Source organism: Triturus cristatus, chromosome 2_1 (genome assembly GCF_964204655.1).
Source record: "Triturus cristatus chromosome 2_1, aTriCri1.1, whole genome shotgun sequence".
NCBI lineage: Eukaryota > Metazoa > Chordata > Amphibia > Caudata > Salamandridae > Triturus > Triturus cristatus.
Genome location: NC_140581.1, coordinates 288,219,153 through 288,795,868, shown reverse-complemented (window position 1 = coordinate 288,795,868; position 576,716 = coordinate 288,219,153). Strand labels below are relative to the sequence as shown.

Genomic DNA, 576,716 nt, shown 5'->3' with positions numbered 1-576,716 from the left:
CTCCCGGCAGCTGTCTTCCCGCCCGCGTGGAGGACGTTGCGTATCTTCCGGACCTGGCACTCCACAGACTGAAACTGTTTCCCCTTTTTTCCGACGCTTTGCAGCAGCCTCTGGGGGGGGGGGTGGCGGGAGGGGGGTAGTGGGGGTGGTGGGGGGTGGGATGGGGTACCGGAGGAGTCTGAGGAGGGGTTCCCATGGGCCGCACATGGAGCATCTGAACCACCTATGGGGCATTCTGCAGATACCTATGGCCAGGGGACACCCGGCAGTTACTTGTTATTGTATGATTACACATGTGCAATGATACTGTTGTTATGAAAATCAATAAAAATGATTGCTATGAAAAAATTCTAACATGCAGACTGAAACATGCACTTTCAATGCCAGCAGCAGACTTCCCTGGTGAGCAGTAGCTTTACTACAGTGATCTAATAAGCAACTAGAGTGCTAACATTCTGAATTTATGGCAAATGTGTAACACATCTGAATGCCTTCTTGATGGAATCAAAGTAAAAAACAAAGTATTTCCTACTGAGGAGACTGTAGTAAATGAGGAAATTAGGAAACTTCATAACAAATAAGTCTCCCAAAATGGCCACCAGAGACAAAAGAGCCCAAATGTAGCACAAATATCACCCAGATGTAGCCCACATGTAGCCCAATGACAGAAGTGTGCAAAACACTTATTTTTTTGTCTATTTGCAGTTTTATATAGTGCAGACTTGTCAGGTATTGTAGTGCTTTACATGAGCATTGATTACATCACACAAGATCAAATTCATTTTGGTTGTAGACATGGGGAGATAAAGTGATTTGACCAGAATCACAGAATTTTGAGCTGAAGCAGAAACTCCAACCTGGTTCCCCAGTTGCAAAGTCTGCAGCTCTGTAAGTAACACCACATCCTCTCCACTAAGTGCAACGTTTAAACAAGTGGTCAACTGGATAAAAAAACATAAAGATTACAAATAATTTAAAAGTTCTTTGTCGCTATTTGAAAACTCAGAAAATATGTCCTCATTTTAGTTTTTTAGAGCACTAACCATAATTTTGATGCAAATTAAACCCTCTCATATATGTAATTTCTAAAGGAAATGCTCTAGGTATTACAGTTTTGATTACATCAAGATGACATCAGGCGTTCCACACTTTTGTAATAAATATAGAATGTTAGCAATCTAGTTGTTCATTGGGATACTGTTGAGAGGCAGAGGCCAGGGGCACGGACTCTGAAAATTGAAGGCAGGTAGGAGAGTGCAGAGGCAACAATTTGACCACACTGGGCAGGCAGGAAGGGCAGTGGCAGCACAACAGACTATGGAGGGCAGTGGAAAGGGGGGCAGGGGCAGCAAACCAACAATACAGGACTGGCAAGAGCGGCTGTGGCAATATAATAGACCATTGTGGGCAGACGGAAGAGGCAGTGGTAGTACAACCATACATGCCAACAGACCCGTTTCAGCCAGGAAACGTCCAATGTTTTTAAGCTCAAATGGGCTTTATTTGATCAGTCTCCTGTCTACAATCTCCTCTTTTTCAATGTAACTCAAAGGGGAAAATCAATACCCCAGTTTTTTTTTCAAAATCTCCATCTTACCAAGTTAAAAATGTTCGCAAGTATGGTACATTGGATCATGGTAGGCAGGAGGAATTGGGGTAGGGACATGGACTCGGATAACAGAGGACAGGAGGGACATGGAGAGGTGCACGAAATTGACCCTACAGGGCAGGCATCCGGGTTTGCAGCAGCACAATACACCACACAGGGCATGCGGGACGGGAGTGCAGCACAACAATCCATAGAAAGCAATAGGGAGGGGACAGGACCATGCACATGGACAACAGAGAACAGAGGGGAAAGAGGCAATGGTAGCTAGCTGATCATAATGGACAGACAGGAGAGAAAGCTGCAGCATAACAGACCATAAAGGGCAGGAGAGACGGATCAAGGGCATTACAATGGAACAGACAAGCCAGGAGGGAGGGAATAGGGGTATGCACATGGAAACAGAGGGCTGGGGGCAAGGGGGCAGGGCAGGAGCAGCAAGATGACCATGGAGGTCAGGCAGGATGGGCACTAGAAACAAAACACACCATGGAGAGCAACAGTGAGACTATGATGGCATACACACAGACCATGGAGGGAAGGTGGGAGGGGATATGGGGCAGCTAGCTGACCACACAGGGAAGGTGAGAGGGGCCATGGCAGCACAGAAGACCATGCATGGCAAGCGGGAGGGTTAGTGGCAGCACAATGGCTATGATGGGCAAGGAGGAGGGTGCAGGGGCATGCACAAAGGACCATGGAGGATAGAAGGGAGAGTCAGGACCTGGGCACAGACAAGAGAGTTAGGGGAAGGGGCCTCACAACAGACCGCGCGGGGCAGGCAGGAGGAGCAGTTGCAGCACAAAAGACCAGGGAGGGCAGAAGGGTGTGGCAGTAAAATGGACCATGGAGGACAGGAGGAAGGGGATAGGGGCATGGCATGTGGACAGGCAGGGTGGAGGTGGCAGGGACAGGTTACAGTCGTCTGACAATGCTAGGCAGGTGGGAGGGGAGTGGCAGCTCAACAGAACACTCAGAGTAGATAGGAGTGGCAGGTCCATGGAACATGGTGGGCAAAAAGGATGGAGCAGGGGCATGCACAAAGACATCGGAGAGCAGGGGGAAGGAGAATAGGGGCAGCAAGCTAAGCACAGAGGCTAAGCAGGAGGCCAATGATGGGCCATAGAATTGGGCAATGGAGGGCAGGAGGAGTGGACTGGTACATCATGCTAAATGGAGGGCAGTGGCAGCACATCAGACCATGCATGGCAGGAGGGAGGAGGCTAGTCCAAGGATTCAGACAACAGAGGATAGGGAGGAGGTGGATGGGGCAGCAAGCTAACTGTTCAGAGAAGGTGGGTATTAGGAACTTTATTGTTTTTTAAATGTGTGTCTGTGCGAACTACTTAAAATATGAACAAGTATGCAGCATAATCTCACTTTTATTCAGGAAGAAGAGGACATTTGTGACTGTGACTCCGGGCTCACTTGGCAGAAACACCCCCTGACCCTCCACCCCCCATCGCAAAATGTAATGCCCGTGAAAAGGGTAGGTGGACGCAGTGTTATATAGAACATAGTCCTGAGAGCACGATTGAAAATGAAAACTAGATATAGTATATGGTATAAACTATGCACCAAAAAGTGTGATATAAGATGAACCGGGCGTGAAATATAATATGCAATACATTGTGCGCAATGACAGATTCCCTGGAGAGCGCGAGATAGCACAGACACTAGCGCCTGGCATGACATATTCTCGGGGTGGTGTTACAGTGCACATGGGCTAGAGAGTGTCATAGCATACGCACTAGCTGGTGGAATACAACACAGGTGTGTGGCACTCGGCGGGCACTGGTGGGTGTAACACAGCATTGGGCTCAGCCAGGAGCACGCTGTGACTCTTAAGTGAGGTTCGTCTCCTTTCCAGAGAGTAAAATAAAAAGTATTACACAACTGGCGGTGGATGTGTGTTTTATTTACCGTGAGGGGGGTTTCTTGCATAGTTTGGTTGAATTTTTGTCAAATCCCCTTTGAATGGCTTGGTGTGCGTGTGTATTAAATGTGCCCGTCAATAGCTACCCATGTTTGTATAAATAAACAACAAGGGTGTCTACTTGGAGAGTACCCACCGGCGGGGGTGCCGGGATTAGGCACGGTAGGGCGTCAGACACGTCAGAGCTTCACTAGCGGTGTAAATACATTCCACGTGGATTCATTGTATGCATAGTCTCCTTTTAATGAATATCACGCAAATCGTCATGGTGATAGGTACATACGGTTTGTCCAGCATGTCCTAGGTGTTTCTATAAATATATTTAATAAAAAACAAAGGCCGGCCCCGGGGGAAGGGGTCCCTGGGGCCATAAGTGGCCTGAGGAGGGGGGCAACGCAGCCCCCCTCCTAAAGAATAAAAAAAAAAAAAAAGGCCATGACCCGGGGGTTGGGGTCCCCGGGGCCGATTAAGGCCTTGGGAGGGGGGCCATGCGCCGGAGGCCACGCCCCCTCCTTGCAGCACTCTGCAAACGCGCCCCTTGGCCAATTGTAAGTTGGGGAATTAATTCCCCTTCAATATTGAGGGTCCCTGAGGGCCAACTAGCCCAACAGGTATCTCCAGTATGCGCCAGGGAGCTGCGTTGTAGACAGGTGTTCTGAGGCCACGCCCCTTTTTACACCTCTATGCAACGCAGCTCTGTGGCGCTTACTGGAGGTACATAGTGGGCTAGTTTGACCCTAGGGACCCTTAGGATTCAAGGGGACTTAATCTCCCAACTTAAAATGGCCACAGGGCGTGTTTACACAGTGGGGAAGGGAGGGGACGGGGCCTGAGGTGACGTGTGCAAACACGCCCTGTGGCGCGTTTTAAGAGGTAGTTTTAATCCCCTGCCCTATTATATACATGGGGCTTTCAGAGGTGGTCATGCTAATCACAGGAGGACCCCAACGCATAGTGTTCCCTAGTGTATGTAGGTGTTTTCGCTGTATTCAGAGTGTCTTTTAACATAGCACTGGCTCTAGGACTGGTTAGTCAGACTCAGTTACCACCAGTATCCGTCTGAAAAAGTTGAGGGTACAGGATTATTTTGCAACAAGGCTTCTTTCTGCTCTTCTGTTTGTTCTTTCTGCTCATTATCCTTCATCCTGCACTTTTCTTAGTCTTTGATGACTTCTGTTGCTTCTTTCTGCATTTCTTTTTTTTCTTTTTGTGCGTTTTTTCTTCTCTATCTCTGTAGGCATAGTTAGAAATTAGCATTTAAAAAACCTTTGAAATTCACTGACAAAACCATAGGTTTCAGGCACATTATAGTTAGGAATTAGCATTTGAAAAACCTTAAAAATTCACTGAAAAAACCATAGGTTTCAGGGGCGTTCTAGTTAGCTGGACTTTTCACTCGTACAAAACCATTGAAATTCCCCCGTTATAGTTAGTTCAGCTAACTATAACTCACGCGCCCGCAATGCACTGCTGATGACGTCACATATTACATCACTCATGACATGGTCAGTGACATCACCCATGACATCACCCATGACATCACTCATGACATCACTGATGACATCATCCTTGTGATAGAGTGGCAGACCTTCTCCCCCCCTAATATAAACTTTGATACAAACATTCAAAAATAGAAACGAAAATGTTCAAAACAATGGACATACCAATACCAGTTACAACAACCTATTCAGTAATTCTAAGATCCACATCCACTCATTCACCAACTGTCCTATACAGTCACTCATACATGTACTCACTCATCATATGTACTCCCATACACCTATACATCCTGTTACCTAATGCCACTCATCCATAGAGTTACTCACACACATAGTCACTCATGCTAATAAAGAATCAAACATCCATTTACTTGCATATACAGTTATACACACACCACCACACTTACTTCTACAGAAACTTACACATACTTAGTCTTTTAAACAATCCCTTATAGAAACACATACTTATTCATACAGGAACTCTTCCAATCTCTCACTCTCACATATACTCACTTATATACACCAATAGTCACATATACTAGTTTAAAACATACGTAGTTACTCATAAAGACACTATTGATACAGTCATTCATTCACTAACACACCCATGCACATACTCATCCACCCATACAGTCCTGCACACATGCTGTCTTCAACACATACAAACAGTGAGTCACTCATTCATGCACCTATGCACTACGTAATACCCCCCACCAAACCATACAGACACTCATACTGATACTCAAAAAACCAACTAATAACCTATATAGACACTCATGTAGGTACTCACCAACCCATGCAGCCACTTATACACAAAGTGAGAGACTGATACAGATATTTACACATTTAAACATTACTCACTAAGCCATGTATTCACTAAGATACACTTAGTCAGTTAGACAATCAATTTTTCAAAAACAAATCATCCATTTAGACACTTATATACCCATTTATTCTTCCATCGACCTTGAGATATACATATATAAAACATATGTAATTTTCAGAAAAACACACATTCACAGGATGTCATCAATGAGTTCATGAGTGATGTCACTGACAATGTCATGAGTGATGTAATATGTGACATCATCAGCAGTGCATTGCGGGCGCGCTAGTTATAGTTAGCTGAGCTAACTATAACGGGGGAATTTCAATGGTTTTGTACGAGTGAAAAGTCCAGGTAACTATAACGCCCCTGAAACCTAAGGTTTTTTCAGTGAATATATATATATATATATATGTGTGTGTATATATATATATATATATATATATATATATATATATATATTCAAGATACACCTCCACTTTACTGGGGGCCCCCAGTCCTTCAGGGCGGGCCCATTTACAGGAATGGAGATCCTGGGTCGATGTAGTTTTGCCACAAACAAGAAGAATGAGCCCAACACCGACTTGTGGAGCAGCTGACTTTATTCGTCTTCATAGCAGTCAGAACGCACTCGAAATTTTCCTGACGCGTTTCGGCGTCGCTGACGCCTTGATCACAGGTGAGCGCTTTATTTCAAATCCCAGTGGTCACGTGCCTGTAGTGGTGTACCACAGGTCCCAGAATGCACCAACGTTGATCATAAAGAATACGCACCGAAAGATTTAGTTTTTTGGCTTGGATAGCGTGATTCTTCTTTCAGTGTTGTCATAATGTTCATAATGAAAAGTGCATTTGTTTTTAAAATATCTTGCTTATATGAATAGTTCTGTCCCACAAATGCTTTGCGTTAGTGCTGCTCCTGCGATGTTGCCAGGAAAGAGGCATATGTATATATATTTATATTCAAGGCATGTGTGCTGTAGATACACATGCAGTGCATAAGTCCACCATCTAGTGTTGGGCTCGGATGATTAACAGTTGTTTTTTTTCCCCAAGACGTTTTCTTAGAGTCTCAAGGCTGTATCACTCCTCCTCTTGATAATATTGCACATGGTCATAGGCTCCATTGCTAGATAGTTTTTTTCCGCCGACGGGTTCGTTGTAATCTTGTGCTCCGGTTCAAGACACTTTCTGACTCCCTTTGGTTAGCTAGTAGATTTCCAGTCGACAATATTGTCTCGATCGTATAGTTCTGTTTCCATTCCGAACAATTTCCCTTCTGCAGTGCGGGTCTTCACCTTGCCTTCTCAACTACCGGCCACGCCCGGCCTTGCCTCTTTCACTTCAGCAATTTTCTCGGAGAATGAGCTGCTAATGGAACACCCTCCATTCCATTTCTGTCTGAAGTGTCATTCTAAATATCTCCATACCGACCAACACTCTGTCTGTAATATATGCCTCTTGCTTGATAATCGAGAGGAAAGCTGTGAAGCTTGCAAGTCATTTCGATCGAAGAAAACTCTTAGAGATCGACGTGCCAGGTGCCAAGAGATTCAGCGGGAACAAGCAGACGATGTACCGAATATTTTCGGTCGACAACACAACCATGAGGAGGAAGCTGTGAGAAGTTGGCCTGATATAAGATGTCACTAGTTCTAGTGTACACCTTGTATCCGTCCAAACAACCCTTATGGTGATTGGTTGTAAAGTCAACCTTATAGACCAGCTATCCTAGTGGTAGCATGGACAAGAGCAGTCTTAGGCTAAACTCTGTATGGCATGTGAATCCAGCTGTTATACCATTTGTAATCCCTTGAATACCAAATGAAAGGACACCACAACAGATATATATAAAAATAGAATGTATTTATTCTAGTCAAACCCTCAGCACTCTTTATGAGATTCGAGGTAAGTACAACACAGTCTTATTTAAGTATACATTAAGTCACACAGGTAAGTAATACAGTTAGGCCCTAGGGGCCACGCAAACCATATACTAAGTAAGTGGTATAAGGACCACTGTCACGAACACAGGATAGGCCTAGGGAATCGCTGGGGCTACACTATACTACCAAAGGTTAGGAAGTGGGAGGCCCACGTGATTCAGGTGCAGAGTGGAAACACTCACGCGTAATGCGTAAAAGTCAATAGAATTACTAGCAGTTAGAAATTAACAGTTTTAGGACACTTCTGGAATAGCTAGAAAGTCGAGACTCGGAAACTAGACCCTAGGATAGTCAATACCCTTGTGAGCACCGAAGTACCCAAGTTACCTAGCCCACGGGCTGCGGGTGCATAGGTGTGAACTTGCGTCGGGTTTCGTCGTTGACTTCTATGGATGCCTGAAGGAAAGTTGCTGACAGGCAGTCAGTGAAGAGTGTCCGTGGATCCCAAGGAGGGGATCAAGAAGGAAGGAACCTGCAAGCAGAAGGGACAGAGTCTAGGTCACCAGCCAGGAGCCAGGAAGGAACCAGGCGATGTCGTGAAGATGCGGGTGAAGAGGTGAAGCTTGTCGCGGCAGCCACGGGTAGCAGGAGACGTCGAGGACGACCAGGACCAGGAGGTGAGCTGTCCCACGAAGGCTCTTGCTGACGGCGGCGTCGATATCGAGTTAGGACCCAACAAGCCTTGGCAAGCGGAACCCACGCAGGATGGAGGACTTGCTTCTGGTGCAGACCAGGAAGGTTTGGGGTGCTTCTCTTTCACAGAGGAGCGGGTGCCAGTCTGGAGGAGCCGGACCAGCAAGGTGAAAACAAAGGTTCGTCGTCGCAGAGGCTACTAGCCAACGGGCCAGCAACCGGACAACACGTCGAGCAACACAGGTGCAGAAGGGCCCCACGCAGAACACGTGAAGTGTGGGGAGCTGATCTTCTTTGCAGATGGTGCTCGGGAGTGGGGCTTCTCAATTCCCCAAGCACAGCCTCGAGGGAGCCTCGGAAGTCGCGCTAGTCAGTTACTAGCCACTTTTCCCAAGTCGCCGGTCCCACGTCCCTCGTCGCCTCCACGGGTCTCAGCTTCGCTGGAGATGTGGATCTGGTTCAGAGGTGTCTGGAAATCAAGGCTCTGGTCGGGCTCTGCAGTCGGTCCCTCGTAGAACTTCAGCAAAGCAAAGGGTAGTCTCTTGATGGTGCCTGTTTGCACAGGGTAGCCACTCCTTGGTCACAAGGGAGATTCTTCAGTCTTCTTCTTTCGTCGAATGTCGAAGGTCCAGAGTTTCTGTTCAAGTTGCAGGTTCAGGATAATCTAAAGTCTTGAGGCCCAACTCCCACTCTTATACTAATCTGGGGGGCTGGGTTACCTGCTAGGTCCCTCCTATGGGTGGGACCATGGAGGGGGGTGGTTATACCCCCTTCCCTTTGTCCAGTTTCACGCCAGGACTGGGGCTGGAGTGCCCCAGCACCGGTTTGAACTGGACTATGCATGGGACACCTTGTGTGCCCCAGGCATGTCTCATTCTTTTCATCCCTCCCTGCCCCAATACACTAAGGCCTGTCTGGGGTGGTGCTAGCACCTCCCAAGGCAGGAAACCTATTGTCCAAGCCTCCCTCGCTGGAAGGTCTCCCAGCAGCAGGAGGTCAGACTTGTGTCTGTGGCAGCAGCGTCCATTTTGTGACGCTGGGGCTCTGGTTAACTTTAACCGGGTAGTAGGTCTTCAACATGTCTTCTCCCTCTAGAAGGGAGGAATACTATCCTCATCGCCAGAAATGGTGTGGGGGTAGTATTCCAAAGTGTTAGACACCTTACACGACATGTTTTGATAAAGCCAAACCATAGTTACCATAACCGTTTAAGATTATAAGGCACTTTAAGAGTATATGGTAGGCTATATCATAGAACAGCTATAAGGACATGGTTCCGAAAGCTGCAGACAGGCTCAGCTCATGCTAGAGCACCATCTCGCATATTGCCAAGCACTCTGCCTCCAGGATTGTTAATGCCTGCCATAGGAGTGGCTGATAGGTACACATGTGTCTATATGTAAGTTAGGTATAGGAATACTACACCTAAGCAAGGAGTGATTACACAACCTTGCCCCAGCTGAGTGATCAGCCAGTTGTGTCATAATGGAAGGCCAGGCCAGGGGTGGCATAATACATGCTGCAGCCCCTAGTAGGCCTAGGGTACACCTATGCCCTGGGTACCTAAGGTACACTGTACAGGGGCCAATAAGGTGATCCTATCCAAATGGGTTATGCACCTAAAGTACATAGAGTCCATTTTAAAGAAAGAGCAGACAGCCTGAGACCCTGAATGGCAGGATCTCAGGCCGACTAAGTCGAAAAACCAGCTAGACACTAGGCAAAAAGTTGGGGGTAACCATAGTCAGATATCTACCTTCCTACAGTGGACCCTGTGTCAGGAGGCTCTGCGCCTCTGGACGTGGCTGGGACATCAAGACATTACCTTGGTGGTTCAACACCTGGCGAGTTCTCTGAACGCCAGGGCGGACAAACTCAGCCGCCGGTGCATGGTGGATCACGAGTGGCGTCTGATCTTGGACGTGGCGCAAGGTCTCTTTCTGAGATGGGGAGAGCCTTGGTTAGATCTTTTCGCCACCAAAGAGAACGCATACTGTCATCAGTTCTGCGCGTTGGAATTTCCAAGGCGGCACTCGCTCGGAGGCGCATTTCGTCTTGAGTGGAGCTGCGGTCTGTTGTACGCCTTTCCGCCTATACCACTTCTGCCCAGAGTGCTGAAGAAATCTGAAAGAAACACGTTAGATTCCTTACCTTAGAATATCCCCAGGCGTCAGGCTGGCTCCGGAAAGATTTTTCGTCAGCAATACCCTTGCGCGTCGCTAGGCGTCTTCTGCGGCTCCGCGTCCGTCATTGGCGTTGTGATCGCCGAGATGACGTCGTCCCTCTCGCGCTGACGTCAGTTCTTCTTTTTTCCGCGGCAGTAAGCGCAGATCTGGGAAGAGCATACCCTTTAGTCACTTTTTGACTAAACTTTTTGAACTTTTTTGGTTCCAATTTCGAGTCGACCTCGACTCCTGGTGCCGGTAGGGATGCCCGGTTCAAGCCGTGCAACGCCTGTCACCGCCTGATGTCGGTTACGGATCACCACCGCCGGTGTCTCTACTGCCTTGGGGCCGACCACGATGCCGAGTTGTGCCTCGACTGCCGGGCCTTGACTTCGAAGGCTAGGCGGGAGCAGTCCCGCAAGCTGCTCGAGATCCGGCGCCGCTCAAGGTCCCAGTCGAGGAGGAGGTCGAGGGACCGGTCGCGGAGCCGCAGCCATCACCGCTCATCGGGGTCAAAGTCCTCGCATTCCGGTAAGTCGAGGCACAGCAAGAAGTCCAAGAGGCGACATCGCTCTTCTGACTCCCCTCGCGTGACTCGGCTGAGGGTTTGGGTGGCACCACCTGCGCCATCGGAGTCGCATCCAGCCCCATACCCTCCGGACCCTGGGCCCAATGCGACTCCGACGGAGATCCGAGACTTCCTCGTGGCCATGAGGAGTCTCGCTCTGCCGTCGAAGCCTGCCGGCGCGCCTTCGGGCCCCGCAGGTCTGACTGGGGGGCCTAGCGAACCGGCGGCTCCGGCCCCCTCGTCGACTTCGGTCCCTACGCCGCAGGCCCGAGGGGATCCAGGCCTGGATCCCGGACGACGCCGGTCGACCTTACGACCCCTCCACCGGCACTGACCCCTTTGGTGCCGCCCCCGGTGCCGTTTTCGGACGACGTCGTCCCCAGGTTTAGTCCCGGTCCGGGCCCGGCGTCGGAGCTTCGCCGATGGATGACGGATTCGTCTACCGCCCGGCTCTGACCTATCCACCTGTCTACCAGGAGTCGGATGATGGGGACGACTGGGAGGGGTCTGAGGACCCTCTGGCACAGCAGTCCCAGTTATCTCAGGACTGGGCAGAAGAGCTGGGGGATGCCAGTTGTCTTGACACCTCCCCTGACACTGGCTTCATGTCTCCTCCCTCCGTGGCTACGGAGGAGGGTGCTACCTATTCTGTGGTGCTGCACAGGGCTGCCAAAGCCCTTCAGCTGGAGCTCCCTGCAGTGGCCGTGAGGACTAACCTCCTCACTGAAGTGCTTCTCGGAGCCTCTGCTGCAGTTCAATGAAGCACTGACGGACGTTCTGATGGGCACCTGGTCTAAGCCCTCCACAGTCCCTCCTGTGGACTGGAACGTGGCCCGGTGCCACCAGCCCGCACTGGGCGACCCCAGCTTTCTGTCGGTGCAACCCACGCCTGAGAGCCTGGTTATCCAGGCCTCTACCTCCCAAACCGCCTTCCCGTCTGCTCCCCCGGATCGGGAATCCAAAAGGTTGGAACAGTTTGGAAAGAAACTGTTCTCCTCCCTTAGTTTGGGGTTGCGTTCTATCAACACCACGTGCCTTTTGGACCGTTACACCCCTTCTTTGTGGGATACGGTGGCGGACGTGCTGCCCCAGTGTCTGGTGGAGGCCCGGACACGGCTCGCCCAGGCTCTTGCCGAGGGGCGGGATGCGGCACGGTACTAGATACGATGTGGGCTTCACACAACGGACTCGCTAGGTAGGGCAATTGCGACCACGGTGGCGATTCGTCGCCACTCCTGGCTGAGGTCCACGAATTTCTCCGGGGATGTCCAGAGCACCCTCATGGACATGCCCTTTGATGGCCATCGAACTCTTTGGCGACAAAGCGGATAGTGCACTGGAGCGCTTTAAGGACTCCAGGGCTACGGCCAAGTCCTTGGGCCTCTCGGCCCCGTGCCCGCAAACTTCCGCTTTTCGCCCCTTTCGAGGCCAAGGAAGGGGCACCCCCACACGTCCGTCTAGCCACAGGCCACAGAACCAGCCTCAATGCGGTCACGGACGTGGATTCCGCCGAGGTGGAGCGGGGGGACAGAGAGCCGGTCAGCCCACATCTACCCCAGCAGCATCTGCCTCAAAGCCTTCCTAGTCTGAGCTTTCAGGCCCATTCCACGCCAGTGGGAGGCAGAGTTCGCCATCACCTGTTCCACTGGCGTACCATCACATTGGACAGGTGGGTGCTGCAAATCGTCTGAAGGGGCTACTCCCTCCCCTTCGAGGCGACCCCTCCAGCCATGCCACCGCAGTACCACCGCATGTCGAGGAATCACTTGCAAAGTCTGCAGGAGGAAGTTACGGCCCTCTTGGCCAAGGGGGCCATCGAGCGCGTTCCTGGCCCAGAAGTAGGTCGGGGTTGTTATTCCCACTACTTTCTGGTTCCCAAGAAGGGAAAAGGGGGTCTACGCCCTATCTTGGACCTCAGGAGCGTCAACGCCTTCCTCCGGACGGAGAAGTTCAAGATGCTCACCTTAGCTCAGGTTCTGTCTGCCCTAGACCCTGGAGACTGGATGGTAGCGTTGGACTTACAGGACACTTATTTCCACATTCCCGTCCTGCCGGCCCACCGGCGTTACCTGCGGTTCACGGTAGGCCACGAGCACTTTCAGTTTACCGTGTTCCCCTTCGGCCTCACTAGTGCCCCTCGGGTGTTCACGAAAGTGATGGCGGTGGTTGCAGATTAGGGGTTCCAGTCTTCCCCTATCTCGACGACTGGCTGTTGAAGGCGGGCTCGCCTCAGGCAGTTGTCTCCCACCTCCAGACTACGGCCGACCTCCTGCATTTGCTGGGGTTCTCCATCAACGTGGCGAAGTCGCATCTGAGTCCCTCCCAGAAGCTCCTTTTCATCGGAGCGGTTCTGGACTCGGCGCAGTTCCGGGTCTATCCTCCGGAACAGCGGGTTTGGGATAGTCAGGCTCTGATTCCGATCTTTCAGCCTTTATCCTGGGTTTCGGTCAGGTTGGTACTGCGGCTACTGGGTCTGATGGCCTCCTGCACAGCAAGGGGTGTTGATCGCCTTTCCGCCCCTCTTTCTGAGGTTCTCCTCTTTCTTCTATCCCTGGCCCAGCAGGGCTCTGCTCTGGGCACCCTCAAGGGATATCTTTCAGCTATTTCTGCTTTCTTACGGCTTCCTGATCAGCCTTCTCTTTTCAAATCCCCTGTTGTTGCTCGATTCTTTAAAGGCATTACTCATATGTTTCCTCCTGTCCCTTTTGTAATGCCTCAGTGGGATTTGAACCTGGTCTTGACGTTTCTGATGTGAGCTCCCTTTGAGCCACTTCATAATTGTCCCCTTTGTCTCTTGACGCTTAAGACTGCTTTCCTGGTAGCCATCACCTCTGCTAGAAGGATGAGTGAGCTCCAGGCTCTCTCTTCTAAGCCTCCTTTTCTTTCTGTCCATCCGGACAAAGTTGTTCTAAGGACTCGCCCTTCCTTTCTCCCTAAGGTGGTAACTGCCTTTCACATCGGGCAGTCTGTTACGTTGCCCACCTTCTTTCCGCCTCCGCATCCTTCTAAAGATGAAGAGAGGCTCCACCGTCTGGACCCAAAACGGGCGCTGTCCTTTTATTTGGACCGCACCAAGCAGTCCCGGGTGGACGACCAACTCTTTGTTGGCTACGTGGGCGCTAAGAAGGGACGGGCGGTGCACAAGCGGACCATCTCTCGGTGGGTCGTTTTGTGTATCAAAGCTTGTTACTCCTTGGCTAAAAAGGTACCTCCTGTAGGGCTGAGGGCCCATTCCACTCGGGCCACAGCGGCGACTCATGCCATGGGCCGGGGAGTCCACTTGCAGGACATCTGTCAGGCAGCAACGTGGGCCTCGCTGCACACGTTTGCTAAACATTATTGCCTGGACAGCCAAGACCGGCGAGACGGCTTCTTTGGCCGTTCTGTTCTCCAGGACTTTCTGGTGTGATCTTGGTTCGCAGACCCACCACCGGGGTTGGTATTGCTGGGGTATCTCTTCTAAGGTGAGGAATCTAACTAACGTGTTTCTTTCAGATGAACAAGTTACTTACCTTCGGTAATGATATATCTGTAAGAAACATTAGTTAGTTAGATTCTTCACCGACCCACCCATCCTCCCCGTTCTGCGAACCGATATCTAGGGTTGAGGTTATCCCTTTCAGGGCCCTAGCATTTTTTGGCACCAGTGTCGGTCTCTTGCATGGCTCTGCGTTCCTGGCGCGGAAAGCTATGTCCATGAACTGACGTCCGCGCGCGAGGGCGGCGTCTAAGTACTCCGACCTCATCCCGGCGCACGACGCCAACGACGGACGCGGAGCCGCAGACGACAGCTAGCGACGCGCAAGGGTATTGTTGACGAAAAATATTTCCGGATCCAGTCTGACACCGGGGGATATTCTAAGGTAAGGAATTCTAAGGTAAGGAATCTAACTAACTAATGTTTCTTACAGATATATCGTTACCGAAGGTAAGTAACTTGTTCGATCAGGCGCGACCGGGCCCAAGTTATTCTTGTGGCTCCGGACTGGGCTCGAAGAGCATGGTATCCCGAGCTACTCAGTATGAGCATCAATCCCCCGATCCGTCTGCCTCTTCGGGAGGATCTTCTGTTGCAGCATCAAGGGACGGTTCTCCACCGAACCGGTCCAGCCTCCACCTCCATGCTTGGAGATTGAGCGGCAACAGTTGACACCTTTCGATCTTCCTCCCGAAGTCTGTGATGTCATCCTGGCAGCCAGGCGTCCCTCTACTAAAACGGTATACGCCTGTAGGTGGAACAGATTTGTGGCATGGTGCACAGCTAAGATTGTGTATCCCCTTTCTGCCCTTCTTTCTGAGGTTCTTCTATTCCTTCTCTCTTTGACCCAGCAGGGCTCTGCTCTGGGCACTCTTAAAGGTTATCTTTCGGCCATCTCTGCCTTTCTACGGCATCCAGATAAGCCTTCTCTTTTTAAGTCCCCGTTTGTTAACCGTTTTCTTAAGGGCATTACGCATACGTTCGTAATGCCTCAGTGGGACTTGAATCTTGTCTTGACTTTTCTGATGTGAGCTCCCTTTGAGCCCCTGCATAACTGTCCCTTACGTCTTCTTACTCTCAAGACGGCTTTCCTGGTAGCTATCACCTCTGCCAGGAGAGTGAGTGAGCTCCAAGCTCTTTCTTCCAAACCTCCTTTCCTTTCTGTTCATCCGGACAAGGCGGTTCTGAGGACACGTCCTTCTTTCTCGCCAAAGGTTGTCACGCCCTTCCACATCGGGCAGACCATCACTTTGCCCACCTTTTTTCCGCCTCCGCATTCTTCAAGGGAAGAGGAGCGGCTCCACCGTCTGGACCCAAAACGTGCCCTCGCCTTCTATCTGCAGCGTACCCAGCAGTTCCGGGTGGATGATCACCTCTTTGTTGGCTACATGGGTGCCAAAAGAGGTCAGGCGGTGCACACACGGACCATCTCCCGGTGAGTCGTTCTGTGCATCAAAGCCTGTTACTCCTTGGCCAAGAAGGAGCCTCTTGTGGGACTGCGTGCCTATTCGACCAGGGCAACTGCAGCCACTACTGCCTTGGGACGCGGTGTCCCCTTGCAGGATATTTGTCAGGCAGCTACGTGGGCCTCGCTGCACACGTTTACCAAGCACTACTGCCTTGACAGTCTGGTCCGGAGAGACGGCTTCTTAGGCCGTTCTGTGCTCCGTGACTTTCTGGTGTAATCTCGTTCGCACCACCGGGGTTGGTATTGCTGGGGTATCTATTCTAAGGTAAGGAATCTATCACTAACGTGTCTCTTTCAGATGCACAAGTTACTACTTGTGTAACGATATATCTGTAAGAGGCATTAGTTAGTGATAGATTCCTTACCGCCCCACCCATCCTCCCCGTTCTGCGAACTGGTTACTAGGGTTAAGGTTATCCCCTTTTAGGGCCCAAGTTTTATGCACCAAAGGTCAGTTTCTCGCATGACTCTGCCTTTCGGCGCAGAAAGTTGTGTACAGAACTGACGTCGCGCGCATGGGTGGCGCCTAAGTAGCCTCCATGACATCGTCCCGGCGCGCATGACGCCAGTGACGGGCGCGAAGCCGCACGGCGCCACCTCTAAGCAGAAAACTTTTCGGATCCAGACTAACGCCTGGGGAATATTCTAAGGTAAGGAATCTATCACTAACTAATGTCTCTTACAGATATATCGTTACACAAGTAGTAACTTGTGCAACAGCACCAAAACATCCCCCAGCTCCGAAATATTTCACTTTCGGATCATGATCAGCACCAAAACCGATCCTAGATGTAATGCAGGAAATGCTCAATCAGAGGCAAAAAACTCTCCAAATTGAGCCTGGAACAAAGAAAATAATTATTCAACCAGCAAAGCCTCACTCTTCTAAGAAACCTGTATTGTTTCAAGAGGCTTTAGACATTCCTCTACAGCCTTCAAAGAAGAAAAAGAAGGATGTTGCCACTAACCCTGTACACATCCCTATTTCACTTCTATTTAACCCACCAACACTACCCTCTGCATCCACTCCACCACCTCACTCTCCACAACTATCTGAGCCAGGTAATATATACCCTCACTCACCCATCATAGAGGATGATGATGACATGCCACAAGACATGCACCCTAGGGATGCTTGGGATGAGTGTGATATTGAGCCACAGTGGGATACAGACCCCGATCTTTTTCACACCCGTCCATCACCACCTGACGATGCCTCTTCATATCAATATTTAATAGCAAGAGCAGCAGCTTTACATCAAGGACCTTTATGTAAAGACGCAATAGAAGAAGATTTCCCTTTTGAAACCCTATCTAATGCTCAAGGGGGGTCAAGGCAGAATGTCTACCACTCCTTAAAGTTATTTTAAGTCATGCAGAGGTCATTTTTAGGGACCCTGTCAAAGCTGGTATTATAACACCACGTCTTGACAAAAAAAATTTAAAGCCGCACCCTCTGATCCCATGTACATTAGAGGTCCATTAACTTGTGACTCTTTAGTGATACCTAATGTGAGGAAAAGAGCAAATTCCTATACCGGGGATAAACCTCCCCCAGAGAAAGAATTCAAATTGATTGATGTTTCTGGGAAATTTGTAGCTGCCCAATCAGCTAATCACTGGCCCATAGCCAACAGTCAGGCTCTATCAGCTCGCTATGATAGAGCTCATTGGGATGAAATGGAGGGGCTCCTCCAACATCTCGAAAGAAGACAGAAAAATGGGGCAGGAAATTGTGAATGAGGGAAAACTCTTTACAAATATTTCAATAAAATGTGCACGAGATACAGCAGACACACCAGCTAGAGGTATAAATGCCAGTCTGCTATTACATAGACCTGCATGACTCCGTGTCTCAGGATTTAAACCTGAAGGGCAACAGGCCATCCTTAATCTCCTATTTGATAAGGAACAACTTTTTGCCCCTCAAGTGGACACAGCCCTTTAGAAAGTGAAAAAAGACTCTGAGGTCGCAAAATCAATGGGGGCTTTACAGAGAAGTACTTCTCAAGGTTCATTTATAGACCCAACTATAAACAAGGTGCAAGATCCGCCTCCTTAGAAAGCACAGGGTAACATATAAAAGTAACAGACAAACCTCTACTGCTAAAAACTTTTCAGAGAAATCCATTTTAAAGAAAGAGGTCGCAGGAATAATACTTGTAACTCAAACACAACTACCAAGCAATGACTTCCTTACCTTTCCCCTCATTCATTTAACGCCTGTTGGGGGTCGTCTTCAAAACTTTCATTCAACTTGGAGATCAATCACAACAGATCAATGTGTGTGGGATATTATCCAACATGGTTACTGTCTGGAGCTCATTGCAACTCCTCCAAATATTCCACCTTTCAAACACAAATTGTCACTATTACATCAAAATTTACTACAACATGAAATATCAACTCTTTTAATAAAAGGAGCAATAGAACCAGTTCAAAAACAATATCAGGAAGAGGGGTATATTCATTGTACTTACTCGTTCTTAAAAAAGATGGAACATTACGAACCACTCTCGACCTCAGACCACGCAATCATTATATCCTATCAGAACACTTCAATATGGTCACCATTCAAGAACTCCATCTTTTATTACAAAAGGGCAACTTTCATGACAGTCTTGGTTTTAAAGGACGCCTACTTCCATATACCCATCCATCCACAACACAGGAAAAATCTAAGGTTTCTATTTCAAGGAAGCCATTATCAAATCAAGGTTTTTCCCTTTGGAATTACCACTGCACCAAGGGTATTTACTAAAATTTCTAGCAGTAGTGGCAGCACATCTCCGCCCAACAAAGCGTACATGTATTTCCGTATCTGAAAGAGACACGTTAGTGATAGATTCCTTACCTTAGAGTATCCACAGGCGTGAGACTGGATCCAGAAAGTTTTCGTCAGCAGTACCCCTGCGCGTCGGTAGGCGTCGTCGTGGGGCTCTGCGTACGTCGCTGGCGTCGTATTCGCCGAGATGACGTCATCAGAGCTACTTAGACGCGCCCATGTCAGTTCTTTCTATTTCCATGCCAGCAAGCGCAGATCCATGAGAGAGCGGTACTCCTAGTTGATATTTTAACTTTATTTCTTAGACTTGTTTTTCTTGCTTTGTCGAGTACTCGACTTCTGGTGCAGTAGAGATGCCCGGGTTTAAGTCCTGTAGGGACTTCCGTCGGAACATGTCGGTGGAGGACCCGCATGACGTGTGTCTCTTCTGCTTGGGGCACGCCCATGACCCCGAGACGTGCCCTGATTGTCGGGCCATGGCACCGAAGGCTTTGCGGGAGCGTTCCAGAAAATTGTTGGAGGCCTGGCAATGGGTTCCGCGACGCTCGAGGTCCCACTCCCGTGGGAGGTCGAGGGACAGTTTGTAGGGCCAACACCACTGTTCGTCGGAATCGGGGACAGGTAAGTGTATGCGCCATAAGAAGTCAAAGAAGCGATGTCGCTCTTCTACTACCCCTCACCGGTCGCGGGACTCGGTGGAGGGGGCGGGTGGTCATTCCCCTGCGGCTCCGGTGGAGCCTCCGTTGTTGCCTGTGGCCTACCCGCCTTTCTAGGGGCCGTACGCGACTCCAGAAGAAATACAGGTATTCCTGTCGGCTATGGGCCGTTTATTTGCCCCATCAGGCCCCTCTGGCGCGCCTTTGGGCCCCGTGGACCCGTTGGCTGGTTCTGCCCCGTGCCACCTGTAGGAGAGTAGGGTCTGCTTTCTATGTTCACCCCCACTTTTTGCTTTTGCTTCACTGGTTTTCGACTTAGATGTGGCTGTGGGCCTGCTAATCAGACCCACAGCCCAGCTGTTCTCTCTCTCAATTCATACTATGTACTTTAGGTGCATAACCCAATTGGTAAGGATCACCTTTTAGGGCCCTGTACAGTGTACCTTAGGTACCCAGGGCATTGGTGTACCTTAGGCCTACCAGGGGCTGCAGCATGTATTATGCCACCCCTGGCTGGCCTTCCATTATGACACAACTGGCTGATCACTCAGCTGGGGCAAGGTCGTGTAATCACCCCTTGCTTAGGTGTAGTATTCCTATACCTACCTTATATATAGACACATGGATAACCTATCAGTCACTCCTATAGCAGGCCTTAACAGTCCTGAGTGCTTGGTAACATGTGAGATGGTGCTCTAGCATGAGCTGAGCCTGTCTGCAGCTTTCGGAACCATGTCGTTATAGCTGTTCTATGATATCGCCTACCATATACTCTTAAAGTGCCTTATAATCCTTGCGTTATGGTAACTATGGTTTGGCTTTATCAAAACATGTCGTGTAAGGTGTCTAACACTTTGGAATACTACCCCCACACCATTTCTGGCGATGAGGATAGTATTCCTCCCTTCTAGAGGGAGAAGACATGTTGAAGACCTACCACCCGGTTAAAGTTAACCAGAGCCCCAGCATCACAAAATGGATGCTGCTGCCACAGACACGAGTCTGACCTCCTGCTGCTGGGAGTCCTTCCAGCGAGGGAGGCTTGGACAATAGGTTTCCTGCCTTGGGAGGTGCTAGCACCACCCTAGACAGGCCTTAGTGTATTGGGGCAGGGAGGGATGAATGAAACGAGACACTGCCTGGGGCACACAAGGTGTCCCAAGCATAGTCCTGATAAAACCGGTGCTGGGGCACTCCAGCCCCAGTCCTGGCGCGAAACTGGACAAAGGGAAGGGGGTGTAACCACCCCCCTCCCTGGTCCCACCCATTGGAGGGACCTAGCAGGTAACCCAGCCCCCCAGATTAGTATAAGAGTGGGAGCTGAGTCACTAGGACTTTGGATTATCCTGATAACTGAAACTTGAACAGAAACTCTGGACCTTCGACATTCGACTACGGAAGAAGACTGAAGAATCTCCCTTGTGGCCAAGGAGTGGCCACCCTGTGCAAACAGGCACCATCAAGCCACCTGCCGTTTGCTTTGCTCAACGTTCTACGAGGAACCGACTGCAGAGCCCGACCATCGCCATGACTTCCAGACTTCTCCGACCCTTGATCCACATCCACAGCAAAGCTGAGATCCGTGGAGGCGACGAGAGACGTGGAACCGGCTACCTGGGAAAATTGGCTACTTGCTTCCAGTGCAGCTTCTGAGGCATCCTGGAAGTTGTGCTCTGTGGATTGAGAAACCCCAACCCCGAGCACCATCTGCACCGAAGATCAGCCCTCCACACTCCACGAGTTCTGCGTGGGGCCCTTCTGCATTTTCCTGCTCGACGCGTCTTTCCGGTTGCTTGCCCCTTGGCTAGTGACCTCTGCGACGAAGAACCTTTGACTTTCCACCGCTGGTTTGGCTCCTCCAGACTGGCCCTTGCTTACCTGTGAAAGAGAAGCACCTCAGGCCTTCCTGGTCTGCAACAGAAGTGAATCCTTCATTCTGTGTGGGTTGCGCCTGCCAAGGCTTGTTGTGTCACAACTCGACATCGACGCCGCCGACAGCAAGACCCTCGTGGGACCACTCGCCTCCTGGTTCTAGTCGTGCCCGATGCCTCCTGGTACCCGTGGCTGCTGCGACAAGCTTCACCTCTTCACCTGCATCTTCACGACATCCCCTGGTTCCTTTATGGTTCCTTCCCGGCTCCTGGCTGGTGACCTAGACTCTGTCCCCTCTGCTTGCAGGTATTCTCCTTCTTGATTCCATCCTTGGAATCCACCGGACACTCTTCACTGACTGCCTGTCAGCATCTTTTCTTCAGGCATCCATAGGAGTCGACTACGAAACCCGACGCAAGTTTACACCTATGCACCCGCAGCCTGTGGGCTAGGTAACTTGAGTACTCCGGTGCTCACAAGGGTATTGACTATCCTAGTGTCTAGTTTCCAAGTCTCTAACTCCTAGTTCCTTCCTGTGAGAAGTTGGCCTGATGTATGATGTCACTAGTTCTAGTGCACACCTTATATCAGTCCAAACAACCCTTATGGTGATTGGTTGTAAAGTCAACCTTATAGACCAGCTATCCTAGTGGTAGCATGGACAAGAGCAGTCTTAGGCTAAACTCTGAATGGCATGTGAAGCCAGCTGTGATACCATATATAATCCCTTGAATACCAAATGAAAGGACACCACAACAGATGTATATATAAAATAGTGTATTTATTCTAGTCAAACCCTCAGCACTCTTTATGAGATTAGAGGTAAGTACAACACAGTCTTATTCAAGCATACATTAAGTCACACAGGTAAGTAATACAGTTAGGCCCTAGGGGTCACGCAAACCATATACTAAAGAAGTGGTATAAGGACCACTGTCACGGAAATAGGATAGGCCTAGGGAATCGCTGGGGCTACACTACACTAGCAACAGTTAGGAAGTGGGAGGCCCACGGGATTCAGGTGCAGAGTGGAAACACTCACGCGTAATGCGTAAAAGTCGATAGAATTACTAGCAGTTAGAAATTAACAGTTTAAGGACACTTCTGAAGCAGCTAGAGAGTCAAGACTCGGAAACTAGACCCTAGGATAGTCACTACCCTCGTGAGCACCGAAGTACCCAAGTTACCTAGCCCACGGGCTGCGGGTGCATAGGTGTGAACTTGCGTCGGGTTTCGTCGTGGACTTCTATGGATGCCTGAAGGAAAGTTGCTGACAGGCAGTCAGTGGAGAGTGTCCGGTGGATCCCAAGGCTGGGATCAAGAAGAGAGGATACCTGCAAGCAGAAGGGACAGAGTCAAGGTCACTAGCCAGTGACCACGTGGAACCAGGAAGGAACCAGGCGATGTCGTGAAGATTGCAGGTGAAAGGTGAAGCTTGTCGCTGCAGCCACGGGTACCAGGAGACGTCGAGGACGACCAGGACCAGGAGGCGAGCTGTCCCACGAAGGCTCTTGCTGTTGGCGGCGTCGAAGTCGAACTAGGACTCACCAAGCCTTGGCAAGCGGAACCCACGAAGAACGGAGGACTTGCTTCTGGTGCAGACCAGGAAGGTCTGGGGTGCTTCTCTTTTACAAGGAAGCGGGAGCCAGTCTGGAGGAACCAAACCAGCAGTGAAGATTTCAAGATGTGTCGTCACAAAGGCCGCTAGCCAACGGGCAAGCAGCCGGACAGACGCGGCAAGCAGGAAAATGCAGAAGGGCCCCACGCAGGACTTGTGGAGTGTGGGGGACTGATCTTCGATGCAGATGGTGCTTGGGGTTGGGGCTTCTCAATCCCCGGTGCACAACTTCGAGGGTACCTCAGAAGCTGCGCTGGAAGATACTCGCCACTTTTCCCAGGTAGCCGGTCCCACGTCTCTCGTCGCCTCCACGGATCTCAGCTCGGCTGTGGATGTGGATCAGGGTCGGAGAAGTCTGGAAGTCAAGGCTCTGGTCGGGCTCTGCAGTCGGTCCCTCGTAGGACTTCAGCAAAGCAAAGGGTAGTCTCTTGATGGTGCCTGTTTGCACAGGGTAGCCACTCCTTGGCCACAAGGGAGATTCTTCAGTCTTCTTCTTTCGTCGAATGTCGAAGGTCCAGAGTTTCTGTTCAAGTTGCAGGTTCAGGATAATCTAATCTCCTGGGGCCCAGCTACCACTCTTATACTAATCTGGGGGGCTGGGTTGCCTGCTAGGTCACGCCTTATGGGTGGGACCTGGGAGGGGGGTGGTTACACCCCCTTCCCTTTGTCCAGTTTCGCGCCAGGACTGGGGCTGGTGTGCCCCAGCACCGGTTTGAACTGGACTATGCATGGAGCACCTTGTGTGCCCCAGGCAGTGTCTCGTTTCTTTCATCCCTCCCTGCCCCAATACACTAAGGCCTGTCTGGGGTGGTGCTCGCACCTCCCAAGGCAGGAAACCTATTGTCCAAGCCTCCCTTGCCGGGATCACTCCCAGCAGCAGGAGGTCAGACTTGTGTCGTGGCAGCAGCCTCCATTTTATGATGCTGGGGTTCTGGTTAACTTTAGCCGGGTAAGTAGGTTACAACATGTCTTCTCCCTCTAGAAGGGAGGGATAATATCCTCATCCCCAGAAATGGGATGGGGGTATTATTCCAAAGTGTTAGACACCTTACACGACATGTTTTGATAAAGCCAAACTGTTAGAAGGCGACCTCAGAGGAGCCCGGAGGGGGCCCTGACTATCCTGAGACAAATCCTCGAGGTATCGTAGCCGGGCACTGGCGGGAGACTCCTCAGGGGAGGAATCTCGTAGCTAGGATCGTACACTCGGCACCACACGACAAAGAGACGCCACACCGTGAGTTCTTAAGAACAAATCTTTATCAAATCGGAGTCGTAGGATCTTTATGATCAGCAAGGCAAATATATACAAGTAGAGCACGGGCTCATAGAGTCTCGGGGGGTAGGAGGTAGCGGGACAGTCTTTGCGGATATGGATCAAATGCAGGGGCGTACCCGGCGCACAGCTCACAATCCTCGAGTTGGGGGGTACGCTTGTCGTCGTCGGGGTCCGGCGGGACCAGGAGAGTCTGTGGGAGCCGCGAGTCACTCAGCAGGGCTCAAGCGCAAGTTCGGAGGTCTTACGATCTTCAGGGAGCCGCGAGTCACTCAGCAGGGCTCAAGCACAAGTTCGGAGGGCTTACGATCTTCAGGGAGCCGCGAGTCACTCAGCAGGGCTCAAGCACAAGTTCGGAGGTCTTACGATTTTCAGGGAGCCGCGAGTCACTCAGCAGGGCTCAAGCGCAAGTTCGGAGGTCTTACGATCTTCAGGGAGCCGCGAGTCACTCAGCAGGGCTCAGGTGTTTCCAAAGGCAAATCTGCCGGATAGTCCCAGAGCACCCCTTGTTATAGGTCGACTCCTCTTTGATGTCCGGAGTCTGTGCAGGCAGGGGTCTTGTCACCTGGGGGTCGCTTGTCGGGGTTTCCTGCCATTGTCTTTTGATCCTTTCAGGGCCGGGTCGGGAGGAGTCCCAGACACCCAGCAGGCGTGGAGCCAGCCCTCGGGGAGGCCGGAGGGCCGATCGAAACCCACCTTCCCAGGGGAGCTCAGAGGTGCGATGGAAACTGCTCCTCCCTCTCATCCCAATGGGAGCGCGATGTCCTCCCGCCGGAGTGGCGCCTCTAGGCCAGGGTCGCGATGGGGCCGGGCGGCCGTCATGGCGCATGAAGTGGGCACGCGGGCCTGGTGTGGCCGAAAGGAGGAAGGCCACGGACGGGGAAGTCCGGGTCGGGTGTGTGTGTGTCCTGGTGGGAAGGATCGGCTAGGCCGTGTGCTCGGGGGCTGCATGAGGTGCATGGGTCAGGATATGTGGTGCGGGGACAGGGATGGCCATGCCACGAGGCCGGGTCTAACACGCGTCCCCCCCAGCTGAAAGCCGGAGAGAACTACCCATCTTCTTGGGGGTTCTCTTCGCTGAGGCGGAAATACCGGGAGAGGCCATCGGCGTTGGCGTGGTCAGTACCAGGACGATGTTCCACGGTGAAATCCATCCCCTGGAGGGAGATTGACCACCGCAGTAGTTTGGGGTTTTCTCCTCGCATCTGCATGAGCCTTCGGCTGAGGAAGGCTACGGGCTGGTCTAGGCCCTGGTCATTCACCTGGGACAGGACGGCCCCAATGCCATGCTCGGAGGCGTCCGTTTGTACCACAAACTCCTTGGAGTAGTCGGGGGGCCTGGAGGACGGGGGCAGTGCACATGGCCGCTTTCAGGGCATCGAACGCCTCTTGGCAGGCAGAGGTCCACTGCACTTTCTTGGGTTGTTTTTCGGATGTGAGTTCCGTGAGGGGACCGACCAGGCTGCCGTACCCCCGGATGAATCTCCGGTAGTAGCCCGTGAGGCCCAGAAAGGCTCGGACCTCCGTTTGGGTAGTGGGTGGTTCCCAGGCTAGGATGGCGTCGATCTTGGGCTGTAGAGGGGCGACCTGGCCGCTTCCGACCTGGTGCCCCAGGTAGACTACCGAACCTTGCCCAATCTGGCACTTGCTGGCTTTCACGGTGAGGCCTGCCTGGCGCAGGGCGGTTAGCACCCTCCGGAGGTGCTCACTCCATTCGGAACTGAAAACTGCGATATCGTCTAGATAGGCAGCGCTGAACTTTTCCAGCCCGGCCAGGACTCTATTTACCGGTCGCTGGAAGGTGGCCGGGGCATTTTTCATCCCGAAGGGCATCACGCGAAAGCGATAGTGCCCATCTGGGGTGGAGAAGGCGGACCGCTCCTTGGCTCCTTCTGTGAGCACAATTTGCCAATAGCCGCAGGTGAGATCGAATGTGCTGAGGAACCGAGCAGCCCCGAGTCGGTCAATGAGCTCGTCGGCTCGGGGAATGTGGTGGGCATCGGCTCGGGTGACTTCATAGAGTCCCCGGTAGTCCACGCAGAAGCGGAGTTCTGGGGCGACACTGGGGGCAGCTGCCTTCGGGACCAGGACCACGGGGCTGGCCCAGGGACTGTCTGAGGGTTCGATCACTCCCAAGGTCAACATCTTCGAGACCTCGGCTTGAATGCAGGACCGGACCCGATCAGGGACTCGGTAGGCTCGGTGTTTCACCGGTGGGCTGTCTCCGGTGTCCACGTCATGGACACACCAGTCGGTGACTTGGGGGACCAGAGAGAATAGGTCGGAAAACTGCCCTAGGAGCTGGCGGCAATCCTCACGTTGCTGGGAAGTGAGGGATGGGGAGAGGTTCACTCCCTCTACGGAGCCATCCTTCTCTTTGGTACACAGGAGATCAGGGAGGGGATCCGACTCCTCTTCGGCCCCGTCATCGGTGGCCAGCAGGAGGCTCAGTTCCGTCCGCACAAAGTGAGGCTTGAGGCGGTTCACGTGAAGGACCCGGAGGGGGTCCCGTGGTGACTGGACGTCCACCAAGTACGTGACCTGGCTCTTCCGCTCAATCACTTTGAAGGGCCCGGTCCATTTATCCTGGAGGACGCAAGGTTTCACGGGGGCCATGACCCATACCTGCTGTCCCGGCTGGAACTCGACCAGAGTGGCATTCTGGTCGTACCAGCGCTTCATCTCTTCCTGGCTCGCCTCCAGGTTGTCCTCGGCCAGCTCTCTGAACTTCCTAGTCTGGTTCCGGAGGGTCAGGACGTATCGGAACACATCTCGTGGGGTGTTTCGGGGCGCCGCCTCCCACCCTTCCTTGACCAGGCTGAGGGGCCCCCGGACGGGGTGCCCATAGAGTAATTCAAACGGGCTGAACCCCAAGGATTTCTGGGGGACTTCCCGGTAGGCGAACAGGAGGCACGTGAGCAGGACGTCCCACTTACGCCGGAGGGGCTCTTCCAGGCCCGCGATCATCCCCTTCAGAGTCCGGTTAAACCGCTCTACCAGGCCATTTCCTTGGGGGTGGTACGGGGTGGTGAACTTATAGGACACTCCACATTGTTGCCACAGGGACGTCATGTATTTGGAGATAAAGTTCATACCGCGATCGCTCACGACCTCGCGGTGAAAACCCATACGGGAAAAGATTCCCATCAACGCCCGGCCCACCACGGGGGCTGTGACGGTGAGCAGGGGTATGGCCTCAGGGTATCGGGTGGCATGATCCACCAGGACGAGGATAAAGCGGTGACCTTGGGAGGTTGGGGGGTCCAGGGGCCCCACGATGTCGATCCCGACCCGTTCAAAAGGGGTACTGACGACAGGGAAGGGTTGGAGGGGAGCCTTGCGCTTTCCTCCGCTCTTCCCACTAGCCTGGCACGTGGGACAGGACTTGCAGTGGGCTTCTACATCCGCTTTCATTCTGGGCCAGTAGAAGTGAGTCACGAGGCGACTGTAGGTTTTGTCCTGGCCCAAGTGGCCTGCGAGGGGGACGTCGTAGGCCAAGCCCAGGAGGTGGTCTCGGAAGCGTAGGGATACCACCAGCACCCGGGCGGATCCTAGCTCCACCGCCTTCTGCTCGCTGTACAAAAGGTCATTTTCCCAATACACCCGGTGCGTTCCAGTTTGGTCGCCCGCGGCCTGGGCCTCTTCTTGTTGCCGGGGCCCGACCAGGGAAGGACAGGTAGCTTGCTCCCGGCATAACTCCTCTCGGGAGGGGCCCCCCTCGTGGCGCCGCTGGGCCAACTCGAGCAGATCGCCTGACTCGGTGACCTGTGCGGAGTCGGAAGGTGGGGGTTCGTCGCTGGCGACCGACCCTCCTTGTGGGGGGATGTGGGGCCCCTCGACGGGGACCATCCTGTCTTCTGTGGTCGGGGCGTCTTCGACTTCCCCAAGGGGGGGTCAGTCGGGCTGCCATAGATCGGGTGGTGGCCCACACCCACTCAGGGAGACCCATCATCCCTAGGTGGGTCTTGCGCTCGACTTGTTTCCAGGGGGAACTTTCCAGGTCGTTCCCCAGGAGACAGTCGACTGGCTGGGAGGTTCTCACTGCGACTTTCAGTTTACCGACCACCCCTCCCCATTCAAAAGGCACCAGGGCTACCTTACACAGACTTTCCGTATTGTCAGCGGAAATTACCGGGCAAAAGACGTTGGGGAGGACCTGGTCTTCGTTGACTAAATGACTGAGGACACCGGTGATGCTGGCCCAGGTGTCACGAAGGGCCTCTGCTTGGTGGCCATTGATAGTTACGAGCTGCCCATATTTCTTCGTGTTGGAGGGCAGGAGGCTTCCAGGGACCATTTCTCTATCTCCTAAGGATACTAGGGCCATGGCGGCGGGTTCCCACTCTACGGTCTCCTCAACCTCCTACCCCAGTGCTACATTGGCTATCTGTCTAGCGGGGGGTGCTGTCGGGGTGATGTGTGGGGCCATGGGGCATTCAGGGCCGTTGGCGTAATGCCCGGGCTTCTGACAACGGAAACAAGTGATGGTCACCCGGTGCCCCCGTCTCACGGGTGGGCCGGATACAGCTGGTGGGGGCGCCGGGAAAGGCGGAGGTTGGGTTTTCGGGGGACTGGACTGGGACTCTCTGCCCTCCCTGGTTCCCCCCCATCCTCTCTGACGGGGTGGTCCCTGACTGGCTCGGGGGTACTCTCCTACGGGGCCCCGGGAGACCCGGGTGTTGGTCCAGCGATCCGCCTCGACAGTCAGCTTTCTCGGATCTGTGAGCTTGCTGTCGAGCAGATGCTGGCGTAGTTCCACAAAGCAGTTCGCAGCCAGGTGTTCCCACAACATGAGGTCGGTTAGTTCTTCTAGGGTGGTTACCTTGCTGCCCTTGATCCACCCATCGAATGCACGGCTGAAGAAGTTCACATACTCCACCCAGGTGGTGCCCGGGATCTTCCTGCAGTCCCGGAACCGCTGGCGGTACATCTCCGGGGTGAGGCCGTACCTTGTGAGGAGGCCCTCTTTCATGTGGTTGTAGGAGGTCTGCATGGAGGTTGGTAGGTCGAGCAGGGTGTCTCTTCCTTCGCTCAGAAATCGTCCCCGCAACCCGGCCCCCCAATCCTTCTGCGGGACCCCATGGGAGGTCATGGCGACCTCGTATGCCCTGAACCACTGTTGGATGTCATCGTTTTTGTAATATTCTTTGACCACATCCTTGGGAATGTGGACCTTCTGCTCCGCCGGGGAGGTCGCCTCTCGGTTTCCCGGGGGCCGCGCTTCTTCGCTTTTTGCTTTTAGCTCGATTTCCTTCAAGCTGCGTTCGTGCTCCAGTTGAAGTCTCCTTCCTTCGTGTTCCCGTTGGAGTTTCTTCTCTTGTAGTTCTCCTTGTACTCGCATCTGTTCCACTGTGTGAGAAGTTGGCCTGATGTATGATGTCACTAGTTCTAGTGTACACCTTATATCAGTCCAAACAACCCTTATGGTGATTGGTTGTAAAGTCAACCTTATAGACCAGCTATCCTAGTGGTAGCATGGACAAGAGCAGTCTTAGGCTAAACTCTGAATGGCATGTGAAGCCAGCTGTGATACCATATATAATCCCTTGAATACCAAATGAAAGGACACCACAACAGATATATATAAAATAAAGTGTATTTATTCTAGTCAAACCCTCAGCACTCTTTATGAGATTAGAGGTAAGTACAACACAGTCTTATTCAAGCATACATTAAGTCACACAGGTAAGTAATACAGTTAGGCCCTAGGGGCCACGCAAACCATATACTAAGTAAGTGGTATAAGGACCACTGTCACGGAAATAGGATAGGCCTAGGCCTAGGGAATCGCTGGGGCTATACTACACTAGCAACAGTTAGGAAGTGGGAGGCCCACGGGATTCAGGTGCAGAGTGGAAACACTCACGCGTAATGCGTAAAAGTCGATAGAATTACTAGCAGTAAGAAATTAACAGTTTAAGGACACTTCTGAAGCAGCTAGAGAGTCAAGACTCGGAAACTAGACCCTAGGATAGTCACTACCCTCGTGAGCACCGAAGTACCCAAGTTACCTAGCCCACGGGCTGCGGGTGCATAGGTGTGAACTTGCGTCGGGTTTCGTCGTGGACTTCTATGGATGCCTGAAGGAAAGTTGCTGACAGGCAGTCAGTGGAGAGTGTCCGGTGGATCCCAAGGCTGGGATCAAGAAGAGAGGATACCTGCAAGCAGAAGGGACAGAGTCAAGGTCACTAGCCAGTGACCACGTGGAACCAGGAAGGAACCAGGCGATGTCGTGAAGATTGCAGGTGAAAGGTGAAGCTTGTCGCTGCAGCCACGGGTACCAGGAGACGTCGAGGACGACCAGGACCAGGAGGCGAGCTGTCCCACGAAGGCTCTTGCTGTTGGCGGCGTCGAAGTCGAACTAGGACTCACCAAGCCTTGGCAAGCGGAACCCACGAAGAACGGAGGACTTGCTTCTGGTGCAGACCAGGAAGGTCTGGGGTGCTTCTCTTTTACAAGGAAGCGGGAGCCAGTCTGGAGGAACCAAACCAGCAGTGAAGATTTCAAGATGTGTCGTCACAAAGGCCGCTAGCCAACGGGCAAGCAGCCGGACAGACGCGGCAAGCAGGAAAATGCAGAAGGGCCCCACGCAGGACTTGTGGAGTGTGGGGGACTGATCTTCGATGCAGATGGTGCTTGGGGTTGGGGCTTCTCAATCCCCGGTGCACAACTTCGAGGGTACCTCAGAAGCTGCGCTGGAAGATACTCGCCACTTTTCCCAGGTAGCCGGTCCCACGTCTCTCGTCGCCTCCACGGATCTCAGCTCCGCTGTGGATGTGGATCAGGGTCGGAGAAGTCTGGAAGTCAAGGCTCTGGTCGGGCTCTGCAGTCGGTCCCTCGTAGGACTTCAGCAAAGCAAAGGGTAGTCTCTTGATGGTGCCTGTTTGCACAGGGTAGCCACTCCTTGGCCACAAGGGAGATTCTTCAGTCTTCTTCTTTCGTCGAATGTCGAAGGTCCAGAGTTTCTGTTCAAGTTGCAGGTTCAGGATAATCTAATCTCCTGGGGCCCAGCTACCACTCTTATACTAATCTGGGGGGCTGGGTTGCCTGCTAGGTCACGCCTTATGGGTGGGACCTGGGAGGGGGGTGGTTACACCCCCTTCCCTTTGTCCAGTTTCGCGCCAGGACTGGGGCTGGTGTGCCCCAGCACCGGTTTGAACTGGACTATGCATGGAGCACCTTGTGTGCCCCAGGCAGTGTCTCGTTTCTTTCATCCCTCCCTGCCCCAATACACTAAGGCCTGTCTGGGGTGGTGCTCGCACCTCCCAAGGCAGGAAACCTATTGTCCAAGCCTCCCTTGCCGGGATCACTCCCAGCAGCAGGAGGTCAGACTTGTGTCGTGGCAGCAGCCTCCATTTTATGATGCTGGGGTTCTGGTTAACTTTAGCCGGGTAAGTAGGTTACAACATGTCTTCTCCCTCTAGAAGGGAGGGATAATATCCTCATCCCCAGAAATGGGATGGGGGTATTATTCCAAAGTGTTAGACACCTTACACGACATGTTTTGATAAAGTCAAACTGTTAGAAGGCGACCTCAGAGGAGCCCGGAGGGGGCCCTGACTATCCTGAGACCAACCCTCGAGGTATCGTAGCCGGGCACTGGCGGGAGACTCCTCAGGGGAGGAATCTCGTAGCTAGGATCGTACACTCGGCACCACACGACAAAGAGACGCCACACCGTGAGTTCTTAAGAACAAATCTTTATCAAATCGGAGTCGTAGGATCTTTATGATCAGCAAGGCAAATATATACAAGTAGAGCACGGGCTCATAGAGTCTCGGGGGGGTAGGAGGTAGCGGGACAGTCTTTGCGGATATGGATCAAATGCAGGGGCGTACCCGGCGCACAGCTCACAATCCTCGAGTTGGGGGGTACGCTTGTCGTCGTCGGGGTCCGGCGGGACCAGGAGAGTCTGTGGGAGCCGCGAGTCACTCAGCAGGGCTCAAGCACAAGTTCGGAGGGCTTACAATCTTCAGGGAGCCGCGAGTCACTCAGCAGGCTCAAGCACAAGTTCGGAGGTCTTACGATTTTCAGGGAGCCGCGAGTCACTCAGCAGGGCTCAAGCGCAAGTTCGGAGGTCTTACGATCTTCAGGGAGCCGCGAGTCACTCAGCAGGGCTCAAGCACAAGTTCGGAGGGCTTACGATCTTCAGGGAGCCGCGAGTCACTCAGCAGGGCTCAAGCACAAGTTCGGAGGTCTTACGATTTTCAGGGAGCTGCGAGTCACTCAGCAGGGCTCAAGCGCAAGTTCGGAGGTCTTACGATCTTCAGGGAGCCGCGAGTCACTCAGCAGGGCTCAGGTGTTTCCAAAGGCAAATCTGCCGGATAGTCCCAGAGCACCCCTTGTTATAGGTCGACTCCTCTTTGATGTACGGAGTCTGTGCAGGCAGGGGTCTTGTCACCTGGGGGTCGCTTGTCGGGGTTTCCTGCCATTGTCTTTTGATCCTTTCAGGGCCGGGTCGGGAGGAGTCCCAGACACCCAGCAGGCGTGGAGCCAGCCCTTGGGGAGGCCGGAGGGCCGATCGAAACCCACCTTCCCAGGGGAGCTCAGAGGTGCGATGGAAACTGCTCCTCCCTCTCATCCCAATGGGAGCGCGATGTCCTCCCGCCGGAGTGGCGCCTCTAGGCCAGGGTCGCGATGGGGCCGGGCGGCCGTCATGGCGCATGAAGTGGGCACGCGGGCCTGGTGTGGCCGAAAGGAGGAAGGCCACGGACGGGGAAGTCCGGGTCGGGTGTGTGTGTGTCCTGGTGGGAAGGATCGGCTAGGCCGTGTGCTCGGGGGCTGCATGAGGTGCATGGGTCAGGATATGTGGTGCGGGGACAGGGATGGCCATGCCACGAGGCCGGGTCTAACACGCGTCCCCCCCAGCTGAAAGCCGGAGAGAACTACCCATCTTCTTGGGGGTTCTCTTCGCTGAGGCGGAAATACCGGGAGAGGCCATCGGCGTTGGCGTGGTCAGTACCAGGACGATGTTCCACGGTGAAATCCATCCCCTGGAGGGAGATTGACCACCGCAGTAGTTTGGGGTTTTCTCCTCGCATCTGCATGAGCCTTCGGCTGAGGAAGGCTACGGGCTGGTCTAGGCCCTGGTCATTCACCTGGGACAGGACGGCCCCAATGCCATGCTCGGAGGCGTCCGTTTGTACCACAAACTCCTTGGAGTAGTCGGGGGCCTGGAGGACGGGGGCAGTGCACATGGCCGCTTTCAGGGCATCGAACGCCTCTTGGCAGGCAGAGGTCCACTGCACTTTCTTGGGTTGTTTTTCGGACGTGAGTTCCGTGAGGGGACCGACCAGGCTGCCGTACCCCCGGATGAATCTCCGGTAGTAGCCCGTGAGGCCCAGAAAGGCTCGGACCTCCGTTTGGGTAGTGGGTGGTTCCCAGGCTAGGATGGCGTCGATCTTGGGCTGTAGAGGGGCGACCTGGCCGCTTCCGACCTGGTGCCCCAGGTAGACTACCGAACCTTGCCCAATCTGGCACTTGCTGGCTTTCACGGTGAGGCCTGCCTGGCCCAGGGCGGTTAGCACCCTCCGGAGGTGCTCACTCCATTCGGAACTGAAAACTGCGATATCGTCTAGATAGGCAGCGCTGAACTTTTCCAGCCCGGCCAGGACTCTATTTACCAGTCGCTGGAAGGTGGCCGGGGCATTTTTCATCCCGAAGGGCATCACGCGAAAGCGATAGTGCCCATCTGGGGTGGAGAAGGCGGACCGCTCCTTGGCTCCTTCTGTGAGCACAATTTGCCAATAGCCGCAGGTGAGATCGAATGTGCTGAGGAACCGAGCAGCCCCGAGTCGGTCAATGAGCTCGTCGGCTCGGGGAATGTGGTGGGCATCGGCTCGGGTGACTTCATAGAGTCCCCGGTAGTCCACGCAGAAGCGGAGTTCTGGGGCGACACCGGGGGCAGCTGCCTTCGGGACCAGGACCACGGGGCTGGCCCAGGGACTGTCTGAGGGTTCGATCACTCCCAAGGTCAACATCTTCGAGACCTCGGCTTGAATGCAGGACCGGACCCGATCAGGGACTCGGTAGGCTCGGTGTTTCACCGGTGGGCTGTCTCCGGTGTCCACGTCATGGACACACCAGTCGGTGACTTGGGGGACCAGAGAGAATAGGTCGGAAAACTGCCCTAGGAGCTGGCGGCAATCCTCACGTTGCTGGGAAGTGAGGGATGGGGAGAGGTTCACTCCCTCTACGGAGCCATCCTTCTCTTTGGTACACAGGAGATCAGGGAGGGGATCCGACTCCTCTTCGGCCCCGTCATCGGTGGCCAGCAGGAGGCTCAGTTCCGTCCGCACAAAGTGAGGCTTGAGGCGGTTCACGTGAAGGACCCGGAGGGGGTCCCGTGGTGACTGGACGTCCACCAAGTACGTGACCTGGCTCTTCCGCTCAATCACTTTGAAGGGCCCGGTCCATTTATCCTGGAGGACGCAAGGTTTCACGGGGGCCATGACCCATACCTGCTGGCCCGGCTGGAACTCGACCAGAGTGGCATTCTGGTCGTACCAGCGCTTCATCTCTTCCTGGCTCGCCTCCAGGTTGTCCTCGGCCAGCTCTCGGAACTTCCTAGTCTGGTTCCGGAGGGTCAGGACGTATCGGAACACATCTCGTGGGGTGTTTCGGGGCGCCGCCTCCCACCTTTCCTTGACCAGGCTGAGGGGCCCCCGGACGGGGTGCCCATAGAGTAATTCAAACGGGCTGAACCCCAAGGATTTCTGGGGGACTTCCCGGTAGGCGAACAGGAGGCACGGGAGCAGGACGTCCCACTTACGCCGGAGGGGCTCTTCCAGACCCGCGATCATCCCCTTCAGAGTCCGGTTAAACCGCTCTACCAGGCCATTTCCTTGGGGGTGGTACGGGGTGGTGAACTTATAGGACACTCCACATTGTTGCCACAGGGACGTCATGTATTTGGAGATAAAGTTCATACCGCGATCGCTCACGACCTCGCGGGGAAAACCCATACGGGAAAAGATTCCCATCAACGCCCGGCCCACCACGGGGGCTGTGACGGTGAGCAGGGGTATGGCCTCAGGGTATCGGGTGGCATGATCCACCAGGACGAGGATAAAGCGGTGACCTTGGGAGGTTGGGGGGTCCAGGGGCCCCACGATGTCGATCCCGACCCGTTCAAAAGGGGTACTGACGACAGGGAAGGGTTGGAGGGGAGCCTTGCGCTTTCCTCCGCTCTTCCCACTAGCCTGGCACGTGGGACAGGACTTGCAGTGGGCTTCTACATCCGCTTTCATTCTGGGCCAGTAGAAGTGAGTCACGAGGCGACTGTAGGTTTTGTCCTGGCCCAAGTGGCCTGCGAGGGGGACGTCGTAGGCCAAGCCCAGGAGGTGGTCTCGGAAGCGTAGGGGTACCACCAGCACCCGGGCGGATCCTAGCTCCACCGCCTTCTGCTCGCTGTACAAAAGGTCATTTTCCCAATACACCCGGTGCGTTCCAGTTTGGTCGCCCGCGGCCTGGGCCTCTTCTTGTTGCCGGGGCCCGACCAGGGAAGGACAGGTAGCTTGCTCCCGGCATAACTCCTCTCGGGAGGGGCAGGAGGCTTCCAGGGACCATTTCTCTATCTCCTAAGGATACTAGGGCCATGGCGGCGGGTTCCCACTCTACGGTCTCCTCAACCTCCTACCCCAGTGCTACATTGGCTATCTGTCTAGCGGGGGGTGCTGTCGGGGTGATGTGTGGGGCCATGGGGCATTCAGGGTCGTTGGCGTAATGCCCGGGCTTCTGACAACGGAAACAAGTGATGGTCACCCGGTGCCCCCGTCTCACGGGTGGGCCGGATACAGCTGGTGGGGGCGCCGGGAAAGGCGGAGGTTGGGTTTTCGGGGGACTGGACTGGGACTCTCTGCCCTCCCTGGTTCCCCCCCATCCTCTCTGACGGGGTGGTCCCTGACTGGCTCGGGGGTACTCTCCTACGGGGCCCCGGGAGACCCGGGTGTTGGTCCAGCGATCCGCCTCGACAGTCAGCTTTCTCGGATCCGTGAGCTTGCTGTCGAGCAGATGCTGGCGTAGTTCCACAAAGCAGTTCGCAGCCAGGTGTTCCCACAACATGAGGTCGGTTAGTTCTTCTAGGGTGGTTACCTTGCTGCCCTTGATCCACCCATCGAATGCACGGCTGAAGAAGTTCACATACTCCACCCAGGTGGTGCCCGGGATCTTCCTGCAGTCCCGGAACCGCTGGCGGTACATCTCCGGGGTGAGGCCGTACCTTGTGAGGAGGCCCTCTTTCATGTGGTTGTAGGAGGTCTGCATGGAGGTTGGTAGGTCGAGCAGGGTGTCTCTTCCTTCGCTCAGAAATCGTCCCCGCAACCCGGCCCCCCAATCCTTCTGCGGGACCCCATGGGAGGTCATGGCGACCTCGTATGCCCTGAACCACTGTTGGATGTCATCGTTTTTGTAATATTCTTTGACCACATCCTTGGGAATGTGGACCTTCTGCTCCGCCGGGGAGGTCGCCTCTCGGTTTCCCGGGGGCCGCGCTTCTTCGCTTTTTGCTTTTAGCTCGATTTCCTTCAAGCTGCGTTCGTGCTCCAGTTGAAGTCTCCTTCCTTCGTGTTCCCGTTGGAGTTTCTTCTCTTGTAGTTCTCCTTGTACTCGCATCTGTTCCACTGTGTGAGAAGTTGGCCTGATGTATGATGTCACTAGTTCTAGTGTACACCTTATATCAGTCCAAACAACCCTTATGGTGATTGGTTGTAAAGTCAACCTTATAGACCAGCTATCCTAGTGGTAGCATGGACAAGAGCAGTCTTAGGCTAAACTCTGAATGGCATGTGAAGCCAGCTGTGATACCATATATAATCCCTTGAATACCAAATGAAAGGACACCACAACAGATATATATAAAATAAAGTGTATTTATTCTAGTCAAACCCTTAGCACTCTTTATGAGATTAGAGGTAAGTACAACACAGTCTTATTCAAGCATACATTAAGTCACACAGGTAAGTAATACAGTTAGGCCCTAGGGGCCACGCAAACCATATACTAAGTAAGTGGTATAAGGACCACTGTCACGGAAATAGGATAGGCCTAGGCCTAGGGAATCGCTGGGGCTATACTACACTAGCAACAGTTAGGAAGTGGGAGGCCCACGGGATTCAGGTGCAGAGTGGAAACACTCACGCGTAATGCGTAAAAGTCGATAGAATTACTAGCAGTTAGAAAGCAGTTAGAAATTAACAGTTTAAGGACACTTCTGAAGCAGCTAGAGAGTCGAGACTCTGAAACTAGACCCTAGGATAGTCACTACCCTTGTGAGCACCGAAGTACCCAAGTTACCTAGCCCACGGACTGCGGGTGCATAGGTGTGAACTTGCGTCGGGTTTCGTCGTGGACTTCTATGGATGCCTGAAGGAAAGTTGCTGACAGGCAGTCAGTGAAGAGTGTCCGGTGGATCCCAAGGCTGGGATCAAGAAGAGAGGAGACCTGCAAGCAGAAGGGACAGAGTCAAGGTCACTAGCCAGTGACCATGTGTAACCAGGAAGGAACCAGGCGATGTCGTGAAGATTGCAGGTGAAGGTGAAGCTTGTCGCTGCAGCCACGAGGACCAGGGAACGTCGAGGACGACCAGGACCAGGAGGCGAGCTGTCCCACGAAGGCTCTTGCTGTCGGCGGCGTCGAAGTCGGACTAGGACTCACCAAGCCTTGGCTAGCGGAACCCACGAAGAACGGAGGACTTGCTTCTGGTGCAGACCAGGAAGGTCTGGGGTGCTTCTCTTTTGCAAGGAAGCGGGAGCCAGTCTGGAGGAGCCAAACCAGCAGTGAAGATTTCTGGATGCGTCGTCACAGAGGCCACTAGCCAACGGGCAAGCAACCGGACAGGCGCGGCAAGCAGGAAAATGCAGAAGGGCCCCACGCAGGACTCGTGGAGTATGGGGGGCTGATCTTCGGTGCAGATGGTGCTTGGGGTTGGGGCTTCTCAATCCCCGGTGCACAACTTCGACGGTGCCTCAGAAGCTGCGCTGGAAGATACTCGCCACTTTTCCCAGGTAGCCGGTCCCATGTCTCTCGTCGCCTCCACGGATCTCAGCTCGGCTGTGGATGTGGATCAGGGTCGGAGAAGTCTGGAAGTCAAGGCTCTTGTCGGGCTCTGCAGTCGGTCCCTCGTAGAACTTTACCAAAGCAAAGGGTAGTCTCTTGATGGTGCCTGTTTACACAGGGTAGCCACTCCTTGGCCACAAGGGAGATTCTTCAGTCTTCTTCTTTCGTCGAATGTCGAAGGTCCAGAGTTTCTGTTCAAGTTGCAGATTCAGGATAATCTAATCTCCTGGGGCCCAGCTACCACTCTTATCCAAATCTGGGGGGCTGGGTTACCTGCTAGGTCACGCCTTATGGGTGGGACCTGGGAGGGGGGTGGTTACACCCCCTTCCCTTTGTCCAGTTTCGCGCCAGGACTGGGGCTGGAGAGCCCCAGCACCGGTTTGAACTGGACTATGCACGGGACACCTTGTGTGCCCCAGGCATGTCTCATTCTTTTCATCCCTCCCTGCCCCAATACACTAAGGCCTGTCTGGGGTGGTGCTCGCACCTCCCAAGGCAGGAAACCTATTGTCCAAGCCTCCCTTGCCGGGATCACTCCCAGCAGCAGGAGGTCAGACTCGTGTCTGTGGCAGCAGCATCCATTTTGTGATGCTGGGGCTCTGGTTAACTTTAACCGGGTAAGTAGGTTACAACATGTCTTCTCCCTCTAGAAGGGAGGGATAATATCCTCATCCTCAGAAATGGGATGGGGGTATTATTCCAAAGTGTTAGACACCTTACACGACATGTTTTGATAAAGCCAAACCATAGTTACCATAACCGTTTAAGATTATAAGGCACTTTAAGAGTATATGGTAGGCTATATCATAGAACAGCTATAAGGACATGGTTCCGAAAGCTGCAGACAGGCTCAGCTCATGCTAGAGCACCATCTCACATGTTACCAAGCACTCTGCCTCCAGGATTGTTAAGGCCTGCCATAGGAGTGGCTGATAGGTACACATGTGTCTATATGTAAGCTAGGTATAGGAATACTACACCTAAGCAAGGGGTGATTACACGACCTTGCCCCAGCCGAGTGATCAGCCAGTTGTGTCATAATGGAAGGCCAGGCCAGGGGTGGCATAATACATGCTGCAGCCCCTGGTAGGCCTAGGGTACACCTATGCCCTGGGTACCTAAGGTACACTGTACAGGGGCCAATAAGGTGATCCTATCCAAATGGGTTATGCACCTAAAGTACATAGTATCAATTTAGAGAGAGAACAGCAGGGCTGTGGGTCTGATTAGCAGGCCCACAGCCACATCTAAGTCGAAAACCAGTAAAGCAAAAGCAAAAAGTGGGGGTGAACATAGAAAGCAGACCCTACTCTCCTACACAACCCCCCCCCCCCCAAACTTAGGGACATTAAACTAACCTTGACCAGTTGAGTCTTCATGTTCTAAGTGGAAATATCTGGAGAGTCCATCTGCATTGGCATGGTCAGTCCCAGGTCTATGTTCCACTGTGAAGTCCATCCCCTGTAGGGAAATGGACCACCTAAGAAGTTTGGGATTTTCACCCTTCATCTGATTTAGCCACGAGAGGGGCTTATGGTCTGTCTGAATCTTGAAGTGAGTGCCAAACAGGTATGGCCTCAGCTTCTTCAGGGCCCAAACCACAGCAAAGGCCTCCCTCTCAATAGCTGACCAACGTTTCTCTCTAGGGGTCAGCCTTCTACTTATAAAAGCAATGGGCTGGTCTTGACCATCTACATTCAGTTGTGAAAGAACAGCTCCCACGCCTAACTCAGAAGCATCTGTCTGGACAATGAACTCTTTGGAGTAGTCTGGACTTTTCAGAATAGGTGCACTGCACATGGCCTGCTTCAGGTCATCAAATGCTTTTTGACAGCTTACTGTCCACTGAACTTTCTTTGGCATTTTCTTGGAGGTCAAGTCATTAAGTGGTGTCACAATGGACCCATAGTTCTTATCAAACTTTCTGTAGTACCCAGTCAGGCCCAAGGAAGCTCTGACCTGAGTCTGGGTAGTTGGAGGAGTCCAGTCCATTATGGTCTGGATCTTGCTCTCCAGTGGTTGAACCTGACCCCCACCAACTAGGTGGCCCAGATATACAACCTTGCTCTGCCCTATCTGGCACTTAGTGGCCTTGATAGTGAGGCCTGCCTTTTGCAGGGCCTCTAAAACATTCCTCAGGTGGACCAGGTGATCCTCCCAGGTGGAGCTAAAGACAGCAATATCATCAAGATAAGCTGCACAATAATCATCCAACCCAGTAAGGACTTGATTCACCAACCTTTGGAAAGTGGCAGGTGCATTCTTCAAACCAAAGGGCATTACCACAAATTGATACTGTCCTCCTGGGGTCGAGAAAGCAGTTTTGGCCTTTGCATTCTCAGCTAGTCTGATTTGCCAGTAGCTTGCTGTCAGGTCAAATGTGCTCAAAAACTTAGCAGCTGCCAGTCTGTCAATGAGCTTATCTGCCCTAGGTATTGGGTGGGCATCTGTCCTAGTGACAGCATTGAGACCTCTGTAATCCACGCAAAACCTCATCTCTCTCTTACCATCTTGGGTGTGAGGTTTTGGCACAAGAACTACAGGGCTAGCCCAAGGGCTCACTGAAGGTTCAATGACTCCCAGCTCCAACATCTTTTGTACCTCAACTTTTATGCAGTCCCTGACATGGTCAGGTTGGCTGTAGATTTTACTCTTCACAGGCAGACTGTCACCAGTGTCCACCTCATGGGTGCACCAGTTTGTCTGACTTGGGGTCAGAGAGAACATATGTCTGTAGGATTGCAGAACCTGTCTGCAGTCCTGTTGCTGATGGACAGTGAGGCTGTCAGAAAAGACCACACCATCAACTGAGCCATCATCAGGGTTCTGAGTCAACAGGTCTGGGAGAGGGTCACTCTCTTCCTCCTGCCCCTCATCTGTAGCCATGAGTAAGCCCATGTCTGCCCTGTCAACATATGCCTTCAATCTGTTGACATGAAGCACCCTGTGGGGGCTTCTGGGAGTCCCAAGGTCCACCAAGTAGGTGACTTCTCCCTTTTTCTCAACAATAGTGTGGGGTCCAGACCATTTGTCTTGGAGTGCTGCTGGGGCCACTGGCTCCAACACCCACACTTTCTGCCCTGGCTGGTAAACAGTCAGCACAGCCTTTTGGTCATGCCAAGCTTTTTGGAGTTCTTGGCTTGCCTCAAGGTTTTTAGAAGCCTTCTTCATATACTCTGCCATCCTGGAGCGGAGACCAAGTACATAATCCACTATGTCAAGTTTGGGTTGTCTGAGAGGTCTCTCCCATCCTTCCCTTACTAGACACAGGGGTCCCCTTACAGGATGCCCAAACAAAAGCTCAAAAGGGCTGTAGCCAACCCCCTTTTGTGGGACCTCTATGTAAGCAAACAGAAGGCAGGGTAAAAGGATGTCCCATCTTCGCCTAAGCTTGTCTGGTAAACCTTTTATCATTCCCTTTAGGGTCTTGTTGAATCTCTCAACAAGCCCATTGCACTGTGGGTGATAGGGTGTGGTGAACTTGTAGTTCACACCACACTCCTTCCACATTGCAGTCAAGTATCCTGACATGAAGTTGGCACCTCTGTCAGAAATGACCTCCTTTGGAAAGCCCACTCTGGAGAATACTCCAAGCAGGGCCCTTGCCACAACAGGAGCTGTTGTGGTCCTCAGGGGAATAGCTTCTGGATACCTGGTGGCATGGTCCACTATCACCAGTATAAATCTGTGCCCAGATGCTGTTTGTGGGTCCATTGGTCCTACAATATCTATGCCCACTCTTTCAAAGGGAACCCCCACCACAGGTAGTGGTATGAGGGGGGCCTTTGTGGTGCCACCTGATTTGCCACTGGCTTGGCAGGTGACACAGGAGCGACAAAACTCCTTAGTATCTTCTGACATATGGGGCCAGTGAAAGTGAGGGACAAGCCTGTCCCAAGTCTTGTTCTGGCCTAAATGTCCTGCAAGGGGAATATCATGGGCCAAGGTAAGAAGGAAGCCTCTGAACTTCAGTGGTATGACCAACCTCCTGGATGCACCAGGCTTGGGGTCTCTAGCCTCTGAGTACAGTAGCCCTTCATCCCAATACACTCTATGGGTACCTTGAGCATTCCCTGCAGCCTCAGCAGCAGCCAGCTGTCTGAGGGGTTCAAGCAAGGGGCAGTCTAATTGAGCCTGCCTCAGATTTGCCCTTGAAGGTCCCCCTGTCCCAAGAAACTCAACCTGATCAGGTTCAAGTTCTTCTAGGACAGTTCCTTCAGAGCTTTCAGAATCATCCTCCTGGGAGGGCTGATCCACCACCTGAGGCAGGGGGGAAGGCACAGCCTTAACCCTACTGCTCTTTCTCTTGGGTTGTGACTGGTCCATAGTTTCAGGATCCAGCACTTGTTCAGTGGTGCACTTTTTGGCCTGTGACCTGGTCACAGCAAGGACATGTGCATCTATCCCCAGCATTTCTGCATGGGTCCTATACTCTGAAGGACTGGGCTATTCTAAGGCCCAGCGGTGCCAGGGAACAACACCTGAAACCTTCGTGGGTTACCTGTTCCGGCGTACAAAACACAGAGACACGGGACACTTCCTGCGGCGTCAAAGATCAGCGTTTATTTACTGCAGGGATACAGAAATCGCAAGAAGTACACAACGTGTAGGTTCTGAGAGACTGCTTCGATTTGCAAAAGTGGATCGCTCCTTTTATACACATTTCTGTCATTGCTCAACATGGCAAACAAAAGGTTACAACTCAGTTCCCACAGTAAACTTCAAAAGGGTCGCAATCATGTTTCAGAAGCCCGGAACATAATTACAGCAACATTGCCGGTTCCCAACTGTAAAAGCACATTATCCCCACATTAAGCACATTCCATTCCGACTGTAAACGAATTAGGAGAAGGGACAGAAACAGATGCAAAGGAAAAACAAGGATGCACAACAGATTGGAAAAGAGTGTAAAGAGCAATATCGGAAACTTGATTGCAGGATCAAGGGACTCGTGCCTAATGCATGCATGACTGAAACAATAGACTGGCACGGCAAGATGAGCCTCGAGCGGAGTCATCTGCCTTTGCCGTGTCATCCCCCTCATCATAAAGACACCTTCAAAGGAACACGTGTCCTCCACGAAAGCTTGGGAATCCCAGGGTCACAAAGCGGACAAGGTCCGTTCGCTGGCTACTTGAGGGCAAGAAACAAAATGGATGCCGCATCTAAAATGGAACCCGAGGGTTCGGATGAACATACCCAGGAATGAGACGAACCGTACATAGTAGCGTAGCGAAAACGCGTACACCCACTAAACTCGTCATTTGCGGTTCGTAGATACCAAAGTCGTCCATATTCGAACACACCCAAAAAGTGTCATTACGATTCCCACGGAACCTCAGACGCTCCTTTTGCCCTCATGTAGGCAAGCACTAGTCGAGATCAGAATTGATTTCGATGTTCATCAAATCGTTCAGCTGTTGCTGGAACATTATTCTATCCATCAATGTCTCCTTGGTAACAGATGGCCGTCTTATACACGTTGTAGCACAGAGGCCACATAAGGCAGGACCACACTGCACACAAAGACAACACGTGAACAGAAACGTTACAACAACCCGTACGATCATCAGAATCTTCCAACCCCAAGTTGATATCAAGCCCCAAAACCATCCTAGAAGTGTCCAACCACCTTCGTCCACGTGTATGGACTCGGAGATCTTGTGCAACTTCGAGATGGCTTGGTAAACAGTTGGAGCGTTGTCAGGGATGAAAATGCAACAGCTCGAATGGATCACTTTGCACACACCACCTCTATCTGCAAGAACAACGTCTAGAACCATACGGTTCTGCAACGTCATAAGTTTATCCGCCTGAAGTTCTGCTGTTAAATTACCAAGAGCACTCGCAGTTATGTTAGCAGTCGACTCTACCACACGGGTCAACTGTCTTAGGTTCCTACTATTAACCATAGGTCCCCAAAACGGCAAGAAACCCTTAAAGAAGTCTCCTGCTTCTTGACCGGCAGTGTCCTCTTCACTAATAACGCCTCTCACAATTCTAGTTTTGTGATAAACTGAGGCAACTGTAAAAGTCGGTGGCAAAAGATTCGCAATATAACAGGTACCCGAGAAGTCACGGGGCAACCATGTATATGCACGTTCATACAAAATAGGTACCCTTGGCAGTCAAGAAAACAGGGGAGGAGAGCGTCGGTAGCACATACGTCTCAGTACAAGCACTCTTCCCAAGTTGCGCTCTCGGATTTCGACCAAGACCTTTCAAGCAGAAATTACCGAGGTGGGGTACGATCCATATTGGAGACGAGCTCTTAAGCTGTCTATCACCCACTGACATACTATACTCAGCCTCACTCAGGTCCTTATAGGCTTGCACCTCTTCATCTGGAATAAGCAATGCATCAAAAATATCTCTATCTAGATCAGCAATCGCTATCGCCAAAGGCTTGTGGTACGGACCAGGACCAAAGTTTGCAGAGCGTGGCTCTCGACTGAGGTAGGAATCTAGTGCACTACGGAACATAGTTTGGAATGCTCGAGCTGACCCTTGGGAGCTATAAGGAAGAACCAGATACGGAATACCCCTATCCATGGTATGTGGCAATAACCCGCACACCCAACAATTGGTAGTATTCATCACCAACTGATGCTGATGTAGGAGTTGAACGAAGGAGTTATTCATGAATTCCGCACGTTTAACCTGTTCATGTTGGGGCAGAAGATGAAAGGAATGTGGAGAAGCAGTGGTAACAGAGCTTAGTTTAGGAGAAAAAGTAGGTGAAATGGAAGGCAATAACGACTGTATTCCAAAATACACTCCACCCACCAATAGCATAGACACGACCAGAAACAGCAGGAATACCTGAAACAAAAAACATTTTGTTCGTACAATCTTATGCAATTTTGATCTTTGCGCCGACATCCTTTCTACTTCCAACAGCTTAGAGAATGCCATCCTCTAAAAACCGTCCGTGACGTACTTGACGCACTTCGTTCTGAGTAGCGATTATCAATTCCCAGGAGTTCCCAGGAGTCGACAAAAAGTAACCGACCTAGTGTCAGAAACCTGCTAAACAGAAGGGAGTACCCGCACGGCCCTACGGTTAACCCGGATGATAGGTTTTTCTAAACACTCAGCTTTATAAAAATCTCTTTAGCTGTGAAAAGCACACAAAAAAAGAAACTCAAAAAATCAGAAAAGGATGTAATTGTTCTTAATGTTCGTGGCAACAGTAAAGGAGAATATAAGAAAAAATGTATTAGTCTTTGTTACGTGGACGAAGAAAGTATCGATTTCTTCCAGGTCGAGTCTGCTCTTCAAATAATTGTTCAGCTGGTGAAACAGTGTTCAGTCGATTAGATGACAACTCGGACCTTGAGTTCTCCACAACTGACGACTCAACAGGTGTGTCTGGCTGCAATGAATTGTCTCCTACAGGTTGAGCATCACTAAACGGCACAAAGCACAGAGGGGTCTCGGTTTCCGTTGCCGCAATACCAGTTCTCACCCAACTGTCTGCTGGTAAAGGGATCGGAACCTTCTTGGTATGGGTGGCGTGCACCCAGTTCTTTCTGCCTTCCAACCGAACTGCAGTCCTTGTAGTCAACAATACTTGGAAGGGTCCCACAAATCTCGGCTCCAAGTTACGTTTTCTGCCAAAATTGCGGGTAACAACCCAGTCACCCGGTTGGAGCCGATGTCCAGGACCCTCTGTCTGTGCCGGTAAAGCTTCAAAGACCTGTTGATGAATTAACCTCAGTTTAGCAGTCAGATCATGAAGATAATCAATTAGCATTGGATACTCAAGACTATCAAAGGCCTTAGGTCTCGGGACTCCCCGAATGTTCGCAGGGCGGCCGAACACAATCTCATATGGGCTGAGCCCTACTCGAGAGTGCACAGTCGCTCTGGTTGATAAGAGAGCCAGAGGCAAGGCATCAGGCCATGACAAACCAGTCGTAGCTTGTATCTTCGCAAGTTTCAGCTTCAGAGTACCATTGTACCCTTCAACCAAACCCGCTGCCTGGGGATGATTGGCGCTATGGAATTTCTGTCGAATTCCAAGGCCCTTACACACACTCTGCATCACGCTTCCCACAAACTTGCTTCCGTTATCTGACCACACAATCCGTGGCATTCCATATCGAGGAAAGTATTCCTTCAGTAGGACTTTCGCTGTGGACAGGGCAGTATTATTCTTAAGAGGATAGGCCTCGAGCCATCTGAAGAACACACAAACCACAACTAAAACATACTTCAGATTATTGCATCTCTCCATATGAATGAAGTCCAGCTGGATAACCTCAAAGGGACAGGCAGGAGGAGCAAAATGACCGGGTGGAGTGGGGGTGCCCTTGCCAGGATTATGCATCAAACACACCATACAATTCTTAACCACCCTCTCAGCACATTTAGCAATACCATCATTCTTCCATACAGGAAACAACAACTTACATATACCTTTCGCACTAATATGTGACAAACCATGAGCCATAGTCACGACGGCTAATACATACGCATCCGGTAACATCCACCTCTGACGTTCCGACAGGTCAACCCAACATCCATGCATGTCCAACTTTCCCGTGCTTTCTTTCCACTTGGTCCTTTCAGTTTCAGTGGCCTCATTCTGAATTGCTTTCACACTCTCAACAGTGTCTTCACACATACCAGTCTCCGTCGGCCACCTCACTGAACTCGTAACATACATTCGGGTTGCAAGATTCTTAGCCGTTTCCTTAGCAATCTCATCCGCAAATGCATTACCATGACCAACATCCTCCGTAACCTTTCGATGCGCACTACATTTAACGATCGCTACCTGTTTAGGCAATGTGAGTGCATCCAAAAGATCATTCACGAGCTGTCCGTGTTGGATCTTCGTAGCATGCGATGTCATAAATCCTCTTTCTCTCCACAATCGACCAAAACTATGTGCAACACCGAATGCATACTGACTATCGGTAAACACATTCACTCGCTTTCCCTTAGACAAAACACACGCTCTTGTCAGCGCAATCAATTCTGCCGCTTGCGCTGAATTCTGACTCAATCTCGCGGTTTCCACAACCGTGCTCAACGTCACTACAGCATACGCAGTCGTCACATCACCATTCGGCAACTTAAAACATGAACCATCAACATACAAAGTGCCATCGGGATCTGTCAACGGAGTGTTTTTCAGGTCCACACGACCCTTTGTTTCTTCCTCAGTTCGTAAATAACAATCATGTGGTGGTACACCATTTGTTTCCATATTAGCTGGCAACAATGTCGCCGGATTCAGTACATTACAACGCTTAATCTGTATATGACTTGCCAAAAGTGTCAACTCATACCCGGACAACCTTGCACTCGTCAGATGTTGAGTTTTTGTCCGATTCAAGAGAGTGTCAACTGCATGCGGAACCATCACTATGAGCATATTATCCATGACCAGACCTGCGGATTGTCGAATAGACACCGCAGCTGCCGCTGTCGCCCTCAAGCAACTTGGTAACGCTCTAGCTACCGGGTCTAAAGTCGAGGAAAAATACGCACATGGACGCTGCTTACCACAAATTGTTGCGTCAAAACACTCAACGCACAACCTTCTCTCTCGTGAACGTATAGTGTAAATGGCTTACTGTAATCAGGAGTACCTAACACAGGAGCCGAACACAACGCATCACGTAGTTCAGAAAAACTTTTCTGACATTCTTCCGTCCATGGCAAAGGAGTCGAAACAACCTTGCACGTGAGAGCTATTAATGGTTTCGCTAACAGTGAAAAGTTCGGAATCCACTGCCTGCAGTATGACGTGATACCTAGAAAGGCACGCACATCTCTCTGAGTTGTTGGCACAGTCATTCGAGCAATTGCTGCAATTCTTTCAGGGGTCAACCTTCTTCCCGCCTTTGACAATAAGTGACCTAGATAGGTTACTTCTTGACAACAATATTGTAGTTTAGAAGGTGACACTTTGTGATGTAAGTAACATAGATGCTGTAACAGTGACACTGTAGCAGTTCTACAAATCTGTTCAGTGTCAGCAGCTACCAACAGATCATCAACGTACTGAATCAAAGCCGCACCAGCCGGCAACACAAACGCATCAAGTTGACTCTTAAGAGCTTGGCTGTAGATCGATGGACTCTCACAGTAGCCCTGAGGTGCACGTTTGAACCTGAAGCTACGACCACCTAATGAGAAACTGAATAGATCTCTGCTTTCCTCAGCAATTGGAATGCTAAAGAACGCATTCTTCAGATCGATTACTGAGAACCATGAGGCAGAAGCTGGAATCAGAGTCAGCAAAGCCGTAATGTCAGGCACCACGGGAAACTGTGGAACAACAATCTTATTCACCTCCCTTAAATCAATAACAAAACGATACACAGGAGGCTTGGATGGATCAGTCCGTTTCAAAATAGGTAACACAGGACTATTACACACGTTACCCCGTGTTTCCTCGATGACATCTTTATCGATCAAATCGTAAATGATCGCTAAAAGTGCTCGTTCTCCATCAAGAGAGATACGATACTGGGGAATGCGTGGCAGTCGCACGTTGGATTTCAATTGAACAACATAAGGTGGTATATCCAGCAGGCCCACATCATTGGGACCTGTCACCCACAAAGACTCAGGAAGAGAACTCAATTCCGGTGGGAGCTTATCAGTCGACAAATACATAGGAGAGATCACTCTCTGACCCAACGTAAGCTCCACTCCCGCAGGAGAACAGTACAAAGTCGCATATAACCGCTTCAATAAATCCAGGCCCAAAAGATTCTCACCACAACCAGTAGTCAAAATCAAAGGAGCTTCTAACTCACAAGACCCAATTGTAAGGGGCAAAGGGCTAGAAACTGGATTGCTAACAGGGGCGCCAGAGAATCCAACGGAAACATTCGTTAAGCCAGACAAAGGCGCGCCAGGGAGTTTCGGATGCATGATGGAACTTTTCGCTGCACCAGTGTCCAACAGAAAAGGCTCAACTACGCCCAATGTGGCAACTGTGACATAAGGCCCTCTCTGATCAACCGGAACTGATACTACTCCCTTTCTTTGTCTATGGCTGTCCTAGTAACTACCGTCCGCATCAACATCATGCTCGACATAATAGTCGTCCACATGATACTGTGCAGATCTACCAGACGATGGATCGCGCCGATCAAAGCAATTTTGCGAGTCTGATGAAGTGGCAAAACGCTCATTCTGATTCTGAGTAACACCGCGACCTCTACCACGTGACGCTTGTTGAGGACCACTACGACCTCCTCGAGCCGAAACACCATTGTTCCGGTCACGCAAAACTGGACAATTAAACTTCAAATGGCCCTCACCCCTACAATATGCGCATTGATTATACCCCAACACAAAGCGAGGTGTAGAGGAGTCAGTACGCGACTGCGATCTAGAAAACTGCGATTGTAATCGATTTGGCTGTTGTGAGTCATTTTGATTCGAGCGCGGAGGATACGCTTGCTGCAATAAGACCTTAGTTTTAAGATCCTTTGTTTTCTTATCTGCGCGTTCGCTTTTTTCTTTCTCTCTATTTTCGTAGTATTGGGCCGTGGCTAATATCTGAGCAGTGGTAGAAACGGCCCACGAACTTTCAGAATTCTTCAACTTGTTGCTTAATTCAGGCAACAAATTCGATACAAATTTGTCAACGAACAACCGCTGACCTCCCTCAGAGCTCATATCCTGACCACTATGATCGATAAATGCCTCCTCAAATCTCGTAAAGAAATCGGAGACACTCTCGCCCTTCTTTTGTTTGCACGCAGACAATTTGTCCCAATTAACGCGTATGGCTGGCATAAGTGTCTTCATAAGTGTAATTATCCTCTGGGGCAGATTCTCAATGAGCTGTTCAGGTTTAGCCCCACCAACCTGCCGTCCGTCAGCCGCCGCAAGAGCAGCCCAATCACCGCCTAACTCAGCTGCGTGATTCTCTTGACGGATTTTCGCCCAAATCGGTTGAGGTACTACATTACCAAACAACATATCAATATCGGCAAGGTTCATGACAGTAGCATCCACTAATTGGGACAACTCCTTATAATAACCTGCAGGATTTTTGCGGGGGTCAGGCAAGGTTTGCTTTACCTGCAAAACTTCGATCGCTTCCACGGGAGGTGTATCCAAACTCTCTGAAAGTGTGGTGGAATAGCAGGATTAGCAGCAGGATCACCTGGCATCCATACTGGGGGAACTTCCCGCATAGGATACTGACCAGGTTGTGCCATCCGCTCCTCAGTGTCGTCCTTAAACAATGCTCGAGGTTGCACTGTAGATCGAAAAGATAACAGACGCTCTAAAGCACGTCGGACATTACCACCCACAATCATACCAGTCGAAAATTGATTCTGAAGCTGTGATCTCGGGCGGTACATTATCTACCTCCTCATTATCGCACTCTTCTCTCAAGAATTTACACATTAACACGAATCTTTGTGTGGGCTCATTAAACTGAGAAAATGTCTCAAAAACTATACGCGAAGCGTACTTCGCAGGATGCCTAATCCATTTACGCGCCATTTTCACTAACGACTCACGTTCCCTACCATCAGGAATTTGACTGCGCCTCTGAGCAACATCAGAAAGATCTGACCCGAGCATCGGTCCAAAAAGCGGAGAATAGAGAGTAGCGACAGCATTAAATATACGACTACGAACAGAAGGGGAAGAAGAAGGAAGCACAGAAGCAACGACATTGGGAGTTAACGTAGAAACAGTAGCGGTAGTCGGGATAACAGGAGTAGTAGTAAGATTGGGCTAATGAGATACTGGCAAAGAAGCAGTAGGAAAAAGAGCGGGTAAAGGAGGATGAACAATCTGCGGCACAAGGGGATTTGGAAGAACAGGAGGAACGACAGGCTGACCAGCAGCCGCCAGAACAGCAGGTTGAGGAACAAGAGGAATCACAGGACCCACAGTATCTGGAGCATAGGGAGGTGGTGATTTCAATAGATAAGACAATATGGGATCTTATACCACTTCTTCTCCCGTCTTATCAGGACTAGACGTAAAACCGGATAACATTTATCCACCGCCATATGATGAAGTCTAGCACAAACTTCCTGCTCCTTCTCGTCTTTGTCTCGCTGATACTGTTCTGCATTTCGCATCACCGTAATAACACCTTCTCTCTTATTTTTCTTAATCTGTTTGATTTCTTTCTGCTTGGCCTCTTTGCGCCATAACCGAAAGGAATCAAACATGGCCGGCCTAGCCTTCTTTTTAAACAATTTAGCTTCAAGATTATCTAATATTGCAGTTTCGAAACTACCATGTGATGGCCAACTAAGAACACCATCATTTTTAGTGTAACGAATCCAATATTCATTATATACAATAGGACCTACTCCGTGGCGACTATAGAGCTCATAAATTGGAGTTCCAACTGGAGGTATCGGACATGAATCCTCCAGTCGGGAATCCGTGCTGCAACATTTAAGGAAACCAAACAAAGTACTACGGCCAGGCATCGTGCACACTAACCGAGTTTACAAACTTCAAGGGCTAGCGAATTACGATGTCCTCGCAAAAAAAATGCAAGACCCTCGGTTTTTGGCAATTGCAATCGTCAAATAAAACCCAACAACTAAGAACCAACAACTAAGAACCACAAATGCAATGGAACCATGCAAACAACAAAGTAACCGTCCCAAAAAGGAACTACAAAACCATGAACTCTGGGAGCGACCCACAAATACTTAACTGAAAGAGCAATGGCGTCACCAGGAAGGCCCGTCTATCGTCTCGCTGTACAAAGGACTACGCCAGGCGCCAAAACAGGTCGACAGTCAGGGCATCAGTCCGTCGCAGCCGTCAGGAGGCGGGAATCTTCGCGGGAAAAGTCTTCGGGCCACTTATTTCGACAACTGGATCGATGAAGCGGGGTGCACCTTCCCTCGGAGATTTCACACGAAGTTCCTCACGATCGTCGGGCTTTGGACCGGTACCGCTGATGTCGCCCTACGTTGGGCGCCAACTGAAGGACTGGGCTATTCTAAGGCCCAGCGGTGCCAGGGAACAACACCTGAAACCTTCGTGGGTTACCTATTCCGGCGTACAAAACACAGAGACACGGGACACTTCCTGCGGCGTCAAAGATCAGCGTTTATTTACTGCAGGGATACAGAAATCGCAAGAAGTACACAACGTGTAGGTTCTGAGAGACTGCTTCGATTTGCAAAAGTGGATCGCTCCTTTTATACACATTTCTGTCATTGCTCAACATGGCAAACAAAAGGTTACAACTCAGTTCCCACAGTAAACTTCAAAAGGGTCGCAATCATGTTGCAGAAGCCCGGAACATAATTACAGCAACATTGCCGGTTCCCAACTGTAAAAGCACATTATCCCCACATTAAGCACATTCCATTCCGACTGTAAACTAATTAGGAGAAGGGACAGAAACAGATGCAAAGGAAAAACAAGGATGCACAACAGATTGGAAAAGAGTGTAAAGAGCAATATCGGAAACTTGATTGCAGGATCAAGGGACTCGTGCCTAATGCATGCATGACTGAAACAATAGACTGGCACGGCAAGATGAGCCTCGAGCGGAGCCATCTGCCTTTGCCGTGTCATCCCCCTCATCATAAAGACACCTTCAAAGGAACACGTGTCCTCCACGAAAGCTTGGGAATCCCAGGGTCACAAAGCGGACAAGGTCCGTTCGCTGGCTACTTGAGGGCAAGAAACAAAATGGATGCCGCATCTAAAATGGAACCCGAGGGTTCGGATGAACATACCCAGGAATGAGACGAACCGTACATAGTAGCGTAGCGAAAACGCGTACACCCACTAAACTCGTCATTTGCGGTTCGTAGATACCAAACTCGTCCATATTCGAACACACCCAAAAAGTGTCATTACGATTCCCACGGAACCTCAACTCCACTTCAGACCAAACTGAAGTTTCAAGATCATTGCCCAGTAAACACTCTACAGGAAGGTCTGAACTAACAACAACTTTCTTGAGGCCAGTTACCCCTCCCCAGGAGAAGTTAACAATAGCCACACTATGGGAGGTAGTGGCATTGCTAGCGTTGGTCACTAGGTAATTCTCACCTAGTATGATCTGTCCAGGGTCCACAAAGGCAGGTGTCACCATTGTGACACTAGCCCCAGTGTCCCTGTAGGCCTGAGCCATTCTTTGGTTGATAAAAGGAGTCTGTCTGTACTTGCCCAGGTTACTGGGGCCTACAGTAGAGGACAAAGCTAAGTCCCCATCACAGATCAGAACAGCCTGAGTAGGTATTCTGACTAGGCCAGAATCCTCCTCAGTTCCCAGGGTTAACCCTACTACACCCTTTTGCTGGGAACCACCACTTACAGCTGGACTAGGGGGTACAGTTGCCTTAGGGGCAATGGTGGCTGGGGGCTTATCCTTTTTGGTGCACTTACTAAACCAATGTGAGTTGGACTTACAATAGTTGCACCATGGTTTCTTTTGGCCATCTTTCTTTTTATCCTTTTTGGGACCACCCTCCCCCTGAGCCTTTTGGGGGCCTGGTGAAGACTTCTGGTCTTTTTGTTTCTGATCATTACCCTTCTGGTCTGCCTTTTTCTGATCACCGCCCTGGTTCTGGTTTTTCTGCTTAACTCTAGTCCTGACCCATCTATCTGCCTTCTTTCCCAATTCTTGGGGAGAAGTCAGATAAGAATCAATCAGGTGTTGATGCAGTAGCTGGTTTTGACAGTTGTTAAGGATTTGTTCTCTCATGATCAAATTATACAATCCTGTATAGTCCTTAACCTTACTTCCCACTAGCCAGCCTTCCAGAGCCTTAGTGGCACAATCTACAAAGTCAGTCCAGTCCTGAGTCTGTGTCTTCTGGGTATCCCTGAACAACAACCTGTATTGTTCAGTGGTTAGGCCAAACCCATCAATCAGAGCACTCTTCAGGACAGTGTAATTGTCTGCATCCTCATCACTAACTGTGAGGAGCTTGTCTCTACCTTTCTCAGAGGAGGAGAGCCACAAGATAGCTGCCCACTGACTTTGGGGTACCTGCTGTACTTTGCAAGCTCTCTCCAAAGCAGTTATCCATTTGTGGATGTCATTCCCACACTTGTAGGGAGGGACAATCTTGCTCAGGTTTGTATTATCATAGTGCATGTCTCTATCCTTAGGGATATTGCTGCCACCAGTGGGTTCTGACCCACTAAACGTTTGCTCTCTAGCCAGAGCAAGCTTCTCCTTGGCAAGGGCAAGTTCTTCCCTCTGAATCCTCAGATTAGCTTCCCTCATTCTGGCTTCATGCTCCTTTCTCTCAGGGGAAGTCATTCCCCTGTGAGAGGAAGCATTAGAGATGCTAGAGACATGGGAGTGCATGGATTCCCTTGAAGGGGATCTGTCCCTCCTGCTTCTCTGTGTAAGCCCACTTGGGGGTCTGTATGGGGGGACCCCATGCAAACTCCCATGTAAGCTTAGGTTAGCCTGTCTAAGTCTTCCTACCTGGCCCTGGCTGTCTACCTCTTCATCTGAAGTCCCATCTGACTCATCTGTGGTGGGTAGACCCTCCTTTGTACCTAGGGTACTGGCCTGTGAGGCTCTAAGAGCATCATACTCCTCTAGGAGTTGTACTAGCTGAAGGAGGGTAGGGTTTGCACCCTGTTTTAACTTTCTGGAGGTACACAATTGTCTCATCTCCTGAAAAGTTAGGGTATCATATCTAGAGGGGGTCTTCTTCAGACCTGCCCCTCATGAGAGAGCATCTACTTGATCTCCTCCCAGAGACATGATCTAGTGAGGGTGTGGTGTGTGCACCTACCTACACTAGTTGTTTCTACTAAACCTCTCTGGTAGTTGTAGTCAGGGTGTGTTACTCCCTTCAACCTACAACCACTAAGTCCAGTAGGACTTAAGTATTATAATCTATGTTATATGTACCTAGACAATATCTGTGTGATCTTTCAATTTAGTATCTCAAGATTACAATGGTATTACAACAGCAAGCTCAGATCCCAACCGCTGCTCACCAATGTGAGAAGTTGGCCTGATGTATGATGTCACTAGTTCTAGTGTACACCTTATATCAGTCCAAACAACCCTTATGGCGATTGGTTGTAAAGTCAACCTTATAGACCAGCTATCCTAGTGGTAGCATGGACAAGAGCAGTCTTAGGCTAAACTCTGAATGGCATGTGAAGCCAGCTGTGATACCATATATAATCCCTTGAATACCAAATGAAAGGACACCACAACAGATGTATATAAAATAAAGTGTATTTATTCTAGTCAAACCCTCAGCACTCTTTATGAGATTAGAGGTAAGTACAACACAGTCTTATTCAAGCATACATTAAGTCACACAGGTAAGTAATACAGTTAGGCCCTAGGGGCCACGCAAACCATATACTAAGTAAGTGGTATAAGGACCACTGTCACGGAAATAGGATAGGCCTAGGGAATCGCTGGGGCTACACTACACTAGCAACAGTTAGGAAGTGGGAGGCCCACGGGATTCAGGTGCAGAGTGGAAACACTCACGCGTAATGCGTAAAAGTCGATAGAATTACTAGCAGTTAGAAATTAACAGTTTAAGGACACTTCTGAAGCAGCTAGAGAGTCGAGACTCGGAAACTAGACCCTAGGATAGTCACTACCCTTGTGAGCCCTGAAGTACCCAAGTTACCTAGCCCACGGACTGCGGGTGCATAAGTGTGAACTTGCGTCGGGTTTCGTCGTGGACTTCTATGGATGCCTGAAGGAAAGTTGCTGACAGGCAGTCAGTGAAGAGTGTCCGGTGGATCCCAAGGCTGGGATCAAGAAGAGAGGAGACCTGCAAGCAGAAGGGACAGAGTCAAGGTCACTAGCCAGTGACCACGTGGAACCAGGAAGGAACCAGGCGATGTCGTGAAGATTGCAGGTGAAGGTGAAGCTTGTCGCTGCAGCCACGAGGACCAGGGAAAGTCGAGGACGACCAGGACCAGGAGGCGAGCTGTCCCACGAAGGCTCTTGCTGTCGGCGGCGTCGAAGTCGGACTAAGACTCACCAAGCCTTGGCAAGCGGAATCCACGAAGAACGGAGGACTTGCTTCTGGTGCAGACCAGGAAGGTCTGGGGTGCTTCTCTTTTGCAAGGAAGTGGGAGCCAGTCTGGAGGAGCCAAACCAGCAGTGAAGATTTCTGGATGCGTCGTCACAAAGGCCACTAGCCAACGGGCAAGCAACCGGACAGGCGCGGCAAGCAGGAAAATGCAGAAGGGCCCCACGCAGGACTCGTGGAGTGTGGGGGGCTGAACTTCGGTGCAGATGGTGCTTGGGGTTGGGGCTTCTCAATCCCCGGTGCACAACTTCGAGGGTGCCTCAGAAGCTGCACTGGAAGATACTCGCCACTTTTCCCAGGTAGCCGGTCCCACGTCTCTCGTCGCCTCCATGGATCTCAGCTCGGCTGTGGATGTGGATCAGGATCGGAGAAGTCTGGAAGTCAAGGCTCTGGTCGGGCTCTGCAGTCGGTCCCTCGTAGAACTTTAGCAAAGCAAAGGGTAATCTCTTGATGGTGCCTGTTTATACAGGCTAGCCACTCCTTGGCCACAAGGGAGATTCTTCAGTCTTCTTCTTTCGTCGAATGTCGGAGGTCCAGAGTTTCTGTTCAAGTTGCAGGTTCAGGATAATCTAATCTCCTGGGGCCCAGCTACCACTCTTATCCAAATCTGGGGGCTGGGTTACCTGCTAGGTCTCGCCTTATGGGTGGGACCTGGGATGGGGGTGGTTACACCCCCTTCCCTTTGTCCAGTTTCGCGCCAGGACTGGGGCTGGAGTGCCCCAGCACCGGTTTGAACTGGACTATGCACGGGACACCTTGTGTGCCCCAGGCATGTCTCATTCTTTTCATCCCTCCCTGCCCCAATACACTAAGGCCTGTCTGGGGTGGTGCTCGCACCTCCCAAGGCAGGAAACCTATTGTCCAAGCCTCCCTTGCCGGGATCACTCCCAGCAGCAGGAGGTCAGACTTGTGTCTGTGGCAGCAGCATCCATTTTGTGATGCTGGGGCTCTGGTTAACTTTAACCGGGTAAGTAGGTTACAACATGTCTTCTCCCTCTAGAAGGGAGGGATAATATCCTCATCCCCAGAAATGGGATGGGGGTATTATTCCAAAGTGTTAGACACCTTACACAACATGTTTTTTTTTTTTTTTTAAAGAAATTTTTATTGTTTTCACAAAAGTTATAACAAAGGACACGAAATCAGATCGTATACACATTAAAGTAGACAAAACACCATACATAATCATCATTTCTCCAAGTAGACCTAGATCGGGCCCCCTGAGGCCATCATTATCAGCCGCCCTCCCCTTCTTCCCTTCAGTTTCTCTAGTCATCTGAGTCAGAAGACTCCTCATCAGAAAGAGGTGGTGGATCACATATGTTGCCCCTATATTTGTTCCATGCTCCCCACACTCTGACCCATTTTCGAGGACAACCCCGCCTGATAAATACAAAACGTTCAGCAAACATAGCCCCATCCATGTCCTTTTTCCACATCGACAGTAGCGGTGTCTCCACCGCTCCCCATTTTTGGGCTATGATCCGTTTAGCCATCATGTTCCCTACCGTCACCCAGCCCTGCGCCTGGCGATTAAGATCTGTGGGCTCCCACACATTTAACAGACAGCGTCTGGGTTCTGGCAGCAGTGATACCCCGCACACCTGCGACATCGTTCGCAGCACTCGCCTCCAGAAGAGTTGAAGAACCGGACAGTCCCAGAGCAGGTGATAGAAGGTCCCCTCCTCCCCGCAGCCCCGCAGGCAGAAGGGATGTGGTGCTCTGCCCAGTTTGTGCAATAGGCTTCTGGTGAAATATGAGCGATGTAGAATACGAAGTTGCACAAGACGCAGCCGTGAGGGTATACCCGCCTCGCGCGGTGACGCCAGCGCCTCCCGCCAATCTGGGTCATCGAAATCGCCGACCTCGTCAGCCCATTTCTCCCGCAAGACCCCCATAGGGTCCGGCAAATTGTTGATCAGTTTGCGGTATGTGAAAGATGTGGCCCGCTTAGGCATGTATTCGGTCAGCAGCCTGTCTTCCAGTGGAGATGCCTCTGGAACCTGCACACCTGGGGTTAACTGTGTCGTTAGGGCGTGTTTCATCTGCAGGTATCGGAACCATTCTGAGGGAGCCAGCTCATACTGTTGTTGCAAACGAGCGAATTGAACAACCTCCCCTTTGTGCCACACGTCGCCTATCACCGAGATCCCGATAGCGTCCCAAGCGGCAAAGCCCTTGCTGTCCCTGAGCCGTCCCAGTCGCTTCGTGTCCCAGAGAGGCGTAAGCTGCGTCAGGACTCCGCGCCACCCCAGCCTGGCCTGTGCCACGTGCCAGAGAGACACAGTCTGACGCAGAGGGCCAATCAACTGCGGGGCCAGCCGGGCATCATACAATGGGGCCAGCATACCCCTTTCGCCCAGTATATCCCTATCTGCCTTATACGCTGGATCAGACTGCGGCGCATGGAGCCACTGATTGATCACCTTGAGCTGCGCCGCCCAATAATACAACTGGATATCTGGGAGAGCAATTCCCCCATCGTACCACCCACAGACCAGTTTCGCCTGTGCAATGCGTGCTGGTTTGTTGCCCCAGAGTAAATTGGAGACTTGCGCTGCAACCGCTCGGAAATAAGCCGATGGCACCGGATAAGGAGTATTTTCCAACACATAGAGAAACCTCGGCAGGGCCATCATTTTAAAGAGCGCCGCCCTCCCCACCAGGGTCAAGGGCAACGTTCCCCAGTGCCGCACATCCTGCTTGAGGCGGTCCAGTTGAGGGCTTAAGTTACACCTGAAAAATTCCATCTGATCCAAGGCAACATGTATCCCCAGGTATTTGAACGACCCCTTCGCCACCTGTATCTGGCAGCCCTCCGACAGTCGAGGGGGGGGGCCCTCAGCACCATGAGGACCGACTTCGACCAGTTGATCGTATAGCCGGATGCCCGGCCAAACACCTCGCAGATATTAAGTAATGTAAGGATGGATCGCCTCGGAGATGACAAGTAAAGCAGTATGTCATCCGCATATAGGGAGACGCGGTCTTCCCAGTTCGCCGACCATCGAAGGCCTCTCATCATAGGTTCCCACCGTATCCATGTCGCGAGGGGCTCGAGTACTAGGGCGAAAAGCAGCGGCGAGAGCGGGCAGCCCTGTCGCGTACCTCGCCCCAGGGGGAAATCCTCCGACATGTGCCCGTTGGCCGCGACATGGGCCAGTGGTTTGGTATACAGGAGTCGGATCCAGGCACAGAATTTCGGCCCAAACCCCAGATGAGACAGTACTGCGAAGAGAAAGGGCCACTCCACCATATCGAATGCCATACGGGCATCAAGGGAGAGAATAACAGCGGGTTCTTGAATTCGGTCCACTCGGGCCAGCACGCTATGTAAGCGCCTCAGATTGTGGGAGGTACTCCTCCCGGGCATAAAGCCCGACTGGTCCGGGTGCACTATGTCAGTCAAGTGTGGCGTGAGTCGGAGGGCCAACAGTTTCGCAAGGATCTTGGCCTCTGCATTAAGCAGAGAGATGGGGCGATAGGAGGCGCATTGGTCCGCCGGCTTATACACAACATGTTTTGATAAAGCCAAACCATAGTTACCATAGCCGTTTAAGATTATAAGGCACTTTAAGAGTATAAGGTAGGCTATATCATAGAACAGCTATAAGGACATGGTTCCGAAAGCTGCAGACAGGCTCAGCTCATGCTAGAGCACCATCTCACATGTTACCAAGCACTCTGCCTCCAGGATTGTTAAGGCCTGCCATAGGAGTGGCTGATAGGTACACATGTGTCTATATGTAAGCTAGGTATAGGAATACTACACCTAAGCAAGGGGTGATTACACGACCTTGCCCCAGCTGAGTGATCAGCCAGTTGTGTCATAATGGAAGGCCAGGCCAGGGGTGGCATAATACATTCTGCAGCCCCTGGTAGGCCTAGGGTACACCTATGCCCTGGGTACCTAAGGTACACTGTACAGGGGCCAATAAGGTGATCCTATCCAAATGGGTTATGCACCTAAAGTACATAGTATCAATTTAGAGAGAGAACAGCAGGGCTGTGGGTCTGATTAGCAGGCCCACAGCCACATCTAAGTCGAAAACCAGTAAAGCAAAAGCAAAAAGTGGGGGTGAACATAGAAAGCAGACCCTACTCTCCTACACACTGCTAGCTTTTTCTCGGCTAATTTCAACTCGCCCTCGATTTTAAGTTTGGCCAATTAGAGTTTGTGATGGCGACTTCTCTCTCTGTCTGCGAGTTCCTCCGGGGATAGGCCCCTGTCTGGTACGAAGCTTCGCACCTGGTTGCTGCTGCGTTCTCCTTGGGAGTCTCCAGCTTCGTCGTGGGGCTCCACCGCTCCTTCTGGGCGGGGGGCTCCAGAATCCACCCAAGCTTTCAGTGCCTTCTGCATATCTTCTTTGGTGTTGAGATCAGTGGTAGCGATTTTTAGTTCTTTGCAGAATTGCTTCAGTTCTCTGTGCGTGTACTCTTCCAGTTGTTCTGCCTGGAACACGGTACTGGTGTCGTTTTCTGTGAGACTCATGGCGTTTCCTTCTGCCATCTTTGTCGGTAGTGCGTCAGCCGTTCACGGTACGATCTCTAGATTATGGGCCCGAATCCCGTCGCTTGCCACCAATGTTAGAAGGCGACCTCAGAGGAGCCTGGAGGGGGCCCTGACTATCCTGAGACCAACCCTCGAGGTATCGTAACCGGGCACTGGCGGGAGACTCCTCAGGGGAGGAATCTCGTATCTAGGATCGTACACTCGGCACCACACGACAAAGAGACGCCACACCGTGAGTTCTTAAGAACAAATCTTTATCAAATCGGAGTCTTAGGATCTTTATGATCAGCAAGGCAAATATATACAAGTAGAGCACGGGCTCATAGAGTCTCGGGGGGGGTAGGAGGTAGCAGGACAGTCTTTGGGGATATGGATCAAATGCAGGGGCGTACCCGGCGCACAGCTCACAATCCTCGAGCTGGGGGGTACGCTTGTCGTCGGGGTCCGGCGGGACCAGGAGAGTCTGTGGGAGCCGCGAGTCACTCAGCAGGGCTCAAGCACAAGTTCGGAGGTCTTACGATCTTTCGGGGAGCCGCGAGTCACTCAGCAGGGCTCAAGCACAAGTTCGGAGGGCTTACGATCTTCAGGGAGCCGCGAGTCACTCAGCAGGGCTCAAGCACAAGTTCGGAGGTCTGACGATTTTCAGGGAGCCGCGAGTTACTCAGCAGGGCTCAAGCGCAAGTTCGGAGGTCTTACAATCTTCAGGGAGCCGCGAGTCACTCAGCAGGGCTCAGGTGTTTCCAAAGGCGAATCTGCCGGATAGTCCCAGAGCACTCCTTGTTATAGGTCGACTCCTCTTTGATGTCCGGAGTCTGTGCAGGCAGGGGTCTTGTCACCTGGGGGTCGCTTGTCGGGGTTTCTTGCCATTGTCTTTTGATCCTTTCAGGGCCGGGTCGGGAGGAGTCCCAGACACCCAGCAGGCGTGGAGCCAGCCCTCGGGGAGGCCGGAGGGCCGATCGAAACCCACCTTCCCAGGGGAGCTCAGAGGTGCGATGGAAACTGCTCCTCCGTCTCTCATCCCAATGGGAGCGCGATGTCCTCCCGCCGGAGTGGCGCCTCTAGGCCAGGGTCGCGCTGCGGCCGGGCGGCCGTCATGGTGCATGAAGTGGGCACGCGGGCCCGGTGTGGCCGAAAGGAGGAAGGCCACGGACGGGGAAGTCCGGGTCGGGTGTGTGTGTGTCCTGGTGGGAACGATCGGCTAGGCCGTGTGCTCGGGGGCTGCATGAGGTGCATGGGTCAGAATATGTGGTGCGGGGACAGGGATGGCCATGCCACGAGGCCGGGTCTAACACAAACCATAGTTACCATAACCGTTTAAGATTATAAGGCACTTTAAGAGTATATGGTAGGCTATATCATAGAACAGCTATAAGGACATGGTTCCGAAAGCTGCAGACAGGCTCAGCTCATGCTAGAGCACCATCTCACATGTTACCAAGCACTCTGCCTCCAGGATTGTTAAGGCCTGCCATAGGAGTGGCTGATAGGTACACGTGTCTATATGTAAGATAGGTATAGGAATACTACACCTAAGCAAGGAGTGATTACACGACCTTGCCCCAGCTGAGTGATCAGCCAGTTGTGTCATAATGGAAGGCCAGGCCAGGGGTGGCATAATACATGCTGCAGCCCCTGGTAGGCCTAGGGTACACCTATGCCCTGGGTACCTAAGGTACACTGTACAGTGGCCAATAAGGTGATCCTATCCAAATGGGTTATGCACCTAAAGTACATAGTATCAATTTAGAGAGAGAACAGCAGGGCTGTGGGTCTGATTAGCAGGCCCACAGCCACATCTAAGTCGAAAACCAGTAAAGCAAAAGCAAAAAATGGGGGTGAACATAGAAAGCAGACCCTACTCTCCTACACAACCCCCCCCCCCCAAACTTAGGGACATTAAACTAACCTTGACCAGTTGAGTCTTCATGTTCTAAGTGGAAATATCTGGAGAGTCCATTTGCATTGGCATGGTCAGTCCCAGGTCTATGTTCCACTGTGAAGTCCATCCCCTGTAGGGAAATGGACCACCTAAGAAGTTTGGGATTTTCACCCTTCATCTGATTTAGCCACAAGAGGGGCTTATGGTCTGTCTGAATCTTGAAGTGAGTGCCAAACAAGTATGGCCTCAGCTTCTTCAGGGCCCAAACCACAGCAAAGGCCTCCCTCTCAATAGCTGACCAACGTTTCTTTCTAGGGGTCAGCCTTCTACTTATAAAAGCAATGGGCTGGTCTTGACCATCTATATTAAGTTGTGAAAGAACAGCTCCCACACCTAACTTAGAAGCATCTGTCTGGACAATGAACTCTTTGGAGTAGTCTGGACTTTTCAGAATAGGTGCACTGCACATGGCCTGCTTCAGGTCATCAAATGCTTTTTGACAGCTTACTGTCCACTGAACTTTCTTTGGCATTTTCTTGGAGGTCATGTCAATAAGTGGTGTCACAATGGACCCATAGTTCTTAACACACTTTCTGTAGTACCCAGTCAGGCCCAAGAAAGCTCTGACCTGAGTCTGGGTAGTTGGAGGAGTCCAGTCCTTTATGGTCTGGATCTTGCTCTCCAGTGGTTGAACCTGACCCCCACCAACTAGGTGGCCCAGGTATACAACCTTGCTCTGCCCTATCTGGCACTTAGTGGCCTTGATAGTGAGGCCTGCCTTTTGCAGGGCCTCTAAAACATTCCTCAGGTGGACCAGGTGATCCTCCCAGGTGGAGCTAAAGACAGCAATATCATCAAGATGGGTTCCGCCAGAGGTGTTCTTCTTTGCTGCTCTGCACTAGCTGGGATTGCCTGGATCTTCACCTTACCCTTGACATTTTCTACCACGACTCTCGGCCCCCGCTTCGCGGGCGCCGCTCGAGGGACTGGGTTTTGGCTGCTTGATTCCGGGGCGATTGTGGCGACTGGATCCCGCGCTGGCCGCTGTGCCATAATCTGCTGAGGGGCTGTTGCTGGACGCACGAACTTCAGGGAGCGCCCGGCGCACTCGGGACTGCGAGGACCAGGGTGCTGAGCGAGACGCTGAACAGCCGCACCTGGTCCTCTTCCCGACTCCTCCCCCAACACCTTCACCAGGCGGTGCAGCTCTCGTCCTGCGGGTTCCGCCAGAGGTATTCTTCTTTGCTGCTCTGCACTAGCTGGGATTGCCTGGATCTTCACCTTACCCTTGACATTTTCTACCACGACTCGCGGCCCCCGCTTCGCGGGCGCCGCTCGAGGGACTGGGTTTTCGCTGCTTGATTCCGGGGCGATTGTGGCGACTGGATCCCGCGCTGGCCGCTGTGCCATAATCTGCTGAGGGGCTGTTGCTGGACGTACGAACTTCAGGGAGCGCCCGGCGCACTCGGGACTGCGAGGACCAGGGTGCTGAGCGAGACGCTGAACAGCCGCACCTGGTCCTCTTCCCGACTCCTCCCCCAACACCTTCACCAGGCGGTGCAGCTCTCGTCCTGCGGGTTCCGCCAGAGGTATTCTTCTTTGCTGCTCTGCACTAGCTGGGATTGCCTGGATTTTCACCTTACCCTTGACATTTTCTACCACGACTCGCGGCCCCCGCTTCGCGGGCGCCGCTCGAGGGACTGGGTTTTCGCTGCTTGATTCCGGGGCGATTGTGGCGACTGGATCCCGCGCTGGCCGCTGTGCCATAATCTGCTGAGGGGCTGTTGCTGGACGCACGAACTTCAGGGAGCGCCCGGCGCACTCGGGACTGCGAGGACCAGGGTGCTGAGCGAGACGCTGAACAGCCGCACCTGGTCCTCTTCCCGACTCCTCCCCCAACACCTTCACCAGGCGGTGCAGCTCTCGTCCTGCGGGTTCCGCCAGAGGTATTCTTCTTTGCTGCTCTGCACTAGCTGGGATTGCCTGGATCTTCACCTTACCCTTGACATTTTCTACCACGACTCGCGGCCCCCGCTTCGCGGGCGCCGCTTGAGGGACTGGGTTTTCGCTGCTTGATTCCGGGGCGATTGTGACGACTGGATCCCGCGCTGGCCGCTGTGCCATAATCTGCTGAGGGGCTGTTGCTGGACGCACGAACTTCAGGGAGCGCCCGGCGCACTCGGGACTGCGAGGACCAGGGTGCTGAGCGAGACGCTGAACAGCCGCACCTGGTCCTCTTCCCGACTCCTCCCCCAACACCTTCACCAGGCGGTGCAGCTCTCGTCCTGCGGGTTCCGCCAGAGGTATTCTTCTTTGCTGCTCTGCACTAGCTGGGATTGCCTGGATCTTCACCTTACCCTTGACATTTTCTACCACGACTCGCGGCCCCCGCTTCGCGGGCGTCGCTCGAGGGACTGGGTTTTCGCTGCTTGATTCCGGGGCGATTGTGGCGACTGGATCCCGCGCTGGCCGCTGTGCCATAATCTGCTGAGGGGCTGTTGCTGGACGCACGAACTTCAGGGAGCGCCCGGCGCACTCGGGACTGCGAGGACCAGGGTGCTGAGCGAGACGCTGAACAGCCGCACCTGGTCCTCTTCCCGACTCCTCCCCCAACACCTTCACCAGGCGGTGCAGCTCTCGTCCTGCGGGTTCCGCCAGAGGTATTCTTCTTTGCTGCTCTGCACTAGCTGGGATTGCCTGGATCTTCACCTTACCCTTGACATTTTCTACCACGACTCGCGGCCCCCGCTTCGCGGGCGTCGCTCGAGGGACTGGGTTTTCGCTGCTTGATTCCGGGGCGATTGTGGCGACTGGATCCCGCGCTGGCCGCTGTGCCATAATCTGCTGAGGGGCTGTTGCTGGACGCACGAACTTCAGGGAGCGCCCGGCGCACTCGGGACTGCGAGGACCAGGGTGCTGAGCGAGACGCTGAACAGCCGCACCTGGTCCTCTTCCCGACTCCTCCCCCAACACCTTCACCAGGCGGTGCAGCTCTCGTCCTGCGGGTTCCGCCAGAGGTATTCTTCTTTGCTGCTCTGCACTAGCTGGGATTGCCTGGATCTTCACCTTACCCTTGACATTTTCTACCACGACTCGCGGCCCCCGCTTCGCGGGCGCCGCTCGAGGGACTGGGTTTTCGCTGCTTGATTCCGGGGCGATTGTGGCGACTGGATCCCGCGCTGGCCGCTGTGCCATAATCTGCTGAGGGGCTGTTGCTGGACGCACGAACTTCAGGGAGCGCCCGGCGCACTCGGGACTGCGAGGACCAGGGTGCTGAGCGAGACGCTGAACAGCCGCACCTGGTCCTCTTCCCAACTCCTCCCCCAACACCACTTCCCATCACCTTAAAATCACCTCAACGCTTACACGCGCAAGCGGGATGCGCGCGGGTCTTAGCACGGGGCTAAGACCGGGCAAAGAGCGGGCCGTTTGAGGCCGTTCGAGTACGGTAGAGGCCGGGTCCGGGCCACCCTTCTATTCCATCCTCGATACAACCAGGTGGCCATGGCTGTAAGGGAAACCAGGAGCACCGCTGCCAGGTCCGGAGCCCAAACACTTTCTACCTTGGGGACTATGGATAACTTTATCATAACGGCCAACTCTGTACTTCATAAAGAAATAATCACGTTAGAGAGGAGACTGTCACAGGGATTGGCTGCATCAAAACGCTCTTCTCTTGGGGCTATCGCTAGGGCTCTATCACCTATCACCAGGGGTGGGACTAATCTATAGGGAGAATTTGCGCCCGAGCCTGTTACATACGGAGGCGATTGAGGGGATCGAAGTCATGGCCTTTTCACTACAAGGCGACAGAGGGAACTTACTTACAGGCCTGCTCTGTTATCGTCCACCGGGGCTGCACACTCCAACGCAACCTCTTTTGAATATAATCATCAACCTTGCACTCACACATTCTAAGATGGTTGTCCTAGGTGACTTTAACTGGCGGGAGGACGCAAGCACAAAGAACCAGTTGAGGGATCTAACGGCTACCTGTCTTGGCCTTGGCCTCCACCAGCTAGTTACATCTCCCACCCACCAAAAAGGCCACATACTGGATCTGTTGTTCGCAAATAAGACGGAGGTCGAACTTTTAGGCGCTCACCCGCTTATTTGGACAGACCATTTTTGTATTCAGTTTAAGATACTGCTACCAGCTACCTCTTGCCAATCCGAAACCACGGCAACATACAGAGAGGGTAGAAACTGGGTCAGATTGGCCAAAACCGGATCACGGTTGACTCTCCCCACAGCTAGTCTTTTCCTAACCTCCAGATCAGTGGAGGATAATTACAATGCCTACCATAAGTTTATAACTAACGAACTGGACTTTTTAATCCCGAAGAAGAGGATTAGAGTCAGGAGCAGACCATCAGCGCCTTGGTACGATGATGACCTGCGACAGTTAAAACAGCTCTGTAGGCAGATTGAAAGGAAATGGAGGAAGGGGCTTCTTGCCAGGGATAAAGCGGCGCTGAAATCCGCACAGAGTAGATACAAGCAACTTATCCTGGATCGCAAAGCGAGCTTCTACGCTGACTCTATAGCGTCTGCCCCAAATGGAGCAAGGGAACTGTTTAGAATAGTGAACTCCCTATCGGCCCCTAGCTGCCTCGAAAATAAAGTAGTACCCTCCAAGAGGTTATGCGATGATATTGCTACCTACTTTAAGGACAAGGTGAAGAAGATCACGGACCTCTTCGGGGTCTCTGATAGAGTAGCTGATGCCTCTGGGAAAGGAACGCACCACGAGAAGCCAAGTGGTGATTGTTCTCTAACCCTTTTTCCATCTTTCTCAGATGAGTCATTTATCAAGACGGCACACAGCATCTCGTCAGGTTCCCCCCTCGACCCACTGCCCCAGAAGGTTTGGAAGCTTTGGGGTCACTCGACCTTCCCCTGGCTGCGCCAGATCTGTAATCAGTCGTTGGCAGAGGGCATGGTCCCGGATAGTTGGAAACTGGCCTTGGTCTCCCCTCTAATCAAAAAATCAACCCTGGACCCAACCGTCCCTGCCAGCTTCCGGCCAATATCACTCCTCCCGTTCCCTATTAAAATCTTGGAGAAGGTGGTGAGCAGATCCCTCTCGAGTTATCTAGAGGCTAACCGTTTGCTGGACAGGGACCAGTTCGGCTTCCGCCCTTGCCACGGAACCGAGTCCGCATTAGTCACCATGCTGGACACGTTGCGGATGCGGGCTGACACAGGGAGCACCGCTGTTTTGGTGCTCCTAGATCTGTCAGCCGCATTCGATACCGTGAGTCATGAAACACTGCTGCGACGGCTGACGGAGGTTGGGGTTGGGGGCCAAGCACTACAGTGGCTGCGCTCTTATCTAACGGGAAGACACCAAAGGGTGACCATGGGTTCCTTCATCTCAGAGACCACACCAGTGGACTTTGGAGTTCCACAGGGCTCTAGTATCAGCCCCATCCTATTTAATATATACTTACAACCGCTATTTTCCATCATTAAAGCGTTTGGGGTGGAGCTGATCAATTATGCTGACGACACCCAACTGGCCTTTTCCTTGGAAGGCAAACAGGCAGTCTCTCTGGAGCAGTTCCAAAATTGCATGAGGCAGACTACGGACTGGCTACGGAGAAATTGTCTGCAGTTCAACGGAGACAAAACAGAACTGTTGCTTTATGCACCAACAAAACTGATTCAACATCCTCCGGTGGACTTCAGAATCGCCCCGGATTCAGCTCCACTGACGCCAGTTAGCACTGTACGGAACCTGGGGGTTTTGTTCGATAACAACCTTCAGCTGGCTTCACAGGCTAGCAAAACTTCCAGTACCTGCTTTGGTCTACTGCGACTTCTACGCCGTGTCCTCCCATTGCTGCCTGCAGATTCTCGTAACACGGTTGTTAGAAGCATTATCCTCAGCAGGCTGGATTACTGTAACTCTCTGTATCTCGGAGCCCCCCAATACATTCTGCAGGGGCTACAGAGAGTTCAGTCAGCTGCTGCCAAGTTGGCACTTGGTCGTAAGTTTGACTCTTCCTCCACCCAGGCACTCAGAGATCTACATTGGTTACCCGTTAAAGAAAGAGTCCGTTTTAAATCTCTGTGCCTGGTGCACAAGGCAATCCATGGACTAGGCCCGATCCCACTCCAGGAAAGATTTGCCTGGTATTCCCCGGTAAGGCAGCTGCGGTCATCCAAGGCCAACCTGCTGGTACAGCCCAGTTTTAAACGGGCAAGACTAGGAGGGAGGGCATTCAGGGTGGTTGGAGCTCAAAGCTGGAACGAGCTCCCACCAGCTCTCAGACAAACGCAGTCTTTGATAGAATTTAGAAGGAGCCTCAAAACCTGGTTGTTCCCAGCAGCGTAAAGTCTCCGACTTGTCCTCTCGTGCGATAAAACATCTTGTCTGGTCAGAGCGCCTGGATACCCGTAGGGTTACAGTTTTTGTGTTCTCTCTGCGCTATATAAATCCTTATATTATTATTATTATTATTATTATTATTCAGCAGGGCCTACCGGGGAATACTAGGAATTTGAGTTTAACACCACCACTACTAGGGTCAGTTGACGATGTCCAACCTTCAATTAATATTGATATCACTGATATACAAGGTGATTCTCAAAGCCTCCTCCTTGTCCCCTCCAACCAACCCCCACAGGGTCCTGAATCTAGGAATAAGACCCTAGAGGTTAGCCAAGGCAAAGGCGCAACTAAGAAAAGGAAACAGTGCACCCAGGGTTTGGGGGGGAAAAAATCAAAAATTTTAAAACATGATAACCTTCAATCCCCACAAAATAAGAGCAAGGGACGAGGGAGGAATCCCCAGGTATTTAATACCAACCAAAGGGTTGAAGCAACTCCCCTATTGTCAAGTAGTCTCCTTGCAATTTCTAATGCTGACGGGGAAGCGCAATCAGGGGATAGAGTCCTGAGCTCTACCATTGAACGCCTGATAAACTCCCTCGAAGATAGACTAACACGGCTAGAGGCTAGGCTAAGTGGCATTGAGGAGGGTATAAATGCTACTCAGTGAACCCTCATGGAATCTACCCGGGGGCTAGGGAAAGTAGAGGGTAGGTTGACTAGAATGGAGGATTTAACGAAAGATCTGGTAAAGGGTGTAGGGACACTGAAGGTATCGCTAAATGGCAGTGGTATCTGTTCAAAGTGTGTAGCAAGGGGAGGTGCAGCCCCCGCAATACCATCATCTACCCACCAAACGAACCCATTCTACTCAGCCACTACCCAACCTAGTACATCTGTTACCAACAATCTAGCCCCAAGCAATGATACAGCACAGGACATTCCAAACCCTTCCCTTCCATCCCCCCCACCCCTACCTCACAGGGGGGACACTACCAATAAAACTTCGGCAATGGCTATCCCTGTCACCCAGACACAGGGACCTAATCTCCCGGCAAACTTCCCAAAGGGACCCAATTTATACCCCAGGGAGCAAGCCATGCAACCTCAAATGAAGATCCTTGATCCCAATTCCGCCAGGAGATCAGCCCATCTACCTCCTGGTGCCGCTCCCTACGTGGTAGTCCTTAGTGGTGTCCCAGAGCTTGCTGAGGGCTCCAATGAGACTCCCACTTCGATCAAAAACAAGACTATAGACTGGCTCAACAAATTTAGGCCCCTACCCCCGGGCATGTATAACGAGGTCATTCTGGTAAGGCGGGTTCGGTGGGTAGGAGAGACAATCAAAAGGGGAACAGGGGACTGTGTTCTGGTCAACTTTAGAGACCCAAGAACAGTTGCTTACATCTGCAATTGGGTTGGGGGTTCACCACACACCACCATACAGACACTTCCCCTATCGGCCTTCTACCCCGACAAATCAGAGCGGTTTGAGGAGGGAGGCGACGAGGGTTGGTCATGGGTGGGCCGGAGAAAGTTGTACCAGGGAAGAAGAGTCCATCCCCAAGGGGATCCTCGGGGCATGAATAGATGGAATCAGCCAGCCTTAGATCTGAATGGGGTCCCATTTACTCACTCCAATAGATTCGACTGCCTCGATGCTGTGGATTGACGGTGTAATCCCAAAGGGGAGTGCCACGTCTGTCCAGCATTTGGGGGGGAGAGGAATACTGGGGCAGGTGGGTGCTCACTAAGACAGATCTCCTCGCCATGGGCTATCCTAGATAGTGAATGCTCTGACACTGGGGACTGGGCCCCCCCCCCCCGGGCCAGTTCAAAGTATTCCTGACGAGATTGTCACAAGTACAGCTAAGGATTTGAGGTCATTAGAAATCCTATCTTGGAACATTGCGGGGTTACCCAATAAGTTAGATTGCAGCGAATGGGCGGACTTCATAAAGAAATACGATATATGCATGTTCCAGGAGACGTGGGCCAGAGAGAACTATTGCCATGCTGGGTTTGCAACCTTTAATGTTTTAGCCATATGGGGAGGGAAGGGACGTCCGTCCGGTGGTTTGTCAATATGGATTGGTTCCCATCTTGGCTGTAAGGCCGAGATTGTAGAAACCAATTCACTGGACATTTTGTGTGTGGCCTTACGCTGGCCCACTGGGATGGGCCTAACACTGGTAAACGTATATTCCAGACCGGTTGGAGTAGCGGGCACTTCAGGGACAATGGAGGACCTGGTGACATTCCTCGATTCTGTCTCTAGTTCAGCAACACTCCTTGTCGGAGGTGACTTTAACACCCAGTATGAACCATTCCCGGCGTACCTAGACGGGGTCAGTAGTGAGGAGGATGATCTCTGGGATATTCCAATTATTGCGGGTCCCCCGGTTAGGTCATGCTCACCACTTCTATCCCAAATAATAACTATGGCCCTTGCAAACTCACTTAGAGCTTGCAATGGCAGGTTCAAAGGGGACATACCACCGCAACCAACCTTCAATAGATTAGGCCAGGAGTCCCGGATAGATTATATATTAATCAAACTACAGGACTGGAAACTAGTTAAAGAATTTAAAATAGTCCCCAGGCTGGACAGTGATCACAATGGCCTGTCCCTCTCCCTGGCTGCTGACGGATTTCTTAACGCTGCTGCGGCAGAAAACAGAGTACTCGTCCCAAGTCTAACTATATCCAGTAATAGGCGAAGAATAAGGTGGGAAAAACTCTTGGAAAAACCAAACCGCATCAGGGCAATTTATGAGCTAGTGGCATCAGCCCTTGAAAAGGTGGGAAGACTTCTCCCACTACTGCCCTCCCCTGATGGGTGCCTTTCTCTGGGGGACATTCATCTGACCCTGTGCAACAACCTTGCCGAGGTATTGAACCCGGTGGTTCGGGAGAGGAAAGTGAGGAGAGAAAGAGCCTCCTGGTTCAATGCTAGCTGCAGGAGAGCCAAGGCAGACCTTCTCCAGACATTTAAAAATAAGGAGGCCCCTCTGGTCATTAGGGAAAAACGGGCTGCTTATAAGCTCCTTCTTGAAAATGCCAAAATAGATTGGGACTGGGAGAACTGGTCAGAAATGACATCTGCACTCAAAGTCAGAGACCCTAGGAAATTCTGGCAAATAGTCAAACATGGCTCTGCTGAGCCTGTTATGGCTATAGAGGCAAATATTGCGCCTGAAGTGTGGGAGGAACATTTTTCATCCCTCTATAGTGCAGTTGGGCTGGATCACCTAGGAACCGAGATCGGTGAGATAGCGTCCCCAACTACTGGTAATTCTTCCGCGATGGAAGATTTTAACTTGGAGGAATTGGAAATGGCAATTACTCGCCTTTCCTCGGGAAAAGCGCCAGGACTTGATAAGCTCCCAGGCGACCTCCTAAAACATGAGGTTAGAATCTGGGCCCCCTACCTCCTGGTACTGTTTAATGCTATCGTCCACGGTATGGCGGTTCCCCCACTTGGCTGGGGGCGGAGATCGTCCCTATATTCAAAAGGGGTTCACCTCTACTCCCGGCCAACTATAGACCGATCAGTCTGATAGACGTCCCCCAGAAGCTTTTCGCGAGGCTTCTGTTGGATCGTCTCTTGGACTGGATCGAAGACAGGGATATCTTGAGCCCCCTCCAGGCCGGGTTTCGGCAAAAGATCTCTACCATAGACCAGGTCTTTAGGCTGTCCCTCATATACTGGAAAACAATACAATTGGAGGGTGGCAGCCTCTATACTGTATTTGTGGACCTAAGGGCGGCCTTTGACCTGGTTCCACGCGGTAAGCTGTGGGAAGTGCTGGCTAGAGTCGGGGTGCCAGGTGATCTTTTGATGATGATCATTCGCCTTCATACCAACACCTATGCTCAAGTGAGGTGTGGCAAGCAAGGCGCCCTATCCAATAAGTTTCCCGTTGACAGAGGGGTAAGACAGGGGTGCGTACTCGCACCAACCCTGTTCTGCCTCTTTGTCAACGGGGTTATCGATCACCTCAACGAGGTCCCCAATTCTGACGTCCCAAAGTTGGCAGGAAGGAGGGTTCCGGCAATTATGTTTGCGGACGATACCCTCCTCCTCTCCAAGTCGCCGATGGGAATTCAGCGTGTGCTGGATGGCTTTGGGGACTTCTGTAGAGAGCACGGATTGGAGATTAACACTTCAAAGACCAAATTTATGGCCTTCAATCCGCCGCCTAGGTTCCACCGCATTCCCCGTATAGGGAATAATATGCTAGAACGAGTTAACACCTTTGAATATCTTGGTGTAACCCTCAACGAGAAAATGGGGTGGGGTCCGCATCAGGAGAAAGCAAGGCTAAAATTAGTGCAACACGTGGGTGGGATACTAAGGCTGGCGGGGAAGAACAGGTCAACTCTCAAACCCATAGGTCCTCCGCTTCACATTTATAGGGTGCAAGCTAGAGGAGCCGTTACCTATGGCAGTGAACTATGGGGTCACAAAGTCTCGCCAAGCTTGACAAAAGAGGAGAATAGGTTTCTCAGGTGCTTAGTAGCCCTCCCTCCAAGTACACCCCTAGTGCCACTAAGACTCGACCTAGGCATTAGACCCCTGGAAGAAAAACTGGCACTTCGCCCTCTGATCTACTGGCGTAGATTGTGGGTGGTGCTCGAATTGATTCACTATAGGCAGGGCTTGCAGGAAGTCCTTAGCCTTCCGAACTCGGGGAATATTGCCTGGTTCAAATTTGTAAGGAGCAGTCTGGTGGGTTTAGGCCTTGACACCCTTTGGAATGATCCCCTAGATGCTTGCCCCAGGTTCCCAAAAAAGGCACTTACTAAATTGTATTATAACTCCAAGGCTCCCACATTGTATTCCTCCACAATCCCAGGGACCCTTACGGAGCAATTTCTTTGTATTAAAAATGCCTATAGTTTGGAACCAACCCTGGACAACATTTACCCAGTACTAATTAGGAAGCTCTATCTACAATGGAGGCACGGGTCCTTGCCAATCCGTGCACTCACTAGTCATTGGTCTGAGTCCGCACCCAGCACTTGCCCGGCATGCAGAGTAAGTGACGAAACCGAACTGCACATTATATTTTTTTGCCCGGGCTATAGTGTGGCGCGCAGAAAATGGATCATCCCCACTTGTAGGAATTTGGGTTTTATTAGGTGTCATGAAGCCTTCAGAATCCTCAAGAGTGAAATGGCTGCTCATATTGTGTTTGCTGTGGCCAAATTTCTGGGGGCTTTCTGGCATACGAGGAGACGGTACCTGAAAACGCTTACCTGACTCAACTTCTACTGGGTTAAATTGTACATGACTGCTGTAACTAGCGGACATATAGATGTCCTGGTGTTTTTAATGTTTTAAGTATTTTAACCACTTTTTAATCATCCAATGTATGTTTTTAAACGTTTTTTTTATTACTAATCTTATGCATCTTTTATGGAGACTTTCTCCGAAATAAAGTTCATTTGACTTGACTTGATAAGCTGCACAGTAATCATCCAACCCAGTAAGGACTTGATTCACCAACCTTTGGAAAGTGGCAGGTGCATTCTTCAAACCAAAGGGCATTACCACAAATTGATAATGTCCTCCTGGGGTCGAGAAAGCAGTTTTGGCCTTTGCATTCTCAGCTAGTCTTATTTGCCAGTAGCCTGCTGTCAGGTCAAATGTGCTCAAAAACGTAGCAGCTGCCAGTCTGTCAATGAGCTCATCTGCCCTAGGTATTGGGTGGGCATCTGTCCTAGTGACAGCATTGAGACCTCTGTAATCCACGCAAAACCTCATCTCTCTCTTACCATCTTGGGTGTGAGGTTTTGGCACAAGGACTACAGGACTAGCCAAAGGGCTCTCTGAAGGTTCATTGACTCCCAGCTCCAACATCTTTTGTACCTCAACTTTTATGCAGTCCCTGACATGGTCAGGTTGCCTGTAGATTTTACTCTTCACAGGCAGACTGTCACCGGTGTCCACCTCATGGCTGCACCAGTTTGTCTGACTTGGGGTCAGAGAGAACATATGTCTGTAGGATTGCAGAACCTGTCTGCAGTCCTGTTGCTGATGGACAGTGAGGCTGTCAGAAAAGACCACACCATCAACTGAGCCATCATCAGGGTTCTGAGTCAACAGGTCTGGGAGAGGGTCACTCTCTTCCTCCTGCCCCTCATCTGTAGCCATGAGTAAGCCCATGTCTGCCCTGTCAACATATGCCTTCAATCTGTTGACATGAAGCACCCTGTGGGGGCTTCTGGGAGTCCCCAGGTCCACCAAGTAGGTGACTTCTCCCTTTTTCTCAACAATAGTGTGGGGTTCAGACCATTTGTCTTGGAGTGCTGCTGGGGCCACTGGCTCCAACACCCACGCTTTCTGTCCTGGCTGGTAAACAGTCAGCACAGCCTTTTGGTCATGCCAAGCTTTTTGGAGTTCTTGGCTTGCCTCAAGGTTTTTTGAAGCCTTCTTCATATACTCTGCCATCCTGGAGCGGAGACCAAGTACATAATCCACTATATCAAGTTTGGGTTGTCTGAGAGGTCTCTCCCATCCTTCCCTTACTAAACATAGGGGTCCTCTTACAGGATGCCCAAACAAAAGCTCAAAAGGGCTGTAGCCAACCCCCTTTTGTGGGACCTCTCTGTAAGCAAACAGAAGGCAGGGGATGTCCCATCTTCGCCTAAGCTTGTCTGGTAAACCTTTTATCATCCCTTTTAGGGTCTTGTTGAATCTCTCAACAAGCCCATTGCACTGTGGGTGATAGGGTGTGGTGAACTTGTAGTTCACACCACACTCCTTCCACATTGCAGTCAAGTATCCTGACATGAAGTTGGCACCTCTGTCAGAAATGACCTCCTTTGGAAAGCCCACTCTGGAGAATACTCCAAGCAGGGCCCTTGCCACAACAGGAGCTGTTGTGGTCCTCAGGGGAATAGCTTCTGGATACCTGGTGGCATGGTCCACTATCACCAGTATAAATCTGTGCCCAGATGCTGTTTGTGGGTCCATTGGTCCTACAATATCTATGCCCACTCTTTCAAAGGGAACCCCCACCACAGGTAGTGGTATGAGGGGGGCCTTTGTGGTGCCACCTGATTTGCCACTGGCTTGGCAGGTGACACAGGAGCGACAAAACTCCTTGGTATCTTCTGACATATGGGGCCAGTGAAAGTGAGGGACAAGTCTGTCCCAAGTCTTGTTCTGGCCTAAGTGTCCTGCCAGGGGAATATCATGGGCCAAGGTAAGAAGGAAGCCTCTGAACTTCAGTGGTATGACCAACCTCCTGGATGCACCAGGCTTGGGGTCTCTAGCCTCTGAATACAGCAGCCCTTCAGCCCAATACACTCTATGGGTACCTTGAGCATTCCCTGCAGCCTCAGCAGCAGCCTGCTGTCTGAGGGGTTCAAGAGAGGGGCAGTCTAATTGAGCCTGCCTCAGATCTGCCCTTGAAGGTCCCCCTGTCCCAAGAAACTCAACCTGATCAGGTTCAAGTTCTTCTAGGACAGTTCCTTCGGGGCTCTCAGAATCATCCTCCTGTGAGGGCTGATCCAGTGCCTGAGGCAGGGGGGAAGGCACAGCGTTTACCCTACTGCTCTTTCTCTTGGGTTGTGACTGGTCCATAGTTTCAGGATCCAGCACTTGTTCAGTGGTGCACTTTTTGGCCTGTGACCTGGTCACAGCAAGGACATGTGAATCTATCCCCAGCATTTCTGCATGAGTCCTATACTCCACTTCAGACCAAACTGAAGTTTCAAGATCATTGCCCAGTAAACACTCTACAGGAAGGTCTGAACTAACAACAACTTTCTTGAGGCCAGTTACCCCTCCCCAGGAGAAGTTAATAATAGCCACACTATGGGAGGTAGTGGCATTGCTAGCGTTGGTCACTAGGTAATTCTCACCTAGTATGATCTGTCCAGGGTCCACAAAGGCAGGTGTCACCATAGTGACACTAGCCCCAGTGTCCCTGTAGGCATGAGCCATTTTTTGGTCTGTCTGTACTTGCCCAGGTTACTGGGGCCTACAGTAGAGGACAAAGCTAAGTCCCCATCACAGATCAGAACAGCCTGAGTAGGTATTCTGACTAGGCCAGAATCCTCCTCAGTTCCCAGGGTTAACCCTACTACACCCTTTTGCTGGGAACCACCACTTACAGCTGGACTAGGGGGTACAGTTGCCTTAGGGGCTATGGTGGCTGGGGGCTTATCCTTTTTGGTGCACTCACTAAACCAATGTGAGTTGGACTTACAATAGTTGCACCATGGTTTCTTTTGGCCATCTTTCTTTTTATCCTTTTTGGGACCACCCTCCCCTGAGCCTTTTGGGGGCCTGGTGAAGACTTCTGGTCCTTTTGTTTCTGATAATTACCCTTCTGGTCTGCCTTTTTCTGATCACCGCCCTGATTCTGGTTTTTCTGCTTAACTCTAGTCCTGACCCATCTATCTGCCTTCTTTCCCAATTCTTGGGAAGAAGTCAGATCAGAATCAATCAGGTGTTGATGCAGTAGCTGGTTTTGACAGTTGTTAAGTATTTGTTCTCTCATGATCAAATTATACAATCCTGTATAGTCCTTAACCTTACTTCCCACTAGCCAGCCTTCCAGAGCCTTAGTGGCACAATCTACAAAGTCAGTCCAGTCCTGAGTCTGTGTCTTCTGGGTATCCCTGAACAACAACCTGTATTGTTCAGTGGTTAGGCCAAACCCATCATTTAGAGCACTCTTCAGGACAGTGTAATTGTCTGCATCCTCATCACTAACTGTGAGGAGCTTGTCTCTACCCTTCTCAGAGAAGGAGAGCCACAAGATAGCTGCCCACTGACTTTGGGGTACCTGCTGTACTTTGCAAGCTCTCTCCACAGCAGTTATCCATTTGTGGATGTCATCCCCACACTTGTAGGGAGGGACAATCTTGCTCAGGTTTCTATTATCATAGTGCCTGTCTCTATCCTTAGGGATATTGCTGCCACCAGTGGGTTCTGACCCACTTAACTTTTGCTCTCTAGCCAGAGCAAGCTTATCCTTGGCAAGGGCAAGTTCTTCCCTCTGAATCCTCAGATTAGCTTCCCTCATTCTGGCTTCATGCTCCTTTCTCTCGGGGGAAGTAATTCCCCTGTGAGAAGAGGCATTCGAGATGCTCGAGACATGGGAGTGGATGGATTCCCTTGAAGGGGATCTGTCTCTCCTGCTTCTCTGGTTAAGCCCACTTGGGGGTCTGTATGGGGGGACCCCATGCAAACTCCCATGTAAGCTTAGGTTAGCCTGGCTAAGTCTTCCTACTTGGCCCTGGCTGTCTACCTCTTCATCTGAAGTCCCATCTGACTCATCTGTGGTGGGTAAACCCTCCTTTGTACCTAGGGTACTAGCCTGTGAGGCCCTAAGAGTATCATACTCCTCTAGGAGTTGTACCAGCTGAAGGAGGGTAGGGTTTGCACCCTGTTTTAACTTTCTGGAGGTACACAATTGTCTCATCTCCTGAAAAGTTAGGGTACCATATCTAGAGGGGGTCTTCTTCAGACCTGCCCCTCCTGAGAGAGCATCTACTTGATCTCCTCCCAGAGACATGATCTAGTGAGGGTGTGGTGTGTGCACCTACCTACACTAGTTGTTTCTACTAAACCTCTCTGGTAGTTGTAGTCAGGGTGTGTTACTCCCTTCAACCTACAACCACTAAGTCCAGTAGGACTTAAGTATTATAATCTATGTTATATGTACCTAAACAATATCTGTGTGATCTTTCAATTTAGTATCTCAAGATTACAATGGTATTACAACAGCAAGCTCAGATCCCAACCGCTGCTCACCAATGTGAGAAGTTGGCCTGATGTATGATGTCACTAGTTCTAGTGTACACCTTATATCAGTCCAAACAACCCTTATGGTGATTGGTTGTAAAGTCAACCTTATAGACCAGCTATCCTAGTGGTAGCATGGACAAGAGCAGTCTTAGGCTAAACTCTGAATGGCATGTGAAGCCAGCTGTGATACCATATATAATCCCTTGAATACCAAATGAAAGGACACCACAACAGATATATATATATATATATATATAATAAAGTGTATTTATTCTAGTCAAACCCTCAGCACTCTTTATGAGATTAGAGGTAAGTACAACACAGTCCTATTCAAGCATACATTAAGTCACACAGGTAAGTAATACAGTTAGGCCCTAGGGGCCACGCAAACCATATACTAAAGAAGTGGTATAAGGACCACTGTCACGGAAATAGGATAGGCCTAGGCCTAGGGAATCGCTGGGGCTACACTACACTAGCAACAGTTAGGAAGTGGGAGGCCCACGGGATTCAGGTGCAGAGTGGAAACACTCACGCGTAATGCGTAAAAGTTGATAGAATTACTAGCAGTTAGAAATTAACAGTTTAAGGACACTTCTGAAGCAGCTAGAGAGTCGAGACTCGGAAACTAGACCCTAGGATAGTCACTACCCTTGTGAGCACCGAAGTACCCAAGTTACCTAGCCCACAGGCTGCGGGTGCATAGGTGTGAACTTGCGTCGGGTTTCGTCGTGGACTTCTATGGATGCCTGAAGTAAAGTTGCTGACAGGCAGTCAGTGAAGAGTGTCCGTTGGATCCCAAGGCTGGGATCAAGAAGAGAGGATACCTGCAAGCAGAAGGGACAGAGTCAAGGTCACTAGCCAGTGACCACGTGGAACCAGGAAGGAACCAGGCGATGTCGTGAAGATTGCAGGTGAAGGGTGAAGCTTGTCGTTGCAGCCACGGGTACCAGGAGACGTCGAGGACGACCAGGACCAGGAGGCGAGCTGTCCCACAAAGGCTCTTGCTGTCGGCGGCGTTGAAGTCGAACTAGGACTCACCAAGCCTTGGCAAGCGGAACCCACGAAGAACGGAGGACTTGCTTCTGGTGCAGACCAGGAAGGTCTGGGGTGCTTCTCTTTTGCAAAGAAGTGGGAGCCAGTCTGGAGGAGCCAAACCAGCGGTGAAGATTTCAAGGTGTGTCGTTACAAAGGCCGCTAGCCAACGGGCAAGCAACCGGACAGACGCGGCAAGCAGGAAAATGCAGAAGGGCCCCACGCAGGACTCGTGGAGTGTGGGGGGCTGATCTTCGGTGCAGATGGTGCTTGGGGTTGGGGCTTCTCAATCCCCGGTGCACAACTTCGAGGGTACCTCAGAAGCTGCGCTAGAAGATACTCGCCACTTTTCCCAGGTAGCCGGTCCCACGTCTCTCGTCGCCTCCACGGATCTCAGCTCGGCTGTGGATGTGGATCAGGGTCGGAGAAGTCTGGAAGTCAAGGCTCTGGTCGGGCTCTGCAGTCAGTCCCTCGTAGGACTTCAGCAAAGCAAAGGGTAGTCTCTTAATGGTGCCTGTTTGCACAGGGTAGCCACTCCTTGGCCACAAGGGAGATTCTTCAGTCTTCTTCTTTCGTCGAATGTCGAAGGTCCAGAGTTTCTGTTCAAGTTGCAGGTTCAGGATAATCTAATCTCCTGGGGCCCAGCTACCACTCTTATACTAATCTGGGGGGCTGGGTTGCCTGCTAGGTCACGCCTTATGGGTGGGACCTGGGAGGGGGGTGGTTACACCCCCTTCCCTTTGTCCAGTTTCGCGCCAGGACTGGGGCTGGTGTGCCCCAGCACTGGTTTGAACTGGACTATGCATGGAGCACCTTGTGTGCCCCAGGCAGTGTCTCGTTTCTTTCATCCCTCCCTGCCCCAATACACTAAGGCCTCTCTGGGGTGGTGCTCGCACCTCCCAAGGCAGGAAACCTATTGTCCACGCCTCCCTTGCCGGGATCGCTCCCAGCAGCAGGAGGTCAGACTTGTGTCTGTGGCAGCAGCATCCATTTTGTGATGCTGGGGTTCTGGTTAACTTTAGCCGGGTAAGTAGGTTACAACATGTCTTCTCCCTCTAGAAGGGAGGGATAATATCCTCATCCCCAGAAATGGGAAGGGGGTATTATTCCAAAGTGTTAGACACCTTACACGACATGTTTTGATAAAGCCAAACCATAGTTACTATAACCGTTTAAGATTATAAGGCACTTTTTTTTGATAAACAAGTTTTTATTTTCAAATAGGCATCAAGAGCAAAAAGGACATACAGAAAGTCGAGCAATTTGTTAGCATTCAGACCTGTCATATAGTAATTAGAAAACATCAGCACATGCATTCGCCCCCCCTCTCCCTCCGTTCCCACCCCACGCACACCGCCCCTTAAACTAGGCCCCTGAGCCATTTCCCCCATATTTTTCGGAACTTCTTGGGGCATCCCCTAGCAGCGTACAGTGTCTTCTCCTGTGCAGCGCACAAATCCACCCCCCTCCGCCATTTGCCTCCCATGGGTGGGTCAACCCGCTTCCAGGCAGCCGCTATATCCCTCTTGGCCACCACCAGGGCCATGGTTAAGAAATAGTGCTCATTACGGGAGCCATCCAGCCCATCTGTTATGCCCAGCAGCGCTAATCGAGGATCATGGGGGACCTCCCATCCCAGAACGTCAGTTAAATCAGTTTCAATCTCCCCCCAGAAGCTGTCCAAGCGAGGGCAAGACCAAACCATATGAAGGAAATCTGCCGGTTCCACCCCGCACCGCCCGCACGAGGCCTCCCGGCACAGGCCGGCGCGAAACAGACGCTCCGGGGTCAGGTAAGCGGTGTGAAGGTAATAGACCTGGACAAGCCGCAATCGAGCCGATGCGGTGATTGTCCTGGGCGCCATAAGGGCGTCCCTCCAATCAATGTCGTCCAGAGGGCCCACCCAGGCCTCCCACCGCTGCTTCAGCCCACTCCAGTCCATCGGGGTATTATTAACCAAGGATCGATAAATACGGGAGATGCCCTCCTTCCCAAGATAACCCAGCATCACTTGGGCCTCAGGCGGGCTATGATCAGGGAGTTTGGAGTCTAGGGGGACGTGAGATTGGAGCGTGTGGCGCAACTGGAGATAACGAGAAAACTGCGAGGGATGCAGAGAAAACCGACTCCGGAGCTCTTGAAAGGAGCACATGTGGCTTCCCCGCCAGACGTCGCCCAGGCAGGAGATCCCCAGGAGGTCCCAGCTACGAAAGCCACTGAGTCCCGCCACCTCCCGCATCCAAGTGCCATGCCATAGCGGTGTCACCCGGGTTAACACCCTCGACCACCGGGTGTGCCGTAGAGCCGCTCGCCATGCCAGAAAGGGGGCCCGCACGACCACCGGAAGCGATCTAGGGATCGTCGCGCCATAGAGCATATTCTGAATAGAGGAGAATCCGATGAGCCGCACCTCCAGTCTGTAAGCCGGATCGTCCCACCCACCCGAGAACCAGTCGTGGACAACCAGCAGCCGCGTAGCGAGGTAATAAAGGTAAAGATTCGTCATGCTCAGGCCGCCGTCATAGGAAGGAACGCAACAGCGGTCTAAGGCCAACCGGGATCTACCTCCGTCCCAAAGAAAGTTAGTCGCGGTCCTGTCCAGGTCCCGAAACCAGGAGCGGGGGAAGGAGCAGGGCGTGTTCTGGAGCATATATAGAAACCGAGGGAGGATCATCATCTTATAAAGAGCAATCCTTCCCAACGGATTCAATGGGAGAGATTGCCACTTCACCATATGTGCTCTGGCCTTGTTAACCACGGGGGCCACGTTGAGAGCCCAGCACAGCCGAACCCTATTAGCTTTAAGGTGTCTCTAAGATATTCCCACCCCACCGAATCAAAGGCTTTCTCGAAGTCCACCAGTAGAAGGGCCAGATAAGGAGAAAGGCGCTCCCGGTGGGCCAGAGCAAGATGCAGGCGCCGCAGGCAGTGTCTTGGTTCCTCGGTTTTGCATAAACCCGCATTGGTCCGGGTGAACCAGCGCGGCCAGAAAGGGGCGCAGCCGTTGCGCAAGGATGGTAGCGTAGATTTTGAGCTCGGTGTTGATAAGAGAGATCGGCCGGTACTCGGAGCAGGACCGTGAAGGGGGTTGAGTCTTCGGCAAGACGACTATAGTGGCGGTATCTGTCTCTCGTGGGAAGGAACCCTTCTCAACCGCCTCCGCGAAGAGATCCCGAAGTCGCGGGGCCAGGGTATCACGGAAATGGGCGTAATACTCCTGTGGAAAACCGTCCGGACCCGGGGTCTTCCCAGGCGCCAAATGGGAGATTGCCATCTCGACTTCCTGCAGGGTAATGGGTAGGTCCAGGGTCTCGCTATCCTCCTGCCCCAACCGCGCCAGGACCGCTCCATCCCCTCCCATCAATCCCACAAGGGAGAGCCCCTGCGGCCGTGCCCGGTATAGCTGGGAATAGTAGTCCGCAAAGGTTTGAGCTATTTCCACCGAAACCGCGTGCGTCTCCCCCGCAGCCCCCGCGATGGCCGGAATCACCCAGCCTGCACGAGGGTAGGTGGCTAGTCGGTGCAGGAGCGAACCGTTCTTGTCCCCCCCACCCGTAGACCCGGGCCACCGAGGAGTGCCAAAGAGTCTTTGCCGCATCTAGAGAGTGCATGCGTATCTCTTCGCGGAGAAAGGCCAGCCGTCGCGCCCGAGCAGTGTCTCCCAACGCGTCCTGGTCGCGCTCAAGCTCCAGGGCTTGCGCTTCACAAGCCGTAAGTTGTCGGAGTTGGCGCCGGCGCTGCTGCTGCAGATGCCCCTTCGCAACCCCTCTAATAGTCGCCTTGCCGGCCTCCCACAGGACAGCCGCAGAAGAGACGGTGCCCACGTTATGAAAGTAGTATTCCGCAATCCCTTTTTCCACCACCCCCCGAAAGGCCTTGTCCTGAAGGAACCAGGCATTCAAACGCCACGTCGGACGGGCAGTAAAGGGAGGTGGGCCGAGAGCCAGAAGCACCGGCGAGTGGTCAGAGAGGCCCCGCGGAAGAATGCGGACATCACAAACCCCTGCACAGTCGGTAGAGGGAACAAAAATTGGATCAATACGGGCGTGGGAGTGGTGCGCCGCTGAAGTGTGGGTATACTGGCGATCGCGTGGGTGCCAAACCCTCCAAACGTCACATAAGCCCAGGGCCTCAGCCCAAAACGATAGCTGTTTCGCGCGAGCGGTCCTGGTGGAGGAGATCGGACCCGTCGAATCCAGATGGGGTATATAGACCGCGTTGAAGTCCCCACCGAGGACAAGGGATCCCGTCGGGAGCCTGGGGAGGAGGGTCCGCCGTGTAAGCAAGAGCGGACTGCAGCAGGGATGGCGTTGCGTAGAGGAACAGCAGTGTAAGCGGCCGTCCCTCCAGGGCGCCACATACCGTAACGACCATACCCTGGGGGTCCAAATGCACCTGGGTCAGTACAAAGGGGAAGGAACGCTTAAGCAGGATAGCCACCCCCCGTGAACCTCTAGCGAAACCCGCGTGCCAGACCCTATCGTAGCCATAGCGGGCGAGGAAGGGACATTTATTACCCATAAGGTGGGTCTCCTGAAGAAGGAGAATGTCAATCTCCACGCGCTGCGCATATTTGAGGACCGCCATGCGCTTGAAGCAATCTAGCAGACCGTTGACATTCCAGGACAAGACGCGCACTAGGGGCGAGGAGGGGCATGCAGGACAGGAGATAGACACAGCGGCCGCGAACGGGAACCGTGGGTGGGACGGGAAGCGCGCAGGATGCCAAGTCCCCGCGGGCATCGCGCCCACACTGGGGCCAATAAGCGCATGGGCAGGAAAGCTCCCCGGAAGGAGGGACATGAAGAACTCGGACAAGAGAGCAGGTCAAACATTACTTGATGCCATAGAACCATAACAACGAGGATTGCACCCTCTAACAATAAAAACCTCCCTAGGAGGAAGAAACAACCCCACACCCCCCACCCTACACTTCGAAAACAGAAGCATCTGTCGCCCTAACAGTGTGTAACCAAAACCAAGCTAAAACGCTCGGGCCTGAGCGCTAGTGGACCCCAGAAGAAATCAGATCAGACCTGAATCACCCGCCCTGGCCGAGAGCAACAAATGTGTAGGAGCACCAAGGCCCGACTACGAAGTCCAGCAACCAGGAAGCACACCCCCGCCTCCCCTCCTCAGCAAGAACATTACAAGCAGCAAGTATAAGTCAAATGGTAGGGCTGCGGGAGAGGTCCGAAGTGTCTATTTGAGGGGCAGGCTGGGTCACAGAGTCCGCCCGCCGGGGGGAGATGGACCGCTGCCCGGTGGCATCAGGACCGGTGGGTGCCACCGAGGAGGCCGACGAGGCCCGGGATGCCCGCCGCAACCGCCCCCGGAGCGCACGACAGTCACCTCCACCCCGGCGCGCCCCCGGGGCAGCGTGCGTCGTCTCCTTCGGGATCTGGAAGATCGGGGCGCTCCTCGCCCAGCCCGCCCCTCCACCGGTGATCGGCGATCAGCACGCTGCAGGGGACACTCCTCCGCGAGCCAGGTCCAGGCTGCCCGCGGCGTGTCAAAGAAGAGAGTCTTTTGCTGGAAAATGACCCGGAGGCCGGCTGGGAACTGCAGCTGATATTGGAGGCCCAGGAATCGCATCTTTTGCTTCACCTCCATGTAGGAGCGTCGGAGCTCCTGGACCTCTCGGGTGTAATCTGGGAACACCATTATGGTGTGAATTTAGTAGCGGAGAGTCGCAGAGCGCCTGGCCTCCCTGAGGATCGCATCTCTGTCCCTAAAGTTCAGGATCTTCAGGATAAAAGGACGGGGGGGCGCTCCCGGGGGCCTCGGCGCCAGGGAACGATGGGCCCTTTCCACCACGAAACAGGCCGAGAGGCTGCCCACTGGCATCCAGGATTGAAACCAGTGCTCCAAGAAGTCGTCCGCGCGACCCGCCTCCGCTCCCTCCGGGAACCCCACCAGGCGGAGGTTACAGCGGTGGGCACGATTTTCAGCGTCCTCCACCCGGCGGTGCAACTCTTTAGAGTGGGTGGTAAGCTCACGCACCTGGTCCTGCAGCTGGCGGATATCGTCTTCGGCCGTTGAGATACGAGACTCAGCTTCGGATATACGGGCCGTGGCGTTACGCAGGTCTTGCCGAAGAAGGGCCACGTCCACCTTCACCTCTCCCACCATGCCCTCCAGGGAGGAGCGGGATGCCGTGATGGCCTGCAAGATGTCAGCAAGGTCAGTGCCCGGGGCCGAGGTCCCCTCCCCGGCGGGGCACGGCCCCTTCTCGGAGGTCGTGAATTTGTCCATCTTAGTCTGAGTAGCCGCTGGCGTCGACCTGGAAGCCTTGTCCTTACCCATGGCGGCGGCACCTGCAAGACCGGGGGGCGCTTCGCCCAATCCACGGGCAACGGATCCGGCCGCTGCGATTCTAGAAGGACTCAGGAGGAGAACAGCAGGAGGACACCTCGTGCGATCTGGAGGCCACTCGTTACTGGCCCCCCGGCGTAGCTCCTCGCCAACCGCCACCTGCCAGCAGCCTAGGATTTCGCCCGGAGAGGCACCACTCCTCACCCCGCGTCGCCGCCAAAAGTCACCAGGCGCTCGTCCGTCTTGGAGAGCCCAACACGACCATCGCCCGTGAACAGCTTAGGGCTAGGGGCTCCAGGGGCCCCCGCGGGCAGGGCCACCCCCAGCACTCCGGGGGGGGGGGGTTAAAGGAGAAGGAGGCGAGGGATGACCATCCACCTCCCCCCGACCGCCGGTCTACGGCCCGAACACCCGACGCGCGCCACTCCACCAGCTCACCGCTGCAGGCCTCGGGGCACCAGGGCAGTGCAAGCAACGTTCATTTTGTGATGCTGAGGCTTTGGTTAGAGTTAAACAGCAAAGTAGGATTTTAACATGTCTCTCCCTCTAGAAGGGGGGAATAATATCCTCATCACCAGAAATAAGATTATAAGGCACTTTAAGAGTATATGGTAGGCTATATCATAGAACAGCTATAAGGACATGGTTCCGAAAGCTGCAGACAGGCTCAGCTCATGCTAGAGCACCATCTCACATGTTACCAAGCACTCTGCCTCCAGGATTGTTAAGGCCTGCCATAGGAGTGGCTGATAGGTACACATGTGTCTATATGTAAGTTAGGTATAGGAATACTACACCCAAGCAAGGGGTGATTACACAAACTTGCCCCAGCTGAGTGATCAGCCAGTTGTGTCATAATGGAAGGCCAGGCCAGGGGTGGCATAATACATGCCCCTGATAGGCCTAGGGTACACCTATGCTCTGGGTACCTAAGGTACACTGTACAGGGGCCAATAAGGTGATCCTATCCAAATGGGTTATGCACCTAAATTACATAGTATCAATTTAGAGAGAGAACAGCAGGGCTGTGGGTCTGATTAGCAGGCCCACAGCCACATCTAAGTCGAAAACCAGTAAAGCAAAAGCAAAAAGTGGGGGTGAACATAGAAAGCAGACCCTACTCACCTACAGCACCCACCTGTCCGAAGTGATGGTACGCCAGTGGAGCAGGTGATGGCGAACCCGGCCCCCCACTGGCGAGGAATGGGCCTGAAAGCTCGGACTAGGAAGGCTTTGAGGCGGATGCTGCCGGGGTGGATGTGGACTGACCGCGTTGTCCTCCAGTACCGCCTCGGCGGAAACCACGTCCGCGACCGCGTGCAGGCTGGTTCTGCGGCCGGTGGCTAGGCGGACGTGAGGAGGTACCCCTTCCTTGGCCACGAAAGGAGCGAAAAGCGGAAGTTTGTGGCCGCGGGGCCGAGAGGCCCAAGGACTTGGCCGTAGCCCGTGAGTCCTTGAAGCGAGCCAGCGCACTGTCCGCTTTCTCACCAAAAAGGCGAGAGGCATCAAAAGGCATGTCTCTGAGTGTGCTCTGGACATCCCCTGAAAAGGACGTGGACCCCAGCCAGGCGTGACGTCGAAGCGCCACCGTAGTAGAAATCGCCCTACCCAGCGAGTCCGTAGTGTCGAGTCCACATTGGATGGCATGGCGCGCTGCATCTCTCCCATCGGCCAGAGCCGAGGAATGCCGTGCCCGGGCCTCCTCCGGGCACAGTGGCAGCACTTCCTCCACCGCATCCCACAGAGAGTGGGAATAACGGTCCAAGAGACAGGCGGTGTTTAAAGACCGCAGGCCCAAACTGAGCGAGGAGAACAGCTTCTTACCGAACTGTTCCAGTCTCTTGGAATCCCGGTCCGGAGGAGCGGACGGGAAGGAGGACTGGGAGGTAGAGGCCTGTATAACCAGACTCTCGGGGGTGGGGTGTTGGGACAGAAAACTGGGGTCCCCCGGAGCAGGGCGGTGGCGCCTGGCAACGTTCCTATCCACAGGAGGGACTGTGGAGGGCTTGGACCAGGTGCCCTGCAGAACATCAGTGAGGGCCTCATTGAATTGCAGCAGAGGCTCAGTGGAGCAAGCGGCAGACTGAAGCACCTCAGTGAGGATGTTAGTCCTCACAGCCACGACAGGCAGCTCAAGCCCAACGGCCACGGCGGAGGAGAGATGAATCCAGTGTCCGGTGAGGTATCCAATCCACTGGCCTCCCCCAGTTCATCTGCCCAGTCCTGAGAAAGTTGCCCTTGAAGGGCCAGAGGGTCCTCAGACCCCTCCCAGTCGCCCCCGTCATCCGATTCCTGGTAAACAAGAGGAATGATCGGAGCCGGTCGATAGACAATATGTGTCTCTAGCGGCATCGAATGCGGCGTCGGGCGGCGCCGCATCGGCGTCGGGACCGGACAGGGGCTGAACCGGGGATCGACGTCGACCGGAGTCTCTGTCGGGGGTGGTACCGGTGTCGGCGCCGGCGGAGGAGGCGTGACGAGGTCGACCGGCGTCGACGGGGACCCAGGCACGGGCCCCTCGGGGATCTGCGGCGCCGGGGCTGGAGCCTCCAATGGGGCCGGAGCCGCCGGCACGCAAGGTCGCCCAGTCGAGTCTGCGGGGCCCGAAGGCGCGTCAGCGGGCGTCGACGGCGGGGCCAGGCTCCTCATGGGCGAGAGGAAGGCACTGACCTCCGTCGGCGTCGCGTCAATCCCAGGGACCGGCGGGTATGGGGATTTGCGCTGCTCCAGCGGAGCCGCGGGGGTGGAACCGCCCGGACCCTCGGCCGAGTCGCGCGACCGGCGAGGGGAGTCCGAAGAGCGGTGTCGCCTCTTTGACTTCTTAGAGCGCTTCGACTTACCCGAAGACTTCGAGCCAGACGAGCGACGATGTCGATTGCGGCTCCGCGACCGATCCTTGGACCTCCTCCTGGACCGGGATCGAGAGGTGCGCGGAGCCGAGTGGCGAAGCTCAAGTAGCTTGCGGGACCGCTCCCGCCTAGCTTTCGAGGTCAGGGCCATACAATCGGAGCACGACTCCGCATCGTGGTCGAGGCCCAAGCAGTACAGGCACCGGCGGTGATGATCGGTCACCGACATCAGTCGGTGACAGTCGTCGCAGGCCTTGAAACCAGGCCTCCTACCGGCACCAGAGTCGAGAAGTGACCAAAAAGAGTTGAAAAAGTTAGTAAAAAATTGACTAAAGGGGTAGCTCTCCCGGATCGGCGCTTACTGGCGCGGAAAAAAGAAGAACTGACGTCAGCGCGCGAGGGCGGCGTCTAAGTACTCCGACGACGTCATTCCGGCGCACGACGCCAACGACGGACGCGAAGCCGCAGACGACCCGTAGCGACGCGCAAGGGGTATTGCTACAAAAATCTTCCGGATACAGTCTGACGCCTGGGGATATTCTAAGGTGAGGAATCTAACTAACTGTTTCTTACAGATACATCATTACCGAAGGTAAGTAACTTGTTCTTATGGTGCTGTGGAGTTCGTAATGACCAACTCCCAGACCATATACTCCTTATGGCTTTACTACACTTAGAATGTCTAAGAATATACTTGGACACTGTAGGAGTACAGGGCTCATGCCACTCTACCCTCACCTGAGGGCTAGTGCACCCGGCTAGAGGGGTGACTTATCTAGGCCTCAGGCAGTGGCTTGCAGGCATGGCGCACACGGATATTTGCCATGTCAACTCTTCACTTTTCTCTCCACCAAAACACGCAGCCTGCTATGACAGTGTGTGGGTGTTAGGGTACAGGGTCTCTGAATGTGGCACAATAGCTGCTGCAGCACTTAGAGGCCTTACCTAGTCATTGTGCCCTTGGTACCCATGGTACCTTTTACAAGGGGCTTACCTGTGGCTAGAGATGTGCATATTGTGGGTACAAAGGTACGTACAGTCTTAGGAAAGAACACAGGCCCCGGGAACCTGATTGGCAGGGACCCAGGGCATAGCAAGTCAGGTTGCAGCAGATGTCAGGCAAAACGTGGGGGGTAACCATACAAAAAGGGGCAGTTTCCAACACCCCCTCTTCCCCCCCCCCCCCAAACAAGAGGATGAGACTAACCTTTCCCAGGAGAGTCTTTATTGTCTAAATTGGAAAATCTGGAAAGGACATCTGCATTGGCATTGGGAGTGTCAGGTCTGTGTTCCACTGTAAAGTAGATTCCCTGCAGGAATATGGACAGCCTTAATAGTTTTGGGTTTTCTCCTTTGATCTGCATCAACCATATTAGAGGTCTGTGGTCAGTTTGAACTAGGAAGTGAGAAGCAAATAGGTATAGTCTCGGCTTCTTTAGGGACTAAACCACAGCAAAGGCCTTCCTCTAAATGGCACTCCAATGCTGTTCCATTGGGAGTAGCCTTCTGCTTATAAAAGCAACAGGTTGATCTTGTCCATCATTTGTTCGGGATAAGACTACTCCTATCCCTACCCCAGAGGCATCAGTCTGCACATTGAACTGCTTGGAGTAATCTGTAGCCTTGAGAATAGGTGTGAAGCACATTGCCTCTTTTGGCAGCCAGCTATCCAGTTCACTTTCTTGGGCATCTTTTCTCTCTTTTTACCCTGTCGATGAGGTTTGGGGACTAGGACCACTGGACTGGCCCAGGGACTCTCAGAAGGCTTAATGACCCCCTAACTCTAGCACCTTGCTGCTGCAGCCTTGATTCCGAAGAAGGATGGCAGGCTGCGTCCAATCCTGGACCTCAGGATCTTGAATCTTTTTCTGAAGCAAGAGAAGTTCAAGATGCTCACCCTTGCGCAGGTTCTTCAAGCACTGCAACAGGAGGACTGGATGGTGTCGATCGACTTGCAGGATGCGTATTTCCACATCCCCATCCTAAAGTCGCACAGGAAGTATCTCCGTTTTACGGTGGGGTCGCAACATTATCAGTTTGCGGTCCTTCCCTTTGGTCTTACTACTGCACCTTGAGTCTTCACCAATTTGATGGCAGTGGTGGCAGCCCATCTCAGAAGATCGGGGATTCCAGTTTTTCCCTATCTGGATGACTGACTGATCAAAGCGGAGTCGCCAGAGAAGGTGCTTCATCATCTGCAGGTTACAACTCAGCTGTTGTACAAATTGGGTTTCTCGATAAACGTGCCCAATTATCACCTGGTGCCCTCTCAGCGCAACCTGTTCATAGGGGCGGTACTGGAAACTACTGTGTCGGGCATTCCCTCCTCCTCAAAGGATTCTCGACATACAGGAAATGATTCCCTTGTTTTACAATGGAGCGGTCGTTCCAGTCCTGAAGGTCCTTCGTCTGCTCGGTCTGTTTGCTTCCTGCATTCTTTTGGTCAACCATGCACGCTGGCACATGAGGGCGCTCCAGTGGTGCCTCTGCAGGCAGTGGTATCAGCACAACGGAGATCTCAGGGAGTCTGTGAGGATCTCCAGAGAAGCTGCAGCGGATCTGTCTTGATGGAGCGTGGAGAGCAATCTGTCTCAAGGAAAGCCCTTCCATCTACCTCCATCTGTGGCCACAGTGATGACGGATGCAACTTGGGCCTACCCCCACACTTTCGCGAAGCATTACTGCTTGGATTCCGAGGTGAGGAGGGACTTTTTGGTATAGAAGGGTAGACACCCTCCTTCGGGAGTGGGACTGCTGTGGGAATCTTTTCACAAGTGAGGAATCCACTGGCAGATGTATCCATCAGAAGAACAAGTTACTTACCTTCGGTAACGTTTTTTCTGGTGGATACAGTATCTGCCTGTGGGTTCCTCACTGACCCACCCGCCTCCTCGTTGTCCACCCTTGTATACCTACAATAGTGATGATGTTTCAAAATGTATTTATTACTGTCAAAGTAAGTGTTATTTCTTTTGCCTTCCTGCATTGTCTTCACACTGTGTGTTGGTTTGTATATTATGTACTGTGTATACTGTATATATATTGTTGTCAGTCCGTCCATGTGCCTCGAAGGCATGGAAAAAAGGGCGGAACTGACGTCCTCATGCCGACGAGGTCCTCTTATGGATCCAGTGACGTCAGCGGAGCCGCGTGCGGAGCCGTGCTTTTGTGACATCGTTCTCGTCGGCGTGGAGTGCTACAAAAGTTTCCGAATGTTGCTGGCGCAGGGGATATTCACAAGGTGAGGAATCCACAGGCAGATACTGTATCCACCAGAAAAAGCGTTACCGAAGGTAAGTAACTTGTTCTTCACACACACTATCTCATGGATTTGCAGTATGGCTGCATGTGTCTTTTTACCTCAGCCCATGCTGAGGTTTCCAGATCATTTCCAAGCAAACAGGCAGCTGTGAGCTTTGGAGAGACTACTACCTGTTTCAGTTCAGCAAACACCTCCCTGCCCAGTCTGTCACCATAGCCATGGCATGGTTTGTGGTGACACGGTATGGTTTGTGGTGACACGGTCAGCATTGGTAACTGGAAACGTTTTTCCAGTCAGCTATTGCTCTGGGGGAAACCATTTTATCTCTCACCTTGGTGACACTGGCACCTGTATCCGTAAGGCCTTCGATCTTAGTCCCATTCACTACTGCAGATATTTTTAGGAACCAGACAGCCAAATTGGCTAACTGTCCCTCCCCTTCAAAGACTAATACAGCCTCAGTGTGGACCCTGATGTGTTCTAGGCACACTATTGATCCCATCTGGAAATTTGCCACACTGGGTGGGGCTAGGGGCTGGTTTGTTGGGACAGGCAGGGTCTCAGTTCAGTGTCCCTTCTTGTTACAGTGGAAACACCAGGCCTTAGCAGGATCAAAATGTTATTCCATATACCCACTAGTGGACTGGAAAGAGTTCTTGGTCCCACCCTCCTGGACAGGTTTTTGGGGGGCTGCCTGGGACTCTTTACTTTTATCTTTAGGATGCCCACCCTCTTTCCCCTGGGGAGGTTTTGTAACCCATTTCTTTTGGTCACTCCCAGTGGTTGTCTTGGTCACTCTTGTCTTCACCCTGTGGTCCGCCTTCTTTCCCAATTCTTGGGGATAAATTGTACCTAGGTATACCAGATGCTAATGCACCTTTCATTGATGCAGTTACTTAAAATGTGTTCTTTCATAAACAAATTCAACCGGCAGACTAGTGTTTTTACTAAGTAGTCTACAAATTCCACCCAGGACTGACTGGGATTTCTGAGCCCCCCTGAATTTAATTCTGTAGTCCTCAGTAGTGAGTCAAAATTCCTCAATCGGGGTGCCCTTCATGAGTTCTTAAGACTGCTTCTGTCCCAGTAAAGGTCAGGAGCCTGTCTCTGCGCTTGCCAGCGAACAGTTCCCAAAAGAGTGCTTCCCAGTGAGTCTTCCTCTCCTTTCTGGCCTCACAAGCCCTATCAAAGGCTCATCACCATCCTCAAACTTCGGGACAATCCCTTTGGGGATTCCAGTATCATAGGATCCTTCTTTTTCTTGATTTGTTTAGATTGCTGCCACCGTTGATGGGTCCCAGGCCTATCTCAAGAGAGAGAGCTATGAGCCTAGTGTTTAGCACTAGTCTCTTGGTCAACCTTGCTAAAAGTTTTTCCTCCTCAGTGAAGTTGTCTTCACTGTCATGTACAGAGTTAGCCCTACCTCTGTAGGATCTAGACCCTGTTCTCCTTGGATTTGGAAGATAGCACACCAAGTTCTCATTCTCTCTAAGTAGTTGAGGTGGGTGGTTTAAGACCTCATCATTCTCACTACAGTCCCCATTCTCCTGAAGGTCTTCACCTTCCTTTGTGGGGTGGTCCCTTGCATACCCTGCAAGGAACCCCTGGAGTTGTTTTCTGGTTGGGTTGGACCAAGTTCTTATTTGCTTAGCTTTATAGAGAAGCCTTAACTCTCTAACCTGTAGGTTGGAGTAAGGGGTGAGGTCGAGCACCTCAGTCATCTTTTCTGGATTGCTCATTGTTTTTTAAAGTGGTGTTTCTTTTTAGAAGACCTACACCAATTTTGAGTACTCCCCCCCCCCCCCCTTAATTTCATTGACTTTTGAGTTTCTAAAAGAAAATTTAACACAGGGACTTAGGACAAGGCCCTAACAAGACTTTTAGAATTTGGAAATTAGTCCATTCAAAAAAATGAGTTGTACTAAAGTCAATTTTTTGATTCTTGTCATGTGATCAGAGGTTGACTGAGTTCGTCCAATTAATGTAAGGCTTTACATTCCACCGGTGCCACCTAATGTAGGAAGCTGGATCTGTATATAATTTACCAAAGTAAGGTATAGTGTGCACAGAGTCCAGGGAATAATCAGAGGTATGGCAGAGGCTAAATAGGACAAGTACTAATAGCTCTCTTTGTCGTAGTGTGAACGAGCAGTTGGGCTTATCCAGAGGACGTGTTAAGCTTTTATTGTATTCACTCTCTCAAGGCTGATAGCACACACTCAGAAACTGAATCCAGACCAATTATGTAAGTATGAAAAAAGTTATACTTGTATTTTATTTTGTATAACCGAGCAGGATTTGGCACAGCTAAGTAAGAACACTTTCAAATGCAAAGCTGTACACAGAACTGCAATTGTGGGTTGTATTGGAATAGTTTACAGGTTTCTATTACTTTTAAAACAGTAAAAAATACAGTGAGATTACTCTCGATTACTCTTGCATTACTTTTCAGTTACTTTTAGGTCTTGAGGTGATGTGCTGATATAACACACACTGGTGGATGTCACTTAAAGGTAAGTATGACAATTCCTAAATTAAAGCACAGTTACTTTGTTTTCATACAAAGTTCAACTCAACAACATTTTTAGGAACCAAACATCACAAAATTGATTCCTATAGGGAAAAGAAGGTTATCGGTTTGCAGTAAGTAAGCAACCTGCAAGAATAGTTTTTGGGGGTTAGAACCAAGGTTCCCCAACATTCAAGTACGCACTCCAGTTGCATCACCAACTGCACTGGGGCGGCGGGTGCAGAGTTCCAATGTTGGCCACTGGGGCCTTTGTTTAAGGACTACTGACGAGCAGCCCACTAGGCTTTGGGAGCAAAGCTCCTGAGGTTAGGATCAGCACTGCAAGGGCCAACAATCAGCACAGGAGCTTCGCTACCAGCAGCATAGGGGCGGCTGGATGCCGACTGCCAAGACAACATCGGGGAGACTGTGGATTCCAAGGAAGATTTCCGGTTCTGCAAAGATGCGGCAGGCTCAGACAGGGAGACTCCCTGAAGGCGATCACCAGGTGGAGAGGTAAGTTGGGTTCTTTGGGGGTGGCTGGACACCGTTGGTTGGGCCACCCTAGGCAGTGGCACATCTGGTGCAGCGGTGTCTTTTGGCGTCACGTTCTTCTTACCAGCTCTTGTCACGGGGACCCTTCAGTTTGAGCCTGCAGGCATCAGCTTGAGGGGGGTTGAAGATCCGCAGATCCCAGTTCAGTATCACTGGGGATACCTCCTCTTGGTATTGGGCCACTCAAACTCAGGCTGTGGGCGTCAAGTGCAGAGTGGTGCAAAATCGCAGGCCCACCTAGATCTGGATTCTGTGGGTGAGTCTTTGTTGAGTAAATATGGTGCTCACAGGATGCAGAGTCTTAAAGATGGTTGCAGGGCAGACACCCCGAACTCTAAGGGGGCTGCTAGACACACCCGGGTTTCACTGTGGTCAGGTCAGGGTCGGGACAGGCCGGTAGGGCTGGAGCCAAAGCAGTTGGTGTCCTCTTCTTCCTGAGTCAGCACGGCTGTTCGGTCTTGAGGAGGCAAGGTTCAGGGTAGCTCCTAAATACCAAATTTAGGGGCAATAAAGGGGTGTGCAGGTTGGGACCAATGGGTCCCTTCCTTGGAGTGGGTACATCCTCTATTATGCCACCCTCCAGTGGGAGGGGTGAATGAGACTAGCCCTAACTGACAGGGTCCCCTCATCTTCAAGATGGAGTGGCTGAGATGTATGCTTCACCTCGCCTCCCCCACCTGAGAGATGGGGTTGGCAAAGGTGGGCACACCTATGCTTCTAGCTTTGTTTTCCCGCCAATTCTCCTGCACAAAGTGGGGGGGGGCAGTACCAGTGGTAGACAGTTGCTGGGGGCAGCAAAAGGCCTGTACAGCTTACAAAGGCTACAGGCCTTTGAAGCTTCCCCTTCGTGAACCCAGCCCATCCTGGGGGAGGAGGCATGACACCTCTGTCCAGGATGGGCTTTGTTTCTGGAACCAGAGACCGGAGGCTCTCTTCCCAGGGGAGCAGAAACCTGTCTGGTGGGGACCAATGGCAGGCAGCCATTTAGGAGCCACACCAGTGATTGTCGTTTTTCCGGGGGCATCTCTCAGATGCCCTCTGAGTGCATTCTACATTAAATCCCACGTTGGCATCAGTGTGCGTTTAATGTGCTGAGAAGTTTGCTACCAAACTTCCCAGGTTTTAGTAAAGCCATTTTGGAGCTGTGGAGCCCGTAATGACTAACTCCCAGACATATACTCTTTATGGCTTTACTACACTTAGAATTTCTAAAAATTGACTTAGACACTGTAGGGGTACAGATCACATGCCACTTTACCCTCACCTGATGGCTAGTACACCATGCTACAGGGATTACTTACCTAGGCCCCAGGCAGTGTGGTGCGGGCATGGCACACAGCGATGTGTGCCTTGTCGACTCTTCACTTTTCTCTGCACCAAAAGACGCCACATGCAATGGTAGTGTGTGGGTGTTAAGGAACAGGGTTTCTAATTGTTGCACAATAGGTGCTGCAGCCCTTAGAGGCCTTCCCTCGTCACAGTTCCCTTGCTACTCATGGTACCTTTTAAAAGGGGCTTACTGGTGCCTATTGTGGGTACAAAGGTACAGTTTTGGGAAAGAACACAGGCCTTTTGAGCCTGATTGGCAGGGACCCTGGGCACATCAAATTAAGTTGCATCAGATGTCAGACTAAAATTGGAGGGTAACCATGCAAAAGGGGGCACTTTCCTACTCAATGGATTCCTCGTACATGTTAAGGAGGTGCGGGGCCAGCAAGGGTGCAAACTTCTTATAAAAAGCGGCTGCAAGGCCATCGAGTCCAGGGGCTCTGACGCCCGGTATTCCTGCAATAACCTGTATTATCTCCTCAGTCAGAAAGGCCTCATCAAGAGTAAGTCGATGGCTTGCTCCAGCCAGTATCGAAGTATGGACCCAAGTCAGAGGTAGGTGCGAGATGAGAGGTGGAATACAGGTCAGTATAAAAGTCAACCATGGTTCGCTGCACAGCCTTGTTTGCAACCTGCAGGTTTTGGTGGTCGTCCAGTAGTTCGACCACATAGTCACTTGCCTAGGGCTTGCAGAGCAGGCCCGCTAAGGTTTTACCCGCCCTTTCTCCCTCCCAGTAGCGCCTTTCCTGTGCCTGCTTTCCCAAATAATGGGTTTCTCGCATCGCCTCTTCCTCGTAGTCCACCAGCCTATTCTGAATAGATGTGAGAAGTTCCAGGCTTCCAGAGTCAAAGCATCAGAGCTTGAGATCGCATATTTCAGATTCTAATCTGGATAAAGTCGCCCGAATAGTTCTCAGCATCCCAGCCTGTTTGGCAATTCAGACCCCCCGGATGACCACCTTGAAGGCCTCCCAGAGAGTGGAGGGGGGTTTTACGGACTACATATTTAGAGTGAAGTTGTCTACAGTAGCCTTGCGAACTTCGTGTCAAAATACCTGGTCTCGCAACGCACCAGGAGGAAGTTGCCAAGAAAAAGATTAGGAAGCAGCATCTGGCAAGCGCAATTCCAGTAGAAAGTGCCATGGTTGGACAGCGTCTGAGCAAGGTGCCAAATGTCAAGGGTCCAGGAGGCTATGTCTATAGTGACGAGCCAATACTCTATTCTGGACCATGAGTTGTGTGTTGAAGTGATACAGATCCCTTCCGTACTGTGAGAGTTATGAGCATGCCAAATGGCAGATCAAAGTCAATAATGATTGCATGGAACTGCGTAGCGGGCTGGGGATGCGGATGGCGCATTTTGCCAGACCTATCAGCAGAAGTGTCCAACACTACATTAAAGTTCCCTCCCCACACCGCACCTGGTTCCATGGTGACCACAAGCCTCCTGACTTGCGCAAATAAGGCGGGTTGTCAGTGTTTGGCTCTTACACCGATGCAAGTATTAACGGGTGGCCACAGAGGATCCCAGCCAAGATAACAAACCGATCCTGCAGGTCACAAAGCACTGAGCGAGTACGCCACTGTAGGCCCCTACGCAGAATTATAGCCACACCTGACATAATTGGAGTAGCAGGTCACATATCTCTCACCCAGCCAATGGGTCCTCAAACATGTCAAGGTGGTGGTCATCAAGTGTAGTTCCTGCAACAACACAAAATATCACTGCTATGGCGATGCAGATAAGATAGGACCTGATGGGCCTTACGCCTGTCATTCATGCCCCTAATGTTCCGTGTCAAGCTTTTGACAGACCCCATCAGTAGGAGTGGTGTACGTAACCAGGAGCCCGATAAGAGCAGATATCAGCTTGGGCGGAGAACAAAACAGATCTGTGTGACTGGCGGAGCAACTTAGGCCCCCCCGTTGAGCCAAATACGACCAACCTACTCACCCAACGAGCACAGAACAATATGCCAGGTCTGAAAGGAACTCATCGCATCAGGGTAAGGAAAGTAGCCCGGCCCTCTCTCAGCTTGAAGATCCGGTTGGAAAGAGGAACGAGTGGGAAGATTGCTGAGAGCAAAAAAAGCAGTCCACTTTATGCAGTGGTGGACAGCTGCCCTGGCTTATAGATTGTAGATGAGTTGGGCGTGCTGCAAGGAGGGCACTAGAGCGTGCCTCCAGGGACCCGGGGACACCCAGAAGTATAGTCACTGATGCAAATGGAGCTAGAGCATTCAGTCATTGTCACTTAAGTAGTCATGGCCGGAGGTCCCAGATGAGGATGAAGGGGATGACCCAGCAGCAGGAAGACCACTGGCGATTTCGGCAGCCGCCTTGGAATCTGTGAATCCGTGTTTTGCCCTGGTGTATTATGCTAAGCTTGGCTTGGTACAACAGGAAATATTTGGCAGGTGTTTTTTGTGGGAAAGAAATCCCTTCGCGCAGACTTAACAGCTATGGTATAGTCCAAGAAAAAGCACACCTCATTTCCCTGGCAAGGCGTAATATAGTGTAGTTTCCCTATCAGGATAGTTCAATAACTGAGGTATTATAGGCCTCGCGGCTGTGCCCAGCGAGGGCCACGAACCCAGCGATCTATGCACGCTCTCAACAGCTAACATGTTGGACAATTCCTCACCGAATAGTGTGCGCTGTAGGTTTTCAACAAAGTCCTCCATGCGACCCATTGCGGTCAACTCTGGCACTCCCAAAATGTGTAGATTATTACAGCCGGACCGCGCCTCCAAGTCTTCATTCTTTGCTCGAATGACAAAGTACCTTTTCCATTTGGAGTAATCCCTCTCCTACCGAGAAGTGGAATTCATCCACCTCAGATGTGCGGTACTCCAACTGGTCAAGCTGCACCTCGCGGCTGTCCACCTTCTCTTTCAGGTGGTCAAAATGATCTGCCAGATTTTAGAATCAATGACATATGGGCTCTGTTTAAGGTCTAGGAACTTAGAGCAAATGTCTGGCTCAATGGTCTGAACACCATCGGAGCCAGCCTCTTGTGCAGGGTGTAGAAAAGTAGGATCTGCATTTATGGTTACCCCCACTTTTTGCTTGGTGTTATGGTGTTTTTGACTAGTCTGACTGGGATCCTGCTAACCAGGACCCCAGTCTCTGTGCTTTCGTCCTTAAATTGACTATGGTGAGTACTTGGGTACATCACAAATTGGCTACTGGTGTACTGAGGTACCCAGGGTGTAGGTACACCAGGGGTCTCCCATGGGCTGCAGCATGTATTATGCCACCCATGAGAGACCACTCAAATTGTGACTAAGGGCCTGCCATTGCAACCTGTGCAAGCTGGTGCTAGCACCACTTACAACAGATATAGGCCTTTCTGTCCTGAAGGCAGGGTGCTCGGTTCTAAGTGTGAGGGAGTCCATTCACACGGGTTGTAAGTGCATCAGCCTTTGTGATACATAGAGTAGCCAAGCATCATTACGCGATGGCCATCTCTAAACTGGCTGTAACAAACCTTGTCAAGTTTGGTATGAAACATGTTGGAATAATACCCCCTTGCCATAAACGGTGTGGGAGGTATCATTCCATGCACTGTAAACCTCCTCCGGGAAGCCCTCAGTGCTCCTGGTACCGGTCTTCCAGACCCAGACAGCACAATATGCCTGCTGCCGACCAGACATACGATTCTGCCTTCCTGCTGTTGAGCAAGCTCGAGCAGGGGAGGGCAGAACAATAGGTATCCTGTCACAGGGATTAGTGACCACCTCCCGGACAGGGTTTAGTGTATTGTTGCCGGGTGGGAACGCTTGCCAGCGCCACTCAGTCTGCTGGGGGGCACATTTGGTTCCCTCCTTGCATAGTGCAGTTTAAACCAGCTCAGGGAGCCATTCGCTCCCGCTCTGGTGCAGAACTGGACAAAGGACATGGGAGTATCCTCCCCACTGTCCAAACCCCTCCACTGGGATGGAACCCTGAATCCTCCCAACCCTTTTCTTAGGGTACTTAAGGGCCTACCTGTAGGTGGGTCCCTAAACTCGTCGTGGGACAAGATTCATATCAAGACACCACTTCTTCGAACATCTGGGCACTCTGGACTCCGCTCTGGGTATCGAGACTGCAATTGGGGAGACTCCTGCTGCTCCTGGTCTTGTGCCCCTGCTCGTCTGCTGCAACGTCCGTGCCTTTTCTCCATACAGGAACCTTCCAAAGACCTGTGGGCATCCAAGAGCCCCGAAGAAATGGACCTTGAAGTGAAGGAGTCACTTCCCTGCATCTGCAGGCACTGCAACGAAATGAACGGTCTGCTGATCCTGGGCTCCCACAGACTCCAAAAAGCCCATCAACATTGGTGGTGGTTCTTCACATCCCGCGAGGCCTGCCCTGTCCTCTCTCCAAGTTTTAGGCCAGTATCCCTCGTCGGAGCCTGAGGAACCAAACCCCTGTACACCTTGATAACTTGCTGTTAAAAAGGCTTGTTGGCTCTCTTCCTCCAAAGATCTTTGGGCTCCAAGTAGCCTTCACCTCAAGCATCTTCTGTGACCAAAATCTGCGTTCGCATTGCATCCCTTGCACCGTGGGCCTGCATCTTCGGTGAGCTGCTCGAGGTCCTCTTGCTACTCCAGTTCCTCCAGCCTGTGGGTCCATTTGAGAGTCTTATTTGATTTCAGCGGGCTCTCCTGCTTGCTCGGGCCTGCTCTGATGTGGTGAGTCACGTGGACCTTGCTGGTCCCGACACTGCACCTTCTTCACTTTGCACGTTGTTTGCGGTTGCCAAGGCTTGTTGGTGCTCCCGACGGACACCGACCCCTCAACTCTTGACATCCGATGTGGGACAGCTCGTGAACGGCTCCTGGTCTTCCACAGTGTTGCCCAGTCCGCACAGCTGTAGCTCCAAGGTCACGGTCACTTCTCCTGCAACACCCGCCATCGGTGGGCATTCGACTTCCATGCCCCTTTGTCACTCCAGAGTGACATAGACTCTGTCCCCTCTGCTTGCAGGTACTTCTCAACTTGAATCCACCTTTGGATTCCACTGGAAACTTTCCACTTCTTAACCAGCGGTATCTTCCTGAAGTCCTTCATTAAATTTGACGGCGGTTCTCGGTGCCACTTCGCACCTATGCACCCGGCTTCCCTGGTGTAGGTATCCTGGTTCCTTGGGTATCCACGGGTGTGGTGGTTCACCAACCTTCTGTCTGTGACGGGGTTTCTTCAGGGTCCACTGGGAAGGGTCCTTCTTTAAAATTGCAACCGCGACTTACCCATTTACTTGAATTGAGCACGCAGTCGTGTTCCCACTCTGCACACTGCCTCCGTGGGGTTCCTGATTACATACCTCGGGTGGTTCCTTGGGTCCCCAGATCCACATAGGGGATAAGGCAATCATGGCCATAGGATCGATATTCCTCGAAGTCCTCTCGGTACTGGCAGAAATCCAGTCGACACTGGACTACCAGTCACCCAATATCACGGTCACAGCGAAATTCTTCCTTGGATGATGATTTGCCTTCTGGGCAACCAAGCTGCACTCCAACAGCTCTCCTGGGTCTAGTGGATTTGAGTACAACTTTGAACGTGGAATCTTGGTTTCTGATGCTGCACGGCGATGAGAAACAGCAGCTTGAATGTTTGGGCTACCAACTTGTCCCAGCAGGCTTCTTCAGCTGTTATGGCCATGTGCTGCGAACAGTAGGTCAGCCAACTGACCCTTAGAGTCTCTTGCTTTGGCGGGGCTCTGGAAATGAGTTCTCCACGGGTATGACACAGCAGGCACAGTCCCTTCCCCTTTGCTGACCACCAGGTTCAGCAGGTGCAGTCCACACCGGTGCAGCTTCTCTTAGCAGGTTCCGCGGTGTGCAAGTCAGTCATTCGTCAATTCAGTCGAGATCCTGAATTCAAGGTGCCAGGGGTACCCTTTTATGCTAAAAACATTTCCTCAGCGAAGGATACAGTACCAGGTTCCATCCCTCATGACTACCTCCTGAAAAGTGTGTTATCTGTCTGTAGGAAAGTAGGATCTGCTTTCATGGTTACTGCAGGAAAGTGACACTTTTTACATGGCTATCCCCCACTTTTTGCCTGACATCTTATGCAACCTGACTTGATGTGCCCTTAGTCCCTGCCAATCAAGTTCCAAGGGCCTGTGTTCTTTACCAAAAGTGCCTTTGTGCCCACAATTGACACATCTCTGACCACAGGTAAGCTCCTTGTAAAAGGTACCATTGGTACCAAGGGCACTGTGACCAGGGAAGGCCTCTAAGGGCTGTAGCACCTAATATGCCACCCTTACAGGCCTTGTACTGTAACACCCACACACTGCCATTGCAGGCTGCGTGTTTTGGTGCAGAGAAAAGTGAAGAGTCGACATGGCACACATCCCTGTGTGCCATGCCTGCAACCCACTGCCTGGGGCCTAGGTAAGCCACCCCCCTAGCTGGATGCACTAGCCTTCAGGTGAGGGTACAGTGGCATGAGCCCTGTGCCCCTATATAATCTAAGTCTATTCTTAGATAGTTTACATGTAGTAAAACCATAAAGAGTATATGGTCTGAGAGTTGGTCATTACGAACTCCACAGCTCTATAATGGCTTTACTAAAACCTAGGAAGTTTGGTCGCAAACTTCTCAGCACATTAAACCCACACTGATGCTAGTGTGGGATTTAATGAAAAATGCACTCAGAGAGCATCTTAGAGATGACCCCTGAAAAAACAACCAGCCCAGGTATGGTTCCTGAATGCCTTCCCTCCATTTGTCACCACCGGGCAGGTTTCTGGACCCCTGGGTAGAGAGCCTCCACTCTGTGTCCAGAAATAAATCCCATCCTGGGCAGAGATGCCATGCCTCCTCCCCCAGGATGGCCTGGGTCCACGAAGGAGAAGCTACAAAGGCCCACTGCCTTTGTAAGCTGTCCTTGCCTTTTGCTGTCCCCAGCAACTGGCTCCCACCTAGTTTGGGCGCGAGAATCGATGAAAAAACCAAGCTAGGAGGAGAGTTGTGCCTACCTTTGCCAACCCCACCCCTTGGGTGGGGAAGGCGTGGTGAAGCATACATCTCAGTACCCTCTATCTTGAAGATGAGGGAACCCAGCCAATTAGTGAAAGGCTTATTCCACCTCCCACTGTAGGGTGGCATAATGGGGGTGTCCCCACCCCAAGAAAGGCACCTATTGGTCCCGACCTGCACATTCCTTTAATGCCCTTAAATTCAGTATTTATGGGCAACCTCAAACCTTGCCTCTGGAGATTCAAGGAAGAAAGAAGAATGCCTCAAGAGCCATGCTGACCCAGGGAGAAGAGGACACCTACTGCTTGGGCCCCAGTCCTGCTGGCCTGTCCCGACTTCGACCTGCCTACAGCGAGAACCCCGGCGAGTCCAGTAGCAGGCAGCCCCCGGAGCACCTGCCCTGCAACCATCTCTAAGACTGTCTCCCGTTAGCACCGGATTTGCTCAAGCAAGATTCGCCTACTGAATCCGGATCCAGGTTGCTCTGCGATTTTGCACCACTGTGCACCTGGCTCCCACGGCCCAAGTTCGAGTGGCCCAACACTACGAGGCGGTCTCACCAGCAATCCTGGCCTGGGATCTGGTGATCCCCGACCTCCCTCAAGCTCCCAGCCGACGCCCCCCGACCATCACCGGAGCTGGTAAGAACTCGATGCCAAAAGACACCCTTGCACTCGACGCTCCACGGCCTTGGATGGCCCAACCGACGATGTCCAGTCATCCCCAAGATCCCAACTTGCCTCTTCAGCTGGTGTTCGCCTCCAGGAATTCTCCCTGCTTGATCCTGCAGCATCTTTGCCAAATCAGATATCCTCATTGAAATCCACAGGGCCCCAAACGTTGCATTGGCACACGGCACCCGGCCACCCCTGTGTCGCTGGTAGTGTAGCTCCTGTGCTGGACGTGAGCCCCTGAAGTGCTGATTGCTACTGCAGGAGCTTTGCTCCCCAGCCAATTGGCCTGCTTGTACGCAGTCCCTGACGATTGCCCCCTTAGCCTCTTTGGCTAACATTTGCCCCCTGCAGTCTGCACCTGGCTGCCCTAGTGCAGCTGTTTGTGCAACTTGCGTGCCTATCTAGACATTGGGGAACCTCGGTCCTAATCCCTAAAACTCTTAATCATAAGACGTTTTCTTAACTGTGAAACCAATAACCATTTTTCCCCCATAGAAACGAGTGTTACGAGTATTTATTCCAAAAATGTTTTGTGTTGAACTGACTTTGTATGAAAGAAACTAAACTGCAAACTCTAAAAACTCATACTTACCTTGTATTGTGAGATCCCCGGTCTGGTATCTAGAGATACCACCAGAGTTGTTGATGTAATCTAAAAGTAACCTGAAAGTATTCCAAAAGTAATGTCTATGTAATTTAAACTACTTTTTGAACCAATACAAACCTGTAACGATTGCAAATCAATTCCCAATTGCACTTCTTGAAATGTTCTATAATTGAAAGTATATATTACCTACTGGTACCAAGACCTGCTTAGTTCTAGAAAATCAACCATAAGTACATCTTTTTTATACTTAGCTAATTGGTCTGGATTCAGTCTGAGGGTGTGCCATCAGTCTTGAGTGAGTGAATACAATAATGCTTAACACACCCTCTGGATAAGCCTAACTGCTCGTCCACACTACCACATAGAGAGCTGTTAGTACTTACCTAATTTAGCCTCTGCTATACCTCTGGGGACTCCCTGCACTCTGTGCACACTATACCTTACTTTGGTATAGTATCTACAGAGCCAGCTTCCTACAGATACCCCATTTTTTACTTGGGATGAGTGTTTTTGACCTGGTCTGCTGGGATCCTGCTACTTGAATCCCAGCAACTGTGCTTTCTCCCGTAAATTGACATGGTAACTACTTGGGTACCACCACAATTGGCTACAGGTGTCCCCTTATAAGTCCCTAGTATATGGTACTAGGGATTCCAGTGCATAGGTGCACCAGGGGTCTCCCATGTGAGTCCACTTAAACTGTGACTACAGGCCTGCCATTGCAGCCTGTGTGAGGTGGTGCTTGCACATCTCACAACAGAAATATGTCCTTATATCTGAGGTCACTGCACCTAAAACGTATTTCACCCCTATAGCAGGCTATTCAGTCCTGAGGGCTGGGTCCTTGGTTACAAGTGTGAGGGTGCCCCTGCTTGATGGCATCCCTAAAAAACCTCGCAGTCAATTCTCTAGGCTATGTAAGTGCGGTCAGCCATTTTAAGACATATAGTAGCCATCAGTCATTACAAGATGTCTAACTATATAATGGCTTCACCGAACCCGGTCATATTTCGTATCACACATGTTGGAATCCTACCCCAACGCCGATTTCAGCGTTGGAAGTATGATCCCATGTTTTGGGGTGCTCCTTAGAGGACCCCCTGTATTCCTGGTAACAGCCTTTCAGGGTCTGCAAGCAAGTTAGTGCTGCTGCCAACCACAGACATGATTCTGCCCTCCTGCTGCTGAGCCAAGCTCGAGCAGGATAAGATAGGACAAAAGGTTTCCTGTCACAGGGAGGTGTGACCACCTCCCATACAGTACCTAGTGTATTAGGCTGGGTTGGGGGCACTTGCCAGGACCACCAGACTGCTTTGAAGGGCACATTTGGTGCCCTCCTTGCATTCTCCTGTTTGAACCAGTTCACGGACTTCCCGAGGCTCAGCAGCACAGGTGGTGGTCTGCAAATTCCGCAAGGCCTGACCTGTCCTCTCTGCAATATTGAGGCCAGTATCCCTTGTCGGAACCGCCAGGTCCAAACCCCTGTGCACCGCATCGACTTGGCGTTGACAAGGCTTGTTGGCTCTGTACTCCAGAGATCTTTGGACTACAAGAAGCTCCAGCCCCTCACTTCCTGAAGATCATCATCTTCCCTGCAGTCCTTGCTCCTTGGGCCTCCATCTTTGGTAAGCTGCCTGAGGATCTCTTGCTACTCCTGTGCCTTCGGCCTGTTGGTCCTCTCGAGATTCTTCCTTTGTTTCAGTGGGCTCCCCTGCTTGCTCGGTGCCTGCTCCGACTCTCCTGCTTTTGGTGAGTCCCTTGCTGGTCCCAAAAATGCTTCTTTTTCGTCTTCCATGGCAGTTGCGGCTTCAAAAATAGCTTGTCGGTGCCCCCACTGGAAACCGACATCTGACATGCTACAGCTCGTGCTTGGCTCCTGGTCTTCCTCAGTGTTGCCTGGTCCTCAGCTACAGCGAAAAGGTCACCGTTGACTCTTCAGAAACTCCTGACATCGGAGGGCATTGTTTCTCCGTATCTCCTGGTCACGTCCAAGTGGCATAGACTCTGTCCCCGTTGCTTGCAGGTTCTTAACTTCCAGAATCTGCCCTTGGATTCCACCGAACTCCTTCACAGTCTTCTCCAGAGGCATGTCCTTCAAAGTCTTCCATTGATGTCTATGACAGGTTCCGTCATCACTTCACCCCTATGCACCCGGCTTAACTGGTGTAGGTAACCTGACTCCCGGTGCATCCACGTGTGGGGTGGCTCTCCGACCTTCTGTCTTCCAACGGGTTACTTCAGGGTCCTCTGGGAAGGGTCTTTTTTCCTCAAAACTGCAAATGTGACTTCTCAATTGACTTCCATTGGGCACACAGCTGTGTTTGCACTATGTACACAGCCTCCATGGGGTTCCTGGATACTTAACTTGGGTGGTTCTTTGTGTCCCCAGCTCATCGGGATCTTCTGGTCCAAGACTCATTCTCCTTTGCAGTTCGCATTCCACTTTTTTAATATATGGTCTCCCCCTGGAGACCACTGTTTTGTGCTACTAACCTGATTGCTTTTGAAGTATTCTTGAGTGTTGTGTTGATTTCTGTAGGAGGCTGGCTTAGTATATGGTGCACACTTATTTAAGGGATGCACCTTACACTAATCCAGGCAACACTTATGGTGATTTTAGTGGTCTTTGATAACCATAGAGAGCTCTCAAAGTGGTAGCTGTGGAGAGCAGCCTTCAGGCTTATTTTGGAGGAGTGTTAAGCAGCTTGTGTTTCCTGTTTAATCAATAGTGTAAGTTAAATGAAAAAGAACCACAAAGTGTTTAGATAAAAAATACTTCTGTTTATTGCACAACACTCACTAACACATTGGTATATCTCCTACCCGAAGGTATCAACACAATAAACATCAATACTTCAATAGCAATTAGGTAAGTAGCACAAAATACAGTGTTCTCCAGGGGGGAGACCAAACCATATACCTGCAAAGGAGGGCGGGACTTGGACCAGAAGACCCAGAGGGGCCGGGGATACAAGGAACCACTCAAGGTAAGTACCCAGGAACCGCACTGAGGCTGTGTGCAGAGTGGGAACACAGCTGTATAGCCTATGGAAGTCAATGGAGAAATCCTAGTTGCAGTTTTGGAGAAGAAGGACCCTTCCCAGAGGACCCAGAAGAATTCCCATGGAGGTTGGAGAGCCACCCTACCCGTGAATGCCCCAGGAACCTGGTTACCTACACAAGGGAAGCCAGATGCGTTGGGGTGAAGAGACGTCGGAAACCTCCGGAGACGACAATGGAAAATTTACAAGAAAGTGCCTCTCGGGGATTTCGAGAAGGAGTCTGGTGGAATCCAAGGGTGGATTCTGGAAGTGAAGAAACGTGACCAGGAGGCACAAAGACGCAATGCCCACTGATGTAGGGAGGTTCAGAAGAGTCGACAGTCACCTTGTCACTGAAGTTGTGATAAACCAGATGACTCTGAGGAGCGACTTTGGGATCAGCAAGGGACTCACCCACAGCAGAAAAGTCAGAGCAGGCCCAGAGCAAGCAGGGGAACACACTGAAGGAGTAGAATACCCTCAAGAGGACCCACAGGCCAAAGTCACAGAAGTCGCAAGAGGACCTCAAACAGTTCACCAAGAATGAAGGCAGAGGATGCGGGGAGGATCCTGATCTTGGAGGAAATAGATGCTAGAGGCCGGAGCTGCTTGCAGACCAAAGATCGCTGGAGTGCAGAGCCAGCAAGCCCTGGCAACAGCAAGTTGACACAGTGCACAGGGGTTCAGTCCCAGCGGTTCTGACAAGGGATACTGGCCTCAAAATTCCAGAGAGGCATTGAGTCCAGGGGACGATACATTTCAGTACATATGGGGATTGTTCTTTGCCCTTCTATCATAGGAATTCACTGAGATCCCCCCCGATACCTTATAGTGTTGTGGCTGACGGGAACCCCACAACCAGAGATCACCCCAGTGAATCAAATGCAACAGATGATACTTAAGTCTTCTTTGAATCCGAAATGAACAGGCACGCAGGGTGGGGAAAGGGGGAGGAGGGAGGTGGGAGTTAGGGCATGGTGGGGGGGTTGCACTAGTTTTATTTGGTTATATGAAAATGTTGCAATGCACCTGGCAAGGGGCAATGTTGATGCCGAGTCAGGAATATATTTTGATGTCTTTTTGCGGCAACAATAAAACAATGTATACATAAAATTGCAGAGAGGACAGGTCAGGCATCGAGGGAGTTGCAGAACCACCACGTGTGTTGCTGAGCCTCCGGAAGTCCGTAGAACGACAGGAGCTGCAGACCAGACAGCTTTGTTTTGGTGCCTGCAGATGCAGGGGAGTGACTCCTTCACTCCTTGGGAGATTACTCCTGGTGTCCTTGATCCCCCCCAGGTCTGTTGAATACCCTTAAAGAACAGGTCTGTTGAAGAAGCTGAAAGAAGCACAGACAACAAAAAAGACTTTAAGAGCGACACCAGGAGCAGCAGGAGTCTTCCTTGGTCCAGCCTCGGTACCAGTCGTAGTCCAAGTGCCCAGGCGGTCGAAGAGCAATTTAGTTTCAGACTTGAGTCTTGTCCCTTGACAAATCTGAAGACCCACCCAGCGGTAAGTACTTAAGTACCCTAAGGGAAGTGTTGGGACAACTCGGGAGTCCCTCCAGAGGAGGGGCTAGACAGAGGGGAGGATACTCCCATGTTCTTTGTCCAGTTTCATGCAGTAGCCAAAGGCTCCCTAAACTGGCTCAAACTGGAGCATGCAAGGAGGGTACCAAATGTGCCTTTCAAAGCAGGTCTTGTGGTGCAGGCAAGTGCTACCACCCCAGCCCAATACACTAAGTCCTGTCCAGGAGGTGGTCACACCTCCCTGTGACAGGAAAACTGTTGTTCTACCATCCTTAATCCAAGCTTGGCTAAGCAGCAGGAAGACAGAATTGTGTCTGTGGTCGGCAGCAGCACCAGCTTGCTAGCAGACCCTGAAAGGCTGTTACCAGAAGTACAGGTGGATACCCAAAAAGACCCCTCCAGTACATGGGATCATACTTCCAACACTAAAATCGGTGTTTGGGTATGATTCCAACATATTTGATACCAAACATAACCGGGTTTGGTGCAGCCACTATATAGTTAGACATCTCATAATGACTGATGTTGACTATATCGATAACAATGGCTGACCACACATATTAAGCCTGGAGAATCAAATCCGTAGTTTGTAGGGGTGTCTGGCTCATGCAGGGGTACCCTCACACTTATAACCAAGCACCCTGCCCTCAGGACTGAAGAGACTGCCACAGGGGTGACTTATAGGTTTTAAGTGTAGTGACCTCAGATATAAGGAAACATATATCTGTCATGAGAGGTGCAAGCACCAACTCACATAGGCTGTAATGGCAGGCCTATAGTCACAGTTTAAGTGGACTACCAATGGTGGCACAATACATGCTACAACCCATGGGAGTCCCCTAGTGTGCCTATGCTGTGGATACCTCACTTCCATACATTAGGGATTTACAAGGGTACACCAGTAGCCGGTGGTGGTACCAAAGTACTTACCATGTCAATTTAGGGAATAAAGCACAGTGACTGGGGTCCTGATTAGCAGGATCCCAGTCAAACTAGGCTAAAAATACTCTTTGATCAAGCAAAAAGTGGGGGTAACCATGAAAAGCGATCCTACTTTCCTCCACAATCCCCCCCACCCCAATCGTAAGGAGATGAGACTAACCTTGCCCAGTGAAGTCTTCATTTTCTAAGTGGAAATATCTGGAGAGTCCATCTGCATTGGCGTTGTTACTCAGTCAGTCAGTCATAAAGTCTTTATTCGGTTTAAGTGCAAACCATAAAAGCATACTGCAATAAATACATATTTAAAAAACAGAATTCATTTTTGGTGGGTTACCAAACTTAAAAAGGAACACATTAACACAGATAAATTTGACAAGGTAACGTGTCCAGTTAAAAACATTAAAAGGGTACAGTTCATTTCTTCAAGGTGCGAATTACCACAGTTAAAAAGTTTGCAATATTAAAAGTTTCCCAAACATTGTTTAACAGCTGAAGATACAAGAAAGCAGGTCTCACTTGAACAAAGCCTTTATCTCTTAATATTGGGATTAAAAAACGTTTCCTAATGTTAATAAAGTGCTCACAAAAGAAAAAAAGGTGTATCATATCCTGGGGTGAAAAATTATCACAAGAACAGGGGCCAGGGTCCAACGCCCTTTTCCAGTCTTTCTTAGATCCAATCAGTAGATGTAATTGATTCAGTCTAAATCTGGTTAAAAGAAAGCGATGATTTGCATTTGTTACATATCCAAGATAAGGTTCCATAGAGGATATTGTTTTACAGAGCTGGTGGGCCCTAACGGTGCCCTTAACCAGCTCCTTTTCTTCCCTTGCCGAGGTAGATATGTACATATGAGTTTCTTTGTTCCAACTGAAAACAGCGGCGGGCCCTTCTTGCCGCACCTCACACCAGTTCCTACAATAATTGTAATGATTATCGTGCAAGCTACCCCAAAACGCCAGCCGCTGTGTGGCGCTACTGTGCTCCAGATCAAACGTCAATAGAAAATGAGAAACGGGGGTGCACGAAAAAGAAAAGTCCGAAAAGGATTCTTTAAACTAAGTGTCCTTTTTAATTTTCATTTAAGTTTTGTAGGTAAAAAGTTGGTCAGCCAACGCGTTTCATTCCCTCAACGGGAACTTCATCAGGGCTGTAACGTGATAAAAATGACATAAATATTACCAATAAATCAAAAGACACAGGACTTACAACATGAACAAATGACCATACAATATGAAAATCATACAGACAAAACAGATTTACAACAACATTAAAAAGTGTCCATGAAATTCCACCAATCAAAACTTGGCACATTTATATCACATTAAAAACATGTATACAAACAAAGTTTTTTTGAAAAACAAGAATCGAATAGGATTTTTTCAAAAAGTGTTTGTGAATTTATCTGACTGTTAAATTCTTTTGAAAAACAGAGGATTGATCCTCATCAGGTTTTATGGACACCTAAAACGAGGAATTCAGAAAGTATTTATAAGTAACAAACATATACGTTTTTATATATTTTTTTTTATAAATTTTTTGAAGAGTAAGAGGAAGAAAGCAGAAAAAAAAGAAAGAAAAATGACAGAAAACCTTATAAAAAATATATAGAAAGATACAAGGTTATGTTAGTGTATTAAGAGAAGAGGAAGAGCAAGAAGAGCAATCCAATCCCTAAAAGTGAGCATACCTTGAATCAGTATGTAAACTCCTGTGAGAGGAAAAATCTTTAAAATATCCACGAAGTCAAGTACTTCAAGTTTCTGAAAGGAAGCATAATGACCCAATTCATATTGGCTGGCGGTCCATAACAAGTGAAAATAATAATAACTATAATGTAACTATATACAATCCCTCTAGGTTCCCAACAGAAATATCTCCAAGTGAATACACTATATGGTGTCCGTATGACAACATAGACGTTATTGGAGCAGTAATTCACACGATATATAAATCAGTTTAAAAGCATACAGATGTGTTAAGTGTACACAGCAAGCGCCGGGAACAATTCCATCTAATGGGCGCAAGATTAGACCGGTGCCCGTCCTAAAACCAACAGTTGCACATTCAGAAACATGTAAGTCGCCTGTAATGCCGGACATCAGTACTAACATGTCTGAGTTAATACAACCGTGTTATATGAGTGCAGTCCTTATCAACAAAACGTATTACCCTTCCAATTAAGTGCTCCTAACTCGGCATCAAGTAATCAATCACTTTAAAACTGACTATTCAAAGAGCAGGACAGATAGTATCATATTGTCACGGGTACAAGTAATAGTATGTTTATACAATTCTTGTAATCATCCTGAGCATCTAACAACACCGGCAATCACCAGGACAGAGCAGCTGGTACGGCGGCGGGCTCCTCATTAAGTGTGGAGCACTCCCTCTTGGCAGACAAATACACGTAACTCCGCCTCTATGTTTCGAAACTGCAAATGGACACACCATAATAGCGGACAAGAACATAAATTGTTTTTCCCTTATAAGAAAACTGCAGAAACACACGATAGCTAACAACTACAAGAACAAGCTGTAATCCATTGCCACAGGCATCTCAGCCCGTGTGCACTAACCGGCAGTAGTCTTAACGGAGTGAAGCCTACAGAAACACACAAAAATTAACAGCTGCAAATACCAGTTGTAATCCATTGACACGGGCATAACAGCATTTCAGCCCGTGTGCACTCACCGGCAGTAACCTTTACGGAGTGATCAATACGACGGCGTCTTCCTCGTTGCAAATTGCACAGCCCGCCATTGTAATTAAATGTACGTGACTCCGCCCGCTTAGCAGGATCTGACCAATTGAATTGAGTATAAGTCGGAGTAGTGGTCCCTGAGTTCCTAGCCCAAATCGGCGGCCATTGCTAAACATTTTAAGAACATACCAGTGGACTAGTACTAAGTAATATTTGTGTCCACCAAAAATAATTGAGCAACATAATTAATTGAAAATGTATGTTCTCCCAGGTTTAAGGAGCATATGTGTAACTAAGAGGGGCGTGTGCCATTATTGATATATAAATGAATTAAATCACACCTCGCAAGGAACAGGGACAATAATGTAAAAATAATGTTGCATCAGTCCTGAATTGTTTTGAAATTGCGGGAGAACATGAGATATAACAGGACTGTGCGTGGAGCCAAGTAAGATGAAGAGTAAGCGCCATTTTGGAATGGGCAGTACGTTCAAAGTGTATAAGACTATGTGAATTAATACGAACAAATACAGAATTAGCGAAATATCGCTCTGAAGTACAAAAACAAACAACGAAGGAAAGGAATAATAGTAGCAAATAGCTCATGGTATATTTAGACAACCCGGAGAGATGAACAAAGGTGTCCTTATTCATATGTAAAGAGCGCACAGGGTCGCCATTTTGGAATGGGCAATATGTTCCCAATGGGAATGCCACCTAAAATAAATAGTACTCCGTGTATTATGATAACACGGATGCCTCTAGTAGAAGTCAGGTGTATTCCAAAAAAATATAAAAGAGCAATTATCAATAAATGAACAGAATCGTAAGAGCATGGCTGCAATACTGCAAAATAAATATCTAGAAACAAATATTAATTCCAACAAGATAAGTCACCCGACCAATCATTAGTCATGAGTAGCAAAACGAGGGGAGGAGAGCATATAAAATTGGAGAACAAGCCATATTGACATGACAGATCTGCAAAAGTATGCATGAAAGGGGTTCAAATGTACAGGCACATGAGGAGTAAGTCATACCCGGTCAAGCATGAAAGAGGGAAATGTCGCTTCACAACTACTATTCACATGTAAATTAAATAAAAAGTAAATTGATAAGTCCAAACGGATGAACAAAGTCAGAGATCCAGACTTATATCCCTCATAATGAAATCAGACTTAGTGCGAATGAATGTGCTGAGGATAAGAGTTAAAGGACTAATAATAAAGATATGTATCCCATACTTCACAGTCCATCACCGCGTGTTCATGAGGGAGCAAAGATAGAAAATGTGATGACAAGCAAAAGGAAGATAAATAACAGGGGGAGGTTATAGTCACCGATTTGGTCACATCAATCCTATAGCTGACCCCATATCCGATAGGTAATTGATCATATTTTGCATCATTCCTGAACAGTATGAAAAATTACAAAAAACCCCTGACCAATCAGTTCTGGGCTTTAGTCATTTTCCAGAAAATAATGCATTTCATTATCACTGTTAAATCCTTGGATAGCACTGCGTAATCTGCAAATCCATTTTGCCTCACATTGCCTAAGCTGTAGTTCACGATCACCTCCTCTTTCTGCACTTTTCACATGTTCAATAGCATGGAACCAAAAGTTGGCAAGACCCTCATGTTTGTTAACAAAATGTTCCATCATAGGGTATCTGGAGTCACGTTTGAGTATGGCCCTCCTATGTTCTTGGATTCTGATTTTTAGGCTACGTTTGGTGCTGCCTACGTAAATGGTTCCACAGGGGCATCCAATCAGGTAGACAACAAACTCAGTGTTGCAATTAATAAAGTTGTAGATGTTATAATTTCGGGAGCCATTATAGGAAAAGTTCTTAGTTTTGTTGATCCCCAGTTCACAAATATTACACATTGTACATGTAAAAAAACCTTCTGGCTTAGGTGGTAACCAAGTTGATTGTTTGTTACTATCTTTGCTGATGTAACTCGGGCATAGCTCATTCCTTAGTGTCTTTCCACGCCTATATGTAATCGATGGATTTGCGTGGACCGCTTTTTGTAGACCTGGTACCTCACATAGGAGGTTCCAATGTTTCTTCAGCAGCTTAAAAATCGCACTGCTGTGTGAAGTGTACTGGGTCACGAACCTAATGTTATTGTCAAAATTCTTGTTTGTACTCCTGTTTTGTTTTTTCATTGGTGTTAAGGTGGCCTCTCTAGTTAATACACGTGCTCTTTTTTCTGCCTTTTCCACAGTCTCTTTTTGGTATCCCCTAGATAGAAATCTTTTCTTTACTTGTTGGAGATTTATGTCAAAATTAGATTCCTCACTACAGTTTCGTCTGACACGTACCATCTCCCCGTAAGGAATATTTTTAATAGTAGAGCTGGCATGTGCACTTTCTGGGTGTAAAACAGCATTACACGCAGTATCTTTGCGATATAAAGTGCTATGAATGTGCCCATCTCGTACATAGAATTGTAAGTCCAAAAAGTTGATTTTCTCATTACTGGATTCCATTGTCAGTTTAACATTAAATGGATTGGAATTAAGATATTCAAAATAGTCCTGAAGTTGTACTGTGGAACCCGACCAGAAGCAGATGATATCATCGATGTACCTCCCCCAGAACACGATGTATTTGGTCCAGGGGGAGGCACATCTTCCCCATGCATGCCCCCTCTCATACCATCCCATAAAAAGACAGGCATAAGAGGGGGCAAATCTGGACCCCATGGCCGTGCCCCTCCTTTGATGGTACCAGACGTTGTCGTAAAGAAAGTAGTTCCTGTTTAGGACCAACCTCAACATTTCCATGATCATTTGATTTTGGTCAAACTGATCAGCATTTTCCCTGTCCAAGTAGAATTCAACAGCCTTTAGGCCATACTCATGTTGGATGCATGTATATAGACTGGTGACATCGAAGGTGACAAATAGGAGTTCGTCGGACCACTCAAAATCTTGGAATTTGTTTAAAATGTCCTTACTGTCCTGGACATAAGATGGGAGATCTAGGACATGTTTGTTAATTCTGAGGTCAATGAATTCAGACATTTTCTCGGTGACAGACCCAATGCCTGAAATGATCGGTCTCCCTGGAGGGAAGTTGCCCTTTTTGTGCACTTTGGGGAGGATGTAAATACAGGGGAATCTCGGATTCTCAGTCTTGAGATATCTGTATTCCTGTTCACTAATCAGACCCATATCTCTCCATTCCCTTAGCTTCGAGCTGATTTCTATAATCAGTTCCCCTGTGGGATTGTGGTCCAGTCTACCATAGCACTCGTTGTCCCCAAGTTGTCGTTCTATTTCACCTTTGTAGTCTTTTATGTCCATGACCACAACGTTGCCACCTTTATCAGATTCCCTAATGACGATGTCATTGTCATTCTTCAACCTTTTTAGTGCTAGTCTTTCTCCAGTTGTGAGATTGTGTTGCTGATTGTTTACACACCTACTCTGTTTTTCCAATTGGTATAGACCCTCACTAACCCGCTCAGTAAAGGTGTCAATGTTTCCATGATATGTCATTGGGGTAAACTTGGACTTGGGACGTAACCCACTCCCTTTTGTGATGTTCTCCCTGATGTCAAGATCATCTAAAATCGTGTGTATTTCAACCTCCTCCCCATCACTTAGTGATCGTAAGCATTGAATGTTTTTGACCTCCGCTATTGTGAGGTCTGTTTGTCTTATCTCATCAGAGAATTTATTCGGAGGCAGTTTGTCGTTGAAAAAATCTTTTAATTTTAACATTCTGCTGAATTTGAAAAGATCTACATGTACACTCGTGAAGTCACCACCCTGTGTTGGACAAAATCCCAGCCCTCTACATAACAGATTAGTCTCATCAGTATCCAATATCTTGCTGGACAGGTTAATCACTCTTAAATCAGAGTGCTCCCCATCCCCCTCATTTGCTGTCACTCCCAGTTTTTCTACTTCTGTTTGACTTTTCCCCTCTCTGACCTTCTTAGCAAATCTTCTGCCACGCCATCCTTGCCCCCTTCTGCCCCCTCTCCTTGTCTTTTTTGCTGTTGTGTTCTTTTCGCTTGATTGCCACTTATCTTGAGTCTGGCCATCTCTTTTTGGAAGGTTGTGGCTTCCACCCCTAAAGGGTGTGCATTGGGATTGGTATTCGACGATGTACTCCCAACAGATGACAGGGAAGTGCTACTTGCTGATCTTATATCTTCACTAGCCTCCCTGGATCGCTTTTTGTCATCCGCCACCACAGTTGTGTCATATTTTTTGGCAAATGTATAGATCCTCCCCTCCCTGTAATCTTTGTCATCCCGATTGATCTTACGTAGTTTCTTCTCTTTTAAATAATTTTGATGACCCTCAATCACTTTCTGGAGAATATCATAGTTTTTATCTATTAGTTCCTTGTTGCCACAACCTTCTATTTCCTTTTCTATGGATTCAATCTCGGATAAGAGTTTTGCCCCTTTCTCTATGGCATGTCTGATCAGAATCTGCATCATTATCAAGGAGGCACCTTCCAAGTTTGCCTCCCATTCATTTAGCAATTCCTCACTGAGGTCCTCAAACGTGGGAAAAATAAGGATACGTAACCCTCTTGGTACTTTCTTATTATCTATGTACTGCTGGAGAGTCACCCCATCCCACCACCTTGACAACTCCTGTTTTTTTAGGCGTTCCAATTTCAAAAATAAAGCACGTGGTCCCAATGTGTTCTGTGTAGTGGGTCCTGTTTGTGGTAGGTTAGCATTTCTTCCAAACAAGTCCTGTGCCATCTCCTCTCTATTATCATCAAATCGTGGCATCTTTGGTTCCAGATGATGTTGAGTGCTTGCTGGCCCAGAAGAACAATATTCCAACTGAAAACAGCGGCGGGCCCTTCTTGCCGCACCTCACACCAGTTCCTACAATAATTGTAATGATTATCGTGCAAGCTACCCCAAAACGCCAGCCGCTGTGTGGCGCTACTGTGCTCCAGATCAAACGTCAATAGAAAATGAGAAACGGGGGTGCACGAAAAAGAAAAGTCCGAAAAGGATTCTTTAAACTAAGTGTCCTTTTTAATTTTCATTTAAGTTTTGTAGGTAAAAAGTTGGTCAGCCAACGCGTTTCATTCCCTCAACGGGAACTTCATCAGGGCTGTAACGTGATAAAAATGACATAAATATTACCAATAAATCAAAAGACACAGGACTTACAACATGAACAAATGACCATACAATATGAAAATCATACAGACAAAACAGATTTACAACAACATTAAAAAGTGTCCATGAAATTCCACCAATCAAAACTTGGCACATTTATATCACATTAAAAACATGTATACAAACAAAGTTTTTTTGAAAAACAAGAATCGAATAGGATTTTTTCAAAAAGTGTTTGTGAATTTATCTGACTGTTAAATTCTTTTGAAAAACAGAGGATTGATCCTCATCAGGTTTTATGGACACCAAAAACGAGGAATTCAGAAAGTATTTATAAGTAACAAACATATACGTTTTTATATATTTTTTTTATAAATTTTTTGAAGAGTAAGAGGAAGAAAGCAGAAAAAAAAGAAAGAAAAATGACAGAAAACCTTATAAAAAATATATAGAAAGATACAAGGTTATGTTAGTGTATTAAGAGAAGAGGAAGAGCAAGAAGAGCAATCCAATCCCTAAAAGTGAGCATACCTTGAATCAGTATGTAAACTCCTGTGAGAGGAAAAATCTTTAAAATATCCACGAAGTCAAGTACTTCAAGTTTCTGAAAGGAAGCATAATGACCCAATTCATATTGGCTGGCGGTCCATAACAAGTGAAAATAATAATAACTATAATGTAACTATATACAATCCCTCTAGGTTCCCAACAGAAATATCTCCAAGTGAATACACTATATGGTGTCCGTATGACAACATAGACGTTATTGGAGCAGTAATTCACACGATATATAAATCAGTTTAAAAGCATACAGATGTGTTAAGTGTACACAGCAAGCGCCGGGAACAATTCCATCTAATGGGCGCAAGATTAGACCGGTGCCCGTCCTAAAACCAACAGTTGCACATTCAGAAACATGTAAGTCGCCTGTAATGCCGGACATCAGTACTAACATGTCTGAGTTAATACAACCGTGTTATATGAGTGCAGTCCTTATCAACAAAACGTATTACCCTTCCAATTAAGTGCTCCTAACTCGGCATCAAGTAATCAATCACTTTAAAACTGACTATTCAAAGAGCAGGACAGATAGTATCATATTGTCACGGGTACAAGTAATAGTATGTTTATACAATTCTTGTAATCATCCTGAGCATCTAACAACACCGGCAATCATCAGGACAGAGCCGCTGGTACGGCGGCGGGCTCCTCATTAAGTGTGGAGCACTCCCTCTTGGCAGACAAATATACGTAACTCCGCCTCTATGTTTCGAAACTGCAAATGGACACACCATAATAGCGGACAAGAACATAAATTGTTTTTCCCTTATAAGAAAACTGCAGAAACACACGATAGCTAACAACTACAAGAACAAGCTGTAATCCATTGCCACAGGCATCTCAGCATTTCAGCCCGTGTGCACTAACCGGCAGTAGTCTTAACGGAGTGAAGCCTACAGAAACACACAAAAATTAACAGCTGCAAATACCAGTTGTAATCCATTGACACGGGCATAACAGCATTTCAGCCCGTGTGCACTCACCGGCAGTAACCTTTACGGAGTGATCAATACGACGGCGTCTTCCTCGTTGCAAATTGCACAGCCCGCCATTGTAATTAAATGTACGTGACTCCGCCCGCTTAGCAGGATCTGACCAATTGAATTGAGTATAAGTCGGAGTAGTGGTCCCTGAGTTCCTAGCCCAAATCGGCGGCCATTGCTAAACATTTTAAGAACATACCAGTGGACTAGTACTAAGTAATATTTGTGTCCACCAAAAATAATTGAGCAACATAATTAATTGAAAATGTATGTTCTCCCAGGTTTAAGGAGCATATGTGTAACTAAGAGGGGCGTGTGCCATTATTGATATATAAATGAATTAAATCACACCTCGCAAGGAACAGGGACAATAATGTAAAAATAATGTTGCATCAGTCCTGAATTGTTTTGAAATTGCGGGAGAACATGAGATATAACAGGACTGTGCGTGGAGCCAAGTAAGATGAAGAGTAAGCGCCATTTTGGAATGGGCAGTACGTTCAAAGTGTATAAGACTATGTGAATTAATACGAACAAATACAGAATTAGCGAAATATCGCTCTGAAGTACAAAAACAAACAACGAAGGAAAGGAATAATAGTAGCAATAAGCTCATGGTATATTTAGACAACCCGGAGAGATGAACAAAGGTGTCCTTATTCATATGTAAAGAGCGCACAGGGTCGCCATTTTGGAATGGGCAATATGTTCCCAATGGGAATGCCACCTAAAATAAATAGTACTCCGTGTATTATGATAACACGGATGCCTCTAGTAGAAGTCAGGTGTATTCCAAAAAAATATAAAAGAGCAATTATCAATAAATGAACAGAATCGTAAGAGCATGGCTGCAATACTGCAAAATAAATATCTAGAAACAAATATTAATTCCAACAAGATAAGTCACCCGACCAATCATTAGTCATGAGTAGCAAAACGAGGGGAGGAGAGCATATAAAATTGGAGAACAAGCCATATTGACATGACAGATCTGCAAAAGTATGCATGAAAGGGGTTCAAATGTACAGGCACATGAGGAGTAAGTCATACCCGGTCAAGCATGAAAGAGGGAAATGTCGCTTCACAACTACTATTCACATGTAAATTAAATAAAAAGTAAATTGATAAGTCCAAACGGATGAACAAAGTCAGAGATCCAGACTTATATCCCTCATAATGAAATCAGACTTAGTGCGAATGAATGTGCTGAGGATAAGAGTTAAAGGACTAATAATAAAGATATGTATCCCATACTTCACAGTCCATCACCGCGTGTTCATGAGGGAGCAAAGATAGAAAATGTGATGACAAGCAAAAGGAAGATAAATAACAGGGGGAGGTTATAGTCACCGATTTGGTCACATCAATCCTATAGCTGACCCCATATCCGATAGGTAATTGATCATATTTTGCATCATTCCTGAACAGTATGAAAAATTACAAAAAAACCCTGACCAATCAGTTCTGGGCTTTAGTAAGATCAATCGGGATGACAAAGATTACAGGGAGGGGAGGATCTATACATTTGCCAAAAAATATGACACAACTGTGGTGGCGGATGACAAAAAGCGATCCAGGGAGGCTAGTGAAGATATAAGATCAGCAAGTAGCACTTCCCTGTCATCTGTTGGGAGTACATCGTCGAATACCAATCCCAATGCACACCCTTTAGGGGTGGAAGCCACAACCTTCCAAAAAGAGATGGCCAGACTCAAGATAAGTGGCAATCAAGCGAAAAGAACACAACAGCAAAAAAGACAAGGAGAGGGGGCAGAAGGGGGCAAGGATGGCGTGGCAGAAGATTTGCTAAGAAGGTCAGAGAGGGGAAAAGTCAAACAGAAGTAGAAAAACTGGGAGTGACAGCAAATGAGGGGGATGGGGAGCACTCTGATTTAAGAGTGATTAACCTGTCCAGCAAGATATTGGATACTGATGAGACTAATCTGTTATGTAGAGGGCTGGGATTTTGTCCAACACAGGGTGGTGACTTCACGAGTGTACATGTAGATCTTTTCAAATTCAGCAGAATGTTAAAATTAAAAGATTTTTTCAACGACAAACTGCCTCCGAATAAATTCTCTGATGAGATAAGACAAACAGACCTCACAATAGCGGAGGTCAAAAACATTCAATGCTTACGATCACTAAGTGATGGGGAGGAGGTTGAAATACACACGATTTTAGATGATCTTGACATCAGGGAGAACATCACAAAAGAGAGTGGGTTACGTCCCAAGTCCAAGTTTACCCCAATGACATATCATGGAAACATTGACACCTTTACTGAGCGGGTTAGTGAGGGTCTATACCAATTGGAAAAACAGAGTAGGTGTGTAAACAATCAGCAACACAATCTCACAACTGGAGAAAGACTAGCACTAAAAAGGTTGAAGAATGACAATGACATCGTCATTAGGGAATCTGATAAAGGTGGCAACGTTGTGGTCATGGACATAAAAGACTACAAAGGTGAAATAGAACGACAACTTGGGGACAACGAGTGCTATGGTAGACTGGACCACAATCCCACAGGGGAACTGATTATAGAAATCAGCTCGAAGCTAAGGGAATGGAGAGATATGGGTCTGATTAGTGAACAGGAATACAGATATCTCAAGACTGAGAATCCGAGATTCCCCTGTATTTACATCCTCCCCAAAGTGCACAAAAAGGGCAACTTCCCTCCAGGGAGACCGATCATTTCAGGCATTGCGTCTGTCACCGAGAAAATGTCTGAATTCATTGACCTCAGAATTAACAAACATGTCCTAGATCTCCCATCTTATGTCCAGGACAGTAAGGACATTTTAAACAAATTCCAAGATTTTGAGTGGTCCGACGAACTCCTATTTGTCACCTTCGATGTCACCAGTCTATATACATGCATCCAACATGAGTATGGCCTAAAGGCTGTTGAATTCTACTTGGACAGGGAAAATGCTGATCAGTTTGACCAAAATCAAATGATCATGGAAATGTTGAGGTTGGTCCTAAACAGGAACTACTTTCTTTACGACAACGTCTGGTACCATCAAAGGAGGGGCACGGCCATGGGGTCCAGATTTGCCCCCTCTTATGCCTGTCTTTTTATGGAATGGTATGAGAGGGGGCATGCATGGGGAAGATGTGCCTCCCCCTGGACAAAATACATCGTGTTCTGGGGGAGGTACATCGATGATATCATCTGCCTCTGGTCGGGTTCCACAGTACAACTTCAGGACTATTTTGAATATCTTAATTCCAATCCATTTAATGTTAAACTGACAATGGAATCCAGTAATGAGAAAATCAACTTTTTGGACTTACAATTCTATGTACGAGATGGGCACATTCATAGCACTTTATATCGCAAAGATACTGCGTGTAATGCTGTTTTACACCCAGAAAGTGCACATGCCAGCTCTACTATTAAAAATATTCCTTACGGGGAGATGGTACGTGTCAGACGAAACTGTAGTGAGGAATCTAATTTTGACATAAATCTCCAACAAGTAAAGAAAAGATTTCTATCTAGGGGATACCAAAAAGAGACTGTGGAAAAGGCAGAAAAAAGAGCACGTGTATTAACTAGAGAGGCCACCTTAACACCAATGAAAAAACAAAACAGGAGTACAAACAAGAATTTTGACAATAACATTAGGTTCGTGACCCAGTACACTTCACACAGCAGTGCGATTTTTAAGCTGCTGAAGAAACATTGGAACCTCCTATGTGAGGTACCAGGTCTACAAAAAGCGGTCCACGCAAATCCATCGATTACATATAGGCGTGGAAAGACACTAAGGAATGAGCTATGCCCGAGTTACATCAGCAAAGATAGTAACAAACAATCAACTTGGTTACCACCTAAGCCAGAAGGTTTTTTTACATGTACAATGTGTAATATTTGTGAACTGGGGATCAACAAAACTAAGAACTTTTCCTATAATGGCTCCCGAAATTATAACATCTACAACTTTATTAATTGCAACACTGAGTTTGTTGTCTACGTGATTGGATGCCCCTGTGGAACCATTTACGTAGGCAGCACCAAACGTAGCCTAAAAATCAGAATCCAAGAACATAGGAGGGCCATACTCAAACGTGACTCCAGATACCCTATGATGGAACATTTTGTTAACAAACATGAGGGTCTTGCCAACTTTTGGTTCCATGCTATTGAACATGTGAAAAGTGCAGAAAGAGGAGGTGATCGTGAACTACAGCTTAGGCAATGTGAGGCAAAATGGATTTGCAGATTACGCAGTGCTATCCAAGGATTTAACAGTGATAATGAAATGCATTATTTTCTGGAAAATGACTAAAGCCCAGAACTGATTGGTCAGGGTTTTTTTGTAATTTTTCATACTGTTCAGGAATGATGCAAAATATGATCAATTACCTATCGGATATGGGGTCAGCTATAGGATTGATGTGACCAAATCGGTGACTATAACCTCCCCCTGTTATTTATCTTCCTTTTGCTTGTCATCACATTTTCTATCTTTGCTCCCTCATGAACACGCGGTGATTGACTGTGAAGTATGGGATACATATCTTTATTATTAGTCCTTTAACTCTTATCCTCAGCACATTCATTCGCACTAAGTCTGATTTCATTATGAGGGATATAAGTCTGGATCTCTGACTTTGTTCATCCGTTTGGACTTATCAATTTACTTTTTATTTAATTTACATGTGAATAGTAGTTGTGAAGCGACATTTCCCTCTTTCATGCTTGACCGGGTATGACTTACTCCTCATGTGCCTGTACATTTGAACCCCTTTCATGCATACTTTTGCAGATCTGTCATGTCAATATGGCTTGTTCTCCAATTTTATATGCTCTCCTCCCCTCGTTTTGCTACTCATGACTAATGATTGGTCGGGTGACTTATCTTGTTGGAATTAATATTTGTTTCTAGATATTTATTTTGCAGTATTGCAGCCATGCTCTTACGATTCTGTTCATTTATTGATAATTGCTCTTTTATATTTTTTTGGAAAACACCTGACTTCTACTAGAGGCATCCGTGTTATCATAATACACGGAGTACTATTTATTCTAGGTGGCATTCCCATTGGGAACATATTGCCCATTCCAAAATGGCGACCCTGTGCGCTCTTTACATATGAATAAGGACACCTTTGTTCATCTCTCCGGGTTGTCTAAATATACCATGAGCTATTTGCTACTATTATTCCTTACCTTCGTTGTTTGTTTTTGTACTTCAGAGCGATATTTCGCTAATTCTGTATTTGTTCGTATTAATTCACATAGTCTTATACACTTTGAACGTACTGCCCATTCCAAAATGGCGCTTACTCTTCATCTTACTTGGCTCCACGCACAGTCCTGTTATATCTCATGTTCTCCCGCAATTTCAAAACAATTCAGGACTGATGCAACATTATTTTTACATTATTGTCCCTGTTCCTTGCGAGGTGTGATTTAATTCATTTATATATCAATAATGGCACACGCCCCTCTTAGTTACACATATGCTCCTTAAACCTGGGAGAACATACATTTTCAATTAATTATGTTGCTCAATTATTTTTGGTGGACACAAATATTACTTAGTACTAGTCCACTGGTATGTTCTTAAAATGTTTAGCAATGGCCGCCGATTTGGGCTAGGAACTCAGGGACCACTACTCCGACTTATACTCAATTCAATTGGTCAGATCCTGCTAAGCGGGCGGAGTCACGTACATTTAATTACAATGGCGGGCTGTGCAATTTGCAACGAGGAAGACGCCGTCGTATTGATCACTCCGTAAAGGTTACTGCCGGTGAGTGCACACGGGCTGAAATGCTGTTATGCCCGTGTCAATGGATTACAACTGGTATTTGCAGCTGTTAATTTTTGTGTGTTTCTGTAGGCTTCACTCCGTTAAGACTACTGCCGGTTAGTGCACACGGGCTGAAATGCTGAGATGCCTGTGGCAATGGATTACAGCTTGTTCTTGTAGTTGTTAGCTATCGTGTGTTTCTGCAGTTTTCTTAGAAGGGAAAAACAATTTATGTTCTTGTCCGCTATTATGGTGTGTCCATTTGCAGTTTCGAAACATAGAGGCGGAGTTACGTATATTTGTCTGCCAAGAGGGAGTGCTCCACACTTAATGAGGAGCCCGCCGCCGTACCAGCTGCTCTGTCCTGATGATTGCCGGTGTTGTTAGATGCTCAGGATGATTACAAGAATTGTATAAACATACTATTACTTGTACCCGTGACAATATGATACTATCTGTCCTGCTCTTTGAATAGTCAGTTTTAAAGTGATTGATTACTTGATGCCGAGTTAGGAGCACTTAATTGGAAGGGTAATACGTTTTGTTGATAAGGACTGCACTCATATAACACGGTTGTATTAACTCAGACATGTTAGTACTGATGTCCGGCATTACAGGCGACTTACATGTTTCTGAATGTGCAACTGTTGGTTTTAGGACGGGCACCGGTCTAATCTTGCGCCCATTAGATGGAATTGTTCCCGGCGCTTGCTGTGTACACTTAACACATCTGTATGCTTTTAAACTGATTTATATATCGTGTGAATTACTGCTCCAATAACGTCTATGTTGTCATACGGACACCATATAGTGTATTCACTTGGAGATATTTCTGTTGGGAACCTAGAGGGATTGTATATAGTTACATTATAGTTATTATTATTTTCACTTGTTATGGACCGCCAGCCAATATGAATTGGGTCATTATGCTTCCTTTCAGAAACTTGAAGTACTTGACTTCGTGGATATTTTAAAGATTTTTCCTTTCACAGGAGTTTACATACTGATTCTAGGTATGCTCACTTTTAGGGATTGGATTGCTCTTCTTGCTCTTCCTCTTCTCTTAATACACTAACATAACCTTGTATCTTTCTATATATTTTTTATAAGGTTTTCTGTCATTTTTCTTTCTTTTTTTTCTGCTTTCTTCCTCTTACTCTTCAAAGAATTTATAAAAAAAATATATAAAAACGTATATGTTTGTTACTTATAAATACTTTCTGAATTCCTCGTTTTTGGTGTCCATAAAACCTGATGAGGATCAATCCTCTGTTTTTCAAAAGAATTTAACAGTCAGATAAATTCACAAACACTTTTTGAAAAAATCCTATTCGATTCTTGTTTTTCAAAAAAACTTTGTTTGTATACATGTTTTTAATGTGATATAAATGTGCCAAGTTTTGATTGGTGGAATTTCATGGACACTTTTTAATGTTGTTGTAAATCTGTTTTGTCTGTATGATTTTCATATTGTATGGTCATTTGTTCATGTTGTAAGTCCTGTGTCTTTTGATTTATTGGTAATATTTATGTCATTTTTATCACGTTACAGCCCTGATGAAGTTCCCGTTGAGGGAATGAAACGCGTTGGCTGACCAACTTTTTACCTACAAAACTTAAATGAAAATTATAAAGGACACTTAGTTTAAAGAATCCTTTTCGGACTTTTCTTTTTCGTGCACCCCCGTTTATCATTTTCTATATGAGTTTCTTTGCACCAATTAATGTCACCTTTTACCAGGGTCTCCGGAAAAAGAAACAATTCTGGTCTACCAAGCTTATTCGCCAGGTTCCGAATATATTTCAACCAGGGTATATGTAGCCCATGATCAAGCGACATACAGTCTCTCAAAATTGTGTGGTTCAGGTGTAAATCCGGGTTGAGCCAAATGCTGATCCATTTAAGCATCGGGGCCAGAGCAATACTATCTTCTAGAAAACCAATACCAAGTTCCTGGTGAACGATATAGTTGGCAGTTGAGATCGGGACTGAGAGGAGGTTTTTTAAAAATCTATCCTCAACAGTCTGTATACTTTTGGCATTATTAATGCCCCAAACCTCAGCTCCGTACAAAGCTATGGAGAGACACTTAGCTTTGTACACCTGGATAAGGGCCTTCATTGGTCTAGCACCTAGTTTTCTGGCGAAGCCCAGAACACCCACTGTTACTCTTGAAAACACAATCTTTTTTGCCATTATTTGGGTTACCCCGGAATCTCGATCATCAAAAAGAACACCCAAATAAGGAAAAGAAGAAACCCTGGATAGTTGATGACCCCCACATAAAAAGGTTTTAGATTTAGCGGATTTAGGGCCGATGACCATGACATGTGATTTGACAAAGTTAACAGATAAGTCCAAGGCCTTCATAAAATCAGCAAATGAATTAAGCAGTAGCTGAAGGCCCCTCCCGTTCTGGCAATTAGGGCGGCGTCGTCAGCATATAAAAGAGCAGGGACTAAATATTTCCCTGCACGGGGGATATCTTTACATGAGGCGATAAGGGTATTGTCTAAATCATTTATATACAGTGTGAAAAGGAGAGGTGCCAAAATGCACCCCTGCCTAACCCCATAAGATATGGGTATATCTTTAGTGCAATTACCCCTTTGATCGTAACGAACTGTAGCTATTAACTCTCTATGTAGATCCGCTAAAAAGTGGACAATTTCTTTGTCTACACCAAGTGCAAGGAGCATGGGCCATAGTTTTGATCTATTTACACGGTCAAAGGCCGATGACAAATCCATGAAGGCAACCAGCAAGGTTCCTTTCTTGGCCACCGTGTATTTACCAATTAAAAGTTGTAGATTTAAACATTGGTCTGTGGTACCCATCCCTTTCCTAAATCCATACTGGACCCTAGAGAGTTTACCTGATTCCTCTAGGCGTTGTTACTCTCAGGTCTGTGTTCCACAGAAAATGCCATGCCCTGTAGGGAAATGGACCATCTCAAAAGTTTGGGATTTTCACCCTTTATTTGTTGAAGGTCATAAGAGGGGTTTATGGTCTGCTTGAGCTATGATGTGAGTGCCAAACAGGTATGGCCTCAACATCTTCAAAACCCATACCACAGCAAATGCCTCCCTCTAAATAGCTGACCAACGCTTCTCCCTGGGGGGTCAACATCTGCTTTTAAAAGCTACTGGTTGATCCTGGCCATCTGCATGAAGTTTTAACAATACTGCACCTACCCCAATATCTGAAGCATCTGTCTGGACAATGGAAGTTTTGGAGTAATCAGGACTTTGCAGAATTGGAGCAGAGCACATGGCTTGCTTCAGGTCATCAAATGCCTTCTGACAGCTAACTGTCCACTGAACTTTCTTAGGCATCCTTTTAGAGGTGAAATCATTAAAGGGTGCCACTATTTATCCATATCCCTTAACAAACCTCCTGTAGTACCCAGTCAGGCCCTAGAAGGCTCTGATCGGAGTCTGGGTTAGTGGGAGCAATCCAGTCCATTATGGTCTAAATGTTGCTTTCCAGTGGTTGAACTTGGCCTTCACCTACAAGGTGGCCCAAGTACACAACCTTGCTCTGCCGTATCTGGCACTTTGTGGCTTTGATAGTGAGGCCTGCCTTTTGCAGGGCCTTAAGTATATTTCTGAGGTGAACCATTTGATCTTCTTAGTTGGAGCTCAAGACAGCAAAATCATTTAGATTTGCTGCACTATAGGCTTCCAGACCTGTCAAGACTTAGTTCACCAGCCTTTGAAATGTGGTAGATGCATTCTTCAAGCCAAAAGGTATTGCAATATATTGATAATGCCAACTTGGGTTTGAAAAGGCTGTTTTTGGCTTGGCACCCACAGAGAGTCTGATTTGCCAGTAACCAGCAATCTGGAAGAAGCACGTTAGTTATAGATTCCTTACCTTAGAATTACCCCCAGGCGTCAGACTGGATCTGGAAAGACTTTTCGACAGCAGTATCTCTGCACGTCGGAAGGTGACGTCGGTCGGCTCTGCGTTTGTCGTCTGCGTTGTGGTCGCTGGGATGACATCGCGGCAGCTACTTAGACGCCGCCCTTGCGCGCTGACATCAGTTATTTCTTTTTCCGCGCCAGCCAGCGCAGATACGGGAAGAGCAGTACCTCAGTCATTTTTTTACTACGTTTTTCTCGACTTTTGTCAACGTCTTGCTTCGAGTCTCTGACTCCGAACAGGTGCACGAGGGATGCCCGGTTTTAAGGCCTGCGGTTCCTGTACCCAATTGAAGTCGGTGACGGATCTGCACCGTGTGTGCCTCTTTTGCCTGGAGCACGACCACGACCCCAAGTCGTGCTCCGTGTCAGTTGTTGACGCGGAAGGCTTTGCAGTAGCAGTCCTGAAAGCTGCTTGAACACTCCCTCTGCGTGCGGAGCCCGAATGGCCGACTCCGAACTTCCCTCCCTTTCCAGGACCCGGAGCGACCCCCGCCCAGCTTCGTACATTCTACGAGGCGATGCATGCCATTTTTGGGCGGACTGACCCTGCAGGCTTGCCTTCGGGCCCCGCAGAATCAGTTGGGGGGGCCTACGTCTTTGCTGCCGGCGGCTCCGGCCCCCCTTGGATCCAGGCCTGAATCCGGATCAGCACCGGTTGACCTCATTACACCTCCACCGGCGCCGCTTCCGAAGGCACCATTACTGTGCTTGATGCCGGTCGGACCCCCAGCCAGCGTTGACCTCAGCCTCCTTCCTGACATGGACACAGAGCTGGACCGGCATTGCCCAGTGGGGTTTTCATGCCCCTGTTCACTCCTGGTGTCCCTTTCCAACAACAGTGGCACCCAGAGAAAGACGAGGAGGACTGGGAGGGGTCAGGTGATCCTTTAACTGACCAGCTAGATACTGAGCAGGACTGGAGAGAGGAACTGGGGGATGCCAGTGGTCTTGACACTTCACCCGACCTTGGCATGTTGTCTCCTCCTACCGTGGCTACGGAGGAGGGAGCATCATACGCTGTGGTGTTGCGTAGGGTGGCCGACGCTCTCAACCTTGTACTCCCTACGATGGCGGTCAGGACTAACCTTCTGACTGAGGTGCTTCAACCGGCGGTGAGCTCTTCGGAGCCCCTGCTTCCTTTTATTGAGGCCCTCACAGACATCCTTTTGGGCACTTGGTCCAGGCCCAACACGGGGACTCCCATGGACAGGATGATTGCCCCAATCCACTGCCCGGCTCCGGGCGACCCCACTTTACTCTCCCAGCACCCCACCCCGGAGAGCTTGGTGGTCGAAGCCTCCAGCTCCAAAAGTGCCTTCCCTACCGCTCCACTGGAAAGGGAATCCAAGAAGCTGGACCATCTTGGGAAGAAAATGTTCTCTTCCGCCAGCTTAGGACTGCAGTCTGTAAACACCGCATGTCTCTTGGGCCGTTATTCGCACTCAATGTGGGTTACGGTGGCACAAGTGCTGCCTCAGTGTCCAGAGGAGGCCCGGGCAGTGCTCTCCCAGGCTGTCGTCGCCGCCGAAAGAGATGCAGCCAAGTTTACGATCCGTTGTGGGCTGGACACCGCCGACTCTCTGGGCAGGACTATTTCAATGTCGGTAGCGCTTATCCGCTACGCCTGGATGAGGTCCACTGGCTTTTCAGGGGATGTCCAGAACACCTTGATGGACATGCCATTTGATGGCCGTCGCCTTTTTGGCGACAAAGCAGACAACGCCCTATAGCACTTCAAGGACTCACAGGCTACGGCCAAGTCCTCGGGCCTCTCCTCTCCTCTGGCGCAGTCTACTTTTCGCCCCTTTTGTGGCTACGGAAGAGGTGCCCCGCAATGTCCCACCCAGGGCCACAGGCTGCAGCAAGTTACCCAACATTCGCGCGGCAGGGGGCGTGGGAACCAACGTTGTTGTTCAGGGGGCTAGCTGGCCGGCCAGTCCACCAACCCCCCCTCTGCAGCAGCCTCCAAACCCTCCTAGTCCGACCTTTCAGGCCCATCAAACGCCAGTGGGCGGAAGGATTCGCCATCACCTCCCCTACTGGCACACCATCACTTCAGACAGGTGAGTTTTGCAAATAGTCCGAAGGGGCTACTCCCTCCCCTTCGAGACTACCCCTCCAGCCATGCCACCGCGATACCACCGCATGTCGGAGGATCCTCTAGTCCTTCTCCAGCAGGAAGTTACGGCTCTCTTGGCCAAGTGAACCATCAAACTCGTTCCTGTCCCAGAAGTAGTTTGTGGTTGTTGTGAGAAGTTGGCCTGATGTATGATGTCACTAGTTCTAGTGTACACCTTATATCAGTCCAAACAACCCTTATGGTGATTGGTTGTAAAGTCAACCTTATAGACCAGCTATCCTAGTGGTAGCATGGACAAGAGCAGTCTTAGGCTAAACTCTGAATGGCATGTGAAGCCAGCTGTGATACCATATATAATCCCTTGAATACCAAACGAAAGGACACCACAACAGATATATATATAAAATAAAGTCTATTTATTCTAGTCAAACCCTCAGCACTCTTTATGATATTAGAGGTAAGTACAACACAGTCTTATTTAAGCATACATTAAGTCACACAGGTAAGTAATACAGTTAGGCCCTAGGGGCCACGCAAACCATATACTAAGTAAGTGGTATAAGGACCACTGTCACGGAAATAGGATAGGCCTAGGCCTAGGGAATCGCTGAGGCTACACTGTACTAGCAACAGTTAGGAAGTGGGAGGCCCACGGGATTCAGGTGCAGAGTGGAAACACTCACGCGTAATGCGTAAAAGTCGATAGAATTACTAGCAGTAGAAATTAACAGTTTAAGGACACTTCTGAAGCAGCTAGAGAGTCGAGACTCGGAAACTAGACCCTAGGATAGTCACTACCCTTGTGAGCACCGAAGTACCCAAGTTACCTAGCCCACGGACTGCGGGTGCATAGGTGTGAACTTGCGTCGGGTTTCGTCGTGGACTTCTATGGATGCCTGAAGGAAAGTTGCTGACAGGCAGTCAGTGAAGAGTGTCCGGTGGATCCCAAGGCTGGGATCAAGAAGAGAGGAGACCTGCAAGCGGAAGGGACAGAGTCAAGGTCACTAGCCAGTGACCACGTGGAACCAGGCGATGTCGTGAAGATTGCAGGTGAAGGTGAAGCGTGTCGCTGCAGCCACGAGGACCAGGAAACGTCGAGGACGACCAGGAGCAGGAGGCGAGCTGTCCCACGAAGGCTCTTGCTGTCGGCGGCGTCGAAGTTGGACTAGGACTCACCAAGCCTTGGCAAGCGGAACCCACGAAGAACGGAGGACTTGCTTCTGGTGCAGACCAGGAAGGTCTGGGGTGCTTCTCTTTTGCAAGGAAGCGGGAGCCAGTCTGGAGGAGCCAAACCAGCAGTGAAGATTTCTGGATGCGTCGTCACAAAGGCCACTAGCCAACGGGCAAGCAACCGGGCAGGCGCGGCAAGCAGGAAAATGCAGAAGGGCCCCACGCAGGACTCGTGGAGTGTGGGGGGCTGATCTTCGGTGCAGATGGTGCTTGGGGTTGTGTGGTAAATAAAATATTACGCTCTATGTATTTTAAAATATGAATAGGATCATGCATAAAGCAAGAGGCTGAGTCTGTGGTATCAGGTTCTAAAAGGGCTTTATTCCAATAACTCGAGTCAAAGGGAGAATATTACCATCACCAAAAAGGATCTGGAAAGGGACTCAAAAGTATTCTCAATATTCTCAAAACATTATTCACAGAGTACAGTATATATACATTTCTCAATTGTACGTAAGCAAAAGAGCAAGAGAGAATGAGATAAGAGCATGTGGGCGTGTAAGTAGGCGTGAAGGTGGGCGTCCATGTGGGCGTCCACTTGATGATAATGGGTAATTTGTCATGTGTGGGTGGGTACCTGGAGGGGGTTGCGTGATCTGCTGGAATTGTACTGGAACTTTGCCTTACTTGTGCTCAACTCGAGCATGACGTGTAACTGACGTGGGAAGGGTTGCTATGCAACCGGACAAGTCTGGAAGTGAGGCCTTCAGTGAGTGAGGCCTTCAGTGTCAGGACGACCAGCACATCTTGTATTATCTGATATCCGATGTCTGGAGCAGGGACTGATTTGTGACATAGGTTGCTCATCACCAAGAGCCGATGTGGCATCTATTTCTTCATTTACTTCATTTACTGTAGAGGCCTTACATGGGGGCTATGGGCTTTTTACTGACGTGAGCTTTGCAATCTCACAAAGAGAGACAGTAGGGCTGGGCTCCCTCCTTGCAGATGGGTCGCGTTCATTCCTCCTTCACCAGGCAAGAATGTGGTTTCAGTAAGAGTAAGCAGATAACCGTGCTCAATACTGTCTCGGCACCTCGGTCGGGGCCCCTTTGGCTGAGGCCCAAGTGTGCAAGGCCAAGGATACGTAGCTGTAGCTTTCAGAGCGTTCTGAGGCATGAAACCTCTTTTCGGCTCTGGCTGAGCCATAAACATGGGCTTCATGAAAATGCAGGAAAACATGATGAAAAACGTGTAGGCCTCAATACAGATTTGTCGTTTCTCTCATGGGAGACTGGATGATGGCAGGCCACGTTATAGCATAAGCATCATGATAGAAAGGCCATGGAGGGGAAATACATAGGTTACATGTATGTGCATATAAGCGTTGGGGGGGGCACATGGGGACACATAGGCCTCATAGATTTTTATTTTCCTCATTCCCTCCTTGTACCCTAGTGAACCCCCTATGTAACGTCTATTTTCATGAGACAGTCGATCTGTTCTTGCAGCATTATTTTTCCATTTTCAATGCTTTGTAAATAGGGATGTGGAACACATGCAGTAGCACACAGGCCACAAATGGCCGGGCCACACTGCAGACATAGGCAACAACTGAATATCATTAATAGTATCAACCCACAGACGGTCAACACTTTCCATCCCCAAGCCGATATTAATCCCCAGAGCCAACCGGACCATGTCCACGTGCCTGGGTCTTGATGTATGTTTTGGGCAATCTTGTGGAGCCTTGTTATTGCTTTGTATTCTTTGGCATCACCGTTGATGGATGTCATTAAGGCAAACCATGCTCCGCAAGAACCATTATGGGAGAACGGAAAAGGAAAAAGAGGCAACACTCCCTTTACCTTCTGATACGGGGGAAATCGGCCACAGACCCAGCAGTCTGTAGCATTGCTAGTCTGATGTGAATGGTGCAGCATCTGAATAAAGGTATTGTTGCGTAAGGCAAGTCGATATGATAGCTCATAGGATGGCAGATCACTAAATGTGTGCTTTATGGTATCATTAGTGGAGGAGTATAAGAGTGAGGCAATAGGAGGAAAAATAGCATGTAGTATTAAGCTGATACATATTATCGTGATGCACATCTTGCTCTTTTTATCAATGTTATTGTCCAAGATCTTATGCAAGCCAGAATACATGTTCAACCGCTTCACCACCTAGTGGACTTAATTGATCAAACGGGTTCTGACTTTTTAGATCTAAGTTTAGCTTTGTGGAAACTGCTGGGGAGTCTCCTCTAGAAAATGGTGTTCAAAGTCTTTCCTTTGTAAAAGAGTGGTGAAGGTGCAACCATCCTTTCCGTCCCTCGACTTTAACGGCTTCGGCGCCTTCCACCTCGGCTCAAGAGGGCTTGATCTATCAAAGTTCCTTATTAGCGATGGAGTGTTCCTTGACCTGGGTGTTGTCAGGGAAGGCGGCAGCAACCTGCGAACAACAAGAGAGTAGTGCAGACATCAAGGAAGCCAGGTAATCTGTCAGCATGTTACTATCAACATCAGTAATCTTTTAGGCATTGGAGTGCCCCACATATTTGGTGGTCTACCAAAGACCACTTCATAGGGAGATAAGCCTGTTCTAGAATGAGCTACCATTCGCATGTAAAAGAGGGCAACCGGCAGGGCTACCATCCAATCTACACCTTTGTCTGCGCAAATTTTTAATGTCCGATTATGTCTTTCTACAAGGCCTGCTGCTTCAGGATGTCGCACACAATGGAATTTCCAGGTATACCCTAACAGAAGGGACACCTGCTTCATTAGTACCAGGACATATTTGTAACCTCTACATCTGTTTATTTGGATATAATCCCTTTGGAGCACTTCAAAAGGGTGGTCAGGTGGATGGAATCCACCTTGTTCCATCGGAATGCCTTTACCTGGATTGAATTGGCAACAGATCATACATGTTCTGACCTTTTGTTTCGCTGCTGCACGCAGGTGCTTGTTGAACCATATATTCTGTAAGCTATCTATCATTGCTTTCTCTCCTAAGTGTGCAGGACTATGTGCGGTATTTATAATCACTTGTACCATCGAATCAGGAAGAAACCATGTGGATTTGCCCTTATTCATCCAACCCTGATCAGTCAGTACCCCTCCTTGTTCCGACCATTTCTTTAATTCGTCCATAGTAGCATGTGTCTGTATGTCTTGTACATCCTTGGAAGGATCCCTAACTGTCATGGCTTTGGACAGTGATAGTATCTGTGATTTTGTCATGTCTAGTGGGGTCTGAGCTGTCTGTTTAGCTGTTCGGTCTGCCAGATCATTGCCTTGGGAAATGGTATCTGTGGCTCTAGTATGTGCTTTACATTTTAGGATAGCTATGGCTGTTGGTAAATGTATTGCTTCCAGTAGGGCTTGAATAAGGGGGCCATGCTGTATCTTGGCCCCATGAGAGGTCAAGAAACCTCTTTCTCGCCACAGAATCGGTGTAAATGTTTACTCTCAGGTGCTTAGCTCTTATGCACGCTTGTGTCAGGGCGATGAGCTCTGCTGCTTGTGCTGACAATATGTCTATTCTTTTAGTCTCTATTATTACAGTATCAGTAGTCACTGCATATGCTGCCACTAGTTCTCCCGCCCCTGTCCTCATGCATGAGCCGTCAACTTATAGTGTTAGGTCGGGGTCTGGGAGTGCAACGTCTGTCAAGTCTTGTCTTGGTTTAGTCACGGTATGTATTACTTCAACACAGTCGTGTGGTGAAACGCTTTCTGTACTGGAGGGCAAAAGGGTAGCAGGATTCAGTATGTTGCATCGTCTGATCTCTATGTGTGGTTGAAATAACGTTGGCTCATAGCCTGTCAGTCTAGCTACAGTCAGGTGTTGTGTTTGTGTCCGGTTCAAGAGAACCTCTACTGCGTGTGGTACTTGTACTGTCAGAGGGTGGCCCAGCACTATCAAGTCACTTTGTCTTATGGCTAAGGCCGTTGCTGCAACTGATTTTAGGCACGCAGGCAAAGCCTGTGCTACTGGGTCTAATGTACTAGAAAAATAAGCACAGGGCTCGTGTTTTCCTGCATGATCTTGTGTTAGGACAGATAGTGCTGTTCCATCCCGCTCTGTCACAAAAAGCATAAACGATTTGTTGTAATCAGGGTTTGCTAAAACTGGTGCTTGACATAAAGCTCTCTTTAATTCTTCAAATGCCACAGTGTGTTCTTGTGTCCAAGGGAGGACTTTAGTAGAAGCTGTATTAGGGGCTTGGACTAATTCCCCTGAAAGATCACAATAAAACATGAGAAAAAGGGGAAAGCACCATACCTATTTCCTCGGCTTAATTTCTAAGGGGGCTAATTTCTAAGGGGCTTAATTTCTTAAGGGGCTAGCGGGAAGCGAACCTCCTCAGGGGCCAGCAGAAAGCCAATATTCTCCTCCTTCCCCCCCTTTTTGACAGGAGGAAATCTGAAACAGATTTCACTGCTGTCAAACACTATCAAACCCTGTGTCTTGTCAACACTATTAATCCCTGTGTGTAGCTACTGGGCGTAAGCAAAATTATAGGAGATACACAGCGTATTTGAAACGGCGAGAAATCCTTCAAATTAATGTACAAACCTCATTGTGTTAGCTCATAAGCTGGCCAAATGACATCTCATATGCAAATGTCCCTATTACATGAACCTACACCAACCTGAAGTCAATATTAATGCTAGGAGGCCCTAATAGGAATGCTAAATTACCTAAATATTCGGAAAACCAAGTTTAAGAACAGTTGTTAATGTTGATAATTAATAATTCATCTGCTAAAAAAATCAGTCATTTTGCAATAATTTCCACCTATACAATAAACAGCCTAATTTAAAAACAAGTCAACTTTTGGGGCCACCACTTACAAGAATGAGCTTACTAAAGCAAACTTTAAAAAGGAAATCCTGTCAGATATTTTCTCATTACCCTAAATACCGAGCCTCATTTGTCACTCTGGGGTGGCAGTCCTTATTTAAAACAGGCCTTTCAAGAGGTAAGATGCGAGTGCTCAGATCATAATGGTTCCTTAATGTCCAATCTAGAAACATATGACCGAGGCTGCCTGTCTATAAGAGAAAGGCAGTCATGTGATACATATTTAAGTCTTGCATAACTACTTTCTTCTTTTATTCATCTCCAATACCAATTAGACATACACAGATAACGTGTTGTCCGCTATTTTGACAGCATGATAAAGGTAATATCATGTCTGTGAAATTTAGTAATTGTGAACAAGTTCCAGCCAAGCGCAGCGCAAAGATATACGTCGTCACGTCCATCTCTGTAACGCCCAGGAGAACTTGTATCAATGCCAAACATACTGGTCAATACAACACAAAAACAAAACATATATAAAATACATATGCCAAGCCATCAGTATATCAAGCACAGAAAGCATAGACAATTACACTAACATATATAAATGAGCAGCGATGCGCAATTACAGTACCTACAGCTCAGAGGCGAACATTCTGGCCTGCTTAATTTGTCAGGCTTATAATCAATAACTGATTTACCTGCCCTATACACCCCCATCTGAAATCACCGTGTCAAGTCTGACACACAGAATCAGCAAGAATAATCAAAAACGAAGAACACACGAACCTGTTTTTTTTTTTTCATAAAAATGAGCTATGCATCTTCGTCAACACAATGTACCCTAATGTCCCAGACGAAGACGCACCTCTCATCTCTCCTCACAGACTTTTAACCACTGGATCATTTATCCAATGCAACTGGTGGCAGCTTGTGGCCACAATTAAAAAATGTCTGAATTTGAAAATCGTTTTTATATAGGCATATAGCCCTTAAAATTCCAAGCAAGAGCAACATTTTACTTTCTGGCCAGAAGCAATATAACAATTGCTAAAAAATAAAACAAATCTTCTCCATAGACATTTCCTCGGGGCACTCGTTTTGCACAGAATAGAACAAGGGAATCTTTCTCGACTTACATTTCTCAGCTGCCCTGTCTTATCAGAGAAGTTAAAAATAGCCCCTCAGCGCGGCCTGAGCCTGGGCTGCCAGCCATCTTTTTTTGTTTTTCCTACTCCTGGCCCCCAAGGCTCTCCGGCTGCAGGCATTACACAGATGCGATGTCAGAGAAGCCTTCTAAGCAGTGCCTCTGTTCTGCTCCTCTCACCGGCCCCCACCTACACTGGCTACAAGGTCAGAATCTGTCTCCGATTTCTGTATCACATTCTGCTCTACACAGCCCCCACCTTCTCCTCACTCTGAAGCTGTCAAAGACAAAAAGACTACTCAATTCCATAAAAACTGCAATAATTCGCCCAATTGAAAAATTATTTTTACATACAATTTGCTCTCAGGGGGTCATAAACTTACCGACTTGACCCAGCACATTGGCTCACTGGACCACCAAGAACACAAACCTGTATTCTTGAACAATTTGCAAATTCGAAATACCCACAATTCTTTTTTCAAGCTAAACTTTTCACTAATTATTTTTTCGTTAACACTTTGTACATTAGGGGTGTCATCAAATCACAGGTGTTGCTATTACCCTAGCTACACCCCTCTCAAGTCCCTTTTAACAACGTAATCAAATGTTGGACCATGAAAACACCAGCTATGCGCTGTTCGTTTGGTGGGAGGCTCAAGAACCTTTGGGCTACTATATCATTATTATATGTATCGTGGTACTTGCGGTGGCACTCTAACTGGACCTTCTACTGGGGCCACTCTTGCTAGGTCCTCTGAAAGGACGGGATAAATACCAGCAACGTCAGTATTTCTTTCTCTGTCAGCCTGCGCTCATTTTACCTGCTCCACTTCCTCCTGTAACATCTTTTCCTTGGCTTTTCCAGACTCCAGTCTACTTCTCTCTGCTTCGTGAAACACTTACTCTGTCCTCCTATGTGACTCCTTGCGCCAAAACTCAATGGCATCCTTCCGAGCTGGTCTACATTTTCTCTTTCATAAGAGTGTTTCGTTGTCTGTCTACTTGTTCTGCTTTTACTCGGATACCTTCCTCAACTAATACGTTTTCTCGGGCTTTGTCTGAATCCTCCCTACTTTTCTCTTCTTTTCTGAGCGCTTTCTCTGTGCGTCTATGCAATTCTTTACGCCATAATTCAATGGCATTTTTCTGTGACTGTCTGGCTGTCTTTTTCCATAACTCTTCTTCTACTCTCATGATGCAATCTGCATCCCAGGTCCCAGCTGCGGGCCACCTCTGACTTTCTGGTAAATCCTTGGTGTAGTCCACCCATAAGTCAAGAAATAATACGGCATCTAGGCCATGCTTATGATACATAAAGTACCCTGGAGTGTCCCTAGGTGGAATGGGAACAGCTTCCTCGAGTACCCCTTTTCTAGTTTTGATCTGTCTTAATTTTGAAAAGAACGGCATCTTTAAACTTTGCTACTTGATTTTGAACACAATAAATTACAATAAACACAATAATGAACACTCATTCATACCACAATTTTTAAAACATATTAAAACATTTAACATTTAACGAACGATGATAACTAATAGGAAACTAGTTACTGACATAATACTAACACTAGAGAATACTGAATTATATGCAAGACATACTAGATATACTGCTAAACAGTACAGATACACTGCTGAAACAGTGCAGACCGGATTTGTGTACCCAAACCCGTCTTGACCGGCACAACCTAATGTGCACGTCTAACTGCCTCCCCAGCAACGGTACTCACCGGGTAGCACGGAACGGAAGGCCTCGGAACTGAACTGGACTAGACCAAACTGGACTGGACTGGACTGGACTCGACTCGTGACTTGGATACTTCGGAACTTCGGAATCTGGTGGGCCTCTGTATACCTCGGACACAGCTCTCTCGCAGGTGGGCTCTGGGTAGGACAATCTGCGTTCCTCACCGCCTCGTCTGGATGCCTGGTCGCAGTCCGTCCCCTTCGTTGGCCTGAGGGAGTTGGCGGGAAGACCCGCGACGTGCGTGCTTGAAGTCCGTCACGGCTATGGAAGGGGGCAAAACTGGACCTTCATCTCCGGCGTGTGGGGAAAGAGATGTCCCTGTTCGGGCGCCATTATGTGGTAAATAAAATATTACGCTCTATGTATTTTAAAATATGAATAGGATCATGCATAAAGCAAGAGGCTGAGTCTGTGGTATCAGGTTCTAAAAGGGCTTTATTCCAATAACTCGAGTCAAAGGGAGAATATTACCATCACCAAAAAGGATCTGGAAAGGGACTCAAAAGTATTCTCAATATTCTCAAAACATTATTCACAGAGTACAGTATATATACATTTCTCAATTGTACGTAAGCAAAAGAGCAAGAGAGAATGAGATAAGAGCATGTGGGCGTGTAAGTAGGCGTGAAGGTGGGCGTCCATGTGGGCGTCCACTTGATGATAATGGGTAATTTGTCATGTGTGGGTGGATACCTGGAGGGGGTTGCGTGATCTGCTGGAATTGTACTGGAACTTTGCCTTACTTGTGCTCAACTCGAGCATGACGTGTAACTGACGTGGGGAGGGTTGCTATGCAACCGGACAAGTCTGGAAGTGAGGCCTTCAGTGAGTGAGGCCTTCAGTGTCAGGACGACCAGCACATCTTGTATTATCTGATATCCGATGTCTGGAGCAGGGACTGATTTGTGACATAGGTTGCTCATCACCAAGAGCCGATGTGGCATCTATTTCTTCATTTACTTCATTTACTGCAGAGGCCTTACATGGGGGCTATGGGCTTTTTACTGACGTGAGCTTTGCAATCTCACAAAGAGAGACAGTAGGGCTGGGCTCCCTCCTTGCAGATGGGTCGCGTTCATTCCTCCTTCACCAGGCAAGAATGTGGTTTCAGTAAGAGTAAGCAGATAACCGTGCTCAATACTGTCTCGGCACCTCGGTCAGGGCCCCTTTGGCTGAGGCCCAAGTGTGCAAGGCCAAGGATACGTAGCTGTAGCTTTCAGAGCGTTCTGAGGCATGAAACCTCTTTTCGGCTCTGGCTGAGCCATAAACATGGGCTTCATGAAAATGCAGGAAAACATGATGAAAAACGTGTAGGCCTCAATACAGATTTGTCGTTTCTCTCATGGGAGACTGGATGATGGCAGGCCACGTTATAGCATAAGCATCATGATAGAAAGGCCATGGAGGGGAAATACATAGGTTACATGTATGTGCATATAAGCGTTGGGGGGGGCACATGGGGACACATAGGCCTCATAGATTTTTATTTTCCTCAGTTGAGGCTTCTCAATCCCCGGTGCACAACTTCGAGGGTGCCTCAGAAGCTGCGCTGGAAGATACTCGCCACTTTTCCCAGGTAGCCGGTCCCACGTCTCTCGTCGCCTCCACGGATCTCAGCTCGGCTGTGGATGTGGATCAGGGTCAGAGAAGTCTGGAAGTCAAGGCTCTGGTCGGGCTCGGCAGTCGGTCCCTCGTAGAACTTTAGCAAAGCAAAGGGTAGTCTCTTGATGGTGCCTGTTTGCACAGGGTAGCCACTCCTTGGCCACAAGGGAGATTCTTCAGTCTTCTTCTTTCGTCGAATGTCGAAGGTCCAGAGTTTCTGTTCAAGTTGCAGGTTCAGGATATTCTAATCTCCTGGGGCCCAGCTACCACTCTTATCCAAATCTGGGGGGCAGGGTTACCTGCTAGGTCACGCCTTATGGGTGGGACCTGGGAGGGGGGCGGTTACACCCCCTTCCCTTTGTCCAGTTTCGCGCCAGGACTGGGGCTGGAGAGCCCCAGCACCGGTTTGAACTGGACTATGCACGGGACACCTTGTGTGCCCCAGGCATGTCTCATTCTATTCATCCCTCCCTGCCCCAATACACTAAGGTCTGTCTGGGGTGGTGCTCGCACCTCCCAAGGCAGGAAACCTATTGTCCAAGCCTCCCTTGCTGGGATCACTCCCAGCAGCAGGAGGTCAGACTCGTGTCTGTGGCAGCAGCATCCATTTTGTGATGCTGGGGCTCTGGTTAACTTTAACCGGGTAAGTAGGTTACAACATGTCTTCTCCCTCTAGAAGGGAGGGATAATATCCTCATCCCCAGAAAGGGGATGGGGGTATTATTCCAAAGTGTTAGACACCTTACACGACATGTTTTGATAAAGCCAAACCATAGTTACCATAACCGTTTAAGATTATAAGGCACTTTAAGAGTATATGGTAGGCTATATCATAGAACAGCTATAAGGACATGGTTCCGAAAGCTGCAGACAGGCTCAGCTCATGCTAGAGCACCATCTCACATGTTACCAAGCACTCTGCCTCCAGGATTGTTGAGGCCTGCCATAGGAGTGGCTGATAGGTACACATGTGTCTATATGTAAGTTAGGTATAGGAATACTACACCTAAGCAAGGGGTGATTACACGACCTTGCCCCAGCTGAGTGATCAGCCAGTTGTGTCATAATGGAAGGCCAGGCCAGGGGTGGCATAATACATGCTGCAGACCCTGGTAGGCCTAGGGTACACCTATGCCCTGGGTACCTAAGGTACACTGTACAGGGGCCAAGAAGGTGATCCCATCCAATTGGGTTATGCACCTAAGGTACATAGTATTAATTTAGAGAGAGAACAGCAGGGCTGTGGGTCTGATTAGCAGGCCCACAGCCACATCTAAGTCGAAAACCAGTAAAGCAAAAGCAAAAAGTGGGGGTGAACATAGAAAGCAGACCCTACTCTCCTACAGTTGTTACTCCCACTACTTTCTGGTTCCCAAAAAGGACAAGGGCCTGCATCCTATCTTGGACCTCAGGGACGTCAATCGCTTCCTCCGGAAGGAGAAGTTCAAGATGTTGATGCTTGCTCAGGTCTTGTCTGCCCTCGGCCCGCAAGACTGGATGGTAGCGTTGGACTTGCAGGAAGCTTATTTTCATATCCCCGTCCTGCCGGCCCACCGGCGTTACCTGCGGTTCACGGTGGGCCATGAGCATTTTCAGTTTACCGTGCTCCCCTTTGGCCTTAACAGCGCCCCTTGGGTGTTCACGAAAGTGATGGCGGTGGTCGCAGCTTATCTGCACAGATCAGCGGTGTCAGTCTTCCCCTATCTAGACGACTGGCTGTTGAAGGCAGGCTCGCCCAAGGCAGTTGTCTCCCACCTCCAGACGACGACCAACCTCCTGCATATGCTGGGGTTCTCCATCAATGTGCCGAAGTCGCACCTGATTCCCTCTCAGAAGCTCCTCTTCATCGGAGCGGTTCTGGACACGACACAGTTTCCTGTCTATCCTCCTGAACAGCGAGTACGGGATATTCGGGCTATTATTCCGATCTTTCAGCCTCTGTCCCGGGTTTCGGTCACAATGACCCTGAGGCTGCTTTGCCTCATGGCCTCCTGCATCCTGCTGATTGATCATGCCAGGTGGCATATGCGGGCTATGCAGTGGGACCTGAAGTTCCAGTGGGCGCAGCATCAGGGGGATCTGTCCGGTTGAGTCCAGATCTCGAAGGGCACTGCTCAAGAACTGCAGTGGTGGCTTAGGAACCAGGATTGGGTCAATGGCAGATCCCTCTCCCTTCCCCAACCAGACCACACTGTGGTAACGGATGCCTCCCTTCTGGGATGGGGCAGCCACATGGGAGAGGCGGCGATCAGATGACTCTAGTCTCCGGCAGAGTCCGGGCTGCACATCAACCCTCTGGAGCTCTGGGCGATTCGTCTTGCACTGAAGGCATTCCTTCCCTCTGTCCGGAGAAGAGTAATGCAGGTGTTCACGGACAACACCACCGCCATGTGGTATTGCAACAAACAGGGAGGGGTGGGGTCGTGGACCTTATGACTTGAGCCCCTTCACCTCAGGACATGGCTGGAACATCAAGGCATTTCCTTGGTGGTTCAACACCTGACAGGTTTTCTGAATGCCAGGGTGGACAAACTCAGCTGCAAGTGCATGATGGATCACGAATGATGTCTTCACTCTGAGGAGGAGCAAGGTGGGAGAGCCTTGGTTAGATCTGTTTGCCACCGAAGAGAACGCGCAATGTCAGCAATTCTGTGCTTTGGAATTTCCAAGGCGGCACTCGCTCTGCGACACTTTTTGTCGCTAGTGGAGTTGCAGTCTGTTTTACGCCTTTCCGCCTATACCACTCCAGCCCAGAGTGCTGAAGAAGATCAGGCGTGACCGGGTCCAAGTCATTCTTGTGGCTCCGTATTGGGCACGAAGAGTCTGGTATCCCGAGCTGCTCAACATGGCCATCGATCCTCCGATCCGACTGCCTCTTCAGGAGGATCTTCTGTCGCAGCAGCAGGGAACGGTCCTCCACCCGAACCTGTCCAGTCTCCACCTCCTTGTGTGGACATTGAGCCTCGGCAGTTGACGTCTTTCGACCTGCCTCCTGAAGTTTGTGATGTAATCTTGGCAGCCAGGCATCCCTCCACAAAGACGGTATACGCCTGCAGGTGGAACAAATTTGTGGTATGGTGCACAGCAAAGGCTGTGGATCCCCTTTCTGCCCCCCTTTCCGAAGCACTCTTGTTCCTTCTGTCTTTAGCCCAGCAGGGCTCTGCTCTGGGCACTATCAAGCGATACCTTTCTGCCATCTCTGACTTCCTTCGGCTGCCAGATCAGCCTTCTCTTTTCAAGTCTCCGGTAGTTAACCGTTTCTTGAAAGACTTAACACATCTTTTTCCTCCAATTCCATTTGTTATGCCTTAGTGGGACTTGAATCTTATGCTAACTTATTTGATGTGCGCTCCCTTTCAGCCACTTCATAACTGTCCTTTACGTCTCTTAACTCTTAAAACTGCTTTCCTGGTAGCTATCACTTCCGCTAGACGAGTGAGTGAGCTCCAGGCTCTTTCTTCCAAACCTCCTTTCTTGTCTGTTTATCCAGACAAGGTGGTTCTCAGGACCCGTCCATCCTTTCTTGCTAAGGTGGTAACTGCCTTCCACATCGGTCAGACCATTACTTTGCCCACCTTCTTTCCCCCTCCGCATCCTTCAAAGGAGGAAGAGGGCGGCGTCTGTGGAGCTGTCGCGACATCATCCCGGCGACCATGGCGCTGACGATGAACGCGGAGCCGACCGACGCCACCTTCCGACGCGCAGAGATACTGCTGAAGAAAAATCTTTCTGGATCCAGTCTGACACCTGGGGGTAATTCTTAGGTAAGGAATCTATAACTAACTAATGTTTCTTACAGATATATCGTTTCCAAAGTTAAGTAACTTGTGCATCTGAAAGAAACACGTTAGTTAGATTCCTCACCTTAGAAAATCCCCAGGTGTCAGGCTGGATCTGGAAAGATTTTCGTCAGCAATACCCTTGAGCGTCGCTAGGCGTCGTCTGCGGCTCCGTGTCCGCCGTCGGCGTCGTGATCGCCGGGATGATGTCGTCGGAGTACTTAGACGCCACCCTTGTGCGCTGACGTCAGTTCTTCTTTTTTCCGCGCCAGTAAGCGCCGATCCGGGCTTTAAAGCTTATGACTCCTGTCACCGACTGATATCGGTTACAGACCACCACCGCTGGTGCCTTTACTGCCTGGGGGACCACCACGATGCCGAGTCGTGCCCCGACTGCCGGGCCTTGACTTCAAAGGCTAGACGTGAGTGGTCCCGGGAGCTACTCGAGCTCTGGCAGCCATCACCACCACTCGTCGGGTTCCAAATCTTGGGGTAAGTCGAAGCATAGTAAGAAGTCCAAGAGGCGACATCGCCGGTCGTGCGACTCAGCCGAGGGTTTGGGTGGTTCCACCCAAGCGGCTCCGTCGGAGCCGCAGGAGTCGCGTCTGTCTGGCGCGACTCCGGCAGTGATCAGTGCCTTCCTCATGGCCATGAGGAGCCTGGCTCCGCCGTCGACGCCTGCCGGTGCGCCTTCGGGCCCCGCAGGCTTCACAGGGAGGCCTAGCGAGCCGTCGCCGTCACCGACTCCGGTCTCGACGCCGCAGGCCCCCGCGGGATCCAGGCCTGGATCCCAGTCGGCACCGGTCGACCTCACGACCCCTCTGCCGACTCCGGTGCCTCCCCCAGTGCCGCCTTCGGACGCCGTTCCCCAGTTTAGTCCCGGGCCCGGCGTCGGAGCGGCGCCGTCTGACGCCGATGGGTGGCAATTTCATCTTCTGCCCGGCTCCGATCATTCCTCCTGTCTACCAGAATCGGATGACTGTGACGACTGGGAGGGGTCTGAGGACCCTCTGGCCCGGCAGGGCCAGTTATCTCAGGACTGGGCAGACGAGCTGGGGGATGCCAGTGGTCTGGAAACCTCCCCTGACACTGGCTTCATCTCTCCTCCAACCGTGGCTTCGGAGGAAGGTGCTGCATTTTCTGTGGTGCTGCGCAAGGCGGCCGAAGCCCTTGGGCTGGAGCTACCTGCTGTGGCCGTGAGGACTAACCTCCTCACTGAAGTGCTCCAACCATCAGCAAGCTCCTCAGAGCCTCTGCTGCAGTTTAATGAAGCACTGGTTGACGTTCTCAAGGGCACCTGGTCCAAGCCCTCCACAGTACCTCCTGTGGACCGGAACGTGGCCCGGCGCAACCGCCCTGCACCGGGCGACCCAAGTTTACTGTCCATGCACCCCACACCCGAGAGCCTGGTTATCCAGGCCTCTACTTCCCAGACCTCCTTCCCGTCCGCTCCCCCGGACCGGGATTCCAAGAGACTAGAACAGTTTGGTAAGAAGCTGTTCTCCTCCCTTAGTTTGGGATTGCGGTCTTTTAACACCGCTTGTCTCTTGGACCGTTACTCCCACTCCCTGTGGGATACGGTGGAGGACGTGCTGCCCCAGTGCCCGGAGGGGGCCAGGACATGGCTCGCCCAGGCTCTTGCCGAGGGGCGGGATGCAGCACGGCATGCAATCCGATGTGGACTGGACACTACGGACTCGCTAGGTCGGGCAATGTCGACCATGGTGGCACTTAGCCGCCACGCCTGGCTGCGGTCCACGAGTTTTTCTGGGGATGTCCAGAGCACCCTCATGGACATGCCCTTCGATGGCAGTCGCCTTTTTGGCGACAAAGCGGATAGTGCGCTGTAGCGCTTTAAGGACTCCAGGGCTGCGGCCAAGTCCTTGGGCCTCTCGGCCCCTCGCACGCATGCTTCCGATTTTCGCCCCTTCGTGGCCAAGGAAGAGGCGCCCCCTCACGTCCGCCTAGCCACATGCCGCAGAACCAACCTCCATGCGGAAGTGGTTTTCGCCGAGGCGGTACAGGGGGACAATGTGCCGGTCCATCCACATCTAACCCAGCAGCATCCGCCTCAAAGCCCTCCTAGTCTGTGCTTTCAGGCCCATTCCACGCCAGTGAGAGGCAGAGTTCACCATCACCTGCTCCACTGGCGTTCCATCACATTGGACAGGTGGGTGCTGCAAATCGTCCGAAGGGGTTACTCCCTCCCCTTCGAGGTGACCCCTCCAGCCATGCCACCGCACAGTACCACCGCATGTCGGGGGATCACTTGAATCTTCTGCAGGAGGAAGTTCCGGCCCTCTTGGCCAAGGGGGCCATCGAGCGCGTTCCTGGTCCAGAAGTAGGTTGTGGTTGTTATTCCCACTGCTTTCTGGTTCCCAAGAAGGGCAAAGGGGGCCTACGCCCTATCTTGGACCTCAGGAGCGTCAACGCCTTCCTTCGGAAGGAGAGGTTCAAGATGCTCACCTTAGCTCAGGTTCTGGCTGCCCTAGACCCTGGAGACTGGATGGTAGCGTTGGACTTGCGGGACGCTTATTTCCACATCCCCGTCCTGCCGGCCCACCGGCGTTACCTGCGGTTCACAATGGACCATGAGCATTTTCAGTTTACCGTACTCCCCTTCGGCCTCACCAGTGCCCCTCGGGTGTTCACGAAAGTGATGGCGGTGGTCGCAGCTCATCTGCGCAGATTGGGGGTTCCAGTCTTCCCCTATCTCGACGACTGGTTGTTGAAGGCGGGCTAGCCCCAGGCAGTCGTCTCCCACCTGCATACTACGGCCAACCTCCTGCATTTGCTGGGGTTCGCCATCAACGTGCCGAAGTCGCATCTGAGTCCCTCCCAGAAGCTCCTCTTCATCGGAGCGGTTCTGGACTCGGCGCAGTTCCGGGCCTTTCCTCCGGAACAGCGGGTCCGGGATATTCAGGCTCTGATTCCCATCTTCCGGCCTCAATCCCGGATTTCGGTCAGGTTGGTGCTGCGGCTTCTGGGTCTGATGGCCTCCTGCATCCTGTTGGTGCATCACGCCAGATGGTGAATGCGGGCTCTGCAGTGGGACCTGAAGTTTCAGTGGGCCCTGTAGGAGAGTGGGGTCTGCTTCCTATGGTCACCCCCACTTTTTGCTTTTGCTTCACTGGTTTTCGAATTAGATGTGGCTGTGGGCCTGCTAATCAGACCCACAGCCCAGCTGTTCTCTCTCTAAATTCATACTATGTACTTTAGGTACATAACCCAATTGGTCAGGATCACCTTATAGGGCCCTGTACAGTGTACCTTAGGTACCCAGGGCATGGGTGTACCCTAGGCCTACCGGGGGCTGCAGCATGCCTATTGCCACCCCTGGCTGGCCTCCCATCATGACACAACTGGCTGATCACTTAGCTGAGGCAAGGTCGTGTGATCACCCCTTGCTTAGGTATAGTATCCCTATACCTACCTTATATATAGACACATGGGTAACCTTTCGGTCACTCCTATGGCAGGCCTTAACAATCCTGAATGCAGAGTGCTTGGTAACATGTGAGATGGTGCTCTAGCATGAGCTGAGCCTGTCTGCAGCTTTCGGAACCATGTCCTTATAGCTGTTCTATGATATCGCCTACCATATACTCTTAAAGTGCCTTATAATCCTCGCGGTTATGGTAACTATGGTTTGGCTTTATCAAAACATGTCGTGTAAGGTGTCTAACACTTTGGAATACTACCCCCACCCCATTTCTGGCGATGAGGATAGTATTCCTCCCTTCTAGAGGGAGAAGACCTGTTGAAGACCTACTACCCGGTTAAAGTTAACCAGAGCCCCAGCATCACAAATTGGATGCTGCTGCCACAGACACAAGTCTGACCTCCTGCTACTGGGAGTCCTTCCAGCGAGGGAGGCTTGGACAATAGGTTTCCTGCCTTGGGAGGTGCTAGCACCACCCTAGACAGGGCTTAGTGTATTGGGGCAGGGAGGGATGAAAGAAACGAGACACTGCCTGGGGCACACAAGGTGTCCCATGCATAGTCCGGTTCAAACCGGTACTAGGGCACTCCAGCCCCAGTCCTGGCACGAAACTGGACAAAGGGAAGGGGGTGTAACCACCCCCCTCCCTGGTCCCACCCATAGGAGGGACCTAGCAGGTAACCCAGCCCCCCAGATTAGTATAAGAGTGGGAGCTGAGTCCCTAGGACTTTGGATTATCCTGAACTGAAACAAGACACGAAACTCTGGACCATCGACATTCGACGACAAGAAGACTGAAGAAACTCCCTTGTGGCCAAGGAGTGGCCACCCTGTGCAAACAGGCACCAACTCCCTCACTAGATCATGTCTCTGAGAGGAGATCAAGATGATTCTCTCTCAGGAGGGGGATAGCCTAGAAAGATACCCTCTAGATAGGATACCCTAACTTTTCAGGAGATGAGGCAATTGTGTACCTCCAGAAAGTTAAACCAGGGTTCCAACCCTACCCTCATTTATCTAGTGGAGATCTTAGAAGAGTATGATGCTCAGAGAGCCTCCCAGTATGGTACCTTAGGTACAAATGAGGGTCTGCCCTCTACAAAAGACTCCCCTCACAATACTGATCTAGATGAGTCAGAAGGGACTTCAGGAGATGAGGTAGACAGCCAGGTCCAAGTTTGGAGACTTAGCCAGGCTAACTTAAGCCTACATGGGAGTCAGAATGGGGTCCCCCCCATTCAGACCCTCAAGTGGACTTAACCAGAGAAGTAGGAGAGGAAGATCCCCTTCTAGGGAATCTATCCACTCCCATGTCTCTAATAGCTCCAATGCCTCTTCTCACAGGAGAATGACTTCCCCCACAGAGAAAAGAGCATCAGGCCAGAATGAGGGAAGTCAATCTGAAGATTGAAAGGGAAGAACTTGCCCTTGCCAAAGAGAGACTTGCTCTGGCCAGAGAGCAAAGGTTAAGTGGGTTAGAACCCACTGGTGGCAGCACTATCCCTAAGGATAGAGACAGGACCTATGACAATAGAAACCTGAGCAAGATTGTCCCTCCCTACAAGTGTGGGGATGACATCCACAAATGGATAACTGCTTTGGAGAGGGCTTGCAAAGTACAGCAGGTACCCCAAAGTCAGTGGGCAGCTATCTTGTGGCTCTCCTTCTCTGAGAAAGGTAGAGACAAGCTCCTCGCAGTTAGTGATGAGGATGCTGACAATTGCACTGTCCTGAAGAGTGCTCTGATTGATGGGTTTGGCCTAACCACTGAACAATACAGGTTGTTGTTCAGGGATACCCAGAAAACACAGACTCAGGACTGGACTGACTTTGTAGATTGTGCCACTAAGGCTTTGGAAGGCTGGTTATTGGGTGGTAAGGTTAAGGACTATACAGGATTGTATAATTTGATCATGAGAGAACAAATCCTTAACAACTGACAAAACCAGCTGCTCCATTAACACTTGATTGACTCTGACCTAACTTCTCCCCAAGAATTGGGAAAGAAGGCAGATAGGTGGGTCAGGACTAGAGTTAGGCAGAAAAACCAGAACCAGGGCGGTGATCAGAAAAAGGCAGACCAGAAGGATAATGAGCAGAAAGCAAAAGACCAGAATTCTTCACCAGGCCCCCAAAAGGCTCAGGGGGAGGGTGGTCCCAAAAAGGATAAAAAGAAAGATGGCCAAAAGAAACCTTGGTGTAACCATTGTAAGTCCAATTCCCATTGGTATAGTGAATGCACCAAAAAGGACAAGCCCCCAGCCACCATTGCCCCTAAGGCAACTGTACCCCCTAGTCCAGCTGTAAGTGGTGGGTCCTAGGAAAAGGGTGTAATAGGGTTAACCCTGGGAACTGAAGTGGATTCTGGCCTAGTCAGAATACCAACTCAGGCTGTTCTGATCTGTGATGGGGACATAGCTTTGTCCTCTACTGTGAGCCCCAGTAACTTGGGCAAATACAGACAGACTCCTTTAATCAACCATAGAATGGCTCAGGCCTACAGGGACACAGGTGCTAGTGTCACAATGGTGACACCTGCCTTTGTGGACCCTGGACAGATCATGCTAGGTGAGAATTACCTAGTGAGCAACGCTAGCAATGCCACTACCTCCCATAGTGTGGCAATTGTTAACTTCTCCTGGGGAGGGGTAACTGGCCTCAAGAAAGTTGTGGTGAGTTCAGACCTTCCTGTAGAGTGTCTGTTGGGAAATGACCTTGAAACCTCAGTTTGGGCTGAAGTGGAGTATAGGACCCATGCAGAAATGCTGGGAATAGATGCACATGTCCTTGCTGTGACTAGGTCACAGGCAAAAAAATGCAACACTGAACAAGTGCTGGATCCTGGGACAATGGACCAGACACAACCCAAGAGAAAGAGCAGTAGGGTTAAGGCTGTGCCTTCCCCCCTGCCTCAGGTAGAGAATCAGCCCTCACAGGAGGATGATTCTGAGACCCCTGAAGGAACTGTCCTAGAAGAGCTGGAACCTGACCAGGTTGAGTTTCTTGGGACAGGGGGACCTTCAAGGGCAGATCTGAGGCAGGCATAATTAGACTGTCCTTCTCTTGAACCCCTCAGACAGCAGGCTGCTGCTGAGGCTGCAGGGAATGCTCAAGGTACCCATAAAGTGTATTGGGGAGCCGCTCGTAGCAGCAACTGGTGACTCTGGGACCACATACTTCCAAGGATCGGCCTGCACACGAGGAAGGTGTTTCTTCTTTGGACTACAGCCGCGGGACTGCGAGGACCAGCATTCTGAGAGCTTGACACAGCTGGTGCCTCTTCCTGCATTACTCCTGCCCTCCTACGCCTTTAAAACTGCTCGCGGCCTCCGCTTCGCGGGAGCCGCTCGTAGCAGCAACTGGTGACTCTGGGACCACATACTTCCAAGGATCGACCTGCACACGAGGAAGGTGTTTCTTCTTTGGACTACAGCCACGCTCCAGCGGGACTGCGAGGACCAGCATTCTGAGAGCTTGACACAGCTGGTGCCTCTTCCCGCATTACTCCCGCCCTCCTACGCCTTTAAAACTGCTCGCGGACCCCGCTTCGCGGGAGCCGCTCGTAGCAGCAACTGGTGACTCTGGGACCACATACTTGCAAGGATCGACCTGCACACGAGGAAGGTGTTTCTTCTTTGGACTACAGCCACGCTCCAGCGGGACTGCGAGGACCAACATTCTGAGAGCTTGACACAGCTGGTGCCTCTTCCCGCATTACTCCCGCCCTCCTATGCCTTTAAAACTACGCCCTCTAGACGCAACGCGGGACGCCAAGGGCAGGCCCGTCTGAGGCCGATCGAGGCCGGGCTGGGCAACCTCTCGTAGGTTTGGTATTGGGGTGAGAACCTCAGTAGTTGGCTTTTGTACTGTAAGCTATTTATTCCCAACTAATCACTTGTGTATTCAGTTTGCATTTTATTTTGTGGCCGACAGGGTTGTTAGTTAGTTAGTAAATCTTCTTAATGGCATCTCAATCCGGGAAGGGCAGAAAGGTGACTCTTTCTACCAATGGGGGGGCGGTTACTGGTACTATTGATCAGTTTATTAAAAGAGCAACAATGGTATTGGAAAAGGAAATAGCCCTTACGGAGAAACGTTTGTCTTTAGATCTTTTAACGGGGAGGCGTTCATCGTTAAGCCCATGAAAACAACAAGTACGGAAAGATTCATTAGAGGTTTGGAGCCCCAAGTTCAGGTCTTCTGTTGCTGGGGTCTGAAAATCCTGTGGTTTGTCCTCTACCGAGCTTGACAGGAGGGAGTGCTGCGCCTAGTAGCTCACGACCAGGGGTCTCTGAATCTCTATTGTCACATAATTCCGTACCCAAAACCCAAGACGTGGAATTTCCCGGAAGCAATAATACCAAGGTTAACATAGCCCTGGGAAAAAGGAAAACAGGGGATGGTCCCCAGAAGGGAGGTTCTGCTAAAATATATTTTTTTAAATGGGCTTAATCGGGCCTTACTCCATCCATTGCAGCCACCTAGTCTGATTACACCAACCCCCGACAACAATCAATCGTCCAACTCTGGTAGGGCAAACGAGGGGTTATTAGAAAATATAGAGAAACTGGTTAGATCATTGGTGCTACCTCTCCTAGAAAGAACAAAAATGATTAATACTAAACTCGATCAACTTGAGAAGTTAGTTTTAGCTAACTCAAACATGCTGGTATCCATTGAGAAAGGTATGACGAACCCGAGCACTGATGTCCCTGTTACCCTTGTATCAGGGCTCGTTAGTAGTGGTAAGGCACCTCAGCAAGTTATCTACGACAGGGCTGACAGTCAAAAGTCAGTATTACGGGTTGAGAGACGTACAGTAGAGAGTAATTTACCGGCTTTAATCAGGGGGCGGGATACGGGAGTAGGTGAGGTGTCAAGACCCTGTACCATGCCGTCTGCGCAGAATGTGGAGAAACTGTTAAAAGGCCCCTTACCATCGAGAGACATGATTAGAACCCAGCGGTTGCTTTGTATTAATCTCCCCTGAGAGGTTGAACCGTACACGGTCATATTGGCAGGAGTTCCTGTAATGAAGACTGAGAAACTGGAATCGTATATGGAGTTAAAAAACAAAGTCATGCATTGGCTAAATACGAACAGACCTCTCCCTTCCTGTTTTACCACAGATCTTAAACAGGAGACGGGTGAGTTGGGTGGGTACCAGAGCAAAGGACATAGTGGGCGATTGTGTAATCGTTAATTTTAGAGATCCGTGGGTAGTTGAGTATATATGTAGTGAGTCAAGGATGGGTAGTGTGGGAACTATCCAATCACAGGGTCTACACTACTTCTATGGCTTGAGGCAATGCTCTTTCCTTCGCCCAAATAATACCTATAGGGAGAGACTATATGGCTCTAGTCGGCTCGCCAGGGATGAGCACTTTCTCCATCTATCAAATAGATACGAATCACTGTTTGGCCCAGAAGGGGTGGATTGACTCACGAGCATATATTGTGGGTGTTCTGAGGCCCAGGAAAAGGAGGGGTATCAAAATGAAGGTCATCTAAGTTGGGTGGCGGTTGATACTGCAGGGGGAATATCTGTGGAAGGTAATGCAGCCGGTAGTGGCACAGAATGTTGTGCTCTCCCGGGTTTAACTTTAGGTACTTCAATTAGAGGGGCCTCATTGGAGGGAGAGTGGACAACTGGCTTTAAGTCTGTGGCGATTGATCCAACTAATTCAAATAAGCCTGCTAAACGGGCTAATTTGTTGAAAATTGTTTTGTGGAACATTGCTGGGCTGAGAAGCAAACTTGCTATAGTCGAGTGGTGTGATTTTGTGAACACTCACGATCTTTTGATCTTTCAAGAGAGTTGGGCTTCTGACCCCATTCATCGCCTGGGGTTTTTAAATTTCTATAAACCGGCTTTGAAAGGCAAAAGAGGTAGACCATTAGGTGGCCTAACTATTTGGGTCAGGCAATCGCTTAACTTTAGGCTATCCGAAGTAGTGGTGGATAGTCCACACATACTTGTGATTAAGTTTTGTAGGCCCAACCATCCGGAGATTATTATCACCAACATCTATGTTAGAGGCCAGCCAGGTGGAAGGAGTTCGGGAATGACTAATGAACTGGACCTTATTCTCAAATCTGTGGGGTTGGAAAGTATAGTAATTGTGGCAGGGGATCTGAATTGCACTTTTGAACCCTTAGCCCTTGAGGGGGATGACATTTTTGCAGCCGAGGACGCTCAGTAGGATATCCCCCACCTTGACATAGATCCGAAAAAAAAGTGGTCAGAGGCTGCCCTACAGTGGCTCAGTCTGTGTCTCGAGTGGAGGTTGAGAGCTGTCAACGGTCGGTCTAGTTCTGATAAAACTGGACGGGTAACTTTTGATAATGGTATTCATTCTATTCGAATTGACTATCTTATTAAAAGTTGAGTACTGGTCCCTTATGGAGGACATGATAATATCTGCTCGCCCAGAGAGTGATCACAACCCGCTACTACTTGGCCTGAAAATTGAGGGTGACACGGAGAGCGTTAGTATGCAGGAGATTCACTGCAGAGGTTCACCTTACTAATGATAGGCGTAGAGTTCGGTGGGAGAGGGTAGCTGTCGATTCTCAGACACTAGCTAGGATCTCCCAAGAAGTTTCCAACACTTTGGAGGCATTTGAGACACTGGGCAACCATGAAGATGGGTTTATGTCCGTTAGTGCACTTCATGAGCAGCTGTTCGGGGTTTTAAAATCCTTTTTTTCTAAGAGTGGCAATCTCGGTAAATCCGCCTCTTTTAAATCTGGGATTTCATGGTACAATAAACCGTGCCGTTTGGCATATGGCTCTCTGGTTAAAGCCATAAAATCACAATGTATCAAGAATATCAGGCTTGCTAGGCTAGAGTATAAGAAAACCCTTAAAAATGCCAAGAGGGATTGGGACGATCAACACTGGCAGGCTTTATTGGAGGCCAGTAGGTCAAGAAATCAGACCAAGTTTTGGCAGGTAGTTAAATGGGGAAACACAGTGGCTTTGCAAGCCCCGGCAAACCACGTGTCTGCTGATAATTGGGTCGATTATTTTGGATCACAGTTTCGGGGTCTGGAAATAAAAACAGTCCCGATCTCTGTCGATCCTCCACTAAGGGAAATGTCCCCGTGCGACCCCCTTGTGTTCGACAGTAAAGAGGCTGAAAGTGCACTTAAGTTGGTACAAGGTGGTAAAGCCCCCGGCATGGATTGCATTCCGGCAGACTTATTTAAACATGATACTCATAATTGGGTGCCCTATATTACTTTTCAGGCCAATGCAATAGGGAAGGGTGCACCAATCCCGGATTCGTGGCGAGGCGCCGAGATATTGCCTATATTTAAAAAGGGTGATCGATCAGTCCCAGCGAATTATCGCCCTATCAGTTTAATAGATGCCATCCAGAAAATCATAGCTAGGATGGAGCTGGCCAAGATACAGGCCTGGATGGAACAGGAGAATGTTCTGTCCCTGTTACAGGCAGGCTTAACATCTTGTGTCAGCACGATTGATCAGGTGTTTAGATTTATTTTAATTTACTGGAAGGTTGTCATCCTGGGTGGTGGAACTATTTATGCCGCGTTTGTAGATCTAGTGTCTGCTTTCAACTTAGTCCCTAGAGTTAAGTTATGGGATGCATTAGGCAATATGGGGATGCCACATGAACTCCTAGATGTAGTGATTAGACTGCACGAGGCAAACTTTGCACAGGTTAGATGGGGCAAACAGGGGCAGGTAACGGAAGGATTTCCCGTCACCCGGGGTGTACGTCAAGGATGTGTACTAGCACCGACCCTGTTTTTATTATTTATTAACAGGGTCGTGCAGTACTTTGTAGAATTTCCAACGGATGCCCCCGTCTTAGGAGGCACCAAGTTCCCGCTCCTTATCTTTGCGGATGATACCCTAATCTTATCGAAAACTAAGATGGGTCTTCAGTCTGCACTGAATAGGTTTGAGGATTTTTGCCATACAAATGATTTACAGGTCAATGTATCTAAGACTAAATTTATGGTTTTAACGAAAAACAAGTCTTCGTTGAATCATGTTAGTATGTATGGTTGTGAGTTAGAGCAGGTAAAAGTTATGACCTACTTGGGGGTCGTGCTGGAAAATAGGCTTAGTTGGAAATCACAGCTTGATTTACTCTCACTGAAGTTTGCACAGTTGACCGGGTGTTTAGTCAAGGAGCAGAGGTCAGCCATGACTAAAAGGATAGGTCCTGCCCTAAAAATTTATCATGCCAAAATAGGTTCAGCGATCCTGTATGGCGCAGACCTATAGGCTTTCTCTGACCTTTCATCGTTAGTGAGAGTCCAAAACAAATTTTTACGTAACCTGGTAGGTCTACCCCAATCTAGCCCCATGATGCCTTTGTTACTTGACTTGGGGTGCCACTCTATTGATGACGTGGCACGATTTAGAACAGTAGCTTTATGGAGGAGAATGTGGACTACTCCCGAATTTACGTCTTTTGCTAATGAAATACTGGACCTAAGATCTATAGTTGGGTCAGGAAACATTCCCTGGTTTAGGAATGTAAGAATAGTATTGGAAAATATGGGCTTAAGCCATTTGTGGTTAGAACCCAATACCTGTGTTTTTCCATCGAAAAAGCACTTTAAAGATCTTTACTGGGCCACAGTGAGACAACAACTCATAGTGCAGACTGATATCACTTCTTTATCTGGTAGGTTTTTGGAACATAAACTCGACCCCTTTTTAGAGGAATACTGGGATATTGTTACAAAGAGCGGCGATAGGAAGTTATATCACCAGTTTCGGGTCGGGTCGCTCCCATTGAGATCATTTACCTGCAAATGGAAAGGACAGACTAATGAGTTTTGCCCTTGGTGCACCAATCAAAAAGAGTCAATAGGTCACGTGTTATTTGTTTGCCCAGCGTACTCAGCCCCACGGCGCAAATGGCTATAACCTATTTGTAGCAATATGAGAACTCGGGTGGGATCGGCTGCCATACGTATTTTGAAGGCCAACATTACAGAATTGGTGGTTATAGCTGTTGCAAAATAATTTTTGGGCTGGGCATAGTCTATTAGAGCTAGGCACACATTAAGATAGTTGTAAAGAGTTTGATATTAGTTTTTAGGAAGTCCTTAGTATGTCTTCATTTTGTTTTGAATTTTTGTGCAAAATAAATTATCAAGTTTGATACCTTTGTAGTTCATATGGATGTAAACTGTGTTATGGGATTAACTTAATCCTTTATGGAAAAATTTATGTCCAGTATTTATTGCAACGGTTTATGGATTTTAACAGTTTTTAACATGTGTAATAATTTGTGGTTTAAGTATGATTGTCTTTTATGATGAAATAAGTCGAAATAAAGATGTAAAGAATCAGAAAGAATCAGAATCAGTATTGGGATGAAAGGCTGCTGTACTCAAGAGGCTAGAGACCCCAAGCCTGGTGCGTCCAGGAGGTTGGTCATACCATTGAGTTTCAGAGGCTTCCTTCTTTCACTGGCCTCAAATGTCAGAAGATACCAAGGAGTTTTGTCGCTCCTGTGTCACCTGCAAAGCCAGGTGCAAATCAGGTGGCACCACAAAGGCCCCCCCTTATACCACCACCAGTGGTGGGGGTTCCCTTTGAGAGAGTGGGGATATACATTGTTGGACCAATGGACCCCCAAACAGCATCTGGGCACAGATTCATACTGGTGATAGTGGACCATGCCACCAGGTACCCAGAAGCTATACACCTGAGGACCACAACAGCTCCTGTTGTGGCAAGGGCCCTACTTGGAGTATTCTCCAGAGTGGGGTTTCCAAAGGAGGTTGTCTCTGACAGAGGTGCCAACTTCATGTCAGGATATTTAACTGCAATGTGGAAGGAGTGTGGTGTTAACTACAAATTCACTACCCCCTATCACCCACAGTGCAATGGGCTTGTGGAAAGGTTCAACACGACCCTAAAAGGGATGATAAAAGGTTTACCAGACAAGCTTAGTCGAAGATGGGACATCCTTTTACCCTGCCTTCTGTTTGCTTACAGAGAGGTCCCACAAAAGGGGGTTGGCTACAGCCCTTTTGAACTTTTGTTTGGGCATCCTGTGAGGGGACCCCTATGTCTAGTAAGGGAAGGATGGGAGAGACCTCTCAGACAACCCAAGCTTGATATAGTGGATTATGTGCTTGGCCTCTGCTCAAGGATGGCAGAGTACATGAAGAAGGCTTCTAAAAACCTTGAGGCAAGCCAAGAACTCTAAACAGCTTGGCACGACCAAAAGGCTGTGCTGACTGTGTACCAGCCAGGATAGAAAGTGTGGGTGTTGCAGCCAGTGGCCCCAGCAGCGCTCCAGGACAAATGGTCTGGACCCCACACTATTGTTGCACAAAAGGGAGAAGTCATCTACTTGGTGGATCTTGGGACTCCCAGAAGCCCCCACAGGGTGCTTCATGTCAACAGGTTAAAGGCATATGTTGACAGGGCAGACATGGGCTTACTCATGGCTACAGATGAGGGGCAGGAGGAAGAGAGTGACCCTCTCCCAGACCTGCTGACTCAGAACCCTGATGATGGTTCAGTTGATGATGTGGTCTTTTCTGACAGCCTCACTAACCATCAGCAACAGGACTGCAGACAAGTTCTACAGGCCTATAGACCTATGTTCTCTCTGACCCCAAGTCAGACAAACTGGTGCACCCATGAGGTGGACACTGGTGACAGTCTGCCTGTGAAGAGTAAAATCTACAGGCAACCTGACCATGTCAGGGACTGCATAAAGATTGAGGTACAAAAGATGTTGGAGCTGGGAGTCATTGAACCTTCAGAGAGCCCTTGGGCTAGTCCTGTAGTTCTTGTGCCAAAACCTCACACCCAAGATGGTAAGAGAGAGATGAGGTTTTGCGTGGATTACAGAGGTCTCAATGCTGTCACTAGGACAGATGCCCACCCAATACCTAGGGCAGATGAGCTCATTGACAGATTGGCAGCTGCCAAGTTTTTGAGTATGTTTGACCTGAAAGCAGGCTACTGGCAAATCAGACTAGCTGAGAGTGCAAAGGCCAAAACTGCTTTCTCAACCCCAGGAGGACATTATCAATTTGTGGTAATGCCCTTTGGCTTGAATGCACCTGCCACTTTCCAAAGGTTGGTGAATCAAGTCCTTACAGGCCTGGATGACTACTGTGCAGCTTATCTTGATGATATTGCTGTCTTAGCTCCACCTGGGAGGATCACCTGGTCCACCTGAGGAATGTTTTAGAGGCCCTGCAAAAGGCAGGCCTCACTATCAAGGCCACCAAGTGCCAGATAGAGCAGAGCAAGGTTGTGTACCTGGGCCACCTAGTAGGTGGGGGTCAGGTTCAACCACTGGAGAGCAAGATCCAGACCATAAAGGACTGGACTCCTCCAATTACCCAGACACAGGTCAGAGCTTTCTTGGGCCTGTCTGGGTACTACAGAAAGTTTGTTAAGAACTATGGGTCCATTGTGACACCACTTAATGACTTGACCTCCAAGAAAATGCCAAAGAAAGTTCAGTGGACAGTAAGCTGTCAGAAGGCATTTGATGACCTGAAGCAGGCCATGTGCACTGCACCTATTCTGAAAAGTCCAGATTACTCCAAAGAATTCATTGTCCAAACAGATGCTTCTGAGTTGGGTGTGGGAGCTGTTCTTTCACAACTGAATATAGATGGTCAAGACCAGCCCATTGCTTTTATTAGTAGAAGGCTGACCCCTAGAGAGAAACGTTGGTCAGCTATTGAGAGAGAGGCCTTTGCTGTGGTTTGGGCACTGAAGAAGCTGAGGCCATACCTGTTTGGCACTCACTTCAAGATTCAGACAGACCATAAGCCCCTCTTGTGGCTAAACCAGATGAAGGGTGAAAATCCCAAACTTCTTAGGTGGTCCATTTCCCTACAGGGGATGGACTTCACAGTGGAACATAGACCTGGGACTGACCATGCCAATGCAGATGGACTCTCCAGATATTTCCACTTAGAACATGAAGACTCAACTGGTCAAGGTTAGTTTAATGTCCCTAAGTTTGGGGGGGGGGGGGTTGTGTAGGAGATTAGGGTCTGCTTTCTAAGGTCACCCCCACTTTTTGCTTTTGCTTCACTGGTTTTCGACTTAGATGTGGCTGTGGGCCTGCTAATCAGACCCACAGCCCAGCTGTTCTCTCGCTAAATTCATACTATGTACTTTAGGTACATAACCCAATTGGTCAGGATCACCTTATAGGGCCCTGTACAGTGTACCTTAGGTACCCAGGGCATGGGTGTACCCTAGGCCTACCGGGGGCTGCAGCATGCCTTATGCCACCCCTGGCTGGCCTCCCATCATGACACAACTGGCTGATCACTCAGCTGGAGCAAGGTTGTGTAATCACCCCTTGCTTAGGTATAGTATCCCTATACCTACCTTATATATAGACATATGGGTAACCTTTCAGTCACTCCTATGGCAGGCCTTAACAATCCTGAAGGCAGAGTGCTTGGTAACATGTGAGATGGTGCTCTAGCATGAGCTGAGCCTGTCGGCAGCTTTCGGAACCATGTCCTTATAGCTGTTCTATGATATCGCCTACCATATACTCTTAAAGTGCCTTATAATCCTCGCGGTTATGGTAACTATGGTTTGGCTTTATCAAAACATGTCGTGTAAGGTGTCTAACACTTTGGAATACTACCCCCACCCCATTTCTGGCGATGAGGATAGTATTCCCCCCTTCTAGAGGGAGAAGACATGTTGAAGACCTACTACCCGGTTAAAGTTAACCAGAGCCCCAGCATCACAAAATGGATGCTGCTGCCACAGACACAAATCTGACCTCCTGCTGCTGGGAGTCCTTCCAGCGAGGGAGGCTTGGACAATAGGTTTCCTGCCTTGGGAGGTGCTAGCACCACCCTAGACAGGGTTTAGTGTATTGGGGCAGGGAGGGATGAAAGAAACGAGACACTGCCTGGGGCACACAAGGTGTCCCATGCATAGTCCGGTTCAAACCGGTGCTGGGGCACTCCAGCCCCAGTCCTGGCGCGAAACTGGACAAAGGGAAGGGGGTGTAACCACCCCCCTCCCTGGTCCCACCCGTAGGAGGGACCTAGCAGGTAACCCAGCCCCCCAGATTAGTATAAGAGTGGGAGCTGAGTCCCTAGGACTTTGGATTATCCTGAACTGAAACAAGACACGAAACTCTGGACCATCGACATTCGACGACAAGAAGACTGAAGAAACTCCCTTGTGGCCAAGGAGTGGCCACCCTGTGCAAACAGGCACCAACTCCCTCACTAGATCATGTCTCTGAGAGGAGATCAAGATGATTCTCTCTCAGGAGGGGGATAGCCTAGAAAGATACCCTCTAGATAGGATACCCTAACTTTTCAGGAGATGAGGCAATTGTGTACCTCCAGAAAGTTAAACCAGGGTTCCAACCCTACCCTCATTTATCTAGTGGAGATCTTAGAAGAGTATGATGCTCAGAGAGCCTCCCAGTATGGTACCTTAGGTACAAATGAGGGTCTGCCCTCTACAAAAGACTCCCCTCACAATACTGATCTAGATGAGTCAGAAGGGACTTCAGGAGATGAGGTAGACAGCCAGGTCCAAGTTAGGAGACTTAGCCAGGCTAACTTAAGACTACATGGGAGTCAGAATGGGGTCCCCCCCATTCAGACCCTCAAGTGGACTTAACCAGAGAAGTAGGAGAGGAAGATCCCCTTCTAGGGAATCTATCCACTCCCATGTCTCTAATAGCTCCAATGCCTCTTCTCACAGGAGAATGACTTCCCCACAGAGAAAAGAGCATCAGGCCAGAATGAGGGAAGTCAATCTGAGGATTGAAAGGGAAGAACTTGCCCTTGCCAAAGAGAGACTTGCTCTGGCCAGAGAGCAAAGGTTAAGTGGGTTAGAACCCACTGGTGGCAGCACTATCCCTAAGGATAGAGACAGGACCTATGACAATAGAAACCTGAGCAAGATTGTCCCTCCCTACAAGTGTGGGGATGACATCCACAAATGGATAACTGCTTTGGAGAGGGCTTGCAAAGTACAGCAGGTACCCCAAAGTCAGTGGGCAGCTATCTTGTGGCTCTCCTTCTCTGAGAAAGGTAGAGACAAGCTCCTCGCAGTTAGTGATGAGGATGCTGACAATTGCACTGTCCTGAAGAGTGCTCTGATTGATGGGTTTGGCCTAACCACTGAACAATACAGGTTGTTGTTCAGGGATACCCAGAAAACACAGACTCAGGACTGGACTGACTTTGTAGATTGTGCCACTAAGGCTTTGGAAGGCTGGTTATTGGGTGGTAAGGTTAAGGACTATACAGGATTGTATAATTTGATCATGAGAGAACAAATCCTTAACAACTGACAAAACCAGCTGCTGCATTAACACTTGATTGACTCTGACCTAACTTCTCCCCAAGAATTGGGAAAGAAGGCAGATAGGTGGGTCAGGACTAGAGTTAGGCAGAAAAACCAGAACCAGGGCGGTGATCAGAAAAAGGCAGACCAGAAGGATAATGAGCAGAAAGCAAAAGACCAGAATTCTTCACCAGGCCCCCAAAAGGCTCAGGGGGAGGGTGGTCCCAAAAAGGATAAAAAGAAAGATGGCCAAAAGAAACCTTGGTGTAACCATTGTAAGTCCAATTCCCATTGGTATAGTGAATGCACCAAAAAGGACAAGCCCCCAGCCACCATTGCCCCTAAGGCAACTGTACCCCCTAGTCCAGCTGTAAGTGGTGGGTCCTAGCAAAAGGGTGTAATAGGGTTAACCCTGGGAACTGAAGTGGATTCTGGCCTAGTCAGAATACCAACTCAGGCTGTTCTGATCTGTGATGGGGACATAGCTTTGTCCTCTACTGTGAGACCCAGTAACTTGGGCAAATACAGACAGACTCCTTTAATCAACCATAGAATGGCTCAGGCCTACAGGGACACAGGTGCTAGTGTCACAATGGTGACACCTGCCTTTGTGGACCCTGGACAGATCATGCTAGGTGAGAATTACCTAGTGAGCAACGCTAGCAATGCCACTACCTCCCATAGTGTGGCAATTGTTAACTTCTCCTGGGGAGGGGTAACTGGCCTCAAGAAAGTTTTGGTGAGTTCAGACCTTCTGTAGAGTGTCTGTTGGGAAATGACCTTGAAACCTCAGTGGGCTGAAGTGGAGTATAGGACCCATGCAGAAATGCTGGGAATAGATGCACATGTCCTTGCTGTGACTAGGTCACAGGCAAAAAAATGCAACACTGAACAAGTGCTGGATCCTGGGACAATGGACCAGACACAACCCAAGAGAAAGAGCAGTAGGGTTAAGGCTGTGCCTTCCCCCCTGCCTCAGGTAGAGAATCAGCCCTCACAGGAGGATGATTCTGAGAGCCCTGAAGGAACTGTCCTAGAAGAGCTGGAACCTGACCAGGTTGAGTTTCTTGGGACAGGGGGACCTTCAAGGGCAGATCTGAGGCAGGCATAATTAGACTGTCCTTCTCTTGAACCCCTCAGACAGCAGGCTGCTGCAGAGGCTGCAGGGAATGCTCAAGGTACCCATAAAGTGTATTGGGGAGCCGCTCGTAGGAGCAACTGGTGACTCTGGGACCACATACTTCCAAGGATCGGCCTGCACACGAGGAAGGTGTTTCTTCTTTGGACTACAGCCGCGGGACTGCGAGGACCAGCATTCTGAGAGCTTGACACAGCTGGTGCCTCTTCCTGCATTACTCCCGCCCTCCTACGCCTTTAAAACTGCTCGCGGCCTCCGCTTCGCGGGAGCCGCTCGTAGCAGCAACTGGTGACTCTGGGACCACATACTTCCAAGGATCGACCTGCACACGAGGAAGGTGTTTCTTCTTTGGACTACAGCCACGCTCCAGCGGGACTGCGAGGACCAGCATTCTGAGAGCTTGACACAGCTGGTGCCTCTTCCCGCATTACTCCCGCCCTCCTACGCCTTTAAAACTGCTCGCGGACCCCGCTTCGCGGGAGCCGCTCGTAGCAGCAACTGGTGACTCTGGGACCACATACTTGCAAGGATCGACCTGCACACGAGGAAGGTGTTTCTTCTTTGGACTGCGAGGACCAACATTCTGAGAGCTTGACACAGCTGGTGCCTCTTCCCGCATTACTCCCGCCCTCCTACGCCTTTAAAACTACGCCCTCTGGACGCAACGCGGGACGCGCGCGGGCGGGTGCCGGGCGAAGCCCGGGCCAAGGGCAGGCCCGTCTGAGGCCGATCGAGGCCGGGCTGGGCAACCTCTCGTAGGTTTGGTATTGGGGTGAGAACCTCAGTAGTTGGCTTTTGTACTGTAAGCTATTTATTCCCAACTAATCACTTGTGTATTCCGTTTGCATTTTATTTTGTGGCTGACAGGGTCGTTAGTTAGTTAGTAAATCTTCTTAATGGCATCTCAATCCGGGAAGGGCAGAAAGGTGACTCTTTCTACCAATGGGGGGGCGGTTACTGGTACTATTGATCAGTTTATTAAAAGATCAACAATGGTATTGGAAAAGGAAATAGCCCTTACGGAGAAACGTTTGTCTTTAGATCTTTTAACGGGGAGGCGTTCATCGTTAAGCCCATGAAAACAACAAGTACGGAAAGATTCATTAGAGGTTTGGAGCCCCAAGTTCAGGTCTTCTGTTGCTGGGGTCTGAAAATCCTGTGGTTTGTCCTCTACCGAGCTTGACAGGAGGGAGTGCTGCGCCTAGTAGCTCACGACCAGGGGTCTCTGAATCTCTATTGTCACATAATTCCGTACCCAAAACCCAAGACGTGGAATTTCCCGGAAGCAATAATACCAAGGTTAACATAGCCCTGGGAAAAAGGAAAACAGGGGATGGTCCCCAGAAGGGAGGTTCTGCTAAAATATATTTTTTAAAATGGGCTTAATCGGGCCTTACTCCATCCATTGCAGCCACCTAGTCTGATTACACCAACCTCCGACAACAATCAATCATCCAACTCTGGTAGGGCAAACGAGGGGTTATTAGAAAATATAGAGAAACTGGTTAGATCATTGGTGCTACCTCTCCTAGAAAGAACAAAAATGATTAATACTAAACTCGATCAACTTGAGAAGTTAGTTTTAGCTAATTCAAACATGCTGGTATCCATTGAGAAAGGTATGACGAACCCGAGCACTGATGTCCCTGTTACCCTTGTATCAGGGCTCGTTAGTAGTGGTAAGGCACCTCAGCAAGTTATCTACGACAGGGCTGACAGTCAAAAGTCAGTATTACGGGTTGAGAGACGCACAGTAGAGAGTAATTTACCGGCTTTAATCAGGGGGCGGGATACGGGAGTAGGTGAGGTGTCAAGACCCTGTACCATGCCGTCTGCGCAGAATGTGGAGAAACTGTTAAAAGGCCCCTTACCATCGAGAGACATGATTAGAACCCAGCGGTTGCTTTGTATTAATCTCCCCTGAGAGGTTGAACCGTACACGGTCATATTGGCAGGAGTTCCTGTAATGAAGACTGAGAAACTGGAATCGTATATGGAGTTAAAAAACAAAGTCATGCATTGGCTAAATACGAACAGACCTCTCCCTTCCTGTTTTACCACAGATCTTAAACAGGAGACGGGTGAGTTGGGTGGGTACCAGAGCAAAGGACATAGTGGGCGATTGTGTAATCGTTAATTTTAGAGATCCGTGGGTAGTTGAGTATATATGTAGTGAGTCAAGGATGGGTAGTGTGGGAACTATCCAATCACAGGGTCTACACTACTTCTATGGCTTGAGGCAATGCTCTTTCCTTCACCCAAATAATACCTATAGGGAGAGACTATATGGCTCTAGTCGGCTCGCCAGGGATGAGCACTTTCTCCATCTATCAAATAGATACGAATCACTGTTTGGCCTAGAAGGGGTGGATTGACTCACAAGCATATATTGTGGGTGTTCTGAGGCCCAGGAAAAGGAGGGGTATCAAAATGAAGGTCATCTAAGTTGGGTGGCGGTTGATACTGCAGGGGGAATATCTGTGGAAGGTAATGCAGCCGGTAGTGGCACAGAATGTTGTGCTCTCCCGGGTTTAACTTTAGGTACTTCAATTAGAGGGGCCTCATTGGAGGGAGAGTGGACAACTGGCTTTAAGTCTGTGGCGATTGATCCAACTAATTCAAATAAGCCTGCTAAACGGGCTAATTTGTTGAAAATTGTTTTGTGGAACATTGCTGGGCTGAGAAGCAAACTTGCTATAGTCGAGTGGTGTGATTTTGTGAACACTCACGATCTTTTGATCTTTCAAGAGAGTTGGGCTTCTGACCCCATTCATCGCCTGGGATTTTTAAATTTCTATAAACCGGCTTTGAAAGGCAAAAGAGGTAGACCATTAGGTGGCCTAACTATTTGGGTCAGGCAATCGCTTAACTTTAGGCTATCCGAAGTAGTGGTGGATAGTCCACACATACTTGTGATTAAGTTTTGTAGGCCCAACCATCCGGAGATTATTATCACCAACATCTATGTTAGAGGCCAGCCAGGTGGAAGGAGTTCGGGAATGACTAATGAACTGGACCTTATTCTCAAATCTGTGGGGTCGGAAAGTATAGTAATTGTGGCAGGGGATCTGAATTGCACTTTTGAACCCTTAGCCCTTGAGGGGGATGACATTTTTGCAGCCGAGGACGCTCAGTAGGATATCCCCCACCTTGACATAGATCCGAAAAAAAAGTGGTCAGAGGCTGCCCTACAGTGGCTCGGTCTGTGTCTCGAGTGGGGGTTGAGAGCTGTCAACGGTCGGTCTAGTTCTGATAAAACTGGACGGTTAACTTTTGATAATGGTATTCATTCTATTCGAATTGACTATCTTATTAAAAGTTGAGTACTGGTCCCTTATGGAGGACATGATAATATCTGCTCGCCCAGAGAGTGATCACAACCCGCTACTACTTGGCCTGAAAATTGAGGGTGACACGGAGAGCGTTAGTATGCAGGAGATTCACTGCAGAGGTTCACCTTACTAATGATAGGCGTAGAGTTCGGTGGGAGAGGGTAGCTGTCGATTCTCAGACACTAGCTAGGATCTCCCAAGAAGTTTCCAACACTTTGGAGGCATTTGAGACACTGGGCAACCATGAAGATGGGTTTATGTCCGTTAGTGCACTTCATGAGCAGCTGTTCGGGGTTTTAAAATCCTTTTTTTCTAAGAGTGGCAATCTCGGTAAATCCGCCTCTTTTAAATCTGGGATTTCATGGTACAATAAACCGTGCCGTTTGGCATATGGCGCTCTGGTTAAAGCCATAAAATCACAATGTATCAAGAATATCAGGCTTGCTAGGCTAGAGTATAAGAAAACCCTTAAAAATGCCAAGAGGGATTGGGACGATCAACACTGGCAGGCTTTATTGGAGGCCAGTAGGTCAAGAAATCAGACCAAGTTTTGGCAGGTAGTTAAATGGGGAAACACAGTGGCTTTGCAAGCCCCGGCAAACCACGTGTCTGCTGATAATTGGGTCGATTATTTTGGATCACAGTTTCGGGGTCTGGAAATAAAAACAGTCCCGATCTCTGTCGATCCTCCACTAAGGGAAATGTCCCCGTGCGACCCCCTTGTGTTCGACAGTAAAGAGGCTGAAAGTGCACTTAAGTTGGTACAAGGTGGTAAAGCCCCCGGCATGGATTGCATTCCGGCAGACTTATTTAAACATGATACTCATAATTGGGTGCCCTATATTACTTTTCAGGCCAATGCAATAGGGAAGGGTGCACCAATCCCGGATTCGTGGCGAGGCGCCGAGATATTGCCTATATTTAAAAAGGGTGATCGATCAGTCCCAGCGAATTATCGCCCTATCAGTTTAATAGATGCCATCCAGAAAATCATAGCTAGGATGGAGCTGGCCAAGATACAGGCCTGGATGGAACAGGAGAATGTTCTGTCCCTGTTACAGGCAGGCTTAACATCTTGTGTCAGCACGATTGATCAGGTGTTTAGATTTATTTTAATTTACTGGAAGGTTGTCATCCTGGGTGGTGGAACTATTTATGCCGCGTTTGTAGATCTAGTGTCTGCTTTCAACTTAGTCCCTAGAGTTAAGTTATGGGATGCATTAGGCAATATGGGGATGCCACATGAACTCCTAGATGTAGTGATTAGACTGCACGAGGCAAACTTTGCACAGGTTAGATGGGGCAAACAGGGGCAGGTAACGGAAGGATTTCCCGTCACCCGGGGTGTACGTCAAGGATGTGTACTAGCACCGACCCTGTTTTTATTATTTATTAACAGGGTCGTGCAGTACTTTGTAGAATTTCCAACGGATGCCCCCGTCTTAGGAGGCACCAAGTTCCCGCTCCTTATCTTTGCGGATGATACCCTAATCTTATCGAAAACTAAGATGGGTCTTCAGTCTGCACTGAATAGGTTTGAGGATTTTTGCCATACAAATGATTTACAGGTCAATGTATCTAAGACTAAATTTATGGTTTTAACGAAAAACAAGTCTTCGTTGAATCATGTTAGTATGTATGGTTGTGAGTTAGAGCAGGTAAAAGTTATGACCTACTTGGGGGTCGTGCTGGAAAATAGGCTTAGTTGGAAATCACAGCTTGATTTACTCTCACTGAAGTTTGCACAGTTGACCGGGTGTTTAGTCAAGGAGCAGAGGTCAGCCATGACTAAAAGGATAGGTCCTGCCCTAAAAATTTATCATGCCAAAATAGGTTCAGCGATCCTGTATGGCGCAGACCTATAGGCTTTCTCTGACCTTTCATCGTTAGTGAGAGTCCAAAACAAATTTTTACGTAACCTGGTAGGTCTACCCCAATCTAGCCCCATGATGCCTTTGTTACTTGACTTGGGGTGCCACTCTATTGATGACGTGGCACGATTTAGAACAGTAGCTTTATGGAGGAGAATGTGGACTACTCCCGAATTGACGTCTTTTGCTAATGAAATACTGGACCTAAGATCTATAGTTGGGTCAGGAAACATTCCCTGGTTTAGGAATGTAAGAATAGTATTGGAAAATATGGGCTTAAGCCATTTGTGGTTAGAACCCAATACCTGTGTTTTTCCATCGAAAAAGCACTTTAAAGATCTTTACTGGGCCACAGTGAGACAACAACTCATAGTGCAGACTGATATCACTTCTTTATCTGGTAGGTTTTTGGAACATAAACTCGACCCCTTTTTAGAGGAATACTGGGATATTGTTACAAAGAGCGGCGATAGGAAGTTATATCACCAGTTTCGGGTCGGGTCGCTCCCATTGAGATCATTTACCTGCAAATGGAAAGGACAGACTAATGAGTTTTGCCCTTGGTGCACCAATCAAAAAGAGTCAATAGGTCACGTGTTATTTGTTTGCCCAGCGTACTCAGCCCCACGGCGCAAATGGCTATAACCTATTTGTAGCAATATGAGAACTCGGGTGGGATCGGCTGCCATACGTATTTTGAAGGCCAACATTACAGAATTGGTGGTTATAGCTGTTGCAAAATAATTTTTGGGCTGGGCATAGTCTATTAGAGCTAGGCACACATTAAGATAGTTGTAAAGAGTTTGATATTAGTTTTTAGGAAGTCCTTAGTATGTCTTCATTTTGTTTTGAATTTTTGTGCAAAATAAATTATCAAGTTTGATACCTTTGTAGTTCATATGGATGTAAACTGTGTTATGGGATTAACTTAATCCTTTATGGAAAAATTTATGTCCAGTATTTATTGCAACGGTTTATGGATTTTAACAGTTTTTAACATGTGTAATAATTTGTGGTTTAAGTATGATTGTCTTTTATGATGAAATAAGTCGAAATAAAGATGTAAAGAATCAGAAAGAATCAGAATCAGTATTGGGATGAAAGGCTGCTGTACTCAAGAGGCTAGAGACCCCAAGCCTGGTGCGTCTAGGAGGTTGGTCATACCATTGAGTTTCAGAGGCTTCCTTCTTACCTTGGCCCATGATATTCCCCTTGCAGGACACTTAGGCCAGAATAAGACCTGGGACAGACTTGTCCCTCACTTTCACTGGCCTCAAATGTCAGAAGATACCAAGGAGTTTTGTCGCTCCTGTGTCACCTGCAAAGCCAGCTGCAAATCAGGTGGCACCACAAAGGCCCCCCCTTATACCACCACCAGTGGTGGGGGTTCCCTTTGAGAGAGTGGGGATATACATTGTTGGACCAATGGACCCCCAAACAGCATCTGGGCACAGATTCATACTGGTGATAGTGGACCATGCCACCAGGTACCCAGAAGCTATACACCTGAGGACCACAACAGCTCCTGTTGTGGCAAGGGCCCTACTTGGAGTATTCTCCAGAGTGGGGTTTCCAAAGGAGGTTGTCTCTGACAGAGGTGCCAACTTCATGTCAGGATATTTAACTGCAATGTGGAAGGAGTGTGGTGTTAACTACAAATTCACTACCCCCTATCACCCACAGTGCAATGGGCTTGTGGAAAGGTTCAACACGACCCTAAAAGGGATGATAAAAGGTTTACCAGACAAGCTTAGTCGAAGATGGGACATCCTTTTACCCTGCCTTCTGTTTGCTTACAGAGAGGTCCCACAAAAGGGGGTTGGCTACAGCCCTTTTGAACTTTTGTTTGGGCATCCTGTGAGGGGACCCCTATGTCTAGTAAGGGAAGGATGGGAGAGACCTCTCAGACAACCCAAGCTTGATATAGTGGATTATGTGCTTGGCCTCTGCTCAAGGATGGCAGAGTACATGAAGAAGGCTTCTAAAAACCTTGAGGCAAGCCAAGAACTCCAAACAGCTTGGCACGACCAAAAGGCTGTGCTGACTGTGTACCAGCCAGGCTAGAAAGTGTGGGTGTTGCAGCCAGTGGCCCCAGCAGCGCTCCAGGACAAATGGTCTGGACCCCACACTATTGTTGCACAAAAGGGAGAAGTCATCTACTTGGTGGATCTTGGGACTCCCAGAAGCCCCCACAGGGTGCTTCATGTCAACAGGTTAAAGGCATATGTTGACAGGGCAGACATGGGTTTACTCATGGCTACAGATGAGGGGCAGGAGGAAGAGAGTGACCCTCTCCCAGACCTGCTGACTCAGAACCCTGATGATGGTTCAGTTGATGATGTGGTCTTTTCTGACAGCCTCACTAACCATCAGCAACAGGACTGCAGACAAGTTCTACAGGCCTATAGACCTATGTTCTCTCTGACCCCAAGTCAGACAAACTGGTGCACCCATGAGGTGGACACTGGTGACAGTCTGCCTGTGAAGAGTAAAATCTACAGGCAACCTGACCATGTCAGGGACTGCATAAAGATTGAGGTACAAAAGATGTTGGAGCTGGGAGTCATTGAACCTTCAGAGAGCCCTTGGGCTAGTCCTGTAGTTCTTGTGCCAAAACCTCACACCCAAGATGGTAAGAGAGAGATGAGGTTTTGCGTGGATTACAGAGGTCTCAATGCTGTCACTAGGACAGATGCCCACCCAATACCTAGGGCAGATGAGCTCATTGACAGATTGGCAGCTGCCAAGTTTTTGAGTATGTTTGACCTGAAAGCAGGCTACTGGCAAATCAGACTAGCTGAGAGTGCAAAGGCCAAAACTGCTTTCTCAACCCCAGGAGGACATTATCAATTTGTGGTAATGCCCTTTGGCTTGAATGCACCTGCCACTTTCCAAAGGTTGGTGAATCAAGTCCTTACAGGCCTGGATGACTACTGTGCAGCTTATCTTGATGATATTGCTGTCTTAGCTCCACCTGGGAGGATCACCTGGTCCACCTGAGGAATGTTTTAGAGGCCCTGCAAAAGGCAGGCCTCACTATCAAGGCCACCAAGTGCCAGATAGAGCAGAGCAAGGTTGTGTACCTGGGCCACCTAGTAGGTGGGGGTCAGGTTCAACCACTGGAGAGCAAGATCCAGACCATAAAGGACTGGACTCCTCCAATTACCCAGACACAGGTCAGAGCTTTCTTGGGCCTGTCTGGGTACTACAGAAAGTTTGTTAAGAACTATGGGTCCATTGTGACACCACTTAATGACTTGACCTCCAAGAAAATGCCAAAGAAAGTTCAGTGGACAGTAAGCTGTCAGAAGGCATTTGATGACCTGAAGCAGGCCATGTGCACTGCACCTATTCTGAAAAGTCCAGATTACTCCAAAGAATTCATTGTCCAAACAGATGCTTCTGAGTTGGGTGTGGGAGCTGTTCTTTCACAACTGAATATAGATGGTCAAGACCAGCCCATTGCTTTTATTAGTAGAAGGCTGACCCCTAGAGAGAAACGTTGGTCAGCTATTGAGAGAGAGGCCTTTGCTGTGGTTTGGGCACTGAAGAAGCTGAGGCCATACCTGTTTGGCACTCACTTCAAGATTCAGACAGACCATAAGCCCCTCTTGTGGCTAAACCAGATGAAGGGTGAAAATCCCAAACTTCTTAGGTGGTCCATTTCCCTACAGGGAATGGACTTCACAGTGGAACATAGACCTGGGACTGACCATGCCAATGCAGATGGACTCTCCAGATATTTCCACTTAGAACATGAAGACTCAACTGGTCAAGGTTAGTTTAATGTCCCTAAGTTTGGGGGGGGGGGGTTGTGTAGGAGATTAGGGTCTGCTTTCTAAGGTCACCCCCACTTTTTGCTTTTGCTTCACTGGTTTTCGACTTAGATGTGGCTGTGGGCCTGCTAATCAGACCCACAGCCCAGCTGTTCTCTCGCTAAATTCATACTATGTACTTTAGGTACATAACCCAATTGGTCAGGATCACCTTATAGGGCCCTGTACAGTGTACCTTAGGTACCCAGGGCATGGGTGTACCCTAGGCCTACCGGGGGCTGCAGCATGCCTTATGCCACCCCTGGCTGGCCTCCCATCATGACACAACTGGCTGATCACTCAGCTGGAGCAAGGTTGTGTAATCACCCCTTGCTTAGGTATAGTATCCCTATACCTACCTTATATATAGACATATGGGTAACCTTTCAGTCACTCCTATGGCAGGCCTTAACAATCCTGAAGGCAGAGTGCTTGGTAACATGTGAGATGGTGCTCTAGCATGAGCTGAGCCTGTCGGCAGCTTTCGGAACCATGTCCTTATAGCTGTTCTATGATATCGCCTACCATATACTCTTAAAGTGCCTTATAATCCTCGCGGTTATGGTAACTATGGTTTGGCTTTATCAAAACATGTCGTGTAAGGTGTCTAACACTTTGAAATACTACCCCCACCCCATTTCTGGCGATGAGGATAGTATTCCCCCCTTCTAGAGGGAGAAGACATGTTGAAGACCTACTACCCGGTTAAAGTTAACCAGAGCCCCAGCATCACAAAATGGATGCTGCTGCCACAGACACAAATCTGACCTCCTGCTGCTGGGAGTCCTTCCAGCGAGGGAGGCTTGGACAATAGGTTTCCTGCTTTGGGAGGTGCTAGCACCACCCTAGACAGGGTTTAGTGTATTGGGGCAGGGAGGGATGAAAGAAACGAGACACTGCCTGGGGCACACAAGGTGTCCCATGCATAGTCCGGTTCAAACCGGTGCTGGGGCACTCCAGCCCCAGTCCTGGCGCGAAACTGGACAAAGGGAAGGGGGTGTAACCACCCCCCTCCCTGGTCCCACCCGTAGGAGGGACCTAGCAGGTAACCCAGCCCCCCAGATTAGTATAAGAGTGGGAGCTGAGTCCCTAGGACTTTGGATTATCCTGAACTGAAACAAGACACGAAACTCTGGACCTTCGACATTCGACGACAAGAAGACTGCAGAATCTCCCTTGTGGCCAAGGAGTGGCCACCCTGTGCAAACAGGCACTAACAAGCGATCTGCCGTTTGCTTTGCCCAAGTTCTACGAGGAACCGACTGCAGAGCCCGACCAGCGCCTTGACCTCCAGACTTCTCTCACCCTGATCCACATCCACAGCCAAGCTGAGATCCGTGGAGGCGACGAGAGACGTGGGACCGGCTACCTGGGAAAATTGGCGAGTAGCTTCCAGCGCAGCTTCTGAGGCATCCTCGAAGTTGTGCTCTGGGAATTGAGAAACCCCAACCCCGAGCACCATCTGCACCGAAGATCAGCCCTCCACACTCCACAAGTTTTGCGTGGGGCCCTTCTGCATTTTCCTGCTCGACGCGTCTGTCCGGTTGCTTACCCGTTGGCTAGTAGCCTCAGTGACGGCGAACCCTTGACTTTCCACCGCTGGTTTGGCTCCTCCAGACTGGCCCTTGCTTCCCTGTGAAAGAGAAGCCCCTCAGACCGTCCTGGTCTGCACCTGAAGCGAATTTCCCTTTCCGCGTGGGTTGCCTTTGCCAAGGCTTGTTGACTCCAATCGGGACGTCGACTCCGCCAGCAGCAAGATCCTTCGTGGGACAGCTCGTTTCCTGGTTCTGGTCGTCCTCGACACCTCAAGCTTCAAGACATCACCGGTGTTCTGCACGACATCGCCTAGTTCCTTCCTGGTTCCACACGGTCACTGGCTAGTGACCCCGACTTTGTCCCCTCTGCTTGCAGGTGTTCTTCCTTCAAGATCCATCCTTGGATCCACCGGACATCTTCCTCCTGGCCGCCTGCCAGCATCTGTTCTTCAGGCATCCATAGGATCCAGCGACGACACCCGACACATCTTCACACCTATGCACCCGTCTCCTGTGGGTGAGGTAACGCGAGTACTCCAGTGCTCCAGTGGATATTGACTATCCAAGTGTCTAAGTCTCTAGTTGCTTCCTCCTAGTTACTTCGGAAGTGTCCTTATTATTCCTATTTCTAATTGCTACATTCCCATTGACTTTAATGTAACCCGCGTGTGTGTTTCCACACTGCACACGCTTCCCGTGGGCCTCCCACTTCCTAACTATTGGTAGGGCAGTGTAGCCCCAGCGATGCCCTAGGCCTACTCCCTGTTTGTGACGTGGTACTTATACCACTTTCCTAGTGTATGGTTTGCTTGGCCCCTGGGCCTAACTGTATTTTTCCTGTGTAACTTAACGTATGCTACTTAAGAAATTGTTGTGCTTAGACCTCTGAACTCATAAAGAGTGCTGAGGGTATATGTTAGAATAAATACATTCTAATTTTATATATATCTGGTGTGGTGTCCTTTCATTTGGTATTCAAGGGGTTGTAGTGGTATAACAGCTGGCTTCACATGCCATACAGAGTTTAGCCTAAGACTGCTCTTGTCCATGCTACCACTAGGATAGCTGGTCTATAAGGTTGACTTTACAACCAATCACCATAAGGGTTGTTTGGACTGATACAGGGTGTACACTAGAACTAGTGACATCATATATCAGGTCAACTTCTCACAGGCCCAGCATCGGGGCGACCTGTCCGACCAGGTCTTGATCTCGGAGAGCACTGCGAGACAGTTTCAGTGGTGGCTCACGGACCGCGATTGGGTCAGTGGCAGATCCCTCTCCCTACCCCAACCGGAGCGCGTAGTAGTGACAGATGCGTCCCTCCTGGGATGGGGGTGCCACATGGGAGAGGCGGAGATAAGAGGACTCTGGTCTCCGGCGGAATCTCGGCTCCATATCAACCTTTTGGAGCTGAGGGCGATCCGACTTGCACTGAAGGCATTCCTTCCCTCTGTCCGGGGAAGTGTAGTGCAGGTGTTCACGGACAACACTACCGCCATGTGGTATTGCAACAAGCAGTGCGGAGTAGGGTCGTGGACCCTTTGTCAGGAGGCTCTGCACCTCTAGACATGGCTGGAACATCACGGCATCAACCTGGTGGTTCAACATTAGGCGATCTCTCTGAACGCCAGAGCAGACGAACTCAGCTGCCGGTGCATGATGGATCACGAATGGCGTCTAAACTCGGACGTGGCGCAAGGCCTATTTCGGCAGTGGGGAGAGCCTTGGTTAGATCAATTTGCCACCGAAGAGAACGCGCAATGTCAGCAGTTCTGCGCGTTGGAGTTTCCAAGGCGTCACTTGCTCGGGGATGCCTTTCATCGCGAGTGGAGTTGCGGTTTGTTGTATGCCTTTCCGCCTATACCACTTCTGCCCAGAGTGCTGAAGAAGATCAGGCGCGACCGGACCCAAGTCATCTTGGCGGCTCCGGATTGGGCAAGAAGGTACTGGTATCCCGAGCTACTCAGTCTGTCGATCGAACCCCCGATACGACTGCCTCTTCAGGAGGACCTTCTGTCGCAGCAGGGGACGGTCCTCCACCCGAACCTGTCCAGTCTCCACCTCCATGCTTGTAGATTGAGCGGCGACAGTTGATGCCATTTGACTTGCCTCCTGAAGTCTGTGATGTTATTCTGGCAGTCAGGCGTCCCTCCACAAAATCGGTATACGCCTGCAGGTGGAACAAATTTGTGGCATGGTGTACAGCAAAGGCTTTGGATCCCCTTTCCGCCCCTCTTTCTGAGGCTCTCCTCTTTCTTCTTTCCATGGCCCAGCAGGGCTCTGCTCTGGGCACTCTTAAAGTTTATCTTTCAGCTATCTCTGCTTTCTTACGGCTTCCTGATCAGCCTTCTCTTTTCAAATCCCCTGTTGTTTCTCGCTTCTCTAAAGGCATTACTCACATGTTTCCTCCTGTCCCTTTCGTAATGCCTCAGTGGGATTTGAATCTGGTATTGACGTATCTGATGTGTGCTCCCTTTGAGCCACTTCATAATTGTCCCCTTCGTCTATTAACACTTAAGACTGCTTTCCTGGTGGCCATCACCTCTGCTAGACGGGTGAGTGAGCTCCAGGCTCCCTCTTCTAAGCCTCCTTTCCTTTCTGTCCATCCGGACAAAGATGTTCTCAGAACTCGTCCTTCCTTTCTTCCTAAGGTAGTGACTGCCTTTCACATCGGGCAGTCTGTTACGCTGCCCACCTTCTTACTGCCTCTGCATCCCTCGAAAGAGGAAGAGAGGCTCCACCGTCTGGACCCCAAACGAGCGCTGTCCTTCTATCTGGACCGCACCAAACAGTTCCGGGTGGACGACCAACTCTGTGTCGGCTACGTGGGCGTTAAGTAGGGGCGAGCGGTGCACAAACAAACCATCTTTCGGTGGGTCGTTTTGTGTATCAAGGCTTGTTACTCCTTAGCTAAAAAGGAACCTCATGTAGGGCTGAGGGCCCATTCTACTCTGGCCACAGCGGCGACCACTGCCCTGGGCCGGGGAGTCCCCTTGTTGGACATCTGTCAGGCAGCAACGTGGGCCTCGCTGCACACATTTGCCAAACATTATTGCCTGGACAGCCACGTCCGGAGAGACGGCTTCTGTGGCCGTTCTGTTCTCCAGGACTTTCTGGTGTGATCTTGGTTCGCAGACACACCACCGGGGTTGGTATTGCTGGGGTATCTATTCTAAGGTGAGGAATCTAACTAACGTGTTTCTTTCAGATGAACAAGTTACTTACCTTCGGTAACGATGTATCTGTAAGAAACATTAGTTAGTTAGATTCCTCACCGCCCCACCCATCCTCCCCGTTCTCTGAACCGATATCTAGGGTTGAGGTCATCCCTTTCAGGGCCCTAGAATTTTTTGGTACCAGTGTCGGTCTCTTGCATGGCTCTGCGTTCCTGGCGCGGAAAGCTATGTACAAGAACTGACGTCAGCCCGCGAGGGCGTCCTCTAAGTACTCCAACGACGTCATCCCGGCAATCACGACGCCGACGGACGCGGAGCCGCAGACAACGCCTAGCGAAGCTCAATGGTATTGCTGACGAAAATCTTTCCTGATCCAGCCTGATGCCTGGGGATATTCTAAGGTGAGGAATCTAACTAACTAATGTTTATTACAGATATATCGTTACCGAAGGTAAGTAACTTGTTCGTCAGGTCAAATGTCCTGAGATACTTGGCAGAGACAAGAGTATCAATCAGCTCATCAGCCCTTGGAATTGAACGGGCATCAGTCGAAGTGACTGCACTGAGTACCCTGTAATCCGCACAGAACCTCATCTCTCTCTTACCGTCCTGGGTGTCAGGTTTTGGGACAAGGACTGCAGGACTAGCCCAATGGCTGTCTGAAGTCTCAATGGCCCCCAACTCCAGCATCTTTTGGACCTCAGTCCTGATGTAGTCTGACATGGTCAGGCTCTCTGTAAATGTTGCTCTTCACAGGCAGGCTGTCACTGGTGCCCACTTCATTGGTACACCAGGTGTCCTGACTGGTTTTCAAAGAAAAAGAGACCAGAAAACTGACTGATAACCTGTCTAGAATCAGCTTGCTGTTGACCAGTGAGGCTGTCTGCCAAGACTACTCCTTCTACTGATCCATCAACAGGGAGAGGATCACTTAGTTCTTCCTGTCGCTTATCAGTGGCCATGAGCAGGCTCATGTCAGCCCCATCAATAAAAGGTTTCAGGTTATTCAAATGAAGTACCCTGTGGGGACTTCTTGGAGTACGTAGGTCAACCAAGTAGGTGACCGCACCTTTTTTCTCGAGCATGGTGTGTGGGCCAAACCACTTGTCATGGAGAGCTGCTGGGGGCCCGGGGCTCCAACACCTACACTTTCTGTCCTAGCTGGTAAACAGTCAGTACAGCCTTTTGGTCATGCCAAGCTGTTTGAAGCTCCTGGCTTGCCTCCAGGTGTTTGCTGGCCGTCTTCAAATACTGAGCCATACGAGAATGAAGGCCAAGTACATAGTCCACTATGTCATGTTTAGAGGGTTTGAGAAGCTGCTCCATCCCTCCTTAACCAGACACCAAGGACCCCTAACTGTATTTCCAATCAGAAGTTAAAATTGGCTGTAGCCCATCCCCTTCTGAGGAACCTCTGTAGGCAAAGAGAAGGCAGGGTCGTAAGACATCCCTTTTTCACCTCAGCTTTTCTGTGAGTCCCATGATCATACCCTTTAGGATCTTGTTGAACCTTTCAACAAGCCCATTGCCCTGTGGTTGAAAGGGTGTGGTAAACTTGTAGTTTACACCACACTCCTTCCACATAGCAGTAATATAGCTAGATATGAAGTTGGTATCTCTGTCTGACAAGACCTCCTTAGGAAACCCAATTCTGGAACAAATTCCGTGTGGTGCCCCAGCCACCACAGGAGTTGTAGTGGTCCTGTGGGGAAAGCCTCTGGATACCTAGTGACATGGCCCACCACCACTAGTATGTAACTATGTCCAGATGCTGTGGGTGGGTTTAAGGGCTGTACAATGACTATCCCTACCCTCTCAAAGGGAACCCCAAACACTGGTAGTGGGATTAAGGGGGCCTTTGTAGTGCTACCTGACCTAACACTGACTTGGCAGGTGACACAGGAGCGACAAAACTCCCTGGTATCCTCAGACATGTGGGGCCTGTGAAATTGAGGGACAAACCTGTCCCAAGTCTTGCTTTGCCTAAGATGTCCTGCAAAGGGAATGTCATGTGCCAGGGTCAACAGACACCTCTTAATTTCTGAGGCACCAGGCTTGGGGTCTCTACTGTCAGAAAATAGGAGCCCATCTTCCCAATGAATCCAATGGGACCCACTGATATTCCCTGCCTCCTTAGCAGCAGCAGCTTGCTGTCTGAGCTGATCAAGAGAGGGGCAGGTTTTCTGCTCCAAACTCAAGTCTGCCCTGGAAGGGCCCTCTGCCCCCAAGAACTCAGCTCTAGCAGTTGCTCTAGGACAGTTCCTTCGCAGGGGCTGAGGTCATCTCCCTCTGGAGACTGATCTTCACTGGAAGTAGGGTACATTTTTACCCTTTCTGCTCCTCCTCTTGGGAACTGCCTGGTTATTTTTTCCAGGATCCAGGGCTCCCTCTGGGCCTAGTCTATTGGACTGGATTCTAGTGCCTACAAAGGCACTGGCTGAAATGCCCATCATCTCTGCATGTGTCCTGAACTCTTTTTCAGACCAGGCTGACATTTCTAAATCATTGCCCAACAGACAGTCCACAGGTAGGTCTTTTGAAACCACAGCTCTTTGAGGGCCAGTTACCCCTCCCCAGATGAGATTCACAACTGTCAAGGAATGATCTGTCCTGAGATTGCTAGCATTGGTCACTTGGTAGATCTGATTGAGTAGGATTTGTTCAGGAGACACAAGATTTTCTGTTACCATTGTGACACTGGTCCCTGTAGGCCACAACTTCCTGACCATTGATGTGTGGCTGTTGTCTGTACTTGCTCAAGTTAGTGGGACTTACAAGGAAAGTGGCAAGTTCCATACCACTGTCACAGACTAGAACAGCCTGAGTGGGTCTTCTGACTAGGCCATAACCCACTTCAGCACCCAAGGTTAGCCCTAATCATCCATTGGAGGCACTACTAATGCTACTGCTAGAGGTGCTAGGTGCTTTAGGAGCTGTGGTAGTAGTCTCCTTGGTGCCAGATTTAGAGCAATTGGCATCCCTTGCTCTATGGCCTTTTTTCTTACAGAGGTAGCACCAAGATTTCTTGTTGGAGGAGGAAGAGGTTTGGGACCCTTCCCCAGAGGAAGACTTTTGGGGACCTTGTGAAGACTCTTTCTTGTATTTACCTTTCTCCCCTCCCATCTCCTGTGCCTTAGAAGAATGTTGTTTCTTCTGGTCTCCACCACCATGAGATGTCTGCTTCACCCTAGTGTGACCCATTTGTCTGCCTTATTTCCCAGTTCTTGGGTAGAGGTCAGATCAGAGTCCGCCATGTACTGATGCAGTTGTTGAATCTGACCGATAAGGATGTGCTCCCTCATCAATAAACTATACAGTCCCGCATAGTCATATACATTGCTTCCATGAAGCCAGCCTTCCAGAGCCTTAATAGCACTGTTTACAAAATCTACCCAGTCTTGGGTGTGTGCCTTCTGTGTGTCACTAAACTTAACCCTGTATTGCTCAGTGGTTAAACCAAACCCATGTATGAGTGCACTCTTCAAGACTGAGTAATTATCTGCATCTTCCTCCCTAACAGTGAAAAGTTTGGCTCTACCTTTGTTAGCAAAGGAGAGCCACAGGATAGCTGCCCACAACCCTTGAGGAGCCTTCTGAACTTTACAGGCCCTCTCCAAACCAGTTATCCATTTATGGATGTAATCTCCCTCCTGGTAAGGAGGGACTATCCTGCTCAGGTTTCTAGTATCAAAGGAGTGTTCCCTGACACTAGGTTCACGAGTGCTGCAACCATGGGATCCTAATCCCAAATTCTTCCTAGCCATCTAAACTTTCAGGGTCTCCTTATCAAGAACCAAATGCTTCTTCTTGATTCTGAGCTTGGCTCTCTCAAGCTTGAGCAGATGGTATTCCCTTTCTAAGGCATCCTCCCTCTGGCTAGAGATGATGGTCCCTATGGAGTGGTTAGAGGAGGTTGAATTGACAGAGGAGGACCCAGACCTCCACTGGACTCTTTGCACCCTACCAGGAGGAATAAAAGGGGACCTACCTCTAGGGCTTTCCTCTGTACCTTCTGTACTATTCCCTGGGGAATTAGAGTTTAGCAGTGAGGGGCTTCAGACTCCTCATGGTCAGGCTCAGAAGTGGGGTCACTAGGATGAGACACCCCTTCTAAAACCCATACCCACATTGTCCTGCCCTTCTGACCTGTCAGGTTTCTGTATGTCGTACTACAGGAGCAACTTTAAGAGCTGTTTTGTGTTAGGGTTGCTACCTGTCTGTATTCTTCTGCATGCAGCCAGGATCCTAGGTTCCTGGAACTTGAGATCACTGTATCTAGAGGGAGGGGCCTCACTGGACTCACCAACTTAAGACATGTTACTAGTTGTAGTGTGGTGTTGCACCTACCTACCCTAGTGAATCTAAATTTCCAAAGATTGGAGAAAGGGTTGTGTAGACCCTCAACTATCAATCCAAAAGGTTCAGTAGAACTTACTAAATTACAAAAGTATTATATGTGCCTAGCTAGTGATGGTTTTTCATGTAACCATCACCCTGATTAAATGGTAAAACAGTGCAGGCTTAAATCCCAACCACTGTACATCAATGTAGGAGGCTGGCTTCGTATATGGTGCACACTTATTTAAGTGATGCACCTTGCACTAATCCAGGCATCCCTTTGGTTTTAGTTGTCTTTGATATCCATAGGAAGCTCTCAAAGTGGTAGCTGTGGGGAGCAGGCTTCAGGCTTATCTTGAAGGAGTGTTAAGCAGCTTGTTTTACCAGTAAGTGCAAGTTAAATGAAAAAGAATCTCACAGTATTTATATAAAAATGCTGCTATTTATTACACAACATTCACTAACCCTTTGGTAAATCTCCTACCTGGAGATATCTATAGAATACACAAGAATACTTCAAATGCAATAAGGTAAGTAGCACAAAATACATTGTTTTCCAGGTGAAGCCAAACCATATACTAATAAAGTGGAATGTGACCTGCAAAGGAATATGGGGTTAGGAACAGAAGTCTCAGAGGAGCCGGGGACACAAGGAACCACTCCAGGTAAGTACCCAGGAACCCTATGGAGGCTGTGTGCAGAGTGGGAACACAGCTACGTGACCAGTGGAAGTCAATAGAGAAGTCGAGGTTGCAGTTTTGGAGAAGGGCCCTTGCCAGAGGACCCCAAAGAATTACCTTGGAGGATGGAACGTTGGAGAGCCACCCCACCTGTGGATGTCCCAGGAACCAGGTTACCTACACCAGGGAAGCCAGGTGCATAGGGGTGAAGAGACGTCAGAAACCTCCGTAGACGACAATGGAAGACTTAGAAGAAAGTGCCTCTGTAGCAGTTCAGGAAGGAGTCAGTTGGAATCCAAGGGTGGATTCTGGAACATGCAAGCAGAGGAGACAGAGTCTGTGCCACTCGGACATGACCAGGAGGTGCAAAGACACAATGCCCACTGATGGGAGGTTTAGAAGAGTCAGCGGGGACCTTGTTGCTGCAGCTGTGAGGACCAGGAGATGCTGAGTAAGACCAGAAGCAGTGCACGAGCTGTCCCACATCGGATGTCGGTGACTAGGTGATCGATGTTCGGCGGGAACACTAACAAGCCTTGGTAACCGCAACTGGCTTGGAAAATGAAGGAGCAATGTTGGGACCACAGCAGGAGAGTCAGAGCAGGCCCAGAGCAAGCAGGGGAGTCCAATAAAGCAGTAGAGGACTCTCAGGTGGACCCACAGGCCAAAGGCACAGGAGTCGCAAGAGGACCTCGAGCAGCTCACCAAGAATGATGGCCCACGGTGCAGGGAATGCTGTGAAGATGCTGATCTTGGAGGGAGGAGATGCTAGAGGCTGGAGCTTCTTTTAGCCTGAAGATCTCTGGAGTGCAGAGCCAACAAGCCTTGGCAATGGCAAGTCGCCACCGTGCACAGGGGTTCGGTCTTAGCAGTTCCAACGAGGCATATTGGCCTCAAAATTGCAGAGAGGACAGGTCAAGCCTCGAGGGAGTCTGAGAACCACCACCTGTGTTGCTGAGCCTCAGGAAGTCCGTAGGCTGACCGGAACAGCAGACCAGCCAGCTTTGTTGCAGTGCCTGCAGATGCAGTGGATCAACTCCTTCACTCTAATCGAGATTACTTTGGGTGTCCTTGATGCCCACATTTTTGTTGAAGAAGCTGGAAGAAGCAAAGACACAGACAACCAAGAAGAATTGAAGAACAGCGAGAAAAGGAGTAGCCGGAGTCTTTCTTGGTGCAGTCTCAGTCCCTGTCCAAGTGTCCAGACGTTCGAAGACCGTCGTGGTTTCAGGCTTGTGTCTTGTCCCACGACAAATCTGAGGACCCATCCAGAGGTAAGCCCTTAAGTACCTTAAGGGAAGGGTTGGAAGAACTCTGGTGTCCCTCCCAGAGGAGGAGATGGACAGAGGGGAGGATATTTTCATGTCCTTTGAAGAGGAGGGGGAGGGTATAGGAGGCACAACGGGGAGACGAGGAAAAACAGTGTCCAACGTCCGGCTGGGTAGGTGACGGCTAAGGGGTGAACCAGAGCCAAACTCCTCTATAGTTGCGTGGGACAGCTCCACCGGTCATCGGCCAAAGGTTGCCTGGGCGCCTCAGTACATACAGAAAGATTATAGTTTCTGCCTAGGGGGCATAGTCCAAAAAGTTCCATCGAGCGCGCCGGTCACGGTGCTGTGCTCCCAGCGGTAATGGGGTAAAAACCCAGGCCTCCGCTTTGTGAGACTCCCTTGTCGCTGTGGACTCTCTCAGAAGGGTCTCTGAGACTCCAGGGCATAAATGCTGGATCCCTCCCCAACAAGGGGAGAAGGAGTACTTTGGAAAGGGGCCCACTTATGGTGGCCATTATTAGAAAATTGGTGTGGCAGATGTCCCCAGAGACGGCCATTTCGACCTAATTCGCTTCAATAGATCAGACCAGCTGGTTCGGCCATTTTGATTCTTAGTGAGGACCCTCTTTTGTTTCTGATCTAGGGGTGTTGGTAGAAAGTCCTTTATTTGTTTCTGCTTCAGGGGTGAAGACCTCTTTCTATTTCGCTTCAATAGATCAGACCAGCTGGTTCGGCCATTTTGATTCTTAGTGAGGACCTCTTTTGTTTCTAACCTAGTGGTGTTGGTAGAAAGTCCTTTATATGTTTCTGCTTCTGGGGTGAAGACATCTTTTGATTTTGCTTCGATAGTTCGGACTAGCTGGCTCGGCCATTTTGATTCCTAATAGAAAGCAGGAGCAACAAAAACAGGGAACATGGCAGGGCAATAGAGGGCTCGAGCGCAGCAAAACACTGATGTGCTTGGGCATCTACAATGTAATTACCGTGCAATTCTCAACTGCCTAGCCGTTTGCAGACATGGTCCACAAATTGCCACCAAAACTTTCCAGCACTCTTGACTCAGGAGGCAACTGACCCAGCCTCCAACTTAGACCGGAGCAAAGGCAGGGCAAAATGGAGGAACTGGCAGGGGAAAAACAGTCACGAAATTGAGCTCTGCACTTCGCAGCTCTCACCAGCGAGGAGCATCCCACCCTGCTTCGATGTCAGCAAAGCGGGCTCCAGACTGCCTCTCCGTGATAGGAGAACAGTTTGTGTGCTGACTCGCATTTCTGCGCACCGTCACGATTACGGTGGCCCTGGGCGCCAGACCGCTCCAGATCAAACTACGGTCAGCATCCCTGTATGTCATTGCGCAACTGAGTCCATGAACTCTTCTCCAGCCTCAGCACTGTGTCCGTGTAATGTAGGGTCATCCGACCCTCGGGAAATCTCTATGCGGCGTCCTCTTTAATGTAATGTAGGGTCATCCGACCCTCGGGAAATCTCCGTGCGACGTCCTCTTCATGGGGCTCTCCCCAGCGCTCTAGGGCTGTCTGGAAGCGCGGTGATCGCCAAAGCAGCTCGCACTCACCGCAGCTGGGTTAAAACTCTCGAGCGCCTCCCTGTCCAGTCTCGATGGCGTCTCGGTCGCAGGCAGGAGGTGAGTCGAGTTCTCCCCAATCCTCTGAGATGTGCAGTTTGTCAGGTAGGGTTCTCAGCAGTGGCAATATATACGAATGGCAATAGTGCTATGCAAATATAATGACTCCACTGCAAATAAGAAACAAAAGTAAAAAAAATTGTATTTTTCAGTGCCTTAGTGATGAAGTCTTTCAGGCTTGAATATTGTCTAGAATCTGAACTAAGTCGGAGATATCAGGGGAGGAGACACAGAGTTATGTTTGTGACATATACATAATGTGCCAGGGTCCTTTAGAAGGTCAAATAGAAGACAACGAGAGGGGGTGTTAGAATATAGCCTTGAAAGGCAAGAATTGATGTTAAGAATCAGTAACCAATCTTGATTTGCTACAATTGGGTTCTGAGTTATGATTGAAACCAATTCAGGATCTTGTCTCCTGTAACCATGAGATCTCTAAGTGTTTGGCTTAAGCTGTGATCAATGGTGTCAAAGGCTGCCAATACACATAGTTGAATCAGAGCACATGAAGCTCCATCATTGACAATGTATAAGACACCGCCTACAATTTGCCAAAACGTACTTTAAATTAAAACGCCACCCGTCCTCCCTAACCAACATTCGAAAAAATCTTATGACCTACTTGAATCTTAACAGTCACAGCTGACTGACTTTATACAATTGCAAGTTCTCTAACATGAACCTCGGCGGTGCTTCTGCAATATATGCTGGGAGGATCCGTCCTGATAAATAAAAAAAAATCCTTGATTGAATGCCACAAAAGAATAGCTCCTTCTGGAGCTAAGAGTTGGAATTTGTGCCTGTTCACACAAATACCATGTTTATCCTTAATACCCTGGTACATGATAGTCAGCACCATCCAAACACTATTACAACACTTTGGCTGGGCCGGCAGAGCGCTCTCTGGGAATGCACGGATTGCCATTTTAGGGTTTGAAAAGGAAACTTTTTATACTATAAAACTTGCTTTCTTGATTATCTCGATTTTCGCCTTGTTGCCTATACCACCAAAGGTCTTAAGAATTAGGAAGATGTATGTGCATAATATTAAGAACGATTTATACAATGTACGTTATATGTCCCACTTAGAAGCACAAAGAAGGAGGTCAGTGCACGGATATCTAGCACCAGTCGTTGCTACATGTCGTGGCTACAATATTATGATTGAAGCTAGGTGCACTGGTCCTGGGACGTGACCGACATACATCCCATGAAGGTGGTATACAACCCACCACAACAAATGCAGTATTACCAAGATGAGATACATTCACACACTGACACACGCGTGACGTATACAAGCACACACACACACACACAGGTATTTCTAAATACATGGTTCAACTTATTTACCAGACCAATGGGTTTTGGGCTTTGGAACCGTAAGAAAAGCGCTGATTATGTGCCAGTGCAACGTATCAAAAAATGTCTTTTCCACTTCCTGAAATGGTTCTAATAAATGTGCATTTTTCCCAACCATTATAGGCAGAGATCAACAAGCAGGGTTGGAGGAGTATCATCAATGCGCAGGAAGGAACTTGTGGTTGCTCCGTATTTTGCGTCACTGTAGCCCATTGTATAGCTTGTTAAGTTATGATTCCTGGCAACTCTGATTGGCTCATGTACATGTGAGAGTCTTAATGTTAACGTCTGGAAACGGGAACCTGCCAATGACCATTTACCAAGAATACATTTTATTTGAAATTATTCTCACACATATATATTTTTTTAGATGAAACAGCGTAATTTCACCGCATAGATGTTTTTCACAATGTGGCACTTTGGCTCTTTTCTTACATTGCTGCAAAGTAGGCAGAAAGGAGGGCTGTCTAAACCCAGCCGTCCAATCAGATCACACAGTGCCAAGCTTGAGTGCTGACGTACACCACGGATGTGTAAGAAGCTGGCTCTCGTGGTGAATGTAAATGGCGTGGTGCATGCAACCTTTGCCACACAAGTGTCATCAGAACGGTTTTGTATCATAGCATATATATTAATTATTGTCCTGGAAAACATCAATGTGAGTCTTGCTGGCAGTGTTAAGCCTGAGTGCTGACGTACACCATGGACATGTAAGAAGATGTCGGCTTCCCATACAATCGTGTTCCGTGTGAGCGCTGTCTCCTTGTGAATTTAAATGACGTGACGTGGTGCAACCTTCGTCATTGTAGCACAAGCGCCATCAGAACATTTTTTTAAAATATGAATTCCATCAATATGAGTCTTGCTGGTGGGATTAATAACAGGTAAACATACACGCCAACATTTCAGAAGAGCAAAGTGGAAGATTTTTTAGGAAAAATCGGGAGAATTGTGGTGTCGGGGCCCTAGGCCCACATGACATCGAAGGATGACACAGACGCATTGTATATGGGTATTGGTACTGGCCTCGAGCACGTGCACTCGGGCCCTTTTATTATGGCAGGCCTGAGACACGTTTACAGGGCTGCTCATGTGGGTGGCACAACCAGTGCTGCAGGCCTACTAGTAGCAATTGATTTACAAGATCTGGGTACACACAGTGGACTTTACTAGGGACTTACCAGTAAATCAAATATGCCAATCATGGAGAGCCATTCAGAATTAAAATTTGCACAGGGAGCACTTGCACTTTAGCACTGATCAGCAGTGGTTTAGTGCCCAGAGCACATAAACAAGCAAACACGAAATCCAGCACACAGTCAAAAATACAGGAGGTAGAGGCAAAAAGAAAAGGGAAACCACGCCAAGGACGCCAGGTCTCACCCTTCTCCTTCATCCATGCTGTATACCCTAATATTGATAAGAGTTGTTGTGTAATCACTCCCATCCTACACTATGCATAGTTATAGTGAATATCCCAGTTGTTACTTACACATTGGAGAGAAGCAGTTAGGCACACATTTGTTACTCCACCATGGGGTTTGTTACATTCCTGGTGAATATGTCATGACGAATGTAGTGTATTAAGGTGGTAGACAGTGTTTATCTTGAAAACACTTTCACATGGATAGCAGGTATATGCTTCTCCTTTGCCTCTATGTGGGAGAGGTGTTTGGCTACACATCTTTACTAAGCAGGCAAAACAAAACTGCATTACACCCCCGAGACCGATTCGGGCGGATCGCTTGTTCTACCAGTGCCAATCTTTTAAATTGTATTATCCCTTGTGTCCGACCCCTTTTTAAAATATCCCCTCGCTGCTTTGCACATTTGCACTTTGGACCATCCGTTTTACTGAAGGCATAATTTTAATTGGGGAACTGGCGCTATAGCGCGAGGACTGCTACTTCCCTCGTCCCACGATCCCAAGGTGCTCGGTAGGGCTGGTGAAGCCCCGGGTCCCGGATTACGTGGCGGCCATCTTTGGTTGGGCTGTAGTTGCCAGTATAAAAGGGGAGGCGGGAGCTAAAACGCGAGAGACTTTCATTGCATTACACCCCCGAGACCGATTCGGGCGGATCGCTTGTTCTACCAGTGCCAATCTTTTAAATTGTATTATCCCTTGTGTCCGACCCCTTTTTAAAATATCCCCTCGCTGCTTTGCACATTTGCACTTTGGACCATCCGTTTTACTGAAGGCATAATTTTAATTGGGGAACTGGCGCTATAGCGCGAGGACTGCTACTTCCCTCGTCCCACGATTCCAAGGTGCTCGGTAGGGCTGGTGAAGCCCCGGGTCCCGGATTACGTGGCGGCCATCTTTGGTTGGGCTGTAGTTGCCAGTACAAAAACGGTCGGCCATGTTTCCGCGCAGCGGACGCGGTCAGCGGACGCGCCGGACCTGTGCCGGAGTCGTGCCAGAGTCCTGCCCGTCTGCGCCCGTCTGCGCCCGTCTGCGCCCGTCTGCGCCCGTCCGCGCACGGAGGGGCGCAGGGGCAGGGCCCCCCACCAAACGAATTGTATACTCTGGTGAGGAAATCCGTCATCTAAACGGGGACACGACACCCCTAGACCTGGTTACACTCACGCGCATCGAGGAACTGTCCATCCAGACACCGCAGATGGGTAGGTCCCGAGCCCCCCCGCATATTTCAAAGCTCGTCAGCCTAAATACCAGGTCGCTTTGCTGTCATAGTCTCGAGATCTACACTCTACTGCAGGGTGAAGACATTGACATCCTGACCTTGTCCGAGACCTGGATTGGGGATAACTCCATACCAGACATTATTGCTGCTGTCCCTGAAAATTACGATATCCACTGGCAGAATCGCACAGGGAACACCCGAGGGGGAGGGGTGGCTATAATTTTTAAAAAACATCTAGCTGTGACTAAAATACTGGCGGAGTCGGCGGATTTGGCCGACTTACTGGCGATAAAAATCATGTTTGATAACATGTGTGTTACAGTTCTCACAGTCTATCGCCCTCCCAACGCCACCTCAGGGTTTAATGACTCCTTAATGACCTATGTCTCTGACATGTGTTCCAGATATAGAAACGTCATAGCTACAGGAGATTTCAACTTTCACTGGGACAAAGATAGGAAACAGCCAGCGGCCAGTACCCTAGAGACAACCATGTCCTCTCTAGGTTTCAAGCAGCTTGTAAACGCTCCCACCCATATAAAAGGCCACACCCTAGATCTAATATGGACAACAGATCCTAGGGTGGTACTTGCTGGAATCCTCCCGTGTATGTGGTCAGATCACCACCTGATCTACTGTGATATCCCTCTAGGTACCATACTCCCACGCCCAGAACCGAAAACCAGAATGACCCGGCAGTGGAAAAATGTAGACCAACATACACTGACTACATCACTTAGAGGTACTGTCCAGCCAATAATACTTAATAAAGATGTAGATCAGGATTGTAAAAACATGATGGACTATCTGGTAAAGGCCATTGATCAGATAGCCCCTGAGAAACTTCAAACAAAAAATAGTGGGAAAAAGGGAGCCCCTTGGTTCACATCTGCCTTGAGGGACCAAAGGAAGGCCCTGCGTAATATAGAGAGAAACTGGAGGAGGAATAAGGATACAGTTACTTGTGAACAATACAAGACGGCGTTTCGTAGCTACAAAAAATCTATTCGGACAACTAAAGCTGCATTCTATGAGGTCCGTATAAATAGGGCGAACAATGTTCAAAAGGAAACATTTAAAATCCTGAAGGAACTAACAAAAAGAGCCCAGGATGCAGAAAGTAGCATAGACTGCGATACTTTCCAGAAATATTTTCTGGATAAGGTCGATACTATCATGTGCGAAATAAAAAGCATGGGGTGCAGCCCAATTGAGCAGCATATCGCTCTAAATCCAACTGCCAGCTGCCTATCATCATTTCCCCCCATAGATTCACTAACCCTCGAATCATTGATGAGAAAGACAAAATCCGGCTCCCCAGCAGATCCATGCCCTCCAAGTATTTTCTGCCTGGCAGGTCCAATCCTAGAGGACCATATCCTAACTACATTGAATAAATCGCTGAGCACTGGCAGGCTCCCCACTAGCTTCAAGGAAGCTCGTGTAAGACCGTTGCTGAAAAAGGTGGGGGCAGACCCCAATGTCTTAAAAAACTATCGACCCATATCCCAGCTGCCCTTCCTGTCTAAAGTACTTGAGCAACATGTACTAAAATATATATCAAGCTATCTGGAGTCTAACCATCTACTCCATGAGAGGCAGGCAGGCTTCCGTGCACATCACAGCACCGAGTTGGTCATGCTCTCGGTGCTGGACGATCTCAGAAGGATGGCTGACAGTAAAAGACCGAGCGCCCTGATTTTGTTAGACCTATCAGCGGCGTTCGATACTGTCAGCCATTCCATTCTGTTGAATAGGCTAGCTGGGTTTGGAATTCAGGACTTAGCCCTCCGGTGGCTGGAATCATTTCTATCTGGGAGAACCCAGAGAATCCAGATGGGAGATAATGTATCAGGAGTGGGAAGTCTGACTTGCGGCGTCCCCCAGGGTTCAGCTCTATCCCCACTCCTGTTCAACATATATCTACAGCCCCTGATTCATACACTAGCGGGGATGGGCTGCCGGGTGTTCAACTATGCCGACGACACACAGTTGCTGCTGGGCATAGGTGACACAGCACAAGCCCAGTCCCACGCTCAGGACATTCTTAGATACACGGTCAACTGGATGTCCACCAACCAGCTTAAAATTAACCCCGAAAAGACAGAGGTGCTGGTAGTACCATCCAAGTGCTCCTCCTGGAGTGATGTGTACTGGCCCCAGGAGCTGGGCCCAACTCCACAGCCAGCAGCCACGGTAAAAAGTCTGGGTATTAAATTGGACAGTGCCCTCTCAATGACCAACCAGGTTTCTACCGTGGTTGGCACCTGTACAGGTCTTCTAAGACAGTTGCGCAAATTAGTCCCTCTCCTCTCCCAGTCGATGCTACGCACTGTGGTCTCAGCTACCATAGTATCTAGACTTGACTATGGCAATGCGCTCTACTTAGGCCTGCCAAAAATGCTGACAAACAGACTTCAGGTAGTCCTAAATGACGCCGCAAGACTTATTTTTAACCTTCCGCGGAGAACGCACGCCTCTCCACTACTAAAAAGTCTACATTGGCTGCCAATTGGACAGAGGTCCGTTTTTAAAAGCCTTTGTATAGCCCACAAAGCCATCTATGGGAAGGCCCCGACCTATATCAAGGAGCGGATCGAGATATATAGGCCGGAAAGAAATCTCAGGTCCGCTGATGCCAATCTCCTTGTATGTCCTCGTTTTAAACTGTCCACAATGGGAGGGAGATCCTTTTCGGTTTTACTACCGAACCTCTGGAACGCCCTGCCTGAGACACTCCGAAAGGAGGGAAATCTACTCCGTTTCAGGAAAGCCTTGAAGACAAATTTGTTCAGAACAGCACTCAGCTCAGCCTAAGTACTCCCCCTTTTCGATATCCCGGATGTTATGTTCTGTGGTCAAAGCGCCCTGAGACCTGCAGGTGACCCAGGCGCTATACAAACCCACTATAACAATAACAATAACAATTATCATGTACTGGTTCACAGTGTGAATGACTTACCAGACTCTGCCATCCTCATCTATGAGAGGCCAGACTGGAAAGCTCTGCAAGGACGGCATCAGCAGCAGGGTTGGTGGCAGGTGGCTGAGCAGCTCGCAATACAGGGCCTGTCATGGTGATAGTGACATGATGGGTATCTATGTCAGGGAGCTGTATCCATGACATATATTCTGAGGTATGCCCATGTTAACTGTGGGCAGAATGCAAGAGCTGGCACTCATCTAAAACACCTGAGGGCAAAGGCAGACCAAACCATCTGCTCTTTGAGGCAACTTGGGCGACGATTGGTAAGTTCCACTACTGATTCAATGCTGACAGTCTTGAAAGTGAAACTTTCTTCGGCAATTAACTATGGTCATCTGGCCTTCCCGGGTGCGCAGAACAGTCTTATAGAAGCAGTACAGGCCAAAGCCTACAAACTAGTGATGCAAGCCCCCAGCAAGACAGAAGAGCAAGGCTAAGACTGGACCCAGGCCTTGGGAGGCCTGGGTTGGAGCTCCAGAGGGATTTCATTAAGTTTTACATCAAAACTTTGAGAGCTCCAGAAAACTTACTCAAACATCACTTGGGACCGATCTTTAAGGAAGAACATTCCCCGTGGCGTCTCGAGCTGGAGCAAGCAACTGGCAGCCTGGGATACAAGCTGAAAGCCTTCACTTACCCGCAATCCAGAGATCAGCATGGAAAAAAGTGGTGAAGAGTCGGGTACAGATCATCTCGGCTGAAATGGATATGAGAACAACTCAGTTCAAACCCATCACGGCAACATTGGGCACATCATATATTCCGGGGAAAGTCCAGCCCTATTTACGTGAAGCGTTGTCAGTTCAGGAACGCAGGAACATCTTTACATGTGGCTCATAGCTTTAAGAATAACAGATGTTAACCCAGCATGGGCGCGTAAGGTGGAAAGGGCCTCATGCAGGTAATGCTTATACAGAAAAGAATCGTGGTTGCATTTGCTGTGTTGCTGCCCTACCCTGGTCGAGGATCGACAACGGTTGCTTCACCCAATCTTCAAGGCCAAGGGACGAAGAACTTGCAAGGAGGCCTCGGACCTTCACCGAAACTGATGCAACAAACTTGTCAAGAATGGCAAAGTTCACGCACTTAATTAGACTTCCACTTGACAAGCAGTTAGCGGCCTAATAAGTTTGGGAACTGATTAAGACACTGCGTGTAGTAACTCGCACCAAGCACTTTAATTTAAATGTGTACTCCAAGAAGCACGATAAAGCCCATGAATAAGGTCTAGCAATGCCCCTAGACCCTGCAAGTAGGATTAGTAGCACCGTTTGGGGCCATATGTCACTACATACTAACAGGGGAGGTACATCACGAATTTCAGCACTTGGGTACCACCCCAAGAAAGCTCTTAACGAACTTAGATACGGGCATTCACACCCATTTATCATCCTCCTTGCCTGAAGCATTAAACACACTTTCCTGGTTTGTGTAGAATGCTCTAATAAACCAAAACAGGGGAAAGAGCACTTTATAAGTTCTTTACTTGCTTGAAGCATTTCATATTTCCCTCTTGGCCTCAGTTGAATTCTTTCAACATACTTGTTTTTATGGTGGGATAATTTTGATCTATGAAAAATATTACAAGATCAATTGAGGATGGTTTTATTCGCAAGGAAACCAAGAAGGATTTTAGAAGTTAATAAAAATCATATTTTTTCTTCTATGCTCGCGTTACTGTAATGACTTTAATAATCAGACGGTTAATGAAAAATTTACAGATTACACATTTTAAAAAATACTGTGGGAGGACATTCTGCAGTGATGTAGCAATAGTTGTGGCATTGGGTAACGTGAATTGCAATACTCTCTTTAGAATTTGGGATAGACATTCGAGTGACACATTTCTGATTGGATAATAGGCATGTGGTGTTGTGCCAGTCCTTCCTGTGGCACTGCCTCAAGTGGAGTAGCCTCTTCTCTCCCATGCCAAGAGTCAGGGAGGGGTGAAGAATAAACGTGTTCACCTACATATTTCTTGCTTTTGTGTGCAAGGGTTGTGGAGCACTGGCATCTGAATTATTGGTCAATGTGTTTCATGTCTAAAATGTCTGCTATATGTGGATTAGTGTTTGCAGCTTGTGGATTTTACCATGCCTTATGTTGGAGGTCCCCAGATCAGATGGTCCATGCTACTCTTCTGGATGCATGATGGAAAGGATATGTTGGTACATGGGGAGAGGTGGAGGCATAATGAACAAGTTACTTACCTTCGGTAACGATGTATCTGTAAGAAACATTAGTTAGTTAGATTCCTCACCTTAGAATATCCCCAGGCTTCAGGCTAGATCCGGAAAGATTTTTCGTCAGCAATACCCCTTGCGCGTCGCTAGGCGTCATCTGCGGCTCCGCGTCCGTCGTCGGCGTCGTGCGCCGGAATGACGTCGTCGGAGTTGCTTAGACGCCGCCCTCGCGCGCTGACGTCAGTTCTTGTACATAGCCTTCCGCGCCAGGAACGCAGAGCCATGCAAGATACCGACACTGGTGCCAAAAATTCTAGGGCCCTGAAAGGGATAGCCTTAACCCTAGATGTCAGTTCGCAGAACGGGGAGGATGGGTGGGTCGGTGAGGAATCTAACTAACTAATGTTTCTTACAGATACATCGTTACCGAAGGTAAGTAACTTGTTCATCTGAAAGAAACACGTTAGTTTGATTCCTCACCTTAGAATAGATACCCAAGCAATACCAACCCCGGTGGTGGGTCTGCGAACCAAGATCACACCAGAAAGTCCTGGAGGACAGAACGGCCAAAGAAGCCATCCCTCCGGACTTGGCTGTCTAGGCAATAATGCCTGGCAAACGTGTGCAGCGAAGCCCACGTTGCCGCCTGACAGATGTCCTGCAAAGGGACTCCCCGTCCCAAAGCAGTAGTAGCTGCTGTGGCCCGAGTAGAATGGGCGCGCAGCCCAACAGGCGGTTCCTTTTTTGCCAAGGAATAACAGATTTTTATACACAAAACGACCCACCGGGAGATGGTCCGTTTGTGTACAGCTTTTCCCTTCTTTGCACCCACGTAGCCAACGAAAAGCTGGTCGTCCACCCGGAACTGTTTAGTGCGGTCCAAATAAAAGGAGAGCGCACGTTTTGGGTCCAGACGGTGGAGCCGCTCTTCCTCTTTGGAAGGATGCGGAGGCGGAAAGAAGGTGGGCAAGGTGACAGATTGCCCAAGATGAAAGGGGGTCACCACTTTCGGTAGAAAGGAAGGACGAGGCCGAAGGACAACCTTGTCCGGATGAACAGATAGAAAAGGAGGCTTGGACGATAGAGCCTGGAGCTCACTCACCCGTCTAGCCGAGGTGATGGCTACCAGGAAAGCAGTCTTAAGAGTGAGAAGACGAAGAGGACAATTGTGAAGAGGCTCAAAGGGAGCGCACATCAGGAATGTCAAGACAAGATTCAAGTCCCACTGAGGCATTACGAAAGGGACAGGAGGGAACGTGTGAGTAATGCCTTTAAGAAAGCGTGACACTACAGGGGACTTGAAAAGAGAGGGCTGATCTGGAAGCCGTAAGAAGGCAGAGAGAGCAGCAAGATAACCTTTCAAGGTGCCCAGGGCAGAGCCCTGCCGGGCCAAAGAAAGAAGAAAGAGGGGAACCTCAGAAAGAGGGGCGGAAAGGGGATCCACAGCCTTTGCTGTGCACCATGCCACAAATTTGTTCCACCGGTAGGCGTATACCGTCTTTGTGGAGGGACGCCTGGCTGCCAGAATGATATCACAGACTTCAGGAGGCAAGTCAAATGGCATCAACTGCCGCCGCTCAATCTCCACGCATGGAGGTGGAGGCTGGACAGGTTAGGGTGTAGGACCGTCCCCTGCTGCTGCGACAGAAGATCCTCACGAAGGGGCAGACGTATCGGAGGATCGGTCAACATACTGAGTAGCTCGGGATACCAGTACCTTCGTGCCCAATCCGGAGCCACCAAGAGGACTTGGGCCCGGTTGCGCTTGATCTTCTTCAGCACTCTGGGCAGAAGTGGTATAGGCGGAAAGGCGTACAACAGACCGCAACTCCACTCGCGACGAAAAGCGTCGCCGAGCGAGTGCCGCCTTGGAAATTCCAACGCGCAGAACTGCTGACATTGCGCGTTCTCTTCGGTGGCGAATAGATCTAACCAAGGCTCTCCCCACTGCTGAAAGAGACCTTGCGCCACCTCAGAGTTCAGACGCCATTCGTGATCCATCATGCACCGGCGGCTGAGTTCGTCTGCTCTGGCGTTCAGAGAGCCCGCCAGATGTTGAACCACCAGGGTGACTCCCTGGTGTTCCAGCCATGTCCAGAGGCGCAGAGCCTCCTGACAAAGGGTCCACGACCCCACCCCACCCTGTTTGTTGCAATACCACATGGCGGTGGTGTTGTCCGTGAACACCTGCACGACACTTCCCCGGACAGAGGGAAGGAAGGCTTTCAGTGCAAGTCGGATCGCTCTCAGCTCCAACAAGTTGATGTGGAGGCGAGACTCCGCCGGAGACCAGAGGCCTCTGATCTCCGCCTCTCCCATATGGCCACCCCATCCCAGGAGGGATGCATCCGTCACTACGACATGCTCCGGTAGGGGTAGGGAGAGGCTCTTGCCCGTGACCCAATCGCGGTCCTCTGAGCCACCACTGCAACTGCTGTGCAGTGCCCTCCGAGATCAAGACATGGTCGGACAGGTTGTCGTGATGCTGGGCCCACTGAAACTTCAGGTCCCACTGCAGAGCCCGCATGCGCCGCCTGGCGTGATGCACTAGTAGGATGCAGGAGGCCATCAGCCCCAGAAGCCGCAACACTAGCCTGACCGAAACCCAGGATAGAGGCCGAAAGATGGGAATCAGGGCCTGTATATCCCGGACCCGCTGTTCCGGTGGATGAACCCGGAACTGCGCCGAATCGAGAACCGCTCCGATGAAAAGGAGCTTCTGAGAGGGACTCAGGTGTGACTTCGGCACGTTGATGGAAAACCCCAGCAAATGCAGGAGATCCGCCGTAGTCTGGAGGTGGGAGACGACTGCCTGGGGCGAGCCCGCCTTCAACAACCAGTCGTCGAGATAGGGGAAGGCTGGAACCCCTGATCTGCGCAGATGAGCTGCGACCACCGCCATCACTTTCGTGAACACCCGAGGGGCACTGCTAAGGCCGAAGGGGAGCACGGTAAACTGAAAGTGCTCCTGACCCACCGTGAACCGCAGGTAACGCCGGTGGGCCGGCAGGACGGGGATGTGGAAATATGCGTCCTGCAAGTCCAACGCTACCATCCAGTCTCCAGGGTCGAGGGCAGCTAGAACCTGAGCCAAAGTTAACATTTTGAACCGTTCCTTCCGGAGGAAGGCATTGACGTTCCGGAGGTCCAAGATAGGGCGTAGGCCCCCTTTGCCCTTCTTGGGAACCAGAAAGTAGTGGGAATAACAACCACGACCTACTTCTGGGCTCGGAATGCGCTCGACGGCCCCCTTGGCCAAGAGGGCCGAAACTTCCTCGTGGAGAAGATTCAAATGATCCCCCGAGATACGGTGGTGCTGCGGTGGCATGGCTGGAGGGGTCGTCTCGAAGGGGAGGGAGTAGCCCCTTCGGACGATTTGCAGCACCCACCTGTCCGATGTGATGGACCGCCAGTGGAGCAGGTGATGGCGAACTCTGCCGCCCACTGGCGTGGAATGGGCCTGAAAGCTCGGACTAGGAAGGCTTTGAGGATGCTGCCGGGGTGGATGTGGACTGACCGCATCGTCCTCCAGTACCGCCTCGGCGGAAACCACGTCCGCGACCGCGTGCAGGTTGGTTCTGCGGCCGGTGGCTAGGCGGACGTGAGGAGGAGCCCCTTCCTTGGCCACGAAAGGAGCGAAAAGCGGAAGTTTGTGGCCGCGGGGCCGAGAGGCCCAAGGACGTGGCCGTAGCCCAGAAGTCCTTGAAGCGAGCCAGCGCACTGTCCGCTTTGTCACCAAAAAGGCGAGCGCCATCAAAAGGCATGTCCATGAGGGTGCTCTGGACATCCCCTGAAAAGGACGTGGACCGCAGCCAGGCGTGACGTCGAAGCGCCACCGTGGTAGAAATCGCCCTAGCCAGCGAGTCCGTAGTGTCAAGCCCACATCGGATTGCATGGCGCGCTGCATCTCTCCCATCGGCCAGGGCCGAGGAAAGCCGCGCCCGGGCCTCCTCCGGGCACAGTGGCAGCACGTCCTCCACCGCATCCCACAGAGAGTGGGAATAACGGTCCAAGAGACAGGCGGTGTTCAAAGACCACAGGCCCAAACTGAGCGAAGAGAACAGCTTCTTACCAAACTGTTCCAGTCTCTTGGAATCCCGGTCCGGAGGAGCGGACGGGAAGGAGGATTGGGAGGTAGAGGCCTGGATAACCAGACTTTCGGGGGTGGGGTGTTGGGATAGAAAACTGGGGTCGCCCGGAGCAGGGCGGTGGTGCCTGGCAACGTTCCTGTCCACAGTAGGGACTGTGGAGGGCTTGGACCAGGTGCCCTGCAGAACGTCAGTGAGGGCCTCATTGAATGGCAGCAGAGGCTCAGTGGAGCATGCGGCAGACTGAAGCACCTCAGTGAGGATGTTAGTCCTCACAGCCACGGCAGGCAGCTCTAGCCCAAGGGCTTCGGCCGCCTTGCGCAGCACCACAGAAAAGGCTGCACCCTCCTCCGAAGCCACAGTCGGAGGAGAGATGAATCCAGTGTCTGGTGAGGTATCCAACCCACTGGCCTCCCCCAGTTCATCTGCCCAGTCCTGAGCAAGTTGGCTCTGAAGGGCCATAGGGTCCTCAGACCCCTTCCAGTCGCCCCCGTCATCCGATTCCTGGTAAACAGGAGGAATGATCGGAGCCGGTCGATAGACAATATGTGTCTCTAGCGGCGTCGGATGCGGCGTCGGGCGGCGCCGCATTGGCGTCGGGACCGGACAGGGGCTGAACCGGGGATCGACGTCGACCGGAGCCGGCGTCGGGGGTGGTATCGGTGTCGGCACCGGCGGAGGAGGCTTAACGAGGTCGACCGGCGTCGACGGGGGCCCAGGCTCGGGCCCCTCGGGGACCTGCGGCGTCTGGGCCGGAGCCTCCAACGGCGCCGGGGCCGGAGCCGCCGGCATGAGAGGTCGCCCAGTCGAGTCCGCGGGGCCCAAAGGCGCGCCAGCGGGCGTCGACGGCAGGGCCAGTCTCCTCATGGCCGAGAGGAAGGCACTGACCTCCTCCGCCGGCGTCGCGTCAGTCCCAGGGACCGTCGGGTATGGGGACTTGCGCGGCGCCTGCGGCTCCTGCGGAGCCGCGGGGGTGGAACCACCCGGACCCTCGGCCGAGTCGCGCGACCGGCGAGGGAGTCCGAAGAGCGGTGTCACTTCTTGGAGTGCCTCGACTTACCCGAAGACTTCGAGCCAGACGAGTGACGGTGTCGAGTGCGGCTCCGCGACCGATCCTTGGACCTCCTTCTGGACCGGGATCGAGAGCGACGCTGAGCCGAGTGGCGAAGCTCGAGAAGCTTGCGGGACCGCTCCCGCCTAGCTTTCGAGGTCAGGGCCATACAGTCGGAGCACGACGCCGCGTCGTGGTCGAGGCCCAAGCAGTACAGGCACCGGCGGTGATGATCGGTCACCGACATCAGTCGGTGACAGTCGTCGCAGGCCTTGAAACCAGGCATCCTACCGGCACCAGAGTCCAGAATTGACCAAAAAGAGTCAAAAAAGTTAGTCAAAAATTGACTAAAGGGGTAGCTCTCCCGGATCTGCGCTTACTGGCGCGGAAAAAAGAAGAACTGACGTCCGCGCGCGAGTGCGGCGTCTAAGTCCTCCGACGTCATTCCGGCGCACGCCGACGACGGACGCGGAGCCGCAGACGACGCCTAGCGACGCGCAAGGGGTATTGCTGACGAAAAATCTTCCGGATCCAGTCTGACGCCTGGGAATATTCTAAGGTGAGGAATCTAACTAACGTGTTTCTTTCAGATCAAGGATCGCAACTAGGCACTAACTCCACCGCCTGTATCTCAGGTAACTTATCTGTAACATGCCTTCCATCGTCTGCCGCTTTTTGATGTCTCTGAACATGTTGACTTCCCCTCCACGCATTGACCCTGTGAGTGACATCCTACCACACGGTCACCTTCTCTACTCCATTAAGAGTATGAGACGGCAGACCATCCAGTTGCCTGCAGTGGTCAACTACTGAGTTGGCAATGATGTCGGTGTCTCCCCCACGAAGTTCCTCCACAGTGAAATGGTCCAAGTCTTTGAGGGTTGCTGCATTGCTCTGGGTCGATGACTTTATGCAACGCAAGGGAGCCCAGCTTAAGGCTTGTATCTATGTGCTACAACTTATACCTGCCTGTTGTGTAATTTTGTTCAGTAGTTGGTAAACTGACACGCACAACGTTGACATTTACTGGTCTTAGTCGGCCTCTGTAGGTTTGCCCACAGAGGGAAAAGCATACGAGCATAAGTTAGAACCACATTCTCCTGTAGCCCCTCTCACCTTGCAAGACACCTCTCAGTTTTTCTCTGTGGGGTAACCCTTACCCTAGGCCCACTTTAAGAACATCTGGGCTGATGTTTTATTTACTTAATGTTGTACATTGTCTTTCTCACCAACTTCTACACTGCCTTGCAGAGGCCCCATCCATAGTGTGAGTGGGTGATGTTCTGAAGGGACCCCAATCCTGAAGATAGCCCTGGACTGCAATGGGCAGTAAACAGGGACTGAAACATGTAGACTTACCATATGGGTTGAATTACTCTCAAGTTTTGTTTTAATATTTCAACATTACCAATCAGAAATCTAAATAAAAATATAGATTGACCATTATATAGATTTAACTGTTCCTTCAGGTTCCCTGCATTCCCCAAAGTCAGGGAATCCTAGTGCTAGTGTAGTAACAAATCCATAGGAATTACCTTATTCTTTAAGGTTGAGCCAGCTCATGGCATCATAAAAATGACAGGAGCGAGGATCAGGCCTCATGATGAAGCATGCCACCTAAGGAAGGTTGATGTCTAAGCATTTTTTATGGAAGACCTCTTTTGCATCAATTAGGTGTCCAAGTGTGAGGCAAACACAGACCTTATTTATCGGTACGTTGACTGAAATGTCTTGCTCAGGTTCCGTTCATTTCCCCGCGTGTGCTCTTATGTTTTTTGAAGTAGTTCTGTAGGGAGGCAGAATCCTGGGAGCTTTTCCTTCTTTCTCCTTTTTATTGGGTATCAAGGTCAATGCTATCCTTCTCTTCTCACTTAAATTAAATTAGGACTGTTATAGGAAATAGTATTGGAGTATGCAATTCACTTAAAAAATATAAATGCAACTACTTTCCTAACTTTTTCTTCTTCATATTCCCTGTTTTGAGTAAAATACACCAGTTTAGTGTTGGGTAATGGGCCACATTTTTAAATGAACTTTGAAATTCCTTCCTTCTTTGAATTCAAATAATATTTTCAAACATGACATTTCTGCCTCTAGTATATCCCTCCCCAAAAGGAAAACTGCAGTGATCTGCTTCAGTTACACCTGGGCCCTCCAGTAGTAACTTAATTGTGCAGATCAGTGTGGGAAATGCACTTTCACATGTTAATAAATACCCAAGTGGAGTTGGTACAGTACTTGTATGGAATTTCCGTAACAATTCTCCTGATAAGTTTCTCGTAAGTGAACTTTCATTTTACCAACTTAAATTATTTTTTACAGTGCAAAGTACACAAGCGTAAATTACTCCTACTCATAGGTATAAACCAGTGATAAGTTGGGCAACTGTTTTAAGATTTTAGATTAAAAAGATTGCAGTGACTTTTCCTACTGTTTTGACACTTTATTAGGTAAGTTAGGATAGTGACTATAAGAGCTGTACAGAAGTAAAATATGGATAGAATCACATCAATAATGGGAGGAAAGATGCATTAGATTTGAATGTCGAAACCTAGCAAATTCTTAAGAAATCTCAAGACTGTGCGGCAGATTTACCACCTTTTCACACAGTGCAGCCACTGCAAATGCTGCGCTGCGTGAAAAGGAAATATGCCACTCTCCTCCCCTTAACCTAGTGCTGGCGCAGAAATCAGCTGCCATGCGCCACGGTGACACCTTTGCGCCATGGTGCAAAGGTGCGTCTGTGAGTCTAGCATAGAATAGGTCTTGTGCTGGATGGGTACCATTCCAGTTCAAAACACTGTGCATAGACTTGCTTAAACCATTTTCCCTCTTATGTGTGCTGTGCAGTGCAGCACACGTACAAAGTCGGAAAAGGAAGGAGACATGAAAGAATTTCTCCTTCCTTGCGCCTACTTCTAAAGGGCACTGTTTTCTGACGCTAAATCTGGTCTACTTTATTTAGTAAATTGTGTGTAGTGTCATAAACCTTGGGTGGTTGCATGGGAACGCCCATGCTCTACCCATGGTACGCCCCCTTGGCGCTTAGTAATTGAAAGCAGCGCTGCTTTGCATTAATTAGCGCTGGAAAGTAAAACAGAAAAAAAAGATTTTGCCCCGATTTGCATCTCTTTTGCGATGCAAACACGGCGTAAAATCTTGGCAAATCCCCCCCTAAGTCTGAATTTGAAGTTTCTCCACATAATAGATAACATGATAACACTGACACATTATACGTTAAGTTTTTCACTGCGAACTAGGAGCACAATGTTTCACAGTCAATCCAACCTTCGCTTCTATAGTTCTATCATTGTCTGTTGCATTTACATTTTTGTGTTCAAGAAGGCATAGTTCGTGTTGAGATTCAGGGTTGTCTTTTTTTCATCTGCACAGTTATTTTTCCCGCTTTTTTAGTTTGCTCACATTGATGTATCAAACAGCTCAGCTAGTGCCCACCTATGCACTTTGAATTCTTATTGAGGCTTTGAGCCCCTGGGCAATGCACTGTTAGCTTATTATCATAGTTAGACTTTAATCGGAACATACATCACATTTGTTCTTTGTTGAGGTAAGATATTTTAATTAAGGAATATTTGTCGATGTGCTGTTGCAACGCAAAATGTTGGGGCTTGGGCCGGGAGACTCCTATATTTCACAGAGGTCCATGTGTTTTATTCTGGAATGGGGCGCGCTGCACCTCGGGGGACAAGCTACGCTCCCATTTTTGTGGTTACTTTTGTGGGATTAGATCTATTTAGGCAAACATAATCTGAATCGGAGGCACATTACTAAAAATCCAGCATTCGCAGTTTACAAGACACTCGGGGCCGGATGTACAAACATTAGGAATACCCATTTTCTAATTGCGATTATATCCGTATCACAAATAGGAAATTGGTATTGTTAGTGTATGAAGTACATCTATTCTCAAATAGCGGTTCCTAGTAGGTCCAAATTGACCTACCTCATGAATATTAATGAGGTAGGTCACCATCTGCGACCCATTAGGAATCGCAGGCCATCACAGGAATGATAGCCTGCTGAGGTCAGCAGACCACCATGTCTGTGATTGCTTTTTAATAGCGGGACGGAGAAGGGTATTGGGAGAATTATTGATCAGTTTTTTATATATGAGGGAGATTACCTTCTCCGGGAGGTGGCCATCTAGTACCCTGTCCTCAAGCGGTGAGGATTCATGCACGTTGTCACCCCTAGGTATCACTGATTTCAACGCATGCTTAACCTGGAGATATCTGTAGTGTTCTGAGACCGACAGGTCATATTCAACTCTCACCTGGTCAAAGGAGAGGACTCCTTCGTCCCTCCACAGGTCACCTATGGAGGATATGCCGATTAAGTCCCATTTGTCGAATCCTTTTGTGACACTCAGATTCCCAAACTGGGCTGTGTCCCAGAGTGGGGTGGCCAATGTTATTTTATCCTTCCACCCCAAGCTTAGAGTGGCTTCTCGCCACACTGTAACCGAGTGTATGGTAGGCCCCGTTAGTTTAAATTTGGAAGGAGTGGCATATTGCGCTCCCCTGTAGTTCCCCCCTGGTAATAACCATCTGTCCATGCAAAACCCGGGATCTATCTGCGGCCCGTACGTACACTGATTAATGGCCGCAAGATGAGCTGCCCAATAATAACGACGAATGTCGGGGAGAGCAATACCTCCCTCGTCCCACCCCCTCGTGAGCTTAGCCAGTGAAACTCGCGGAGGCTTTCCCTCCCACAGGAGCTCTCTCAAAACGGAATCAATGGCTTTGAAATAAGTTTGTGTTACCGGGAGCGGTGCATTTTGGAGGGCATAAAGGAGACAGGGGAGTGACATCTTTTTGAACAAGGCAGCCCTCCCCAGGAGGGACCGAGGAAGTGATTTCCAATGTACTACATCACTTTTTAGACGCTGCAAAGGGGGGGATGTAGATTCTGACCATATGAGAGTGTCAAGTCTCTGGAGACACGAATCCCCAGATATTTAAAACTGGTGGGGGCAACGGTTATGGTGAAACCTCTGGGTAACGTTGTGGGTTTCCCGCTCAACACATATAGGACCAATTTAGTCCAGTTGATGGTGTAACCTGAGAATTCGCCAAAAACCAAGAAGATGTGAAGCGCTTGGTTTAGAGAGGCTGCCGGTGAGGCCAGGTAGAGCAACATGTCATCTGCATAAAGTGATATACGGTCTTCCCAGTCTGGTGCCCATTTCAGCCCTCTACGGATCGGATCCCTCCTAATCCACATCGGCAGTGGTTCCAAGATGAGGCCAAAAATTAATGGGGAAAGGGCACATCCCTGACGAGTACCCCTATACAGCTCAAATGGAGAAAACGCACGATTGTTGACCACTATCCGTGCCAGGGGGACTGCATAGAGGAGGCGCACCCAGCTCAGGAAGCCAGGGCCAAATCCTAGTTTTCGCAACACTGCTAACATGTACGACCATTCAATTGTGTAAAAGGCCATAGCCACGTCAAGTGACGCTACCACTGAGTCCTCCTGAATAGTGTCTGCCCTTGCCAGTACTCCGTGGAGCCTCCGTAGATTGAGTGAGGTACTTCTGGATGGCATAAAACCAGACTGGTTCGGGGGTACAAGTTTTGTGATCACCGTTAAAAGACGGGTAGCAAGTATCTTGGCCAATATCTTAGCTTCCACGTTCAAAAGCGATATCGGCCTATAGGAGGAGCACTGTGGCTCGGCCTGCCTGGCTTGTGGATTACCACGATGTTAGCCAGTCTCTGATCCGCCGGGAGCTGCCCTGCCTCCAGACTCTTCTGGAACATTTTAACTAAATATGGTGCGATTTTGCTTGCGGTCAGTTTGTATAATTCGACCGGCAAGCCGTTAGGACCAGAACTTTCCCCCCATGCAAATTGTGAAGAATTTTCTCCACCTCTCTGGTCTCTAATTCGCTGTCCAGGTCAGATTGCTCATCGTCGGAAAGTCTAGGGAGAGGGATATCATGGAGCATTGAGTGCGCCTCAGTTTCAGTATATTTCGTTCGGAAGGTGTACACTTCCTCATAGTATTTGGCAAACTCAGTGGCAATAGCTTGCGGGTTAGAGGTCAGGCCTCCATCTTTAGTGGCCAATTCCACAACTATAAGATATCTCAGTTTTGATGCAGGGCTCTCGGCTCACTTCTCAGTGAGTGTTCGTCTCCTTGTGGGTCATCAGCGTCCGGTCATCCGATAGTGGCTCTCACCTTGGCATATGCAGAACCCAGACTACAGACTCCACATAGAGAGCTCCATACAGGAATATTTTGCAGTTAATATCTGCACAGTAGCATCGAAGGTGATGCTATGGGTGGTCCTGAAGCCCACACTGCGGGGTCTGATATCAATTTTAATATGGAGCTCTTGTGACACCGAGCACAGAACTTGGTGGACCTAGAGGCCCGGATGGCAGATTTAGAAGCTGCATGTATCAGTGGGGCAATAAGTCCTGTAAGAATTTGCATAGGCTGTGCCAGAGTCCCTGGCTCCCTCTCACACCCCTCTTGTGCACAACTCAATAGGTGCATTACTTACAGACCCTAAGACAGTGGTGTGCGTGTTCGCTGCATAATTCCAGGAGGTTTATGCTCAGCGGAAAGCACTATCTGGGGAGCAAGATGAGGGTTTCGTGACTCTTTGGATCGCAACACCTTAGATTGTGCCATCATGGGGGAGGAGCTCTCATCACCCCTGGCGGGGTTCCACCCGGTGAATGGATTCTCTTGTGAATTATATATGGCCTTCATGCCAAACCTCCAGGTACATATTTTGGGGTGATCCAGACTGTGGCTGACCCATGCTCCCTACCTTCTGACTGTCCCCATGCTATGATTGTAGTGTTCCCCAAACCTGGTCCGCTGGCTGACGAGCATTTTTCTGATCGCCTTATCTCCGTCTTAAATCTTGAGGTGAAGATCTTTGTAAAGGCATTTGATGAACAGGCTTCTGCGTGTCACCCTAGATTTCATTCATCCAGTCCAGGCAGGTTTCATGCCTGGTTGTGCCATCCGACATAATATTCGGCGCCTATATAACACTTTAGCCTTGGCAGAGAGGCTTGAGGGACACGCAGGGGTCAGCCTAACTTACATTTACAACAAGGCCTTCAACTCTGATAGTTTGGTACACCTATTTGAGCTCCACTGTCACCTCAATGTTGGCCCTAGATTTATATCTTATGTAAGGTTACTGTACATTGATCTGACAGCAACAGTGCAGGTGCCCGGGGCAAGTTCTGACCCCATGCTGAAGAGGCGGGGGATAAGGCAGAAGTGTCCTTTTTCTCCTCTGTTGTTTGCTCTAGTGATTGAGCCCTTAGAGATGTGGGTAAGGATGGATGCTCAGGTTCGCAGGTTCGAGTGGGAGGATAGTCCTCCGGATTGATTAGCATTGTATGCGGATGACGTCCTTTTCTCTTTGACCGGAACTATACCTGAACATCTCTAAATCCTCTGTGCCCCCAGTGGGTATCCACAAGACCTTAGCTGGGAATCAGGACTCTGGATTGCCATGCGTGGTCTCAAGTACTTGGGGGTATTTTTATCCCCTCACACAACATTGGCATGGATACAAAACCTTGACCCGGTTCTAGCGTGCCTCAAAGAAGACCCACACATGTGGCCAGTTCTATGTCTTTCCCTTACTGGTATGTCTGCCATTTTCGAAATGGTGTCACTGCCCAGACTGTTATACCAAGCACAGAATTCTACTGCCGCATCTTCTAATTATTAATGACTGGTGGTATGGGGTGCAGGACGAGCGATGGGGGCACTCCATTCATCTCATATTTATTCGTCAAAGGTGGGTGTGAGGGTCTTCCACTGGCAACACATGTTATAACGCAGTGGCAGTGTTCCCTTCGACAGATGGGGGGGGGGGGTGAAAAGACTAACACAATTGACACCGCTGTGGCATGGCCATTGACTGTCACAGGTGGCCACACTTGAGGGTTTTCGAAAATAGGACCTTAAAGGTATCGCTACATTAAGTGAAATCATGTGTGGACGGTCCCCAAATAATTTCAGACTTTTCAAATAGACTACCAACTCCACTATAACCATTTCCATCGATATTTGAAATTCTGCCACGCACTAACACCGTATATTGCATATCTCCCAGAATGTAATGCTTTGGGTGGCAAATTCCTTATGGGTAATCTGGGTGATCGTATGATTGTACAAATCTCCCAGATGCTCACCTCTATTCGCCCAGATGCCTTTACGGCTCTCCAACAGGCATGGGAGTCCGATGTGGGATTGTTAGAAAATTAAAACTGAATGGAGGCAATGGGTGCTCCTAGGAATGCGGCCATCACAGCCTGGCTTCGGCTAATCCAGCTTTAATAACTACACAGGGTATACTATACGCGTCATTGACTGTGGAGGATGGGCATGGTCGCCTCCCTGTTCTGTCTCAGGTGTGAGGCAGAGGAGGGCACATTTCTGCATACGGTGTAGGGCTGGCCTGCGTTAATTCGCTTTTGGAAAGGTGTGATATCATGTATTGGTGAGGCTCTGGGCTGGAAAATCCTGATGGACCCAAAACATATTCTTCTTCATGTATCGGAAACGCTGAGGGGTAATCAGTACAAACTGTCTTTGCTCTTCTTTGGCTTGACTCTGGCGAAGAGGGATATATCAAAGAGGTGGAAGGCGGTGGAGCCGCCCTTCCCTGGCGGTGTGGAATAGTGGTCTAAACTATTGCATGGGCCTGGAAGGGCAGTGAACAAAGCTCAGGGACGTCCGCAGAAACACACGAAGATGAGGCAGGCATGGGCAGACTACACGGGAATAGTGCTGGAACCTATCCCACAAGACATGATATATATGAGGAATATGCCGGTTTGCGGGATAGGGTGGGACGTGGTAGGCAGTGTACGGTGGACTGGTCTTCCGGCTTTTCTATGCTTTATCTTTTATTGTCATTTTGGGAAAGGGGTGGGGCTGGATTTTGTACATAAGTATGCAAGTATATATGTTTCTTTTACATCCATTCGTTGATTTAAGAATGGTTGGCAGGCTAGCCATATGTTTTTGGAAAAAATCAAAAAAATCTGTAAAAAAAATGGTAAAGTATTACTGTTTTGTGACCGGAATTCGGTCGCAAAATAGTAATACCTACCATACTGGTTAGGTATTTGGAAGAGATGCCAAAAAACATCCTTCCAAATACCGAATCACAAATGCAAATTGTGATTCAGTAAAAAAGTTACCGAATTGCATTTTGTACATTTGAACAAACATTTTTCTGATCGCAAGAGGCACGTTTCTGCAAATCGGGCCGTTTGTGACCAGAAAAATGCCTTGTGCATCTTGCCTAATGTCCTCAAATAGGCCATTAATAGCGCACAATTCATTTTCAATATTTGAAATTCAAAATTCATAATTTAGCTATGCTAGAATCAGTAATCCATAATCTTCATTCATCCTTTGTATGTATAACAAATAGAGAGCCCCAGTGGTGTAACACAAGCGTGGCGCAGGGGGGCCCCAGAGCTGTAATGGCCCCCCTCAGCACAGTACTGTGGCCTTAGAGCTCCTGATTAAATCCAGAGCGGGAGCCCCTCCATGTACCTTGCAGGGGGGCACCTCAAGTTTCTTTACGCAACTGGAGGACGCATACCTCACTCTAAAGCAACATCGCACGGTCTTATGGAGAGGTGATAATACAAAGGACGGGGAAGCTGTGGGCTAAGGGTGGCATAACAAGAAGGGGGTGGGTCTTCAAGGAGAAAAGTTGGGGAATCCTCTGTGAACTGGATGGAGCAGGAGGTGCAAGCATACTCTATCATTCATAATGACTTCTTTAGTGGTCACCACAGCAATTAAGACCACACCAGTGCTTCTTTACCATTGGAACATTCAAATTTCCTTGGCAAACCATTTCTCTAAACTCTTCACATCTTTATTGCTTTTGTTAGGTAGTTGGATTTCTGGAGCGCTCTCGTTTAACTCATGCTATTTACTGTAAAAAGTTAGTTGCATTATCCGGAGCCAGATCCAACCTCTTTGAGATTTGCCGCTTTCCCTTTGACACTTATTTCTCCATCACAATACACACATGGGCACACTTTATATTGTCTTCATTGTCCAGCCACTTCAGGTGCATTTCAAAGGAGCCACGTGCTTGTCCCACACCTCACATTCTAAAGTAGGAACATGTCCGAGTGAGTGGATGCCGGGCTCGCCTCCGCACTGCTGTCTTGACCGGTGACTGTCTGTACCTGCTGTGATTTAAAGTCTGGCTGGGCCTTGTAACTTGAACATTGCTCCTTAACAGATGTATCCTGCCACCCCTTGAACCTACAGAAGGGCACCTCAGTCTCGGCTACATACTTAGATTCGTCTCCAATGCTTGATAGATAACTTGGTGTATTAGGACAGCAGACTTTGTCTGTGAAGGCTGAATACGGCTGTGGCTGGATTTGTGGTTGGTATAAGGAGCTGGGAATACTTTGCATGTTATTGGTTTCTGATGTTTCCTGCTCAAAAAAAGTAAAAAGATGTTCATCTTGAGACACATAGGAGAGATTTTCAAAACTGCATCTTGAATCTGTGCCAGGAGGAGTGGGCTTGACGTCATCGTGTGGCTTTTCAAAAGAAATATACCCGGGGCTGGTAGAAATTTCACCAGCCGCAAAGTTGAGTTTCTCGCCCGTCAGCGGGTCCTCACAGTGACCAGAGTCCGGAGATGTTTCTCCATTGCTTGACTGGTGCTTCTCTCCAGCTGGTCTCCTCACCACCTCGAGCTTTTGTGGGATGCAGTCTTCGGGATTCAGGACTGCACTTACAGAGCTGCCCTACAAGGGTAAATGGAATGGAGAAATATTAGGATATGATTTGGTCATTTTGAGACAGGTTCAAACAAAAATACATGTTCATCTCCTGTGCGGTTTATGATATTTGCCAGTGGTCAGCATGCTAGGAAAGAAAGACTCCACCAGATGATATCAGCTGCTAGCTGTATGCACATAAAATAATGACTCCGTGCCAAGGTCTATGCATGTCATTATAAGCTGGGACCCATAGAGAGGATTAGAACACGCAATGATATGGTGGAATAACTGCTTTTATGTTAAGTTACCTATGGACAGCAGAATGTTTTAATTCCGGCATGGAGAGAGACGGGAGGGACGTGAGATAAGATGTGGCCAAGCAGCAAGAGCTGTTGTCTTGGAACCTGGGGACCAAAGTTTGACTCTCAGCCTGGACACTTGACTCAACATTGTGTGATTCTGGGCAAATCGCTTATTCTACCTGTGCCTACAAAATGTGTGTGACATGTATTTGTGTGATCACCACTTGAGGTGCACAATCTTTTTTATAGTCTCCTAACCCCTCACGTAAGGGACAAAGATCATAGCTTGGTTCGTGTTATACAAGAACCAATACATACCGAATGTTGGGCTACAGGACATACGCCAGTTTCAGCCCTCTTCTGTTATGCTTTCTTTAAGGGAAACGCACATATAGGAATGCTTTACTGAGGATTATAAAATAATGGCCAGTCCCAACACCCGAATGCATTGAATCTTTTCTGATGACTGCCATTGTGACCTGCATTCTCTGTTCCTTGATGTTCAATGTAGGCTGGATTTCATATCAGAGAGGCATGTATCAGATAAAAAAAACAAGCAAATATATTTCTGTCTGGGCTCTTCGTTGGAATTCAAAGACATCAGGGAAAAGAAGTGAATGGTGCCTTAAGCAACATTGAAATGAGCATTATTTGATATGCACTTCATGTCAACTTACTGACGCACATTCTAGAGGATGTAGTTCATTTCTTGCTAGCGTAGATTTGAATGGTTTTCGTTTTTACTGTTTTTATGAATTATGCAACCCCAGCTGATCATCTGAATTTCTAGAAGCTAAACAATGCAACTCACTCACTCTCCTACTCTTATCATCTGCAGTTTTTCGAACAGTTCGAGACTTGGCTTTCCTTGCAATGTTCGGATATTAAGCTATTTTATCCCGTTATCAGGATAAAAGAGAAGCCTATACGTCTAATGCATTCATTCGTTTTTCCATGTGATACTTTGCATATTTGCTTGCAGGTATAAAACCATAAAGTGCACTTGTACAACTTGACAATATTAAATGTCAGTGTGGTGAGATTTAGTTATTGAAGGTCGAATGTAATTTTCTTTTCCTTTTCAAACATTACACTTTGTAATTTTAGCACTGTTGGAAAATGAGAACAAAACACATTTTATTTTATTTGTGCCCCCAAAATATAACCTTACATCCTTATATGTCAACCTTCTTTTAGTTTGTCACCCTCACAGCATCTGCAGTTTTTAAGTCTGGCTCGACAGTGCAACTCTCTGCAAGGTTTATTGCTTCCAAAATATGTAGAGTGGGCTTTGGGTCAGCCCCTTTAAACATTGACTTGTTTGGGATTCGTTCAGACTTTACTTTGAGAAAGCATTAATCATATCTTAGATCAGCCCAGAGAGGATACATCTTTAACACAATGCTACTGGCTGTTTGACCTTTCAATTCACCATCTAGGAAGTGGTTCCACTGCAATGCATAGGAGACTGTTTTACATCCAAACAGAACACTCAATCATTGCACATGTCTCGCACATGCAGCATATACAAAACAATCCTTTTTTGTTCTTTTTTTTTCAATGCCAGACACTGATTTAGTTTGAGGAAAAACACATTTATGGCTAGTGGAGAAGCAAAGCTTTGCAGTAGGTAGCAACCATATTCAGTCTTGGCTGCTGAAATATAAATTCAGCAAACTGCTATGCTGCACTCGTATTGCTGAGTCTATGAGTAAGAATACAGTAGAGCACTACACACACACTTCACACATTTGTGTAGCACACATTCCATTTTGCCACAATGCCATGTAAGGGAAAGAGAGAGGCAGGTATGAATGTATCAACCCACTGCTAAATCTGCTAGTGTGGACTTCCCATCCAGGTCTCTACCAGATGTCCGTCTTCCTGCCTCGCTTTGACTGTACCTTTTGTATTTTTTTACTCTTATTTTTCACTAAGCCCAGTATATAGAGGCAGAAGTATGCCATATTAGGCAAGACAAATAGAAAATGTTAGTCACCATCCCCAACGTATGCATTGCAGAATGTGTCTTCAAAATTGATTGCTGTTTTCAAAACATCGTTCCCTTCTGAGATTTACTGTCAAGTGTTAGAAGAACTGTTGCAATTGGTGCTTTTGGCCAAAGGTGACCATCGACTAAATAAACAGTGGTTTACGGCTTTCACCTTTTGTGTAGGAAGGTAATAAATGCAATATCGACATCAAGTAGTTCCAATTCTTTCACATTTACTGGACGTTTAAATGTTTTCATTTTCTAAATACGCTATGCGGACCAAAGGTTAAGAAGTACTGTTCTAGAAAATTGTTAGTTCACATATGGTCATTGTTAATTCACTCATTTATGTGTGACTTCTGGTTTTCGTAAACTTTGCTTATGTATGTTTATGTCAGGAACCTTTATTCATTTTTCAAAAAACATATACATTTTATAGTTTTTCTATTTATTCTTTGTCCATATTTCCAGTTTACACACGCCATGTAAACCATGGTGGTTGTAAACAAGTCAAAGCATGAATGACCCCCATGAAGGAAGTCCATTTCTAGTGCTTTAAGGTCATTGCTTTCTTGATTTTACGACAGAACCCCTCGTTTTGATAATCAAAAAACATATAAAGCCAATCAACAGCCATAATATGGGGCCTGGGATCAAAACGTTTTTTACTAAAGTGCTCTCACTATTTTGGCGGCGGCACTTTTGCAAAAAGATCTCAGTCACACAGGAGTGGATTACTAAATATGGCCGGCGATATAATTAATTGAAGAGGGAGAGCAATATCTAGCGCTGACACATATCATAAATATCAATATTGGCTGCGTAATAGAGGGGCTAAAAGGATCAATTCGTTTCTGGGCTGAGTTGCCGTTATCTCTTATGGGGCGCATAGCGATCATCAAAATGATTGTTCTACCCCATTGCGTATACGTATTACAACACTCCATCTATATAATTCCACAACCATATTTCACCATAATAGAAATTCTTATTTGGGATATCTTATGGGGGGGGGGGGGGGGACGAAGAAGAGAGCGGCTGACGATGCTGCAGAGAATATGGGAGTGGGGTGGTCTGGAGGAGCCCCGGCTCGAGTTCTACTACATGGCCTCTCAGCTGCAACATCCAGGTCATAGGTTAGATAGTGAGGAAAAATCTCTGTTCGCCGGAACATATGGGGACGGTTTGTTGGCTGAAATGCTGATGTTGGGGGAGGAGTCCCCGAAAAAATGTCATACGTAATACGACATGCAGCAAAAGTTTGGGAGAATGTGGTAAGTGAGTAATACAACATGCCCGTACGCACCCTATATGCCCTTATGAGTGATTTGCCCATTCACCACTATCGTGGACTCCATGTCGGTTCATCGATGGAAGGATGCCGGCTGTCAGCCACTGGGAAATCTATACACAGTGGGCAGTTCATAACCCGAGAGGAGGCACAGAATACTTTGGAACTGGGACCAGGTCAATTTCTACAATATGGGAAAATATCGAGTGTAGCGCGGCAGCTTTAGTCCCCGAGGAATCCCCCACTACTAATATATTATGGGTTATGCTATACATGCCACCGGGTGGGCGACTCATCTCACACCTCTATCGAGCACGACGCGAGGACCTGCCAATGGAACCTCTTGAACTTCAACAAAAGTGGGATACACTAATTAATGAACCCTTGACTGAAGGTGAATGGAGAAAGGTACATTAGTGGGCGGCCTCAACTCTGGCTGGACCGTGGCCAATCTACCCATTGGTACCACCCTGGACTTCTTAAGATTAATATGGAGTCCTGAGATCTCACCGAAGCTTCTCATTTCTGTCACAAGTATTGGAACGGAACGTCAGGGAGACCAGCGTATCATCCCCGTATAGCGAGACCATATGATTAGTCTCCCCAACTTGATTCGCCACGGCTCCATCACAGTTCTCAGACAAATGGCTACTGGTTCCATAACAATTGCAAAAAGCAAGAGTAAAAGCGGGCATCCTTGGTGCGTGCCTCGTCCTAGGTTTAATTGTCCCGATAACGTCCTGCCTACCCGTACTCTAGCTGTGGGGGCAGCATAAAGCAATTGGATCCATTTAAGGTATTGTTCACCTACCCCTATTCGCCGGTGAACTTGCTACATATATGGCCACACCACTGAATCAAACGCTGGTTCGATATCTAATAATGCTACAGCACTGTCAATTTCCAGTAGGCAAGTGGCCTGCCTTACATGTGCCAATCGTCTCAGGTTATAGGTCGTATTCTTTCCAGTAATGAACCCTGCCTGGTCCGAGTAAGTTAGTTGTGACACCTTCGGGAGAAGTCGTTCAGTCATGATGCCTCTTAATATTTTCACATCAATATTTAGCAGCGATATTGGTCTGTAGGAGCCCGGCAAGCAGGTATCCTTATCCTTATTTAGTATCATGGTGATGAGTGCCTCACCTTACCTAATGCTTCATTATAGACCTCTAAGAGTCTATCCACCAGGAGGGGAGCAAAGATGTCCTATGCTTAGAGCCCACTAAACATAATCAGAGCACAGTCGAGTGGTGCAGGTTTTTTTTATTGGCCTTTGCACCTAAGTCCAATGGCCATACTTCCTTTGGACATATGTAGCATGGCATTTGGGCACAGTCCAGAGCTAGTCAGAAACTTTGACAGTTAGCAGGAGGTGGTTTTTATGGGGTGAGGAGAGGCAGACTGGTACATAATGAACATTAGAATAAGCAGTTTTGCCATACTAATGGAATCGGAGACAGGATAATTGCTATATGGACACAAAATAAGAATCAAATATTGACTTAATTACCATGATATGGAAATATTTTACCACATTTAGGAAAAAGAATGTACTGTTTCTCCTGCACCCTTTTCCCTTTTTCTTCAAATGTCATATGTATATCTCTGATAAAATGCAGTACAGATGTTAGTTCATTAAAGAAACAAAGAAGATTTCAAAATACACCCCATAACCAACTGCAGTATTGCGCGCAGTAGTGCTGGAACAATTTACGCAGTCGGGGTGCTGCCATCAATGTTACATCACTGAAGCCATAGGGATTGTGAAAAAGCTAAACGTCATGCAAAAATAAGTATAGTAAATGAGCCACGTCCATTCAACAGAAAAGTAGTAAAGATGTTGTGCTTAGCGATGGTGCATTTAGGAGCATACTACCACAAAACTATTAGTGTTACAGACAGCACATTTTCGCAAACATTCACACTAATAGGCAGCTTAATGATAAAACCAAAGGAGAGAAATGATAGCATGTGAAAATCGAGTTTCAGGAAATACTTATTGTTGCCAAGTAAAGTGTCTTGACTTGGTTTGAACCTATTGAAATCTTTGTTTTCATCAAACTTCAGAATTACAAAATATGAGCTTCATTTGTGCTTCCTTAATTGCTGATATATTTTCAAATATTTGTAGTTTATTTACAAGTATTTAAATGTTGTAGTGTGTTAGAAAAGAACTGACATCCCACAGCCTTTCCTTTCTCACTTTCTGTACCCCAGCAATATTGTCAGATAGTTCTTCCTACAAAATGCTCTAATTTTGCAGTTAGAAAAAGAAAAGTATATCCCAATCTCCATTTTAAAAGAATAAGCAGCAAGTTGTGAGAAGAGATTCTGACATTTCACCTCTGCCTTTGAACATACCACAAATATGTCAAAATAAAATTTAAAGACATCTTTACTGCTAATTTGCCATCTGAACTTCCGCAGAACTCCACACCCCTACTACCAGTGCCTATGATTCTACCTTCTGGAGCAGGAGTCTGAAAGAACTTGTCAAATGATGAGGATGATGAAAGAGAATTTGTAAAGCGCAGATGTCTCTCAGCAGTTTATCTTGGCACTAAGTGATGAGTGCTAGAAAGACAAAGGGCAGCTTATTAGAGATAAAAGCTAGGATGTTTTCAGAGATTTGCAGAAAGAAAGGTGGTTGTTGATAAGACAAATGGAATGAGGGTTGTTAAGGATAAACTGCAAATCTGAACCCCTGAAAATCACCATTTATGGTGAACCACACAACCATAAATTCCCCAGTGCACTGTTAATGCACACCTGATTCTCTTGGATTTTAACTGCATTTCTGCAGCACTGTGGCCTGGATGCTGACTAGTAGTCCTGCAGAGGGGGTTGTTCTTTAACGTTTGGTGGAACTGAATGGCAAAGGCATTATTGATGACCTTTTCAAAGAATGGTAGGTGAGTAAACGCAGTGTAATTTTCAACATGGTAAAGCTTTTTCTAGAGCAGCACATGGTGTGTACTAAATTGAGGAAATAGGTATGCTACACTAGATAATTATTTTATTATTGATGATGACATGATATAATTTTTTTACGACATGGCCTCCAGTGATCTGAATAGGTTTGATTGGTCATTGGCAGGTAGGGTGTTACAGGAGGTCCATTTAAGTTTATCACCAGATGGAATTGGCGAGGGGATAATAACTATAGAGGTGTGGTTTCACACATTTTTTGACTGGCTTGAACAGTACTGTGTTTCTATTGGAGGCTTTACCATTGATGTTTAGAGATGGCCTTGGGTTTTAGGATGACTAGTGCAATCAACATTCATGGATAATAGGCTGGTACCATGACATTTGTTGGTATGTTTGATGTTAATGAGCTTCTGAAAGTGCCATGGTGCAGATTTAGCCTTCATGGATTGTGGCATGGTCATGGGCATCTGCTGTCTTCTGAATAATATGATTAGAAGTCTACATTGACCTGTTATTAAGCTTTGGTTGACTTGTTGGTATAGATGGACTTCAAGTTGTTGTTCTTGAGGTTGGTTGGCAGAATGACAAGCTGCACAATGTTGGCAGTGGTTGAGAGGTCGCAAACGTCATCCTCCATGGTTTAGTTGATGATTTCCCTAGCACACTGTAGTCAACAAGGGACATTTTAATCATTTAGCTGACAGGGCTTTCATGATGACAATTTACATCTCAGGCTGAAAGCTGGGGCAATGCTGCGTCATCAGTAGATGAGATCCATCGACCATTTTGCTAAACTTTGATTGCTACGTTAGCATGTAAGGCGATGATGTTTGGTGGATGGCAGTCTCAGCCCCTCTGGTCATTTCAGTCAATCAATGTGCTAAATGCTATGGTTTGGCAGGGCCAGGTCAGTGAGGATGAGAAATGTTGTCTGGCAGAGTCCACTCTGTGTAGTAAAGATGGCAGTTGTGGGGTGGGGGGGGGGGTGTGTGCGTGCGTGGGGGTGTGCGTGTGTGTGTGTGTGTGTGTGTGTGTGTGTGTTGTGACGTGGCTAGCTAGTAACATTCTGATGCAAAAATGCATTCACCCTTCATAGCCCTGATTAGGATAAACTGGCCGTGAAACACAATAGTAGAAATCACCTGATTAAAGAAGACCTGAATTTTTACCTTAGTTTGTATTTCTAAGGTATACTTCTGCTGTTACTTGTTTCTCTTTGAAGGAGGGATTCCTGTCTACACCCAGCTATCAATGTAAAACCCCATTTTATTAAGAGGAACACATCAAGAGAAAGATTGCTGGCTGGATCCATTTTCTGGGCTACAAAAGTAAATAGAGAATTGTAGAAGGTTTTTCTAAGGAAGCCTAGTTTCTTCATTAGAAGCAAATTCTGTTTGCAGTGTCTCTGATCCACAATGTCCTTTTGAAAATGTCACTACCCACTCTACACGTTATGAGCAGCATCTTCACAGCTATTGTCTTTTTGTTTTCCCACCAACTCTCTTCTCTCACCCTCTGGCTCCTAAAACCTTTGCATACTGATGCAGCGCTTCAGCATGGTGTCATCATCAAAAAGGGTTGCAGGTTTGTAAACCAGCTGGACCACAGTGTTTAGTGAAGGTCCCCCTGGTGGATTAGGAAGAGAGTGAAAAAGGTGATCAGCACTCTTGGGCATCTTGGAGGTAGTAAGTTGCTCATCCAATGATCAATTGCAGCAATCAGAGCTCTAGTAGAATATGATTTTTCTATTGCCTCCAGTTACCCTACTGAATATATCTCTATTGTCGCTTAGAGAGTCATAAAGTGTGATAAAAAGGAACCAAGAATAAGAGGAAGAAAATCTCAGCGGTGTGCTAAAGGGTTTAAAGGAAAAATACTTCTTATTCATTAGACATGTAAATTATCCATAAAACTACTGGAGAGGATAGGCCAATACATCTAATGAACAGTGAATAACCTAACATGCATGCAAAATGGTCAGATCCACCATATAAAGATGGTCTTGAAGCGAATGAGTATCTTCAATTTGTTATTTTTAAGTACAGCATTGGAAGAACCATCCCAGCCCCCTCTCCTCAGACGGCTTACTGCCCAGACTATTTCAAAACTAAACATTCCCTTACAGAACAGTTCTAGCTCATCTAGTTCGAAATTAATGTGATCTATATTATGCATATAAATGTATATACAACCTAAACAGTACATTATATATTCGACCCCAAAACGTCAAAATGTCACAGAAAAAGAATTTAGGTAAGGCCAACAACTCAAAGAAACTGTGAGAAGACCTTCACTATTTTCTACAATAAGCTTCCAAATATTTGAGTGCTTCACCACTCTTTGACTCTACCTTCTCAACTCATCCTTAACAACTCCATAATTCAAATCATCCAAGACCTCCTTTCTTTCATGACCTCTCACCACAACCCCTCTATTCAAATTCTATATCCTTAAGTATGTCGGGGCATATCAGAAAGCAGGCGATAAAAAATTATCGTTGCTTTTGCGTTGCGTCCAATAATTTTATTGCCTTATCAGCAAGGTCACGCTATCGCGTGAAACCTTGCCTTATCACCATTTCCCTTAACGCCCATCTTTGCATCTCTAATGAGATGAAAAGTGGGCGTTCCTCCCCAGGATAACGGGAGAAATGTTGCTAAGCGACATTTCTCCTATTATCAAGCCTCACGCAAAGCAGCATAGCGACAAGAAAAGTAGCGATAATCTCTGTTATCGCTACTTTCCTTACGCCTGCTTTGAAACTGACTTAGCCATGATATCCTATGGAAGGTGGATATCATGGCTAAGTATGTGAGGCCCTATCAGCAAGCTATCGCCAAAAGTTGTGTGATTATCGCTGGATTTCCAGTGATTATCGCACATTTGGCAGCTTGCGCTCTGAATTTTATCGCTTTGGAGATAAGCGTTGCTAATAGCACGCTATCTCCGCTATAAAATTCAGAGTTGGCCAGCGATAATTATCCTCACACTAAGAGCACTGAGCGATAATTATCACCGGCCCTTGCTGATATGCCCCGTAGTCTTGACTGCATTTTTTAACAACTTCTATTCAAATTTAATATCCTTCAGTTTGCAGTCTTGACTGCATTTGTGAGCAACGTTACCACCTTTATCAGATTGAATTTTTTTTACCTGGTTTTCTGATTATCACCCAATCACAGACTTGCACCTTCTACTATCAAATCATATTTTCCTTTTCTCTAATTTCTCTATCTCTCTCTCTCTGTCCCCAATTCTCCCCCTCTTTCTTCTTCCCTTGGCACTAAGCATTCACCCAAGAAGGAGACATATCCCTGTTTGTCTTCCTTCCCTTGAACAACTAAAAAGGAGCTTTCCCCGTAACCGAGTGTGGAGTCAAAAAGATAAACTTCAATTTTCTTACATATGACCCCTTCCCATTCCTATCCACTACTGTTGGCAAGCTGAATGGTCTCTTTTAGAATCCTATTGAAGTGCTCGACCATTCCATTGGCCTCTGGGTGACATAACACACATTTCTTGTGCCTCATTCCATTTTCCCCAAGAGATTCCTACATTTTTTTAGAGACCAGCCGAACTCCATTGGCGGTCAGCAATGTACCAGGTACTCTTTCTCTCCCTATTAGTTCTTTCAAGAACACCACCACATGCCTTGTCTCGATACCATAAGTGAAACCTACTTCTGGCCACCTTGAGAACATATCTAGCAGCACCAGAACATAGGTCCTCCCTGTCCTTGAACTTACCCTGCTACCAAAGTGGTACCTCCTCAGTATGGTACTGATCTTGGGTAAACAATGGGTGTACAGCTTCTTACTACACAATTTGTACTCATTAAAGTTCAAAGCATCACTATCAGAGACTTCAGGGAGGTGTATGTATAGGCCCTAAAATTTTAAACGCTACTTCTTCCCACAACCCGTCAGGCAATTTCAACAACACCATGAGTTGAACCCTGGAATTCAGTGCTTTATCACTCATCATACATTGCACGCAATCCATCACAAGTCTTTCCACATTAACATTGACCGATACGAGGAGGAGCCAAGATGGCGACCGAGACGGCAGCGTAGACTCCCGGCTCCGTGAACCTCCGCATCCCGCACGGATATCCTGCATGAGATCCTCAGCCTGCGTGATGCGATCGTGTTTGTGAATGAGAGTGGCAACCGATCGTGTGACTCCGAGGTTTCAGGCTGCGGTACCGCCTGAGACAAGTGCATTTTAAATTTGCGGCCCGTGCAGCCCTGGAGCCTGGACCTCGAGTGGACGCCTTGGCCGAGTGGCAGTTCAACAACAGCGGCCTGTGGTGACTGGGTGGAGTCGGTCCACCGGAGTGGTGCCAACCTCGGCCTACATTTCGCCGTGGCCGTTCCTGCCGCTAAGCGAAGCGGACCGAGTGCCTGCCCAGGGGTGCAACTCTCAGATTCCCCGGTGATAGCCCCTGCCCTTGGCGGCGAGCTGTCCGGACGCCGCCCGTAACTCGCCCTGATTCTTGCAGGCAGCTCCCGGATTTTCGCGGGAACTGGTCCGTGGTGGGGACGACTGTTGCCCGTGCCCACGCAACGGATACATTTTTGCCTGCCCCCGGACCCTGTTTCCAGCGCCGTGGGCCTCGAGGCGCTTGTTCCTGGGTCCCGGCCCCCATACGGGTCGGGCCTACCCGACGGCCATTTTGTTGCGATGAAGCCTACCATCCTGTCCACTGGGTCACAGCAGGATTGGGAGTGTGTGACTTTTGGGAGTGTGGCGGAGCGATCGCAGAGAGCTATGCTGGGGTACGGCGACCTCCTCGAGGCCCTCGGTGCCCTTCATTCCTCCCTGGTTCATGGCGTCGGGGTCTTGGGGAGTAAGCTCGATGGTGTGGCATCAGCGTTGGGACAGTGGCGGCCTTCCTGTCCTCAGGTACACAGGGACTTCCCACACTGCACACCGGAGGACAAAGTCGCGGCCACCCCTGAGATTGGTGCACAGCTGGACACTCCGGACAGTGTGCTACAGTGTGATCGGCTGGCTGTGGGTCTGATCTGTTCCGGAGGTATTGGACCTGAGCGGGAGGTGGTGGCCTCGTTCCGTGCACGGCCTCCGGTGACCCAGGGACAATTCAAGCAACAGTTGTCTACTTTGGCTGCTTCCGCCTTCCTGGACCCTGTGTGCAGTGCAGACTCTGGGGCAGCACTGGGAAGGCCGTCCTTCCATGATGTGGACTGTGTTGGTACTCAGAGACTTCCACCCCACCTGTGTGTGTCGCTTCCCGGTCGTTTTTGGACACTCCTTTACCTTGGAACATCGGACATGGCGCTGGGTCGAGGGGTAGGCATGGGCAGAATTGCAAAGAGTGGTCAAGGATAAGGCTGATCCTTCAGGGGTGGTCATCTAGTAGACGGGCGGGCTCAGGGGTTGCGTGCTCTCATGGTATAGCTATTAGCATAATCGGTGCATAATGCTCCCCATCTTTCTTTGATATGGTCGATTTTGTGCTGTTCACTGTTTGCTTTGGGGAAAACTTACCGTGAGGGAGGGGGAAGCCGGGGGTATGTTTTGAAGGCCCTCCTCCAGTTTATTAATACTTTCTCTACCCCCCCGTCTGGTGGGGTTCTTTTCTTACTCCTTTTTTCCCTGTTTCTTCTATATTTCGGGTCTGGTTCCGGGGCGACAGGCACACTGCTGGGGGGAGGGGCCGTACTCATCTGCAGAGGTGCAGGGTGGGGGGTTGGGGGAAGGGGTTCTTTAGTCTTCATCTCCTTTTTCCATGGCCTCCTTTATCTTCTCTGATTCTTCTTGTTTTTTCTTTTCTGGGATCAGCGTGGTACACCTCCTTTGTTGTGAATCGTCGCCTTTTCATGTGTGCCACAATTTCCGGGGTGTTCCCTGGGCTTTCGGGCAGGGGACTGCAGGCGCAACTGCTCATGATATTCTTCCCCATCCTGAATTTCCTGTGTCTGCGCCATTGATCCAATAGATTGCTGATTATTGCTTATGTCATTATTCTGCCTGCCTCTTATCGCTGTTGGGAAATTGTTCGGCACCTGATCCTTCTGTCTTTTTCATTATAAAATGAAAACCCTTTTTATCCTGGTGTCCTACCTGCGCTGTTCACTGGCCAGACTATATTAGCATGAAGATTCTGCTCCCCGAGGTGCTGCCTGTGTTCACACTTGATCTTTGTTGCTCTGATTGCTTAGCGGCCGGCCCCGGGGGGTTGTAGGCCCATACTTGTTATTGATTGAAATGTCAATAAAGGTTTTTCAAAAAAAAAAAAAAACATTGACCAATACACCATCCCCAATCGCTCCTTTGTCTTTGAAATTCCAAAATGTCCTTTGTGTGCCATCTTCATTAGTACTACTCGCAGGGCTTCAGGAGGAGCCAGCCTCAACCCTCTAAACAACCCTTTGTACAGTAATCCCTGTTCCTCAGATAATTAATTTCTCACATTCCAAACATTTTCACACCCCTTCTTACTACTGCCCTTCTTACTCCAGCCAGACTTCAATATTTAGAAAATCTCTTGTATCACCTCATCTGCCTCAGTTGTTGTCCTCCACTGTCCCTCTGAAATTGCCGCCCCCTCAGACAGACAAACACACACACCATCCCCCCACTCTCCAACCCCCTTCTTCCATCTCTTCCTCCATCTATTTCTCGTCCCTATCCATAACCAATCTAGGCAAGGACTCTGCCACCACGTTCTTTTTTCCTACAATGTACTCCACTACCAATCTATATACTTGGAGCACCACCCCCCACTTGGTGATCCTGCCCAAGACAGCTCATGGAATATTTCTCTCAGTGGTTTGTGATCCGCTTCCACTGTGAACTCCCTGCCCCAGAGAAACATCTTCATCTTCCTCACAGCCCAAAGTATGGCCAATGCCTCCCTCTCAATCACTGAGTACAGTGTATCAGCCCCTTTTAGACGTATAAGGTAACCATTATCAATTTCTCACCTTCACCTTAACTTTCACCTTGCCCCAGCACTACTCCCAAATCCTTCACACTGGCATTCATTATGAGTGTAGGTGTTACACTAGGATCAAAGCTTTTCAGATTGGGGGCCATTGCCAACTCCAACTTTAGCACTTTAAATTCTTGCTCACATTTCTAGTCCCACTGTTAGAATAGACCCGTTTGCCCTTATGCAGTGCTCTATGTAAGTTAGCATTCGCTGCACCATTTTCTTCTTAAACGCTATTTTATGCTGTTCGAAAGTGATCTTGTTCAATTCCTAGAAATGCCCCCTCCTGAGTTTCGTTTCTAAAACGTTAGGTTTTGTTTTAGTAATGAGTACACTGTTCACGTCAGCACATAGCTTTCTCACAAGATAGAGGCCCTCTCCAACTTGTCTGGTGGCTGGCTCAGGATGGAACGGCCTTGTACTGTTTGTGTAACTAACATAGTCTTTGTATTTCACTGTCTAATTGCACCTGCTTGGAAAATTCCACTGCCCGGCTATGAAACGTACATAATGTATCTTTATGCTTGTGGATTTCAGTTCCCTCTGTACAAGACTGTGCAGGTTGGGCTCCACTCTGAGTGCATCTGAAAAAAACAATTATTGGTATATTCTCCACTGTTCCTCCGACTCTTCATTTGGGGCCTCATGTAGGTAAATAAATTTTACCGGTTCGTAAATACCGAGCCGCACCGAATCGGTAAATTAGAATCGGTAAGTTATATGTAGGTAAAAATTCGGTAACAGTTACCGATTCGGTAACATTCGGTAATCACGAATCGGAATTCACCGAATCGGTAAATACCGAGGTGGTATTTACCGATTCGGAAAATACCGAGGTGGTATTTACCGATTCGTAAAATACCGAGGTGGTATTTAGCGATTCGGAAAATACCGAGGATACTACCACCTTCCCTTAACTAAGTAGCTAATATCATAATTATGCTATAATAGAAGGTCTCTTAGGCTTGAATAGGGGACCCCATACCACAAAAATCAGCTTAGTGAAATCACATCACAGGAGCATCAGGAGCCTTCTCGCAGGAAGGCTCGTCTTCGGTCTGAATAATAAACATGATTTCTGTGATATGAAAAGCACCAACTTTCAGGTATTTGCAGCTGCGCGTGTGTCATGGCTAAATAGTGGGTCGAACAACCTAGAGTGGAAAACATGCATTGTGTAAAATTCCAGACTGTGTGTCACAGCATGTACAGACCAAGGTCGCTGCGCAGAGCTTGGGATGGTAACAACAGATTGCACTCGTCTGAAGGAAGTCTCGAGTCAGCAGTTTATTCAAGAAAGAACATGTAAACGCAGTGTCGTGTGCAAAGACAAAAAGATGGCTACATAACATTCAACGTGGTTATGCTAACTGAACAATGTATGTTCGTATTCAGGGAGAACTCACTACACGCCCCCTTGAGCGAAGCAATATTTAATAGGCAAGAAAAGAGTGAACGCAGAGTTCAGTTTCGTCACAGCAGAACAAGGCGTAACCAATGCAGCGCCAAAGTCCTAAAGTCCAATTAATTGCAGCATAAAATTCCAAAAAACACATTGCAAGTATAGTAAAAAACTCAAGCCGACCATCAGGAAGAGAAAAAAGAGAAATAAAAGAAATAAATGTTGCGCCAGGGTGCTGTCCAGTAGCACAGACGCATTGGACGACAATCCAGTTAATCCATGAATGTATAGGCAGCATATGTGGCCACGGCTTCCAACAATAAATCGTTTGCAGGGCCACTAAAAGTCTCAGCCATCCAATTAAGTAAAGAAAAGGAACATACGTGTTCTCCAACCAACGGAGCCTCTAGCACAATCAGAGGGCACCCGGAATGTTCCTCCAAATAGCTCATAGACAAGAAGTCATAGGCTGCCGCTGAGATGTCCCAATTACCCAGGATACCATGCGCCGCACCACACGCCATGATCCGGACACCAGAACAGGACAACTCGTGAGACACTAAGGGCCTCATCAGTCGATCGAAATCCGGCACCGGAGACACCATGTTGGTCAAGCACAAATCCAGAGTCCATTCAAAGGGACAATCCAGGCAGTGAAATACAGGTTGTACGCAGGTGAAGTAGGAATACCTGAAGGATAATCCATAAGCCAGGCTCAAAGTCGCCAATGGCAAAGTACCATAGAAGTCAAGCATCCTATCACGAAGAAGATGCAGACGGGACAGGTGCTCGTGTGGCACAGAAGGAGCAGCCATTCCGGAGTATGAAAAGGAAAAGCAGCACACCTGCCACTAGCGCCAGGAGCAGCGGGACACCTCCAAAGATGCTCGAGAAAAGTGAATGAACAAATGCCGGAATTACACCAAAAATAGTTTGGAAAGAGGTCACGAGACCCGAGCCCACATGTTTAAAAAAATGAGCCAGGCCGGTCGTGGACGAGGCATTGAAAATAGTTTGGATCAAAGAGCCGAAATGCAGGGGGAGGTCAGTATTCAGAGGCGCCTGTACCTCAGTGCGCGTATTAGCAACGTGAAGGACAAATGTTTCACGAGAGGAAGTCAAAGGCACCTCTTTGTGGGACAATAGCGCTCTATTCTGCTCAACTTGTTGAACTCTGCTTTCAAGGTTGGAATCGAAGGCCAGATGGAAACATCCAGCCGCACATGCGGGGGTGGAAAAAGAACAGTATTGCAGCAGACAACTTTATGCGAGACAGTTATGTACGGGATTCCCACTCACATCCCGCAGCAAGCTTCATTATTCAAAATTAAATGACTACCGTTTGCAAGCAGCGTGAAAGAAGGTGTAATCACAGGCACTGGGATACCTCGTAGGACGGACGCCAAAATCGGGGCTTGTACATTGCATGCACCGTGTACTTGCATGTGCCTATTGTCTCATGTATGAATCCTAGAAGAGAGAGTGCTAAAGCTATTATCTATAACGGCTAAAGCCTTCTCCATGTTTGCTTGGTCAATAGCTCTCAATCTGGAAGCCGCCTCACTGTGCGACAACTTGCAGACTTCGTTGTAAATAGCATACGCCCACCTTTTGGTTCTGCCACCCACAGGACCATTCACAAAATCATTCAATTCGGTATGCACATTGATGGAGTGGGTGGACTTCCTGATCCTGTAGATGTGCTCTGTGTCAGCTGGTGGACAGATTGGGATGTGTGTACCATCAATGCAGCCAATGAAATGGGGGAACTGTGCCATGTGAGAAATGTCTGTTTTTTTTTCTGCAGTGCAGCCTGTGTGTTGTGGAAGCTGATGTAGTGGTGCATTCTCTGCATCATGGCATCCAGGAAATTCCTGAGGGAACGGGACAGGCAACTCTGGGATACACCACCCACCGCAGCTGTCACCACCTGATAACTGCCGGATGCCAACAGATGTGGGCTGCAGAGCACTTGCACATGTGGGGGTATGGCGTGCGCCCTTCTTATTGGCTGGTCCAGGAGTGGGTGCAGGTCCCTGATTAAGTCCATGATGGTTTCGGGGTGTAGCCTGTACCTCTCATGTATCTCTGCATCAGTCAGCTGGAATAGTGTGATGCGCTGTCTGTAGATGCGTTCCTCCCGTCGCCAAACCCTCAGTCCTGCTGCCTGTAGACGTAGGCGCCTTGCAATGACGTACATAGCGGCTATGTTGTCCACGCTGTTGCATTTTGGGATTGCTTATCTGCACTGTTGATGGTTACCACCTGCTTTCAATCCGTGTTAATTACCGACTCTTATTTACCGATTTTCTGGGATTTCTTCATTACCGAGTGCTCCTACATGTCATTTTAATTTTTACCACTTCATATTTACCACTTCATATTTACCGATTCGTTAATTATGTATTCGGTAAATCTGAATCGGTATTTTGGAATTCGGTAAATCTGATTCGGTATTTTGGAATTCGGTAAATATGAATCGGTATTTACCGCCTCATATTTACCGAAAAGTGGTTTTTGGACTCCTACATCTCACTTGTCTGAATACCGGTCGGTAACGGCATATTTACCGAAAATCGGCCGTTACCGACCGGTATTTGGCTACCTACATGAGGCCCTTGGTGTGGAAAGCTGAGAGGTGGTCCGAGTAGACCTGGGTGTCCCAGAGCAGGTCACTCCCTTCACCATATGAATTCTGCACCCCTCTTTAGTTGTTCTCTTATTGTCTCACTTTTTATGGCAAAATCAGGCACAAACGTGTTATAATATTCAGCCATTCCCAGAAATGTTAGTAGATCTTCCATGCGTGTGGGTGATGACAACTTGTTGATCGCATCAACAAGACTTGCTTTGGGCCTTATTGCCTCAGCTGAAAACTAATGTCCTAGATACTCAATGTGAGATTGTCTGAACTTGCAATTCTTCCCTTTAATAGTCAGATTTACTTCCTCCAACCTCTTAAGAACTTCCTTCACCCACTTGTCATGTTTCTCTATGTTATGACCAAAAATGTACAAGTTGTCTTGATAAACTTTGATTCCCTCTAAGTTCTTTAACACCTTTTCCACTGCCCGCTGTAAAATGCAGACCACCAACACCAGTCCAAACAGCACCCTTCTGTATCTATATGTCCCAAAAGGCGTCACGGATGCTGTACAGTCTTCTGAATTGTAATGTAACTCAACCTTATGATAGGCTGATTTATTGTCAATAGACAAAAATAACATGGCTTCACCCATCAATTCCAACATGTCCGCAATTTTTGGAATAGGATATTTCACAACCACCACACACGCGTTCAATTCTCTAAGGCCCACACTGAGCCTTAGTTCACCATTGCCTTTCCGTGCTGCAACCGTCGGAGCCAAACATTCTGTCCCTTCAACTGTTCAATCACAACCTCCTTTTTCAATTTGACCAACTCCTTTTCCAAATCCATTCTTACAGAAAAAGGTACATTACACACCTTACCATGCACCGGTTGTGCACCTCAATTCATCTTAATCCTGTCCACATACCCTTTTAAGCAACCCAGTTCCATTCTAAATGAGGATAGAAATGCTTCCATCATGTTCCCTCCAAACGTTTCACTGGCCGATTCATTTCCCACAGACCAATTATGATGAACGAACTCTCTTAAAATTATAGGGGGATCACTGTTAATATTGAACATTGCTCCCAGATCCCTCTGATGGAACCAACTTAGGATACTGTCCCCCCGTGACAACACATAAATCCTACATGGTGTGCACCTCCTTTTGAATTCAATCAATCCCACAAAGAAACCTTCCAATTTTATCCATTGCCCTCCATAAGCATATCACTTAATGTCCAGTTTCTGTAGTTTCATTTTTCTTTTAAGTTGTTGATTGGAAAACACTTTAGAGACCAAGGGTATTTTTGCATTCAAATCAAACAACACTCCTGTAGTTTCCCCTTCCACCGGGATCTCATCTATGGGACTCTTTCTCTTCCCATTCTCTACTTGCAGCACAATCTGACGGCATTCAATTTCTTAGTCACTCTCCTCTTGTCTCACATCGATATTTCCCTTATTCCTCTTGTATTCACTTTGAAAGTGACCCTTTTCCCCACAATTTATACTACATGGCCTTTTGCTGCTGGACATTCCTTGTGAAAAGCTAAATGATTTTGCTTCCACATCTAAAACATTTCTTTTCAACAGTAGGTTTTCTTCCTCGTACATTGCACTTTTGCTTAACCACATTCACATCTTGCCCTGAATCCTTCTTGATTGCATCCACACATTTGATAGAATGCTCAACTTTTTTTTAGCTATCACCAACAGCTTCTTCAGTGTGGGATTGTCCTTTAGCCACAACTCATCCTTCACTTTGTCTATATTGCAACCAAGCATGAACTGGTCCCTTATTCTTTCTTCTACAGTTCCTAGAAATTTACAAGAAGAAGCAAACTTCCTTAAATCTGTGATGTAGTCCTCCACAGATTCCCATCCTCTTAGTTTCATTCTACCTATGTGGTACCTCTTCGGTATGGTACTGACCTTGGGAAAATAATGGGTGTCCAGCTTCTTACTACACATTTCGTACTCGTTCAAGTTCAAAGAATCACTATCAGAGATTTCAGAGGGGTGATCGAACACCTCTTGGCCTTCAGGCCCCAAACAATGCCATAATGAAGCTGTTTTATGCTCTGAATTTAACAAGGACCCACACACTCTTGCATACCTCTCAAACACTTTCGTCCATTTGGCCCACTTTATACTAGGTTCTGCAGGAGATAATTAGAAAAAGTGGGTAAGTGTAATGCTCTGCATATTTGCTATCAAGTTTTTTAAGGGTTTCAATGTGCTATACAACACAATGATAAGGTACACACTATACAAAGAGTACAAAGATATGCAGGTAGGTGCGCCTATCACCATAGGTTCCAACAGGCACCATCTCCTGAGAAGTGACTTAATGACATTGTACACACTATACCAAAAAGGCACAATCTTCCGAAGATAGTTGACATTTGAATAGGTTTTCCTACCACCATGTAGTCCAAAAGGCACAATCTTCCGAGGTGTGCTTATCACTGTGACAATCTGTGAAAAATATTATAGTCACCTGTTCAAATTTAGGTGCGCCTATCACCGTTTAAACCAACAGGCACAATCTTTCAAGGTGTGTCTATCACCGTGACAAACTGTAGCAATGTAGTCACTTGAATTCAGTGGTGTGCCTATCACCGGGGTTCTCCTTGAAGGCACAATAAACTTGCCACCTATCGTGTCACTCTGCCAGACTCCTACAATATTGTGAAATCAATGTTGACAAAGCATGCCATTCCAAAACCTCAAAAATTGCCGAAACGATGTTATGCACGTAGCGTCTATGTCTATGGGAAGTTCAACTTGAATTGCGCTTCGTAGCATCTCTTTTTATAGGAGGTTCTGCTTGTTGGAGTCGCATAACAAGCACGCGATCAGAGCACGATCCGAAGTACAGATAAGGCGCACGTGGCTCAATCGGCAGAAACTGGAGCAGCACAAGCTGGGCACTTGCCATGCATGAATATTGATTAATCTTCAGCAACTGGGGCAGAGTGAGGTGGGAACTTTCCAAAACAAGAGCCTTCTTTTAAAGTTAAAAATAAAAGTAACTCACACTGCCAATCTAATGATTCTTGCCTCTTTCGCTTAAAATGATATGCTACCATTGCCCAAGTCATTCAGTTTTTCTACCACTCCTCACCTCGATGTTAGGAAGGACAGCTTCATAAATAATTATGTTGTACATCTTGTACCTCCCTGGGTAAAACTGCATTTTTTGGACAACATAAATGTCAGGATTGTGCCAGATTGATTCTGTGCACACCCTCAGGATATGATGCCCTATTTACCTGCTAGCCACAGTGTACTATCTGTCCCCCTAACCTTACAGGGCAACAAATGTGTGTGAAACCTTTGAACATGACAACCCTGATCTCCCAAGGAAATCGTGGTAGCAGATCTAGAACCTTTTCATTTGGACTCTCGTGCATACGCAACAAGGCTTTACAATATTTATCGTAGTGTGATTCTTGCAAGAAAAACTTGTGCTGCAATGATTAGAAGAATTAAACAGATTGCCATAATTAGCATCACAAGAACAGTAAAAAGAATGAGCACTATTGTGCTAAGACAGTGAATATATTGCTGAAACTCATTTTTAACACATTATTGTTTGTGCGCCATATATTTTTCTCAATAAAACTCAATGGAAAATGTGCTGTCTGTAAATGACAGTATGCTACCACACACTGTTCTTCATTAATATGTTTATGACAGTGTGCTGCAAAATACAACACCAGCTTCATAATACACCCTTACCACTCTCTTGCTGAATGGCTGTGGCTCATTTGTGACACTTGAACGTGTAATGCTTGCATTTTTCAGAATCCCTGTAAATTTAGCGAAGGCAGAAAGCCAGTATGAAAATTGTTCCACACCACTGGCCAATTGTAGATTGTCAAATTGCTTGTGTTATGAAATTAAGTATTTTAGCTGAGTTGTCATGATACTGTCATGATACTGTCAAGGGATTTTGCAAGGAACGGTAGATGGGCAACAGGTCACAACTTCTTGTCTTCACGGATAACTACTGCCTTTTTAGAAGAGTAGTGACCTGCCAAATTTATAAGCATCAAATAAGCAAAAGGTGACAGGAGAAATGCTTGCAATAACACTAGCCATTGACAATCGCTCGTGGTAGTATTCCAGCACATTATTATTTTGCCCACCACACCACCTGAGATTACACTAAGCTATATGTAAAAAAGGTTTTGTTCCTGCTCCAGTAGGCTTGATTGTGCCTTTTGTTTAATGTCAGATGCAGCTTGGTTCCTGTGGCACAGTGAGCAAGGGACCCACATCCAAGCATACCCTAGGCCACTTAGGGCATTACATTAAACACACAAAAGGTGATGGAAGGAAAGATTGTTATAACTCTTGCCACTGGCAATCGTTTGGAGTAGCATTCCAACACATCATTCTTTTGCCCACTGTACCACCTCAAATTAGCCCAGCCATATGAAAATGAGTCTTGGTCCTGTTCACCTTTTGCGTGTTTGTGTCAGTTTGTAATGATTTTGTCATTCAATGAGATAACAAGGAAAGCTTAAACCTAAGTCTTGATAGAGGAGGAGGGAGAGATAGTCACTTTCTGACCATATAGAACTTTAGACATTTTGGAGATACACAAGGGGTACATGAACAGACAGAAATCGTATCAAATTCTGTGTCATGTGACTTAGTTTTAAAGTTTTCTGACAGACACAGTACAGGGGAAACTGAAACTGCCAAAGGAGAATTTGAAACATATAAGGAAGGAGATAAGGAATATTTTGAGTATGGAGAAGAGATTGCTAAGAATGCTAGTGAGAGTGGTAGGCTTGTCCTCTACAATTCAAGCAATTTTTCCTGGCCCTTTATATTATCGTGCTCTTCAGAGATGAAGGCAAAACATCTGAGATAGGTGTTGAGATATTCAGAGGAGATTGTGCTTCAGAGGAGGCCAAGGAGGAACTTGGTTGGTGGTTAAGAAATATGCAGGTGTGGAATGGGACAGCCATTTTTGGAGCTCTGCCAGACATGATTATAGAGTCAGACGCGAGTTTGATAGGATGGGGAGCAACTTGTGGTTCAACTTCTACAGGAGGATTTTGGTCAGAAGAAGAAAGCAATTGGCACATTAATTGTTTGGCACTTCTAGCGGGTTCTTTTGCAATTAAGAGTGTTTACAAAGGACAGAGCAAGGTGTTCAATCCTTCTGCGGATGGACAATGTGTCTGCTGTAAGGTATGTGAACAAGCTAGGAGGATGGAGATCGAAAGATTTGGCAGATTTGGCCAAGGTATTTTGGGAGTATTGTTTGAGACAGAACATTGTAGTAGAGGCGTAACATATTCTAGGTTTGAGCAATGTGGAGGCAGATTGGTTGTCAAGGAATCACAGGGACTCAAGCAATTGGACCCTGGACAGAGTGATTTTCTTGAAATTGATGGAACTTTGGGTCCTTTACAGGTGGATTTGTTTGCGGACAGATTAAATACCCAGTTAAAAGTGTACTACAGTTGACGTACGGATCCGGAGTCTGTGGGAAAAGATGCTTTGAGACAGGATTGGAGGGGTCTGAAGGGTTATGCTTTTCTCCCATTCTTAATAATAATTCAAGTGGCTATGAAGGTTCGCAAGTGGAAGGGGTTGGTGGTGTTAGTAACACCTCTTTGGAAATCTCACGAGTGGTACCCAATATTGTTAGAAATGTCGGTCTAGCTGGGAAACTGCACAACTTGGTTCTAGAGGGTCAATTGAAGATGATGGCATGGAAAATTTCAGGTGAGTTTGGGAGGGGCAGGACTTTCACAAGGGGCATCACATCTTATCAGGGAATCCTGGGTGCCTGGAACATGTAAGATGTATAGATTAGCATGGCAAAATGGTGTGTGGAAAGGGGTTTTAATTTCAGTGGCTATCGTGGAGGTAGTGAATTACTAATCTGAGATGTTTGCAAAGGGATTGTTCACCGAACAGTTTTTGCTGCTGGTCATGTTCTTATAAATGGCATTTCAGTGGGTCAGGATGTCCTAGTGAGGAGACTAATGAGGAGCATAAGTATTTCAAGACTGCCAATTTCAAGATATAATTTGGTTTAGGATGTGACCAAAGTGCTGAGATATTTAGATGGTCTGAGGATTTTTTAGGTATTGAATCTTTATCTCAGAAATTAACAATTCTGTTTTGTTTAGTTTCTTCTAGAAGTGTATCAGATGTTAGAGCCTTAGAGGTTTCAAACAGGATTTTTTCACGAGAGGGTGTGTGTTTTTACTTAAATAAATGTCAAAGACAAACTCGCAGACTACAGTTTACACTTATTTTGATGACCATGAAAACTTGCGTGGTACCATGTGTGAGAGATAGGAGAGAAGAATGTTGCAATTGAGACCCATGAATGTGAATCAGTTGTTAATTTCCTTCAGGTACCCTCATAAAGGTGTGTCTTCTCCAACCCTAGCAACGTGGGTGAAAGAGGTGATGGAGAATTCAGGTGTGGATGTGAGTTTGTTTGGGGCACATTCAGTAAGGGGTGCATCTGCTTCTCAAACTTTTATGCTAGGAGGTACATTACAGGACATATTGAGAAGGGAAGATTGGTTGAATGATGCAGTTATTCGCAGATTTTATTTCAAACCTGTTGAGAAAGCAGCTTGTTGTTTCAAGAAAAAGCTTTGAACTTGCAATAATGCTAGCCTTCGGTCTTGACATACATTTCATGTTTACTTGTTGTATTTGGCAAACAGAAAGAGCATGTTTATGGTTATGAGCTAAAAAAGAAGGAAGAGATTAGAAGGGTCTGGCCTTTTAATAGGTTGGATTTTTTTTTATTAAGTGGTCTGAGTTTTTTAAAGAGGCTGCTGAGTGGTAGCAATTAAAGGAAGAGTGCAATAATATTAGCCTCCGTATCTTTAATAAAATCCAGATGTTTTGACCATCAAGGCTGTGGAAAATCTACATTTTGTCATTCATAGAGATAATGATGAAAGCTTTAACCTTATTCTTGATAGAGGAGGAGTGGGAGATAGTCACTTTCTGACCATATAAAACTCTAGACATATTGGAGATACACAAAAGGTACATGAAGAACTTCAGCCACAGAGAGTAAAATACCCCAATCTGCCTTTTAACACCGCCCCCAACCCCCAAAGAATAATAGCAGTAAACAGTGTTTTTGGGTAACACATGAGTAACTTGTATTTGTAATTATTATGTTCATTTTTTGATAAGTTGAGGGGGATAAATCATTTCAAAGGGGTAAGCACCAGACATGAGAGAAGCATTAATCAAGCTCAGTGTTTTCGTAATATGATGTAAGATAACAGTAGAGTAACAAGAGAATGGGGTACAAAATGATCATTATCTGTCACTATGACAACTACATATGTAAGTTTGTACAGGTGTGAATCTCAATACAAATGCTAAGGCAATTAACTGATCAATGGGATTAGTTGCTGAAAAACACCCATGACAGTCTCTAGGGGAAGCGGTAACAGCCTAAATAATGCATGAAGTATTCCTTCAACAGCAAAGAGTCAGATGAAAAGAAACAACCTCTTTCTGCACCATCCATGACAAAAAACCAGGAGAAAAGTAAGATAGCAACAAACTAAAGATTAGGATATGCCGAAATTGTAAATCTTTGTGAGGTATTGGAGCCAGGGGAGGCCCTGCTCAAAGATCAAGATTCAATGTTTATTCTTGTAGTGATCAATATAAGAGAGGCTCATTACAAATGAAATTGATTGTGATAATAAAAGATTTTTGAATGATGGACTTGTGGTTAGGCTGGACTGTCACATGTTAAAGAAGCGTGGATGGTAAGTGTTTAGATGTATGTGAGCAGAGTGACATTTTGGAAAATACTGGAGCTCAATGACTATCCACACTGTTACTGTAACTCACAGGACACTTGCTTTTTAGCTGAAAGTGAAATAGCCTATATCATAATGTGAACCATTCCTATCACAGATCAGTAGAACCATAGGTTCATGTAGGATGGTGTTGCTTTGATCAGGACATTAGTTCTCCTATATTGGGCCCAGGCAGTAGTAGAATACAAGTGACAATAGAATAATTATTTGAGTTTTTTTCCAGTATGTACTGATAAGTACTTGGTGGGGGGGGGGGGGGGGGCATACGGATGGCGCCTTCACACAGGAAATTCCCACCGCCGAGGATGGCGGTGGGAATCCCAATCTGTCCGCGGCTGACGTAACGTCCGTCCGCCACGGTTCCGCAAGGCGGTCCTTTTCTGCCAGCCTTGCGGAACCAAAACACCGCCGTAGGGATTACAATATCCCTTTCTGCCTGTCTTTTCGCGGCGGTCATCCCACCTCAAAAAGACAGGCAGAGGCTGTATTCAGGGGCCAGTTGCGGGACCCCTATGTGTTGGGGGGTGCACTGGGGGGGTACTCATGGTACCCCCGTGCGTTCCCTGCACTGCGTGGCAGGCACCGCGTGATGCCTGCCACATAGTGCGTGGAAATGCAGTGCCATTGCGTACAGTGATGCAGCCAGCAGCCCCGTCCATGTTAAAGGCCCTGGATGCGCCCGCATCCTAATTGCAGTGGTAGGACCGAACACCGTAACGATGGCGGGCGGGCTCGGGTCCGCCCGTCAGCGTAATGACCCCCTTAGTCACAGGACTGATTCCTTTTTATCCATTTAATATTTGATATATAACTCATAGTTGTATTTGATACAAGCAAGGTATAAAAATACATTTATAATGAGTACTATTCAGCATAACAAGTATGTTCTGAGTATGAAGGTTATATGGAATGGAACAATCAAGGAACCACATCTAATTCTCAAATATTGAGCTTGTAGTACCCGATAATATGCAAATAATTAATATAAAGTATATTGGCATATGTTTTACCTTAATTGTGTTGGCCATCATAATTTTGCTCTTGTTTGGATCAGGGATTTGAGGGTACAAGATGTCCTTTAACCTACATAATGCAGTGATACAAAAACAAGTTTATATATTCTACTCCGCTGACCATCAAGGTTCATATACATGTAGACAGAGGTAATAAGCTTACAACTCCACCACCTTCACCACATAACGTACTTCAATAGGATATCTCATAGGATGATCTGTAATCATTAAGCTCATACAGAATTAACACGTGAGGTGTGCATTCCCACTTATGCCAAAGATAATACAAAACATGTGTGGCTAAGACACTCCTGTCTAAACCTGGCCCTCATTTTCTCGTTTTCTATTTGTTTTTTGTTTTTTAAAGTTAAACTCGTATATGCGTTTTATTTTTTTATTGAAATGCATTTATTCTGTTTTTCTTAATTGTTTTATGTTACTTTATATTCCTTTAATTATTGTTCACATAAACAGGTCTCACCTCCGTGTGTTTTTAGGTCTCGCCTTGGCAGCGCATGGGCTGCATTCGCTGTCTCAGCGAGACCTAAAGTAATCTGTATGTTGTCTGAAACTTCGTCTACTTTGTTTTTCCGCTTGTGATTGGTTTACCTGAGGCATTGCTGTTGTTTTCAAAGTTTCTGTTGGCTGTTAATCCTCTACTTACTTCCGTGTAGTCCTGAAGCAGCAGCGCCTAAGTACAGTTTTCGTCCGCTCTACTCGTTTAAATTGCCTGCAGTGTGCCATCTGTTTCTCACGCCGCGTTTGTTTATTTATTTTGACAGACGCGCTCCCCGTGTTTGCGATAGAACGCCGGCATTCCTCCATCCCAGCATGCAACTTTCAAGCCTGGTCGTATCACGTGGCTTTGCTAATCCATCAGTAAATGACTTTCCCTCCTCCTGTTGGCTCCACGGAGACAGCTTGTTATCCCACGTCACCACTCTACAGAGCGGAGGGTCGCCCGGAAGGAAGTCTGTCCCTCCCGACTCATTTCCTCCTTGCGCCCCATTATTTCCACCCACTCCCCGGCTTCTCTCCTGCCTGTCACTTTCCTTCCTCGTTGCTCTATGTGAAACATTGAAAGCAAGTTGTGGTGCGTCGGTTAAACAAAGTGCTGCTCGCCATGATAAGGTGGCCGGGCACTAGCTGACCCAGAGCGCGCCACAAAATACAGGTATTTCGATGTATGCCGTGTTGAACTGCCCTGCCCTCATTTCCCCCAACCCTCCCTCCTCACAGCACTCGCTAAGTATGCAGCGCGGTATCAGAGTGTGCGGGAAACAGCTGTTCACGTTATTCTGATCCAGCCTCCACCATCGAACAGGAAGTTTGCTCACTGGCCTGTGTCCATGCAGTTTTCGCTGAGTTTTTGGCTACCCTGATATTGTCTTTTTAAGGTGGGTTCTGCTTTGAAACGGTCGGCAGCGCTCCCAACTATTTTGCATATTTCACTGGCTTTCAGTCTGCCATTGGAACCTTGCTTTAGTCAACTCAGCTGTGACAGTGGCCTTTTTGGTGGGCTCTAACATCTTATTATTGTGCACCATATTCTATATTGCTGCCCAAATGGTGGGAGCAATAACTGCCGCTGCTTTCTTCTATGCTGTGGCTCCCACAGCTTTCCGCTGAAACCTAGCTATCAACGCTGTAAGTAATCCGCTCTGCTTATTTACCTTGGAGGTGGCATGGGTTAGGTAAGGTAGTTAGTGCTGTTCGTATGCACAGAATGCTTTTTTAATTTATATTATTCCACTAAATTTTATAATTCTGTTATACATTTTAATTGCTTATTCAATTTGTAACAGGGCGATTCTGCGGACAGAAACTCCATGCTGTGCCCACTGACATTGGGGACGCAGCGGAGATGCTTGCTTAACGTCTCTCGCGGATTTTGCCAAATGTTCCCACTCTGTAAGAGGCACTTAAACATTTGTAACATGCCTTTTCCGTTTAAAGGGCACAGGCGCATGATAAAGGATGACAGACAGTTATTATTTTTGCTTAAATAGTACACCGTTTGCAATTTGAATCGCTCAGCATATGTTGACCTATTTCATCCGGTAATATGAAATGCAGCAGTAAGGCGAGATTTCCTTTTTATTATCCGAGAAATAATGACCCTCAGCACACCCACACTCATGAGAGGATTATATTGTGGAGAATAGCTAAAAAGCATCTAGAGACATGAAGCAGGATACAGTTGGTTCACATTTTACTTCAGTGCATTGTAAAATAATCTTTAAAGCATGCCAGCCACAGCACGTATGTGATAATTTTTTTTGTGTTCCCTGTGTTGTCTTAATTTTGCCCAAGATCGCGCATCTTGTCAACCAGCACTATTACCGCCATGTTTTAGTGTGTAAATCTACAATTATAAGTAACCTTGTTTTATTAGTTTGCACATCCCCCCGAATTCATTGACTGCTTGGCCTGGGGTGCCTATAATGCGCTTAGTGTAGCTGGCGGTTTTTCCAGTGCTACTTTTCACTGTTTCCTGAAAGGCGCATTGCTTGAGATTGCTCCGGAGGAATGGAAAGATATCATATTTTCTAAAACTCCTAAAGTGGATTTGTGTTGCTATTCTGTGACCTTTTAAAGCGCAGTTCGTAAAAAAGTCACAGTTCTGGTTTTCCTTGTGTGTTCTCGCAGTCCTTTCGCGGATGGCAACTCCTCCCTTGCTTTGCACCAGAGCATTTGTAAATAAATACTGCCCGTTTCTATGTGATCTGTGAAACTATAAACAGTGCAGGTTTTCAAAACACATAAATAAAAGGCATTGTCATTTACAATACCAATAGCTTAAACTTTCCAAAATGCGAGACCTATTGCATTGCAAATGCTTGTTCTTCCGCTTGTCCTCTGTCTGTATTTGCAGTCATGCCACACTGCCGGCCAGGTCTCCGCTGGTGTAAACCTCACAATTGAAGGCCCTTACTCATTTAAAATCCACCTGCTGACCAGCCCTCGAGCCAAGGTAGGGTAGGTAGCTTATAACAGTCTACTACACCTTCGAGATCACCACCCTCAAGCTGCATTCTTGGCTGGGGACTGAGGTTTGACCCCTTAAACTGCTTCCAATTGAAACTGAACCATGCTTTGAATTGTGTTGTGCTTTAGAGACAACTATCAGCATTTATCTATGTGGGTGAATTTGTAACTACCATGATTACTACTCTGACTCTGAAAGCCTCCAAGCTGTTTTGTTTGGAAAATTTAACAATTGGGCATATGGTCACTCTAGGTCAGACATTTCAACTTATCCTAGGCTACGATGTCAACAAACCACTGCATCTTGCACGCCAGTCGATATACCACATTTTGGTCTGCTCTGATGAGTGCCCTGTCGATATTCTTCAGATAGTCTGCTTTCACTGTACTGATCATGCTGCTATTCTGTTTTCAGTGTATATTCACTCCCACTACTAAGGCTCATCCTAGCTTACCTTTAGACCATTGTCTCAAACCCTTCATATTAACTTTCAGAACTAACGTTCTTCAACTTCTTCTCCTCTCGAGCCAGACTAACCTACAGAATGATCGAGGCATCCAATATATCTGTTGAGCCCTGTTCTGCAGCATGCATTAAAGAGCTACTCCACACATTTATCAGAGACATCACATACATATGAAGGGGTAGATTTACTAACATTTTGCGCTGGGTGCGCATCACAAAAGTGACACTGACCAGCACAAAATGCTTTTTTCCTAATTAACTATCCAGTGCAAATATTATTTTGGGTTGGAAAGTACCCTGAAAGTAACGCAAAGCAGCGCAAAGCACTGCTTTGCTCTACTTAGCGCCAAGGGTGTGTTACATGGGTGTCACATGGGCGTTCTCGTGCCACAGCCCATGCCTTTTGATGCAAAACTCTATCTACAAACAATAGTAGACAGGGTTTAGAGTCAAAAGTTAATGCCATTTAAAAGAAGGCGTTAAGAGGAGAATTATTTTTATTTCTCCTTTCTTTTCCAACTTTGCATGCCTGCTGCACCATGCAAAGTGCGTCTACATATAGTATTTTGTACTGCAAGGAGGCACACACCCTTGCACTATGGTGCTAAGGTTTGTGAGTGGCCCATGGCAGCTGTTATCAGTGCCGGCGATATGGAGAGGGGAGGAGAGAGCCATATCTTTGTAGATATGGCGCTCTCCTTCTCCCTCCCCGTCACGCACCGCAGCGCAGCATTTGTGGCTGCTGCGCTGCGTTCGGTAACTTTTTTGAAAATCTGAGCCCTAGTGTGTGCCTCCTTCACCAACTGACAAGTCCCTGACTAATTGAAACAAGCTGAGCTATAATAGCCCATATCCTGAAGATGAATCTCTAGCCATTAATTGCCATGCAAAATAAGATGTTACTAGGCAACCCCAGGAGTATGTGAAACAGAACCACCTTGCTTCACACTACCACTCATACTTTATATTATTAAGTGGTGCCTAAACAGCACTAACCAATATCAAAGAGGCTCTCGTAGCATTTTGACCCCCAAAAAATAAAAATAAACTGCACTTATGCTAATAGAGCTATTTGCAGCATATGATGTCGTCAATGATAAACGTTTGCTGACCACGCAGAAGGTAACCATGAGGGAAGAAAATATTAGGAGTTTACAAGGGCTTTCATCCAGCCCTCTTCATCCATTGATCTACTTTGCTGTCATTCATAGGTTGTTCCAACCTACCATTGCATACAGCATTTGTCAATAGGTCAGTACATTTCAGCTTTTGATTTATTTTATGTGAGTTTTGGCATTCTGCTAAAGTACAGTGTCATCACCCACACTGAAAGTAGTCCCCATCAGCTCTAGAAACTGGTAGGCCATTGTGTGTATTTTTCAATGAAATGTTGTACTTATATTTATTTTGTGTGTAATTTTTAAAAGTTTGCAATGGTCTGGCAACTCCCCAGATCCCTGCTTCCATGTCCTAACCGCAACCTTCAGTGCACTATATACTGCACACACACAGCTAGCCGCGTATACTTTTTAAAAATTTGTTTTGAAGATGGCCATCCTGCATGGATGTGCAGCCATCATTAAATGATTCTCTTAAACATTATTATAGAAATATTTAAAGATGTCCACATGCGTATGACATGTACACATGGAAGGTTTAAAAAAAATGTTTTTGTGATAAAGATTTACCGAAAATGTATTTTTAAGAACAAGAATTGGCAAAGTCATTAGGCTGACAGCCAGTCCTGGACCTGTTGGGTTTGCCATGTTTTTTTCACAGTGTTTTCACTGTGTACAAAATTTTAACAGAAGTAAACTACAATGATGCCACTTTCATTGCTGACACAATTGTGGTGCTACAAGTCTAGCATATTTTAATGCATTTTTTCTGGATTCTATGCACTACATTACTAGAATTAAACAAGAGGACACAGGTGTTTGTAGATTTGTTCACATTTTTGTTTTCACATTATATTCTTATTTATTACAAAACAACTTCTCCAGAATATAAAATGTGAACAGCATAATGAAATTGTCTTAAATTTCTATTTTCAAGTTGATCCCTGGTCTCACTGCAGAAAACCTTACAGCCCTGTTCAATCTCATCTTTAAAAAAGGAACTACTCCTTCCACCTAGAAAACTGCCTCCTGACTACCCCTAAAAAAAGCTTATTTGGACCCGAATGAACCTGATAACTTTAGGCAAATCGCCAGGCTACCTTTTTCAGCTAAAGTAATTGAGAGGGCGGCCATGAATCGTCAATTTTCCTCCTATATTCAGAGCTCAGGCCTCCTTGACAACACACAATTTTGCTACAGCGGAAGCCACAGTACGAAATCTGCTTTGATAAAAATGGTGGAGGAAATTTGAGAAGCCCTTGACAGTGGAGGTCAAGCCACCTTGATCATATTAGATCTTTTGACGGCCTTTGATACAGTTCATCACTGTGTTTTACTGCACCGCCTCGAGTCCACAGGAGTGCAGGGGTCAGCATTTACCTGTTTGCGTTCCTTCCTTTTAGATAGGATGCAATATGTAGAACTGGATTCCTCCATTTGCAAGTCCTTTTCTCTCCCTTGTGGAGTCCCTCAAGGGTCTTGCATTAGTCTAACTTTATTTAACATTTATGTTACTAAGCTGTCCCACATAATCATATCCTTCGGGTTTATGCTGACGTGTTATGCGAATGATACACAAATTGTCATTTTCATCTCCAATAAGGACTCACATATTAACAACCGCTTCCATGATTGCATGCTTGAGATCAGTGCCTGGATGGGCCAGGACTGTTTAAAATTTAACTCAAATAAAACGTAGGTTGTTTTATTTATTAGCAATCCCTCCTTCTAGTCTCCCTCCTCGTGGTCTGCAGAAGTGGGCTTGCTTCCTATTCCAGTCACAAACGTAGGACATTTAGGAGCTATCATGGATCCCAGACTTACTTTTAGAGATCAGGTTAACTCGGTTAACCTCCTCAACATACATTATTCTACAAATTTTATGAAAAATCTTGTGTTTTATACCGTTACATGTTCAAAAAATGGTAGTGTTCTCGCTTATTCTGTCCAGACTAGACTATTGTAACAGTCTGTACATGAACATGCAGCAGCAAAACCTTCATAGGCTTCAGGTTCTTCAGAATGCGGCTTTCAAACTCCTTGGTGGAACTCCTAAATTCAGTCCCATTAAACCGGTGATCGCAGACCTCCACTGGCTTCCAGTCACAAAGAGAATTAAATACAAAGCACTCTGTATAGTCTTTAAGGCTTCCCAACATTCTGGCCCTGCTTTCCTCAGACAAAAGCTGTCCCACCATCTTCCCAGCAGAACTCTTTGATCCTCCAGCGCAAAGCTCTTGACAGTCCTCAGATTTTAAAAGCTAACTGGGGAGACTGAAGTTTCATCTTGGGCGCTGTAAAAACCTGGAATAATTTACCTCAGTCCATACTTTCCTCCTCTAGTCTCCTGGCTTTTAGGAAGGCCTTGAAGACTTGGCTTTTTTCTCATTAGGCTGACCATGTTCTGATACTAGGAGCTAGTGCTGGGACACCTTTGGATAGCAGTACGCTTTACAAAAAGCCAATGACAATAACACAAAAAAATGTATCATGGGAGCACAGCAAATTGACGTATTGTTTAGGCAAGTACATGCCATTGTGATATAGGAAAAGGTTATCACTAGCCAACATTGTCTCTGCCATTCTGATGTTTACGACTGAAAAGTAGGAAGGCCATTTACCTTAACAAAGTTATAATTATGTTTACACAAATGTTACCTAAAATTGGAGTTGCAATCGTTAAAAAATGACAATGACAGATTAAACAGCGTGTTTTCTAGAACTGAACAGTGACACACAATGATTAGACAGACACACAATTAAATGCCTATCTTTTATTAAAAAGGAGGGGAGAATGAACCACAATGGTCTCAATGCCAGAGTCTCTAGAATGTTGTATCAGAGACCCTCAACCACATGGTCACAGTATGCGGTGTATGTAATATAGGTTAGTCTTATGGATTGTTTCATCATAGGGTCTGTAACCTGAGTGTCCCGTTCTCCGAGTGACATCTAGACCTCCACCAGGAGGGAGAATTTCTGGATGTTGACAGTGGTGAATGAGTTAAAATTACCTTCTATCCTGTAGGTGAAACTTTATTCAGAGTAGAGAGTTAGGGTAGGGGTTAGACTAAAAATAAGGTGGTATTATGTTGATGAGTCACTAGTCCACAACACCTAGTGGTCTGGTCGACATGTTTCGGCCTGGAACTGCCCACACAGGTCTATGGCCTTTTTCAGGACTGGAAGTGAGAAGGCTTTTTACTGTAGGCCTTAATGTGAATTATGTGGGTTGGTGGGGACACTCGCCAATCTTCATCAAAGGGCACACTTTACCCAGGACAGAGCTGGGTTATAGATGCCGTCTTTGGCCTATAACTTATGCAGATATTCAAAAAATATCATGGTATGGAGGATAAAGGACAAAAGGTTTTAGCTTGGCTTAATACAGTCCTTCGTGGCTTTGCTGCATGACTTATCTGTAATCGTGTGGTTGATGGTCTCTGATACAACATTCTTGAGACTCTGGCATTGAGACCATTATGATTCATTGTCCCCTCCCTTTTGATAAAAGATAATTACCACCTAGAAGCTGAATGAACCTCTGCTTCTTCCTCCCTCCACTTTTGATTTTTTAACACAATTATATGCTACACTTATGTGCTTGTGCTAGGACAGGCACCTATGTCTTAAGGAACACAGGGACGTTATCCACCACCTTACTGCCAAGAGCTATCGGTTACAGGGATGGATCAGCAGAAGTTGTTGGGTTTTGGTTTCAATAGCCTACTGGGACATCCTCTGTAAACTGTAGTTCATACAACGCACTTCTTCTGAATTATGCTGAGGCATTCGAGCACTGATCTTTCTTCTTAGAACTTTTTTCCAGAGCTGTCTCTGTCCTTCCTACATTGTTAGTCAGATGCCATCGCTTTACTCAAGTTGGGTTATTTTCCGTACTTACTGTTGTCTACTTTGTAATTTTGTTGTTCATTATGGTCACTGGCTCACCTTGCAATTGTGTACTGCTGAACACTCTTGTCGGTAAGGTCTTCTTAACTGTGGTTTACCCTTGCTCTTGGATTTGGTAATCAATAGTCGCATAATCAACACAGGGATGATTACTGTATCATTAGTACTACCTGGGGTTTTGCAAATGTGCCCATCACTATGTACAAGTTGGTGGCTCTCGCTTCTGTGGCATCACTTTAGCTTTTGGAGTTATGATAACAATGGACTATTTGTCAAATCCCTCTTCTTCAACCTCCTATTCAGCAACACCTTTTGTATGCACCATTGTTTCTCATGCAGGTGTAGATGCCGTAGGGGGAACTGTTAGGAGACACTATGCCAAATGATGTAGCTCAAAAAGAAATGTCCCATTCACAAATTAGTGTTACTTAAGTAATATAAGCATAGTAGTGTTTAGTTCCTTTGACATCAATTCATATCCATCTGGCTAACACTGCCACACTTGCCATGTCCCGTATTGAAAGAACATGCTCTTGGAGAAGTGCGTGGCTAAGTTCAATTGGTGTGCCATTGTCAGGGCTGTGACAGCACTCTATGGCCTCGAAGACCTTTTGATCAATTCTCCTCTGCCGATCATACCTTTGTTTTTACCAACCCTCTGCATCTCTTGGGATGACAGAGGCTGCATTAACTTCAGCCAATTGTGCGCACTGGGAACGGGACTCAGATGGTTGTGGTTCACCTGGGATTACACAATTCACAAGCACCTTCACTTTCCTAGGAATCGTATACTGTCTTGTCTTATGATTCAATTTTTCTGAAATGTCTGATAAGAATCACACTTCAATATATACCCACAGTTTCAAAGTGGAGAATGCAAAATGAAACACATGCAAACATGCATACAAGAAGCTGTAATATCTCTTCAGTTAACCCACTAGTTTCAATATGAAGAGACGTTAAATAAATGGACCTGTGACCACAAATGTGAATATTTATGGACATTGTTTCATCCTAAACTACTCTACAAAACACCTGCCAAAGTGTTTGGACGGAATACGACTATCTTGGAATTCAATGCACATAAACTCTCAAATGATATGTGCTTTTCCTATGACTGATGAAAGTGTGCAACAACTGTGCCTACATCGGTTCTGTGGTATTAAGTAAACTTTTGCTTCCCAAGTTATGGATTGATCTTTTCTCTGCAGTCCATCTCTTTTCTACACCGCTGAACCAGAGTTAAAGGCCCAAATCACAGTTGAGGGCCTATAATTAGGGCAAGGTCCTTTGACAACCTGTATAGCTCAAGAACATTTCATCTACTAAGGGTAGAATGTTCCAAATTAAAAAGGGAGAAACAGAAAGACAGACATTGGAATGTGGAGCAGAAGGCTTATTCTAGCTGGATAAGATCGGAACCACTCCATTGTCTTCAATGGAGCTCTCAACATTCCACTCTGATTATTGATATATTTATTAATTATGTTTGTAAATCGTTGAGATGCCTCAAAGGTTTCTAAGTGCTAAGAGCCTTTCCAGAAACCAAATAATTATCAGTCAGTCTTAGGGGAAACTACTGCAAAGTTTGGGCTTCAAAGAGCATACAGATGGTCCATCTTCGGATTCTGGGGAATGTAGGAATAAGTAATTTCTCACCTACCTGTTGTTCTCGGTAGGCCATGCAAAGACATCTGAACTTTATTCTCTATTGAAAAGGCAACCAGTGTTGTTGTCTTCGTGATTTTGATAAAAATGCGGTATTAATTGAATAAATCAATAAATCAATATTGACAGCTGAATACGTTTCTGTAGGCAGTTTAGACCTTTCATCGTTTTCAAGTTTTAGAAAAGTCACATTTATGGGTCTGAAGAGATATAAGGAAGCCTATTTGTGTACTGGGTACATGACGGTAGCATGCAAATGGTTTGGGGTGGTTCATTATAAACTCACTATTTTGGTGAAGATGTCTCATTCTGTGACAAGTTTTTTAGGTTGCCTGGATTAATCAAAAGGAAAAAAATAGTAATCACATCGAGAATAGAACATGAGAGCCTGGATGATGGCGAAGAAGCTAGATTGGTTGGAGTTCCCCTCCCCCTAGGACACAGGCTGGGCAGACATTTCAGGCACCCTCAGAAATGGAAAATATATTGTGATACTTTTGACAAAGCAGTGGTCTCTTCAGAGAGGACCTGAGCTGCGCTGCTGCTCCTACTAACAGCTGAGGTTTTTCCGCTTGCTGCTGGTGTATTGCGGCACTTTGAGAAGAGATGCACAGTTCACAGACTGCAGTGGGCCACCTACGCCTGCTCCTCATCTCTGTCCTGAGAGGCCACTAATCGATCTCAGTCTCCATATTTGTCCCCTGCTGATTTGTCATCCATCCAGATTTCAACTGCTGATCTACTGCAGCGACTATAAGACTTTGCATTCTTTAAGCAGACATTGCTTGAGAGATCATGTGGGTTACAGGGGAATAATCAGGGATGAGTATTTTTATGGGCTGAGAGCAGAGACCTGATAGCTGAAGCTGCCTAAATGTAGGACTTTAATCTTAGGATTTTCAAGCTTGTTAGGATTCTCTACCTCCTGCGAAATATTCAGGAGTGCAGAACCAGGGAAGCAATTAAAGTTTTGAAATGTTGTTTCTATGGACATTGCAAGCTACCAGAATTATGTTTACCCTGGCCACCAGTCTTTAGTCACCATCACCCAAGTGGGTTCAATAGTGTATAGATTACTTGTTTTGCTGACTCTTTTGCATCACCTGTTTTTCAGCCCACTGAGAGTTAAACACCAGTAACTTGCCTTCTCGTTGTTGGGATCCAGTTTTATGTCTAATATCCAACCCCGGCCCCCGGAGTGCCTTTTAATTCTTAAATCAGTCAAGGCACATTTACCATTGGTCAGTAAGTCATAAGTAAGTATGCCTATGGGTCATATTGTCCAGGATACTTTTTTTAAATGCATTCGGGGAGAGGGCTATATATGGTAAAAATTAGATTAGTAATTTAACTTATGCAGTAGCTTAGTATATATCCTAATATACATCTTTAACTCTCAGAAACTTTTACAAAACACATACACTCACTGGATGATGTCATCTGTGATGTAATCAGTGATGTCATTTGAATCATCCATACAGGCACTCATACACCCAATGAGTCACCAATACACCTTGGTATATATATTTAACATAAACATTTTTAAAACACTCACAGTCATTGGATTATGTCATGAGTGATGTCATCAGTGATATCATTTCAGATGTCTTCAGTGATGTCATCAGTGATGTCACTGCCCACGTCATAAGTGATGTAATGTGTTAGGTCTTAAGCAGTGAATTGGGGGGCACGAGTTATAGTGAGCTCAACTGCTGAATTTCACTGTTTTTTTAAGAGGGAAATCTGAGCCTAACTATAACGTCCCTGTAACCTTTGTTTTTCAGTGAGGGCAACCCCAGCACTTTTATTTAAATGAAGGCCCAGGGAAGTGGCAGTCCCCGGTGCATAATAAGCCCCAGGAGTGGGAGAACTCATGCGCCCTTCATAATTTCGCTGTACACTGCCCCCGGGACCTGGCCCACCAGAGAGCCAATTAATAACAAACCACGGGAGACCTTGCGTCAATTTTTGTAATCCTTTTTATCCAGATCCCACCAAATCTGTTAAAGAAATGCTTATTTTGGCCCTGAGGGACCCCAGTGAGAGCCCCCCAATGAGCCTAGGGGGCCAATGTATTTCTACCCTGCCCCCTTTTCTTTTTTTTTTTTCGGTTCAACCAAGTCCCAAGATGGCTGCCAACACTTCCTGGTTGAAGTGGTGGCTATCTATCAACTTTCAGAAGGGTTTCAGTAGGCTGTTGGGCTCCAGATATCTATATTTTTTAAACTTAAATATCTCTGAAACTACTGAATGGATTTACACCAAATAACAACAGTCATGTTTTCTGGACCAACATCTAGCATTCTGCCAAATTTGGTGTAATTCCGTTCAGTGGTTCGGGCTGTGGTAGTGCTAAAAAAATATAAAATCCCCATAGATATAACATGGGGAAAACGCTTTTTGAGACCCCCCCCCTTTTTTCTCAGCCCCAGCGTGAAGAATCACCTTGAAACTTTCAACACAGCAGGTGAACCAAAAAGGGGACGTTTTTTTTTAATTTTGTGGAGATTCGTCAAGCAGCGACAAAACAAAGAATGCTTTTCCTATGGAATTTTGATCCGAACTATAACTGCCTACTGGCGACCACCAGTAGGTAATATGTCAATATATATAAATATGTATATCCTTCTGCAATTTTACTCCTCCCGTTCTCCTTCGCCCATCGGTAGTTGCTGCACCAAAGCCAGCGGAGCACATCGTACGTAGTAATTCCGTATAAAGTCAAGATATAGTGCACACTCAGGGGATAATCCTTCAGACAGTTGTTGTATTCCAGCAATGTGTTTCGACTGCAATGCAGTCTTGATGATCATCATTCCATTATTGAGAAAACACGTTCTGGCTGTTGCCTTTGTCAATGCTTTCTAATTATAATAATTGGCGTTTTCCAACTGCTACAATGGGAAATGTTATGAACTAATCAAATGCTTTTTTTTAAGGTCACATGGCAATCGCGCACCCAGCGCGCAAGGAGACCACACCCGACGCGATTTTGAGAAAATATATTTACCATAATATTTATTTTATTACAGTTAGAAACATATAAATGTTTAAAATATTTTAGATTATCACTTGCTCTCATATACACTTTAAAGTTATTTAGATATAGTTTTGAGACATAAAGAAACTAGCACACTCAGCGTTTAGGAAGTATTTCTTAAAAGAAAGGCAAAACTGATTTCAACTGCATTAGGAGCGTGTTTACAGCAATCAATAAATGGTTGACCGCCCATGTTTAAGAGTGCGTCATACTTCGCTATGAAGCCCCGCTGGGTGGAGTCGATACTACAAAGATATTACATAAATAAATATAAGGGAGCTGTTATTCTGTTCAGAGATGGGGATCTGTCCTTTAACTGAAGACCCAATAAGAGATGTCAGCTAACAATTGTTTGAAGAGGCAACCCCTTTCACTGGACCTATTTACCTCTCTTATCACAAGAGCCGGGCCCCGCTGTCCCCAAAATAACCCCTCCAGCCACCTTTTCAGATCTTTTATCCGTCACCAGTGGCCTCCGCCCATGCGAGAGACATTAAACCTCTGTTTGCACAGTCGGGCCGAGTGTCTGGTGTCAAAGGACAGCTGGTTATACAGGGGCTCGTTCACAGGGCCTCGGCACCCACTTTGAAGAGAAGTGAGGCAAACACGCCTGCATCCTGCAGCCAGCCAGCCAAGCGTGGTTTGAGTCACTGCGTGCCAAGCCGGAGGCAGCCGCTGCACTACAGAGTAACACTTTTGGCGCGCATGAGCACGATGTAAAGCATCGCGTGCATTCGAGAGTCTGGACAGGTCAGGCAACAGAAAGTGCGAATGCAGGCAGCCAATCATGAAAAAACCCATTTACAAATGCAATAGGACTCGTATTTACATGAGTCCCATTGCATTGTAAACAAAAATGCGGGCGCCGAAGAAGGCAGGAACGGGAGTGTGTGGGGGTGGTGATGGTGGTCAGAGAAGTCACAGACTTTGGGAGGGAACAGGGGGAGGCAGGGGAACAAAAGAGTTGCACAGGGGGAGGCAGGGGAACAAAAGAGTTGCTGAAGTAAAGGGGCTGATAGCCATGGAAGGATAGAAATAACGTCATGGCAGTACGGAGGTGGGACTAATACGCTGGCAACCAATGAGAATGCAGCATTTCCGATTTGAGCCAATCAAAAGCATGGGCAGAAAGTGGGCAGAGCTTTCCCCACAATACTGTATACAGCATCTCTCGCCGAGACAGCGAATGCGCTGCCTAGGCGAAACCTAAAAATTTGGGAATGGCGTACCCGGCGCGACGCCACACGTCTATGACGTAACACAGGGCCTGGCAGTGTGCACTCGTCGCATATGGAACGCGCAGCCGGTGCGACCCCATACGTATATGACGTAACACGCGGCTTGCTACCGCACACCCGCCGCATACCAAACTAGCAGCTGGCCCGACCTCATACGTATATGATGTTAGGCGGGAGTGGTGCCACAAACCTGTCGGATACGAAATGCACATCCTTTACGAGTTTAGCAATATGGTGGATAGGATTTGCGTGCTGATGGAGCTTGGTATAGCTTGGTACACTACCGGTACGGGACTCCAGTTTAATAATAAAAAAAAAAAGATTTATATCTTCAAAAAAAAAGTATGTATAACATTACATAATTTTAAAAATAAAAATAAAATAAAAGGATAATAGAGTTCCAAAGTATTACAAAAAAAATAGAAAAAATATAGGTTTTATAAATATTAAAATATGAAATTAACATTTAGAAAACCTTTGAAATTCACTGAAAAAAACATAGGTTTTACAGACATTATAGTTAGGAATTAGCATTTAAGAAAACTTTGAAATTCACTAAAAACCCATAGGTTTCAGGGACGTTCTAGTTAGTTGGACATTTGACTCATAAAACCAGAGAAATTAGCCCGTTATAGTTAGTTGAGCTAACTTTAACTCATACGCCCGCAATGCACTGGTGATGACGTCACATATTACATCACTCATGATATGGTCAGTGACATCACTGATGACATCACTGATGACATCTCAAATGAAATCACTGATGACATCACTGATAACAACATCCATGTGATAATCTGATGCACATATTGATCCCCTAATATAAACTTTGATACACAAACTCTAAAATACAGACTACTATTTTTGAAACCATACAAACAATAATGCCAGATACTACATACCACCCAATATTTTCTAGGTCTACACACTCATCCAGTCACTTATACATGCAGTTACTCATCAATACAGTACTATAATATGCACTCATACACCTATACATACAGTCACACTCGGTCACTCATCCATAGAGTTACTCACACAGGTAGTCAGTCATGCAAAGAATCAATCACATACCCATTTACTCATGTATATAGTTATACACACAACTCCGTTATTTATACACACACCACATCACTTATTTATGCAGATACTAACACATACTTACTTTGTTATACAATCACTGATACAAGCAGACACTCATTTATACACCCACTCTTCAAATAACTTACTCTCCCGTATGGTCATTCATATGCTCCAACACTCACATATGCTGCCTTAAAACATATTTTACTTATTTTCAGATATCCTTGGATACTCTTTCGGACTTTTCAGCAGGAAATCTGTAGCAAAAATATGTTACTGTAATCAATGAGAACATACCACTTTCTTTTCCAGAAGCCCAGGGATAACAGAACTAATGCTGCGATTGAACTAATAATCAGAGGAAGGAGCACTGCCAGGATAACTGCTTCTGCTGCAAAACAAACAACATGTTAGCTTCCTTACATTGCAAAGCAAGCGTACAACAGGTTAGCTTCCTTACATTGCAAAACAAGCAAACAACGTTCGTTTTCTTACACTGCAAAACAGGCAAACAACATGTTAGCTTTCTTACACTACAAAGCAAACAAACAACATGTTAGCTTTCTTTCATTGGAAAGCAAGCAAACAGCATGTTAGCTGTCTTACATTGTAAAACAAGAAAACCGCATGTTAGCTGTCTTACATTGCAAAGCAAATAAAGACTATGTTAGACAACAACAGTTCAGCATTTTGAGTTACTCCTACATTGGCATTATGAATGGACCAAATGAATACACACAGAATGGAGTAATATAAGTCGGAAAACCACATTCGGTTGCACTACTTTTATTTGACTTTTACAAATTTTTGGAGGGAGTGATTATTCTCTGGTTCAAGCACCAGATATATTGTTATGAACTTCCTCATCTTAGTTAGCTCATGTTGGCATAGATGGTCTTATTTTGTTTGTCTGTATCCCTGATGAAGTCGGTGGCACTTACCATATCGACGCAACACGTGTTGGCTCCAAGTTTCAAGTTCAAGATTGTTGGATGCATGTGAAGATGCAAAGTAAAGAACTACTGATTGTGCTGGCCTTTGGGATATTGGAGAAATTATATGCTGTGGTGCTCAGGGGACCTTTATAAATTATTAAAAAGTAACTATGGGGGCATGGCCTGCAGCCGACGAACATGGCCGCAGCCTAGAGGAGCTATGGACCCCCGCCAGATTCCCCGTTCATCCGCCTCATTTATCGATGCCTTAATCACGTTCCTGTGCAGTCCCACGCTCCGTGAGGAAGACGGGCATCGCTCTACCCAGCTGGGGTGCACGGTGGCTGCCGGTGCACAGAGATAAATCGTGCTACAAAACTGAGGCCTACCTGCCATGCTGGAACCGGGGCCTCGAGTGGCCCTGACAGTGAACACCGGAATCTCTCCCGGCGTCTAGACTTGTGGAAGTGGAGCCACTGAACTGAGGACCATCACCACCCTGGGAACTTGCCCCGACTTGAAAATTCCACGCCCCCGTCGGACTCCCTGAGCGCCGGTGCCCTTTCTCCGGGCTGTGGCATCGCTCTGGTACTGGGGTGGGGTGCTGTCGGGAAAAGGCGCGATTTGACCAGCCGGCGGACGCTACGCAGGACGAATTGACACTGCCTCGCACCGTGGCGGATTCGTAGCTGCCTCGGCCCTTCGTGTCTGGGCCTCCCCGCATCTGCCATCTTGCTGGCGGTGTGTGGTCCCGCTCACGTTGAACCTCCGGGGCTTGGGGGCCGCGCCTGAGACATTAAATTGCGGCCTCCCATGCGGCCTCTCCAGCACTGCACACGCAACTCGGCCCAACTGCAGCAGATCTACAGCCGGTGAGTGACCCCGCAGCAGGAGAACACTATTTATAAGGGAGCAGGGGCTAGGAACATATCACCGCTGCAGCCCCCAGTGTAAACACCTTCCAGCCTTTTGCCCCTGCCTGGAAGACACCGTGTGAGAACAATGATAGACAGGATTGGCGGGGCTCCAGCGGCTACAGACACTGCCCATTAGAACAACATCCCGGAGAACCATTAAGCGGTGTGCAGCCTCAGTGGTTGGAAACCCGAAAGGCTGCGTGCGTGGACCTCACGCACAGGCAAGCAGCGGTGAGTACTGCCGCCTCGATTGTCGCCAGCGAGCACCCGCTGCGAGCCCCTGTGGTCATGGGCGGATGGGGTCAGCATGTCGTGGCCCCAGCTATGTTAGACAAGTATGCCTACAGCAAGACACGCCAGGAGCTACCGGACCAGGCAGCAACTCCTGTTGGGGAGAACACCAAAGTTGCAGATAAGGAAATCACGCTCCAAGACATAATGACCTCACTGACGAAGATACATACGTCCTTGGAGTCAAAGATTGCCACGGTGGCCACTAAACTCACGTTAATCAGGGCCAATTTCCGAAAACTGAACACGAGGGTGAAAGATGTTGAAACAACGACGGTCTCTCTTGGTGAAGACACTGCAACCCTCAAGTGACAAATGCAACGCCTGGAGTCAGAGCACAAATTTATGGCGGCGAAGCTAGACAATTACGAAGGCCGCTTGCGGCGCAACAATGTACGAATCGTTGGAGTGCTGGAGGGAACATGGGGGCCAGCCATGGACTTGTTTGTAGAGGACCTAATTCAGAACCACCTCCAGCCTCGAGGACTCTCTAACTATTTTTCAGTCGAGAGGGCTCATCGTGTTCCTGGTGGCAGGTCTAAGCCAGGAGCAGCTCCCAGGCCCATATTAGCCCATATCTTTAACCTGCGAGATCGAGATCTCATCCTGCAGGCGGCCTAGGCGGCCCCTCCTGTCAAGTATGGATAAAGTACTATTTACTTCTTTCCCGATTATACGGCCGTAGTTGCCAGACAACAACGTACTTTTTTGGCAGTGAAGAAAGAACTTTGAGCCCGTGAGATCAAATACTCCATGATGTTCCCCTCTAAGTTGAGAGTAATAGAAAACGGGAAAACACGGTTCTTCACAACCCCTGAGGATGCGCATGACTGGCTCGAGGTCTAGCAGCAAGCCGCAAACTCCAGAGGGACGAGCCGCGATTGTAGCCGACAAACAGGACGCACATCCACAGCGGAACAGAAGAACGCAACCTTGATGACTGTGACGCCCGACGATGAACAATGACCAAAGGAAAGTAAACCTCCCTCTGGAGGAACAGGTTCTCAACAATAACCCATTACATACCTCCGGCCACCACGACACGTCCAAGCAACTCAGGAAAACCGCGAACTACGAACCGTGGAACATCACAACCCCTGGGCTGCTTGTGCGTAGACGGGGGCTCTGCAGCTCCGCCTAGAGACACTCGCGAGTGGAACCTCTATGATGACAGAGAGACATTATGAGACGGTTGCTCGACTCTGAAGATTCCTGGACAACGGCTCAGATAACGTATAGAATGTAGGGGTATATTTGGGGAGGTAATCGGGGCGATCTCACCCCCCTACGAAGTTACTGGGAAATAGGTTCTAGGCACTCTGCACAGTTGGGGAGGCAGGATGTTCTCACACCATCATGCAGGGAGGGGGATGGGACGGATGTTTCATCATAATTTTCTAAGTTTGTTGTTTCTTTGTTTTAAGATAAGGGTTATGGTGTACCCTTATTACACTCGTACCCGACCGCTGCTTAGTAGTAAACACATGTACTCTTCCCCTACAGACTCCAGTGTCATGTACGATCACCCACCCTAATATGTCAGTCCCTCTATCTCAACACCCACTACACCTTCCCTTGATCTCCTGGAATGTCAATGGCCTTGGCGACAAGGTGAAGAGGGGACTGGTATTACAATACCTTAAGCGTAAAGCGCCCTTAGAAGTCCTCCTTCAAGAAACCCACTTGGTAGGGACGACCTGTAAGGCTCTAGACAGGTGGGGCTTTAAATTGAAAGTCCACTCAGAATTCTCCTCTGGCACCCGTTGGGTTGGGATCCTGGTTAAAAAACAATGACCACTGATCATTAAGCACACATACACAGACAATTAGGGTCGTTTCGGGGCCATATCCTGTCAATGGGAAGGACAAGCTTTTAACATTGTTACCTTATACTTACCCCCCGCACTTCACTCATTGGCATTCCCTGCACTAAGCGCATTCCTGCTCCGGCTTTCGGAGGGAGACCTTATAATTGGCGGTGACCTCAATGCCACCCTTAACGACAGGCTAGACAGGACACCCCCCCCCCCCGACAACAGCACCAAGCGCACTCTCCCCTGGCTGATTTCCTCGACACGATTGGCCTGGTTGACGTGTGGCGCTCACAATACCCGCAAACACAACAATATACATACCACTCGGGCGTACATAATAGTCTCTCCAGGATTGATTATATACTGACATCGGCAGACATTGTAGGGAACTTTACAGGTATGACTTGTCTCCTACGAGGGATATCAGATCATTCAATACTGGTCAACTAAACGTGCAACACTTTTGCCCAGCGGCACCTTCTCCCTATATATTCAGGCTAGTTTAAAAACCCAAAGATCAGGAAAGGTCTCACCACTACCACGAAGTACTATTTTACTGAAAACAAATCCTCAGTCACCTCTCCCCTTTCCCTATGGGAAGCATATAAACCTGTCCTTAGGGGAGAGGCTATATTCCTCATCACAAACCACAAGAGAGAAAAGGTCATACCGGTATCAACACTTGAACAGGACTTGCACGACTTAGAAGCAAAACACTCTCTGGATCCCTTAGACTCCAACACGCGCCAACTCAATCTCCAAAAACAGGAATAAAGGAAGTACTTATGGCACGATGCCAAAACTAGATTGACGACCACGCTCCATACAATTTATGAGACGAGAGACAAGGTGAGCAAGGTTCTAGTGTGGCTCGATAAACAAGAACAAGCAAGTCGCTGGATCGCAGAACTTCGGGACCCTAAGGGAGGAATGATCACAGAACCCCAAGCAATAGTAGACGCCCTGGCACTTTACTACACTGATACCTACACCCCCTCAACCAAAATCCAGCAGGAAGATGCGGCTGCATTTCTCTGTGATATACGACTCCCAAGGCTCACAGACGATGATATGTCGGTGTTAGACTTGGACTTTACTACCGATGAGCTAACGATAGCAATAGGGAACATACAGTCGGGGAAGGCCCTAGGACCGAACGGTATCCTGATAGAACTCTATAAGCAAAACGTGACGGCACTTGGCCCCACCTGCCCCCCACCTATTGAACATGTATAACACAATCCTAGAACTTCCTAAGGACCAAAGAGTGGCCACGGTAGTGGTCATACACAACCCGTGAAACCCTGTCCAGGAATGCACCTCCTACCGACCTTTATCCTCGCAAAGATGTTGGCTAATAGACTGACGCCCCACCTAGCCAGGCTGATCCACCCGGACCAGTCCGGGTTTATGCCGGGCAGAAATACTGCACTAAACCTGCCTAGATTGCACAGTGTGATCGGGCGCAATACAAGAGCAGGCAGCTATTTATCCTTAGATGCCCATATGGCTTTTGACACAGTCGACTGGCCCTTTCTGTTCGCAGTTCTGGACCGATTGGGCTTTGGGCCCAAGTTCTGCTCATGGGTGAAATTACTGTACACGAACCCTCTTGCGCATGTGGTGGCGAACGGCCCCATATCCAAAGAACTCCCGCTGGGATGTGGCACCAGACAAGGCTGCCTGCTGTCCCCGCTCCAATTAGCACTCGTCCTAGAACCGCTAGCCGCGTGGATCAGACAAGATCCTGTTATTCAGGGACTGCGGTGGACCGAAGACGTAGAAGACCGCATTTCCCTCTATGCGGACGACATCCTCCTATATATGGCGTCTCCTGCGTGTTCACTACACAGGATTTTAGATATTTGTAACTCCTACGGAAATTTCCCCGGTTACACGATTAACTGGACCAAATCGATACTCTATGTACTGGTAGGCCCGCCACTGAAACTGCCTAAGGGATGTGAAGTGACAATAGTTGCAGATCATTTCAAATATTTAGGAATCCATATCACTTCAGACCCAGAGGTCTTTATGACCCTTAACCTCCTAGAACCCCTAAAAAGATTGCGAAAAGATACCAAACATTGGCAAACCTTACCACTCACACTGCTAGGAAGGGCTGCGCTCTTTAAAATGATGGCACTCCCTCTGTTCCTTTATGCGTTACATAACACCCCATTTCTAGTCCTCCCGTCCTATTTCTGCTCCATTGAAACAGAGGTTACCAAACTCCTTTGGGATGAAAACCAGCCAGAATATTGATGGCCAAATTAATCAGGACATAGTGTGACGGAGGCAATACGCTCCCAAATGTACAAATGTACTATTCGGCATCCCAGCTGGCAGTCATAAATCAGTGGACTCATGCCCCACAGGCGGACCTGGCCTTCCGCCTGGACAGGTTGTTCCTGGGTCCAGAGAAGCTTAACCGTGCACTGTACAACACTAACCATAAACTGACCTTACTAGGCCCTACCAAACACACGATCCAACTCTGGCATATAGTGCAAAGGAAGATGGGGTGGCAGAATGTACTCACGCAGGAAACAACCCTCTGCAATACGAGAGCATTAGATGCGCTGCGCAGTACCAAAGGATTCAACCAATGGGATGCTATAGGAATATCCACAATTGCCGATCTTTGGCGCTAGGGAAAGGTACTCCCGTTCACTCACCTCCAAGAGCACTACACGATGGTGCCCACAGAACACTTCCGATATCTTCAAATTAAACACGCCCTTGAAGCAACTATCCCCCCAGACACCAACCTTCCTGAAGCCTCCCCTCTGAAGGATAGGCTACTCACTGATTATATGACCAAAAAAGCCATGTCCCTCACTTACTAAAAGATAATAAACAACATCCTGATCCCACACAACCTATCCGGGAAAAATAGCAGACAGATGTAGGAGATCTAGATGAGACGCACTGGCAGGAGGCATTCGCATCCCCCAGAGAGGTAGCCATCCTGTTGAAACTCCGGCTAGTGCAATTGAAAGTACTCCATAGGATATACTATACAAGACCGACACTATGCAGGATAGGCAAGACTGATAATCCACATTGCATTAGACGGTGTGGAGCAATAGGGAAGTTTTTTCACACAATGTGGGAATGCCCCGCGATAGTGACGTACTGGGCGGAGGTTATGTCATTAATAACTCGACTCAATGTCGTCCCTGTCCCATGGGAACCTAAACGCTGCTTATTGAACATTTGGGAGGCAACAGACCTTAATGCCACTGAACAAATATGGGCAACACTGGGCATGATGGTGACGAAGCGAAACATAGCTAGACTGTGGGGGCGCGAAACGCTCCCACGATTTAAGACTGGAGTGCAGACATGGATCTGGCACTGGTGGCAGAAAAAGCGGTGTATACAAATAGGAGATGTCCCAAAAAATGGGAACGGTTGTGGGGAAAATGGAATGCATTCAGAGGGGGATATGTACTGCGGCAACTGTAGACTCCTCACAGGACGAGGATTAACCAGCGTACATGGGGACACTGTTTATGTCTTAAAGTAACCGTCATGATGTGCTTATAAGTTGTACTGATCTTATGTACGTATGTTGCAAGAGCAACGGGTCAAATGATTCCAGATTGTACTGCTGTATGTGATTTTTGCACCAATAAAACAAATAATTTAAAAAAAAGTAACTATGAGGGCAAGGCATGTCTCTCCCAGGTTGAAGAAACGGAGTCGTGCCCATTAAAAATGTGCAAGAAATTGTGTCTGGCTGAGGATGACACCACTGAATGAGAGTTGATTTTTTCAGCTCAAGAGTACGATTTTTGATGCCTCACATTAGGTTAGCGTTGTTATTGGAGGGCTACTCTTAATCACTTAGATGGCATACAGCGCATGTTTATATTTTGCAACGTCCTGGTGGGTTTTTCTCTCCACTTCCCTCCTTACGCTGTCTACTAGTTTGCTGGGGAGGGCAAGAGTTGTCAGTCTGTGGGGTGAATGTGGAGATAAACAATTATATGTTATGTAAAGTCTGAATGATTTCTACACTACATTGTAAAAACAGTAATAATGTGATTCTTTCCTTTGAAGCAAGTATGCCACGTTTCTTTTTCTTCACAGATATGTTGAAACCCAAACATTAATGTAATCTACCATTAGTCTTTTCTCATTGTATTCTGAAAGTGTGTTTATGCAAGCATCTTATGCAGTACAGTTTTATCAAATAACTGGACCATTCCTAAGACATCAACGAGCACTTACACTATTTCATGCATGTAACCCTTTTTACATATTTACATAGTGATTTTGAAATCTCTCTTCTCACTGCTAGAGATTGGAACCTCCAGCCAGCGGATTTATGGCCACATAATACCAAATAGTATGAATTTACCTGAGAAAAACCTTCTTCCACACATCTATGCAAAAACGTATGCTAATGGATGGAAACTAAAGAATTTAGATCCGCTGGACATTTTGTGAAACTGTGACCATTGACTGTGAGTGTCCTCAAAGAATTAAGATAGTATAAATTTACAACAGACCGAAAACTTTCATGTCACTTTATTACATGAATTTGTCTGAAATCACATGTGAAAAGCCACGAAATGTGTGGTAGACATGAAAATGTTTTTCTCTTCCAAACTTACAATCAAAAATGGTTTCCACATCTCTTAAGAAATCAATAGAACTTTCTCCTCCCACAGTGACAGCCACAAGTGCAACTGAATATTTTGTTTTGGGCTTCAGCTGTCTAACAGTAAAAATATTTTCTTCTGGATTCCTGATGGTAAATTTGCATGCCGTGGATCCATCTAAAAAAAAAAAAAAAAATAGATAACTTGCAAAATAAGTTTTCATACTACTAGAAGGTATGTCAATACAGACTTTGCAAATAAAGCCTCACCCTCTACCGACAGCCGAAATACAAAACTAAAAACCATTTAAACAAAACGTGAAATAAAAACAAGCAGACAAAATTAAAAACAGATAAGAACCACAATAACAGGAATAACAATTCACCTAGAAAATTCAAATCTCACATCATGACTCTGCCTACTTTGATGCAAACAATGACCCCTGTGATGTATAGTTTTAATTTTACAGCTAAACTTAGCGCCATATCACAGAAACATCCAAACTACAGAAGTGGGACACAGATGATTCGGTGACCTCCTGTAAGGTGGATTGCCTGCATGGTCCAGAGGGAGAATTGTCTCATTTGCCTGGGTGCGAGACCCCAAACAATTCTGAAAGCACCTGTATTCATATGTCAGTGCCATACTTGGGAGACACACTCTTTATATGCCTCATATGAAACAGCACTCAGTAAGTGCCCCCACGTGGGTTCCTATTGGTATGGGTCACTTGAATTCTTGGGACCCCCCAGACATCTCCCTGCATGTGAGGGGGAGTCATGCACTGTGGGGGGGATCCTTGCTGGTCTCAGTTAGGGAGAGGTGTGGCGCCGCAGCCAGAGCAGATGACTCTGTAGTGCGGGGCTCACGGTTCGATCAGCAGTAGCTCACATAGGGGCATATGTATTAAACGATTTTGTATTCGCAAACGCTGCGATTCGCCAAAAAACAGCGTTTGCGAATACAAAATCGCAAAATGAGATGTATGAGCCATTTTAGCATCGCATTATTAAGGAATCGCTAATCTTGCGATATCTTAATTTTGCGTAAGCATTTAAGGAATCGCAAATTGCAATTCCTTAAATGCTATGTAACACGCACCCAAGTTGTGCGATTTCTCCTTAAGAAATCGCAAATTACCACCAACTTCAAGTTGGTGGTAATTTGCGATTTCTTTGAAAAATGCACATTTTGGCATTTTTCAAAGTGCCATGTGGCGCACATGTATGTGCGCCATATGCGCACCCATGCTAATTTCAGGGGTGCATCAGGGTGTCATCATGACACCCTTGCACCTTTGAAATTATTCTCAATTTGCGATTAGCAAATTGCGATTCGCAATTTGAGAATGACTTCCCATTCATTGCTATGAGCCTCCTGGCCCATAGGAATAAATGGGAAGGTATTCCTTAATTGCGATTTCGCAATTTGCTAATCGCAATTAAGGAATATTAAGAATTCGCAAAATATGTGCAAATTTTTAAATATATCCCGTTTTGCAATTCTCAAAAAATCGCTATTTGAGATTCGCAAATGGAGATTTTGATACATATGCCCCATAGTCTCCCTGACAGTCCCCCAGTGCCTGGATACCCTTAGGGGTGATAACTTTGCACTTTACTAATGTGGAATTCTTATAATCCTTGCTGGTCCCTTTGAATTGAAAGATGGACCGGCGTTTTCAAATAGCCACTCCACCGTTAAATGCTGCACTGAGACATGTGGAGGCACACGTTTGCACCTTGCTCTGGCGACAACACATTTTGTACGTAATAAGCTGCAGTGTCTCTGTCTGTGCTAGGAATATGGAGGTATGCCCAATGCAGCTAGCAACAAAATGTACTTTTACATGATAAGGCTGCCGAAAATACACACTACTTAGTGAATATATATATAAATATATATTATCTACTGGCGGTCGCCAGTAGATAGTTATAGTTAGGACCTAGTTTCCATAGGAAATCTGAAAATTCTATTTTGAATAACTTTGGCGCCGGTTGACGAATCCTCGCGAAATTTTCAAAACTAATGGGGCGCTCCGCTCAGTTCCTACCCTGAAAGTCTCGGGGTGATTCGTCAAGCGGGGGCCGAGAAAAAAGGGGGGTCCCAAAACGCATTTTCCCCATAGGACCTTTAGTCGAAGGTACAGCCCGAACGGCTGAACAGAATTACTTGAATTTGGCAAAGAGGTAGTTCTCAGGTCAGGCATGTGCCTTTTGCATATATGGTGTCAATCTGTTCAGTAGTTCCTGAGAAAATTGCAGTTAAAAGCACATAAATATCTATAAGCGCTCACCGTGCGCGCACGGTGCACGCATGATGCCGTGCGCGAGCGTAATTCTGATTGGTGGATTCATGTCAGTCAACATTCGAATCGGTCGAAATCAGGAAGTGTTGGCCGCCATTTTGTGTGTGACACTGAAACAGAAAGGTGGAGAATGTGAAAAGGGGGCAGGGTAGAGAGTTCCTGACCCCCTAGCCTTTGTCAGGGGGTCCCTGAAGGACCCCGAAGGGTGAAAAAAACTTTTTTTTTTTTTTTTTTTTAAATCGCGGGGTGCGCGCACGGTGGCTAAAAATTCGTTAAAAAAATTACAGTATATTAGGAATATAGCTCTTGGAGAAGTGAAGTGAGTTCTGAAAAGAACTGTTGTTTTTTGTCGAGCAGCAAAAAAAAAAAATGCAGCAAAAAAAAAAGGAAAAACTGTTCACCAGGAACAAAAAAAATAAAAAGGAAAAAAATTAGAGGGTGGAGCATGTGTGCTGCTGTATCTTGTTCTCTATTAGGTTAATGTTGCTCTCACCATAACAGAGAACAGCATTGCACACATTGCACTGTATATGCACCTTCTGGAACAGAGGGTGCATATCCAGAGGTCTAGAAGCAGGTGAAGCTGCGGCTGCAGATGATGTGCTCGGCTGAGCTGCTGGAGGGTTGTCTCTTGCAGCCCGAGCATAAGCCACAGGATGCATTGCTTTAAAGTGCCTTATCATGGAGTAAATACTAAAGGAGTATTTTTTTTTTAGGGTCTCCTCTAGATAAGACCACTCCACAAACAGTGCAGGTGACTTTAGGAGCATTCACCTTCTTCTGACCCTCTGGAAAAGTAAAAAATTGCCAAATAAATGAGTCCTTTTGTTTCCTCTGCCTTGGGGGCACAAAGGTCTCCTCCTCACTCCCTGAAGAAGTCTCCTGTTCTGCCATTTTCAGGTGCAGGAAAAGCAGTTCAGCTCCTTCTCCCAGGAAATAAGAAGAATTAATGAGGGGAGTGGGTGTGGTGTTGGAAGATTCTGGAACTGAAACTACTTTGAACCAATGAAAAGTGATGTTTCATAATCACATGACTTGCCGTGCGCGCATGGAGCACGCGCGCATGCGCGCATGGAGCACGCGCGCATGCGCGTACGGAGCACGCACGGAGCACGCACGCATGCGCACACGGAGCACGCATGCATGTGCACACGGAGCACGTACGCATGCGCACACGGAGCACGCACACATGCGCACACGGAGACAGTGCGCGCACCGTGAAAAACTTTAAAAAAAAAAAAAAACTGTTTAGAAGTTTATGGAAGATATAGGTTTCACACTTAGGAATTAGCATTTTTAAAACCTTGCAAATTCACTGAATAAACCATAGGTTTCACACACGTTATAGTTAGGAATTAGCACTTAAAAAACCTTGCAAATTCACTGAAAAAACCATAGGTTTCACACATGTTATAGTTAGCTGGACATTTCACACGTAAAAAACCACTGAAATTCCCCCGTTATAGTTAGTTCAGCTAACTATAACTCGCGCGACCGCAATCCACTGCTGATGACGTCACATAGTTAGAAATTAGCATTTAAAAAACCTTTGAAATTCACAGAAAAAACCATAGGTTTCAGGCAGTGTATTGTTAGCAATTAGCATTTAAAAAACCTTAGAAATTCACTGAAAAAAAACATAGGTTTCAGGGACATTCTAGTTAGCTGGACTTTTCACTCGTACAAAACCATTGAAATTCCCCCGTTATAGTTATAGTCATTGGAGATGTCATCAGTGATGTCATGAGTGATGTCACTGAGCATGTCATGAGTGATGTAATATGTGACGTCATCAGCAGTGGATTGCGGTCGCGCGAGTTATAGTTAGCTGAACTAAGTATAAAGGGGGAATTTCAATGTTTTTTTACGAGTGAAATGTCCAGCTAACTATAACATGTGTGAAACCTATTGTTTTTTCAGTGAATTTGCAAGGTTTTTTAAATGCTAAATCCTAACTATAACGTGTGTGAAACCTATGGTTTTTTCAGTGAATATATATATATATATATATTACCTACTGGCGGTCGCCAGTAGGTAGTTATAGTTAGGACCCCTTTTCCATAGGAAATCCGTAACATTCCATTTTGAATAACTTTGGCGCCGGTCGATGAATCCTCGCGAATTTCTCAAAATAGGTGGGGCGCTACGCTCCGCTCCTACCCTGAAAGTCTCGGGGGGATTCGTCAAGCGGGGGCTGAGATAAAAGGGGGGTCCCAAAACACGTTTTTCCCATGCATTTTTCCATAGGACCTTTAGACAGAGCTACAGCCCGAACGGCTGAACAGAATTAGTAGAAATTTGGCAGAGAGGTAGTCCCTAGGTCAAGGAAGTGCCTTTTGTAGGTTTGGTGTAAATCTGTTCAGTAGATTCTGAGAAAATAGCCTTTAAATCAATATATATATCTGAGCCCGCTTACGGTACGCTTACCGTACGCTTACCGTACGCGTACGGTGGCGTGCGCGAGCGCGATTCTGATTGGCTCTTAGATCTTAGTAAACATTCGAATCGGCCGAAACCAGGAAGCGGCGTCCGCCATTTTGTCTCTCGCACTGAGTGTTATTTATCAAACATGATGCCAAAAAACATGTTACGGGGCTGTTTTGACAACTCCCTCCCACATAGTCATGTTGAGGGAGTCCCCAAACATCCCCCAAGAGCAAAAACGGTTTTATTTTTTTTTCGGCAATTGCGCCGAGTACGCTTACCGTACGCTTACCGTACGCGTACGGTTAAAAAATAGAAATAAAAAAAACACTATCCACACTTACCCCACCCCCTGTGGTTTTGGTGGCCGCAGGCCACCAAATGTACAGGGCTTATCACATCAGAAAAAAAACTAAATTTTGGCAACATGAAATTATAAAATCGAAATAAAAAAAAAAATATCCACATTGACCCCACCCCCTGTGCTTTTGGTGGCCGAAGGCCACCAAATGTACAGGGCTTATTAAAGTTGATAAAAACCGTGCACGGAACGAACTGCGTTAAGTGGGCGCGCACGCCTCGAATGGCGTAAAGTAACTTAGCATTTAAAAAACCGTACAAATTCACTGAAAAAACCATAGGTTTCACACACGTTATAGTTAGGAATTAGCATTTAAAAAACCTTGCAAATTCACTGAAAAAACCATAGGTTTCACACATGTTATAGTTAGCGGAAATTTTACTGATAAAAAACCAATGAAATTGCCCCGCTATAGTTAGTGCTGGCAACTATAACTCACGCGACCGCAATCTTCTGCTGATGACATATGTGTCTTTATAAAAAAAAATATTTGTAATATATGTATAGCTAAAAATGTATGGAAGAAGACATGGGCAAATAAGTGTCTAAATACAGTATTAGCATCAGCAGAGGATTGCGGTCGCGTGAGTTATAGTTGCCAGCACTAACTATAACGGGGCAATTTCATTGGTTTTTTATCAGTAAAATTTCCGCTAACTATAACATGTGTGAAACCTATGGTTTTTTCAGTGAATATATATATATATATATATACACACACACACATACATACATACATACACGTTTGCTGCCTGGTATAATGATTCCACTACACACTAAATTTTTTCATAAATTCATATACTTTTTATGTGTTGCATTTCTATCTAAATAAATGTGGTCCAGAAAAAGAAGGGTAAATAAATAGTCCCTTTAACTGGATCTCTTTATCCTGTGTTGCTTCAGTAGATCTCCTACTAAATGCAGTGCCCTTTGTCTGCGCTTTATGTAAAATATTTAATGCAGGAGTTTCCAGCAAAGGTCCGGAAGGGCTGGAGTCACGGCAGAGTTTCCGGATATCAACGTAACATACATTCATACACAGTGAAACAAAATGAACCGTATATAAATAGTCCATGATTACCTGAAAATCTAGTCTGGCCTCCGGGGTGTACAAGGAAAGAAAGCGCAATTATAGAAGATTGACCTTGCTGTGTGTAATGTTGTGGGCCTCTAGACACAAATCTTGCATATGCCCATACACTGCAAGAAAGGACACAATACAATCCACGATAAGGGATAACGAGGAGTTGACAAGCGAGTTACCTGGAAGAGCAATGGTTTCAGATTCCGACAGATGGCACGCATCCTGCTTGCTTTTTATGTAGACATGGTACCCGCTGATGAACCCTCTCTGTGTCTCATCGTTGGAGTACTGATCCCAGGTCAAGGTGAAAGAGTTTGGGCGATTCTCAACTATTTCCAATGAATCTTTAATTACAGGAGCTAAGGTGGGAAAGATATAATTAAATAAGAGTAATTCATAAACCAGACAATGGATATATAATGGATACATAATGCAAAATACACATTATGTACTTAAAAGATATAGCAATAAAAATTGTTGAAACAAATTATAGAGCGTGGACATCTTGATTTGCTGCATGGCAGTGTAAGACCATATTTAAAATTTTCTGTATTTTAATTAAAAAAAAAAAAAAAAATTTAAGGTCCTCTTTATTCCAGTGTCAGACCTGTAATGGTGATTTTGTACAGATATGTATATGATACGCTTGCCAACATCTGACTGAGAGGGGTACATAAACACTTTGAGATTCAGCCTTTACTTCACTGCTCATGTATTCATTTGTTTATTATTTATTATTGGGCCTGAAATGCGTGTTCTCTTTGTAATTTTAGTTTATGTGTGGGAAGACCCTTAGGGTGAACTGATACATGTGCTCTGATGTAGTCCTAGTGCATGCAAGTAATGGCAATTCCATAAAAAAAGGACATTGCCAAAATTAGTAGGTCTTGGATTGTGTAGTATGCTGATGTTATGGATTGCCTCTCCCATGTTTCCCTGTCCCTGGCTGCTCGGCCTGTGTGAGTGTTCTGAATGGAATGTTTGGTGTGTAGGCTATGAGTGGAATGCTTGGGTGACTGAATGAGGATGACAGTTGATGGATTGGGCTGAGCAGCTAGCATTCTGCTCCCGGTGGGGTTTGCTATGACTTATACTTGGACTTATTCTACCTGTTTACCTGCTTACCTGCTACGTGAATAAACCTAGGTTGACATTAACACTCCAGTTTGTCTCCTGATTACTACACTTATTTTTGGCGACGAGTTGAGGACATCCCCACGCTCTACAGTGGTACAAGTGGACGTCAAACACATCAACATGGCTTCTACAACGTTTCTGGATGAAGCTACAACAGGGCGGAAATGCTACAAAAGACAGTCACAAGAGGCCACACAGGAATTTCATCTTAAATACATTCTGCAACAAAATAAACAAATGATACAGGTACAACTATGGCACACATTGCAGCCCCACTGGTGCCCATTACATCGGGCAGCCCCCAGACAAGCGCGCTTTACTCCATCTCATAAAGCTACTCCAACTAGGTATTTCGTGGAGCCTGCTCAAACCGAGCCTTCAAGTACAGTAAGCCCTTACTTAACCTACTTTGATGCTGCGCAGATTGTGTGCCTGGTTACTGCCTGCGCTGAAAAGAGCTCTCTACCCACTGGGTCTTACATTGGCTCTAACCAAAGAACACGTATGAAGCTCAGCTCATCTCTTTTTTTTTTTTTTTTAAACATTTTTTATTTGTGTTCATCTTCATCATATCATCCTCTGGTTTTGACATATATTACATAGTTACCAGCTGCCCACTGTCCGTTAATTTCAGAGCTATTATCTATTCCAAGCATAGTATTACACAGTGTTACCTGGACAGCCATTTTTCAAGTTTCTCATGGCATATCAACAATTAATAACAACTAGTGTTCCTATAGTTCCTCGAGAAAGAGAGAATAGTGTCCACAAGAAGGCTGACATAAGTTAGTAGCACTTGATTGGAAAATCCATATGTCGAATTTGAATGCCCTCACACACCCTTGCAGGTGTCATGCTTCATCATTTGGGCTGCTCCTCGTCGGGCCGGCGGTGCAATGCCCGACGGGCTCCCTCGAAGGGGCACTTTAGCGGAGATCTTTAATCCGACTGCCGTATAGATGAAGTGCGGGTATGGGGCCTGATAGTTGTAGATATAAGATAGTGTGATTAAAAGGAGGTAGGGAGTGCCAGGTGAAAACAAATTTTATTCTGGTGGCCTCCTACCTGGAATTAAAAGCGTGTGTACATGGCACTCATACAGGTGTAATGTCCATGATTAAAGTGGCATGTAGTAGTCAAAACTTGGTCAACATGTTTCTCGCAGTGAGTATCTCTACTCGCGATTCTTCAGGACCTACTAAAAAACTGTTATATCTACAAAACTGTACCTATTTAGGTGTGATTGTGAATAGTCTACAAATCTAGACTCAGTACCTGTTGTTGTCAGGAACTACCTGAAAAGAAAAAAGGTATGGTCAAAGATTAAAGCAAGTGCTATTGGGATATGATGGTACGTATGAAAACCGTCAGTGTGACACACATACTCTGGTTTAAATAAAAAGTGGTGCAGTCGCAACATTAATCAAGCTTTATAAAACGACAAGGTGGTGGATCCCTTGGTGAGCTATAGTGACTACTCGCCAAACTGATCAGAATGGCAGGCATCCGTATAATGAAGACTCACCCTAATCGGTCATTTGCCTGTCTTCAACAGTACTCGGTGGACTGTACAGGGGATAGTATTCCTCAAAGTCATAGGACTGGATTAAAACAAGAAAAGCATAAAACATATATACTCTAATGTTATAGTTTAAATGAACAAAAGAGCATGGAGTGCTACAGAATAGTGGGTACGACGGCAAAAGAAGGACCGGTGTAGGAGGAGTTAACAACAGGAATATTGACAGCCTGACTCTTCAACAAGATGTTTGTAGACAATAAGGTTCAGTATCGTCATTCATGCATGTATGCTAGGGATCAGAGGGGCTGCAAACAGGTGAGAAGAAATGTCCTTTGTTATAGAAAATACATAGTCCCTATATTGCTGTTGTGCATAAAGTTGTATTTGTAAGGGGTGCCTCCAGGAATGAAATGCTGTCGGAGTGTGTAATGGGAGAGTCCCAACATTTTTTGTTAATGACCCCTACACTAACCTACAGATTGTAGAAAGCACCAAACAATCGACAACAACTGTGTAGGTTAACGGTTAGAAGAGAAGACAGCTACTGGACTTAAACGCAGTGTAGAGGTCCTAGAAAACTAGCGTCCGAGGAGCGTGAACCCAGTTATAGCGATTGAGACATTAGCCAGTACGGGAGTATTTAAAAGTGGCTGTCTCGGAATGATTAAGTTAAGCCAGGTTGAAACCGGACAAAAGACGAATAGCCAAACACAGAGTGTACTTACATGTCTGCTTCCCGAGTAGAGCGCGTTCACCTACCCTCTCCACCGAGTCCGGGAGGTGGCGTGGTGGAGAGGGAGGAAGGACTTATGCGTTGACGTGAGTCACATGACCCGCCGCAGTCAATGCAGTGAAGGGAAGGAGTTTGTTTCGGTCGCCATTATGGAACAGTATTCACACAAGAAGGCTGACATAAGTTAGTAGCACTTGATTGGAAAATCCATATGTCGGATTTGAATGCCCTCACACACCCTTGCAGGTGTCATGCTTCATCATTTGGGCTGCTCCTCGTCGGGCTGGCGGTGCAATGCCCGACGGGCGCCCTCGAAGGGGCACTTTAGCGGAGATCTTTAATCCGACTGCCGTATAGATGAAGTGCGGGAAAGAAGAGAAATCACTTTTCGTCATTTGAAATTGTCACACCGCTCTCTAAAACCAGTACCCTGTCAAGTTCACCAAATGCCATCTTCCTTTCCACGGGCGCCCTTATACACAAGCTATGCAAGTAGATACTAAATTAGCGTTCGTGTACAGGTGCAGGAGTTATGAGACAAAGACCACCTTTTGAAAGATGGCATGATTTCTCAGTGCGCTAGTATCTAAACACTGTGGCTTTTTAATAACTTTGACCTTATACACAAGAAATAAACATTTTAAAATGATGCATTCTTACTTAACAATTGATATTGGCCTGATAGTTTAGCATATAACAGGCCCAGTCATGCACTTGGAGATACAGTCAATGCTTTGAAATAAAATAATTTAGCTCCATTCTATTAAAATACTCCAAACAGTAGGGCAATAAGCCAGTAGTCTAGGATATGGAAGTGCCCTTCGCTTGACACTGCTGCTGCTTCACATGCATTGCAGGATAACCTGCCCGCACAGGAGCCCTCGCCATACCCATCTCGCTGACTACGAGCACCCCAGAACTGCTCCAGTGCACACAGACCCTCAGTACCTTGCCCAATTTTCTGTGATGCCATCGGCGAATTCAACGCCCCTCTACCCACCGACTCCAAGCACTACATTTTCCTCGGCGACCTCAACTTCTACATTGATGACCTCAAAGATGCCAACTCCACCAACCTCCAGGAAAGCATGAGCAAGATCAGCCTCACCCAGCTGGATCAAACATGCCATCATCCCCTTCATGATTGCAGGTTCCCTGGACACCACCACCAAGCCTCGAGCTCCTCCCACCACAGCTGGAACAAAGTGAGAGAGACCCACTTGACAAACACCCTCAATGGCACTAAGCTCGACACCCCAACCGAACTGGAACGGGCCATCCAGAACTTCTCTGCCTGGATCTCCAACTGTGACGACAGAGTCGCCCCTAGAAAGCCTGTCAATACCAGCAGATCCACAAAACATGCCAGTTGGTACACAGCAGAACTCCGGACCATCAAACACAAATGCAAGTGAGAAGAAAGATGATGGCGCTTGTTAGAAATGGCGGTCTGTAACTGCCAGAGGTATTTACCTTTGTCCAAGTAGGCACCCTTGCTTCTAGTCAGTTTAAGGGGGATACACACTTCAGATAACCCCTGCTCAACCCCTTGGTAGCTTGGAATGAGCAGACAGGCTTATCCCAAAGGCAATGTGTAAAGTATTTGTCTCCAAAATACACAGTAATACTGTGATAAACCCACAAATGGACACCCCACTAGTTTAGAAAAATAAGGTATCGTTATCTAAACCAACAAAAGACCAAAGCAACAAAAAACCATCATTCATGTAATAAGAATATGACTTTTAAAGGGTTTCAAGCAACTTGGTCAATAGGAACCTATAGATGCATGATTTTACACAAAGTACCTGTAGATGTCTCAAAATTCACAAAGCCAAACAACCGCAGAGAATGGAAGCATCGAGAAACAAAGGGATGCCTCAGTTCCTGATGCGTCGAATCCAGCCTGTAGGGGGGGAGTGATTCCAAGACGGTTCTGGTCTGCGTGTGATGCATCGGGAAAAGCTTGGCGCACAGGTACGATGCATGAAAATACGGGATGTGTTGGCAATTGATGCAGCGGCGACAAGCGGTGCTGTGTCGGTTTCTTCAGTGGCGATCCCACAATGTGTTGGTTTTTGCAGTTGCAGGCAGGCGCTGTGTCATCAATTCAGCGGCACGCTGTATGGAGATTCTTCCCACACTGCGGTGCTACATCGATAAAACAGCAGCAAGAAGGGCAATGCGTTGATTTTCTTCGTTTCTTCAGTTTCTTCCAGCTTCGAACAACTGTAACAATCTCCAGAGGCCCAAAACTGGAACAGACACCCCCTGGCAGGTCAAAACTCTCAGCAGTAGAGTTCAGGGGAGCAGGGTGTGAAATCTTTGTGTCCCTGAGACTTCAGAACAGGAGGACAGCACACACAAGCCCTTGGAGATTCTTCTTCGAGCAGGTTGCTCAGCAAAGGTCCAGTCTTTGTCCTTTACTTGGCTGAAGCAGCAACTGCAGGCCAACCCCACACAGCAAAGTGGCAGTACTCCTCCTCACCGCTCACCAGCTTTTCTCCTTCGCAAAGGTTCCTGTTGAGTCCAGAAGTGATCTAAAGTTCTGGGGTTTAAGGGCCACTACTTATACCCCATTTAGTCTTTGTTCTTCTTTGTGCAAGGGTCTCTGAGGCCAGTCCAAACCAGTTCTGTCCTCACTGGTGCAGTATGATCACAGGGGGTCGAGAAAGCATTGTGCAAGGGAGACAGACCCTCTTCAGGTGCTAGGAAAACTCCTCCCACTACTCTAAATGCAGCCAAGGTCTGTTCAGCTCAGCCCTGAATCATCCAGGAAGGGACAGGCACACATCAACCCCACTAGTGACTGTCTACACAGAATGCACATCCCCAGCCCTTGTCACTTCAAAACCAGACAGTCAATCCACAAACAGAACGAGGTGACCAGAATGGTTAAACATGAAAATGCCTACTTTCTAAAAGTGGCATTTCCAAACAGACAATTTGAAAACTATCTTTACTAAAAGATGTGTTATTAAATTCTGAGTTCAGAGAGCCTAACTTTTATCCTCCATCTTGTCTCGGTGGAAAGTAATACTTGTAGGATGTTACAAAGTATCTACCATGCTAACCTATGGGACAGAAAGCCTTTCAATAGTGAAAAATGAAATTAGCAGTCTTTCCCTATCAGGACATGTCACACACACCAATACATGTCCTACCTTTCACATACACTGCACCCTGCCCATGGGGGTTCCTTGGGCCTACCTAAGTGGTGTCTTACATGTGAGGAAAGGGTTGACATGGCAGTTTAAAACTGCACACAGACAATGCAGTGGCAGGTCTGAGATACCTTTTCAGGGCTACGCATGTGGGTGGCACAATCAGTGCTGCAGGCCCACTAGTAGTATTTGATTTACAGGCCCTGGCACACTCAGTGCACCTTACTAGGGACTTACTAGTAAATCAAATGTGCCGATCGGGGAGAACCAATTGCAATAACAATTTACACAGGGAGCATTTGCACTTTGATACTGATCAGCAGTGGCAGAGTGCCCAAAGCATCTAAGCCAGCAAAAATGAAATCCATTACAGCATCAAAAATACAGGAGGTAGAGGCAAAGGGTCTGGGGAAACCACGCCAAATATGCCAAGTCTAACAGCGCTCCAACAGAGACACCCACAGACTGTGCCGCCTTCAAATCAGCTCTAAAGAAATACCTCAAAGACACGAAAAGACACCCTGACAGACTGCATAGAAGCAAGTGCCAACCATACAAAGGAATTCTTCAACATCGTCAGAGAGTTCTCACACCCTTCAGACACCAAGAACTTGGTCCGCCCTTCTCAAGAACTCTGGGACACACTGGCGACTACTTCCACAACAAGATATCTGCTATCTACAGGAACTTTGATCCCCAACCCACCAACATCGACAATCTCCTCACACCAACAGACACCACCCACAGCCACCCGCTCACCGCTTGGAATCTACTTACCACGCAGAACCCCACAGCCATCATGACCTTCTTCCACTCTTGAGAACCCATAGACCCCTACCCCCACCATGTCTTCAACTATGGATACAAAGAAATCAGTGGTGCACTCGCCTCCATTCTCAATGCACCCATCACCTCGGGTGCCTTCCCCGATGCATGGAAAAACGCAGAGGTCAGACCCTCCTGAAGAAACCCTCTGCCGACTCCAGCAAACTCAAAAACTGCCACCCCATCTCTCTGCTCCGGTTCCCTGCCAAAAACCTCAAGAAAACTATCAACCACCAGCTCACCAAACACTTACAAAGAAACAACCTGCTTGACACCTGCCAATCCGGCTTATGGCCCAACCACAGCACCGAGACTGCCCTGATCGCCGCCACTGATGACATCAGAACCCTCCTCAACAGTATGCTAGACCTCATGATCGGGGCCTCCGCCAGCAGTAATGGGTGGGTGGGAGGGTGGGGAAGGGGGGAGTTATCGGGGTGTTGTAGTAGTATAATGACGGACAGCTGGGGATTGAGGCGGCTGGGAGAAAAGCAGATATTGCCTTGGGAGGTTGACCTGCTCTATTGTGACAGGATGGCTACGATACTCAGAGAATGGTAATGTTGTGCCGCCCGGCCTCCGGGATGTGGGCTGAATGGCTGTGTACAGGATTACAAAGATGCGGGGGCTCTGAGATATCTGGTGGGCGTAGGTTGCTAGTATGGAGTTCTTATACCTAATTCTGCAATTCTGCAATAAAAATACGTTTAAAAAAAAAAAATCAGAACCCTCCTCAACCGGGGTGAAACAGCAGCCCCGACATTCCTCGACCTCTCACAGGCATTCAAAATAGTATCCCACTACACCATCATCAGAAGACCCCACCACGTCAGCGTCCAGGGAGATGCTCGCAAATGCATCGCATCCTTCCTCACAGGACGCACCCAGAGAATCCACCGACTGCCCTTTACCTCTGAGCCCAAGAAAACTATCTGCAGCGTCTCTCAAAACTTTTCTCTCAGTCCTACCTTGGTCAACTCTTACATGACAACCCCGGCCAACAACATAAGAACTCATGGACTCATCCTCTCACTCCTCTCACCACCAGAGCAAACTTCTGCAACACCATGACGGGAGTTACTGACTGGATGAGGACCAACTGCCTCAACACAGACACAACAGAAGTGCTGATTTTAAGGGAAAACACCTCCCTGTGGGACAATACCTGGTGGCCCCCCGAACTTGGACGCACACCCTCTATGACTGACCACGCCTGCAACATCGTCATCATCCTGTACAGCAAACTCACCAAGAAGTGCCAGGTCAACGCAGTCTCCTTCCTATGCTTCCACACCTCCTCTTGCTCTGGAAAATCTTGAGATGGAGCCCCATCAGCACCAGGAAAACTGTCATGCAAGTCCTCGTCACCAGCAGGCTGGCCTACAGAAATGCACTCTATGTAGGAGCCACCACCCAACTCCTCAAGAGACTCCAGACCAAATATAATGCAGCAGCCAGACTCATCTTTAACCTCCCCAAACATACCCACATCATCCCCCCACCTCAGGAACCTCCGCTGGCTCCCCATCCAGAAGAGAAACCAGTTCAAGATGCTGACACACACCTACAAGGCCAACCACAACCAGGGACCAGTATACATTAACCACTGCCTGAACTTTCCCCTTGCACATACTCACCATATTCGCTGAAGCTACAGTGGTGGTTGTTCCTTCTCCTACCTTGCCGCCAAGTCCTGAAACAACCTACCCCTTCACCTGCGAACGTCACCCTCACTCGGGGATTTCAGAAAGGGACTCAGGACCTGGCTTTTCGACTGAGACCAGCGAGACCTCAGTGCCTGGATACCCTCCGGGGTGAATAACAGTGCTCAATAAGTACTGATTGATGATGGTGAGGAAACGCAGATGGGCTGATCTTGGAAGGGCATTATCACTGCCATTGAGCTATAGAACAATAGGCAGCCAATTAGATTTCTGCAAATGCTGACCCAGTCTTAGCATCACAATGTGAATCCTGCTTCCCTCTCCCAAGAGTGGGAAAGAGACTTTGGTACCCAGATACCAGACTAAGTGTGGACATAATGCTTTGCTCAAGTCAAGCATGTACAGTTTACCAACAGACATAATTAAACCAATTTAAATCCATGAACTGCTATAACTACATCCTAGAATGCATGGCTAAATTCACCCAGAATACTAGATTTGCTTGTAAACAATGTGGTCAATTGAAAGTGGGCTTTGCCACATAGTATGAAATTGACATGAGGGTAAACTTGACCAATGTATTTGCAAAATTGCACACTATTGCCACAACCCGAAACGATCCTTGCATTGCTGGGAGCCACGGTTGATGTTCCCACCACTGTGTAATGACTTGTCAGTTTAGCTCTGCTACTAGCCAAGAGACGGGTAACAATACCCTGGACGAATAACCTGTCATCGAAAACAGCACAATGGTTCCAAGACTTGACATATTGCAAAACCCAGCTTGTAATATACACAGAGGTACTACATCCCAAATCATAACCTAAGGAAATTTCGGGTGCCTTCCGATCCTATTTACTAGTGCAAGAATCCCTTGCACTAGTGAAGACTATGAATACTGTATCAATATTGTTGCACTGAACCACTTAGGACTAGTTATGTTTTTTAAGTCATCTGAATTAGCACAACTTTATTATGCACTGCCATGCTTGTTAACTGCTGATGTCACAAATATCATTGTATCTTATATCTTATTAAAAGAGAGCTCCGTTCACCTCGGCCGGGCTCAGCCTGGGTGACAGGGCTATGTGGGCTCGGGTTGTTGTGGTTGGTCCTTGTCAGTCAAAGAGCAGTGAAAGGTATTATGGATGGCAGTCTGCACTTCCAAAGCTGCTCGATTGTGGCTGCATTAAATATTTACGGCTGCCCGGGTGCAGATGTGACCAATGTGATGATCCCTGGGCTGCACTGCACCAGTCTTTACAGGCATCACAAAGTCAAGAAAATGCCAATGACTTCCTGCTTGCTGCCGGGCAATCCAAGTGCAGCATAGAGTGTAAGGATAACAAGAGAGCCATGTGATGAAACAGACCAGGCCCATGGGAGGCTATGTCATGACGCTGCAGCCACAGCAACTGGTTCAGCTCTCTTTGACTCTGGATTCTGACTGCCGAGGCACCTGGCAGCTGCTTTAGAGATCTTGAACACCTTGAGCAAAGAATATAATAGAGAGAGATAACGGCCCTTATTACGTGTTTAGGTGTAATTTATTGTTCCTGATATATAACAATACCCAAAGGTATGCTATTTATCAGGTGAAATAAATAATACCTATTATGAGTTATTGAGGAATAACATGCAGATTTTGGTGTTTAACGCATCAAAATCCGAGCGGTATGGTAAATACCATACACATTTCGCTTGTTAAATTATGGCAGGTTTAACCTGCTGAAGTGTAACAAAGCCTGAGGTGTTTAACACATTCTATAATTATCTGATGCATTAAATACCTTGTAATATGTAATTCAGATCCATGCGTAAACAGGGGTTTCGGGACAGTCGGAAAATAACGAGCCATTCAGGCCCCAAAGAGTATTATATATGTTCAACATTGCATTTCAGTGTGGTGATGTGGGGGTACAGGCACTAAATGCGTTAGTCCAACCCACTATGCATTGCACTTGGCATAGTGGTTGCGGATATTATCTTTATGGCCACAATAGTTGTATTCATTGACATTTTGATGATTGCAAGAGGAAATCCCGTAAATTCCATGTTCCTCGCTTCTGCTGTGTTTGTGGTGTAGTAATGATTCCCACGCACTCTAGAGGGTCCCTCCTTAGCACTCCATTTATTGACGTTTCTGTGCATCTTTTTTGTGTAACAGCTTCTGCCGTTGGTGTTGACCATGGCATGCTGCCTTTTACTGCTCGAGGATCAGTGTGTGCTTCCCCCAAATCTTCAACTATGCTTCTTTACCTGTGCCTAGGACCTCCTGTTCATCTAGTCCATAACAGCTTTATCTAATGGTTCCTTAATTTCAAATATAGGGCTGTGTTCCTCAAATTGATGATGTATTACTTCATTATTTGTTGGAACATATCTTTATGACCTAGCACAACTGATCATAGAATGAGCAATAAATATACTTTTCATGAACTGTGTTTGGTTATAATTCCTTTAGCTCTGCAAATGCATCCACATCCATATTCAGGAAAGAAGTAAAAATTCTTCTATCCAACAAATTCTGTCTCAGGACCGAAGGCGAGGATTATGCTGTAACTTTCTTTATTCCTTACAGCCAGCAGTGTTTAACTTCAACTTTTTATAACAAAAAACTAGCACATGCACAGTCCACCAATAGGCAGCCTCCGCTGTACCCAAGGGCGTGTGCTTCCTGTGGCAACTCCTCTTTCTTTCCTGCTACCAGCAGTTAATTAGTCTTTTTCATTCTCTCAGTTTTCTGTAGAATGTATTGTGCCTTAAATGATGTTACGCCTTGTTAATTAATAGCGCTATCACTAAACGGTTCCCCACGCTTAATGGTGTGGGGGAAAACTTTGTGAGCTGTTTATTTCCGTGACATTGTATTGCCTTGTTTCTTCCACAGGTATCATGGTGCATATTTGTCATTCTCCTTTGTCTGGGGACGCAGGAGCACCGTCTTGCTTAGCTAGCGGCCCGCCTTCTGAGCAGGCTTAGCGGTGCAGTGCGCGTCGGATCGGCAGGGGGGCGCTTGGCTGAACCCGTTGATCTCAACCGCTCTGTGTGCTGGGATCGTCGAGTTCATTTGCGGGACCCGTGCTTTTTCCTCATCCGACGTGCGATAGCAGCCTGCACGGTCTGGGAACCCTGACGCCTGCTGAAAGCGGGTCCGTACTTGTTATCTCCACAGTGTGACGCCTGCACCACACGGGTCGGTATCAACGCCGTGAGGCGTTTTTTCACCTAGCGCTTTTCTCCTTTTTGTTTTTCAAGCGTTTGTAAACTGTGGTGGGGCGGACCAAAACCAGAGTGACACCCAGTATAACGAAGGGTGAGTTGCCCCCAGTCAGGTCTATTCCTGCCAACCGCTTAGCGGTCCAAAAGCTTAGGTAATTTCTTTCACTGCCAAACATCTCTGCCATTCCTATCAGGTTACTGCCTGCTAACGCATAGAGCGTTTCACTGCCACCAGAGGTCACACATCATAATTTTGGTCCCACCCACTCCTACATATTTCATAATCATGGAGGTGGACTGTGCAGAGGAAGAATACCTGCAAGTCATTCCCTCGATGATGAGTTTTGTGACGCCGTGGACGCGTCAATACATCAAGCTGTGGAGGCAGCTATTGGACCCTTTGAGCGCTGCATAATGCAGTACGCATACGCTATTCAGGCAGAGCGACCCCAATGCGCAGAAAAGCGCAAAAGCACCTTGTCAGTGGACGTGGGTGCGTTTGAACGGCTAAAAGGGCCTTCTTAGCAAGACCAGTACTGGTAGACCAGGATACTACCCCAGACACCCTTGACGTCTCAGACTTTGGTCAGGATGAAGAGGAGTACTCCTTTGGGGATTCACCAGATGAGGCAGGCCCCTCTAGACCCTGGCGCCCTTCCGCATCTGCCTTAGAAACTACAGCGGAGGCGGAGGGAATCTCCGACAAGTTGGTCCAAGAAAACCTAATCCACCCACGGTCCTCGGAGTGGACTCCCTCTCCAACGGTTTTGGTGTTCGACGCAGGAAGGCTGAGGAAACCTCTAGAGAAAGAAGTCAGAGCTTGCCTTAGGGTAGAGTACCCTTGCCTGGCCCTTCCAGGAAAAGTTGCAACAACGCCTGAGGTCGACCCTAAAATGGCGACCTTCCTGTAGAATTATGTTAGGGACCCGAAGAAGGGCATAGATAGGTCCTGGAAGTCCTGCCAGCACAAGCTCCTGGACTTAACCGGACCACTTACCAAGATACTCGAATTGGCAGAGGAGGCCAAAATTGCAGGTACCCCTTTTTCCCCAGAGAGAGTCTCTAACTGGGCGCAGCGGGGGATAGTCTTTTTAGGGAACGCTAAGTACGCCCTTTCTAATGAAAGGCGATGCTCGTTTTTCCTCAAAGTAGATCCCAAGCTTGGGGATTTAGCCTCTTCGGAGGTGAGCATCATAGCACAGGGTGGACTCTTTGGAAACCCTTTTATCAAAGAGTTAACAAATTTTTTTTCCACATTCACGTCCCTAGATAAGACCCAATCATCAGTCAAGAGGGTCTTCCATCCTAGGGTTTTTGTCGGCGCCGGTCGTGGCAGAGGGCGCTCGGCCGGCCGCTTTTACACCCAAGGCCCTCAAAGAGGCGGCAAGAAAGCCACAGACCTCGGCAAGCAAGAATTCTTTCAGTCTTATCGAGGCTACAGAGGCCGGGGAGGCAGAGGAGCAGCCAGAGGCCAACCACTGGCCACAGCAGGTGAGTCTTTCTCCTTTTCAACATTCCATGGTGGGGGGCAGGCTGGTGTTTTTCAAGCACAATTGGAGAGCCATTACCACAGACGCTTGGGTTCTACAAACCATCAGAAGTTTCCAAATAGAGTTTTAGAGTACTCCCGTTCAAGAAATCTGCCCCAGACCGCTGTTTTTTGCACAGGACAAAGCCTCGCTCATCGACAAAGAGGTGGAAGATCTGCGAAAAGGAGCGATAGTGCCTTCGCATTTGCACACACAAGGGTTTCTCAGTAACATCTTCCTTGTAGACAAGACGGACAGGGGACAGCGTCCGGTAATAAATCTCAAAGAATTCAATCAGTGGCTGGTTTACTGCCACTTCAAGATGGAGGGAATCCATCTTTTGCGAGACCTCCTGCAACCCAACGATTGGATGGTCAGCTTGGACATAAATGACACTTAGTTAGCGGTACCTGTCTTTTCCCCGCACAGGCGTTTCCTACAGTGTTTCTGGAGGAATCAGGTTTATGAGTTCGCAACCCTTCCCTTCGGCCTCTCGTCAGCCCTGTGGTGCTTCACAAAGGTTCTCAAACTGGTTGTGGAAACACTTCGGGCCAAGGGTCTATGTCTCATCATCTATTTGGACGATATCTTGCGCCTGGAGCAGTGTCCTCTACGCCTCGTGACCTGCCTGTGGAAGACGGTGGACCTACTCCAGAATCTGGGGTTTGTCATCAACGACAAAAAGTCTCTGCTGACCCCATCCAGACAGGTATCGTTCCTGGGGTTTACCATAGATTCGGTGGCCCGAACTCTGAGCCTTCCTCCGAAGAAGATTACCAAGATCCACAGGAAACTAAAAAGGATGTTGGCTCGCTCCTCCACCTCGCTGAGGCAGATAGCCCGATTGGTGGGTCTTCTGGACTCTTCTATTCAGGCAATTTTCCCGGGACCGCTCCATTACAGAGCACTTCAGCGTTTGAAGGCCTCTCACCTTCGCAAGGGCCTTCAATATGCACATCAAGTCCCTCTCACAGAAGAGGTTCGCATGGAGATGAGGTGGTGGCTAGACCATGTGGAAGCCTGGAAAGGCAGGGCCATCTTCGGTTGTGATACAGATTTAGTAATAGAGTCGGATGCCAGAAAGTCAGGCTGGGGAGCTCGTTGCGGGGACTCCTTTACAGGAAGAAAGTGGTCTGTCACAGAAGGTCAGCTCCACATCAATTGCCTGGAATTGATGGCGGGCTCCTTGGGGATCCAGTGCTGGAACAAGAACAAAGTGTCCTGCAGTGTGCTGTTAACGATTAACAATATCTTGGCGGTGCGCTACATCAGTCATCTAGGGGTTACGAAGTCCAAGGCATTAGCGGACTTGGGCAAGGATCTGTGGACCTTCTGCCTCTCCCACAACATCTCGGTGAAGGAGGAGTATCTGCTGGGAGTTGCCAACGTGGTGACAGACTGGTGCTCCAGAAGCTGGTCGGACATGAGCCTATGGCAGCTGCAACCACAAGTCTTCCATAAAGTACGCAATATGTGGGGAACATTGTAGGAAGGTGGAATCTGACTATATGGTTGCCCCCACTTTTTTCCTGGTGTTTGAATGGTTTTTGACTAGTCTGGCTGGGATCCTGCTATCCAGGACCCCAGCCTATCTGCTTACTCCCTTAAATGATTGGTGTGCATATTAGATGCACTAGTGATTGGATACTGTGGTACCTTATGAGCCCCTAGTATATGGTACCTTAGGTACCTAGGGCATTGGTACTTCACAGGCCTACCAGGGGCTGCAGCATGTATTATGTCACTCCTGGGAAGCATTCACAATCTGACACCACAGGCCTGCTACTGCAGCCTGTGTGAGGTAGTGTTAGCACTCCTCACTGAGGTATAGGTTCCTATATCTCACCATACACACACATATAAACCTATCAGTCACCCCTCTTGCAGGCCCTAACAATCCTGAGGGCATGGTGCTTGGTTTACTATGTGAGGGGTGCTTCTGCATGAGCAGGACCCCTCTGCAGCTGGCAGAGTCTATTCTCTGCTGCTGTTTGTGGATGCGGTTAAACCATATACTCTTAAGTGCATTATAACCTCGCGGTAAATGCTAACTTTGGAATGACTGCATCAAAACATGTCGTGTTTGGTGTCAAACAACTTGGAATCATACCCCACACCAGTAACTGGTGTGGGAGTATGATCCCACCCTTCTAGAGGGGGCGACATGTACCCACTGTACTAAACGGTAGAAATCTTCTAGAGCCCTGGCATCACAAAATGGATGCCACCAGCACAGACACTGGGCTGCCCTCCTGCTGCTGACCGAAACTCGCAGTGGAGGAAGCCCAACAAAAGATATCCTGTCACAGGGAGGTGTCACCACCTCCCAGGCAGGATTTAGTGTGTTGGAGCTGGATGGGTGCACTCTTAGAGTGCTTTGAAGTCCTGCACTGGGGGAGCAGTAGGCTCCTCTGTGCATATGCCAGCTCAAACCTACCTGCCCCTGCTCTGGCGCGAAACTGGACAAAGGGAAGTGGGTGTAACCACCATGTGAGAAGTTGGCCTGATGTATGATGTCACTAGTTCTAGTGTACACCTTATATCAGTCCAAATACCCTTATGGTGATTGGTTGTAAAGTCAACCTTATAGACCAGCTATCCTAGTGGTAGCATGGACAAGAGCAGTCTTAGCCTAAACTCTGAATGGCATGTGAAGCCAGCTGTGATACCATATATAATCCCTTGAATACCAAATGAAAGGACACCACAACAGATATATATATAAAATAAAGTGTATTTATTCTAGTCAAGCCCTCAGCACTCTTTATGAGATTAGAGGTAAGTACAACACAGTCTTATTTATGCATACATTAAGTCACACAGGTAAGTAATACAGTTAGGCCCTAGGGGCCACGCAAACCATATACTAAGTAAGTGGTATAAGGACCACTGTCACGGAAATAGGATAGGCCTAGGCCTAGGGAATCACTGGGGCTACACTATACTACCAAAGGTTAGGAAGTGGGAGGCCCACGGGATTCAGGTGCAGAGTGGAAACACTCACGCGTAATGCGTAAAAGTCACTAGCAATAGTACAGTTTAGAAATAGATAGATTTAGGACACTTCCGGAGTAGCTAGGAAGTCGAGACTGGAAAACTAGACACTAGGATAGTCACTATCCTGATGAGCACCGGAGTACCCAAGTTACCTAGCCCACAGGCTGCGGGTGCATAGGGATGAAGTTGCGTCGGGTTTCGTCGTCGACTCCTATGGATGCCTGAAGAAAGATTCTGACAGGCAGTCAGTGAAGAGTGTCCGGTGGATCCCAAGGCTGGGATCAGGAAGAAAGGATACCTGCAAGCAGAAGGGACAGAGTCAAGGTCACTAGCCAGTGACCACGTGGAACCAGGAAGGAACCAGGCGATGTCGTGAAGATTGCAGGTGAAGGTGAAGCTTGTCGCTGCAGCCACGAGGACCAGGGAACGTCGAGGACAACCAGGACCAGGAGGCGAGCTGTCCCACGAAGGCTCTTGCTGTCGGCGGCGTCGAAGTTGGACTAGGACTCACCAAGCCTTGGCAAGCGGAACCCACGAAGAACGGAGGACTTGCTTCTGGTGCAGACCAGGAAGGTCTGGTGTGCTTCTTCTTTGCAGAGAAGCGGGAGCCAGTCTGGAGGAGCCAAACCAGCGCTGAAGATTTCAGGGTGCGTCGTCACAAAGGCCACTAGCCAGCGGGCAAGCAACCGGACAGACGCGGCAAGCAGGAAAATGCAGAAGGGCCCCACGCAGGACTCGTGGAGTGTGGGGGGCTGATCTTCGGTGCAGATGGTGCTTGGGGTTGGGGCTTCTCAATCCCCGGTGCACAACTTCGAGGGTGCCTCAGAAGCTGCGCTTGAAGATACTAGCCACTTTTCCCAGGTAGCCGGTCCCACGTCTCTCGTCGCCTCCACGGATCTCAGCACGGCTGTGGATGTGGATCAGGGTCGGAGAAGTCTGGAAGTCAAGGCTCTGGTCGGGCTCTGCAGTCGGTCCCTCGTAGAACTGGAGCAAAGCAAAGGGTAGTCTCTTGATGGTGCCTGTTTGCACAGGGTAGCCACTCCTTGGCCACAAGGGAGATTCTTCAGTCTTCTTCTTTCGTCGAATGTCGAAGGTCCAGAGTTTCTGTTCAAGTTGCAGGTTCAGGATAATCTAAAGTCTTGAGGCCCAACTCCCACTCTTATACTAATCTGGGGGGCTGGGATACCTGCTAGGTCACGCCTTATGGGTGGGACCTGGGAGGGGCTGGTTACACCCACTTCCCTTTGTCCAGTTTCGCGCCAGAGCTGGGGCTGGAGTGCCCCAGCGCCGGTTTGAACTGGACTATGCGAGGAACACCTTGTGTGCCCCAGGCATGTCTCATTCCTTTCAGCCCACCCTGCCCCAATACACTAAAGGCTGTCTGGGGAGGTGCTAGCACCTCCCCAAGCAGGAAACCTATTGTCCAGGCCTCCCTGGCTGGGATCACTCCCAGCAGCAGGAGGTCAGACTTGTGTCGTGGCAGCAGCATCCATTTTGTGATGCTGAGGCTTTGGTCAGAGGCTGAAGTGAAGTATGATTTTAACATGTCTTTCCCTCTAGAAGGGGGGAATAATATCCTCATGTCCAGAAATGGTATGGGGGATATTATTCCACAGTGTTAGACACCTTACACGACATGTTTCGATAAAGCCAAACCATAGTTACCATAACCGTTTAAGATTATAAGGCACTTTAAGAGTATATGGTAGGCTATATCATAGAACAGCTATAATGACATGGTTCCGAAAGCTGCAGACAGGCTCAGCTCATGCTAGAGCACCATCTCACATGTTACCAAGCACTCTGCCTCCAGGATTGTTAAGGCCTGCCATAGGAGTGACTGATAGGTACACATGTGTCTATATGTAAGCTAGGTATAGGAATACTACACCTAAGCAAGGGGTGATTACACGACCTTGCCCCAGCTGAGTGATCAGCCAGTTGTGTCAAAATGGAAGGCCAGGCCAGGGGTGGCATAATGCATGCTGCAGCCCCTGGTAGGCCTAGGGTACACCTATGCCCTGGGTACCTAGGGTACACTGTACAGGGGCCAATAAGGTGATCCTATCCAAATGGGTTATGCACCTAAAGTACATAGTATTAATTTAGAGAGAGAACAGCAGGGCTGTGGGTCTGTTTAGCAGGCCCACAGCCACATCTAAGTCGAAAACCAGTAAAGCAAAAGCAAAAAGTGGGGGTGAACATAGAAAGCAGACCCTACTCTCCTACACAACCCCCCCCCCCCAAACTTAGGGACATTAAACTAACCTTGACCAGTTGAGTCTTCATGTTCTAAGTGGAAATATCTGGAGTGTCCATATGCATTGGCATGGTCAGTCCCAGGTCTATGTTCCACTGTGAAGTCCATCCCCTGTAGGGAAATGGACCACCTAAGAAGTTTGGGATTTTCACCCTTCATCTGATTTAGCCACAAGAGGGGCTTATGGTCTGTCTGAATCTTGAAGTGAGTGCCAAACAAGTATGGCCTCAGCTTCTTCAGGGCCCAAACCACAGCAAAGGCCTCCCTCTCAATAGCTGACCAACGTTTCTCTCTAGGGGTCAGCCTTCTACTTATAAAAGCAATGGGCTGGTCTTGACCATCTACATTCAGTTGTGAAAGAACAGCTCCCACACCTAACTCAGAAGCATCTGTCTGGACAATGAACTCTTTGGAGTAGTCTGGACTTTTCAGAATAGGTGCACTGCACATGGCCTGCTTCAGGTCATCAAATGCTTTTTGACAGCTTACTGTCCACTGAACTTTCTTTGGCATCTTCTTGGAGGTCAAGTCATTAAGTGGTGTCACAATGGACCCATAGTTCTTAACAAACTTTCTGTAGTACCCAGTCAGGCCCAAGAAAGCTCTGACCTGAGTCTGGGTAGTTGGAGGAGTCCAGTCCTTTATGGTCTGGATCTTGCTCTCCAGTGGTTGAACCTGACCCCCACCAACTAGGTGGCCCAGGTATACAACCTTGCTCTGCCCTATCTGGCACTTAGTGGCCTTGATAGTGAGGCCTGCCTTTTGCAGGGCCTCTAAAACATTCCTCAGGTGGACCAGGTGATCCTCCCAGGTGGAGCTAAAGACAGCAATATCATCAAGATAAGCTGCACAATAATCATCCAACCCAGTAAGGACTTGATTCACCAACCTTTGGAAAGTGGCAGGTGCATTCTTCAAACCAAAGGGCATTACCACAAATTGATAATGTCCTCCTGGGGTCGAGAAAGCAGTTTTGGCCTTTGCACTCTCAGCTAGTCTGATTTGCCAGTAGCCTGCTGTCAGGTCAAATGTGCTCAAAAACTTAGCAGCTGCCAGTCTGTCAATGAGCTCATCTGCCCTAGGCATTGGGTGGGCATCTGTCCTAGTGACAGCATTGAGACCTCTGTAGTCTACGCAAAACCTCATCTCTCTCTTACCATCTTGGGTGTGAGGTTTTGGCACAAGAACTACAGGACTAGCCCAAGGGCTCTCTGAAGGTTCAATGACTCCCAGCTCCAACATCTTTTGTACCTCAACTTTTATGCAGTCCCTGACATGGTCAGGTTGCCTGTAGATTTTACTCTTCACAGGCAGACTGTCACCAGTGTCCACCTCATGGGTGCACCAGTTTGTCTGACTTGGGGTCAGAGAGAACATATGTCTGTAGGACTGCAGAACTTGCCTGCAGTCCTGTTGCTGATGGACAGTGAGGCTGTCAGAAAAGACCACACCATCAACTGAGCCATCATCAGGGTTCTGAGTCGGGGGCGTGGCCAAGCCGGCTACGATGGCGGCTGTGGAGTGCTGAGGCTCCGTGATCGGGCCAGTAACTTACCCGATTCCAGGCGTTGCTCGCACCTTGAAAACGAGCACCGGGCACCGGAGCGGATCCTGGGTCTGCCGGAGTGCTTGCCAGGAACGCAACGCTGGAGGCAAGCGGCGGTGGAGACCGTTGGCAGTGCGATCGCCAGATCGGAGCTCTGGGCTACAAGATGGCGGACATTCGGTCCGGAGGAGCGGACTAGGGGGTGCATTCGAGGCCCCTCGGACCCGGCGCGGCCCCTGGCTCACCATCCCTCCCACCAGGAAGGCAGACAACACCGACCCCAGTGCGGGGGACGACGGAGGGAGCCGGACTTCTCAGGTGCGTGCCCGCTGCAGGTCCCGGAGCCCGGGAGGGGGACGAACGGCCATTTTGGGACGGGGATCACCCTTCCTCCGGCGGCGGACTCAGACGCGGATCCCGCCTTGAGGTGCCGGTTCGGGGCGGTGGCCCCCCCCCTCACCCTGTGTCCCGGGACAACGGAGACAGCTGTTCACCCTCAGCCTGGTGACGGGCCCCCACGATCCTCTCATCATAGCCGGTCCGCCTGACCTTAAGATGGCGCCTGACTTTCTGCTGGATGCCGGTGATATGATGCGCAACATGCTGGCGCGGGTGGGGTGAGCTGCGTCCCCGTGTCGGCGCATTCGCAGGGGTGCCCCACAGCTGAGTGGCTCCCAGTATAATCTGCACTGGCACAGACGGTGGCCCAACGCCGGCACGGTGGTATGACACCGGGATAGAGCGTACTTTCGTACGTGGACGGAGAGCCCCTTAATCCCCGGACAACATACGGAGGAACACAGCGGCGTTCCCGGAGGGTGCCCGACCCCCGGGGGCACCACGGCCATCGCCGGCGGCGGAGGCGGACTTCAGTCAAGTTAGCCTCAAAGGGGAACCTCGGAATCAACGACGCGCTCGCCGCCGCTGCCCCGACCGCCAGGATGGGGAAACCGAGGGCGACCCAACACACAGCGGTACCTGAAACAGCCCCAGAGAACATGCCAAAGACTCGGACATGGGTGAACACTGAGGCACCACGGGCCGATCCCGCGATCTCAGCCAAGCTGGATCAGGTCCTCGCGGCCATCGAGCTCTCCAGAGTCTCTATGGAGGAGAGACTTGGGACCCTGGCAATGGACATCAGCCTTATCCGCGACGATCACCGCAAACTGGCGGACAAAGTAAAAGATGGGGAAAAGACGGTGGCCGAGCTGCAACCTATGGTCGGGGCCCACCAGAAGTCGCTACAGGAGGTCCTACATCGGTTGACCATTATGGAGGAACGCGCGGACGATTTGGAAGGACGCTCGAGACGCTGTAACATTCGCGTGATTGGTTTGCCGGAAGGAATCGAAGGCACGACCCCCCTGCAATACATGGAAACCTGGGTAAAGTCCTTCACCCCCGAGAAGGACAGATCTGCATTCTTTTCACTGGAACGGGCTCACAGGGTCCCAGCCCGTAGGCCGCCGCCGGGCGCGGCTCCACAACCGATGTTAGCGAAGTTCCTCCACTACCGGGACAGGGACACGGTGCTGCGTGCGGCACGAGCGGCAGGCGCCCTGCAGGTCGAGGACAAGCGGATCATGGTTTTCCCGGATTACGCGAGAGCGGTGCAGCAGCAACGGTCTTCCTTCCTACACGTGAAACGCCGCCTCCGGGAGAATAAAGTTCAGTATTCTTTGCTCTTTCCAGCCCGCCTCAAGATAATCCATAATGGCTCTACTGTCTTTTTCACCACCGCCTCGGACGCGCAGGATTGGGCGGATCAACACTGCTCGCAGCAGTCTCGAGCAGATACCATAAGAGACCCGAACCCCAAGCTATCCCGACCCAGGAGACGCACTCAGAAGCGCCCACGCGGTGGTGCAAGAGGTGGGACCAAGTTGCGCACCCAAGATTCTCCCGACCTGGACCAGATTGTGAGGGAAAGGAGGGAGGCCCTGCAGGCGGTGATCAATCTGCAGACGCCCTCCCAGCAGGACGACATAGACCGACCCCCGCACATCTTCACATCTGAGGGGGAGAATGACAGCGATGGCTCCCTGTCAGGCGGGGACTCTGTGACACCCCCTCTGGTCACTCCTCAGACAGCGGACCTCATTCTGGATGGACAATCAAGGACTCTTGTACCGTAAGAGGGGTATGCTGGGAAACTGCCTAACGAGGGTGGTTATCTTCACGTATCACTCCCTAGCGTTAGACACCTTGGCCCTTCAATTGACGATGCGAGCAACGCTCACTTATCCTTTAAAGGCCCGACCCATGTATCGTCTTACGCACCCACACCGCCGCCCCCATCATACATTGTTGTACTTCCCGTCTTAGGGAGCGCAGGTTTGGACGCATCGTCTCTGGCGATGGGTCCTATGCATTGGGAACGTTTCCCGACCCCAGTTCCGCAGTTAGTTCCCCCAGTTCAGCATAATCCCAACTCCCTCCCCAGCACACCGTTTCTTACCCAGTGCTCGCACACCCCACACGTCATGGCACCAGGCATCCACGTGATCAACAGCCCCAGCGACCGGGATCACTGGTTCGTTACTCAGCAGCGGCGCAGCATACCCCTAGGTCCCCACATAGCGACCACTCGGACCGACAGCTCCCTCGGCCCGCACACTAGACATACTACCCATGGCACAGAGGACGAGTGTAACGGACGTTAACATACTTACATTAAATGCACGCGGTCTTCACACCCCCCGCAAGCGCTATGCGATCTACGCCTACGCGAAGCGCCAAACGGCATCCATACTCCTATTGCAAGAAACCCACTTTAATGCAGCGGAGGTGGGCAGGGTACAGGCGAAATGGCGGGGCCTCATTTGCGCTACAACCTACTCATCATTTGCCCGCGGCGCGCTGATCTGGATCCGACCAGGTACTCCGTTCCGAGAGCTCCAGCGGGTGGTAGACGGGGAGGGTCGATTTGTCTTGTTGGAGGGGCTGCTTGACGGACAGGCCGTCCTATTGGGCAGCATATATGCCCCGAATGTTGATCAGGATAGGTATTGGGACCGACTTACGAAAATCCTCGCCCAATTCACACACGTGCCCTGGATACTCGGGGGAGACTATAATTGCGTCCTAGATCCCGACATGGATCGCTCCTGCCCCCCCCTACCACGCTCCCCTACTTACAGACACATTGATAGCTTTAAGGCCTGGGTAGCACACTGGTCACTCACAGATGTATGGCGCTTGCACTACCCTCATACACGCATGTACTCCTTCTACTCAGCTCCCCACAACCTTCGTGTCAGGCTGGATCGCTTCTTGTGCACGGCAGCGGTACTCCCTCAGGTCCGCCACACAGATTACCTGGGTAGAGTCATATCCGACCATGATGCACATGTACTAAGTCTTCAATGGAGACCCCCACACCCCCCTGTCCCCACATGGCGCCTTCCGCGCGATTGCCTGGCGGATCCGGTCTTCACCCACGAACAAGAGCGTAGTATCCGAGAATACTTTGCCCGAAACACGGGGTCGGCGTCTTCCGCCCTAGTCGAGTGGGACAGCTTCAAGGTGGTGGCAAGGGGAGACTGCATTCAACAGCGCGTCGGGGTGAAACGCACCCTGGAACAGGCCCTCGATAAAGCCGAGAAACGGCTTGCCAACGTCACAAAACTCACCGACCAATCGGTGGCGGTGGCGACGCAGATCGCACATGCCAAGTCGGAATATCAGGGAGCGTGCGCGGATCTGCGGCGATACAATTTTCGGACATACGCGACTCGAATGCACAAAGACCGCGACAAGACGGGCTCGCTGCTAGCGTGGCTAGCTAAACAAGACACGGAGATTCGACCCATCACGTCCATATATACGCAACACGGCGTCTTGGTACACTCTCAGGACGAGATTCTTCAAGAATTCCGTCAATATTACTCGGTGGTCTACGATGGGCCCCGAGCATGGAGTCAGGGGATGATCGATCGCTTCCTCGACCCTCTGCCTCTCCCACAGATATCTTCTGCAGAGACAACTGACCTGGATACGCCGATACGCACCTCGGAGATCACTCAGGCCATACGCACATTGGCCCGAAACAAAGCCCCGGGCTTGGACGGGTTCCCGCTGGAATACTACGTCACCTTTATTTCCCTGCTGGCCCCCCGTCTATCGACGGTACTGGACACAGCACTGCACGCGGGCGAATTACCCAGCTCCATGAGAGAATCGGTAATAGTCACCTTCCCGAAGCCCAATCGCGACCCACAGCTGTTGGCGTCTTATCGGCCCATAACGCTCCTTACAGCCGACTGTAAAATTTTAGGGAAAATATTGGCTGAGAGATACTCCCGGGTGGTATGTCCGCTAGTACACGCTGACCAATGCGGATTCGTGCCGGGCAGGAATACCTCTCAGAACATACGGCGTCTGTTCCATATCCAGGATCAGATTGGTGACCGCTTCCCCAGAGCGGCGTGCCTGATCTTAGACCTCGAGAAGGCCTTCGACACCCTGACGTGGCAGTACTTGTTCTCGGCCCTCCAGCGTGCTGGCTTTGGCCCCAAGCTCGTTGCGTACACCCGCCTTCTCTACACTAAGCTCACTTCCCGAGTCCGCGTTGGACGTCGTATTTCTTCGGCATTTACAATACACAGGGGCACTAGACAGGGTTGCCCCCTATCGCCCCTGTTATTTGCGTTGGCTGTGGAGCCCTTGGCTATCCGTCTCCGAAGGGAGGGGCAGGACTGGGGCATACCGCTCGCGGACGCCACGCACTGTGTCTCACTGTATGCCGACGATCTCCTCCTGTATATACGGGACATCGCCGCGGATCTCACTCCACTCGGACTCATCCTGACCGAATTCGCGGAAGCTTCAGGCTTGAAGGTGAACTGGGAGAAATCTGTGGTCTATCCCCTCCACCCCGACTCTGCCCCTCGGGAAGTGTGGATTGGTGATCAGCGATTAAACTGGACGGCAGAGGCCCCTCGCTACTTAGGGGTTCGCCTATATCATTCGCCCACTGACATCTTTGAGGGTAACCATTGTAGGGCACTCGCCTCCATGCGTTCCACCGTCGGGTTTTGGCGTCAGCTCCCACTAGCCCCGATCGGCCGCGTGGCCTTAGCGAAAATGGTGCTGGTCCCGCGGCTACTCTATTACTTTACTAACCTTCCAGTGATACCACCTCGTTCTTTCTTCAAAGATCTGGACACCCTCCTTGGCTCCCTAATATGGGGCAAGGGGCGACATAGAATCGCACTGGCAAAACTGAAATTACCCACGACACAAGGCGGTCTCGGAGCTCCCTCATTCGAAGCCTATTTCCTAGCGGCGCAGCTCCAATGGCTTTCCTATTGGACCGCCGGCAGGCACACATCTGAAACATACACGACCGCGGGTCGGATAACGACACCGGAATTATGCCGTTTGCTTGTGCCGGGATCCCGCCCGACGGGGACTTACCCCCTCCAGGTGGAGGTGGCCCGGGGGTGCATCCGGCGCATACACCGACTCGCACCTGATAGGCCCTCGTATTCACCGTTGTTCCCGCTGGTGGGCTGGCCCAAAAACACCCGGTTCTTCACCCCTGCCATGCTTCGGGAGTGGACATCTCGGGAGGTCACCGAGGCAGAAATACTATTCGCGGAGGGACACCTCCGACCATTCCAACAACTCATTGATGAATACGATCTCCCCCCGGGACAATTCTTGCGGCACCGCCAGCTCCTTGGTCATTTTCTGCCGCACTGTGATCTCACACTAGGAGAGCCCCCCACGCATCCAGTCCTCCACACGATACTGCGAATGGGACGGGGTCGTCACCTCACCACCTGGCTGTACAAGTCCATCCGAGAGTTGACGCCCCTATCATTGGCGCCCCTGCGGACCCTTTGGGAGGAGGAGGTGGGACGGGCGTTTCATGACAACGAATGGGACAGGGCACTCGAATTTCCCAAAAAAGTGTCTCGGAACGCCCGTTTCAAAAATATACAATATTACATTCTCCACAGGGCCTACTTGACCCCAGCGCGCCTCCAGCGTTTCTATCCCGATACAATTTTCCTCTGCCCCCGCTGTCAGGCGCAGGATGCAGATTTCCTCCATATGTTTTGGTCCTGCCCGGGGATCCAAATCTACTGGTCGACTATCCACGAGACCCTCCGTGAGCTCACGGGGTTGCCCCATCTAGACACCTGGGAGTACTGCGCACTGGGAATAATGGGTCGGAAGCAGCGGCACAAAGTACCTATACGATTTGTCTCATTAGCACACCTCCTGGCTAAGCGATGCATAGCTATGAATTGGCGCTCCCCTACGGGCCCTCCGATGGCGGCATGGAGGGGGGCGGTGCTCAAGTGGTCTGCGGCTGAGGAGGACGCTCTGCGGGAGGAGGAGGCGAAGGGCATCCGCAAAACCCCGATCTCCCTGGAGTGGGCGCTGCTAATGCATCAGTTTAAACAATCCCAACCCCTAGCTGACCAGAACACGACCGCGACTACCCAGACTGCCACACAGCCACGCGTGACACAAACCCTCCCAGGTGACGACCCCCCTTAATGCTACACACTCACCTTAGGGGGACCAGGTTCCTCTCCCCGCTGCTACGGGGCCTGCACCCATGCCGTATGTCCACCCGCATGGTCGTACCCCGCCCTGGGGTTCCCAATGCGCTGCTTCACTAGTTGCCCCACAGTCCACCTGAGCTGGAGTCTGGCTGACCATTCTCTGACGGTCCATGGCTGCCCCTAGTTTCCCCTCCCCTCCCTGGTTTGTATTATATAGTATGGCAAACACCGGTTACACTGCACATGAGTGTGGTGAAGGTTATTGTAAACGTGATGATTGATCTTACCTGATTGGACACTTGTACTCTGCGATATTGTCATCCAACAATGATATGTAATGAAATTACTAACAAAAGCCAATAAAAACATGTTTAAAAAAATCAGGGTTCTGAGTCAACAGGTCTGGGAGAGGGTCACTCTCTTCCTCCTGCCCCTCATCTGTAGCCATGAGTAGCCCCATGTCTGCCCTGTCAACATATGCCTTCAATCTGTTGACATGAAGCACCCTGTGGGGGCTTCTGGGAGTCCCAAGGTCCACCAAGTAGGTGACTTCTCCCTTTTTCTCAACAATAGTGTGGGGTCCAGACCATTTGTCTTGGAGTGCTGCTGGGGCCACTGGCTCCAACACCCACACTTTCTGTCCTGGCTGGTAAACAGTCAGTACAGCCTTTTGGTCATGCCAAGCTTTTTGGAGTTCTTGGCTTGCCTCAAGGTTTTTAGAAGCCTTCTTCATATACTCTGCCATCCTGGAGCGGAGACCAAGTACATAATCCACTATGTCAAGTTTGGGTTGTCTGAGAGGTCTCTCCCATCCTTCCTTCACCAAACATAGGGGTCCTCGTACAGGATGCCCAAACAAAAGCTCAAAAGGGCTGTAGCCAACCCCCTTTTGTGGGACCTCTCTGTAAGCAAACAGAAGGCAGGGTAAAAGGATGTCCCATCTTCGCCTAAGCTTGTCTGGTAAACCTTTTATCATTCCCTTTAGGGTCTTGTTGAATCTCTCAACAAGCCCATTGCACTGTGGGTGATAGGGTGTAGTGAACTTGTAGTTCACACCACACTCCTTCCACATTGCAGTCAAGTATCCTGACATGAAGTTGGCACTTCTGTCAGAAATGACCTCCTTTGGAAAGCCCACTCTGGAGAATACTCCAAGCAGGGCCCTTGCCACAACAGGAGCTGTTGTGGTCCTCAGGGGAATTGCTTCTGGGTACCTGGTGGCATGGTCCACTATCACCAGTATGAATCTGTGCCCAGATGCTGTTTGTGGGTCCATTGGTCCTACAATATCTATGCCCACTCTTTCAAAGGGGACCCCCACCACAGGTAGTGGTATGAGGGGGGCCTTTGTGGTGCCACCTGATTTGCCACTGGCTTGGCAGGTGACACAGGAGCGACAAAACTCCTTGGCATCTTCTGACATATGGGGCCAGTGAAAGTGAGGGACAAGCCTGTCCCAAGTCTTGTTCTGGCCTAAATGTCCTGCAAGGGGAATATCATGGGCCAAGGTAAGAAGGAAGCCTCTGAACTTCAGTGGTATGACCAACCTCCTGGATGCACCAGGCTTGGGGTCTCTAGCCTCTGAGTACAGTAGCCCTTCATCCCAATACACTCTATGGGTACCTTGAGCATTCCCTGCAGCCTCAGCAGCAGCCAGCTGTCTGAGGGGTTCAAGACAGGGGCAGTCTAATTGAGCCTGCCTCAGATCTGCCCTTGAAGGTCCCCCTGTCCCAAGAAACTCAACCTGATCAGGTTCAAGTTCTTCTAGGACAGTTCCTTCAGGGCCCTCAGAATCATCCTCCTGGGAGGGCTGATCCACCACCTGAGGCAGGGGGGAAGGCACAGCCTTAACCCTACTGCTCTTTCTCTTGGGTTGTGACTGGTCCATAGTTTCAGGATCCAGCACTTGTTCAGTGGTGCACTTTTTGGCCTGTGACCTGGTCACAGCAAGGACATGTGCATCTATCCCCAGCATTTCTGCATGGGTCCTATACTCCACTTCAGACCAAACTGAAGTTTCAAGATCATTGCCCAGTAAACACTCTACAGGAAGGTCTGAACTAACAACAACTTTCTTGAGGCCAGTTACCCCTCCCCAGGAGAAGTTAACAATAGCCACACTATGGGAGGTAGTGGCATTGCTAGCATTGGTCACTAGGTAATTCTCACCTAGCATGATCTGTCCAGGGTCCACAAAAGCAGGTGTCACCATTGTGACACTAGCCCCAGTGTCCCTGTAGGCCTGAGCCATTCTTTGGTTGATAAAAGGAGTCTGTCTGTACTTGCCCAGGTTACTGGGGCCTACAGTAGAGGACAATGCCAAGTCCCCATCACAGATCAGAACAGCCTGAGTAGGTATTCTGACTAGGCCAGAATCCTCCTCAGTTCCCAGGGTTAACCCTACTACACCCTTTTGCTGGGAACCACCACTTACAGCTGAACTAGGGGGTACAGTTGCCTTAGGGGCAATGGTGGCTGGGGGCTTATCCTTTTTGGTGCACTCACTAAACCAATGTGAGTTGGACTTACAATAGTTGCACCATGGTTTCTTTTAGCCTTCTTTCTTTTTTTTTTTTTTTTTTTTTTTTTGAAACCGTTTATTACAGTTTGTAAAAGTTACAGGTATGGGCCTACAACCATCCGGCCGGCCGCTAGAATGACAAAAGCATATTGCATACATACAGTAAAAGTCTCTCGGCAGTGCAGAGCAGTGAAACAGGAGTAATCAATGGTGCAGGCCACACAGCTCCAAGCCCACAGTACGGTTCCCTTTTCTTGAAACAAAACAACACCAAAAAACCACACCCGCAAGGCAACCCGCGATCCAAAGTGACAGCACGTGCTCCATAAGTGGGGGATCCAAACCAGCAGCAGAACTCTGGAGAGGGGAATGGGAATAGATCAGGGACTGGGGGACCGCGCGCCCGCGGCCGAGGGAGGGGGGCCGTCTAGGGAGACGGAGCAGGCGAGGCAGCCGGTAGCAGTGGTGGCTCACAAATACCCCCGCGGTAGGCGTTCCAGGGGCCCCAGAGTTTCACCCACGCCCCAGGCTTACCTCTCGCCACATACACCACCTTTTCACGAAACATACACCAATCCATATGCTCTTTCCAGGCCGACACCGCAGGGGGCCTCTGGGATCCCCACAATTGAGCAATGTCGCGCTTGGCTATCATGTATCCCAGAGTCACCCACCGTGTCTGCGGGACCGAGTAGTCATTCGGTTCCCATACATTCAGCAAGCATCTCCTCGCTTCAGGCAGCAGCGCGACACGCGTAACCACACGCAGGACCTCATGCACACCACGCCAGAATCGCTCCACCTTCGGGCACTCCCACAGTATATGCATGAAAGTCGCCAACGCACCACAGCCACGCTTACACATTCCGTCACCAGCAAAACCCATACGCAGAAGCCTTGGCCCCGTCACATAAACCCGGTGAAGGATCTTGAGCTGGACGAAACGAAGGCGAGCCGGGATGGCCACCTCTTTCGGAGAGGCCACCGCGGAAATCCAATCCTCGTCGTCCAGCTCCAGCCCGTCGGCAACCCAAGCCTCGCGGAGACTAGTCAGCAGGCACGATCTATCGTTGATCAGTTTTTTGTATATGAGGGAGATCGTGCTGTCCGGGACATGGCCATCTAGGACTCTGTCCTCCAGGGGGGAAGACTCCGGAATGGATGCGACATCCGGGAAGACGGAGCCCAGCGCATGGCGGACCTGTAGGTACCGAAAATACTCACTGCCCTGCAGCTGGAACTCCGCCTGCAGCGTCTCAAAAGTTTTGAATCCCCCCCTCGTCCAGAGATCTCCCACCGTGCTGATTCCGATCGTGTCCCACTTCTCGAAGCCCTTCGACGTCCACAGGGAGCCCAACCTCTCAGACGCATACAGCGGTGACGCCCGGGTCAAACGGTCCTTCCACCCCATAGCTGCATTAGCCGCGTGCCAGACACGCACCATGACACGCGTCGGTCCCGTCAAACGGGAGTCGGGCGCGCCAGCGTAGAGCGCTCGATTGTAATCGCCACCGGGCAGGAGCATCTTATCCATCTCAAATGCCGGGTTCAAGGCGGGCCCGTAAAGGCCATGATTAATTGCAGCTAGTTGGGAGGCCCAGTAATACCGTTTAATGTCAGGGAGGGCGACCCCCCCATCGTACCACGGGAGCGTCAATTTAGCCAGAGCAATGCGCGGCCTCCCGTCCCAGAACAGGCGCCGCTGGAGGCCCTCCACCTCACGGAAATAGCGTGCCGGGACCAAGTCCATAGTATTCTGGAGGGCGTAGAGGAAGCGTGGCAGGGACATCATTTTAAACAAGGCCGCTCGGCCGAGCGGCGAGAGCGGCAGACGCCGCCAGCGCACCACGTCCTCCCTCAAGCGCCGGAGGGGGGGGTAGCAAATTCCGCTCATAGCGGGCCTCCGGGTCAAGAGTGATATAGATACCCAGGTACCGAAAACCTTGGGAGGCAATCTGGATCGGACAGTCCCGTGGTAGGGCCGGAGCCTCCCCGGAAAGCACATAGACACAGGATTTCGCCCAGTTGATGACCAGGCCTGAGTTGCGACCGAATGAGCGCAAAACATCAACCAGGACGATCAGTGATTTACGCGGGGAGGCGAGATACAGAAGGATATCGTCAGCATAGAGGGACACACGGTCCTCATGCTCGGGGGTCCAGCGGAGACCACGGATAGAAGGGTGCCACCGCAGCCACTCCGCCAGGGGCTCCAGGGCCAGGGCAAACAGGAGAGGCGACAGGGGGCAACCCTGTCGCGTACCCCTCCCCAGCGCGAATGGGGCCGAGACTCGCCCATTCACTACCACCTGCGCCAATGGGCCCGAATATAGCAATTTGACCCAGCTAATGAAACCCGGGCCAAACCCGAATTTCGCCAGCATCGCCCAGATGTATGGCCATTCAAGCGTATCAAACGCCATGGTGGCGTCCAAGGACGCCAAGATGGCCGGCTCCCGCACAAATGGGACACGTGCGAGCACCCCGTGCAAGCGCCGCAGATTGAGCGCCGTGTTGCGGTGCGGTATAAAGCCAGATTGGTCTTGGTGGACCAAATCGCCCACCACGCCAACCAACCTGTTGGCCAACACCTTGGCGAGGATTTTGGGCTCCGCGTTCAAAAGCGAAATCGGCCTATAGGATGTGACCCGTTCACGGGGCTTCCCCTCCTTGTGGATCACCACAATTGTGGCCAGACGCTGGTCTGGCGGGAGGGAACCCCGCGAGTGGGCCGCCAGGAACATCGCGCGCAGGTGGGGCGCCAACACATCCGGGCGTAGCTTGTAGAGCTCGATGGGAATACCATTGGGGCCCATGGCCTTGCCGGATGCAACCGAGCGAATAGCCAAGGCAATTTCGTCCGAGGTGGGAGGGGCGTCCAGCGAATCCCTGTCCTCCACCGTTAGGGAGGGCAGTGCGATGTCCCGAAGCAGGGCATGGGAATCTGCCTCCGAGCAGGGGGAAACCGGGGAGTAGACTTCGCGGAAATAATCCGCGAAGCAGGAGACAATGGCTTCCGGCTCAGTGACACACGCACCATCAACACTCTCGATCAAAGGCACCACGCGGCTCGCTCTCTCCCTCTTATCCAACCACGCAATCAATTTGCCAGCCTTATCACCCACATCATACAATCGCCCCTGCTGCTCTCTACTGAGGCCCCTGGCCGCCTCCGTGACGAGGGCCCGATAGGCCGCCTGCTTTAGGTGTAGAACATGCAACTTGTCGTCTGTTACCCCGCTCCCCAGGTCACCCTCCAGTTCTGCAATCTCGGCCTCTACCCGGGTCACCTCCTCCCGCTCGCGCCGCCGGGCATGGGAGATAAAGGAGAGGGCCTCCCCTCTAAGGACTACCTTGAAAGCCTCCCACAGGGAGATGGCCGAAGAGACCGACCCCACATTCTCATCGAAATATCGCTGTAGGGATTTGATCAAATCGGCACGAATAGTGGGGTCGCGCAAATACCATGCATTGATTGGGGCCACCCTGCCATCCCCCCTCGGGAAGACATCGAAATGCAACAACAATGGGGAGTGGTCTGAGATACCCCGCGCCAGATGGCGCACCTCCCCCACCCTCCCTGCATGGGCCGCCGGGACAAGGATGTAATCAAGCCGCGAGAGGCTACCATGGGCACCCGAATGGAAGGTGTACTGTCGCAATGCGGGATGCTTTAATCGCCAGCAATCCACCAGGCCCAGCGTGTCCAGAAGGCCGGGCAGCCACGCCTGTGCCCGGGGGAGGTCCCTAGGGGGATGGCGATCCATAGACCCAGAGGCTACCGCATTAAAATCCCCTCCAACCACCAGCAGGCCACTCGGAAGGTCCAGAAGGAGGCGCCCCAGGTCCGCGAATGTGGTGGCTTGTAACCCAGGCGGGACGTACACTGATATAAAGATAAACACTCTACCCTCCATTCGTCCCACCAGAACCGTGTAGCGTCCCCTCTCATCATGGCGCACCTCATCAATCTCCAACGGGAGCGAGTTCTTGATCATAATACCCACCCCCCGCGAGCCCGAGGTGAAGCCGGAATGGGCCGCCAAACGATATCCCCGCCGGTTCATTGCATGAAAGGAGTTACCTATAAGGTGCGTCTCCTGCAGGAAGACAACATCTGGTGAAATACGTTTTAGGTATTGCAGGACCACACCACGCTTAATCCTATCCCCCAGGCCGTTAACATTCCATGACAACACAGTCAAATCCCTACCCCCCATCATACGTCGAAACAATCGGTCGTCCCCCATCGAGCATCCTAAAAACAACAACATAGTAGCGGGTTTGCCCTGCGGTGCTAACAAACAACACACCCCTCCCACCCCCCGGTCCCAACAAAACTCCCCCCTCCCTGCACCCCTGCATGAGCCCAGACAGCCCCCCCAAAGTGCAGTGTGCCTGTCGCCCCATAGCTAAAATACTAACTAGTCCCCCAGAGGAGGAGGGAAGCCCCCAACAGACCCCACACGACCTCCATAGGAGGGGAACATACACAATCAATAAATGGTGAAGGAACAACGTCCAGAGCAAGGCCTATTCAGTCACCCCTCAATTCTGATCCGGCGGGCCCTCCTCGCCAGCCGCGCCCCCCCCGCCCCCCCGGCCCCGATCTCCAGGCAGAGTGTCCAGCCAGTCCCCAGCCGCCTCGGGCCGGTCGAAGAAGTGCGTGCGACCATCCACCTCTACCCTCAGCTTAGCTGGAAAGAGAATTGAGTACTTGAGGTTCAGGTCCCTTAGGCGACGTTTAACACCAAGAAAGCTCTGTCGCTGCTTCTGGACCGCCGGAGTAAAGTCTGGGTAGAAATGTACCTCCATGTTGTCAAGCTTGACCGGTCCCTGTTGTCTGGAGGTCTGGAGGATAGCATCTCTGTCCCGAAAATTAAAAATCCGGGCAATGAGAGGCCGCGGCGGGGCACCAGTCTTAGGTCTGCCCCCGGGGATCCGGTGAGCACGCTCCACCGCAAAAAGCTTACTCAGCCCCCGGGGCTGGAGATGGGTCAGGATCAACTCTTCCACGAAAAGATCCGCCGCCTCCGCCTCTCGTCCCTCCGGCACCCCCACAATACGGACATTATTCCTCCGGGCCCGACCCTCGGAGTCCTCCAGTCGCCGGTCCATCAGGGCGCTCGCCTGGCCAAGCCGGCGCACCTCCTTCTGGAGGGCCACCACGTCTGTCGTGAGGCTCGTTGTGGTGTGGGCCAGGGAGTCGACTCGGTCGTTTGTTTTGGACAAGTCTGCCCTCACAAGGCTCACATCCACCAGGACCGAGTCTATTTTTTGCGCTAAGGTGTCGAAACGCTGGTCCACCGAGGCCTTCATCTCTGCGATGGCGCCCATGACGTCCCGGAGGGTCAGATCCACCGGATGAGCGGATGCCTCCGTCGGGCCCACCGGGGATGCACGCGATGTCTCCGGAGAACCCTTCTGGAGCGTGTAGCGGTCCATACTGTTGGCCTGGTGCGCCGTGCCACGGCGGGTCGTCTTCACCTTCGACCGGTCGCCATCTTGTTTGGTGGACATGCTGGCTCTTCCACCGTCGTGCCAAGCTCCCCAAACGGGCCGCTATACCAAGTCACGGGTGCCAGGGGGGGGGCAGGGGCGACCACCGAACCGCGGGTCAACCCACCGCCGGCGGGTCAGCCGGGCTCCTGGACAAGGCCACACCACCGCACCCCGCTCCGCAGTCCGACCCCGCTTGAGAGCTAGGAGGGCGCAAAAGCGAAAGTGAAAGTGCGGGGTACGCCAGTCGCCCAGCCCCGCTCGCCGCTGTTATTCACTTTGTCCCCGGATCGCCCCACTACTCCAATCCGGGGGGCCGGCGAGGAGAAGGCCGCAACCTTCGATCGATGCTCCCACCGGCGTCCGGGGTCCGATTCAAGCCCAAAAAACGGGTGGCGCCTCAGCTCCGGTTCCCCAACACAGTCCCCTCAACAAGGACAGGATATCGCCAGGATTAATTCAGGAGGTCGCGGAGGTCCTCGGGAGCCTCGCACCTACGCGGCCATCTTGGTTGCGCGCTAGGCTCCTCCCCTAGCCTTCTTTCTTTTTATCCTTTTTGGGACCACCCTCCCCCTGAGCCTTTTGGGGGCCTGGTGAAGACTTCTGGTCTTTTTGTTTCTGATCATTACCCTTCTGGTCTGCCTTTTTCTGATCACCGCCCTGGTTCTGGTTTTTCTGCTTAACTCTAGTCCTGACCCATCTATCTGCCTTCTTTCCCAATTCTTGGGGAGAAGTCAGATCAGAATCAATCAGGTGTTGATGCAATAGCTGGTTTTGACAGTTGTTAAGTATTTGTTCTCTCATGATCAAATTATACAATCCTGTATAGTCCTTAACCTTACTTCCCATTAGCCAGCCTTCCAGAGCCTTAGTGGCACAATCTACAAAGTCAGTCCAGTCCTGAGTCTGTGTCTTCTGGGTATCCCTGAACAACAACCTGTATTGTTCAGTGGTTAGGCCAAACCCATCAATCAGAGCACTCTTCAGGACAGTGTAATTATCTGCATCCTCATCACTAACTGTGAGGAGCTTGTCTCTACCTTTCTCAGAGAAGGAGAGCCACAAGATAGCTGCCCGCTGACTTTGGGGTACCTGCTGTACTTTGCAAGCTCTCTCCAAAGCAGTTATCCATTTGTGGATGTCATCCTCACACTTGTAGGGAGGGACAATCTTGCTCAGGTTTCTATTATCATAGTGCCTGTCTCTATCCTTAGGGATATTGCTGCCACCAGTGGGTTCTGACCCACTTAACTTTTGCTCTCTAGCCAGAGCAAGCTTCTCCTTGGCAAGGGCAAGTTCTTCCCTCTGAATCCTCAGATTAGCTTCCCTCATTCTGGCTTCATGTTCCTTTCTCTCAGGGGAAGTCATCCCCCTGTGAGAGGAAACACTAGAGATGCTAGAGACATGGGAGTGAATGGATTACCTTGAAGGGGATCTGTCCCTCCTGCTTCTCTGTGTAAGCCCACTTGGGGGTCTGTAATGGGGGGGACCCCATGCAAACTCCCATGTAAGCTTAGGTTAGCCTGGCTAAGTCTTCCTACTTGGCCCTGGCTGTCTACCTCTTCATCTGAAGTCCCATCTGACTCATCTGTGGTGGGTAGACCCTCCTTTGTACCTAGGGTACCTGCCTGTGAGGCTTTAAGAGCATCATACTCCTCTAGGAGTTGTCTTAACTGAAGGAGGGTAGGGTTTGCACCCTGTTTTATTCCTCTGGAGGTACACAATTGTCTCATCTCCTGGAATGTTAGGGTATCATATCTAGAGGGGGTCTTCTGCAGACCTGACCCTCCTGAGAGAGCATCTACTTGATCTCCTCCCAGAGACATGATCTAGTGAGGGTGTGGTGTGTGCACCTACCTACACTAGTTGTTTCTTCTAAACCTCTCTGGTAGTTGTAGTCAGGGTGTGTTACTCCCTTCAACCTACAACCACTAAGTCCAGTAGGACTTAAGTATTATAATCTATGTTATATGTACCTAAACAATATCTGTGTGATCTTTCAATTTAGTATCTCAAGATTACAATGGTATTACAACAGCAAGCTCAGATCCCAACCGCTGCTCACCAATGTGAGAAGTTGGCCTGATGTATGATGTCACTAGTTCTAGTGTACACCTTATATCAGTCCAAATACCCTTATGGTGATTGGTTGTAACGTCAACCTTATAGACCAGCTATCCTAGTGGTAGCATGGACAAGAGCAGTCTTAGGCTAAACTCTGAATGGCATGTGAAGCCAGCTGTGATACCATATATAATCCCTTGAATACCAAATGAAAGGACACCACAACAGATATATATATATAAAATAAAGTGTATTTATTCTAGTCAAGCCCTCAGCACTCTTTATGAGATTAGAGGTAAGTACAACACAGTCTTATTTATGCATACATTAAGTCACACAGGTAAGTAATACAGTTAGGCCCTATGGGCCACGCAAACCATATACTAAGTAAGTGGTATAAGGACCACTGTCACGGAAATAGGATAGGCCTAGGCCTAGGGAATCGCTGGGGCTACACTATACTACCAAAGGTTAGGAAGTGGGAGGCCCACGGGATTCAGGTGCAGAGTGGAAACACTCACGCGTAATGCGTAAAAGTCACTAGCAATAGTACAGTTTAGAAATAGATAGATTTAGGACACTTCCGGAGTAGCTAGGAAGTCGAGACTGGAAAACTAGACACTAGGATAGTCACTATCCTGATGAGCACCGGAGTACCCAAGTTACCTAGCCCACAGGCTGCGGGTGCATAGGGATGAAGTTGCGTCGGGTTTCGTCGTCGACTCCTATGGATGCCTGAAGAAAGATGCTGACAGGCAGTCAGTGAAGAGTGTCCGGTGGATCCCAAGGCTGGGATCAGGAAGAAAGGATACCTGCAAGCAGAAGGGACAGAGTCAAGGTCACTAGCCAGTGACCACGTGGAACCAGGAAGGAACCAGGCGATGTCGTGAAGATTGCAGGTGAAGGTGAAGCTTGTCGCTGCAGCCACGAGGACCAGGGAACGTCGAGGACGACCAGGACCAGGAGGCGAGCTGTCCCACGAAGGCTCTTGCTGTCGGCGTCGTCGAAGTTGGACTAGGACTCACCAAGCCTTGGCAAGCGGAACCCACGAAGAACGGAGGACTTGCTTCTGGTGCAGACCAGGAAGGTCTGGGGTGCTTCTTCTTTGCAGAGAAGCGGGAGCCAGTCTGGAGGAGCCAAACCAGCGCTGAAGATTTCAGGGTGCGTCGTCACAAAGGCCACTAGCCAGCGGGCAAGCAACCGGACAGACGCGGCAAGCAGGAAAATGCAGAAGGGCCCCACGCAGGACTCGTGGAGTGTGGGGGGCTGATCTTCGGTGCAGATGGTGCTTGGGGTTGGGGCTTCTCAATCCCCGGTGCACAACTTTGAGGGTGCCTCAGAAGCTGCGCTTGAAGATACTAGCCACTTTTCCCAGGTAGCCGGTCCCACGTCTCTCGTCGCCTCCACGGATCTCAGCACGGCTGTGGATGTGGATCAGGGTCGGAGAAGTCTGGAAGTGAAGGCTCTGGTCGGGCTCTGCAGTCGGTCCCTCGTAGAACTGGAGCAAAGCAAAGGGTAGTCTCTTGATGGTGCCTGTTTGCACAGGGTAACCACTCCTTCGCCACAAGGGAGATTCTTCAGTCTTCTTCTTTCGTCGAATGTCGAAGGTCCAGAGTTTCTGTTCAAGTTGCAGGTTCAGGATAATCTAAAGTCTTGAGGCCCAACTCCCACTCTTATACTAATCTGGGGGGCTGGGATACCTGCTAGTTCACGCCTTATGGGTGGGACCTGGGAGGGGGTGGTTACACCCACTTCCCTTTGTCCAGTTTCGCGCCAGAGCTGGGGCTGGAGTGCCCCAGCGCCGGTTTGAACTGGACTATGCGAGGATTACCTTGTGTGCCCCAGGCATGTCTCATTCCTTTCAGCCCACCCTGCCCCAATACACTAAAGGCTGTCTGGGGAGGTGCTAGCACCTCCCCAAGCAGGAAACCTATTGTCCAGGCCTCCCTGGCTGGGATCACTCCCAGCAGCAGGAGGTCAGACTTGTGTCGTGGCAGCAGCATCCATTTTGTGATGCTGAGGCTTTGGTCAGAGGCTAACAGTGAAGTATGATTTTAACATGTCTTTCCCTCTAGAAGGGGGGAATAATATCCTCATGTCCAGAAATGGTATGGGGGTATTATTCCAAAGTGTTAGACACCTTACACGACATGTTTCGATAAAGCCAAACCATAGTTACCATAACCGTTTAAGATTATAAGGCACTTTAAGAGTATATGGTAGGCTATATCATAGAACAGCTATAAGGACATGGTTCCGAAAGCTGCAGACAGGCTCAGCTCATGCTAGAGCACCATCTCACATGTTACCAAGCACTCTGCCTCCAGGATTGTTAAGGCCTGCCATAGGAGTGACTGATAGGTACACATGTGTCTATATGTAAGCTAGGTATAGGAATACTACACCTAAGCAAGGGGTGATTACACGACCTTGCCCCATCTGAGTGATCAGCCAGTTGTGTCAAAATGGAAGGCCAGGCCAGGGGTGGCATAATGCATGCTGCAGCCCCTGGTAGGCCTAGGGTACACCTATGCCCTGGGTACCTAGGGTACACTGTACAGGGGCCAATAAGGTGATCCTATCCAAATGGGTTATGCACCTAAAGTACATAGTATTAATTTAGAGAGAGAACAGCAGGGCTGTGGGTCTGTTTAGCAGGCCCACAGCCACATCTAAGTCGAAAACCAGTAAAGCAAAAGCAAAAAGTGGGGGTGAACATAGAAAGCAGACCCTACTCTCCTACACCACCCACTACCCTGACCCTCCTAGAGGAGTGGTCATAGAGCTAGTCCCTCCCCTATCTTCACTATACGATACCAAGCATTGCCAATGCAATTCAGATTAACCCTGGACGACGCTCTACAAAGAAGAATCCTGGCCCGTCGACGTTCCACTATCTCTGGAAGACTGAAGAATCTCCCTTGGAGTCAAGGAGTGACCAGTAACTTTACTCAACGGTTGCAAACTTCACCGCTCCCGCCGGAGTCCGAAGTCCCTGCGTCCCCTGAAGCGGATTTCCTGACCTCTCGACGGCCATTTTGAGTCCCCAGCGAAGCTGTGGCATCTGGACCCCACGAGTGACGAGGAACAGCAATACCAGGGAACCGTTCACTGATTTCGAGTGCAAACCCTAAACAACGTTCTACGAACTTGTGCTTTGGACCATCTGTAGTCCAAGTCCCTAGCAGGTCTGGTACCGAAAATCAGCAGCCTACCCCGTCCCAAGTGACCGTGGGCTCCAGTGGAACTTTTCCTGCAAAGGCGTCTTAGCGGTTACTTGCCCGTTGGCTAGTGACTCACCCGAAGACTTTCTCATCGACTTCAAGGGCTCTCCTGGTTGCTCCGGGCCTGCCCTCACTTACCCTCGCTGGGTAAGTCCATCAGACTTTGCTGGTCTGCATCATCGTCAATCTTCATTCCAAACGAGACTTGCAGTTGCCACGGCTTGTTGGCTCGAATCCGGTTGCCGACACCGTCATCAGCTGCAGACGTTGTGGGACACTCCGAATCCAGCTGCTGGTCATCGTCGATCCCTCCTGGACCTCGTGAGCGAAGAGACAAATCACCATCGACGACCTGAAACGACGCAACATCAGTGGTCATCCATCCTGCTGGCCACCGGTCACTGGCAAGTGACTTTGAACACTGTCCCCTCAATTTTCAGGTCCTCTTCATCTTCAATACACCTTCGGATTCCAGCAGACACCTCTTCAGTCGTCTCAAGCAGCAAGTCTTCATTGGTCTCCATTGAAAACAGCATCGCGACCCGACACCAAAAGACACCTATGCACCCGGCTTCCCTGGGTGAGGTAACTCTTGCACTCCGGTGCCCAAGTGTGTGTTGGCCCTCAAAATACTTACCCTGTAAGTGGCTTGCTTGTTGACTTCTTCGTAGTGCCCTAAAACTTTAAAATACAAATCGTGACTTGCTCCATAGGAAACCCACGGCTGTGTTTAGACACTGCACGCGCCTCCCGTGGGCTTGTTACTTACCTGCTAACACTGCAGTAGTGAAGCCCCAGCAATTCCCAAGGCCCTAGGCTTTGTCACTTTGCAAGTCGAGTTTGTTAAACCATTTTCTTAGTATATGGTCTGGTACGCCCCTAGGGCTACAGCCATATTTGTGCTTAATTTATTGAGAACTGTTGGCATTTGAATGTGTATCTGGGTTCTAATCTCATAAAGAGATTAGTAGAGTGTATCTAGAAATAAATACATATATATTTGATATATATACCTGTGTGGTGTCCTTTTCATTTGGTAATTCAAGAGATTATAAGGTAAAACAAGCTGCTTTACATTCCTCAGAGACTTAGCCTGAAGGCTGCTCTCCACAGCTACCACTAGGATAGCTTTCTTTAAAAGGTTGTCTTAAACCTATCTACCATAAGAGTCGAATTGGACTGGTGCAAGGTGGCCACTATAACTAGTGACCAGCATATGCCAGGCCAACTTCTCACAACCATTCTCGGTGGACCTTTTTGCGCCCAGGTTGGATCACCAACTCCAGAAGTTCTACAGCTGGAAGCCGGACCCTCTAGCGGCTGCAACGGACGCCTTTCTCCAGAATTGGGCCACGGAAACGGGCTATGCTTTTCCCCCATTCGCGATGATCATGAGACTCAGAACGCAGATCCGCAGGCAGCAAGCAAGGGTGGTGTTGATCACACCGTATTGGAGGTATGTATGTATGTATGTATGTATGTATGTGTGTTCTTATATAGCGCTCGACTTACCCTTGGGCATCTCGGCGCTTCACAAGTATGGTTTCCAGTTCTTCTGGAACTTTCCTGGAATTCTCCAATCCTTCTACCCTCGATTCTCTTCTTCTGAGGGATCCTCAGGGTCACCTCCATTCCCTGCTCCAACAAGGGAGAATGCTTTTCAGTTGGTGTGTTCGAAACGATCAGGATCCCATGGGGTGCGAAGTGGTAGCAATCCTGAACTTCCTGGCATCCCTAGCATCTCAGGGTTTGGCATACCGCACAATTAACTCCTATAGGTCGGCGATTTCGGCTGGCCATACACCATTTCAAGGTCGCCCAGTTGGGGAACACCCAATGGTCTGCAAACTGCTGAGAGGCATACGTCTAACGCTCCCTCCAGAACCCAGATACTCGTCTCTTTGGGGCATTAATAAGGTGGTCCACTTGTTTCAATCTTGGCAGTCCAATAGGTATTTATCCCGTAAAGAGCTTTCGGTGAAGCTGGCGATGCTCTTGTACCTCATCTCTTGCCGCAGAGTGTTGGACGTTAGAGCACTGGACATTTCAGGACGGGTTTACACCCCGCAGGGAGTTACCTTCCACATAGTCTGCAGAACTATGTCCAAGTCGGACTCCAGGGTGATATCCTACCCAGCCTTTGATAGTTCCCCCAAACTGTGTGTAGTTCAATGCCTCAAGGAATACGAAAACATGATGGAAGAGACCCGCCCCCCCTGGGGAGCGTCAGTTGTTGATTTCCTTACGGAGGCCCTTCAAAGCAGTTACGCCATCGACTATAGCACGCTGGATCTGATGGATGATGCAAGAAGCAGGCATAAACATCTCGCAGTTCGGCGCCCATTCGGTTCGAGGAGCCATGGCTTCAAAAGCTTTCTTCCTGGGGGCCAGTTTGGAAGACATTTTGAACGCTGCTGACTAGTCATCAGACTCGATGTTCAAGAGGTTCTACTTCAAACCAGTCGTAGACATAGTGTCGCTGGTGGTGCATAAGCTTTGAACAAGCATAATCCTCGCCTCCGGCCCTGACATAGAATGAAAAATTTCCTAGTAAGCATGACGGAAAGTTTCAATTCTATTAAGGACGCGGAGGCGAGGATTATTCCCGCCCAGGGCTCTGAAGGTCACCTTGGTTCCCACCAAGTGTTGACAGAAGATGGTACCCTTTCGGGTGAAGGTCGGCCGTATGGTATAAGTATGCTTCAGATTCTTTTTCTCTTTATATGGTTAACAGGACTGACTGTGTTATCTTGCATGTGAACATGTTCTTTAACCTGTTGTTGAACATGTAAAGTTGAGTTGCCTTTGGATGGTATGGAGACCAGAGTCATGGGTTGTTCATCTGTTTCAGGGACCGAAGGTTCCAAGAATGACTAATACGACGCAAGGCTTTGCTGTTCACAGTCAAGAAAGAGGAGTTGCCACTGGAAGCACTCGCACTTGGGGATAGCGGAGGCTGCCTATTGGTGGAATGTGCATGAACTGTGTGAAGCACCATGGGAGTGCTAGTTTTTTGTTATAAAAAGTTAAAGTTAAACACTGCTGGCTGTAAGGAACAAAGAAAGTTACAGCATAATCCTCGCCTCCGCGTCCTTAAAAGAATTGAAACTTTCTGTCATGCTTACTAGGACATTTTTCATTCCTCTCACACTGAGGTCACGCCTCCCTTTCCTCATAAACAACTTTTTCCTACCTATGAGTTGTTGCTTCTTATCATGCCTTTGCCCCTACCCCAAGTTACGTGCTGTTTCCTGTTTTTCCCGGCCATATTCAAACTGTTCTGCTCTTATCTCTCTTCTTATCTTTTGCTTTTATAACGTTTTCCTCAATTACTTCATTTTGCATCATACCTTCCTTTATTTTGGTTGTAAAGCGCTCTGTCACCTGAAGGGGCCATGTTCACACTATAAAAAACACAAAATAAAAAAAATAAAAAAATTGGATTTTTTGTGGAGGTGAGCTTGTACTCCATGAATGAATGACAATATTTCTATAGTTCACAGCTACTCTGAAGAGTGTCCCAGCACTTTTAGGCATCCAGAAAGGCACTACACTGGGAGTATGCCCACCCCCAATCATTACTGGACTCAAAATACAAATATTTTCAATTCCTTTTTGAATCTAACTTCCTCAAAGATAAATCTGAACTATTCAGGCAGTTTGTTCCACAAACATGTCGCTTTAACAGTAAAGATGGAGTCTCCCCTCTGTTGTTTCGTAAAATGGGACCCACAATAAGATCTGCAGAACTTAAATGCAAAGCCTTCACGGGCTGTATGCCATCATGCGTTCATTCAAGTACTTAGGTCCTCTGTTGTGGAAGGCATGGTGTGTAAGCAGTAGAGCTTTATACTTGATATGTTGTTGGACTGGCAGCCAATGAGGAATGAGGTTTTTCCCAAAATGATGACACAGCGATACATTTTGGAATCTTAAAAAGTAAATGAACTGCCATATTCTGCATACCCTGTTGCTCCTGGTTTAGTATTCTGGTAGACCAAGGTACAAGACACTGGCATAATCCAGCCTAGATAAAATCAGAGAACTAATTACTGTAACTTGGGCCTTGTGGAGAAGTGGGTGAAGAAACTTCTTTAACATGTGCAGAATCCAAAAAACAAGCTTTCACTACTGTTGATACTTGTGTCCCAAATGAAACAGGACATCAAACATCACACCCAGATTCCTAGCCACAGCTGTTAGTGCGGGCAGAGAGGCAACACTTTCAGGCCTGGCCCCAACCCATACTGGAAGGGGATCCCACAGAAACAATAAGACCTCGTCTTATCGGGGTTGTACTACAATCTACTGGCCTTCAGCTAGTGAAGAAGGGACACCATGTATATAGCAAATGCAACCCTTGCAGGATCCCCATCATATGTGAGCAGGAGTTGAGTATCATCTGAATACGAGATAATCTTGATGTTACAGGATTCCACCAAATATGCCAAAGGGGACATGTAAATGTTGAAGAGAGTGGGACTAAGGGAGGAGCCTTGCGGCACCCCCCACTTCCACATTTATCCTCCTGAGGCATATGGCTTGATCCAAACCACCTGCTCATGTACTTCCAGGAAGGACCCCAGCCAGCTCAGTGCAGACCCTGTTACCTCCAAATGCTCTAACCTGTACAGTAAGATGTTATGATCCACTGTATCAAATGCTGCTCACGGGTCCAACAGCACCAGAGACAGATTGAGGCCCGAATCCAAACTAAACTAATGGACTTTGAGACCTCTTACAATGTGGACTCGGTTTTGTGATGGGCTCTAAACCCTGATTGAGAGGGGGTCAGAAAGGTGATGAGTTGCTGGTTTACAAACTTCTCCAGCACTTTAGAAGCAACTGGAAGTAATGAGACTGGCCTAAAGGTAACTAAGGATTCAGGATCTGCATTAGCCTTTTTTATTAAAGGGGTCACATTGGCTCTTTTCCAGTCATCTGGTAATACCCCTGAATGAAGAGAAATCGCAAACAGCTCCTGATACAATGGAGTAATATTATCTGAGATAGATTTCAAAATGTGAGGCGGAATGGGATCTGTTGGGGACCCAGACCTACAATTCACAAAAGAGGCAAGGACATCCTCCACAGATGCCGCCGAAAAATGTAACAATGTCAGATGGAAATTTAAACCCACCGGGTCTCTTAATTCTGACTGGGTTTTTGCCACTAAGACTGTCTTATTGGAATTAAATGAGTTGGTGTTAATTTTCTTTTAAAGATTTATTTAAGACCGGACGTTGTCAATCCTGAGAGCCCTTCCAGCAGATCAAAACTCTGGAGGCATGTTAAAATGCAGGATTGCCAGGTATCTGTGTAGACAGAACTAATTATTTCATGCCAGCAGATGTTAGCTAATGAATCGGGGACAGATGAGACCAAAGAGTGCATACATTTCAGAAATCACCCTTGCGACACCATGGACAGTCTTTGTAGGCCCCACTCCAATCTAATTTCAGCTTGGCCAATTGACCTGGGGATCCCAACGATTGATTTATAGGCCTTGATTACTAATAGGTCCAATAGCTTTGCATCTTTTCCCCTGGTAATAGGTGAGCCATATGAAATAGTTGACTGTAATTTTGCTCTCATGACTTTAGGGAGATGGTTGTACAATTGGCATCTCAATGATTTATGTAAGCATTTAAAGGCATAAATTAAGGTTGCAGTTTTTGCCCTTAAATATTTAAAGTGACTTTTAAACCAGACTCTGTTGTCAAATAATATACCCAGATATTTATATGTCTTTACTACTTCAATTGACCTGCCTTTAGCCCTCCATAAATCATTCTTTAGTTTCCCCGGGCGATTTTCATGATTTTGTTTTTTTTACATTCAATTCCAGGCCATTCACTAAGATATAATCATCAAATGCATTAATCAGTCTTTGTAGGCCTATCAGGGTTATGGCCATGATGGGGCTACATGGACAGCCACCCTCCTAAGCCATGAATTAATTGCAATGTCCCCTTCCTTGGCAGAATCGGGGATAACTGGTATTGAGTCTAGCAGGGTACTCCTTAACTCCTCCAACGGCATGCCACTCCAGTATCTGTTCTCATTCGGTGGCAAGGAAGGTCGGGGTTACTTTAAGTAGTCAAACTGCCACACAAAAGGCAGGAGGAAATGATCTGACCATAACACTGGCTGGGGATATTCCCCTTTTAACTTTATATTTGAGAATAGGCTATCTATAGCATGGCCAGCTGTGTTGGTAGGTCCCATAGAGGCACTTAACTAAATTAAAGTGGCTAAAGTATCCATTAATCGTTTCGGTAAAGGCTCCATTTAGGGCCACTGCAACTAAGGAGGACCAAATTATGTGGCAGGGTTGACTAAATTATTGTTACACAACAATAGGGTAAACCCAGTATGCAGTTGGACCTGGGCCAATAATGATATATACAACAGGTGGTCCACCTGACCAGGAAAATAAATAAGGAGAAAACGCTTTAGTGTCCATTTCTAACACTGTAATGTTTCTTTGTTTCATCATGTGTTTTAATTGTAATATGAAGAGAATCATTGTCTGTTGTATCGTGTGATCATTCAATAGTCCTTGATGGTCTCTCCTTTAACCAATTTATATACTCAGTGGATTGTTTGTCAAATTGTGTTATTTAGTTATTATTGTTTTTGAGTAATTTGTTTATTGTACTGTAAGTATTGTGGTTCATGTGTGACTGGCTATAGATCCATTTGGAATTTGATCGCATTGTGTTAGTGTTACAGTTCCGTTTGTAAATATAAATGTGACCATTATTTCCTTACATTATAGTGTTTTTCTCCTTGAGTCCTCATCCTGCTGAAAAGTCACCGGTCCGTTGTCTCCAGTGACTGTGGTAGACTAATGCTACCGTTCTGTGCTTCAGTTTCAACCTATTCACATTTTTAATGCTGCCTTGAGGTTCTCGTCCCTGTGGCTGCCAGCGGCCGGTTCGTGGTTTGTGGTGAAGTTGTTCACCGATTAAGTGCACTGCATCGAGCGGCTGCTCCCCCACGTGGTAGCAGCAACGTGCACACTAACATGCGATTTATTTTAAGACACACTTCACCGGGCACTCACAAGACGTGAATCGCTCGGGAAGGTCCTTCACATGCTTTACAGCAAAGCGCTGAAGAGGCCCTCTTTCAATTCAAGATGCACTTTTTTACGGAATTTCATTACATTTTCAGAACAATGTGGATACATCCTGTACAAATTGTTGAACAGCTACCGGATTAATTCCACAACCTATTCATTCAATCAATCAGGAATTTGTGAAGCGCGCTACTCACCTGTGAGGATCTCAAGGTGCTGGGGAAGAAGGGGGGAGATCATCCAGCTCCGTCTCACCCAAACAGACCAGGTCTTGAGGCTCTTCCTGAAAGCTTGCTGAGTGGGGGAATGTCTGATGCTGAGCAGGAGTTCGTTACAGGTCTTTGCTGCGATGTAGGAGTAGGCTCTTCCACGCATTCTGGCTCTGTAGATGCGAGGGGTTTCGGCAATGCCGAAGTCGGCAGAGCTGAGGTTTCTCTTGTGTGCGTAGAAGGAGACTCTTTCATTTAGGTATTGGGATCTGGTGTTGTGCAGAGATTTGTAGGCGTGAGTGAGTAGCTTGAAGGTCACTCTCTTCTCGACGGGAAACCAATGGAGGTCTCGTAGGTGCTGGGTGATGTAGTCTTGTTGTGGGATGCCGAGGACGAGCCTGGCGGCAGTGTTCTGGATGGCCTGAAGTTTTCGGAGCAGGGATTTGTTGATTCCGGTGTAGAGGGCGTTTCTGTAGTCCAATCTGCTGGTTATGGATTTGGGGGGGGGTTCCATTTGAAGGTCTTTCAGAGGATGCGGACAGGGTTGAAGCACGCGGAGGAGACGGCATTGATCTGTCAGGTCACGGTGAGGGAGGAGTCAAGTATGATGCTGAGGTTGTGGGCGTGGATCGTGGGTGTGGGTGTGAGGGAGTTGCAGGGGGCGGTGGGCCACCAGGTGTTGTCCCATGCGGAGGGAGTAGATCGGAGCACGCGGACTTCTGTTCTCTCCGAGTTGAGCTTCAGGCAGAAGCTGCTCATCCAGGATGCAACGTCTTTCATTCCTTCCTGGAAGCTGAGTCTGGTGGTGTCGGGTTCCTTAGTGAGGGGGAGGATCAGCTGAGTGTCATCGGCATAGGATACTATGCTGAGTCCATGCTGTCTGATGATGGCGGCGAGGGGGGCCATGTAGATGTTGAAGAGCGTGGGGCTGAGCGATGATCCTTGGGGTACTCCGCAGCTGATCTCTGTTGGTTCGGAGAGGAATGGCGGGAGTCAGATTCTTTGGGTTCGGCCGGTGAAGAATGAGCAGATCCAGTCAAGGGCAGTTCCATGTATGCCAGCGTTGTGGAATCTGGCGGTGAGTGCGCTGTGGGTGACCCATAACCCATTCCCTAGTGCTCCTAGAGGCGTATAACCATTACGCCAAAACAGTGCGTACTACTTTGAATACTGAAGTCTGGCAATGTTAATTTTAAATTTAATATTGGCACTGATGTGTGGCCCTTACCTATTTTTCAACTCCATGTCTCTCATTTCAGAAAACTCCCTGTAGGTGCAGGGTGTGCCATTTTCTGTACCAGGAGCTAATCAGCCCTAATTCTTAACTGTTTCCTGTTGGTTCGGCAGTTTGAAAGTGAGGTGAGCTATTATGCCACATTAATTCAATCATATAACACACCCTTATATTTGTTTTGGTACACTATCTGATGATAATATACCAACCTTGTAGGTTGCTCCTTTCACTGTCCTGAAGAAGACCCCGCTCTAAGGAACTAATTGCCTTTTGCCATCATCTGGGATCGAAACGTCAACTTGTTCTACACTTTGATCTGTACTTATCAATTATGCCCAGAAGTGGAGAACTCTATACATATTTATAACGTCTTGCGACTCGGGCTAGTTTGTTTATGGATACATTGTTAGACAGGTTTACCACATTATTGTAAATCTTGTAAATATTTGTAATTATGTTTACTATCACATTCCCAAACCCTTCATGAGCACTATCCCTGAGCACTTCTATCACTTTAAGAATTTGGAGCAACCATTTGTGAACTATTGATATATTCTCATTAAAATACTTTTTCTAAAATAATTGTGTTATTATTTATTGAACATGTATGGGTTTTTCCTATAGCGTTTTCTCCTTATTTATTTTTCTGGTCGAGTCGACTAAATTAGACAACAAAAAAATACATATTATGCATAGTAATGCATCACATTCTGTAGGTGTATTATTTCACTATTGTCATTTTAACATACATAAATATCATCTGGATAAAGTTTCACTTTGTTTAATGCTAGATTCACACATGAATACAGCAACCAGCACCCCAAAAAATGATTAGTTAACTTTTCAAAATGTCTGTGACTATGCAACAGCAAGTTTTTTTATTAACCCACATTTTTTGGATTAAACCTTCAGATTATTCAATTGAGGGTAAATTATTAGGCAACTATGGTTAATTCATTATCATGCAGAAAATTCAGCAGTCGCAGAATCACATAATTCCTGTAATCCTGGCTACATGGCATGGTCTTCTACAAACACTGCTATCTTCAGCCTAGGTGATAAAACACATTGGGGGATATGTACAATAAAATGTCGGAGAGCGGTGTAACCCAAAATTTGGAAACGCCATGCTTTGACATTATCAAAATTCAGGGATGCGCCGTATTTACAAAAATATGACGCACCCTTGCATTTCCCCTAGCGCTAAAAAAACTGCCTAGTACCAGCATAGGCACCCTTGTACCGAGATGCAAGTGTGCCTGCGATGCTGGGGCAATTGTTTATGTGAAGGAAGGGACACCTTCCTGCACATAAACAATCTGTAAATGTGAGTTGCTGTTTCTATATGTGCTGCCGAATGTAGCACACATAGAAGCGCAAAATATGAGGAGAAATTAATACTTTCTCCTTGTATCGCCATCCTAAGACCAGGTTTCATACCTGGCCTTAGTTTTCGGTGCAGCCCCAGCCTTATAAATATGGGGCAGAGTCAAAAAGCTATAGGTGTTGCAGTGGAATGCCGAATGCAAAACCCATGGCCTGCTTTGGGAAGGGGCATATTTACAAGGTGACGTTAAGACATGTTAAGTGGCTTAATGCCACCTTGTAAATATGGGGTATGGAGCAACACCACTGGAGCATCAGAAAAAGTGATGCTCCGATGGCATAAATATGCCCCATTGTTTTTTTGCCATGCTTCTCTGAATGCTGTTAATAGCGACCCTCAAAAGCCCAAATAAAAATGAATTACAGAAATAAATGTATCTCAACTTACCGAGTTCTTTAGTATAGCCAGTCTTTTTCTCCATCAAACGTTCTCCATCCGCATAAGAAGCATACACTCTAAATGTGTACCGTGTGCCAGGGTGGAAATGATCTGTGACATTAGGAACAGATTGAAAAAGAATAATCAATGACTTTTTCATTTATTTTTTGCATCATAATTACATCTATATCCTCTTATCCTCTCACCGTTATGTACATCAACCATCTAAATGTTAACCTAAAGTGGCCATCTAGTGTAGAGGGAAAAACACACTTCTCTTTGGCCAGTCCGAAATCTCTACCAGTGCCCAACAACAGGCGTTCTAGAATGCTGTTCCATGATGTCAGTTTGGCGTTTTGAGAGTTACTGAGATATCATGCGCCAGATGGCACTTTTTTACATTTATTACATTCCCATGCACACAGCATCGCTCAAAAACACTCAAGGCTAAAGATGCTTCGAAACCGAGTGAAGGAAAATTGTCCACCCACAGAACAAAGCTCATGGCAATATCCTTCGGCACACACACACACATACACATACCTGCTCCTCACAAGTCCATCAGAGGACTTTGCCAGCCACTCGATAATATAATCTGTCATGGAACAATGCTCTAGTGTAGTACAAACTCGCTGACTGCTATCCAACCAGAAACCTCTAAACTATATAGCACACAGCCAAATACATGTCAACAGACTGCTTTGACTCTGGTAAATGAGCATTCCTGGACAGTAAAGGTCAGACAGATTATGAAGCGATATGTGACTACTCAAGGGGTCGTAAAAAGAACTCAGTAATGTGTTTCTTTCGGGTAATATCCCATGAAACTACAATAAAATATAATACAATGTATATCAAAGAATTTCTCATACATACAATAATTTTAAAAACATTTCATCAGCAGTCAAAGGAATGATGCATTACTAGGCATCATGGAGAAAGTATGTAACACTCTTGACCGGAACAACTACCATTTCATCCTACTAGGCCTGTCACTGGTGGTTGACATGGACAGCCATTCCTGTTAGTTTATTGGATGCAGAATGGGCTTATCTGGCAGTGTTCTCAATTGGTTCATTCCTTTTCCACAAAACCGCCAACATCTGTAATAAGTTATTACAGCTGTTCAGCTATGTCATTTCAATATACTAATCGACTAGAGATGTCAGAAATGCCTGTAATAATGAAATTAGAGACAGACTTTTATAAAGAGATTGTGGTCTTCAATGTATTATTATAATTGGGATAAAGTACCCACAACTGTACAATGTAAGGATATTGCAAGCCAACAAGATTGAATTCCTTTGAAAGGTCATGGAAGGAGGGGACTTGCAATATCCTTGTAATGTACGGTAGGGGGTACTTTATTCCTTATAATGCATGGTCACACCATCATCTGTACCGCAAACTACTTAATTTCTTGGTATGTTGCACTATCGTATGAAACAGATAAGATGTTTGTAAACACGAATAATAAAAGTAGAATCTGTAGCGTAAAATTAACTACTCCAAAGCAACATTTAGATATTGTTGCAAAACATATTAGAATTAGTTTAATACAAGTCAAATTTAAAAAATGCTATTGCTTAGAATGTGTAAACACAGTTAAAAATGCAGCTACATGTCCTGACTTGCCCACTGGCTGGTGGCTCTGCCAGCAGGCATTGTGATGTCTGAACTTAATTGTAATAAGTTATTACAGTTAAGCGGCTACGTCATTTCTTTATTACAGGCAATAAATGAGTCACCGTCACCTGTGATAAGGTAATTAAAGATGGGATTTTATATAGGGATTACAGGATCCCATGTATTATATAAAATAGTATAACAAGTCTCTGTAACCATGTATGAGCAATTGACATTTCTCTTGAGAAGTTACGCTTGTCCTCTACCATTATAATGAAATGCTAACCAAGTAAAATTTGTTTCCTTTCTCTTGGACAACCTTTGGTCAATGACGTGCCAAAATAGGTCTAAACTTAATTTACTCTTTGTGGCTTAGGTCAGAGCTCTCAAGTTTTCAAATTCTTAGCAGTGAGCAAAAACTTGCATAATTAGTGTTGTTAGAATTTGTGGGCCGCATTTACAACAAGACTACACCACCGGATCGTCACTTTTTATGACGCTCCGGTGGCGCAGGCCTCTCAATCATATCTATGAGGTGACGCAAAGCAACCCTGAGTTGCCTTAGTCTACATCCAGGAGGCATTCCATAGGTGTTGCTGTGGGTTTCCCATGCAATACCCATAGGTTTTGACACATTCCCAGATTTACAAGGATCTGTAAACCTGGGAATGCGTCAAAACTGTGGGGAGGCGTAACAAGTAGAAATCACTTTATTTCTCCTAATTATTTCCTCTTTCTATATGTGCTGCATCCTTCAGCACACATAGAAAGAGGAAAAAGCCTCCATTGATTGTTTTTGTGCAGGAAGGTTTTCTTTCCTTCACAAAAACAATTGTGCCAACAATGCAGGCACCCTTGCACTACAGTGCAAGGGTGCCTGCGTTGGTGCTAGGCACCAATTTGTGCGCAGACAGAGGGGACAGGAATGAGCCGTATTATATTAATATGTTACATTCCTGCCCTTTCCACTATGAAGGTGCAAGGGGGCCAGCATTGTCGCTAGGCACCAATTTGTGCGCAGGCAGAGAGCACAGGAACAGGTCTTGTTTTATTATAGCGCATTCCTGCCGTTTCTTTTGATGCAGGGCAGCACCACAAGGAGACTTGTGGCACTGCTCTAAACCAAAAAGTTATAAATGAGGCCCTGGGTCTCTAGTTGGCAGAGGTTTGCACCCTGTCCAAGTAGGGACTACAATCTTAGTCAGGGTAAACTAGATACATACCAACAGATAACCTGTGCTTACCCTCTGGTAGCTTGGCACAGAGCAGTCAGAGCTTAACTAAAGAGGCAATCTGTAAAGTACTTGTGCAACACACACACCAACACACACAGTAACAGAATGAATAAATCATAAAAAGACTCCACACAGGTTTAGAAATAATAGAACATATATATCTGAGTAAAATTAGACCAAAACGACAAAAGTCCAATCCATAGAGGTCGAGATATAGATTGCTAAAGATTAAATGCAAAACCAGTGCTTAGAAGTCACGAGTGGTCAAAAAGTTATTTGATGTCGCGAGAGACCAGTGCAAAACCAAAGTTCAAACCGACTGCGATGGAGAGCAAGCCGGCTACAGGACCCATGGAGGGCCCGCTGAGAAAGTACCTCAGATGGAGCAAAGCGTCCATGCTGAGGGCGTGATGCTTCAATCTTTTCGAAGCATTTGGGTCGTTGCGTCATCGCCAAGCTTTGTTGAGATGAAGGTAATGCGTCATCATCGAGCCACGCAGAGTGTTGTCATTGGGCCGCATAGGCTGTGGAGCCGCTGTCGTCGAACAACCTCTGCGTCAGCGTTGAAGGGCGATGTCTCGGTTTTGATCGGCGCAAAGGTGCATCGGTTTTATAGCAAAACTGCTGCAGAACCCACTTCTGAGGCCCAGAACTGGAGAGTGAACCTCAGGCAAGTGTAGGACTCAAAGATGGCAGAATCCAGCAGCACCAACAGAATTTTAGGAAGTCTTTTGTGTCACTGAGACTTTAGAAAACAGGAGGCAAACCAGCAAGCCCTTGGGATCACTTGGAGGGGAGGCAGATCCCAGCTCTCATTCAGCATAATCAGGGAGCAGCAGGCACCAGGGCAACAAGCAGAAAAGCAGTCCTTCAAGAAAAAAAGGGCAGTTGAGTCATTTAAGCAGCACAGTGATCCTTCTGACAGAGGTGCAATTCAAGATCCAGAAGTGTCTGATTTAAGAGGGTCAGAGACCCAGACCTTAAACCCAAAAATGCGTTTGATGTAGGGGGTGACTTCAAAGCAGCTCTTTCAAGTGAACAAGGATCACTTTCAACCCGGTCCTGTCTGCCAGGCTCTCTATGGAGGGTAATCAGTCCTGTGTGTGTGGACAGGACACTACCTATTGAAGTGTAAGCGTCAGCCCCTCCCATTCCTCCCTGCCTAGGAAGACCCATCAGAATGCAGATGAGTGCTCACAACTCAGATGAGCCTCACCTTCCTGTGTTTGTGGCTGTCCAGAGGTAATGCGCAAAGTGTAGCTGTCACCCAGCCCAGACATGTATTGGAAACAGGCTGCAAAGCACACAAAGTTATAAGCACAGAGAATTGTCCACTTCATAAAAGTTGCATTTCTAAAACAGTAATGTGAAATCCAACTTCACCAGTAATGAGGATTTATCATTACCATTCTAAACATATGAAACATGAAAAAGCTACTCTTCTCTGTCAGGAATTACAGCTTCAACATGTATAAAGGAATTCCCAATGCTAATCTATGAAAGGAGTAGGCCTCACAGTGTTGAAAAACAAAATAGGCTGTTTGTCACTACCAGGATAAGCAAAATATAAAAGTACACATCCTACCTTTTACTTACATAGCACCATGCCCTCTGGGCTACCTAGGGCCTACCATAGGGGTGACATATTTAATAAAAGGAGTGTTTTAGACCTGGCAAGTAGTTTTAAATGCTAAGTCGAAGTGGCAGTAAACTGCACATGCAGTGGCAGGCCCGAGACACGTTTGAAAGGCTACTTCTGTGGGTGACACAATCAGTGCTGCAGCCCACTTGCAGTATTTGAGTACAGGCCCTGGGTATATAGTATACCACTTTACAAGGGACTTACAGGTCAATCAAATATGCCAAACAGGTGTAAATGAATTATACCATGTTTAGAGGAGAGAAAACATGCATTTTAGTATTGTTCAGCAGGGGTAAAGTGTTCAGAGTCCTAAAGCAAACAAAAAGGTCAGAAAAATAGGAAGAGAAAGGCAAAAAACAATTTGGGTGACCCTTCAGAGAGGGACATTTTCCAACAGGTGCCCTCTTACAAAAAAATGTCTAGTGACTTTTGTCCCACTGAGATATTTTTGATTGTTGCAGAAAGTGTTAACTAAGGTCTCGCACAAAGCAAGGCTGAGTTTGTGGAGACCTTGTACCTAATGACTTCGACCCAGTGGACGGTCAAAGGTTGGAAAAAGTTACTATTAGAACATGGAAAGCTATACTGGGAGGAACTTCTGCCTCTGAGCTTACCACAATTTTTCATTTACTAGCCACGCTTAGTCTTCTTGTCATACTTGTTGCTTTTACAATCAGATATTCAACGTTCTCAAAGTAGTCCTGAATCATGTATCTGATCACATTGGAACACTGTTCGGATGTAGCCTATAGGTTTGGAACCCTTGGCTTTTTCTTATTTCAAAGCTGTCCGCCTTGTTAGAAATCGGCTTCCATTCCAATCGCATGTTGACTGTGCTTTTGCCTTTGACCCTGTACAGTGCTTCACTTCCTTCCGACTGGGGTAATGCTGTATAAATACCACATACATACACACATTCATAAATGCATAAATCCAATATGTTTCAAAGGTGCAAGGGTAGGAAAGTAGGAATCCCTCTACATGGCCCATCTAGCCACTTCAATCTGACTGTGTGCGTTTGTGGGTTGACTGACTGAAGTGCCTCGATTTCTGTCAGCTCGTTGAATTATATTTTGACATTTTTGACTATTTTTCCCTTTCTTTTTTATTGATTTCCAATGCAAAACCTTTTGTATTAAGTGATTGAAATTCCAATTCACCAGTTACAAATGATTCATTCTGCATCATGTTGGCAAGAAAACAATATTGTTTTCTCAAAATCTAAACAACTTCTCTGTCAAAAATTTCGGATTATTTCTGTTCCATCTAGGGCCTGTAGTTGGCGACTTACTGCCTCTGTAGTGACTGAATGTCTTTTCCTTTTTTAGCAAGTGCAACTGTTCTTATTTTTTCATTTCACAAACAATTCCTATATAGAAAACCCATTTGGTGGTGTGGGAATCAACAGAAATTGCTGTTAGCATGAGCTGAAGCCATTTTGGTGGTGGCATCCATTTTGTTAGCCACGTGATTCTTCCGTCTTCACTGTTGCTTGCCTTTCTATTCTGCTTGAGTCATCCACTGTAGTTAACTCCTTCAGTACTGAGCCAGAGCACTGTGTAAGCTCAGAAAGGCCTGTAGCTGCTAGAATGCACCTGTTCAAGAAAGTAACTGTCAGGTTATTTCAACTGATGTAAGCAGTTCTGTCTCCCCTCCCACTTTGCTGACTAAGTAATATTTGTCTGACCATGTTAGTCAATAGCTATTCCTGTGTCTGCTTGTACTGTCTGTTTGAGTCTCCATGCTTACTGTGCAACAAACTGGGTATAAAAGGCCCATGGTTTCTGTATTATATGTACTACCTCCTACAGCGACTGAGGGTGTTGTATTCATGTAGTCCCACTCATGAGTGATTAATACATTTGTTATTTTGAATTCCAGTTTCAGTGCCAATCGCTTCTTTGTTGGTTTAAGGACCAGTGGACAGATAAGGGTGAATCCCTGCACTGGAGAGCCCCTAAAAAAGCTCATTTCCACAGTGGAACTTGATTTCAAAGAAATAATTTTGACTAATTTGGTTGAATTTTTTCTAGCTGATACTGGTTCCAGAGGACTTGAAAGAGCACAGACAGGTAGGGAGTAAACTAGAATAACCCGCATTCCTTTAAAAGTACTTAGTAGTTACTGTTATAAAGTTTAAAAGGAACTGAAAGTAATTCATTTTCATTATGAAATCAAAACATACACCAAAGGAACGAGAATCAGTTAGTTCAAGCAACATGATTAACTGAGCCTGTTTGAAACTGGCATCATGCTCTGACGAGAGGATGTGATTTTTACCTGACTGTATCACCGCACTCAAGGTGCCCGGAGAATATTTCTTCCACTGGAAATCACAGTTGGGAGTCCTCGGATAGTTGCACCAGTCCACAACATAGCCCTCAGTGGCCTTGGGGTTAGGCTTCCAGGAAATGGGAATTCCGTTGCCTGCGCCTGTAACTCTTTCTTCCTTAATATCTTCTTTAGCTGCACAAAAACGAAAGGAAGCAAATGATTTGGCAGATTAGGAAGGACGTGCAGTCGTAATGGTAAGAGTGATTAGGACAGAAGTGAGAGTGTCCCCCGTGTGGTCACGGGCAACGGAAGAGTGTATTTTGAGTGGCTGCACCCGTAGCTTTAATGAAAAAAATAAATTTAAAAAAACACTTTTTTTTTAACGAGATTTTCACCTCATTTCCTTTACTTTCAGGTAATTTTCGTCACACGTAGAAAGCAAGAATGTCTTTTGAGTGTTCTCACCAGTACATTTAATTTTTCCCTTTTAATTTCTTTTCAGGAGAATTATATTCACAAAGGAAAAGTACAACAAATTGTAATTAGGCATAACACTTTAGGCCATATTTACAAATATTTTGCCCTGTGTGTATTACAAAAGTGATGCAAACGAGTACAAAATGTTTTTTTTTATGATTTAAAGCTTATTTTGCGCTGGAAAGTTGCCTGAAAGCACTGCCTTGCATTACTTGGCATTAAGGAGGCATTACATGGGTAGTACATGGGCATTCCCATGCAACCACCCATACTTTTTGATCCAAAACCATATCTATTAAAATTTTGAGATAAATTTTGTATCAAAAATTAACGCCACTGGAAAGCAGGTTTTAAAAAGAGAAATATTTTCATTTCTCCTTTCTTTTCCGAGTTTGCATGTGTGCTACATTGCCCAGCACACATACAAAGTATGAAAAGTTTTTTAAGTTGTTTAGGCATAGTAGCTTGTACTGGAAGGGAACCTTACCAGTACAAAACCTGTGCCTGACTTACGCACACACCCTTGCACCATGGTCAAAGGTGCGTGCATGGCGCTCGGAAGCATAATTCTTGCCGGCACTAGGGAGAGTGGAGGGGAGAGCCATACCGCTCTAGATATGGCGCTCTCCTTCTCCCTTCCTGCCACGCGGCGCAGCATTTCTGGCTGCTGCATTGCATTGAATTAGAATGTAGAAAATCTGGTCCTATTTTGTTTTGAGCTCCTTAATCCAGATGAGGCAAAATCAATAACTCCCATATCTATTTAGTTAAGATGGAAACTCGCATAGATATGGGCAGGCTGTTATGACTGCCCGAACCCTGAGCACTACCCTTCCAAAGTAGGATGTTATTTAACACTGCATGAAGTTCAAACTTTAAAACGAAGAAGGGCGCTCAATATTTCCTCAGGTCACCCATGTGAGAAGAACTTTGCCTAACCCTAACCATCTAAGCATCCTATCAAAACCAACCAGCCCGTCTGAAGGTTTCCATGCAGAGAAACAACGGTCACAGACCCTAAACACTGAAAAAGCAAACTTTATGCAAATTGCTCACGCCAGCAAAGCTAGCGGTGAATAAACCAAAAATAACTAGAGAACTAGCTGTAACAGGAAACAGTGCTTTAAAAATCCGACAATGTAGCCAGACAATAATCATGACCTATGGATTGGACATGAAATTGTTGAATGATTTATGTAAATTGTTCTTTCAGATATACGTCTGTTTTCAGTGCTTAATTTGTGAAAATGGAAGTGACAGGCACAGCCCACAGCTCCTGCCACTGATGACGGAGGCCATTGCCAACATTAAGGACAATTCTAGGTTACCCCATCTGTTAGGATCTCCTGGAAGTGCAAGTTGTATCATTTTGTTTTAGTACATTGTCTTGTTAACCACCCTAGCGACATGCTCTGCTAAAAATTAGGCCGAGAGCCCACCATGCTCTGTGCTCACATAAAAAAGTGGTGGTGTTTACAAATAAGTGGCATTGCCAAGCACCGGTAAACACCGGAACGAATTAAGCACTGTCTGTTTTTAAACGGATATAGCAGGTCCATGGTTCGGCACAGTGGCATGGCCACTTTCTTGCATATTTTCACTTCTTTTCAAGACATTTGCAGAATGAACCGCTGACCCCTGGCACATGTACAAGGTAATCTCAACTGGTATCATTCAAAATAGACAATTAAAGTGCATGTACGAGACATTACAGTTGAGATAAGGAAGACTCTCAGACAGAAAATTTAGAAAAAAGCAACTTGTATTAGATCAAGTTAATACAAAAGGACATAAAGCAACATAAATAAACAGAATAATGGAACAGTTGTAACAGCACTGTACGCAAAATCAATATAGCATAGGGACAACCCGAAATTGTACTTGGTGCTTAAAGGTGTACGTGACACGAAGACGGCGACGCAAGTGACAAAGTGAGACTTTGGATTCCTGGTGACTGAGACGCCTTTCTCCTGACCCCCTATTCATTAGATTGTCGAGTCCTTCGCGCATTGCCCGCAAGTGTTAATATGAGCTCCAAATTATTGCCATAAGACTTTCGCAATCACTGCGCTTCGCCTACCCCCTGGATTTCGAGCAATTCTCTCGTTTGCCTCCAGACTTTCACCGTGTTATCCAATTAAGTGGTGTCTTCCATCACTCAGAATTGTTGACAAATACTTTACAGCACCGTTTGAATACTGCAACCCAGTCCTGATGATGATCCCAATTTAACCGGATCGAAACGCCGTCGACCTCTCAGCTCAATTGATGGCCTTATGGTTCTTTGAATAAATACATAATCATTTTTATTGTTTAAAAATTGAGTTCAGAAACTTTGTGTTTATTGTTCAACTACTCACTTTCACTTCACTTTGCGCCGTCCCCTGCTGATCTCACTTTGTCACTTGCGTCGCCGTTTTCGTGTCACGTCCACCTTTAAGCACCAAGTACAATATCGGGTTGTCCCTATGCTATATTGATTTTGCATACAGTGCTGTTACAACTGTTCAATTATTCTGTTTATTTATGTTGCTTCATGTCCTTTTGTATTAACTTGATCTAATACAAGTTGCTTTTTTCTAAATTTTCTGTCTGAGAGTCTTCCTTATCTCAACTGTAATGTCTCGTACATGCACTTTAATTGTCTATTTTGAATGATACCAGTTGAGATTACTTGTTGTTCTTTACATAACTACCCCAGTCTCAACGAGGTTTATGGGTTTATGCTTCTGTTGTCTATTATAATAATAAAAAAAAACATGTACAAGGAGACATTTCCAATGACAGATTTCTTTTACAAATGTTGTAGGTACTAAAGCAGCAAAGTTGCAATGAACCCTAATGCAAGAATGGAAAATACTCCAGTCACCACTGGTTGGGTAGTAAAAGACCACTAATAGTGCGACCAATTGACAGCTGTGACTGAAGCAGCTGGTGTAGTCGGTAGTGGTGAACGAAGTTTTCAAGTACCGCCCTCCACAACTATAAAACTGGTGGTTTGAAAAAAAAATTCAGTCATAAAACATACTGTTCCCATACGAGCTAGACTGAGAATTAAAAGCACCCCTGGAAAAAAATTTCATATCAGCTTCATTCCCTCTCTTTCCATCAATTTTCTGTCTCTCTCCTTTCTCCCTATCTCTCTGATCTCCACTCTCTCTCTCTTTCTTTCCTCTCTATTTCATTCATATCTGTCTCTCTCTCTCTTCCTCCTCCCCCTACTGTGCCAGCTGCAATAAAGTTAGAGGTGCACCACCAGCAGGCCTGAGACTTCAAAAACGCCCTACAAAAAGCTGCCGCCCACTGGGGAAATGCCTCAGTCCGGCCCTAGATGCCATATATGCCGAGAGGATGCCGCTATACAGCCGCTTCCCTTTCTATTCATCAGACGGCTGTCTAGGCTCTTGTGAGTGAGACAAAACTTCAGTGCAGTCTATTACACATGTAGTGATGTTCTGTAGAATATGCACCCTCCCTAGGAAAAGCTTCCTGCTTCCTATCCTGGGAGAGGCTCAGTTCTAGCGAGTAAGGCCGGCAATGCTATTTCTCGCTATGTTGGGAGATATTCCTATCTGTGTAAATATGGGTTACTTTGTAAGTACTATTGTTAAGATCCGAGGTCCTGGCCTTAACCCCCTGTATTTTCACTTGTCTTTGTAACATTTGTAGGTTCTGGATTTACCCCTCACACGTTTATGTGACAACTGGATTAATTGCATTGATTGTACCTGGGTTCTTATTTACGTCTCAAGTTGCACGCACAATGTATTTTATATTATATGTGCACAGTTTAGTATGTTTTACGTGCTTTTATTAAGGGTGGGCGTAGTTCGCGAAGTAGCACTTCGCGAAGCTACGCAAAGTGAAGTTCGCACTACGCGAGCTACGCGTAGCACTTCGCGAACTGCGTAGTAACATGTTCGCACTGTGCAAGATGTTGTTTTCAATGATTGCACAGTGCGGACAAGCAACCGGCACTGTGCAATCATTGAAAATGGCATCTTGCACAGTGCGAGCTGTAGTTTTCTGCTGCTCGAGTAGATTTTTACTCGAGCGGCAGCTTTCTCAACGCGAACTGGTAGTTTCTCATCGCGAGCGGTCGCGAACATACGCGACCCCTCGCAATGAGAAACCTCGCGTTGGGAATCTCGCGGGGAGGTTTATTTTCCATGCTCGCGATCGCCAACTTGATGTTGCTGATCGCGAACAAGGAAAAAGTCTCGCCGGGATGTCATTTTGCTTGCTCGCGGTCGCCAACTTGACGTTGAGGACCGCGAGCAAGCAAAAAATGACCGCAGCACTACGCAAAACTACGCTACGCGTGTTCGCACTGTGCAACGTGCAGTTCGCGTAGTGCGAAGTAGCGCGAACTTCGCAAACTACGCGAGCGTAGCGTAGTGCTTCGCCCAGGCCTAGCTTTTATCCGTTTATATCTTATATGGTAATTTATTTAACTGAATACAGAATGTATATATCTATCTATTCAGCAGTGCTGTACGCCACGCTCCGTTCCCTTCAAGCCAGAAGCACCATCCCAGAATTTCAATGACGGGACTTCTGGCATCATGGATAAATAGACTCAGCACGGCCGAGTGGAGGCTCTGGTGTCTCCCAGCCCCCACTTCCACTCAGTTCCCCGCCGCTTCATGCCCCATCCATGCTGGGTGGAACTTGCAGCTAGAGGGAGCGTCGGGCGAGGGCGCAGCCGCAACCAGCCAGTCTCAGGTGATGCTGGGAACTGAGTATTATACCCATGAATGAATAACATTTATCAATCACACAGTTATCCTCAGAAGGGTGTCCTGGCATTAGGAAAACATAACGTGTATAGCACACACCAGTGTCAGACAGCAGAGCACGCTTTTCTCGTTTGGAGAGGAAACCATAGCACGGAAGCAGCAGCATCGAGTTGTGTTCCAGTGATGTCTGTTATGTACTGCACTTAGGAAAGGCAGTGCTGTACATGTGCTGGTAGGGAACTAAGGGAGGTGGATTAGGTGGGTCGCCAAATGTGGTCATGCCCGGGGCGCTATGTCAGCAAAGACCGGTCTTGCCATCCACTCACCCTGCCGGCGCTGCCTGACTCCCGGGATCCTGAGCTCCGAGCCTGGGGAGCTGCTCACGGCGTTAACCGCGGCTATTCGTATCCGGTAAGGGCGGGAGTCGAGAAATATCTGGGTGCGGTTCAGGGAGGGAGGGATCAGTTTCTTCTCAGGTTGAACGTTTGCATCCAGTGCTTCCCATGTGATGTTGTAGAACATTATTTTTCCATTAGCTTCCAAATCTGTCAAAGGCTGAGAAAAAGATAAAGAAGGGATATCAAAAGATTGCAGCATACAGACATGAGCATGGGCACCACTTCCACACACTGCCAGGGCACACCCTGCTGCTACTGTTTAAAGAGAAGCTAAACAGGCACGTGTGGAATAGGTGCCAACATTTTACAAGGCTGCATGTTTTTAATCGACCACCGACTGGCCACGGAACAAGCATCTTCACTCTGTGTGAGGCTGTAGATAATTGTGGAATCAGTAGCTACACAAGACACATTTACATTCCAAGAGAAGGTGCGAGGAAACTGGACTGTTAGCTGGAAAGGGGAGCTCAGGGCGTGCAGTTTTTCATATACAAGAATATGTGTATTAACCAGTACTCAAGCATTACTCTGAATCGAAGGCCCAGATCAGCACCCAAAGCTGCTGTGCTGCGTTGCGCGAGAGGGAGGGATCAGGAATGCACCATAGATACACAGATATGGCCCTATCCTGCTCTCCCCAGCACTGACGCAGAATACGAGCGCCGCGCACACATCTTTGCACCGTAGTGGGAATGCGTCTGCGTGACTCTTGCGTACTGGAAGGGTGCCCTTCCAATACCCGATGCAATCTCTGGACAAACGTTAAAACTTTTCCTAGTTAGCATGTGTCCTGTACATTGCACTACACATTCAAAGTGGGAAACGTTAGGACAAATAAAAGCCTTTCTCCTTTTTACCACCTGTTTTTGCGTGGCGTTATTTTTTGGTGCAAAACCCAGTCTGCTATTGTTAGGGTATGGGTTTTGCACAGTTCTTTAAATGGGGGGAAAAAAGTGCAGGTACTCATTTACATGTGGCGAGTGGGCGGGAATTGGGGGCGGGGCTTAGGGGGAGACATGCTTCTTGACTTGTATACTACTTGAAGCACATACCATAACAAATGAGAAATGGCTTTCAATAAACAAAGAACGTTTGTTTACTCATTACACAACGAAAGCCAAACGTGGTGATATTTTCACATTTCCTTGTTTTGTAATATTTGCAACATCACTCCTGTTAATTGCTGTTGCTTGGCACAATACCATATATTCTCCAGCGACACAGAAAGAAACAAGCAGACGTGCATACACAAGCATTCCACACATTTCCTCCTTGCAAGAGTGTCTATTCTCTCCCCCTTTCTCTTGTATTTCTCTCACACAAAAATAATCACAGGCAAGCAGACAAACAATAGCAGACACTTAACAAAAGAATCAGGTGGGTTTAAGCCATGTGAACCTGGTTACCTCCCACAGCTTTCTGAACAGCTTTGTCACCAGGCTGCCTGATTTCTGTGTTTGCAACACAGCATGATGGTGAACACCCGGACGGTATGCAAATTAGCCCAAGCTGAATAGTTCAGCGGGGGCTCGGCTCAGGCCTACAGAAGTGCCTTGGCTGTCAGAGACAGGCCGCCAGCACCAGCGCTTCATGAGTACGGGTACTCTCCTCGGCAGTAGAGAAGTGCTGGTACTCAGAGTGATAAAACTAAGAAGTGCCGGTACTCAGTACCGGTGAGTACCGGCCCATTTAAGGCACTGGTTTTGCATCAAAAAACAATGGCTGGTAGTATGGGAACACCCATGAACCACCCATGGAACGCCCCCTTGATGCAGAGTAACGCAAAGCAGCAATTTGTGTTACTTTCAGGAAACTTTGCAGTGAAAAATAAAAAAAAGAATTTCGCAGGTCTGTGTCCCAGAGCAAAATGTTTGTTAATCTGGGCCTAAACCTTCTTTGTTAACCCCTTCCATGCTGCGCAGATTCCGCCGCTGTGCTGACGGAATCTTGCGCGGGCGTGGTCATGACGGAACGGTTCCGTCATGAGCACAGCTCAACCGTGGCTCATGACGGAACCGTTCCGTCATGAGCACCGAAGGGGTTAAAGTTCTAACTAGATGAGCCATATTGGTCCGTAAACTGCCCCCTTTTTCACCATACACGTGTTTGCATAATCAACATAGAATGCAATCTCTTTCTCTCGCTCATCATCTATCTCAATATAGAATTCTTTTTTTGACTACACACGGTCGTGTTTAAACAGCCCCTCCTCCACCTCCTTTAATATTAACAAGCCACAGCATAATCAGGGAGGGAGGGAGGGAGTGATTGTAGAATTGAGACGAAGCAGGCTTAGACTCATAGTAATGACATTTACGGTAAGTAATAATTTCCTCTCCATCCACCTCCCTTGTCCCAGTCATTACTAGCTGATCGTGTAACGAGAAGTATGAGCATAGTACCCAAAGTCTTAAAACTGTAAAACTCAAATTCATTAAGAACAAAAATGATTGTACTGCAAACAAAACGGCTTCACAAGGAGATGTCAAAGCAAAATGAATCACTTGCAAACTATAATGCTAAACAGATCTCAGAGGAGTAGCCGATGAGTCCCCCATGCCAACTTTCTTAAACAAGCATTGGCATGTTATGTTATGTTATGTTATTAAAGCTTGTAGAGCGCACGATTACCCTAAGGTGTCCTGGCGCTAAGCACTGAATACCTGCGACGCAAAGATCTAAAACTGGGAAAAGAGCCATGTCTTAAGATGTTTCCTAAAAGAAGTGAGATCAGAGGAATTTCTCAGGGTGAGAGGCAATTCATTCCAAGCTTTAGAGGCACAGTAGACAAAGCTTCTACCTCCCCAATTTGTTTTCTTACAAGAGGGAGTTTTCACTTGCTTGGAGCCTGTAGACCTTAGATTTCTACTTGGAATATACCATGAGAACTTAGTTTTAAGAAACTCAGGACCTATTCCATTCACAGCCTTGAAAACAATACACAGCGCCTTGAAGCGAGATCTCAGATGGATTGGGAGCCAATGCAATTTTTTAAGTTCTTTCTTAACTGAGAAGAATCTAGGTGTCCCTGTCAGCAGTCTGGCTGCTGCGTTCTGGGCCACCTGCAGTCTATTCAGATGTTGATTTTGGACATTAAGAAATAGACTGTTACAGTAGTCAAGATGCGACATTATAAGTGCCGTCACTACCGTCCTCAAACTCCCTTCAGACAGAAAGAACCTGATTTTCCTAATTATTCTGAGCACCATGAAGCATGCGGAGGTCACCATGCTTACATGGTCACCCATGGTAAGTTTGTTATCTACCACTATACCTAGGTTCTTAGCTTTCCTGGCTGGTGTGGGACAAAGACCCAGATTATCAGGCATATCCAATAGGTCTCGCCTTTGGGACCTTATAAGTGTTTAGCCATGCAACACTTGATGTTGTTGCACCAAGGATATTGTGCTGGATAACTAAACACTTATAAGGTCCCAAAGGCGAGACCTATTGGCTATGCCAATGCTTGTTGTTTTGGGAATCTGGACACCCTAACGCATGGCCGAAACACGAACTACCTCAGACAGCCAATGAAATAGGGAGCCATGAAATGTCCAGACTCACAATCTAGAAAGCACAAACATTGTGCTCTATAATGACATCCATGGCGATATCAGCCTCAACCGGCACTCCTACAGTTCAGAAACGGGCAGAATATTACACCCAGGAATAGAGAGAACACTCCCCCAGAGTCACAAGTTGATGTGCCCGATTAATAGATGGCCCGGTACATGCGCAAAACCAAATTTGATGATCAGAATCATCGCCCGCAGGGCCCCACGCATTATGCCAACACTAGATCCGCTACCACCGGCATGCCGAGCCGATCACGGGATCCCCCATACCTCACCCACACTCTTCCTCTCCCCCCCCCATATATACCAATATATGCTTTTCTCAGCCCCTAAGAAGCACATGTCGCACACAATTCTCGTTATACTGTTCACCCGGTCATTGCAAGAGTGCGGCCGATGCTATTGTTTTCAAGATGCAATCTATTGTAAAATGTTAATAAAGTTTTACAACACAAAAATAATAATATATCTATTTGTGGTAGGTCTACTGCGTAAAAACTAATATGATTAGTTGAAAATGTTGGTATTGTTGATGGTTTTTAATAATGATTGTTTCTTTGGTGTTGATGGCCTAAGACAGAGAAAACATTCATTTCTGTTATATTGGAAATGGTGCACGCAATTAACTTATAGCACCTCTTTTTTTACTTCTTCACATAGGCAGCTAAGAAAACCTTCACCATGAGATACCTAAGCCTTTCATTCTCTCATATATTGCACCTTGCACAGAGGCTGCTTTTATGTTTTACCAAGGAGTCTCCTAGTAAATGTTTAAGATAGATAGTCAGTGACCAGCATGGAAAGAGCAAAGGATTGATGAAAGCCATGGAGCAGGTTTTTTAAAAAGGGGAGCACAACGTAGCACAGCAAACAAAGTTGCTGTGATGTGCTAGGTGAAGAGAGAATCGCCGAGCCATATGTACTTATTTTGCCAAGAATCTGGGTCGGTTTGAGTCACTTTGCATGACTTTGAACCAGTGCAAAATCTTGATAAATCTGCTCCTGTGTTTCTATTTGCTGATGCTACCCAGAATTCAGTTAGCTCTACCCTTGAGGATTTAGCAGTGCTTTATTACTGCTCTGGATCTGGTCAAGTGAAACGAATATAATATAATTCTCCTCCATGGAAGAGTAAAAGACAGGATCTTCGATTCCCTTTCACACACTTTCCACTCTGTGATCGAGCATCAAAGTTTTTGATGATCCCAAATGCAATCACAGGATACACACATAAGAATGATAGTTTACAGAATCTGCATCACTCAAGTAATGATGGAGGTTTTTAGTTTCACACTATAGTTCGGTATCTCTCCTGAAAATGCTAGTTTTCCCCTATTTATTTCTGTTGTCATGCATTGCGCCAATGGTAAAGCAATGAAGATATCATGTGAGATTCTGATATGATAGGAGCTGGAGGTAGCAACAACGTTAGTCTCAGGAATAAGAGGCAGAGTGAAGTCAAGAAGAGCACCCAGATCTCTTTTCACTGGAACAAGTTGACTCAAGGGTTCCTACTCTCAGGCTGCACACTCAGGTGATTACAGTTTTCGTGGATGTCAGAAACCTTCCAGTTATCCGCCTGCACCCTTGGCTAATGGCTCTCTGCATGATTTACAAAATTCAGAACATAATAAGCATTATGTAAAAGTTCATGACTATGCAGTGTTTTGTGCTATTCCTTCTTCTTAACCCAGCAGATATCATTTGGTGTTGGTTAATGTGTTCAGGGCTTACCTTCCAGTATAGAGTTAGACTGCGTCCACCATTCTCGTGAATCACCTCTCTCCAGAAGTCCAGTCCCAATGCGGGCGCTAAAATCAATGAAAGAAGACATTTCTTTGTACATTATAAACTGAGTATCCGCCTCACTTGCAGCAACTTCAGATTTCAGAAACTAGACTGTTCCTTCAACTTGGACACAGTTATCCCTTCTCTCCAACCTTTGTGGAACTGCACAGACTTCTTGCTCCGTGTCGCGTCATCTCCAAATGACTGTGCATGATACATCCTGCCTACTAAGGGCTGCATCCTCCATTATTTGTCTCGATCCTGAAATGCTATTAACAGACCCAGGTTATTATTAGGCACTGCTCCTCAAGGCCAAGTTTAAGAGAAAGAGAACGAGTGGCCGAACCAACGATCACATTGCGAAACCTCTGGCACAAACACAAGTCCTGCAGAAAACCCCTCCCAATGTGTCTGTTCCCATCTTAAGTTGCAGATCAGTCTGAACCAGGAAGCAATACCATGCTGTATGGGCTCTCTATGACACGCAACTCAACACAACACATGACTTCAGTATCACGCATCACGTTGAATGATGGTGACAGCATCTCTCTTTTTCTGTACGACTCCTCCATTGTGGACTCGGAAATGGCCATAGGCTCTAGAATATGTTGGATGCTTGCACTTGCTATTTCAGATACTTTGCAATAACCAAATGCTTGGAGAATGTAGCCATGGGAAATCCTATGTAAGTGCACCATATATTCAGTATGAGTGTGGCTACCTGCTGACTGCTACATGACATGTGGCATGATCAATATCTGTTGAAATGAGCCAGTGATACAAAATGCAACTCTTAAACCAGTGTCCCCGTTGGTTGTGTGGTAGTGGGTGCGACTATCCGCTGTGCCAATATGGGCCTCTGGCATGCCGACAGCCCTGAACCAGACCTATCAATCATTGCTGATCTCATTCACTGCATGAGTGGCGATTATCATTGTTCTTCTCTCAGGTGTACACTTGGAATATTGGTAAATGTGGCAAAGTGGCCTTTATGAGGCACCACCTTGTTGTGTGGTACCGTGCTGGCGCTGTGCCTGTAAAGGTTGCAGTGAATGCATCTTCGAAGGTTGTTCTGGCATAACAAATGACCGAAATATTGCCACTCTCTAGTCTTTAGCATAATCTGTAAACTATTTGTTAAGTGTGGACCAGTAGTTACATCAAGATTATATTTACATCTGTTTAGCTGGTCCAGTGGCATCTTCAGTATTTAGGAAACAGAAGGCCACTTTTTTCCACTATATATAGTTTATGCTTTCATTGTGCCCACATGTTGTGATAATGCCCATTTATAATGTCCCCCATATTTCAAATTTGTAAAAACCAATATTTTAAAAGCAAGACTTCGAAGGATAATGATCATTAAGTGAAGCTGATTTCAGAGACCTAAATTCCAGGAGGTACTATCTTGCCTTTCACAAATAGGATGTTCAGAATTTGGGCAAACTATTATAAGAGGCGATTGGCAATGCCAATATCTCTGGCTTTGATGTGCTAATGCATGCAAACAGCATGTGTGCGTGGTGTGCATGCATGCTTAACACATTAAAGCCAGGTCTAGTGATGAAAGGGCCGTTCTTGCACCCGTAATGCTGGCAAAATCCCAAGCGACTCTCTCTGGTTCTTACACTGATAGCCCAGGCGTGTTTTTTGGAGTTTCGATGGGTGAGCAGGTACAAACCCAGTGGCACATGAGGGCTGAGGCTGTTGGGAGGCAGCGGGAAACTGAAAGCAATGATGAAGGGCGAGCGAAGGTGACTGTCACTCTGTGTCACCATGGACAAGGGTTTCAGTTCTAAACTCTTCATCTACAAATAGCTGCTAACAGGTGTGTTAGTCTAATTAGGTTAAATGAAGCAAACCTGGACTAAAGTACCCAGAATGCATTACGTTGTTATATCAAAGCTAGAAACAGGAAACAGTGTCCGTCCACGATGACATGGTCTGAGTTGTGTGCACGCCTCTGCTCTTCAGACTGTGTGCAGTGTAACCATTGCACTAAAGTATCAAGCCTGGCATAGTTTCATTTGCCAATCATGACTGCCAAATGTAATCCCCCTGTTGGCTGAGTCAAAATGAGAATGACAAAATATCTTAATGTAGCTGACCCAAAGCGACCAATGGCTGACGTGGGTCACACAAAGTCCCTCTTGTAAAATAGGTAAATAATACCAGAAATGGTAATGAAGATGTAGAGGGTTTATTAAATGACCCCATCCACAGAGGACTTGAATCAACTGCCGCAAATGGAACACCTACGCTCCACGCTCCAACATGGAACGTAGAACTTAGAGCAACATCACACTTCTCCCCCTTTACAACATATAACAACATAAAATGAGATAAGTACATACAATTCAACTGTACTCTCTAAGTATAAAAAATATAACTAACAGTTGAACACATCTGTCCTCCCATCACATATGAAATAAAAATAATAATAAAATAAAGAAACAAATCTCAGCCTACTAAATATAAGAATAGAGTCACAACCAACTAAGATCTTACAAAATCCCTAAGATACACAGGGCTCTTTGAAGATCTTACACTCTTGCGAGTAAGATTAAAAGACGGTTTTTGTGAAGAAGAATGATTGCAACCTTCTTTACTACTTCCAATGTCACATTTAGATCCAATATGAACAACACGACTCCGATTCCATATGCGACCATCATTTGTATTTACTGCATTTTTGAAGATCTTCATGACAGTCTTTACATCAGAGAACTTAGACCAGTTGAGACACCCAACAGGCGCTTTAACTTTAACTTTGTCTCCCTCTTTGAATTCCACTAATGTAGCTGACTTTCGAGCATCAAAATATTCTTTCCTTTTCTTTTGTAAATAGTATTCTTTGTCCCTCCACTGACCAATGTCATTGTGTTTTATACCCTTATCCAAAGTCATCCAACCAGGGCATATAATAGTATTTGCAGATCTACCTTTAAATAATTCAAAAGGAGCCTTTCCTGTCGAAGAGTGAGGAGTAAATCTGTAGGCTGTGATCCTTCTTTGCAACTCCTCCCTCCAATTCAAACTGTTGACTCTTGCTAATTGAATACTTTCTTTCAAAGTCTTATTCAATCTTTCTATTGCTCCATTGGTCTCCGGATTATAAAGCGAGTATTTTTTATGTACTATTCCACACTTACTCAAATATTCCTCCATATCACCTGAGCAAAACTGTGGACCATTATCTGACAGCAAAGAACCTGGAAAACTTTCACGTTTAAAAACTTCTCTAAAAACTTAATAACAGCCTGAGTAGAAATATCACGAACATAGCTCACTTCAATCCATCGTGAATATAGATCAAGTAAAACTATCAAATATGGGGTGTGATGCTCACCATGAAGAGGTCCAACGATGTCAATGGCTATTTCATCCCAGGGACACATGGGTAACCTTCTACAGACCATCGGAGTTTGTCTGGATTTAAGAATCTTGTCACTCATGGAACAAGGAACACAATCACGCACCAAGCGCTCCACCATCAAATCCAGACCAAGCCACCAAAAATCCTGCCTAATCCGCTCCTTAGTTTTACAAATGCCCATGTGCCCCTCATGAGCCATTTTTATAATGTTGTCTCTCAAACCCAGAGGAGGAACCAACCTCGTCCCTCTGGTTAAAATGCCGTTACCGATGGCAAGCTCATCACACACCATTAACCAAGGCTTCTCCAGCTTGTTGCCTTTATTTTGTGAAATCATGTCCATAACTTTCAGCATTTCCTTGTCCTTCTTTACTTCATCTCTCCATTCATCTTCCTTGATACCACCTGAGGTGATGTCACAAACACTCACATCAAACTCCTCAACAATGTCTTCATCTCTTTTAACATCCTGACAATCTACAGTATCTACCAAACGTGATAAACAATCTGCGGAAACATTACATGCTCCTGGAATATATTCCATTGAAAAATAAAATTCCTGGAGCGATATCACTCACCTCCTGATTCTAGCAGAAATGGAGTCCAAGCCTTTTTTCTCAAAAATCTCTTTCAATGGTTTGTGATCAGACCTTACAATGAACCGAGTACCCCAAACAAATTTCTTAAATTTGTTCAAAGCCCAAAAGATGGCTAATGCCTCCTTCTCAATAACCGAGTAATTTATCTCAGCTCCTCTTAGACACCTTGACGCACAGGCGACCAAACACTCCTGAGAATCTCTTTTCTGGATTAGCAATGCACCAAGTCCTTTGTTACTCGCATCCGTCACAATATACGTTAAATCACCTGGTTTGTAGGCCTGTAAATCAGGTGCATTTCTCAGATCAAGCTTAACATTCATGAACTCTACCTTACATACCTCATTCCACACAAACTCCGTTTTCTTGGAGAGTAAACTCCTTAACTGACAGGTTTTATTTGCAAAGTTTTTTATAAATTTACTATAAAATTTGGCCATACCCAGAAATGAAGCTAGCTCTTCTTTCGAACACGGTTCCTTCAGATTTACAATAGTGTCTACCAGCTCCTTTTTCGGTTTTACACCATTACCAGATATGTGATGACCCAAATAGTCTACTTGAGTCACACCAAACTTGCACTTCTCAAAACGTAGAGTCAACCCAGCTTTTATCAATCTGCTCAACACTTTCTCAACTCTCCCATCATGTTCTTCCATAGTCTTGCCAAAAATTAACAAGTCATCCTGATAACACCTGACTCCTTTGATTCACTTGACCACCTCATTCATAATCCTCTGAAAAACAGAAGCGGCAGAAACCAGTCCGAAAGGCATCCTTACAAACTTGAAAGCTCCCATAGGTGTAAAAAAAGCAGTAAGTTCCTGTGAACTCTTCCCTAAGGGCACCTGGTGATACGCCGAAGCTAAATCCAGTGTACTAAACTAACAAGCACCATCTAAAGTCGAAACCATCATATCTATGTTAGGCAAAGGGAACTTATCCACCACCACCTCCTTATTGAGTGCACGTAAGTCCACACATAGACGAATCTCATTATTGCTTTTTCTAGCAACGAAAGAGGGGGCCAACCATTCCGTCGCCTCGACCGGCTCAATTACACCTGCAACCAACACTCTATCAATTTCTTTTTGTACAGAATCTTGCACACTCAGAGGAATTCTCCTAACCTTCGTCACAACAGGTTTTGCACCTAACTTCAATTTTATACAATGGTTGTACCCTTTCAAACAACCTAACGTGTTCTTGAATAACTCTCCAAATCTTTTTACATACTTTTCACCACTATTCTCAATAGACTGCACCTTCACAGGTGGATTGCCATTTGGATCAAGAATAATACCAAGCCTCGCTTGGTGTGACCAACTCAGTAAATTATCCCCTCTCTCTGCTACATAGATCTTTGCATCCGTAAATCTCTCTTTGCACTCCAGACAAGCCTGAAAATATCCCAACATCTTTATGGGAGTGCCCCCATAACCTGTTGGTCTAACATCAGTTCTTAATAATTTTATTTTATCTTTGAAGTACTTCTCAAAAATCTCTTTAGAGATAAAAGTGAGATGTGAACAGGAATCGAATTTCATCTTTATCTCCACATTTTCTATCTTTACCCATTCTGAGGGATGTTCCAAACCACACACCTCATTCACTTGAAAACTGACCTCTTTCACATCAAACTTACCACCCCTTTTGTTTCGGAAACGACAGTTCTTTGAAAAATGCCCTCTTTTCCCACAAAAGTTACAAACCACACTCAGTGCAGGACAAAAACTTGCATTGGCCCTATGACCACTTCTCCCACACCGATAACAAGTTCCCTGGAAAGGTATCACATTTTTTTTCTTCTTCCCCAGATTTCTCTTTTTTCTCATCTCCTCCACTCTTCTTATTATCAATATCAGTCTTTTTTACTTCCTGGCATACAACTTCCTCTACTTTCTCTTGTGCCACTGTAGACCTCCCTACTTTGCTCAATTCGCTAACACATTTTAACATGTGTTCCACCCTTTTTGCAATAACCATTACCTCTTCTAATGGTGGTTTATCTTTTAGCCAAAGTTCCTCTCTTATTTTGTCACTTCCACATTTTAGTACAAACTGATCACGTATTCTTTCTTCTACCAGTTCCCCAAATTTGCAGCTTGACGCCAGTTTCCTAAGAGCAGTCACAAATTCCTCCACCGTCTCTTCCTTTCCCTGTTCTCTTAATCCAAAATAATAATGTTCCATAATGGTACTTACTTTTGGAAGATAATGAATGTCCAATTGTTTTACACATATCCCATATTCATTTAACCCTCTCTGACATATTTGGCTTAGTGGTGGTAAATTTTCCAACACTTCTTGCCCCTCTCCGCCTAAACAGTGAAGTAAAAGCGCCTGCTTTCTCTCCGCACTCAAATTCGCACCACACACCCTTGCATAATTTTCAAAAATCTTCTTCCATTTTTGCCATTTCACTCGTGGTTCCCCAGGGCTAGACAAGAAAAATGGTGGGGCAGTAACATTTTGCATTTTAAATTTTGTTCTAACAAAATTTTTAATCCCCCCAAAAAATTAAAAAACGACATTCCCTTCCTTATCCTTCAAAAGTTAAAATAGAATACAACAGTACTACCAATTTCCTCAAATCCAGGTTCAAAAAAATAATATATACATAAAATTATGCACATTTTCCCAAAAATATGACAAGCCTTTTTTCATTAGGTGTGCTTGTCACCGTGTGTTTTTAGTTTTTAGATATAAGTGCTCTTCCTCTTTTTCTAATCTCCAAAATGACCAGAACTCCTTTCAAATATGGCACCACTTGCAGAACACCGACCCTCCAGTCACAGTCTATACAAACTGTTTTCTTTTTTAGTATCCGATTATAAAAAACGGCTGCCTCCGTTGTTCCACGCACTCAATTGGCCTTCTTTTTACCGCAGATTGCGCTTGTTTTACCAGCGCAGCCCTTGCGTGACATTCAGGCTCTTCTCCAAGGGCGATAGGGCATGATACTCACAAACTTCCTTACTCATCCATGGAAATGAAACGCATGCGCGATCTGCGTTCCAGCAGACTCTTCACCACGCGCATGCCACAGTACCTCTTCAAATTTGTTTCTCCATGGCCCAAAAGACGTCGGCGGAGAACCGCTACACGGGTAAGGTGTTTCCGCGATCCCCCTCTTCCGTTCTTTTCCTTTTCCCTTTGGATTCCTTCTTTCAAAATTCGTTCCTCAGCATTCACGTTACTCCCTCTCCGCGTTGGGGTCAATTAGCCCACTTATCCTCCTCACGCGATCGTCGCCAGTGTAAAATTGGTAAATAATACCAGAAATGGTAATGAAGATGTAGAGGGTTTATTAAATGACCCCATCCACAGAGGACTTGAATCAACTGCCGCAAATGGAACACCTACGCTCCACGCTCCAACATGGAACGTAGAACTTAGAGCAACATCACACCTCTCTTTTCATGACAAAAGGTGTTGTCCATCGCCAGACGTACACTTGAATATAAAGTAGAAACACATTCTAAAACTATTTAGCTACAGTCATTTATTTCATAGTATGTTTAAATATACATCCCTGTCTAGCTGTTCTCAAATACCATTGATTACAATGAAATGCGCTTATAGTCCACTTAGAATGAAGGATGCCTGTTGAGTGGAATGACATCCATGTCATTGAGTTAATATGTCATTATAGAAATGTGGAATCTTGTTGTTGCCTGGTGAGCATTTTGGAATGTGTGGTTCTTTAACGGCGTGGAAGCTGACTGGTGCTAGAGGTGCTCTGTTCTCCTCACCGATGGGTTTTATATGTTTATATTAAATAAACATTTCTTCATCCATCCATCGACCAAAGACTCGTTTTTACATTGGCGACGAGGATGGGATGAAATTAACCTGAATGTAATCAAGCAGAATATGGGTGGCACGAGTCACCAACCCATAAACATATCAAGCCATGATACAGCCTTCCATGGTGGGTACTGCTGCTTAAATGTATTTCCTAAGGTACAAAGAGGGAAGCATGGTACAGTGTAAAGGGCATGTGCTTTATGTAAGTATAAACATACTTATTGGAAAACGACAGTGTTTGAAAAACGGGCCGAGGTACTTTTTATGACTCACCAAATTATTAAATAACCTTAACTTACCAGCTTCTATGGTTGTGAACGTCACACTTCTACTCCAGTCACTCCACTTCCAAAAATGTACAGCTGTCCCACAGCGTACCCTCAGGGTGTACTTTGTGTATGGTTGCAATCCATTTATGTCAGCCAGGTACAACTCAGATGTTGTCTTTCCCTCTGTTGTTGTATTGTACTACAATTTAAATAAAAAATACTTTTAATGTCCACATTTAGAAATGTGCACTGTTGGAAATCAATGTGCATTATTTAGAAATGAGGAAATACTGAAGAGGCTTGAATCTGGATATTCTCATTTAAATAATTTGACCAAGCACAGTGTTAGACTGCCGTTTTGGGCAGTGTGGCGCTGCCGGATAGCTCAGCTTGAAAGTACCAGTCTGCGTTCAGTTCAATCATTTGTTTATTTAAGACATTGCCTCTTAAACTACAATACGAATCATAAAAATCCATTAACAATCACATACAGTTAATAAAAATGACAAATAATTCATCGAGACAATTTACAAAATGTAATCATAATACAACATCATTTAATGACATTAAAAATCTAGCCAGAGCACACACTACATCCATGAATTGCATTAAAAATAAAAACGCAGTGCTAACAATCTAGAACTAATATTTTATTTAAAAAAATTAGGTTCTAAAATTTTTCGACCCAAAGTAAAAAAAAGTATTGACAATCTAAAAGTATATCTCTTGTCGTGCAATGCATCCAACCCGCATCCACACAACCCTTCTTCATTCTTATAGGAGCGCACCCCTGAAGGGTGTGCCTGGGGACGGTATAATCCTATTCGAAATTTAAAAATAGTGTACGCAGTATTGAGTTCGGGAGGCAACAGAGATAAAAAAAAGAAGTGTTAGCCTCCCAAACTTCTTAATTCTGCAACTGAGGACCTTAAGTATTAGGATTCCTTTCTCCTGACTCTTTCTCGCCCAGTTCGGATAGTTCTTTCCTAGAGTAAATAAAAGGAAGAGCTACTCTATAAATATTAATTCACAGTTCACCTGCCATCACCTATAGCTGGATTCTTATCTTTTAGCCTGGTTGAGGTGACACATAATAATCTCATCCCTACATAGCGTAGCTATTTAGGGTTGTTTGGATGTTACCAGTTTACTCCAGAACCTCAGTATTCGAATCAATGGACCAGGATTGGAGCCCAGTGTCCATCCTAATAGCCAGACCCATTGTACATTTGGGAAGGGATAACAGATTTATTAGGTAACAGCCTTCTACCTTAACCCAATCTAAGGTGCTACATAAGCCGGGCACTTCTGCTCCACATAGAACTTGTGGCACGAGCGATGCTTTGTAAGCTATTAGGACTTGGTAAAACAAGGGTCTACCATAATCTTGTTTAAATTTCCTTAAGCCGACAGTGATCGGTAGCGCCTTTACTTTAGTGGCTCAATTATGGGAAGACCACGTCAATGATTTATTAAAAACCATACCTAAATTCCCGAATTCTGTGGTTTACTCAATTCTGGACTGCCTAAAGTTATGTGCATTCTTACCAAAGGCCATAACTTTAGTTTTGTTATTAATGGTTAACTTATTTTTTGTCAGATTCAGATGATTTCCTTTGTAAACCAATGGGGGCAAAGAGAGTGCCCACACACATCCTTGGCGCAGCCTTTATTAATACTTATCTTCCGAGAGCGGCTACCTTTGGCATACAATTCCACCTGGGCTCAGTTTTTGCTGTGGAGCACTTTTAATTTCTTTCTTTCCAATTTGGCCCACAGAATTTCCTGTTCCACCAAATCGAAGGCGGCCCGGAAATCCACAAAATTAGTATATAGAGAACCTCCACTTCCTGTGGCTTCTTTTGCTATATCCCAAAGACTAAAATAATAAACGATAGTGGAGTGCTCAGCTTTAAAGCCACTCTGTTCGAGCAGGATCAGACATATCTATTCACTCCATCGGGTTAGATCCTGGAGAAAATGGTTTGCGGAAAGTTTTGCACCCACATCAATCAAACTAATCAACCAATAGTTTTTAGAATCTGCTGGGTCACCCTTTTTAAGGATAGATTTTATGATGGCACCTTGCCAGTTCTCAGGGTAAGTCAGAGTAGGCGTAAATTTCTTGATCACTTCAAACAACAAGCATTTGCAATGCAATAGGTCTCGCATTTATAAGAGTTTGAGCTATTGGCATTGTAAAATGACAATGCCTTTTATTTATGTTTTGGTTTTAAAACAAATAAAAGGCATTGTCATTTACAATGTCAGTAGCATAAACTCGCATAAAAGCAGTGTGTGGAGTGCGGCAGTGTGCGGCGAGCAGCAGTGTGCGGGCGTGCAGCAGTGTGAGGCATGCAGCAGTGTGCGGCGTGCAGCAGTGTGTGGCGTGCAGCAGTGTGTGGCGTGCAGCAGTGTGTGGCATGCAGCAGTGTGCGGCGTGCAGCAGTGTGTGGCGTGCAGCAGTGTTTCGTGTAGCAGTGTGAGGCATGCAGCACTGTGTGGCGTGCAGCGGCGTGCAGCTGTGTGCGGCGTGCAGCAGTGTGCTGCGTGCAGCAGTGTCGTGCAGCATGCAGCAGTGAGTAATGCAGCAGTGTGCAGCAGTGTGCGGCGTGCAGCAGTGTGTGCCGTACAGCAGTGTGTGCCGTGCAGCAGTGTTTCGTGTAGCATTGTGCGGCGTGCAGCAGTGTGTGGTGTGCAGCAGTGTGTGGTGTGCAGCAGTGTGTGGCATGCAGCAGTGTGTGGCGTGCAGCAGTGTGTGGCAGGCAGCAGTGTTTCGTGTAGCAGTGTGCGGCGTGCAGCAGTGTGTGGCGTGCAGCAGTGTGTGGCGTGCAGCGGCATGCAGCAGTGTGTGGCGTGCAGCAGTGTGTGGTGTGTAGCAGTGTGCGGCGTGCAGCAGTGTGCGACGTGCAGCAGTGTGCGGCATGCAGCAGTGTTTTGTGTAGCAGTGTGAGGCATGCAGCACTGTGTAGCATGCAGCGGCATGCAGCAGTGTGCTGCGTGCAGCAGTGTCGTGCAGCATGCAGCAGTGAGTAATGCAGCAGTGTGCAGCAGTGTGTGGCGTGCAGCAGTGTGCGGCGTGCGGCGTGCAGCAGTGTGTGCCGTGCAGCTGTGTGTGGCGTGCAGCAGTGTTTCGTGTAGCATTGTGCGGCGTGCAGCAGTGTGTGGCATGCAGCAGTGTGTGGCGTGCAGCAGTGTGTGCCGTGCAGCAGTGTGTGGCGTGCAGCAGTGTTTCGTGTAGCAGTGTGCGGCGTGCAGCAGTGTGCGGCGTGCAGCAGTGTGCGGCGTGCAGCAGTGCATGGCGTGCAGCAGTGTGTGGCGTGCAGCAGTGTGTGGCATGCAGCGGCATGCAGCAGTGTGTGGCATGCAGCAGTGTGCGGCGTGCAGCAGTGTGCGGCGTGCAGCAGTGTGAGGCGTGCAGCAGTGTGCGGCGTGCAGCAGTGTGTGGCGTGCAGCAGTGTGCGTCATGCAGCATGCAGCAGTGAGTAATGCAGCAGTGTGCAGCAGTGTGTGGCGTGCAGCAGTGTGCGGCGTGCAGCAGTGTGTGCCGTGCAGCAGTGTGTGGCGTGCAGCAGTGTTTCGTGTAGCATTGTGCAGCGTGCAGCAGTGTGTGGCGTGCAGCAGTGTCTGGCGTGCAGCAGTGTCTGGCGTGCAGCAGTGTTTCGTGTAGCAGTGTGCGGCATGCAGCAGTGTGCGGTGTGCAGCTGTGTGCGGCGTGCAGCAGTGTGAGGCATGCAGCAGTGTGTGGCGTGCAGCAGTGTGTGGTGTGTAGCAGTGTGTGGTGTGCAGCAGTGTGAGGCGTGCAGCAGTGTGAGGCGTGCAGCAGTGTGAGGCGTGCAGCAGTGTGTGGCGTGCAGCAATGTGTGGCGTGCAGCAGTGTGTGGCGTGCAGCAGTGTGGCGTGCAGCAGTGTGAGGCGTGCAGCAGTGTGAGGCATGCAGCAGTGTTTCGTGTAGCAGTGTGAGGCGTGCAGCAGTGTGCGGCGTGCAGCAGTGTGTAATGCAGCAGTGTGCGTAGCAGTGTGTGGCGTGCGGTAGTGTGCGGCGTGCAGCAGTGTGCGGCGTGCAGCAGTGTGCGGCGTGCAGCAGTGTGTGGCGTGCAGCAGTGTGTGGCGTGCAGCAGTGTGTGGCGTGGTTTGTAAACAACAAGAAAAGCGGACATCAAAGGAAGGGTGGGAGGGAACGAGCATATGGGGTGTGAGTTATAACGAAAGTTAATTGTTGTAAGAGGGGATGCAGGAAGTGAGGCCGAGCGCGTGCTGGCGAAAGCAGTCTGCTGCTTTCAAGTCCGATGCCAGATGCCAGCTTCGCGCTTGAATGCCTCACATGCACTGGCCATAAACCGCATTCCTAAGGTCTTGTGCCCCTTACTAAATCTCTCTGAATGCATGAGGCGGTGCACGCGCAGGAAGTAGCTGGTGGCAAATGGAATGCGCGTAGTTGTGCACGTAACCGCCACCCGATCCGCCTGGGAAGCCTTTGGGAGCATTTTCTGAAGCCCCTACATAAGTCTCGCTGAGTGATCGCTTACGCGATAGCCAGGCGAGACCTAAAAACATTTCGGTCACCAATTTAAATTGTTCTTCATCCAAGTGCCAAATCATCCAGTCCATCAGATCCGGTTAACTTTATCTGTGTGATGGTATCCCTAACTGCGGAATCAGACAATGTAGAAAGAAACTCAATGTCAATAGGAGAAACATTACATCATCCTCTTCCCCAGCATATATTGCTGATAAATAGTCCAAACAACCATCTTCTTCCTGTTCTTATGTTCCTACCATAAATCCCTAAGTGCACCAATTTCCAAAATGTCTGCACATCATTAGTATAGATTACCTCTATCATTCCGTCCCAAATCATTTTATAAAATAGCCCTTTGCTCTGCTTTAGTCTTGCTTTGTATTTCCTGTACATTTCATAATATGAACTACTGTCAGTATGTGGGATGCTTGCACATTTCATTTTCTTTAACTTCTTTTTCACCTCATGGCAATCAGCATCAAACCTTCTTTTCAGTTGTAGATTGTAAACAGTGGTCTTTGTAAAAGGAGTGTTTGCATTACCTTTCAAGCAGTTGCCCAAGTCTTGAATTGTTACTTTGTACTTATTGATGAGGTTACTGGTTACCAAGGCCAATCTGGTTATGTCAGTATGTTTTTACAAATCAGGAAAGATTTGAATATGATGGACAACTATACTATCAATAAGACATCTTGGAAATTCCATGTCAAGGGTAAGAACTCTATTTCTAGCTAGTAGTTTCAATTTAAACTAGACCCTTAGGGGAAGATGATCACTTCCCATCAGTGTGAGAGGCAGAAAGACCCTAATTATGAGTAATTGACAAACCTGGACAAAAATTGAACTGTTTAGAGTTCCAAATTTAAATGTCTGGGTTGCCGGAGAGTCAACTGGAAATGACCATACATTGCAGAAAAAGTTATAGCTCTCCAGATATTTTTGCATCAACCCCGCTACCCTTGAGCTTATGCACTTGGGGAAAATAGCCAGCAGAATTGTGTAAACCCTCATCAGATTACCAGAGTTGGCTTCCTCCTCTCGGGGTTTTAGGTGCATATTGAAGTTACCAAAAATTCCAATCATGGCTTTGGTAAAGCGTGTAGAAATCTGGTCTGTCAATTATGTGACAATTATTTAGAGTTATAGGGGATTTCCATGAAGTTTATGTGCACATTTAATATATATTAATATTCTCAACTGCTGCATTATTGAGCAACAAATCAATATTACTTGCATGCAAAAATTCAATTTCAATTTCATAGGTAACAGAGTGACCTTTTTAGCAATCCGGGTTTGTACTAAAGTAATTCCCTCACCCGAGTTGCACCCTGAGATGTTCGAAACTGCATCAGACAAATTGAATATAGTGTGGTGCTATTTTATTTTGACAACAAAAATCAGTCCTCACACCGGTCCTTTCAAGCAGGACCCGCTGGTACTACTAGACTGCCCTAAGGAACAATCCAATCCAATCCAACTCATAACAAACATGTAAGCACCTAGGAAGTATCCATGTATGTCCTGGTACCATACAGCAGCAACATATTTATGAGTGTATGTGCCATTACATTTCTCTTGTAACATGCTGTCTCCCACCTTTAAAAGCCAGAGCCCACCTCACTCATTGAGATCTAATAACAACAAGCATTGGTAATGCCTTTCTGTCTGAATTAAACACACTGCACCCACCATTCACAAATTCATTATACTCACTCTGAATTTAAATGGGAACACCTCTCACTCTGTACTTATACAGACACATCACTCACCATGCACTCACACACCATGCATCCTGCACTCCTACACCTCCTAACTATTGCACATGCCGCACTTACCCTGTAGTCACACACCACATACCCTGATCCTACTCACTGCCCACCTTGCACTCAGACATCAATCACTCACCTCTCACTGGACACCCACGTACAACTAAAACAAATCTCAACCTGACTGCTCAACCTTCACTCACCCACCTCACTTTGCACACTCCTATACCTGTCACGCCACACACCGCTCACCTTCTTCTCACGTACTGCTCACCCTGTACATTCAGAAACTCCACACCCTTCAATTGCACGCTACTAACCCCTGCACTCAAAACTCACCCCACAGTCACACTGCCCACATACGTCTCAGCTTACAGTCACATCACTGGCACACACAACTCATGCTGACTGCTCACCCAGCCCTCACACAACACTCATTCTACACATTTAAATACCAATCACCCTGAGCTCACCATGCATACTTATGCACTGCTAACTTTGCAAATGTATTGTATTGTATATGCTTTATTTCGACAACTTGTGTCATAAAAGCTTCAAGAGACATTTAAGAAGAAAATAGAAAAAGTGCAAATTGACATATATTACAGCAAAATAGTCCAAAAAAGTGTACACGGACAGTCCATAGAAATGCACTATTGCACCACAATAAATCATACAGTTGTCGAAAGCTACACAATAAAACTATTAAAAAGTTCATTAGTAAAAAGTGGTTTACGTTAAAAACTGTTAAAGAGTGCAAGCCTGACAATCCTTCCTGGTGCAGGCCTCATAATAAGCACAATGTAGAATCCCCAATACATGCTCATTAAAAAAAAACAAGTTAAGCCCTCTTTCAGGTGACAGCAGAGGTAATCTAATATAAAGTGCCAGTGCATAAGATGAGGTCTCAGATGGAGGATTAAACAGCTATCAAGTGCTATAATAATTTCATCGCAACTTCTGGGGTACAATGTAAGGCCTCTTCTGGCAGGGCTTTTCGCCTAAATAGCCAGGCATGGCTTAGGAACTTGGCCACACCACACACAAAAAAAGCTCTTGGGTCAGACCTAAGAATGCGCAGTGCAACCAGGTGGTCCTGCGTGCCCAGTTGTCGGCAGATTGGTTTTAGCCATTTGGACCTTGGTGCATTATACGCTGGTTAAACAAACATAACATGAGCAGCACACTCCAGCGGGGCTCTGCAGCACGGACAATCTTCTGGTGTCTGAATGGGTGGGGGCCATTTTGCAGTTAATGCGCAGACGGGGAGCGTGCTGAACCTGAAATGAATGTACAGCGTCCTGTCCCTCGGGACCTGAATTATATCTAAATAGGGCTCAAGGCGTCTAGTCTGCGTATGTAGGTAGAATTCTTCCATCAATCTGCCCACATTGGGTTTACTGATTTCCTTGCTGTCCACCCAATCCCAATACATTTGTTTGAGCTCCTCTTTACTTGGTGGATCTTGCCTGTCTCAATGTCCTTAAAAGCCCAGAGCTGTCAGTGTTTTCCTGATATTCGAAATCCATCTAATTCTGTGGCCTACATCTATATGTATGACCTCAGTGAGTGCTTCTGCGTATTTGGAAAGTTTGGGGGTCCACCTAATACGAGCCCAAAAGAGCAGTGGGCACAATTTTGCTATGTCGCTGATCGACCGCCTGCCCATATCGAGCATTAAAGGTGTTAATGGGATGTTGCGGGGAAGCATCACCAGTTCCTCGAAAATGTATGTTCAGATCTACAAATGTCATCGACATTATCAAACCACCATAGCTTGGATCCAAAAAGAGCTGGGCTAACTGCTTTGGCGTCATAAACCATAAGGGAAAATGCATCCTGCTCTTACACCGCTCATCCTGCACGTAGATACCGCTAACTCTGCACACAGACCGACTCAGACACCACTCACACACCTCTCACTCAGCACTGACACAAGTTACCCTGCACACACACAGCTGTCACCCTGTACTCACATTGCTCATATGCCTCTCACCCTGCACACTCACACACCACTCATCCTGCACATTCACACTGCTCACATTGCACATTCAAACACAACCTACTCTGCCATGAGGCACGCCTCATGCTGTGCACTCACACTTCTCTTATGCAGTGATCACACACATCTCATTTTGAACCCTTGCATCACTCATACACCTTTCACCCGGATTTCACTCACCACTCACTTCACACTCGCCCTCTGCACCCCGCAGCCCACACACACACTGCTCACCCTGCAACTCACACACCACTCACACTGTACGAACATCGCTCACATTGCACTCTGGCACAGATCACACAAACACCACTGATTCTGCATAGTTCACCCTGCACTCATACACCATTCACAAACCTCTACTTCTGAATTCACACCATTCACATACCTCTCACCCGCACTAACAAACCAATAAAACAGACGGCTAACCCTGCACCTGCACACTTCTTGTCTTACAAACACTCACACCTCGCATACCCTGAAAATTCACACACTGCTCTCATTCAGACATTGCCCTTTTATAGGGCCTCCTCATCCCAGTCCCTACATTAGTCAGGTGATCCCGCCTCCTGGCAGGCCTCTGAAATGTTAGTCTGTTTTTTATTTTTAGTATGTAAACCCCTTCCACCCTCGGCCATGCCTGTTCTTTTTCCTGTCCCTAGATGAGCTGTCAGAACATGACGTGTAGTTGAAAACATTGTAAGTGCAACTTTTGTATTTCTCCTAAAAATGTATCATTTCACATTTGCGTTGAGGAATTTATGCCGTTGTTGATGGATTGCACTAGCCTTATGACTCGGGCGCTGAGGGTATTCTAGCAACAGACACAATAAGATAACGGACAGAGTGCTGAAACGTTTCAGACACTCACCCCAGTCACTGATCTGGGGTGAATCCCTCATCCTTCTTCTGCTCGCTATATGCAAACCAGTCTTGACCCTGTTACTCGTGGGAGCAGTCCAGCCCAAACTGCCAGGCCAGGTCCTCCCTGGACTGGAAACAAGAATCCTGGGACCAGTTTCGGGGCATCACCCCATATCAGCCAGGCTAGCTTGAATCCAGGGGCCAAGTGAGCAAGGGACCTCAGTCTGGGCATACCCTGGCCATCTGTTTCCCTGATTTATTCCTGGGCAGAGTCAAACTTCAGGGCCTTGAGGGCTGTTTACATTCAGAGTCAAATGAACTTACATTTGACCAGCATGAACAGCAACCTGCCATCTTCAGGTCTGCACTACTGTTCAGGGACATTTGTCTCTGGTTCAGGGAGCCATGGGTGGACCTCTTTGCGTCTCCTCACAATGCCGGCCTTCTACGGTTCTGTTCCAAAGTGGTTTGTCCTTAGCCTTGGGCGGTGGATGTCCTGTCAATCTCCTGGTCCTCTGGCCTTCTGTATGCCTTAAATCTCATTCCCCTCCTCCTGTGGTAGCTGCAGAAGATTTGGGTGAAGAGGGTGTCTGTTCTCCTGATTGCTCCTTTTTGGTCTCAACGCCTTTGGTTCCCGCTGTTGATTAGGTTTTCCAAGGGCAGGTTTGTCTAGCTTCCAGTGATCCCGTCACCTCTTCAGTTCCCCCTCCTATCATTGCCTCGTCTCCGTCAGTTGAATCTGACGGTTTGGTGCTTGAACATTTGGCGTTTGACTTTTGGGTTGTTCTTTGGTGGGTATGGATATTCAACAGTAATTGTACCCTCTTGGGATCTGCATACTGTCATGTAGGGTCTCCAATTGTCCCCTTTTGAGCCTTTGTTGTAGGCCGATTTGCTGAGGTTGCCTGTTAAGTTATACTTCCAGTTGACCATTACGCCGGCTCGGAGGTTGGGTGAATTAGGGGCTTGCTTGTATCTTTTGCCTATTTGCAGTTGCTGCCGGACAGGGTAGTGTTACGAATGGATCCGGTCTTTCTCCCTAAGGTCTCTGTGAAGTTGTCTTAGCATCATGGGGATGGAATTTAGAACTGTGTTGGTGGGTAGAATGTTGTTCTTTGAAGGTGAAGGGAGGTTGGAGCTCAGGAGCTGGGAAAGCAAGCAGGAGGTACCTGTGAATATAACTTGGATCAATAAAGATTATATTCCTTTCTACACTGTGTCTGAGTGGATCTTTACATTCTCCTCTAAATTCCATTTACAGTAAGAGCTTGTTCTTCCTGATTTTCCAGGGGAGGAGGGTGCTCTGATGTCTTCTGTATTAGATGTTAGGAGGGCCCGTTAGATTTATCTGCAATGTACCCAATGCTTTCGTCTTTCCCCTGCTCTGTTGCTGTCCTGCGGGGGAGTACCTAAGGGCAAGAAAGGGTCTACATCCACCATCAGTAGGTGGGTGTGCTTGGCAGTTTGCCAGTCATATAAGTCTGTGGGGCTGGCTCCTCCAACTCATGTTCAGTGACACTCCACTCGATCTGTGTCTGCTTCTTTGCGTGAGGTCGTAGGTGCCTCTTTCATGGAGTAATATAGGGTGGCTACTTGGCAATCGCATCATACATTTATCAAGAATTATCGTCTCGATGTGTTACATGCTTCTGTGGGCAATTGTGCTGTTTGCAATATGAATGCAGTTATGTCTTATACCTTCTTGTGATTAAACTTTGTGTTCAACATGTGTCTTTGGCATCATGCTTTTTCTTTTTGCTTTGGTTTGTGAGATCCTCACTGATTAAGGACTAGGACGAGGAGGTCTTATGAGGGAGTAATGTGTTGTTACTTATGTGTAACCTTCATTACTCCAATTAAGATGCTCCTCGTCCTAGTCTTGTTCCCTCCCTCCCGCTGTTGTTGTGTCTGGTCTTGTTACTAGCAGGCATGGCAAAGGGTGGGAGGGATTTATATACTAAAAATAAAAAATAGACTGGCATTTCAGAGGCCTGTTGGGAGGAGGGTCACCTCACTAATGTAAGGAATCAGATGAGTAGTACCTTAATCAGAGTAATGAAGATTACTCTGATTAAGGTACTCTGAGAAGTGTAGCTCACTGGTTAGAGGAGGCATACCCTGAAGCAGAGATCAGACCCGGGACCTGGGTTCGATTCCCGACGCGGCAGGGTCCAGAGCCCAATCGTCCACGGACTCGATAATTCTCGCTTCGGTGCCCACTCTAAGCACGAGTTCACACTATGCAGCTCTGGGCAACAAGCCTGCTTAATCTCCACAACGGCCCCCCGCGGCGGGATGCCTGGCTTTCACCTTGGGGATGCCCAGTACGGGTTATCTTACAGGGAAAAACCAGGACGGGTTCCCAATGCAAGCGCCAAGATGCCCGTAGGGTGATAGCTGCGCTCTATAAGTACATCAATCAATCAATCAATCAATCAAGATTACCAGTAGGTAACGTCACATTTGCCACAATGCACCACTCACTTTGCACAGACAGGGCTTATGCTGTGGTGACATAGAGTGGAATAGCATAGAGTGTTGTAGAATGCTGTAACATAACATAACAGGTGTATTTGTAAAGCGCACGATTACCCGAAGGTGTGCTGGTGCTGAATAACAGATGTTTATTGTTACCCAACTCAATGGTACTCATTTTATTGACCTCAATTCGATGAAAGGCTGAGTGGACCCGCCGGGATTTGAACCTGTGACCATGAGGTCGAATATAGGCCCCTGCAGTGGCTGCTTTAGTCCACTGAGCCACCAGACCCGGCTGTAGAGTGGAGTGGCATAGATTGGAGTGGCGTAGACTGGAGTAGTAGAGTGGAGGATGGTTGAGTAGAGTGTCGTAGAATAGAGTGGAGTAAAGTGGCATGGAGTGGCATGGAGGGAGTGGCGTAGAGCCTCGTAGAGTGGCATAGAGGGAGTAGAGTGTTGTACAGTGGAGTGGACTTTAATGGTGTAGAGGGTCTGAGTGGAGTATCGTGGAGTGTAATGTTGTAGAGTGGAGTGTCATAAAGTGGCCTAGAAGGAAGTGGCGCAGAGTACAGTGGTGCAGAGTAAATTGGCGTAGAGTGCCGTAGCGTAGAGTGCATTGGTTTAAGTAAAGAAGTGTAGAGTGAATTGGCGTAGAGTGCAGTGACATAGAGTGCAGTTGTTTAGAGTAGAGCGCATTAGTATAGAGTAGAGTAATGCAGCATTGAATGGCGTAGTGTGTAATTGCATACAGTTTATTGGCAGAGAGTGTCTTAGAATGGTGTAGAGTATAGTGGTGCAAAGTAGAGTACAGTGGCATAGAGAGCAATGGTGCAGAGTAGAAGAGCTAAGCGATCAGTGACGGAGAGTGCAGTGTTGCTGAGTAGAGTGTTGTAAAGTGCAGTGGTTTAGAGAGGAGTGGCATAGGTAGCAGTGGCATAGAGTACAGTGGTGCAAAGTAATATAAAGTGGTGTAGAGTGCAGTGGTAAAGAGAAGATTGGCATAGAGTGCAGTGGCGTGGAGTGCATTGGTTTTGAGTAATGTGTTGTATAGTGCAGAGGTTACAGTAGAGTGGCGTAGAGTGCAGTTGCGTAGTATAGAGTGGTGCAGATTAGAGTAGTGTAGAGGGGTGGTGCAGCCTTTATTGCAGTGGCATAGACTAGAGTAGAGTGGCTTTGAGTAGAGTGGTGTAGAATAGATTGTTTCAGAGTAAAGTGAAGTAGCATAGAGTGAGGTGGCGCAGGGTAGAGTGGAGTAGCGTAGAATGGTGTACGGTGCAGTGGTGCATGTGGGGTAGAATGGAGTGGTACAGAGTAGAATGCATTGGCATAGAGTGCAGTGTTGCAGAGTGGAGTGCTGTAGAGTAGAGTGAAATGTCCTAGACTGCAGTGGTGTAGAATAGACTTGCGTAGAGTGCATTGGCATAGAGTAGAGAGCAGTTGCGCAGAGTGGAGTGATGCAGAGTAAAGTGCAGTGTTGTGGAGTGGTGCAGAGTAGAGTGGAGTGGGGTAAAGTGGAGTATGCATGCTGTGGTAGCACACTGCCTTTATAGACAACTAGACTAATGATAGCACATGATGACTTAAGTGCATGTGAGTGACGGGAGTCAGGTATAAGAGTTTACCCAGAATGGAACCTACATGAGGGGAGGAATATGTAGCATCTGTAGTAATATAGACACGGTAGTAGATTTGCAAACAATACAAAAACCCCTATAGGAATGTAATTACCCTAATGGGAGCCTGTTAGGCCAACTGGGTGAATGATTGCATGAGACAAACTAGATGTATGCGAGTGATGCAAGTCACACATATAAATAATTGGCCACACAGGATCCACTCTTTTTGGAAGGTCTTGTTATTTCTTCTTAATTACGCAGGATGTGTAGTCAAATACAGGCACTGTGGTTGATTCACAAACTAAGCAAAACCCCAATGGGGGAATGATCTCAGATAACACACTAAATGTGGTTTGTTAGATATAAGAGATCGCCTAAATCAGGGTTGAGCGATTATCATCGCTACATAATAGCACAAATGGATATCCACTTTCAGGAGGTTGATTGATTAGATAGACCATGGCTATCTCACAGCTTATTGCATTCTACAGTACCATGAACTCATGTGAACACACGTTCTGAATATGTTTCATTGATTTATTCTAGTGTGGATCCAGATACACCAGCATCTGAACAATGTACACTGCTTGGAGGTGGGAGTCTGTTTAATTTATTCTTTCCACAATGAAACAGATTAGTCTGTTGTTGATAGTATACTGGCCTCTCTTTATACTCTTGCCCCGATAGGTGAAGTGGCAGATGGCATTTCTCATACTGAGAATACCCTTGAACATTGGTTAAACAGCCGAAACATCGACAATTTTATATGGGATTGTCTACTAAACAATTCTGTGAATAGAGAATAGAGTGTTGTTGAATTTGCAAACTCAAAAAGACATTCTGCTTGTATATATATATATATATCATTGTAAAAATTGCACAATATCACACATTTGAGCACTGCGCCATCTGCACTTTTTTGATCTGATGTATATGTCGAACTATACCTATTATTGGAGAATAAGTATTGATCAGTGATAACTAAAAAGAGTTAGAGTCATATTGACCATAAGCTAAAACAGTTCTACATTACAGATAATTCATCTTCAATTGAAATGGCCATTGCATTTGCATATACATACAGTTTGACTGTGTACAAACAATAATGTGTGGGAAAGTCATCACCTAGTACATTGATTGTTTTGATTGTAGTAAAATATTTGTTTATACCACACAAAACATGTGCTTCCTTTGTGCTTTCCTAATTTCCTGCACAGGTAATTTACAGACATTTACATTTTGTTGTGTGCTAGAAAAAATAACACCCTACAACATTCCTCCAGCACACCCCTAGTAAACAGCATGATTGTCACATAAATCCTTTCACTTTGACGTCAGAGAAAGAAAGGTAAACACTAAGTTCCTCTGAAGACTGAGCCTGACATTTGACCTCTGCCTTTGAATGCACAGCAAATGTGACAAGTTAAGAACAAGATTTAAAGGCCTGTTTACAGATATTCAACATTTGAACACTGGTGAAAGAATACTGTAAATTGGACATGGGCACGGGAGGGACACATCTTAAACTGGGCAGCCTAAAACAAATAGAACCTGCAAATAGAAACCAAGCAAATGTAGGTTACAAACCACAAAACCAATGGTAAGCAATGGGTAGAATACACTCCCAGGGAAACTTTCTGACTATCCCCACGATGTCTTTAGAAACCAGACAGCTGTGCTCCCTGGTAGGCTTATACTTAAAAAGGGTTGAGGGATTGGAGCAGGTGTTAGGTTTAGCAGCAGAGGCAGTATAGGAATTGAAAACAACTAAAGTATACGCAAAATCATGTAGATTAGAGTACCACAGGCATCCCATACATCTTTTAGACACACAACTACACTCTGAAGTCTAAAGTTAATGATGGAAGGCGAAGGCACAGGAACAGAAAAACAGAAATACATTCCTCATGAATGCGCTACTCCCATCTGTGCTGCTGCTAGAGAAAAGTAAACACATAAATTGAGTCTTTATCTAAGACACATTTGAAGTATTACAGTGACAAGTGTATGCCCCCTGAAAGATCACACACCATTCCATTGTAAGCTTGATACTTTATACCTGTTAGTAAGCCTTCTCTGTGCTCATCGGAGCCACGGGTAGCCATTGCTAGGGTAAGAGAGCAGCTTTTATGATTGTTTGACTACCCCTGCTGTGTTAAGATCATGGGGCCTTAGTTAGGCACCAAACGTATTGTTTTGAAGAAATATACCAATTAGATATTGTATTCATGCATGTTTAAATGCACATTGCGCCTTGATATTAACCAGGTAGACCATTTAGGTTAACAAAAGAGTGGTGACGGGGACCAATTGCTTTGGTCCTGAAGAAAAGCCTAAGGGAAGGCTTGAAACATGTAGACCAAGGAGAAAACCACTCATTATAGTGTACATTCCCCCCCCCCCCTTTTAACAATACCAGCCACAGGAATTATTAAAGTATAGTTTCCATGTAGCCAGATATTTTTTAACTCTCATTTTCCTGACCCTTCCACTCTTACAAATAACACATAGTATTACTTCACAAAAGTGCTCCCATGTCTACGTCGGTCGTAGCACGCCCCGTTCCGCAGCAGGGCGGGAAGAACCCGATGATGAAGCATGCCACCTAGGGACTTTTTGGTGGGTGAGGGTTATTTTAAGAACACTCATAGTTTTCTTTAACATACTAAAAGCAATCACTGGAATTACTGCTATTTTCAAGAATGAAGGGTGGACTTTCTTTGTTTTTTCCCGATATCTAAAGGATGCTGTGTCTACAACAGTGCACCTAACCTCTTTTCTCCCTTCCTTGATCTTGGTTACCTTCTCTGGGCAGCCATGCTGCTGCTGGCCCAGGCAGCTGGATATACAAACAAAATATAATAATAATCGCAGCTGCGTGGAGGGCAAGCACTCTTTTGAAGATGCACACAATTTCTACCCAATCAAAGTATGAAGTCCTGGCTAACTGCATGTGGGTGAAGCTAAAGTCCCGCTCTGTAGTACTCCTGAAAACTCCTTTGTTAGGTTGATCATATTTTGACTGCAGACAATTGTGCTGTGAAGCGAATGTTCCAAAGCTAAAATTCAGGTTTCAGAGCTCTTGAACTATGTGGGACTCTTTTTGGAACACCTTTCCACAACAACTACGAGAACCAGAAATTCCTATGCCCTGTGGTAGTAGGCAATAACTATAAAAATGGTCAATAATCAGGCTGTGTTAACTTAGGTAACTTTTCTAAGCTTCATTTTGAGGGTTATCCCATCACACCAAAAGCAGTATCACAATACTTTACAGTGAGGATAAATATAGCATTCACAATTAAGTAGTGTCTAAACTTTAATGTAGGTAGTGATTATGGGAAAGTAAGTTACATGATTTCAATGAAATCACACGAATAGTAGATGTGACATCTTTAGCACTTGATAATCTCAGAAGAAGGAACAGAACTGGGTCCAGGCCGAACTCTGAACTAAACAGGACAATAGGTCCCAGACTTCAAAGTAAAAAACCTTGACCGGAGCTGCACACCTGAGAAACTTGGCAGCTATGGAGCCCCATGCTTACTGAAATGAGATAAGGTCACCTCCAGCCAACACCTAAGAAAATTAATCCTCTATAAATTTGAAACCAGAATGTTCAAAACCAAATAGGAATAACTATTTTGTCCCTAACCATAACAAGGGTCATCCCTCCTACCCATGAAACAGGACATCTTGCAACAATAATAACACCTTGTCTTTACATGTTTGATGTACATAGCATCACACTGTACCACATGCCTCTAGATTACCCAAACCTCAAGGAAGTTGTCTTCACATATTGCCCATCAAATCGAGAATGTTAAGTCAAATAAGTAGTGTCATGAAGAATAAGCATTTACACCTTACAGTATGTCAGACTTCAGTCCTCGTGAGGAAAAAACCCCACAGATATTACACCAAGTTCAACATTTGTATCCAGGTCCCATGAAGGCCTGATTTTACAAGACACAGTGTGGGTCCTACTTGCTTTGGGGTTATTCTGTTGAAACCCAAACGCCAACAGCACTCATTTTATTATGCTCTGCTGATCGGAAACTAAGAGCTAATCCTTCAATAAATTCCGCTCCCATGTGACAGAAAGACTCAGACAGAGATCAAAACCAATCAACCTCAAGGAAGAAAACAAATATCTGAATGTGGATGAAACTGAGATGTCCCAGTATATACACATCATCACTAGAAACACAAAGGGTATAATCTCAGCTAGGAACAGCACAAAAGTTATGGGTCCTGGACTGCAACCCATAAGCCTGTGAACATCGCAATTGAACCCATAATAGGTGGTTGCATGGTCTATGGTAAAGAGATCTGTGGTCTGGACAAGGCCATGTAGGAAATCAGACATTTCTTCAGAAAAGTAAGGAAATCGTTTGCATTTACAATAGGCCACACCTAACATCATCCTAGAAGCCAACATAGTCAGTGCGCATGTCCATATGCAGAAGCCACACTACTGTCCTCCCTAAAAAGATGTAATTACCTGGGGGACTTCAAGCAGAAAACTTAACCATGTTGGATAAAATTCCCAATATTAGAGACAGAAAACGAGGGAATTAATGAGTTACTGAGGCTACAAAAATAAGGAGATATGGTTGATAGTCACACAAAAACATAATAAGGTAAACCATACTAGAGGCCTTTGAATTGGAAGAGGCCCTCAAATCTCTATGCTCTATCACATGAAAGGACATCTACAGCATACATGATTATAGGCAAACAAATCATGAACGTGTCAAGCCCCAAGAATGTAGAAATCTGCTTATAGAAGTTAATGGAAGCTCAGAAAATGACTTTAGATGATCATTCGGAATATGAAATCTAAAAGAGTATCTTTCTAAACAGGATCTCAATTGTGCCATAAGTACACAAGCAGAAGAAGGCAGAGAGTGACAACAAATTTGGAAGAAATCAGAACCAAAATTGGGTGGATAGTGTGACCGCAAAAGGAAGATAGAGAGGTTGCTGAAAAAGAGGCCACATAACTGAAATTAACGTATGTAATCATCCATCGATGGCACAGATCATGAGGGCAAACAAGAATAAGAAGCTGTCCCAACTGCAGCATTTGTTTAATAAAGGAAGGGCTATCAATTATGTAAGGTCAGCGGACCTGCTAAAAAAAGACTCTATCAACCTTTAAAGGCAGACTCCATAATCTTGCAATTTATCTCCTGAACTACATTTTGAATAATAATGCTGCCATGAAAATTTCTGTAATTGATGCAATGTGGGTTACAAATTGCGAGATCCTGTAGAGACTCAAATATTATAGATATCAGACTTACTACTTTTTTTCAAACAGCAGTCATATTCTTCTGGTGAACCATCTTATTGAGGATCATATGGCTAAAAAGTGTATGCTCCTTACCAACTTTGTTTCATTAGTGCGAATATTTCGAGCTTCAATCTGACACAGTAGCTTGAGGGTTTTGTAGTCCGATTGCATAGACCAGCACAACTGGATCCATGTGGCATTCGTTGAATCTAATGTTGGTGTCAAATTTGTAGGAGAGATCGGATGAACTGAAACAAATCATAAGAAATGTGTCTTTTCAGAATTTGTTTTATGTTCAGACTATTAATTTCATCTTCATATGCAAACATAACATTTCACTGATTGTGCATTGACAATGATATACCATCTCCAGATGTGCCCTGTCTTATTCCAAATATTTCTGTTGCACCCATGTTCCTTATTTATTGAGACAACATCCACATGATTGCAAATTCAGGATCAAGATTATTTTTTATACAGATGGCATATAAAACAGTGAAACAGTTTGGAGCATGCTCACATAAATAATTGTTTGTCTTTTAGGGAAAATGTGGGTGAGATCATCTCTTGCTCGAATGAATTATGCTGTGAAGTCTTTCTTCTTTGAGTAAACAAGCACTTTGGCAGGCAGACCTTCATTAGTTCCAATGAAAAGCACTGGGGAATAAATGGAGAAAAGAGTGCTCTTGTAGCAACTTCATAATATTGCATATTTTTTGCTGACGCTTCTACTTCTAATTTTATGTTTCTCATGGGGGATGACGATTATTATGCATACTGTTCCTGACGATTGAAGTATGGAGTTTTCAAAGTGCTGAAGACGTGAACAAATTAAGGGTTTTTTACAAAGTAAACTCTGCAAGATTCAAGAATATTCCCACAACAAATTACCCTGGGGTATATAAACAGTGCATAAAAAAGCAAACAAAAGTTTTGGTAGTGAAAATTAACAATTATGTTGTAGGAACGCCACAGCAAAATGGTGGGTAATGACTTTTATTCTGTTAACAGGATATATCGTCTCAAAAGTATTGATCATGCCAACTGTCAAACTTAGAGCCTTCCCGCCAACAACATTCGAATGGAGAAGCAAGGGAAAAGGGAAGGGGAAAGGTAAGTAAATAAAGTGACCACAAGAGGTACCAACGAGGAATGTAAAAGATGTCTACATTGTATTATAATCCCATTTGTTTGTAGTTCATACGTTAAGTACAGTTATAAATGTAAAGTTTACATTTTTCTGTTTTTCGTTCCTAAGGCAGTTTTCCAATCCAGGTCACCCATCCCATATTTAAACTTTGAATTTCTAATTGATTGGGGGCATTTTCTGCTTTTTCAATTGTTGTGAATTCAGTTATGTTTAGGTTAGGTGTTTCAAAAACTGTCACAAGAGCATTTCCAAATCTTTGTAAATGTCCATCAATTAAATTAGTAAGTTGGCATTTTCAGATGTTTCAGGACTGATTCAGATAACCATTGATGTGCACAGGAATGCTTTTTTACGTTCTCTTACAGGCCTTTGTGAATCGGCACCTAGATGTCCACTTCCCCAATAGTAAAGTGTACTGAGGACAGAGTCCTTTATATTTCCACAAATTTTATATGGATATTCCCATTTTATTCCCATTTTAGATGTTTTGGAGCCAATTCACAAAGACATTTAAGAGAACCAAATTGAGTACTACAGATTTGCCTTGCCCAAAATGCCTTTGTGAATATGCCTCTACTGTTGCATGCCATCTGACACTTCCCCATTTTATGGGTACACCTTCGAAATGCGATAGGATGTGCTAGAGTTGGGCAGAATAATTTTTAAGAGTTATCTGCAGCACTTTATCGCTGTGGTAGTGAAAGCCAAAGTAAAAGGAAAGTGAGAAGCTAAGGTGATACAATGCGGTTAAGTGTAGTAAAATGCATACATTATGAAACTACAAACTAAATGACTTAAATATATTGAACTAGGATGTTTTTACAAACAGCGCTAGCTTGTTTAAAAATTGTGGATATCATTAGAAGGAAGGAATTAAGTGAACATATAAAGAAGCAATGGAGGAGCCCCATACATTTTGGGAGGAGAAATCCCTGCCCAGTTCTAGTACTTAACTTATAAAAAAATAACTGTGCAGGCACCCGCTGGGGTTACCAAATACCAAGGCAGCCTAGTCTGCATTCCACCTCATGCCTCTTTCTTCCATCACACTACATTTCCTCTCACTTCATCTCACTCTTGCAGGTACTTTCCCATATCTACTTTCTCTCTTTATCACTGTGTTCCTATTTTGTCTTCCTCCTTCTCTCTCTTTTGTATCTTTTTCTTGTTTTGGCTCAAAGTTTGATGATGACAAGTAAATCCCTGTCCCCTTGAAGAAATGCTGGTGCCCAGTTCCTACAGCCACAAGCACAAATTAACACTACCCAGCTCTCTTACTTGTTCTTCCTCTCACATACCCTCTTGGTAACCTGCTCCATGCCTTCCTGTAGCGCCCTACATCTCCTATTTTCTCCCTCAGTGATTCTACTATGTATCTCGGGGGTCACTCCCACAAGAGGTGCCTAAAATGAATTCACAGTAATAATTTGCAAGCTGAATAGCCAACTTCAGTATATTGGTATCCAAGTATGCTGCATTGCCATTAACAAAGTCACAACTATTCCGTCAAGTTATTGATACAAACACTGCATATTCATCACCTTTATGTGATACGTTCAAGATAAGGTTAGCATGTCTGTTTCCAAGGTGGTTTTCAGCAGTTAGAGTAAAGTTGTATATCTTTTGCCTGCTGTCAATGCTCCAGGAGCATGAGTCCCTGCTGGAACACTTGGACATGGTTTGCGAATACCTAAGAAGAGAATCAAACAATACTGATTAAGTTGACATCACAAAAAACCCTAGGATGTAAAAGATAACCTGGGGACTGAAGAAGGCACATAACTTCATTCACGCATACTTGAGATAAACTGGATTTATAATATTAGAAGAGCACTTTATTGAATGAATTATTGCTTGGTAATTGCATCACATATTTATAAATAAGGCACATTACAACCACTTGAATACAACAACAAGTAACTGTCATGCCTTAAAAAGCATCCACAAATATACCATGCCCTCCCCATTCTTCCCCTTCATTGTTGCTCAACATTCACCCAAATCCTTACTAAATACAGAGCCTTTCCCTGATTTTCCAAGCTACACTTAGGAAGTGTACTTCTGTTAGAATAATGACTGGCTTGGACAATGACCTACTTTGCCTACTTTAGGGAATGCATCCTCTCAGCTTTTAAAAGGGATTTCAGCCAGAACCAGGGCAAAGTCAGTCACCATTCTGTCTACTTGCTAATCTCATTAGTAGCATATGGCCAGGTCCCATAGTGAAGTTTGGGCATGCTCTATCAAGCCCCCACTAGCATTATTCAAATCAAACACACCAATGATTGCCTCTCTGTGAGAGCCTGTCACTGGATTAGCCCAGAACCCCACTCCGAAGAGTTGTTTGCACATTGTAAATATCCTTGTTTCTTCTTTGATTACAGCTACCGATGTACGCTTTCCTACTACCAGTGCACATATGAACCTATTAGCCACAAGAGCAAGTCGGTTGAACTTCCCATACTACTACACTTTACCTTTGGGACATCAACTGCTACCTTTAACATGCACTCAAACCTCCCATTCAATAAGAGAATTTCCCCTAAATAATGATTTAATTTTAGTCTTCCTCTAGACCTTCTGATCTCGCTAATTCCCTATTCTCTGAAAACCTCACTCCGAGATAATCAAAATAGACACTTATACTCCCTAACTTCGCCTCCTTCTCATTCCTCTTTAGTTCTGTACCCTTACCTACCAAGAAAGATTATAGGTAACATGTTAGTCTGTAATATCTGCACAGCAGGGTTTAGAGGCTGTCTGCAATGGAAAGGAAACACTTCCCCATACCTATTGTCAAAACCACATTGTCATGAATAGCATTCCATTGATCATTTTTTCATTTGCCCATGGAGGATTTACAGCTCCCTTTGCTGCTGACAACCTAGGGGCTTATTTACAATCCCCTTGCGCTTCTGTGGGGCAATTTTTCCCATTTTAAAAGTGAGGCACCAGCGGCACAAGGGGCTTGTAAATAAGTCCCCTAGATTGTTAAGGGAAAGACTGAATAGAGTGAGTCCAGCTCACATTCTTGCTTCATTCCCTTTCTAACTTGGAAGGCTATTGAGCATGTTCACTCTGTCTGTGTAGACTGTAGCAGTATTCTCTAGTCAAACCCAGGGGCATATTTACAAGGAGTTAACGCCACCAGAATGTCATTTTTTCCGACGTTCTGGTGGCATTAACTCCTTTGCCTTATTTACAAGACAGCGTTAAGCCACTCAATGTGGCTGAACGCTGCCTTATGAATAATGCACCTATTCACACAGCACTTAGCTAGAAAGGGGCATGCAATGGGTGTTGAAGTGGGCGTTCTGCTGTAACACCCATTGTTTTTTTATGCTGCCCCATATTTACCAGGCATAGGGCAACGCCAAAAAATACAGCCCGGGAATACCTGGTCTTAAGCAGGTGACACGAGGAGAAATGTTTTATTTTTCTTCGTAGTTTGCTCTTTCCACGTGTGCTGTATTCTGCAGCACACACAGTTGCGGCAGCATGACTCGTGGGGAGTGGGGTCGCGTGGGGGGGTTTAATTTAATAATAATAAAAAATTGTAACTTACCTTCCCGCCGGGCAGGAACAGGAAGTAAGCAACAAGGCTCCCAGTCCTACCCCATAGACAATCACAATGCTACAAGCAACGTTGTGATTGGTCAGGACGTAGCCCAGCCAGGGGCTAATGGTCGGTCATGTTCTCCATGTAGGCTGCATTGCAGCCTGCATGGAGAAGGGCAGAGTGCTCATGACTGGTTTGGTCGGCCCCTGAGTGCCGACCAAACCAGTCATGTGCATACAGGAGTGAGCACACCACTCCTCCCCTGCCCAGCCCTGCTTGCAGAGCACTCCCTAGCCACCCGCCCACCCACCACCAAGCCCTTCTGCTTTCTCGCAGTGCGAGAAGCAGAAACATAAAATGGTAGTTATTACCATTTTATGTTTCTGCTTCTCGCACTGCGAGAAAGAAGTGGGGCGACGCTCCTCCGTCCTAGTGGAGGAGCTGCCCCAGAGCACACATAGATAGAGCAAACCACCTGTAAAGATTGTTTATGTGCAGGAACACAGCTTTTTTAGAGCCTGTTCTAGGTGTAACACAGGGGTGCGCGTAGCATTCTTGTGAATAGGGCGCATTCCTGTATTTTAAAACTGTCGAAGCACAGTGTTACCAATTTTGGCATAACACTGTACTGTTTATGCCCCCTAGTTCCCAAGAAAAGACTGAAAAGAGGACTTGTTCAATGTGTTAAAAAATACATTTTTGAAAGTTGAACTGTTCTCTTTTAATATTCTTGCTGTGATGTCTATACATAATATTTGGGATGCTTTCAAAGCTGTATCTCAGAATTTCATAATAGGTTTCCTCCAAGAAAAAGAAAGCGTCTGAATGCTTTACACATTTTCTCTAAGCCAGTCTGCTCTGTGCCACAGCTACTAGGGATTCAGCACAGGTATAAATGATTGAAACCTTTACCTGGACCTAACAAGTTAGTGACTTTGTTACTGGTGGCGTACTATCATCCACCTAAAAATATAACTTACTTTTTGCAGGCAGTAACTGAAAAGTGCCTTATTTCACTTTTTGATTTTATAGAATTTCATTACTGTGACGCAGAAGCCAGCTAATTTGTTATTCTATATTTTTTATAATAGCTGTAGAATACTTCACCCAGTGATTTTTTTACAGTGTACCAATCAAGGATAAATGTATTATTTCCTCTGAAAAGGTACAATATAGTAAAAAGAATAAGATTTATAGATGAACAATGTACTGGAAATCCTGGCATACTAGATGATTATCTCTGTAATCCCAGCATTTTCATAATGATATCCTAATGCCTTCTCCTGATTACTTATAACCTCTCCTCTTCCAATAAGAAACAATGTGATAAATTAGTTACTATCTTAAAGTACTTATTTTTTTCTAATCTGGCTCATAAATATCAGGATGAGACAATTTGTGAGGCTCCAAAAATGTCTGCAGCATTCTTTTCTGAAAAACTGACTGAACAAATCTGGACATATTGAATTGAATAGTGTATGGTCAATTGATACCTGGAATTCTTTTTGGAAGAAAAATTAATCAGCTTCACATTCTGCCAGCACTTCTAAAAAGTATTTTTTTGAATTGATCTTTTCTTACTCCTTAATTGCTTTTTAAATTACATGTCTAAAATCGACTCATGTTGGTCACATAAATGTTATACTGTTACTTTACCCCAGTTGTTCTTTGATTGTCAAGCATATGCACACTTTGGTTAAAGGTTTGGGGAAAAATGCATTGGATTGTAGGTACAGCAATGCCAATTACTTATAGTGATGCATTACCAGGAAGGTTCTTGACTGACTGAAAAATGTTAACAGCTAGGATAAAGACTGTAGATTTACCTATTGCAATTTAACCGAATGCTCTTAATTGTAAAGATAATATGCAAATATCTTATGTTGCTTGTTGGAACTGCAAACCGTAAACTTGACAGCTTTAAGATAGAGGCATGGCATCCTTTGGAGAAGACAGCTGTTATGTAGTCTTCCTTTGTAAACCTCTTAAATAAATCTCAAGTAAAGGTTTTTCAAAGAATGCCTGAAGATGTAGAAGTGTCTGAACCTACACAAATCGCATGCCTCACATCGGAAGCTGTTCCTCCCAACGCTGCTGCATACCGTGCCAAAATCCTGAAAATGTGCCAAAATCCAGAAAATAGCAATCAGCTCACAGAAACTCAGAAGCACAGTAAACCTCAGGGTAACTGTTCCCCAGACCAAGAAAAGAACACTGTGCACCAGATCTTTCTCAAGTAATTCCCCCAACATATAGAATGAATTATCAACAAGGCCTTGCCAGTAAGGCTGCTCTTAACTTTGCCACTTTTCAAGTGCTTACTAAGAGACCACTTTTTAACCAAATACCTTGGTACGAGAATCCATGAAATTGTCTTTTGCATGTTCACAGCATTGATAATAGATGCATAACTCTTTAAAATTTGCTTTTCCCTTTGTCTCTGTGCCAAATTTCACTTTTTATTTTGGTGCACATCATTTCTACTTTTTACTGCCATTGTTCAGTGTCTCGATGTATCTTCGCTACGGCTCTCTCAGACCTCTCCCTGCATAGAGGCTGTTATACCTACCTTAATGTATGTGATCTCTCTACAGCGCTCTGGTGCATGCTTTGCTAGGGCTTAGTCCGTGCTTTAGAAAACCAATAGATACATAAATAATACATTATAAATCACAATCTTCTTTTTCTTCATGTTGCAAATATTATGCCCTGTGATGTGTTCTTTCTTGCACACGCTCCTGAAAACAGGATTGTTCTGTGTGCTTCCTCATGCTTCTTGCACCACTTAGGCATGGTTCATTTAGGTTTGAATGTATTGATAATGCGTGTGAATCCTTACAAAGACATGCCTCTGTTGCGGTTCGCCTCATCTAATTTGCATGAATGCCTCCCCGATACAACACTAGGTTGTCCCTTAGGATCAAGAAAACAATCTTTCTCAACTTTGAAATTACTGACCATTTAAATACCATCTTATGATGCAAAAGAACATTGGTTTACACTTTGTGAATCAAGTTATACTTTTGCTTGCACGGTTTGCTATATTTCTAGCCAAACGTCTGACTAATACATATCAAAATCTCCATGGACTGCACCTCGGCTTCCCCCTCCAAAAATGATGGTCAATTATAGACAGTTTGAGGAGACAATGTAAATGCCTTAGTGGTGGAAATGCTGTTGGGAACGTGAACATATTCGAGATGTAGCAGAGCTACGCCAGATTCTGAGGATAACCAAATATGACCACATCACTCTAATTCTAATGAAACTCCAATTGCTCGACTTGGCGGCGCACACCAACTTCAAGGCCAGCAACATCGTCTACAAAGCCATGGACCAGCACCCCTGCCTGCGACAAGCTCGCCATCTCCGGTGGCTCTTGGCACACCATCGCCAAAGACACCATCCGACTAGACACAAGTGCAAGCAGTCAATACTAAGCAATTGTCTTTTTTCATCTATACATCCAGTATATGGATCTAAATCATCCATCAGGGCCACCCTACCCTTCTTCAGTGTAGGTAAGTGCTAAAAACACATCATTTTAAAAGCACAACATTGTGACACAGTGAAACGTCCACTTCATTCTTAGAATCCAGCACACCCTAGTCTCTCTGACTAGAACTCTGCCTTCGAGCCTTTAGAGCGCTTTGCTGCCTTTTGGATATGTCGAGTTACACAAATACCACCGTTACAGATACTTACATTCATATATAAATTCACCAGGCGGTCCTCAGCAGGCATCAACACCCATGCGTCTGTGCATCTGTCCTAGGCTGCCCAGTGGACATGGAACTGCATGTTTCACTTTGAAATGTGAGGACGAGAGATCACGCTGCTGACTAAGGTGCACATCTCTTGAGGGTCCCACTTGATTTGATATAAATGCTGTGCTTACAGTGGATGTTTTATTTAAAGCAAACCTATGAGCTGTGACTAATCATGGTGCCACTTAGGCAGGTGATGCATGAAGTGCAGATAATTGTTTGGAAGACCATTGCCTGACCACTGAATGAGCACCAATGACATCTTTACCCAGGGCAGGTTGTGCTGTAGAACACAGTAATATTAGATTACTTTCAGATATGTTTTAACATTCTTTGTAAATCCAACTACTGTACAAACTCTAACTTATGTTCATTCACAGGAATTCATAAGTGTTACCATAACACTGTGTACAAAGTGCAGCAAGAAATGCAGATTATGCCTTCACGAAATAATGAAACTCAGAAACTTTATTAACAACACCTGCCATTCAAATAGACTGTAGGTTGTGGAACGAGCCCCCGCGAGGTTGGAAAGCTTGCCTGGGGACCACCTGCAGGATAAAGCCTTCAAGTCCTGGGTTTCACAAGAAAGGTTCTTCGGTGTATCAGGTGGCGCTATAAGGCAAATACACAAACATGTATATTAGTGCATGTCCAGCATAACGAAATCAGTGGCCAAAGAGACTGCATAATTGAATAGAACCTGATCTAATACGAGTTGTCACCCAAACACTATTTCCCACTGCTTTGACTTTAACATCTGTTAATGCCCTGCCAATCTCCTGCTACATGTGTGCAATAACACTGTTAAAAAGCATAGTGTTCAAATGATGACTTGGCTCAGAAAGCCTGCATTCAAAGCCTTCTGATTGTCTCCAGATGCTCAGCAGTGCAAAGAGACGTGGCTACGATAACAGTGAATATCCTTCTTGGAAGTATCAGCATAACATTTTCCCTCTAGGATTATAAAAGAAAGCAAATTACTCAGATGCCGCTATCAGTGAGATTAATGGTTCTTCATTCGTGGGAGCCATGTGAATCATCATCGCTCAAATATAGTAGATCAAATGTGACACATTGTAACAACAGAGACACTATCTGCTACTCTTAAAAATGTACATGAAAACATATACATGTGGTAAATTCTTTTGACTAATACAAAGAGAAGGTTGACATAAAATACTTGTTGAACTGTGTGTAGCTGTGAGTAAAAACGACACCAAGGGGTCGATTTAGAGTTTGGCGCACGGAGTAATGTCTGTCAGGATGGTGGAGATCTTTACTTGCACCATCGCAAGGTTACTCTGCCTACCAAATTTAGAGGTGTCTGCTGGCCCAGAAGACAATTCTGTACATTGAAAGGAGCCTCTGTCACAGCAGTTCCTTTAAGTGTACACACAGTTTGGTGTACATCTGCCATCAGTTTTGATGAATGTACTGCAATCTTTTCAAAACATTTTCTTCTTCAAAACATACTCCCCAAAACAAAAAAAACGAATGTCCTCCACACCCTGGGAGTTTTCTCCGAGGATGTGAGAGTCATTATTATTATTTTCCTGTCCCTCGGCACCAAGTTTTACCTTCTGGAGAGGTCCAGAGATAAAAAGGCATTAAAACATCCTTCTTAAATAGGGCATATGGTGTTAAGTTCGTCCTCCAATGACTCCTGCTCCATCAGTCAGTCGGAGGAAGATTCGATGAGGGCTCTGTTGGGAGAAATCTGGCGGTCCACCCCTCTCTAAATCAGTGGCAGCTCCTCCGCTATGGCGAAAGAGGGTGCCCCCACATCCCCCCAACAACATCCTAAAAACGTGAAAAATAAAACAATAATGAAAAGTGTTTATTATCGTTCTCATTTTTCCTTCCCAGGCTGAGTCTTTGGGATCAGGGCCATTGGGGTTAAAGTGACGGAGGGGGAGGGGTGGGCACTGTTGTCAGTACGCATGTTGGTTTAGCCGGCCGTCTTAGGACGGACAAACCGACATGCACACTGAGCTGTGACCAACCAGGGCTGCGTTGCTGGTTTGAAGACAGCAGGCACAGTCTACCTAGGAGTGCAAATGGATGGTGCTCTGGCCAATCCTGATGCTGCTCTCATGCTGGGAACAGCATGAGAGCAGCATCTGGAATGGCCGCAGGATAGTCTGTGCCTGCAGTGGAGAGGAGCAGAAGAGGGCGATATCATTTTTGTATTTTTATCTGTCGTCCCCTACCCTCAGCACGCTGCCCTACCACTCTTCCCTATCACCAGCCGCTCCTGCTCTAAGTGTGGCGGGAAGACTGATGGTTTGGCAGACATACTCTGTCGCATCATAGATGGAGTACCACGTTCACAATACTCTAAATCAGGCCCTGAGTTCTTTATTCCAAATGCCCCATTATCAGATGATTTAATTATCATACCGATAACAGATACTCAGGCGTTGGTTATTAATGGTCATTATTTATCAAATGCAATAATTATGGCCTAGCACAGGTTTTTTTTAATAACATTTGGATTTTAGTGCTTATTATCCCACGCATATTCCTCTAATAAATATCAGCATGTCTGACTTGAAGATATTTATGACTAAATCTGATTTGCTGCTGTGCCTGGGAGGAATGAACTACACCCCGGGGTTTCTTTGGTGTTTGGCTCGACAGAGGGAGGAGGAGGAGGCAGGAGGAAACATCCCCAGTGCCATAAAGTGCTTCTGCCACTCCCACTACGCAGGATGCACTTGGAAAATGCCCGGACAAAGGCCAGGTAAAGAAGTGATCCGTCTGTGCCCATCAGCGGCCAACTCTCTTTATTTTTTATCATGGGATCTGGATGCACCTGATTATTGATATGGGTAAGAGGAAATAATGTTCTACCTCCCTTGCTGCCATGGATTGTCCTTCCACTACCTCCACAGTTAACCTTTTAGTTAATGCTATAGGGTGATTAATGATGAAATTGTGTCTGTGTAGCAAGGTTTGGTAGCTTACCAACAAATAGGCTCTATTTCAGGGAAACAGCAAAGAATGTGTAGAAAGTGGAGAAGTGTGGCTCAGGGGTTAGAGGCGGCAGACCCGGAAGCTGAGATCGGTCCTGGACCAGGGTTCAATTCCCCGCCTCGGCGGGTCTTGGGCTAAAAATTCCACGGACTCGATAATTCTCGCCCCGGTGCCTCCTCGACTCACGGGTTCACACTCTGCGACTCTGGGCAATAGCTTGCTTAATCTCCACAACGGCCCCTCGCGGCGGGATGCCTGACTTTCACCTTGTGGATACCCTGCTATCTCACAGGGGAATACCAGGACGGGTTCCCTAAGCAAGCGCCGGGAAACCCACAGCGGGTAGCTGTGCGCTATATAAGCTCAACTACATTTACATTTACATGTGTGTTTATAGGTGTGTAATCAATTCACCACAGTGATGGCTGATAAACCCTGCCGTTTTTGTTCAGAATCAGTGACCATGGTGGCAGATTTTCATAATTAATGTTTTTGTACCAAGAACAACTCTATCCCTGCTTAGAAAGATAGTTATAATACTTAACTGCAACTAGTTTAGGGATTCTGTTAGTAGTAGTTTATTAAAAAAGTAAGTGTAAAAAAAGTGGGTTATTAATTGGGGTGGAAGTGAGTTATTCATTGGGGTAGGTGGGAATACACCACAAGGAATACGTTCATAAACTTGTTAGGGTACAGCACAATTTTAATGATTTCAACCTAGGCTCAACCCTGTGATAGCGACTCGAAGAACAGGCAGGTTTACCTTAGGACACTGTGAAAGTATCTAGCGGTAACATAACAGTTAAAAAGTCAAATCACTACACAATAAAAATCTCACAACTGATTTCTACAAATAGAGAAAAATGTAATGAGCAAAATGACACCACACAACAAAAATACAAAAAGGGAATGGGAGATATGAACTTTTAAAGAGTTAAGGCAGACAGTGCCAAGAGAAGGGAAAGCACCAATCAGAAGAAATTGATGGCAGTTTTTTCAGTAAACTTCTAAAGTCTTTTAAATTTTATTTCCAAATTATAACGTCCATGTAACCTTTTTTTTCCAGCGAATTTCTACATTTTTTTAATGTTATTTCATAACTATAAAGTCCCTTTAACCTTTGTTTTTTTAGTGAATTACATTTTATTTCCTAATTGTAACCTTTGACAGTGGCTGTATAGGTCGGTGAGTGGGTGTGTGAGTGGCTGTATGGGTATGTAAGTGGGTGGGTGTGTGAGTGGTTTTGTAGGAATTTGAGTGGGTGTGTGAATAGCTGTTGGGTCAGTGAGTGCTTGTGTGAATGGTTGTATAGGTCTGTGAGTGGCTGTACAGGTCTGTGGATGGGTGTGTGAGTGGCTGTATTGGTCAGTGAGTGGGTGAGCGAGTAGCTGTATGGGTCTATGAGTGGATGTGTGAGTTGCTGTGTGTGGGTGATCAGTTTTGTAAGTGGCTGTATGGATCTGTGAGTGGGTGTGTTATTGGCTGTATGGGTGTGTGAGTGCTGTATGGATCTGTAAGTGGGTGTGTGAGTGGCTGTATGGGTCTCTAAGTGGCTGTATGGGTATGCGCATAGTTTTCTGGGTATGTGAGTAGGTGTGTGAGTGGCTGAATGGGTCCGTGAGTGGGTGTGTGAATAGTTATGTGGGTGTGTGAATGGGTTTGTGAGTGGCTGTATGGGTCTGTGAGTTGATGTGTTAGTGGTTTGAGGGTGTGCAAGTAGCTGTATGGGTGTGTAAGTGGGTGTGTCAGTGTCTGTGTGTGTCTGAGAGTGTATGTGAAAGTGGCTGAATGGGTGTGTGAGTGTGCGACTCTTAGAGTCTGTGGGGGTTATGACAGTAGCAGTGTGAGTGACTTGACTCAGATGGAACCTCACCTCCCCCTTTATCCAAGCAGAGTCCACAGTTTTGCAGAAAAAGTCTACCCAACTGAAACACTTTCCACTGGTTAATTAGTAAGTGCTACCTTGTTGGGTAATAACTAGTGCATATTCTACAGTACAGTTGCATAACGGACCACAAGGAAATGTCCTCAGTGACCTTGTGTGTATGTCATTTAGTCAATGTGATTGTTCCTCGAGCACCTTGATCCACAAATCTGTGATAACATGAATCCTTGTCTAAAAAGGAGGATAAGACTACAAAAAAGGGAATCTCCACAAAACAAGGGTACGTCCTCCTAACTATATGAGGCAAGGGCTTCTTTATCTGGTGAAGATGTCCTCAAAATGCCTCTGCATCAAGAACTCGTCACCAAAATCGTCGGGAAAGGCACTCGGAGGCCTTTTGGTAAGCTGTCCATCAATATGCGAAAATGCGGGAAGAGCTTTGCATACTAATAAGGAAAATTGGGGGGACCTAACAGGCAGAACCTTTTTTTGGAACCATGGGATGGGCCTCTTGATGCTGGGTGTACTGATGCCCACCCAGAGCACCCAGTCTGCAGCGTTGAGGACTGCGCGGGGAGCCTCAATGCCCCCAAGATCCCTGCCAGCTTCCCACCTCCAGTGGGAGACGGCATTGTCCACGCACACAGGGAGCAGCCAAAAATGTTGCTCCCTGAGTGTGGGAGCAATTATTTTCATCTGTTTTCCTGCCCTTTGACTAGTAGGCAGGAAAATCGATAAAAAGTCCACCCCCAGTGGGCAGGAGCAGTTTTCCTGCACCCAACTGCTTAGCTTGGTGGCAGCTGTAAAAGCTCCCGCCAAGTGAAAGAAAACTGCTATCTCCTGAAAGTGGGCACCTCAGGAGATAGGAAGCCGGCCCTAGGGGGTGATGGTGGTCCCCAGGGCCATTAATGGCTCCAGAAGGGGGTCCTCTCCTTTAGTTTTCGCAGGGCTAGCCCCGGGAAGGTGCTGGTCCCCGGGCCCAAAAATTGCCCAGGAAGTGGGCTCTGCACCACCCCTCCCCCTTTTTTCTAGTTTTGTGCTTGGATAGGTGGCAGTCCCCGGGGCACTTTTAAACGTTGGAGGGAGGTCCATGCGAGCTCTCTCCTTTTATGCTCATGTGTCCCGGTGAGGTGGTGGTCCCCGGATCCTTTAAAGGCCGAAGGAGGGGGGCTGCGTGCCCCCCTCCTATACATTTTTTTAATAGACCCCGTGGAGGTGGTGTTCCACAGGGCTTAAACTGCCCTTAGGGAAGGGAGCTGCATACACCCCTCCCCTTTTGTTTAATTTACGCTTGCCCCCAGGACTTAGCTAACCCGGGGCTGAAATACAAACAAGTGTGGGAGACCATGCTTGTTTTTTTATTTTCATTTTCACAGGGATTCATGAATCTTTGCAATTTTCACCCTGAAAACCTAAAAAATGCTTATTGGCCCTGTCTGGGTCCCTGCGGTATCCCACCACCATGCCTAGGGGGTCAGAATATTCCTACCCTGCCCCTTTCTTTTTTTAACATTTTTGTTAGAGACTCAGCTGAGTCTGAGTCCTGAGATGGCTGCCAACACTTCCTGGTTGCAGTACTGGCAGCCAATCAGATCTCTGCACGAGATCGGTACGGTTTGTGTAGGGTTTGCGCCTCTAGATAAACAAGTTTGGTTTTCCTTTAATATATCCTAAACTACTGAACAGATTTACACCAAATAACAAAAGGGGCTCTTTCTGGACCAAGAACTAGATTTCTTCCAAGTTTGGTGTAATTCCGTGCAGCGGTTCAGACTGTAGTCTTGTCTAAAATCCCTATGGGAAATTGCATAGGGAAAAAGCATTTTGTGAGCCGCCACCTTTTTCCTCGGCCCCTGCTTAACAGATCACTCAGAAACTTTCAAACCAGCAGCTGAAAACTGAACATCATGCTCATTTTGAAAATTTGGTGAAAATTCGTTAAACGGCACCAAAGTTGGTAAAACAAAAAAATGCTTTTATATATATTTACTGAAAAAAACATAGGTTTCAGGGGTGTTATAGTTAGCTGGACATTTCACTCGTACAACACCATTGAAATTCCTCCGTTATAGTTAGTTCTATGAACTATAACGCGCGCACCCGCAATCCGCTGCTGATGACGTCTACTGGATGATGTCATCCATTTAAAAAACCTTCCAAATTCACTGAAAAAACCATAGGTTTCACACATGTTATAGTTAGCTGGACATTTCACTCGTAAAAAACCATTGAAATTCCCCCGTTATAGTTAGTTCAGCTAACTATAACTCGCGCGACCGCAATCCACTGCTGATGACGTCACATAGTTAGAAATTAGCATTTAAAAAACCTTAGAAATTCACTGAAAAAACCATAGGTTTCAGGGGCGTTCTAGTTAGCTGGACTTTTCACTCGTACAAAACCATTGAAATTCCCCCGTTATAGTTATAGTCATTAGTGATGTCATCAGTGATGTCACTGACCATGTCATGAGTGATGTAATATGTGACGTCATCAGCAGTGCATTGCGGGCGCGCAAGTTATAGTTAGCTGAACTAACTATAACGGAGGAATTTCAATGGTTTTGTACGAGTGAAATGTCCAGCTAACTATAACACCCCTGAAACCTATGTTTTTTTCAGTGAATTTCTAAGGTTTTTTAAATGCTAATTCCTAACTATAACATGTCTGAAACCTATGGTTTTTTCAGTGAATTTCAAAGGTTTTTTAAATGCTAATTCCTAACTATAACATGTCTGGAACCTATGGTTTTTTCAGTGAATTTCAAAGGTTTTTTAAATGCTAATTGCTAACTATAACATGTCTGAAACCTATGGTTTTTTCAGTGAATTTCAAAGATTTCTCAAATGACAATTTTTAAATGTAATAATAGTTATATTTATTTTTTTGATACTGATTTTCTACATTTTTTAAACTATTTATTTTTACATATTTTATTTTTTAAATTACATTATATATTTTAATATAAATAGATTTTTTTTAAATATTGACACTCTAATGTTTTTTATTGTTTTATATTTTTGTAACGTATTTAAATTATTTACTTTATTGTTTTTAAAAAAAAAATTTTTTGGAGGAGTCGCGCACCCAAAGTGTACTTTTCTCGATTGCTGCGCAGAACCTCGCTGCCATTTCAGGATTGTTGTGTAGGATCCACGTAGGATATGTGATGGGTGCGTATTTTCGTGCGCGATTGCTATGCGACCGGTACGCGAATCCAGGCGCATACGCGACACATACGTATTACTTTATGCGCTGCTCTCGCGCTTACGCGTGATGTCATATACGTGTTCGACACGTTAGGAGTCGGGCACTCAGCGCGTGCACACCACTGATGCGCTGGGTGCGCAACTCCTAATTTGCCCGTAAAATTAGCACCTATCACTAATTTCTATTCTCCCTGGGGACCCCATCCCCCGGGGCCTATATACAATGTTGGGGACCATGGGGGAGCCCATTGCCCCCACGGTCCCAGCCGGCTCCCCGTGTCCTTCGGGAGCCGGCATTGCTTTTCCACATGGGAGGATGCTAACATGCAGCTCCCAGTGTGGAAAAGCAATATGGTTTGCATTTTAAAAGAGAGAGCAGATTTCCCTGCTCTCTCTTTCAAAATCCAAACCAAGTTTGCTATGACAGGGCGGGAGCCTCGGCTCACGCCCTGCCATAGCAAACAGCAGTGTCCCCGAGACACAGCAGGAGCCGGCCCTGGGGTTGGCGGTCCCCAGGGCCATCGACTGCTCCAGGTGGTGGTCCCCGGGGCTTGGGGGGACCTTGGAGCCCCACCCACCCATTTGTTTTTAAAGCCCTGGGGGGATAGCGGTCCCCGGGGCTGAGGGGGCTTTAAGCCCCCCACCCATTTATTTTGTAGCCCCGGGGGGTGGTGGTCCCCGGGGCTGGGGGGCCCCTCTGGGCCCCCCATCAAATTTAATATTTTTTGCCCCCGGGATTTGGCCTTCCCGGGGGCTAATTATTAAAGAAGCGCAGGAGGCCGCGCTTGTTTTTTATTTTTACGGTAGGATCCGCGCACCCAGCGCGCATTTTGCTGTTTTGGGCCCTGGGGGTCTAGAGGGTCAGGGTATTTCTACCCTGCCCCCTTTATACGTTTTGCACACTTGATCCACTGATTTCTTGAGCCTCGCTTCTACCGAGGCACAAAATGGCTGTCAACACTTCCTGGTATGGAATGTTTACAGCCAGTTGACAGCCAATTAGCATGCAGCTTGTGATCGGGAGTGTGCGCCCTGGGTGCGCATAGGGTGCGCGGATCCTCCGAGGCCATAGATATATCTATGATTTTACTTTTGACTTTCTCATCAACTACTGAACGGATTTACACCAAATTTGGTGTAATTCCGTTCAGCAGTTCGAGCTGCAGCTGCGATTAAAGGTTCCTATGGAAAATTGCATGGGGAAAACACAATTTGGGACCCCCCTTTTTTCTCGGCCCCTGCTTGACGAATTACCCTGAGACTTTCAGGATAGGAGCGGACCGGAGCGCCCCACCAGTTTTAAAATTTCCGCGAAGATTCGTCAACCTGCGCCAAAGTTATTCCAAATAGAATGTTGCGGATTTCCTATGGATAATAGGTCCTAATGATAACTACCTACTGGCGATCACCAGTAGGTAATATATATATATATATATATGTATATTCCACAAAAACAAGGTTGCCCTTAATGGGAGCGCGTTTAGATTCTTGGACGCTGAAAGAGGAACAGAAAGGTCCAATCGTGAGTGACTGATAATGAACAGTTTTCTCTACATTTTTTGCTGAAGTCAACCCGCTGGGGATTTTAATGCATGTTATTTTTGAAAAGCCAGGAACACCCACATGGGATTTTACGATTGTTAGAGACTCCAAATACCAGACGCCCTAACGGCGGGAGAACACGCCCAGGAGGGCTGGACTCTTTAATAAAACACAGGTGTTCTCTAAGAGGTTTGCTGTCCTTTTCTTTGCTTGGGCTTGTGAACAAGAAGTGACATTCGAAACGCGTAAAGCCTTTAAACTTTTGATGCCAGCTACAATGTGAGACATCTGGGGTCCTCACTGCAAGGAGTGGCTTTCCGTGAGGCGCTCCCATTAAGGGCAACCTTGTTTTTGTGGAAATATATATATATATATATATATATATATACATGTGTGTATATATATATATATATATATATATATATATATGTACATATATATATCTATACATATATATATATATATATAGATATGTATATTACCTACTGGCAGTCGCCAGTAGGTATTTATAGTTAGGACCTATTTTCCATAGGAAATCTGCAACATTCTATTTGGAATAACGTTGGCGTAGATTGATGAATCTTCGCGAAATTTTCCAAACTTTTGGCCAGCTCCGGTCCGCTCCTATCCTGAAAATTTCACGGTGATTCGTCAAACGGGGGCCGAGAAAAAAGGGGGGTCCCAAAACGCATTTTCCCCATGTATTTTCCCATAGGACCTGTTGACGCAGCTACAGCCCGAAGTGCTGAACGCAATTACACCAAATTTGGCAAAGAGGTAGTCCTCAGTTCAGACTCGTGCCTTTTGCTTAAATGGTGTAAATCCGTTCAGTAGTTCCTGAGAACATCAAAAGTAAAATCACATATATATCTGGGCGGAGCCTAACCACACATCTCATCGTGAGATCTGATTGGCTGTCAGCACTTCATCCAAGAAGTGTTGGCAGCCATCTTGGGACCAATATACATGATAGCACCTCATTAAAAAGCATTGCAGTTAATAGAAGGTTTTAAGACTTTAGTTACATTATAAATCATTTGTTGATGGTACCATACTCATTTTAGGAATTGTGGTGTGTTCTAAGGTGATTTTACCATGTGAAAAAGCCTTCTGCTGTGATATCATGAATCATGTTTGAGGGAAAACTATTTTCTCATGCTTTTCCCACAGTGGTTTGGAAGGTGATCTATAAGCTAAACTGAGAGCATATTTTCTGTCAATTCACATTGTCTTTCTCAGTCATGTGAGAATGAAGTCTGACATTCTCAGTAAAACATGTACATCCAACAAGGGCAGAGACTGTCAGTTGATTCCTTTGTGTTCTACTGCAGCTTCCCAGAGTGTTCTAAAGAACAACTAGAGCGCTAACAGTCCTACTTATGACAAACGTATGGCACACCTGAAGCCATCTTGGTTGGAATAAAGTGGTAACTCTTAAAACATTTAATTTAAAAAGGAACAAAAGGAGGGGGTTCATTTTGCCATAGAAAGTATGATTAGTGCTGCAGAAAGAAAAAATAGGGCACATTTTGAGTGACTTCTCAAATCCTTTTCTATTTCATTAAAAAATTCTGACATGGAGACTGAAACATGCACTTTCAATACCAGCAGCAGACTTCCCTGGTGAGCAATAGCTTTACTACAGTGATCTAATAAGCAACTAGAGTGCTAACATTCTGAATTTATGGCAAATTTGTGACACATCTGAATGCCTTCTTAATGGCATCAAAGTAAAAAACTGAAAGTATTTCCTACTGAGGAGACTGTAGTAAATGAGGAAATTAGGAAACATCATAACAAATAAGTCTCCCAAAATGGCAAACAGAGACAAAAGAGCCCAAATGTATCCCAAATATCACCCTAATGTAGCCCAAGTATAGCCCATTGACACAATGTCCCAGAGTGTTCTAACGAACAACTAGAGCGCTAACAGTCTTACTTATGACAAACGTATGGCACACCTGAAGCCATCTTGAATGGAATAAAGTGGTAACACTTAAAACATTTAATTTACAAAGGAACAAAATGAGGGGGTTCATTTTGCCATAGAAACTATGATTAGTGCTGCAGAAAGAAAAATTAGGGCACATTTTGACTTCTCAAATCCTCTTCTATTTCATAAACAAATTCTGACATGCAGACTGAAACATGCACTTTGAATACCAGCAGCAGACTTCCCTGGTGAGCAGTAGCTTTACTACAGTGATCTAATGAGCAACTAGAGTGCTAACATTCAGAATTTATGGCAAATGTGTGACACATCTGAATGCCTTCTTGATGGAACCAAAGTAAAAAACTGAAAGTATTTCCTACTGAGGAGACTGCAGTAAATGAGGAAATTAGGAAACTTCATAACAAATAAATCTCCCAAGATGGCCACCATAGACAAAAGAGCCCAAATGTAGCCCAAATATCACCCAGATGTAGCCCAAGTATAGCCCAATGACAGAATGTCCCAGAGTGTTCTAACGAACAACTAGAGCGCTAACGGTCTTACTTATGACAAACGTATGGCACACCTGAAGCCATCTTGATTGGAATAAAGTGGTAACACTTAAAACATTTAATTTACAAAGGAACAAAATGAGGGGGTTCATTTTGCCATAGAAATTATGATTAGTTCTGCAGAAAGAAAAATTAGGGCACATTTTGACTTCTCAAATCATCTTCTATTTCATAAACAAATTCTGACATGCAGACTGAAACATGCACTTTGAATACCAGCAGCAGACTTCCCTGGTGAGCAGTAGTTTTACTACAGTGATCTAATGAGCAACTAGAGCGCTAACATTCAGAATTTATGGCAAATGTGTGACACATCTGAATGCCTTCTTAATGGAACCAAAATAAAAAACTGAAAGTATTCCCACTGAGGAGACTGCAGTAAATGAGGAAATTAGGAATCTTCATAACAAATAAATCTCCCAAGATGGCTACCAGAGACAAAAGAGCCCAAATGTAGCCCAAATATCACCCAGATGTAGCCCAAGTATAGCGCAATGACAGAATGTCCCAGAGTGTTCTAACGAACAACTAGGGCACTTACTGTCTTACTTATGACAAACGTATGGCACACCTGAAGCCATCTTGATTGGAATAAACTGGTAACACTTAAAACATTTAATTTAAAAAGGAACACAATGAGGGGGTTCAATTTTTTATAGAAATTATGATTAGTGCTGAAGAAAGAAAAATTAGGGCACATTTTGAGTGACTTCTCAAATCCTCTTCTATTTCATTAAAAAATTCTGATATGCAGACTGAAACATGCACTTTTAATACCAGCAGCAGACTTCCGTGGTGAGCAGTAGCTTTACTACAGTGATCTAATGAGCAACTAGAGTGCTAACATTCAGAATTTATGGCAAATGTGTGACATATCTGAATACCTTCTTGATGGAATCAAAGTAAAAAACTGAAAGCATTTCCTACTGAGGAGACTGCAGTAAATGAGGAGATTAGGAAACTTCATAACAAATAAATCTCCCAAGATGGCCACCAGACACAAAAGAGCCCAAATGCAGCACAAATATCACCCACATGTAGCCCACATGTAGCCCAATGACAGAAGTGTGCAAAACACTTATTTTTTGTGTATTTGCAGTTTTATAGAGTGTAAACTTGTCAGGTATTGGAGTGCTTTACATGAGCATTGGTTACATCACACAAGATCAAATTCATTTTGGTTGTAGACATGGGGAGATTAAGTGATTTGACTAGAATCACAGAATGTTGAGCTGAAGCAGAAACCTCAACCTGGTTCCCCAGTTGCAAAGTCTGCAGCTCTGGAAGTAACACCACATCCTCTCCCCTAGGTGCAACATTTAATCAAGTGGTCAACTGGATAAAAAAACATAAAGATTACAAATAATTTAAAAGTTCTTTGTCGCTATTTGAAAACTCAGAAAATATGTCCTCATTTTAGTTTTTTAGAGCACTAACCATAATTTTGATGCAAATAAGACCCTCTCATATATGCAATTTCTAAAGGAAATACTCTAGGTATTACAGTTTTGATTACATCAAGATGACGTCAGGCATTCCACACTTTTGTAATAAATATAGAATGTTAGCAATCTAGTTGTTCATTGGGATACTGTTGAGAGGCAGAGGCCAGGGGCACGGACTCTGAAAATTGAAGGCAGGTAGGAGAGTGCAGAGGCAACAATTTGACCACACTGGGTAGGCAGCAAGGGCAGTGGCAGCACAACAGACTATGGAGGGCAGTGGAAAGGGGGGCAGAGGCAACAAACCAACAATACAGGACTGGCAAGAGAGGCTGTGGCAATATAATAGACCATTGTGGGCAGAAGGAAGAGGCAGTGTTAGTACAACCATACATGCCAACAGACCCGTTTCAGCCAGGAAACGTCCAATGTTTTTAAGCTCAAATGGGCTTTATTTGATCTGTCTCCTGTCTACAATCTCCTCTTTTTCAATGTAACTCAAAGGGGAAAATCAATACCCCAGTTTTTTTCCAAACTCTCCCTCTTACCAAGTTCAAAATGTTCGCAAGTATGGTACATTGGATCATGGTAGGCAGGAGGAATTGGGGTAGGGACATGGACTCGGATAACAGAGGACAGGAGGGACATGGAGAGGTGCACCAAACTGACCCTACAGGGCAGGCATCAGGGTTTGCAGCAGCACAATACACCACACAGCACATGCGGGATGGGAGTGCAGCACAACAATCCATAGAAAGCAATAGGGAGGGGACAGGACCATGCACATGGACAACAGAGAACAGAGGGGAAAGAGGCAATGGCAGCTAGATGACCATAATGGACAGACAGGAGAGAAAGCTGCAGCATAACAGACCATAAAGGGCAGGAGGGACGGATCAGGGGCATTACAATGGAACAGACAAGCCAGGAGGGAGGGAATAGGGGTCTAAACATGGAAGCAGAGGGCTGGGGGCAAGGGGGCAGGGAAGGAGCAGCAAGATGACCATGGAGGCCAGTCAGGATGGGCACTAGAAACAAGACACACCATGGAGAGCAACAATGAGACTATGGTGGCATATACACAGACCATGGAGGGAATGTGGGAGGGGGTCAGGGGCAGCTAGCTGACCACATAGGGAAGGTAGGAGGGGCCATGGCAGCACAGAAGACCATGCATGGCAAGCGGGAGGGTTAGTGGCAGCACAATGGCTATGATGGACAAGAAGGAGGGTGCAGGGGCATGCACAAAGGACCATGGAGGATAGAAGGGAGGGTCAGGACCTGGGCACAGACAAGAGAGTTCAGGGGAAGGAGCCTCACAACAGACCGCGCGGGGCAGGCAGGAGGAGCAGTTGCAGCACAACAGACCAGGGAGGGCAGAAGGGTGTGGCAGTAAAATGGACCATGGAGGACAGGAGGAAGGGGATAGGGGCATGGCATGTGGACAGGCAGGGTGGAGGTGGCAGGGACAGGTTACAGTCATCTGACAATGCTAGGCAGGTGGGAGGGGAGTGGCAGCTCAACAGAACACTCAGAGTAGATAGGAGTGGCAGGTCCATGGAACATGGTGGGAAAAAGGATGGAGCAGGGGCATGCACAAAGACATCAGAGGGCAGGGGGAAGGAGAATAGGGGCAGCAAGCTAAGCACAGAGGCTAAGCAGGAGGTCAATGATGGGCTATAGAATTGGGCAATGGAGGGCAGGAGGAGTGGACTGGTACATCATGCTAAATGGAGGGCAGTGGCAGCATATCAGACCATGCATGGCAGGAGGGAGGAGGCTAGTCCATGGATTCAGACAACAGAGGATAGGGAGGAGGTGGATGGGGCAGCAAGCTAACTGTTCAGACAAGGTGGGTATTAGGAACTTTATTGTTTTTAAAATGTGTGTCTGTGCGAACTACTTAAAATATGAACAAGTATGCAGCATAATCTCACTTTTATTCAGGAAGAAGAGGACGTTTGTGACTGTGACTCCGGGCTCACTTGGCAGAAACACCCCCTGACCCTCCACCCCCATCGCAAAATGTAATGCTCGTGAAAAGGGTAGGTGGACGCAGTGCTATATAGAACATAGTCCTGAGAGCACGATTGAAAATGAAAACTAGATATAGTATATGGTATAAACTATGCACCAAAAAGTGTGATATAAGATGAACCGGGGCGTGAAATATAATATGCAATACATTGTGCGCAATGACAGATTCATTGGAGAGCGCGAGATAGCACGGGCACTAGCGGGTGCTATGCGATATGCGCCTTGGAGTGTAATATGCACAGGGCAGTGTTGTGTAACCTAACTAGTCTCTCAAGTTGTAATATAAAATGTGTGCTGGGGAGTGTAACGTTGCATATGCACTGTGACAAAGATATGGATCCCAGATTGTAATATGTATGGCATAGCGCTGTGCGTTATAACATAGGCATCGAGGAAGGCACGTTAGATGGGGCAATATAACCCGTGCAAAGGCATGTGTGGCATGACATATTCACGGGGTGGTGCTACAGTGCATATGGGCTAGAGAGTGTCATAGCATACGCACTAGCTGGTGGAATACAACACAGAGGTGTGAGGCACTCGGCGGGCACTGGTGGGTGTAACACAGCATTGGGCTCAGCCAGGAGCGTGCTGTGACTCTCAAGTGAGGTTTGTCTCCTTTCCAGAGAGTAAAATAAAAAGTATTTCACATCCGGCGGTGGATGTGTGTTTTATTAACCGTGAGGGGGGTTTCTTGCATAGTTTGGTCGAATTTTTGTCGAATCCTCTTTGAATGGCTTGGTGTGCGTGTATATTAAATGTGCCCGTCAATAGCTACCCATGTTTGTATAAATAAACGACAAGGGTGTTTACTTGGAGAGTACCCACCGGCGGGGGCGCCGGGATTAGGCACGGTAGGGCGTCAGACACGTCAGAGCTTCACTAGCAGTGGAAATACATTCCATGTGGATTCATTCTATGCATAGTCGCCTTTTAATGAATATCACGCAAATCGTCATGGTGATAGGTACATACGGTTTGTCCAGCATGTCCTAGGTGTTTCTATAAATATATATTTTTTTAAAATAATAAAAAACAAAGCCCGGCCCCGGGGCCATAAGTGGCCTGAGGAGGGGGGCAACGCAGCCCTCTCCTAAAGAATAAAAAAAAAGGCCATGACCCGGGGGTTGGGGTCCCCGGGGCCGATTAAGGCCTTGGGAGGGCCAAATTAATTTTTTTCAACAAAAAAAATTAGGACGCAAGCCCTGGGGAATGGGGTCCCCAGGGCCAGTAAATTATAAAAAGAAGGGGGGCCACACAGCCCTCCTTCTTAAAAAAATAAAATAAATAAAAGACCGGCATTGCGCTGGAGGCCGCGCCCCCTGGCCAGTTCTAAGTTGGGGAATTAATTCTCCTTCAATACTGAGGGTCCCTGAGGGCTACCTAGCCTAACAGTTTCTCCAGTATGGGCCAGGGAGCTGCGTTGCAGACAGGTGTTCTGAGGCCACGCCCCTTTTTACACCTCTATGCAACGCAGCTCTGTGGTGCTTACTGGAGGTACCTAGTGGGCTAGTTTGACCCTAGGGACCCTTAGGATTCAAGGGGACTTAATCTCTCAACTTAGAACGGCCACAGGGCGCGTTTACACAGTGGTGAAGGGAGGGGACGGGGCCTGAGGTGACGTGTGCAAACACGCCATGTGGCACGTTTTAATTTGGGGAAATAATTCCCTTTCAATCCTGAGGGACCCTGGGGGCCAACTAGCCCACCAGGTGCTTCCAGTAAGTGCCACTGCTCTGCATTGCAGAGAGGTGGTGCAGGCCGTGCCCCTTTTTACACCTCTCTGCAATGGCGCTTACTGGACGTACCTAGTGGGCTATTTTGTCCCTAGGGATCCTCAGGATTCAAGGGGACTTAATCTCCCAACTTAAAAAACGGCCACAGGGCGTGTTTACACAGTGGGGAAGGGAGGGGACGGGGCCTGAGGTGACGTGTGCAAACACGCCCTATGGCGCGTTTTAAGTTGGGGAAATAATTCCCCTTCAATCCTGAGGGCCCCTGGGGGCTAACTAGCCCACCAGGTGCTTCCATTAAGCGCCACTGAGCTGCGTTGCAGAGAGGTGGTCCAGGCCGTGCCACTTTTTACACCTCTCTGCAACGCAGCTCTGTGGCGCTTACTGGAGGTACCTAGTGGTCTAGTTGGACCCTAGGGACCCTCAGGATTCAAGGGGACTTAATCTCCCATCTAAAAACGGCCACAGGGTGTGTTTACACAGTGGGGAAGGGAGGGGACGGGGCCTGAGTTAAAGTGTGCAAACAAGCCCTGTGGCGCGTTTTAAGTTGGGGAAATAATTCCCCTTCAATCCTGAGGGACCCTGGGGGCCAACTAGCCCACCAGGGGCTTCCAGTAAGCGCCACTGCGCTGCGTTGCAGAGAGGTGGTCTAGGCCGTGCCCCTTTTTACATCTCTCTGCAACACAGCTCTGTGGCGCTTACTGGAGGTACCTAGTGGTCTAGTTGGACCCTAGGGACCCCCAGGATTCAAGGGGACTTAATCTCCCAATTTAAAACGGCCACAGGGCTTGTTTACACAGTGGGGAAGTGAGGGGACGGGGCCTGAGGTGACGTGTGCAAACACGCCCTGTGGCGCGTTTTAAGAGGTAGTTTTAATCCCCTGCCCAATTATATACTAGGGGCTTACAGAGGAGGTCATGCTGATCACAAGGGGACCCCAACGCATAGTGTTCCCTAGTGTATGTAGGTGTTTTCACTGTATTCTGAGTGGCTTTTAACATAGCACTGGCTCTAGGACTGGTTAGTCAGACTCAGTTACCACCAGTATCCGTCTGAAAAAGTTGAGGGTACAGGATGATTTTGCCACCAGGCTTCTTTCTGCTCTTCTGTTTGTTCTTTCTATACGTTATCCTTCTTCCTGCACTTTTCTTCGTCTTTGAGGACTTCTGTTGCTTCGTTCTGCATTTCTTTTTTTTCTTTCTGTGCGTTTTTTCTTCTTTCTTCACATGTCCTATCTCTGTAGGCATAGTTAGAAATTAGCATTTAAAAAACCTTTGAAATTCGCTGAAAAAACCATAGGTTTCAGGCACGTTATAGTTAGGAATTAGCATTTAACCTTAGAAATTCACTGAAAAAACCATAGGTTTCAGGGGCGTTATAGTTAGCTGGACTTTTCACTCGCACAAAACCATTGAAATTCCCCTGTTATAGTTAGTTCAGCTAACTATAACTTGCGCGCCCGCAATGCACTGCTGATGACGTCACATATTACATCACTCATGATATTGCGGGCGCGCGAGTTATAGTTAGCTGAATTAACTATAACGGGGGAATTTCAATGGTTTTGTGCGAGTGAAAAGTCCAGCGAACTATAACGCCCCTGAAACCTATGGTTTTTTCAGTGAATATATATATATATATCTTTATAATAACCTGCGGAATACTTACATTTTTGTTTGTTGTAAGGGTATGTGTGGCAAGTTTTGTGTGGTAAAGACATGCATGGGAAAGGCATATGCGTTGTAATGAATGCTTGGAGGTATATTATATGTCCTGTTAGGAACATTGAATGGGAATCTTATTTCTTGTTTTTAAGACTTCTATACTGCAGGCTGAATCAAGAAGTAAGAGCAAGGAGAATGAAGACATACCATGACTCTATTTCTCTCTCTCTCTCTCTCTCTCTCTTGTCTCGCTTTCCTTTGACCCAGTCATCATCTGCCTGGCATAATATCTACTGCTTGGTTGCCAGTGGGTTTAGGGAAGTGAGATTGGCACTGCTCCTGCCAGATCCATGATTGCCAGTTTATATATGATGTACTATTAGGATATGTTGTGGCTGTGTAGAACAAGAAATTGTAGTGAAAGAAAAGATTTAAATTGCCTGAGACATTTTTTAAATATTCACACTTATAAAGTGTGACATATCCGGCCACCTTACAGGTAGGCGCCCGAAGCCTGTGAATATTCCCAGCAGATCATGAGATATCAGCAGTATTTTATCTTCTCACTCAGGAACCCGCCTGAAGCCTGTGAATATTCCCAGAAGATCATGAGATATCAGCAGTGTTTTATCTTCTCACCCAGGAACCGTCCGAAGCCTGTGAATATTCCCAGCAGATCATGAGATATCAGCAGTGTTTTATCTTCTCTCCCAGGACCCGCCGGAAGCATGTGAATATTCCCAGCAGATCATGAGATATCAGCAGTGTTTTATCTTCTCACCCAGGACCCGTTCGAAGCCTGTGAATATTCCCGGCAGATCATGAGATATCAGCAGTGTTTTATCTTTTCACCCAGGACCCGCCGGAAGCCTGTGAATATTCCCAGCAGATCATGAGATATCAGCAGTGTTTTATATCTCACCCAGTACCCGCCCGAAGCCTGTGAATATTCCCAGCAGATCATGAGATATCAGCAGTGTTTTATCTTCTCACCCATGAACCCTTTATGTCATGATACTTACTGCTTACAAACAGAACAGTTCCACGGTATTGTTCATTGGATAGCAAGCAGATGATATTAGTTCCAAAAGCTGTTGACAGTGACACATTCTTCACAGTGATCACAGTCGTCCTGTTGTTCAAGTTCACGAGTGGGTAAGGTATATCATTGTAAGTAATGTTAATGACCTGCAGACCGTTACCAGCTATGCAGCAGAAACTAATATTGGAACCTTTCGCCACAGTTTTATCATTGGGAAAGACGGGTTGCCTCCTGTTGGAAGTGTCCATTCCTATAAAACACAAATAAGAAAAACACAAACAAGTGGTTATTTAGTTCTATTCCAAATGAAAACCTCATATCATGCTCCAAAATGTGGACTTTAACCTCATCAGAAACATAGACCAGTTTGAGTCATGTAATGCAGTTGAAGAAAATGTGAATAAGAACATAAGTGGTCATTGTTTTTTACAGATTTACTCCCTCTGATTAACAAGGTCTTAAAACAAGAGGATCTAAGCAAACTGGTGCCTTTTTTAAAAGAAAAAAGAGAAATATTAATGCAAAACTAACTGAAAGATTAGATAATTCTCATTAAATGTTTGTAGCAAAAAGAAGAAAAATAATTTTTTGCATCAAATTAAAGATAGTTAGGTAGGATTGTTATGGGCAGCCTTTACTTTCTAGTTTAGATCCGGTAAGTTCAAATTTGACTGTTCTTTACTCCAAAGCATAATTCTATACAATACAAAGGCATTTGTAGAGCGTGCGGCTCCTCCCCAGGGAGCGTCCCAGCACAAATAGCAGGACTTCAATAAAGAATGAGTGGTAGGTAAGCCTTAAACTGGTTCGTCTTTAGGCCTTTTCTGAAGAGCTTTTCTGAAGGCTCAAGGCAAAGGCTAAATGGAAGTGTATTCCAAAGCTTAGCCGTCAAGAAGGTGAAGCAAAGCATCTGGCCCATGGATCCTCAGGAAATGCAGGAACCTCTTGGTGTTAGACCTGAGGGATCTACTCTGGTGGTGGGGCTTCAGTCTGCATCTCAGGTATAGAGTTCCCTTGTTCTCCAAGGCTCCAAAATTAGCACCTTAAATTTGATCTCACTCAGGGAGCCAGTGGAGCTGGAGAAGATGTATGGACACAGATTGCCGAAACAGAATCTTGAGGATAAGGCGGGCGGCGGCATTCTGTATAATTTGCAGCCATTGCAGAAGGCAAGCCGACAAGCCCAGGAAAAGACTGTTGGTGTAGTACAAATTAGTGGTAACAAAAGCATGGACCACAGTCCTATAGATGGGAAGTCACAGGAAACAAGTGGAGCATCCTTCTCAGACATTTCAGAGTAACAAAACAGCTAGCAGAGACAGCTTTAACCTGCAGTTCAAATGATAGGGCTGAGTCAAATTTGACGCCCAGATTCCTAACGCAAGCTGATGAGGCAGGGGAATCCACCAACTCAGATGGGCACCAGCTCAGAGGGTCAGGGAAAGTACCTGTGCAAAAAAAAGGAGAGTTTCCATTTTATCTGAATTTAGTTTGAGACCGCTTTTGCACATCCAGTTGCATAATGCTTTGAGGCAGTTCTTGAATGACTTAAGGGCATAAGAGGCTCCATTCTGGAAAGCAAGCATCAGCTGCGTATAGTTGCCATATGAAATTATCTTCAGACCCCCCTCTTCATCCAGCTTGGCCAGGGGCTCAAAGTAGATATTGAAAAGCATTGGGCTCAAGGCAGAGCCCTGAAGCATCCCGTACTGGAGCGTTCTAGGCCCTGAGCAAAAGGGAAAGAGATATAGCGCCTGAGACCTCTTCTCCAGATACAATGTAATCCATGCCAATGCATTATCTTGAATTCCAGTCCTGCCTATTCAGTTCAGCAGGATGAGATGCAAGACCGTGTCAAATGCTGATGACAAGTCTAAAAGAATGACCATTGCAGAAGCACTCGGATCCAGGTTGAGTTTGATGAATTCTGCAACCTCCATTAAGGCGAATACAGTACTGTAACCAGTCTGAAAGCCCGACTGTGTATCGTGAAGGAGGGCGTTTGATTCAAGGAACAAGCAAATCTGTGTATTGACTGTCTTCTCCAGCATCTTGACTGGTGCTGGAAGGAGGAAAATTGGTCTAAAGTTACTGAGTAACTTAGGGTCTGCATTAGGCTTTTTTAGCAGTGGAAGTAGGAAGGCATGTTTCCACCTTTTCTGCATCATAACCGACTCCAAGAAGGTGTTCAAGATTTTGTTGAGTATTGGATTGATGATAGGCAGGACTGACCTAAGTATGTCAGGCGGGCAGCAGTCCTGGGGCAATCCAGACTTACAGTTAGCCAGGAGCATAGCTGAATCCTTAAAGGAAATAGGCTTAAAGTCCCTCAGTACAAGCCCAGTAGACAGTGCTTTCACTGAAGGGTTTGCTGCTAAGCCCTAGTTCAGAAACTGGTCATAGGTTACTTTGATTTTGTTTGCAGAGAAATCTGCAATCTCCTCACACAGACGTTTGAGGGTGTAAAAGAGTGTAGCATCACCCTATGGGAGAGTAAGGAGTTAACAATGCTGAAAAGGGATCTAGGTTTGTTAGTGGCCGCCTCGATGGTAGAAGCAATGAACTCCTGAGCACCTCGGGCGGATTTGCGAAAGCTGGCCAGCGCCTTTTTTTATGCTGATTTAGCGTCCTTTTCATAACTGGAATGCCACATGAGCTCCAGCCGCTTGCATTAGGCCTTCTCCTCCCGTAAGGCTTCTGTAAGCCACCGGGCAGGTGACCTTGAAAGGCTCATGGGCATAGATTTCAGATAGGCAACACGATCAAGGGCACTCAGGAGCCAACTGTCCATTAGCTCATGGTCATTGTCTACAGGACCTGTTAACCTAATCGGAGTCGCTGTTAGGCTCCTCCTAACCCATCAAGATCTGCCACTCCGCTAATATCTGGTCACCAGCTCTAGGGCCTGATTCATGACATCGTGAAGGGGAGAAGGAAGTGATCAGACTACGGTACTTCCCTGACCGGATAGCCAGAGAGTGAGAAAAAATCAAGTCCTTAGTATGACCTGCCATTTTCATGGAGCTTTGTATGTGTTGTTTTAGGTTGAATCCCTCAAGGGAATGAACCAAATGCAATGCACTAGGACAATTAGTGTTGTCAACGTGGAAGTTGAAGTCTCCCAAGACCAGGAAGTTAGAGTGTAATATATAGAACTGACTCTGAAAGCCAAACCTAGGATTCGCTAGGGCTGCCCGGAGGTCTGTAAATTAAAATTCTGTTCAACGTAAAAACCGGGTTAAGTGAACTAGAGAAGGTAAGCCCTTCTATAGGATCACAGTCAGACAGTTGAGAGGCAGTGCAATTACCCCACCCTGTCACTCCATTATGTTGTAAAATTAAATGGAGAAACCCTGCAGGATAGCTAAAGTGATGTTAGGCAGCGAAGCTTACAAAAGCCAAGTCTCTGTTAAAAATAAAAGATCAGCAGACAGAATATATTGAAAGCATGTTTCGGGAGCAACCTGCAATTCAGCAGGCCCGCTGAGACAGAGCCGGGCTGCCCCAAAAGAGCTTTCCTGACCAGTGGAGGAGGGGACGCGTCAGCTTGAGTGAACACCCCAGATTGGGATGGACAAGTCCACAGGTGGTGCATTTATACAGGAGAAGGCAGTGTGCTTCAAGAAGCTCACACGGAGAGGGAAGGGCTAAAAGTTTACCATCTTCTCTCTGGAGTCAACTAGAGGAGTTTTCTAGCAAACCGACAGCATGGTTGGCACTGGCTGTGATCCAGACACGGAGGGGCAAGGATGGGCTTGCCTTAGGCATGCCAGTGGTACACCCTTGGCATCCGCTGCTTATAAAGGGACTAAAGCATTGAGAAGCCAACCACTAGAGTGTGACCTGCCCCAAGATGGCATCTCAGAGGTGGCACCTAGAAAATGTTAGGTGGCCGGGAAACCAACTTTGTGTAATTCACACTGGACTTTTATCAGGACTCCATTTTATCAAAAGTATTAAAAAGGTATTTAAGACAGATTCAGTGAAAACCTATAATACCCCTTAAGTAAATAGCTGCTCATGCCCACCGCTAAAGTGCAAGTGCAAAATCTTAGCCGCTGCGCGTCCATAGGGAATATATGGAATATATGGTTAACTTTTACACTCACTCATTTTTTACAAGAAAATTATTAGGTATTTTCTCCTCTTCTGGAAGTTACAAGGGTTGCTTTGATCAATACAACTTTTTCTAGCATTTGCAACAAGAATGTTCAATTTTATCAAGGACACAGAGGCGAGGATTATGCTTCTCTTTCAGCAGCCGATCAAATGTAAAACCTTAAAACACTACATTTCCCATGACCACCTTTAGTCACATGTATCAACTGTAGAGCCCACAGCCCTATATAACCTCCAAACTGACATCTAGCTTCTTCTTTCTTTGCACCTAACACCAGAAAAACAGTTAAGCAGTATGGGACCCTACAACGATAGGATCACCTTTGACTGGAAATAAAAAACGTGCTCAACAGGAGCCTGACTTGAAGGTCTTGGATCCAAGGAGTCCAAAGTCCTCTGTGTAAGAAAGCAGGGAAGAAGATCATCCCACGAAGAGCCGAGTTAAAAATAAAGAAACTCCATGATAATGTGAACTGCATTACAGTAGTAATCACTTGTACTCATTTCCTAAGAACTAAGTAAAAACACTAAAGCCGCAAACACTGGCCATATATCATAAAATGCTGCACAGTACAGTACGCATGCAAAGTCGGAAAAGGAAGAAGAAATGAAAGCATTTCTCCTTCCTTGCGTCTAGTTTAAAAGTTGTAGTTTTTCACGCTAAACCCAATCTACTGTGTTTAGTAAATTGGGTTTAGCATGAGAAATCTTGGGTGGTTGCATGGGAATGCCCATGCACCACCCTTGGCACTCCCCCATGGTGCAAAGTAATGCAAAGCAGCGCTGTATACAGCTTCGTATTACTCTTACGTTATTTCCAGTGCTAAACAAGTTTAGGGCTAAAAAGTAAATTAGATAAAAAAGATTTCCGCCGTTTTGCGTCACTTTGTGATGCAAACACAGCGCAAAAGATTAGTAAATCTCCCCCTTTGAAGCCATCGCCCTTTTAGTGGAGTGGGCGCCAAAAACAGATGTTTCAATACCGGCCTCGGCCAGAAGCCACCTAGTAAACGTGGCAGTTGCCTGTGATCCAAAAGGTTTTTGTTCAGCAATCAACAATTGACCCCTCATATCTCCCTCATACCAAGCCTGCAAATGGGGGAGAGCCTACCGGAGGTAGCAGGTTTCAATAAGACTACCTCCGGGGTGACCACTCTTTCACATTTCCAACCTATCCCTTTGGCGGGATCGCTCGCTGCTATTAGAAGACTCAAATCTGGATCTCCATCTGACCCATGTCCCCTATGCTTGTTTGCATTAGGGGCATCGACTATCAACCCTATGGTAAACAAAGTGCTTGATGCCTTGTTGTCTGCAGGAATTGTCCCTGTGAAATGGAAGCAAGCATAAATTCTGCCTCTGCTAAATAAAACCTCTGCTGACCCCAAAAAGCAAACAAATTTTAGACCGATATCCTTACTGCCAGCTCTTTCCAAAGTACTGAAAAAATATGTAAATCAGCAACTCTCTGCGTATCTTGAAACTAACGATTTGGTGCATCCATGTATAGGGATTGCTGCAATTGGTAATATTATATATTATGCGCACCTAATTACTTTGGGAAATTATATCAAAAGGCTGCTCAAAATATTGAATTATCATTACAAATAAAATATCATCAAACCTTTCTGAATATTTTGTCAGTGGTTGCTTGTGACATTTTAAAGTGGTGAGGCATAAAAGTTCTGGATGAGGGACCTGTAGTGAGTGAATGTAATTATTGAGCCAAACATCATAAGGGGGGTTTTGAGGGGTTCTCCACCCGAGAAAAGTTTGTAAAAAGTGTAGGCAAATGATGCATTTTCAAGAAAAGTTGAGAAATCATGAACATTAATAAGGCGGTTGTGAAAGTGTAGTATGACATCATTAAAGAGTTTTCATATGATAATGATGTAGGTAGCTGCTTATTCAGTATATCCACAGAAATTCATAACAGACTTTGAGATAACAATGTTGAGTACCACACAGATTTCCTTATTTATTGATGTACCTTTACAAATACAATCTATTGAGGAAATACAAGTTATTGTGATTTGTCTGACTGGATACAATGAGACAGCAAGGAATAAACATTAAATGACAGTTGGGCGAAGGGGGCACGCGTGATGTGACCCAAGAAGACCGCCTGAACACTGAGCTACGCGCCGATTCCGGAATCGCTGATGTAATTACGGCGGTTCCAGTGTCGTTTTCTTCTGGCAACGGGTGTTTCCCAGGACATGAACACCTACTCCAGATAAAGCTGCTTTCAACATTCAAAGTGCTCCTTGCTGGACCCTAATTTCTTCAGGTGACTTTACAGGTTCCCTAGTGGCCGCCATTTTGGATTTATAGTCCCCACGAATTTCTCCTCAGAATTTAGCTTGCCTGGTTTAGGAACACTATTTTTTATATTTTTATGAGGTCCCCTTCTCATTTTTTATATCTGAGGTGTACTTTTCTACAGGGAGGAACATTCCTCTTGAGGGATTCTGCTGCCTGCTAAGCGCTTTACGAGCATTATTGTTTTTCGCCTCACGACCCATTCTTGGTTTTAACTGTGTTGGTTCATGGGCAGGAGCAAGAAATTACTGTACTCTATCAAGAGAAACTCTTTTACTGAACCCTTCTCTAGCTCTACCAATACGGTTACCTCCATCAATTCATCGCCTCTTTCTGGGGAAATTGCTCAATCTGTGTCTTCTTGATCTGAGGCTTCGCCTATCCCCGCTTCTAAAGCACAGCTACCTTTTTCTTCTACCAACAAAAGGATTAAACAGGACCCATCCTCTCCACCCAATTCTATGTCTCCTGTATCCTTGGATATTGTTTCGGAGGAGATACGAGCTGTAAGACCTTTTACTGAGGAAACAAACACTCATCTACAGACTCTGGACAATAAATGGTCGTCCTTGGTCTCTCGTTTATCTTGGTGGAACTACAGGTCAGTGATGTACAGGATTCATCTACCAGAATTACATACTTGGAGAGAGAGGTTTTGCTTCTCAAAAAGTCAACTGAGGACCTTGTAAATAGAAATCAGCGCAATAACCTTCCCTTAGATGGCCTTCCTGAAGGCCTTGAAGGAGACAATCCTGTTTCTTTTTTCACAATGTTTCTCCCACAGCTTCTGGACCTTCCTATGATGACCAAATTAAATATTCAACGTGTGCACAGACTGGGTCCGCGCCTATCTTCCTCATCCGCTCCCTCAAAACCATGCGGAGTAATTCTTTTATTTTTTAAATAAAATACACTGACCTTTTACAAGTCAAACAGGCAGCTAAACTCAAGAAACAACTAGTCTGGTATGCTACAAACCTGTTTATTTCTCAAGATGTCTCTAATGCCACGGTTAAACGAAGGAAGGAGTTCCTAGACCTTCGCCCACCTGTTTGTACTCTTGGTGCTTGTTATGGCTTATTCCATCCTTGCCTGCTTAAGGACACCTTTCAGAACAAGACTTCCTCATTTGAAGATCCTGCAGATCTCAGGCAATTCATTTACTCTCATTCCACATCCTCGTTGGAGATTGCTGGTCCTTCCGTCAATACCTGACTTTAATAGTTCTCTTGTAACGCTCTATCTTTTTTGCTTATACTGACGTTTGTTGACCTGGTTATCTGCTTCTTTGATCATATTGAATCCCTATTGCTATTACAGGTTCCTTGGAATTCACTGTGCACCTGTTTCCTGCTCCTGTTCCTATTTGTGCTGAACAGCGTCCCGGTGTGGTGCGTTGCCCTGTCGGGTGTGCTTTCTTCGTATGTCCGTCGCCACCCCCTATTTTCTTTCAGTTCCCTTGTAAAGGTACGTATTACAGTTGTGAGGTTCTGACATGTACTGTCTTTTCTCATTGACTCTTTTCTTTCACTCTTCCCTCTCCCTTTCTAGTGTTCTTTTCCTTCTCCACCTGCTGTCACTACTACAATATTTCCTTGTTTTGCATTTTTCTTCCCCTATGTTTGTTTTTTGTTACTCCACTGTTACCTCATCCCGTTACCTCCTCCCTCCTTCTCCTGTCCCCCCCCACCGCCCACTTTTTCTACTTTTGACCACTTCCCTCTTATCTCTAAGGAGGCCTTCCTCACCCTCTTGCGGAAGGTCAAGTCAGGTTCTCTCGCTGACCTTTGCCCGGCCCATATTTTGCGGGAGATCTTTTCCAACTGCCCTGATCCCCCCCTCACCTTGCTCAACTCTTCTCTCTCTCAGGGAATTGTCCCTGACTTGTTTAAGGCCGCTACAGTTATTCCTATTCTAAAAAAGGCGGGTGCCGACCCCACCCTCCTCTCGAATTTCAGACCTATCTCTCTGCTCCCTTTCTTAAGTATAATTCTGGAGAGTCATATTACTTCCTGCCTCTCTTCCTATATTGAAGAAAATCATCTTCTTGCCACTAATCAGGCCGGCTTTTGCCCTGCCCACTCTACGGAGTCCGTCGTTCTCTCCGTGATGGACGAGCTTAGGAGGAGTGCCGACATCAATTCTCCTCAGGCCTTGGTCCTCCTCGACTTGTCCGCCGCTTTCGACACGGTCGACCACTCCATTCTCTTAGACCGTGTCGGGGGCGCCGGCGTTCGGGGCTCAGCTCTGGCCTGACTCACTTCCTTTCTGACGGATCGTTCCCAGGCCGTCAAACTAGAACGTTTTCCCACCCCCGTCTGCTCTGTCTCCTGCGGGGTGCATCAGGGCTCGGCCCTTTCCCCTCTTCTTTTTAATCTATATATTTATCCGTTGATTGCAGCCCTACAAGAAATGAGGTCACGGTTTTTAATTACGCCGATGACCTTCAACTTATTTTTAACCTCTCTCCCTCCTCAGTCTCCATTCTTAAGTTTCACTCCACTCTGACGTTCATCCATGATTGGATGAACCTCAACCAACTTAAACTGAACCCAGAGAAGACAGAGTTGGTCCTCATCGGTGGCCCCTCCAATCCCTGGACTCCTGCTTTTTGGCCCCCCACTTTTGGATCCTCCCCTTGTCCCTCTGCGTCGGTGAAAACCCTGGGCATTTAAATCAGTCAAGATCTCTCAATGTGCCCTCAGATTAGCTCGGTGGTCTCATCTTGCTTTCTATCCCTCAGAATAATTAGCAAAATCTCCCGTTATTTTTCATTGGAAGCCCTTAAACTTATCATCTTGGCCTTGATCTTATCTCGCCTGGACTATGGCAAGGGCCTGTATGTCGGAATTCCTGCTTATGGGTGCCGTCGCCTGCAGCTTATTCAGAACCAGGCAGCTCGCCTTATCTATAGGCTTGCGAAATTTCATCATACGACCCCCTTACTAAAGACCCTTCATTGGCTTCCCATCCTGGAGCGATCCCTATTTAAGATGGGCTGCCTGATTTTCTTGTCACGGGCTGGTACGGCTCCAGCATTCATTAGATCAAAGATCACTGCCTATGTTCCTAGTAGAACCCTCCGCTCTTCTACCCAATTCCTCCTTAGCACCCCTCGCTATCGGGAAAAAAAACTTGGCGGCTCTAGATTCACTACCCTTGCCCCCCTGTTCTGGAACTCACTTCCTCTCACCATTAGATCTATCCCCACTTATTCTTTTTTTTCGCAAAGCTCTTAAAACCTATCTATTTCTGTTAGCATACCCATCTTAGCTTCCACCTTGTGCCCCTCTGAAGTAGCTTTGTCCCAGCGCCAAGAAACCGCTTGGTAGTAGCACGCTTTACAAATCCCTTCAACTTCAACTTCAACTGTGGATCTTATCGTTCTACATGTAGTCTTGGTATATTTCATCCCTTTCCCTCTTAGTGATACGTTTGCAGTATTTCTTTTTCGCATTTTCATCTTTTCCTATTCACTTTCCTCACTTCTTCATTGTTGAACGTGTTGTTCTCTATTTATTTTTAGTATTTTACATTCAGAGTTAATTCTTGGAATGTGAAAGGTTTTATTAATCCTATCACAAGACAAAAAATGTTATCTCATCTTGCCTCCTATAACCCAGATTTGTGTTTCTTGCAAGAAACACATCTCAAGAAGGCAGAAGCATTAAAATTGAAAAGGGGTTCGGTTGGTTCCATTTTAGTTTCCCCCACTTCTACCAAGAGAAATGTGGTAATTATTTTATGTCATAAAAAATTGAAATGTAAAGTTTTATATCAAGAAACTGACTCAGAGGTGAGATAGTTGTTAGCTAAATTGTTTATTAATAATATCTCTCCGACAGTACTTAATGTTTATAGCCCAACTCAACTGGACTGTTCTTCTCGATGGTGCTTTAATAATTCTCTTTTACAGGACCCACTATTCTCCTCTTCATTTATATCTTTTGCTGAGGAATTTTTTGCATTAATCAATGATCCCAATCTCTCCTCTCATGTATTGTGGGACTCTTTTAAATCAACGGCTTGTGGTTTCATTATAGCTTATATCTCTAAAAAAAAAAGCGATCTCTACAACAGCGTAGATTTATATTAGCTCATATCAAGGTCCTAGAACACAAATTTTACACTACGCCATCTGACTCGATTATGCAAGTGCTTGTACGTTCAAAGCTGAATTTTAATAAAGTAACTATATAGCAGCATCTATACTTCTCGTAGTAGTGCTCAATACTATGGTGGATGTAACAAGGTCGGTAAGCTTCTAGCTAATTACCTCAAACTTCGGAAAGATTGAATATTAATTGACTCCATACACTCTTCAAATTGGAAGCTTATATGTAAAGATCAAGATATTCTGGATGAATTCATGAAATTCTACAAAGATTTATATACTCCAAAATCTCCTCCGAATATCTCCCTTATTCAATCTTATCTTAATAACATTCCTTCCCGTTCTAATGGTCACCTCAATTTCTCTGCGCTTGAGTCTGATTTATCACTTGAGGATATTCTCAATGCCTTAAATGTGCTAAAAAAAGGTAAAACTCCAAGCCCAGATGGTTTTACGGTTGAATTTATCTACATTTTTCCAATTTACTACTCCCTAAATTTCTACACCTTTTTCAATCCTTCTTTCTCTCTGGTAAAACGGAAGGTACTTTTCAAGAAGGCACGATCTGTTTGATTCATAAAGAGGGTCATGAGCCTTTGTTTTGTAAAAATGATCGCCCTATCTCCTTGGTTAATGTGGACTATAAAGGTTTTGCTAAATGACTTGCTCTAAGGTTGGAACCCCTTATGCCGCACTTGATTGGTAAAGAACAATGTGGCTTTGTTCAAGGCAGACTAACCTCGGATAACTCTTGATTATTCCTCAATGTTCTAAATAAGGTGCCTTCTCTTTCTTACTCCCTAGCGGCAATTTCTATTGATGCAGAAAAAGCATTTGATAGGGTGGACTGGTCCTTTTTATTTAAGACCCTTAATTGGCATGGTTTCGGCCCTCAAATAATCTCTCTTATTTCTTTACTATATTCGACGCCTAGAGAGTCGGTATTAGTCAATGGTCATACGTCTAACTACTTTCCTCTACAGGGTGGGGTTCGCCAGGGATGTCCTATCTCCCCTCTTCTCTTTATCCTAGCTCTTGAACCATTTTTTATCTTCTATCCGTAATAATGATTCTATTTCTGGATTTCCCTATGGTGATCATCATTTGAAACTTTCTGCCTATGCGGATGACATTTTATTTTTTATTTCCAATCCCGAAGTATCTATTCCCCCTATTACAAGAAATTTCTTCATTTTCTCTTGTTTCAGGCTCTAAGATTAATTCAGATAAAACAGAAATTCTCTCTCGCACCAAAATTTGCGCCCAACATTCCTTTTCATCTACTGGGTTTTTGTGGAGCAGATCTAAAATTAAGTATTTGGGAATATGGTTCACTAACTCCATTTCAGTCAAACTTAATATGGTAGAAGCTCTATCTTGTATTGACAAACTCCTTTCTTCTTGGAAACCTCTATTTCCCTCTTGGTGGGGACATCTAGATTCCATTGAAATGATGATCTCTCCTATTATATTATATATTTTCTCTATGCTTCCCATTCTTATTCCGTCTATTTATTTTAAGAAAATAGATTCTCTCCTTTCAAAATTTCTTTGGAAAAATTAAAAATTCTAGAATATCCTTATCACAGCTCCGGAAGCCAAAATCTAATGGGGGTGTTTTCCTGACTTTCAAATTTATCATAAGTCTTTTTGCCTCCATGAAGCATCTAATTTGCTTCTTTCCAAATCCTCCCCTTTCACGCCTTTATGGCTCACCATTGAGCCCTCCCTCCTTGCGCCCTTCTCTACAAATGAGGTACTGCCTTATCATCCAAGACGGTTCAAAATACTCTCCCCTTATTCAAGCATACTTGCTCCTTGTTGAGACCGCTAACCTAACCGAAGATTACTTATATACTTATATCAAATAATAGCAAATGTGTTGTTGGAAAACTGGCCACATGATACGACGGCAATGAAAGAAAGCAAAAAAATGAAAACAAAAGCCCAAAGCAAGGTCTCCTTCCTGTGAGCAAGTTTTTAAACGTGTTCACATCACGCCATGCATCCTTGTTCTTCTTGGCCAAACTAAGCAACAATAGCACATTTGGTCTCATGTCCCAAGTAAATAAATGAAAACGCAACTAACCAAGCAGCCTCCTGACATTGATGTGTGCACTGTGCATATGTACTACGTGCCTCAGCTCTAAGACATCTGTCAAATAACATCTACTCAGCAGAGCAGTGCGCACTGCGCAGAATGGTTTATTTAACACTCCATTTCCAGAGTTAGGCCAAATGGGGACCACGGTTGCTATGCACGTGACATGACGTGCAATCAATGATCATACAACCTCGGGTCACCTCAGTCAGAACTGAAGAAATACATATAAAACATACCCGACTTGGGTGTGATTCTTCAAGGGAATGGTAGAATCACAGAAACCTCAAAAGCTTCCAAGGCCCTTGATCGCCTTGCTTTATGTTTGAGGTCACCAGGCCGGATTTACTTTGTCTTTGCTCTGGTGCTAATGAAATGCAAACTGGCGCATAGCGGTGCATGCGATTTAAGATCCAACGATTCGCAAGGCAGCTTTATTGGAGCACCAGCGTAGGGTATGATGCCAGCAGCAGGTCAATCTTAGGAGATATTGCTCTGCACTAGATTTTCCCCTTGCGTAATAATCTGTAATGGTAAAACTGTGCAGTGTATATTATTAGTTACCCAAATTATGCTTTGATCTATACTAAATCCAGTAGAGCTGGAATTTCCATACTACAAAGCTAACTCAATTTTTTCAGTAAGCATTGTTGTCAATTCAGGGCACAAATAAAATTTGTGCCACCAACAGCTGGCTTTTTGTGGTTTGTTCACAGTTTGCTGAAATATGGGACACAGTGGGCACAAACGATTTTGACAACCATTTTGGACATGTTAATCCCTTCACTGCCACGCCCTTTCCCCGCCCTGTGCCGGGCGTTGCATTAGCGGGCGGGGTTCATGACGAGATAGTCTCGTCATGGGCACAGCACAACCGTGCTCCATGACGAGACTATCTCGTCATGGGCACTGAAGAGGTTAATTCTGTTTTGTCACATGATAAACACTCTATAACGTGCTAACAAGGACAAATATAGTAAATATGGTTGGCCTAGAAGTGCTGGTATGTCATCAATGCTCTAGCTTGGTACACAGAGGAAGTTAGAGGCTGTTTAAGGCGACTGAAGTTGAATTAGAATTTATAGGATGGCAAAAGTCACAGGTATTCATGATCCAGACAGGAGACAGACACATAGGCACATCGATTGTATAGGTGGAGATACACAGGAAAAGAGGGTTTACTTTAAACCATCTCTTCAACTGTTCCATACACACAATTTTTGGCAGTAATGACCGGACAAAACCACCAACCACACCGAATGTTACCAAACCCAACCTCACCTTGCTTCTTCTCCCCATCACCACTAAACGCTTACAGAGACACCATTGCTGCCTTCCTTTATCCAGTTCCACTTCCACATAATATACACAATAATGACAGTATTACATTTTTTCACAATAATTTGTACCACCTACTTTTTCTCAGGGTTAAGTGACACTGGCTGGCTGTTAGTGACACAAGTCCACTGACTGTCCACTCGACTCCGGAGTTGGATCTTCATGGTGGTGATCACAGTCACACACAACGATCGCACATGCCTGCCTGGCCACAGCAGCTGTAAGGTCACATGTGTGGTCTGACTCTGTCCTGCTCTCTCACCGGGTGAGAGTGGCCGAGCAGCAGCCTAGCAATGGCCAAAATGGCCAATCACTGTGTGGCTTCACAATAAGCCATTAAAGTGATTGGTCATTGTTACGTGGGCAGAATCTCCCACACCTGCAGCACCATGTGCACAAACTGTGCACCACAAGCCTAGACTAAGCCCCAGCAACAGCGTCTCTCAGCCAATCCTGATGCTAATCCCTTTCTGTTACACAGCAAAAGAGCATCACCAGGATTGGCTAGAGCGAGCAAACTCACCGCTCATTAGGAGACTGGGGGTCTGCAGCTTTGAGCAAACCCCGCTCACTAATTTTCAGAGTGGTGAAGCCTCTAGTGAGTATGTCGATCTGGCTGGAGAAAGGCAACTGTCCAACCCGAAATGCTCACTTTGTGGCCTAGGTGCTGTGCGTTCGCTGCCTGTGAATCATGTGTGCCTGCCTATCAACTTAATTGAAGCCCAACCCCCTTCACAGGTGCTGCAGTGTCCACGGCTGAATACTGACTCTGGAGTCGCGCTTTTTGAATCAGTTTCATTTATTATAAGTGTAATTTACTGTGTATATTTATTCACATGTACAGAGGGCCAGGGGGCCAAATATCATTGGGGCACCGTCCCTACGCCCTAAGACAGGAACCGCCCCTCTATTTTGTGCAATCTGACGGGGTGAGGACAATCTGCATGGCAATAAAACTGGTTCGGTACTGCCAAATTATGTACAAAGAAAAGATCTAAGGCACACATTGCTCCCTTAAGGGATAAGGATTGGATATTGTGGGCGGGCGTGATCTGAGCCCAAGCAAGATGGCGGCTTAACCCGAATGCTCCATGCCCTGCCCTGCAATTTCTAATGCTTCATAGCTCAATCTTCCCAGCAGATGCCCAATGCAAACCCATGGAGGCAAACAAATCACTGGAGGTTGACATATGGCAAAGATTGAGGTATTACACCGGCGGATTAGACCAGATTGGACTCCTCACTACTCTTGTGCTAGTAACTCAAATATGGCGGCTCCCAGCTGCTCTAAGCCTCGCGGATCAGCCCGTGATCACACACATAAGCACTTGTAAGGTAGGAGGCACAATACACTGAGCTCAATGGAGGACTCTCTCAGAGAACACTTACTAGCCTGCATAGCTGCGCAGAGAAGTGCTTGTCCATGCTATCCAAAGGCGTTTCTCGATCCATGGCCTCATAACTGATCTCATCCATGGCCGCTCCCTATGGCATCTGACTCATGTCACCATAATAGTGCAGAGAGCCCTCTTTAAAAGAGATCGCTGATCGTGTATCCCACCACCACTTACTACAAGGCTGCAACCAGTGGTCAGGTCACTAGGCACATGTGAAATGCTGCCGATACACAGACAGGCCAGATGCAGAAGTACAAAATGGCGGTTCTCATTACCTCTGCACTCCGTGAAGCACCCCACTATCGCACACAGCAATGATAGACGGATAGGAGGAACGATGCAATATACCCAGCATGGGCCCCTATATAAAACCTCACTCGCCTGTATCACTGCTTTTGTGGAGTGCACATGTCTGCATCCCAGTGGCGCTGACCACACTTAGCCACACAATGGTTTTCGCACGTGGCCCCTGTCTATGACCTACGGAAAGTTTTGCCACAAGATCATGGACTGCCCTCCTGCTGCGGTCCGGATATTGGTTACCGTCCCTTCAGCACCTCATGATCTGGTCACAAAGTGCAGGTAAGGCCCTTCTGATCTGCTGACAATGCAAGGCTATGCACTACAGCCCACCTCCATGCCATTAATTTTAAACTGCCTCATGGTGAATCGTGCCATACATGAAGAAATCTGATTAGTGTCTATATTCAGCATCACGTGCTGTGGACCACTCTGAAACTTACTATCACACGCAGTATTAACAGCATCCCCACGAGGGAAAACAAAATGGCCAACATGCCCATCCCTGCACCCTGAGGCCTACCCTATGTCCATGATTACTGAAGTCAGGTGATCATTTGCTTATCAACGCTTTGCTTACCAATAGAATTTGGTGTAATGGCGAGAGCTGCTGAATTTGGAGCTGGGGAACCAGGTTTGAGTCTCGGCTCCAGCTCAACATCCTCTGATTCTGGGCAAATCACTTAATCTCCCCGTGTCTACCAAAAATGAATGTGTCTTTGAGTGACGTAACTGGTGATCATGTGAAGCACTCCAATACAAAACTATAAAAATAAAAAAGGTTGTGAGGGCTATGAATGATCCCAATAAATAGTGCTCTATATAATTCCAACCCGAGTTTCGCAACCTCAACTTAAACGGACCTTGGGATCAGTACAGCTATGCTCAAAATACCCTGCCACATCAATTGTCCAACTAAACGGGTCCTGGCTCCACGAGAACTGAAGACCTCACGTTCTCACACAGCTAAGTGACCAAAACTGATCTTGCAAACAGCTTGTGTGGATACACAACTACATAACATCCCTTTGAGTCCGCTGCAGCTGCCATGATGGCAGATCACAGAGTCAAAGACACCAGAGGTAATAAAGACAACAAATCTACACTAACATGGGCCAAGGTGGAGCATCCATTGTCAGACTCCCCCATCAAACCAAAAATAGACTCTGGGGCCAGCCTGGATATGATACTACAGCAACAAGCAGCCCTACATGACCTGGCCCAAGAAACAAAAGCAGACACAGATTCCATGTATCAAGACCTTCAAGTCTTAAGGAACGACTTACACAATATGAAGGACAGACTTACAGAATCAGTGACAAGGATTGGCAAACTGGAGGACTGTGCATTTTCTGAGAAGGTAAGAGTGGATGCACCACCAACAGAATCAAATCCCTGATAAAAGACATCTTCTAGTTAGAATTCTGAAGGGTAGAGGTAATCTGAGCATATCCGGGCTACCAGAAAAGGTGGAAGGTGCCATGAACTCCTGTGCCACATTTTTGGAAGCCTGGATACCCCTCACCCTTGGAATCAAATTTGACACAGACTTTGAGATAGAACAAATTTACAGAGTCCCAATGGGCCAGCCCCACTCTAACCCTCTTACTCATGCCCTAGAGCCATGCTATTTAGACCGCTACAATATCGCCACACAGAAGCTATACTTGCACATATCAGGAAAGCTTAACACATCCTCTGGAATGGAGCCGGAATCAATATTGCACAGGACTATTCAAAGGACACAATGACCATCAGGAAAGGCTTCTTAGCCATCTGTCAGTCTCTCAAAGACCACAACATTCCATACGGCTTCTCAGGCTCTTCGAAATTCCTGAATGTCGTCCATGGTAAAACGCTGCTTTTCTTGGAACCAGTGGAACTACAAAGGTTTCTGGACTCTTCTGTCCCTGCTGCGATGGGCCTCTAATGTCACTCTGGATTGCTAACGTCTTTTGATTTTCCTGTGTTTCCGATTATCTTCATGTTGATCTGCCAAGACCATATTGGGAATGGTCACAGTTCATAACCAACACTTCCTGGTCCATCAAAGTGACTCCCTAATCTAGTGGGCTACCGTCACGCTATGCTAAGCTCCCCTGCAGGGTAGCACCTAGCCCCCACTGATGATGCTATTCTGCTTTAATCTGAAGTTATCGAGCACAAACTCCCTGCTTGTTACCATTGCATATGAAAGATGGACAATGAAGAGATTGACTGAAAAGAAAAATGTACTACTCAGGTTAAAGATTTGAGTAAGGCTAATGGACCCAGGTCTTTTGCTCAGTTGCAATAAAGATTTGTTCTCCCAGGTGTAGAGATCTACCTGTTTTTTTTTTATTTAAAAGAGGATTTATGTGGATCATTTTGTTCTAAAACTCATTAAGGAGTTCGCTCAACCCACCAGCGAGTCTACGGACATCCCTCCCTCTCAGGACCTCTGCGGCACCTTCTTCCACAACAAGATTAAGGGCATATATGACATCTTCGACGAAGACGACCAAAACACTGCACCCCCACCAACCACCCCGACACCGGAAAACCTACGATCGAGAACTGGACAGCCCTGACCACTGAAGACAATGAAGTCAATCCACTCCGGGGCCCCCACGGACCCCTACCCCCACCACATCTTCAACAGAGCCGCTGACACCATCGCACCCATACACCGCCACACCATCAACCGCTCCCTGGCTTCCGCCTCGTTCCCCGAACTGGAAACACGCCGAGGTCAACCGCCTCCTGAAGAAACTCTCAAGATACCCCACCGACCTAAAAAACTACAGACCCATCTCCCTGCTCCCGTTCCCAGCGAAAGTCATTGAGAAAGCCATCAACAGCCTGCTCGCAGCATTCATCGAAGAGCACAACGTCCTCGACCCCTTCCAATCGGCTTCAGAAAAAACCACAGCACGGAAACCGCCCTCCTCGCCGCAACAGACAACATCCGCACCCTACTGGACAGAGGAGAAACAGCATCCTCATCCTCCTCGACCTCTCAGCGGCATTCAACACAGTCTCCCACCGGACCCTAATACACACGATGCAGGGATCCAGAACAAGGCACTCGGCTGGATCCACTCCTTCCTCTCCGGCAGGACACAGAGGGTCAGACTCCCCCTTTTCTCTCGGACCCTACACCGACCACCTGCGGAGTCACCCAGGGGTCCTCCCTCAGCCCTACGCTCTTCAACATCTACATGGCGCCGCTCGCCCCCAGTGTCAGAGCCTACAGACTCAACATTGTGTCATACGCAAACGACACCCAACTCATCCTCTCCCTATCCAACAAACCCAACACCGCCAGACACAACTTCAGAGAAGGCATGGAAGCCATCGCCAAATGGATGAAAAACAGCTGCCTACAACTTAACAGCAACAAAACAGGAATACTCATTATGGGCTACAAACCCCGACACCTGCAATGACACCTGGTGGCCCCTACCCTAGGAAGCCTGCCCACCCCCACGAACCACGCACGCAACCTAGGAATCATCCTGGACTCCAAGCTCGAAATGGACCACCAGATCAACTCCGTCTCATCCTCCTGCTTCCACACCCTCAGCCTCCTACGCAAGACTCTCAAATGGATCCCCCTCGAACACAGAAAAGCCATCACCCATGCCCTCGTCACCAGCGGACTCGATTACAGCAACACACTCTACGCCGGAATAAACAAATCTCACCCGCAAGCTACAAAACATCCGAAACGCCGCCACAAGACTGATCCTCAACCTGCCAAGACACTGCCACATCTCCCAGCACCTGCGCACACTACACTCGCTCCCCATCGAGGCTAGAGTCACCTTCAAGATTCTCACCTACGCACACAAGGCCCTCCACGACACCGGACCTGCCTACCTAAACAGCAGACTCAAATTCCACGCACCCGAAAGGACCCTAAGATCAGCATAACTCTCCTACGCCATGGCACCCTGCACCAAAAAGACCAGATCGGGAGGCCGCTCCTTCTCCTTCCTCACGGCCAGAGCCTGCAACGCCCTTCCTCTCCTCCTCAGACAGACAAAATCGCTCCCCATCTTCTCAAAAAACGTCAAGACCTGGCTCTTCAACATACCCCCCGTGATGGAATGGAGTCTGCACCCCCTCCCCCTCAGCGCCTTGAGACTCTTACGGGTGCGCGCTTAATAAACTCCTGATTGATTGATTGATTAATCATATCTTTGATACTCTTTGGCGTGTTATATATTTTAGGAATTCCCTGGGTTTATGGAACACTGAAAACAAGGCATGCATATCCTTAAGGCTCTGTCCTCTAAAGCAGGCATCCTTACAGTAAAGGATCAAAACAAGGAACAAACAAGAAAGGTAACACTAAGCACTTAGTGACTTAATGTGCTATATAAGCTAGTACATACAATTAAAGAGTGCTTAATGAAGTGCAGAGACACATACCGTAATATCACTAAAATAGTCTGTCTAAAACCCAAGCAAGAACAGCCTGGTCTCTCAGGCAGAGCTACACTGCCTGTGTTCACTTTGACCTGCAAGGATTAGTATGTATAAACATGTTCTGTGTAACATCAAGATTTGCAATCATTACATACCCCAGACTGTTTTCCATGGGCTCCATTTGCTCCAGATGTGGCTATCAGGAAACCTCTCATCATCTACTATGCTTCTGATCCTTAGTGAGTGGGACACGCATTCCAAAGGTAGATCTGAATCCCAGCTCCATGTCAGTGGTGCAGGTGCCGTAGTGAGAGTAGTGCTGTAGTTCCCCTGTCAGCAGGAAAAGGCATTGATTTGAAGTTCAGTCTAGGCAAGAGTTTGTTTGCTTTGAACAGAGTAGTGTAGCTCAACAAATTAACTGAAGCTAATGTGAGCAAAACATTCTGGCATTGGCAATGCACCTCATTTACTACATTATGAATCTTACCATCAGTGCATGCAGTCACAACTTGCTTGTCTCTGCAGAAAGCCTCTACAAACAGCCTGTACAAGGCTTAGTCCAGCCAGAAATGACAAACGAATGTATCATGAGCTATTTAGCATTCGGGGCTGACCATGCCTTTTTGCTAATGTGATAGACATCACATTTATTTTTTAGAATAAAAAAAAATGAGAAGAACTCTAGCGCAATAACAATCAAACAGTTTTGGGCTACAAAGTGCAAGCTCAGCTATTCTTGTATGTTTGACGTTAAATTCATTTTACATCTGAATATGTAGTCGTTCTGAGGACTAAATATCCAAGATCAAATCTAGTGTAAGGAGCTTGTCCATTGTAAACTGTATAGAGAAAAGATCCTGGCGAGAAGAAATTTGAAAAGTTGTTTCCGCTGCTGTAGGCCGAAAAATTAAGGGACGGCAGAACTCTAAACAATATTCTGGGCCTTATTTATGAGAAGTGATACATCGCTGTGTGAAAACAGCGATGCATCACTTCTCAGTGCGCCTTCCTTGCGACATGATGGATGCGTCATATTTACTGTATGATGCATCATGTCGTAAAAAGTTACAGATACGTCAGTATTTCGGACATATCTGCAGGCGCAAAAGTGACGCATTGCTAGGGTGTGTCTGAAAACAGACGCAACTCCAGCAATGTGTCCTTTCATATGGGGCAAGCCCCATGTGAAAGGGCCTGAAACAGTCTTACGCCTGCTGTGAGGCAGGCGTAAGATATTGACACAATGGCGTCCTAGTAGTGGCGCTCTGAAATCTCATAGATTTTATTGCGACACTTCTAAAAGGCTTTTTGCGGGGGAATGCCCACCCTGCATACATTATACCTGGCGCAGGTATAATGTGGCGCAGGGGTATAGAAAGTGATGCAGATGGGCGCAACATGGTACATTTTTTATGTTGCCGGTGCGTCACAAAAAGTGAGGTACTGGAGTTGTAAACGTGACGCAAGTCCTCATATATTAGGCACTCAGCGTTATCCTATACATTTTTCTTCACATGTTTTCTCTGCTACCCTCTCGGGCCCACTTTCTATTTGGTCTCTCCTCTACGCTCATGTACTACACCTAAAGGTTCCACTAGCTCTTGCTCCAGTAGCAGGTCATTCCTCTCAGTCCTCCCTACAAATTGTAGACGCGTCTTTAGTCTCAAAAGAATGGTAACGTCAGGCTAGAGGAAAGGGTGGATCTTTCCTCTTTTTCTTGGAGGCCCTGAGGAAAGGGTAACACCTTCCAGAAGCCACACAGTCTATTCCAGTGGTAATATGGCTTACATAGATGCTGCCCGCTGGAAAGTAGTGCTTGACAATACAAGGAGGAAAAAGCCAAAAGTACAAAAACCTTCAAGGCTCTAAGTCCTGTTTTAGGACACTTCTGGCATTGCTAACATTTTGTTTTTGGGTAAAACCAGTACTGGAGCAGAAATGGCAGGCCTGAAGCAGAGCAGGAGCGAAGAAAACAACAGTAGGAGTAAGCCAGAGGAGTGGCCCGCTAGTCTCAGCACAGGAACTACTTGCAGGAAGGGGCTGGACTTTGAACACAAAATCCCTAAAAGGAAGGGGCTGGTCTCAGGAAGAGACATATTGGAATGGTGTGGATGTTAGGTGAAAACTTATTGGGATGGCGAATCAATTAAGGAGAGTTGAACTGTAGTTTTCCACTTACAGCCATGTCCAGAACCATAACAGATTAAAAGTTGCATGTATACCATGTCTAAATAGTCCAAGACTAGACTTTTGATACATTCCAACTATTATAAATTCTACTGATTTTATAATGTCAGTAATGTTTGATGGAGAAAGTAGCATGAATGAACGTAATGTTCACATAAGATCTCTGTAGGTGTTTAGATATAGCTTCCTATATTAACAGTATGTGAACATCAGGTACTCTGAAATCCTTATGTAATGTAACTGGCTCTATAGTAAAGCGCTCTTACACTCTTGGGTAAAGTACTCGCTATATAAAAACGCACAAATAAATAAACATTACGGGGAAAACAAATTCTGCATCTATTGTAATTTAATAACAATAAACTATATAATAAACTCTAGTAACTAAAACTAAATTACATAAAAATATTTTGTAATAAGTTTTGAAAGCTAGTAATGTAGCCGTGGCATAGACCATAGTTTGAGCACATGGTAAAGAACTTGTTATTTCTTGTAATTATAAGGTTAGATAAAACATGATTTATAAATATTTTGTTTGAAAAACAGTTTAAATGACATTGAGAAAGAATTTTAACAGTATTTACAAAAGTAAACAACATGCAAGGTTAGGCACTGGTCATGCAGTGTCAATTCTGTTTTCACCACATGTCTGCATGGTATCAGAATTGAGAGGACAGCTTGGGCTCTGAGCTTTTGGTGTGAGAAGAGAATTAGGGCAGGGCGAAGGTAAAGAGGCAGAGGAAAAAAGCGTAAATAAGAAGCATTAGCAATGCCAATTGGTCTTGCATAGGCGAGATCTATTGGATTTGTCAACTTATTTTAGCCATGATGCACAGCAGCACAGCTGCTGTTCAACATGGCTAAAAGTAGACAAAATATGATGCAGTCAACACTGGCTACGTCATAGCTTTTTTTTTTTTTACTTTCAGGCATGTTGTACAGCAGCTGCTGTGCAAAAGGCTGAAAGTGCACACGAATTGCAATACATCCAATGTAATTTACACGATACAGTGCCCCTGCAACCAATTATACATCGGACAAACAAGACAGAAAATAAAGACACACATTCTACAACATTGTAGCAGGATTAAATGCAAAACAGGGGGGGCTCCCCTTGTAGAACATTTCTGTGATCATAAACACAAGCCCGAATCCATCAGCTGGATTGTACTGGAAACAGTCTCCCTCGCTCAACGAGGTGGAGACATACGACCCATCCTCAATGTCAGAGAATGTAAGTGGATGCACTTACTTGACACAGTCACCAATGGACTCAACGAACAAGATGGTACGAACTCCCAGTTGGCAGGACCACAAACAGAGTAATTTGTATCATCACTATCACTTAATCCAGTGACCAGCTCACAGAGATTCTCTTAGGCATCCGTAAAGTGGGAAACCCAAGCACACAATGTGTTTAGACACTCACTTATCAATAGGGACGTTACTCTAAGGCACTTTTGACCATTGTTAAGCCATTTCACGATCAACCGAATGTCTTAATATTATGAAATTGTCATGGAGCTAACATCCTTTAATGTTAACATGTGAATGAGGGTTCATTATGATATATTTTCTCAATCGCTGACCAACAATGCTTAATGTCACACAACTACCATAGAGGGAATATTCATCAATGTGCAAATATGATTTTGGGTTTAATATGTAATCAACAGACTTTTTTTAGACCGGTATGTACGAATCACTGCATCACGATATTGAATAACAGAGATGTCTTCCATTTGTGTTGATAATGTATGTTGTAATACTTAGATCACTATGAATCAAGCGTTTGTTACGCTTTGTACCAACCTAAAAGGTCTTAATTTTCGGATCACGCTGTGTGCCTGTACATGTCTGAACCCACAACTAGATCTCAATTACTACACTTAATCTGTTTACACTTTAACTAACATGTTCCCCAGAGGAAGCTAGTCCACCTTGACACCAGCTCCGCTTTAAGGGTTAAACAATATTCGCTGTAGACAGAGCACCGCCCCTCCTCCTCTCTGATTGGTCGCTTCCTTGATGAGCCCCCAGGGCACCAACGAGCGGCTACACCACACAATGCACGCGCGCCAGCCACTCGGGTATCTTAAACATAAGCACCGACTGCTCCAGCTCATTCACGAGCGTTACAGCCAGTAGAAGGAGGTAAGCGACATCAGACCACCACCATTATCGTAGCCTGCACGGACATTCCCCAGAGCGCAGTAATGCACACGCTCACTGCCTGATATGTTCAGCCCGCATGGATATTTAGCGCACTTTTGTTATACCGGCATTGACCATACCGCAAACAATATGATAACCCGTACGGGTTTCCCAATATGATATCTTGTTTTGTTTACTACCATTCTTTACCGATTTTCCCTTTTTTCACTATTAAGATCGAGCGGTCCACCAATCTTGTTACCGCGTCACAGTCATTACTCATTAAGCGATCACGCACATACTGCGTCCCTTTATAAATGTTTGTCATTGCATCAACCACTGTCCATGTTTTCCCATGCCTCTTTTGAGACAACGCGTTTTCTAGTACAATGTTTAGACTTGATTCACCACCATTGGACTCTGTCTCCTTCCACCACTAGATCCTGATACTGACTAAACCTTTGCTGTGGGAGAATCACTACCCCACTAGCCATCTCTAACCTAATATCACGGAGCTACTCGAAAGCCCACGAGGGAACGAACGTTAACCGTCCTTCCCCACACTAGTAGGTGAAAGTCTCTTCACCTATATTAGCATTCACCTCCTTTTAATAAATTGCCACCACACTGACCCCACTCATTTTATCTCTAGGTGCTCTTCCTAGCCTGATCCCGACGAAGACCCCACCACGAGGAGCCAATCACCATCTTAGACTAAGGGTCGAAATGTAGATAATCTACCACCTCTCTGCAAGCTCAAAGAACAGAATCATTTAAACAATTTTTTATTTTTGAGCTATGTGTAAACATGGGAACAACTGACCTATGTTAGGCCGGAAAGGTCCAGTTCTTTGCAACTACAAATGTATATATGTCACTATACCTTTACCCTGTCCCTCACTCACCGATTCACTACCATTGACCGTACCCTTCCTCCTCTTCACGATAAGAGCACTGTAAATACTGAATGCACTACCTTTATGTGGAGCAATTCTAATGCCAATCATTAATGCTTTGATGTTATATTGCATTTAATGCCTGCATACTTGATGGAATTAAATTCCGTTTTTGAATCATATCGAATTTGTAAGCGGTGAATGCTTCTTTCCAGCATATGTGTCTTACAAATAATACTACCACGACCAACTTCATAACATATTGTCAACACTGGCCACGTCATAGCTTTTTTAAAAATTTACTTTCAGGCATGTTGTACAGCAGCTGCTGTGCACAAGGCTGAAAGTTTAAAAAAAATACACCATGAGGAGGAGTTCTGCCATAAATTTAGAAAAACAAATAACCTTCAGAGCAGAGACGCACACCCCATAGGCCCATGAGATCAGGAGTCCACATAGGGTGCAAATGGGAGTCCCTGCTTTGTAAGCCTACACATCAACTGCATTACCAAACGTGCCAATGTATGTAATGTTTATAAATGCCAATAAAAAGAACTTAAAAAAAAAAAAATGACCTTCAGACATGTTGCACTGCAGCTGTTGGCTTTGCCAATGCTTGTTTAATATGCCTTCTTTATATGCCACAGGCACTGTTGGCATGAAACATGGTCCTGCAAATGTCACTAAAGCCTCAGAAGTATTGAAAATAGCAGTGTCCCTGCCTGCGCATGAATTTACATAAGGGCTCCACAGCCATAGCATAATTAGGGAAATCCTAGACATGGCAATGCTCGGTATGGTTCCAAGAAGTGTATGTTTGCTCGGGAACCTGCAAATACATACATAAACATTAAATAAACATGTACCACAAAGAATTAATGAATGAATGGGTGATTTGTAGAGCGCACAGCTACTCCAAAGAGTTTCCTGATGCTAACGGGCAAAGCCCAGCCACCATCAGAGATCTTACTGCCCCGCAGAAGTAAAAGAACCAGATTTTACGTCTTTAGCAGGAATGTGGTCTCAGAGAAGATGAGGTGTAGTTTTCGAGGGAGCTCATTCCAAGCGTTAGCAGCAAGAAAGGAAAAAAGCTTTGCCATCCCTTTAAATGCTTTTAAAGCACGGAATTGACAGAAGTAAAGTAGAAGCAGAGCACAACACTCTGGAGAGAAGATACTGGACAACTCTCTTTGCCAAATATCCAGGGTTAGAGAGATACACTGCACTGTGAACCAAAACTATGGCTAAGGCTTTTATAAAGATCAGTTTCTTAACGGGTAGCCAATGCAGAGCTTTCATTGGCGACGAGGCCGAAGAGCGCCTACTGGTGATTCACCAGATCTTCTGTTGTTCCATGATAAAGGGAGTTTGCATAATCCAAATGCGATGTGATCAAAGCATAGATCAACACTCTTCTCACGTCCAGAGGCAGGAGGGTGATAGAGCGCCATGTTGTTCTGAAAATTGTAGGGGTGCATCATAATCACTGTTAGTCCGCACCCACATATTAATGGATCCATATTAACGTGTGCCTTAAAAATGTATTACTAAAATCTGCTTATATTAGTGTGATCAGAAATGTAACCATGCCATTCATGAAGAGCAATGTCGTAGTTAATTGCAATGTTTTAGTCAGTGCATAATGATTGATTTTCGTGTAATGTGATGCATTAGGTGTAAACGTGCATCATATTAAAGTCTGCACATGTAGTTTGCTTATTCATATAAGAAGTGTAATGAAATTAATGCTTATAGTGTGATATTAGAAGTGTGTGTTTAAATTGTGTAAAGGCCTGATCACATATACGTTAAGAGAAAGGCCTGTTCGGTTCTTATGTTTGCTAAACATTGTAGGCCGAAAATGATTTCCCTTGGTAAGGCTTTGGGTTTCATGATGTTAGAAAATCTCAGAGAAGTGGAAAGTTTCTCGTTCCCATGTTTCTGTTGCAGGTGCAAGGACACCTAGCTCGTTAGAGAAACCAACTCTTTGTTTCAGGAGTCAGGATGGCCTGAGAAGCCGATATGGGAGTATACTGGAATGTAGGGATGATACTTTCGGCGGAGAAGTTGCCTGGGACCCAAGGACGAGTAAACCGTTGTTGGAATGGAGACACGTTTCACTGGAAAATCACTGGGAGAAGACCTGGCTGAAGAGGTGTGCCGGAGGGCGTGTTCTACGTTTTTGGGATTTTGAATTAGGGACACTGCCCCGTGGGTTGAGCAGTTGAGGTTTAGATGGGAAGCTAGAAGGAGCATCTTAGAACGAGCTCTGACTAAGTGAGTGTACTTCTAAGGAATTCTTCACTTCTGACACCTTTTTATCCTCTTGCCTGGGAAAATGCTAAGTAGGGATGTCACTTTAGAGATAGAGTATGGGTAGACTAACTGATTTTCTTTTTAGGTTAATGACTTCTAATGTAGAGATTGGAGTGGTTATCGCTTGCCTGATGCTCCTAGAGCTGACTATTCTTCTTATTCTGAGTCGGATGAGACTCCTGCGTAGGATATATTTTGTATTAGTGCCCATTTATTTTCTTAACCTCGTGTTGAGGTGCTTGCATGTGCAGTTATTTTTGGCTTTGTAATAAATCTTTAAAATTTGAGATTCGGAGTCAGTGGTCCTTTAGAGTTCAAATTTGATTCTGTTGATTATGTACTAAAGATTGGATTTCCTCCCCTATACACTATTTAGCAGATAAAAAGATCCTGGTGACCTGAGAGAATCCTTGGTGATGGTAAGACAGATAAGAATCTGGCATTATCAAGGGGAAGGAATTTCTTGAGAGTGCAGAGCATCGCGTAGCATTGGCTCATCACCCAGTGGCGGCTGGTGACATTTGAATGTGGTTAGACATAAACATTGGGCATGACTTTTATATAGCGAGCGACGTAAACAGGTTTAATGAACAAACCTGGGATCCAGGGTGGGTCCCTCTCCAGAGAAAGAAATGAGAAAAAAATTGCCAAATGGTACATTTCAGAGCAAATGAATGTAGTGCTAAAGCAAGGCTTATAAAGCAGTCGGAAAGTATAGTCTTGAAATATTAAACACATTAAAAACTGCCCCATGTCTTACTGAATCAATATGTTGAGCAGTTAATGTAATGTGTAAATTGTACAACGTGACAACTTTTGCACTTTAAAATGTATGCTTGCCCACTGTCTTGCACTGCATGCAGCATTAACTTTGGAAAAAATGCTCTAACCACCAGGCTTCGGGAAGCACCCACAGCTGCTGGCTGCAACCAGTCGTATAGAAATATATACAGACATATCTTTAACTGGGATGAAAAAAGTAGGGGCTCTCTATACAGGAATGTGTCCAAAAAAATCTATAATTCCTTTAGTGTGTCAACCAACCAGTGTTTTGGTTGACTTGTTTCTGGTTTCTCTCTGAGATGTAATTGTATCCAAATAAATGACATAACAACTGATCTACACCTAAAACCTTTCACCACGATTGGCTTTGTCATTGGCTATTAGCTATTTAAAATAAATGAGTAACAACAATGATTTGTTATAAATAATTAACATTAGAAGTGTTTAAATTCTGAAATAGTGAGTCTGTGAATTAAATAGCATTGAGGCCTGTGGAAGGAGTTTTGGACTTCAGTTATGTGTACTTTAAGTTAGATATGTATCCTCTTTTTCTCTGCATATCTTGTCCATCTGCACATTTTCAACCACCTCTCTTTCCTCTTCAACATCCTCTTTTCACTCTTCCCTGAATGCACTTACTTGCATCTGTCACTTCACTGCCCCCAAGCATACATTGCACTCCCCCAAATTGCAGCACTTTATTTTCTCTTAATTTTGCCTTGCAAATATTTTGTCATCTGTATACCCCTATACACACACATCAAAAGAATTTTAGTTGCAAATGGAATACATAAACATTGCTCTATGTGCTCTGCAGAGAGGCCTACCCACTGACACACACTTTGTTTGGCTTCAGCCTCAGCGCCTCCGCGCTCAATCAAAGCCCCTCATAAACACCTAGTAAGACAAGAACAAGGGAACCCTACTCACACCGAGCCAGGGTATAAACTTATTATCAAAAAACACAGGCTCATGTGGACACTTAATGAAGTGATATTAATGTATATGGGCACAATGGCAATGCAATGGGTTATAGTGATATTGGAAAGAGAAGGAAGTGAATACACCTCAGGTTTGTATTTAAATCACTATTATTTATATAATCATTGAAACGAAAGATTCATACATAGTAATACATTTGAGCATATAGTTCTGAGTGGGTGGTGTCCCAGTGAAAACACGGAACCAAGAAATTTTGTGACATAAATGTGACACATATACAAGGTTTCCAATGCTACATATAAACGACCGTTAACAGATATATATACAGTGAACAGCGCTTGATACAATGATCAGTGCTTGTATACAATGGTTCGTTTATGCAAATTGTCGATGGCGTTTCGACCCTGTGGCAGTGTATGGTCTCTTCAGGACCTATGGTTCTAGGGACACCTATGGGAAGATGAGGAATAATATCAGTATGTGGCTCATTACTGCAATTGGTATATAAAGCACATCCTGTTAGTGTAGTACCTGAAGGGTATTAGCCCAGCTCGTGTAGCATACTTTATCACATGTCAAGCCTTTACTACGTTTTGTACATTTTCCATTATCAGGAGTGATGCCTGCTTAATTATGACTTCTAGAATGGCATCCTTGATCAATGTCACCCGGTCCCAAATATACATGTGCTGGCAGCATTATCACATGTATTGCTACATTCCAACTGCCCTGTAATGTATTTGCTAACCAACCCCGGTGGTAAGGCCTTCGTGTGTATGGGCGTTATACTACAAGTGGCACTAGCACAGATTCACTTGGGGTTCTGTTAAGTGTAAACATCTGTACCCACTGGCCCCACTGGCATGCAATTATTAGTAATTATTTATGCCAATTATGTGTTTTTACTGGCTCAAGGTAAATTAGTTGGTATTGGAATAGTGGGCACAGTTCTCTCTGAATGTGCAACTAGTTGAGATCTAATGAGGTTAGTTGCTCAGTCTAGTGATGAATCCTCGCCACTCCACTGCTGAATTCAGCCCTTGGGCTATTGCGTCAGTACGTTCTATCCAACGACATTCTAGTCGTTGGAGAATTTGTGTGAGATTTCCTCCTCTCTCTGGAATGGAGGCTGTGTCTATGACTTGCCACCTTATGTCATCCGCTGTGTGGTTTTTTTCAGTGAAGTGGGTGACTAGTGGGGCGTTGGCTACCGAGTGTCTGATGCGGCTATGGTGTTGGCTTATCCTCGCTTTTATCGGTTGTTGTGTCTGTCCAATGTATGGCAGTTGACAAGGGCCGATAATCCCTCATCTTCCCATAGGTGTCCCCAGAACCATAGGTCCTGAAGAGACCCTACACTACACACAGGGTCGAAACGCTGTCGACAATTTGCATAAACGAACCATTGTATACTAGCACTGATCATTGTTTCAAGCGCTGTTCACTGTATATATATATCTGTTAATGGTCGTTTATATGTGGCATTGGAAACCTTGTATATATGTCACATTTATGTCACTAAATTTCTTGGTTCCATGTTTTCACTGGGACACCACCCACTCAGAACTATATGCTCAAATGTATTAGTATGTATGAATCTTTCGTTTCCATGATTATATAAATAATTGTGATTTAAATACAAACCTGAGGTGTATTCGCTTCCTTCTCTTTCCAATATCACTATAACCCATTGCATTGCCATTGTGCCCATATACATTGATATTACTTCATTAACTGTCCTCATAAACACCTGGCATGGCTCAAGCCTCAAAGTATGCATAGAATAAAATACAGCAACATTATAAAATAGCTAACGCTTGGGGAATGCAAGATTAAGTAAAGTATGAGAAATAAGAGAGGAACTAAATCACTGTAAAGTATTGCCTCAATGTATTTAACATTAATTGTTTGCAAGTCAATCCATGTTTTTGGTATCAGTGTTAGCTTAGGGTAATGAAGCCATGGGCAGTTTTAATATCACACATCAGAGAACAGTCCACTGTAAACACATATTTCTCGTCTTGCTTGACTTGGACATTTGGATGAACTTTGCAAGGAAACAAGAACAAACTCTGCTCGTTATTTGGATCCATGTCGCTGTGGAACAAATGCTGCAGCTCCACTTCTAACGGGCCAGCTAGGTGCAGTCAGGGCCTGGGGTGTCACAGTGGGGGATATTAGTGTGTGATGAGGGGTCTCAGCACAATATATATAACACAACTTTGGCTTGCAATCACTTACCATTACAGAGACCAAGGCACCCGATCAGACATGCTTGCATCCACTTTCATGTATGACGAAAGGGTGGGATCTACGCCTTTAAATGAACATCTGAAGTCATGCAGGGATGAAGTCTCCAACGCCCAAAACCATGACGCTTATTGCGTCACTGACCTACAGAGTGCAAGCAACCACAGACCCAATGGCAAAGAAGGGCTTTAAAACAGAAAGCTCTACGTCCTGTATCAGGGTTCCGAAAGTTCATTTACAGCCTGGATTCCATCTCCTGCTTCAGAGCAAAGCGGGGCAGGCAGCCTGAAAACACACAGCCCAGCCCAGACTTAAATACATCGATATACTGAGAGATACGATCGTATCTCTAAATAAAGCAATCTATTTAATATGTTGTTATGTAAATGTGTAGGAATTTCAGCGGAGCACAGCCCCACAGCCCTAATGGAGAAACCGCCCCTGCCATCACCGCAGAGAACTGTGGCCTCATGGAAAGGGTGGTGTCCAACTTCACCTCCAGGCTTTTAACCACCAGAGATGGAGGGGGGGGGTTTGCAATGCAGAGGGCCTCAGATCTTTCCACCAGCTGGACTCATGTGAACCAAATGGAATAATTTCTATCTTCTCTGAGTTGATTTGAGTTGGTTGCTTTGCATGCAATCAACGACAGCGTGCATGCAGCCTATGAAAAAGGCTGCAATGGAGGAATGGGAACCATCGAAAGAAAAGAGCAGCTAAGTGTCATTGGCATATGAAATGATTTTATATCCAAACGGCTTGATTTCAGAAGCTAAGGGGGGCATAAAAACACTAAAGCGGGAAGGGCTAAGTGAGGAATCCTGTGGTCCCCCTTGGTTGACTGCCTTGACTTCCGAGGAGAAAGGGGTGAGCCAGACTGATTGGCATCTAGCGGCCAAGAAGGACTTACACCAGTCCCACACAGTTCCCTCCACACCCACAGCAGATAGTTGGTGCAGGAGGATAGAGTGTGGGACATTGTCGAGGAGGGCAGACAGATCGAGAAGGATCAGTGCCACATTTTTCTTGAGTCCAATTACAATTTAATATGGTCAGAAATCTTCAGAACTGCTTATTCCGAACTATGATGGGGGAAAGCCAAATTGACTGGGATGTAACTTGCCTTGTTCAAGATGCTCAGAGAGCTGAGCACTGACAAGCTTTTCCAACATTTTTGTAAAGGCCAGAAAAAGAGAAATGGGGCTATAATTACAGAAAATGCTGGGGTCCAAGCACATGCTTCTTAAGCAGAAGGACCACTTTAGGAGGCAGGCATGATCCTCAAAGTAAGGGAGAGGTTGAAGATGGCAGTGATACACTTCAAGCTACACTTGAGACCATATACGATTACTAGAACACCCCCCTCCCATGACCTCTACGATTCTGCTCTGTACCCTCACCCAGATTTCTATTAATACACCCTCCCCATGGTTGAGTATGTACAGATCTTTATACTATGGCAGCTTCCTTCAAGGTACTTATAACGCAATGTATTGCTTATATCTACTTGCCCAATGTGTACTTTGCTGCCCTGATTTTGATATGACTGTTTACCTTCTTTCTTTTGAAAACCAAAAAAGATTTTCTGAAATAAAAAAAAAAGATGATATTGAGCAGAGGGTCGATGATATGCACTTCCGCTGCTAGCAGAGTAGGGGGCAATAATCCAGAGGGGAGCCCGATTTAGATTTTAGGATAGCTTTCCTGGTTGTTCAAAGGATATGGGCCGAAACTGGGTAAGCTGGTTGCTGAGGCTATCTGGATCTAATTGACAGACAGAAGGAAAATTCTCCTGCAGAGCAGGAAATGATTTCTGAATGTCAAAGATTTTGGTTTAAAAAAATGTTGCCAACCCATTGCAAAGCTCTTGGGATGGAACATTGGCCTTTGGCAGGACTGCAGAGAGATGAAAGACTTCACAATCTGGAAGATGAAGCGGGAGCTGTGCTCGGTGGAACCTGTTTAAGAGAGAAGTGATAGGCTTTGAGAGTGGATTTGCAAATAGCTTTATTATTCGAGGTCTAGTCCTTATGCCAGTTGCGTTCAAGCTTTTTACATTATTTACGTTCCATGGCCAGAGGTGCAGCAAACCAAGTGCCACAGTTAGCCAGATGTTAATGCCCCGCACAATTTGGTGGGTGTCATTGGTCAGACAGGGACGAGTATTACCCAGGAAGTTCACCCAGTCTGAGGTTTTCAGCTTTTTCCACAGCCTGAAGGCAGTACAGTTTGCTGGCAGGGTTTATCTGATATCAAGATGAAACAAAACAGATAGATGTCCATCCACAGGGCGGACTTGGGAGGACAAATTAACAACAGACAGCAGGAAGAAATCAGGTCCATAGTGTGTTAACGGGCAGGTTAAAGTCCCAGTGAGGTTGGCCCGTTACAAGAGATGAAAGGCCAGAGCTTCTTCTAGGGATCCAATAAAATCCCTAGCTGGACCTAGGGGTTTGGTATATTAACGCCCCTGAGAAAGAAGCTTGAGTAAATAGTGCAAGATAGAAGCCTAAACTCTCTGCTCCCTTGAGGTCACTAAGCTCAAAAGTGGAGCATGACATATTCAGTATAGAGAATGGACGGCCCTATGGTCCGACATATCTAAATTTAATCACTCCCTAGAACTTAGAAAGGCACACTTAAAAACGCTGATGGACTGGTACCTGGTTCCCTCCAAACGCAAACGAATTTTCCCGAACACGACTGACCGCTGTTGGAGGGGGTGTGGACTACAGGGGGGCTTCCAACATATCTGGTGGGACTGCCCCACCATTCGTCCTTTCTGGGAAGAAATCCTGGCTCAAATTAAAACTATACTGGTGTACCCCATACCGACCACTATGGAGGGTATCCTTCTAGGTCTTCGGGATCCCTCACTCAAACATCAGACCAGGGCTGATAAAACCGTTATGTGGACTTGCATAGGCGCGGCGAAGATAACTTTTGCAGGAGCCTGGAAGAAGAAGACGGCTACGTCCCTCTCTACCTGGCACTCACGACTATGGAAACTCCTCTGCTTGGAACGAATGGCGGATATATTCCGCGACGATTATAAGGGATTCGAATATAAATGGGGTCCCTAAGTTACCTTCCTTACAAAGGGCCTGCCCCTAGCGGTGTGCCCCCCATCGATCCGAGACATGCACCTATTCCAATTTTAACATACTACACCATTGCCCAGCCAACCGTGCACAATTCTTACACAGGGTCACCATCAACCACCGGGGAGAGGAGTTGGCCTAACGGCTAGGGCGCTTGACCTCGGACCTGGGGAACTGGTTTCGAGTCTCGGTAATGACGCTGAACATCCTGTGATTCTGGGCAAATCACTTGACCTCCCGGTGCCTAACAAAAAAATTAATGTGTGTCCTCATGTAATGTAACTGGTGCTATGTAAAGCGCTCTGATACCTGATTGGATTCAGGTCAAGTTCGCGCTATATAAAACTCTTCAAAAAAACAAAACAAAACCCACCTAGTTAAGGGGGGGATTGGAGGGAGGGATGGAGAATTAAGGATTCTTAGGTTTCGTAGATTAGATTATATTCTTTCCAAGGAGTGCCTTCCTAGTTGGAGGGTCCACATGTAAGCCGGTTATGGCGCACTGGTTCTTGATCACGCACCTGGGGGCTTTTATCATGCTGTATCTGGGACGTTATAGGAAACTATACGAATTATTAGTGCCTTTTTTTCAGCAGACTGATACTGCACTCTTTACCCCATCGCCCTCTAACTGGCTATCGTGTGTTAATTTGTATTGTATTCTGTGATAAGGATATTCTTGTTGCTGTGACCCTAACCATTTTTGATTTACGAAATGCCAATAAACATATGTTTTACAAAAACTGGAGCATAACAATGGCTGTATAAACGCTATCACCACGCCTCCTCCCCATTGTTGGCTTCTGGAATAGCCAGCGCGATGGCCAGAACAGAAGACACATTTAATCAAGTTTCATTCATAAAGAGCACATCTAGTCCACCACTGATGAGAAGGCCAAAGATGTGGGGGGCATGTTTGTGCCAGTCACGGATATTGATAAGGAGGGCTGACAACTCCTTCCCTCGGTTATCCCCTCCCCATGAAGTGTTTAGCAAGCCTTCCTTAGGAAGAAGGACGAGATGCTATGGCCAGCGAGGCCAACTTCTGAACTGTGGAATAAGGTTTAAGTCATGGTATCACCTCAACATCCTGTGATTCTGGGCAAATCACTTAATCTCCCCTGCTTTAAAAAAAAATGAATGTGAACTTGTTCAATGTAACTGGTGGTCATGTAAAGTGCCCCAATACCTTCCAGTGAGCACTATATAAAAATGCACAAAAAACGACCTCAATCTCAACGCCAACAGCGGAAGGACACTAAGGTAAAACATCTGTATTTGGTCCATGTGTCGCACAAAGACAAGTAAGTGACGCCTTGTGTACACTGCTGACTAAGAAGGCAGCAAAGTAGAATGATAATGATTTCAATGAATAGTAAGTAATGAGCGGCCTAGAAGTCCCTTTTTAGAGGGCTTTTTTTTGGGGATACAACCGGTTGTTGTCAAGCGACAGTGAGAGCATGCACACTCCCTACAGGCGCGACCTAAAAAGAAAAACAATTTAAGTGAATTTGAAAAAGCACAACGTGAAGGAAGGAGGTATGGTAGAAGGGTGAGCATGGCACTAAAAACAAAACAAAACCATAGCTTAAAACAATAGGGGACACAAGCATTGGCACAGCCAATAGGTCTCGCCTTTGGGTCCTTATAAGTGTTTTGCCAGAGACAAGCACAGAAGTAACGAGTGGCATACAAGCAGCAAGCCCACACATGGAATTGGTAAAATGGGGGAGGATATATCCAAAACAGGCAGGATGGGTGAGGGATATACCTAAAACGGACAGTGGGATGGTGGGTTTTAGCCACAGCAGTGGGTTGGATGGAGGGTTTTAGCCTCAGCAGTGGGTGGAATGGGGGCTAAAACCACAGTAGAGGGTAGGAGGAGCGGATATAGCACACCTTGTTTGGGGGGGAAGGGGCGCCAGTAAAACTTGAATTATTCCGACGCACTGCTTCACTTTAGTGTTATGTAGTCATCCAAAAACAATGTTCCTAAAATACCGCACACTTTTCCCACGTTAGGTTCTGCATCCTCCCCCCTGCGAGCCAGGTTCTATCCATATCAGATAGCTATCTGTTCCAATGAAGTTTGTACACTTGTGCCTCACTGCTGCAAAGATCTCTCTGAACAGGGACAGGTCTCTCTGGAAGGGAACTCTCTGAGCCCGGGCTGCACCCATGTCTCACTGCAAGAAACCAGTCACACTAGCAGCACCAGTCTCTCTGGACCTGAAGGAGTCTCCAGACTGTATGCTAATCAGCCTTTTCAACAGAGTGAGTGAAAGAATGAATGAATGAATGAATGAAGTGCCTGGAATAATTCAACTGGCCCCCTAAGTGTAACTGCCAATGTTGCAAATGGGAGGAGGTATTGCCTAGTGGCTAGAGCTGCAGAACTTGAAACTTCGTGGCCTAGACTCGAATCCTAGCTGCCCTCTTGGAGCAACACAGTGTGATTCTGGCCAAATCTCTTAATCTCCTTGTGCCTCACAATGAGACATATATTTGTGTAGGCCCCACTTGATGTGCACGAGCTTGTGTTTCGTCTTCTACCTGCGCTATACAAAAATGACTAATGAAGGTGAACATTCGGTCGGGTTCGGGGAGGTTCGTTCTTTGAAGTGGACTCTTCTGTAAAGGAGCACGCTTTCAAATGATGCTTAATACAGGTGCAAACACATACCAGCGCATTTGAGGTGACAAGAATTGTCTAAGATCATCGAACACAGTTAAGAGGCAAAGCCGGGATTAGAGAAGAAATCTTCACCCACCACAAGCACACATTTAGTAATCACATGCGCTGTACTCGGGGTGACTCCGATGTGGACAAAAGCAGAAGCCGAGATTAAAGTTATCTCCCAGTTTACAGAGTGCAAGTGAGCCTTAAAAGATAAAGTATTTACCCCCAGGGTCAGCCAGTGTGGCCAGTTGAGGAAGCTGGGATTTTAAAGCGTGGTTTCTGATATTCGCAGCTGGTAATTAGGCTCACGTGTCTCGTGACTGCAGCTGCCACCCTGCGCACCGCTGCTCGCTCCCGCTGCAAAACGCCGTGGGAGTGAACCTTTTCAGAAGAGGTGGGACATGCACCAACCTTTAGCCTTTTGCGTGCTTTCATTCTTGAAAGACACACGCAGCAGCCAATCAAATCTGTGGGAGGAGTTAGACCCACACGGAGTAGCTACAAGAAGTCTCGCAGAACAGCTCATGCGCGCTGCTAGGTTCGACCTAAAAAGGAAAAATGGAGAGGAAAATAAACATGGCAAAAATAAAACTTCCCTGGGAAGGGCAGTCTTCAGCTTAGCTTTGTCAGTTTAGTGAATGTCGTTCAAGAAGAAAAATTTGGGGATATGGGTTCAATGTAAAGGAATCGTCAGAACTGGATTCTCCTAGCTTGTTTTTTGATCCATTCACAACATACGAACACTATATGGGTTTGTCTAACCTGGGTCGAGTAGGTAAATGTATCAAAATAAAAGTCAAAACAATCTTTATTTCAGATTAAGGCCACAAAAGAGCATGGTTAAAATACATAAAAACATTTTAAAAAGATGTTAGTTTAATAAAAAAAACTAGCTGTAAAAATATACATTTATAGATAGAAACATTAAGAACATTAAAATACAAGTATGTGGAAGAACAGGCTTCAGATAAGCATCTTTCTCTGTCTTAACCTCCAAGCAGACATTAAGGGCCTCATGTAGGTAGCCAAATACCGGTCGGTAACGGCCGATTTTCGGTAAATATGCCGTTACCGACCGGTATTCAGACAAGTGAGATGTAGGAGTCCAAAAACCACCTTTCGGTAAATATGAGGCGGTAAATACCGAATCATATTTACCGAATTCTAAAATACCGAATCAGATTTACCGAATACATACTTAACGAATCGGTAAATATGAAGTGGTAAATATGAAGTGGTAAAAATCAAAATGACATGTAGGAGCACTCGGTAATTAAGAAATCCAAGAAAATCGGTAAATAAGAGTCGGTAATTAACACGGATTGAAAGCAGGTGGTAACCATCAACAGTGCATATTAGCAATCCCAAAATGCAACAGCGTGGACAACATGGCCGCTATGTATGTCATTGCAAGTCGCCTACGTCTCCAGCCAGCAGGACTGAGGGTTTGGCGACGGGAGGAACGCATCTACAGACAGCGCATCACACTATTCCAGCTGACTGATGCAGAGATACATGAGAGGTACAGGCTACACCCCGAAACCATCATGGACTAATTCAGGGACCTGCACCCACTCCTGGACCAGCCAATAAGAAGGGCGCACGCCATACCCCCACATGTGCAGGTGCTCTGCAGCCTACATCTGCTGGCATCCGGCAGGTAGCAGGTGGTGATAGCTGCGGTGGGTGGTGTATCCCAGAGTTGCCTGTCACGTGTCTTCAGGAAGTTCCTGGATGCCATGATGCAGAGAATGCACCACTACATCAGCTTCCCCAACACACAGGCTGCACTGCAGAAAACAAAAACAGACTTTCAACACATGGCACAGTTCCCCCATGTCATCGGCTGTATTGATGGTACACACATCCCAATCTGTCCACCAGCTGACACAGAGCACATCTACAGGAACAGGAAGTGCACCCACTCCATCAATGTGCATACCGATTTGAATGATTTTGTTAAGGGTCCTGTGGGTGGCAGAACCAAAAGGTGGGCGTATGCTATTTATTTGACAGGCGAGGAATGTACCACAACACCAGACCATTCCTTGGTATGTAGGCACATTCAATTACACGGCGCATGCAATGTACAAGCCCCGAATTTGGCGTGCGTCCTACGAGGTATCCCAGTGCCTGTGATTACACCTCCTTTCACGCTGCTTGCAAACGGTAGTTATTCAATTTTGAATAATGAAGCTTGCTGCGGGATGTTAGTGGGAAACCTAACTGTCTCGCAGAAAGTTGTCTGCTGCATTAATGTTCTTTTCCACCCCCGCATGGGCGGCTGGATGTTTCCATCTGGCCTTCGATTCCAACCTTGAAAGCAGAGTTCAACAAGTTGAGCAGAAGAAGAGCGCTATTGTCCCACAAAGAGGTGCCTTTGACTTCCTCTCGTGAAACATTTGTCCTTCACGTTGCTAATACGCGCACTGAGGTACAGGCGCTTCTGAATACTGACCTCCCCCTACATTTCGGCTCTGTGATCCAAACTATTTCCAATGCCTCGGCCACGACCGGCCTGGCTCATTTTTTTAACTTGTGGGCTCGGGTCTCGTGACCTCTTTCCAAACTATTTTTGGTGTGATTCCGGCATTTTTTCATTCACTTTTCTCGAGCATCTTTGGAGGTGTCCCGCTGCTTCTGGCGCTAGTGGCAGGTGTGCTGCATTTCCTTTTTCTACTCCGGAATGGCTGGTCCTTCTGTGCCACACGAGCACCTGTCCCGTCTGCATCTTCTTCGTGATAGGATGCTTGACTTTTATGGTACTTTGCCATTGGCGACTTTGAGCCTGGCTTATGGATTATCCTTCAGGTATTCCTACTTCACCTGCGTGCAACCTGTATTTCACTGCCTGGATTGTCCCTTTGAATGGCCTCTGGATTTGTGCCTGACCAACACGGTGTCTCCGGTGCCGGATTTCGATCGACTGATGAGGCCCTTAGTGTCTCACGAGTTGGCCTGTTCTGGTGTCCGGATTATGGCCTGTGGTGCGGCGCATGGTATCCTGGGTAATTGGGACATATCAACTGCTGTCTACGACTTCTTGGCTATGAGCTATTTGGAGGAACATTCCGGTTGCCCTCTGATTGTGCTAGAGGCTCCGATGGTTGGAGAACACGTATGTTCCTTTTCTTTACTTAATTGGATGGCTGAGACTTTTAGTGGCCCTGCAAACGATTTTTTGTTGGAAGCAGTGGCCACATATGCTGCCTATACATTCATGGATTAACTGGACTGTCGTCCATTGCGCCTGTGCTACTGGACAGCACCCTGGCGCAACATTTATTTCTTTTATTTATCTTTTTTCTCTTCCTGATGGTCGTTTTGAGTTTTTTTATATACTTGCTTTTTTTGATAGAATTCTATGATGCTATTTTATGTAGTTTCGGACTTTGGCACAGCATTGGTTACGCCTTGTTCTGCGCTGACTAAACTGAACTCTGCGTTCTCTCTTTTCTTGCCTATTAAATGGTGCTTCGATCAAGGGGCCGTGTAGTGAGTTCTCCCTGAATACGTACATACATTGTTCAGTTAGCATGACCACGTTAAATGTTTGCAAGCCATCTTTTTGTCTTTGCACACGACACTACGTTTACATGTTATTTCTTAAATAAACTGCTGACTCGAGACTTGCTTCACACGAGAGCAATCTGTTGTTCCCATCCCAAGCTCTGCGCAGCGACCTTGGTCTGTACATGGTGTGACAAACAGTCTGGAATATTACGCAATGCATGTTTTCCACTCTAGGTTGATCGACCCACTATTTAGCCATGACACACGCGCAGCTGCAAACACCTGAAAGTTGGTGCTTTTAATGTCACAGACATCATGTTTATTATTCAGACCGAAGACGAGCCTTCCTGCGAAAAGACTCCTGATGCTCCTGTGATGTGATTTCACTAAGCTGATCTTTGAGGTATGGGGTCCCCTATTCAAGCCTGAGAGACCTTCTATTGGCATGGTACTAATTTTAGCTTTAGTGAAGGGAAGGTGGTAGTATCCTCGGTATTTTCCGATTCGGTAAATACCACCTCGGTATTTACCGATTCGGTAAATACCACCTCGGTATTTTCCGATTCGGTAAATACCACCTCGGTATTTACCGATTCGGTGAATTCCGATTCGTGATTACCGAATGTTACCGAATCGGTAACTGTTACCGAATTTTTACCTACATATAACTTGCCGATTCTAATTTACCGATTCGGTACGGCTCGGTATTTAAGAATCGGTAAAATTTATTTACCTACATGAGGCCCTAAATACCTTGAGACAGCGAAAACAATACACTGTCTAGAATTGATTCTGAGTATTCTAAACACAATCTTGTACTCTCTCACCCCCAAGTTACATCAGAGTGGCAATATCCACTTCCCCCTGACAGACTGGGCAAAAAAAACCAAGATGTTCAGCCGATTCCACCTCTCCAGGACAGAATGTGCGAGTTTTAACAGAAATTAGGTTTCCATTTTTCCACTTGGCAGTAAAAGCATGTGCCAGTAGCGACTTTAGATGAAATTTAATAAACAAGGTACTAGCCTGGAGTGGCTCAATCTCACCCAAGAATGGCTCAAAATGGTACTTTGAACTCTAAAAAAATAGGCAGTGAGGGATCCCTCCCTGATAGAGCTTAGAGTGAGTAAATCAGTATACTGCCAGAAGGCACTTTTCAGGACCTGCTTTGAAACTGATGCAGCTTCTGTTGTTGTTGACCAAAGATTACCCAGCCCAGCCTGCCTCAGGAGGTCCCTGACTACCCTTAGCTGGAGATCTGACTGACAGCCTCCCCTAGGGCCTTACGAATGATGGAGAGTTGCAGGCTGTCTATATTCTCTGCCAATACAATAAAGCTTTCAAGGCCCCCATATCATCAATGCACCTTAGACCCTAGTCTCGCTACAATGGGTGCAGTGGAGTGCCCGCTGGAAGGTTATCTAGGTTTCTCATAAGCCAATGTTCTACTTGCTCAAAAGACCCAGCATCTACAGTACCTCATAATGTGGCTCCATATAAGGAGGCTGCCATTGCCTGACACCTGTAAATATCAAGGGCTGGAGTGATTGGGCGATATGTAGATGCACAATAAGCCCAAAAATATCTAATAAATATGTAGAATTAGTATATTTAAAAAAAGCTAAACACTTACCGTCCAGATAATGGTCCTCTTTTCAGTTTGACCCACTTCAATCTGAAAAAGCATTTTTAATTCCCTATTGTGAGCCTCGTGACTAACGTTCCACTTGAGAGATACACGTTGTTGCCGTAAATCATGAGAGAGATTAACATGTAAAGGTGGGAATGAAGGCGAGCCTGTAAGAAAACGAAATACTGATAAATTATCATTCACCGTCCCTCAAAGCTATTATACGTTTCAGGAGACATTTTTTATCCACGGCTTCTCTAATGTTTGTGATTTCTGCACAGTTTGTGGTGCTGCCTATAGTAGACAGGTTTGCACCCTCTCTGAGGGGATTTGTATCTCCAGATTCTATTTCGATAAGTATTCAACTCAAGTGTTTCAGCCAATAGTCCCCTGGGAGGGGGCGATCCATATACCATGGAGTAGCCCTCGACCTTCCAGGTCCTGAATGCCGCTCCCCTACTGCCTGTAGCCCAGAGGCACCGTCTTGGTCCTCGAGCCCCACTCGAATTGCTGTTCTAGTCACAGTCACTCCTCCTACTGGTTTTTGTTTGTTTAGTATTTTTTGCTTATTTTTTATTTTATCCCATATTGCTTTGTATTTATATTTACTGGTATTCCCCCTGTTGCTTCTGTCACTACACGTTCTTCAATTGTTGTCTATTTTTTACGTGTTTTTCAATTGTTGTGCCTGCTACTGTGCTGTTATTGTTGACAGTTTTTGCGCCGTCTTTTCCCACCGCTCCAGCCCTCTGCCCTCCCACCTCCCGGACAAGCCCTCCCACTCTAGGGCTACTTAGAGAGGCCGATGCGTGGCCACAAGGGCAAGCTCATCTGTGCCCTTCCATGATTGGATGGCACCCAGCGCCAGGGACCCAGGCCCTCTGCACCCCCACAGACACTCTGCCACCGCGTCCTGGAACACAGATGCAACAACAACTGCTGCCTTACATCACCACTCACCACAGCGAGACCTTTCACCTCCATCCACTGCTGATTCATCTGCACCAACCACAATACAGCAACCAGCTCCATGCCAGTCCCAGATGCCAACACCCCCCTGAAAAAACTCAGTTGCCTCCTGGTCAATGCCAGACCGCTCTGCAAACATGCCATCGAAGACTGGGACACCATCTTTACCCTCGCCCCCAATGTGACTCTTATTATGGAGACCTGGCTCACCCCCACATTGGCCCCTGACATTGCCATGGCAACTCCCAGCAGCTACAAGATGAGACACCATGAATTCACCAACAGACAATGGAGTGGCATTGCTATCGTACACAAGATATCAATCAACTGCACCATCACCAACAATGACACAATGCCGATCATGAAACACATGAACTTTAGATGTGAGCAGACGCAGTCGGCCACTGAAAACTCGATCCCCTCCTCACAGGAACTCTGCGCCAACATACCGCCCAATTCCACAACAAGATAACAACCATTTGGGCCCCCAACAGCCGGGGGCACTTGCGCTGTTCTAACCGTAATACTGTATTGGAATGTGAAACTTACGCACTAGGGAACCTCAGTAGGAGGGTGGGAAGGGAGGCCGGTGGCAAGAGAGGGGGGGTTCGAGCAGAATGATTCGCGAAATGTACGAACTAGTTGCACTCGCTCCATCAGCCACAGATGACTCATGCCCTCATCAATTCTTCAACCTCGGAAGAGACAATGACAGCCACCAGCTAATCGCCATCCTTAATACCTCCATAACCACAGTCACAGTTCCTGATGCTTTGAAACACATGGAGACCCTCCTCAAGAAACCTTCAACAGACCCCAGCGAGCTCCCGAACTACTGTCCCATCTCTGTGCTCCCATTACCCACCAAAGTCCTAGTGAAGGCCATCAACCTTCAACCTTCAACTCAACAAACATCTGGAGGAAAACAACCTGCTGGACACATCCCAATCAGGTTTTAGAGCCAACCAAAGTACCAAGACAGCCCTGATTGCAGCAACAGGCGGCACCTGAGCCCTACTCTACAAAGGAGGATCAGCCGTTCTTATCCTCCTGGTCCTCTCCGCAGCTTTCGACAATGTCTCCCACCACACTGTTATCGATCAACTTCTCCAGATGGGAATTACAGATGACGCACTCAGATGGATGGTATCTTTCCTCACGGGATTCATCCAGAGAGTCCGCCTCCCTCTCTTCACCTCACACCCATAGCACACCATCTGCAGTGTACTGGAAGGATCATCCCTCAGTCCAACACTCTTCAACAACTACATGACACCACTGCCAAGCATTGTGAGAATGCACAACATCAACATCATCTCCTATGCCGATGATACACTGCTCTTCCTTTCGCTCTCAGGCGACCCCACCTCGACGAAAGACCAACTTCCACAACTCTATAATGAACATCGCAGAATGGATGAAAGACAACTGCCTGAAACGCAGCATGGACAAAACGGATGTTATTATCTTCAGCATCATCCTGTGCAGCGAACTGTCCATAAAATGTCAGGTCGACGCCGTTTTCTCTGCCTGCTTCCACACGATCTGCATGCTCCTCAAACTCTTCAGATAGCTCCACATCAGCATCAGGAAAACTGTGACACGGGTTCTCATCACCAGCAGACTAGACTATGGCAATGGACTCTATGCAGGCACAACCACCAGACTCTTGCAAATACTCCAGACAATATAGAACGCAGCAGCCAGACTGAATCTCAACCTGCATTGAGGACACACATCACCCAGCATCTGAAGGACCTTCACTGGCTCCCCGTACAGAAAAGATGCCACTTTAAGCTTCTGACCCACATAAAAGACAAAGATGTGGCTTGCTGTATATTTGTGCAGTTCTTTTGCGTGCTCAATATAAGTTTCATCAATTGTACACTAAATGCTGCAAAGGAAAATAAGGCAGCCATCACACCCTAATTTTATCATGAATTCCTGACAATAATATATATACACAATTTTTCGTGAGCACCCTTAATTCAAAATAATGTCCAGTAAATTTTGGTTGTTCCTTTATCTTGTTCCATACGTTTCTTCACATATAAATCTGTTCTCAGATGTAGCTAGGTGGGAAAGATCTGAGACCGCAGGCCTTTCTGAATTCTATTCAATCTTAAGTATTGCTTCAGTGTTGCCCCATCCCATCACCTCGACATCTCATTGCTATTACATTTCTAAAGTCTAATAAATTTACTCATAAGACCCTTTCTAGTTGTGGGGTTAGCATGGCTGATTGCTTTTCTGATAGTAATACCTGCACTCAAATTCCTAAAGAGATCTTAGGCAATCCTATCTCTATCCAGATTTGAGCTCATGTTCAAATCGTATTAGGGAACACTAATTGCAGCAAACAGCCTAAAACATAATAGACAAAGATGTGGCTGGCTGTATATGTGCATACAAAGCTCTCCACGACCAAGGACCAGCCTACATGAACCAACGACAGCACTTTTATTGAACAACCAGGACTCTCTGTTCTACACACCCCTCCCTCGCACAGATACCATGTAACTGCCACTGGCACTCCAGAGGACGCTCCTTCTCCCACCTCGGCGCCAAAGCCTGGAATGCCTTCCCCCTCCTCATCGTACCCTCGCTGACCCACTTCAGGAAGGGACTCAAGACCTGGCTCTGCGACTGAGACCTGCAGCACAGCTCCTGGACACGATGCCCTCTGGGGTGATTAGCAATGATATACAAGTACAACTTGATTGCTTGATAGTAAAATCGCATAGATAGATATGTGTAAAATAAAAATATATAGTAAGAAATGGGACCACTGGAATTATGAGGTAGGAGAGGACCATATGCCGACTTGGTTGACTAGATTAAGCAGCAAAAAAAGACAAATTATGCAGCTTAATCAGACACATTATGTGATAATATTACTTAATTATTTGATCATTTTTACACTTGCTAACACTGTCTGGGCAGAGGTTTCACCTCATCAGTACTAGTTTAACACTCAAATATAGCAATCTGAAATGGAAAGGTGACCGTTTTCGAAGGGCCCACCACTGCTCCACAACATGTGTTGGCGTGTCTTTACTAAGTTTTGGTCCGTTTGAGCTAGAAACACGTTATTTTGTTAATATCTGCAGATTATGCAGCAATTGGTGGATTATGTGGTACATGCTGCCCAGGGTCTCATAGGAATGAATGGGAATTGCATGCGCAATTTGCGAGTACCAAATTGGTACTCGCAAATTGCGCATGCAATTTCAAGGGTGCAAGGGTGCCAAAAGGACACCCTGTTGCACACCTGAAATTGCCATGTTACCACATGTTGCGCACATACATGCCCCAAGGGCATGTGTGTGTGTAACATGATAGTTTGAAAAAAAGACATTGGAGTGCATTTTTCAAACTTTTTGCAAATTACCATCAAGTTCAAATTGATGGTAATTTGCGATCCCTAATTGCGAATTCGCAATTTGAAATTGCGATTCCCTAAATGCATTAGCAATTTAAGTAATTGCAAATTTGTGATTACTTAAATTGCGATTTTGCATCTGGGTTGATGCATCCCAAATGCAAAAATACTGGTCGCAAAGGGGCAGATTCGGCGAATCTGCCCGTTTGCGATCGGTACTTTTGTTTAAGCATGTGCCCCTAAGTCTGCCTTCCCTACAAGCAACCTCTTGACCTGCAGATTTACACATACTTTAGAGGCGAGCATTCATCTCCCTGGGCCATCCTGCTACATATAAGCAGAAATGTTTACATATATTGTGGTTCTCACACAGTAGTCAGCCACAGAAATTACAGTAAACACCTAGAGGCTCTCTAGACCACCTCAAAAGTAGGTATGGGACTCTAGGGTCCTTATCTAGGAGGTTATGGAAAGTAATTCCGCGTTTGTGCCGCTTGCACGCCCAATACTTTCCACTGTGCCAGATGTAATAAGTCCTCACAGTGCACAAAGTTCTGTTGCTGAGAATCACAAAAGACGTGACTCATGAATGTGCCTGAGTTGGGATTCTATATGTGAATTCTTGCAAAACAGTTACAAATGCAGAGATGGAGGCCCACGTGGGACATCTTCACTCTCTCAGTGGAAGCAATCCCTTGTTGACTGCCCTTGCCTTTCAATACATTGTGAAGCAGTTGAAAGAGAACAATAGATTCACTTGACAATTGCACTGAAGTGGGGGAATGCTTCTTTGCCCCTGCCTTTTCCCTGCTACTTTCAAGAACTTGCAGTTTGTGCCTTGCGGGTCGCAAAGATTCCTATAAATCTTTTTATTAACTCTTTCGAATTGGAGAAGAAAAACTCTTATACAGGCAGATTGCATAGTGATAAACTATAAAGATTTCACAGTATACATTGGGCAAGCGGTCGCAATGATAACCAAAAATTTCAATCTACTTGCCTGCGGCTCTGGCCTATGACTTGCATTCAGGGCCTTTAACAACCGGTATAGCCCTAGGCAGCAGGCTATACGGCTAGATTGGCAACTGCAGTGTTCTGGCCCATAGGCACATTGTACAGAGCACCCAACATTGAAATGGCTTCATGTGGTGCAGGTGTGAGCGATAGAGAAGTTGTGCACCTTGGTTGCAAGTTAAGCTGCTAAGGTGGTGGAGGATGAACAGTGGATGAGCAATGATTGCTCTTCATACCGCGTTTATCTTCCATGTCGAAGTATATATCTTAAATATCTTATATTGAAGATGTATTTTAGCTGACAAAGAGGAAGGTATGGTCATGTTTAACATTCATTAATATTTGTGCGAAACAAATAAAAATTCCTAAAACCTCTGAACTAGATTTGGATTAAATATGACCCAATACTACCAGCTAGGAATTTTATAATTAAATTGTGTACTCACATTAAGTTTAGGAATTCACTAATGACATGCCCTTCATAAAAATGCATGAAAAACACCAGCTTATTTTGTTAATTTTGCAATAATTTTTCAATCCGGTGAAAGGGGTGGTCAGTGGGTGTTGGGGTGGGCGTTCCACCGCGAAACCCTTTGATTTTGAAGCTGCCCCCATGTACAAGGGCAGCGTACATAGGAGGCTGCGCCAAAATGAAGACCAGGGAAAACCTGGTCTTAACTTGGTGAAACGAAGCGAAATGCATTATTTCTCCTCGTTTTTGCTTTTTCCATGTGTGCTGCCTTGTGCAGCACACATGGAAAAAGCAAAATGCCATGGATTGTTTATGGACAGGAAGGTGTCACACCGTCCTGTCCATAAACAATCTTTAAAAGAAAATGCCATTAAGCAGCACACATAGAAGTAACAAACTGGCATTTCAGTATTGTTTATGTACAGGAAAGGGAGACCTTCCTGTACATAAACAATCCTCTGCTTCACACAGACACCCTTGCACTCTGGTGCAAGGGTGCCTGCGTTGGTGTTACACTAAGTGTAGCGCCATCGCAGTGGGAAATGCAAGGCTGCACCATATCGTTGTAAATATGGTGCAGCCCTGCGTTTCAGAAGAGGCGGAGTGAGGCGTTAAGCCATGACGGCTAACGCCGCACTCTGCCACTTCTATTGTACATGTGCCCCTCGCTCCTTTGTTTTTTGCTCTTTCATTTGAAAGAGATAGTAAAGTTACTGTTAAGTACAATACATGGGGAAACTGTGGTACGAAAGAAACACAGCAATAGGCAGCTAATAATTTGTTTCAAAATATTATACACATGTTTTCTGTGATTTTAAAATGTCTATAGTTCAGAACGTGTGGTAGATAGGGTTCTACTTTCATGTAATGGACTGTAGCAGTGATGTAAATAAACTTACGTCCAATAATCTCTCTTCTCTTCGCTTATGTTCAGGAAAAATAGATCAGAACTGACCAAAAGCTACTTCTTCCTTCCATTGTTGAAACAACTGTTGACATACTTCCGGGTGACCTTCCTTTCACACTGCATCTGATTCTCGCAGCTGGCATTGTGTGCTTGCAACCCCAATGTTACTACAGTAGAGTAGCTATGTCATCATCTTATTACAGGTGACTAGTGATGTCATAAATAGACTGTGATGTGTGTTCATAGTGTAGACAGAAATTATCAACCAGTTGAAAGCAGCTGGAGGTAAGTTACACACATATCAGATGCTTGGGTCCCAGGGATACAGATTAAGGAGTTCTAGAGGAAGCTTTGCCAAAGAATCACATGAATTCTGACCAAAACAGACAACTGAGTAAAAGGTCAATGTGTCCAAAAGATTTAATTTGATAACTATGATACACAAACTAGTAAGGACGTTAAATATGCTTAATGGGGCAGATGCATCAAATGAGATTGTCTATAAATAGGCTGCCTATACCCAATTAAATTGAAGATTGGATGGAGGGGTTGGCGCCGTGAAACCCCTCAAATCTGCTGGTGTCAGATAGGTGGAGTGCCTTGAAAGGGATACCTTAGTGCCCTACACCGCTGGCTACCCACATGCGGTGCTAGCCGTGCTGGCATCAGTCCTTCAATGTTTATAAGAACCATCAGACTCCACAAAACCGACTGGCTATATGTTTAATCAGCCTTCTGGCTGTACTTCAACACTCCCCCTCTAGAGAGTAGAAAAGTTTAGGAGGATTAGGATTTTAAAAGTGAAAAAGATGGTCATTCTCAATTGAAGCATGAGGTAGAAGAAGGCACTTGCATCAGAGCCGCCATTACTGCAGGTTAGCAAACCATGGGCACCAACCAATGCAGATGCGCTGCTCTTTTTTGCAAATGTGCAATCTGCAGAGTGTAATTTCCTTGGGAAGTCTTTCTTTCATGTCTTCATGTGCATGGACAGTTTTTGCATAGTTTTGAGTAGCCCCCCCCCCTTTAATCTTTAGACATAGAACACTGCAATGGGGAAGAACCACTGAAAACATGTGGATCACCTCCCATTGGGCTCGAGGTTCGAGCCTACCGTGCAAGGAAAACATAATATTCAGTGAAATAAGCCAAAATGGAGACAGGGTGGAACAGTTTCAAATGCCAGGCAGAACGTTCGACCGAGCACACTGAATATAGTTTTGATTTCTGAGTTATCCAAATACCACTGCCTAAGGAATGTACTAAATATCAATAAATCAATCAGGGAATTGTGAAGCACGCTACTCACCTATGAGGGTCTCAAGGCACTGGGGGGGCCGGTCGGTCGAAGAGCCAGGTCTTGAGGGTCTTCCTGAAGACGTGCAGAGCAGGGGCGCATCTGATGTCGATCTGAAGCTCATTCCAGGTCTTGGCCGTGATGTAGGCGAAGGCTCTTGCACCCGTTCTGGCTCTGCGGATGCGTGGGGTTTCCGCGAGGGCAAGGTCGGCGGATCAGAGGTTTCTCTTGGGTACGTGGAAGGAGATTCTTTTGTTGAGGTATTGGTATCCGGTGTTGTGGAGGCATTTATAGGCGTGGGTGAGTATCTTGAAGGTTACTCTTTTCTTGACGAGGAGCCAGTGGAGGTCTTGCAGGTGTTAAGAGATGTGTTCTTGTCGAGGAATGCCGAGGACGAGTCTGGCTGCGGTGTTCTGTATGGTGTGGAGTTTGCAGAGCAGAGACTTGTTGATTCCGGCGTAGAGGGCATTTCCATAGTCCTGTCTGCTGGTTATGAGTGCGTGGGTGATGTTCTTTCTTGATTCGAAAGGGATCCATTTGAAGGTCTTGCAAAGGATGCGTAGGGTGTTGAAGCAGGTGGAGGTGACAACGATGACCAGTCGGGTCATGGAGAGGGAGGAGTTGAGTATGATGCCGAGGTTCCGGGCATGGTCTGTGGGAGTGGGCGGGCTGCTGAGGGTGGTGGGCCACCGGGTGTTGTCCCATGCAGTGGGAGAGGGTCCGAGGACAAGGACCTCTGTCTTCTTAGATTTGAGCTTCAGGCTGCTGCTGCTCATCCAGGATGCGATGTCCTTCATTCCTTCCTGGAAGCTGAGTCTGGTGGTGACGGGATCCTTGTTGAGGGAGAGGCTGAGCTGGGTGTCATCGGTATAGGATACTATGCTGAGACTGTGCTGTCTGACAATGGCAGCGAGTGGGGACATGTAAAAGTTGAAGAGCGTAGGGCTGAGTTATGATCCTTGGGGCACTCCGCAGTTGATCTCTGTGGGTTTGGAGAGGAAGGGTGGTAGTCTGATTCTTTGGGTTCTAGTGGTGAGGAAGGATTAGAGCCATTCGAGGGCGGTTCCCTGTATGCCGGCATTGTGGAATCTGGCGTGGGTGTGCGGTGGGAGACGGTGTCGAAGGCTGCAGAGAGGTTGAGTGGGATCAGGGTCGCAGTGTGGCCTTGGTCGAGGAGGGTAGGGATGTCGTCTGTGGCAGCGAGTAGGGCAGTCTCGGTGCTGTGGTTGCTGCGGAATCCGGATTGGGAGGGGTCGAGGATGGAGTTCTCTTCGATGAATTTCGTTAGTTGGGCGTTGACGGCCTTCTCGTGACTTTGGCCACGAAGGGGAGGAGGGAGATGGGTCGGTAGTTCTTGAGGTCCAAAGGATCTGCCCAGGGCTTTGAGTAGGGGCTTGACTTCTGCGTGTTTCCACTCATCGGGAAAGATGCCGGTTTCGAAGGTGGTGTTGATGGTGCGTCATAGTTCTGGTGCGATGGCAGCTCTGTGGAAGATGTGCGGAGGGCAGGGGTCGGTGGGTGCTCCAGAGTGGATGTTTTTCATGGTTGATTAGATGTCTTCGGTGGTGGGTGGGGTTCATGGGGAGATGGTGGGTTGGCTGGCATTGCTGGAGGAGTGAGTGGTTTTGCAGTCTGGTGTCAGTTCGTTGAAGTTGTCGTAGAGGGACTTGATTTTCAGATGGAAGTAGGCGCTAAGCTTGTTGCAGAGCTCCTGGGAGGGGGTGATATCCGTGGCTCACTGGGGGGTTTTGTGAATTCCAGGATGATGCTGAAGAGTTCCTTCGAGTGCCTGGAGTTGGCAGTGGTCTTGGTCTGGATGAAGGTTCTTTTGGTTGATCTGATGAGTTGGTGGTATTCTGTTATGGCGTTCTTGTATGTGGTGCTGTCTTCTGAAGTTTTGCTGTTTCACCAATTCTTCTGGAGGCGTCTGCAGGTGTGTCTGGATTCTTGGAGGTCAGCGGTGAACCAGGTGGCCTTTCTGGGGGCTGTCTGTCAGGGTTGTGAAGGGGTGCAGTTGGTGATCCATCTGTGTAGTTCTTTGGCGGTGAGGTTGGCGTCAGACGAGGTGGAGGGGACATCGCGGTTGAGGGTGGAGTTGAGGTGCTCCTCGTGACCTTGCTCCAGTTCCTTCGCGGTAGGCAGTGTGAGAAGTTGGCCTGATGTATGATGTCACTAGTTCTAGTGTACACCCTATATCAGTCCAAACAACTCTTATGGTGATTGGTTGTAAAGTCAACCTTATAGACCAGCTATCCTAGTGGTAGCATGGACAAGAGCAGTCTTAGGCTAAACTCTGAATGGCATGTGAAGCCAGCTGTTATACCATATATAATCCCTTGAATACCAAATGAAAGGACACCACAACAGATATATATATAAAATAAAGTGTATTTATTCTAGTCAAACCCTCAGCACTCTTTATGAGATTCGAGGTAAGTACAACACAGTCTTATTCAAGCATACATTAAGTCACACAGGTAAGTAATACAGTTAGGCCCTAGGGGCCACGCAAACCATATACTAAGTAAGTGGTATAAGGACCACTGTCACAGAAATAGGATAGGCCTAGGCCTAGGGAATCACTGGGGCTACACTATACTACCCAAGGTTAGGAAGTGGGAGGCCCACGGGATTCAGGTGCAGAGTGGAAACACTCACGCGTAATGCGTATAATCGATAGAAATAGTACAGTTCAGAATTAACAAGATTTAGGACACTTCTGGAGAAGCTAGGAAGTCGAGACTTGAGAACTAGACACTAGGATAGTCAATACCCTGATGAGCACCGGAGTACCCAAGTTACCTAGCCCACGGGCTGCGGGTGCATAGGTGTGAACTTGCGTCGGGTTTCGTCGTCGACTCCTATGGATGCCTGAAGGAAAGATGCTGACAGGCAGTCAGTGAAGAGTGTCCGGTGGATCCCAAGGCCGGGATCAAGAAGGAAGGATACCTGCAAGCAGAAGGGACAGAGTCTGGGTCACTAGCCAGTGACCACGTGGAACCAGGAAGGAACCAGGCGACATCGGGAGATTGCAGGTGAAGAGGTGAAGCTTGTCGCAGCAGCCACGGGTACCAGGAGACGTCGAGGACGACCAGGACCAGGAGGCGAGCTGTCCCTCAAAGGCTCGTGCTGTCGGCGGCGTCGAAGTCGAACTAGGACTCACCAAGCCTTGGCAAGCGGAACCCACGAAGAATGGAGGACTTGCTTCTGGTGCAGACCAGGAAGGTCTGGGGTGCTTCTCGTTTACAGAGGAGCAGGAGCCAGTCTGGAGGAGCCAAACCAGCAGTGGAAAATTGAAGGTGTGTCATCGCAAAGGTTGCTAGCCAACGGGCAAGCAACCGTACAGACGCGGCAAGCAGGAAAATGCAGAAGGGCCCCACGCAGGACTCGTGGAGTGTGGGGGGCTGATCTTCGGTGCAGATGATGCTTGGGGTTGGGGCTTCTCAATCCCCAGTGCACAACCTCGAGGGTGCCTCAGAAGCTGCGCTGGAAGATACTCGCCACTTTTCCCAGGTAGCCGGTCCCACGTCTCTCGTCGCCTCCACGGATCTCCGCTCGGCTGTGGATGTGCATCAGGGTCGGAGAAGTCTGGAAGTCAAGGCTCTGGTCAGGCTCTGCAGTCGGTCCCTCGTAGAACTTCAGCAAAGCAAAGGGTAAGTCTCTTGATGGTGCCTGTTCACACAGGGTGACCACTCCTTGGCCACAAGGGAGATTCTTCAGTCTTCTTCTTTCGTCGAATGTCAAAGGTCCAGAGTTTCTGTTCAAGTTGCAGGTTCAGGATAATCTAATCTCCTGGGGCCCAGGTACCACACTTATACTAATCTGGGGGGCTGGGTTGCCTGCTAGGTCACGCCTTATGGGTGGGACCTGGGAGGGGGTGGTTACACCCCCTTCCCTTTGTCCAGTTTCGCGCCAGGACTGGGGCTGGAGTGCCCCAGCACCGGTTTGAACTGGACTATGCATGGGACACCTTGTGTGCCCCAGGCAGTGTCTAGTTTCTTTCATCCCTCCCTGCCCCAATACACTAAGGCCTGTCTGGGGTGGTGCTCGCACCTCCCAAGGCAGGAAACCTATTGTCCAAGCCTCCCGTGCCGGGATCACTCCCAGCAGCAGGAGGTCAGACTTGTGTCGTGGCAGCAGCATCCATTTTGTGATGCTGGGGCTCTGGTTAACTTTAACCGAGTAAGTAGGTTTCAACATGTCTTCTCCCTCTAGAAGGGAGGGATAATATCCTCATCACCAGAAATGGGATGGGGGTATTATTCCAAAGTGTTAGACACCTTACACGACATGTTTTGATAAAGCCAAACCATAGTTACCATAACCGTTTAAGATTATAAGGCACTTTAAGAGTATATGGTAGGCTATATCATAGAACAGCTATAAGGACATGGTTCCGAAAGCTGCAGACAGGGTCAGCTCATGCTAGAGCACTATCTCACATGTTACCAAGCACTCTGCCTCCAGGATTGTTAAGGCCTGCCATAGGAGTGGCTGATAGGTACACATGTGTCTATATATAAGGTAGGTATAGGAATACTACACCTAAGCAAGGGGTGATTACACGACCTTGCCCCAGCTGAGGGATCAGCCAGTTGTGTCATAATGGAAGGCCAGGCCAGGGGTGGCATAATACATGCTGCAGCCCCTGGTAGGCCTAGGGTACACCTATGCCCTGGGTACCTAAGGTACACTGTACAGGGGCCAATAAGGTGATCCTATCCAATTGGGTTATGCACCTAAAGTACATAGTATTAATTTAGAGAGAGAACAGCAGGGCTGTGGGTCTGATTAGCAGGCCGACAGCCACATCTAAGTCGAAAACCAGTAAAGCAAAAGCAAAAAGTGGGGGTGAACATAGAAAGCAGACCCTACTCTCCTACAGGCAGGATGCAGGTTTGGGGGCAGTGGGTTTGTCGATGTGGATGTGTACGCAGTGGTGGTCCATCCAGAGGGGCTAAAGTGAATGTTGTTTCCTCCTGCCAAGATGGGGTTGAGGGTGTGTCCTGCCTTGTGGGTGGGGGTGGTGACGAACTGTTTCAGTCCGAGTTTGGTGAGGTGAGGTTGTCCAGGAGGGTGGAGGAGTTGTGGTCGTTGAGGTGGAAGTTGAGGTCTCCGATAAATGTAGTCAATGGAGGCGATGGCGTGGGGTGCAAAGAGGTCAGCGATGGTAGTGGTGAATGCTGTTCGAGGTCCAGGGGGCCTGTAGGTGAGGGTGCCACGTTAGGGTGGTTCTGGGGCTGGTCTGTATCTGGAAATGGAGGTGTTCGGTGGTGCATGGAGAGTCGCTCGTGCTGGAGGTGGTGAGTTGGAGGGAGCTCTTGTGTGCGATGGCGAGTCCTCTTCCTGGGCGGTTGGGGAGGTCTTTCCTCTGGAGCTTGTATTCACTGGGGATGGTGGTGGCAATGTTGGGGACAGAGGTGGAGTTGGTCCAGGTTTCTGTGAAGAAGGCAACATCTGGCGAGATGGTGTCAAGGCGGTCCCAGATCTCTACAGCATGTTTGTGCAGGGAGCGCACGTTGAGGAGGTTGCACATCAGGGCTTCGGGGTGCTGGCGTTCGGTGTGAGGACGACGGCTGTGGGGGTGCGAAGGATGGTGAAGGTTCGGCTGCAGTTCCGGCAGGAGAACTGGCCGAGGGTGGATGTTGGTGTAGACAGATGGCAGTTGTTGTTCCTTCCAGGGTTGGGTGCGAGGAGGGAAGCTGTGTTGTAGTGGTGGGGGGTCGAAGATCCAAGGTCTCTGGCGTTGGTCGCGGTCGTGGACTGGCGCAGACGGGCTTGCCTTTGGCGCGCCTTTGGCAGTGGCCTCCATTAAGTAGGGATGGCCTCGAACATCTACCAAGGAGAGAGGTGTCGGGGGCAGCGGCAAGTGACACAACAGCAGAGCTGCTTGGGCGGAGAGCAGGACTCTGGCCAGGAGCTCAGAGGTCCTCCTCATACACCAGAGCAGCGGCCACTATTAAGTAGGGAAGGGGGAGGGAAGCGGAACGGCAGGGGGTGGGTCCGCGGGGGAGCAGAGGCAGGAAAAGGGCACGGAGCACAAAAACAAAGGCAGAGGCACAAAATACGAGTAACAAGTAAAAAGGCTAAACACAGAGTCACAGACAAATAGGAACAAAAATTACAATTAAATTACAGTAAAGAGACAGACAAAAGACACAAAGAAAAAACGGGCACAACTACACAGACAGACAATAGTGGAACAGCAGAAGAACAAGGCTCTCCCACTGGACCACCAGGGATGAGGCGCAGGCAGCAGCCTGCGGGTGGAGGAGGGCCTCGGACACCAACCAAGGAGAGAGGGGTTGGAGGCAGCAGCAGGCGACGCAACAGCAGAGCTACTTGGGCGGAGAGTGGGCCAGGATAACTTAATATTGTCTCTAGTGTGGAAAAGTGTGATCATATACATACAACTGCTATATCTTCTGTACTCATCTCATACTGCACTCAGCTCACTGGTGTCCTCAGAAGTAGACATAAGAAAGTCTAAATGTCCCATTACGATGACATCAAGCAGGACACCGCATATGACATTGTTAACATCGGTAGTCGTGGCATTAGAAACTGATGTCAGAGAGCAGAATGACAGAGTCCTGCTACCCATATATCCCCTGCTGATGTGCACTGTCCCACCTGTCTTCAATGTTATTATGTTCGTATGCATCCTTCCTCAAAACTGACTCTGAAAGTCTCTACCCTTTACCTTCTCGTGTCTACCCCCCACATTTTCCAACTATCTATGTTAAGTCACACCTGCCTTATAGATATCTCAAATCAATTTCTTCATTGTCAAATCTGCCACTTGGGAGATGTTCTGGAGGTTTTCTTTGTAATATTATTCCTAACAACGAGTTTCAACATCCTTTTTCTGCAAGTATATACATATAAAAACACAAATATATCACTACTGTGTTTATATCGTGTTATGCGCGGATAGGCACCTGTATGGACATCGCCCAATACATAGACAACAACAAAAAAACAAGAAACAAGCAAAATGATGAATGTAAAAGGAAAATAAAAGCAACTCCCACCTGTACACTGGCACATTTTGAGATTTGCAGCCACCAAGGTGATTATTCCTGTTAGAATCACAGAAAGATCCATGCCTAGTTTTTCCTGAAGGAATGCTGAAACAGAATGCAGGCCATCAGTTCACTCCAAAAAAAACAGAGCAACACACACAGACAGAAAACCGCACGGGTATTTAGGGAAGGAGAGGTGACCTATAATTGCTAAAAATTCCTGAAAATAGACCAGGGCACAGCTGAGAACTGTGTCTGACATTCAATGCTCTTGCTAACAAACGATTTGTTAATAAACTACTGCACAGCGCAGATTTCCACTACTAGGCATGCACTACTGTAACATATATTCTAAACGCAAACATTCCGTTCCTTCCTCCAGCTGTAAATGAGGTATTACCATTGGATTGCAATATTTTGAAGTCATTTTTTACTACTTTTGTGCCATGCATTCACAATATGATGGATCTTTGTCGAGGAGTTCCTAACATACCCAGAGATGCTAGATACCTGTTAGTAAGTACTCATAGTATAGCTGTATCAGGAAGTCTTGAAATATGTAAGTAAACTGCAGTATTCCATTTTTTACGTCAAGCTAATCTGACATTTGAAATGGTCTATAGCAGTATGTTTTCTTTTGGCACCAAAATGGCCTGTCATACTTTGCAGTGTATTTCACATGGTAGCATATGGAAAGACAGACTTAAAACAGTTTTTGCAAAACCATAGATTCTAAAACATAAACGTAAAATCTCAAATTTACATAAATATTTCAGTATAAAAATAAAAAAATCTAAAAAAATCTGTACCTAACCACACTACTACTATTCTAATAAGTAGGCCCTAGCCCTAAATATGCTACGACAAGACTCAGAGTTACACCAGTAAAATAACCCTCGTCCACATATTAGCGAAGCAAATGCAACATGATTTAGAATTATGTTGGTCAACATTTTTGGAGGGAGATGTTTTAGGTTGAGATATTGGCATTTTATAAAGTCTGAATACCAAAATTAATCCACGCATCCTTCTCCGTAGGCTTATATTCATTCCAGTTTTTTTTTTAATTCATAAAGAATTTTAGATATACTCTGTGAAAGCTGTGAAAGTCCAGCTCTCCAACAGTACCAACATGCATAAGCAGTGCACCTGCATATTGAAAAGATGCGAATTTGCACACAATAAACTTTTTTGGCCCCATCCACCACTCTCATAGGAAAACTATTCTTCCCTGAGGCGAAATCCATTCTCGTAATCCCCGCTTTTTTAATCTATCGTTCCTATTCTCACACTGCATAAAAGTTTACTTCTGCCCTTGACAGAAGTAATTCTCACCCTATTTCGAGGATGATCATTGGACGGAAATAATTGTGTCACACATCCCAAAAATCCTAAATTTGCGATAGTCATAAATTTCCATAGCATTGACACAGTGAAAAGCCTACTCCCGACACCTGGGAACAAATTTATAAAAACAGATTTATAAGTGCATTTCACACTTGTGAATTGCAAACGCGAGGTTGCCCTTGTAAATCAAGCTATTTGTGCATCTGAATTAAACGTAAATTTGAACATTTCTCTGTAAATGTGGTCCGTTATGTTTGCAAAAATATTTTTTCCAAAATGTTGTTTCATACCATGTGCAATCAACAGCACTGACAAGTTACCTTTACAGCTCAATTATGTTCTATGGGAAAGCGGATTAGGACTTTCGTAAAACTGATAAAATTCCAACCAAATTTATTGAAAGAGAATAAAATCTAATGGTTGAAACTGACAAAACTGTTAAGGGTATCAGGTGATAATTTCTAAAACAAACATCGAAAACAATGAGGAACTGAAAAGTCAAAGTTATTGTGCGTGCTGTTCAAGACTGGTCATAAGTGTTTTTCTGGCAGACTGCTATGGAGCGAGGATAGGGTAAAACCTATATTACAATTTTACCTCCTGGCTTAGTTAGATGGAAGTCAAAATCCTCCAGCAAGGCGATCACTGAGATGAGCTCAAGAGGGTGGCCTGTTCATTTTTAAGGTCCTGCTGAGGCATTGCACGTTAGAGCCAAAAACAACAGGGGGAACATATTAAGAAAAAACTAGAAACTAGCCATCACTGTGGGCTATTTTTCACCTTATCCAGCTCTCAGATTTCACACTGTGACTTAGTCAATTTGCATTTTAACAGTTTTCAGAGCCAGAGCCATGCAAGACTTCACATGGTGGCATACATGGTTTCTATAGTCGCACTGGTACCACTAACCTTTCTGCAAAAACGGAATTGTGGGAAGAACCATAACATCTTTCCTGCCTCCTGAGGGCCTTTGTTAAGTAGGCTTGGTTGTCGCATTCCTCTGGAAATTAAAAAAATTCAAAGTCTCAATGTCACAAACAGCTGAATATCTTCTCTTTGGTTGCTAATGAAGATCACAAACCTTCAAGACAAGCTTCCAGGGTTTCAGGGCATAGAATGCAGTGGGAAGTTAGCTTCTCAACCACTTCCTTCTGCAAGGGCTACAGCCGAAGCTCGGTCCCAGTGACTCGCTGGTTCATCTGAGATGCCCTTAGTCCTCTTCTATTTGAAGACTTCCTGGTGGTCAGCTTACCTCACCACGGAGAATCGTCTTCAGCACTGGAGATTCAGTCAAAAACTGATGTCCCTCAGTCCATCTCAGGTGACATAGTATGCCTCTCATAGTCTCTTCTGGTCTTGGCTCTAGCAGCATTCCAATTTCCAGGTAATAGGAGTCCTGATTAATAACAGTAACCAAGAGATAACTTGTGGTGTGGTAGATGCTGAAACTAGAAACAAGCAGTTGCGTTGTTTGACCATAAACAACATCCCCACAGTGCAGTCCGTAGGGTAAAGACCCTTGCTTGATTTTGTCAAAGTAATAAAATTCAAATGAATTGTAGACAATTGTATCCTTGCTTTCATTTGATTGAGAACATCGTGTTAAGCCCCATTAAAAGGTTTTTTATCCAATGACATCTTCACAGTTAATCGTTCTCAGTAATCATTCTGTATGATTACATTTGTGGATCGCTTTATGTAAATTCCCAATGCATTTCGGGACGGTGCCCTTCATCAGGGAATCGTTCATGAGAAACACGTTCAAGTGCCCGGATATATACTCAATGATACAACCTTTTGGTGCTTGCACTATGTTCGAGCGTGAAGTATACCTTACACGATGGTCCGAGTGAAACTGTTGTCGCTTACAAGTCAGTTCGTCGGCTAGTAATGGTATGGTATGTGCTCTCCCATAGTTTTCAGTACTTTCTGTATATTCTTACAAAAGCTAGACACAAAACATCTTTATTTTGAGTTTTTCAAAATGGTGGCAGAAAGGTTGAAAACCACACTCATGTTCAGCCTCCTCATTCCTGGCCCTAAGCCCACCTATTCTAATAAGTAGTCAAACTATTATGGGGCAACCCTATAAGCCTGGGAACCTGGGAAGATCAATGTTAAAAAGAACAATAGTTCACTAGAGGAAGTATAAGCCTAAACTTGCTTGGCAAAAATATTGTTACAAGAAATAAATTCTGATTATACAATTAATTTTATTTACAGTATAAACAGTTGATTGTTGTGCAAAAGACACACTTGATCAGACTGCAGGAGTTCCAACATAATGGCGCACTGAAGGTGAATAGTGATGAATGTGGAAAACTGTGCGCTAGTGCTGTGCACAAAATACATCACGCTCAGGGACGTAACACAGGCCCCCGCAGCTCCCGTGGTGCGGGGGGCCCAAACTCTAGGGGCCCACCTCAGCACCGCAGTTTGGCCAGAGAGCTCCAGATTGAATCCGGAGGGGGCCGCTCCTCGTACCTTGAAGGGGGGCCCTCTCAAGTTTTGTTACTCCCGTGATCACGCTGCATGATTGGTCTGAGCGCCGTGGCTCGGCACTCATGGAGGGAGTGGGAGCCTGGGTATGTTCTCCACCAGGCTGTAATGCAGCCTGGGTGGATAACATGCAAAGTGGGCATGACAGTTTGGCCAGCCCGAGACAGCTGGCCAAATCGTCATGCACACTTAAGTGCACTACCACTCCTCGCCCTACTGGCTGACAGCCCAGCCCGCCTCGCCCCTGTGTGCCAGTTCCGTAAAAACAAAATGATAATAACATTATGTTATTATCATTTTATTTTTCATGTGGGGCGATGCTCCTCCGCCTTAGAGGAGGAGCCACGATTAATTGTCAACGCTTACTTCCCGTACCCTCTCCGCCGTTACTCCCCATGCCAGTTTCTGTTTTTTTAAAGGATTTGTGTGTCTTTTTTTGAAACCTAGAAGCTGCAATCACTGTGCTCTAAACAATGCTGTCTGTTGCGATTTTATCTTTTTTAAATCTAGCCTGCTTAGATGTACTCAGCTCACCTTAGAAAAGTCAAATAAAAAATAAATGTTAGCAGTGTTGTGATGCATGTATTCTCATGCATTATAACACTGAGCCCGCTGTATTATCATGATTTATATGCTCGCATGTGTGATCAGGCATGAGGTACGCGCATGTATACATCATTGTGTTATTTTTTATCAGTGCTGTTCAGGATCAGCAATAACAATTGTTTCATATTTACCAATGCTGAACGGTATTAGCAGAAAAGCTTTGGCAAAGCCAATAGGTCTGCCCTGCGACAGCCAAAAAGCCAGACCTATTGCTTTGCCAATGCTTGTTTTGATTACTTCTATTTCTTTTACTTGTTTTCCATGTTTGCTTGAGGGCTGGGTAGGGCATGCAATGGACTCTTATGCAGCTGACTGGCGAGCTGTCTATTCACACAGTTGATTCAACAAAAAGGCGGCAAAGGACAATATTAAGGTCATCAGTACCCCTCCTTCAAACAGTCAGTGAAACTATGATAGAGTATTGTGGGCCATGGACAAATAAGGAATGTTCTTTGTTTATCCAAGACCCTCAATTTCCCATAATAATTAAATGGGCGCATCTGCAAATTGAGCATTTGCAATGCGATTGCTGCAGACCCCTTAGCGCACCCAGCACCAGCCTGTTTTACATTATCAGTTGCAAGACCCATTTACGTAGCACTCAAAGCCTCACTCAAGGTAAGCTCAATTGTACGCTGTCAAACGTACATACACCTGGGAGACATAGAACAGAGAACACCAATCTTATTATGAATCCTAAACTTGATCTTTAAATAAGTGCCAACACATAAATTCCTGAAGCTTTGGGTAAATATTTGCTGTTACACTGAGAAAAACAAATTACATTCGGGTTGTAGAGTAGACAAAAAAGGCCTCACTGTTATTTTTAAAGATTCATTTATTATTACTCAGTTAGATCATAACCCACTTGAATTATTAGGTTGGAAAACTATGTTCTCCTCATCTAACATTTGGACTGAAGGTTTGGCTCATGGACCATTAAGGTCAGTGGGTAATTTTATTTATCTGCTTAGCAGACTTTCTTGCTCCATTAGCAGTGGAAAGTGCAAATCTACCCTTATAGAATTAATACTTAGGGGGGGGGATCTATCAGAATGACCACTGTGGCAGGCCTACAGACTAGAGTAGCTTTTCCACTGAAGCTTTTTCTCCAGTTTATCACACTCCAGACATTATTTGCTCTGCCTCACCCCCAAAAAGAAGAGGAGCGATTCCATAGTTAGATCTCAAAAGAATGCTGAGCTTTCACATCAGTTGCACCAAAGACCATCGGATGGACGATCAGCTGTTCGTGGGCACTTCTGGGGAAAAGAAAAGCATGGCAATACAGAAGAGGATCCTAACCAGGTGAATAGTCCTCCTCATTAAATTCTGCTATATGTTGACCATGAAACAGCTCCCTTAGGAATTAAGGGCTCACTCCTCCAAAGAAAAGGCTACTACTACTGATTGATACCCCTGAATTGAGCTCACCCACCTGATGGAACACATAGTAGGTTTGATTTAGAGTAATAAAGTATTTTCATTGGCTAAAACAAATCATTGGACACTCATTTAGTGAGGCAATCCCAGCCATTAAAGTAATTCAGTCCCCTTCACATTACTAGAAGATATGTCTGATCATATAATCTACTACCACATGATGCTTCCATCCCCTTCCCAGTGTCTCCGAAACAGTTAAAGTTGCATCGACCACTCCTATGGCTCCTTGCTATAATAAAGAGCTCTTACTGGTAAGATGTCATTCTAAAAAACAAGAAAGTCTGGTGATCAAGTGGTTCCCAGCTTCATATAACGGCATAAGTACAAGATTTGTGTGCCTCTAAGAAAATGGTTAGCGCAACTTGATCCTTGTATTACTTTGTGCACTGAATTTCAGAAGCCAAAATCATACTTCAGTCTTACATCAGTGCATAGATTCTGATGGACCGGTGTTAAATGAAAATTTTAACATGTCCATTACTTCAGCAATAGTTCAAAAGGCCTGCAAACTAGCGCTCATTGAATCTCTATTACAAAAGCCATCAGATGTCCCAACAATATTAAGTAACGTTTGTCCAATATCTAGGCTTCTTCTGCATATTAGACTTGAAAATACCGAATAAAGTATTTGATGTTGATGAGGAGTAGATTGTCACTACCTGTTCAGCTTCCATCATTCCAATCAACATTTAGCCATGTTTCATGTCTTTTTTACTAAGCAAATAAAAATTAGTTTTCTATGCTGTATAAATCAAGTCATAAGCAATCTCTGAGATTCTACCCATTTTATTTAGTGCCATCATACCGCAATAATACTCTAATGTAGCACTCCTAATTCCTTATATATGTCTCAGTGGTCCCTAATCAACAAGCTAAATCTTAATCAATGAAATTTTCGTAACATCTCAGATTCTGCAGTTTCAATTTGATCTGGACAAGTTGTTTAGTAAAAGGGAAATTAATTGCGGGTGTGGAAAAAAATCTTTATCTACCCCAATTAAATACTCACTTAATTAAATTTCAAGTCAAAGCTTTGAATATGTTGTAATGATTAAAACTGAATCAAGGCACCCGCCAGTTTGATTATCTACAAGCTAATTAATCATAATTTAATCATCTTATATTTTAGCATGTCTGAAGTTATCATGTTTGATATTAGTCGCACTAATTACAAATAATATGCTATAGAACACAGGCTCAGTTAGGTATCTAATCAACTAAATGGTCTACATATCTAAGTATGGGTATAGAAACAGCAGAAAGGTTTAACCACTCATTGACAATTGTATCAAGGCACCCCTCCAGTACACTGCCTGAAAGTTTATGAATCATGATTTAAGTCAAATAACCAATTTGACATGGTACAGATATCGATGTAACTGATTGGACATATTGCAAAAGAACAGGTATACACTTAAACTAACCAATTTGTCTCATAAATTAAAAGAGCTTGGGTTTCTTTATTCTAAAATAAACAGTAAAAATTCAAATCCCCATTGTAAGGGTATCTGTAAAGTAGAGCAAGTATCTTACAAAACAAGGGAATATCAGTTTACTTGAATTATTATGGTGACTGTTATTTGTACAAAATTATTATAATTTTATACAAGTCAAGCACAAACTTTTTTCATTTCTCAACAGATTTTAAAAACAAGCACAAATCGTCCTAACCAAGATGCGAAGCTCTGTACACAGGAGCTGTCATTCTTATCGGCTCTTTATATGGTAGCCCACGAATTAGCGACCATGTGGTCAGACCCAAAAGTAAAAGTGCTTCCAGATGTTTTAAACAGACCTTTTAATTGCACTTGAATCTTTTTAATCTCATTAAGAATATTATTTATATGCTCTTTTTTAATAAAATGGGTTCCAAAGGATTATGGTAGTTAGAGTATTCTCATGATCTCCGTAAGGAATAATAATTTTTTTTTCCATTCATAATCTCTAACATCCACTTAAAATAAGGTAATTGCTTAGTTTTATGATTCAAAGGGTTTGGAGGCTATTAAAAGGACCGAACTCAGGTGGCGTATTGTAAACTATCATGTAATAATTAGGTTTGCTGTTGGACAAATTAGTGTCAGTGTCTGCTACTTTGACCTTAAATGTCATTAATAGTTGCTCTAGCCTTTTCAAAATATATTAAATGAATCTTCTGAAAATTGCCTCCTAATAAGCCTCATGACTCAAAGATTATTAATCCAAATAATTTTTGCTAAATATTTCATGACTTAATCTGGGATTGAACCCTGGCAATTCACCATAGGTTCTACTACAAATTATTGTTTTTTTATTGAAATTTTTTTTTTCTGTTTCCTACTTCATTCACCTTCAGGTTGTGATTAACAACTCCAGCCTTCAAACATTATAAATTTGCTTAACCTACCATTTCTTTATAATAAACTACATAATTAAAAAACAAATTATGAAATCTAAATTACCTTCAAGGCTGGCTAAGGGATCCAACACAGTTTAATCTCCACATCTTGTCTTTGGATAGGTTAACTGTCCTATCAGAGACTTTAGTTCCAGTGTATTACTTCTTATTTCTTAAAACATGAGTACAGTTTCATTATTGATTCTCCTGACGTTCATCTTATTTATAATGTCTAGCTATTTTATTTAATAATAGCCTCTCCTAACATGTTGGTGATAGATGCTACAATTAAGCTTAAAATATGAATCTCTTATCTAGGATATATACTAGTGAATTCATCATTCAGCATCTGTGCATATTCCCTGTTCTTTCCAAGATTAATCCAAAATGTTTGTTTCAGTAACCACTAATCTCATGTCAATGGGGAAATCCCATACTAATACAGCATGTCCAACCCTATTTTCAAAAATAGGTTGTCATGATTGATATTGAGTCTGTATATGGAAACACATGCCTTTAAATCCCATTGACATTTCAGTCTCCTCAAAGCCCATTACATCTACATGACCAACAAATTATCACTCAGAAATATATTTTCATTTCTACATATATAACGTAGTTCCTCACAGAAAGAAGTATACTTCTCTATCGGTTTTAAGCCCAAATTGAACAGTTCAGAATTTATTGATCCAATAAGCTTCCCTCGATCTGCAACTGATTCACCTTATCCCCTCTTGTATTAGGTTTAATGTGTTCTATTTCAATCAATTTCATTCTTTCTTTTATGGAATGTTTCTTTTTTTAAATGTACAGCCATGGGAAATTTCGTGTCACAATTGTTGAGTGCTCTTATGTCTTCTTTCCACCTTTCTTTGAGTTTCTTCCTGGTGGAACCAACGTTCTGTTGGCCACAGATGAAAACATTAATGTAAATTTAGTTGGTGGTGTTAGAATTCATGAATGATTAAATGTCATAAATTCTGCAGTAATTTGCATTTTCAAACGTTTTCACAAGGTGCTTTACAAATGTACAGCGTACACAATTCCTACATTTGTAACAACATTTGGATGGTTCAGTCAGTCAATTTAAAGTCACTAGTTGGAGTTTTCCTATCTAGCCTATGTCATTGAATCGCTTGGACTCAAAATTGTTTTCAACATAGGAGTTATTTAATATGAAATGATAGGCTGTCTATGTATGAACTTTGCCAAATCCATATATAAAGATAAAATATTCCAATGCTTTTTGAGACTCTTATAAATAATATCATTACTAATACTGCATTTTGTGATTAATCTAAGCAGCTCCTGTGTTTTAGTTATTTCTTAAGTATTATCTTTCAATAATTAAACTCTAGTTATTTTGCTTACCCTCTGGAAGTCTTTAAGAATCCTGGGCTCATACCCTCTATGAATAAATCTTTCCCTTATTTTACTTCCATCCTTCATATATTCATTGGGCATGCTGCAATTTCTTTTCGTTTTTAAGCAATTCCCCCAAAGAAGATATTGTTTTTCTGTTTTTTAGGGTGGCCTGACCTTGCATGTACTATGGAATTTACTGAAGTAGCTTTTCTAAATATTTTGCAAACAAGAGTACTGTTGTCTACCTACAGTTCCAAATCAAGAAAACAAATGTTGGAATTACTAGAGGCATTCATATTTTAGAGGCATTTAGATAATTATGGTACTCTAGTTCTTCCACTGTACCTTTCCCTATGGCAAGGATGTCATCTGTGTGTCTGACCCGATACACAACTTATCAACATTATGTGAGGGGCCAGTCCTGGCATGCTGCCTCTCATACAAACCCATAATAAGGTTTGCAAAAAACGGACCATACAGCAAACATAAATAGGAATAATAGAAAGCTTATACAGAAGTTAAAAATTAACCAGAACTAGGAAGCTTATTATTTGTTGATGCATCATTGCAAATATAACAAAACTAATTGTCCCATACATCAACTGATCCAGAACCATGCTATAAATAGCCAGAATGACCCTGCATTTCCTTGTTCTCCTTGAGAAGTAATTTTTTAATTAAATAACAGATAAAGAGTACTGTACTAGATGATGTTGTACATCACACTTAAATCTATGTTTTTGTTATAATCTCTTCCAGTGCCAACCTTAGTGTACCACCACTAGGTGGAGACTCACTAAGAAGTGGTGTTTCAAGTCAATGTAGCGCTTTGCTGCTGGAACGCAGAGCATTCCTGCACTGCTCCTGGTTTCATTCTGATGAGTTCTATGGCCCCATTTCAACCTATGGACAGTAGTAAAGTACTTCCTACCTTGATTTCCTTTCAATCATATGACACCTATGCTGAGACCATAGTCACTGAAATTCAATCTTGGCAACCTTTATTGTCCGATGGAGTGACCTAATGTACCTTCTGAACAGGTTCCAATACTCACACGTGATGAGAGGTGAAATATATTTAGAGAAACTTCCCTGAAACCTGCAACTTTTAGGTGAGAGCGGGGGTACAATTAGCGCCAGGGCCGGCTTTAGGGCGGTGCGACCGGTGCAACCGCACCGGGTGCTGGCTTCCTGGGGGTGCCCTGTCTGAAAGTTTATTAACGCTTTGAAGCACCTGCTGCAGCGTTTCTTTCCCCCCCCCCCCCCAATTACCAGGCCTCACATAAATGTCAAGATAACTCGTGTGATTAATTATCTTCCTGGAGAGAGATCAGCATTTTGCATAGTTGAGGTTTTGACTTTTAGGTGAAGTTAGTGCAGAGGGTTAATATGCCTGCTGCAAAGAACGTGTACCAAGTAGATTACAGAGTGCATATGATGTAAACAGATCAGCAGGTTACTGCTTTCAAAAGAGACATCCTTTTGTTACTTGCAATTTATAACTTAAAGTCCTAATATAGGATAGTGAGCTATTAACTTTCATCCTAGAACTGCATACAAACTGCAAAGTATACATTATTAGAGCATTGATTAATGCTGCAAAAAGGGTTAATTTGACTAGAAATCGATTCTTATTTTTAAAGAAAACTCCCAACTATGCTGTTTCTTTTTCGAGTCTGAGTTTGTGCTTCTCCACACCAAGCACTCTTAAACTATACTGCCTACCAGTATGGATGACATGTGACTCCTACACTTTTAGTCCTTTGGCTTATGTAACATTTCCTGTACACTTATTTACACACGTATGATTGATTGTCTCTGTGTAATGTGTGATGTGATGCAAAGTGCTCGGACACCCTACACTGGTATGAGTGGTGCTGTATAACTAATTCAATGCATCTGAGAGGGTGTGGTTATGGAGACTTGGTCACTGTTAAAGGGTGCTAGTGGGAGAACCCGTGGTGGAGGTGGTCATTGGGGGGGGCGCCAACAAACATTGTCGCACAGGGCACCACCAGCACTAAAGCCGGCCCTGATTAGCGCTAATTAATTAAGAGCATGTATTTGTATTACTTCAGAATTTTGGTGTTTACATATGTTATATGGAGCATAGTTCTGAAAGAGATACAGCCCTGCTTCAATTTAGGAAAATAAATGAAGGCATAGCCTTAAGAATAAGACTACATCACACGGCAGTAGCAGTCGACTTCCGCTCTCACATCCCAGTTACTCCTCCAATCACTAGCTGCCTGTATCTTTGCCTTTCACACTGTCCATCGCTCCACCTAGAGTTGCACTGTACAACTACCACTTACATACAATTCTGTCAAATTTATTTTCGTCTTCTCACCCTGGTTGTGCTTGAATTTTTGGAAGACAAGATTGTGTGACCTGCTTCAGGTGGAAAAGTGTGGCGATTGAATTCAAAATTGTGCTTAATTTGAGCTGATGGTGCCGGTGCTCAGCACCGGCACTTAATCATCAACACCACCGCTTTTCATGAGCACCAGTTAAGGACGCATTCATTTAAGGCATGCACGGAGAGATTAAGTGATTTGCTCAGAATCACAGGATGTTGAGCCGACGCAGAGTCTCAAACCTGATTCCCCAACTCCGAAGTCAGCAGCTCTGCCCATTACGCCACGCCCTCTCCCCACTTTTATAAGTAAGTAGTTGACTCTGTTTTAGGTGGCGCTAACAGGAGAAATGGGCTGAGCGATGCCCGCCGTTGCTGCCCCCCAGGTGATTCTTTCTACTATCACGTGCCGTTGGTAATTCTACCCACGCCCCCCCTCTCGGGGCGGAGCGTCGCATAGCAAACCCCCGGTTGTTCAGGCCCACAACCGCCCGCAGGACTAGCGGGGCGCCGACACGGCTTCCGGGACCTCCCTTGAGGCTCCTCGGTTTTGGCTCAGGCACCCCCTATGGTGCCGCGCAGAGGTACCCTTTGTACCGGCCTGCTTCCAGATCGCCCTGTAACTCCGCGGGCGTTTGTGGGCCTGAACAACCGGGGGCTTGCTATGCGACGCTTCGCCCCGAGAGGGGGGGCGTGAGTAGAATTACCAACGGCACGTGATCGTAGAAATAATCACTTGGAGGGCAGCACTGGCGGGCATCGCTCCCGCGCTGCCCGGCTCATCAGGCGGGCAGGCGACCCAGTTGGTTGCCTGCCCTTGGATCGCCCGTAAGATAACCCACCCATTACATATCTTGGAATTATGTAATAAACCTGCAGCATTGTTACCCAACTCCAACTGTCTCGTGTGTGTCATTGGGTAACCTAATTTGGGGGAGGGGGGACAGCGGGGTGCCCCTGGGGGTACTATGCCGCTGATCGCGGCCCCCGCAGGGGGCCACTCGGCGCCTTAGTGGCCCTGGGGCACCGGTCACCCCTCCCCACCCCCTCCCTAAGGGGGGGCGGGGACGCAGACCGGAGCCCCCCTCCGTTGGCAGGGCCGGAAGTGACGCGCAATGCGTGTCACTTCCTGGCCCAGGTGTGAGGGGGAGGCTATTTAGCCTTCCCCCACCCTCACTGGCGACCTCTTTGTCGCCCACCTTGCCTTTTCCCTCCCTACCGCTTACCCGGCGTAGGCGTGGGTGGGGGGGGGGGTTTCTGAGCGTTGTAATGTTTTCTTTTTCGTTGCAGGCGGAGTTACAGGGCGATCTGGAAGCAGGCCGGTACAAAGGGTACCTCTGCGCGGCACCAAAGGGGGTGCCTGAGCCAAAACAAGGAGCCTCCAGAGAGGTCCCGGAAGCCGTGTCGGCGCCCCGCTAGTCCTGCGGGCGGTTGTGGGCCTGAACAACCGGGGGCTTGCTATGCGACGCTCCGCCCCGAGAGGGGGGGCGTGAGTAGAATTACCAACGGCAAGTGATCGTAGAAAGAATCACTTGGAGGGCAGCACTGGCGGGCATCGCTCCCGCGCTGCCCGGCTCATCAGGCGGGCAGGCGACCCAGTTGGTTGCCTGCCCTTGGATCGCCCGTAAGATAACCCACCCATTACATATCTTGGAATTATGTAATAAACCTGCAGCATTGTTACCCAACTCCAACTGTCTCGTGTGTGTCATTGGGTAACCTAATTTGGGGGAGGGGGGACAGCGGGGTGCCCCTGGGGGTACTATGGGCTGCAGCAAGCTGCCTCCTGACCAGAGCCCCAGCACTTATTTTGTTTTTACAAATTAACCACTGATTCAAAAGTTGTGCGGCGAGAACCGAGAAGGCTAGTTGTCTCTAAATTTAGACGATTGAGGACTGATGAAAGATTGAGCTTTTGAAGATCCCCGACGACATGACGAAAGCAGTGTCTGAAGGAAGAGGCGTAGTATTGCACAAGCCTGGATGTAGTGGCTTACACCTAATCCGACTGGACACTGGGGGGCTGGCAGTAGATGAGATGCATTCCACTGTAAGCCCGTCACAGGACATGCTGCTGCACTCTGAACTCTCTGCTGGAAATGGATGAAGTAAGCAGGCTTCCCAAAGCAAAGACTCCTCCACAGCTCAGCCAGGGGCAGTCTAGTGCAGTGACTGAAGTCACTCGTTAGACAGGGGGATAAGTGGGACACGTCTGAGATGATTAACACATTTCCAGTCCCTTCTTCCTGTGCTCAGCATTGTCTGCCAAAAAACCGAGCTTTTGTTTACAAATGCATTCGCACGGTCTAATTGGATTTTCTTTATTTTCACGAAGGCTCTTCCTGCCTTCTGAACTTTCCCTGTTCAAAGCTTGCCTCCGCAACAACAACTGTTAAAACAGTTGCTGGGGCAACTAGTGTCAGAGGGTGTTCCTGTGAGTGTGTGTGGCCTGTGAGCCAGAAGGTAAACTCCATAATGTGGAAATTATTATGTGAAGTCATGGAATAGCTTAATGATTTGGAATGGTGATGATGTAAAACAATGGGCCTGTTATACAGCAGAGTAATGTTGATCCCAGCACTGAGCTTTAGAAAGAATGTAACCTATCAGGGCGTTGTTTGGCGAAATCTACGCAGTTTAGAACAGTTAGAGCACTGGAATGTGCACTAAGCCGTCAAAGGGAGTGATAGTGGGCAATAATTGCCGGTACTGGCCTGCTGCCATGAACATTGCAATGCCTTCAGTTACAGCCTCAGCCTTTACTCAGGACCTGTGGTGTTTTGCATGAAGGCCTACAGTGGTGAAGTGTAATGGGAGCGGCAGCTTCCCCTCCCCCTCCTCCAGTGTCATTTGCAGAAGCTGCTATTCAGTTAAAGTGGTAGCCGAGGGGTGGGCGTGGCATAGTTTTCATCACCTCTACCTGGTCTTGACTCTGTGTTATATCTTGGGTTTTGATATCATGCGTCTTCCCTGTTTCTCTGCCGCTGCTGCTCAGCCAGTGTGAATGTGTTGGGTAGAATGTTGGCGGTGTGGATGGTGATGTGCGGAATGTGTAGATTGCTGTCAGGTGGAGTGTCACTTGGATCCTGTGCTGAGCAGCAGAGAGGCTGATCCTGGTGGGGCTGATTACATCTGTACTACTAAACTAACTAGAATACCATCTTAACATCTAAGAACAATAAATCTATTCATCTAAAACCTAACTACGTCTACTGGGACTCCTCCTTTCATCATAACACTCTGACACCGTACCATGCAGCTGGGTCCCTGCCTCTCCAGTCTGTGGAGAAGGAGGATTCAGAAGTTTGGCGGCGCTGAGCTGGAGACAGAGGATGGTATCTCCTCACTATAACCCCCTTGCTCACCCCATGACCCTCTCCTCTCACACTATGAGCAAGGGTTGCCCGCATCAGACTGTGCAGGCCAGTGCTTAATTTGAGGAAGTGGAGCTCATTGCACCTAGTTTTGGGGCCCACCACTTTTCATCATCAGACCTTGACCCAGAGCAAAAGAGAGGGAAAGACACAAAAGAAGGAAAAGAGAAGGAAGTGAAAGACAGGAAAACAGTGACAAAGAGAGAAATCTCGGGGATGAAATAGAACCTGCAGGGGTGAAATAAAGGGGCAGAGAACGTGTGATTGTGGAAGAAAAATTATGACCTGGAATCAAGGCTCAGGCCTGCCAGTGCCGCCTGTGTGGGCAATTTCAAACTGCTACCTTCCAAATAAGCCTTTTGACAAGCCTAAACCTCCCTTTTTAGGTCGAGCCTGTAACAGGGCGCATGCGCTGTTCTGGCGAAGACTTTATGTAAGGGCTTTTGAAATCTCACCACACGCTTTTGTTTTTCTTGTAGGCTATTGGGCTTTGCGTGCGTCTTTCTGAGAAAGACAGCACGGAATTGGGCAAAAGCGGGTGCATGTCCCGCCTTTGCTCCGCCCACGGCCTATTCCTTGCGGTTACCAGCACAGGCCACATCTGTTTTCAATTATCGTGCACAGATGCGTGCGTGATAATTGAAAACAGATTGCTCGCTGTGGCGCGCCTTCGCGCCACTCGCCGGCTTGTTTTGACAGTCACTGCTTAGAGAAAGCTCACTGACCAACCTGCCTGCGAAACTCGTGTTGGCTGAACACAAACTGGTTACCACTAAAAAAAAAACTTCTCACAAAAGACTGATTAAGGAGGTTTCATTTGTCATATAACCAGTCATAGTTTGTTAGTATCCTTGACCTATGCCATCTTTTGACATGGGCGGGAGGATAGCACCCGGAGTAATCCACTCATCACAGCCTTAGAATCAATTTGGAGAAGTGCCAGCCTCTAAAACTAGCTCTTAACCTAACAAATGCAAACGATATAAAGTGGATAACCAATCAAACAACTAGAGATATCAAATTCCCAGACAATCGTACTAAAAGCTGCCAATGCTAGCTCAACCAGGATGCTATTCAATCATGCGCATAAATTACAATCAATAGTGTTTTTTCGACAGCGTAAGCACGATAGGGCTGACAATATGCCTAGAGAGAGCACCGTGTACAACGCCATGCCTATGTTCTTAAGAGTCGCACTTCTGCTATGACGTAAATGCCGTGACGTCACGAGGGGCAGTGTATGGCGAGCTTTCAAATGCAGCTTCTCATAACGTACTGAGCTGTAACACAATCTGCGGGCCGCGTATGACCTGAAGCGTAGGGTAATTAAACGATCGCTGGACTCACCTGTGCCCATCTTCACGCTGCGCCTGGGTCTGAATGGTGGAGCCATGGCTGCCGCTGTTGATTTCCTACACGGCCACGGTCTTCACAGAATCACAATAGGCAACCGGGGGCCTACGCAGAAGCTGCGCCTATAATGCCTCTTTTAACATCCACGGTTTCCAGAACCCGACAGGGGTTTAAGGTGAACTATACAAACGGAATGGTGGATCGAGTAGAAAGACTCTATTCCAAGATCTGAGTTATATCGGTTCAGTCTCAACTTTGCGTTTAATTATACGTTAGGACCCCCCCCCTTTTCCTCCTTCAGAGCAAGGGACTATGGGTATTGTAGTTTCAACATTGCTGTGAGGGCAAGAAAAAAAAGACGCGATTGGTAAACAGTTTAACAAATGCGTGAGAAAACACACTGAGAGACGTCACATATTTTATGGATTTGATGCGAGGTGGTGCCAGGCCTTCTGTAGTCAAATGTGTGTCTTTTCTACATTTGCAATGAATTATTCGTGTCTCATTACATACAGTTCAGAAAGAACAGTTCGAGAAAATTGCTCACAACCCTCTCAACCATTGCTGAAATACGGCCACGAGAAGAAGTGATACATGTGGATTTACGGTGATACAGGCTTACAGGGTTGCCACCTGGCCAGTATTTTACCGGTCTGATCAGTAATTTTATAGAAAGGGGAGTGGGTGTGGCATAACAGCCAGAGCTGCTGACTTTGGCATTGGGGAAATGGGTCTCGGCTAAGGTGACAACCTGGCATGGAGGCACATTTTTGACAGGACTATTAAACAAGGTGTTTAGTTATCCAGCACAATATCCTTGGTGCAACAACATCAAGTGTTGCATGGCTAAACACTTATAAGGTCCCAAAGGCGAGACCTATTGGCTATGCCAATGCTTGTTAATACATATAGGTCCCTCCCTGGCAGACACTAAACAACAATTTGCATTGTATTTAAAAGATTAGGCTTATGGTTTTAGGTTTTACATGTCCTAATAGTGAAAAATTCCCAAATTCGTTTTTTAATACTGTGAGGCCTATCTCTCCCACAGGATAACATTGGGTTACCCTATTACATTTAGCAAGTGCTAGGTAGACATGTCACTTTTGGACTAAAATGAATTAACATTTAAAATCCCTTTTAATGGTAAAGTTGGATTTTAGATTGCAATTTTGAAAATGCCACTCCTCTAAAAGTTGGCATAATCCTGTCCTAAACTTTCTGAGGCCTTCTATGAGTCTTCAGATGCCTGTGCCTGTAAATTGCTCCCCCTACAGACATGCATATTGGGCCCAGGCAGTGAAAAACAGGGCCTGGGTGTAGCTGTGAGAGGGTTTTCCTTCCATGAAGGGAGGGGTGCAGCTGTTCCCTGCCCCACTTACATTTCAAAGGGCTGACTCCAGCACAATCAGAAAGGAACTTGAAATCAGCCTATAATTAAGCTAGACCACTTGGAGCCTGGGCAGGGGGAGGAAAGGCATTTCCAGAATCGGGTTTAACAGTAGTCTAGTAGTTTCCCTCACTTCAAAGGCTGGCACTGGTTATACATATTGGATCCTCATAGCAGCTCTGCAGTACACTCCTGGACCTGTGGGCATTACAGAAGAAGGACTGCCTTGCTCCCCAGAGTATTTCCCTGCTGCTTGATGCCTGTCTTGTTCCCCAGAGGACTGCCCTGTTGCTTGAGACCTGCCTTGTTCTTCAGAGGACTGCCCTGTTGCTTGAGACCTGCCTTGTTCTTCAGAGGACAACCGAGCTGCTTGAGGCCTGTCCTGGTCTCTGAGAAGGAAGACTGGACCTGCTCCCTTCATCTTATGCTAATAAGAGTGACTCCATTGGTCAGTCGGCTGACCTCTTTTTGAGCTGCAGGGGCACAACAAGCTCCAGAAGCCTCCCTCCAATGGCATAGCTGACTTACTGAAACTGGCACTGCCTGGACCTGCAACTGGACCTAGGCCTGTCTGAGCCCTGCTGGCCTCTACTGGAGTGAATTACTGATCATCAAGAAGGGCCTCCACGGGTCCTGGACTCTAGGCTGGCATTTGTTGAGCTCCTCCTGTGAATTTCAGAGGTTTTGAATTCGGCGCCCCAGACTTGGAGAAGGTAGTTTTTTCAGCAGGACTAACACGATCCCTGTATCTGGCCCACACTCCAATGCAGTCGGCCTGAACTTGTGGTTTTGTTCCGGTCTAGCACGACCAGATAACTCCAGTTAGCCCTTTCAGCTTCTTGGTGCTATTTTCACTTAAACCTTTAAAACTGCATAACTCTGGGTCTACTTTTTGTACTTTTGTTTCTTTGGTCCCATTTTATTTTTTTAAATTCACTCTATTTTTCTACATTGGCTTGGGGCATTACTTGTTGTTGTGCTTTCATTTATAACTATTCATGTGCTGCATACATGGTTAACTCAGTGCCTATAACTTAATCCTGACTGCTTTTGAGCAAGGTGCTAGAGAGTTAAGCACAGGTTAGTTAATTTAGTGACTTTTGTGATTCACCCTAACAAAGATTGTGTTTGATGCTTGAGAATCTCTCCAATAAAAAAAAACAATTTCTTACAGTTACATATCACAACCAATAGGTAAATAGAAAACACTTCACATGGTAATATGACTTGTACTCTACATCTAATGAATCTGCTGTACTATGTCTTACACAGAAAACAATACTATTTTCAAAATATAAACAGCACCTCCATTCGGCAGAAGGAAGAGGCCTTTAATTTCTATTCAATTGTAAGTCTGTCTTCTCCAGGAACATCCGGAATAGAAATGATTACATTTTTTCAATATTACAGAGTGAGAATGACCATGTAACTAACTGAATTTCATACTACTACATAAGCAATGAAGTTCACATATGAGGCTCTGCGGTATACAGGTAAGGAGGGTGAAGACGAGTTAGTGTCTCGCTCTGGAAACCTCACATATCTTAAATGTGCAAACTAAAAATATGAGTAGGCCTAAGCCCACTATAATCAAGTTTAACAATACTTCATATATTAAGCCACTCATAACACAATTCTATTTACGACTCTCCAGTATCGTTTAATCTGCAGAATTATTGTAGAGTCTGCTTCCATAATACCACAGAAGTCTAGTCTTCATTCCATACTTCCCTCTTTCATCCATTGCCATACATTCCCTGCCCTTTTATCTCACTCTCATAGGTTGATTTCCATCTCTGCTTTCTCCCTTTGTCTCAGTTTTTTCCATGTTTGTCTTCCTCCTTTTTTCCTCTTTTTTACGCCTTTCTCTATTTTGTTCTGGGTTGAAGTCTAATGATGGAAAAATAAGTTCTGGTCCCTGTAGGTAAGTGCTCATTTTTAACATGGTCACTACCAATTTGTTCCCACTGGTACTGATGATCCTGTCTGGATGTGCACTGGGTCCCTGCTAACAGGCCCCAGTGCCAGTGTTCTTTCCCTAAAAACTACCACATGCTCAATTGTACCCCAAAAGGCAAGGACTTTGGCACCCTTGAAAGTCTGAGGCCTTTTATGAGTTTCCAGATGCCTGGTCCTGTTAATTGCTCCCCCTCCAGGAATGCTTATTGAGCCCAGACAGTGAACAACAGGACCTGGGTGTAGCTGGGAGAGGGCTATCCTGCCATGATGGGAGGGGTGGAGCTGCTTCCCTCCTCACTTACATTTCAAAGGGCTGCCTCCAGCGAACTCAGAAAGGAACTTGACATAGGTCTATGATCAGCCTAGACCACTTGGAGTCTGGACTTGGGAAGGAAGGAAATTTCTAGAATCAGGTTAGAGGGAGACTGGTAAATGATACATATGGAACCCAGGACATGGGCACTAAAGAGGGTCCATATGGACTGCAGCATTTATTATGCCACCCAAAGGGACCCACAAAAATAACTGCATGCAGACTGCCATTGCAGGATGGATGAAATGGTTCACACCATCCTGAAAACACGACATGGCACACTCCCCGTGTGCCATGCCCCTGTACACTGCATGTATTACATGTAAGCCACCCCTACAGCAGTACTTAGAGCCCTTAGTCAGGGTACATTCTATTACATGTGAGGGCCCATCTGCATATGCAGATGTGCCCCTGTAATGCCTAGTTCCACTGCTAAGCATTGCAAGTGATCAGGAAGCCATTTTAAGGAATGTACTGGACACTAGTCATTACGAGTTACCCAGCTACATAATAGCTTCACTGAAAATAATGCTGTTTTGTATCAAATGTCTCTTCTCAAAAGATCTATACTGATGCCAGTATTAGATTTATTGTGACATGCACCCAGGGAGCATCATAAAGGAGCCCCCTGAAAACCTACTAGTCCTATAGTGTGTTGGCTGACTGGTATCATCCAGCCTGCCACCTCAGACATGTTTCTGACCCCTGAAGGTGAGAGGCTCTGCTCTCAGAGGTCAGAAACAATGCCTGTTCCAGAGGAAGGTGGTAACACTCCTCCAGCAGGATGGATAGGGATTCCGCATATCAAGGCCTGAGGCTTCAAAGCCTCCACTGGCTTTGCTATGCAACAACAGCTTCCTCCCAGAGCTGAGGAATGTCGCCCCCTGCCCTGGGGCCCTTTTGGCACCAGAGCAGGCAGGAAATTATATAGTCAGTAGGGGTGTCGCCCTTTCAGGCTAGGCACACCCCTCAAGTGGGCCACCTGAAGAACACAGCCAAGAAAGGGTTCACCATCTTGGATTTGGTGAAACTCTGGGTCAGGATTATGCGCACTCTCATGGTCATATAGGGGGTCTAGTCACCCTAGGGTTAAGAAGCCCATTGGCTACAATCCAACGCCTCCCTAAACGTCCTAAATTCAGTATTTAGGGGTCCCCCTGACACCAGGAAACCAGATTTGTCTACCTGGGAACAGAAGAAGGATAAAGAAGAGCTGAAGACTTGAGAACAGAGGTCCTGCACCGAAATAGAAGCCAAACTCTGTCTGGCTTCTTGCACCGCAACAATCATGAAGACTGTCGCATCCAGAAGCTGAACACCCTCCCGAAACCCTTAGAAGAATGTACAGTGCTTCAACAACTAAGTAGCATCTCTCTTAAGGTGGTGGAGCCACTTTCCTGCATCTGCAAGCACCGGCCACACTTGCCCAGTACTCTGTTTGACTTGTCACCGGGCACACCAAGGGAGCATCTCACTAGGAGGAGATCACTGTGGTTCTAGGAGGTCCGCCCCTTCTCTCCAGTGAGTTATGAGAAGCTAGACCCTCCAGGAGCCCCCGAGCAACAACACCCTGTGTACCAGAGCATTCACCACAACCAGGGCGTGTTGAGTGTTCAGACCCAAACACCACCAGAGCCGACCTGCCGATGAGGGACTTCAGGATCAATGAGGCCTACACTGAGAGTGGGCCTGCTGTTCTGTTCTCTTCCCTTCTCCAGGTTACCCAAGTAAAGTGAGAGCCTCCAATGCCTGTGACAATTCGGACAAAAGACCTCTGCGCCAGAGCCCCACAACCCGAGTTCACATAAACCAACTGTGTCCGCTTGCCTCAGAGACCCTCAAGAGCCCAGCTCCCCCTTTTAGTTCTGCCGTACTTGTCCCCTATGTAGGAAATTACCCCTTTTTGACATGCTCACCCCCACTTTTTGCCTGATATTTGATGCGATTTTGACTGGAAGTGCACTGTGTTCCTGCTAACCAGGTCCCCAGTGCCAGATCTCTTTCTCAAAACTATGCAATTGTACCCCATTTGGGAATACCTTTAGCACTCCCTTTAATTCCCTAGTAAGTGGTATCCCTGGTACCTATGGCAAGGAGGCAGGAATTGTGCCACCCTAAAGAACTCCTCACCAAACACATACAGACTGCCACTGCGTGTGTTGATGTAAACAAAAGTGAAAACACAACATGGTACACATCCCTGTGTGCCTTGCCCACAGACACTGCATGCAGTATAGGTAAGTCGCTCCTACAGCAGGCCTTACAGTCCTAAGGCAGGGGGCACTATACTACATGGGAGGACAATTCTGCATGAACAGATATGCCCCAGTCCTGGTCAGCTCTATTGCTGCCAGTAGAAGTGTACAGGAAAGCCATGTTAAGTACATATGCTGGATACCAGTGAAAATGAGTTCCGCAAATGTATGATGGCTTCACTGAAAATAGGGATGTTTGGTATCAAACATCTCATATAAATAAACCCACATGGATGCCAGTGTTGGATTATTAATAGATGTACACAGAGGGCACCTTAGAGGTGCCCCCTCAAATCCTACCAGATACTGGTGTGCTGACTGACTGGCTTTCACCAGCCAGCTACCAGATACAAGTTTCTGACCCCCAACAGTGAGGGCCTTTGCTCGAAGGAGGCCAGAAACAAAGCCTGCTCAGGCAGCGGGTGTTTACACCCTATCCCGCAGGATGACCTGCAGATTAGCATTCCAATGCAGGGAAGCTTCAAAGAGCCCACCGCCTTTGGTATGCGAATCTGGCTGCCCTCACAGAAGAGGAAGCCGACCCCCTTTGTCCAGAGCCCGTAAGCATCTGTACAGGCGGGAAAATTATATAGGCAGGTAGGTGTGCCCACCCTCAGGCTTGTCCTACCCCTAGGGTGGGCTACCTGAAGTGGATGCAACTTTTCAGAGTTGGCCATCTTGGTGATGGCAAACGTAGGAACTCTAGGACAGGAGTACGTCCACTTCCCACAGGAAGTGGTCATATGGAGGGCATAGTGACCCCAAGGGTAGGTAGCTCATTGGGTACTACCCTACATTCCCCTAGCACCCCTCAATTCAGTATTTAGGGGAGCCCCTGGCACCAGAAAATCAGATCCTGATGACCTATGAAGAAGAAGGACACTGAAGAGCAGCAGAACCAAAGATTGAAGAGGAGCTACGGACTTGGCACCAGCCCTGCTGGCCTATCTGCTGTTCCCCGTTGAATTGCGCCAAAGATGGTTACACCAACTAATGACACGGCCACATCCAAACAAGAACACGCAGGGTTGTATCTCACTGGATCTCCATCAAGCCTTTGACTCCTTACAATGGAGATATATGTTTCGCACCCTCCTGAAATTCGGAATCCCTGATACTTACACAAAGTGGGTTACCCTCTTATATACAAATCCAACGGCGCGTGCCCGCACAGGGATATATGTATCCAAACAATATAAGGTGGAACAGGGTATGAGACAGGGATGCCCACTATCGCCTTTAATATTTATCCTAGCGCTAGAGCCACTACTTTCTAAAATTCGCACCCCAGCGGAACATCAAGGTATATGTCTGGGAGAAGAGGGGCATATAGTATCTGCATACGCGGATTACATTATCCTTTATTTCACACACCTCCAAAATGACCATGCACCACTACCCACTATATTTTACAAGTTTCAGATATTGTCAGGACTCTCTATAAACAAAGCCAAATCATATGCATATTCATTTACAGACCACATACGTCTTGACCCACTGTGCTTCGGTAGATGGACATTTCAAACAGCGCCAGTTACTCTTAAATATCTTGGCATTTACATCTACAGGGACACAAAGGACATATTGGACGGTAACATAACACGGGCAATTAACACGCTCAAACCACAAATCAGATTCTGGACGTCCCTGCCACTATCAGTAGCGGGAAGGGCAACAATTGCCAAAATGGTGATGCTTCCCAGATTGCTTAATTTTTTTACGAACTTGCCACTCGTACTACCTATGCAGGTGTTTAAGAACCTAGATACACTTCTAGTGGAGCTGATCTGGGGGTCAGGGAGACATAGGATTGGGATGTCTAAGCTTCGGTTAGACACTAGACACGGGGGTTTGGCAGTCCCGGACTTCAAAGCATACTGCTATATGCAGGACAGTTACAATGGTTGGCATACTGACTTGTAGGGTGTAATTTACAAGAGATTGCCATGCCCAGACATGACTGGGGACGGGGTATGCTACAAACGCTACTGCTGCCAAACAGTAGACATCCAACACATGCGCCCCCACTATTAAAAGTGGCATTGACATACTGGAGGAAAGCACTACGCTACACTAAGGGACAGGCTCCTTATGCCCCCAACATCCCGCTACTGGGTACTCCACTACCGTTAGGAACGGTATCACAAAGGCACATACAGGCTTGGACGGAAGCTGGTGTGGACACGATAGGAATGCTATTTACAGGAGGTACGCTGATGAATCACGACACTTTTGTAAGAGAACGAGGTGTGCCAAATACACTGTTCCTCTTGCATGCGAACATAGTGAGATACGTTAGAAACACATGGGCACCGGAAGGAACTGAACCCCCCACACACGAACTGGTGCACATGCAATAGTTAATGGGGAATGGTAGCCATTTAACCAAGTTACTATCCTATGGGATTCGAACACACACAGCAACACCGCTACAGGCACTTTGAGAAAAGTGGAATACTGATATAGGGAGAGAGCTTACAGATAAGGAGTGGAATGTCATCCTTGAATACCCGAGGACGGTATCGCGTAAGCTGAAATTCAAATTCATTCAACTAATGATCCTACATCGTGCTTATCTATCCCCCAACAGACTTAGTGGTATGTTCCCAGACATAGTGGACGCATGCCCACAATGTCAAGAATCGGATGCTAATTTATTACACATGTTGTGGGCATGCCCCAGGCTGGCACCTTACTGGGCTACGATTAATAATCTATTGAACATAATAGCTCCGGAATGCAGAGGTACCTCACTAGAACACTACATACTGGGGCTTGGTCCGAAATCCAAAAGTGGAAACCCCACGTATAGATTTGTCAACCTGGCACTGAACTTAGCGAAAAGAACAATAACCATGAGATGGAAGGCGAAAAAAGCACAGGTGGTGCTAGATTGGTATAATGAAATGGTTAGATGGGGCAGGGTGTAAAGCGCAGAATTATAGAGAGAGGAACGAAGGGGTATACGTAAAAAACCCATATCGTTAGAATGGAATGCGCTGCTGGAGGAGTTTGTGGTGACAAAGATACACACCATGTAATGCAGACATACATAATGGGTTAATGTAACCTTCACTGCGACACAGGGTATAAGGAAAAGCAGGATGTGGCAGAGCTGTATTGTATAGTAGGTTTTTACTGCCAGCAAAACGTTCTCTGATGTGTAAGAAACCGATGATGGTGCTAGATGCTATAACTGATGCCTGGAAGCAGTTTTAAGTACGTGGGGTAATGGGAGGGGGGAGTTAACTTCGGTTAGGGTTAGTTGTTTTAATAAGACGGAGCTATGCAATATAGTAAGTGATCTCTACTGCGTTATATGTACACACAGTAACGATGAGGCAATGTAGTCAACAACTTGGGTTGTAGATGCAAGTGTATGAAAATGTGTAATCAATGTCTGATCAGCGTTGTCACTACTATAATCATACCAATGTCGACTATATGTGTTCACATACAAACATGTATACTTGGTACAATGTGCACAGGGAAACTGTAAACAATCAGAAAATCAATAAAATCTGTTAAAAAAAAAAAAAAGAATTGCGCCAAAGACGTCTTCTCCTGCAAGCTAACATGCCTACGAAGCCTGGGAGATCTGCCTGTCTTCAATATAGACTCAATAACTCCAGGGGAGCAGTGGAGTGCTCTCCTGCATCCTGCAAGCACCCCAAGAAGAACCGAGAGGACTCCGGAATCGCTAATACCAGACATCACCAAGCACCACTGCACTCGAGCCCCCTAACCCATGTTGAAGTGGGCCAATGGTGTCAGCATGGTACTCAAGCCCTCAAGAGAGTCTACTCTGGGTTCACCTCTCGTGAACTCCTCCACGTTGCCTGCAGCCTCTGTTTGCAGTCCCCTTCAACCGCGAGTACAACCAGACGAAGAAACCTGCCACTACAAACACCCTTGCACCGGGCCGCCCTGGCCTGAGGAGAAGAGGACCACCGATGTCCCCTCGCAAGGTTTGAACCCTCAGGTTGGTTGAGCGCAAATGGCCTCACAGTCTAAACCTGCAGTCTCTCAGCATGAAAGACCGATCACCATTGACTAACATTGGGCACCCAACGCTGTATTGCACCACTGCACACGGCCGCCCTATTGCCGCTGGAGGTGACCTGCTGGTGCTGCCGTGGACCTTGCTCCATACTCACCTTAAGTCCAGGAGATTAGTCTCGTAAGTCACTGTACTGTACCTGAATGGCGCACTTGTTTTTCCTTCCGTAGGATAACATTGCAGTTAAAAGAGACAAATTGTTGACTTTTAGAATGTAAAATAATTTCTCTTGCAAAATGTACTTACCTGATCATCTTGATTCTGGTGCCTAAACATATATAAAGATATGTGTTGTATAAACATCTGTGTTATTTTTCTAAATTGGTCTCTACATTTGAGTGTGTGTCTCATGTATTGACTCTGTGTGTACAACAAACGTTCAACACTCCCCTCTGTTAAGCCTAAGCTGCTTGACCACACTACCACAAATAGAGCACTTGGAATTATTAAAATAAGCCCTTGAAACCAATAAGTGTTGTCTGGACTTTTTGCATGGTGTACTCCTATATTGATGCACTACATAACAATTCAGCTTCCTACAGTCCCCACAAATGAGTGCCAGTGAGCCTCACCTGCAACCACCAGCACAATTTAAGAACTACTTTCCCTATTATATTATAAAAACAGACTTATGAAAGTAATGTGTGTGACACGATTAAGTGGGCATGTGCAGTTGCAGCACAGCAACACCAAACAACACCATATTACAATAACACACCCTCATGACAGCAATGCTCCACAACCTATCCGGCATTGACCGACCACGCTGCCCCGCCGTTTCCACGGCACGCGTCTCCTTTACCACATTGAGATTATCGCTACCGCGCTGATATCTACCGTCGCGGCCCTAGACCGATTCTTTGATTTTAAACTCGCTTAGGTTTAATAACCAAGCCGAAGTACCATTCTTGCTGTAATCCTTGACAGCTTGAGTTAATTCAGGCATTTTTATAGGCAATTATTCTAATCAGTCCTGATGATGATCCTAACACCCCCCCAGTAAGGATCGAAACGTCGTCGACTATGTTGTTCACCTTACACTATGACTACTTATGTGTATAAAATGTTGTGAAGGTGACTAGCTTTATACTAAGATGTTTCACTACCTGTTATTCTCTGACATAGAAACATCGCTTCAATTGCCTGTATGTGTTCTCAAAACTTTATGTTCTCTTGATATGTAAGCCATAGGATACAGGCTTGTGTCCCACCAATACTTTGCTTACATTTGTTTGATCATTGAAATTCATTGTTTCTTATTAAAGCTGCCTTGTCCGGCTGGGCATAGGCTATAATATAGTACCTATTGTGGCTATATTGATTGTTGCTTGATATACTTCTTTGCTTTCAGGGACCACTGTCTCTTGTAAAATGTAAACCACAATACAACACAACACAACACAACAATGCAATACAATGCAACAACACAATGCACCAATAATGTATTAGGAAAATGCAACAAAATACCACAAACACAAGACAACAATAAACCAAAACAGCAATACAACACAATATACCAACACAAGCCACTTTGGGCCAGATGTATGAAGGTAAGTGTTTGCGATTACCAAATAGTGCATTTTTGCGATTCGCTATTTGGTCATCACAAACGGCAATGTACAAATGTATGTTTTACACATTTTGCGATTCCAAGTGTGTCGAAGATAGACTTACCTCATGAATATTTATTAGGTAAGTCCCAGTTTGCAACCCATTGTGAATTGCAAAAATCACAGGGATTGTGCCCTGCTGGGGTCAGCAGATCATAATTTTTTTGATTGCGTTTAAATAAAGCTATTTTTTTTGTAAACACGGCCTGTTTTCCTTAAAAAAAGCGGGATGCATTTTTAAAAAAAATAATGAAACGTTTTGTTCTCATTTTTGAAGAGCAGGCAGTAGTCCCTCGGACCACTGCCTGCTCTTAAATATCTTTTTACAAACATTCACAAAGGGGAAGGGGTCCTTCTGGCACCTCTTACTATTTGCAAATGGGATATCACCTACTTGAAGTAGGTGGTAAAATGTGAACGCTGTGCGACTGCATTTCAGTCCCAAAATATTCACACATACCGCTGCGATTCGATATTAGGAAGGGACTCTCTAAACAAGCCCCTTCCTAATACCAATTTGCAAACCCAATGTACGATTTGGCACTAGGTTACCGAATCACAAAAAGGGATTTATACATTTCAAAAAGTCTTTTTGTGTTCGCAAACGGGCTGATTTTGCGAATCGGCCTGTTTGAAAACACAAAAACGCTTTGTAAATCTGGTCTCAAATATTCAATTGTATTCTCTTAGGTCGTATCCTTGTGTTCAAGTCTTGTGGTGGGGTATTACTGTTCTGTGTTGTGATTGTCCCTTTACTCTGCTTTAGTGTGTTGCTTTGTGACACATTGTTGCGCTTTTGTAAATGCATGCTCTATATTAGGTTGGTGAATGTTTTATGCTACAGTATTCTGTTACAAACACAACAAGATGATGGACGGGGTGCTGCAACTTTTCAACCACTCACCCCCAGTCACAGATCTGGGTTTAATCCATCATTCTTTTGCCCATTATGCCACCCCAGTTTGGACCCAGCCATATGCAAATCAGTCTTGACCCTGTTCTTCCTTTTGAACAGTCCAGACCGAACTGCCAGGACAGGTCCTACCTGGACTGGAAACAAGCATACCGGGACCAGTTTCGGGGCATCACCCCTCATCAGCCAGGCTAGTCGATTTTGGGCAGCACTTTATCACAATGTGGGGAGTGAAATTTGCTATTTCACTTTACCCATGGCATATAATCATTTTATAAGGGTCTACCTTATAGATACCTGCTCCCCCACCCCTGGGACACCTAGAGGAGACTTTGCGGGTACCTAATATACCCAAACATTGTAGGTTCACCATTTTCAAGTGCTCTAAACACAGAAGTCGAGTCTGGGCACAATTTACTTTTTAAAAGCAGTCCTGCAGCACAGGGCTACTTTTAAACTGACCTCAGGCTCAGCAGTGCACACATTTCTAGGGCAGAAAAGGACTACTGGGTCTAAACTACCATGCCCTATTATATACCAGGGACTGAGAGGTAGTTTCAATCCCTCTGCCCTTTTATGTACGAGGGCACTATGCGATAGGCCATGCCAAACACAGGGGTGCCCCAACCCTTAGTGTACCCTTGTGTATGTAGGTGTTTTCACTGTATTCTAAGTTTTTTTCAGCATAGCACTTGGCCTTGGCCTGGTTAGGCAGAGCCCAGGGTCAGTCGGAGTCAGTTACCATCAGTACCAGTCAGCAAAAAGTTGGGGGGTGCCCAGGGCAAAAGATGACTTTGCAACATAATGATGGCTTTTAATGGATATGCTACTCCAGGAAAATTCATTTTGTAGTTTTGGCATCCTGCCTTCATATTACAAGATGTTCTAATAACTTTACAGCTTGCTCCGGTCTTCAACCTGAACCAATAATGCTGGAGTTGTGTTCATTCTAAAAAGCTACATAAGCACGATTTATGTTTGGTTTAGGTTTGCTTGAGGGGCGTTGCTTGAACGCCAAAGTGTCATGGCGGACCCCATGTGGGCTTGCATCGATGCGGGACTCAGGTGCAGCAAAAGACCCTCATTTGGTCGCTCTTCCGATTTCAGTAAGCGGTCTCGGCTCAATGAAGTTGCGGTGAGTCTCGGCGCCACATTTGGCACTCTGTTCATCATTTTAGAGCCCGGTGACTTCTCCCTCAGAAAGACACAGGCGCCCGCCATTTTAAATCGCGGTGCTCGCGTTTCCTTTTTTGCCCCGTTTTTTCACTCAGCTGGGCTCCAATGATTATATTAATGTTTCATTCACCTGGAACAATATCAAGTCATTGACTGTCTTACAAATATATCATTTCTGGCCACAAGGTCGCTGGCTCTTTAATAATCACCTTTTGTCAGATCGAACCTTTATATCAGAAGCGACCTGTTTTATTAATGAATTTTTTCTGCTTAACAATTCTTTTGACACCTCAGTTCTCAACAATTGGGATGCCTATAAAGCATCATTCAGAGCCCTCACTATTGCCTACTCTTCCAAGAAAAAAAAGTTATTGAATGCTAAATATAAAGAAACCCTGCAACAAATTAAAAATCTGGAACATAATTATTTTTCTTCCAAATCTTCCTCCTCGTTACAAGAGTTGATTAAAGCTAAATCTACCCTGAACAAAATTGCCACTGTGGATGCCTGTAACATCCTTCTTAAGATTAAGTCAAAATTTCACGGGGGCCAAAATAAAGCTAGGAAAATGTTAGCAAACTATTTAAAAATTAAATCAGAATGTAAAACTATCGGACCTATTCATTCATAAAAAAACAATAAACTTTTTTCATCTGACTCTGACATTGTAGACATATTTCAATCTTAATACAATCTATTATATACAGAAGATACTAAACCTTCTGAAGGAGATTTTGAATCTTTTTTCCAAGATATTCCCAAACCTAAATCTCTCCCTGATATCTTTTTACCACTGGAAAAATATATTTCTCTTCAAGAAATAACCAATGCTTTTAAGTCATTGAAAAAATCCAAGGCACCAGGTCCTGATGGCTTCTCAGTGGAATTATTCTTAGCTTTTTCCTCAATTTTTGCCCCTAAATGATTAGAGCTTTTCAATTCATTCCTCTCTAATTCTAAAGCCTGTGGTTCTTTTTTAGAAGCTCTTATTATTGTTATTCCCAAACCTGACAAAGACTCCTCCTTTTGCAAAATGTTTCATCCCATATCCCTAATCAATTATGATTGTAAAATGTTGGCTTCCTGATTGAAGAAAATTATTCCTCTTCTCATTAAACCAGATCAAGCTGGTTTTGTCAAAGGCCGGCTGGCTTCTGACAATGCCAGAATGTTCTCCAATATTTTAACCCTTGGAAGGAAGTACTCCTCTCCTTAAGCTGCCCTATCACTTGATGCTGAAAAAGCTTTTGACCAAATAAATTGGGAATTCATGATCCACACTCTACAATGGTTTGGGTTTGGTCCAAAATGTATTTCATATGTCAAACTATTGTATACTGCTCCAAAAAGCATGTGTTTTTGTTAATGGTCTCTTCTCCTCGTATTTTCATCTTCAAAGAGGAACACGTCAGGCTTGTCCCCTTTTCCCATTACTTTTTCTCCTATGCTTAGAACCGTTCCTTGAACGTATTAGAAATAACCCCCATGTTACTGGTTTTACACTGAAATCCCATCAAATTAAACTTTCTGCACACGCAGACGATATCCTTATTTATATGTCCAATCCTGTTTCCTCACTTCCCCCCTTTTTACAAGAGATTACGTTATTCTCTAAGGTCTCAGGTTACAAACTAAATTTCTCCAAGACTGAGATTTTACCTTTAAATTCATTATGTTATCGTTATATGTTTGATTCAATCAACTTTACATGGTGTCCCCAAAACATTAAATATTTAGCAACATGGTTTTCCTCCAATATTCCTGACACTCTATCCCATAATTCTACTGCTTTAAAATGTAAGATTAGTAATTAGTTGGCCTCTTGGTCTCCTTTCTTTTTATCTTGGTGGGGCAGATTGGTTACGATTAAAATGATGATTGTTCCCCAGGTATTATTCACACTTTCAATGTTACCCTTCAAAATCGCTAATTATTATTTTACACAGATTAATTCTATATGTACTACATTTTTGTGGAATAATAAACGTGCATGGATTGCCTTATCTAAATTGATTCGCCCTAAAACTGAGGGTGGTGTTCGATTTCCTGATTTTAGAATATACCACAATGCTTTTTTGATTTGTCAATTTTATGCTATGTCTAAAGATTATCAAGATATGCCTATGCCATCTTGGGTTACTGTTGAGCGTTCATTGTTAAATGATTTTTCTTTACAGGATGTTATATTTATGACCAATTGTACCTTTATCGCTAAATACCCAATTTTGAAATACTCTCAATATCTTATACATACACTTTTTTAAAAAAAATTGACATATATCAATCTTTTCTTTCCTCTTCATTATGGTTTAATAAATACATCAAATTCCGTCATAAATCATTTTGCTACAAAAATTGGAGAGAGAAGGGCATTTTTTATGTTAATCAATTGCAAGAGAAATTTAATCTCCCTGATTCATATATTCAACAATATAACATTTTAGCACCTGCTCTCCAAAATAGTTTACAAAAATTCATATCTAATCCAGTTCCAGTTTCATTTACACCTGATACACCCTTGTATCAAATTCCATCTGACACAATTCCACGTGCTTCCTTTATATACAAAACATTATCTTATCTACTAGCACCCGGAATAAATCTACGATTGAATTAGCCTGGGAACAGGATTTATCCCAAACACTGTCTATTCCTCAATGGGACCGATTGTGGCAAAAACCTTTCAAGACTTCCAAAGCCGCCAATATCACACAATCCCTATATTTTATTTCTAATAGAGTTGTTATTACTCCCCTCTTTCTTCATAAAATTGACCAATCTGTATCACCACTTTGTTGGTCTTGTCTCTCCACTGAAGGATCGATGATACACTTACTTTATTATTGTCCCAAGGTTTATGACTTTTGGAAAGCTATTTGGTCGAAATGTCTTTTGATTTTTTCTTATGGGGTTCAATTTGACATTCATAATGTACTTTTAGGTACTTCATCTCCTGATTTTGACCAACTTACTTCTAAATCTATTTTATTTGATTTGTTTATTGCTGTTGCTTTTAAGGTTATATTAACATGTTGGAAAAACAACTCTAAATTATCCTTTTTACTCTGGTGGAATTTAATTTGTGATTAACATAGAATTGCCTCTGTATCCTATTCTTCTATTCATCTAAAGATTAAGTCCGATTTATTATGGCTACCTTTCACTACTTTTTTATCATCACATTCATCCTCCCTATAATTTCCACTTTACTCATCATTCTCTCTTTCTTTTTCTTTTTGTTCTTCTTTTCTTTTCCTCTTTCTCTGCTATCCTTTTTCTTCAACATTTCTCCCCTCGTTTCTTCTTATAAAAATTCACTAATAAATTATATTTTCTCCTAAGTTCTACCAGAACACAGCATTTTAGTATAATGTTCAGTTTTGTAATTGTTATGACTTCTCTATTTGAATAATTTAGGAATTTTATTACAATATTTGCAACCTTTTGTATTCATATATATCTCTTATTTTTAATAGACTTTATTATTGTACGGTATTGTTTATGTTTCTCCTCTGAGAGTGATAATGTATTATGTAACTCTGTGTTCTTTCTCTTAAATAAAAATCATTTAACAAAAAAAGGTTTGCTTGCATATTCAAAAGGATTAGAATGCACGATTTAACCACTTTTACTGTTTAAATTGCAAAGTTTCCTGGTTGCAGTGACTGCGACGGAGGTGAAACTATGGCATTTATAACTTTTCAGGCGGGGCCGGCACAGGTAAGAGCGGTGAGGCGGAGCAGGACGGTAGGGATAAGTCGACAGACGCTGAGATAGGTAAAATAAAATAAAAAATAAATAAAACCATTTACATTACGCTCGTCGCATCACCGACTAGGCCCTGATTAGCCCTGAGGAATGCCTGTGATCTTTTTTCCGGTTAGGAACTGGGCAGAAATATGTAAGCAGGAGAACGGATTAGAAGATCATAGCACCTTGTACATACCCCTTTTTTTAGTATTTAATCATACATAGGACACCTGCCAGTAAATGGAAATTCTGCAGGTTTACCTTAAGATATTTTTAACTCTGGATCCTCGTTCTATCCAAGTAATTTTGGGGCATATTATCAAGAAACTGCGTTAAAATTATCGCCGCTTTAGCGGCAGAAAACTGCCGCTAAAGCGGCGATAAACGGCTTGATAATATGCCGCAGAGAATTCCAATAGAAGCTCATGTTCTAGTGTGAACATGGGCTTCTGTTGGAATTCTCTGCGGCATATTATCAAGCCCATTATCGCTGCTTTAGCTGCAGTTTTCTGCCGCTAAAGCGCCGATAATTTTAACGCCGTGCTTGATAATATGCCCCATAGTTTACTAAGGACGCCCTCATACCATGAGGTCGAGTTCGCCCAGGTAGTATTATCTTACTAGGGTGGGTTGAAGAAGCCCATAATGACGCTTGCCACATTATGTGGGTGGGGCTTCCACATACAGAAATTCTGGATATAGTATTCAAGCCTAGGCTTATACAATACAGAATATATATTTTTTCTGTATCTTTTTGTGCCCCATACATTTTGGATTTAAAGATGCTACATTCTGGAGCACAGACAGAAGCAGGAATATGCCTCTAAGTATTCTTTTTGTGATGAAAGGTATGCCTTCCTGCAAATATACAGTCCTGCCCATAATGCAGGCACCTTTACACCATGGCACAAGAGTGTCTGCATTATGGCTAGGCAGTCACAAGTGCACCAGTGAATCGAGAAAGATGAGCAGCACCACATCTTGGTAACTATGGTGCTGTTCAGCTCTCTCCCATCCACGCAGGACAGCAATTTGCTGTGCTGTGTGATTTATTAGTAAATATGCCTCTACATTGTTAATCTATCGTCCTGCAATCAGAACTATATGCAATTTATTCCCCATAAATCTACTCAAAAAGTAATCATTTGTAATTGCCACAAAATAAGCTCCACTGTTGCCTTTCGCTGCAAACACACCAAGAGTGTTGGGTACAGAGCGTTCTTTCCTCCCTCCATGGCTTGTTTGTCACACAGCATGAGGACGCTTGTCTTACAGCAGAAAGTCTTCGTTAAATCCACCAAACACTATGGGACTAACTCATTCACTTTTCACATTCACTCACTCATTTATCCTCTCTCACCCATTCAATTAATGTGCTTACTCACTGCGTCACTGAATTACCTAGAGGAACCACTTGCCTAGTTTCTCACTCACACACTTATAGGATCAATTATCCTGTTAACTTTCATACTTACACACTAACTCACTCAAATCACACACAATTTTCTCAATCAGCCAACCAAACTTACGTCACTTACCCAAATCCCTCACTCTCAATTCTCTCACACACTTACTAATGACTCCACTACTCATTCATTCACTCACTCGCCCAAGTCCCTCACTCGACCACACGCCCTTTCCTTCACCCACTCTTTTTTATTTCCTTCACCCACTCTTGGTCTGGAATCCAGGCTCTTATTGTTAAATTTTGACTGTTCTCAGATGCCTAGGGCTCTCCAAGAAGTTCCCGTCTTATGCATCACAAACGGTTCCCTTGTTTGGGGGCGCTTCATCCGCTACGTGGAGAGGGTGAAAGCAGCTTTAGAGCTCGGACCTCACTCACTGCGCCAGGCGCTCCAGATGTCTGACTGAGAATGCCACGTTTCCTCCATTTGAAAAACAAAGCATTCCAGTGTGTGACTTGAGCTGGCCACAAGGAAAGAGGAAATAAACACCATGTACGAAAAGCTTGGCGTCTGTTTATAAATAGTGCAGAAGGCTGGGCACACCCATTGGAAGTTACTCCATCACAGCAGATTCAATGGCGCGCGCGTGTACCAAGGGCTCGGGGCTCGAGGACGCACAGCTCGGAGCTGGCCCGGCGACAGCAGGCGCAAAGGACAGAGCAAGCGAAAGTGTTTAGTTTCATAGAGCAGTTGCCAATTAAAATATATGCTCATGGTCTGGGTCGCTTCGAGGAAACTAGCGATAAAGGCAAGCTGCTCTGGACATTAGACAGAGGTCATAAGTTTCGGGGTCACGCTTGTTCGGGAATGCTAGATTTTCAACCGCGATTCCCACGCAACAATATCATTTCTCCAAGGTGCAAGGAGTTTAGTAATACATTATTTCCATCTGGCAGATGTTATCGGATAATGCGTTAAACGAAACGAAAAACATATGGTTTAGGACCTCCGAGGTAAAGGTCTGGAGCGAGGGGGGCGGGGGGTGGGGTTGCGGGTGAGAGTGGGTGGTGGGAAAGTGAGCATCTGGGAGGTTTTACCGAAATTAGTCACCACCTGGGCACAGATTCCGGCATTTATAATTATGGACAGAGAATGTATGCATTATCTCGTCTCCTGTCATACTGCACAACCGGAAGTCCAGTTTCGGATCAAAGATGCAAGCTTCGGATAGTTTGCAGCCCTTCTACTTGCACACTGCCCCTTTTCACAGTGTTCAGAGACAGATATGCCTTTAAGTGTGAGCTACCGTCACACTTACAGCTTCGATGTGAGCACCACTGTAACCGATGTTGCCCTTTAGGCAATAACTCATTTTGTATTTATTTGTGTGTCATAGTAATCACTAATTTCACGAAAGGTGCAAAATGCGCCCCTGGTTTTATACTTTACGCCCGACTTGGAGTGAGGCGTTAGAGTGTAAGGCCACTCGGAGTAGAGTCCAGGGTCCTGTGTCATAGAAACCTCTGATCCGTCTCTGAGAGCACGGCCCCTGCTCCTCAGGAGACTCCTCAGAACCATGCTTCTGGAACAATCTTCAGCGTGGGGTCTGCCATCAATGTTGCATCACCGAACTCGAAGGGATTCGGAAAAATGCAAGTGTCGCATAAAGAGCAAGCACAGAAGCGAGCCACGCCCATTCACTGGGGGAGGGTTAGGGTGTGGCATATCTCTAGTATTGCATTTTGGAGCACTGTCACATATATATTTCTAACTCACTATCGTTAACGGACAGCACATTTTCCAGTGAAATGACTCTTAAATTTGCATGGGCATGCAGTTTGACTGATAAAACTATACAACACAAATGACAATGTGTGGCCATCGTGTTCCAGCGAATATTTTTCATTTGCGCATCACCAACTAAAGTCTCTTGATTTGTTTCGATCCTACTATGATATTCGATTCCATGACACTTCGAAATTACAAACAAGTGCTTCATTTGCGCTTTCCTTACTGCTCATTTATTTTGAAATATTTGTACAGTTCATTTGTAGGTATGTCAATGTTGCTGTGTGCTAGAATGAAAAGACATCCTAGACTCCTTTCCTTTCACACTGGAATGACTGTTACATACTTCACTTTACAAATCCTCTCACTTTCCAGTCAGAGGTAGAAAAGTAAACACCAATCTCTGTGTTAAAAGAATAAGCAGCAATTTGTCAGACTAGCCTGACATTTGACCCCTGTATTTGAGCAGACAGCAAATGTGAAAGATAAATGAAAATGTAAAGTCATCTTTAATGCTCATTCACCTTCGGAACTCCAGCATGCTATTTTGTGGGTGCTGCAGCACCCCCTGCACCCCTACCTCCAGCACCTTTGCCTCAGAACTGACCTCCTCAGCTGGGAAGCACAAACAAAGTAACACGCTGGGTCTTACCTTCTCTCTAGCTCTACTGAAGCTTCAGAAGGCCTCAGGGTAGACACTGTAACCCATCCCTTGTCTTCTGCTTAATGTCTGCCAGATCTTTTGTTACCAATTCTTTCAAATATACATAGGCCTCAAATACTACAGTCAGGGGTGTGGGTGCAATAATCATCACACATCTATAGAATCTGTCCCCTCACCTCTGGATTCCATCTTTAGTTGGAGTGAGCATTACCTCCATTCTGAGGTGTGCCTGAAATAGTGTGTATAAGATGCAGAGGAATGTGCTTACTGCACCAAAATCTGCATGTCGGGGTATTCACCTCCCAGTTTTCCACTGTTAAATATTAACAGCTTAGACCTGCTGAAATATTGCCAGAGGATGCGGATTTTAGCGCACCTGGTAATTACTAAATGCCATAAAACCTGCTCAATTGATAACTACTATGCAAAAGTTAATCAAAAAATGAAACACCCAAATTTACCACAGCACTCATAATTGAGGCCATGGTGTGCTTTATTTCTGACTCATTCGTGCTGTTGGATGTTTGATGTATTCTTCTGCCTCGTATGGCGTGCTTTCATTGCAATGCATAAAGAACTATTTTACATCTACTATATACACTCAACATAACATGTTTCGTCACACTCATTATCTTATACATGCATTCCAACTATCAACACCAATACCACCAGCTCTACCAATAACAAAAATACAAATAACACCAACACCAACACTACCAATACTACCACTACCAATACTACTATCATTACTACACACCACAACTACCACTTCTGCCAATAGAACTACAGCCAATACCACCACAGCTGGCACCAATACCACCACCAATAGTACACCACCACCATAACCTCAACACCAACAATAAGAAACATATCACAACATCATAAATTGACACATACCACACTACAACTAATACCACACTGTTAGCAGTAGCACACCTCAATTAACACCATCACATTTATAACCCCTACTAACACTGCCCCCACTAATACCACCCAAAGCACCAATATCACCAGAACCAGTGTCACATCATTACCCACCAATAGCAGCACCACCATTAGCACACCACCAATAGCATCAGAACAATCACCAGCAATTTCAATACCAGCAATACTCCCAATGCCATACCACCACCACCACTGCCACCACTACCAAGCATTGCCAAAAAAGTCAATAGACTGGTCCAAAGAGCTTTCTCATGGAAATACTTGTCTACATGCCTATGTTTACTTACACTGAAGCCAGGCTTCTGGCTCCGCCAATGCATGCAGCATTCCACTCTGGGCTTATTTACCAAATGTGATCCCAATGTTTCATAGGAATCAACCATCTGCTCATATTAACGCAGAATCTCTTTGTGCCTCTTCTTCATCACCAAACCTTATTATTGAGGATGAACCTCTACCTATAGCCGTAACCCTATGATCACCAAACAACTCTCTTAAAATGTTTTTTTTCCCTGATTATAAAGCCCTCCTTCTTACCCGGTCAGTCCTGGTTATCTCTCTCCAGTGAGGCCAATACTTAGACAGGGAGTACATCTCTCTAGTGCCTATCAATACAATGCCCTTAATATTAGTCATGTGGTTGTCTAGTGTGTGTTATTTCCGCTGTGCTTTAACAGGGCACATAGAGTAAAAGCACTATTACACCACTGCTGTGGGGAGGTCAGTGTTTTGCTGGAATGAGTGCCTTTTGGATGTACTTAGAGCAGTTGAAGTTGGAGCACAGGGACCGCTGAAGCTTCCTGGTTAGGGAAATCCGTGTGCAATGACTCTGCTATTGGTCAACATTGCTCTTTTTTAATTGTTCACTCCAGTGGTACCAGGAACAGCACATGAATGCCCTACTGGGTTTCCATGGTTCAAAACTGTCAGCTGTCTCACAAGAGGTAAACGGGTGTTACTCCGTTGGAATTCCTTCTGATTGGGGGAGTTCAGATGGGAGTAGCAGAAAGTAACTTCACTTTCCCTTTATTAAATTTGGCATTAGCCAAGACCTTTTCATTTTCTAAAGTTTTATATAGCGCGAACTTGACCCGAATCAGGTATCAGAGCGCTTTACATAGCACCAGTTGCGTTACATGAGAACACATACATTTTTTTTTTTGCTAGGCACGGGGAGATTAAGTGATTTGCCCAGAATCACAGGATGTTCAGTGTCATTGCCGAGACTCAAACCCGGTTCCCCAGAATCGAGGTCGAGCGCCCTAGCCGTTAGGCCAACTCCTCTCCCTCTCCCATTTTAATGAAATTATAGCTATAATACACTTACTTCTAGGGATTCTCATCCAACTGTCTTCATCAATTGGCCTGTCGCTGTGCTATTCTCATTTTCTTCTGCCTACTGCAGGGCACAGCATACGGCAATGGGTCAGCCACTTCAGCCAATTACACACGTCACTTTGAGTGATAACATTCCACTCTTTAGCAAGGAGCGCATCCACACACAAAGTAGTTCTCTTCAGTGTCAAAGACTACTATAGCAATCTGTGCTTTTTGAACCCAAAATTATCTTTGCTTTTGTCAAATGTTTTCTTTTTCATATATTGTTGAGCGCCCAGCAGGTTCCGCCAGCAATAATGCTTTACAAAAACCAGGACAAAACAAAACAAGCAATGACACAGAATAAAACCTTTAGTTATCTTTCTAATAAGGACAATAATGATATATTATAGAGTTATAATAATATAAACGCTAACATGTTAGAAGGAGAAATATTTTATTCCTTCTAACATGTTAGCGTTTATATTAATATACCTGCCTGGCATTCTATGAATCCATACTCGTGTACAAACAGAGTCAAATGCATTTGCTTTTGTTAGGTTATTTCATAAGATACATAGGGATTTTCCATCTCCATGGCAATGCACTTTTCCAGATTAACAAATAGAACATGATCCCTCAATCTATTGGTTTCACCACTGTGCAGATGTAAAAATGGGTGTACATCTAGAGATTTTTTTTATTATAGGTAACAGTTTGACACATTTAAAATGATTCCTCTTTTGTTTTTGGACAGGGTTTTTGAAGTGGCACATCCCAGAAATAAAGAACTATCCAGTTTTCATTGCAAACATATTAGTAGAGTTTAGAAAAAAGCATGAGTGTTAAGAACATATTTTAACATGCCAGGAAAGACGAACTTCCCGCTGATAGAATGCGCACAAAAAATGTGTCTCAACCTCCACCAGCAAAACCACATTAAACCCATCCAGAAATCCCTCCACTGACTCCCAGTAGATACCAGGGCAAACTTTAAGACTCCCCGCGCCAAGCATTAAGTTAACCGGAGCAAACATCCAGAATAGCTGCATAAGTGGGCACCTCACTATTCATCAACTAGCAACCTCTAATGAGCATCTCCCACCGACCTGCCAACAATGCTTCAAGGGGGTGAACCATTAAGGCGGATCCCTGGGAGTCAAGGGTCCTAGAATGTAGAAGACAATCAACTAACAGCCTCATGCATCAAGCCAAAATCCAGTCGGTAAAATACCGATTCGCTAATAGCTCCCGGTATTGAGTTAAAAATACCCAATCCCAATGCATCAACCCAAAAGCAAAAATCGCTATTTAAGGAATCCTTAAATGGCGATTCCTTAAATAGCGATAGCATTTAAGGAATCCCAAATAGAGATTCCTTAATTTAAGGAATCTCAATTTGGGATTCCTTAAATGCAATGCATGAAAGTTAAAAAATTAGAGAATTCGCTAATAGGGGGAGCAAATTACCATGAAGATGAACTGCATGGTAATTTGCTAAAAGCTTGAAAAATGCACTTTTGTGCATTTTTCAAAGTTTCATGTTGCGCACACACATGCCCTTAGAGCATGTGTGTGTGCAACATATGTGAACATATCAATTTCAGGGGTGCAATAGGGTGTCATTTTGACACCCTTGCACCCTTGAAATTGCATGAGCAATTTGCGAGAACCTACTGGTACTCGCTATTTGCTCATGCAATCTCCAATTCATTCCTATGGGCCTGGAGGCCCATAGGAATGATTGGGATGGCATTCCTTAATTGCTACTCGCAATTTGCTAGTAGCAATTAAGGAAAGTTAAGGAATCGCTATTTGAATAGCGATTCCTACATGCATAGCCTTTTGCTATTCCTTATTAGCGATTCCTTATTTTTCGCTAATAAGGAATCGCAAATGGCATTGTTGATGCATGTGCCCCAATATCCTGCCACCCAACCCAACCACCTTACAATAAAACACTGTATAGATCTGGTGCCACACAAGAATAACATTGGATGCGATCATGCAACTATATGATTGGAATCTAATTTGAACAAAATTCTTCCTTGAAAAGTGTTTTTTGTCACTATTCTTAGAGCTGTAAATTAACGAAAACACTAGGCACAGTGCATTATAAAACTGAAATTCAATTTAAGATAAATAAAGATGCAAATACAAAGGCATTGATATTTACTATAGCCCTTCCAGCAAAACCACAGGTTCAAACAATGGTGTTCTTTCTGTCCCCAAGTGATTTGATGTATAATGACTTCAAAAATCTTAACAAAATACTACCTTGACAGCCAAATATTTGTGTTCCCATACACTTGGATTCTGTTAATATATGACTGCACTTTGACTGGAGACTAGAATGGTTCTGTTGATCATGTAGCTAACCCAGATATTCACTGCTAGCTGTTTAATAGCGTATGGGCACCCTGTGGGTGAGTTGAGATGGGAAGGGGTGCGGGTATGTTTTCATCTTATTTCCTTTTCTTTATCTCATAATGTTGCATAGATGACTGACATAGCAGAATGTTGATGCTAGGTCGGTCCATGTGTGAACTGCAATTTATTTTATGATGCAACAATGAAAACAAATTTAAAACAAAAATATGACTGCACTGATTCAAGTTAAATACGTTTTAACTGCCACGACTGACGCCAATGCCTCAGCCAAAGAACTTCAACGCGGGATCTCCAGCTGCACCGACAAGCTCGCACCCCTCCGCCACCCCACCAAACAGTGCCCCCTGAAAGCCGCCTGGTTCACCACTAAACTCCAAGAAACCAGGAGCTCCTGGAGACACCTCGAGAAAACCTGGAGAAACCGGAAAACCACAGAAGACCTGAACAACTACAGGAGCGCCCTGAAGGAATACCACCAGAGCATAAGAGACACCAAGCGGACCTTCATCAAGAACAAAAGCCACACAAACGCAACCAATGCTACAGAACTTTTCAACGTCATACAGCAACTCACCAAACCCCCCAGGGAAGCCACGGACATCACACCATCCCAGCAACAAGCTCAGCTCCTACTTCCATCAGAAAATCAAGGCCCTCTACGACAATTTCAGCGAACAAACACCTGACACCACTCCCCTCCCCACTGCCGACAACGAGCCGACCATCACAACCTGGAATCTCGCCACCATTGAACACACCACCGCGACCATAACGAACACCCACTCAGGAGCCCCCACGGACCCCTGCCCACCGCACATCTACCACAGGGCTGCTGCCACCATCGCACCCGAGCTAGGACGGACCATCAGCACCTCCTTCAAATCTTCCAGTCATCTTCCCAGATGACTGGAAGCGGTGGAGGTCACACCCCTCCTCAAGAAACCCAAAGCCGACCCAACGGACCTGAAAAACTACCGGCCCATCTCCCTCCTCCCCTTCACCGCCAAAGTAACAGAGAGACTAGTAAAAGCTCAGCTGACCACCTTCATCGAAGAGAACACCATCCTAGACTCTTCCCAGTCTGGATTCTGCAGCAACCAATGCCCTGAGACCGCCCTCCTCGTCGCCACAGATGACATCCGCATGCTACTCGACAAGGGCCACACCGTGGCCCTCATCCTACTAGACCTCTCCACAGCCTTCGACACCGTCTCACATCGCACTCTCGCAGCCAGACTTCACGACGCTAGGGACTTGCTAGACAACTGAAACACTAATACCTCAACTGGAAAAACATAACATGGGTTGCAGTAATTCTGGCAGAGATATTACCATACTATTACACATTTCCACATTGTTTCATACGTTTTTATTTGCAGATTTGTGCTTGGGGAAATGAAATTGGGATTGGGGTATTCTAATACAACTTGTAAATAGGCTTGGGCAAAATTTATTGTCATCAGAGTAAGTGGAGTAATCTCCGTAATTCAAGTTACTCTGGTGACACAAAAGTGCAGAAAATTATGCCATAATGTCCACTCACGTAAGTTGGGGCACAAATGCCTACGGTAGAGCACAGGAACAGAGCGCGAGCAGCTGCTGCTGGCTGCTGCTGCTTATGGCCTATTGCATTTAGCGCTATTTTATTAGTGCAGAATGCATCCTCACATCCATTTTGGCTGAAGGGGTGCATTTACATTGACAAAATCGTGCTAAATGCTGGGTTATGCTCCTTGTATTATTCTGCGTGTTCCTGCATAATCTTGCTGTATATTCATGTAATTATGTTACAGCAATTTATGTAAGTTGCGCTCAACCCTACTTGTAATTCTGATTCATTTGGAATCTCCAATTACCAGTCAGGTTAAGATTTCCCCACTTCCTCTATCGCATGCCTCGCTGTCCTTCCCTTCAGGCACTCTGCCTAAATATTTGGACTTTAAAGTCACCAGATAAAATAAGCAGTTCTTAAGTACAGTTAGCGAGTACTCTTTTGCCGGAGTTGTCCAGATTGAGTTATAAAATGGTCTCACCATTGTCATTGTCAAATTTGATTGTTTAGTTAATAAAATCCATAACAAAATCGATTACTTCATTTTATACTGTTGGTACAGTATAAGGGATGCAGTTCATTATGCTTGTAAAATAATTTATGAGAGCATACAGTGCATGTCAGTCACCAAGGGACGTAAAAGATTGGTTATAAAATAAAAACACTATTCCCATGCAGAAAGTAAAGAGTTAATGGTGTTACTAGGGGAGCTATCAGCAGGATCAGGACCATACATAAGACTTTAATTAGCCAAAGCTTCACGTGAATAGTAAGTGGTAACGGTTTGTTGTTCCAGAGGAAACTTCTAATTCTCCCATACAAAATTCTAGACCACCGCTTTTCCAACGCTGGCTACCCTGTACAGTACGACGTGATTATTTCAAAATAGGATATTGACAGTGATCCTGATGGAGCGGGTAATATGTTTTCTTTTTATGTACCCAATCCATTTATGTATGTTTGTATTAAATCGATTAATAATTAATTATAATAATTAATGGTTTGCTGTATGGTGACTAATCAACCTTATTAACAGAAAGAATATACGTGGGAATGCTTTGCATGGCTAAAATAATTTGTGAACTAAGCTTGTATGCATATTAATATGATAAACGTTGCTTATGTGATGTTATTGTAATTTATGCTTAAATAAACGAGTACTAATGGCTTTGAACGGTGCAAATGGCTAGATAAATACACACACATATGGGTATTAGTAATGGGATAACACTGTTTAAAACATTTCAATGTATTAATTACGTTTTGTGTTTCTTTGCTTAAGTTGACCATTTGGGCCTGCCATTAAATGGCTACCGACTGATTTCGACTACATAGAGTGACATCCGTGAATGGAACAAGGAGAAGTGCGCCTGCGTAGACTTCAGCAGCCGTACCCTCTCGGTGACCTGTCACAACTGTACCAAGCAAGGCCACCCGGGCGAAGTGCCAGTTCCCCTGGATGTGCAACAAAGATACTTTAGACTAATAAAATTGACAATAGACATTTGCATTGAAACTTTTCCCGCATGGGAACTACATCGAATGTTTCCTGATGAACCAAGACGTGTTCCAATGGACCAATGAGAGCCCCTTAAACTTGTTTTTGATACTTTTTGTAAATGAAAATTAGTATAAATAATGGTAGACTAGAGAGGTAAAACTACATTGGATGCTCGACGGTACGGAGAGAAGAGGACGTCATTGCCAGTATCCTGATGTTATGCTGACGGAGAGGACGGTGACTCTGCATGATAGAACAGAACTTTGATGATTTGACTGAGGACCAGATTCTGACTTAGAAAACGACAATTTGCCAGAATAGGTAAATATGACACAAGATGATAAATTGAATTATTAGGATTTAACCTCCAAATTTGAGTTAGATAAAGAAAACCTTAATTGAATCAATGTGTTGGGTGGTTTTTTTCCTTGAAATGTATTTCGAATAATTTAGAGTATAAAGGCGTCATTGAACTAAATCCAACTAAATGATTTATCGACCTATTTCTTGATAGGAAGAGACTCTAGGGTTTGATACAGGGAAAGTGATAAATTCCCATCAAGGAAGCAGTGTGGTTCGGAACCAATATTCCCTTCTGAGTAGGTACGGATAGATTGATAGAATGAATGTTGGTGTTATGGGCCCCACCAGCGTATGATGTGTGTGTGTGTGTGTGACTGAGGAATCATTCTGTCCGTGGTAATAGGGGGAAATTGAGGAACCTGAACTGCACCAGTTTTTCTGGTAGCTAGAGATGGTTTTTATTGTTTTGGTTTAATGATATTTGCCTGTATATAGCTTATCGATGATTGATTGGTATTGATATGTGTACTAACACTATATGTTGAAGTCGTATTGAGTTTTATGTAGTCTGTACGGCTTCTGGGATGTAGGAAGTCGGTAACAGTTCCGTAGTAGGGCAGAGGAAAAACGCTGCTCTTGGGAAAGGCGGAATTGTTGGCCCTGTAGGTACACAGGGAGAAACGTGTAACAATTAAAGTTGCGCGTCGCATTGTTTGGGTTCGATTTGGTGACATCGTCGTGTGTTGCCGTTAGAGACATTTCTGTGCGAGAGAGGTATGTATGATAGCGAAGGGTACCTGTGAAATTTTGGTCTTTAAGTACCAGGAAACCAATTGGCATACCGATAACGCTTATCACTGAAAAGGTAGCAGGTGTTCTCTGAGCTTGTTAGAAGGACAAAGTAGAGGGAAGCGCTGCTTTGTTAACGTATGTCATAATTCTGTAGTAGGACAGACTGTTCGCTGTTCTCGGGAAAGACAGGATTCTGTGTGAGTGTACTACATTTTCTTGTATGAATGTGCGTGAATGTAGAGGCATTCGGGTTAATTGTGAAACTCTGGTTTTATTTCTCAGGAGCATTGCGTTTCCAACTATGTGTCTTAATTCTGGAGAAACAGTTAATTGATGCTTGGTAGAAGGGTGAAGTAGAGGGATGTGCTACTTTATCAACGGAAGAAACGATTCTGTAGTAGGGCAGAGGTAAGCGCTGCTCTCGGGAAAGACAGAATTCTCGTGAGAAAGGTCTATTGCTGTTCTGTGGTCAGCGAAGCAGACAATGGAGATGTTTATATGTCGTAACTAACAGTATTGTAAAATTGAAACAAAGTCTACCGCGTAGTCTTGTAAAGGAGGGGTAGACCGGCGACAGGAGTCAGGAGCAGGAGCTGCTGCAGCGACTGCTGACGTCAGAAAGACCGCGCTGGGATTGGACAGTGGGTCAGAACAGCAGAAACGCCCTGATTGGTGCGTTAGTGTGTGCCGCGCAAGGATTGGAAGAAGAACAGGGTGACGTAGACGCTCCAGGATTGGTGCGTTAGTGAGAGTCGCGCTGCTATTGGACTAAAGATCGTACAGTTGAAGAAAAGACTAGGGGTTCACGGAAGAAAGGAAGATGTATTATCATTCAGCCGACAATAAGAAAAAATCCTTGTTTAGTAAAATTAAAGGATGGTTTGTGAAAGACAAAGAGATTGTGAGAAGGAAAGGACAGTTACTTCCTCCGACGAAAACACCCGCATCCTTCATGGTTGCGAAATATGGATACCATACTTGCATTTGGTTAGACAATTGGGCAAAGTACACAAGGAAAGACGGAGTTTTAGCGTTCCCAGAAAATGGTTCGTTTAATTTGGCAATTTTAAGGAATTTGCAGGAAAGAATGATGAGTTTAGATCCACGACCTAGACCGACACAATTTGAAGCATTGACTGAGTGGGAAGATGAGATGAATGAGCGAGAAAAACAGAGAAATGTCAGTAGATATAGATATATGTTTGGACGGCAAAATGATTGTGAAACTCATTGTGATCGAATGAGAAGGTGGCGAGACGCAAGTATGACTGAAGGACTGTTTCCCGTAAGAGCCACAGGAGAAAATGAAGGAAGAAAATGTATAGAGAAAAGACATAATGTAGAACCTAGAAGGTATGGAGAAAATGAATCAGAGGATGATGTTCTAGATGATATGTTTTACAAAAATCCACCACCTTACAGCCAGGAATCAGAGATATTAACCTCAGGTACTCCAGTGAAAAAAACCCTGCGAATCATCAAAACAGAGGTTATGACTCCAGAGGTGGAGAGAAGAAATTCTCTTAGGGAAAGAGAGAAAGAGATGGAAAATAAGGCTGGTAGTGAAAATTCCAGGGAATTAGCAAAAACCACGTTAGAACTAACAGAGAAGATAAGAGAATTGACCAAAAATCTAGAAGCAGTTACAGTCCCTGTAACCATAGGTCCAGTTATGCCAATTTTTGAAAAGCAGAAAGAAAGCGAGCATGGCCTAACAGTTCCGTATGTAAGCAATAGACAAGTGGAACAACCCCTAATGAGAGTAAGGGAGAATCCTTGGAGACATACAATGAGTGAAGGTGAACTGAATGTGTCAAATAACCCGTTTTATAGTCCTGATTCTGTAGAAAGAAACAGAATAGTAGGAGGATCAATATTAGAACCACAAAGAGTGACAGAACAAGGGAATGTAGACAAATCAGTAGGAATAACTACAGACGAATTGAGCGAATGGCTGAAGGGCTTGCAAGGAAAAGAAAAAGAATCCCAAACAATTGATGTGGCAAAATTACGCATGGTGTTAGAAGAATTAATAGTAGGGACAATCCCCACAGAAAAGCTGAAAAATTACCAGGATGAGGAGCTGTTGTTTCTATGCAAAAGTGTCACTTGGAGAGCAAAGAACTTACATGACAGGTTAGAAGAAATAGCAAGTGAAATGGGAATTGACATGGACAAGGTGAAAGCTTTACAAAAGCCTTAGTGGGTAGATTTCACGGAAAAAGATATTGAAAACATGAACACTACAGGACGAATAGGGCAGATTAAGGACATAATCACATTGTTGAGAAAATGGGGAGATGTGGATAAATGGAAAAGTAGGTGGTATAGAAAGCGAGATGATACCTCAGACAGAACTTTCCCAGCATTTCCTGGGAGAGAAAAGGAGAAGGTAGTGACAGAGTTTCCCATGAGAGAGATTCCAGGAGGGGGATATGTGCATGTCCCATGGACGAGACAGGACATTTTGTCATTTACAAATGACTTCCCTCGATAGCGAGAAAAGCCCGTTGAGTGGTACAGACAGGTGGACAGATTTGTTAAGCTGTCAAAAGTACTGTGGATTGATCTAAATAGCCTATTTGATATAATAGTGCCAGCAGACTTATGGGCAGAATGCAAAATAGTCATAGATTGGCCAGCTATAGAATACCCGAGAGATCCCAAAACAGGAGCACCAGACCCAATGAAGAAATATGAACAAGTTATGGTATTTTTGAAAAACAAAGTGCCTCCCAAAGAAACAGATTGGGTAAAAATAGATCAAACACATCAGGAAGTGAAAGAATCAGTTCATGCTTACTACAAAAGACTAATACTAGCTTTCAAGCAGTTTAGTGGAGATGAGAATCTTGGTGAAAAGGATCTGAGTCATTTTGTATACAGATTTGTATATGGTTTACGTCCTGAAATTAGTGAAATGATAAAACAGCACACAGTCGATTGGCAAAGCAAGAAAATTGACAAAATCCTGAGACATGCTAAATACTTTAGTGATGAGATTGAGGCAAAGCAACGAAAACTAAAAGAAAAGGCAATGTGGGCACAAGTGAAAGTTTCAGAAAGACAGGAAGCTCAGTTAGTCGAACAAGCAAATAACCCAGGAATCAAACCGCGATTTGGCCCAGGAAAGGGGAAAGGTAATATAGAAGAAGCTAAAAAGAAGTTTCCATGCCACAATTGCGGTAGGTTAGGGCATTGGAAATCCGAGTGTAAATATCCACCAAGTACTAATAATGAAAATCCATCATTGAATCCACAGGTGCAGTGTGAGGTGAGTGGCCAACAGCAGCAACAGCAGAAGGCTGTTAATCCACAGAATCAGGTGCCAAAACCACCATTACCGCAAAGCAGAAACACCCAGAAATATAGTAAAGAAGTGGGATTCTACAATGAAGAACAGGTAAACAAACCGCAACGCGCAAGCGCTGTTTCACAATATTGGCTGCGAAATGACGAGAGTGATTCAGAGGAGAATTATTGACGGTGCCGAAGGGAGGAAGAGGAGTGCGTGCTTGGCGCAACTCTAGAAATAGATCTGACAGGACCATTTGTGGATGGGAAAGTTAATGATGAAAACTTTACTTTTCTAGTAGACAGTGGAGCTACGCGATCAACTGTCAGGTCAGCAGATGTAAAGAATCTTCCTCTTTCGGATGAAACAATCCAAGTAGTTGGTGTGTCAAACACACAGATAAGGACATACCTTACAGAACCAGTAAAGGTCAAAATAGGGAAATTTACAGACATGCATCGTTTTGTGGTGTGTGACACCAGTCCTGTGAATTTGCTAGGAAGGGATCTTTTGTGCAAGATGAATTGCACTATATTCTGTACCCCAGATGGTATAGCATTTGAGACACCAGATGAGGATGTACTGTATAAAATGACAATAGCTAATCAAGAGAATGAAGTTACAGGAACTTATGCAGTATTTAACCCTGATGAATTACCCAAAGAATTGAAGCAGTCTGTGAAAGCAGGAGTCTGGGATTTTACTGGAGAAGATGTAGACCTTATGAGAAATATAGATCCAGTAAAAATGACATTAAAAGAAGGAGTAGTTTATCCAAACATTCCACAATACAGACTGACACCTGAAATAATTGAAGGAGTAACACCTTTAATTGAGAAAATGATTCAACAAGGAGTTTTGAGGGAAATAATGGGCAGTCCATGTAACTCACCTATAATGGGACTGAAGAAGCCTAATGGCAAGTTCAGAATAGTGCAGGATTTGAGAAAGATTAACAAAATTGTTGTGTCATGTTGTCCCATTGTACCAAATCCATCAGTGATTTTGTATCAGATTCCCCATGATGCAGAATGGTACTCAGTAATTGATTTGTGTCATGCCTTCTTTTCCATTCCGTTGCATCCAGACAGTCAACCGATTTTTGCATTTCGGTTTGGAGAGCGTATTTTGGCATGGTGCCGAATCCCACAGGGGTACACAGAGAGCCCCTCAATATTTAATCAGTTGCTGAAGAAATCTCTGGAATGTCTAACAATGCCTGAAAATTCAGTTTTGGTCCAGTACATCGATGACCTACTTGTGGCATCGAAAACGCGTGAAGCTTGTGAAACAGACACAATAGCTTTGCTGAATCATTTGGCAGATGGAGGACTAAAAGTATCTCCGACAAAATTGCATTTCTGCAAAAAGGAAGTACAATACCTAGGACATAACATTGAAAAAGGGCTGAGAAAAGTGACAATAGACAGAATCAGAATTATCAGAGGAATGAGAGCCCCAATGACACAAAGAGAAGTGAGAATGTTCCTAGGGATGGTTGGCTACTGTCGTCAGTGGATAAGTAACTGTTCCCTGATTGCCAAACCATTGGTAAAGTTGACAAAAAGTGAGGTTAAAGACCCCCTTGAATTGAACAAAGAAGAATTGGCAGCATTTAGACAATTAAAGGACAGCCTTTGTGAAGCCCCAGCTCTGGGTATGCCAGACTATGAGAAAGAGTTCGAGTTGTATTGCAGTGAGAGAAACGGATGTGCACTCTCAGTGTTAATACAGAAACATGGGAGATTGAGGAGACCAGTTGCATATTTCTCGTCAAAGCTAGATCCAGTAGCTGTAGGTTTGCCAGGATGTCTAAAAGCAGTTGCTGCTACATGCCGAAGCCTAGAGCAAAGTGAAGGAATTGTGATGGGATATCCAGTAAGAGTGTTTGTACCTCATGATGTGGCGATCCTTTTAACAAGGAGCCGAACACAGTTCATGTCACATAGTCGGCTGACTAAGTATGAGAAAGTCATTCTAGGTGCAACCAATGTGAGTCTGGAGAGATGTGTGAATGTGAATCCAGCCACACTATTTCCAGATGCAGAGAGAGTGGAGGTAAGAGATGATGTTGATCATGATTGCTTGGATGTGCTTGATTTTTGCACGAAACCCAGACCAGACATAAGAGATTTACCATTGCCAGAAAGTGATTATGTGATGTTTGTGGATGGATCTTGTTTGAGAACGGATGAAGGATTGTTGAGTGCAGCCTATGCAATATGCACAGTTGCAGCTGTCATAGAAGCATCACACTTGAAAGGAGTTAAATCCGCTCAAGTAGCAGAATTAGTGGCACTGACAAAGGCATGCAAAATTGGGAAGAATGTGAGAGTGACTGTGATAACTGACAGCCAGTACGGCTTTGGAGTTGTCCACGACTTCGGCCAACTTTGGCTGCAGAGAGGTTTCCTGACCTCCAGTGGAACTCCTATAAAGAATGCAGAAGTGGTTGGAAAATTGCTTGAAGCAATACAGCTGCCTAAAGAACTGGCTGTTGTAAAATGTGCTGCTCATAGTCAAGGTAGCGATTACATCACTACAGGGAATCGATATGCAAATGACATGGCCCAGTATTGTGCACAAAATCAGTATTCGATCAATCGGGCAAAGGAAAGGGAAATGTCTTCTTGCTACTTAATGTTTACTAACGTTGTGGGAACATGGGAAGAAGTGAGGCAGTTGCAGGGTGAAACAGGAGATGAAGAAATGAAAGAGTGGGTAAAAGCAGGTTGTGCACCAAGGGAGAAAGATCATGTGTGGGTCTATCGGGATGGAAGACCAGTAATGCCTGATAGCATGATGTCAACCATGGCACGGATGTATCATGGCCAAGGACACATAGGGAGAGATGCCATGATAAGGGCCTTTAACCCCTTGCATGCCCGCCCCTTTCCCCGCCCAGTGCCGCGCCTTCCATTAGCAGGCGGAGTTCATGACGAGCTGGACTCGTCATGGGCACAGCGCCACCGCAGCCCATGACGAGTCCAGCTCGTCATGGGCACTGAAGGGGTTAAGCAGACCTGGTACAATGCAAAATTCAGGTTGATAACAGAGAGTCTCTGTCAAAGATGCCTGATATGTCCGCAATACAATCCTGGAAGGAAAAAAGTGGTGAGCCTAGGCACAATAGGCCGAGAGGGAGGGCCCTTGACCAGAATGCAAATAGATTTCATTGAAATGCCCCCTTGTAACAGGTTGAGGTATGTTTTGGTGGTAGTCTGTCTGTTCTCCAGGTGGGGGGAGGCATTCCCAACAAGAAGAAACGATGGAATAACAGTGGCTAAGCTATTGTTAAGAGAATTCATCCCAAGGTTCGGGTTCCCAGTGACCATTGAATCAGACAGAGGAGGACACTTTTACAATGAAATCATGAGATTGATCTGTGAAGCATTGAGTGTACAACAAAAACTACATTGTGCCTATTGACCAGAGGCTTCTGGTGTGGTTGAACAAATGAATGGTACGATCAAAAACAGAATAGGGAAAATGTGTTTAGCCACAGGATTGAAATGGCCCGATGTCTTGCTTCTAGTCCTGATGACGATTAGATCTACTCCAGACAGAACCACAGGGTTGAGTCCCCACGAAATCATCATGGGACGCGCCATGAGACACGTGTTTGTTCCAGTCAACAAGTTAATGACTATAACTGATTACATGGTTTTGGATTACTGTAAAGGCCTGGCTGACACAGTTCATTCTGTGTTTCACCAGGTTGGAGCGGATGCCACTACCCTTGAAAGAAAACCAGCCCATGACCTGAGCCCTGGGGACTGGGTGAGAATAAAAGTTCACAGAAGAAGAAATTGCTTGGTTCCAAGGTGGGGAAGGCCAAGGCAAGTTGTCCTGACCACAACAACTGCTGTGAAGTGTGCTGGAATGAAAAATTGGATACATGCAAGTCACACTTTGAGAGTTCCAAATCCAGCAGACAGCATTGGAAAAGAATATTTTGATGATTCAGAATCGAGTGCTGATTCAGACAACGAGAAGTCAAAGACAAGAGAAAATCCCGAAAGGGGGGAGAAAGAGCCAAGACTAGCTCCAATTCCACGAGGAGAAATCCTGAGGAAAAGATTGCAAATTTTAGATACAAGTTCAGATTCTGGAGACGAGCAAAATACCAGTGGCGAACACAAAAAGAAGAAAAGAAAAGAAAAGAACATTCCAACAGAGGTGACATTTACACCAGATGAAAGAGTAGGAGGAGTTCCACCTGAGAAAATTCTTGAAGGGAAAGAAGGGACAGAAATAAAGAGAGAGGGACAGATTCCTGCGGAAACCCCCCGAGGAGGTGTAGGGACATCCAACACTGAGTTGGGTGAAGGGACAAGTAGCAAGCAGGAAGATTGCGTGTCGGAGACCCGAGGAGGGACAGAAGTAGGGCAAACACAAGAGGTGGAAAAAGAAACTGTTGGAAAGGAAAAGCCAATTGAGACAGAATCTGAAGACAGTGAAAATTAAATACCAGAGGGTCGAGTTCTGAGAAAGAGAACTTGGATCGAGGAGAGAAACATTAAAAAAGGCAAACTAAGAAGAAATGCTAAAGGAGACCTTTGGCCAAATAAGATAAAGAGACTGAGATATCGATTGACACGAGTTAAACCCTCAAAAGATAGTCAAGGAAATCCAGAGGAGACTTTACTGAAAGTGGAGGAGGAAGAAGAAACAGCGGAAATCCTGAGAGTTATCTTATCCGATATTGGAGAAGAAGCGGAAATTCAGGAATTTCTGTATTTGGATGATGAGAAGGAAGTGAAAAACGAGGAAATGCCAAACTGAGTAATTCCAAAAAGGTTTTGAAGAAAATATAAAGAATTGAATAAGAAATCGAAGGACTGGGATAACCTGATAAGTGCTTAGTGCTCTCAGGTGAAAGAACAAGGTGTGGAGTAGAAGAGGCTAAGTCAAAAGACACGGTCAATTTAACAAGATGGCTAACATAGATGATAACAAGAGTAGATGCACCTTTATGAAGAGATGGTGTAAAATGTGTTGTTGTTGTACAGGATTATTAATGATTCTTTGGAGCGTACTCGCTCTACTGATCTCTTTCAAAGTAACTTTAGATACACTAGAAGGGCATACAGAGAATATGACTAACATAGGGAAGAGTTCACAAAAGGTAGTTCCATTTAAAACAAGCACTGAACATATACACAAGGATAGGTCTATAACTGATTTTTCTAGCAATGTGTTTTCCAAATTATTGTATGAATATGTAAAAACCATGGGATTGCTACGTAAGTATGCAGTTACCTGCCTCTGTTTCAGAAGGAGTGACTTATCATCACCTCCCAGCAACTTATGGAATAACATGTAGTGTTTTAACAAGTATATTTTATCAAGTAGGGAAATTAGAATATCATTTGTCAAATATAGATAACATTCTTGGACAATTGCCCATGAATAACGAATTGAATCCTGCTAAAACTGCTAATGTATTAGGTGAGATTTTTATAGAAACTAAGGAACTAACATTAGAATATATTTTTAGAAACAATTTAACTTGCAGTTTGAAGAAAGAAGAGAAAACATTTTTAGATATGGTTGAGGAAAGGAGATTAAGAATGCATAAAAAAGCAGAAGGACATGAATTGAGGAAAACTGTTTGGGACAGAGACGAAGAAAAGGAGCTGAAAAATGAAGTTAGTCCAACAATAGCTATAGATACACCACAGAAAGGCAAATTATGTATTATGAGGGAAAGATCCCAATATGATTATTATTATATAGGGACTAGTGAGTGCCATGATACATATTTTATTGCATCCGGATGGGGATTTAGAGACGGAGATGATCCAGTCTTTCCTGGATTGTACTACATTTGTGGGAACAAGGCTTATTACAGGTTGCCCGACCATTGGTATGGCACATGTTATGTTAGCCTGGTCTTTCCAAAGATCTTTCACATGGATAGAGTAGAAAATAATGGACAAAATAACATATTAATGCGTAGTAGAAGAGAAACTTGGTTAGAAATTGTAGGTGACATTTTTGGAGCCTTGGTACGAGCAGTGGGAATATCTCTGAATGCAAATAATATTCGGAAACTGTCGACATTAGTAGATCGCTTGTCAACAAGCACCGCTGGAGGATTTCTTTTGGTAAACACTGAAATGGTTGCTATGCGTGCGATGATAATGCAAAATCGACTTGCCCTTGATATCTTATTGGCAAAAGAGGGTGGAGTCTGTGGAATGCTGAAAGTTCAACATTGTTGCACTTACATTCCTGATGAAAGCAAAGATCTAAAGGTTTATATAAAAAATATTACAGAATTGCATGATGAAATAGTACCACTGGAGGTTGAAAGTATCTGGACTAAAATTAGTAATAAAATGGCTGCTATTAAGAATTCTTAGGTAAATTAGGTAGTACTATATTAGGGAAAATATTATTTCCATTAACGTGTGTAATTTTCATATTATTAATATTTAGACTAGGATGTATGTGTTGCAGACATAAAAGAAATAAAAAGAAAATTAGACGAGAAAATATCAAAAAGAAGGAAAAGAAACAAGAAAGAGATTTTGAAGAAATATAATTGGAAGAATGGAAGGAGAGTATGTATGACAAAGCAAAAAGAGAAGATGAAGGGGAAACAGAATTATAATTGAGCAAGAAAACATTTGAATTTCCGTAAAAGGGGAAGATAAAATGAATTCATGGGGTTTTGTTTTTGTGGTGATAAAATCACCAAAGGGGGGATTGATGGAGCGGGTAATATGTTTTCTTTTTATGTACCCAATCCATTTATGTATGTTTGTATTAAATCGATTAATAATTAATTATAATAATTAATGGCTTGCTGTATGGTGACTAATCAACCTTATTAACAGAAAGAATATACGTGGGAATGCTTTGCATGGCTAAAATAATTTGTGAACTAAGCTTGTATGCATATTAATATGATAAACGTTGCTTATGTGATGTTATTGTAATTTATGCTTAAATAAACGAGTACTAATGGCTTTGAACAGTGCAAATGGCTAGATAAATACACACACATATGGGTATTAGTAATGGGATAACACTGTTTAAAACATTTCAATGTATTAATTACGTTTTGTGTTTCTTTGCTTAAGTTGACCATTTGGGCCTGCCATTAAATGGCTACCGACTGATTTCGTCTACATAGAGTGACATCCGTGAATGGAACAAGGAGAAGTGCGCCTGCGTAGACTTCAGCAGCCGTACCCTCTCGGTGACCTGTCACAACTGTACCAAGCAAGGCCACCCGGGCAAAGCGCCAGTTCCCCAGGATGTGCAACAAGTATACTTTAGACCAGTGGTACTCATAGTACGGCCCGCGGGCCGCCAGCGGCCCGGCAAGCCTTTCTTGGCGGCTCGCGGACCTTGCAGATATCGTACCCAGACATGCCAACCCTCCCCATTCAGGCGGGAGACTACCGATTTCAAGGCTAGTCTCCCGCCTCCCGATTCAAGCATCCCGAAACCCGATTCCTCGGGGGGTTTCAGCTGACTGTGTAGAGCGCTAATTCTTCCAGCAATAATCAGAGTGGCGATGCAGGGGCTCTAGAAAGGGTGAGAAAGCAAAACAAAGCCTCATCAACAAGCGGATGGTCTTTTAAAGACCTGTGAAGTACTCTGGGTGGCTGTGTGTGTACCTGGAATCTGTTTCAGCCAGCCGGGCTGCCACAGGGGGGGGGGGTTGTATGCACTGCCAGCAACCTGCCAGGCCAGTGCACAACACTTGCATCACCCTCTCTCTGCCTGCCACTGCGCCCGATTCAAGGCCCCATTCTCCCGATTTTTTTTTCAGAGAGGGAGGGAGAGAGAGGGAGGGAGAGAGAGAGGGAGGGAGGGAGACGGAGCTTGCACTCCGTGTCCTAGAAGAATCGAAAGTCACCTTCATAATAGCTAAGAAATATGGTATTGTATGGCAGGACTGGAGGTGAGGATCAAGCTACTTCAAAGACTGCCTCGAAATAAAACTACTTGAAAATGTAATCAGAAGATCATTATACCGTCCTTAAGAGATCCAGCGACCTAGGCTATAAAGAGAAAACCTTAAAAACCATCACCCCTCTTGACAAGTCTGCCCCAAACCAAATGTGACCGAAGCCTGCCTCCTGAATCTTCTGCCTTGCCGATATTGCTAATGTTGATGAAGATACAACTGTAAAGGGGCTGCCTCACAACTCTGGAACGTAAAGGGCCCCATTACGAGTTATGCAGAGAGGAATTAACAGATTTTTAAAAATTGTTAATTTGGAGAGGGAAGGAGAGAGGGAGGGAGGGAGACGGAGGAGGGAGGGAGACGGAGGAGGTAGGGAGGGGGAGAGAGAGAGAGGGAGGGAGGGAGACAGAGGGAGGGAGGGAGACGGAGGAGGGAGGGAGACGGAGGACAGAGGGAGAGGGAGGGAGACGGAGGACGGAGGGAGATGGAGGACGGAGGGAGACGGAGAGAGACTGAGAGGGAAGGAGAGGGAGAGAGGGAGAGAGAGAGGGAGGAAGGGAGGGAGACAGAGGAGGGAGGGAGGGAGACGGAGGAGGGAGGGAGACGAAGGAGGGAGGGAGACGGAGGACAGAGGGAGAAGGAGGACAGAGGGAGAAGGAGGGAGACGGAGGAAGGAGGGAGACGGTGAGAGACGGAGAGGGAAGGAGAGGGAGGGAGAGAGGGGGAGAGAGGGGAGGGGGACATAGAGGGAGGGAGACAGATGTTTTGAACGTTTTTTTTTTACTCTAGCTCCGCCCCCCACTGATCCCGCCCCCACTGACTCCACCCCTACCAGTGCGGCCCTCGGCCACTAACCACACTGTAATTTTGGCCCCCGACAGAAAGTTTGTGAGTACCCCTGCTTTAGACTAATAAATTTGACAATAGACATTTGCATTGAAACTTTTCCCGCATGGGAACTACATCGAATGTTTCCTGATGAACCAAGACGTGTTCCAATGGACCAATGAGAGCCCCTTAAACTTGTTTTTGATACTTTTTGTAAATGAAAATTAGTATAAATAATGGTAGACTAGAGAGGTAAAACTACCTTAGATGCTCGACGGTACGGAGAGAAGAGGACGTCATTGCCAGTATCCTGATGTTATGCTGACGGAGAGGACGGTGACTCTGCATGATAGAACAGAACTTTGATGATTTGACTGAGGACCAGATTCTGACTTAGAAAATGACAATTAGCCAGAATAGGTAAATATGACACAAGATGATAAATTGAATTATTAGGATTTAACCTGCAAATTTGAGTTAGATAAAGAAAACCTTAATTGAATCAATGTGTTGGGTGGTTATTTTCCTTGAAATGTATTTCGAATAATTTAGAGTATAAAGGCGTCATTGAACTAAATCCAACTAAATGATTTATCGACCTATTTCTTGATGGGAAGAGACGCTAGGGTTTGATAGAGGGAAAGTGATAAATTCCCATCAAGGAAGCAGTGTGGTTCGGAACCAATATTCCCTTTTGAGTAGGTACGGATAGATTGATAGAATGAATGTTGGTGTTATGGGCCCCACCAGCGTATGATGTGTGTGTGTGTGTGTGTGACTGAGGAATCATTCTGTCCTTGGTAAGAGGGGGAAATTGAGGAACCTGAACTGCACCAATCCAACCATCTATGGGGGATATTCTCAAGAACGTGTGATAACCATCTCAAAATAAACTTAACGCAACATCGCAGTCTATCGCTGGAAATTTACGCCATGTTAACCAAGTATTCACAACATGGCGGTACCATGCGATAGTCTCCAGATAACGCGTCAACTGACCGCGTTAAAATCAATGCCACATGAATGCCAAAAAAGGTGCGATGAGGCCAATAGCAAAACAAAAATCAGCGAAAACCAGCTACAGGCCTGCAATTCACACGCGTCAGACGGGAACAATCACCATAAAAGTAGAAAAAAAACAGACAAACAAATGCCAAACAACAGCGAAGCACAATGGACGCTGCCGGAGCAAGTACCGAGGAGAACCAGAACCCCACAAGCCCCCCAGAGGACCAGCCTGGGACCTCGGGGTCAGGGAAGGGCAAGGTGAAGAAGAGTAGGAAGAAAAGGTTCAGTCCGCAGGAGGTGGTAGAACACCATCAACAACTGTTCGTCACCACCACTGTGTCATTGGCGTCAAAAAATTGACTATGGCAGTCCATTGTGGACAAGGTGAATGCAGTCGGAGTACTGAAGAGGAAAATGGAAGAGGTCAAGAGGCGCTGGAATGATGTCACGCGCAAAACCAAGCTGAAACCTCGCCAACAACCGGAAGGCAGCAATGCAGACTGGAGGTGGGAGCCCAGCGCCACAGGAGAAGCTGGACGAGATGGAGGAAATGGTGTCCACAGTCATCAGTGGGGAGATGGTGGAAGGAGTTGGGGGTCCGGACACTGCTCAACAGGACCGGACACAACAGCAACAAGGTGAGTAAGGACCAGGGCCCTGGAGGACGGGGGAGATGGGTACAATGACACACATGCACAATTAAGTAGAGCACATCTGCAGACAAACCATGCCCTAGACCACCAACTCCCACCAAGAGACCAATGTACCCAAGTATGCAACATGTCAGCACTGTACAAGCACAGAAGTCAAAGGCACACTGCATGAAAGGGATAAGGGGCAGCAAAATCAGAGCTGCAGGGGCGAATCCCCCAATATGCGGCACACACACATCACATGCAGAGCACATCAACATTGACAACGATGTGCCACAATCCGCAAAACACCTACCACAGAACACAGGACACAACTGGTGCCGCTTGGGTGCAGACACTGGCCAATCACATTTGGCATTGCAGGGAAATGTACAAGTACAAACACACACACGTCTGTTGTCAAAATGTCCAGTGTCCCCCATCAAATAGGCAGCTCCTCCCAAACAGCCACAATGTACCCAGTCATGCTGTCTGTATGAAAACATGTAAAATGCGACAACACACATGTGGACACATTGTTAAACTGCATCTCCCCTTCACATTGCAGATGGAGAATCAACACCTCCTACAGAGCAGCCCGACCCTCTCTTTGATGACGAAGAGGACAACCAAAGCTTCGACTCTGACGCCCTCCAACTGCTCGTGGACAGCCTACACAGCCCACTTCCAGGAGCTGGGCAGCCCAGCTGCTACGAGGAGACCCCACCCCCTGCACAGACCACACAGCAGGCAGCACCCACCACCACGGCTGCCTCCCAGGACCCCCACGAAGAACACATGGCCTTCCAACGCTGTGTGTTGGGGTGCCAGGAGAATCTGGCTGAACAGATGCGGGTGGGCTTCGACCGCATGGCAGACAAACTAGATGCCATACGTGGGTGTCTAAGTCCCATCAGGGACCACTCACGGTCCCTAACGGACACCCACAGTCTGCTCCATGCTCTCCAATGGACCATGGCTGACATCGCTGGAGTGCTGACTCAGAGAATAGAACAACTGTTCACTCAGAGTGGCTCTAGCGATGTCACACGGTAGTTGGGAAACATGCGGAGGTTAATGGAGACCATGGAGCGGGCGAATGCGGAACGAGCAGCTGCCACGGCTGCACACCAGTGAGAGGTAGCTGGGTTCCTCAATGACCTCAGGATCATCCTCATGGTATTGCTGCCACAAGGCCTGGCGCTGATGCATGCTGCTGCTACCACTCCATCCAAATCTCCGCCCACTGAAGTGTCAGTGCCACACAGTGCAGCAGACCTTCCACCTCCGGCCACTGATGTGTCACTGCCACACAGTGCTGGAGACAGAACACCACCACCCACACGTGAGGCACATGAAACAGCAAAGGACGAAGATGCGGATGATTCTTCCCTCGTGGTAAGAAGGACGCAGTAGCATGCATCTCCGCCATAGGGCCGGCTTCAGCTTGGTTCTGCCCTCTGCATCATCACCTTCCATTTTCCCCCGATGCACTCTGCGACACTCACCTTGGACCCCGACATGGACTGCCATATGCTGTTTGATCGCCAATGACACAGCAATCAGACTGCGGACTGAACTCTTAATTTTCATTTGGACTTGTTATTCCCTGAAGGACTCTGGCTGGCCCACCACAGGCCAACATCGTCATGTGGGGTTTGCATGGCCCTGTACTGCTCCAGAATCAACACTCCACTGAATGTGCATTAAACATTCATATTCACAAAGATGTGTCATGTCTATGGTCTTTCAAGTGTGGAAGTATGGATGAATGTAGGATCACTGGACTCCTCTTACGTCCATGTGGCTCATGTCGTAGAACAGGGGTCACAGGGGACACATTCCCGAATGTGGTCCGGGTGGCGCTGACACAACAACAGGGATACACACATGAGTTACTTCCTTGTCCAGCCCAGTACAGACCCACGCCCAGGGCCCCGGGGTCATTTACAAACCCTTACGCTGGACGGGCATACGCCAGGCCAGCCCACTCTGCTTACGCTCACAGTGGGGGACGGCAACGCTACATGTCCCAGGTCTTCCCTGTAGTGATCTGCTGCTCACAGGTCTAGGTGTCAGCATGCCACAGCCACTCCCTCATGGCTGGTTTACACCCACACCACACCCATCCAGCACACGCGTCACAGGACATGTGACCCTGCCAATAAAAAGTGGCGGGCGCACGTGCTGGACGCCATTTCCACTCTCTATCTGGGTGCATCCGTGTGATGTTAATGTAGGCATGAGGGCCTCGGGCCCTGCATCATCACATTCGCCAGGACCGGAGGTGACATGATGGCGTCTGCAACACGATACCCAATCACACAGGATCCATGACTTTGGGGCACAGACTTGGTGGCACCGGATACATTGCGGCCATTACGGGCCGGTTACTTTTGGGTGCACTGAGCGGGTGTGCAGCCTGCGATGATGCCCCGTCCCGGCGGACCAGACTTCTCAGGATTTGTGTACCCTGCTGGACCGCAGTGTAGGCTAGAGCCAGCGGGCAGTACGGACCTACCGCCATGTGGCGTCGCACCCCGGATCACAGAGTTAGTGGCACCTCAAGGGCTGATCGGGTGTGTAGCCTGAGATGATGCCGGGTGCACTGGTATGTCCTCTGCCATGGCAAAATCAAGACCCAGAATCAAATATGAGAACTGGTGGCCTGCGGAGCAGGTCTGCATAATGTGGAGGGTGCCATGTTCGAGGGCCCCATGCTTGGGGCTTGCACCGGCACATGGTGGGCCCTCATTGCGACATGCCGGTGGCAGAAGGTGAGCAGTGAGGCCTGGGTGCGCAGGGGCAGACATGCACCGCTGGGCGGCGGGAGGGGCTGGGGTGCAGCTGCCTGGGTGCGCAGGGGAGGGCAGGCGATGATGTACTCTGCCATTCATGTATCTGGACTCTGTTCAGATGACGGATCTGTAACAGATGTGGGACCTGGTGAACTGCACTACATACGGCACGTGGTTGGAGTCACACCGGCATCAGCAGGTGAGCAGTGAGGCCTGTGTGCGAAGTGTCGGCACTCTCTCTCCCTGTCCCGCTCTTCTTTTCTCTTTGTCTCTATCCCCCTCTCTGTCCGTCTATCTCTCTCTCTCCCTCTCTGTACGTCTATCTCTCTCTTTCTCTCTCTCTGTATCTCTCTCTCTCCTTCGCTCTCTCTCTGTCCTTTGATGTGCGCAAGACACACCTTCTCATCATGATATTTGTCTTGCAGGCTGTAACCTACAGATTGTCCCGAGGGGAGCCGCCATGTGTCTTCATTTCTGTTTTGTGTTCATTTGAATACATTTTCCTTTGTTAATTAGAAGGTGAATGTGTGATGCTCATTTTTGTGACAACACATGCATCAGGAGGATTATTTGGTACATAATTCCGTGTAGTTGATGTGGCATGTCTTTGACCGGGGGGGTTGGGGAGGGGCCACATGATCAGTGGCTCCATGGCATCTGTTGTTCTTCATGTGTGGCTGAGGGCTGGGCTCCCTTTTCTGGTGCAGGCTGTCGTCCGGCTTTACACCAGGTCAGGGCAGGTGTTAATTTCCTGCTGCTAATGCGCCATATTGCATGTTTTGTGGACTTATCCCCGATTTGGCTGGTCGTTGAGAATGTTGCGGTGTGGTGTTGACGTGGCTTTTTGCACGGGAACGCCTACTCTGCATCTCATTAGCAATAGTTGCGTTGGTCATCTGTGGCGATGTTTTTTGTGGCTGCTATCGCAGGTAAACTGGTGCTATGGGCTGTTAGCACTGGCTTGTGAATGGGGTGATAAATTTATCGCGACTATGGCTGCGATAAAGTGTCGATAACTCGGCGATAACTCCTCGAGAATATGCCCATATGTCTTTTCAAATGTGAACATTTGAAACATAAGCAAATAATTATGGAATTCCTAACTGTCAAGGTGCTGTGAAGCATACTTTGTTAAGGAGTTGGTGGTTGACAACAAGCACTACTTTTTGCCACGTAGTGACAAATGCTGATTATTCAAAAACGGTGTTTTACTTACTTCTTTATACATTTAAGGTGGAGCTACAACAATTCAAGTGAATAAAAATAGACAACTAGGAAACTTTGATTTGGATTTACAGGCATGCATCATCTCAAAACGTTAGGAGTTACATTCATGGGACTTGCAACCAGTTCATAAAACGAGTGACAAGGGGTTTCCCTGCAAATGCAGTTTCCACTCACTAGGTTTTTCAATGCCTTTTCCTAATATATGATACTTGAACAAATCGATTCAGTTATTCATTCAGTACAATTTCATAACAATATAAACAAATATCTTCAGTTCATATTATCCTCCAAAGCCAAAGACAACACAATGTCATTAAAATAAAAGTTGAATTCCGAATTTCAAGTTTTCATTGAATCTTCAGAGCAGAGCTTGATTACACAAGCCACTTTTTCTGTCAATGGAGGTTCTTAACTATGAGAAAACACAGAGCTGTATTTTTCCTCAGAATTAAAAGTAAAGTACTGTCAGCTTAATGTTTTATTTGTTTAAAGCAAGGAGAACTTTCCAAAACCTTAGCTTTACACACTAGCCCAGCTACAATGGTAAATGATATTGAGAAACACTCTGCACTTTCCCAATGTATTTCACTTGAGCTCATGGCTCATCCTGGGCTGATTGATTAGTTAACATACCTAAAGACTTTGCTTCAGTGAAATGGGGGAAGGGAAGGAATGAGCATTGTTGCAAACAGGACTCTCAAATGGGTGCTCTTTTTAAAAAAAATGTCTTCCTTTCTCCTTATACAAGTTTCAAAATTCTATGTTACTGATAAAGAAATATAACTTAAATAAATGATTATATATCACTGCAAATGTCCAAACAGTCTTGAATCCGAGATGCTAGTCGAGGTAAATGTTTACATTGATATAATCACTACACATTTGTTTCTCAAACCTAATTGTATCTTTCACATTTCAAATTCAACTACACACGCATTACTACATTTCCTCTCATGTAATCATAAATATACAACAAATTCTGTTCGCTCTGCTACAACATTTATTTTAAAATAAGAATAGGAGAAACACAGCCATCACACTGAACAAAGCTGCTTTAAATCTCAAGTTAATCATTATGGTCTAATCTTAAAGCTTCCTGACATTACTCTTATGTTTTGGGAACACCTAGGAGTGTCTGTTTTATAATGTAATAGCAGCTCCTGCTCTGGGCCATGCAGTGTGAATTCAGAAGGCAGTGTGGAAAGTCTCTCTCCCCGCATCACCTGTGTCTGCTTAGCACTCCTCCGGTTCCCACTTGGTCTTACTTTACTATGTCTCACCTGCAGACTGTTCATGTCAAAAAGAAATCCATTCCGAAGACCACGCTACTATGATACACCAGTGAAGGAAAAGGCACGAAATGCAACCTCAACAGGCTTCATTTTTTGACTTTTTTTCGAAGCTTATCCTATCTTCTCCAATAGCTGTCTTCCTACTCAGTCCATAATAGCTGGTTGTCTATCATGTGTTTTTATGCTGCCCTCTTCCCTTCATTCACTAAATAAAACCCAGCATTACTTTCGTTGTCTCGACCTCTCCTTTCTTAATCTCTTATGGGGGAACAGGAAGCAGAGTGCGAGGCTTTGGAAAGGCCTTTGCCTGAGTTTCTTAGTTGTGGCCTTAAGTGTTCATTCCTTGTACCTTTCAGTCAGTGCACTGAGTGGAAGACGTAAAGGTCAGGTGAGGCTTAGGGATTTTTCTTTCTTTGAAATGCAATGAAAAAAGTTTTATGAGCAGCTTTTTTCTGCATCCACAACATTTTGAGGATTTGTTGTTTCTCATGTTACTTTGGGGACGTTTGCAGTTGTTCATTAGTTCACGTAGGAAAGGTGGAAAGCCCCCAAATTAAGTTCACAATAAAGGCACACCTCTTTCACACTGGAAATGTTTCCAGCAGGTGTGTTTCGTTTCACCTGTTTTTGTTTCACCAGAATATTGTGCCCGACACCACCTGTCACAGGATGGCTGAATCTAACATAAAATGAAAGCTAAGTAGCATGCTGGTGAAAAGTCTATAGTGTGGCGTCATCATCTTTTATTGCCGAACTCAGCCTCATTAAACTATGTTTCTAAGTCTATCTATCTATCTATCTATCTATCTATCTATCTATCTATCTATCTATCTATCTATCTATCTATCTATCTATCTATCTATCTATCTATCTATCTATCTATCTATCTATCTATCTATCGATCTATCTATCATCTCTCTGTCTGTCTATCTGTCAATCTATCTGCCTAGCTATCTGCCTTGCCTAGCTATCTGCCTATGTATCTGCCTATCTAGCTGTCTGTCCGTCTGTCTGCCTGTCTATCTGTCTGTCTGTCTGTCTGTCTATCCGTCTATCTGTCTATCACTGGAGCAGTAACAAAATACGACAAAGTTCATGACTCAACATACTCCAACGTGTTTCTGAAATCATTCCACACTATAATGGCATATGGTGTAAATATTTGTTCGGCCTTTACATTCACTCAACTCATGCACAACTAGTGCTGATGGTGGCTCCTCTTTTTTTAACATTTTGCACAACGGGGAAGCTGTTACGTTTCTGTGCAAAAACACCATTTTGAGGAAAGTTTACACAGGATAAGTTTATGTTGTACTAGAATACACATCATTTCATATAACCAAACTGTGATCCGTCTGTTGGTGTCTGATTTTACTGCAGCTCTCTTTCTTATGTAGGAGTGCAGAGAGATGAACTGTAAAAACAAACTGAGGTCGCACTGTGACCTGTCAGACCAGCCAGTTGGGCACTGTCTGATTGCCTTGTAAGCCAGTCCAGCCGTGTTCCCATACGGCCAATAGAATGTAAAGTGTAGTAAGGCAGTGAAAACAGTTACCTAGGTAAAAATTAACTATGAATGAATCTAACCTCATAACGCATCATTTGAATGTATTAATTTAAAAAAAGGATAATTTTTATAACAATATGTTTCCTTTGTATACAAAAAGTCACTATGTTTGGGGTTATCTACAAGAACACAGATGTAGTTTAGTCACCCTTTAGCGGGCTGCAATATTAATCACTCACACAGCCATAGTCACAGTAACCATATTTGTGCTTCCATACCAGTGCCGAGACAAACATATAACTACAAAAGAAAGAGCAGTATTTTAGCAATTATTGCAGTTTAATTGCAAAGACATAAAGGAATCACATATATTTTGCCAAAGAGTACTAGGATGAACTGTCATTCCGTGATTATAAATAGTAGAACTACCAGGTAGTTTATAATTAATTAATAATTAAATAAATCCATTATTAAATGTACAAGAATCAGATTTTGTAGATTAAGTAAATTTCTGAAGGCTAAGTTAGGTTTCCCTTGAAATGGCAGTTTTTCTGGGGTTAGCTTGGAGATCAGATTGCTGAAGTGTGTTTAATATGGTGTGTTTGAGGCTGCAGTGCCACCTCCTGTCTACAGGGACAGAGCTAAGCAAAAAAATAAACACACTTGGTGAAACACACGTCCACACCAGGCATTTGTTTTTTAAAGTTGTAAAAATTTACACAGATGTCCCTGAAGTCATCTTTTATCATTTAGACAATATTGCCTTGTGGGGACCTGGGTTCAGGTCCCCACAGTGCAACGAAATCCCCACAGCGTGAGTGTGTTATCACACTCAAGTCCCCACAAGGATAGTAACACAAACACACACACACACACACACACACAATTTATTTTTTAGGTTTGCTAATAACATTGGTGCTGTTTGAGAAATCTTCACAAAACGTTCTTCAAAAACAATTTCAGCTACCTCAACCTTCCTAGAAAGTTTTTGGGGTGATCCATCAACACGTTTTCCCCGTGCAATTTCCCATAGGAACTCCAGATGCGCTACAGGAGAAATGGCAGAAAGGAATTATACCAAATTTGGCAGAAAGCTAGAACTTGACCCAGAACGTGTGCTTTTTGTGATATGGTGTAAATCCGTTCAGCCGTTTTCCACAAATTAAGTGTCACAATATCTAGCTACGCCATACCACAGACGGAGTACCATTGGGGTACCCATGTACTAAACAGCAAATGAAGCAAACGGATTGGCTGGATCTCGGTCCTGTGGAACCGAGGTCTGTGATTGGCTGTCCGCAACATGAAGCAAAATGTTGTGGCCGCCATGCTAATATTTAGGGACTCGAGCCACATGTCCTGAAAATAAAAACAAAACAACATATAATTGGGCAGGATAGGGTAGCCAGACCACCTGGTCCTCGTAGGACCACCCACCCCAAGGGGGCCCTTGTGGATTCCCCATGGGTTGAAGTAAAATTAAAATTCCTGTTGCTGCAGGCTCAATGTATTCTTCCGGTAATCAGTGTGGAAATTTGCTGGAGTAACTCACAATTACTGCTTAATTACTGCAAGATTCATGTGGGACAAAAAAAGCAATGGGGTTTGACCACCCACAAGGGGTTTCGAGCACAGCCTGAAACTGGCCGCCCGCAGTGGGGTGGGATCAAGGCGCAAGGCATGGCAGCAGAGGCAGAGTAGGCCTACTTAGGTAAGGTGATAAATTATTACATTACATTAAAAAAAACTAAAATGTACTAAAAACAAAGGTTAATGTAAGGTTATAGTTAGGTTAAAATGTCAGTTAAGGTGGTAAATGTTAAACTCTAAAAAAACACTGAAATTCTTAAGTTATAGTTGACTCAATAACTCCCGTCCTCGCCATACACTGCTTATGATCGCTTTTATTACATCACTCATGAGATGTTCTATCACAGCATTGATAACATCACTGATGACATCTGAAATTGCATAATTGATTACAACACTGTGCATGGCAGGAGTGTGAGTTATATTTTCTTGAGTAGAGTATAACTGGTAAATTTCGGAATTTCAGTGGTTTTTAGAGTTTAAAAAGTAACTTTTTAACTGACATTTTCTCCGAACTATAACATCATTTTAACCATTGTTTTATATATAGATATATATATAGAGAACAGACTCTTGGAATTCTAATTTGCACAATATATTTTGCACAAAGCACTTATCACTTTACTCTCCATATAAGACCTGAAATTTAGGAATCCTTGGGGTAGCTAATGTAATTTTGGGTCTTTGTTTCTTAGTTGCATTTTGTTTTAACCTGCTTTCCGCTTAATATTGGACAGAATCTGGATTGTTTAGATCATGTATAAAAGGTACTTTACAGAGATGAAATGATCTTGCTTATCCAGTAATATGTCAAAGGGTCTTCTGTCTTATACTCGAAGTGGTCTCTCTCCACCTGAAAACCGTTTCCCCTGAGAAAAACCTTCCCACCGTCTTTTTTTCCTCCCTTTTCCCCTCCTTCTCTCCCTCCCCTCTTTTTCAAAACTAGCAATATCTTCCTTTTCTCTCCCTTTTTTCCCAACTAGTCCCGTCCCCCCCTTCTTTTTTCTGGCACCACTCTCTTTCCCTGTATATTTGAGCAGAAAATATGATATAGTTAATTTTAAACAGTCCGCTTCTATAACTAGTTTTTTTGTTGTTTGACTTGGGTACTTTACCAGCAATGTCAATAATGTAAAAAATGTAAAAAAATTCAAAAATGCAAAAGGAACAATGGCAACCGCCAAAAGCCAGATGCAATCATTTTTAAATATGGGTTAGCAGTCTAGACCATGAAAACCTGGTCTTAACTTGGCGAAATGAGGAGAAATGCCTTATTTCTCCTAGTTTTTGCTTTTTCCAACGGAAAAAGCAAATCACCTTTGATTGTTTATGTTCAGGAAGGTGGCCCTTCCTGCACATAAACAATCTTAAATAAAAATGAAGTTTTGTAACTTCCATGTGTGCTGCATTAGGCAGCACACATAGAAGGGACAAAAAGGCATTACAAAATTGTTCATGTGCAGGAAGTGGGAACATAGCAGCATCAGGATAATGATAGACTGGGAATAAACATATGTAGTTAACTTTTACCATGCAGTTTAGGACACTGCTAGATTACGATGGTCCCTTATGAATTGCACAGTGACAAAAGAATCTCTGTGATAAAATCAGTAACCCACTGACCTATGCACATAAAATACTGTTTTTTAAAATGCATGGTACACGTTCTTTGCAGTAGGCATATTAACCCTCTGTGTCACATTAGATAAGTCAAAGCTGCCACTGGCCAAAACTCTCATCTCTCTCCAGAAGGTACATTAATCACCGGCATTTTCTTGACACTTTTATAGTTGCAGTGCTTTTAAAACTGCTGCCTGCGGACCCCCTGGGAATGTGCCACGGACCCCAGTTTGGGAAACACTGAATTAAAGGAACAACTGTGGACTCCCTTTGTGCCGTGGATACTCTGGTGGGGATCGCGCCGAGTTCGTTTGAAAAAATAAATAAATATATATATATATATATATATTACCTACTGGCGGTCGCCAGTAGGTAGTTATAGTTAGGACCCTCTTACCATAGGAAATCCGCAACATTCTATTTTGAATAACTTTGGCGCCGGTCGACGAATCCTCGCGAAATTTTCAAAATAGGTGGGGCGTTGAGCTCCGCTCCTACCCTGAAAGTCTCGGGGGGATTCGTCAAGCGGGGGCTGAGATAAAAGGGGGGTCCCAAAACGCGTTTTTCCCATGCATTTTTCCATAGGACCTTTAGACAGAGCTACAGCCCGAACGGCTGAACAGAATTAAATGAAATTTGGCAGAGAGGTAGTCCTCAGGTCAAGGAAGTGCCTTTTGTAGGTTTGGTGTAAATCTGTTCAGTAGATTCTGAGAAAATAGCCTTTAAATCAATATATATATCTGAGCCAGCTTACGGTGCGCTTACGGTGCGCTTACCGTACGCGTACGGTGACGTGCGCGAGCGCGATTCTGATTGGCTCTTAGATCTTAGTAAACATTCGAATCGGTCGAAACCAGGAAGCGGCGGCCGACATTTTGTGTGTTTCACTCAGGAAAAAAAGGGTGATAACTTGAAAAGGGGGCAAGGAATAGAGTTACAGACCCCATAACATTTAAAAGGGGGTCAAAGAAGGACAGAAAAGTACAAAAAAAACATTTATTAATTTAAAAAAAAATCGCGGGGTACGCGTACGGTAAGCTCACCGTACGCGTACGGTAAAAAAAAAAAAAAAAAAAGAAATGAAATGCAGATTTAAGTGTTTAGATATTAGGGGGCTCTAAAAAGAGCCGTTGTGTTTATGAAGTGATTTTTTATTGGTACCTACAAGTAAGTACCGATGCAGAGTCTAAGGTTCAAGAGGAAGACTCTGTTCCCTTCATCATTGAAGTGCACACCATCTCCTCTATAAATGTCTTGCATGTCGTAACGCAAGTTGTTGTGGTAAATGGAACCCATACCATAGTCTCGGAGGAAAGCAGAAACAGATTTGTTGACGTGCTTTCTTGCTTTGTCAATCTGTGGACAGAAATGATTGGACCAGTTCCATTTTTGCCTTTGGCATATGTTAGAAAACACAAAGGCAGTTTTAGGGAAAAGTGAAAACAGTTGTGCAAAGGTCTCCTTCATAAGCATTTCCAGACCTACCCCAGTCAAAGTGCCTAGGTCATTGCCACCACAGTGCACTATTATGAGGTCAGGGTGTTGGATTTGCATGAAGGATTTCACCAATGGCATCAATTGGTGCCACTTTAACCCTCTCTGACCAATCCATTTAATGTCTACATTTGGCAAAGCAAGGTCTCTCACCATACCTGTTTTCTCTGCATACTTTTCACTCCAGAAGACATAGCTGTGCCCTACAATCCACACTGTGAGCATCTTCAAAGAAGAACTGGATGCACTCAGGAGGTGTAATTCAGTAGAATGGTAAAAAGAAATGAAAGACAGTTTGGAAATGGAGGCATACATATTTTTTTTTTTTTTTTTTAAACTGATTGGCTGTTTCATACCATTCTAGAATAAAAACTAGGCTGTATGTGTAAATTTATAGAAGCATGTTTTGTATTGGTACAGAAAAATGTGTTACCAAAGAACAGTACTATGGATTTGCTGTTAGGTTTGAAAAGTCAAGCACTCCTGCTCTTTGGAAATGAAACATTGTTTGGTGAACTTCTGACCTATCTCTGCACAGCAGTGTTTCAAGAGCTGTTGCTATGGTAGCAGGCAGAAGTCAAGTTGGGGGAAGGGTACTAGGCAGAAGTCAAGTTGGGGGAAGGGTACTTTTGGAAAAGGGTTGGTTTTCAACCAATAGAAATGTGTGATTACATTTGAAAAAAAGGGGGAAGCACTGAGATTTGAAACTTACATGTATATGTGTGGAAAAAGAGAGGGAACGTTTGCCATTATCTGGTTCTGCTGAGAGGAGAGAGGTGTATAGAACAGAGATCCTGGCTCTGATAATCTGCTGTTTGAGTGCCACATTTCTTTCACAACTAACTAATTTTAAAGGTGAGTTTAGAGTTTGAGAGGGGATGTATATGGTAAATTAAGAAATTAATAATAGAATTGGAATTCCTTTTGTTGAGGTTGTGTTTATCATTTTCTGTTTTGGGAGAAATTTAAATGTGAGGAACATGTAAAATAATATGGACTATGTTTTCACGATAAATTAAGGTGTACTGGTATAAATAAGGAATACTTTAAGGGTTTGAGGTTGCACTCAGTAATGCAAATACATTCAGCATCAGTAAGGCTGGTTGCCCTTGCTGGAGTGTAGTCAGTCACCCAGGCTACACATGTTGTTGGTCTCAGAAAGCTGTTTGGTATTGCTCTGGTGATTTTACATTTGCATTAGATGGAAAGGGGGAGGTATTTTTTTCTGCAGAAGCAGACTCTTAGCACACAGCCAGCTGCATATCCTGTGGAATCATGCATACTATTCACAACCGAGTGGGGTTTGAGGTTTCAGTCAGTAATGCAAATACATTCAGCATCACTAAGGCTGGTTGCCCTTGCTGGAGTGTAGTCAGTCACCCAGGTTACACATGTTGCTGGTCTGAAAATGTTGTTTGGACATGTGCTTTTTTAAGAATCTGAAAAGTGGATTCATAATGTGTTAGACTGTAAAAGTACTTATCACTTGCCAAAAAAAAGAGTAGTAAGTGTGCTTTGAAATTGGCAAAGAAATTTTGTTTTTTGACTAATATGAAAACATGACTCTGTGTGCAAAGAGGAATTACAGGCAGAGATTTATTGCGTATTGCTCTGGTGATTTTACATTTGCATTAGTAGGAAAGGGGGAGCTATTTTTTTATGCAGAAGCAGACTCTTAGCACACAGCCAGCTGCTTATCCTGTGGAATCATGCACAGTATTCACAACCGAGTGGGGTTTGAGATTGCAGTCAGTAATGAAAATACATTCAGCATCACTAAGGCTGGTTGCCCTTGCTGGAGTGTAGTCAGTCACCCAGGCTACACATGTTGTTGGTCTCAGAAAGCTGTTTGGTATTGCTCTGGTGATTTTACATTTGCATTAGATGGAAAGGGGGAGGTATTTTTTTCTGCAGAAGCAGACTCTTAGCACACAGCCAGCTGCATATCCTGTGGAATCATGCATAGTAATCACAACCGAGTGGGGTTTGAGGTTTCAGTCAGTAATGCAAATACATTCAGCATCACTAAGGCTGGTTGCCCTTGCTGGAGTGTAGTCAGTCACCCAGGTTACACATGTTGCTGGTCTGAAAATGTTGTTTGGACATGTGCTTTTTTAAGAATCTGAAAAGTGGATTCATAATGTGTCAGACTGTAAAAGTACTTATCACTTGCCAAAAAAAAGAGTAGTAAGTGTGCTTTCAAATTGGCAAAGAAATTTCGTTTTGTGACTAATATGAAAACATGACTCTGTGTGCAAATAGGAATTACAGGCAGAGATTTATTGCGTATTGCTCTGGTGATTTTACATTTGCATTAGATGTAAAGGGGGAGCTATTTTTTGTGCAGAAGCAGACTCTTAGCACACAGCCAGCTGCTTATCCTGTGGAATCATGCACAGTATTCACAACCGAGTGGGGTTTGAGGTTGCAGTCAGTAATGCAAATACATTCAGCATCACTAAGGCTGGTTGCCCTTGCTGGAGTGTACTCAGTCACCCAGGTTACACATGTTGCTGGTCTGAAAATGTTGTTTGGACATGTGCTTTTTTAATAATCTGAAAAGTGGATTTAAAATGTGTCAGACTGTAAAAGTATTTATCACTTGCCTAAAAAAAGAGTAGTAAGTGTGGTTTCAAATTGGCAAAGAAATTACGTTTTCAGACTAATATGAAAACATGACTCTGTGTGCAAAGAGGAATTACAGGCAGAGATGTATTGCGTTATGCTCTGGTGATTTAACATTTGCATTAGATGTTAAGGGGGAGCTATTTTTTTATGCAGAAGCAGACTTTTAGCACACACCCAGCTGCTTATCCTGTGGAATCATGCACAGTATTCACAACCGAGTGGGGTTTGAGGTTGCACTTAGTAATGCAAATACATTCAGCATCACTAATGCTGGTTGCCCTTGCTGGAGTGTAGTCAGTCACCCAGGTTACACATGTTGCTGGTCTCAGAAAGCTGTTTGGTATTGCTCTGGTGATTTTACATTTGCATTAGATAGAAAGGGGGTGTTATTTTTTTATGCAGAAGCAGACTCTTAGCACACAACCAGCTGCTTATCCTATGGAATCATGCACAGTATTCACAACCGAGTGGGGTTTGAGGTTGCAGTCAGTAATGCAAATACATTCAGCTTCACTAAGGCTGGTTGCCCTTGCTGGAGTGTACTCAGTCACCCAGGTTACACATGTTGCTGGTCTGAAAATGTTGTTTGGACATGTGCTTTTTTAAGAATCTGAAAAGTGGATTCATAATGTGTCAGACTGTAAAAGTACTTATCACTTGCCAAAAAAAAGAGTAGTAAGTGTGCTTTCAAATTGGCAAAGAAATTTCGTTTTGTGACTAATATGAAAACATGACTCTGTGTGCAAATAGGAATTACAGGCAGAGATTTATTGCGTATTGCTCTGGTGATTTTACATTTGCATTAGATGTAAAGGGGGAGCTATTTTTTGTGCAGAAGCAGACTCTTAGCACACAGCCAGCTGCTTATCCTGTGGAATCATGCACAGTATTCACAACCGAGTGGGGTTTGAGGTTGCAGTCAGTAATGCAAATACATTCAGCATCACTAAGGCTGGTTGCCCTTGCTGGAGTGTACTCAGTCACCCAGGTTACACATGTTGCTGGTCTGAAAATGTTGTTTGGACATGTGCTTTTTTAATAATCTGAAAAGTGGATTTAAAATGTGTCAGACTGTAAAAGTATTTATCACTTGCCTAAAAAAAGAGTAGTAAGTGTGGTTTCAAATTGGCAAAGAAATTACGTTTTCAGACTAATATGAAAACATGACTCTGTGTGCAAATAGGAATTATAGGCAGAGATTTATTGCGTATTGCTCTGGTGATTTTACATTTGCATTAGATGTAAAGGGGGAGCATTTTTTTTATGCAGAAGCAGACTCTTAGCACACACCCAGCTGCTTATCCTGTGGAATCATGCACAGTATTCACAACCGAGTGGGGTTTGAGGTTGCACTTAGTAATGCAAATACATTCATCATCACTAAGGCTGGTTGCCCTTGCTGGAGTGTAGTCAGTCACCCAGGTTACACATGTTGCTGGTCTGAAAAAGCAGTTTGGACATGTGCTTTTTTAAGAATCTGAAAAGTGGATTTAAAATGTGTCAGACTGTAAAAGTATTTATCACTTGCCAAAAAAAAGAGTAGTAAGTGGGGTTTCAAATTGGCAAAGAAATTACGTTTTCAGACTAATATGAAAACATGACTCTGTGTGCAAAGAGGAATTACAGGCAGAGATGTATTGCGTTATGCTCTGGTGATTTAACATTTGCATTAGATGTTAAGGGGGAGCTATTTTTTTATGCAGAAGCAGACTTTTAGCACACACCCAGCTGCTTATCCTGTGGAATCATGCACAGTATTCACAACCGAGTGGGGTTTGAGGTTGCACTTAGTAATGCAAATACATTCAGCATCACTAATGCTGGTTGCCCTTGCTGGAGTGTAGTCAGTCACCCAGGTTACACATGTTGCTGGTCTCAGAAAGCTGTTTGGTATTGCTCTGGTGATTTTACATTTGCATTAGATAGAAAGGGGGTGTTATTTTTTTATGCAGAAGCAGACTCTTAGCACACAACCAGCTGCTTATCCTATGGAATCATGCACAGTATTCACAACCGAGTGGGGTTTGAGGTTGCAGTCAGTAATGCAAATACATTCAGCTTCACTAAGGCTGGTTGCCCTTGCTGGAGTGTACTCAGTCACCCAGGTTACACATGTTGCTGGTCTGAAAATGTTGTTTGGACATGTGCTTTTTTAAAAATCTAAAAAGTGGATTCATAATGTGTCAGACTGTAAAAGTACTTATCATTTGCCAAAAAAAAGAGTAGTAAGTGTGCTTTCAAATTGGCAAAGAAATTTGGTTTTTTGACTAATATGAAAACATGACTCTGTGTGCAAAGAGGAATTACAGGCAGAGATTTATTGCGTATTGCTCTGGTGATTTTACATTTGCATTAGATGTAAAGGGGGAGCTATTTTTTTGTGCAGAAGCAGACTCTTAGCACACAGCCAGCTGCTTATCCTGTGGAATCATGCACAGTATTCACAACCGAGTGGGGTTTGAGATTGCAGTCAGTAATGCAAATACATTCAGCATCACTAAGGCTGGTTGCCCTTGCTGGAGTGTAGTCAGTCACCCAGGTTACACATGTTGCTGGTCTGAAAAAGCAGTTTGGACATGTGCTTTTTTAAGAATCTGAAAAGTGGATTTAAAATGTGTCAGACTGTAAAAGTATTTATCACTTGCCAAAAAAAAGAGTAGTAAGTGTGGTTTCAAATTGGCAAAGAAATTACGTTTTCAGACTAATATGAAAACATGACTCTGTGTGCAAAGAGGAATTACAGGCAGAGATTTATTGTGTTATGCTCTGGTAATTTTACAGTTGCATTAGTAGGAAAGGGGGAGCTATTTTTTTATGCAGAAGCAGACTTTTAGCACACACCCAGCTGCTTATCCTGTGGAATTATGCACAGTATTCACAACTGAGTGGGGTTTGAGGTTGAACTTAATAATGCAAATAAAAACATGTAAAATAATATGGACTATGTTTTCACCATAAATTAAGGTGTAGTGGTATAAATGAGGAATACTTTTAGGGTTTGAGGTTGCAGTCAGTAATGCAAATACATTGAGCATCAGTAAGGCTGGTTGCCCTTGCTGGAGTGTAGTCAGTCACCCAGGTTACACATGTTGCTGGTCTCAGAAATCTGTTTGGTATTGCTCTGGTGATTTTACATTTGCATTAGATGGAAAGGGGGAGCTATTTTTTTTATGCAGAAGCAGACTCTTAGCACACACCCAGCTGCTTATCCTGTGGAATCATGCACAGTATTCACAACCGAGTTGGGTTTGAGGTTGCAGTCAGTAATGCAAATACATTCAGCATCACTAAGGCTGGTTGCCCTTGCTGGAGTGTAGTCAGTCACCCAGGTTACACATGGTGCTGGTCTCAAAAAGCAGTTTGGACATGTGCTTTTATCAGAATCTGAAAAGTGGATTCAAAATGTGTCAGACTGTAAAAGTACTTATTACTTGCCAAAAAAGTAGTAGAATGTGTGCTTTCCAATTGGCAAAGAAATTTCGTTTTTTGCCTAATTTCAAAGCATGACTCTGTGTGCACACAGGAATTGTTTTTAGATATTTAATTTGTGAATGTGTTATTGTGATTTTCACTTCTAGGAAAGGGGTACTTAGTATTTTAAGATTTGAAAAGATCATAAAAAATGTAGTAATATATTTAAATATAAAAAAGGAATTTTTTTTTAGTTTTTTTCAGGTATTGCTGAAGAGCAGTGAACAAAATTTAAGATGCCTACAAAATCCAGAGTAACGAAAAACCACAAAAAAAACTATATTTGAAGACAACTGGAGGACCTAAGTTAGTTGGAGATGCTCATGTTGGGAAAAAGAGAAAGTCTTCTGGTAAGCAGACAAAAGATTTTTTAAAGAACATCTTCAAAAAAAGGAAAAATGTACAAAATGTCTGTACTGGAAAGAATGTTTTCAATAGAAAACAACAGGAAAAAATTGAGAATTTAGTTAATGCAAATATACCTTCTGCAATAACAAAGATTAACTTAAACAGAAAAACAGCGTTTAAAGAGATACGTAGAAAAATGTTTCAGAGAAGAGTTATGTCCAATTTGATAAAGGATGTGAAGAAATATAAGAAAAAGGCAAAATATTACAAGAGAAAAAAAGAAATTGAAGCCATTGCAGCAAAGGCATTAGAATTAAAAAGGAAACTATTCATTTTAATTTTGAATAGGATGCGTACATTAGATAAAATGGTTAATGTACTGAAATCACAAAGCAAAAGGAAAATAGTAGTGAAAAGAACAAACTTTTGTAAAGTGTTTTTAGGAGAATGGATGCATAGTTCAAGTAGTGAACCTTTTTTTAATGAAGAGAGTTATTTTCAAAGTAATAGTTTGCTGCATGCAGTTGACACCAGAGGTCGTGCTTATGAAGTGAAAAATGGTTGCATAATGGAGAAGGAGATAATGGTTCCAAGAGATGAGGTACAAGTGATGGCGGATGAGGCTATGGGGAGACGTCCTAAAGCCCCAGTGTACACTTGGAATTGTAGTAGTATTTGCACTGTGCGTCAGGAATCTATTGATAAATTTCGTGAGTTTCTAAGAGAATATAGTAAAAAAAGTGTAAAACAGAAGATTAAGGTGCTTCAAAGTCTAGATCCATGCAGAGTGAGAGAGAATACTGGTTTGCAGGGTCATTCTCTGGCTTGTCTATCTAGAAAAGTGTGTAATAGTGTTTTCCATCATTTTAGGATGCTGGCTGTTCATCATACTGAAATGAGAAAGTTTGTGAGACGGTTGTATTTTGCTAAAAGTCCAGCAATAAAGTTAGATGAATTGAATAGGGCTCTGTTCCGTGGATCGGTATCAGATGTAGAGAAGGTTGTTGATGAAATTCAGTTTTGTTACTTTGGTCCTGAACAAGACAGTGCAGAAAAGGACACAGTAAATGAGGAAGAAGTGGAAGAGAATGTAGAACCCTCTGTAAGTAAAACATTTAATGATCACATAACAAAATTTGCAATAATTTCTAATGAAAGACCAAATATAACTTGTATTTGTTGCCGCAGAACTCATTATAGAAAACAAACTAGGAATGTTGATCTCTACAGAAAGAGTGAAAATGAAGATAATTATAAGTGGAAGGATTTTGCCACATATATATTTCTTGAAAATTGTTTTGAATTGGGTGAAGATCAGCGTATTTGTAAATACTGTTACAACAAGTTAGAGGAAAATAGAATGCCAACCAGAGCTGTACATAATAATTTAGAATTGGATGCTATTCCTGCCGAACTTTCTGAATTAAATACATATGAGTCTATACTTATTCAATGTGTTCATCCGTTCCAGACCATAGTACGTATGGAGCCCAAAACTGGTAAATTACCTCCTTCAGATTTAATGAGAGGTTTAAAAGGTAGAGTGGTGTATTTGCCCTTGGATTTGAAAAAAAATATGGAAACTATTGATGCAGATACTTTGGAAACTGAACCATTAGTTATTCTGGTTAATGGTGTACCTACAAAGAATAAGAAGATTTGGCAGGAGCTGGTAGATGTACGGAAAGTACAAAGAGCAAATTTGTATTTGAAAAGGAATAACAAATGGTATGAATCAATTTATATAGAAGAAGAAGAAGAAGATTTACAAGAAGACACAGAAACACCAACTGGACAAATTGAAAAAGTGGACAAGTCAAAGGAAGAAGAAATTTATGAACATTTTAGCATACATCCTCTACATTCAAAAGAAGTTATGGGAGACAATATTGATCTGTTTCAGATGAAGAAAGCAAAAGGAACTCCCGTGAGTGTATGGGAGGAGAGCTTGGAAGCTCGATGTTTTCCCCAGCTGTTTCCTAAAGGAAAAGGAGGACGATACGATGAACGTCCAGAACAGATTCCAGCTTCTGAGTATCGGACTACAAGACTATATGCAGAAGATCCCAGATTTCGACAAAGTATTCCTTATTTTTTCCATCTTTTATTTGAAAGCGACTTGTCTGCACTATCTTATGCAGTAAATCACATTTTAAAAAGTGGAGTACATTTACAAAATGTGTCTGCTAAGGATTTTATGGAGAAAGTGCAGCACCGAGATGATCATTTGGAAACACAACTGATCAATCTGATGGCTTGTCAGCGTGGGACAAATGAATATTGGTACCAACGCCATGGTGAATTAAAATGCATGTTACGGAATTTAGGAACACCAACATGGTTCCTTACCCTAAGCTGTGCTGAGTACGCTTGGGATGATTTACTGGATTTTCTACGAGAGGCAAATTCAAACATTAAAAACATTGAATACAAGACAGCAGGAGAACTGTGCTCATTGGATCCGGTTAATGTTTGCAGATATTTCAATCATAGATTTGAGGCTATGATGTCCTTCATCTGCAATAAAAAAAAATCCACCCCTTGGAGAAGTAGTGGATTTCTTTTGGAGAAAAGAGTACCAGGCAAGAGGTGCTCCTCATATTCATATGCTGTTGTGGATCAAGGATGCCCCAAAGTTTGGAACAGATACTGATGAAGCAGTGTTATCTTACATTGAAGAATATGCAACATGTGCTATACCAAAAAGCACAGAAGAGAAAAAGTTAAAGGTGCAAGTTTTACGTTTCCAAAGTCATCGGTGTGGAAAATACTGTCGACGGAAATACAAGAGCAAAGATAAATACTACACTAAATGTCGATTTGGATTTCCTAGACCTGTTCTTTCAAATGGAAGAGTAAACAGTTTTATGTCATCTTTGAGACATACTATCACAAGAAAATCACCTAAGAATACCTACAACCTAAAAAGAAAAGAAGAATCAAAAAATATAAATGACTACAACCCAGTCATTTTATCCATGTGGAATGCTAACATGGATATACAGTAGGTAGCTGACAATTCCATTGCTGTTGCTCGATATGCAACGTCTTACATTACTAAATCTAAAAAAACTGAATTGAAAGAAATGTGGGAAGAGATTTCTCACGAGAAGACTGTCAGTAAGAAGCTGTACAGTTTCAGTTTAAAGATGTTATCGCATCGAGAAATTGGATCCTACGAATGTTCAGATAGGTTATCTTCTGCAAGTCTCTACTCGAAATCAAGAAGAATAATTTGGGCAAGTTTAGGCCTTGCAGCAATGAGAAATCGAGTACTGAAATCTGTTGGAGAAATTGAATATTTGGCCGAGAATGACCCAGAAAGTACAGATATTTTGAAATCAAACATGTTGGACACATATTATCCAAAAAGAAGTCATCATCTGGAGAACATGTGTCTCTATGAAGTGCTGCAGAACTACATTTATTCACGGAAAGCCGCAGAAGACATCAACAATGGAAAATATAAAGTCATTGGTGAGGAAGGATGTTTGGTGAAGCAAACAAAAGGAAGTTTGATAAATCACAGGAAGCTGACTTGCGACACTACTGACAAAAAGGAATTTTACTACTTGGCTCTTTTACAGCTGTTTAAACCATGGCGTACAGAGGATGAACTACTGGGAGAATTTCAAAGCTATGAAGATTCTTTTAATGCTTGCAAAGACAGCATACAATGCAGTACATTCTCAACTTATCTGCAAATGTTAAATGAAGAAATTGAACAGGAAACTACAATTGCAGCTGAAGTAGCTAGAGACAGTTCTCAAGACAGCCAAAGTTCAGGAACACTCAGTCAAGATCCCCTAGGACAACCAATCGTTGAAAATGAAGCATCAATAGCCATGAATGAAGTGGAAACGGCTATGAATCAAGCTCAAGAAGAATTTATAGACTTACAAAATTTGGAAAGACAACTGAATGAAGAGCAGCAACAAATTTATGAAGAGATCAGAAGCAAAATTGATCACGGATTTCTACATGAAAAAAAAGAGTGCTCATGCACATCATTTCATCCAATCAGGATGTATGTAAGCGGACAAGCTGGAACTGGAAAAAGTTTCTTAATAAAAGTCATCAGAAGCTACCTACAGCAAAAAACGGATTCTACTTTGTCTTGTGTGGTTACTGCTCCAACTGGGTTAGCAGCATATAACATAAAAGGAATCACCTTACATCGTTTGCTAATGTTACCAGTGGAGCATGAGAACAAAATACAATACAACAAGCTAACTGGAGAAGCATGCTTGGAAGTTTCAAGAGTATTGAAGAAGATGCAAGTTCTCATTATTGATGAGGTGAGCATGGTATCAAACTTAATGCTTGCCTTTGTGCATTTAAGAATGCAGCAAATTCTAAGGACAGACTATGACGTGTTATTTGGTGGAAAACATGTCATAGTTTTTGGGGATCTTCTACAACTTACTCCAGTTAAAGGACAACCAGTGTTTAATACTGTGACACATGAAGACACAAAGAAGTCATTGGGAAGCATCGGTAATGCAAATATTTGGTCCTTCTTTGAGTACAAGGAACTTACTACTAATATGAGGCAAGCAAACGATGAAGAATATGGAAGTATTCTGAAAGATATCAGAATTGGACTACTCACAGAAGTTGGCAAAAAAGCATTACAGAGTCGGCTGCTACATAATTTATTTCCAAAGGAAGAAATAGTTGCAGAGAAGATATACAAGAACATTGCAGAAAAGAAAAGTGTCATCTGCTTAATGCCAACTCTACGTGAATGCTCAATATTCAATGAGGAGCTTTTAAAATTGGAAAAGGAAGATATCAGGAAATTGGAAGCAGTGGACAAAATTGAAGATGGAAGAATTACTATCACATTAACAGGCACACTGAAAAATAAATTGGATTCACTAGAGAAGAACATTTCCAAAACAGCTGGATTAGAAAAAAATCTATATATTTGCATGAACTGTAGAGTATTTTTAAGGAGAAATTTGGATGTTGAAAAAGGTTTAGTTAATGGAGCTATGGGAAGAGTTGTGGGTTTTATTAATTATCAGAAAAAAGATGGAATTGAATGTTTAAAAATAAAATTTGATCAGATAGAAGAAGTTAAAGACATTTGTCGTTGTTCAGTTCGTTTCATGCTTGTGAAAGACTTATATGTACGTAGGAAGCAGTTTCCGTTTTCTCTAGCATATGCTGTAACTATTCACAAGTCTCAAGGATTGACTGTAGATTGTGCTTTTGTGAACATTGGTTCAACTGTGTTCAAAGAAGGTATGGCTTATGTAGCTTTGTCACGAGTGAAAACATTATCTGGTTTATTCATGATAGACTTTGATGACTCAAAAGTTAGTGCTGATACAAATTGTGTAAAGGAGTATAATAGATTAAGAAGAACCTATGCTCCTCATTTAGGTCAGTATCCTGTGTTAGAGAAACGTGTAGTTTCTCGTAAAAGGAGAAATGAGAATATCTGTAATGAAGATGTAGAGAGGAGGAAAAAAAGAGGAGTGATGTAATTGCATGCAAAAAGAAAAAGGAAAATGAAGAAGAGGTTGTAGGATGTCATTTTGAAAATAGCTCTGGTGTCAACTGCTACGCTAATGTAGTGCTGAATGTTGCATTTTATCTGGAAAGTTTGCAAGAGCAGATAATAGTAAATCAGAGAAAAAGATTCTGTTCTGAGTTGAGTCTCCTTTTTCAAAAGCTGAGTAATGATAAAACTCAAATAGAAAGTGCTACTGAAATTAGAAAACTTTTAGATGTATGTTCAGGACGAACACAGTTTTCTCAAAATGTACAGCAAGACGCACAGGAATTCTTGATGTTTTTTCTTCAGGTACTGGAAGAAGAAGGGGTTCCCATTGAAAATATGTTTGGTCTCTCTTATAAATGGGAACATAGTTGTGAAAACTGTTTCAATACATGTGGCTCTAATGTTGATTCTGAAAGGTTTATTTATTTAACATTGCCAGAAAGTAAAACAGTCACTTTTGCTAAATTAGTTAAAGATGCTAATCATAGCATGGAATGCGGTGAGTGTCAATCTGAAATGTTTTCAACGTTAATTTTAAAGGAATACGGACAGTATGTAATTTTAATGATGCAACGATGTAAAGCTGATGGTTCAAAATTGGATACTTTAATAAAGAAGTTTACAGGACAGCAATTATCAATTTCAGGAAAAACTTTTGTAACAGTTGCAATAATTTTCCATGAAGGACCTACTGTTACTTCTGGACATTACACAGTTTATCTTAAATGTGAAAAAGGCTGGACACTGTGTAATGATTCAAAATTGATTTTCAAGCAACGTTTGCCTTTTGATTTAGCAAATTCCTATCTAATCTTCCTGAAACCAAAATTTTAGAGAGACTTGGCAAGATCTGTACAAAACAATTTTACCATTTGTTTGGATTAGCATTGGAATTTTCAAAAAAAAAGATTTTTCAAATTATCATTTGGCCTAAGGGAAAGGTAACCAATTGTAATGTGGACTTTTTTAATTTTTAATGAAACTTTCGAAAACCAAAAATTTAGAGAAAATCGGTAACATCTGCACAATTTAAATTTTGGAATGTTATTGGATTACCATTGGAAATGTATTCAAAAAAGATTTTTAAAATTACTATTTGGCCATGAGGAAAGGTAAACAATTGTATTGTGGACTTATTTAATTATTAATTAATCTTTCGGAAACCAAAATGTTACAGAGAATCGGTGAGATCTGTACAATTTAAATTTTGGAATTTTATTGGATTAACATTAGAAATGTAATCAAAAAAGAATTTTAAAATTACTATTTGGCCTAAAGGAAATGGAACCAGATGTATTGTGGAGTTATTTGAGATATATTTTTGTGATTATACTTCTGAAACAAAAATGTCAGACGGTATTTTAAAGAAATAAGTATTGATATTAGATGATATTTTTTTAGAATATTATGCATTTCTATAATGTTATGTTTAAGTAAAAAGAGATTGTGGGCTTTTTTAAAACAATCTTTGAGATTGTTATTTTTTTTTGCCCGCTGTTAAATGATGAATGCAATTGCTTTCACAATTTATAGTGAAATGCAATATATTCTGAAAACAGCAAAAAAAGGCAAAAAAAATTTGGGGAAAATATGTAAATATGTGTACTGTATTATAAAATGTTTTATTAAATATTAATACTTTTTTCTTTTTTTTCAGATTGAGATAGAAATTTTTCGAAAACTTGAACCATTTTTAAAGCAATTAAAATTAAATTTTAATTAATAAATAATTTTTTGAGTGGGTATGGTAAGTCAAAAATTTCATGGTCCCTTTTTTCCACTTCTCCACAATCACATTTTCAGTTTATCATTGTAGTCTCTCAAGGACCTTGTAATGTGATAATTGATTTTTAGTGTTTTTTAAAAAAAAAAAAAAAATTACGCGTACCGTACGCGTACGGTAAAAATAAAAATAAAAAAAAGTTTTAAAAAATATATAAAAAAAAGTTGAAAGGTAAGGTTGGCTCTTAAAAGAGCCGTTGTGTTCATGCAGGGACAGAGGAAAGAAAGAATGGGAATATTAGTCGGTACGACAAATGTGCTGATCTATTAAATTGTTCACTAGGGCAACACTGGTCTCCCTATGACAAATTAGATCATGACAAGTGGCGCACCGAATTAAAACCCTCGCAAACCGATGGTTGGTTTCCAGAGGACGAGAAAAAGGAGATGCTCCCCCCACAGATGAAGGGCTCAGCTGACCTGCCGAAGATGGACTCGGCCCTGCAGATGATGGACCAGGCTGAGCTGCTGTGGATGTGCTTGGTTGACTTACTGAAGGGTTACCTTCAGTATGTCGAGCATATGTCCTACCGTGTACATCATGAAGGTGTCTCAACATGGTATGATTCCCGAAGGAATACTTCTTGTTGGGATTCCCTCTTGAAAGTACACGGTCACAAAGCTTACAAGTCACTAAGGGTGCATTTACCTTTTTCTTGCCCTCTGGAAAAGAAAAATACTCCCATATGAAAGAGCTCTTTTGTTTCCTCCTTCTCTGCCTCAAGGTAGTGCTGCTAGCCTCACTCTCAGAAGAGTTCTGCTGTTCTGCCATCGTATCACAAAGACAACTCAGCTCCTTCTCCTAAGGGATCACAAGCAGAAATGAGGGGAATGGGTGTGGTGTAGGAGAGTTCTAGAACTGAAAGTAGTTTCAACCAATCAAAAGTTGTGTTTCATGATCACATGACCCACCGTGCGCGTACGTTACGCTTACGGTGCGCTTACGGCAAAAGTACGCATGCGCGTAAAAAAGACACGCGCACGCGCGCATGCGCAAAACAGGCACGCCCCTTCACTTCCGCGAAACATGCGCGTGCAGCGTACGCGTTACGCGCTGCGCACGCGTGACGTACGTCTACGCAAATTGCGTAAATGAACGCAAACAGCGTAGAAATCTAACGTTATAAAAGCAAGACGTGCGCTTACCGTACGCGCACGTTAAAAAAATAGTAAAAAAAATGGTAAAAATAAAAAATATATTGTAGAATTTTTAAAATTTAACCATAGTCTTTAAAAAAGGATAGAAAATTAAAATAAAAATATGTAAAAAAAATAGAAAACAAAAAACAAAAAAAAAGAATTAGCATTTAAAAAACCTTGAAAATTCACTGAAAAAACCATGGGTCTCACACACGTTATAGTTAGGAATTAGCATTTAAAAAACCTTAGAAATTAAATGAAAAAACCAAAGGTTTCACACATGTTATAGTTAGCTGGACATTTCACTCGTAAAAAACCAATTAAATTCCCCCGTTATAGTTAGTTCAGCTAACTATAACTCGCGCGCCCGCAATGCACTACTGATGACGTCACATATTACATCACTCATGACATGGTCACTGACATCACTCATGACATCACTGATGACATCTCAAATGACATCACTGATGACATCACTGATGACATCATCCAGTGAATGTGTGTTTTTCTGAAAATTAAATATGTTTTATATATGTATATCTCAAGGTCAATGGAAGAATAAATGGGTATATAAGTGTCTAAATGGATGCTTTGTTTTTGAAAAATTTATTGTGTAACTGACTGATTAAGTGTATCATAGTGAATACATGGCTTACTGAGTAATGTTTAAATATGAAAATATCTGTATCAGTCTCTCACTTTGTGTATAAGTGGCTGCATGGGTTGGTGATTAGCTTCATGGGTGTCTATATAGGTTATTAGTTGTTTTTTTGAGTATCAGTCTGAGTGTCTGTATGGTTTGGTGGGGGGTATTACGTAGTGCATAGGTGCATGAATGAGTGATTCACTCTGTATGTGTTGAAGACAGCATGTGTGCAGGACTGTATGGGTGGATGAGTGTGTGTATGGGTGTGTTAGTGAGTGAATGACTGTCTCAATAGTGTCTTTATGAGTAACTACATATCTATTAAACTAGTATATGTGACTATTGGTGTATATAAGTGAGTATATGTGAGAGTGAGAGATTGAAAGAGTTCCTGTATGAATAAGTATGTGTTTCTATAAGTGACTGTTTATAAGACTAAGTATGTGTAAGTTACCGTAGAAGTAAGTGTGGTGGTGTGTGTATAACTGTATATGCAAATAAATGTATGTTTGTTTCTTTATTAGCATGAGTGAGTATGTGTGAGTAACTCTATGGATGAGTGGCATTGTGTAACAGGATGTATAGGTGTATGAGTACATATGATGAGTGAGTACATGTATGAGTGACTGTATAGGACTGTTGGTGAATGAGTGGATGTGTATGTGGTTCTTAGAATTACTTAAGAGGTTGTTGTAACTGGTATTGGTATGTCCATTGTTTTGAAAAAAAATTTTTAATTTGGCAAACTACATCTGTTGAACAAAGAAACACAGTATTTGGCACTCCTTTTATAACTTTGTCATCCTTCATTAGCTTGTGAGAAATGCTCCAAAATCTAATTTTTGTGTGTGATTTTTTTAAAATTATATGCGAACAATAATAAATACATATTCACCGGAGTTGCCATAATCACATTCCTGTGGGCTTCAAAGAACACCATTACTGCCTTGACAATCAACATGTCCATGATATTTAAGTAAAAACCACCCTCTACATCTATTTCTAAGTCTTCCAGGGAGGTACGATCTGGTAATTTGGGCGGAGGACATATGATTCCTCTATAGGAATTCCACTTACTTCATATTTGTATCTATTTATTGGGGCATCCCCTGGACACATACATTGTTTTCACCCTCAAATACACCAATCCATATCCTCAATCCATTCCCTTATCGTTGGTATCTCTTGCACGCCCCACTTTTTTGCAATATTTCTTTTCGCAACCATTCCCCCCAGTGTCACCCATATCTTCTCCTTAGTTCCTATGTCAGTTGGTTCACAAATATTCAACAGGTACAATTTTGGATTTGGTTCTAGGTGGGTTCCCAGAACTTTCCCCATGCACTTGAGGACGGCCTCCCAATATGTCACTGTCTGTGGGCATTCCCAAAGTATGTGGAGGAACGTTCCCTCTTGACTGCAATTTCGCCTACAGCTAGCGACTTCCTTGTAATCCATCTTAACTAATATGTGCCCTGTATAGTATATTCTGTGCAGCACTTTCAGTTGCACTAATTTCAGCTTCGACAAGATCGCCACTTCTCTGGATGACGCTAAAACCTCCCGCCATTCCTCTTAATCTAATTCCTGTAACTCTCGTTCCCATTTTGCCCGAAGCTGTTGAATTGGATCCGGGGAGTTGTTAATCAATTTGGTATACGTTAGCGAGATCGCCTTTCGCGGCATGTATCCATCTAAAAGTCGATCTTCAAGCGGTGAGGCCCCTGGAAACGATTCCTCTTGAGGCATTGCTGATTTCAATGCCTGTCGCACCTGCAAATATCTAAATCTCTCACTCTCCGCTAGCTCATACTCCTGTTGCAACATCTTAAAGGTTACCATCCCTCCCTTTTTCCACATATCTCCAACCCGCGATATACCAATGGTGTCCCACTCAACCAATCCTTTTGTTTTCCACAGGGACCCAAGCTGCTCAGCGTCCCATAGCGGGGTGGCCAATGTTACCGTCTTTGCCATCCCATACTTTTCTGTGCCATGTGCCATATCTGGATTGCATGTTGGGGGGGTCCTGTAAACCCCATCTTGGTCGGGTTAGAATATAATGCCCTTGTGTAGTTACCACCTGGCAATAGCCACCTGTCCATCCCATATCCCAGGTCTTCATGGGGTTTATAGATCCAATGATTAATGGAGGATAATTGAGACGCCCAAAAATATTTTTTAATATTAGGTGTCCCAATACCCCCGCCATACCAGCTTTGTACCAATTTCGAGATTGCACTTCGGCGGGCTGTTATCCCAGAGCAATGCTCTCTGTGCGTTCTCCACAGCTTTGAAGTAAGCCACTGGAACCGCCTCCGGTGCATTATGTCAGACATACAAGAAACGAGGTAGTGACATCATTTTGAATAATGCCACTCTACCCAATAGGGAGGGCGGCAATGCCTTCCAGTGCTCTATATCTCTTCTCAGCATCTGCAACGGCGGCAATAGGTTGGTATTGTAGAGCAGCCTGGGCTCTCTGGTAATGTATAACCCCAAATATTTAAATCTGTCCTCGGCAATTGTCACTGGACAATCCCTGGGGGGGGGAGGAGGGTCGCCATGCAATTTAAATATCACCGACTTAGTCCAGTTTATAGCATATCCTTCATAGGTGCCAAAATTTGTAAAGATTTTGAGTACCCGGAGCAACGACCTTGTTGGCAAAGCCAAGTATAGCAGAATATCATCCGCATAGAGGGATATGCGGTCTTCCTAACCTTCTGTCCACCGCAGCCCTTGAATTATGGGGTCCTTACGGATCCAACAGGCTAAAGGCTCCAGCGTTAATGCAAACAACAACAGGGATAGGGGACACCCCTGAGGCGTCCCTCTATGAAGTTGGAAAATCGTAGATTTTGTTTATTAACCACAACTTGGGTGAGCGATTAAGAGTACAGGAGCTGCACTCAGCCTATGAATCTAAGGCCAAAGCCCGTGCTCTTCAGAACTGCAAATAAGCATGGCCATTCTATAGTGTCAAACCCCATGGTGGCGTCCAGTGACACCACCACTGAATCCTTTCTCAGTTTGTCAACCCTACACATGACCCCATGTAGACGTCGGAGGTTCAGTGATGTGTTCCTCGCTAGCATATATCCAGAATGGTCCGGGTTGACCAGTCCGAAAATCACACATTCCAATCTGATTGCCAAACGTTTCACCAGTATTTTGACTTCTGCATTTACCATAGAGATAGGTCTATATGAAGAGCATTTGCTTCTAGGTTCCCCTTCTTTATGAATGACCACCAACGTAGCTATTCTCTGATACTGTGGGCGACATCCCTTCTCTAGACTCTCTTCATACATGGATTTAAGGTATGGGGCTATTCTGTTGGGTTTTAATTTGTAAAGTTCAATGGGTAGCCCGTTGGGACCCATTGCCTTTCCCGACTGAAGAGTTTGGATGGCTTGGGCTATTTCCTCCTGAGTGAGGTTACTGTCCAGGGAGACTTTGTCATCCTCTGTCAACTGTGGTAGTTGCATTTCTGACAACAAGTCTGTCACCTCGCTATCTTGTCTTGTAACTTTGGACATATAAAGCCGCTCATAGTATTTCGCAAACTCATTAGTGATTTCCTGTGGATCTCTAAGAGTGTCACCTGTGCTGCCCTCCACCAGCAGGCTTGTCATTTCCCTCTTATCGAGCCATGCCAATAATTTACCGTCTTTGTCTTCCAATTCGTAGATGCGCCCAAGTTTGTGCCTTTCTAACGTTTGTGCAAGTCCTCTCGCTTCGTCCCTGTATTCGATTTGTTTAAGTTTAAGAGTATGTGTGGTTTCCTGTCCCCCTCTACTGATGACCTCATTCTACAGCTGTGATATCTCCTGTTTTAAGCTGGGCAGTCTTGCCTTATTTTCCTTCCTAGCTCCTGCTTGTGCCACTGCCTGCCTCCGTATTACTGTCTTGAAGGCCTCCCAAAGAGTCCCCACCGAGTCTACCGATCCCTCATTTTCTTTAAAGTAATAATCAATTTCTTGGGTAACCTTTTGCTTAATTACTGGATTGCGCATGTGCCACGGATTTATGGGTGCTACTCGGGTAGTACTACTGTGCCCCATCGCAAACTGCACCCGTAGTGGGGAATGATCCAATATGCCTTTCGCTAGGTGTTTGATCTGATGAATATATTGAATCTGGTCGGAAGGAGTGAGGATGTAGTCAATGCAAGAGGAGCTATTATGGGCCCCTGAATAAAAGGTGAAATTTGCTTCGTTAGGGTTATGTATTCTCCAACTATCCACTAGACCCATGGCATCCAGAAAATGGGAGAATCCCGCCTTTGGCGTGCTAACTATTCTGGGAGGGTGACGGTCTAAGCTACTTGAAATTACTGAGTTGAAATCACCCCCCACCACCAGTTTCCCTGTAGGGAATGCCATCAGTACCTTCCCCAGGTCTCTGAAGGCCACTTATTGTAGGCCTGGTGGTAAGTAACCGACAGTATAGTCAGTGCTTCCCCTTCCCAATTCCCTGTCTTTGCTAAATATCGCCCCAAGTTGTCTGTTTGCACCTGATCAATCGTCATGGGGAAAGACTTTCTTTTCAGTACACCAACTCCCCGGGAGCCCGTGGTAAATACAGAGTGAGCAACTAATTGGTACCCCATGCGTCCCAGTGCTTTGCACATGTTAGCTATCAGGTGCGTTTCTTGAAGCAATAACTAGTTCAGGTGCCTGCCTCTTGATAGCTTGTAACACAACTCCTCTCTTCAATTTATCTCTCAGCCCATTTACATTCCATGACAGCAAACTGAAATGTTTCTCCAAAATCAAATTTAGACACAACGATTGCAATCAGGGAAGTTATGTGTAGATTTATCAAACGGTAGTAGTAACTAATAGTGTTATGAGAATTTAGGCAATCTGGTAACCGATCATCTCTGGAAAGTAGCCAATAAATCTATAAAGGCAACTTCAAATAGTTAAAGCACTCTTAAAATATATGGTATAATGTTTTTCAGAGATATTCTCCTACTTGTCTAGTTAGAAAAATCTCTCTGTAATCTCCCCCAACGGTGTTGCAATTTCAGTGCACAATGCATTAGTTAACAGGCAGGATTAAGCAGCATTTTACAAGACACTAGATGATGACATCATCCAAGAAGTTCAGACAACCTGTTTACAGGGTGTGTTGAAACCGGTTGCAACATGTTAAAGACCTCTTGATTTCTGCTTTACTTCTCAGCAGCATTTATTTTCGGTTTCCATTCATTTTCGTTGGTTTGCCCCTTGCATGATGGAACCCAACAGACACAGGCACGGAAGATGTCTCTAAAAGTGTTTTTGTGATTTTATGTAAAGTATTTAGAAAACACGAGCTTAGCTGGACGGAATGAAGTGTAATACCTTGATAAACACTCAATCACATCTTGGGATTTTTGCAAAGACTAAGCTATCATAAAATATAAACAAAGTGAGTAAAACAAAAATAAAAATTATTTGAGAGAATACAAGGAGACAGACAGATATATATTTTAGAGGAATGCAAGAGGATGTGAAACGAAGATTTCTTGTTAGTGAGTCCTGCAGTGTAGGGCACTGGTTGAGAGAAAGGCTTTGTTTGGGGTTTCAGATTTCTTTACTAGTAGAATGCCAAATATCATTGCAAAACTGATTGAGTGCTAGTGCTAGAAAGCGGCTGGTTAAGTGATAATAGTACTGGATTGGGCCCCTATGGACTTGTATAAATTTTGAGTTCTGGAGGCCCATCATATTTGATGGTTTGAACGCTGCCCTGAACACCAGTTTCCCAACTTCATGGCAGACAGCTACTATTGTTCCTATTTATAAGAAGGGCAATAAACAAGCCCTAAGTGCTATTAGCCGATCTCTGTAATTGGCTCAGAGGCTTAAATTGTAGGCCGTATTATTTTGCAAGGAATTGAGGCTTGAGCAAATGAGAATAAGGTGATTTGATTAATATGGTGCAGTTTGGATATACAGCACGATTGGGGACTCAAGAGCGATGCGTGAACTTGCATCCAATCATTGAAAAGTATACCGTAGCCAAAAAAGGAACTATAAACCTTTCTTTTATGGATCTCAGTTGTGCCTTTGACCAGGTCAACCGAACAAAACTATGCGACATTTTGAGACATATGGGCCTACCCAAACCTATTGTGATTTTTTTACGGGCCCTTCACAGTTTGGTGACTGCTTCTGTGAGGAATGGCGTGGAAGGGGAGTGCACAGAATCATTCAGGCTAGCCAGAGGGGTCCGTCAAGCCTGTGTCCTTGCCCCCATAATATCTGTTTCATGTATTAACAGGATTAACAATGTTTTGCTTGCTAATGGCAAGGACCTACGAAAGGTGGGACCCCAGTTTGTTTTGACACTGCTATATGTCTAATTGTCTAAGAAGCCTTGTTGACAATTTTGTTAAGTTTATGGAGAAACAAGATCTTGAAACTAAGATCTCTAAAACTCATTAAATGGTTTCTGGTAATCAACGACATAAGGTCAGGCAAATCACTATCAAGGGAAAACCTATTATGAGAGTGAATGATTTCTCATATCTGGGGGTGACCTTCGATGCACGGAGCTCCTGGGTATCCTTCATAGTAGGCGCACAACGTGACATTCACTCTTCCCATTTGCCCAAGAACTCTCAGAAACAGAGCGTGTTGTTCATGGCGTAGCCTTTTTATTCACGAAACAGGTAATTCACCAGTGACCAACACGAGAGTAACAGTATCCCTTTTGGATATAAAATTATCAAAGCATCACTCTTTAGCGGTATTAACTTGACGAAGGCTGCCAGGCAATTAGGCACAACATTACACTTGAACTTGAGCTTGGCCGTACACTTTAGTGGCCTTGGCCTGTCAAAGGCAGTAAAGAAGATATGCACCACATTACATTTGAACTCTTGAACTTGGCCATACACTTGAACTTGGCCGTCTCGGCCCACCAAGCCCCCACTCTGCTGTGCACATTGTGCCAGCAGGCCCCAACGCGCTACAGCGAACAGTTGCACTACTTGTAAACCAGGGCCCCGCATGGCACACTGGCATGCCCACCGGGGTACCTGCACTCAGGCAGCCTCCCCAGGGTTCACCTCAGTCCATAGGTTGTGGGTTAGGGCAGAAGAGTCAGGGACCACCAGCAGGCCAGTCCCCCCTTCCGCCTACCCTCTGCACACGTGGCTCCTACCCCTTTCTGGGGGCCATCCAGTTGTTGAACCGCCACAGGGCGAGAAGCTCCCTGGCGTGCTCGCCCTCCCCCGCGCTAACTGTGCTCCCAAATGGCCCCTAGTATTGTTTGTATGAGCCACTGCCCGTCTACCAAAATTATGCCCTCCATCCTGATTCCATCTCTCCCTTTTGTTATCTGGGCCGTCCTGTGATACATTACCTGCCCCCTTTCAGTGGCCATCGAGTTGTGAAGACCCTAGTTTACACCATCTCCTGTTTCCCCTGAATTAATCCATGACCCCCTGCCAGGAACCTGTCACCAGCTGTATTTCCACCACCGCTATCCTAAAGGGAACTACTACCCCAGGCCCTCCATAAAATTTCCGCCCGTACGGGTGCCTAGATGCTAGCGCAACCCAATTAGACTCCCCTGGTCTCCTGGGACAGCGGAGGAAGTGTTGGACCCGCTGCCTTCCTCTTACTGGTCGCCTGTATCACTTTCTTCCCCAGCTTGTCCATGGCCTTAACCAGAACCCCCTTAACTTATACCGCCTGCGTTATCCTACCGACCACATATAGAAACTTCCCTGCAGACCATCGGTCATTGAGCGGTGGTGTAATAACGCACCCTCTTACAGCCTTGTGATAATTTACCAGGCCCAAGAATGCGTTAGATAAAATATCTTGGCAACTAACCTCAGTAGCTGGCACATTGTCCAGGATTAACAATGTTTTGCTTGCTAATGGCAAGGACCTACGAAAGGTGGGACCCCAGTTTGTTTTGACACTGCTATATGTCTAATTGTCTAAGAAGCCTTGTTGACAATTTTGTTAAGTTTATTGAGAAACAAGATCTTGAAACTAAGATCTCTAAAACTCATTAAATGGTTTCTGGTAATCAACGACATAAGGTCAGGCAAATCACTATCAAGGGAAAACCTATTATGAGAGTGAATGATTTCTCATATCTGGGGGTGACCTTCGATGCACGGAGCTCCTGGGTATCCTTCATTTTGCACAGGTGTCTCCATTCTAATCAATCTGTGAGGGTGGTTTTGACTTATCCTGAAAGGTGAGGAGCAATCCTGTGCTGCTTATCCTCGATATTTACAGATGTAAGTGTGTTCTACTTTTATCCTATAGGGCATCCATCGACATTGCGCAGAGATGCAACAGGAGGAGAATCGCTTTTAGCTAGGCGTCCGCATTTTTGTATACACGAGGAGCTGGGGCTTCCTTATATTGAGGATTCCATCAAGTTAACACCAACACTCTTCCTTTGGATTTCTATTTGGGTAAATGAGCAGGCCAATTTCAATTGAATGGTCATTACTGACTGTTTAGCCTGTGAGTGGTGCCACAAAATTGGTTTGCTAAGCTGTATTAAGAACATTACAGAAGTAGTGTGTAGACCTGAAATGTTTTCTTCTCCACACTTGATAGTCAAGGGAGACACTCAACTAGTCAAAAAAGTATCTCTTTTTTCATGGTTAATCATGAAGAGGAAGAATATAAAAAAGCCATTGACAGAGACTAAGGGGCTCATTACAATGGCAGGCGGACCTGAGTCCGCCTGCCATCGTTGCGGTGTTTGGGACCGCCCGCCAGACATGCGGCGGTCCCACCACTGCAATTAGGATGTGCCCGCCATACTGGCGGGCGCATCCAGGGCATTTAACATGGCTGCAGCACCATACGCAATGCCAAAATGCCATGCCGTGCATTTCCCTGCACAACATGGCAGACACCACGCAGTGCCTGCCACTCAGTGCAGGGAAATGCAGGGGGGGGTACAATGGGTGCCACCCCAATGCACAGCTAACTCCACCCAGCACAAGGGGGGCCCGCTACAGGCCCCTGAATCCGTTTCCACCTGTCTTTTTGCTGTAGGATGACTGCCGCGAAAAGACAGGCGGAAAGGGATTTCGTAATCCATATGGCGGTGCCTGCAGGGCAGCACTGCAATGTTGGTCCATAGTTTAGTTCTGCAAGGCGGGCGGTAAAGGACCGCCTTGCGGAACCATGGCGAACAGTCTTTGCATCTGCCACGCTTGCCTGTGGATTCCCCCCGCCATCATAATCTGGCGGGGGAAAATTGCTGCCAGATGGCGGAGGGCCCGCCACCGCACGGCTGGCGGTGGCAATCCCTCCACCATCCTAATGAGCCCCTAAGTCATGATATACATTTGCAATGGCACAGAACCCTATTTTGATTTTGTGAAAAAATACCTAGGAAAGGTCGCTACTAACACAATTTCAGCTCGGTACCATCAGGAGTCATTTGTGCTTCCTCCTTGGCCAAAATGACTCAGTGTCTATTTTAATCTGCCCCTGTGGCCAGGTTTTTACTCAGACTTTGACATGTTTTTTTTTCTGTAAATATCAAGTGTCCCGTAAGTATACGTTTTTATTACCAATTTTAAAATTAAATGGTTTTTATCAGCACAAACCTGCACTTAATTTTTTACACTTTATCCAGTCCCCTGCTGTATTCTACAGTTTGGAGTTTTAAAATATATGTGCCCCTCATGTGTGCAACTCGGTTTGTGATCTTTTATGAGATTTTAGCTCTGATGTATGTGTATGATGATAGCTGTATTTTTGTGATATCTTGTTCTTTTATGGATTTGTTTACGCTCCGAAAGAAAGATTTGAAAGAAAGAAAGAAAGAGACAAAACAGGGGCGGTGCGGGGGGCCCCAAGCTCCAGGGGACCCCTTCAGCACAGGACCCTGTCAGCAGAGCTCCTGATTGTGGTCGAAGGGGGCCCCCTTCGTGCACTTTGCGGATGGGCCCCCTTAAGTTTCGTTACGACACTGAGACAAAATAGAAGGTATTAAAGCTGAACCAGTCAGGTTTTTAAGAGTTTTCAAATGGGCAGAAGAAGCACAGATTGGCAGAGGGCAAGAGGGACTAATTTCGAATTTGGCAGAGGGGAGACTGTCATGTTTACACTGATAGATCCTCCACCAACTCCACTGGTGGAAACCAGGACCAGCGGCACCATAGAAACCTCAGACTGTCATCCATATTTAAGGCAGACAGATGTTTTTACATACTTTTTTCCTGTTTGGGACATCCAGAAAAATCCTAGCAATCTCGATGACCTCACACTCTGGGAGAAAATTCCCAAGCTGTGAGGGCCATTATTTTTTTGTTTTTTAAAATAACCTCCAGTTTTGGGAATTTGTTTCTGAAAAACGAAAACTTTGTTGTGCTGCCACCCGAATCCTGCTATTCAGCAACTTCCCTGCAACATATTGGCAACTGAGCCGTTAGAGTACGCGAAGGCGACTCCCCCCGTATCCGTGCTGGAATTCATCATATCTGGACCCGCCATTATAGCAGCCCTCGTCTCCCCGCCTAAGTTCCCTCATTCTGAAATTGCGGCTAATGAGGCTCTATTTAACAGGCATGTTATCAAAGTCCTGATGATGATCCGCTCATCCTTTAAACGGATCAAAACGCCGTCAACACCCTAATAAACCTTATACGCAAGAAACCTTTCGATCATTCCGCTGTAAAGGTGTTTTGTAGGGATTTGTTCTTGTAACACTGTATATGCTCCTTGTGTAACAAACCGGAAAAGCTTTGCCTGAGCCCCCGGTTGTTCGTTTTCTCCCTTGTTTATGTACTCTACTGGCTAAGTAGGACTCAGGATTGTGTCCCATTTCATGTATTGTTTTGTGTGATTATATCCTAAACCTACAAGTAAATATCAGACCTCTGTCCGGCTGGACAAGTCCACTAAATATAGCTACGATTGAGTCTATATTCATTCCTTTGGTTTCCATTTCACTTTCTGGGGACCACTGTTGTTGAAAACAATTGTCTCCCAAGGTCCCTGGTCGACTTCTCTTGGGCTCCCTTGTTGTTACGCCACATCAAACATGGCGACAACTACCGTGCCTTTAGAGGAGCCACCATGGAAGGCACAGAAATCTGCACAAAGCAGACTCTAAATTTGGCAGGCAGTCTTCCGCCACGCTCAAAATAATGGCAAGAGTTCTAAGTTTTTACTGCTAGGTAGTAGAACAATGGTCACATTGTCAGACTTTATGACTCAGAAGGGTTCTCAGGAGGTGGGACAAAGGAGAATGACAGGCTTAGTAGGACAGTGCTGTAGATAAAGTGTGTAGAATACAGAAACATGTGGTAGCTAAAAGCAACTCCAGAAAACGTTTTACTGCCATTTCCATTTGCACTTAGCAATTGAACCAGTAGAACCGTCTGAGGAGGTTTGAGGGTAGGTGACACATTACCCCAATAAACGTTTTTTAACTGCCATAAAGAACTAATTGTACAAAACGATTTGTTTAATAAATTACTTAAAAAGCAAAAGGTTCTACCAGATGTTAGCAAAAGGAACTTGTGGACCATGTTTAGTGCTTTAGGCTATGGAACCTAGGAATATTATTTACTGTTACATAATATAATGTATATATTACTCAAATATTGTCTGACACTACAGCCTAGGGTTGGAAGAGCCACAAATCTCCAAACACACCCCTACCTCAAAATAGAAGACCTTCAACAGATAAGAGGTTTTCCTGTGTACCATATGGACCAATCCAGCCCTCAATACAGCACTGCCCAGCAAATATATGTGTACAAAGAGTATGCCAGCGCAACAAGGTAAGAAGAGGAATTATCTGATGATGTACAACGTGTTATACAGTCAGATGTTTTCCTGCCAAAATCACCCAGTTGTATGTTATGTTATGTTATGTTACAGCGTTCTTTTATAGCGCACGGCTACTCGAAAAGAGTGTATAAAAGAAAGACCTGTTAAGACATTTAAGCAGTATTCTCGCATCATCGATTTGAGATTGGACAACCATGATATATGGTTAGGGAGTATTTTAGATATGGTTTTACAAAGTAGCAGGTCTTCCAAAAGGAGGTCAAAACCTTAAAAACACAGCTAGCAAAACTAATCCCACCAGCACAAGTATTGGAAGACAGAGCGGAGGATGCACAGAACCGCTAGCACTGCAACAACATGTGCTTCGTCAGCTTCCTGGAGCGTTGCAGAGGGTCTCCTAGAGACTTGGATCTGAACTAACTGTGCTGTGGCCCGATGGACTGACTAAGCTGTTTGTCGTAGAGCAGGCACATCGGGAGCTGGGGGCCCGTCCTCCCCCAGTGGCATCCCAGCGAGCAGTGATAGCCCGGATATTTCACCACAAAGACCACAACTGGATACTAGGAGTGGCCAGAGTCACGCCCAGCAGCCTATCTGAAAACTATGCCATTTCTATCTATCTGGACTATAGACACCAGGTCCAAGCTCAGCACCAGTTGTATGATGAAGTGAAACCGAAGCTCAAAACCATGGACCTTATGTATATGTTTTTTTTCTGACCCGCCTGAAAGTTATAGGGTAGTGTAAGAGCTACTTTTTTGAGATGCTCGAAGAGGTGTGGGAATGGCTGGAGATGTGAGGCAAGGTGGTGCCTAGCCGCGCTGGAGCGACTGGCCCTCAGTCATCAGACATGCAGTGGAGGGAGGCCCAAAAGGCTGCCTTCCAGGAGATGGGCTGAGTTATGATCTGGGAGAACAACACAATGGCCAGGATTGGCGATCCAGCGTCAAGCAGCCCGGACACGATGATGGACAAGTACAGCAAGGGTTTGTGAGTACACTGCAAAAGACATAGATAATGGACTGAGTGGAAAACCCCTGCCCCAGACCAGGAGCCCCCCCATGGAGGAATGTTACAGGGGGTACTTTTTCCCTATGACCAGAACACTAGTCACCTGGAATGTATGAGGATTGAAATATTATCGTAAGTGCTATAGAACATATTGCTAAATTCGTAGATAAAGTGCAAATCGTATTGGTACAGGAGATCCTTTTGCTCCAAACAGAGCCAACGAAGTTGAGGAAAAGATGGAGAGGCCACATGTATGCGGCCATGTACTCTAACTATGCGAAAGGGCTGGTGACCTGGATAGCTGCGTGGGTCCCGTTCATGGAATGAGCAGTTGTGACGAACCCCCAGGGCAGGTATGTAGTGGGGGTGTGGGTCTTAGATGCCTTTGATACCTGCTTAGTTAATAACCATGCTCCTAATGTGTACAACAAAGGCTTATTTCGTGACCTAATAGGAGCTATTGCTCTCTACATAGAGATGTGCCTCATTTGGGTAGGCAACGTTTACTGTGTTCAAGACTGGCAGGTGAATAAACATTCCTCGAGGCCGGGTCCTAAGCCTCATATATATAGGGTGCCGGGGTGGCAAAAGATGGATATCACCTGATGGATATTTGGTGGTATCAGCATGCAGAAGAGTGTACATATTCTCGCTCCTCCTATGGCCACGGAGGGTATAGCTGGATAGAATATGTACTTGTGTGAAGTGTAGATGTGGATGTCTATCTGTCCTTGGCCTACCTAAATTGGTATCCTTCTGATCGCTCCCTGCTGTTGGTGACGCATAGGCCTAGGATCCCTCTGAGGCAGCTGCTGGTGGAGGCTGATGTATGAGTCCTTTTGGAACAATTTCCCTTCTTCTAATGTAACACTGGCACAGTAAGGCGATGGAATGGGAGACCTACAAAGTGGCACTGAGATGAGTGTGTATAGCATATGTACATGGGGTACATCAGCAACTTGAACGTGAGTTAAATGAGCTGGAATGCCAGCAGGCACAAATGAAGGGACAGGTGGGGTGGACCCTGGCGAGACGTGAAGAGATATCTGGGGGACACATGGGCCATTCTGCAAAAGTGTACCTGCACACGCTATAGGGAGCGCTTCTTTTGTGAAGGAGTCAAGAATGGCAGGTTACTCACAGGGCTTCTGAAATTAGCCCGATTCACACATCTTGTCCATCCAATATGTGTGGTGAGGTACTCTACAGCACACTATGATTTAAATGTGGGGCAGTTGCTGGAGGGTCTGCAACGGTCATTGGAATTTTGGAACATCATGCCTCTCTTTGCCCAAAATGGTGTTCCTGCCACATTGCCGGTACGAGCTAAAAAATTTGATGTTGCCAGTACCTCACAATACATTTGCTCCATAAGCTGCTGTGTATGCTAGTTGGTTGGGGACGTAGAGCCTAGTTAGACTACAGATCCAGAAGCTCTCCTGGGAGAGTGGAGGGCTGGGTCTCCCCGACTTCTCCTATACTATGCGGCTACCCAGCTCTAGCACACAGTTAGGTGGTTTGATGAAGACTCTAATTGAGAGAGACTCTTCTGAAGGGCTCACACAACCCCTACACCTCAGAGCTACTCCTGATGGGTAAGAGAGTCCTGAAGAAACTCCTGTATCTAATACGCTTGACGGGTAGTATGGCCAAGAGTGGTAAGCAGGGTACACCAAATGACCACATTTGCGGATGATCTGATGAAACTGTTTGTTGATCTGAATTGGGTTAGGACATACAGGAAATGGAGGGAGGGGGGTGCAAGACCTTCATTTAATTAACAGATTTCTCTCATTTGCCCCTGCCCAGGAACAATTTAAGCTGGGGTCAGTGCAGTTTTTGCAGTACACACACCTGACAATAGCACTCAGCATAATATTAGTCTGATTACCACTCACTTCCTCAGAGAAGAGAAATATATGACTTTGTTTCACTCTTGTTGGAAAGGCTGGACAAAATGTTTGTCTTGGTCCGCTGAATGTTATGTGAATCACGGTCTGAATGAAATGTTCGCAAGAGGAATATCTCCCTACAGCAGGCCCAAAAAATAAAAATCGATGAACGGCAAGCGTTCATTTTACTGAGGTCCATGGACTGTTGCAAAATTTCCAGCCTCCGCGATTCACGGGTAATTTGTGCATTGACTGATGATTTGCTGCCAGCAATCAAACCAGCCAATGCAAGAATTGACAGAAGTCAATTACAATGGTCCTAACATATGACATTATTCTGATGGGATGAAATTGCTTGTGATTTAGACAATCAGGATCCCTTGACCACACTTGTCAGTCCAGAGAGGCCCTAGAAGCCCGAACACAGTCACTTTCTCTGTTCAGATTAGAATTCCACATATTTTTTTCTATTTTTTCTATGGAGCTAATTTTGGCTCTCTAGTATTCCATTTATTTCTGCAGTTGAACTAAAAACAAAGGTGTATTTCACCTGATTTGCTTTTAGGGGAATCTTTTGGCCAGTGGTGGCTGGAGACATATGAAAGTGATGGGGTATAAAAGTTGAGTATTTCTTTTATGTAGCAATCAATGCAAGCAAACTCAATGGATAAACATGGGATTTGTGTGGGTCCTCTCCTGAGAAAAGTTTGAAAAAAGATTGGCAAATCGTGCATTTTCAGGCAAAATTCAATATTGAATTTAGTGAGAAAGCAAAAAGGTTTATAAAGCAATTGTGAACGTGTAGTCTTGAAATGTTTAAACACATTAACAACTGTCCCATATTTTACTGCATTTATATGCAGTAAAACTCATCTGTTTCCTAGGACGGAGTAGCTTGCCGTTGTTAGTATTAACTTTTCTACAGGATCAGTTGGATCACAGCGCCGGGATGCCCGTTGGGTGATTGGAGCGCTTTATAAATATGCTATACATACATACATACATGTTCAATGGTTACTGTAGTGTGCAAATTGTACAGTGCAACAACTTCAGGCACTTTAAAGTGTGTGCTTGCCCTGTGTCTCGCACTGCATGATTGATCAACTTTGGAAGAAAATGCTCTAACCAGTCTTGGGGAAGCACCAACAGCTGCTGGCTGGAATCAGTCATATAGAAATATATGCAGACAGGGCTTTAAGTGGAATGAAAAAAGTAAGGGTCTCTAAAAGGGCCATGGGTTAAACATGTAAACTAAATTTCTTTGAATCCTACAGTGTGTCCCCCGACTGGTATTTTGGTTTCTCTCTGAACTCTCTGAACTCTCTGTTATTGCATCCAGATATAGAAAGCAACTGGCATACACCTAAAACCTGCCAGTACTATTGGCTTTGTCAATGGCTGTTAGCTGTTTAAGAAAAATGAGTAACAACAATAATTTTGTTTTAAATAATTAATATTGAAAATGTTTCAATTCTGAAATTGTGAGACTGTGAATTAAATATTATTGCGGCCTGTGGAAGGAGCATTGGTCTTCAGTTATGAGAAGTTTATGTTAGACACATATGCACTTTTTCTCTCAACATCTTGCCCATCTGCATATCTTGAACCTCATCTGTTTCCTCTTCAGCCCCTACTAACCACTCTCTCCTGAAAGCACTTCCTTGCATCGCCTTTACTTCACTGCCCCTAACCATACACTGCACTCACTTACATGTAAGAAGTTTATATTCTTTTACTTTTGCCTTGTCAACTTTTGCCAACTGTGTCCCCCCTTCACACAAATTTACACAGAATTCCTACTGCAAGTGGAATACGTGACCACAGCTCTGTGTGTTCTGCCAAGAGGCCAACCCACTAACAGGCACTGTGAGAAATGTACACTGCCTTCAGTCTCAGCACCAGAGCTCTCAATCACGGCCTATCATAAACACGTGGTGCAACTCATTGCAAAGTATGCACTATACAAGCATAACACGATGCATGAAAAAAATCACACAGAAACACATGATGTAAATATGTAACACTCTTAGGGAATGCAAGAATAAGTAAAATGCAGGAACTTGAATTAGAAACCAAATCACTGGCATGCGGTACCATAATGTGTTTAACATTCATTGCACATGCTCTTTTGTTTCCCACGCTTTTCTACACTGTTTTTTTCTTGTTTCTCTCGTTTTTGCCTAGTTTTTCTTCAATACTTTTCACTTGTTTCCCTCGTTTTTGCCTCACTTTTTTTCACTGATGGGCCCCTTGTCCATATACTCCCACCTGCCGCCCATCTTCCCCCCTCGTTCTGCCCACCGCCTCCCAACACCGCTCCCTTATCCCAAGACCTACTTAATGGAGGCCGCAGGAGAACTGTCCTACAGTAGAGTATGTTGTGGCACGGCAGCAGTGTTCGCTGGGTTGTTCGATGTTAAGGGTGCTGAGGGCAGTGGTGTCATATATGTGGGTGGGTCAGAGACATGGGTCCTAGCACCGGGTGTTGCCCAGGACACACGCTAGACCCCATCTTCACCTCCTGCAGTCGCATCAAATACAGCCACGCCACCAAACTCATGTGGACCGAGCACTCCATTGACCATTTCAGCATCTCCATCCCCTCACCACAACCCCCCAAGACGATAAGCGCCACCACCAAGCATGGAGTAAAATTTCAGAGACCAACTGGACGGACGCTCTTTACACCTCCAACCCCGCCACTGACCTCGAACAGGGAGTAAAGAATTGGAATGCCTGGTTCACCAATTGTACTAACAGCATCACGCCCACAACATCCAGAGATAACCCTCCAAAAAGGCCAGCTGGGACACCCCTGAACATAGGACCACTAAACGAAACAGCAAACAGCAGAAGAGAAAGTGGGCGCCAGCAAAGACGCATCCAACAGGGCAGCCTTTAAGACCTCACTCAACCTCTACCACCTCCTGCTGAGAGCAACGAAGAAGGCAGCACTAGCCATACGTATTGAAACCAGGGACAACAGCACCAAGGATCTCTTTAATATTGTGAAGGAATTCTCCACCTCAACTGCAAGCAAAAACAACATCACACAATCACAGGAGCTGCGGGACAACCTCACCAACTTCTTTCACCACAAGAATGCAACCATATACAGAAACTACAAACCCTAACCTACACCTACAGACTTTATCGACAGAGACACCACCAGCACAACCAACACCAGCCAAAGACTGACAACCTGGAACCTCCTCTCCACCTAGAACACCACCTCTTCCATGAAATCCAGCAACTCGGGAGCCCCCACAGACCCTTGCTTGTCCCACATCTTCAATCTCAGAAACTAAAGTATCGGCCAGGAACTCACCACTCTACTCAACACTTCCATCACCAGTGCAACATTTCCTGATGCTTGGAAACAGGCCAAAGTCAAACCACTACTCAAAAAGCCCTCTGCAGACACCATCATACTCAAAAAATACCGGCCAATCTCCCTGCTCCCATTCCCAGCAAAGGTACTGGAAAATATAATTAACAAGCAACTCATGATATACCTGAAGCAGAACCAGCTACTCGATGCTTTTCAATCTGGCTTATGCAACAATCACAGCACCGAGACCACACTGATCGCAGCCACCAATGAATCTGAGCCCTCCTCAACCAATGTGAAAAAGAAGCCCTGAGCCTCCCCAACCTCTCAGCAACCTTCGACACCGTATCCCACCACACACTGATCAGAAGACTCCACTACATCGGCATCAAAGGGGAAGCATTCAGATAAAACACCTCCTTTCTCATTGGAAGAGCCCAGAGAATCCTCCTACCTCCTGTCACCTCTGAACCTAAAGATATCACCTCTGGTGTCCGCCAAGGATCATTCCTCAACCCCACGCTTTTCAACACATGTATGTCCCCGCTAGCAAAAATTGTCAGATCCCACAGTCTGAACATCATCTCCGACAACACCAAACTCATCCCCTCACTCACTGACGACCCCACTCTGCGCAGATCTTCAAGTGGGTACCCCTGCAAAAGGACGCACAGTGAGCCAGGCTCTCATCACCATCTGACTGGAATACAGCAACGCCTTCTACGTAGGAATTGCCACACACCTACAAAGACTTCCGACCATACAGAACGCCACAGCCAGACTCATTCTCAAACTTTCCCAACGATTCCCCCATCAAACCACATCTCATGCAATCCCACATGCTCCCCGTACAGAAGAGATGCCAATTCATGCTGCTAACCCACGCTCACAAAGCTCTACAAACCCAAGGACCCGCCTACATTAACCACCGTCTTAATTTCCCCCAACATTCGAGAAGACTGCACTCCATATCCCTATCACTTGCCCACACTCCTCGCATCAACCTAAGCAAAAAGGAGACAATCCTTCTTTTGCATAGCAGCAAAGACCTGGAACAGCCCCCCATGCATTTCCGGACCATCACCTCACGTCCGGGCCCTCAAGATATGGCTATTCGACTAAGCCGCCAAGACCTTCAAGTATCTGGAAACCTTTGCAGGTGATTAGCCCCGCTTTATAAACCCTATTTGATTTGATTGATTGTTCAGAAATCAATCAGTGTTTTTGGCATTAATGTAAGAGCATGAATGAAGGGCTTGACAGGGACCCATTTCAATGTCTGTTTTATTGCCATATGACAGAGCTGGATTTCTAGAATTATGCAACCATAAACATCTAGCATGCTACAGCGTCTAACTGTCCAAACAATCAAAACATGTACAGAGTGAGGATAACACATTCTAAACTATTGCACATATCAATCAAACTAAATCAGGACCTTAACAAGCATCTAGTATGCATGCCATATTTTAGGCATTCAGACTCATAGTATTAAGTGTTTTATTGACATTTTCTGGTATTCCAAAAATCAGGACACTATATGCAAATATTTCTCCCTTTGCGCTTGACTCCCTTAAAAGCTGAGGATATTTGGATCAACTTTGCCAGGGAGCCAAAGCCCTGCATGACTTCAGGCTACTAAGCCATGGAACAAATGCAGTAGCTCCACTTCTAAAGGGGTCAGTGACCTGCAGCCACTGCCTGGGATGTCACAGTGGGGGAGGTCAGTGTGATCAGGCATCTCAGCACAATATACTTAATACAAGTTTAGCACTGACACTTACTATTACAGATGATAAATTGCCGAATCTCACATACCACGTTCGCATCCAATCCTATCCTGAAACCAATGGGAAAAGGTGGGTTCTATGCTTGTGAATGAGTTCTGGCCTCATGCAGAGATGTCGCCTACAATGCCTGACACCGTGATGCCAGCAGCATCACTGGCCTACAGTGGACACCACCAAAGACTCCCAGGGTACTGAAAGGCTTTAGAAAGGTAAGCCCTGCGTCGTGCAACACAATGCAGAAAGTTGTTAGAGCTCATGTGAAAGGTGTGGCTACAACCAAATGGCACAGTCAGCAAAGACATGATTTTTTTACTTTTTTATTTTATGCAATTGTATATAATGTATTTATAGCACATAGCACTTTTATGGCCAGAAAACCGAGATAAAGTCTTTGATTTAGGAGCACTACACTAGGGGTATCAACTTCCACACAATGCTGTGTTGGCTACTTTTCAACTCATGTACTATAACCAATTTCATTGGTTATCTCAAAAAAGCAAGCATACTAATTCTATCACACTGGGTTATGTTTTTTATCAAGAATCTAGCTCATTGTGGAGATATTCTGCAGACAGGCTTGTGCTTTATTTATTGAGTACAAAATATCTTAGCTTATGAAAGAAGCCTGCCACATAATTTCTATGGTCAACTAATCCTTTGTCATTACTCTGCTGTGCTCCTCTTTCCTCTCTCAATCCATCACTTTTCTATAGTGGAATATACTATTCATCAGTGTCCACAAATGGCATAATCCCAATTCAATTACTTTCTCTCACATAGTACTTGAATGTGAAATTATACCAACATTAGATGTCGTGCACCAATAATTAGATACATGTTAAACTCTCTCCTCTCAATGTTCTGTATGTGTTTTGAGATAGATTTGAATGAAGTGTGCCATGCGAAAAAAAAACCTTTTTTATTGACTTTACTTTTTTCTTGCCTGCCTTTAATCCTTTTCGGTCTTTCACTTGGCACTGCACTGTTTCACCAACACAGAGGATTGTTGGATGAAACAATAACAGTTATAGATTAACTCTTTTCTCACCCCTACATAAAAGGCCATTACTCTGAATTCACAATATCTCTTACAAAAAAACAACCCAAACAAAACAGCATTTCTAACAGTTACTTTTTTTATACATTTCTTTAACTAAGGTGGAGGTTTTACACGTTAGATTTAAATAATTCCCTTCATGCTTGGGGACCTCTCTGTGATTTATATTTTTCGTGGAAGGGTGTGGGTTTTTGAAAGAGACCGCATGTGATCATGCGAACAAAGACTTTTGCAATTCTGATTGTACATCTGCTGACTTTCAAGGGCTCTTGCTAAATAATGATGTTTACATTTGCGGCACGTCAGAAATGAGTGCAGAACACCACTCAGCCACAATCCTATTTATCTACATCCTAGGTCTGGTGCAGCCATCTGCTAGATCTGAAAGCCGTAGGTTGGTCTTTCCCCCAACTTTTTGCCGGCCTCCCTTTATTTTTCTGTATTCGTTTTTGATGGTTTTAGGACTATGAGCACTTTATCACTACTAACCAGTGCTAAAGTGCCTGTGCTCTCTCCCTTATGTTATGATTGTCTTACACCTATTTGATATTTTTAATTTACCTGTAGGTCCCTTATCAGGTGGTAAACCATATACCCAGGGCCTGTAAATGAAATACTACTAGTGGGTCTGCAGCACTGATTGTGCCTCCCACACAAGTAGCCTTTCAAATCTGTCTCACGTCTGCCATTGCATGGCCTGTGAGTGCAGTTTACTGCCACCTCTACTTGGCATTTAAACAATTTCCAATCCCTAAACTCCTCTTTTATTACATATAAGTCACCCCTAAGGAAAGGCCTTGGTAACCTACAGGGCAGGGTACTATTTACGTAACAGGTAGGACTTGTACTTTATATTTTAAATGTTCTGGTAGTGACAAACAGCCTACATCATCATCATCATCATAGTCTTTATTCAAATTAAAAAATAATTCATGCAAGACACAAACATGTACATAAAACAGAATTATGAAAAATCCCATTCACTGGAAATATATAAAATCTTTCAATAAATAATTAAAATTTGCAGTTTAAGAAAAGAATTAAACATTAAAGCAGACTTAGGATGGAATACAATACAGCTACATGATAAAAACAATAGGTGGAGCAAAACATTTTGGCAAACAACATCAATAGTTGTTGGGGCCCTACGAATGTGCCTCCTCAATGCCCCGAATGGCGTTACATCTTAGAGACCAGGCCCAGCCCAAGTATTTGGCTAGAGCAATTGAGTGGACAGGTAAAGTGCTTGTGCATAAGACTCTAATAGCTACAGCAGAGCTCCTTGTGCCCAGTAATTTACATAAAGGTGAAAGCCAGGATCGTCTGGGGTTAGCGTATACGGGGCAAACAAAGAAGAAGTGGGCAATGGTTTCTTCTTTAGCACCACAGACAGGGCATTTACCTGCGCTTACACCAAACCACCCACTAGTTAGAGCCCTAAGTGGGAGGGAGCCTGCTCTGAGTTGGAAATAGAGTTTCCTGTCTCTTGGTATGGTGATCAAATCCCAGTAAGGTTCAAACAAAGGGGTAGCCTTTACCTCTAAAAATCGGCTGGTCATCGAGGGAGAAATAGAATCACTCCACACCCTATAGTTTACCCGTTCCCAGTAGAGCGTTTTCAGGAGCTTTTTTGCAGGAAACAGAGCAGCAACTGGGTCGTTCCATAGTCCCTCCATTCCCAGATCTTTCAAGGATTCTCGGAGGTTCCTGAGCCACCCGATCTTATGGAACTTGTCGGCCTGCATTATGTCCATGATACCCATTGCATAAGGCCGTAACTCCGGTGTAATCCATAATCTCCTCCAGTATAAGACCGGACGGAGTTTGGCCAAGTCCTTAATGGCCTTCCTGCCTAGGTCATAACGCAATGGGACCAGAGGCGTGCTTTGTGGGAGGCCAATTATGCCACGGAAAAATTTGTTTTCGACAGCTGTCAAAGATGATAGTGCGTCGAAACCCCAAAGCTCTGCCCCATACAGGACTGAGCTTAGGGCCTTTGCCTCATAGATTTGAAGAACGGGTTTAACCGGCTTAGTAAGGTTTTTTTTATGCTCGTTAACCAGCGTTCCCGTGATCTGGGTAAGTTTCAACGTGGCCAGTTCCAGATGTCTGTTCCACTTATTATTTTGAGACACGTGTATGCCCAAATAGGCAAAGTTTTTTACCTCCTCAAGGATTTGGCCATTCATTATGAGCTTGCCTATTCTGTAACTTGGGTGCGGGTTGAATGTCATAAGTTTAGTCTTGGACACATTGACCTCCAAGCCATGGTCTTTACAAAAAACTTCGAAAATTGACAGAGCCCTTTGCATGCCACCCGGAGTTTTGGATACTATAAGAGTATCGTCAGCGAACATCAATATTGGAGTAGAAGCTCCGGCCACCTTGGGAGCATCAGTGTTGACTTGAAGTATGTAATCAACTACTCCATTGATGTACAGGGAAAAAAGTGTGGGTGCCATGGCACAACCTTGGCGCACGCCTCGCTCAACAGGAAACTCGGGGGTTGTGTCCCCCGGGCCTCCCCATTGTATTTTTGCAAAGTTAGGCTCGTGGAGCCTCCTGATTAAGGTCAATAGTTCCAAGGGGAGCCCAAGCTTTTCAAGGACCCTCCAGAGTTGCTCACGGGGGACGAGGTCAAAGGCAGCTCTTAAATCCACAAAGGTGACATAGAGAATGCCTTTGCCTAACGTAACAACCTTCCAGAGCAATTGTTGGAATCGAAACACTCGGTCGATAGTGCTGGTAAATTTGCGGAAACCAGCTTGGAAGCTGGAAAGGATCCGATTGTCTTCTATCCAAGTGAGTACCTCATTCAGTACCATCCTCCCAATGACTTTTTGGATTGTGTCAATTAGGCTGATGGGCCTGTAATTACCTGGGAGGGTTTTATCACCCTTTTTATATATTGGAATTATAATAGCACCCCCCCAGGATTTGGGCACTGGGGCTCCTACAGCCACAGCATTCGCTATTTGGGCGATATACTTGCTCCAGGAGGTCTTGTTATTAAGAAAAAGGTCGGATGGAACACCATCTAAGCCTGGGGCCCGCCCAGCGGCAACACAGGCCAAGGCAGCTAGAACATCCTTGGGGCTAAAGGGACCAGACGAATAAAAAACATATGTAGTTAGCCCCGAGTTTCTGTAAAGAGGGTCGCATACATATTGAGGTTTGGAGTATCCCAGCCAATCTTCTTGGGTAACATAGTTGGAAGGATTTTCAGGCGAGCCACCTCTGTTCCACTTTAACACATTCCAGAACAGTCTAGTGTCTCGGGCATGGCAAGCCTCCTTCAAGTCAAGCCAGTATGATTCATCCCATCTTTTTTTTGCTTGGGCGAGGCACTTCTTGTAAGAGGATCTGGCTAGTTGGATATATATCTTGTTCCCGCTAGAGAGGGCTTGTGCCAAAATTACTCTAGCACGCTTACATTCTTTGTTGTACCACCTCAATCGCTTACACGATGGCTTGCTACCCTTTCTTGATTGCTTGATAAAAAAAACATGTAGCCTACATCATTTTTCACTACTGTGAGGCCTACTCCTCTCATAGGCTAGCATTGGGAATTTCTTAATACACTTTTAAATTGTAATTCCTGATCAGAGAGGAGTGGCATATTCATGTTTCATATGTTTAGAATGGTCTTGATAAATCCCTGTTACTGGTGAAGTTGGAATTAACATTACTGTTTTAGAAATGCCACTTTTAGAAGGTGGACAGTCCTCTGCTGTTAGCTCGTTTGTGCCTTACAGCCTGTCTCCAATACACATCTGGGTTGGGTGACAAATACACTTTGTATATTTCTTCTAGACAGCCACAAACACAGGAAGGTTAGGGTCATCTGAAATTCTGAGCACTTATCTGCATTTATCTTCATTCTGATTGGTCCTCCTGGGCAGGGAGGAATTGGAGGGGCTGACACTTACACTTCAATAGGTGGTGTCCTGTCAACACACAAAGCAGGGTTAGCTTGGCAGACAGGACTGTGCTGGAAGGGATTGTGTGCAATTCAGAGGCTAGCCTTTCATGTCACTTTACTTCAAGGGTACTTTTGGGTATAAATACTGGGTCCCTGACCCACACAAATCAGACACTTCTGGATCTACAACTGGACTCTATTAGAAGAACTACTGTGCTGCTCAAAGGACTGAACTGGACTGCTGGCCTGATTTTCTGCTTGCTACCCTGCTGCCTGTTGCTCACTGACTCTGCTGAAGGAGAGCTGGACTCTGTTTCCTTCCGAGTGAACTCCATGGGCTTGTTGGCTTGCCTCCTGTTGCTTGAGACTCAGGGAAATCAAAGTCTCTATCTCTGCTCCTTTTCCTGGCTCACTGGAAGCACCCCTGGCACTTGCCACATGGATTTTGACGCATCGCTTGTCTGCGTGTAGCAGAACAAGCGCATTGACTCGGTTGCGGGAGAAAAATTGGTGCATCGCTTGAAAACCAGTGCTTTGCCTCCAGAGATCGACACATGGGACAGCCTATAGCTAGGGGTGGGCGGAATTTGTGAAATCCACTTTCGCAAATTATCGCGAAAATGTTAAAAATTATCGCAAACACGCGGAAATATCGCGAAGATGCAGAAGTTTTTTTCCCGCATGTTCGCGAGATTTTCTGCATGGTTGAGGCTCGCCAATTTACCCATGCGGTTGCTCGCGGGTGCGGCCATCTTGTTTTCAGTTGTCTCGTGGTGCATGATCGCGAGAAGAAAGACGTGATCGCGCGACGCATTACGTCACTGCGGGCGTGAACTGTCGCGAGACAGCGCAAATGGCTAAAAACAATACAACATCTCATGGAGAACGCGACCGGATCAAGAAAACTTGTCGGTGAACGCAGGGATTCAGGTAAGATGATCGCGCGCGGGCGAGAATGTATTATTTTACAGCGCGAGCAAGAACCAAATTATCGCAAAGCTGCGGAATGCGGAAATTTTGACATTTTTGCGCTTTCCGCGGAACGCGAAAATGTCAAATAATCGCAATTTCCGCGAACGGAACGAAATTTTAGCCCAGGCCTACCTATAGCTGCTGCTTCATGAGATCGAAGCATCCCCTTGACTGTGTGGCATAAACGGGTGCATCGTTCAATGCCACTCGACTGCGACACCCGTCTTCGGAACTCAAGCATCACCTTCACTACGTGGAGAAGATCGACTCGTCTTGCTGCTTGCTACCAGGAAAGGTACTTTGTTCACTGTTGCCTGCATGGGTCCTGTAGCCTGCTGGTGCTCCATCACGGTCAGCACGAACTTTGACTTTGCCCCAGTCCAGTGCGACCTAAAGTAATCTTTTAAGTGCTCCTTGTTTCTAAGCATTTTACTGCATTTATTTCTTCAAAATTCAATATCTCAACTTCTACACACTGGATTTTTGCCGTTTTGCTCTTAATTTACTCAGATAAATATTCTCTATTTTTCTAAACTGTCGTGGAGTCTTTTTGTGGTGTTTTTACTGTGTTACTGTATTCCACAAGTAAATTACACATCACCTTCTAAGTTAAGACTGCCTGATCTGTGCCAAGCTACCATAGGGTGAGCACAGGATAATGTAGGATTGTGTTGTGAATTACCCTGACTAGGATTGAGGTCCCTACTTGGACAGGGTGCATACCTCTGCCAACTAAAGACCCAATTTCTAACACCAACCTTTTATGAATAATATGAAGAGAGCAGGATTTGGGTAACTCCCCTTAAGCCATTGCTTTGGTATAATGTAAATCATAACTTAGATCAGCCCCCACACTTATTGCTGTCTCACCATTATGCATTATGGATGTATTATTCTGCCTCTAATGGATTCTGATCCTATTGCAATTCATGAGGTACATTGTTAGGTTGAGCATTCGAGACCTCTTGTATATACTTTAGTATATACTTATATGTGTATGTACTTTGTGGGCTCTGGAGATCAGCCGTAGGACTTGTCTGCTTCCGCTTAGGGACTTTTTTTTCTGTTCAACTGCCTCTATTTAACTTTCTTGATAGAAAACGACCAATACAGGTCAGTTAAATACCAGAATTGCTTTCTGCTTGTCCAACTGCCTTTATTTAACAGTCTTGATAAAAAATGACAAGTAGAGGTCAGTAAAATACCAGAATTGCTTTCTGCGGAGGGACTTTTTTCTGGCAACTGCCTCTATTTAACTTTCTTGATAGAAAACGACCAGCAGAGGTCAGTAAAATACCAGAATCACTTTAGCATTCTCTAGATTCCAGTCTATACAAATTGTCTTCCACTAGCACCCATAGACAGCACTATTTTTTTCAAATCTTGTATTTTCAGTGATATGACCACCGAAGGCCCTGATTTTATGTTAAAAACAGAGCTTTGGACTATACCATTTCCCGCTGAAAGGCAATATTTCTCTCTATGTGTTCCCATACCTGGCGTGTCACGCAGTTTGGTGCTCACTTTCCCTCCATGTTAAAGAACAGTAGATGTTTCAGCACCCAGGCTAATGTGCTGCATAGCTAAATACATATAACGTCCCAAAGGCGAGACCGATTGCATTGCAAATACTTGTTTTTAGCTTGAGATGGGAACTATTTGTTGAATGCAAAACCATCCTTAAAAGAAAGATTTTCCCTCTAAAATCAACATTTTCTGCTACATAACCAACTGCTTAATGATGTATGATGTAAACAAGTATCTAAATGATATGTAATTCAGGTCTTAGTTTTAAAGACAGTCTTGATAATTGTTCAAGCAAGCCTTTCTTATTTTAATGGCAGGCCTGGATTTTCTGCATAGTTTACACAAACAATTAAAGAGGCAGCATTTACTGCGTGAGGCAAAGGACATAACATAACATTTCATATCTGGACCTTTAAGTGTATACATTCTGGGTCAGTAGCATTCCACATTGGGATAAGGGAAGGAAAAGAGAGGCAATCGTTTGTTTACATACCACCTAGAGATACTGCAGCAAGACTTTTAAGTGGAGGCGCAAACACTTGTGGACATTGCACTGCGTCTTTAGTAATAACTTTACATATTGTGTGAAAGAACACTAATTAAATTTAATTTTACTCTCAAATGCATATGCAAAAAATAGTGGCGGTATTAAATCGAGTGCGGGAAGACACTTTAATTAGAAAAAAAGCGTAAGATTCCTCAACACAGATTGCAAGCGTGTGAAAATGTGAAATTACTTCCTGGAGTTGGAATATACAAAGGAAATGGAGATGTTGTTTAGAAAAGTCTTAAAGAATGTTGGTGTTGATTGTGGAGCAGTGGCGGCTCCCCCATTGGGGCGTGGGGATGTCGCCCTACTGCTTTCTCGCAGACAGAAACTACCATTTTATGTTTCTGCTTCTCGCACTGCGAGAAAGCAGAAGTGCCTGGAGTGCCTGGTTGGGGGCGGGTGGGTGGGCTGTCCTGCTCGAGGGCAGGGGGGAGTGGCTTTGCCCACTGTTGTGGGTACTGACTGTTTGGTCGGCCCCAGGGCCGAACAAAGCAGTCATGCGCACTCCCCCTTTTTCTCTATGTAGGCTGCTGCATGCAGCCTACAAAGCAGTCAAATCAAATATCCACCTGTTGTGATTGGTGGAGTTAACTTTTAGTTTGACGTTTGGAACAAAAGATGCTAACGCCATTACCGCAGGTCTAGTGGTATTTCTGTTATCAAAGAAATCTCAGTTCTCATGTGAACAGGACACACTACTTGAGTTTGGAAACCGAAATAACTACGCATACAAAGGAGATTATTGCTTTTAAATTGAAGCATTCATATAATTTGCATTAATCACCTTTTATTACTTATGATAGATATTGTTCTTGAGGCAGGAAAGTGAAACAAATGCTGAAAAGTGATGGATGAGCTGATTATATGAAGACGAAAAATTAAGTAACTCATTGCTTATGGATTAAAATCGAAGAATATTCTCAAAAACTAAGAGAATTAAGTATATACAACTTTGGATCAATTCCAAACACTTCATGCCTTCTTTACTTTTCATGGAATGTCCAAAAGACAGTACTGCTATCTAAAAAAACAACATCCTTACCTTGCTCAACTTCTCTGGACATACAATTCTGAAGCTCAATTACTTCTGCCTATGCTCTCAAAGGTCTTTTATGCTGCTTTCAGGGTTTTTGCCTGTATGTTCACCTTTAATTCCTATCTGGGACCATATCTATGGTACTCCAATTCCATTAGGTGGCATAACACAAAATGTTGGGGTGACCCTGTAGATTGTGATGAAAGGCCTCTGAGACACCTATATTTCATAGATATCCATAGGATGTATACTGCATTTGGGCCCCTGAATGTTAACCATCGCCCCCCCCCCCCCCGACGCTGGCAGGGACTGCAGGGGTCTGTATTACACCCTTGGTTCTACGGACACTTTTATGCTTCCAACAAAGTTATAAAGGGGATACCACTGTACTCTCATCACGTTTCCAAGCTATTTAGAGTTCATGGATCCCCAGTAAACGGGATGGCACCCATGTGCTCCCCATCCTGGCTACTACAATTAATGAACACAATTATTGGTTTAACAATTCAGTTTTTACTGACCTATTTCCACACATTAGCCCCCTTGATTTCTCCGCTGGTCCTCCCCCATCTATAGCGCCTCCTTTATTTTTTTTAAAAGAGTGAAATCATGGTACCTTTTCTCACATTTTGCATACATTTATAATTTGGGGGTATCTTTATGCTGTTCTGTACCTCTAATAAAAATACTAGAATAGAGATGATGAACTGGAGTTAGTAACACAGTACAATGGTTGACTTAACACAATTAAAAAACATACATTTGAAAACGAACTTCCACTGCAGAGTTACTCCTGACTCAGTAGAGAGAAATGATGAGCCAGTGTTGCCTGGGCTACAGATGAGCAGATGGTGTTGAGCACTTTCAATACCATGTTCACATAAAGTTCAAATCTAATAACCAAAGGACACGCCATCTGATATCGTGCAAGTAATTTTAATTACGTTTTTTCAAGGGTCTGTTGGAGAGAGAGCTTTCCCACTGGGTGAATAACACCTTTCTTAGCCAATGTATAGTTACCCCTAAGAGGCCATATCAATGACAGAAAGCAAGCTCCACAAAATACGTCTAACATAGCGGCACGTCCAAGAAATAGAAAAGTACATAGGAGGGAGGAGATGTGGCCTAAAGGACACAGCAGGCGATTTAGGAACTGGGAATCAGGCAAGAGTCCCGGCGTCGGATGAACATCCTGTGATTCTAGACAAATCACTTAACCTCTTAGGGGCAGATTTACAAGCCCCGTGCGCCACTTTTGCGTCACTTTTCCCATGTTCAAAAGTGGCGCAAGGGGCTTGTAAATCTGCCCCTTAGTGCTTAAACTAAATTTAAAACTGACCTTGTGTGACGCTCTAGTGCTCTTGAGCCAAATTCGCCCTATGTAAAAACTGCAACAAGAAAATACGGTTATTCTTACAGTACAACTTGTTGGCTGTGAGATGGCAGATACCTCCTCGTCTTCCATGATCTCACCAAGATGTACTTCAGAAAATACTTCTCAGATGAAAACATAGTCTGGCTAGTTATCACTGCCAGTGTAGCTTATAACAACACCGGAAACTCAGCCTGCCATGTACTACTCACTTCGGACAGCTGTTCCTGAAAACTGCATCCACCGTGATCAAACCTCAGAGGAGGGGGGCACCGCTGGCCACGGGCTTCCTCAGCACCAATGCTAGCTCCCGGGTCGTCGAACTCGGCCGGACTTGCAGGACCCGGAGACTAAAAGGTCAGAGGGCACGCGCCACACCTGCGAAGGCCCCCGAAGGCGCTTTAAATACTGTCGCTCGTCGTCCCATTCTGCGCGTCTGCTCAGGCTGCGCTGTGAGTGATTCAGTCAGAGAGCTCAGTGGGCTGGAGTTACTGGCAGCGAGGGATTTAGAAGACAGGGGTGGAGGGTGGGCGGACGGCGAGGTTTTCATATCCCAGCAGAAGTTTGTGAGTGTAGGCATAATAATATGTCAGCACCGCAGCTGAACTGGCGTAAAGCCAAAACAAACCCTCCGAGGGACTTGCGCGAACACGAGCACTTCTCGAGAAGGGTGCGACCCGTGCGCAGGTCTCCACAGCAGCCAAGTTAATAGTTGAGGATTTTCCGGCGTGGTCCTGTCTGTGGAATTCCCCACACGGGAATGCGAAAGGTGAAAGTGAACATTGCTACAGGCAAACCATTTTAGCTAACGACGTATTTTGTTTATCTTTCTAATGCGCTCTCACCTCTGTGGCTTGGTTTCAACAATGATGGCTGCCTGGAGTATTAATTAGCACTACTTCCATTTCATTAGTCTCTGTTCTGAACATTGCACCAGCCGACAACCTATTAAGCTAATTCGTTCACTGTTGCAACTCACACTGTAACTCAGGGTGAAAGTCCCGGTTACTTAATGGTAAACCTCATTACGCCGAGTCCAGCTCTTCCTCCTACCTCACAGATATGGTACCCTGGCCAGACCTGGAAAAGTACACCCAAGATGGCAGCCCTCTCTCAACATGACATAAGAGAGCAACTTATACAAGTCATGTCCTGCTGTACCCAAGCTAATATATATATTTTGTTTGTCATCTGCCCAGGTTAACAAAAGGTAATAATCCGTACTCTGGGGTCTCCCGAAATGTAGCACCGCCCAGAGACCTTTCGTTATTAGACCTAGGATAGATCACTCTACACCTTGCTTCCCATACTCCAACCATAGGTAGCCTTTTATCAACCAGACCCTCTCCGAGGCCACCACCGGAGTAATCAAGCAATATGGTATAAAGGCCTAATCATTGGACTATATATGTGCAACGGGGTTTACCCAGTTCTCATAGGGGAGCCAGAACTCATTACGCTTAAATTTAGAGGCTCTATTAGCAGAAATGTATATTTTATTGCAGCCATCCATTCTACTTTATTCGGGGGCATAGCTTTTATCCAATTTTTGCATATTTCCCTACGGGCAAGCACTATTAGATAAAATATCAGTTTTTTCATGCTTTGTGACAAGGATTCATAGTTATACGGGGGGCCAAAAAAGACAAGAGATTTGCTTACCTGGAGCGTCCCTCCAAGTATTAAGGATATCATGTTACTCACATCCAGCCAAAAACCTTGAACCTTCGGACAGCCCAAAAAAAAAAAAAAAAAAAAAAAAGGAATCAAAACAAACAATGATCTACCAAATTTGGGGATAGAGGGTAGGGGAACCAGCACTGCGATAAGGAAGACCCGGACTCAGAGTAATGAGGATTATCAGTAAGTAACCAGGATATTACCTCCTTCCTCTCACAGTTTTATTCAATACGTGAAAATAAGGCATTAAATGTCATGCACTGCTGACAAATAATGTGAACCAAAATTAATTGAAGATGAACCCTCAAGCTATAACCGATAACGCAACCTAAAGTTGAATATTGTAGACCAAGTGGCTGCGCAAAATATGTCTCTGAGAAAGGCCTCTTTAAATTCTAATCATGAAGGCGAAACCCATCTCGTGCATCTACCTTGAATTGATGAAGGCAGATCCTGACCTTCTATCTCAAAAGACTTTGTAATAGCCAACGTGATCTACCTCAACAGTGTAGAAGAAAAAGGGTGCAACGCCGCAACCCCCTTTCTGGTAGACCATAAGTGACAAAAAGGGAGTCAACTTTATGAAGGGAGGAGGTTCTAGATGAGTATGTTGCTAGCACTCTATGGAGATCTAGAGTATGGTAAGCAGGCTCCTCCTCTGAAGAAGGGTTTGGGAAAAAATGGGCAGGACAATGTCCACAGAACAGTAAAAACAGGTTGGAACTTTTGGTAGAAACGAAGATCCTGGCCTTAGGACCAACCTGTCTGTGAGGGCCTTTAGGAATGGAGGGGAAGAGAGTAAAGCCCTAATCTCACCCGTCCTTTTGCCACAGCAGATGAAAACGAGGGCAATAACATTAGCAAAAGGCTTGAATAGCACACAGATAGCCCCAATAAAAAGACAACCCTAAAAAAAGCAAGAAGTTTGTATGGTTCATAAGAGAAGGGAGAGAGAGCTTGAAGAAATCAAAACCTTCTCAGGGGTTTCACTGATACACCTGGTCCTTTTAAACCAACAAAGAAGAGATAAGCACAGAAGCTGTAATATAAAAGACATCTTTTTTATTAACTTCAGATGAGGGAGATTGCATCACACAGTAACCTCAAGTCACTTTAGGAGGCATTCTAAGGAGTACAGAGAACAGGGGCCTTATACCTACACAGGGGCTCAAAAGAAGGTGGTACAAGTACACATGAGAAGAGTTACACACATAGATGGTCATACAGAAAATGCACAGTCAACAAGTAGGAGGAGTAATGAGTTGCTGACATCAGTTAGAACAGCCTGACAGTTCTATACTAGGAGCAGGTGCATTCTACTAGCTAGGCCCTTCTGAGCATGTGCGAGGTTCTGGAAGAGGGAGAAAGCAAATGGCTAGCACATAGCTAACTAAAATGGCTGCCAAGTACAAAATGGCTTTCAGCTCATGCCAACAGATCCCTGTAATCTTTAACAGATGGTCCTTTTAGCATGAGCTAAAGACATTCCTATGATCCAGTAGGAACATAGAAAATATTTGCACATTAATTTTCATAAATTTATCAATATACTAATTCATTGCTAGGTGGGCATTTTACATTCTAAACATTTCAGTAAGCGGGTATATATAAGGTATAAGCAGGAGTACAAAGGAAACAAAGCATTGGGTCATAATTAACATACAGATAGCAAGAGAGAGTAATGACTATTATCACAAACAGAATTATTAACTTTCTAGTCCTAAGCAAATCCTAGAACCATCTAGTAAAAACATTTTCAAGGCTCCTATGCATTTAAGTGACCATCCATTTCAATTTCAGAATAGCCAACAACACATATCTAATAAAAACATTTTCAATAGACTTTCCATTTTCCTTTATGAGGGCTAGAACATCAATAGATATTCAAGGAGAGGGCAAAGTAACATTGGTTAACTGCTCAGGAAAACGTTTTTCATGTAGAATAAACATTAAGAAAAATACAAATATTAAGGAAGTCACACAAATTATTACAAAAACAATTCTGGCTCCAAGGGACCAGGAGGACCACACAGGGCCATAGGAATTAGGATGAAAAGCTGCACAGGGCTGCTCCTCCTCAAAAATGGGACGACTAAAGGGATACATTTTTAACAAAAAAAAGAATAAGTCTTTGGGAAATTAAAGCCGCTGTACAACCAGCCAGAGGGGAGTCTTCTCCCTGTGTCCGTTTGAGCCTCACAGGCAGGCTCTTGTTGTTCCCACGGTGGAGCTGCACAACTCGCAACTCAGGAATCACGGCCCAGTTTCAAGGGAAAAGTTTCTTCTTTCAGGATAGGGCAATCACCCACCAGGGCAAATGCCCTCAGCGATCCTGTCCAGTGTCTCAGGCAGTGCACCAGTTTTCTTCACTTCAGTCTAACAGGCACCAAAGACACAGCACCTGTACCCTGAACTCAAGTCCTTCCCTAACTTCTGTATCGCTCTGCTGGCACACTACTCTTTCGTTGGGGCCACAGATTGTATCCAGTGTGCCCAGGTATCTCTTAATCAACAACCAAAGGTGCAGACTTTACAGTCAGCATTCAGGAGTGTGATGCTGAAGTACCTGAAGCAACCCTTGTTTCAAAGGGGGTTACCTCAAGCAAAAACGTCCTTGCCGTTCTGGTCGGTCTGTGACTCTCAGCTGGGCATCAAAAACTTGATCCACGATTTCTCCTTTCTGATATGTGACCCCGTCTTTCGCCTAAGACAGTGGCAGGGGTACACAATTCACATCCCAGTGCTTCCGGCCTTCACTGAGATCCTAGTTGCCAGCAGTGCCTGTGCTGGTTACCTTCACCTTGACTTCAAGCTGGACTGGTGCTGACTCCCCTAGTTAGATCTGATGTCCGGGCCCCTCTGGCAATGGTTGTAAGGCAGCAAATATCTATTGGTGGACAGAACAAAAAGGTCTTTAGACAAGGCACAGAAATAATCTATCAACAGAGAGGATAGTCTCAGAATACTTCCTAGTCTTGGAACGCCCTATATATTAGCAAGGCATCCAAGAAGCACTTCATTTATCTATGTAAGAGTAAAAAAACAACAGCCTGGACCTATTGGCAAGTATAAAAGGAACATTTTGGTGAACTGACAAAAGTAATACGTCAACCAATCCCAAGCAGCCAAGGAAGTCTGTGTTCATTTACTAAATTCTGAGGAAAAGAGAAAAACAATACAGACATACTCCAAATCCTTACATCTGTGTATTCCTATATCATTCATCTGAAGACCCTCAAGAAAAAAGGAAATGTTCTACACTTTTACTCATAGACTTTGCATTACTTGTACAAGACTGCAGATAATTCTAAAATGATTTCTCTTAATAAAAGCACCTACACTGTACGCTTAGGACCATGCTCTCATGTTATAGGAGCAGCAGGAATATCTAAAACTGCTAATTTAACAGGGATTACATTTTCTCCAGCAGAACATGTTGTAACAAACAAACTCCTAAAAAACAATAATTTCTTCAAAAATGTTTGCTAAGCATCACATGGGGTCTTTCCTGCATTCTACTTTTCACAATCCAAACTATGCAACATCAGCTCTAGTAAGGACTGTCAGTCTATTTACACAGACTAGCTAATAAAAGACTAGCAATGCCTCCTTCCCCCATTTTGACAGTAGGAAACCTGAAACAGGTTTCACTTCTGTCAACACTATCAACCCCTATTTGTAGCAACTGGGCATAAACAAACTCTAAGGAGGTAAATAGCACATTGAGCTAGCTAAAGAACGTGAATAACCAACCACCAGTCCCTTTAGCAAGTATACTAGTTGTAACATGAGGGCACAAGAAGTCAAACTTAATCCCATTGCGGTCTTATCTCAGCCCTTGCACAGTAATCTTCAAACTAAAAGCATTAGTGCTGTATAGATGGCAAAGCTATCCGTTAATCAGAACTCACATATACAATTATATTGCCGTTTATTCATATGAGTGCAGGAGAACTTGCTTTTGCCAAAAAAAAGTAAGCAAAACTTCTTCTTCTTTCCCTGCGCTGTCATCTTGTCTTTCAAAAAGTTTCAGAGGTCAACATGTCAAAGCAAATCTTTCTCTGGGCCCTGCTAGGCTTCTAAATTTAGGACTCGACCTTTAACTCATTACCAGCTGTCCCATTTTGTGTGCAAGGGTTTCAATGCGGTTCTCCCAATTCAAAGTGATCCTGGAGACTGAGAGCTGAAAAGCAGACGCATTCCATCCCTGTTTGCCAATTTAGAGGTAAGAGAATAACTGCTGCTATTTTTTTATATTTCTTTTCAATTGTAAGCAGTGTGCAGTATAGTTTTCTAGCAGTATATAGGTCAGCTGTTTGTGTTATACTTAAATGTGTGCATTTACTGAAGCCTAAGGCAGTTTAAATTCTGCTCTCATTGGCAGAGCTGCATTTAAATAGTGAATTTTACTGAATTTCGACTTTGATGTTTGGGGCACTTAAAAATTAATATCCTACAATGTTTTTTGCATAATAGTCATCCCCAGAATGTCGTCTACATATCCCAGAGATCGGGGATCAGAAATGTATAAGGTACACCCTTATAAAAATGAATTTTGTATGCCTGGGTAAAGTGACATTTTAAATTTTAGAGCCCCATTGCTGTAAAACGCTGCTTAAATTAAATTTTAATGCTAGGAGTTCACAGTATTATTATTAGGCATTATAAAGATTAAAAAACGAATTTAATGCACTTATTTTTAAAAACTTTTTTTTTCATATAATCAAATGTTTATTTTTTTTTTAAATCAAGCCAATCATTTTGATGAGTCCACATATGAAAAACAAGCTGCATCCCTTGCCTATTATATTTAAACGCATTCATTCATAACCCTAAGCACAGAAGCCTAACTTGGAACATGAAAAATCTGCGCCACTTTTTAAATGACAGTCATTATTTAACATCAGAACCACGGATATGGTTATGTAAAAAGGCATTAAGAAAGGAAAATCCCTACTGTCAATCTGTTCTCTGTTATCCAAAATAATGAAACTATATTTCTAACTTTTTAAAACTGCAGTCTGAAATGCAGGGTTTTACCGAGGTTGCACTGACTTAAGATTTAGTTGACTTCAGCATTTTCTTTTCTGTGGCCATGCGAACAAAAATAGCCACGTGCTATTTATGCAGCTGTTGGTTGAGCAGCAGGTGTCGAATTCTCACGCCTTTCTCAGGAGAGAAAACCCTTTTTCTGTATTTCTAATGTCTTGACAAAGTGTAATCTCCATTGGTTTGTGTCAGACAGCTGCTTCTCAGTGAAACAGTTAAACACAGCTGTTGGAAAGCTTCGTTTTTAGTGTTGAAATGTAAGCACGGTGACAGTCTATTTAAAACTGAGGCATTTCAATGCAGTCAAATCTATCGTTCTATAATGTATGCTTAGTTCAGCAACAACTGAAGTCACTCACATGATGTAAATGCCTTTTAATATCTAATACAATGGATCTTAAGGAAAATGCTGTAACATTTTGTATTTTAGTTTATTTATTGCAAAACACACAATTTCGTTTTTGAGGCCTATTTTATTCCTATTCAATGTGAATTCTAATTTTATCTTTAGCATCGTGACAATTTGCACACATGTATAGTGTCTTACTCTGTCAATTTTAATAGTAACATGCATAAAATATATTTTATTTTAATGATATTTTGCATAACAGAATGATGTAAAAAAAAAAACACATTGAGCTCATTCCAGACATTTTCAGAAGGGGGTCATACACTCAGAACACACAATAGAGTGCGCTTAAGGCTAGCCATTCTTACACAAAGAGCGCAATCGCTATATACTCACACAAGTACCATCAATGTCAAATCACAAACCACATAGACAATTAAACACATATGTAACCCACAGATCAACACTTAGGAAAGAAACAAAGGACAGCCCATAGACTGTACTTAACCAAACCATTTGTAAATACTAGTTGTAAGTCATATTCACAAGAAGATCTCAAAAGTAGTTCAAAAACAGCCCGAAAAACTGTTCCATTTTCAAGAAACCAAAATACACTGAATTCGCCAATTTGACTGGCAGAACACCAAACATCGCCCTGCATATCACCACTTATGAATGTTACTAAGTGCATATACCAGGATCCTTTTTATGTACATATTTAGTTCCTTGGGGTACTAGTCACCGAGGAAGAAATACGTTTTTATACCTAATCCTAGTTAGGTATCCCCTCTAGGGGAGCCGGCGGATTTCATACAAGTTGCAAAATGGTACCTCCAAGAAAGCAACACATTCTACGATGTGTGATAAGAACAGGCATGCCAAGAATATTGCAGCATATACAATATTATACACAAAGTAGCACTTAACTCAAAGTGCGCCATTCAAGTTTTCAAAAGTTTCTCATTACCTGCCTACATAAATTCATATATTTCCAAATTCCAAATATTGGCCAATTTCCATATAATTCCAAAAAGCGTCGCAACAAACGACCTTACCAAGCAAAAAAACCTGCAACTTCTCAATGCCAAGTTCTGAGTGACCAAACGGTCATTTTTAGAATACTCACGCCAAAAAGGTTCTCAGTCAGGAGTGGTAAACAGTTGGAGGAGTCAAATCAGGAAGACCAGAAATATACTGGGCTGCAGAGACAGAGAATCTCAGTGTAGAGTTACTTACTAGAGTCCTGTTCTGTCCTCCTCAGTAGATTCCTGTCTCCCATCAAGACCACTCCCTTGAATAGCCACTTCTCTGATGAGGTCCACGTTGAGCGCCATTTGAAGGAATCAAAACCTTCTCAGGGGTTTCACTGATACACCTGGTCCTTTTAAAGCAACAAAGAAGAGATTGGCACAGAAGCTGTAATATAAAAGACATCTTTTTTATTAACCTCAGATGAGGGAGATTGCGTCACACAGTACGCTCAAGTCACTTTAGGAGGCATTCTAAGGAGTACAGAGAATAGGGGCCTTATATACCCACACAGGGGCTCAAAAGAAGGCGGTTCAAGTACACATGAGAAGAGTTACACACATAGATGGTCATACAGAAAATGCACAGTCAACAAGTAGGAGGAGTAATGAGTTGCTGACAGTAGTTAGAACAGCCTGACAGTTCTATACTAGGAGCAGGTGCATTCTACTAGCTAGGCCCTTCTGAGCATGTGCGAGGTTCTGGAAGAGGGAGAAAGCAAATGGCTAGCACATAGCTAACTAAAATGGCTGCCAAGTACAAAATGGCTTTCATCTCATGCTAACAGATCTTGGTAATCTTTAACAAGCTTTGGAACCACACCATGATTCATAATTTTGTCTATCAAGATTTGAGAGTTGAGGAGCATCTGGATTGTTGGATATTCTCTGCCACCTCACTGGCACAACCGTGGGACCTGAGCCCCAATCTCTCAAATGCCAAACAACTACATTGAGATGTTTCAAGACAAATTGAGAGAGCTGGGGATGGCTCAGAGGAGATAGGAATAGAGGAAACTACGAGTGGGGGTGCACTGGCAACTGGAAGAGAATCAAATACCATGGTCATGATACCCTGAGCACCTAACTCCTTCAGGCACAGACATCCCCGCACAGCGGATTGATCGCTGTCGCTGGCGGGTGTTTTTCTCAGCCCTGCCGCCATTTGCCGGAACCACAAGACACGCCCACTTGTACTGGCCACGCCCCCTCTTTGCACTCTCCCCACTTCCATAAAGGATGTGCTTTCACCGGAAGCGCAGTGGACGAGCGCAGCGGGCGCGACGTTTGCGCGCCAAAGGCATGCTTAAGGCAAGCTACTCTGCGTTTGTCCGCGCCGTTGACTGGGCTTAGGGCCACCCCTCTTGCCCGACTTATCCCGGATAGTGAGACTTATAGATATAGTAGGGATACCCTGATAATGCTGGATCCACTGGCCGGCAAAGCAACCT

General features: G+C 46.1%; 1 protein-coding gene across 4 annotated transcripts; it reads right to left on the bottom strand.

The window, feature by feature from the left end:
* Positions 1-210,674: 210,674 nt before the first annotated feature.
* Positions 210,675-567,758, bottom strand: OSMR (oncostatin M receptor). Of its 4 annotated transcripts, XM_085631123.1 has the most exons (18): positions 567,372-567,758; positions 449,372-449,467; positions 434,300-434,463; positions 412,000-412,174; positions 391,721-391,990; positions 372,188-372,317; positions 365,918-366,066; positions 363,320-363,474; positions 344,713-344,881; positions 336,575-336,651; positions 331,194-331,422; positions 325,658-325,843; positions 318,884-318,985; positions 268,331-268,510; positions 261,987-262,151; positions 253,702-253,795; positions 237,889-237,961; positions 210,675-211,591 (listed from the first exon to the last, which is right to left on the bottom strand). In XM_085631123.1, the coding sequence occupies exons 1-18, from the start codon at positions 567,397-567,399 to the stop codon at positions 210,938-210,940; spliced, it is 3,096 nt and encodes a 1,031-aa protein (XP_085487249.1). In that variant the 5' UTR covers positions 567,400-567,758; the 3' UTR covers positions 210,675-210,937. The 4 variants fall into 4 exon arrangements, with proteins under 4 accessions (XP_085487249.1, XP_085487251.1, XP_085487252.1 ...); XM_085631125.1 differs by lacking the exon at positions 268,331-268,510; XM_085631126.1 differs by lacking the exon at positions 434,300-434,463 and having other exon boundaries at positions 567,372-567,641.
* Positions 567,759-576,716: the final 8,958 nt, after the last annotated feature.

What these genes read in the sequence shown, in the direction of transcription:
- OSMR (XM_085631123.1), bottom strand. Translation starts at nt 567,399, where the DNA reads ATGCAGTTTTCAGGAACAGCTGTCCGAA. An exon ending in TTCAGGAACAGCTGTCCGAA is followed by an intron (nt 449,468 to 567,371) that starts GTGAGTAGTACA and finishes ATTCTGTTTCAG; the next exon opens with CATTCCTTCAGGAAAAACTA. An exon ending in GTCTAACTCTATACTGGAAG is followed by an intron (nt 331,423 to 336,574) that starts GTAAGCCCTGAA and finishes TCTTTTTCTCAG; the next exon opens with CCTTTGACAGATTTGGAAGC.